This window comes from Bufo bufo, chromosome 11, assembly GCF_905171765.1.
Source record: "Bufo bufo chromosome 11, aBufBuf1.1, whole genome shotgun sequence".
NCBI classification, from domain to species: Eukaryota; Metazoa; Chordata; class Amphibia; order Anura; family Bufonidae; genus Bufo; species Bufo bufo.
Window position 1 is genome coordinate 59898945 of NC_053399.1, and position 576716 is coordinate 60475660.

Consider the following 576716-nt stretch of genomic DNA (forward strand, 5'->3'; position numbering starts at 1 on the left):
CAGCTGATTCCACATAGATGTCAACAGAACCTGTTCTATTAAACAATACAAGTATATACTTATACAAGTAGAGCCCCCGACAGAGTGGATAGGGTGGTAGCAGTAAGTTTGTGTTGACGTCACTGATTATTTTGCCCTTCCTCTGATCCGTCAGAATAACCCACAAAAAACGGATCCTGTCTGTTGAGCATCCGTCTTTACTCAGTCAGCATTTGATCAGTAATCCATCAGTATTGCTAATGCCCAAAAAAACAGAAGTGGATCCAAAACAGATGACACGTGAATGAAATATTTGCACATCTTCTGTGTTTTGTACCCACTCCTGCTTTTGGTTACAAAATCACAAGCAAATTCTGATGGGACCATACAGGTCTTACAGCTGCTACTCAGACAGGATCTGTTGTGTGTCTCACTTTTCCTTCCTTCTGTCAGATCAGAAGAAGGGTCGGGGGCATGGCCTAGCAGCGCATGGAGCACGACTCGTGAGCGCGGAGCTCCGCCACCAAGCCACAACATTAGGGCCTTGAGTCCTCAGCACAGACCCCCACATGGTCAAGAAGCTGCCCAAGAAGCCCCCACAAGGGGTCATACCTCCTCTGGACCCCCGCACCAAGGCACGCTTCATGACTTTGTCCTACCACGCCGCCATCTTTCCCGCCCGACCTGGCTGCCCCTGCAGAAGCGCTCCCTCTGCGCTGCAGGGAAGGATGGGACCACGAGACACCAGGCACTCTGGCTGCACAGGAGCCCCCAGCACTGGCTAACGTGGTCACAGAGACTTGCCAGCCTCCAGCCTCTCCACCGCCGCCCTGGTCGTAGACCCAGCATGAAGCCCTCTATCACAAGATGGCGCCTGCATGTGGCGAACTACAGACAGCAGGGGAGCCCCCCTCTCAGGTCAGTGCCCAGTGGCGTTCTTCTGACCCCCCTCAGCCATCCTCCCCCCCGGCTCTCTCCCTAAAGAAGGGGACCCCCAGATGTGCCCAATGTTGTGGCAGTGTCCTTTGCCCCCATCTCCTCACTGGAACTTGAGGATGACATGGGGGCTACCCCTCCATGTAGCGGTACGCTGCCCCCACCCCTGCACACTCCCCATACGCTGACCACAGCACCTATACTGGCCCCCCTCCCATGGACTGGGCTTCTATGCTCTCCCAGCTGCATACTAAAGGCAACTTTCAGGCTCTGGCCATCCTCCCCCCCGGCTCTCTCCCTAAAGAAGGGGACCCCCAGATGTGCCCAATGTTGTGGCAGTGTCCTTTGCCCCCATCTCCTCACTGGAACTTGAGGATGACATGGGGGCTACCCCTCCATGTAGCGGTACGCTGCCCCCACCCCTGCACACTCCCCATACGCTGACCACAGCACCTATACTGGCCCCCCTCCCATGGACTGGGCTTCTATGCTCTCCCAGCTGCATACTAAAGGCAACTTTCAGGCTCTGGTTACAGAGGTCACCGCAACATGTCGCTCTGAAGTCTCCGTGGTTCGGCGCGACCTACACTCTATTGCCACCCGAGTGTAGACCCTAGAGGAAGATCACAAAGTTACACGGTCTTGTGTCTCTCAACTCCATACTTATATGACCTCTCTGATTAGGAGATATCTACAACATCCCTGCCCACCCCTCTTGCTTGGCAGACGACGGGGGTCACAAGAGACGTCGACTGCCCTCGCCCAAAGTGAGGTTTGCTGATCCTGGGGGAGCATCCCCTTTACCGAGATTGGCATTCCCTAAACCCGGAGGAACACCGCTGAAGAGCTCATCAGCGTGCCTGGACGTTCTCTTATTTTTTTTTTTGTTTCCCTTTAGGGACTTCACAGTTTTTATCCCACTCAAGGCCTAGGAAGCTATGATGGTGGCGTAGTAGCTGCCTGTTGGTCACAATTATTTTTCTTTTTTCTGTTTCTGACCTATTGGTTTTGCTCAGGTTCTCCCCCCCTCTCGGGACATGACTGGTTCAGTCCCCAGAGAGTGGGGCTCAGTGAGTCCCCCTTGCTGGCTATTGGTCCGGCGGGGTTGGTCCCTTCTCAGACTTTTTTTTTCTATTCTGTTTTTTCTACAGATTTAGTTTACGTTTTGTTTTTTCTGAAGTCGTGTGGTGTTCATGTCTTCCCCGCTCCCTATCGTCCCACATCCTCCCCCTCCGTGTCTATCCCTTGCTCACACTCTTCCTACCCCACAGAGTGCAGCCTGGAGGAGGCCCCCCCCCTCCCTGGAGTGGACACCTCATGCGCTTCTGCTACTACCTTCATAGCTGGCAAGACTTTGCTATTCACTCCTCCTCAATGGTTAGGTGTGTCACCTTGAACATTAAGGGTCTGGGCTCCATTACCAAGAGGTGTTTGGTGCACCGGGAGCTCCGCAACCTACAGGCAGATGTGGCCTTCCTTTAAGAGACCCACTTCGACAAGACAGGATAATTTGGCTTCGCCAAGCACTACTACCCACACGCCTTATCAGCCCATCATAGTCGTCAAAAGGCAGGTGTTACCATATTGTTGTCAGCCTCCTGTCCCATTTCAATATCCTCCTCCCATATAGACCCTGCGGGTCGCTATGTCAATCTGCAAGGGATTTTTCAAGGGTCGTCCCATCGTACTCTGTAATGTGTATGCCCCCAACACCTCCCAACTTCCGTTTGTATGTAGGGTTCTACGCAAACTCCAAGGTCTGCCTCCGGCTGTGTGGATCCTGGGTAGGGATATTAATATGCTTTTCTCTGAGAATGGAGACCGGTTGCTCCTTCTCTCCACCCTCCCACCCTCGTCACAGTGCCGCCTGGCTAGGAACTTTCGTAGCGTGATCAGGCATTTTGCCTTCTACCACCTATGGAGGGTGGATAACCCCTCGGGTAGAATGTTTACCTTCTATCCCCCCCATAAATTGCACCCCCGGATAGATTACTTTTTTGCCAATGCTCTGACTCTGAAGATGATGCACGATGTTACCATTGGACTTATCTCATGGTCAGACCACGCCCCCGTTACCCTCACCCTCTCTTCTCAACCTGTACCACAATGCACTTGTCATTGACGCCTAAACGATTCCCTACTGAAATCACCGCTCACCCGAGCGGACGTTGGTGGATATATCCGCACGTTCTTTAGCAAAAACACTGGCTCGGTTTCGTCCCGGGCTGTACTCTGGGAAGCCCATAAGGCAGTATTTTGGGGCCAATGTATTGCACTGGCCTTGCGACTTAAAAAAAAAACAGAACACTCTTAGTTTGGGAGGTTACGGCACAAATTACTTCGCTACAAACCCAACTAAGCCATAGGCCGAGTCTTTCCCTTCTCCGGGAGCTTGTGGGGGCCCGCGCTAAACTAAAAGATGCCTCCATGCATACTGTGGAACGCATGCTGCTTTACTCCAAGCAGCAATATTACGAAAAAGGAAATAAAGCCCACACTATCTTGGCCCGTCAATTACAGGATGCTGCCTCCAAACGTGCTCCCCAGGCAGTGAAAGACACAGCTGGCTGCCCCAATACCACCCTGACGCGATTGCTTGATGCTTTCGTGATTATTACTCAAAATTGTATAATCTTGCCGATAAACACTCGCACCCACCCCCCCTACCCCGCATATGGAATTACTTAGCCTCTTGTAAATTGTCCAAGCTCTCTCCAAAGGCAGTCACCTCTCTGAACAGCCCCATATCAGCTGAGGAACTCAGGGATGTGATTAAAACTCTCCCCCTAGGCAAATCTCTGGGACCTGACGGGTTCACAGACCTGTACTACAAAACGTTTGAATCAGAACTCTCCCCCCATCTTCTGGCCTTACTAAATCATTCCTACTGGGCTCTCCAATCCCACCATCTATGCTGTTATCCTATATTGTAGTCATCCACAAGAAGGGAAAAGACCCTCAGGAATGCGCTAACTATAGACCGATCACCCTTCTTAACGCAGACCTGAAAATTTTCACCCGTATTCTCACCGCTCGCCTGAATGTGTGGCTCCCCAGCCTGGTCCACAAGGACCAGGTGGGGTTTATCCCCTATTGACAAGGCGGAGATAACACTCGCTGGGTTGTTGACCTGATTTGATGTGGCGACCTGTACCTCGACCCCCACAGTTATTTTGAGCCTTGACGCAGAAAAGGCCTTCGACCATCTCAATTGGTCCTTCTTATTCAAAACCATCCGAACCTTAGGTATCGCAGGACTCTTTCTGCAAGCCATCATCAGCCTCTACTCTGCCCCTTCGGCGCTTGTCAAGTTGCCCTTCAGCTCCATTATTCCGTTCAATATTTCTAATGGTACACGTCAGGGCTGCCCGCTGTCACCGCTTATTTTTGCATTGTGTATAGTACTGTCATGGGTAAAGGGGAAGGGGAAAACACCAGATACACACAAAAGAAATAGACAACAGTCTAGGCCTCAAAAGCTAAGGAAGAGGGATGGTGACCTCCTAGTAATCCATAGGCCTTTCCCTAACTCCTGCCACTATGAGCAGATCCTGATGGTGGAAATGCTCATACACCATATACCTATGCCCTGCTAAAACTGACGAGCCCTAAGATAGGTAGCAGGAGACGAGACAGCTGGTTCCTTCACAGATGAAGAAACCCGTGTCTCCCTGAGTCCTAGAACCAAAACACACCAGAGAACAGCAAACTGAACAGGCAACTTAAACTTAGCTTTTAGATGAATGGAGATGCAGGAGATCCAAGACAAGCAAGCTCTAGCAACTCCAAGAGGAAATATTAACCGCATGGTCAGCAGTGTGAGGCGGACCTAAATAGAGCCTCATCACTGATAACAAGCAGAATCTGAGGAGAGGTGAGATCCTGCCAAACAACAACATACAAAGAGGAAATCAGAGAGACCTGTCAGATAGCTTCACGTGCATCAAGTCTATCCGATCTTCTCACCTCTTTCACAGGAGGGACCGTGACAGTACTTCCCCCTTCTACGGGTGACCTCCGGACACCCAAGACTGACCTTATCAGGATGCGCCCTGTGAAAGGCCTTCTCAAGGCGACTGGCATTCTCGCCGGAACCCACATTCTTTCTTCTGGACCGTAAGCCTTCCAGTGCACGAGATACTGAAGAGATCCACGAAGAATACGCGAGTTCACTATTCTGGCAATCTGAAAACTCTATTTTACCATCCACCATGACGGGAGGGGGTAGCAGGGAGGAGGGCTCAGCAGGTTTGACATATCTTTTGAGCAATGACTTGAGAAACACATTATGAATTTTTAAAGCCTGCGGAAGTTCAAGACGAAAAGCCACCGGATTAATAATGCAGAGATCTTGTATGGCCCGAGAAAACCTTGGTCCAAACTTCGGAGGGTAACTTCAACTTAATGATTCTTGTGGACAGCCACACAGAATCACCCACTCTCAGGTCCGGACAACTCATACGTCTCTTGTCAGCCATACATTTATCCTGTTTGCCCAATTTATTTAGATTGTTTTGAATCTTCCGCCAAATAGATGACAACAAAGAGGAGAATCTTTCCTCTTCAGGTATACCAGAAGTCTCAGTACCAGAAAATGTGCCAAACTGCGGATGGAACCCATATGCACCAAAAATCAGTGGACTCCTGTCTACGGTTATTTATGGCAAACTCGGCCAACGACAAAAATAAAGACCACTCTTCTTGATTCTCAGAGACAAAACATTTCAAATAAGTCTCCAGATTCTGGTTAGTGCGCTCAGTCTGTCCGTTCGACTGAGGATAAAAGGCAGAAGAGAAGGACAATTGGAACCCTTAACGAGTACGGAATGCCTTCAAGAATATGGAAACAAATTGAGTTCCTCTATCAGACACCACATCAGAGGGAATGCCGTGGTGTTTCACGATGTTATCGACAAACACTTGAGCGAAAGTTTTGGCATTAGGTAAACCTGATAATGGTAAAAAATGAATCATTTTGCTGAAGCGATCAACAACCACCAGAATCACAGTTTTTCGCTGTGATAAATCACAGATAAATCTGTGATAAAGTCCATGGAGAAAGTCCAGGGTTGGGATGGGATAGACAAGTGAAGTAGAGATCCTGGAGGCTGAGTATGAGTCACATTAGCATGCGCACAAGTATCACAAGCTGCCACATAGCCCTCAACACATTTACATAACCCTGGCCACCAGAATCCCCGGAAAATGAGATCCACAGTGGATCTCGTCCCAGGGTGCCCCGTAAGAACAGTAACACCTTGTGTCGTAGTTCCGAAGGGACAAATAACTTCCCTGGAGGACAGGAATCAGGTGGTCTCCCTGGGCCTCTAATACCTCTGCCTCAAGTTCAGGATAAAGGGCGGATACAACCACTCCAATATCGGAGCAGGATCCTCCGAATCACCCCCTTCCCGGGAAAGCCACGCAACAAGGCATCTACTTTGACGTTTTTAATCCCAGGGCAATAAGTGACAATGAAATTAAATCTAGTAAAGAACAACGACCATCTGGCCTGCCTTGGGTTCAGACGTTTAGCCAACTCCAGGTAAGGCAGAATTTTGTGATCAGTAATTACCAACCAATCACTCCTTCCAACCAATGACGCCATTCCTCAAAAGTCAATTTAATGGCCAGCAACTCTCTATTACCTACATCATAATTTCTTTCGGAAGAGAGTTTTTTAGAGAAAAAAGCACAAGGGCGCCATTTGCTAGGAGATGACTCCTGCGACAAGACTGCCCCAACCCCTACCTCTGATATGTCAACTTCCACAATGAATGTTTGTGACACATCAGGTTGCACCAGAATAGGAGCAGAAGCAAAACATTACTTTATCGCTGAAAAAGTATGTAATGCTTCTTCAGACCAGGCTGAGAAATCTGTGCCTTTCTTAGACACATCAGTTGAAGGTTTAATAACAGTTGAGTAATTCAAGATAAATTTACGGTAGTAGTTGGTGAACCCCAAAAATCGCATATGTGCCTTCAGATCTTCGGGTTGATTCCAGTCCAACACAGCACAGACTTTTTCCAGTTCCATACGAAAACCCGAAGATGAGAGTAGGTACCCCAGGAATTGCAGTTCTGGGACCGCAAATACACACTTCTCCATTTTAGCATACAATTTATTCTCTCTTAAGATCTGTAAGACCTGTCTCATGTGATCCTCATGCGTTTCCATATCAGGGGAATAAATTAAAATATCATCCAGATAAACCGCCACAAACCTGCCCACCAGATGATAAAAGATGTCATTGATGAAGTGTTGAAAAACAGCAGGAGCATTGGTCAAACCAAAAGGCATGACCAGATTCTCAAAATGACCCTCAGGAGTATTAAAGACTGTTTTCCATTCGTCCCCTTCCTTGACTCTTATCAGATTATATGCCCCCCTCAAATTCAAGTTAGAGAACACCTTGGCGCTGACAATCTGATTGAATAAATCTGGGACCAAAAGAAGGAGATAGGGATCACGGATAGTGATGCGATTAAGCTTGTGGAAGTCCAAACATGGTCTATGAGTTCCATCCTTTTTTTTTAACAAACAAGAACCCTGCAGCCACTGGTGATTTGGATGTTCTAATATGACCTTTAGCCAAACTCTCTGTGATATGCTCTCGCATGACTACTCTTTCGGGTTCAGAACGATTATACAACCGAGACTTTGGCAATCTAGCTCCGGGAATAAGGTTGACGGGGCAATCCTACTCCCGATGAGGTGGCAACTCCTGGTCTCCACACTCAGAGAAAACATCAATCAGAACAACCTGAAAGGAATCAAGGTAACATTTTAGTAGTTACAACAGAGAGCGACGTGCTGAGACAGTTGTCAAGGCAGTAATCACTCCAATCGAGAATCTGCTAGGGTTATGTTTGGTTAACCATGGAAAACCTAGCACCAGAGGAGCAGGAAAACCGTCCAGCACAAAACATGAAATGGATTCTATATGAGAATCTCCCACCTTTAGGCGAATGTCCTGCACCATTTGAGACAGACACTTTTGAGAGAGAGGGTCAGAATCAATCGCAAACACATAAATATTTTTGTCTAGTGTGCTTGTTGTCAAACCATGCATACGGACAAACTGGCCATCCACTAGATTAACCCCTGCCCCACTGTCAAATACTTCCATTTCCACAGTTTTGGAGTCTAGCGCCACCTTGGGAGGCAGAAGAAATCGGGTACTACCGGTAAATTACAAAAGTACTGTACATTCTCAGATTCCCCGCCCCACACTACCAAGAGTAAGAAGAGGACTAAACACATTAGTTTTTTTTTTTCTTTTCACCTTGATGTTTAACATAAGGAAATATGTTAACAAAATGTCCACTTTTACCACAGAAAAAGCAGTCTTTTCTTAACCCTCAAGTTTTTATAACCTGGTCCAGGAGTGACCTGCCACAATTGCATTGGCTCATCACCAGACATGACCTCGAGTGTCTCTTTACCCAGAGTGTCAGAAGAGGTCGCTTCCCCATATGATAGTACGTCCCAGGCAAGAGGAACTTTAGATCTCTCCCTCAGGCATCTATCAATACGTACCGCTAGAGACATGGTCGCCTCCAACGATTCTGGATTTTCGTGAAATGCCAAGGCATCCTTCAGGTTCTCAGACAGCCCTTGACAGAATTGACTACGGAGAGCGGGGTCCTTCCACTCCGTATCAATTGCCCACTTCCTAAATTCAGAGCAATAGGACTCTGCAGAACCCTCTCCCTGCCGCAAACCACGCAACTTAGATTTGGCCAGGGAAACCCGATCTGGGTCATCGTAAATAAGTCCCAGAGCTCTGAAAAATGTGTCTACCGACAGTAGGGATTGTGATCCGGTTGGCAAGGAGAAAGCCAAAGACTGAGCATCACTTTTAAGTAAGGAAATAATAATCCCCACTCTTTGACTCTTGTCTCCAGAAGAGTTAGGACGCAGTCTAAAATATAATTTGCATGACTTCCTGAACCGAACAAAGTTGTCACTTCCACCGGAAAACCTATCCGGGAGAGCGAACTTAGATTCCGGGCAGGCTTGGTTCCCGCTGCCGGAACCCATTGCCTAATGTCTCTGAAATTGTGCAACAGCCGTATGGAGGTCAGCTACCTCAAAAGACAGCCCGTGCAAATGATCGACCAGTGCAGAAACAGTATCCATAGCTGCACTGAAAAACACAAAGGATAACTTCTTTTTGGGCGGTTGATAATGTCACGGGTAGAGTTGAGCGGACACATGGATGTTCGGGTTCGGCAGGTTCGGCCGAACTTGAAAAAAAAATTCGCGTTCGGGACCCGAACTTGACCCCGAACCCCATTGAAGTCAATGGGGACCCGAACTTTTGAGCACTAAAATGGCTGTAAAAATGTCATGGAAAGAGCTAGAGGGCTGCAAAAGGCAGTCAAATGTGCTTAAGAGCATGGCAAATGCGCTGCAAACAAATGTGGATAGGGAAATGAATAAAAAAAACATAAAAGACCTTAAAAAATAAAAATTAGGAATGATGTAGGAGGAAGAGTTTGAGGAGGCGGTGAATGGGTGGATGTGGCCGTGTAGGCTCACGTGGCGGTCTAGGTGGAAGCGGCGGCGAAGGAATAGGTAGCCAACACAGATGTGTGTTATTTAGCATTTTTACATAGGGGTATCCCCCAAAATATTGGGACATATAAAAAAAAAAAGGAATAAGTGCACTTGAGTACAAGGATGAATGGTTGAGGCTGTTAGAACTGTCTATTCTGCACAAGGTACAGACAGGTCCTGAGGGATCCAAGCCTGGTTCATTTTAATGAACGTGAGCTTGTCCACGTTGGCTGTGGACAGGCGGCTGCGTCTGTCTGTAATGATGCCTCCTGCCGTGCTAAATACACGTTCAGAGAGTACACTGGCTGCAGGGCAGGCCAGCACCTCCAAGGCATACAGGCCAAGCTCTGGACAATTTGGAGACCCAGAAGTTAAATGGGGCAGAACCATCAGTCAGTACGTGTAGTCGCGTGCACAGGTACTGTTCCACCATGTTGTTCAAATGCTGCCTCCTGCTAACACGCTCCATATCAGCAGTTGGGGCCGGTTGTTGCGGCGAGGTGACAAAGCTTTTCCACATGTCGACCATGCTAACCCTGCCTTCTGAGGTGCTGGCGCTGACACAGCTGCGTTGGCGACCTTTTCCTCCTCCTCTGCCTTCGCCTTGTGCTTCCACTTGTCCCCCGCCGTCAGTCGGGAATGCTCTCAGGAGCGCATCTACCAGCGTGCGCCTGTAGTCGCGCATCTTCCGATCACGCTCCAGTGAGGGAATTAAGGACGGCACATTGTCTTTGTAATGGGGATCCACGTTAAAATGTGGGCAACTCTGCAGTCAATGCGCAGGCACTGCAGCATGTAGTCGCTCATGTGTGCCAGGCTGCCCAGAGGTAAGGACAAGCTATCCTCTGTGGGAGGCGTATCGTCTGCATCCTCCGTATCCCCCCACCCACGCAACAGTGATGGGCTCGAGCTGCGTTGGATGCCACCCCGCTGTGAACATGCTTCATCCCCATCTTCCTCCTCCTCATCCTCCTCCTCCTCATCCTCCAGTAATGGGCCCTGGCTGGCCAAATTTGTACCTGGCCTCTGCTGTTGCAAAAATCCTCTTTCTGAGCCACTTCTAAAAGACTGGCCTGAAAGTGTTAGAGATGACCCCTCTTCCTCCTCCTCGTCCTGGACCACATCCTCTTCCATCATCGCCCTAAGTGTTTTCACAAGGAGACATAGAAGTGGTATTGTAACGCTGATAATGGCCATCGCCACTGACCATGTTGGTGGAGTACTCGAAACAGCGCAACAGGGCACACAGGTCTCGCATGGAGGTCCAGTCATTGGTGGTGAAGTGGTGCTGTTCCACAGTGCGACTCACCCGTGCGTGCTGCAGCTGAAACTCCACTATGGCCTGCTGCTGCTCGCACAGACTCTCCAGCATGTGCAAGGTGGAGTTCCACCTGGTGGGCACGCCGCATATGTGGCGGTGAGCGGGAAGGCCGAAGTTACGCTGTAGAGCAGACAGCCGAGCGGCGGCAGGATGAGAACGCCGGAAGCGCGCACAGACGGCCCGCACTTTATGCAGCAGCTCAGACATGTCGGGGTAGTTGTGAATGAATTTCTGCCCCACCAAATTCAGCACATACGCCAGGCAAGGGATGTGCATCAAACTGGCTAGTCCTAGAGCTGCAATGAGATTTCACCCATTATCACACACCACAAGGCCGGGTTTGAGGCTCACTGGCAGCAACCACTCGTCGGTCTGTTGTTCTTTACCTCGCCACAACTCCTGCACGGTGTGGGGCCTGTCCACCAAACACATTAGTTTCAGAACGACCTGCTGATGTTTACCCCTGGCTGTGCTGAAGTTGGTGGTGAAGGTCTGTCGCTGACCGGATGAGGAGGTGGTAGAAGAGGAGGAGGAAGCCGAGTAGGAAGAGGAGGCAAAGAATGATGCCCTGCGATCCTTGGCGGCGGAAGGACGTGCGCCAAACAGCTCTCCGCCTGGGTCCCAGCCGCCACTACATTTACTTGGTGTGCAGTTAGGGAGATATAGCATCCTTGGCTGTGCTTACTGGTCCACGTATCTGTGGTTAGGTGGACCTTGCCACAGATGGCGTTGCGCAGTGCACACTTGATTTTATCCGATACTTGGTTGTGCATGGAGGGCACGGCTCTCCTGGAGAAGTAGTGGCGGCTGGGAACAACGTACTGTGGGACAGCAAGCAACATGAGCTGTTTGAAGCTGTCCGTCTCCACCAGCCTGAATGACAGCATTTCAAAGGCCAGCAGTTTAGAAATGCTGGCATTCAGGGCCAGGGATCGAGGGTGGCTAGGTGGGAATTTACTCTTTCTCTCAAAGGTTTGTGAGATGGCGAGCTGAACGCTTCCGTGTGACATGGTAGAGATGCTTGGTGACGGAGGTGGTGTTGTTAGTGGCACATCCTGTGTTTGCTGGGCGGCAGGTGCCAACGTTCCTCCAGAGGCAGAAGAAGAGGCCGAGGCAGCAGCAGAAGAGGGAGCAGGAGGGGCCTGAGACCTTTCTTGGTTTTGAAGGTGCTTACTCCACTGCAGCCCGTGTCTCGCATGTAGATGCCTGGTCATACAGGTTGTGCTAAGGTTCAGAACGTTAATGCCTCGCTCCAGGCTCTGATGGCACAGCGTGCAAACCACTCGAGTCTTGTCGTTAGCACATTGTGTGAAGAAGTGCCATGCCAGGGAACTCCTTGAAGCTGCCATTTGTGTACTCGGTCCCTGGTGACGCCGGCCAGTAGCAGGCGAACTGTTTTGGCGACGGCTGCTCTGCTTTTGCACCCTGCTCCCTCTTTTGCTACGCTGTTGGCTCGGTCTCACCACTGCCTCTTCCTCCAAACTCTGAAAGTCAGTAACACGACTTTCATTCCATGTGGGGTCTAGGACCTAATCGTCCCCTGCATCGTCTTCCACCCAGTCTTCCTCCCTGACCTCCTTTTCGGTCTGCACACTGCAGAAAGATGCAGCAGTTGGCACCTGTGTTTCGTCATCATCAGAGACGTGCTGAGGTGAAATTCCCATGTCTTCATCAGGAAACATAAGTGGTTGTGCGTCAGTGCATTCTATGTCTTCCACCCCTGGGGAAGGGCTAGGTGGATGCCCTTGGGAAACCCTGCCAGCAGAGTCTTCAAACAGAATAAGAGACTGCTGCATGACTTGAGGCTCAGACAGGTTCCCCGATATGCACGGGGGTGATGTGACAGACTGATGGGCATGGGTTTCAGGCGCCACCTGTGCGCTTTCTGCAGAAGACAGGGTGGGAGATAATGTGAACGTGCTGGATCCACTGTCGGACACCCAATTGACTAGCGCCTGTACTTGCTCAGGCCTTACTATCCTTAGAACAGCATTAGGCTCGACCAAATATCGCTGTAGATTCTGGCGGCTACTGGGACCTGAGTTAGTAGGTTCAGTAGGACGTGTAGCTGTGGCAGAACGGCCACGTTCTCTCCCTGCACCAGAGGCTCCACCAACACCACCACCACGACCATGACCGCGTCCCTTATTAGATGTTTGCCTCATAGTTAGCATTTACAAAGCAAAGTAAAAAGTGGTTAAGTCTGTTAAAAATAATTAACGACCAATATAAACCTGATGTAGGGTATTGCACTCAAATTTATTTTTTTAAACTATATATGACAGCGGTATTTGTGGCCTAAATGTGACACTCACTTATGCACGTCTTATCCCAGATGTGCAGTATATTAGAGGTTTTTTTCACCCCAGTAACCAAAAAGCCGTATTTCTGGCCTAAATGTGACACTCACTTATGCACGTCTTATCCCAGATGTGCAGTATATTAGAGGTTTTTTTCACCCCAGTAACCAAAAAGCCGTATTTCTGGCCTAAATGTGACACTCACTTATGCACGTCTTATCCCAGATTTGCAGTATATTAGAGTTTTTTTTCACCCCAGTAACCAAAAAGCCGTATTTCTGGCCAAAATGTGACAGTCACTTATGCTTGTCTAATCCCAGATGTGCAGTATATTTGAGGGTTTTTTCACCCCAGTAACCAAAAAGCCGTATTTCTGGCCTAAATGTGACACTCACTTATGCACGTCTTATCCCAGATGTGCAGTATATTAGAGTTTTTTTTCACCCCAGTAACCAAAAAGCCGTATTTCTGGCCAAAATGTGACAGTCACTTATGCTTGTCTAATCCCAGATGTGCAGTATATTTGAGGGTTTTTTCACCCCAGTAACCAAAAAGCCGTATTTCTGGCCTAAATGTGACACTCACTTATGCACGTCTTATCCCAGATGTGCAGTATATTAGAGGGTTTTTTCGCCCCAGTAAACAAAAAGGCGTATTTCTGGCCTTTATGTGACAGTCACGTATGCACTTGTAATCCCAGATGTGCAGTATATCAGAGGCTTTTTTCACCACAGTATGTCAAAGCCGTATTTCTGGCCTAAATGTGACAGTCACTTATGCTTGTCTAATCCTAGATGTTCAGTATATTAGAGGGTTTTTTCACCCCAGTAACCAAAAAGCCGTATTTCTGGCCTAAATGTGACAGTCACTTATTGTCACGGCCATGCCCATGACCGTGACTCCTTTACCGCATGCAGTTGCCTGCGGTTTTGTATGGGTGTTCAACCACGGGTGAGGGCCGCTTGTCTGTGGCCTCACTTGTGGTTGCCGCGGGCAACCAGTGTTGTATTTTGCAGCAGAGCAGCCTGAGCGTCGCTAGGCAGCTTGCTGCCCTGGCATGCGGTCACATCTAGCAACCTTTATGTTAGGTGTGTGTATGTTATGCACGTTGTATGTATTGTGTGCACTTCCCATTTATGTGTCTTTCCCTTCTGTGGTACTGGAAGGGTTAACTTCCTTCCCAGTGTGTGTGTGATGTCACTGGGTGTGTCCAACCCTTGGGTGTGGCCACTTGGGCCTATATAGACCCTCTCTCTAGCAGGGCTCAGTAGGTTGCTTCAGTCTTGCTAGCTGAAGCAGCCTCCTGTGTTTTCCATCCGCCTGTGAGAGCCACCACTGTGGTCATAGTTTATGTTTATGTTTATGTTTTCCTGTACTATTTAGTGCTGCCATGTATCTGGGTTCCGGTGTGTGGATGAATTTGTGCTGACGTCTGTCTGCTATTTGTGGACTTCAGCTTTCCTGCACACGGATCCAGTCATCAGGGCTGTGGCAGGTGGATGGAACTAGTGCAGCACCTGCCATATACATAGGCTGTTTATGTTTCCTCTTTTCCAGCAGCTTGGCCGTTGAGACTCCTGCTCCTCCGTGCTTAGGAGGAGTGGGTTGTCTTACTCAGCTCCTAGCTTAGGGCCATCTTGAGGGCTAGCAGGGACTTCTAGGTTCCGGAGCATGAGCCCTCCTACCATCAAGGTCGGCCCATGCAGCTAGGAGTCAGGGTCAGGTTAGGGATGCGTTTAGGAGGTGACCTGCTCCCTAATCCTGTCTTCTTGGTCAAGCAGCCATAACATCACCTGGCTCCACACGGCTGAGGATTTCCCCCATCCTCAGCCGTGACACTTATGCTTGTCTAATCCCAGATGTGCAGTATATTAGAGGGTTTTTTCACCCCAGTAACCAAAAAGCCGTATTTCTGGCCTAAATGTGACAGTTACTTATGCACGTGTAATCCCAGATGTGCAATATATGGGTTTTTTCACCACAGTAAGCAAAAATATGTATTTCTGGCCTAAATGTGACAGTCACTTATGCACGTCTTATCCCAGATGTGCAGTATATTTGTAACGGGGTTCTGAAGGTACACTCGGTCCCCCATTAGCCGCAGACCTGCTGCCTAGCTTCGGGAACGAGGATCTGTGTTTTACCTCGTTCCCAGGGCGGCTTTACTAGCTGGGTGGCTCCTTGCTCCTAAGTCTGCATTGAGCGCCAAGCTGATCACTCGGTGCTCGGCTGGTTGGTCTGTCGGTCATGTGATGCTGACCACGTCACATGACCCTCACTCCCCACTATAAATACAGGCAGCCTGCTGGCCACAGGTTGTCTGTTAATTTAGGTTCCACCTGTGATCTGGTCTTTCCTGGTGTACTTACCTCCTGCTGAATTCCTGACGATCCTCTGCCTGCTCCTTGTGTACTTTGCTGCTCTCCTGGTATTCTGACCCCGGCCTCCTCATGACGATCCTCTGCTGACTCCTTTGGTACTTCACGTCTCTCCTGGTATTTATGACCCCGGCTTCTCCTGACAATTCTCTGCTTGCTCCATTTGTACTTTGTAGCTTTCCTGGTATTGACTCGGTCCGTTCACGTCCTGTTGTTTGTCTGTCTGTCATCCCTGCACTTATCCCAAGTTAGGGATTGCCGTCCAGTTGTCCCCTGTCATTAGGACTCGCGAGGCAAGTAGGCAGGGCCAGGGGTAAGGGTGGAGCGCAGTGGTCACTTCCCTCTCCCCTGTGTGTGTGTGTACGTGACCGTTACAATATTAGAGTTTTTTTCACCCCAGTAACTAAAAAGCCGTATTTCTGGCCAAAATGTGACAGTCACTTATGCTTGTCTAATCCCAGATGTGCAGTATATTAGATGTTATTTTTTACCCCAGTATCCAAAAAGCCGTATTTCTGGCCAAAATGTGACAGTCACTTATGCTTGTCTATTCCCAGATGTGCAGTATATTAGACGGTTTTTTCACCCCAGTAACCAAAAAGACGTATTTCTGGCCTAAATGTAACAGTTACTTATGCATGTGTAATCCCAGATGTGCAATATATTAGAGGGTTTTTTCACCACAGTAAGCAAAATTATGTATTTCTGGCCTAAATGTGACAGTCACTTATGCACGTCTTATCCCAGATGTGCAGTATATTAGAGGTTTTTTTCACCCCAGTATCCAAAAAGCCGTATTTCTGGCCAAAATGTGAAAGTCACTTATGCACGTGTAATCCTAGATGTGCTATATATTAGAGGGTTTTTTCACCACAGTATGCCAAATCCGTATTTCTGGCCAAAATGTGACAGTCACTTATGCTTGTCTAATCCTAGATGTGCAGTATATTAGAGTTTTCTTTTACCCCAGTATCCAAAAAGCGGTATTTATGGCCTAAATGTGAGTCACTTATGCACGTCTTATCCCAGATGTGCAGTATATTAGAGTTTTTTTTTCACCCCAGTAAGCAAAAAGATGTATTTCTGGCCTAAATGTGACAGTCACTTATGCACGTCTTATCCCAGATGTGCAGTAAATTAGAGGGTTTTTTCACCCCAGTAACCAAAAAGCCGTATTTCTGGCCTAAATGTGACAGTCACTTATGCTTGTCTAATCCCAGATGTGCAGTATATTAGAGGCTTTTTTCACCCCAGTAACCATAAAGCCGTATTTCTGGCCTAAATGTGACAGTCACTTATGCACATGTAATCCCAGATGTGCAATATATTAGAGGCTTTTTTCACCACAGTATGTCAAAGCCTGGCCTAAATGTGACAATCACTTATGCACGTGTAATCCCAGATGTGCAGTATATAAGAGGCTTTTTTCACCCCAGTATGCCAAAGCCGTATTTCTGGCCTAAATGTGACAATCACTTATGCATGTGTAATCCCAGATGTGCACTATATTTAACAGATGTATTTTTTTAACCCCAGTAAGCAAAAAGCTGTATTTCTGGACTTGCAGACATGCAGATAGTCTGTGCTGGTGCACTATCGTTGCATAAAATGGCTGCCTATTATGTATTGATATTGACTAACTGAAGAAAAAAATGTTCGTTTTCAGTAGTAGTTGGCTCAGGGCAGGCTTAAAAAAATTGGGCACTGCACCCACAAAACACATTTGCTGTAGATTGCTGAGTACAAAAAACTGTTCTTGATAAGATTTCTCCCTGATCTCTCCCTCACAGCAGCTGCAGCCTCTCCCTACACTAATCCAAGCAGAGTGAGGCTGGGTCACATGCTGCAGTTGGCCAATCACAGCCATGCCAATAGTAGGCATGGCTGTGATGGCCTTTTGGGGCAAGTAGTATGACGCTTGTTGATTGGCTGCTTTGCAGCCTTTCAAAAAGCGCCAAAAAAATCGTTGAACACCGAAACTGAACCCGAACTTTTACATAAATGTTCGGGTTTGGGTCCGGGTGCCGAAAACCCTAAAGTTCGGTACGAACCCGAACTTTACAGTTCGGGTTCGCTCAACTCTAGTCACGGGTAAAGGGGAAAACACCAGATACACACAAAAGAAATAGACAACAGTCTAGGCCCCAAAAGCTAAGGAAGAAGGATGGTGACCTCCTAGTAATCCAATTGTAAGTCAGAAGCCCTACCTATCCTTATACCCACCCGTGATTTAACATTGCTCCAGAGCAATTTCTCTTATCGATGGTCGGACACCACGCTGACGTACCTAGGGGTTCATATTACTCCTAAGTATGCCTCATTGTACTCCAGTAACTTCCCTCCCCTCTTTCATGAACTTAAGTCCCTCCTCACAAAATGGAAACCCCTTTACATATCATTGCTAGGCCGCATAGCAACGTTGAAGATGTCCCTCCTCTCAAAATTGCTTTATTACTTTGAGACGCTCCCAGTACGAATCCCTATGTCAGAACTACGCTTCCTCCAACAGGCCATTCTCGACTTTATATGGCAAGGTAAACGTCACCGCATCCCCCGTAAAGTTATGTGCACGGCCACAGATAGAGGCGGCCTATCGGTCCCTAATATTATGCACTATTACTGGGCTTCTCATTTCCATGTGGTTCCTTTTTGAGCGTCCCAACAGGCATACACCAAATGGGTAGAATTCGAAAAACTCTGGATTGCCCCAGTTCATCCGAACACCCTGCTATAGCAGCGGCCCCCCCGTAGCTCCCCACACTCCCCTCCTGCGGCCTATGGCCTTTACCAAACACATATGGGACACCTGCCACCGACGGTTTGCCTTAGCTTCTCAGCACTCCTCTATGATCTCCTTACTCTACAACCCAGCTATTCCCTCTAGCTTTAACGCCCCCATGGTCCGGGTCTGGTCATTGTTGGGTCTCTTCCATCTGGCGGCCATTGTAGACGCTCTACTCTGACATTGAGGTTCTTTGCGCAACTTCAGGACCAATCAAAATTATTGGTGACAGAGGGACTCCACTACCTCACTATGTGAGCACCACTTTTTGTTTGCTTAAGGTGTCACTCCCTACCCTATTTGAACGCTTTTGCTGACTAGGCACAGGGACGAGAGGTCTGATATCTCTTATCTACCGCTTTCTGGACACAATTACATAGGGCGAGATCCCACATCATGCATACATGGAAAAATGGGCTACCACCCTCGGGTCACCTCTTTCTCTTAGTGCCTGGAAGACTGTATGGAACAGGGCAGCCCAGTCATCTATTTGCACCATGTATAAGGAGATGCAGTACAAGCTGCTAATGCACTGGTACCATACCCTTGCACTACTACTGTCACGAACGGTCCCGTGGCAGGTACCAGGAGATCGGAGAGACTGGCAACTCGTGGGTTAAATTGACAAGTTCACTGTGGATCTTATTGTGTCTGTGTTTTGGTGAATGCCACACCCCTTGCTTCAGGTGTTGCTTGTTGGTAATTTAATTTTCCCATAAGTAGTTGCTTCTCACTCTTGGAGGTGCGGTTTATAGATGTTCTTCCTGCCATCTAACTAGCTGGTTGGTTGTACTCTGTGGTGCTTCTGGAGTTGCCAGTTTTCTACTTTCAGATAAGTCTTGTCTTTTCTTATTGTTTTGTGTTTGTTATATTCCCTGTTGTTTGTATCTGGGCCTGAGACAGAGACTTCCATTCGTCCATCTGGGGAGGAATAGGTTGTCTCTGGTCCTAACCTCATTCCAGGGCCTTATAGGAATATAAGGGCCTAGGTATACAGCAAATGAATATTCCTACCTTCAAGGTCTATTTCTATTGTTAGGTAGTTAGGGCCCGGATTAGGGTTGTTTAGGAGGTAACCTGTTCCTTCCCTAGTTTCCAGTTACTGTTCCCCATCCCGCCTGTGTTTAGTGTGGAGTTTTTCCCCCACACTAATCGTGACACCTACATTCCATAAACCCCATTGTTCCATCTGTCTGCTGGCGTTGCTTGAACAACGTGGGTTCTTTGTATCATATTTTCTGGACGTGCCCCAGTATCATCCCATTTTGGTGGGAGGTGAGTAACATGGCTCATTTGCTTTTTGAATCCCCTGTACCGCTAGACCCAAAGGTCTACTTACTTAACCAGCCACCTCTGGGGTTGAACAAGCACTCCTCCAGGCTGTTTCTCTCACTATGTACTGCAGCCAAATCCTTGATCGCTAAATCCTGGAAGCAGGCTACCCCTCCCACTAAGTCCATGCTTATAGCCTGGGTCCGTGACTTCAGGTCCATGAAATGTCTTACGGCGTCCAATAACAACACCGTGTACAGGGGCGGACTGACAACTCATGGGGCCCCTGGGCAATAGGATATTATAGGGCCCCTGTGTCCCCGCCCACCTTAAAACCACACCCACACACAGCCCCACCCACATATCGCGCCACGCCCGCTCCAGGCTCATGTGGGCCCTTGGGCGATAAAGTCTCAGTGGGCCCCCCTATACAGTTATAACTCTCTGAGTACAGATAATATAGTAGATGTCCCCTGCAGTCCTATGTAGCAACACAGATAACACAGTAATGGCTATCTGAGTACAGAAAATGTAGTAGTGTTACCTGCAGTCCTATGTAAAACCATAAATAACATTAGTGCTGATAATATGGTAGTGTTACCTGCAGTCCTATGTAAAAACACAGATAACACTAATCCTGATAATGTGGTAGTGTTACCTACAGTACAGACCAAAAGTTTGGACACACCTTCTCATTCAAAGAGTTTTCTTTATTTTCATGACTATGAAGGCATCAAAACTATGAATTAACACATGTGGAATTATATACATAACAAACAAGTGTGAAACAACTGAAAATATGTCATATTTTAGGTTCTTCAAAGTAGCCACCTTTTGCTTTGAATACTGCTTTGCACACTCTTGGCATTCTCTTGATGAGCTTCAAGAGGTAGTCCTCTGAAATGGTCTTCCAACAGTCTTGAAGGAGTTCCCAGAGATGCTTAGCACTTGTTGGCCCTTTTGCCTTCACTCTGCGGTCCAGCTCACCCCAAACCATCTCGATTGGGTTCAGGTCCGGTGACTGTGGAGGCCAGGTCATCTGGCGCAGCACCCCATCACTCTCCTTCATGGTCAAATAGCCCTTACTTTCAAAGTTTTCCCAATTTTTCGGCTGACTGACTGACCTTCATTTCTTAAAGTAATGATGGCCACTCGTTTTTCTTTACTTAGCTGCTTTTTTCTTGCCATAATACAAATTCTAACAGTCTATTCAGTAGGACTATCAGCTGTGTATCCACCTGACTTCTCCTCAACGCAACTGATGGTCCCAACACCATTTATAAGGCAAGAAATCCCACTTATTAAACCTGACAGGGCACACCTGTGAAGTGAAAACCATTTCAGGGGACTACCTCTTGAAGCTCATTAAGAGAATGCCAAGAGTGTGCAAAGCAGTAATCAAAGCAAAAGGTGGCTACTTTGAAGAACCTAGAATATGACATATTTTCAGTTGTTTCACACTTGTTTGTTATGTATATAATTCCACATGAGTTAATTCATAGTTTTGATGCCTTCAGTGTGAATCTACAATTTTCATAGTCATGAAAATAAAGAAAACTCTTTGAATGAGAAGGTGTGTCCAAACTTTTGGTCTGTACTGTACATCCTTAGTGTGCCTCCCTGTGTCTCTCCCACGGACTCCATGCTGGCGGCGCTGCCTCCTCTTCCATCTTCTTCTTCTTGCCTTGCACAGAATGTCCTGCGTCAAGACATAGGAACACTGTGGGCATGGTGATGGTGACACACACAGACACATACAAACACAGGGCCAGACACACACACACACTCACACACACACACACACACACAGGAAGACAGACACACACACATACACACACATATGGAGATGCACACACACACAGGGACAAACACACACACGGACAGACACACACACAGGGACAGACAGACGCACAGGGACAGACACACAGCTAGGTCTTACCACACTCCAGCCAGGCTCCTCTCCGTACAGGAACACACAGGGTCACTAGTGGAGGGAAGCAGGGTTACTAGTGGGGTGACAGGAGGAGGGGGAGCAGGGTCACTAGTGATGTGACAGGAGGAGGGGGAGCAGGGTCACTAGGGGGGACAGAAGGAGGGGGGAGCAGGGTCACTAGTGGGGTGACAGGAGGAGGTGGAATCAGGGTTACTAGCGGGGTGAGAGGAGGAGGGGGGAGCAGAGAACTGAGACTGGATGGAACCATGATAGGGGGAGGGGGAATCACTTACTTGAAGACTGACAGACTGGGCTTTTCACTGCCGCAACAACACGGCCGAGGGGGTCACAGGCCCAGGGTCAGCTTTTCTCTCAGATCTCCTGTGTTTAGTGTGGAGATTTTCCCCCATACTGATCGTGACACCTACATTCCATAAACCCACTGTTCCATCTGTCTGCTGGCAGTGCTTGAACAACGTGGGTTCTTTGTATCATATTTTCTGGACGTGCCCCAGTATCATCCCATTTTGGTGGGAGGTGAGTGACATGGCTCATTTGCTTTTTGGAACCCCTGTACCGCTAGACCTAAAGGTCTACTTACTCAACCTGCCACCTCTGGGGTTGAACAAGCACTCCTCCAGGCTGTTTCTCTCACTATGTACTGCAGCCAAATCCTTGATCGCTAAATCCTGGAAGCAGGCTACCCCTCCCACTAAGTCCATGCTTATAGCCTAGGTCCGTGACTTCAGGACTATGGAATGTATCACGGCGTCCATTTACAACACCATGGACAGGGACGGACTGATAACTCATGAAACGCCCGGGCAATCGGAGATTATGTGGCCCCTGTGGCCCCACCCACCCTCAAGCCACACCCACACATAGCCCCACCTACATATTGCGCCATGCCCGCTCCAGGCTTATGTGGGCCCTTGGGCGATAAAGTCTCAGTGGGCCCCCCTATGCAGTTATAACTCTCTGAGTACAGATATATAGTAGATGTCCCCTGCAGTCCTATGTAACAACACAGATATCACAGTAATTGCTATCTGAGTACAGAAAATGTAGTAGTGTTACCTGCAGTCCTATGTAAAACCATAGATTACTCTAGTGCTGATAATGTGGTAGTGTTACTTGCAGTCCCATCTAAAAACACAGATAACACTAGTCCTGATAATATGGTAGTGTTACCTACATCCTTAGTGTGCCTTCCTGTGTCTCTCCCAGGGATTCCATGCTGGCGGCGCTGCCTCCTCTTTCTTCTTCTTCTTATTCCCCCGCACAGAACGTCCTGATGCAGCTGCGTCAAGACATAGGAACACTGTGGGCATGGTGATGGTGACACACACACACACACACACACACACACACACACACAGGGAGAGAGACATAGGGACATACACACACACACACAGAGAGAGAGACACACACACACAGGGACAGACACACACACAGGGAAAAAAAACACACACATACAGGGACAGACACACACACAGGGACAGACAGACATAGACACATAGACACACACACAGACACGCAGACAGACACACGCAGACAGACACACACAGGGACAGACACACACACAGGGACAGACACACACACAGGGACAGACACACACGCAGACACGGACAGACACACACACACACACACAGGGACAGACACACACACAGGGACAGACAGACACATAGACACACACACAGACAGACACATAGACACACACACAGACACGCAGGCAGGCAGGCAGGCAGACAGACAGAGGGACAGACACACACACAGGGACAGACACACACACACACACACACACACACACACACACAGGGACAGACACTCAGCTAGGCCTCACCACATTCCAGCCAGGCTCCTCTCCATACAGGAACACACAGGGTCACTAGTGGAGGGGAGCAGGGTTACTAGTGGGGTGACAGGAGGTGGGGGAGCAGGGTCACTAGTGATGTGACAGGAGGAGGGGGAGCAGGGTCACTAGGGGGGACAGAAGGAGGGGGGAGCAGGGTCACTAGTGGGGTGACAGGAGGTGGGGGAGCAGGGTCACTAGTGTGGTGACAGGAGGAGGGGAAGCAGGGTCACTAGTGTGGTGACAGGAGGAGGGGGAGCAGGGTCACTAGTGGGGTGACAGGAGGTGTGGGGAGCAGGGTCACTAGTGTGGTGACAGGAGGAGGGGAAGCAGGGTCACTAGTGTGGTGAAAGGAGGAGGGAGAGCAGGGTCACAAGTGTGGTGACAGGAGGAGGGGGAGCAGGGTCACTAGTGGAGGGGAGCAGGGTCACTAGTGTGGTGACAGGAGGAGGGGGAGCAGGGTCACTAGTGGAGGGGAGCAGGGTCACTAGTGGGGTGACAGGAGGTGGGGGAGCAGGGTCACTAGTGTGGTGACAGGAGGAGGGGGAGCAGGGTCACTAGTGGGGGGAGTAGGGTCACTAGGGGGTTCAGGAGGAGGGGAGCAGGGTCACTAGTGAGGTGACAGGAGGAGGGGGGAGCAGGATCACTAGTGGGGTGACAGGAGGAGGGGGAGCAGATAACTGTGAGACTGGACGGAACCATGATTTCGGGTGGGGGGAATCACTTACTTGAAGACGGACAGGCCGGGCTTTTCACTGCACGGCTGGGAAGGAAAGGGGGGAAGATTACAGGCCCAGGGTCAGCTTTTCTCTCAGACCAGTCCAGTCACATGAGTCCGCGGCTCCCCAGGGTCCTTGGGCAGCGCTCTCCCTAATAGAGCCACTTCCGGGAGCCGGCCCCTCCTCCTTCCAGCTCTCGGCTGCTTCCCCTGCCTGACCCAACCTGTATCGCCAATACCCAACCAATAACAAAGCTCCTTGCTGTAAGGAGCTTTGTTATTGGTTATTTAAGGCACAGGCAGCATCGCTGCGCTGCCCGTGCCATTCACAGCGCTTACTGCGCTGATGAATGTGGGGGACTTTTTCCAGGGAGTAAAATGTATTATTTAGTAAAAGTAAAAGTTTGGCATGCCTAGGCTGTTTGGCACCCGGGGAGGGTCCTTTATCTGGCACGCCGCCTAATACTTTCTAAAAATTTGTTCCCCCTCACAGTAGTATTGCCCTCATTGTACAACCTTCACAGTAGTTTTGTACAGATGTGTGCCCCCTAACAGTAGTTATGCCCACATTGTGCCCCCTAACAGTCATTATGCCCACATTGTGCCCCCCAAAGTACTTTTTGCCCACATTATGCCCACATTGTGCCCCCTTAAAGTACTCCCTTCATTGTGCCCTCTTCATAGTAGTTATTGCCTCTCTATGGTCCTTTCACAGTAGTAATGCCCTATCTGTGCCCCTTCACAGTTTTAATGCCCTCTTTGTGCCCCCTCACAGTAATAATCCCCATTGTGCCTCCTTCACAGTAATAATGCCCCTTAATAGTAGTAATGCCCATTGTCCCCCTTCACAGTAATAATGCCCAATGTGCCCCCTTAATAGTAATAATGCCCATTGTGCCCACTTAATAGTAATAATGCCCATTGTGTCCCCTTCACATTAGCAATGCCCATTGTTCCCCCTCCAGAGTAGAAATGCCCATTGTGCCCCTTTCACATTAGCAATGACAATTGTGCCCCCTCTGTGTTTAAAAAACAAAAAAACAAAAAACACAGTAACTACTCACCTTGTCCGGTTCCGGAAGCTCACAGTCCTCTCTCCCCGGCAGGCATAGATCACTCTGCAGCACTGTGTGGGCGGAGCTTATGCAGACTCCTGAGCTGTAGGCTCTGCCCACACAGGCCAGCAGCGCGATCCATGCCTGCAGGCTGAATGGTGGAGTGGGGAGAAGTCTTCCTGCTTCACCATTCAGAGCGCTGCTGGCCTGAACAAGGGGAGGAGCGTGGGGTGCTGAGCGGTGAGTGACAGAATCCAGCTCCCTGCGCTCTGTATTGATGGAATCGCTCATTGCTTCTGGCACTTCCGTGAGAGCTAGCACCTGGGGTGGACCGCCCCCCAAGCCCCCCTTAATATGCCACTAAGTAAAAGTTATTGCAACCTCTGGCTGCAGGAGTAAGCGGCCCCCCTAGTGGAGGTGACAGCAGCATCAGAAGACCACAGAGTGGCAAGGTGACATAAAGTTAGGTGGGAGCAGCATGAGGAGATCACAAAGTGGCAAGTTGACATAGTGTGGAGGTGGCAGCAGCATGAGGAGACCACAGTGTGGCAAGGTGACAGTGTGCAGGTGGATGGCAATACCAGTACTCGTTGAAGATGGTGGGTAAAAAAAGGAGCACTTGGCTTCAGATGTGTGGCATCGGGCGGGTGGCAGTATCAGAATAGTAGCTAAGGCAGGTAGCCAGAAGAAACCGGTCTTTTTTGTCAAAGTGTTGGTTTGGCACCGTGGATGATCTAGTCTGATGCATCAGGCATAGGTGGGTGGAAATCCTGGCTGATCCATGCCTGATTCATCTTGACAAAGGTCAGTCTCTCCACATTTTGGGTGGACAGGCGAATTCTTCTTGTAAAAAAGGCTGCCATTTTGGACCGGTAGCAAGGGTCCAACAAGGTGGAAAGCCAGAAGTCTTCCCTCTGCCGAATGGTTGTCACTACGCAAGCAAGAGAGCATACATTGGGCCATTTGCGCAAGTGACTAGGAGGGACTCTCTGCCTTCATCTCCACTGCATACTGCCAAGGTGTGTCTGGATCCTCTGCATCATCTTCCTCATCGCCCTCTAGCTCCTCTAGATGCTCTTGCTCTCCTGTCACCTATGTAGAAAAATCACCCATTTTTCTACATATTGCTTGTGCTCCAATGTCCTACTCCTCCTCCAGTTCAGCCCCCACAGGGCTCATGTGTCCGTGAGATCTAGGCGCCACGTCTCAAGTCCCCTGACCAGCCAGATTTATCAGCATCTGTTCCAGGACATGAAACAGTGGAATGACATTGTTCATCCCGTAGTCCTGGTGACTGACAAATAACGTGGCCTCCTCAAAGGACCTGAGCAAACGGCAGGTGTCATGCATTTGCTGCCTCTCGCTGACAGCAAAGTTACACAGGGGAGTACTCCTGTCCACTTGGATCACCAAGAAATCATTTATGGCCTTTCTCTGTTCGTACAGTCGGTCCAACATATGGATGGTGGAATTCCAACAGGTGAAAACGTTGCATATCAGCCTATATTGGGGGATGATGTTCTGCCACTGCAGCTCAAGGAGGGTGTGCTTTGCTGTGTTTGAGTGGCCGAAGTGCATACAAAGTTTCCTGGCCATTTTTAGGATGTCTTGCAGATGGGTGGAAGACTTCAGGAAACGCTTGACAACCAGACTGAACATGTGTGCTATGTAGGGCGCATGGCTCAGCCCTCCTTGATGCAGCACCGACACCATGTTCTTTGCAATGTCAGTCACCATAGTTCCGATTTTGAGTTTTCGTGGAGAAAGCCAGGATTCGATTTCTTGATGAGGGACATGGAGCAGTTCCTCCCCTGTGTGACTCAGTTTGCCCAGGCAAACTAGGTGCAGAACAGCGTGACACTGCTGTGCCCTGCACATGTGGTATGCTGGTGGAGCACTGTGAATTGTCCCACTTTATGGTGACGCTGTATATGTTGATGCAGGGCTGTGGTGCCAACATTGCCACTCCGGCCACGCTTCACCTTCTGCCCACGGATTCTACATATGGCCATGTTCCCCTCCTCCGGCGGATTAACAAAAAATTACCAATCCGCTGAGTAGGTGATTTTACGCCCAACACTACGTACTGACTGACTGCTACTGCCGCTGCCGCCGCTACTTCCCGGGCAGATAGGCTCCATGTGAAGCGGTGGTCTACCCTGGGCACGTTTGGTTCCCGACCTCCCACTGCTGCCACCCTACTGACACCCGGCCAAGCTAGCGACTTCTGGGTCCGCTGCTGCCTTACGGGCAAGCCGCCACCATTTTCTCCCAATGATGATGAAGCCCCTTCATCACCAAGATCCCAAGTGCGATCAGCTACATCATCATCATCTAGTACTGCACATCACTGATGTCCTTCTCAACCGTCTCTTGGTCAGGAGCCTGACCGCTCGCAACACCAGGTCCAATGCCACTCTACTCCATCACTACTTGCCCGCTTAGTGGAGGAAGCGGCGGAAGTCTCCTACACATCTTGGCTTGCCAGGAGCTGCTGACTTTCTTCTAGTAGCTCGTCCTTACTGTATAGTGGAGCTGAGCCCAAAGCTGTAACGGTCACGTCCACACACACACAGGGGAAAGGATAGTGACCACTGCACTCCACCCTCACCCCTGGCCCTGCCTACTTGCCTCACGAGTCCTGATGACAGGTGACAACTGGACGACAGTCCCTAACTTAGGATATGTGCAGGGAAGACAGACAAGACAAAATACGGAACATGAACGGACCGGGTCAGAACCAAGAGAGCTACGCAGTACAATGGATTAAGCAAAGAATGGTCAGGAGAAGCCGGGGTCAAATACCAGGAGAGCAGAGAAGTACAAGAGGAGTCCTAAGAGAGTAGTCAGGTGGGAGCCGAGGTCACAATACCAGGATGGATGCGCAGTACAGGAGGAGCAGGCAAAAGGATGGTCAGGGAACAGGATCAGGTAAGTATTCAGCAGTCCAACAAATAGCCAGGAACCTAGAAATTAACAGGCTGGCTGCCTGTATTTATAGTGGGGAGTGAGGGTCATGTGACGTGGCCAGCGTCACATAACCGACAGACCAACCAGTCGAGCACCGAGTGATCAGCTCGGCGCTCAAGGCAGACTAGGAGCAGGGAGCCACCCAGCTAGTAAAGCCGCACTGGGAATGAGGTCAAACACAGAACCTCATTCCAAAAGCTAAGCGTCTGGTCTGCGGGAAATGGGGGACCGAGTGCACCTTCGGAACCCCGTGACAAAAGCATACAATACTTCTCTGGCCGAGGGAAGACAAAAGGACAGAGGCAGGTTGAGGACAGGTGAGGGCACAGGGCCTGCTCCCGGGCCATGCCAACTAAGGGTTTTGTTTGACGAACCCACTGACTCTTTGCTAGGGGTGTCTGTTGTCACTTGGGACGAAGTGTATGACCGAGTCAACCTTTAACAAACCGCTGGGTTGCTGGTCAAGGCACGACTGCTAGATGACACCGGGAGCTCAGGCCTCTCGCTGTGACCCCTGCTGCCACGCCCCCTTCTCTGCTGCGACCTCTGCCTGCGCCAGAAACATTTAGACCTCTGCCTCTCCTCTGTGCAGGGCCTGGCACTTCTCTGTCTGACATACTGTCAGATCAAATAAATAAATAGGAAATTAAAACACCCCAAAAAAGGCTGTAATTTTCTCACTTCACCACACGACGATTAATAAGCCCTCCCCCCCCCCCCCACTAATACACACAAAAAAGGGCTTTACAACATATAACTGAACCGCTGAGCGGCAAATATATTTTTTCTTTTTCCTCTAATACACGCCACAAAAGGCTTTAGAACATATAACTGCACCACTGAACGGCAAATATATTTTTTCTTTTTCCTCTTATACACACCACAAAAGGCTTTATAACATATAACTGCACCGCAAAACGGCAAATATATATATTTTTTCCTTTAATACATGCCACAAAAGTCTTTAGAACATATCACTTCACGGCTGAATGGCAAATATATTTTTTATTTTTCCTCTAATGCACACCACAAAAGGCTTTAGAACATATAAATGCACTGCTGAATGGCAAACATATTTTTCTTTTTCCTTTAATACATGCCACAAAAGGCTTAAGAGCATATAACTGCACTGCTAAACGGCAAATATATTTTTCTTTTGCCACTAATATACGGCAAAAAGGGCTTTAAAACTTAGAAGTGCACCACTGAAAGGCAACTATATATTATTTTGGTGCCACTAATACACGTCAAAAAGGGCTTTACAACAAATAACTACACCGCTTAACGGTAAATATATATTTTTGGTGCCACTAATACACGGCAACAAAGGACTTACAGCTTATAACTGCACCGCTGAATGGAAAATATATTTTTCTTTTGCCACTAATATACGACAAAAAGGGCTGTAATTTGCACAAGGGCAAATAAGACGTAGAAATATTTATTTGTAATAAACCCTGTTAATGGCTGTATCAAACAGCACTTGCACGCTAATAAGAAGAAATTGCTGGAATTACAGAGCTATATAATGGCAATTTGAGTGCCCAGTCAGTGCAGCAAGGTGAAATAGGATTGTTCCTATTACCCAGTAGTGTTGATTGAGAATATTCTAATCGCGAATTTTTATCGCAAATATTGGCACATACTGCTATATCTTCGTAATCGCGAATATTCTAGATTTTTTTCATCAGTACCCATGATCCCTCACTGCTTCTTGATTGTGGGCCAATGAAAAGGCTGCAATATCTTTGACTTTAGGAGTAGTGTTGATCACTAATTTTCGTATCGCGAATTTTTATTGCAAATATTTTGACTGCCTATTTCCACAATCAAGAAAATAATGACTGGAGATCATGAATTCGCGAATATGTGACGAATATTCGCCCAAATATTTGTGAAATTTCACAAATTTGAATATTGCCCCTGCCTCTCATCATTGTTACCCAGGCTGTAACCTCCTATACTGAACCCTGTTCAACATAAATGCTGTGGAATGATTCCTCCCTATCATTTCCCTACACTTTGAATAATCTTTCCGTGCACTTTTAAATAGTTTTTTTTAGCACAATGAAGTTTTTTCTAACACTGTCCCTAACGCCTGCTGACGTCTCTCCTTGCACTAAGTACACTGGTAATTGGCAGCATCCAAGAAGGCTGAGGCTATTTATAGGGCTGTGACATCACAGGGCTGGCTGGCTGCTGATTGGCTGCATGCATGGCATTATGGGTGATCCCGCCTTTCCAGAGTTCCTTGCTCCATGTCCTCACATGTGCAGCATCCATTTTAAGAAAAAATGTGATTCATTTCCACGAAGCGTGAGGAATTGTATATAATGTGATGTATAGAGCAGGGATGTTTATATGTACATAATGTGATGTATAAAGTAGAGATAAATGTATATAATGTGACTTACAGAGCAGAGATATAACATAGTAACATAGTATATAAGGCCGAAAAAAGACATTTGTCCATCCAGTTCGGCCTGTTATTCTGCAGAGGATGGCAAAAAAAAAAAACCTGAGGTACCAGCCAATTTTCTCCACTTAAGGGGAAAAAAAGGTTTCAGTTTCCCAGTCTATATCTGGGTAGTTGAAGTCCCCCATAATAACCACCTCATTATGATCTGCCGCCTTGTCTATCTCGTTTAGTAGTAGATTTTCTGTGGACTCTGGTAAATTAGGTGGTTTATAATAAACTGCTATTAGTAATTTATTATTGTTTTTGCCTCCATGTTTTTGTATATAGCAGGGATGTACTGTTTATATAATGTGATGTATGGAGCAGGGATCAGGGGTGTACATAGAAATCATGGGGCCCCATAGCAAAACTCAGTATTGGGCCCCTCCCAACCCGCACAAATATAAAGTACAATTTAAGTAATACATATATATATATATATATATATTTATATATTATATATATATATATATATATATATATTGTAGCGGGATTAGCTCACGGGACCGCCGTCTCCTGGGATAGACGGGCGCTATAGGCACATAAAACACAGTCCAGTCCAAGCAAGTATGGTGCAACTGGCCTCAGCCAGTTTTATTGACTTTTGCAGAAAAAGAATTAAACAAAACAGTTCAAAACAAATGAAATACCTGGCCGTCTGGCCACTACTTCTAGACAGGTAGTAGTCCCTAACTACATGAAACTGAGCCTTGTGCCCAGCTCCATCAACAAAACACACTGTTGTTTTTACTCACACATAAGGGTTCTTCCCAGGAGCAGAGAGATCAGCTAGTGAGCTGTTTGCCCTTTTATAGCACACTCAGGTTCCAAGGTGATTAGCCACAGTTACACTGAATACCTGGAGTGGCTAATTGGAGCAGGGACCCACCCAACTCTCCCTGCTCCAAGCAGCCAGGCCCTTCTAACCAGGTTTTTAACAAAACCCTTGCAAAGAGAAAACCTAGTTTTCCTTGCGGTCAATTCCCTGGCTGCTTTTTAGAACGTATAGGACAGGAACCTAGGTGAAATGTAGACTCCTTCCACCACTTTCCCCCTGGTCCTGTCACATATCCTCCCCCCCTGTTTCGACCTTGGGGTAGGAACACTCTGTGCCCTTAAACAGTACATCCTGGACAGGGCATCTGCGTTTCCAAGCTGACGCCCGGGCCTATGTTCAACTGTAAAACTATAATCTTGAAGAGACATGAACCATCGGGTCACTCGCCTGTTTTTCTCACGGTTTTGGCACATCCATTTAAGGGGGGCATGGTCAGTTACCAGTTTGAATGTTCTCCCTACCAAATAATACCTGAGAGCTTCTATGGCCCACTTAACTGCCAAACACTCCTTTTCTACAATGGAGTATTTCTTTTCATGTTCATTTAACTTTTTACTCAGGTATACTACAGGATGCTCTTCCCCAGCCCTTACTTGCGACAACACAGCCCCTATACCAACATCCGAGGCATCTGTTTGCACAATGAACTCCTTTTTAAAATCTGGTGTGACTAACACTGGGTGGGCACATAGAGCCTGCTTCAGGTTCTGAAAGGCCTGTTCCGCTTCCGTGGTCCATTTGACCATGGTTGAATCCTTCCCTTTTGTAAGGTCTGTTAAAGGGCTCGCAATGCTGGCAAAATTTTCAATAAAACGCCTATAATAACCAGTTAAACCTAGGAATGCTCTGACTTGTTTTTTGTTCAAAGGCCTTGGCCAGCTCTGGATGGCTTCCACTTTGTTTATTTGAGGTTTTATAACTCCTCGCCCAATCATGTACCCCAAGTACTTTGCCTCTTCTTGCCCAATGGCACATTTTTTTGGATTCGCTGTTAACCCTGCTTCCCTAATAGAATTCAGGACGGCTTCTACCCTGGGTAGATGACTTTCCCAATCCGTGCTATGGATTATCACATCATCTAAATAGGCAGCTGCGTATCTACGATGTGGTCTTAAAATTTTGTCCATCATCCTCTGAAATGTGGCCGGGGCCCCATGCAAACCAAAGGGAAGGACTACATACTGAAAATGGCCATCAGGGACACTAAAAGCAGTTTTTTCTTTGGCCCCCTCAGTCAACGGTACTTGCCAGTAACCTTTTGTAAGATCTAATGTGGTAAAGAACCTAGCATTACCAAGCCTATCAATCAGCTCATCCACTCGAGGCATTGGGTAAGCATCAAACTTTGAGACAGTGTTCAGTTTCCTGAAGTCATTACAGAAACGTATGGTGCCATCAGGTTTGGGAACCAAGACTATAGGACTAGACCAGTCACTATGGGACTCCTCTATAACCCCTAACTGAAGCATTGTTTGGACTTCTTGGGAGACAGCTTTACGTCTAGCCTCAGGTATTCTATAAGGCTTTTGGTTGACTCTGACCCCTGGTTCGGTTACTATATCATGTTCAATTATATCTGTTCGACCAGGTAGCTCAGAAAATACATCTTTATTTTTTATTACAAACTCCTTTGCCTCTTGGGTTTGAGATCCTGACAAAGTGTCTGCAATTTTTACCTCTGGTATCTCAAAGCTACATTCCTTTTTCCCACTGCTGTAAGCTGCTAACACCTCTCGGTCCTTCCAGGGTTTGATTAGGTTCACATGATAAATTTGGTAGGGCTTACGTCTACCTGGTTGGTGAACCCGGTAATTCACCTCTCCGACCTTCTCAACTATTTCATAAGGTCCTTGCCATTTGGCCAAAAATTTACTTTCTACTGTGGGGACAAGGATTAATACCCTATCCCCAGGGTTGAAGTTTCTTACTTTAGCCGACCTGTTGTAAACCCGGGACTGACTCTCCTGGGCCTGCAGCAAGTGTTCTTTTACAATGGGCATTACTTTTCCAATCCTTTCCTGCATTTGGGACAAGTGTTCAATCACACTTTTGTAGGGTGTAGCCTCACTCTCCCAGGTCTCTTTGGCAATATCCAAAAGACCCCGAGGGTGCCGACCATACACTAGCTCGAACGGAGAAAATCCGGTAGATGCTTGAGGCACCTCCCGTACAGAAAACATAAGATATGGTAAAAGACAATCCCAGTCTTTCCCATCCTGTGCCACCACTTTTCTGAGCATCCCTTTTAAGGTTTTGTTGAACCTTTCAACTAATCCATCCGTTTGGGGATGATAAACTGAGGTACGCAAGTGAGTTATTTTCAACAGTTTACACAACTCTTTTGTAACCTTTGACATAAAGGGCGTCCCCTGGTCAGTGAGTACTTCTTTAGGTATGCCCACTCTAGTAAACATCTGGAACAACTCCTTGGCTATCACTTTTGCAGAGGTTTTCCTTAGAGGTATTGCTTCAGGATAGCGGGTAGCATAATCAAGGACAACCAAAATGTATTGGTGACCTCTGGCAGACTTAACAAGAGGTCCCACCAAATCCATTGCAATCCTCTCAAAGGGAGTTTCAATAATCGGGAGTGGTACTAACGGACTCCTAAAGGTCGCTACCGGGTTGTGTAATTGACACTCTGGGCATGAATCACAGTATTCTTTTATCTCTTTATGTACCCCGGGCCAATAAAACCTCTGCAAAATCCGGTCTTTGGTTTTTTCATAGGCCAAGTGCCCTCCTAGCACATGTGAATGGGCTAGATCAGGGGTCTCCAAACCCCGGCCCGCGGGCCAGAACCGGCCCGCTTGTGCGTTCGATCCGGCCCGCCCGCAGCTGGCAGGTTGCAGGAACCAAATCCGCACAACCGCCCATGCTGTCACGCTGTGCTTTTTGATTGGCTGCTGGGACCGCCGATGTCCCGGCAACCAGTGACGTCACAGGTGCGGCACCTCCCCTCTTCCCGCCCGCTGTTTGAAATAACAAATCCACGTGTGTAGCAGCGGGCGGGAGTCGGGACTCAGGAGTCCAAGAAGAAAAAAAAAAGAAGAGGAGCAGAAGCCGGCTACAGCGGAGGCAAGTGTTGCACAACGCTGATGGGGACACAATGGGGAACGCTGACATTGCTGTGCTGCGCTGATGGGGACACAAGCTGCTGAGGACACATACTGATGGGGATATTGCTGTGCTGCTGGGGACACTGCTGATGGGGACTTTGCTGTGCTGATGGGGACATTGCTGTTCTGATGGGGACACCGTTGATGAGGACACGGGTGTCCCCATCAATGGTGTCCCCATCAGCACAGCAATGTCCCCATCAGAGGTGTCCCCATCAGCGATGATGGGCACACTGCTGATGGGGACAATTCTGTTCTGATGGGGACATTGCTGGGGACACCGCTGTTTGGCACACTGCTGATGGGGACATGGGTGTCCACATCAATGGTGTCCCCATCAGGATAGCAATGTCCCCATCAGCGGTAACCCCATAATCGATGTCCCCATCAGCACAGCAATGTCCCCATCAGAGGTGTCCCCATCAGCGGTGATGGGGACACATGCTGCTGGGGACACCGCTGACAGGGACATTGCTGTGCTGATGGGGATGTTGCGGTGGACACTGCTGATGGGGACATTGCTGTTCTGATGGGACATTGCTGGGGACACCGCTGATGGGGACATGGGTATCCCCATCAGCGGTGACCCATCATCGGTTTCCACATCAGCACAGCGGCGTCCCCATCAGCAATGATGGGGACGCTGCTAATGTGGAAACTGCTGATGTGAACATTGCTGTGCTGATGGGGACATTGCTGAGGACACCGCTGATTGGCACACTGCTGATGGGGACAAAGGTGTCCCCATCAATGGTGTCCCCATCAGTACAGCAATGTCCCCATCAGCGTCCCCATTCTGATGGGGACATTGCTGTTCTGATGGGGACACCACTGATAGGGACACGGGTGTCCCCATCAACCGCGTCCCCAAAGGCAGTGTCCCCATCAGTGGTGTCCCCATCAGCTGCTAATGGGGACTCCGCTGATGGGGACATTGCTGTTCTGATGGGGACATCATTAATGGGGACATTGCTGTGCTGATGCTGACATTGCTGTTCTGATGGGGACATTGCTGTGCTGATGGGGACACCGCTGATGGGGACATTGCTGTGCTGATGGGGACACCGCTGATGGGGACATTGCTGTGCTGATGGGGACAACGCTGATAGGGACACGGGTGTCCCCATCAATGGTGTCCCCATCAGTGGTGTCCCCATCAGCACAGAAATGTCCCCAACAGCAGCGTCCCCATCAGTGGTGTCCCCATCAGCACAGCAATGTCCCCAACAGCAGCGTCCCCATCAGTGGGTGTCCCCATGATGGGAATATTGTTTTTCTGATGGGAATATTGTTTTTTTGATGGGAATATTTTTTTTTTTATGGGAATATTGCTTTTCTGATGGGGACATTGCTGTTCTGATTTGGCCATTGCTGTTCTGATGGGGACACCGCTGATAGGGACACGGGTGTCCCCATCAATGGTGTCCCCATCAGCCGCGTCCCCAACAGCAGTGTCCCCATCAGTGGTGGCCCCTATCAGCTGCTAATGGGGACTCCGCTGATGGGGACATTGCTGTTCTGATGGGGACATTGCTGTGCTTAAGGGTGACACGGCTGATGGGGACATTGCTGTGCTGATGCTGACATTGCTGTGCTGATGCTGACATTGCTGTGCTGATGGGGACATTGCTGTGCTGATGGGGACATTGCTGTGCTGATGGGGACATTGCTGTGCTGATGGGGACATTGCTGTGCTGATGGGGACATTGCTGTGCTGATGGGGACATTGCTGTGCTGATGCTGACATTGCTGTGCTGATGCTGACATTGCTGTGCTGATGCTGACATTGCTGTGCTGATGCTGACATTGCTGTGCTGATGCTGACATTGCTGTGCTGATGGGGACATTGCTGTGCTGATGGGGACATTGCTGTGCTGATGGGGACATTGCTGTGCTGATGGGGACATTTTTGTGCTGATGGGGACACCGCTGATAGGGACACGGGTGTCTTTGCGTTGTTTTGCTAAAGTTTTTTCTCTTTTGTTCTCAGTCATATCATGCTGATTACAAAAACGATCCATGTAAAATATATACATTTAATTTAATACATAACTGATTTTTTTTTCCGGCCCCCGAATACTTGTAAAATCTTCAATGTGGCCCTCCTGTTGAAAAGTTTGGAGACCCCTGGGCTAGATCCATCACCTTTTGGCGATGCGATTTTGGGACCACAAGTTGCTCCACAACCTGCCCATTTTGCTCATCAACTCTATATAAGAGTTCATTCTCTATAGAAAAATGGGGAAATATTTTCTCTACCCCAGTATCTTGAGGTACCCCATTGACCACTTTCACACTTTGCCATGCGTGGGTTAATGTTGGGTCCCTGAGTTGAGCTGTCCCAAAGTTATCATTGGAGACTGGCAAGTCAGGGAGACCAATTTCCGGGACATCATCAGTATCACCTGCAAGCACTGCTAAGGGAAAATTCTCGGTTTCACTCTGGGTCACCCCTACTGTTTGCAAATTTTCAGTCTCAGCCAGGGGAATGGGATCTAGAGCAGACCCACTTAAACACTTATCAAGCATATTCCACATTTTCCAAAACAGAGGAAAATCACACCCCACAATGACAGTATGCAACAGACTGTTTACAACCCCCACTTCATGGGTTACTTTCCCGCACGGGGTTTCAAAAGAGACTATAGCAGTGGGGTACTCTTTTGTATCCCCATGTATGCAGATGACCCCCATCTGTCTCTTTTGCAGCTTCCTAGTGTCCACCAGGCTGCCATGCACAAGAGTCACTAGACTACCAGAGTCCAACAGAGCTTGAACTGAGTGTCCTTCAATCACCAAGCTGCAAGTTTGTCGCTCCATATCTGAGTAGGCAGGTCCCGCAAACAATGACCTCATCCGCCCACTGTCACACTCCATAGGCTCAGCCAAAGGACAGTTGGCAGCCACGTGGCCCAGTCCTTGACATCGCCAGCAAACAATGTTTTTGAACGCCCAAGGCTGTCTAGGGCTAACTGGCTTAAGAGGTCTGGCTAATAGGTCGGTCTCAGTTCCTACTTTACGGCCCTCCCTCGCCCCCTTTAGATTAGGAACAGTCTTACCGCGATCAGTAGACTTCTGGCTCCCTGGGGCCGGCCAAGTAGGAGAGAGGTCTTGGAGATACTCCTCGGTGTTCAGATACCGCTCCACTAGGGCGACGAGCTGATCCACATCCCTGGGGTCCGCTTGTCCCACACAGCACTGTATCCGAACTGGTAGAGCACAAACAAACCGGTCCAGGACCACTCTTTCCACCACCTGAGTGGCTGTAGATACCTCTGGCTGTAGCCATTTTTTAGCCAGGTGAAAAAGATCATACATTTGCGACCTCGCTGGTTTATCCAATTGGAAAGTCCAGTTGTGCACTCGCTGGGCTCTGACCGCAGATGTTACACCCAAGCGAGCGAGAATTTCTGCTTTCAGTTTTGGGTACTGTCTGGCATCCTGCTCACTCAAATCATAGTAGGCTTTCTGTGGCTCCCCACTCAGGAAAGGAGCAAGGGTGTCTACCCACTGTTCGGCTGGGAGTTTCTCTCTTTCAGCGGCTCTTTCAAAAATGGTGAGGTAGGTCTCCACATCATCCCCTGCTACCATTTTTTGAAGGGAAGCTTGCACTCTCCTCCCCACAGAGATGGATTCCTCCTGGACATGGGGCCTTTCAGCCAGCACCGCTATCTGCTCCACCAGACTTTTATTAAGCGATTGCTGTTCTCTGAAACCAGCTTGCGTAGTCTCCATGAACAACCGATTGGTTTCCTGCTGGTTAGCATTCGCCTTTTGGAGCTGTATGTTAGCCTGGATCAGCTGTTTCAGCACTTCCTCCATATCTGCACTGTTTGTTTTTTTTCAGAACAGCAGACTTAACCCAGGACATAAAACTTGCTGGATTTTTGTGCCAGCGCAGCCTCCACCATATGTAGCGGGATTAGCTCACGGGACCGCCGTCTCCTGGGATAGACGGGCGCTATAGGCACATAAAACACAGTCCAGTCCAAGCAAGTATGGTGCAACTGGCCTCAGCCAGTTTTATTGACTTTTGCAGAAAAAGAATTAAACAAAACAGTTCAAAACAAATGAAATACCTGGCCGTCTGGCCACTACTTCTAGACAGGTAGTAGTCCCTAACTACATGAAACTGAGCCTTGTGCCCAGCTCCATCAACAAAACACACTGTTGTTTTTACTCACCCAGCAGGGTTCTTCCCAGGAGCAGAGAGATCAGCTAGTGAGCTGTTTGCCCTTTTATAGCACACTCAGGTTGCAAGGTGATTAGCCACAGTTACACTGAATACCTGGAGTGGCTAATTGGAGCAGGGACCCACCCAACTCTCCCTGCTCCAAGCAGCCAGGCCCTTCTAACCAGGTTTTTAACAAAACCCTTGCAAAGAGAAAACCTAGTTTTCCTTGCGGTCAATTCCCTGGCTGCTTTTTAGAACGTATAGGACAGGAACCTAGGTGAAATGTAGACTCCTTCCACCACTTTCCCCCTGGTCCTGTCACAATATATATATATATAAATGATGAAAAGAGGGCAGCACTCAGGTCTTGTGATGAAAATAAGGTGATGTTTATTACACCCAAAAGCAATGCGGCATTTCAGCTCTCTCAATGGAGCCTTTGTCAAGCTAGTGAATATAGTGATCTCAACGTATTAAATAGGTACATTTCATCAATGTGACATAATTGATCATCAGAGAAAAAATACAAATATACAGTGGAAAACACAATTAAAAACATCATTACAGTATAGTACATGTGCACAAAACGCAGTATTATTACATAGTGTTCATGAATACAATAGTTATCCCATGTCTATGATTCAGTGTTACATTCATAATTTCCACTAATTCATACATAAAGTGCATCTGTGCTAAATCATAAATCAATTAAAAAAGAGGACAAACCCACGTCATGAATTCTCACGTGTGACCAAACTTCAGCGTCCCTTGTTGGATACTGCGCCGGCGTACATCCTAGGCACGCGAGATTTCCTCACGTCCCGCGCATGCGCACCGCACGCCCGCACTGGATATGTCAGTCTGTGTGGCATTCAGCCACTGCGCATGACCAGAGGATCGGGATCTGATGTTGTTGTCATCCTGTGACCATAGTAACCATTATCGTGTGCGGCAAAGAGAAACAAAAGTCATATGAGACCGGAGGATGTCCATAACGGGACACACACTAAGCGTTAGCCTAAGTGCATGGACCCCGCCGTGATAAGGGATCAGGGGCAAGCCATTGTCCCCGTTCCCAACCACTACATCCCCGATGTCATATAAAAATGCGGGCATAGTGTCAACATTTAATCCATTGGGTTTTAAAGTCTGCAGTTGGTAAATCCAGTAAAGTTCACGCTGTTTCAGCATGATTGACCTATCGCCACCCCGGAGTGGCAAGGCGACCTGGTCAATGACCCTGAAACGTAAATCCCTCTCAGTGTGTTTCGCTTCCGTGAAATGTTTAGACACTGGTAAGTCTAATTTCTTTTTCCTAATAGTGTATCTATGTTGGTTCAATCTTGTCTTAAGGGTACTTTCACACTTGCGTTTTTCTTTTCCGGCATAGAGTTCCGTCACAGGGGCTCTATACCGAAAAATAACTGATCAGTTTTATCCCCATGCATTCGGAATGGAGAGAAATCCGTTCAGTTTGCATCAGGATGTCTTCAGTTCAGTCGTTTTGACTGATCAGGCAAAAGAGAAAACCGCAGCATGCTACGGTTTTATCTCCGGCGAAAAAAACGGAAGAATTGCTTGAATGCCGGATCCAGCATTTTTTCCCATAGGAATGTATTAGTGCCGGATCCGGCATTCAGAATACCGGAATGCAGGATCCGTCCTTCCGGTATGCGCATGCGCAGACTGAAAAAAAAGGTGAAGAAAATAAATGCTGGATCCGTTTTGCCGGATGACACCGGAAAGACGGATCCGGCATTTCAATGCATTTTTTCGACTGATCAGGCATTTTTAAGACTGATCAGGATCCTGATCAGTCTTACTAATGCCATCAGTTAGCATACATTTTGCCTGATCCGGCAGGCAGTTCCGGCGACGGAACTGCTTGCCGGATCTCTCTGCCGCAAGTGTGAAAGTACCCTAACATCCCATGTGGTTTCGCCTACATAGAAGAGATCTCACGGGCATTCAAGTAGATACACAACTTAGGAGGAATCACAAGTCAGGTAATGTTTGATCATATATTCATCCCCTGTCTGTGGATGTGTGAAAGTGGCACCCCTTAACATCAATGGGCAATTCACACATCCATGGCAGGTAAAGCAACCTTTTCTTGACACACCGCAGTATGCACTAAAGAGACCTTACTTGTGGTGCGTCAAGAAAAGGTTGCTTTCCCTGCCATGGATGTGTGAATTGCCCATTGATTTTAAGGGGTGCCACTTTCACTCATCCACGGACAGGGGATGAATATATGATCAAACGTTGTGTATCTACTTGAATGCCCGTGTCATCTCTTCTATGTAGGCAAAACCACATGGGATGTTAAGACAAGATTGAACCAACATAGATACACTATTAGGAAAAAGAAATTAGACTTACCAGTGTCTAAACATTTCACGGAAGCGAAACACACTGAGAGGTATTTACGTTTCAGGGTCATTGACCAGGTCGCCATGCCACGCCGGGGTGGCGATAGGTCAATCATGCTGAAACAGCGTGACCTTTACTGGATTTACCAACTGCAGACTTTAAAACCCAATGGATTAAATGTTGATTTTAGGGTGGTATGATCATGTGCTTGTGGGGTCCTAGCCACATATCTGGGTGTATGTGTTGAGATTGGTGCTCTCCACTCATTGTTGTTCTCTTTATTTCAGGATATCTTGATGGAAAATATTGTCTTGAACAAGAGGACATCACCTGACATGAAACCTCCATGTGATAATGTACCCATGCAAGGGGGCTTTTTATTTCTCCCTATACGTATTGTCTTTATACATTAAAAATATGCAATTGACCAGAGAACAAGGGGATTTGACATTGATATATTCATTTAATTTTCCATTGTGTGGTATGGCAATGTTATGTGAACTGGGCTGAGGGGGCATGTATTGGTTGATGGATGAGGGAGCGGAGGAGAGGTGACACTCGGTTCTGCACGGGCGCTTGCACCCAGAAATGGGTTGCACGCGCCGGTGTGGAGCATTCACGACCGTACACTATCCCCGCATTTTTATATGACATCAGGGATGTAGTGTTTGGGAACGGGGACAATGGCTTGCCCCTGATCCCTTATCACGGCGGGGTCCATGCACTTAGGCTAACGCTTAGTGTGTGTCCCGTTATGGACATCCTCCGGTCTCATATGACTTTTGTTTCTCTTTGCCACACACGATAATGGTTACTATGGTCACAGGATGACAACAACATCAGATCCCGATCCTCTGGTCATGCGCAGTGGCTGAATGCCACACAGACTGACATATCCAGTGCGGGCGTGCGGTGCGCATACTCGGGACTTGAGGAAATCTCGCGTGCCTAGGATGTACGCCGGCACCTGTACAGTATCCGACAAGGGACGCTGAAGTTTGGTCACACGTGAGAATTCATGACGTGGGTTTGTCCTCTTTTTTAATTGATTTATTATTTAGCACAGATGCACTTTATGTATGAATTAGTGGTAATTATGAATGTAACACTGAATCATAAACATGGGATAACTATTGTAATCATGAACACTATGTAATAATACTGCGTTTTGTGCACATGTACTATACTGTAATGATGTTTTTAATTGTGTTTTCCACTGTATATTTGTATTTTTTCTCTGATGATCAATTATGTCAAATTGATGAAATGTACCTATTTAATACGTTGAGAGCACTATATTCACTAGCTTGACAAAGGCTCCATTGAGAGAGCTGAAATGCCGCATTGCTTTTGGGTGTAATAAACATCACTTTATTTTCATCACAAGACCTGAGTGCTGCCCTCTTTTCATCATTTCTAGTTTACTGTTCCTGGTCCGGGAACTATTGCGGAATTTGCACCTGGCATACCTATAGAGTGCTGCTGTTTGTTTTCCCTTCTTTTATATATATATATATATATATATACACACGGAAAATATATATAAAGTGCCTCGCAAAATTATTCACCCCCCCTTGACTTTTTTCGTGTTTTGTTACATTACAGCTATAAGTTCAATGTTTTGTTAATCTGAATTTTATGTGATGGATCAGAACACAATAGTCTAAGTTGGTGAAGTGAAAATAGAAAAAAATATAAATAAAACTACTGTTTAAAAAGAGAAAAAAGAAAATTGGCAAGTGCGTATTGTAAGGGATCGCCTCTCATTTGGGGGTCATTCTCACAAGGATCTTCATAACCACTGGGTTTCAGGTCCAAACAGTGCAATTTATTTTACACTCTTCATACACAACATGGCATAAAACAAAAGCCTGCCCGTCTGGGCTCTACCTAAACATAATAAACATCGTATCCCTAACTCGGCTATACGATAGCGTTCACACATGGAACCAGGTGCGGCTTACCCCAGACATACAGTCCACCAGCCCTCAGGCTGTAACAAATGCAGTACCTTTGGAGGGGGTTGTGGTCTAGCAGTCCTCCTGACTCTGACCTTTCAATGCTTGTTCCTGGGTGTCGCTGAGTCCCCCAAAGTCCAGGCTATTGCATAGCCTCATGGCCCCTCAGCCTTGCCTAGCTGAGACCACACTGACAGAGCCTCACCAGGCCTCTGTCTGCACACTCTCCAGAGTGAGACACACCCAGGATCCATTAGCAGGATTAAATAGGATCCCTGGACATGAGCATGCCCCAAGTCCCGGACTGGAACCTGGGGAAACAACACCTCAATGTTCACATTGCCACATATCCCCCCCCTCTGTTCAAACCTGTGGGGGTGAACACATGTACCAACTGGATGCTCGTGACAGGGCATCCGCATTTTCTTGCCATCGCCTGGCTCAACCTTCCCCCTGGAAGATGTGGTCAGGGTCAGAGGCTTCCCTTTATTTTGCCAGACCCATGCCATCAGTGCTTGGTTTGTTACCCACACTGACATCTTGCCCAAGAGACATTGTCTACAATGTTCCCATGTCCATGTGACAGGCAGACCCTCTCTTTTTATTTTTTTATCTTTCTCGCTCTTTGACTTACACAGCTGCTTCAGCCGAGCACGCTTCTTATGACTCGCCTCTTTTTGTCTCTTTATTTTAACAGCAGATCGTACATTTCTTTTTCCTTTACTCTTAGAATTTCGATCTCGGCTTCTGGAACTCCCTTCAGAATATATTTTTATGCAAACGACAGACTCTCTGTTTGACTTCGCTGGCTCTTGCAGACGCTTAGGCCTTTTCTTCTTGTCTTTGCGAAGCTCCGTCAGCAGAGCTGGCTTGCCCCCGCTCGCTTCTTTTCCAGCAGTGGTTTCCTCAGATGGTGCCTCAGTTTCAGGGTCTTCTGCCTCTTCACTGCCTCTCCCCACTTCGGCTTTACCCTTGATCTCTGGAACATCCAAGGATTTCTCCCACTTCAAGAGCTCGGCCTTAGCTTCCTTGGCCTTTGTCTCTTTGGTGTCCTCCTTTACTTTATTAGCCTTCTCACCATTCAGGGACATGGCATCATATCCTTGCTTTCTTAATTCCTCCTTCCCTTTCGCATCAAGGTTGGAGGCACTGGGGTCTTCAGCATACTCCTTGTCTTCTGGCGTTTTCTCCAGAGGCTCACCCAAGACACTGGACTCCTTTTGGGGAGGAGTCAGGAGAGACAGCCCATCGTAATAGCCCGGATCTGCAAACTGGTCGTCCATCTCCTCATATCTCTTGCCCAGCAGGCTGCTGGCTACTTGGAAGACCTTGTAGGCAGAGGGGACGTCTTTTGCGACCTGGTCCTGGTTACACACTGTCATGAGACTCTTGGCCTCTGCATGCACATCAGCCCCATCAACTGGTTCAGCCAATACCTTTTCCACCTTCTCTGCCTTGGCCAGCACCCCGGCACCACCATCTCCAGACCCACTTTTACCAGGCTCTGACTTTTTGGCACCTTCCAGAGGATCTTCCTCTTCCAGTTTCTCATTTTCTTCCACCTGCTGTGCAGCAGCACGCTTAGGCTTCTCCAACTCATAGATGGCATCTTTTGAGCTCATGAGAGCTTCCATCTCTGCTCTGAGTTGCTTGTTCAGCCTCTCTAATTCATTTCGCTCCTCAAGCACTTCTTCAAGGGCTCTAGCCAAGGAGAGGGCCTTGGTCGTCTTCTCTCGAGCATCAGTCTCCGCTTGGTCACGTTCTTCGGCATATCTGGCCAAGGTGGTTTTCTCTTCAGCCAGGAGCTTGTCCAACATCTTATGTTTCTTCTCCAATTTAGACACAATTTGTTTCTGGTGGTCCAGGTCTACCATCCGAACATGCAACTCTTGATCAAGTTGAGCCATCCTGGCTTCCAAATGACTTTTCTCCTCCAAGAGAGCAGATTTTTCTGAGGCGCTGTTTAGAACCTCATCAGCCAGCTCATCTCTTTCCTGCTCTGCATGAAGTCTTGATCGCTCAGAAGCTGCAAGTTCCTCTTGAAGTTGGAGAATTTCCGCTTCTATTAGTGACTCTAGTTCCTTCAGTTCATTCATCTCTTTCTGTGACTCCTCTGGAGACTCCTGCAGTTGCTCTGCGAGAACCGCTAGCCCTATTTCTAGTGTATCTAGTGACTGTGCGGAGCGAGAGAAAACATCTTCAAGTTTGTAGCTGTACTGTCCTGTCAGGTCATCTACAAGTGTCAGGATATGAGCTTCAGACACTAGGCTGTCACCCGACTGAACTCTCGTCTCGTCAGATATAACTGTCATCTGGTCGCTAGACTCGCTACTAGTAACCACTTTAGTTTTGCTGGGTCTTGACATGGTAGCCTCACTCTCAAAGTTGCTAACTGTCACGGCACATACGCCACTTATACTATTTGTGTCATTATTAACCCTGACCTCTAGGGGCACCCATGAGTCAATCCCCACCTGGGACATTTTATTAATCATAGAAACCTGTGGAGACTGCACATCCACCTCTGGTACGTGTGGTACACCCTCTAGCCCCACCACATTGTCTACAATGGGGTCTCCTAGGGGTGTTTCTTCAACATTTATCAACACTTTTATATCAGACACATGTTTACCAACAGGGTTAGCTTTTTCCCCAATCACAGCCTGCAAAGGAAAAGGCATGTCATTATTATCACATATTTTACATGACATCACATTTACATTATGCATTTCGTCAAACATGGTACCATCACTTTGCACCTTATCTGCACCCTTGTTCTCAATGTGCAGCTCCTTCACATTATCATTTAAAGGGACAGGTACAGGTTCTGCAGGAGTTTTGTCACTCTCTGCAGAAATGTCTCCATTACTTAAAACCTCCAAGCATAAGGGGAAATTACAGCCCACCATTTCCTCATGTATGAGCGTATTTGTAACATCAGGTTCACTCTCAGTGAGAACCACCTGAGAGTCCGTATTATTCACATAATTGTCCCGAACATGTAACACTCTACCAGTCTCTGGGGCGGCCATCATGCTACCTCTTACCTGGGCTAGCATGGGATCTCTGACTTTCACCACCCCAAATCTAGCTTTGACCACCGGCTCTTTGGGCGACCCAGAAACCTTCTCCCCTGCAGGTTTCTGCGAGGGAGCAATCACAGCAGGCTTATCCGCCTGTTCAGACACAGTTTTTTCTCTGTGTGACTTATTACCTACCGGACCAGCAGGTATCCCCTGCCGCCGGCTCACTGTCATTGGGTCTGCCACATAGTTAATAACAGGAACAGTCTTACCCTTTGTAATAAACCATTCTGGTAAAGCAGTGACATTCTCTCCCGCGGACTCATCAAGGTTGTGGTTGCTCCTAGCAACAGCTTTACTGCACCTCCGCACTTCCTCTCCAGGACTCCGGACACAGTCGCAGGGAAGATATGCACTCCTGAGAACCGCACCGCTCTCCACCTCTTTGTCTTCCCGACGGTTGCCCTTGGCAACGGCACATATCTGCTGTTCATCGGATTCTCCAGGTACACAATTTGTAGCATTTTCTCCTCTCCACAGCTGCCAAAATAACGGGAAGTCTTTGCCAAGCACAAACTCCACTTCCAGGGTCTCACATTTTAAGAGCTCCCATTGCACAGGGCCATAGTCTGTTATAAAGGTCAGAGACACGGTGACATCTGTCTCTGGCCCTCTCTCCAGAAAATCCAGAATTACGGGCAGGACCTGAGACACTTGTTGGCGGGAGTCTAGTACAACCAGCAGCGGGATCCCCCCGATCACCATCTCACAGGACTTTTCCCACGCGCTCCACCATTTGGCAGCCATTTTCACAGGTCAGTTGCTTTTACTGTGCCCTTTAAATCCCTGCACACCTTACACCTCAGAAAAATAAAGTCCAGATTAACCAGCAGTTTTCCAGCAGCACCTGCTCCAGCTCCAGCGAACAAGCAGGCTTCCGGCCCTTTAAGTCACTGCACAGAAACACAGCAATTCCTTGGCAACATTCAGCAGCACCTTCTCTTTTCCGTCAGGTCGTTGCCCCTAGCAACCTGCTGTTATTGCCCGCATCCTCCACCATATGTAAGGGATCGCCTCTCATTTGGGGGTCATTCTCACAAGGATCTTCATAACCACTGGGTTTCAGGTCCAAACAGTGCAATTTATTTTACACTCTTCATACACAACATGGCATAAAACAAAAGCCTGCCCGTCTGGGCTCTACCTAAACATAATAAACATCGTATCCCTAACTCGGCTATACGATAGCGTTCACACATGGAACCAGGTGCGGCTTACCCCAGACATACAGTCCACCAGCCCTCAGGCTGTAACAAATGCAGTACCTTTGGAGGGGGTTGTGGTCTAGCAGTCCTCCTGATTCTGACCTTTCAATGCTTGTTCCTGGGTGTCGCTGAGTCCCCCAAAGTCCAGGCTATTGCATAGCCTCATGGCCCCTCAGCCTTGCCTAGCTGAGACCACACTGACAGAGCCTCACCAGGCCTCTGTCTGCACACTCTCCAGAGTGAGACACACCCAGGATCCATTAGCAGGATTAAATAGGATCCCTGGACATGAGCATGCCCCAAGTCCCGGACTGGAACCTGGGGAAACAACACCTCAATGTTCACATTGCCACAGTATGTATTCACCCCCTTTGTTAGGAAGCCCATAAAAAGCTCTGGTGCAACCAATTACCATCAGAAGTCACAGAATTAGTGGAATGATGTCCATCTATGAACAATCTAAGTGTCACATGATCTGTCATTACATATACACACCTTTTTTGAAAGGCCCCAGAGGCTGCAACACCTAAGCAAGAGACACCACTAACCAAACACTGCCATGAAGACAAAGGAACTCTCCAAACAAGTAAGGGACAATGTTGTTGAGAAATACAAGTCAGGGTTAGGTTATAAGAAAATATCCAAATCTTTAATGATCCCCAGGAGCACCATCAAATCTACCATAACCAAATGGAAAAGAACATGGTACAACAGCAAACCTGCCAAGAGACGGCCACCCAAAGACCTAAGGTAACCCGGGAGGAGCTGAAGAGTTCCACAGTAGAGACTGGAGTATCTGTACATAGGACGACAATAAGCCGTATGCTCAATAGAGTTGGGCTTTATGACAGAGTGGCCAGAAGAAAGCCATTACTTTCAGCAAAAAACAAAAAGGCATAATGTGAGTTTGCGAAAAGGCATGTGGGAGACTCCCAAAATGTATGGAGGAAGGTGTTCTTGTCTGATGAGTAGTGATGGACGAACATCTGTCGTTCGCGATCAAATGTTCGCAAACCGTGCGTTCGCAGCGGGCCCTATATACTTTAATGGCAGGCGAACCTGAAAAACCTTCAGGTCATATTTGCAGCCAGCAAACACTTACTAGAAGAACACAAATAGTCCCACAACATGGACAGTGATATACCAGAGGGGGATTCATTAGCAAAAATTCCCACAAAAAATATGTATTTTAATCAGGGGCCATTTTTATGCATCTTAAAGGGAAACTCTGGAGAATGTTCCATGCTAAAGCCTAAAACGTACGGGAGTACGGGCCCGAAAAATTAGGCATTCACCTGACAGAAAGAACTTTGGCTGATGTGGCTGGAGGTACATTAGGCGGTCACTGGTTAAAAGCTTTACTGTCGGCCAGTACAGGTCCCAAAAATTAGGCATTCACCTTACAGAAAAGAACTTTGGCTGATGTGGCTGGAGGTACATTAGGTGTTCACTGGATAAAATTTTTACTGTAGGCATGTACAGACCCCAAAAATTTGGCATTCACTGGACAGAAAAGAACTTTGGCTGATGTGGCTGGAGGTACATTAGGCGTTCACTGGATAAAATTTTTACTGTAGGCCATTGGAGTAGAGGCCCCAAAAATTAGGCATTCACCTGACACAAAAGAACAAGTGATTCTGTGGCTGGAGGAACATTAGGCGGTCACTGGATACAAATTTTACTGTAGGCGACTGGTGTAGAGGCCCCAAAAGTTAGGCATTTACCTGACACAAAAGAACTTGTGATCCTGTGGCTTGAGGTACATTAGGCGGTCACTGGATAAAAATAGAACTGTAGGCCACTGGAGTACAGGCCCCAAAAATTAGGCATTCACCTGACACAAAAGAACTTGTGATTTTGTGGCTGGAGGTACATTAGGCGGTCACTGGATAAAATTTTTACTGTAGGCTACTGTAGTAGAGTCCCGAAAAATTAGGCATTCACCTGACACAAAAGAACTTGTGATTTTGTGTCTGGAGGTACATTAGGCAGTCACTTGATAAAAATTGCACTGTAGGCCACTGTAGTAGAGGCCCCAAAAATTAGTCAGTCATCTGATAGAAAAGACCTTTTATGCCGCTGTATATACATAAAACAAGGACCATTCTTTGTTCTGGGTTGTGGCGGATATGTGTGAGCTGGCATGAGGAAATTCAATTGTACGTGGTCGTCACAGGTATTGAATTCCTCCAAGATCCATGTCTCATTCATTTTTAGAAATGTGAGGTAGTCCACACTGTCGTGAGCTAGGCAAGTGTGCTTATCGGTCACGATCCCCCCTGCTGCGCTGAACGTCCTTTCAGACAGGACACTCGACAAGGGGCAAGCCAAGAGTTCCATGGCAAATTGTGCCAGCTCTGGCACAGGTCAAGCCTGCACACCCAGTAGTCCAGGGGTTCCTTGCTTCTCAGAGCGTCCACATCAGCCGTTAACCCGATGTAGTCGGACACCTGTCGGTTTAGGCGTTGCCTGAGGCTGGATCCAGAGGGCGGCTGTCGATGGGTTGGCTGCAAGAATGATCTCATATCTGAAGTGACCAACACATCTTCAAACCGCCCTCTTCTTGCAGGCGCGGTAGGATTGGTACCGGGATCTGTTTCGCCTTGGGTGGAAATTCCTCTGCCAGCGCCCGCAACAGCAGAATGCAGCATCTCTCGTAGCAAGGCCTGGAAATGCTGCATTCTTCCAGCCCTCTATGATGCTTAAAACATGTCCTCCATTTTGTGTTTGTACCCAGGATCTAAGTACGTTGCCACCCAGTACTGGTCCTTGCCCTTTATGCTTTTATACGGGGTCCATTTGCAGACACTGGAGCATGAAGGCCCCAATTTGCACTAAATTGGAAGTGGTGGAGCGCCCTGGCTCCAGCTCATTGCCCAGGACAATGTCGTCCTTAGTCTCCTCCCCCTAGCCACGGACAACACATTGGATCCCCGAAAAGTTTGAAGTCCCCCTCAAAGCCTGCTCTTCTTGCTCCTCCTCCCAGCCATCATCCTCCTCTGACTCCTGCTGACTTGTCTCAGATGAAGTAGCCCCCCCTGGGAATTTATTCAGCATTGCGACTTCCTCATCTTTCTGCTCCTTGACGGCTTGATCAATAACACCACGCATTGCACGCTCCAGAAAGAAGGTGTAAGGTATTATGTCACTGATGGCAACCTGGCTGCAACTGACCAGTTTTGTGATCTCATCACTGCATGCGTCGCACATGAGCAGCCACTGGCACGGTGAAAAGAAACCAAGCTCCCCAGAACCTGTCCTGCTGCAGAGTTCGTACAGGTAGTCGTTAATGGCATGTTGTTGCTGGAGCAGCCTATCAAGCATATAAAAGGTGGAGTTCCAGCGCATCGGGCTGTCACAAACCAGACGTCTGACGGGCAAGTGGTGTCGCCGCTGAACGTCAGCAAGGGGAGCTATGGCCGTGTAAGATCTTCTAAAATGGCCAGAGATTTTCCTGGCCTGCCGCAAGACATCCTGAACCCCGGGGTATTTGGCAACGAATCGCTGCACGACTAAGTTCAGGATGTGTGTCATGCACGACACGTGTGTCATTTTGCCCTGTTTCAGCACGCTCAGCAGATTGACAATGTTGTCGCAAACCACTTTACCAACTGTCAAATTGAGCGGGGTTAGCCACTGATCGGCCTGTGACCGCAAAGCTGAAAGCAGTGCAGGACCAGTGTGACTCTTGGCTTCCAGGCACAACATCCGTAGCACAGCATGGCAACGTCCTAGCTGGGATGTCAAATAGGTTCTGGGGAGCTTGGGGGGTGCAGCTGAAGAGGCGGTAGCAGTGGAAAAGGACTAGTCAGCCGAGGAGGAGACAGAGGATGAAGTAGGAGGAGAAGAAGAGGCAGGCCTGCATGCAATCCGTGACGGTAACACCAAATCCACACGGGAGCCACAGGTTACATGCTTTACGGCCGTCAGAAGGTTTGCCCAGTGGGCAGTAAAAGTTCTGTACCTTTCCTGCCCGTGTTTGCTAGACCACGTGTCTGTGGTCAGATGTATATTAGCACCGACACTGTGTGCCAGAGATATATTCACTTGCTGCTGAACGTGGCCATATAGCTCAGGGATGCCCTTCTGGGAGAAATATTTCCTTCCGGGGACCTTCCATTGCGGCGTGCCAGGTGCCTTCTTTGGGCGCTCATCCCTAGGTGAGTGTTGGGCTTACCACGACTTATGCGTTGACAGCACAGGCTGCAGATGACAACACTATTGTCAGCAGCTGACATGTTAAAAAAAGCCCACACTGCGGAGCCATGTTCCAGCGTCCTGGAAGAGCCAGAAGTGTCCATGCTTGGTGGATGGCTAGCTCCAGATACATTTGCAGTCAGCTTTTTGCCTCCTGTGCCCTGTGAGCTGTGCCTGCTTCTCCTCCTTCTCCTCCCTCTCTGCTGCTCCGTCTCTCCCACTGAACTCCCCTCCTCTTCATCTCTTGTGGGCACCCACATGACGTCCATTGACACGTCATGATCCTCACCTTCACCACCACTGAAATTTGAGATCTCGGAGTAGGCAGCAACAGCATGGACCTTCCTCCTTGGGCTGATCTGGGTACTGTCGTCAGACTGCTGGTTGACGGCCGTTGCTACCTCCTCTTCCTCATCCGATGTCAAGAATCACTGCGCATTGGTAAGGTATGGGAATGGATTGGAAAATAATTCCTCTGACTCGTGTGGAGGGGCTATGGTGGTGGTGGTGGTATTGGGGGTGTACACAGCTAAGAGTGAGGAGGGTGCAGATACAGAGGATGAGGAGGTGCAGAAGCGGAAGGGTGAGTGAGCCACTCAACCAACTCTGGTGCGTTGTCCAACTTCCCACTTAGGCTCCGGCCTGGTGCACCTGCCCGACCCCTACCACCCCTGTGGAACGGCCTGCCTCTTTCTCTGCCTGTCATTTTCAAAATGACCCTGTGCCTAAGTCCCTAGAGAAGAGCAGTATTTGTGGAAGCAGGTATATTGCAGGCCTCAATTAATATTTGGTGGAAGCAGGTATATCTAAACCCTTAATCAGTCTTTTGTGGAAGCAAGTAGTGATGGACGAAGATCGGCTGGGACAGTTCGCGAACGCGATCAATTGTTCGCGAACTGCAAGTTCGCGACGGGCCCCATTCACTTTAATGGCAGGCGAACCTGAAAAACCTTCAGGTCATACTTGCAGCCACCAAATACTTACAAGAAGTGCACAAATCATCCCACAACATAGACAGTGACATACCAGAGGGGGATCAATGGCAAAAATTACCACAAAAAAAAATGTATTTTAATCAGGGGCAATTTTTATGCATCTGAAATTGAAACTCTCAAAAATGTGCCATGCTGTAGCCTAGAAAATTTCTATTTTAGGCCACGGGAGTACAGGCCCCAAACATTAGGCATTCACCGTACAGAAAACATCAAGCTATTATGTGGCTGGAGGTATATTAGACTGTCATTAGATATCAATTTTACTGCAAACCAATGGAGTACAGGCCCCATAAATTATTCATTCAATGTACAGAAAAGAACAAGCTTTGTCTTCTTCTCAGTGTCTGTCACTAGTAGAGGCCTAAGCATGGCAGGCAGGTTCCCCGAGAAGTATCTTGCTGGATAAGCAGCCAATACCGCACTTGCATCAATCTTGACAGGATTCGGCTCCAGGTGTAGAGGAATTGTTTTTTTGGAATGCTTTCTCCATCGCAACACCCTCCACATCGTTGAATAAACTGAAGACTGGCCGATTCTCTCCTAAGAAAAAAATTAAATGTTATTATTAAATTTATTAAACATTTTATTAAGAAATTTATTCCATATATATTATAAAATTTGGTGTCTCCATGATCAATCTGCAGCGTGGGAGTCCCGCACGGGTTCTACACACTTCCAAAATAAAGTGGGGCGAATAGATGACGAAGGATTGGGATGCACCATGATCTTCCCAGGAGCCGCTTTTGGGAGCGGCGGTTCAGTTCTGAGACGTCTGTGTGGGAATCCGAAGACCATCTCCGTGCACCACAGGATGTCCTCCTCCTCCTGTTAGGATTTTTTTTTTTATTATAAAATATATTGCATTCTATTATTACATTTATTAACTATAATGAGGATGCCCTCCTTTCCATTCCATGATGACTGGGAACCCCTGACGAAGAGATTGGGCCCTGGTTGGTTTCAATCGTGATTAAATTTGCAACTCTTCCGGACTCCAAGCAATCTTGAAGCTTTGTCCTCTTCTCATTGTCTGTCTCTAGTAGATGCCTAAGTATGCCAGGCAGGTTCCCCCAGAAGTATCTTGCTGGATGAGGAGTCAATACCGCACTTGCATCAATTTCTGGCAGGCTTCAGCTCCAGGTGGAGAGTAATTATTTTTTTTAGATGCTTTCTCCATCGCAACACCACGTCATTGAATAAACAGAAGACTGTCAGATTCTCTCCTGTCTTACACAACATTTAATTTTTATTATTACATTTATTAAATATTTTAACATTCCTTTTATTAAACCAAATCTGATTAAAATGATTAAATGATTAGATAAGAAAGTATACTTAAATTTGCCAAAACTGGCCTAATAACTCAAGTATGAACCTTATAGGTCGATGTTAGAAGAAGTGCACTCATTTTACACCCTTGTCAGCTGATTCCACATAGATGTCTACAATACCTGTTCTATAACACGCTTGTACAAGTAGAGCCCCCCTGACAGAGTGGAGAGAATGTCAGCAGTAAGTTTGTGTTGACGTCACTGATTAATTTACCCTTCCTTTGATCTGTCAGAATGATAACCCACAAAAAACGGATCCTGTCTTTGGAGCATACGCCTTCACTCGGGCAGCATTTGCTCAGTATTGCTAATGCCAATAAAAACATGAGTGGATCTAAAACAGAGATGACACGTGAATGGAATATTTGCATGTCTTCTGTGTTTTGTACCCACTCCTGCTTTTGTGTACCAAATCACAAGCCAATTCTGATGGGACCATACAGGCCTTACAGCTACTACACAGACAGGATCCGTTGTGCATCTCATTTTTCCTTCCTTCTGACAGATCAGAAGAAAGGTCAAAGAAATGATGATGTCAGCCAGGCCGAAAGCCAAAATAGTGGCCCAGTCATGAAATGGGGAGGGTGTGAACAGCATGAGAAGTCCACAGAGTGTCCCTATGACAGAGTTTTGAGATGGAAGCTGCGTGAGGAGACCACACAGTGGCCCAATGACAAAGTCTGGAGGTGGTGGCAGCATCAGGAGGCCACAGAGTTGCACAATGACAGTGTGGAGGTGGTAGCAGTATGAGGAGGCCACCGAGTGGCACAATCACAGAATATTTAGTTAGGAGCAGCATGTGGAGGCCATAGTGTGGAGATGGAAGCATCAGGAGACCAGAGTGGCAAGGTGACATAGTGTGCACATGGCAGCAGCATGATACAACAGAGTGGCACGGCGACATAGTGTGGACATGGCAGCAGCAGCAGCATGATACAACAGAGTGGCACGGTCACATAGTGTGGACATGGCAGCACCAGGAGGCCACAGAGTGGCAAGGTGACATAGTGTGGACATGGCAGCATCAGTAGGCCACAGAGTGGCAAGGTGACATAGTGTGGACATGGCAGCATCAGTAGGCCACAGAGTGGCAAGGTGACAGTGTGGAGGTGGGTGGCAATACTAGTACTCGCTGAAGATGGTGGGTGAAAGAAGGAGAACTTGGCATCAGATGTTTGGCATCAGGCGAGTAACAGTATCAGAATAGTAGCTGAGGCAGGTAGCCAGAAGAAAACGGTCTCTTTTGTCAAAATATTGTGGCACCATGGATGATCTAGTCTGATGCATCAGGCATTGGTGTGTTGAAATCCTGGCTGATCCTCGTCTGAATCATCTTGATGCAGTGTCCCACTATGTGCTATATGTGGGCACTTTAAACTCTTGCTAAATGTCATATCAAATGTATTGTGGTATCATGCTGTAGTTCCCTTTAACAGGCTGACATTATCATTTACCTTTATTCGCTCCTAGGTGGTGCAGGAACCACTTAGATATATAGCTGTGGGGGGGGGGGCGTAAAGTTAGTTTGTTTGATGTTAATGAAGAGATGAGGAAGTTAATGGAGGAGGTGGAAATTTTTCTTTCCACCAAAATAATTCACCAAAGATTTTACCGCATATACAGCCAGGTCCATAAATATTGGGACATCGACACAATTCTAACATTTTTGGCTCTATACACCACCACAATGGATTTGAAATGAAATGAACAAGATGTTCTTTAACTGCAGACTGCCAGCTTTAGTTGGAGGGTATTTACATCCAAATCAGGTGAGCGGTGCGTAATTTACAACAGTTTGCATATGTGCCTCCCACTTGTTAAGGGATCAAAAGTAATGGGACAGAATAATAATCATAAATCAAACTTTCAATTTTTAATACTTGGTTGCAAATCCTTTGCAGTCAATTACAGCCTGAAGTCTGGAACGCATAGACATCACCAGATGCTGGGTTTCATCTGTGGTGATGCTCTGCCAAGCCTCTACTGCAACTGTCTTCAGTTTCTGCTTGTTCTTGGGGAATTTTCCCTTCAGTTTTGTCTTCAGCAAGTGAAATGAATGCTCAATCGGATTCAGGTCAGGTGATTGACTTGGCCATTGCATAACATTCCACTTCTTTCCCTTAAAAAACTCTTTGGTTACTTTTGCAGTATGCTTTGGGTCATTGTCCATCTGCACTGTGAAGCGCCGTCCAATGAGTTCTGAAGCATTTGGCTGAATATGAGCAGATAATATTGGCCGAAACACTTCAGAATTCATCCTGCTGCTTTTGTCAGCAGTCACATCATCAATAATTACAAGAGAACCAGTTCCATTGGCAGCCATACATGCCCACGCCATGACACCACCACCACCATGCTTCACTGATGAGGTGGTATACTTAGGATCATGAGCAGTTCCTTTCCTGCTCCATACTCTTCTCTTCCCATCACTCTGGTACAAGTTGATCTCGGTCTCACCTGTCCATAGGATGTTGTTCCAGAACTGTAAAGGCTTTTTTAGATGTCATTTGGCAAACTCTAATCTGGCCTTCCTGTTTTTGAGGCTCACCAATGGTTTACATCTTGTGGTGAACCCTCTGTACTCACTCTGGTGAAGTCTTCTCTTGATTGTTGACTTTGACACACATACACCTACCTCCTGGAAGATTCTTGATCTGGCCAACTGCTGTGAATGGTGTTTTCTTCACCAGGGAAAGAATTCTTCGGTCATCCACCACAGTTGTTTTCTGTGGTCTTCCGGGCCTTTTGGTGTTGCTGAGCTAACCGGTGCGTTCCTTCTTTTTAAGAATGCTCCAAACAGTTGTTTTGGCCACGCCTAATGTTTTTGCTATCTCTCTGATGGGTTTGTTATGTTTTTTCAGCCTAATGATGGCTTGCTTCACTGATAGTGACAGCTCTTTGGATCTCATCTTGAGAGTTGACAGCAACAGATTCCAAATGCAAATAGCAGACTTAAAATGAACTCTGGACCTTTTATCTGCTCATTGTAATTGGGATAATGAGGGAATAACACACACCTGGCCATGGAACAGCTGGGAAGCCAATTGTCCCATTACTTTTGGTCCCTTAACAAGTGGGAGGCACATATGCAAACTGTCGTAATTCCTACACCGTTCACCTGATTTGGATGTAAATAGCCTCAAATTAAAGCTGACAGTCTGCAGTTAAAGTACATCTTGTTCATTTAATTTCAAATCCATTGTGGTGGTGTACAGAGCCAAAAATGTTAGAATTGTGTCGATGTCCCAATATTTATGGACCTGACTAAGTGCAACGCTTAACGCTGAATACAAGTTTTTTTTTCCACCCAAATATTTCAAAAGATATTTTAGCACATATCAGTGCAGCGCTTAAGGCAGAATATAAGTTTTTTTCCAACCAAATATTTCAAAAGAGATTTTAGCGCATATCAGTGCAGCGCTTAATGCAGAATACAAGATTTTTTCTGAAGTGAACGGGAGGTAGCGGAGGAAGTGAACGGGAGGTAGCGGAGGAAGTAGGTCCGCACTGGAAGAGACCACATGTGTTTTCTGTGCTGCAGAAAAGTCCCCGTAGTGTCCAGTAAGCCATACCGTAGATATATGCGGGCTGGTGTGAATAATTTTGCATTTTTGTGCAGGGTTAGTGCATAGTGTATTCACCTGTATTGGTGCGCCGCTCTTATTGACATCGTCACATAAGTTCGCAGTGTGTGAAACTTAAATACAAAATTTCAACACAACGTAATTCAGTCCATACCGCAAAAAGGACTTTCCCACATATAACTGCAGCACTGAACGCTGAATATATCTTGATTTTTGGACATAATTACGCCACTAAATGCTTTACCTCATATAACTGCAACAGTGAACGCTGAATATATATATATATTTTTTTTACTGATATACGTCAATAAATGTTTTTCAAGATATAAGTGCAGCAGCGAATGGCGAATGTATATTTCTTTTTATACTGCAATATGCCAGTAAGGGCTTTACCGGATATAACTGCAACAGTGAACTGAGAATATATTTTTCTTGTAGTACTGAAATACGCACCTATACGCTTTCACCAGAAATAACTGCAGAAGTGACCTGAGAATGTATTTTTCTTGTTGGACTGAAATAGGCCACTATACGCTTTTAACAGATATAACTGCAACAGTGCAGTCTGTATATATTTTTCTTTGTTCACTGAAATACGTCCCTATACGCTTTCAAAAGAAATTACTGCAGAAGTGAACTGAGAATATATTTTTCTTTGTTTACTGAAATACGTCCCTATACGCTTTCAACAGAAATAACTGCAAAAGTGAACGGAAAATATATATCTTCTTGGACTGAAATAGGCCACTGTACTTTTTCACCAGAAAGGAATACAACCGTGCAGTGCATTTAATTTTTTTGTGTATTACTGAAATACCGCGCTATGCTCTTTCACAAGAAATTACTGCAAATTATTTAAGCTTAAATAACAACAAAAGTGACTTGCGTATATATTTTTGGTATTGTATTGAAATAGGCCACTAAATGATATCAGCGCAGTTAACAGTAAAAGTGACCTGCATATATATTTATCTTTTTCCACAGATAAAAGCCACTAAAGGCTTTTAACAGAGCACTTGCACCCCAATAACTAACTGCTGGAATGACAGAGAGGTATTATGAGACTATCTGGATCCCCATGTAATCAGGGCTGGGACAAGGTCCACCACCAACAGAGGCTGAGCTGCCCAAGTGCGCCCCCCCCCCCCCCCCCCGGGGCGTTCCTTGTAATTTTACCCCATCCAGAACCCCATCAGACCTCAGATCAGACGGAAAAGAATATTATCTTTATGACACAGTGCTGTGCTGCTGCCTGCTTCTGCCGGCGCTGCTCCTGGTCTCCAGAGGGCGCACATGTGACCTGACTGTGTACAGCGCGTCAGGTCAAAGTGCGCGCTGTACTCAGCCAGTCAGGCAAGCGTCGTCGACGACCACAGATTTACCCTGCAAATCACCTTTTTTTGTAAATGATTGTCTTATCACAGTCATGGACGACATATCCTAGCCATATGCCAATGTCAAAGGAAGCAGCACTGAGAATAAACTGGGCAGTGCACTGAGAAGTAATACACAGTCACAGAGCATACAGTTACTGTAATGATGGCATCCATTCCCAGCATTATATTTAGAGCCATCAGTTTCTCAGATTACAGAGTGGGCAATGCTGCCATGCTGATGGTGCCAGGTTATAACATGCCAATGCCAGCCTGATGACAGTCATCACTTTCTCAGATTACAGAGTGGGCAATGCTGCCCAGCTGATGGTGCCAGGTTATAACATGCCAATGCCAGCCTGATGACAGTGTACTACACTGTCATCAGGCTGGCATTGGCATGTTATAACCTGGCACCATCAGCTGGGCAGCATTGCCCACTCTGTAATCTGAGAAAGTGATGGCTCTAAATTATTTAGAGCCATCACTTTCTCAGATTACAGAGTGGACAATGCTGACCAGCTGATGGTGCCAGGTTATAACATGCCAGCCTGATGACAGTGTAGCATGAGTGGCCGGCGCCGACATATCCTAGCCATATGCCAATGTCAAAGGAAGCAGCACTGAGAATAAACTGGGCAGTGCACTGAGAAGTAATACACAGTCAGAGCATACAGTTACTGTAATAATGGCATCCATTCCCAGCATTATATTTAGAGCCATCACTTTCTCAGATTACAGAGTGGGCAATGCTGGCAATCCTGGCATTGGCATGTTATAACCTGGCACCATCAGCTGGGCAGCATTGCCCACTCTGTAATCTGAGAAAGTGATGACTGTCATCAGGCTGGCATTGGCATGTTATAACCTGGCATTGGCATGTTATAACCTGGCAGTGGCACACTGGCACCACTCTGTAATCTGAGAAAGTGATGGCTCTTATAATGCTAGGAATGGATGCCATGATCATTACAGTAACTGAGTCTAGTATTGAGTGGCCGCACTGTACATAACGGTAATATAATATACACTAGTCTACAGGCCAGCTCCGCAGCTCCGCTCACCTCTACACCCTGGCCTGGACTCCTGGAGATGCCAGTTGCCAGAGCAGGTGCCCGGTGTGCTGTTGCCTGCTGCTGCTGCCCGGCCCGCGCTGCTCCTGGTCTCCAGAGGGCGCTGTGCACATGTGACCTGACTGCGTACAGCGCGTCAGGTCAAAGTGCGCGCGCTGTACGCAGCCAGTAAGCGTCGACTGAGCAGACAGCAGAGACCAGCGGAGCGGCCGAGCCAGGAGGCGGAGCATGGAGGGAGCACGTAAGTCAGTGCCAAGTGCTCACTACTCCCTCCGTCCTCCAGGCAGCCCGGCATTAATCGTGGCAGCAGTAGCGACGGCCGCCCAGAGACTGGGGAGCTGGCCTGCGCCCTGAGGCTGGAGCCTCCCCAGCCTCTGTGTCGGCCCGGCCCTGCATGTAATGTTTCCCTGCACTTGTAAATCGATTGTTTTCACAATGAGGATTTTACTATGACTCTCCCTAGCATCTGCACATGTCTCTCCCTGACTGTGAAATGATTCCTATCACTGTCCTTTCCCTGCACATGTAAATCGCTGGTTTTCACAATGAGGAAATTCCGATGACTCTCCCTACTAGCATCTACACACGTCTCTCCCTGACTGTGGAAAGATTAATCTCACTTATCCTTTCCCTGCACTAGTAAAATCGTGTCTTTCCTTTTTTTTTTTTAAACAGTTTCTCTTTCACTCTCCCTAGCACCTGCATACACGTCTATCCCTGACCAATGCACGATGGTGAATGGCAGCATCTAATATGGCCACCGTATTTATAGTGCTGTGAAATCAACGGGCTGGCTGCTGATTGGCTGCATGCATTGCATTATGGGTCATCTCACCTTCCCAGAGTTCCTTGCCCCATGTCCTCACACGTGTAACCACAATTTTAGACGCCATTTTAGGAAATAATGCAATTCGTTACCACAAAGCGTGAGTAAATTTGCATTCGTTCAAAATCAACATTTTTCGGAAATTCTGAATAAATTCGACTTCGTCAGCTTCGATTGGCTCATCTCTAATCATAACAATTGCAATTAGTTGTTCCAATAGCGTTTGTCCCTCTGTATAGCTGCGGTATCTCAGCAGAACTGCACACAAATGCTGCACAATACAAATGCACTATATAGAAATGATATTATAGGTATATCACACCCCTGCCTCAATCAGTTTTTTTGGGGGGCAAGTGGTATATCACACAAGTAGAAATTATTTGCTCCAATGGCGTTTGTCACTCTGTGTAGTTGAGGTAATGCAGCTAAACCGCAAACAAATACTGCACTACCCAAATGCACTATATAGAAAGTATATAATTGGTATATAACACCCCTGCCTCAATCAGTTTTTTGGGAGGCAACTGGTATATCACACCAGTAGAAATTATTTGTTCCAATGGTGTTTGTCACTATCTGTAGCTGCGGTAACGCAGCAAAACCGCAAACAAATGCTGCACTACATAGAAAGTATATTATTGGTATATAACACCCCTGCTTCAATCATTTTTTTGGGGGGGCAACTGGTATATCACACCAGTAGAAATAATTTGTTCCAATAGCATTTGGCACTCTGTGTGTGTAGCTGCAGTATCGCAGCAGAATCGCACACAACTGCTGCACAATACAAATGCACTATAATATACTTTCTATGTTAGAAAGTATATTATAAGTATATTACACCCCTCAGTATGTCACTCCTATCGATAGCACACCTATACCAGTCCTTAAAAGGACTTTTGTGACCCAATTAGCTAGCGTTTGGTGTCCCTAACAATCTGTCCCTGCTCCACACAGCAACCTCTCCCTACACTGGCAAAAGACTGAATGTAAAATGACAGCCAGATCGGGTTAATTTATAAGGTAGGGGGTGTGTCCATGTGCTGAAACTTCTTAATTGGCTGTCCTGTACCACCTGATGGATGTGTCATGGGTCAAAGTTCTTCATAATGTAAAAGAATATGGCGCTGGCGGACATCGCCATATGTTCGACCTGTTCGGCGAACCGCGAACGAGCAAAGTTCGTCGCAAAACGAGGGGGGCAACTGGTATATCACATATTAGTTGTTCCAATAGTGTTTGTTTCTCTATATAGCTGCGGTATCACAGCAGAACCGCACACAAATGCTGCACAATACAAATACACTATATAGAAAGTATATTATAGCTATATCACACCACTGCCTCAATCAGTTTTTTTGGGGGGCATCTGGTATATCACACATGTTGCAATTAATTAATCCAATAGCGTTTGTCCCTCTATATAGCTGCGGTATCGCTGAAGAACCGCACACAACTGCTGCACAGTTCAAATGCACTATATACAAAAAATATAATAGGTATATCATACCCCTGCCTCAATCAGTTTTTTTTGGGGGGCAACTAGTATATCACACCCGTTGCAATTAGTTGTTCCAATAGCGTTTGTCCCTCCATATAACTGCGGTATCGCAGCAGAACCGCACACAACTGCTACACAATACAAATGCACTATATAGAAAGTATATTATAGGTATATCACACCCCTGCCTCAATCAGTTTCTTTGTGGGGCAACTATTATATCACACCCATTGCAATTCGTTGTTTCAATAGAGTTTGTCCCTCTATATAGCTGCGGTATCTCAGCAGAACCGCACACAACTGCTGTACAGTTCAAATGCACTATATATAAAGTACATTATAGGTATATCACACCTCTGTCTCAATCTGCTTTTTTGGGGGCAACTAGTATATCACACCCATTGCAATTAAATATTCCAATAAAGCTTGTGCTTCTATATAGCTGCGGTATCGTAGCAGGACCATACACAACTCTGCTGCACAATTCAAATGCACTATAAAGAAAGTATATTATAGGTATTTCACACCCCTGCCTCAATCAGTTTTTTTTGGGGGGGGGGGCAGTTGGTATATCACACCCGTTGCAATTAGTTGTTCCAATAGCGTTTGTCCCTTTATATAGCTGCGGTATCACATCAGAACCGCACACAACTGCTGAACAATACAAGTGCACTATAATATACTTTCTATGCTAGAAAGTATATTATAAGTATATAACACCCCTCTGTATATCACACCTATCGATAGCACACCTATACCAGTCCTTAAAAGGACTTTTGTGGCCCTATTAGCTAGCGTTTGGTGTCCCTAACAGCCTGTCTGTGTTCCCCAAAGCAACCTATCCCTACACAGACAAAATACAGAATTTAAAATGGCAGCCAGATCGGGTTCTGTTATGGCATGGGGGTGTGTCCATGTACTGAAACATCTCAATTGTCTGTCCTGTCCCACCTGATGGATGTGTCATGTGTCAAAGTTTGGCGCAATGCAAAAGAATATGGCGCGCATGAACATCGCCGTATGTTAGCATGTTTGGCGGATGGCGAACGCTCAAAGTTTTCTGTGAACCGACCGCTGTGCGAACCGCAAGGCCATCACTACTGTTGAGACTAAAATTTTACTTTTTGGCCATCACCCAAAGAACACAATCCCCACAGTGAAACATGATGGTGGCAACATCATGCTGTAGGGATGTTTTTCAGCAGCTGGGACTGGGAAACTGGCCAGAGTTGAGAGAAAGATGGATGGTGCTAAATGCAGGGATATTCTTGAGCAAAACCTGTCTCACTCTGTGCGTGATTTGAGGCTAGGACGGAGGTTCATCTTCCAGCAGGACAATGACCCCAAACACACTGCTATCCCTCTCTACCGATTTCTCCAACATCTGTTTTAGCGTCTTATTAAATCTTTCGACTAAGCCATCAGTCTGTGGGTGATACACCGAAGTGCGTGAAAATTTTGAATAGCTTGCACATATCCTTCATAACCCCAGACATAAAGGATGTTCCCTGATCGGTAAGGATCTCCTTGGGGACTCCAGTCCTAGAGAACATAAAAAATAACTCTCAGGCAATGGTTTTTGAGGCAGTGTGTCTTAGGGGGACAGCTTCCGGATAACGAGCCACGACTAAAATATATTGATGTCCCCTAGCGGATTTTATTACCGGCCCTACGAGATCCATAGCGACTCTCTCGAATGGAATTTCGATAATCGGTAGCGGTACCAGGGGACTCCTGAAAAGAGACACGGGTGCACTCAATTGACACATGGGACAGGAGTCACAATAATATTTTACTTCTCGATAGAGCCCAGGCCAAAAAAACACCAGAAGATTCTCTCCTGGGATTTTTCTGTCCCCAAATGCCCCGACATAGCATGACTGTGAGCTAGGTCTAAGACTATGCGTCGGTAGGATCGAGGCATCAAGAGCTGTTCAACAACCTCTCCGTTACTCTGGGTAACTCGGTAAAAAAGATTATTATTCACAGCAAAATGGGGAAATTGTCGATCAGCCCCTGGTTCCTGAGGTACACCATTGATGACCTTAACACCTTCTCGGGCATGTACAAGGGTGGGATCAATTAATTGCGCCGTGCCAACATTTTTACTAGATACTCTTAAGTCAGACAATACTGGCTCAGTGGAGGAGGCTTCCTCATCTCCTGCCAACTCCTAACCGTGCCAGAATTTCCGCTCGTAGCTTAGTATAGTCCCGGACTTCCTGTTGGCCAAGGTCATGATACGCCTTCTGGGGCTCTCCTGATAGGAAAGGTGCCAAGATATCGACCCAATCGGCCACCGGTAGGTGTTCCCGCTCTGCTGTGCGCTCAAAAATGGTTAGATATGTCTCAATATAGTCCTCCGGGATCAACTTCTGTAGCGACTGTTGCACAATTTTCCTGGGATTCCGGGTAGATGTTGGAGCGGTCTGGGAAACAACCGGCAGGGCTTTTGTAAGGGCGGCCATTTGTTCTGACAAAAGTCGGTTAGTCTCCTGTTGGCGTAGGTTCGCCTCAGCCTGCGCTTTAATAAACTGGGTTATGGCCGCTTCCATATTAGCGTGTGACTCCTGCAGGCCGATAGCAGGCTTTACCCACTGGAGCAAAAAGTTCGTTCAGAGAACAAACGAAGAGAGGGAAAAAAAAAAAAAGTCATGTTTTTTTGTTTTGTTTGTGCCGTTGTCGTTAGCAACCGTTATACACGCATCCTCCACCAATTGTAAGCCTGCAAGGGGGGCAGCGTACGGTTCTGGACATTCACAGAGGCACAGATGATTAAAGAGGACCTTTCACCTGTATAAACTATGTGAACCGAGTATGCTGCCATATAGAGCGGCGCCCGGGGATCTCACTGCACTTACTATTATCCCTGGGCGCCGCTCCTTTCTCCCGTTATGCCCTCCGGTACCTTTGCTTTTTAAGTTATAGTAGGCGGGTCTTCCCTTGTCCTATGGGCGTCTCCTTCTCCTAGGCTGCAGCGCTGGCCAATCGCAGCGCACAGCTCACAGCCTGGGAGGTTTTATTCTTCCAGGCTGTGAGCTGTGCGCTGCGATTGGCCAGCGCTGCAGCCTAGGAGAAGGAGACGCCCACAGGACAAGGGAAGACACCGCCTACTATAACTTAAGGAGCAAAGGTACCGGAGCCTATAACGGGAGAACGGAGCGGCGCCCGGGGATAATAGTAAGTGCAGTGAGATCCCCAGGCGCCGCTCTATATGGCAGCATACTCAGTCCACATAGTTTATACAGGTGAAAGGTCCTCTTTAAAGTTCACCTCACTTTTATTTAGGGTCCGATTTCAGGAGGGTTACATCAGCACATGCTTTTTAGTGGAACACAGGATTTCCAGTATTACAGTAACAAACCACAAAACAAAAGCCTTCCCGTCTGGGACTAACTAATAACACAAAGAGTTTGTCTCACTTAGCCGTCAGTTGTTAGGCTGATGTTCACACAGAAGGTAGTTTGCTCACTGGTCCTCAGTATTCACAGCACCGTGTGCTGTCCTTGCAGGCCTCTACCTAAGTGAGCCACAGCACTCTGTATATAGTAACCTAACGAGGTTAACTGCCTTAAGGTGTTTCAGAGCATACCAACAAACTGGCCTGGAAGGAAGGGAACCGTTGCTCCCTCTACCAACCTTAGCAACCGCTCCACATAATCCAGGCCCCACGTATTTCCAAAAAGAATCCTGCCTAAACATCTAAGTTTGTTCGGGCCACAGCACTCCCTGGATTACACTTACTTCACCCAGATACCCAAAACTAAACTCAGAACAGCATGTAATATAGAATCACAAATTTTTATTAAACATACACTTGTTTAAAACATAGAAATCCGTATATATTAGCAGCATTACTCACACAGGAATAATATCCACATATCTGTCACTTATAATACATATCTAGCAATACATCTCCCAAGCTATGAATAAAAATAAATCACAGCCCTCAGTCAATATGTAAGGTGCATAGTGTCACAGAATACAAATCACATATAGGAGAGAAATGCAGTAAAAATATATACAGACCAAGACAGTCCTGGATCCCATTACTTCACCCAGGTGAGAAATCTGGGTGAAATATACCTTCCTTCCACCAGTATTCCACCTGCATGACCACAATATATATATATATAAATGAGTTTCTGTCTGTCTGTCTAGACGTCTGTCTGTACTTTTTTATGCGCGACCAAACGACTGGACTGATCTTCACCAAATTTGGCACACAGGTACATCAGGTGTCCGGGAAGGTTTTTGACCGGGTCTCAGCTCTCTAGGACTTACTGTTACTGAGAAATCTCCCAAAAAATGACCTGCATTAGCCAATAGACGCCAGAAAGCCTTTCACTTAAATCCGAACTGCCATTTCCACGGTCACATGTCCCTTATTAGCCAATAGAAGCTCGCAGGTCCTACTCCAGGTTACCATAACAACTGACCACAGGTTTTAGCAGTTCACAGGTCCTTAAATATTCAGTCATATGACGTATGACTGCACAATTACACTGCTACATGCATGGGGGGCAGGGGCCACTATTAAACGGAAGGAAGCTGTGGAGTTCACTGTTAACGGGGCGGGCACTGGGGAGGTCACAGTTAAAGGGGAAGGCACTGCAGAGGTCACTGTTAAATGGGCGGCCACTATGAAGGTCACTGCTAAAGGGGTGCTCAATGTTAAAGGGGCAAGCACTGTCCAGGTCACTGTTAAAGAGGCAGGCACTGTGGAAGTCACTGTTAAAGGGGCGGGCACTGTGAGGATCACTGTTAAAGGGCGGCCACTATTAAAGGGACAGGCAATGTGGAGGTCACCAGTAAAGGGGCGGGCACTGTGGAGGTCACTGTTTAAGGGGCGGGTACTACTCTGGAGGTCTCTGTTAAAGGGGCGGGCACTATGGAAGTCACTGTTAAAGGGGCGGGCACTGTGAAGGTCACTGTTAAAGGGGAGGCCACTATGAAGGTCACTGTTAAAGGGGTGGTCAATGTTAAAGGGGCAGGCACTGTGGATTTCACTGTTAAAGGAGTGGGCACTGTGAAGGCCACTGTTAAAGGGGCAGGCAGTCCGGAGGTCACTGTTAAAGGGCGGGCACTGTGGAAGTCACTGGTAAAGGGGTGGGTACTGTGGAGGACAGGATCTGCGAGAAGTCATTGCCCTGGAGCGCAGGTCCTATTCTGAGCTTCTAGTCAGCAGGGGGCATTCACAGCGGCACGAGCAAATGGAGGAGGTGAGTTATTTTTTTTTCAGAAACAGAGAAGGGGGCATTATTCTAACTGGGGGGCAGTAATAGGGGGCATTTTTCTAACTGGGGGCACTAATGGGGGGCATTATTCTAACTGGGGAGCACTAATGGGGATCATTATTCTAACTAGGGGCACTAATGGGGGCATTATTTTAATTGGGGGCACTAATGGGGGCATTATTCTTACTGTGGGGCACTAATGGGGCATTTTTTTTAACTGGCGGCAGTAAGGGGGCATTATTCTAACTGGGGGCACTATTTTTGTGGGGGGCACTAATGGGGGCATTATTCTAACTGGGGGGGTACTAATTGGGCATTATTCTTCCTGGGGGGCACAAATAGGCCATTATTCTTTCTGGGGGCAGAAATGGGGGGCATTATTCTTCCTGGGGGGCACTAATAGGGGGCATTACTATTACTGAGTGCACTAATGGGGACATTATTAATTGTGGGTGGCACTAATGGGGGCATTAATATTATTAGAAGCCACAGTATGATAGTGACTAAACACCCCTTTGGGTGTGGCTTAACGTGGCTGGTATTTTTTATTGGGAAAGGTGGCAACCCTACTTGTGGGGCAGTTCGAACCTGGGGAAACATATGTATACAATGTGATGTATAGAGCAGGGATATATATATGTATATAATGTGATGTACAGAGCAGGGGAATGTATGTATATAATGGGATGTATAGAACATGGATGTATATTTATATAATGTGATGTATAGAGCAGGGATGTATAATGTGATATACTGTATAGAGCAGGGATGTATATGCATATAATGTGATGTATAGAGCAGGGATGTATAATGTGATATATAGAACAGGGATGTATATATGTATATAATGTGATGTACAGAGCAGGGGAATATATATATATATATATATATAATGTGAGGTATAGAGCATGTATATATGTATATAATGTGACGTACAGAGCAGGAGAATGTATGTATATAATGTAGTGTATAGAGCAGGGATATAAATGTATATAATATGATGTATAGAGAAGGGATGTATAATGTGATGTATAGAGCAGGGATATAAATGTATATAATATGATGTATAGAGAAGGGATACATATGTATATAATGTGATGTATAAAGCAAGGATGTGTGTGCCCATGTTGTGCAATGTGTATGTCCAGATGAATGTACAGTCTGTGTGTATATAATGTGATGTATACAGCAGGGATGTGTGTGTATATAGAGCAGGGATGTGTGTAGGTCCAGATGAATGCACAGTCTGTGTGCCGGTGTGCAGGCAGCAGGGTGGGGAGGTCGCTGTATCTGCACTGTAATGAATGGGAGGTTTTCTAATAATTACACCCAGTGTCGGACTGGGGTGCCTAGGGCCCACCAGTGGAATTGATTTTGGGGGCCCACCCTAGAGCTGGAGATATAACTTGTTCATTTTTCAGTCTCGCACACATGAATGTATGCATTTTAGCACACAATACAGTAACAGTATGCTAAACAGAACAGTATTGTGCACTGCACTATATCAAATAGTTTCTCTTTAAAGGGAGTCTGTCACCACAGTTTCACCTTTTTAACCCTTCCCATAGCTTTCGAGCAGCATTACAGTTGATAAAAACTTTACCTTTATAAGCAATCGTGGACTTATAAAACTGGCAAAAATCATCTTAGTAGGATGTGCAAATGGGGGCTCGCAAGTGCCCAGTGGCGGCGTCAACCTCGTAGGTGCCCAGGCAGCTCTGCCTTATCGTCGCTTCCCCCCGCTCATCCTTTCCCTCTGCCCGCCCATCTTCTTACTTCTTCTTTTGCCAAGATCCCGCGCCTGCGCACTGAGTCCGTTAGCCGGCACATGCGCATTAATTACTGTGATGCCGTACCAGGAATGGACATCGCAGTGCACATGCGCCGGCCGATGGACTCAGTGCGCAGGCGCGGGATCTCGGCACCTACGAGGTTGACGCCGCGCCTGGGCACTTGCGAGCCCTCATTTGCATATCCTACTAAGATGATTTGCCAGTTTTATAAGTCCACGATTGCTTATAAAGGTAAAGTTTTTATCAACTGTAATGCTGCTCGAAAGCTATGGGATGGGTTAAAAAGGTGAAACTGATGACAGACTCCCTTTAAGCAACTCATTTAGTTGATAACTGTATCTGTTATTTACAGTCAGTAGTTTGGACAGCAGTCACACAGTCAGCCTAAACAATATCCAAAGTGAAGGAAATGTTTCCTGCATATTCAGAAGGATAAGTTTATTGAAGTGCTGGCAGTAGTGCCCGGCCTCCGCACAGCTCACCAGGCTCAGCGCCGTACATCCTATAGCCGCTGTGCTTGGTATCATGTTCAGCCCCTTTCACCTCTATGGGGCTGAGCTGCTTCTAGGCCACTTGATCATTGAACGTGACATCACATGGCCCAGAAAAATCACAGAGAAGGGCACAGAGCTCACAGGAGCCCCGGTGCCTTCTCAAACAGCTGATCGGCAGTGGTCCCAGGTAGGGATCGACCGATTATCGGATTTACCGATATTATCGGCCGATATTCAGGATTTTCAAAGTTATCGGTATCAGCATCTAACCTTGCCGATATGCCGATAACGAATCGCAAACATGGATCGCGCTGCTATCAACGCGATCAATGTTCCCTCAGCAGCACAGGGGAGAAGGAAGCGGTCCCTCCCCCCTGTGCCGCTGCTGCCACCAGTGAGAGGCAAGAGGGGAGGAGGAGGGGAGGGGCTGTGGCCATTGCGCCACCAATGATCTTAACTCAGTTATTAATTCAAATATAAGAGGCGGGTGAATCATATAGCTGCACCTGAGGGGTTAACTGTCGCGGATCGCAGCTACCTCTCATAGAGGTCAGGTGTCGCTATATTTTAATTAATGGGCAAGTTATCTTCATTGGTGGCAGTGGCAGCTTCTGATCAGAGCCCAAGCAGTGTAATTGCGGGGCTCTGATCGTTACCATGGCAGCCAGGACGCTACTGAAGCCCTGGCTGCCATAGTCAGCTCCCTGCTGCCATGTGTACTATGCACAGGGCAGCAGGGAGAGTGTGAAGTCCTATTCACCCTGATAGAGCTCTATTAGGGTGCATAGGACAAGGGATCCAGGTTCTAGCCCCTACGGGGGAGATAGTTATTAAATAAAAAAAAAACACCAAAATATTAAGTATAAATATTTAATCTTAGATATATAATGGCATCTCTTCATTTAACAACAGATTTGTGTAGGAATTTGTGAAAATGCACAAAATATTGGTATAAATTATCGGCTATCGGCCTGAAAGTTCACAGGTTATCGGCTCGGATATCAGTTGATCCCTAGTCCCGGGTGTCATACCCCCACCAATCAGATACTGATGACCTATCCACAGTCATATGTGACTGATATCAGCCGCTCCTCTTATAACGCTCCAGCACTGATATAACCTCCAGAGACATTACATCACATGTGACTGATATCAGCCGCTCCTCTTATAACGCTCTAGTACTGCTATAGCGTATTTTTTGCCCTATAAGACCCACCGGCCCATAAGACGCACCTAGGTTTTTGGGGAGGAAAATAAGAAAAAAAATATTTTTAACCAAAAGGTGTGCTTTTGGTGGGTTTGGAACTAATGGTGGTCTGAGGATGGCACTGTTACTAGGGATCTGTGAAGGACACTTATGGGGGGATCTGGGGATGACGCACTGTTAGGCCTCATGCACACGACCGTTGTTTTATTCCGTGTCCGTTGTTCCGTTTTTCGTGATTTTCTGCGGACCCATTGACTTTCAATAGGTTTGTTGAAAACTCGGCTAATGCACCATTTGTCATCCGCGTCCGTGATCCGTGGTTCCAGTCCCTCAAAAAAATATAACCTGTCCTATTTTTTCCACGGAAAACGGTTTGCGGACCCATTCAAGTCAATGGGACCGTGAAAAAACGCGAAGGCACACAAGATTGTAATCCACGTCCATGTGTCCGCATCCGTTTTTTTCCTATCATTTGCATGGCAAACTTGACTTAGATTTTTTTTACTTTCCTTCATGTCTGGTGATCCTCCAAAAATAAAGGAAGACACACGGAAACAAAAACGGAAACGGAACAACGGAACCCCATTTTGCGGAACGGAACACAACAACGGTCGTGTGCATGAGGCCTTATGGGGGGATCTGTGGATGACGCACTGTTATGGGGGATCTGTGGATGGCACCGTTATGGGGGATCTGTGGATGGCACCGTTATGGGGGATCTGTGGATGGCACCGTTATGGGGGATCTGTGGATGGCACCGTTATGGGGGATCTGTGGATGGCACTGTTATGGGGGATCTGTGGATGGCACCGTTATGGGGGATCTGTGGATGGCACTGTTATAGATGTGCCATCACAGACCACCCCACCCCATAAAAGTGCCATCCACAGACCCCCCCACCCCTTAACAGTGCCATCCACAGATGTCCCCCATAAAACTGTCATCCACAGAACCCCCCCCCCACCGCTCCAGTGCTGCAGTATACAAATATAAAATGTCTCATTCAATTAAAAGTGATTAAACATGCCCCCTCACTCCTAATATTACCGTACACCCTAACAGCTTCTGTACTACGCAGGCAGGCAGGCCGGGCGGCCAGCGCGTCACTCACTGACGTCACTCAGCGCCTGCTTGATTAATCAAGTAGGTGGCGCAGGCAAGTGACATCAGGGAGTTATGCTGCCGCCCGCCCGGCCTGCATTCTACAGAAGCTGTTAGGGTGTACGGTAATATTAAAAGTGGGGGGGGGGGCATGTTTAATCACTTTTAATTGAATGAGACATTTTATATTTGACTATTGCAGCACTGGAGCGGCGGGGCCGGAGTACAGTGACTGCACCAGCCCTGCCGCAATTGCCGGCCCCCAGCTCCTCCTCCCAGTCCCTCCCCGCTCGCTCATACATCGCAGCCTGCGATGTAAAAATGGCAGCATTCGCCCCATAAGACACAGGGGAATTTCCCCCCCCATTTTGGGGGGGAGGGGGAAAGTGTGTCTTATGGGGCGAAAAATACGGTAACCTCCAGAGACTTTACATCATATGTGACTGATATCAGCCGCTCCTCTTATAACGCTCCACTGCTGATATAACCTTCAGGGACATTACATCCTATGTGACTGATATCAGCCGCTCCTCTTATATCGCTCCAGTACTGATATAACCTCCAGAGCAGGGGCGTACATGCAGGGGTCGCAGTTGCGACCGGGCCCGGCACTCCAGGGGGCCCAGCTGCCTGTGGACCCCTGGCCCCGCCCTGCAGTAGTGCTGTGCCTGCCTGTATAAGGGCTGTTTCACACGAGCGAGTGAGTGTTTCACACGTGTGAGTGTGAACCTCCGCTCTGGACATAGCGACATAAAGCTGTCAGTATGATTCTGTAGAAATAAGGTCAAGCAGAGACACATAGCATTATAAATCATGATGATGCCGTGCGCTCCTGCAAGTCCAGAGCGGAGGATCACACTCACACACGGAGCGTGATTCCCGAAATGGACTCGCTCGTGTGAAACAGCCTTAACCCGGGCGGCCGACCTGGGGCCCGCCACCCAGTGTTGCGTTTCTGCGCTGCAGTGCCAGGCCAGGCCAGCCCTACCCTCCTTGAGTGAGAGTCTCCTTCCCCTGATTCTCCTCCCCGTGCGGGTGCGGCGTGGCTAGACGTTTCCCTAGGCTGCGCAGGCGCACAACAACGCCGAGACGCAGCAGGGAGAAGGCGCCGGAAAAGCTTTCGGGAGAGCGTGAAGAAGCCGGTGCCGGTCCGGAAGTGAAGATAAGATTTGTTAAAAAAAAAAAAAAAAGGTCCTTATAATTGCTCACCACATTTATGGTCAGTGAGTTCAGAGTGGGGTCTGATGGGGGCTGGCTTTATAACTAGCTCTGCTATATTTCTGTAGCCTGCAACCTCTGACTGCCCAGTTGGGCTGAAACTACTACACCCAGCATGTTCTGGCAGGAATAGTAAATGGATATTGGTGCAATTCTGAGCTACTAGTCTATATAATATTATATAGACTAGTAGCTCAGAATTGCACCAATATCCATTTACTATTCCTGCCAGAACATGCTGGGTGTAGTAGTTTCAGCCCAACTGGGCAGTCAGAGGTTGCAGGCTACAGAAATATAGCAGAGTTAGGCTACTTTCACACTGGCGTTTCTGGGTCCGCCTGTGAGATCTGTTTCAGGACTCTCACAAGCGGCCCAAAACGGATCAGTTTAGCCCCAATGCATTCTGAATGGATAAGGATCCATTCACAATGCATCAGTTTGGCTCCGTTCAGCCTCCATTCCGCTCCGGAGGCGGACACCAAAACGCTGCTTGCAGCCAAACGGATCTGTTCTGAACGGATACAAGCATTTGCATTATAGGTGCCGATCCGTCTGTGCAGATTCGTTTTGGTGTCCGCCTGGCGATGCGGAGCCAAACGGATCCGTCCTGTCTTACAATGTAAGTCAATGAGGACGGATCCGTTTTCACTGACACAATATGGTGCAATTGAAAACGGATCCGTCCCCCATTGACGTTTAGTGTAAGTCAAAACGGATCCGTTTGCATTATCTTGTTTTTTTTGTTCGTGGTAATGCAAACGGATCCGTTCTGAACAGATACAAGCGTTTGCATTATAGGTGCGGATCCGTCTGTGCAGATACCAGACGGATCCGCACCTAACGCAGGTGTGAAAGTAGCCTAACTCTGCTGCTGGTGGAGGGAGGTTGGGGGGGGGGAGGGGGGCCCCATGGTTCAGTTTTGCACCGGGGCCCCATGGATTGTGTGCACGCCACTGCTCCAGAGACATTACATATTATGTGGGGGTGAGGGGCTGGGAAAGTGTGAAATGCCACTGATGAGAGGGAAGAGGGGGACACTGGGAGACATAACTTCTTGCCCTGTATAAAGTATAGGTGAGATATTTGGTGGGAAAGGTCTGTGAGGGGCTGGAACAGGGACACAAGATGTGCAGGGGCAGCAGCTTCAGGACTCTCCTAACTTCCCACTTCCCTCCGACAGTAACTTACCCCAGTGCTGCTGTGTGGAGCAGTGGGACCAGAGAAGAGGACTGCACTTTATACTGGAGGGAGGCACAGTGACTCAGAGAGAGCAGCGTCTCCATATCTCCTGCTGCTGCCTCGGCTGTCGGCTCCTCTGGCTCCGCCCCCTCCTCACACATGATGGAATATCACACTGCAGAGAGGAGGGGGGGGGGAGCTGTCTGCTCATGTCGGGTCGGTGAAGTTTACTTTGGAGAAAGGAACAAGCGCTGCAAAGTATTGTGCTGTCCCTTTCACCAAAGTAAAATGATATGTGTGCGGCGTGCCAGTGCTGCAGTCCAGCACCTGATAACAGCCAGGCGCCTGAAAGTATAGTAACTGCCCTGCCCCTGCTGGTGGCTCTGGCTGTAGTATAAGCAGACAGGCAAGGGGCCCACCGGGCATTTCACCGGCTTCCCGGTGAGCCAGTCCGAGCCTGATTACACCCCACCGCGGCGGCGGCTCATTTGCTAAGTATATTTATTTTATAAACATCCAACACACTGACCACATCCTAGTCTTCCCTGTCCCCAGAGGACACTTTAAGCATCTCATCTACAGCTCCCACAGTGTGCGGCATATAGAATTACATGTATAAAAGAAAAAGCCTTGGTAAGCTATAGAATTATTGCGCTATGTAATAACTTTTTGTCTATCTCATTTATACATCTGTCTATCTAATTATCTATCTATCTATCTATCTACCCCGAGGTTCTGTGCTGGGTCCGCTATTATTTAACTTATTCATTATTGACATAGAGAATGGGATCAATAGTGCTGCTTTCATTTTTGCAGATGACACCAAGCTTTGTAATACGGTATAGTCTATGGAAGATGTTAATAAGTTACAGGCTGACTTGGACAAACTTACTGTTTGGGCCTCCACTTGGCAAATGAGGTTCAATATAGATAAATGTAAAGTTATGAACTTGGGGGCAAATTATTTGCATGTTGCATATGTCCTAGGGGCAGTAAGACTGGGAGAGTTACTTGTTGAGAAGGATCTGGTTGTATTAGTAGATTGTAGACTAAATAATAGCATGTAATGTCAGTCAGCTGCTTCCAAGGCCAACAGAATTTTGTCCTGTATTAAAAGAGGTATGGACTCTCGGCACAGGGATGTAACATTGCCACTATAAAAAACATTGGTACGGCCTCACCTGGAATATGTAGTTCAATTCTGGGCACCCGTTCATAAAAAGATGCCCTGGAGTTAGAAAAAGTGCAAAGGAGAGCAACTAAACTGGAGGATCTTAGTTATGAGCAAAGATTAAATGAACTGATTTTTTTAGCCTTGAAAAAAGACATCTAAGGGGGGGACATGATTAACCTGTCCAAATATATAAACGGACCATACAAAAAATATCGAGGGAAGCTATTCTGTGTTAAACCCCTTCTCATAAACAAGGGGCCACTCCGTAAGCCTGGAGAAAAACAGATTCAGTCATAAGAGGGAACAAGCATTCTTTACAGTAAAGGCTGTGAATCTCTGGAGTAGCCTGCCATAGGAGCTGGCCACAGCAAATACAGGAGATGGCTTCAGAAAAGGCTTAGATGACTTTTTAATTCAAAATAACATTGAGGCTTTCCCTTTGGTTCACCTCCTCTTTAAAAAGAAGATGGACATTGATCCAGGGATTTGTTCTGATTGCCACATCTAGAATGGGAAGGATTTTTTCCTTCATAAGGTTTTTTTTTTTTTTTGCCTTCCCTTGGATCAATATAGCAGGATTACTGGTTGGACTTGATGGACTATTTATCTATCTATCCCTTCTCCTACTGTGTCCTTCTCCCATACTATGTAGATTGTAAGCCCTCACGGGCAGGGCCCTCTCTCCTTCTGTACCAGTCTGTAACCCGTCTTGTTCATGCTTAGTGCATGTGTCTGTATTATGTATGTATACCCCTTTTCATATGTACAGCACCTTGAAATGAATGGTGCTTTAATAATAAATAATATCTATCTCATATCTATCTATGTATCTAATTATCTATCATCTATCTAACTGTTATCTATCTATCTAATCTATCTAATATAGTGTCGGAATTTCAAATGTGTTAAAATGACTGTATGAAGCCAACATAGTGGCTACTTTTGTCGCATAGGGCTTGGGAACAATGATCATAGACTGCGCATCTGTCACACCTTGTATTAACCTACCATGGGAGCTGATTGAGTCTTTCCAGTGCCATCTTTTCCCTATCCTTTTGCTGTCATTCTGCACAATGTGTTCCAGAAATTCCCTGTTAGCTCTTTTGTCACTTTCTACACCCTACCCGCTGCACTACAGAAAACCTCAACCCTCCACATTAATTTCTACAGTATAATAACAGATGATATGAAGTAACCAACCACATGTACCTGTCCTATGGAGCAGAGTGTGTGTCTGTGTGATCATCCCCCCTGTTACTGACAGCTAAGATGATGGAGAAAAGCACGACAAATAGATATTGGGTAGATGTGGCAAATGCTAATATGACATCTCTTTCTTTTATTTAACCGCGTCTTGTATCTAGTATGATTTTTGCTCCATTCCAGAGTACATGAGGCAAAACGAATAACCAGAACTCCTGACTATCAGACCAGGGCAGGAGATAGAGACTATGCGGCCAGTGGATGCCCATTCAGCAGGGATTTTTCCCATAAGCACAGCATGGGAGAACTTCTCTGGATGAATAGGTTTAGGAATGAGGCATAAACTTGGAGAATACCTTTTAGGGAATAGTAAATACCACATCACAGGGTCTTGCCTGCAAGGGCTTAGTCCCTTCACCTGATCTATTCTCTATTGAAGCCACTTAGGTCTGTTCAGTAGATTTTGAGGCTAAATATAAGGTATATTGTCGGGATAATATTGACATATACCAAATGTTTTTTTGCAAAACCATTTACTGGACATGGAACAGATTTCAGTCTCTTTAATAGAAACAAGACAGCTGCCCTGAGGAAGACCCGCAATGACTTGTAGGTGCCACCTCACCACTGGCTTACAGCTACGCAACTGCTCAGAAAACCAAAAGAATGACCATTACACTGAAGGAGTCTGAAAAGATCTGGGATCTGTATCTCCACGGGTGTGCTACTAGAGGTAGATGTGCGAAGAGTCGCTTCCATTAACTGCTCAAGAGGTTTTTATTCTGCAGAACAAGAAGCAAAGAGCCTATAAAATGTCATTTTTCATCTCAGACCAGTGTTTGTTTAAAGAGAGGGTGGCCCCCATTGCTGATAGCAGGAAATTTACATCAAAATGTGACTGCTTTATGTGGATTTATTTATTTAACCAATGGACCTTTAGCTTAAAAGGTTTGTATTCCTTTTTCAGATCTTTCCCACAAGTGATGTGTTACTAAATATAATGGCATTTTCCTGCAATTAAGTAGATTATCTACAGACTTCTCAAGATGCATGCAAAATCGTTACTTAGGCTAATTTTACACAGTTTGAGGCTCAGAATATTTAATATAAAACTTAGATGGATTAGATACTGTTTTATGGTGAAAATCTTATATTCATGTAAATATTTTTTTTTTTAAGGTGGAAAGTAGTAAAAGATAAATAATTACTACATCTAATAATAATCATTAACTTGGAAACATCTAAAATAGTAAAAGAAAATAACTAAATAATAAATATGTGTAATTCAGCTTAAGAACAAAAGATACCAAAACATAAGCAGAAAAAACAACTATTTAGAAAATATGGAACCTGATAGGTTGGATTATAAAATATTAAGTATTGGATGCTTATTTAAAGGCATTTCCCAAGTTCTTTTTTTTAAATGGCAGGGATATAGAATAATAGAAAAGATGTCTACTCAGCCTCCCAAACCCCTCTGTTCCAGCGCTGGTTTCTTCCCCGCTGGAGAAGCCATGGTGTAATGTAATGTTATAGGATTACATGTTAGGGTATGACCACCAGGTGTGGTCATGATGCGGTCATAATGCAGTTATGGAATGCATGTGGATGACTGCAGATGGTTGCCGCATGCATACCACGCATTTAAGGTGCATTTTTTTTGTCAGAGATCAGTTATGGACTGTTTTTATGAACTGTTGTGAATTTTCATGGTTCTTAATCTTTAGCATTCTCATTAACTTCAAATAGTGACATATGTGGTAAAATATGGTAAACATATATCACAAGTATGTAGGTACTCAACTGTATACCCCGTGCACATATGTGCAACCACACGTACATCGGGTGCACTCATCACAACTTTGAAAGTGCCAGGTCTTTCAGAAACTGATTTTCCCATTGACTTCTATCGGGAAGTTTCTAACGCCATCATAACCGCATCACGACTGCACCGTGTGGTCATACTCCTACATTTTAATACATTGCCAAGTAGTTTGAATTAAATGCTCAAGTCTTTAAAGGTGGAATCACACGAGCATTTTTAGAATGGATGTTTTTATGTGCAAAGGGGAGTGCACAATGGTATAAAAAAGAAAATGTCATCAATTATCCCAAAAATTGTCTTAGGGCTCGTTGCCATGTAGCCAGCCATCCACAGTTTTTTCCCTTTCCAGTGTGGTAGTGAAATGCCAGAGGTAAACTGGTGCTAGAACTGATTGCATGTTTTCTTGTTGGTTCATTTCTACCATCCGGCCCTTCAGTTGTAATGTTGGACGTCTTCCTGCGCTGGACAGAAAAACTGAGCATGCAGCGTTTTTCTGTTTGGCTATTTCTGGCAATAAATGCTGGACTGACGCACAAATTATACTAAAATGTCATGAGTTGTGTCCAGCTCAGGCATAAAACAACTGGTATATGTGAACCTAGAAGACAGTGGTAAAAAGGTCAGAACTACGTTTTTACATCCCCAAAAAGGGCTGTTCACCGGTAAGTTGGGTGAACATAAAAGTCACTAGGAACACAGGGGGCTTATAAAATGTGACTATATTGAAATTGGTAATAAGCTGAAAGGGGTATTGCAGTGTTATTATTTGTAGGATTCGGTCTATACAGCTTTCCTACTTACTTTCTTGCTTCATATTTTTTAAGATCTCTTTTTGCAGTTATTCAGTAGAAATCCTTATTTTATAGTTCCGGAAGATAAAAATATGTCCTCTCATGATTATCACACATGCACAACTTTCTAAAGTAATCAGATCTGTGTCTTTGATTGACAGGGCCAAGTGTGATGATGTTTTCACTGCTTGGTCCTGTCAAACAAAGTTGCAGAGAGAGCAGAGCCTCTAGGTGTAACAGCAATGCCCACTAGAGGCTCATTTGCACATATTAGAACATCATTTTCTCAGTTGTGCATACATTTATTAGACAATAAAAAAGGTTTCTTTGTTCAAAGGGCTCATCTAATTTGTACCTATGTAAATGGCTGACCTGTAGCCTGTGTGCTTGGCAGTTGAAGGCCCATGTTCATATGTGCCTGCATTGCTGAGAAAAACTATGTGTTAATATATGCAAATGATCCTATTGGAGCAACGGGGGGCATTGCCGTTACACCTAGAAGATCAACTTTCTGTACTACTGCTACACTTTCATTGACAGGGCCAAGTGTGATGATGTTTTCACTGCCTGGTCCTGTCAAACAAAGTGGAGGGGGCATGGGAGTTGCAGAGAGAGCAGAGCCTCTAGGTGTAACGACAATGTCCACTTTGTTCCTGGAGGCGGATTTGTACATATTAAAACATAATTTTCTCAGCAATTCGGGCGCATATGAACATGGGACCAACACAGATGCCTTCAGCTGCCAAGCGCACATGTAACAGGTCAGCCAGTGTCATAGGTACAAATCTGCTGACAGATGTCCTTTAAAGAGGACTTTTCATCAGTTTTAACATAGGCTAATTATGGTATTACCTTGTAGGGCGCCCCCACTGATGCCATAGATGTTTTTTTGTTTTTCAAAAGCCTCCCCACCGATCGTCCGCTGTTGCCCCCCGTTGATTTGGCACCTTGAATTCTAATGAGCAGCACCGTCGCAATGGGGCGGAGACGCAGTCTTCTGCTGTGGGCGTCTCCTTCTCCCTGGCTGTGAGCGCAATCCAATCAGAGTGGACCGCTCACAGCCATGGATAAGGAGCTCAAGTTCTCGCGAGATTACTTCTCCCTGGCTGTGAGCAGCTCGCTCTGATTGGATCACGCTCACAGCCAGGGAGAAGGAGACGCCCACAGCAGAAGACTGCGTCTCCGCCCCATTGCGACGATACTGCTCAATAGAATACAAGGCGCCAAATCAACGGGGGGCAACAGTGGACGAACAGGGGGGGGGGGTTTGAAAAAACAAAAACAAACATCCATGGCATCAGTGGGGGCCGCCCTACAAGGTAATACCATAATTAGCCTATGTTAAAAGTGATGAAAGGTCCTCTTTAAATTATATTACAACTAAATTTTAACTTGCTGTGAAATCATGTAGAATTATCGGTATTGAGCAATTAACTACCAATCTGTCTCTAATCTCCAATTTATCTATAAACTGGTAGAAAACCTGGTCTTATCCAATATCTCTCTGTTAAAGAAGACCTGTCACCACAAAATGCAATGCAATCTAAAAGCACCATGAGGAGGAGAAGCTGAATATATATATATATATATATATATATATAAATTTATATATGTTTGTTGGAAAAGATTCAGTAAATCCTGTATTTTATACATTTATATCTTTGCTTTTTGAACCTTCAGTGAAAAGCTATCAGTACAGGAAGGATCAGTCATTGATAGCACTTGATAACAAGATTATTATTATTATTATTATTATTATTATTGGGCCTGTATGTAGCCTATATGTGACTTGGCTCTATGTTAAGTATGGCACAGAATAAGAGAAATCTGTGAACAAAGCCTTTCTTCGTAGATAATTTACACTCTTTAGGGGTCATTTATCAAACTGGTGTAAAGTAGAACTAGCTTAGTTGCCCATAGCAACCAATCAGATTCCACCTTTCATTTTGGACAGCTCCCTTGTAAAATGAAAGAAGGAATATCTGAATGGTTGCTATGGACAACTAAGCTAGTTCTACTTTACACCAGATTGATAAATGACCCCCTTTGTATAAACCGTCTATGAAGTTGGCCATAACTGTAACAGTATTTGTTAAAAATATTCCTATTTTTATTATTTTTTTTGCACAAGTGCAGGATTGTGTCATATTAACAGAGCACCTTGTCAAGGAAACAATTTTAGCAATACAAGCTATTTTACAAACACATGATTGCCTACTGAAAATCCGATGTGTGAATTTGCTTCACAGCAGACTCTAAAACAGGATTCATCAGAACGTCAAATACACGTTATAGTCACACAATGAACGATGAGCTCTGAAAGATGTCTGGTACATTTTCCTAATAATTTAAAAGAATTACATGCTGTCATTGTGTGACCAAAGATGATTGTTAGCTATTGTGTTTTTTGGGTGGAATGTGTCATAAATAATTACCTCTATGGGCAGTCTCTTATTTATGGTCCTACTTGAGATGTGCATATCAAAGAATACATTATTTGAGTACACTCGTGTTCATTGCTTGATTTTTATAGTCTGTAGACATTAGTATTTGTACTGCAATTTGGAGGTATATTTATCAGCATAATCATAATGTCTTAGTAAATTCTAAATGAATTTGTTTCAGGGTAGGGCAGATCTTGGTTTGAACACACAATGTGATCTTGGAATAGATGTCTTAAACATACTATCAAACAGAAATAATGATGTTTCCTGGGTTCTTTAATTAGAAGCTATTTCAGTGTATTGTTTATCATTGCACCCAGGTTCCAGGACACTCTCAAGAGGCCTGCATATCTGCAGCTGATGACAGCTCAAGGTGTGACTTCCCAGGGGGATATCTGAATGGGACACCAGCAGAATACACGCATTCTTCAAGACTCCTTTTGCCCTTGTATGGAAGGAGAATGGAAGCCAAACAAACCCAACTTGGTTGCCTGGGGTCTAAACATGAGTTTCTCTCCTCTGGAACAGAAAAACCTTCTTTGTCAAACTTGTTAGTGCTTTTGTTCTAGGAATAAAAGCTAAAGACAACTTGCACAGCCTGAGCTGGGAACTCTGCCTTAAATCCGGACCTGACACTATTCACAAGCTCTTGACAAGGACAAAAAAGGGGAAATTAGGCCTAAAATCTAGCAGGCAGATGTCCAGGGTTAAAACAGGTTATTTGTTAATTGCTTTTGTGTTTTGAAGGGGAGGGAATGGAGGACTGATGAAGAGACCTGTTAGGAAAATAATAAAATACAAAAAGTTAGCACTCCAAATGCCATGTGATTCATTTCAGACTGATTCATATTTCTACCCATTAATATGGATGAGTTAAACGAGGTACAAGCTTACCAATTAGAAAGAGCTAAAGGTTCAAGAGCATTGCTATGTGTTTTCTTTTTACAGACTATATTCCCTAAAATATAAATCAATAAACTGATTACTTTACATGTTTTTGAAAAACTTTTCTAGATTCAAATTATATATATAATTTATTAATCATTTTTGTTTATTGATGCATTTATTTATTTACAAAACATGTATGCAACAGTTTTCTCAATTCATTTTTAAATCCATTGTAACAAAAAAATGTGCATTTTATATTTTTCCAGTGTGTTTTATATTAGTTTTCCAATTCATTATTTTTAGGAAGATGCAAAAAAATTAATACAAAAGACAAAATAAAATGTACCATTATTAATAAATTTGTTGTCATTTATCAGACAAAATAAACAATAAAAAATATGCATTTCAATGGTCGTTTACTTCTAAGAAAACATCACGAGGAAGATGTATGAAAGTATGATAAAAAAAGCATGCCACATTTATGACCGGGAAGAAAGGGATGCAAATTAGCTAATTTATGACCCTATTCCTCCATATTCTCTCATATACTGACAGCTAGACTTTTCATTAGAGAAGAGTAAAAATAGTCTAAAAGAATTTAATTCACTATGAATTTCTCAAAGACTTTGGTTTTCAACAAATTCATTTTTGCCTACAATTTTACAGGTCAGGAGACAGAGAAGAAGGCATTTTCCACCAAAAAGGAATCATATTTGGGCTGTTTTTTTATTTTTTAAAATTTACAGTGCAGTGTTTTTTAAACAGCCTGTTTTCTACCACCAGCTACCATATATTTACCCATGGCCATATATCCCGCTGTCACTTTGTGTCTTGGCTTTAAAGAGTGTGAAAGGAGTTGGATACAGTCCCAGGAGACCTCAGATTTTTCTGGGCTATTTGGGCACTTTTGATTTGGACCTTATTTATTAGGACCAAACTGTATTTGATGGCCTTTTCGACTGAATCAGACCCAAAACAAAGTTTGTGTATTTTGCTCATCTCTACTTGTCATAATTTCCTCCCTGCTGTAATGGTATGAAAATATTATTATAATTTTTTTTTACAAATTTAGCACTTTTTGTGGCATTGTCTACGTTTTATATGAATCTTCTATGTTTTTATGACAATTAACAATACTTTTACATAGTGAAACATGTTTGGCTGTCTGCAGCCATCTCTAGGAGGAGTAACTTGAAGACTATATAAGTCCCATTGAACTCTCTGATATATTTGTATGCATTAAGCTCTCACACTGTCCATGGTGGTGGCTGTAAGAAGCCATTAATTTGTCGTTTAACTTTGTTTATGGCTGAGTATAAAAACAGAACTTCAAACCCTGGGATCATATATCATGAAATTAATCAGTACAGTATTTTGAACCTAAAAACTAGGTCAGTTATTTCCCTCAGTTATTGTGAGCCAAAACCAATAGTGAAGCCTACTCAGAGATGAGGTATAATGGAAAGATCTATAACTCTTCTGTGCTTTTGACTCGCATCTTGTTTTGGCTCACAATAACTGATGGAAATAACTGACCAAATAACTGAAGTGTGAACTTGGCCTTCACAGTATCAAAAGGTGGAGATTGATTTTAAGTGATTTCTTCATGTACAGATCATGCTATAGGAAAGTGGTAGACAACTGTACAGAGATGAAGATCTACTGTTGAAGCTTGGAAGAAACGTAAGATCTACTTGGTGCTGAGTTATGTAGGAGAACGGTGTGTAGAATGGTGTATAAGTTATCAAGGTTGTTACAGGGTCTTAAAAATACAGTCTCTGTATTGATATTACTTTGAATATTAAATTCAGTGCATACAGGAAAGTACACCACTGATTAGACACAGTCACAGGCAAAATAGATACATCCAGTGACTCACAAAGTATGTCTTATCTGATTGGAGTCATTCTCTTGCCTCATCTGCTCCATTCATCCCAATATTTTTCCAGCCATGATATATATCTGTAGACTCTCAGGCCTCATGCACACAGCCGTTGCCCGGCCGTGGCTGTATTGCGGTCAGCAGACAGCGGGTCCGCAATATGCGGGCACCGGCCGCGTGCTTCCCGCATCACGGATGCGGACCCATTCCCTTGAATGTTCTATTTTTTTGCGGTGCAGACGGATCGAAGACCCATTCAAGTTGAATCCGTCCCGGCCGCCACACAGACGTTGTCCGTGCATCAGGGACCACAAATTGCGGTCCCCAATGAACGGAACGGCCGAACAACGGCCATGTGCATGAGGCCTTAGAGTGTAAGATTCCTCACTTTTCCATTCCTCACTTTCTCCAAGTGAACTCCCTATTCTGGTGCCCTAACACTGTCTCCCCGGTGTTAGCCCTAATGCTGTGCTTCTTGCTGCCCCAGAATGCATTACTACATACAAAATAGTGACAGAACTATAGTCACCAACAATAATATTGTCATACAAATAGTGCCCTAGAAATAATTGTACCACCAAAATTATTGTGAAAAGACAGAGCTCCCAACAGAATGTGCAGCCACAAATAGCACCCTAGAAAACAATTGGGCACAGATAACACCCATGACAGCAATTAGTGTCACACACAGTGCCTCCAACATTAATTATGCAGGTAGTGCCTCCACAGTATTAGTGTCACCAACAGTCACCCTACCAAGAAGATAGTGTCCTAAGTGACAACCAAAAATAATTGTTATTCCTGAATGGTACACAGAGATGAAGGCTACAGGTAGTGAACAGAATGCTTTATATCATCACGCCTGAGTTGGCTGAAGGACTAAAGTGGTCTGTAGTCTATGAAGGTTAATGGGACTCTCAAGCTATGTCCCAATTGTTAGCTTAATCCGTGTCCTGAGGATGCAGATAAAAGGGAACGTGAAGCGTGGCTTGCTATCAACATAGGACACCTCACTGATTACTATTGATGGGTTGGGAACCACTGCTATAGGCAAACATTTTGGTTTTCTTTAGGGTTTGTCACACCTCCCTTCTTATAAAGGAGCTAAGTTCCTTCCCCGTGTATAATATCTAATTCACAGTTCAGCATTTCATGAAGCATCTGTGGTTTGTGCTAGCTATAATGTCTGTCTCGTGAACAATTGTGTGGTTTTCACATCTAAAGATAGATCAGCGGTTACTATAGTGTAGGGTATGTGAATCTCATGAATGCTTCATGAAAAAGTTAAAAAGGGCCACACTAGTAAAATATAATAAAATAATAGGGCAATTAGGCATATAACCTCTAATGTATGCTGTCATGGTGTTACATACTATCAAATACATTTACATGGAGCTCACACGATTGCCCCAATGCATATTCAACAGTTAGGTGGCTCAATTTAATACAAGCGCAGTGCCCAATAACATGGTAACATGACACATGACAAGTTATATATTAACATCAGTTTTAACATTAAGTGTGAAAGCTGTGACACAATTAATTAGCGTTGCCTGCAAAATGAACTCAAAGAACTTAGGCTACTTTCACACTAGCGATAATATTTTCTGGTATTAAGATCCGTCATAGGGTCTCAATACCGGAAAAAAAAAAACGCATCCGTTTTGTCCCTATTTACTGTACAGATAAATGGTATGAATACTTATGTCAATGCAATATTTGAAAGATTTTGAACGTTCTCTTTTTACTTTTGCATTATCCTGTCGGGTATATGGCGTAAAAAATGCAGAATAACTATTTATAAGTCATATTGCCTTCTCGTAGAAACATAATATCAAGTGAGCAAAATGTCATATGGAGCTCGAAAATGGTACTAATGAAAGTGTCAACTAATCAGGCAAAAAATGAGCCTTTTTTATAAATCACAGAAAAAATGCACCAAACGGATATGCCACTGACTATACTGGCTAGTCATAAATGCAGATATTAAAAGCTGAGACTTTCGCCAATATATTCCTGTCAGGAACATATCGGAGCCCAACATTGCACCACGTCACGGTCACTCAGCATGGCAAAGGGTCCTACCACTACGCTACCTATAGTGTGAACACGGTCTGAAGGTGATGTAATCCAGCTCACAGCCAAGCTTCCACACAAACGCCTAGCAGGACAACTAGTGCAATGTGAATAAAGCCAGACTGTAAGCCACACCCATATCAGAGCCTGTGATGGAGGTCACCAGGTGCAAAAGAGTGTTTGAATGCCAGGTAACGGCACATACACTACATATAAAACAAGACAAAAACACAGAAATATAGTGGCAATACTGGAGGAGCGGCTCAACCCCTAACACTGTAGCGTGTTTTACATTGGGGGAGCAGCCCCACCGCATGTGGACCGCAGCAAACGACTATCCCCAGCAAAAAATGGGCGTGGCTTGCAGTTTTGGCTTTGTTCACATTGCACTAGTTGTCCTGCTATGCGGTTGTGTGGAAGCCTGGCTGCGAGCTGGATTACATCACCTTCAGACCGTGTTCACACCATAGGTAGCGTAGTGGTAGGACCCTTTGCCATGCTGAGTGACCGTGACGTGGTGCAATGATGGGCTCCGATATTTTCCTGACAGGAATATATTGGCGAAAGTCTCAGCTTTTAATATCTGCATTTATGACTAGCCAGTATAGTCAGTGGCATATCCGTTTGGTGCATTTTTTCTGTGATTTATATGATTGTATTTACATCCGCACAATGCTCCGTTTTGTGTAGGATGCCCTTGTGGTGCATGTGGACCGCGCCGACATCCTCCACCGTATGCATTTTTGGCTGGGGATAGTCGTTTGCTGCGGTCCACATGCGGTGGGGCTGCTCCCCCAATGTAAAACACGCTACAGTGTTAGGGGTTGAGCCGCTCCTCCAGTATTGCCACTATATTTCTGTGTTTTTTTTTTTTTTTTTTAAATGAGCCTTCACACAAGACTGTTGAAATGGTGACTCAAAACCATTTTTTTTTTTTCAAAAATGTTTTTATTGTCTAGTAGTAGTAAAACAAAAAAATATATAAAGTTGGTATCTCTGTAATCGTACTGCAATCGTACTGACCAGCAGAATAAAGTTAAAGGGAATCTGTCAGCTCCGCAACACCTCCTAAACCAGAGTATACTGTATATAATGTACACTGACCAAAAATATAAACGCAACACTTTCGGTTTTGCTCCAATTTTGCATGAGCTGAACTCAAAGATGTGAAACATTTTCTACATACACAAAAGACCCATTACTCTAAAATATTGTTCACAAATCTGTCTAAATCTGTGTTAGTGAGCACTTCTCCTTTGCCGAGATAATCCATCCCACCTCACAGGTGTGGCATATCAAGGTGCTGATTGGACAGCATGAATATTGCACAGGTGTGCCTTAGACTGCCCACAATAAATGATCACTCTGAAATGTGCAGTTTGATCACACAGCACAATGCCACAGATGTCGCAACGTTAGAGGGAGCGTGCAACTGGCATGCTGACTGCAGGAATGTCTACCAGAGCTGTTGCCCGTGCAATGAATGTTCATTTCTCTACCATATGTCGTCTCCAAAGGTGTTTCAGAGAATTTGGCAGTACATCCAACCGGCCTCACAACCGCAGACCACGTGTAACCACACCAGCCCAGGACCTCTACATCCACAGCCCCCCTCCCCTTAACATTGACCCCACCACAGTGTCCCGCCTCCTAAAAATGGGACCTCCACAGCAGCCCATCCGCTTAACTTTGACCTTCACAGCAGCCGCCCCTTTAACTGTGAGTTTTACTTCATCCCACTCTCTTGACAGTGACCTCCTCAGGGGCCCGCCCCCTTAACAATGACCTCTACAGCATCCTGTCCCTTAACACTGACCTCTCCTTATCTGTGACCTCCACTGTTCCCTGCCCTCTTAACAGAGACCGTCCCTTTAACAGTGACTGCAACAGTGCCCCGTTCCCTTGACAGTGACCTCCACAATACCCTGCTCCCTTAACAGTGACCTCACAGCACCCTGCTGCCTTAACAGTGACCTCAACAGCAGCTGCCCCTTTAATAGTGGCCCCCTGACCCCCTAACAGTGACCTCCACAATGCCCGCCCCTTTAACAGTGACCTCTACAGCATCCTGTCCCCTTAGCAGTAACATCCACAGTGAACGCCTTTTTAACAGTGACCTCCATTGTCAGCTCTCTAGGACTTACCTTTACTGAAAAATTCCCCAAAAATGACCTGCATTAGCCAATAGATGCCAGCAAGCCTTTCACTTAAATCCGAACTGCCATTTACACGGTCACATGTCCCTTATTAGCCAATAGAAGCTCGCAGGTCCATAACAACTGACCACAGGTATTAGCAGTTCTCAGGTCCTTAAATATTCAGTCATATGACGTATGACGGCACAACTACACTGCTACATGCATGGGGGGCAGGGGCCACTATTAAACGGACGGAAGCTGTGGAATTCACTGTTAATGGGGCGGGCACTGCGGAGGTCACTGTTAAAGGGGCAGGCACTGCGGAGGTCACTGTTAAAGTGGTGAGTACTGTGGAGGTCACTGTTCAATGGGCAGCCAGTATGAAGGTCACTGTTAAAGGGGTGGTCAATGTTAAAGGGGCAAGCACTATTAAAGGGACAGGCAATGTGGAAGTCACTATTAAAGGGGTAGTCACTGTTAAAGGGGCGGGCATTGTGGAGGTCACTGTGAAAGGGACGGACACTGTGGAGGTCACTGTTTAAGGGGCGGGTACTATGGAGGTCTCTGTTAAAGGGGCGGGCACTGTGGAAGTCACTATTAAAGGGGCAGGCACTGTGAAGGTCACTGTTAAAGGGGAGGCCACTATAAAGGTCACTGTTAAAGGGGTGGTCAATGTTAAAGGGGCGGGCACTGTGGAGGCCACTGTTAAATTGGCGGGCACTGTGGAGGTCACTCTTAAAGTGGCCGGTACTGTGGAAGTCACTGTTAAAGGGGCGGGCACTATTAAAGGGACAGGCAATGTGGAGGTCACTGTTAAAGGGGTGGGCACTGTGGAGGTCACTGTTAAAGGGGCAGGCATTGTGGAGGTCACTGTGAAAGGAACGGACACTGTGGAGGTCACTGTTTAAGGGGCGGGTACTGTGGAGGTCTCTGTTAAAGGGGCGGGCACTGTGGAAGTCATTGTTAAAGGGGCAGGCACTGTGAAGGTCACTGTTAAAGGGGAGGCCACCATAAAGGTCACTGTTAAAGGGGTGGTCAATGTTAAAGGGGTGGGCACTGTGGAGGCCACTGTTAAAGGGGCAGGCACTGTGGAGGTCACTGTTAAAGGGGCAGACACTGTGGAGGTCACTATTAAAGGGCCGGTTACTATTAAAGTGACGGACAATGTGGAGGTCACTGTTAAAGGGGTGGGCACTGTGGAGGTCACTGTTAAAAGGGCGGGTACTGTGAAGGTCACTTAAAGGGTGTCCAGGAAGCTTTTAGATCGGGTCTCAGCTCTCTAGGACTTACCATTTCTGAGATATTCCTAAAAAATGACCTGCATTAGCCAATAGAAGCCAGCAAGCCTTTCACTTAAATCGGAACTGTGATTTCCACGGTCACATGTCCCTTATTAGCCAATAGAAGCTCGCAGGTCCTACTCCAGGTTGCCATAACAACTGATCACAGGTTTTAGCAGTTTGCAGGTCCTTAAATATTCAGTCATATGACGTATGATGGCACAATTACACTGCTAAATTCATGGGGGGCAGGGGCCAGTATTAAACGGATGGGTACTGAGGAGTTCACTGTTAAAGGGTTTCTACCACCAGAAATACTGTTATGTAGCTGACTGACATTAGCGATGCGCCAATGTCAGCACTACATAACAGTATGTTTCTAACATTTGTCCCTGCAGCCATTTTTGTTAAAAAAAACACTTTTATTATATGCTAATGAGCCTCTAGGTGCTATGTGGGCGTAAAATCAGCACCTAGAGGCTCCGTCCACTCACCCATTATCCCGCCCAGGTCCCCTGTTCTGCCCGCCCAGGTCCTCTTGATTGATGGCACGGTCTGCCGCATCGCTGCCGAAATCCCGTGCCTGCGCCGTTCACTTCTGTCTTCGGCGCACGCGCAGTGAGTGAATGATGCGATCCTGGTGCCGGATTCCTCACTGCGCCTGCGCCGACTACGTCACAGTGAGGAAGCGTCAGGAGAGCGTCCTTCACTCACTGCGCCTGCGCCGAAGACAGAAGTGAACGGCGCAGGCGCGGGATTTCGGCAGCAATGCGGCGGACCGTGCCATCAATCAAGAGGACCTGGGCGGGCAGAACACTGGACCTGGGCGGGATAATGGGTGAGTGGACGGAGCCTCTAGGTGCTGATTTTACGCCCACATAGCACCTAGAGGCTCATTAGCATATAATAAAAGTGTTTTTTTTTTAACAAAAATGTCTGCAGGAACTAATGTTAGAAACATACTGTTATGTAGTGTTGACATTAGCGCATCGCTATATCAGTCAGCTACATAACAGTATTTCTGGTGGTAGAAACCCTTTAAAGGAGTGGGCACTGTGGAAGTCACTGTTAAAGGGGCGGGCACTGTGAAGGTCACTGTTAAAGGATCGGCCACTATGAAGGTCACCTTTAAAGGAGTGGTCAATGTTAAAGGGGAGGTCACTGTGGAGGTCTCTGTTAAAGGATCGGCCACTATGAGATCACTGTTAAAGGGGTGGTCAATGTTAAAGGGGAGGGCACAGTGGAGGTCACTGTTAAAGGAGCAGGCAGTGCGGAGGTCACTGTTAAAGGGGCGGGCACTGTGGATGTAACTGTTAAAGGGGCGGGTACTGTGGAGGTCACTGTTAAAGGGGAGGGCACTGTGGAAGTCACTGTTAAAGGGGCAGGCACTGTGAAGGTCACTGTTAAAGGGGCAGCCAATATGAAGGTCACTGTTGAAGGGGTGGTCAATGTTAAAGGGGCGGGCACTGTGGAGGTCACAGTTAAAGGGGCGGTCACTGTGGAGGTCACAGTTAAAGGGGCGAGCACTGTTAAAGGGCGGGCACTGTGGAGGTTACTGTTAAAGGGGCGGCCACTATGAAGATCCCTATTAAAGAGGTGGTCAATTTTAAAGAGGCGGGCACTGTGGAGGTCACTGTTTTGTCACCTTACATCACAAAAAGTGTAATAGCAAGCGATCAAAAAGTCACACGCACCCCAAAATAGTGCCAATAAAACCGCCATCTCATCCCGCAAAAATCATACCCTACCCAAGGTAATCGGCCAAAAACTGAAAAAATTATGGCTCCCAGACTATGGAAACACTAAAACATGATTTTTTTGCTTCAAAAATGACATTATTGTGTAAAACTTACATAAACAAAAAAAAAGTATATATATTAGGTATCGCCGCGTCCGTGACAACCTGGTCTATAAAAATATCACATGATCTAACCTGTCAGATGAATGTTGTAAATAACAAAAAATAAAAACGGTGCCAAAACAGCTATTTCTTGTTATCTTGCCTCACAAAAAGTGTAATATAGAGCAACCAAAAATCATATGTACCCTAAACCTTACATCACAAAAAGTGTAATAGCAAGCGATCAAAAAGTCATATGCACCCCAAAGTAGTGCCAATCAAACAGTCATCTCATCCCGCAAAAAATGAGACCCTACCTAAGATAATCGAACAAAAACTGAAAAAACTATGGCTCTCAGACTATGGAGACACTAAAACATAATTTTTTTTTTGTTTAAAAAATGATATTATTGTGTAAAACTTACATAAATAAAAAAAAGTATACATATTAGGTATTGCCGCGTCCGTATCGACCGGCTCTATAAAAATATCACATAACCTAACCCCTCAGCCCTCAGATGAACACTGTAAAAAATTTAAAATAAAAACTGTGCTAAATAAACATTTTTTTTGTCACCTTACATCACAAAATGTGTAATAGCAAGCGATCAAAAAGTCACACGCACTCCAAAATAGTGCCAATAAAACCGTCATCTCATCCCGCAAAAATCATACCCTACCCAAGGTAATCGCCCAAAAACTGAAAAAATTCTGGCTCTCAGACTATGGAAACACTAAAACATGATTTTTTTTGCTTCAAAAATGAAATCATTGTGTAAAACTTACATAAATAAAAAAAAGTATACATATTAGGTATCGTCGCATACGTATCGACCGGCTCTATAAAAATATCACATGACCTAACCCATCAAATGAACACCGTAAAAAATGTTAAATAAAAAATGCTAAATAAACCATTTTTTGTCACCTTACATCACAAAAAGTGTAATAGCAAGCGATCAAAAAGTCACACGCACCCCAAAATAGTGCCAAAAAACCCGTCATCTCATCCCAAAAAATCATACCCTACCCAAGGTAATCGCCCAAAAACTGAAAAAATTATGGCTCTCAGACTATGGAAACACTAAAACATGATTTTTTTAGCTTCAAAAATGAAATCATTGTGTAAAACTTACATAAATAAAAAAAAAAGTATACATATTAGGTATCGCCGCGTCCGTGACAACCTGGTCTATAAAAATACCACATGATCTAACCTGTCAGATGAATGTTGTAAATAACAAAAAATAAAAACGGTGCCAAAACAGCTATTTCTTGTTATCTTGCCTCACAAAAAGTGTAATATAGAGCAACCAAAAATCATATGTACCCTAATCCTTACATCACAAAAAGTGTAATAGCAAGCTATCAAAAAGTCATATGCACCCCAAAGTAGTGCCAATCAAACCGTCATCTCATCCCGCAAAAAATGAGACCCTACCTAAGATAATCGCCCAAAAACTGAAAAAACTATGGCTCTCAGACTATGGATACACTAAAACATAATATTTTTTTGTTTAAAAAATGATATTATTGTGTAAAACTTACATAAATAAAAAAAAGTATACATATTAGGTATCGCTGCGTCCGTATCGACCGTCTCTATAAAAATATCACATGAACTAACCCCTCAGATGAACACTGTAAAAAATGTAAAATAAAAACTGTGCTAAATAAACAATTTTTTTGTCACCTTACATCACAAAAAGTGTAATAGCAAGCGATCAAAAAGTCACACGCACCCCAAAATAGTGCCAATAAAGCTGTCATCTCATCCCGCAAAAATCATACCCTACCCAAGGTAATCGCCCAAAAACCAAAAACTGAAAAAATTATGGCTCTCAGACTATGGAAACACTAAAACATCATTTTTTTTGCTTCAAAAATGAAATCATTGTGTAAAACTTACATAAATAAAAAAAAAGTATACATATTAGGTATCGCCACGTCCGTATCGACCGGCTCTATAAAAATATCACTTGACCTAACCCATCAAATGAACACCGCAAAAAATGTAAAAAAAACCTGCTAAATAAACAATTTTTTGTCACCTTACATCACAAAAAGTGTAATAGCAAGCAATCAAAAAGTCACACGCACCCCAAAATAGTGCCAATAAAACTGTCATCTCATCCCGCAAAAATCATACTCTACCCAAGGTACTCGCCCAAAAACTGAAAAAATTATGGCTCTCAGACTATGGAAACACTAAAACATGATTTATTTTGCTTCAAAAATGAAATCATTGTGTAAAACTTACATAAATAAAAAAAAAGTATACATATTAGGTATCACTGCATCGTATCGACCGGCTCTATAAAAATATCACATGACCTAACCCCTCAGATGAACACGGTGAAAAATGTAAAATAAAAACTGTGCTAAATAAACAATTTTTTGTCACCTTACATCACAAAAAGTGTAATAGCAAGTGATCAAAAAGTCACACGCACCCTAATATAGTGCCAATAAAACCGTCATCTCATCCCGCAGAAATAATACCCTACCCAAGGTAATCGCCCAAAAACTGAAAAAATTATGGCTCTCAGACTATGGAAACACTAAAACATGATTTTTTTTGCTTCAAAAATGAAATCATTGTGTAAAACTTACATAAATAAAAAAATTATACATATTAGGTATCGCCGCGTCCGTGACAACCTGGTCTATAAAAATACCACATGATCTAACCTGTCAGATGAATGTTGTAAATAACAAAAAATAAAAACGGTGCCAAAACAGCTATTTCTTGTTATCTTGCCTCGCAAAAAGTGTAATATATAACAAACAAAAAATCATATGTACCCTAAACTAGTACCAACAAAACTTCCACCCTATCCCGTAGTTTCTAAAATAGGTTCACTTTTTTGGAGTTTCTACTCTAGGGGTGCATTAGCAGGGCTTCAAATGGGACATGGTGTCAAAAAAAACAGTCCAGCAAAATCTGCCTTCCAAAAACCGTATGGCATTCCTTTCCTTCTGCGCCCTGCCGTGTGCCCGTACAGCAGTTCGCGACAACATATGGAGTGTTTCTGTAAACTACAGAATCAGGGCCATAAATATTGAGTTTCCTTTGGCTGTTAATCCTTGCTGGAAAAAATGGATTAAAATGGAAAATTTGCCCAAAAAATTTAAATTCTGAAATTTCATCTCCATTTGCCAATAACTCTTGTGGAACACCTAAAGGGTTAACGACGTTAGTAAAATCAGTTTTGAATACCTTGAGGGGTGTAGTTTCTTAGATGGGGGTCACTTTTATGGAGTTTCTACTCTAGGGGTACATCACGGGGGCTTAAAATGGGACATGGTGTAAAATAAAACAGTCCAGCAAAATCTGCCTTCCAAAAACCATATGGCATTCCTTTCCTTCTGCGCCCTACCGTGTGCCCGTACAGTAGTTTACGACCACATATGAGGTGTTTCTGTAAACTAAAGAATCCGGGCAATAAATATTGAGTTTTGTTTAGCTGTTAACCCTTGCTTTGTTACTGAAAAAAATGGATTCAATTGGAAAATTTGACAAAAAATTTTAATTCTGAAATTTCATCTCCATTTGCCAATAACTCTTGTGGAACACCTAAAGGGTTAACGACATTTGTAAAATCAGTTTTGAATAGCTTGAGGGGTGTAGATTCTTAGATGGGGTACATTTATGGAGTTTCTACTCTAGGGTTGCATCAGGGGGGCTTCAAATGGGACATGGTGTCAAAAAAAACAGTCCAGCAAAATCTGCCTTCCAAAAACCGTATGGCATTCCTTTCCTTCTGCGCCCTGCCGTGTGCCCGTACAGTAGTTTACGACCACATATGGGGTGTTTCTGTAAACTACAGAATCAGGGCCATAAATATTGAGTTTACTTTGGCTGTTAACCCTTGCTTTATAAAATTAAAAAAAATATTAAATTGGAAAATCTGCCAAAAAAGTGAAGTTTTGAAATGTTTTCTCTATTTTCCATGAATTATTGTGGAACACCTAAAGGGTTAACGACGTTTGTAAAATCAGTTTTGAATACCTTGAGGGGTGTAGTTTCTTAGATGGGGTCACTTTTATGGAGTTTCTACTCTAGGGGTACATCACGGGGGTATCAAATGGGACATGGTGTAAAAAAAAACAGTCCAGCAAAATCTGCCTTCCACAAACCATATGGCATTCCTTTCCTTCTGCGCCCTACCGTGTGCCCGTACAGTAGTTTACGACCACATATGAGGTGTTTCTGTAAACTAAACAATCTGGGCAATAAATATTGAGTTTTGTTTAGCTGTTAACCCTTGCTTTGTTACTGGAAAAAATGGATTCAATTGGAAAATTTGACAAAAAAATTTAATTCTGAAATTTCATCTCCATTTGCCAATAATTCTTGTGGAACACCTAAAGGGTTAACGACGTTTGTAAAATCAGTTGTGGGACATGGTGTAAAAAAAAACAGTCCAGCAAAATCTGCCTTCCAAAAACCCTATGGCATTCCTTTCCTTCTGCGCCCTGCCGTGTGCCCGTACAGTAGTTTACGACCACATATGGGGTGTTTCTGTAAACTACAGAATCAGGGCCATAAATATTGAGTTTCCTTTGGCTGTTAACCCTTGCTTTGTAAAAGTAAAAAAAATATTAAATTGGAAAATCTGCCAAAAAAGTGAAGTTTTGAATTTTTTTCTCTATTTTCAATGAATTATTGTGGAACACCTAAAGGGTTAACGACGTTTGTAAAATCAGTTTTGAATACCTTGAGGGGTGTAGTTTCTTAGATGAGGTCACTTTTATGGAGCTTCTACTCTAGGGTTGCATCAGGGGGGCTTCAAATGGGATATGGTGTCAAAAAAACCAGTCCAGCAAAATCTGCCTTCCAAAAAACGTATGGCATTCCTTTCCTTCTGCGCCCTACCGTGTGCCCATACAGTAGTTTGCGACCACATATGGGGTGTTTCTGTAAACTACAGAATCAGGGCCAAAAATATTGAGTTTTCTTTGGCTGTTAACTCTTGCTTTGTAAAAGTAAAAAAAATATTAAAATGGGAAATCTGCCAAAAAAGTGAAATTTTTAAATTGTATCTCTATTTTCCATGAATTCTTGTGGAACACTTAAAAGGTTAATAAAGTTTGTAAAATCAGTTTTGAATACCTTGAGGGGTGTAGTTTCTTAGATGGGGTCACTTTTATGGAGTTTCTACTCTAGGGGTGCATCAGGGGGGCTTCAAATGGGACATGGTGTCAAAAAAAAACAGTCCAGCAAAACCTGCCTTCCAAAAACCGTATGGCATTCCTTTCCTTCTGCGCCCTACTGTGTGCCCATACAGCGGTTTACGACCACATATGGGGTGTTTCTGTAAACTACAGAATCAGAGCCATAAATATTCAGTTTGGTTTGGCTGTTAACCCTTGCTTTGTAACTGAAAAAAAAAATCTTAAAATTGAAAATCTGCCAAAAAAGTGAAATTTTTAAATTGTATCTCTATTTTTCATTATTTCTTGTGGAACACCTAAAGGGTTAACAAAGTTTGTAAAATCAGTTTTGAATGCCTTGAGGGGTGTAGTTTCTAGAATGGGGTCATTATTGTGTGGTTTCTATTATGTAAACCTCGCAAAGTGACTTCAGACCTGAACTGGTCCCTAAAAATTGGGTTTTTGAAAATTTCAGAAAAATTTCAAGATTTGCTTCTAAACTTCTAAGCCTTGTAACATCCCCAAAAAATAAAATATCATTCCCAAAATGAACCAAACATGAAGTAGACATATGGGGAATGTAAAGTAATAACTATTTTTGGAGGTATTACTATGTATTATAGAAGTAGAGAAATTGAAACTTGGAAATTTGCAATTTTTTACAAATTTTTGCTAAATTTTGTATTTTTTATAAATAAAAAAGATTTTTTTTTACTTCATTTTACCAGCGGCCACTGTGAAAGTCACTGTTAAATGGGCGGTCACTGTTAAAGGGGCGGTCACTGTGAAAGTCGCTGTTAAAGGGGAAGTCACTGTGAAAGTCACTGTTAAAGGGAAGGTCACTGTTAAAGGGGCGGCCACGTTTCCACCAGTTTAAAACCCCCTTCGACTTTTTACCCGACTCACCATAAGGGGAATTTTATAGACACGTTCTAGTCTAGTGATGGATGATTTTCGGTCTATCCATCAGAAACCAATTTTAAACCGTAATCTCAATCCCAAAGAAATTCAGGCAGTTTAAAGCTTACAGGAAAACACTTCAATCGTCATCCGCAATGCGGATAAAGGTGGAGGTGTAGTCATCCAAAATAGAGACAAATATGTCAAAGAAGCCCTACATATTCTATCTGATACCAATTATTATCTCCCTTTGAAAGAGGATCCCTTAAAGTGGCGGTCACTGTGAAAGTCACTTTTAAAGGGGCAGACATTGTGGAGGTCTCTGTTAAAAGGGCGGGCACTGTGAAGGTCACTCTTAAAGGGGTGGTCAATGCTAAAGGAGAAGGCACTGTTAAAGGAGCTGGCACTCTGAAGGTCATTGTTAAAGGGGTGGGCACTGTGGAGGTCAATGTTAAAGGGACGGGTACTGTAGAGGTCACTGTTATGGGGGAAACTGTCGATATCTTTTTACGACACATGGCAACACTAAATGAAATAAATGAAATATACCCGTGCGAAGCCGGGTCCTTCTGCTAGTCTCTTATATATATAAAAATACGTTTCTGTCTGTCTGTCTGGACGTTCTTTATGCGCGACCAAACGACTGGACTGATCTTCATCAAATTTGGCACACAGGTACATCAGGTGTCCGGGAAGGTTTTAGACCGGGTCTCAGGTCTCTAGGACTTACTGTTACTGAGATATTCCCCAAAAATGAACTGCATTAGCCAATAGAAGCCAGCAAGGCTTTTTACTTAAATCCGAACTGCCATTTATACGGTCAGATGTCCCTTATTAGCCAATAGAAGCTTGCAGGTCCTACTCCAGGTCTCCGTAACAACTAATCATAGGTTTTAGCAGTTCGCAGGTCCTTAAATAATTAGTCATATGATGTATGACGGCACAACTACACTGCTACATCCATGGGGGGCAGGGGCCACTATTAAACGGACGGGCGCTGTGGAATTCACTGTTAAAGAGGCGGGCACTGGGGAGGTCACTGTTAAAGGGTCAGGTACTGTGGAGGTCACTGTAAAAGAGGCAGCCACTATGAAGGTCACTGTTAAAAGTGTGATCAATGTTAAAGGGGCGGGCACTGTGGAGGTCATTGTTAAAGAGGCGAGCCCTATGGAAGTCACTGTCAAAGGGGCGGGCACTGTGGAGGTCACTGTTAAAGAGGCAGCCACTATGAAGGTCACTGTTAAAGGGGTGGTCAATGTTAAAGGGGTGTGGAGGTCACTGTTAAAATGGCAGGTACTGTGGAGGTCACTGTTAAAGGGGACGGGCATTGTGGAAGTCAATGTTAAAGGGGCGGTCACTGGTAAAAGGGCGGGCATTGTGGAGGTCACTATTAAAGGGGTGGACACTGTTGAAGTCAATGTTAAAGGGGCGGTCACTTTTAAAGAGGCAGGCACTGTGGATGTCACCATTAAAGGGGTGACACTATAAAGGTCATTGTTAAAGGGGCAACCACTATGAAGGTTACTGTTAAAGGGGTGGTCAATGTGAAAGGGGCAGGCACTGTGAAGGTTTTTGTTAAAGGAACGTGCACTGTGGAGGTCACTGTTAAAGGTGTGGGCACTGTGGAGGTCACTGTAAAGGGGCAGTCACTATTAAAGGGTGGACAATATGGAGGTCACTGTTAAAGGGGCAGTCACTGTTGAGGTCACTGTTAAAGGGGTGGGCACTGTGGAAGTCACTGTTAAAGTTGTGGACATTGTGAAGGTCACTGTTAAAGGGGCGGGCACTGTTAAAGGGGTGGGCACTGTGGAGGTCACTGTTAAATGGGCAGGCACTGTGCAGGTCATTGTTAAAGATGCCGTCACTGTTAAAGGGGCGGGCACTTTTGAAGTCTCTGTTAAAGGGGCAGGCACTGTGGAGATCAATGTTAAAGGGGCGGGCACTGTAGAGGTCACTGTTAAAGGGGCAGGCACTGTGGAGGTCACTGTTAAAGGGGCGGTCACTGTTAAAGGGGTGGGCACTGTGGAGGTTAATGTTAAAGGGGCGGGCACTGTGGAGGTCAATGTTAAAGGGGCAGCCTCTGTGGAGGTCAATGTTAAAGGGGCGGGCACTGTGGAGGTCATTGTTAAAGGGGCAGACACTGTTGAGGTCACTGTTAAAGGAGCGGGAACTGTGGAGGTCACTGTTAAAGGGGCCATCACTATTAAAGGGATGGGCAATGTGGAGGTCACTGTTAAAGGGGCGGGCACTGTGGATGTCACAGTTAAAGGGTCGGGCACTGTGAAGGTCACTGTTAAAGGGTTGGTCAATGTTAAAGGAGCGGGCACTCTAGAGGTCACTGTTAATGGGATGGGCACTGTACAAGTCACTGTTAAAGGGGCAGGCACTGTGGAAGTAATTGCTAAAGGACTGGCACTGTGAAGGTCACTGTTAAAGGGGCGGGCACTGTGGAGGACACTGTTAAAGGGGTGGGCACTGTGGAGGTCACTGTTAAATTGGTTGGAACTGTGGAGGTCACAGTAATTGGGGCGGGCACTGTGGAGGTGACTGTTAAAGATGCAGTCACTGTTAAAGGGGCTGGCACTGTGGCGGTCAATGTTAAAAGGGCGGCCACTATGGAGCACTGTGGAGGTCACTGTTAAAGATGCGGTCACTGTTAAAGGGGCGGGCACTGTGGAGTTCAATATTAAAGGGGCGGCCACTATGGAGGCACTGTTAAAGAAGCGGTCACAGTTAAAGGGGCGGGCACTGTGGAGATCACTGTTAACGGGTCAAGCACTGTGGAGGTCATTTTTAAAGGGGCGGGTACTGTAGAGGTCACTGTTATGGGGGAAACTGTTGATATCTTTTTACGACACACGGAAACATAAAATGAAATTGATGAAATATACCCGTGCAAAGCCGGGTCCTTCTGCTAGTATAAGATATATATATTGCAAGGGATTGCTCTCTCTCAGGGGGTCGCAATCACAGACGTCTCATTAGAGAGCAGATTTAAAGTCCCAAATGATCATTTATTTTGGCACCAGCACACACAAAACAGCAAAACATGCATTTCACTTGCTGAAGACAAAACTGAAGGGAAAATGCCCCAAGAACAAGCAGGAACTGAAGACAGTTGCAGTAGACGCCTGGCAGAGCATCACCAGGGATGAAACCCAGCGTCTGGTGATATCTATGCGTTCCAGACTTCAGACTGTAATTGACTGCAAAGGATTTGCAACCAAGTATTAAAAAGTGAAAGTTTGATTTATGATTATTATTCTTTCCCATTACTTTTGGTTCCTTAACAAGTGGGAGGCACATATGCAAACTGTTGAAATTCCTACACCGTTCACCTGCTTTGGATGTAAATACCCTCAAATTAAAGCTGACGGTCTGCAGTTAAAGCACATCTTGTTCGTTTCATTTCAAATCCATCCTGGTGGTGTAAAGAGCCAAAAATGTTTGAATTGCGTCGATGTCCCAAAATTTATGGACCTGACTGTATATCCCTGAAAATAATTTCAGAACTGAATTGGTATTTAAAAAGTTATATTCTCTATATGAAGAGCTCACTAGAATTTAGCACGGACCGCTATAACCACCTAACTATATCAAAATACCATTTAACCAATGGCCGGCTCTAAGTAATTTATATAACATTAATTAAAATTACAATTCATATAAAAATACAGTTCATATAAAAACTAAAAATGTAAAATATATTAACAAATATCCGTGGTGGTATGTTTAAAAATTATATATTTTTAAACATACCACCACGGATATTTGTTAACCCTTTCATGACCAAGGGTCATTGATGCCCCAGTGTCCAGGTCAAAATTAACAAATCTGACATGTGTCAATTTATGTGGTAATAACTTTGGAACACTTTTACTTATCCACGCCATTCTGAGATTGTTTTCTCGTGACACATTGTACTTCATGATAGTCATATATTTGAGTCAATATATTTCACCTTTATTTATGAAAAAATCCCAAATTTACCAAAAATTTTGAAAAATTCACAATTTTCCAAATTTCAATTTCTCTGCTTCTAAAACAGAAAGTGATACCTAATAAAATATTTATTAGTTAACATTCCCCATATGTCTACTTTATGTTGGCATCATTTTGGAAATGTCATTTTATTTTTTTAGGACGTTAGAAGGCTTAGAAGTTTAGAAGCAATTCTTACAATTTTTAAGAAAATTTCCAAAACCCACTTTTTAAGGACCAGTTCAGGTCTGAAGTCCCTTTGTGGGGCTTACATAGTGGAAACCCCCATAAATGACCCCATTATAGAAACTACACCCCTCAAGTTACTCAAAACTGATTTTACAAACTTTGTTAACCCTTTAGGCGTTCCACAAGAATTAAAGGAAGATGGAGATGAAATTTAAAAGTTTCACTTTTTGGGCAGATTTTCCATTTTATATATTTTTTTTCTTTAACACATTGAGGGTTAATAGCCAAACAAAACTCAATATTTATTACACTGATTCCGCGGTTTACAGAAACACCCCACATGTGGTCGTAAACTGCTGTACGGGCACACGGCAGGGCGCAGAAGGAAAGGAATGCCGTACGGTTTTTGGAAGGTAGATTGTGCTGGATTGGTTTTCTGAACGCCATATGTTTTTTATTTTTCTGCCGATCGTCTTGTGCAGGGCCTCGTTTTTTGCAGAAAGTGTTGAGGTTTTTATTGGTACCATTTTTGGGTACATAGGATTTTTTGATCATTCATTATTACACTTTATGGGGCAAGGTAACCCAAAAATCGGCTGTTTTGGAACAGTTTTCATTTATTTATTTTTACAGCGTTCATCTGAGTAGTTAGGTTATGTGATAGTTTTATAGAGAATATCGTTACGGACGTGGCAATACCTAATATGTATACTTTTTCTTATTTATTTAAGTTTTACACAATAATAGCATTTCTGAAACCCCAAAAATGATGTTTTAGTGTCTCTATAGTCTGAGAGCCATAGCTTTTTTATTTTTTGGGCGATTGTCTTAAATAGGGTATAATTTTTTGCGGGACGAGGTGACGGTTTGATTGGTACTATTTTGGGGGTCATAAGCCTTTTTGATCGCTTGCTGTTGCATTTTTTGTGATGTAAGGTGACAAAAATAGCTTTTTTGGCACTGTTTTTTTAATTTTATTTTTATGGTGTTTATCGGACAGGGTCCATAAAGTGATATATTTATAGAGACGGTCGTTACGGACGCGGTGACACCTAATATGTGTATTTTATTTTATTTTTTTATTTTTTTATAGGAAAAGGCAATGTCTTTTTTAATTTACATTTTTATTTATTTATTGATTTATTTTTACTTTAATTATTTTCACTTTTTTATCCGTTCCCTCTTGGATCTTGAAGATCCAGTGGGGCTGATAGTTGTACTATACTTTGCAATGCTCTTGCATTGCAAAGTATAATACTTCCAGATTGCCTGTAGGTGGCAGCACTGGACGCCTTTGCCATGGCAACCAGACGCTTTTGCAAAGCGTCCGGTTGCCATGGCAACCATCGGGTGCTGCAGTCACAGCGCTGCAGCCCCGATGGTGGAGAGAGGGAGCTCCCTCCCTCTGTTAACCCCATGGATGCCGCAACCGCAGCATCTATGGGGTTACAGGAGAGTGTCAGCATAGAGCTGACACTCTCTGCTGATGGCGGCGGCTCAGGATTGGAGCCGCCGCCATCACACACAGAATGGGGAATCGGGGGCAGCGCTGGAAGGGATGGGGGGTACAGACTACAATGGGGCAGCCGTAGGAGGGGCGGCTAGAAAATTAATGCAGGGGGCGGATCGCATGCCAGGAAGGAGATAGATGAGCAGGAAGGAGATCGGCACAGATCGGCGGGGCACAGATAGGGGGGGGGGGGGCGCACGCAGAGGGGCACCATGTACTTAGAGCGGCACAGATCGGGGGGGGGGGAGTGTGGGCATGAGGAACACTATCGGCTTTCAGGCTCTGATCTGCAGAGCGCAGATCAGCGCCTGAAACTAGCATTTTAACACTGCCGCGATCCGATTGGTTATTCTGCACAGACTAACCAATCGGATCGATTGCCGGCAATGGGCCACTCTGATTGGCCCCTTGCTGGCATTACTAGACTGTATGCTGTCTGTGACAGCAGCAGTGCAGGGGCAGAAGCTTTAAAGAGCTGGCTTGACGTCTATACACGTGGTAGCTGCACGGGGTATGTGCAGCTATCACGTATATATACAGATTGCGGTCGTGAAGAGGTTAATATATTTTTTATTTTTTGTTTTTATATGAATTATATTTTTATATTAATTGTATTTTTAATAAATGTTATATGAATTACTTAGAGCCGGCCATTGGTTGAATGGTATTTAAAAAGATGTTTTCTTTAAAATTTGGAAAATTGCTTTTAAAGTTATAAGCCTTCTAAAAAATAAAATAACATTTACAAAATAATGCACATATAAATTAGATGTATGGTGAATGTTAACTATGTTGTGAAGTATCACTATTTGTCTTAACGGCTCAGAAATTCAAACTTAGAAAATTGCTAATTTCTCCACATTTTCTGTACATTTAATTTTTTTTTATAAATAATGGTAAAACATATTGACTCAAATTTTCCACTATCATGAAGTACAATGTGTCAGTAAAATCAATCTACTTGCATGAGCAAAAACATTCCAAGGTTCTCACCACATAAAGTAGTATATGTCAGATTTGGAAAATAAGGCTATGTCAGAAATGTTAAAATTGGCTTTGCCTGGAAGGAGTTAAAGGGTATGTCCACCTTTCCCTGGCAACACGTGGTTTGATCTGACAGGTTTTCCTTGTGGATCAATAGGCGTCTGTGTTGTTTCTGGTAATGGCCACACCCCTTGCCTCAGGGGCTGCTTATGTGGTCATTTAACCTTCATTATTTATTGTTGCTTCTCCCACAATGCTGTGCAGTTTATAGCTTCAGTTTCAGTTGTGGATAGCTGGTGTGTGGATCTCGACGGAGTTCCTGGTGCTTCCATAGCCCCTTTGAAGTTAAGTCTTTTCTTTTCCTTTTTGTATTTTTTTTGGGTTCTGTGTTTTGCATTTCCCTATTGTTTGTATTAGGCCTGAAGGAGACTCCTGTTCATCCTTCCTTTTGGAGGAACAGGTAGTCTCATCCCGGCCATTAGTACCAGGGTCCTATAGGGCTAGATAGGACTCTAGGTATTCCTGTGTATGAACACACCTACCTCTGTTCATACTGGTAGTCAGTCAGGATTTTGGTTAGGGTTTTACTAGGAGGTGTCCATCTTCCTTCCCTAGTTCTCAGGCCTAATTCCCTGTTCCCCCTTCCCTCTTATGCTCGGTGTGGTATTTCCCTCCGACACCGAAGCGTGACACAAATATATTGAAGAGAATAGGGCCTAATACTGATCCCTGTGGTACCCCACTAGTGACAGTGACCCAATCTGAGTATATACCATTAATAACCACCCTCTGTTTTCTATCACTGAGCCAGTTACTTACTAGTAATGATCGGCAGGGGCAATTTGAAATATTTAACGAATATTTGGTAGAATATTCGTCATATATTTGCGAATTCGAGATTATTTTCTTGATCGCAAAAAATTACCAATGTAATATTCGCGTAATGCGCGCTAAATATAAGCGTGGGTCACTATAGCTACATTTTTCAAGCTGCTAGAAGTTTCCTGAGACTGGAGAAAATGGTTGGCACAGTAGAACATTACAATAGCTTTATATGCAGATAGAGTGCATGCAAATCTTTTGGCACAATACATGCAACTTCACAGTCAAATTGTAATAGGTCTGACTGCTTATTAGTGATTGGTGCACTAAGTAATGTTGTGAACTTGTGACATCACAGCACTATGTATGAAGCATGTATGTATGGACAGCAGAACCTATCAGCTACACTATATCACTATCTAACCTACACTGACTATCTCCCACTATCTGTCTGTATTATATATATAAGATAACTAACTATCTAATGTAATGACACAGGAAAGCAGAGTACACAGCAATGACACTGCTGTCTCTCTCAGATCTGCAAAATACTGCATACAAGGGCTGCTGGGGAGGTTCTTATATAGTAAGGGGCAGGCAACTTTCTCAGACAAAGACATTGCAGCCTTTTCATTGGCCCACAAGCAAGAAGGGAGGTTACTGATGAAAGAAAAATCTACAATATTCTAAATTACAAATACATATCACTATATTCTAAATATTTGCGAACTTTCGAAGTGCCGATATTCGCGATTAATATTCACGATTCGAATATTCGCGCCCAACACTACTTACCCACATGGAAAAATGTTCTCCCTGTCCAATCATTCTCATTTTATGTACTAACCTTTTATGTGGTACAGTGTCAAATGATTTGGAGGAGTCAAGATATACGACATCCATTGATTCACCACAAGTCTAGAACTTACCACCTCATAGAAACTGATTAAATTAGTTTGACATGACCGATCCCTCATGAAGCCATGCTGATATGGCGTTATTTGCTTATTTTCATTGAGGTACTCCAAGGTAGCATCTCTTAGAAAACCTTTAGTTTACCCACGACAGATGTTAAAATTACCAGCCTATAGTTTAGATTCTCTGTTCTGAGTCCTTAAATATCAGAAATAAGGTTCTGTATATGACATTAGTGAATTCTCTTAGGATACGGGGTGTATGCCATCTGCTTGCCTACCATCATGTCCCATACAGCTGCTGCCTCCATCATGCCACTGTCGCCATCATGCTACTGCTGTTACCTGCTTGCCAATATATACCTATATGGCTGCTTCTGCCACAGCCGCAGCTGCTACTCCTCACTACTAATCCCCTACATCCACTGATATTAACACTATGCATCCGCCACTACTGCTACCTCTACCACTACTACTACTACTGCTACCCATAGACAGACATTCTGCCTTGTATGTTCCATTGTATGCTGCTTCTGCTGCTGCTACTATTGCGGGCACGTGCATTTACATCTACATACTGTACTGCTGCCAAATAAAATGGAGAGTTTTTCTAGGCTCCTTCACATCACTTGTGGGTGCATTCTACCCCAGTAATGTTTGAATGCATGGTCCCCCAACACGCCACAGTTTTTTCTCTTTTCATATCACTGTGTTTAAACACCATATGCTCCCAATAAGAGACAATTTTTGGAAACTTTAGACTATAAAAAAACAACACATGCGATGGTGTGATCTGTTTTTAACCACTCTGTTCGTTAGTGCGGACAAACATGCGCTTACCCATAGCTATCTATGTTAGTGTCATTCAGACATCAATTATTATTGCTGTCATTGCATTGAAGAGCTTAGGGAAGTGGGAGGAGGAGGGAAAAAGCAAAACTTCTTAAAAAATGTATGAAAATAGATAACATGTTTTCCTATATGCATCAATGATAGTTTGAGTTACATGGGTTTCATAATATCTAGTTGGATGTATACACAGGCGAGTCACATTATTATGACCAATATTCAGATTAACCACTGTGTAGGCTGAGAGTGACTCAATAAGGTCCTGGTAGGGTGAGACGGGTATCTGGAGCCACGCTGATTGCAGTGCATCCCTCAGCTGCTGGAGGGTGCATGAGGGAGGATCCATAGAATGAAGGCGACAATCAAGGTGGTCCCACAGATGCTGAATTGGGTTCAATGTACAACATTTCTAGCCGTGTTACATGTTGCATCGCCTTGCCGGAAGATCCCTTCTGATCCAGGGTGTACAATCAGCAGGTATAGGTATACATGATGTACAAGGATGGATTAATATACAAATCGATTGAGAGTGCCTTCCACATTGGTGAATGCAACAAAAACAATCCCTAGACTATAACACTGCCAACAACAGCTTATGTTCTTCCAGCAATGGTTGCAGGCAGGCTTGGACTTGCCCACAGGGGAATAGACGAATCCCCCCGCTGAGCCCCTGACAAAGTTGTGCCTCCAGTCCCCCAACACAGCATTCTAACCAGCCTATATCCATGTAAAAACTGTGTAGATTATTTAAAAACCTAGTTTATTATTATAGATGGATCAGGTGGCTGAGACGACTTCTGGATACAGAAGTAGGCCAACTCATAACCTCCTTCCCCAGGAACCTGCCTTCTTTAAGTTATTGCAGGGACACTCATAATCATGTTGCCGCTATGTGAGAAGGTAGTATTTGCATGTAGGTGCATAGTGGGCTTCCAGAATGAATTTTACTGGTGGTCTCTAGGCATCCCACTCCAACACTGGTTGCAGGGTATTTGTTCTCTGATGTTTCTCACCTGACATGTCAATGTCCATCCATTCAATGAAGCTGAAAACATTACTCTTTAGAGAAGACAACCCTTTGCCAAATACCAGAGGTTAACGTGTTCATTTTGGAGGTGAGTTGCACCACTTTATTTTGTCAGTCCACCCTCATGCACCTTCATAAACAGATGTTCACCTCTCACATCAATGGCATGTGGTGCACCACAGCTTCCACATTGCTTATTCACAATAGTGTCATTTGTCCACTCATGATACACCACAGCATGTGAACAGTTCACAAACTATGCAGTTTTAGAAGTACTGCTGCCCGAAAGCCAATAATCATCCCATTTTGGAACTCTAATAAGTCGCCATTTCAACCCATGACATTAACAGGGGATATGTGTACAGGCAGCCTATCTCACACCTTATACAGTACCTTGCAAAAGTATTCACCCCCTTGACTTTTTTCGTATTTTGGTGCCTCACAATCTGGAATTAACGTGGATTGTTTGAGGATTTGCATAATTTATTTTACAGAAACTGCCCACAACTTTGAAGATGTTTTTTTTATTTTATTGTGAAGCAAACAACAAATAGGACAAAATAACAGAAAAAGTAAATGTGCATAACTATTCACCCCCCTAAAGTCAATACCACCTTTTGCGGCAATCACAGCTCTAAGTCGCTTTGGATAAGTCTCTATGAGCTTGCCACATCTTACCACTGTGATTTTTGCCCATTCCTCCTTGCAAAATTGCTCCAGCTCCTTCAAGTTGGATGGTTTGCGCTTGTAAACAGCAATCTTTAACCACTTCCCATCTGGGCCCTTTGCCCCCTTCCTGACCAGGCCAAATTTTGCAAAACGGACATATCTCACTTTATGTGGTAATAACTTTGGAACGCCTTTATTTATCCAAGTCATTCAGAGATTGTTTTCTCGTGACACATTGTACTTCATGATAGTCATAAATTTGAGTCAAAATATTTCACCTTTATTTATGAAAAAATCCCAAATTTACCCAAAAATTTTAAAAAAATCGCAATTTTCTAAATTTCAATTTCTCTGCTTTTAAAACAGAAAGTGATACATCATAAAATATTTATTATTTAACATTCCCCATATGTCTACTTTATGTTGGCATCATTTTGGAAATGTCATTTTATTTTTTTAGGACGTTAGAAGGCTTAGAAGTTTAGAAGCAATTCTTCAAATTTTTAAGAAAATTGCCAAAACCCACTTTATAAGGACCAGTTCAGGTCTGAAGTCACTTTGTGGGGCCTACATAGTGGATACCCCCATAAATGACCCCAATGTAGAAACTACACCCCTCAAGGTATTCAAAACCGATTTTACAAACTTTGTTAACCCTTTAGGCGTTCCACAAGAATTAAAGGAAAATGGAGATCAAATTTTTAAATTTCACTTTTTTGGCAGATTTTCCATTTTAATCAATTTTTTTCTCTAACACATCGATGGTTAACAGCCAAACAAAACTCAATATTTATTACCCAGATTCTGCGGTTTACAGAAACACCCCACATGTGGTCGTAAACTGCTGTATGGGCACACGGCAGGGCGCAGAAGGAAAGGAACTCCACATGGTTTTTAGATGCCATGTCCCATTTGAAGCCCCCTGATGCACCCTTACAGTAGAAACTCCCAAGAAGTGACCCCATTTTGGAAACTAGGGGATAAGGTGCCAGTTTTATTAGTACTATTTTTGGGTACATATGATTTTTTGATCATTCAATATAACACTTTATGGGGCAAGGTGACCAAAAAATTGGTTGTTTTAGCACAGTTTCTATTTATTTATTTTTACAGCGTTCACCTTAGGGGTTCAGTCAAGTGACATTTTTATAGAGCAGATTGTTACGGACGTGGCGATACCTAATATGTATACTTTTTCTCATTTATTAAAGTTTTACACAATAATAGCATTTTTGAAACCCAAAAATTATGTTTTAATGTGTCCATGTTCTGAGAGCTATATATTTTTTATTTTTTGAGAGATTTTCTTATGTAGGGGCTCATTTTTTGCGGGATGAGGTGACGGTTTTATTGGTACCATTTTGTGGAACATATGCGTTTTTGATCACTTGGTGTTGCACCTTTTGTGATGCAAGGTGACAAAAATTGCTTGTTTTGACACATTTTTTTTTTTTTTTTTTTACGGTGTTCACCCGAGGGGTTAGGTCATGTGATATTTTTATAGAGCTGGTTTTTACGGACGCGGCAATACCTAATATGTATACTTTTTTTTATTTGTTTCACTTTAACACAATAATAGCATTTTTGAAACCAAAAAAATTATGTTTTAGTGTCTCCATGTTCTAAGAGCTATAGTTTTTTTATTTTTTGAGAGATTTTCTTATGTAGGGGCTCATTTTTTGCGGGATGAGGTGACGGTTTTATTGGTACCATTTTGTGGGACATACGCGTTTTTGATCACTTGGTGTTGCACCTTTTGTGATGCAAGGTGACAAAAATTGCTTGTTTTGACACAGTTTTTTTTATTTATTTTTTACGGTGTTCATCTGAGGGGTTAGGTCATGTGATATTTTTATAGAGCTGGTTTTTACGGACGCGGCAATACTAAATATGTCTATTTTACTTTATTTTTTCTATTTTTTTTTTTTTATTCCTAACTTGGGAACTTTTTTTTTTTTTACATGTGAAACTTTATTTTATTTTATTTTTTCAACCCTTTATTTTTTTTATTTTTTTTTACACTTTTCGTCCCCCATAAGGTCATACAAGACCTCTGGGGGACATTTGCTTCACTTTTTCTTTTTTTTTTCACAGTTGATTTCTCCTGTAACTGGGGCTGAGATAGTAGCCCCAGTTACAGGACAAATGCACCCCTATAGAGGCTGTACAGCAGCAATCCTGTGCTGTACAGCCTCACAGCAGGGCTGATCGAGGTCTCTGAGAGACCTCACACAGCTCCTGCACACTCCGGTCACGGCGGTCACATGACCGCCGGGCCGGAACAGGAAGCGCACAGCGCTTCCTGCTCTGCAGACACAGCGCTCGGTGAGCGCTGTGTCTGCAGCGATCGTGAAGGCAGGGACACCTGGGCACTGTCCCTGCCTTGTCTTAGGGTTGCCCTGCTGTCACTGACAGCGGGCAACCCGATCAGCAGCTGCACGATTAGCGTGCAGCTGCTATTTCTGACAGGACGTTTTAAAACGTGCTGTCAGAAATAGACGTCCACCCATAGGACGTTTATATCCTATGGGCGGACGTGAGGCGGTTAAGTTTGACCACAGATTTTCTATTGGATTGAGATCTGGGCTTTGACTAGGCCATTCCAACACATTTCCATGTTTCCCCTTAAAACACTTGTGTTGCTTTAGCAATGTGTTTGGGGTCATTGTCCTGCTGGAAGGTGAACCTCCATCCTAGCCTCAAATCACACACAGAGTGGTACAGGTTTTGCTCAAGAATATCCCTGTATTTTGCACCATCCATCTTTCCCTCAACTCTGACCAGTTTTCCAGTCCCATTCCCCGGGCATGATGCTGCCACCACCATGTTTTACTGTGGGGATGGTGTTCTTTGGGTGATGTGATGTGTTGGGTTTGCACGTTACATAGTGTTTTCTTTGATGGCCGAAAAGTTTAATTTTAGTCTTATCAGACCAGAGCACCTTCCTCCATACATTTTAGGAGTCTCCCACATGCCTTTTCGCAAACTGACAACATGTATTTTTGCTGAAAGTAATGGCTTTCTTCTGGCCACTCTGCCATAAAGCCCAACTCTATGGAGCGTACGGCTTATTGTCGTCCTATGTACAGATACTCCAGTCTCTGCTGTGGAACTCTGCAGCTCCTCCAGGGTTACCTTAGGTCTCTGTGCTGCCTCTCTGATTAATGCCCTCCTTGCCCGATCCCTGAGTTTTGGTGGGCGGCCGTCTTTTGGCAGGTTTGCTGTTGTGCCATGTTCTTTCCATTTGGTTGTGATAGATTTGATGGTGCTCCTGGGGATCATCAAAGATTTGGATATTTTTTTATAACCTAACCCTGACTTGTACTTCTCAACAACATTGTCCCTTACTTGTTTGGAGAGTTCCTTTGTCTTCATGGCAGTGTTTGGTTAGTGATGCATCTTGCTTAGGTGTTGCAGCCTCTGGGGCCTTTTAAAAAAAAGGTGTGTATATGTAATAACAGATCACGTGACACTTAGATTGCACACAGGTGACATCATTTCACAAATTATGTGACTTCTGAAGGTAATTAGGTGCACCAGAGCTTTTTATGGGCTTACTAACAAAGGGGGTGAATACATATGCACATGCCAATTTTCTGTTTTCTATTTCTAAACAATTGTTTTATTTATATATTTTTCTCATTTCACTTCACCAACTTAGACTATTGTGTTCTGATCCATCACTAAAATTCAGATTAACAAAACATTGAACTTAAGGCTTAAATGTAACAAAATATGAAAAAAGTCAAGGGGGTGAATACTTTTGCAAGGCACTGTATACCCACCAAGCCCACTCATGACATGTGATTTCCTTCATGAGCTATGCTGTTCTGATGACATAATATTGTAACTCGACTCTGTATATGATTTCAGGATTTTGAGCTATAGAAAGCTTTGCACTTTTTGTGGACGTAAGTCAAATGGTTTTTAGTATCCCATATGTACCATCTATTAAATAATTGCTTAGAAGAATTGTTTGTATCTTAACCAACCAATGGCTGTTAGTGGAGTTACAATCCTAACATCCACTGTTATTCTAGAAAAATACATAATATGAATAATTTTCCAGATAAAAAAAAGTTTATATGTGGGAAATATATTTCTGCAAATGTCCTATTGCTAATGTTTGTTCAAAAATTGGACTGCTCTTTGTTTCTTGGTAAAGACTTTGGCCCATATCTGCTAATTAGTTTACATTAGTCTCTGACTAGAGTTGAGCGGACACCTGGATGTTCGGGTTCGGCAGGTTCGGCCGAACTTGAAAAAAAAGTTCGGGTTCGGGACCCGAACTTGACCCCGAACCCCATTGAAGTCAATGGGGACCCGAACTTTTGGGCACTAAAATGGCTCTAAAATAGTCCTGGAAAGGGCTAGAGGGCTGCAAAAGGCATCAAAATGTGCTTAAGAGCATGGCAACTGTTCTGCAAACAAATGTGGATAGGGAAATGACTTAAAATATCATAAAATACTGAAAAATTAAAAATAACAATCTGGATCTAGGAGTAGGAGGTTGAGGAGGCGGTGGATGGGTGGATGTGGCAGTGTAGGTTGACGTGACCGTGTAGGTGGAAACGGCGGTGAAGGAGGAATAGGTAGCCAACACTGATTTGTGTAATTTTATATTTTTAAATTGGGGTATCTCCCAAAATATTGGGACATATATCAAAATAATAAGGGGTTGGGTCAGCACAACCTGCCTGTAGGTGCACATCACTATGGCGAAATACATATACAAACGGAAAATGCAAATGTGATCGCACACTACATCCAGCACTCTGCCCTCCATGCTGGACGAGACATTGGTTTATATTTTGGCCAAAGCATAGTAAGCCACTCACCGCGTCAAGGTTGTCTCATGAGTGGTCCCTAACTCTTGTTCCTACCTGTTCATGGGCCATGACAGCCACATAAAATCCAGGGAATGCAGGTCAGCATGCAAGCCAAGTACACCTTGCTTGTAACCCCGTCCGGTGCCATTACAGCTTTCATCGGATCCAGGGATGCAAGTACCAACATGCATGCTGAACCCACCATATACTTCTCCTGGAGCCAGATGGCTAATGGTAGGTTCTATACAAGCAGACTCAGTTTTATACTGACTTTAAAACCAGCCTCAAGGACAGATTAACTGGTCAGGTGTGCAATGACTCCAAGGAGATCGCCACGCCTCCAATATATACTACAAAGAAAAAAATAAGGGGTTGGGTCAGCACAACCTGCCTGTAGGTGCAGATCACTATGGCGAAATACATATATAAACGGAAAATGCAAATGTGATCGCACACTACATCCAGCACTCTGCCCTCCATGCTGGATGAGACATTGGTTTATATTTTGGCCAAAGGATAGTAAGCCACTCACCGCGTCAAGGTCGTCTCATGAGTGGTCCCTAACTCTTGTTCCTACCTGTTCATGGGCCATGACAGCCACATAAAATCCAGGGAATGCAGGTCAGCATGCAAGCCAAGTACACTTTGCTTGTAACCCCGTCCGGTGCCATTACAGCTTTCATCGGATCCAGGGATGCAAGTACCAACATGCATGCTGAACCCACCAGGAGAAGTATATGGTGGGTTCAGCATGCATGTTGGTACTTGCATCCCTGGATCCGATGAAAGCTGTAATGGCACCGGACGGGGTTACAAGCAAAGTGTACTTGGCTTGCATGCTGACCTGCATTCCCTGGATTTTATGTGGCTGTCATGGCCCATGAACAGGTAGGAACAAGAGTTAGGGACCACTCATGAGACGACCTTGACGCGGTGAGTGGCTTACTATGCTTTGGCCAAAATATAAACTAATGTCTCATCCAGCATGGAGGGCAGAGTGCTGGATGTAGTGTGCGATCACATTTGCATTTTCCGTTTATATATGTATTTCGCCATAGTGATCTGCACCTACAGGCAGGTTGTGCTGACCCAACCCCTTATTTTTTTCTTTGTAGTATATATTGGAGGCGTGGCGATCTCCTTGGAGTCATTGCACACCTGACCAGTTAATCTGTCCTTGAGGCTGGTTTTAAAGTCAGTATAAAACTGAGTCTGCTTGTATAGAACCTACCATTAGCCATCTGGCTCCAGGAGAAGTATATGGTGGGTTCAGCATGCATGTTGGTACTTGCATCCCTGGATCCGATGAAAGCTGTAATGGCACCGGACGGGGTTACAAGCAAAGTGTACTTGGCTTGCATGCTGACCTGCATTCCCTGGATTTTATGTGGCTGTCATGGCCCATGAACAGGTAGGAACAAGAGTTAGGGACCACTCATGAGACGACCTTGACGCGGTGAGTGGCTTACTATGCTTTGGCCAAAATATAAACCAATGTCTCATCCAGCATGGAGGGCAGAGTGCTGGATGTAGTGTGCGATCACATTTGCATTTTCCGTTTATATATGTATTTCGCCATAGTGATCTGCACCTACAGGCAGGTTGTGCTGACCCAACCCCTTATTTTTTTCTTTGTAGTATATATTGGAGGCGTGGCGATCTCCTTGGAGTCATTGCACACCTGACCAGTTAATCTGTCCTTGAGGCTGGTTTTAAAGTCAGTATAAAACTGAGTCTGCTTGTATAGAACCTACCATTAGCCATCTGGCTCCAGGAGAAGTATATGGTGGGTTCAGCATGCATGTTGGTACTTGCATCCCTGGATCCGATGAAAGCTGTAATGGCACCGGACGGGGTTACAAGCAAGGTGTACTTGGCTTGCATGCTGACCTGCATTCCCTGGATTTTATGTGGCTGTCATGGCCCATGAACAGGTAGGAACAAGAGTTAGGGACCACTCATGAGACAACCTTGACGCGGTGAGTGGCTTACTATGCTTTGGCCAAAATATAAACCAATGTCTCGTCCAGCATGGAGGGCAGAGTGCTGGATGTAGTGTGCGATCACATTTGCATTTTCCGTTTGTATATGTATTTCGCCATAGTGATCTGCACCTACAGGCAGGTTGTGCTGACCCAACCCCTTATTTTTTTCTTTGTAGTATATATTGGAGGCGTGGCGATCTCCTTGGAGTCATTGCACACCTGACCAGTTAATCTGTCCTTGAGGCTGGTTTTAAAGTCAGTATAAAACTGAGTCTGCTTGTATAGAACCTACCATTAGCCATCTGGCTCCAGGAGAAGTATATGGTGGGTTCAGCATGCATGTTGGTACTTGCATCCCTGGATCCGATGAAAGCTGTAATGGCACCGGACGGGGTTACAAGCAAGGTGTACTTGGCTTGCATGCTGACCTGCATTCCCTGGATTTTATGTGGCTGTCATGGCCCATGAACAGGTAGGAACAAGAGTTAGGGACCACTCATGAGACAACCTTGACGCGGTGAGTGGCTTACTATGCTTCGGCCAAAATATAAACCAATGTCTCGTCCAGCATGGAGGGCAGAGTGCTGGATGTAGTGTGCGATCACATTTGCATTTTCCGTTCATATATCAAAATAAAACTAAGAATAAGTGCACTTGTGTACAAGAATGGATGGTTGAGGCTGGTATAAATGTCTATTCTGCACAAGGTACGAACAAGTCCTGTGGGATCCATGCCTGGTTCATTTTAATACACGAAAGCTTGTCCACATTGGCTGCGGCCTGTGATAATGCTCTCTGCCGTGCTAAACACATGTTCATACTATACACTGGCTGCAGGGCAGGTCAGCACCTCCAAGGCTGACAAAGCTTTTCCACATTTTGGCCATGCTAACACTGCCTTCTCAGATGCTGGTGGTGCCCCAGCTGCGTTGGCGACCTCTTTCTCCTTCTCTGCCTTCGTCTTGTGCTTCCACTGTGCCCCCGCTGTCAGGTTGGAATGCTATCATCAGCGTGCGCTTGTAGTCGCGCATATTCCGATTAGTAACAGATGTTTTCACTAAATTTAGTTCCCTGTCAGCAATGCAGAGCAGAAGTTCATTCACGGCAAAAGGGGGTTCATGTCACCCAGCAATAGAACAGAGGATTTTGAGAGATTTAGGCCCCTGTCATCAATGCAGAGCAGCGGTTCATTCATGGCAAAAGGGGGTTCATGTCACCCAGCCATAGAACAGAGGATTTTGAGAGATTTAGGCCCCTGTAAGCAATGCAGAGCAGGGGTTCATTCACGGCAAAAGGGGGTTCATGTCACCCAGCAATAGAACAGAGGATTTAGAGACATTTAGGCCCCTGTCAGCAATGCAGAGCAGGGGTTCATTCACGGCAAAAGGGGGTTCATGTCACCCAGCAATACAACAGAGGATTTTGAGAGATTTAGGCCCCTGTCAGCAATGCAGAGCAGGGGTTTATTCACGGCAAAAGTGGGTTCATGTCACCCAGCAATACAACAGAGCATTTTGAGAGATTTTGGCCCCTGTCAGCAATGCAGAGCAGGGGTTCATTCACGGCAAAATGGGGTTTATGTCACCCAGCAATACAACAGAGGATTTTGAGAGATTTAGGCCCCAGTCACCCAGGCACAGCAGGGGTTCATTCACTGCAAAAGGGGGTTCATGTCTCCCAGCAATAGAACAGAGGATTTTGAGAGATTTAGGCCCCTGTCATCAATGCAGAGCAGCGGTTCATTCATGGCAAAAGGGGGTTCATGTCACCCAACCATAGAACAGAGGATTTTGAGAGATTTAGGCCCCTGTAAGCAATGTAGAGCAGGGGTTCATTCACGGCAAAAGGGGGTTCATGTCACCCAGCAATAGAACAGAGGATTTAGAGACATTTAGGCCCCTGTCAGCAATGCAGAGCAGGGGTTCATTCACGGCAAAAGGGGGTTCATGTCACCCAGCAATACAACAGAGGATTTTGAGAGATTTAGGCCGCTGTCAGCAATGCAGAGCAGGGGTTTATTCACGGCAAAAGTGGGTTCATGTCACCCAGCAATACAACAGAGGATTTTGAGAGATTTAGGCCCCTGTCAGCAATGCAGAGCAGGGGTTCATTCACGGCAAAAGGGGGTTCATGTCACCCAGCAATACAATAGAGGATTTTGAGAGAATTAGGCCCCTTTCAGCAATGCAGAGCAGGGGTTCATTCACGGCAAAAGGGGGTTCATGTCACCCAGCAATACAACAGAGGATTTTGAGAGATTTAGGCCCCTGTCATCCAGGCACAGCAGGGGTTTGTATATGCCAAAAATGGTAAAATGTCACCCGACAATTGAAAATAAGATTTTTTTTTAATTTAGGGCACTAAAATTGGCATTTTTTTAAATTAAAATGGTTCTAAAATAATCCTTGAAAAGGCTAGAGGGATGTAAAAGGCAGTAAAATGTGCTTAAGAGCATTGCAACTGCTCTGCAAACAAATATGGATAGGGAAATAACTTAAAATGAAATAAAATAACTAAAAATTACAAATTATTAACCTGCAACTCAGAGAAGGAGGTGGATATGGAGTCGGAGGTTGAGGAGGCGGTGAATGTGGTGTTGTAGGTGGAGGCAGCAATACAGGAGGAGGAGGTAGCCAACAATGTTTATTTTTTATTGGGGTAGGTAGCCCCCAAAATATTGGGACAAATAAAAAAAAGAAAACAAAGAATCATTGCACTTGACTTGAGTACAAAAATGTATGTTTCATGGTGGTATAAATATCTATTCTGCACAAGGTACAGACAAGTCTTGTGGGATCCAAGCCTGGTTCATTTTAATAAACGTGAGCTTGTCCACGTTGGCTGTGGACAGCCGGCTGCGTCTGTCTGTAATGACGCCTCCTGCCGTGCTAAATATACGTTCAGAGAGTACACTGGCTGCAGGACAGGCCAGCAACTCCAAGGCATACAGGGCAAGCTCTGGCCATGTGGACAATTTAGAGACCCAGAAGTTGAATGAGGCAGAACCATCAGTCAGTACGTGTAGTCGTGTGCACAGGTACTGTTCCACCATGTTGTTCAACTGCTGCCTCCTGCTAACAGGCTCCATATCAGCAGTTGGGGCCGGTTGTTGCGGTGAGGTGACAAAGCTTTTCCACATGTCAGCCATGCTAACCCTGCCTTCTGAGGTGCTGGTGCTGACACAGCTGCGTTGGCGACCTCTTCCTCCTCCCCTGCCTTCGCCTTGTGCTTCCACTTGTCCCCCGGCGTCAGTCGGGAATGCTCTCAGGAGCGCGTCTACCAGCGTGCGCCTGTAGTCGCGCATCTTCTGATCACGCTTCAGTGAGGGAATTAAGGACGGCACATTGTCTTTGTAACGGGGATCCAGCAGGGTGGCCACCCAGCAGTCAGCACACGTTAAAATGTGGGCAACTCTGCAGTCATTGCAGCATGTAGTCAGTCGCTCATGTGTGCCAGGCTGCCCAGAGGTAAGGACAAGCTGTCCTCTGTGGGAGGCGTATCGTCTGCGTCCTCCGTATCCCCCCAGCCATGCACCAGTGATGGGCCCGAGCTGCGTTGGATACCACCCCACTGTGAACATGCTTCATCCCCATCCTCCTCCTCCTCATCCTCCTTCTCCTCGTCCTCCAGTAGTGAACCCTGGCTGGCCAAGTTTGTACCTGGCCTCTGCTGTTGCAAAAATCCTCTTTCTGAGCCACTTCTAAAAGACTAGCCTGAAAGTGTTAGAGATGACCCCTCTTCCTCCTCCTCGTCCTGGGCCACATCTGTAGTGTCCCACTAGGTAAATGTGGGCACTACACAAGGGTCAATTGGGCCACGTGGTTCTCCACCTCCTGTGGGACAGTGGCAGTGTATTTCACAGTACATTTTAATGCATTTTAATGTGTATTTAATGTGTATTTTTCCTGTGATATGTGCAGCAGGCCTATTAGGGTGTAGTTTAGCATCCTAGACACTAGAGGGAGATAGGGAGCCCCTAGTATATATATTCAGGCCCAGACAGGAAGGAGTTAGTCTGTAGTCAGGAGTCTGTGGAGAGACAGCAGTAAGATGGCACCAGCCAGAGACAAGCTGAGGGCCTCCTCCTGACATGCAGCTAGACAGCCCAGGCTTCTAGTTGCCACCAGGAGGCTAGTGAAGGAGTATAGCCTGCCTGAAGTATTTGAGCCTCAGTTAGCTCAGAAGATTCACCCCAAGAGAAGAGTTTGCCTCCTGGGAGAAACCTACAGTTCCCTAACTAAAGCAGAAGCAGAGCCAGTGTTACAGCTAGACAAGTAATCTGAAGGGCAGAAGGATTATTAATGTGAAGCAAGGATAAATACCTGAGGAAGATTGTTACCAAGGATAAAAGCCAGTATTAGGGCACCCGGGCCTTACGATAAAGACAGACAGGAGTTCTGAGGAACAGTGTACAGTATCTCTGAGGAGAAGGTACGGCCTGATCTGTGTGTGTTGTTGTTACCCTCTGAGTATCTTGCAAGGAACAGTATACCTGCCATTGATGTGAAAGCCTGCTTGTGATGAGAACCTGCTATATGGAACTGTATTGACCACCAACTGTATAAAGTTGAACTGTTACTAGTAAATGAAAAGTTTGGTTCACCACAACACTGTGTTCCTCACTTATTACAACTATGAATCGGTGTGCCACCGTTACAGGCACTGGCGCCACAAACCTTAAAGGGACCTTGCCCTAGGCAAATTAAATATCTGCAACATCCAGGGCACCTCATCTACTATCAGGCCTGGTCCCTATATACAGAGAGCGCCCCAGAAGACTATTGTGCCAGCCTCTCCATCACTGCTGTACGCTGCCCGGGGTCATCCTTCAAACTGTGAGTAACTCACAAAAGCAGTTGGCACCTGTGTTTCGTCATCATCAGAGACGTGGTGAGGTGGTATTCCAATATCCTCATCAGCAAACATAAGTGGTTGTGCGTCAGTGCATTCTATGTCTTCCACCCCTGGGGAAGGGTTAGGTGGATGCCCTTGGGAAACCCTGCCAGCAGAGTCTTCAAACAGCATAAGAGACTGATGCATGACTCAAGGCTCAGACAGATTCTCCGATATGCACGGGGGTGATGTGACAGACTGATGGGCATGGGTTTCAGGCGCCACCTGTGCACTTTCTGCAGAAGACTGGGTGGGAGATAATGTGAACGTGCTGGATCCACTGTCGGCCACCTAATTGACTAGTACTTGCTCAGGCCTTACCATCCTTAGAACGGCCTTATGCCTGACTAAATATCGCTGTAGATTCTGGCGGCTACTGAGACCTGAGGTAGTGGGTTCAGTAGGATGTGTAGCTGTGGCAGAACGGCCACATCCTCTCCCTGCACCAGAGGCTCCACCAACACCACCACCACCACCACCATGACCGCGTCCCTTATTAGATGTTTGCCTCATAGTTAGCTTTCACAAAGCAAAGTAAAAATTGGTAAAGTATGTTAAAAATAATTACCCGCCAACATAAACCCTGATGTAGGGTATTACACAATTTTTTTTTTAACTCTATATGACAGCGGTATTTGTGGCCTAAATGTGACTGTATTCGATGTACATTAAATCCAAAATAAGCAGTATATGAACACACGGTTTATTTAAACTGCAGTAAACAAATGGCCGTATTTGTGGCCTAAATGTGACTGTATTCTATGTACGTTAAATTCAAAATGAGCAGTATATGAACACACGGTTTATTTCAACTGCAGTAAACAAATGGCCGTATTTGTGGCCTAAATGTGACTGTCACCTATGCACGTGTAATCAAAGATGACCAGTATATGAACACACGTTTTTTTTTCAACCGCAGTAAAAGAATGGCCGTATTTGTGGCCAAAATGTGACTGTATTCTATGTACGCTAAATAAAAAATGAGCAGTATATGAACACTCGGTTTATTTCAACCGCAGTAAACGAATGGCCGTATTTGTGGCCTAAATGTGACTGTATTCTATGTACACTAAATCCAAAATGAGCAGTATATGAACACACGGTTTATTTCAACTGCAGTAAACGAATGGCCGTATTTGTGGCCTAAATGTGACTGTATTCTATGTACGTTAAATTCAAAATGAGCAGTATATGAACACACGGTTTATTTAAACCGCAGTAAATGAATGGCCGTAATTGTGGCCTAAATGTGACTGTATTCTATGCACGTGTAATCAAAGATGACCAGTATATGAACACACGGTTTATTTCAACCGCAGTAAACGAATGGCCGTATTTGTGGCCAAAATGTGACTGTATTCTATGTACGCTAAATAAAAAATGAGCAGCATATGAACACTCGGTTTATTTCAACCGCAGTAAACGAATGGCCGTATTTGTGGCCTAAATGTGACTGTATTCGATGTACATTAAATCCAAAATAAGCAGTATATGAACACACGGTTTATTTAAACCGCAGTAAACGAATGGCCGTATTTGTGGCCTAAATGTGACTGTATTCTATGTACGTTAAATTCAAAATGAGCAGTATATGAACACACGGTTTATTTCAACCGCAGTAAACGAATGGCCGTATTTGTGGCCAAAATGTGACTGTATTCTATGTACGCTAAATAAAAAATGAGCAGTATATGAACACTCGGTTTATTTCAACTGCAGTAAACGAATGGCCGTATTTGTGGCCTAAATGTGACTGTATTCTATGTACGCTAAATCCAAAATGAGCAGTATATGAACACACGGTTTATTTCAACTGCAGTAAACGAATGGCCGTATTTGTGGCCTAAATGTGACTGTATTCTATGTACGTTAAATTCAAAATGAGCAGTATATGAACACACGGTTTATTTAAACCGCAGTAAACGAATGGCCGTATTTGTGGCCTAAATGTGACTGTATTCTATGTACGTTAAATTAAAAATGAGCAGTATATGAACACACAGTTTATTTCAACCGCAGTAAACTAATGGCCGTATTTGTGGCCTAAATGTGACTGTCACCTATGCACGTGTAATCAAAGATGACCAGTATATGAACACACGGTTTATTTCAACCGCAGTAAACGAATGGCCGTATTTGTGGCCTTAATGTGAATGTCATCTATGCACGTGTAATCAAAGATGACCAGTATATGAACACACGGTTTATTTCAACCGCAGTAAATGAATGGACGTATTTGTGGCCTAAATGTGACTGTATTCTATGTACGTTAAATTCAAAATGAGCAGTATATGAACACACGGTTTATTTCAACCGCAGTAAACGAATGGCCGTATTTGTGGCCTAAATGTGACTGTATTCTATGTACGTTAAATTCAAAATGAGCAGTATATGAACACACGGTTTATTTCAACCGCAGTAAATGAATGGCCGTATTTGTGGCCTAAATGTGACTGTATTCTATGTACGTTAAATTCAAAATGAGCAGTATAAGAACACACGCTTTATTTCAACCGCAGAAAAACGAATGGCCGTAATTGTGGCCTAAATGTGACTGTCACCTATGCACGTGTAATCAAAGAGGACCAGAATATGAACACACGGTTTATTTCAACCGCAGTAAACGAATGGCCGTATTTGTGGCCTAAATGTGACTGTCACCTATGCACGTGTAATCAAAGATGACCAGTATATGAAAAAAAACATTTTTCAAGCACAGTCAGCAAAAAAGCTGTATTTCTGGTCTAGCAGACATGCAGATAGATAGTGCTGGTGCACTATATGAATTTTTTTTTTTTTAAACACAGTCAGCAAAAAAGATGTATTTCTGGACTAGCAGACATGCAGATAGATTGTGCTGCACCAGCATGTCTGCATAAAATGGCTGCCGATTAGGTATTCATAGTGACAAACTGAAGTAAAAAAAAAAGAAGCATTTTCAACAGAAGTTGGCTCAGTGCAGGCTTAAAAAAACTGTGCACTGCACCCACAAAACACATTGGATTGAGATCGCTGAGTTATAAGGCAGTTCTTCTAAGTATTTATCCCTGATCTGTCCCTGATCTGTCCCTGACAGCAGCAGCATCCTCTCCCTACACTAAGAATAGCAGAGTGACTCAGCCTTATATAGAGGCTGGGTCACATGCTGCAGTTGGCCATGACAGCCATTCCAATAGTAGGCATGGCTGTGATGGCTTCTAAGGGCACACAGTTAAACGCTTCTTGATTGGCTGCTTTTCAGCCTTTCAAAAAGCGCCATAAAAATCGCCGAACACCGAACATGAACCCGAACTTTTACATAAATGTTCTGGTTCAGGTCCAAAAAAAGCTACAGTTCGGGTTCGCTCAACTCTATCTTTGACATAAACTGAGTCCCCAAAAATTTAAAAAATGTTCAGAAATTTCACGTTTTGCACCATGGTTGACAAAAGTAGAAAAAAGTGCCATAGTTTACAAGGAAGGAATGTGACCTTAAACTTTCAGACAAATTTATTATTACTAAAGCCATAAAATGGTGCAAGCCTTGCTGCACATTTATTAACTGCTCATAAAGGGCACAGATTTCATTTTCTGAAAATGACCCAAATGTAAACTTATCGGCATAGATATGGTTCATTTCCTGATTGGGAGGGACATCACCACTGAGGCAAGTCAGTGGCACATGTCACCCAGTCTGTGCCAGATGATTACCCTCAGGCACTGAAATGCAGTGAAGACAGTGCTGGACCCACAGACCCAGAACAGAGCATCAGGGAGCAATTAAGTATCCTTACCTACAGGGTGGGCCATTTATATGGATACACCTTAATAAAATGGTAATGGTTAGTGATATTAACTTCCTGTTTGTGGCACATTAGTATATGTGAGGGGGAAACTTTTCAAGATGGGTGGTGACCATGGCGGCCATTTTGAAGTCGGACATTTTGAATCCAACTTTTGTTTTTTCAATAGGAAGAGGGTCATTTGACACATCAAACTTATTGGGAATTTCACAAGAAAAACAATGGTGTGCTTGGTTTTAACGTAACTTTATTCTTTTATGAGTTATTTACAAGTTTCTGACCACTTACAAAATGTGTTCAATGTGCTGCCCATTGTGTTGGATTGTCAATGCAACCCTCTTCTACCACTCTTCACACACTGATAGCAACACCACAGGAGAAATGCTAGCACAGGCTTCCAGTATCCGTAGTTTCAGGTGCTGCACATCTCGTATCTTCACAGCATAGACGATTGCCTTCAGATGATACGAGATGTGCAGCACCTGAAACTACGGATACTGGAAGCCTGTGCTAGCATTTCTCCTGCGGTGTTGCTATCAGTGTGTGAAGAGTGGGAGAAGAGGGTTGCATTGAAAATCCAACACAATGGGCAGCACATTGAACACATTTTGTAAGTGGTCAGAAACTTGTAAATAACTCATGAAATAATAAAGTTACGTTAAAACCAAGCACACCATTGTTTTTCTTGTGAAATTCCCAATAAGTTTGATGTGTCAAATGACCCTCTTCCTATTGAAAAAACAAAAGTTGGATTCAAAATTGCCAACTTCAAAATGGCCACCATGTTCACCACCCATCTTGAAAAGTTCCCCCCCTCACATATACTAATGTGCCACAAACAGGAAGTTAATATCACCAACCATTACCATTTTATTAAGGTGTATCCATATAAATGGCCCACCCTGTAGATAGGTCCTGCTGGGTGGGGAGAGGGTTTTTAAAAAAACACTTAAAACTTCTTCATGGGTATGTTCATACACAGGAGATCCGCTGAAAAAAAAAATTATGTGATAGAAAATCTGTTGCATTCATCTGAAGGCAGTTGTTTCTGTATTGTGGGCATAGGCTTCGACAAACCTTATAGGTATAGTAAAAAAAAGTCTTCAACATTCCACATAGATACACAATCCAATTTTAGAAAACATTTTAGATAAATATTACAATTTACTAATTAAAATAACTTAGATTTGCTCTTATGACCAATAAGTAAAGTGCCATATTAAGCCACTACACAACCGCACAATTGCCTTGGGGCCCCAGAGATTAAGGAGCCTCCTGCTGTCCCATGGCAGAGGCACCTATTTTAACGTCATTAGGATGCGGATACAGTTGAACAGAATGGTGAAGCAGGGAGCCATCGAATAGCGATGGCAGGCGCAGTGAAATAACATCCAGTGTCAGACTAGGGTTCCTGGGACCTATCAGAGGAAATTATTTTCAAGGTCCAATCCCTATATCATCAATAAAGTTTAATAGGTTTTCCTTCAAGAGGCAAGTAATTGGCTCCGAAGGCAGCTACATTTTTTTCCTTCTTGCGGGGCACATAATGGTAGCTTATATTGTTTTGGGGGCAAATAAGGGGCACCATATTGTGTTGGAAGCACGTAAGGGGGCATTATACTGTGTTGGGGAACATAAAGGAATCATACCGTGTGAGGGAATCATATTGGGGCATTATACTGTGTGGGGAGAGACATAAGAGGTCACCATATTAGTGGTGTGACAGGAATAGAGCTTAGCACTACTAGTGGTGCAAAAAGGCAGAGCTTAGTTGTGCATCCGCGGTCCCCAGATAGAACTTTGCTTGGTGTCCCAGAAATTCTCCACCTCTGATTGAACATACGGTATACAGTATAGGTACACCTGTAATATTACAAAGTCTCTGCTCCCATTCCATCAGCTATGCTTTTTAGATTAAGTTCCTCTTTAAGACATTTCTGTGCATCAAACAATTTAGTCTTTAACAAGTCCTCTAATAATGAGTCATACAATTCTCCAAACAGATTGGTTTAACGTTAAGGACATTTCCAAGATGCATTTGCAGTGAAGAAAGCTTTATATGGTGTCAGGGTCGCATCAAAATCAAATTGTCATTTCTGTACAAAGCAGCTTTATTGCTACTTAGGTAAAAAATACATCTGTAACAATCCGCAGTAATCCCTTCAGCCACCTATTTATATTCACTGACACACACAGTAATTTGATGAATCCCTCTCGTGAAGATGTTCTAGGTATCACTTACTGTACAAACAGCAGTCAGCACACAGCTGCTCCATGCAGGGCCAGCTCCCATTCAGCATGTAACACTCTTGCTGGGGAATGGGTTAGATTGCAAAATAAATAAGTATTTGAGAAAGTGATCTTTAATGCCAATGGTTGTACTTGCAGATTGCTTTGCATTGTGATATTTGTGAAAACTAAGGAGGAAGTGTCTCTATCCTGATTACACACAGTGAGCTGGAGTAATACATATCGTAGAATTAAATGTGTAAAAGAAAGAACTTTCCGATAAAATGTATCTATTTATCTATATATTGTTCTTTCTAATACTTGCTGACATTGCTAACATGTCCACTGTCGCCACTGTTTTTGCTATTCGTGCAATGCATTTAAAATGAAAACCAAAGTAAGTAGTTTTGTGTCAACAGCTACTCTTCAGGTCAACACCACTCTATGGTAACAGACTGCAAACAAACGGTGTGTAGTCAGATCCTGCGGTCATACTTTTTTTTGTCATCTGTCTTCTACTATATAACAATATACAATTTTTTGGTGTTATACTGTACAATGAGGGGTTTCCATGGCGCAGATTTAATCTCCTATTGAGTGTTTATTTTATTATGTTTTTGACAGGTGGCCTCAGTGAATGCAGGGAGAAGCTGTAGCCCTCTCCCCCTTTACGTTTGATTGTGATGGTCCTGCTGAGTGACATGATTGCCAGAATGGCCATATTGAGCTAATTGCATGTTCACACATATGCAGTGAGAGGAGGTGTCTTCTTTTATTTTTTTGAACTTTCCGATTTTTATCAGGTTTTTCAGTACAAATAAATGCATAGGAGCATTCACTTAAGATGCCATCAGAACAAAGCAGTGATACAAGAAGGAGCATCTGTCATCCTTAAAGTTTGTACATTATTTTTATATGTAGTAAACAATTAGTATCTGCTAACAGAAAGCAGAACATAGTAATCCATAAATAAAGAGCGATATTAACTATATGCCCTATAGCATAAAAGCTAGAAAGCTAAATCAATAGTCGTGTCATGACAAAGCCACTAGTGGGAAGCAGGAAAAAAATTCCAAATGGGGTGAAATTGCAAAACAAAAGCAATTCCACCATAGTTTTATGGGTTTTATATTTACAATGTTTGATGTACGATACAATAAAAAATCTGTTTTATTTTTTTGTCGCCATATTTTGACCCCTATAACTTTTTTGTACAGAGCTGTATGGCAACTCACTTTTTGCAGGGTGATCTGAACTTTTCATTGATACCATTCTGGGGTGTGTATGACATTTTTAATCACTTTTTATTACATTTTTTGTAGAAAATGGAGTGACTAAAAACTGCGAATTGGCCATTTGGATGCTTTTTTCCATTTTGCTGTTTGCCGTATGGGGAATATATTTTTATATTTTTATACTATAGGTGATTTAGCATATTGCGACACCCATGATGTGTATTTAAAACATTTTTTTAGTTCTTTTATTTTTATTTTGGGAAAAGGGGGGTGATTTTCATTTTAATTTTTTTATTTTTAAAACTTTTTTTTTTACACTTTTTTTTATAGTTCCCACAGGGAACTATAAAATGCAATCATTAGATTACTATTCTCATAGACTCCAATGCACTAGCATTGGAGTCTATGAGAAAATTGCTTGTTTCCTATGGAGCCCTATTACAGGCAAGGGCTCCATAGGAAATACTATGCAGCAGCCTCCTGTCATTCACAAAGACAGGGACTGCTGCACACAAGCTCTGGCTACTCCGATCGCCTCACGGGGGAGCCGTAGTACCAGCAGAAGTGCGCACTTTTGGTTTTCAGTGTGCTCAGATGCCGTGGTCAGGATTGACCACAGCATCTGAGGGGTTAAATGTCTGCGGTCAGCTTTACTGCGGGTTGAGGACATGAGCTGCAGGTGTTTGCTATAAGAAGCAGGCTGCCACCCGCGGCTATGGCGCCTGAAGCGCTCAGGAGCGGGCGTCATCTTTAAAGACTCAGTCAGCTCTGTACTATTAAGGCGCTGGTCGGGAAGGGGGTTAAAGGAATTATTTAACTTCTACAACTGTTCTAGGAAAGGCAATCCTGTACAAATAGCTCTCTTCTGTATCACTATTATTTGGAAAATCCTTTCCTATCTCTAACATACATATTTTGAAAACAGGACTCCCAAGTGTGTAAAAATCAGCCCAGAAAATCATGTAATCTTAAAGACTGTCATTGTAAAGCGTGTTAGATGGAGATAGGTGCACAATATACACTCACCTAAAGAATTATTAGGAACACCTGTTCTATTTCTCATTAATGCAATTATCTAGTCAACCAATCACATGGCAGTTGCTTCAATGCATTTAGGGGTGTGGTCCTGGTCAAGACAATCTCCTGAACTCCAAACTGAATGTCAGAATGGGAAAGAAAGGTGATTTAAGCAATTTTGAGCGTGGCATGGTTGTTGGTGCCAGACGGGCCGGTCTGAGTATTTCACAATCTGCTCAGTTACTGGGATTTTCACGCACAACCATTTCTAGGGTTTACAAAGAATGGTGTGAAAAGGGAAAAACATCCAGTATGCGGCAGTCCTGTGGGCGAAAATGCCTTGTGGAGGCTAGAGGTCAGAGGAGAATGGGCCGACTGATTCAAGCTGATAGAAGAGCAACGTTGACTGAAATAACCACTCGTTACAACCGAGGTATGCAGCAAAGCATTTGTGAAGCCACAACACGCACAACCTTGAGGCGGATGGGCTACAACAGCAGAAGACCCCACCGGGTACCACTCATCTCCACTACAAATAGGAAAAAGAGGCTACAATTTGCACGAGCTCACCAAAACTTTACTGTTGAAGACTGGAAAAATGTTGCCTGGTCTGATTAGTCTCGATTTCTGTTGAGACATTCAAATGGTAGAGTCCGAATTTGGCGTAAACAGAATGAGAACATGTATCCATCCTCTGATGGCTACTTCCAGCAGGATAATGCACCATGTCACAAAGCTCAAATCATTTCAAATTGGTTTCTTGAACATGACAATGAGTTCACTGTACTAAAATGGCCCCCACAGTCACCAGATCTCCACCCAATAGAGCATCTTTGGGATGTGGTGGAACAGGAGCTTCGTGCCCTGGATGTGCATCCCTCAAATCTCCATCAACTGCAAGATGCTATCCTATCAATATGGGCCAACATTTCTAAAGAATGCTATCAGCACCTTGTTGAATCAATGCCACGTAGAATTAAGGCAGTTCTGAAGGCAAAAGGGGGTCTAACACCGTATTAGTATGGTGTTCCTAATAATTCTTTAGGTGAGTGTATATTATAGTATTTATGTGTACAGGCACGGACAAATTTATCATAGGACACAATAGGCTTATGTCTCTAAGCAGCAGAGGTGGAGAGACTAAATCCAAAGCCATAGATCTAAAAAAAAGAAAAAAACATTTATATGATGAGAGATTTTCCTTATCACACTGTTCTTCACCATGTTGGTGACATTCAAAAGAAAATTATATATTAGGTTTGTAAAATAATTTTAGACCATGTATACTGCTTTTCTAAAACTTTTTGGAGAGCATATCATATCAATTATTAGCCACAATTACTAACAGAACAAAGTTTAGACATTTTAGTTTTTTTCTTGTTTGATAGCACTAGGAGTTAAGAGTTGGATATTTTTAAAGGGGTTCTCTGTGAATGTATACGGCGATCAGTGGCTGTAATTTACTTTATATGCCCTGACACACATGTATCGTATTTTGCCTGGCATTTTTGGGGGCTGTAAAAACTACAGTATAATCACATGTATTTATTTTTTTACTTGGGCTTTTTGCTACCATTTTTGTGTATTTTATGGGCATTTTTTAGAAGGAGATTTCACTTATTTGACAGATTAAAGCAAAGATCATCATGCCGCAGCTTTGGAGGAAACATAGCACAGCTACAAGAAAACTTGCAAATAATATAGTAAGTTAGTAACTTTTACAGCCTCAATTCCAAAAAAGTTGTGATGCTGTTGAAAATGTAAATAAATGTAAATAAAAACAGAAAGCAATAATTTGCAAATCTCATAGACCCATATGTTATTCACAGTAGATCATAGAACACATATCAGATGTGAGACATTTTACCATTTTACCATTTCACAAAAAAAAATTAACTTGTTTAGAACTTGGTGGCAGTAACAGATATCAGATATCAAAAGTTTGGACAGAGCTACGCCTACCATTATGTAGCAGCACCTCTTCTTTTAACAATAGTCTTCACATTATATGGAATAGTAAATAGTGCCATTAGAAAGTACAACTTGTAGTGCAAAAAACATAAAAAAAGTTATGGCAGGGTGTGAAAAAAGAAATTGCAAAACTAGAAAATCATCTGGGGCTGAAGAGGTTAAAGCATTTAAAAAAAAAAAAATCGTGTTTTTGTTTTGCCATTTTCTGAGAGCCATTTTCCAGGCAGTGGTCTTGTATCATGGCTTCTTTTTTGCAGGAGGAGATGTTTTCTTTGATATAATTTTGGGGTACATAAGATTTTTTGATCGCTTGATATTGTATTTTTTGCAAATATGATATTTTATAGAGCATGGCATTAAGGACACGGCAATACCAAATATATCTTTTCAGTTTTACACAATAAAAGCACTTTTGAAAAATAAAGATCAAAATCATGTTTTTGTGATGGCATTTGCTGAGAGCCATATTTTCTTTTCTGACGATGGTCTTGTGTAAGGGTTTGTTTTTTGCAGAATGAGGTGACATTTTCATTGGTACCATTTAAGAGTACGTACAACTTTTTGATCATTTGATATTATGATTTTTTGTGGGATGAGGTGACAAATATGGCTGTTCTGCTTTATTTCACCTAATTTTATAAAGTTGGATGTAGTGATAACTAATTTATGTATTTTATTGTTTTTTCATTTAATTTTTTTTTTACAATTGTAAGTAGCGTGATTAGGGAAAAGGTGAACTTTGTTTTTTACCCTTGCATCTTTTATTTTTATAAAACATTTTTTTTTACTATTAATTTTTTAAATTTTAGTTCCAATATGGGACTTCAAATTTTTAGTGTCTGATCGCTGTTTCAATACAGTCCAATACATGTTATTTACACTGACAGCTTGGTCTTATAGGCTTCAATACATGGCAGGCTTTGTTGACTTTTGTAAGGCTTCTGGTTGCCATGGCAAACATTGGCCCCCATGATCACTTCGCTGGGATCCGATGGTTTGTAAGAATTTTTTAGGTGCTCTGTTAGGTTTTTGTACACTTCAGTGCACTCTCTTTCTTCATTTTAAAAAATCTGAATTCAACATTGGCCACAGCATATAAGAAATTAATCCGCCGACATAGGCATTTTCACTGATGACAGCTAGTGTTGAGCGAATCAAAGTTGATGAAGTTGAATTCGGTCTGAATTTCAGGAAAAAATTGATTCGTCATGAATCCGAATTTCCTAGCGATTCATGATAACAAATTTGAATTTTTTCTAAAATGGCTGCAGGACATGTTGCAAAATGAAAGTAAGAAGCCCGGGAATGAGGGATCACCCATAATGCCATGCAACTAGTCAATCAGTAGATAGCCAGCCCTTGTGATGTCATATTGCAATATATTGAGGGTAGCACCTCTTTTAGACTGAACACGCCCATCTACCTGGGACTTCTGAGCAGAGTACGTATGTAGTTGGTTCCTACACTGCCCTGAATATTGGAGGCTTAAGTAAGTCCAAAGTGAGGAAGTATATTTAGTGATAGGGACCCTTCTGCGGAAGCCACCTTGACGCCTGGTAGATGGGCCCGACACGTATGTGCACTAAGAGCTTCCATTACTCATTTATAGTCGGTATTGTACCACTTTTATCTAGAATGGCCCCCATTTCTTAGCTCTATTGTTTGTATATATAACGGTGTGCAGCCATTTTTGTTTTTTGTAATCTTGTGATGTCATAGTCATTTAAAAAGCCTAATCCTGTCCGATATCCGCCATTTTCCAGTGAACTGAGCATAGGGACAGATGTGGCAAGTGGTAGGGAAAGTGATAAGGAAAGACTTTGTAAAAAAAAAATATTTGTTTTCAACAGTTCAGGGACAGCACTGAGATTAGGGAGATAATAGGAAGACTTTATTTACACTATAGGGAGAGTGCAGGGCCAATAAAACAGTGTAATGCTTGACTAATAGAAAAGCCACTCTATTACACCTTGCTGGACTAATTGGGGATAAAAAGTAATGAATAAGGGATACCTAAACCCGCGCTGACTGTAATACAGATCAAGTCATTATATGAATCAATATGTGAATGGTTAGTACTTGCCGTTGGTGGTATAGAGTGGATCGTGTCCAGGGTACTTTCACTCTCCTAAAGGAGATAGTTCTATCTTCTGCTCCCTCCTTCTCAAGCGCACGGCTTTGGCCAGTAGCTCGCGTGCGCGAGGGAAAGCCGTGCTGTAATTTTCCAGGAGAACAAGCCTTCAGTGTGACGTCACACGCTCTTGTCTACGGATGCCTCCTGAGTACACACTTCCTCCAACGTTTCGGAATACTCTGATTCCTTTATCAGGGATAGGTGTAGATCTTACTATCTGGGGATTTATAGGAATATGTTTCCATGGTAACCGGTCTAATCAATAAGCACTATTTACTTCTCTCCCTTTAAGTGAATTAAGTGTCCCTCCCTACGTGATAATAAAATATATGATAACATATCTATATGCATATATCTGTACACAGTGGTATCTGTCTTTTACTTATTTCTTAAGAAAAAGAGAATAGCTCTATCTCCTGATTCAGTCCCGCAGGTGCGAGACTGTTTAAGTTGTAAATCCATTTGCTCTCATTTCTGGACATAAGTTTATTATAGTCCCCCCATATTGGGCTCGATTTTATTTGTTCGATACCCCCAAAAATGGAGCCACCAAGTTTTCTCCCATGTTTATCTCTGAAGTGGCATGAAAGTGTGTGAAATTATTTGTTCCAATAGCGCTTGTCACTCTGTGTAGCTGCGGTAATGCAGCAAAACCGCAAACAAATGCTGCACTCCCTAAATGCACTATATGGAAAGTATATTATTGGTATATCACACCCCTGCTTAAATCAGTTTTTTTGGGGGACAACTGGTATATCACACCAGTAGAAATTATTTGCTCCAATAGCGTTTGGCACTCTGTGTAGCTGCGGTAACGCATCAAAATCGCAAACAAATTCTGTACTACCTAAATGCACTATATAGAAAGTATATTATTGGAATAACACACCCCTGTTTCAATCAGTTTTTTGGGTGGGCAACTGGTATATGACACCAGTAGAATTTATTTGATCCAATAGCGTTTGTCACTCTGTGTAGATGCGGTAACACAGCAAAACCGCAGACAAATGCTGCACTACCTAAATGCACCATATAGAAAGTATATTATTGGTATATAACACCCCTGCTTCAATCAGTTTTTTGGGGCGGCAACTGGTAAATCACACCAGTAGAAATTATTTGTTCCAATAGCGTTTGTCCCTCTGTGTAGCTGCGGTATCGCAGCAGAACCGCACACAAATGCTGCACGATACAAATGCACTATAATATACTTTCTATGTTAGAAAGTATATTATAAGTATATTACACCCCTCAGTATGTCTCACCTATCGATAGCACACCTATACCAGTCCTTAAAGGACTTTTGTGGCCCTATTAGCTAGCGTTTGGTGTCCCTAACAGTCTGTCACTGCTCGACACAGCAACCTCTCCCTACACTGGCAAAAGACTGAATGTAAAATGGCGGCCAGATCAGGTTTATTTATTAGGTAGGGGTTATGTCCATCTCAATTGTCCTGTACCAAGTGATGGATGTGTCATGGATCAAAGTTCTTCACAATGTAAAAGAATATGGTGCCGGCGGACATCGCCATATGTTCGCCCGTTCGGCGAACCGCGAACAAGCAAAGTTCACCGCAAAACGACCGCCATGCGAACTGCAAGGCCATCTCTATACAGCATGTGAATATTCCTACCTTTAAGGTCTATTCATATTGATAAGTAGTTAGGGACTGAAGACAATCATTGGAGGAAAAGAGTGTGTGCGCAGACCGGGAGGACGGATCCAGCATTCCGGTATTTTGAATGCCGGATCCGGCACTAATACATTCCTATGGCATTAAGGCAAGTCTTTAGTTTTTTTTGCCTAATCAGTCAAAAAGACTGAACTGAATACATCCTGATGCATCCTGAACAGATTACCCTCCATTTAGAATGCATGGGGCTATACCTGATCAGTTCTTTTCCGGTATAGAGCCCCTGTGACAGAACTGCATGCCGGAAAAAAAACAAAAACGCTAGTGTGAAAGTACCCTTAGTCAGTTCTTATGGCCAAACCATGAGATAAAAGGAGCTGTCTAAAATTTGAGTTCAGCTATAGAGGATTAAAGCAAAGGGAGGTAATTACAAGAGATGGCCAGTGGGAACTCAATTTTATACCAAGGTATAATGCTATTGAGCCATTTAAAGGGAATTAGTGTATGTAGCATATTCCGGAAATATTCATACCTAAGGCCTCCAACTTATCTAGATTTACAGTATGGGGGCGAAACTCCACACTGAACACAGGAGGGAAGGGGAACAGTAACTGGGCCTGGAAACTAGGGAAGAAAGACGTCACCTTCTAGACAACCCTAATCTGGGCCCTAACTATCTATCAATATGAATAGACCCTGAAGGTAGGAATATTCATATGCAGGATAACTAGGCCTTTATATTGCTATAAGGCCCTGGAAAAGGTTAGGACCAGAGACAACCTATTCCTCCCCAGATGGACAAATGGAAGTCTCTGTCTCAGGCCCAGATACAAACAACAGAGAATATAACAAACACAAACAAACGCAACACTTAACCTCTATAGAGACGGACAAGCAGGAACACCAGAGACAAACTCACACCAGCTCAGCCAAACCCAAATTAAGCTATCTACCACATAGTCAGAAGGGTGGGGTCAGACTATAAAGGGTAGAAGTGATGACCACTGAGCAACAGCTGAGAAAAGGGAAGTGGTCATTAACCCTATCAACACTGAATCAAGAGAAATCAAGGAGGCTGTTAGATTCCTCCACGCTCAGCCAATCTCCTTGATTTCCTGACATCAGTCAACTGAGGGACTGTGACAAAACCATACCTGTCAAAGATGCTCAATATCGCTGAGATTTTCTTTATGGGGTCTTGGAGAATAAGAAGAATGTCATCAGCATGTAGTCCACTACTGCTATGGAAAATCCTTTAATGCAAGGTACTGTCTAATGCTCTGAATCAAGGTCTCCATAACTTGTATGATAAAAGACGGTGAAAGTGGGCAGCCCTGCCGAGTTCCATTCAGAAAATATAGAGATACAAAAAAAAGAGGATTACGGTACAATTTGAGGTTCCTGGTCCTGGAGATGGACCAGGTGACACTAAAAAAGTACCTAAAGCAGAGGCTTGCAGAGGCGCCAAGGGGTGGAGGTGAATTTTTTATGGAAAAAAGTGTGTGTACAGGAGTTATACCAGTCCAAAGCTATGGATAGGGAAAGGCAGCGCAAGTGTTTCAGTGGGTCAGAGATCAACCTTGCCCACTGTGGAGAAATAGAGGCGGTGCAGAGAGGAAAAGGATGGGGAAGAGGAAGAAGGAACCCTTCGCACCCGTTAAAAGGAAGAAGAAACACGTAATAGGCGCCAAATCCCTTATTTACTATTAGTGATAAAGATTATATTCAATTCTTTTTATTTAAAAAGACCTTCACCCGGGTCTAATAAAGGATAAAATCTTAGTGCTTAAAAAACAATTACTCCAATGGTGGTGTTAAAGATGGAGATTATAAAATCAAATGCATTCACTTCACAGGGGGGTAGTCACCAGGATAAACTCAAGACACCTGGGACTATTCCCCCCCCCCGACCAGGATCGCATGTAGGAATATAAATGACTGAACGCAGCCTACACAAGTGGCTTCTGGTCAATCACTTTAATAATACGTGGCTCAACGTGTTTCGAGGGTCTGAAGCCCTCTTCTTCAGGAGTGCTTAAAGAGATGATAAGACCAGTCTAGAGTTCCATTCAGTACATTAAAAAGTTTTGATAAAGTACCATTCATAAGTATATGGGCACAAGGACAGGAATACATCTGGAAGAGCGGTGGCATAAAAGGATCAGGAAAATTAAAACAATGTAGAGTTTTTTTCATGCATGTCCAGTCGACCCCTTTGAAGGCCTTCTCTGTGTCAGTACTAAGAAATACTAAAGGAGAATGGGACATATTAGAGTATTTCTTTAAATGAAGAAGGCGAATAGAGTTAAATTTTCTCTCCATTCCCTTCACGAACCCCACCTACTCAGATGAGATGTGGTAAAAGAAGACTAAGATGGGAGACACAAGGCATATAAAGATTGTTTAGCAAGGAAATTGGCCTACATTTGCTACAGATTTCTGGATCTTCCCCCTCCTTTTGGAAAAGGCTTCAACACTTTGATGTGGAATGACTGAGCCTTGTTATACTGCATTACAAAAATGGAGGAGGTAGGGTTGGGGAGTGTCTTGGAAGGATTTATAGGGAGGCCATCTGGACCAGGACTCTTAGGCACTGGGCTCAATTGACAGGATCAACTGAATCTTTTGCATTGTAAATTCAGATTTTTAGGCATAAGCAATAAAAGGAAATTAAATTGCTGCATTGTGTCTCGTCGCTGTGTCACTTGGTCATGAGATTTGTGCAAGTGTAGTTGGACACTTTGTTTTGACACTTTGGGGGTCATTTACTAACAAAAATTTTCCTATTTTGGGCATATTTCTGGCACAGATTGTGCCACAAAGGTTATTTGGACCGCAATCTGCAACTTTTCCCTACTGACTCTAGGTCTAAAAATGGAAGCGTGGCATGGGCGGTTAAAGGGAACAGACCAGCAGACCCATATCATTTATCATTTTCTACCCTGTTTTAGGCAAGGAAGCTGGCATAGATTTTGATCTGAATGAACACTGGGTAGAATGGTAACATTGTGTATATTTGTCAGTGCTGAGAGAAGCAAAAATAAATAGTCTAGACTATTTTGAGCCGGATAAAAAGGGGTGAAATCTAGGTCTGCAGGATGGAAATGTCTCTATGTATCAATGAGATGCATAGAATGGAATGTTTTATGCATGTGTGCAAGGGCTTTTTTAGAGTGGGTAGAGTGCCCTGAGGATAAATGATGAATGAAGGTGTGAATGAATGAAGGCATGCATTAAAATCTCCTATGAGAAGAAATACTCCTTCCACAAATTGGTTCAACTCTCTCACCGCTCGCGACAACCACAAACTTTGATTAGTAATAGGGGCATATAAGTTATAGATTGTTACCAGGGTATTAACCCATTTTCCTTTAATAAAAATGTTATGGCCATTAGAGTCAAGGAAGGTGTCTAAAAGTTTAATGGGGACTTTTTTGGCGAGTACTATAGCAACCCCTCATATTTTCCTCAAAGAGAATTAGGAGTGGTACCATAGATTGCAGAAGGCCCTATTAAAATTGGGAGTTTCTTGAAGTAGTATTATATACATTCTTTCTTGAGATGTGCTAATATTTGAGATCCTTTGATTAAAGAGTTAATGCCCCTAACATTGTAGGAGGCAAAGGTCATAGATGGTGCCATAATAAAAAGTAGAAAAAGGAAAGAAAAGGAGCCATAGTCTCAGGTCAACAAGGACAGGTAGGGATCTAGAAACAACAACAAGTACAAGTAAGGGGATCAAGATACTTTAACAGTGCATAGTCAACGTATGGATTGCATAAAATTGTCTCACTTCAGCAAGTGGCATTTATCATGTAGATAAAGTTAATACAAGGCACTTACTAATGTATTGTTATTATCCATATTGCTTCCTTTGCTGGCTAGACTTTCCATCACATTATACACTTTTCGTTTCCGTAGCTACGACCACCCTTCAATCCAGCATCGGTGGCCGTGCTAGCACACTATAGAAAAAAGTGCCAGCCTCTCTGGTGGCTGGTACCATCGGAGCACACATAGGCCATTGCTTTTTCTTATAGTGTGCAAGCACGGCCATCAATGCTGGATTGTAGGGTGGTCGTAACCATGGAAATGAGAAGTGTATAATGTGAGGGAAAAATTAATCTAGCCAGCAAAGGAAGCAATATGGATAATAACAATACATTAGTAAATGGCTTGTATTAACTTCCTCTACATGATACGTGCCATTTGCCAACCTAATACAACCCCTTTAATTAAGTTTTAAGTAGAAATATAAACAAAAACATTATACAGTAGTTAAGCATGAACCTGGGGGAGCAGAGAAGTCTGACCCACAAACTATGAAAATAGAAAAACATGAGTTATCATTATAGAACGATAAAGAGAATACTCATCACAGGGTCAAAAGCATCCAATTAGTAGAGCAATGTGGTGCTGAGGTGGTAACGGATTTGTCTGCAAATGGAGGAGATGTGTGCATTCTTCGTTTGGCACGTTGAGTCTTGGGCCACCCCACCGGTTCCCAGGGGTTCAGGATGGGAAAAGGTGGCAGATTACAAGCAGCATAAGACATCTCCAAGGCTGGAAGTGGGCTTAGGGCAGTGGTGGCGATCCTATGGCACGGGTGCCAGAAGCGGCACTCAAAACCCTCTCTGTGGGCACCTGCACCATGGAAAAAGTCTATGATGTACCAATTTGCCTTAGACTTTTCCTGCCATTCATCAGCACAGGGCGCACTATGAACAGCACAGAGAGCGCACTGAATGTAGGCAGGCTATTATAGCTAAATGATAAAGTACATGGAAGATATACTATATTGGTATTCAGGTTAACTTGCCGTGTTGGCACTTTGCAATAAATAAGTGGGTTATGGGTTGCAGTTTTGGCACTCAGTCTTTAAAACGTTCACTATAACTGGTCTAGGGTGATGTCAAGGTCTACAGATATTTTGGTGACGTCTTCAGAGGTGCAAGCAGTGTACCACTTACCATTTGCTGGAGATGCCGAATGGCAACAGACAACAAGACTGGAACTGACACTGATGAAGGGCATCTGTGAATCCGTGGTATGTGCCATTTAGCTAGCGTGGGCAGGGCTAAGTCCTGAGAAAATCCTCTCCAAATCATCCAGGCTTGCATACAATTTATTGATATATGCATCATGAATCTGTAGGATGTGAAGAAAAAGGATTTTTTTTACTCTTCAGTGGTGCTCTATGGCTGCACTTACAGATAAGGGAAGTGAAATGGTCAAGGCTCATTCACTGGTGGAAAGCTTAGAGCAGGGTCACCACAGTGTGCTATATAATGTGGGTTCAAAGGTGTCGGTAAGAGTGAGGTCTTGAGGAATATAAAATCATAATATACCGCACTTAAGCTGTTACTCACCAATAATCTGGTATTCTAGGGGTTAATAGTGAATGTCTTTAATGCTGAGGCTATGGATAATGTCCAGTCAGTTAGTGCAAATCCAAGGTTTCCAGAGGCGCTTGTATAACGAGTCCTCAGTCACATGAATCGGTATTGTAGAAGTAGCAGGGAAATCTTCAGGCCTACTGAAGTTCACTAGTTGGCAGCAGCGTCAGTATGTGAGAACATGCCCTTAGACTGTGGCTTCTTCTCCAGAAGAAGGCCACAGCGTGGAGCTCACAGCCATAACCCAGAGCCCCAAAAACAGCAGAATGGTGGGTCGCTGGTATGCTGTCACTAAGGTGGTCAGGATTGGGCACCTGAAAAGCGACGATGCATTAAGGTGAGGGAATACAGCAAAGGCACCCAAAGTCGACCATCACCAATTAACTAATAGGCCAGAATCACCTAAGTGCTAAATTACCACAAACCCATATCCTTGATGGAACCAAGAGAAGAATTACACCAAAAACCTGCTGCTACTGTGTATTTCAAGTTCTATTTTGCACTTACTGTAGTAAAAGAGACTTTGTTACATTTAACTTTGGCCTCATTCTTCAGTACTATAATTCCACTGCACTGACCCCCAGGAAGCAATGGCCTGAGGGAGTACTTCGTGACACAACACTTCTTTAGTGCCATTACCACTCCTATTCTCTACCATGGCTCCTCAGGGGTCACTGCACAATCACCTACTGTGCTCTACCCTAATCCTGACCATGATAACAGTCTTTATGCTTGTTCAGATTGTAAAGACAGGGGATCGCATGTGAAGCCTAATTTACATCTATTTGCAGGTACTGTATTTGAGATGTATTGTACCTTTAAGATTGTCATGGTGGGCACCTGGCTTGGCTGAGATCACAGGTCATACATATGGATAGTGCAGTATTATGCTGCATGGATTGCAGTTCAAGTGGGACCAGGTCATAATTAGGAGAAGCTGGAGCGCCTCATGGTCAGGCAGCATGCGTGTATAGCAGAGTGCTGCTAAGCCAAAGGGCATCTGTTGTAAGTTAGTGCACAGTAAGGACATGGACAGTTCCATGGATGGCATCCATGGACAGTTGAGAAAGGTAGAGACCCTGAGATCTGACAAGGTGAAGAAAGGCTGCCACTTGTGCTGTGGCTTGTTATGGACTGCTGCCACTTGCTAGGCCACTTGAGTATGTGCTTGCACCTGGAAAGGAGACCACCCTGAATAATAAAAGAGATGCCTACTTATTTATCAATTACAAACTAAGAGAAGTATTCTAGGTGAGTGCTGCTCTTTTTTCTAGCCACTGGTAATTTGTGAACTGTATTATAAAGCTGAGCACCACCTTACCTTCTGTAAAGACAGCAGTAGCGGGTCTTGTGATACAGAGCAGTGACAACTATTTGCTTCCTCTATGGTGGATTGGCACATGTGAATTATAGGGAAGGCAATAGGGTCAATACTCAGGGCCTTTCACCACCTTGAGGCCTCCCCTACCTAATCCCAAGAACCCTTCCCAGACAGGACAGCAATAACAGATGAAAAGCTGAAAGAGTTAAAGGCATATACTCCCAGATATATAATACTTTTAATATGTGACTGAAGAGCTTAGTATGCATCTGCTTACACTGGTAGATTCCCAGGGGTTAAGCAAGTATTTTTACTGGAATATTTTGAGGACAAAAATCAGCTGCCAGATATACTGTATTTGATTCTACTTATCTCCCGTTGGAACAAAGAATCAACTATGGTGAAATCAAATATTTTATTTTCCAGAGCAGAAGGCAGTATGGGCAATTAGCAGTCTTTAGATATTTTATGTATATTGCACTGTAGTCTAATACATATACACTGCTGTCAGATCCAGTTGACTTCAGTGGAATCTGCTAACAGCTATTAAATGTTTATATTCAGTGTAAGTTAGGTGCACATTATGGTATATGACACTACTAATGACCAACCGTGATCTAAGCATGTGGATTAGTGTCGTCTAATTGGATATTGGAGTAAACATTTGTAAGGAAGAACTGTAAATACAGATATTGATATGTTAGTTCTTGCCTTATTTGCATCATTCATGGCAGGTCAGAGGTTTTTACTTATGAGCCGGTAGGGAAATCTGTGGTGGTTATTGGGCAGCGAATTAAAGAAGGGAGTTTGGCCATCCTGTAAATTATGGCTCCGTGTATCTTGGAAGCCTATGCTTGTACTGCAGTCACTATGTAACCCATAATCCAGTAATGTCCAAACACTGTTATATGCCCTGCATTGTCATTCCTTTCTATACCATAAATGCAAAACAACTAATCATCTTTATATATGCAGCAGAACAATCAGTTTGGTGTTTCTAAGAAAATGTTTCAGTAAGAATAAGAGTATTAAATATGTTTACTAACAAAATCTTACATATTGATGTTTTAGCCCTAGAAAAGCAGCAGAACGAAAACCCCAGAAAGTAAGTGCAGTGTAATTAGCGGGATCTGGCTCTCCAGTGTTTTGATGGTAACTTTTCATCGAAGTGTCCTGCATTTCAAAACAATAATGCTTCCAGCTCAGCAGGATTAAAGGGAAATAAAGATTGGTGTGTATCTGAAATGTCAAGAAAAAGCAGGTATCAGGCATCTATTTTGAAAATCACTCATCTGTAACTCTCTCTCCTTTTCTCCTCCATATAAACTGTGAACAGTCAATATTCTTACAAAATCTGAAGCTGTCCCTGACTCATTCTTTCTTTTCAGATTTTTGCATTGCACAAGCATATTTAAATATACAAAACAATGGAAAAATATTTTGTTTATGCTATCTACTAGAAATATCTATGGGCAATGCTAGTGCAAAAGGGCCCCCTAGGGCCCTCTATAACGCAACCCAGGTGTAGGAATGTCGAGTGGTATAGTGCGGCCTAAAATGTCTCTCGATGTGTGTCACGGTTCTCCTACCTGGATATGGCTGGACCCCAGGCTTTGGCTCCAAAGCAATGAATAGGGAGAATAATTGAGGGATTTGAAAGAAAGATTGAGTCCAAACCTTGTATGTAGTTGAACAGCAGCTTTACTTTGTATAAACGTTCTCCAAAACGGTTTACAGTCTTTGTCTTGGTACCAGCAGGCTTTAGCATTAAAACTGCCAGGCTAACTCAATCCTGCTACATCTGTTTATCTCTGGCTCTGCTGTACTGACAGGTTGACGGTGTGACTTTGCTTCTTCTTGTATGCTGCACTTCTCTTTGCATGGTTTGTCTCTAGATTAGGTCAGGAAACTTTCCTCCTGGCTCCTGAGGCTCTAAGCTTTGGCCTCCATGACCAGCAGAGCTGAGGGTGCTCTGGCTGGCTTGGGCATGTCCAGCAGAGACGTGCCCCCTGCACACCTGTCCCCTAGCAGGGCGTAAGCTAGACTAGCTAGAACTGGTCCCCACCCTTTCTGCAGGAAGTAGGACTCGCCCACTTCTTTCCAGAGGGGGGTTAGAATGAAATGGAAAGTTCCATTTTATCTAAGTACAACTCTGCAGTGTTTGCTGCCACATGCTGGTGAACCAGGCATATTACACGTGAACATAACAGTTGCAAACAAAATATACAACAAAATAGAAATGCACATTGTGGAGGACCTGGAATAAATACACAAGATTGACATCAGGTTAGACCAATAAAGACAGTAGCAAGGTGCAGAAGTGGTAACACTAGTACTTACTTTCATTTCAACGTGTATAAAAAGATATCATATGATAATAGAAGTGGTTCCACTTGCCTGCATACTTGCATTGTTGGGGAATGGATTTGCTGAGTATCGTAGTGGGAGGTTTATGCAGTTTGTTGATGGAAAAAGGAATTCCATACACAGCAATGACACTATGTGTTAAAATTCCATGTTCAACTCAAAAAGTTTTCACCAAGATAAAAACGAACCCCCTATCCATGGGACATAAGCATCTGATTGGTGGGGGTCCACCCCCTGGAATCCCTAATGATCTTGAAAATGTGGATCGTTATTCCCCAAAATGAATAAAGTAGTAATTGAGCATGTGCTCTGCCACTCCATTCATTTTCTATGGGATTGCTGGAATCAGATGAGTAATTTAGTGATGAGCGGCAGGGGCAATATTCGAATTTGCGATATTTCGCGAATATTTGTGTGAATATTCATCATATATTCACGTATTTGCGATTATTTTCTTGATTGCGAAAATCGGCAATGTAATATGCACGTATTGCTCGCGCAATACAGGCGTGGGTCACTGTTGCTACATTTTTCAAGCTGCTAGAGGTTTCCTGAGACTGGAGAAAATGGTTGGCACAGAAGAACATCACAATAGCTTTATATGAAGATAGAGCGCTCCAATATATTCGCAATTGCGCAAATCGGCAATTAATGATGCACATATTTTTGCGCAATACATGCAACTTCACATTTTATCAGGTCTGAGTAGATATTACTGATTGGTGCACTAAGTATTGTTGTGACATCACAGCACTATGTCTGTAGCATGTATGTATGGACAGCAGCTACACTATATCACTATCTAACCTACACTGACTATCTCCCACTAACTCTCTGTATTATATATATAAACTAACTATCTTATCTAATGACACAGGAAAGCACAGAGCACAGCAATGTCACTGCTCTCTCTCTCAGAACTCCATAAAACTACAGAAAATGGCTGCTGGGGAGGTTCTTATATAGTAAGGGGTAGGCAACTCCTATTGGTTGCTAGGGATGTTGCTAAGCTCAGGCAAAGACATTGGAGCCTTCTCATTGGCCCACAAGAAAGAAGGGAGGTTACTGATGAAAGAAAAATCTAGAATATTCGAAAATATGAATATATAGCACTATATTCTAAATCTTCACGAATTCTCGAAGTGGCGATATTCGCGATTAAAATTTGAGATTTGAATATTCGGCACAACACTCGACGAAAAGTGGCAGGGCGCTGTGGATGACATTGTTAAGAGAGCGGAGTGCTGTGGAGGTCACAGTTCAGGGGCAGACTTAAAAACCCCACCCTACTAAGCCATGCCCCCTACCACTCCGCAGCCGACAGGGATTGAAAAAAATTAAGGTAAAAATCTACTTCTGTCATCTGCAGGGGTGGGAGGGATGGTGACTTTCTCCTTGCAGCTTATGCTCAGACAGCACAGTGCTGCTGTCTGAGAGTGAGCTGTTCATAAAAACATCCCTGTGTCCCTCCAGGCCCTGCGCCAGACGGAGGACAGGGAGTCTGAAAGCCGGACTGTGCGGCCTAAATCCAGATCTCTGGCCACCCTAGGGGCAGGCTGCTATGGAGGTCATAGTTAAGGGGATGGTTCGCTATGGAGGTCAGTGTTAAGGGGCAGATTTCTGTAGAGGCCACTGTTAAGGGGACGTGGTGTTGTGGAAATCACTGTTAAGGAGATGGGGTACTGTGGAGGTCACTAATGAAGGGGTGGCCGCTGTGGAGGTCACTGTTAAGGGGCAGGCTGCGTGGAGGTCACAGTTAAGGGGGTGGGATACTGTCAACATCACTGTTAAAGGGGCGGACTGCTGTGGAGGTCACTGATAAGGGGCGGGCACTGTGGAGGTCTCAGTTAAAGGGACAGGGAACTGTGGAGCTCAATTAAGGGGATGGTCCGCTATGGAGGTCAGATTTAAGGGGCGGGGTGCTGTAGAGGTCACTTTAAGGTGGATACTGTTGATATCTTTTAATGACATACTCAAACATTAAATGAAATATACCCATGCAAAGCCGGGTCCTTCTAGCTGTCTATATAATAAGTACATGACATAAGTATGGCATGGTCATTAATGGGAAAATTATAAAGAGTAAATCAGGCAATAAACATACTGACCAATAATAAGTTCCCAAAGCAAAAAGAGAGACCACCAATCCACTCTCCGATGCGCATTTCACAGTCTGCTTCCTCAAGGGGTAGAAGCACAGTACAGACCAAAAGTTTGGACACACCTTCTCATTCAAAGAGTTTTCTTTATTTTCATGACTATGAAAATTGTAGATTCACACTGAAGGCATCAAAACTATGAATTAACACATGTGGAATTATGTACATAACAAGCAAGTGTGAAACAACTGAAAATATGTCATATTCTAGGTTCTTCAAAGTAGCCACCTTTTGCTTTGCTTACTGCTTTGCACATTGGCATTGGGGGAGGGAGGGAGGGGGGGGGGGGCCGCACTGGCATTCTCTTGATGAACTTCAAGAGGTAGTCCCCTGAAATGGTTTTCACTTCACAGGTGTGCCCTGTCAGGATTAATAAGTGGGATTTCTTGCCTTATAAATGGGGTTGGGACCATCAGTTGCATTGAGGAGAAGTCAGGTGGATACACAGCTGATAGTCCTACTGAATAGACTGTTAGAATTTGTATTATGGCAAGAAAAAAGCAGCTAAGTAAAGAAAAACGAGTGGCCATCATTACTTTAAGAAATGAAGGTCAGTCAGTCAGCCGAAAAATTGGGAAAACTTTGAAAGTAAGGGCTATTTGACCATGAAGGAGAGTGATGAGGTGCTGCGCCAGATGACCTGGCCTCCACAGTCACCGGAACCTGAACCCAATCGAGATGGTTTGGGGTGAGCTGGACCGCAGAGTGAAGGCAAAAGGGCCAACAAGTGCTAAGCATCTCTGGGAACTCCTTCAAGACTGTTGGAAGACCATTTCAGGGGACTACCTCTTGAAGCTCATCAAGAGAATGCCAAGAGTGTGCAAAGCAGTAATCAAAGCAAAAGGTGGCTACTTTGAAGAACCTAGAATATGACATATTTTCAGTTGTTTCACACTTGTTTGTTATGTATATAATTCCACATGTGTTAATTCATAGTTTTGATGCCTTCATAGTCATTAAAATAAAGAAAACTCTTTGAATGAGAAGGTGTGTCCAAACTTTTGGTCTGTACTGTATATACAAAGTCTAGTCACATTATTATGGCCACTTTCTACTTTTGATCCCGGCAGTGCGTAGCTCGTAAAGGAAGTCACGTGTCGTGAGTCGGCTTGGTGTGCAATAGGCTGTCTGCACACATATCCCTCGTTGCTATCATGGGTAAAAGGGATGATTATTGGATTTTGGGCCATGGGTGGCAGTATTTATGAAACTGCACAGTTTGTGATTGTGAACTGTTCGTGTGCTGCTGTTGTGAAAATGTATTGTGAGAGGACAAATGGCACCACTGCAAATAAGTAATGTGGAAACTGCCATTGATATCAGAGGTGAATGTCCGCTATAAAGGTGCGCAATGACGGACCACCTTGCTTCAGGGGAGCTCACCACCAAAATGAACCTGGGGGCTACCAGAGGTGTATCTAAAACAACAGTTCAATGAACCCTACTGCATATGACTCTGAAGCAGAAGGATGGTCACTCCACCTCTGCTAATAAAGTTGCATCAGCAGAAAACGCTTTGGCAGAAACATTTTTGCCGCAGTATTAGAATTGGACCTCTGCTGATTGGCAAATGTTGCCTTTTCCGATTCATTGAACAGATGGACATTGGCGTGTCAGGTGAGAAACATCAAAGAACAAACACCCTGCAGCTAGAGATGCGGTGCAGTTATATGTTCTGAAGCATTTTTTGGCTTGTGTTAGTGGGTAAAAAAGGGCTTATTAGCCGTTGTGTGGTGAAGAGCTAAAATTACAGCACTTTTTGTTGTGTATTAGTTGCAAAAGAAAAATATATTTTCCGTTCAGCGGTGCAGTTATATGTTCTAAAGCCTTTTGTGGCATGTATTAGTGGCAAAAGAAAAATATATTTGCCGTTCAGAGGTGCATTTAGGCTACTTTCACACTTGCGCTTGATCGGATCCGTTCTGAACGGATCCGATCATATTAATGCAGACGGAGGCTCCGTTCAGTACAGATCCGTCTGCATTAATAACTTAGAAAAATTTCTAAGTGCGAAAGTAGCCTGAGCGGATCTGTTCAGACTTTCAATGTAAAGTCAATGGGGGACGGATGCGCTTGAAGATTGAGCCATATGGTGTCATCTTCAAGCGGATCCGTTCCCATTGACTTACATTGTAAGTCTGGACGGATCCGCACGCCTCCGCACGGCCAGGCGGACACCCGAACGCTGCAAGCAGCGTTCAGCTGTCCGCCTGGCCGTGCGGAGGCGAGCGGAGCGGAGGCTGAACGCCGCCAGACTGATGCAGTCTGAGCGGATCCGCATCCATTCAGACTGCATCAGGGCTGGACGGAAGCGTTCTGCTCCGCTCGTGAGCCCCTTCAAACGGAGCTCACGAGCGGACAGCAGAACGCTAGTGTGAAAGTAGCCTTATATGTTCTAAAGCACTTTTTGTGTGCATTAGTGTGAAAAAAAGGGCTTATTAGCCGTTGTGTGTTGAAGTGAGAAAATTACAGACTTTTTCGGGGTGTTTTAATTTCCTTTTTATTTATTTATTTGATCTAACAGTATGTCAGACAGAGATGTTTCAGGCCCTGCACAGGGGAGTGGCAGAGGCCTAAATGTTTCTGGCCCAGGCAGAGGTCACAGCAAAGTAAGGGGCCGTGGCAGCAGGGCACAATTCGAGAGGCCTGAGCTCCCAGTGTCAGTTAGTGGTCATGTCTTGACCAGCAACCCATCGGTTCTTGAATGGTTGACTCGATCTTCGACTTCGTCGCAAGTGACATCAGACACCCCCAGCCAAGATTCAGTGGGTTCATCAGACACAACCCTTAGTTGGCATGGCCCGGGAGCAGGTCCTGTGCCCTTACCTGTTCTCAACCTGCCTCTGTCTTTTTTTGTTCCCTCAGCCAGAGAAGTATTGCATGCTGTAGGCTCAGCTCCACTGTACAGTGTGAGGACGAGCTACTAGAAGACAGTCAGCAGCTACTGTCAAGCCAAGATGTGGAGGAGACATCCGCCGATTCCTCCATTAGGTCGGCCAGTAGTGATGAGGAAAGTGGTGTGGGAGCTGGTGTTGCGAGCGGTCAGGCTCCTGACGTGCAGACAGTACTCGATGATGATGATGTAGCTGATTGCACTTGAGAGCACGGTGACGAAGGGAATTCATCAGCATCGGGAGAAGAGGTTGGCAGCTTGCCCATGAAGAAGGTGGATCCATCAAGTTGCCAGGCTAGCAGTCAGCAGGGTGGCAGCAGTGGGAGGTCGGGAGCCAAACGTGCCCGGGGTAGACTACCCACTTCGCAGAAGCCTACCTGCCTGGGAAGTAGCAGTGCACGGGTTCATGGAGGCAGCAGAGGTAGCAGTCAGTCAGTGCATAGTGTTGGGGGTAAAATGTAGAATCTGTGGGCAGAAGGTGAAGCATTGCCATGGTGTCAATGTTGGCACCACGGCCCTGCGTCAACATATGCAGCATCACAATAAAGTGGCCTGGGAGAAGCATGGCTCCGATGTGGTGGTCCAGCCTGCCGCACTAAGCACTGCATCACCCAGTGACACTCAGCCAATTTCAGGCAGTCAAGGCTCCACCACCTCAGCTGAAGTGAGCTGTTTGTCATTTTCATCATCTGCAGGTCCTGATGCTCCTGCTCCTCGCCCTCCTACTCCTCGTAAGTCACTCTGTCAGCAATCGATCATCAAAGCGATTGCCAAGAGACAACAGTATGAGTGCACTCATCCAGCGGTGCAGAAGCTGAACGTGCTCCTGTCCAAGTTGCTGGTGCTGCAGTCCATCCCTTTCCAAATGGTGGACTCTACACCTTTCAGAGAACTGATGGCTTGTGCGGAGCCAAGGTGGAGAGTCCCAAGCCATCATTTCATCAGTACCAGCCCTGCACACGTATGTAGAACAGAAGGTGACCCAGTCCTTGAGCCTGTCGGTGTCTGCCAAAATGCACGGCAGCGCCGACATGTGTAACTGTAATTACGGGGAGGGCACGGCAGTGTCGCACTGTTCTGCACCTCGTTTGCCTGTGTCCTTCATCAAGAAATCGAATCATGGCTTTCTCCGCTACAACTGAAAATCGGAACCATGGTGACCGACAATGGGAATAACATGGTGTTGGCGCTGCGTTAAGGAGGGCTGAGCCATGCGCCCTGATTGGCACACATGTTCAATATGGTTGTCAAGAGGTTCCTGAAGTCTTCCACCCATCTGCAAGACATCCTAAAAATGGCCAGGAAACTTTGCATGCACTTCAGCCACTCGTACACCACAAAGCACACCCTCCTTGAGCTGCAGCGGCAGAACGGCATTCCCCAACATAGGCTGATATGCGATGTTTCCACCCGTTGGAATTCCACCCTCCATATGTTGGACCGACTATGCAAACAGAGAAAGGCCATAAACAATTTTTTGATGATCCAAGCGGACAGGAGTACTCCTGTGTGTAACTTCTATGTCAGCCAGTGGCAGCTCATGCGTGACACCTCCCGATTGTTCAGGCTCTTTGAGGAGGCCACGTTATTTGTCAGTCGCCAGGACTATGGGATGAAAGATTCCACCGCTTCATGTGCTGGAACAGATGTTGGTAAATCTGGCTTGTCAGGGGACTGGAGACGTGGTGCCTAGATCTCATGGCCATATGAGCCCTGTGGGGGCTGAACTGGAGGAGGAGGAGGACATTGGAGCACAAGCAATGTGTAGCGAAACGGGTGGTTTTTATACACAGGTGACAGGAGAGGAGGAGCAGGAGCATCTAGAGGAGCTACAGGGCGATGAGAAAGAGGAGGGAGAGGACCCAGACACACCGTGGCATTATACAGTGGAGATGGAGGCAGGGATTCCCTCTGAGTCACTTTCCCAAATGGCCCGATGCATGCTCACTTGCTTGCGTAGTGACAGCCGAATTGTCAGCATTCGGCAGAGGGATGGTGAAGAAACTACTCACCAGCAACAGCATTTAGACCTGGAGCAGAACCTGAACCAGCAGGTGGTGGCATATTTGGACAGCACACTGCCACCACACATTGAAGATCTGCTGGAATACTGGGCAGCCAAAATGGATTTGGGCCCGCAACTCGCCAAGTTTGCCCTGGAAAAGCTGTCCTGCCCGGCCAGTAGTGTGGCATCAGAGCGGGTGTTTAGTGCCGCGGGGGCCATAGTTACCCCAAGAAGAACTCGCCACCTATAATGTGGAGAGACTGACCTTTGTCAAGATAAGTCAGGTGTGGATCAGCCAGGATTTCCACCCACCAATGCCTGATGCATCGGACTAGATCATCCATGGTGCCACACAAACACTTTGACAAAAGAGACCGGTTTCTTCTGGCTACCTGCCTCAGCTACTATTCGGATGCTGCCACCCGCCTGATGCCACACATCTGATGCCAAGTGCTCTTTCTTACACCCACCATCGTCAGCAGGTACTGTTATTGCCACCCACCTCCCCACTCTGTCACCGGGTCACTCTGTGGTCTCCTCATGCTGCTGTCACCTTCACACTATGTCACCTTGCCACTCTCTTGTCTCCTGATGCTGCTTCCACCTCCACACCATGTCACCTTGCCACTCTCTGGTCTTCTGATGCTGCTGCCACCTCCACACTATATCACCTTGTCACTCTGTAGTCTCCTCATGCTGCTGCCACCTCGCCACTCTGTGGCTTCCTGAGACTGCCACCACCTCCACACTGTCATTGTGCTACTCTGTGGCCCCCTCCTGATGCTGCCACCACCTCCAGACTCTGACATTGGCCACTCTGTGGTCTCTTCATGCTGCTTCCACCTCACAACTATGTCATAGGTCCACTCTGTGGACTTCTCATGCTGTTCCCACCCTCCCCACTTCAGGACTGGGCCACTATTTTGCCTATCGGTCTGGCTGACATAATCATTTATTTGACCATTCTTCTGATCTTTCAGAAGGAAGGAAATATGAGACGCACAATGGATCCTGTCTGTGTAGCAGCTGTAAGGCCTGTATGGTCCCATCAGAATTGGCTTGTGATTTGGTAGCCAAAAGCACGAGTGGGTACAAAACACAGAAGATATGCAAATATTCCATTTACGTGTCATCTCTGTTTTGGATCCACTCCTCTTGTTTTTGGCATGAGCAATACTGATGGATTATTGACCAAATGCTGACCGAGTGAAGGCGGATGCAAAACAGACAGGATCTGTTTATTAGGGTTTTTTGTTCTGACGGATCAGAGGAAAGGCAAAATAATCAGTGACGTCAACACAAACTTACTGCTGATACCCTCTCCAATCTGTCAGGGGGCCCTACTTGAAAATTGTAGTACACTCTGTTGGTATGTACATACCTATACCCGCACTATAACTAAATAAAGGTATTTTTAAAAGTCACTAATTCCGAATAGCAATTTATGTAAAACCCACGTGATAATATAATCCAATAAAAATCAAATTATTAGGCAATTTATTGTTTGAAATTAAGTATGGCCAGTTTCTTGACGGGTACTATTTTTACTGAGGACCTTATCAATGAAGTCAAGGAAATTTTCTCAGATAGGGAGGTTGCTGGACTGACGTCTTCAGCCAGTTGCAAAATTGTTTTCAAAGATCTCTACCAGGGGTATAAGGATAATATTAAATCGTGGTGGGAAATCAAGTCCCTAGAAAATTATTTGGAGAATAAAATCGTGCCAAGAGGCCTGCGTATCCCCCTCAGACCAGCAGAACGTGTTCAGTCCCCAGAATTTGTGACCAAGTGGGAAGAAGAGATCACAACTAGTTCCCTTAGACTGATGTCACTCCTCCTTGATGAGGAAAAACAAATCTTTGAGAGCACAGCATCCAAACTAAAGGGACTTATTGAGTCAGCGCTAAAACTTAAATCGGATCCCGATTTTGACAAACGGGAATCCTCATTACAATCAGCCGTTGAAAGGTTTCAGAACCTCATCAAGGAGAGGAAACATCGACAGTTTATCAAGGATCTGGGTGAATTTAGAGACAATAGAGCATACACCTCTTTGAGCACAAAAAACTCGGTGACTGAGTCAGAGATATCATCCTCTGATCAGGAATTCTCTGACTCAGAAATTACCGGTGTGTCCTACACACGAAGAACCATTAGAGGAAGTCGTTACTCAAAAGGGAGAGGGTCGGGTCAAAGATGGAGAGGTTCGAGGGGGCAGAGGGGCAACTACTGGGGAGGACGGGGATCCGGAAACAGAGGATCCGGACCACCAGGACCACAATACCGTACACAAATGGACAATCCCTCCCAGTGTATCCCCTATCAAGGCCTGCCTGTAAACAATACCGCTTCTGCCGCCCCGATAGTGGATCTCAATCCTCCTTCATCTTCCTCTTCATCTTCCTCTTCTTTTTTAGCCAAGGGCCAGGCCGCTTACCAACTAAGGGACCGCAGTCGAAACAATTGACTGATCAGCTGCAGGTAAGTAATCTGTCAGAGTACAACCTGACCCCCGCTGAGACTGTTTTACTCCAGAAGGGCCTGTCCTTTGTGCCGACAACCAAACATGACACCTTTACTTGGGTAAAGGATTTGAACTTATTCGCCAGAAAATTGAAATGGCACAAATTTTTTAAAAATCACAATAAAAAAACATGTTTGGACCTGGGAATCAACCCTGATGATTTCGGAGATTTCCAAAATTTAATGGAACTCAGTGAAGAGGGAACCAGGGTCCCAGGAAAAGGCCCCTTTACTGAATTGCGGCCACGAAGTGCTAGGTTGCCACCCCCGGTCAGTACGGAGCATATTGATATTTTCTTACGCCTCGTTATTGCCGACATCGAGAAAATACAGGGTATGCCCCTTCATTCAAACCTTTCGGCATCAGAGTTCCAGGCTCTGAGGAACCTAGAAAATAACAAGGACCTGATTATCAAACAATCAGACAAGGGTGGCAATCTGGTACTTCTGGACCACCACAAATGTGTTTGACCTTACTGAATGACAAAAACAATTATAAAAAAATCCCTGTGGACCCGACGGAGGTATTCCGTACCGACCTTACTGGAATCCTCGGTCAGGGTCTTCAACAGGGTGTCATCAGTAAGACTGAATTTGATTTTCTCCTTCCAAAAACCCCTCAAACGGCCACCTTCTACTGTCTTCCAAAAATCCACAAGGGGATACACCCCTTGAAAGGGCGTCCCATTGTCTCGGGTATTGATTCATTGACGCATCACGGTGGAATCTACCTTGGTAAGGTACTCCGTGATTTTGTCTCTAGCTTTCCATCGTTCACCCATGATACAATGGATTTTCTCCGTAAAATTGAAACCCTCACGATAAATCCGAAAAGCATTTTGGCGAGCATCGATGTGGAATCGCTTTACACCTCGATTCCACACGACAAGGGAATCTTAGCTGTGAATTATTATTTGAATACGAGAGGAACCCAGTTTATTGCACATAATGGTTTCATCTTGCAACTACTGGAATATATTCTTACTCATAATTTTTTCCTGTTTAACGGCTCCTTCTACCACCAGCTCAGGGGGACCGCAATGGGGAATTCCTGTGCCCCCACGTATGCGAATCTCCTCCTGGGCTGGTGGGAGGATACCGTCGTTTTCCCAGATCAGCACCCGTGGTGGAGTGAGAACATCTCTTTTTGGACGATGTCTTCTTGATCTGGGAAGGAAGCATTCCAGCTTTCCACAGTTTTATTGATACCCTCAATCATAATGACATCGGCCTGAGCTTCACCTATGAAACCCAATTAGAGCAGATCACCTTTTTGGACGTGGTGGTGAGTAAAGTAGAGGGTACCTTAAATACATCTGTCTTTCGGAAACCCACGGCAACCAATAGTATCCTCCATTGGGAGAGCCACCACCCCACCGCGGTCAAAAAAAAGGGATCCCAAGGGGACAATACCTGCGAGTTCGCAGAAATTGCTCGTCGGGAGGTAACTTTTATCAAGAGTCAGGAAAACTCAGGAAGAGACTGAGAGAAAGGGGTTATCCTTCTAGGATCCTTAGGGACTCCTTTCAGTTCGCAGAGTCTAAGAAAAGAGATGAGCTCCTGATACCAAGATTGAGAGACACGGACGACCACCTGATACGTCTCATTTCTACCTTTGACTCTGGAAATGGTGAAGTGGTGTCTATACTTAGAAGGCACTGGGCAATTTTAACTATGGACCCTGACCTAACACAGGTAATTAGGAACTATCCGCAGGTAACTTACTAAAAAGGGAGAAGCCTGCGAGATCGGTTAGTCCATAGCCATTTTGAAGGCCCAAAGAGAGAAGGCACATGGCTAGACCGTAGGCCCCTTGGTGTCTTCAAGTGCGGTTCCTGCAAAGCGTGTAATTTCATAAATCCATCCAAAACAATAATCTGCTCGGTGACCCAACGATCCTTTGCGATTCGTGACTTCGCCAATTGCAAAACCAAAGGCGTAGTATATATTTGCCAATGTAGTTGTCCCCTCGACTACATTGGCAAAACTAAGAGGGAATTACGGAGAAGAATCTGTGAACATCTGAACGATATTAAAAAATCGAAGGATACCCCGGTGGCTCATCATTTTAATAATTGCCACAAAGGAGATGTGAGCTCGGCTCATTTCTCGGTGTTGGAGGTGGTCCCCTTTCCTGAGAGGAGGGGCGACTGGGACAGAAGGATTCTTCAAAAAGAGTCCTCCTGGATTTATCGTTTTCAATCCCAGTCCCCCCTCGGTCTCAATGAAAGACTCAATTTTGCATGTTTTATTTAATATCCTCCTTGTCTTGTGTTTAATTTATGACGCTCTTCAGTAATTTATTTCCCCAGTATCACTGGTATGTGACCCATGGTCTCTGTGCCGATCAGTGCGAAAAGCACCACGTAAAAAAAAGGGGTATTCAAGACTGATTCCCCATATCTTTAAATACTACCTGTTACCTCCCAAATTCTATCAATATTAATGAAGAGGCAGATCTTCGTGTATCATGGTTGATATCCTTTATTATTATATATCGTTTGCTCTGTGATTCATTTCTGTCTCATCGGGGGTTGTTGCTGAAGGTTTTCCTTAAATAACTGCGCCCCCAGGTTATATTCTTCCTTATCTGTTAGCACAGTTATACCTTGGACATGCTCACTCACAGCCGCTACTTTCAGTGATAACATACTGGCCGTTTATTCCATCTAACCCCCTATGATCAAATCTGCATTGACAGCACGGCTTCTGCTGTCTTCCGGCGCCGGCATCGGTCCCTATGCGGCTCACGATGCGTTCCACGGCACCGGAAGTGACGCAGACCGGAAGCCCTTTGCGTTCCATTATGCGTTCCAGGAGACCGGAAGTGCTCTTCCGGCGTCCGGACGCATTGACCAGACCCTATAAATGGGTTCTATATTGACTGGCACCTAACCTGGGCCCAAAGCAGGCTACTGGGGGAGCTATTGGCCAGCACCAGCATTATGTAAGTTTTGATATATTTCTTAAACCTGTGAGAGTTATCTACAAAGTTGTGATTAGTTATCTTATACTGAAGTGTCGCCTTTATATATAAATTTTTCTAGGTATCACGTGTTGATGTAGTTATCTTGCCTTCTGGTAATGCTATATCTACGCTCCCTCCATTGAACATCTATAGCTAAGTATCAGTTTAATTACATTATCGCTTTTGCATCATTGGTCACATCTATATCTTTGCTGGACTTTGTCCAAATTTCTACCTACCTCCTGATGAGCCTGATTCTATACAGGTGAAACGCGTTGAGGTCTGTGTTATAAGATGTGCATATTTTAAAACGTGCGTACTGTATACTGGAGAGGAATGGTGATCCCCCGAGTATCTGGACCCCCTTCCACTCACTGTTTGTATTCATTATATGTATTTTTTTGAATTTCGGAGAGGACAGGTGGCGACCCTGGTCATCTGAACCACCGTTTCCCTCCGGTATATTTTTCGATACTGTTACTGTATATCTATTACCTTTCCCTGGTCAGGGTCAATCTAGGGATTTGACAGTTTTAGGTTCGGGGACAGGGAACCTCCACCATCAGGGGGTTACCCTGGGCTGAGCAGTTTTTAGGGCTTTTAGGGTAAGCATCCTGTCTGCCCTGCCCTTTCTCCTCAGACCGTGTGCTATTTTTTGATTTGATCCTCGAACCGCCTTAGTCTACTGACAGTTTTTGTATCACTAGCATATGTTTTAGCCAGGGGTCACTACTCCCCTGTCAAAAGAAATTTATATATAATCCTTTTGAAATTGTAGTACACTCTGTTGGTATGTACATACCTATACCCGCACTATAACTAAATAAAGGTATTTTTAAAAGTCACTAATTCCGAATACCAATTTATGTAAAACCCACGTGATAATATAATCCAATAAAAATCAAATTATTAGGCAATTTATTCCTACTTGTACACTCACCTAAAGAATTATTAGGAACACCTGTTCTATTTCTCATTAATGCAATTATCTAGTCAACCAATCACATGGCAGTTGCTTCAATGCATTTAGGGGGGTGCTCCTGGTCAAGACAATCTCCTGAACTCCAAACTGAATGTCAGAATGGGAAAGAAAGGTGATTTAAGCAATTTTAAGCGTGGCATGGTTGTTGGTGCCAGACGGGCCAGTCTGAGTATTTCACAATCTGCTCAGTTACTGGGATTTTCACGCACAACCATTTCTAGGGTTTACAAAGAATGGTATGAAAAGGGAAAAACATCCAGTATGCGGCAGTCCTGTGGGCGAAAATGCCTTGTGGATGCTAGAGGTCAGAGGAGAATGGGCCGACTGATTCAAGCTGATAGAAGAGCAACGTTGGCTGAAATAACCACTCGTTACAACCGAGGTATGCAGCAAAGCATTTGTGAAGCCGCAACACGAACAACCTTGAGGCGAATGGGCTACAACAGCAGAAGACCCCACCGGGTACCACTCATCTCCACTACAAATAGGAAAAAGAGGCTACAAATTGCACAAGCTCACCAAAATTGGACTGTTGAAGACTGGAAAAATGTTGCCTGGTCTGATGAGTCTCGATTTCTGTTAAGACATTCAAATGGTAGAGTCCGAATTTGGCGTAAACAGAATGAGAACATGTATCCATCATGCCTTGTTACCACTGTGCAGGCTGGTGGTGGTGGTGTAATGGTGTGGGGGATGTTTTCTGGGCACACTTTAGGCCCCTTAGTGCCAATTGGGCATCGTTTAAATGCCACGGGCTACCTGAGCATTGTTTCTGACCATGTCCATCCCTTCATGACCACCATGTACCCATCCTCTGATGGCTACTTCCAGCAGGATAATGCCCCATGTCCCAAAGCTCGAATCATTTCAAATTGGTTTCTTGAACATGACAATGAGTTCACTGTACTAAAATGGCCCCCACAGTCACCAGATCTCAACCCAATAGAGCATCTTTGGGATGTGGTGTAACGGGAGCTTCGTGCCCTGGATGTGCATCCCTCAAATCTCCATCAACTGCAAGATGCTATCCTATCAATATGGGCCAACATTTCTAAAGAATGCTATCAGCACCTTGTGGAATCAATGCCACATAGAATTAAGGCAGTTCTGAAGGCAAAAGGGGGTCCAACACCGTATTAGTATGGTGGTCCTAATAATTCATTAGGTGAGTGTATAAGCGTTTAATAGAACAGGTTCTGTAGACATCTATGTGGAATCAGCTGACAACCGTGTAAAAGGAGTGCGCTTCTTCTTGGCGCTAACATCGAGCTGTAAGGCTGAGTTCATACTTGAGTCATTTGGTCAGTTTTAGCACCGTCACTGCCCAAATAAGTGAAGTGTGCAGTTATTTTAATAGCGACGCCTGTCATCTGCAAGTCATACTGACTCATGGTATTATTTCACTACCACAGCAGACTCCCTATGCGTGTTAATGCAAGGCACAGTGTTCTACACCACTATAAAGGCTCTCTTCAGCCAGGAAATTGTCATTTTTTTTACGCGATTAGCCGCAAATAAATTCGTATTGAAGCAAATTTTTGGAAAATTGCAACCTATCAATGCTGGAAGAACACAAGCTGGTGGTGGCAGCATTATAGTCTAGGGAATGTTTTTGTTGCATTCTCTTCATCCACTCATTCATGTGGAAGGGAATCTCAACCACTTTGGGTTTGAATGAGTCGTTGCAGATCACATACACCAATAAATGCAACCATGGGATATAATACAAAAAAGGAGATGTTCCAGCACACAATAAATCCACATAATTGTTCGTCTTTATTGGTCTTCAAAATAGAATCAAGTACAGCATGTATCTACACCCACCAACGTGGACAGTTAACATGTTTCGAACCTTACATGGTCCTTAGTCATAACTAGAGTTGAGCGAACACCTGGATGTTCGGGTTCGAGAAGTTCGGCCGAACTTCCAGGAAATGTTCGGGTTCGGGATCCGAACCCAATCCGAACTTCGACCCGAACCCGAACCCCATTGAAGTCAATGGGGACCCGAACTTTTGGGCACTAAAAAGGCTGTAAAACAGCCCAGGAAAGAGCTAGAGGGCTGCAAAAGGCAGCAACATGTAGGTAAATCCCCTGCAAACAAATGTGGATAGGGAAATGAATTAAAATAAAAATAAAAATAATAAAAATGAACCAATATCAATTGTACAGAGGTCCCATAGCAGAGAATCTGGCTTCACGTCAGCAGAGAATCAGTCTCTTCATGCCATAGCAAAGAATCTGGCTTCATGTCAGCAGAGAATCAGTCTCTTCATGCCATAGCAGAGAATCTGGCTTCATGTCAGCGCAGAATCAGTCTTCATGTCATAGCAGAGAATCAGGCTTCACGTCACCCACCACTGGAACAGGCCACTGTCACACATTTAGGCCCCAGAACCCAGGCACAGGAGAGAGGTCCCGTAACAGAGAATCTGGCCTGATGTCAGCACAGAATCTGTCTTCATGTCATAGCAGAGAATCAGGCTTCACGTCACCCACCACTGGAACAGGCCACTGTCACACATTTAGGCCCAGGCACCCAGGCAGAGGAGAGAGGTCCCGTAACAGAAAATCTGGCCTTATGTCAGCGCAGAATCTGTATTCATGTCATAGCAGAGAATCAGGCTTCACGTCACCCACCACTGGAACAGGCCACTGTCAAACATTTAGGCCCAGGCACCCAGGCAGAGGAGAGAGGTCCCGTAACAGAGAATCTGGCCTTATGTCAGCGCAGAATCTGTCTTCATGTCATAGCAGAGAATCAGGCTTCACGTCACCCACCACTGGAACAGGCCACTGTCACACATTTAGGCCCCGGCACCCAGACAGAGGAGAGCAGTCCCGTAACAGAGAATCTGGCCTTATGTCAGCGCAGAATCTGTCTTCATGTCATAGCAGAGAATCAGGCTTCACGTCACCCACCACTGGAACAGGCCACTGTCAAACATTTAGGCCCAGGCACCCAGGCAGAGGAGAGAGGTCCGTAACAGAGAATCTGGCCTTATGTCAGCGCAGAATCTGTATTCATGTCATAGCAGAGAATCAGGCTTCATGTCACCCACCACTGGAACAGGCCACTGTCAAACATTTAGGCCCAGGCACCCAGGCAGAGGAGAGAGGTCCCGTAACAGAGAATCTGGCCTTATGTCAGCGCAGAATCTGTCTTCATGTCATAGCATAGAATCAGGCTTCACGTCACACACCACTGGAACAGGCCACTGTCACACATTTAGGCCCAGGCACCCAGGCAGAGGAGAGAGGTCCCGTAACAGAGAATCTGGCCTTATGTCAGTGCAGAATCTGTCTTCATGTCATAGCAGAGAATCAGGCTTCACGTCACCCACCACTGGAACAGGCCACTGTCACACATTTAGGCCCCGGCACCCAGACAGAGGAGAGCGGTCCCGTAACAGAGAATCTGGCCTTATGTCAGCGCAGAATCTGTATTCATGTCATACCAGAGAATCAGGCTTCACGTCACCCACCACTGGAACAGGCCACTGTCAAACATTTAGGCCCAGGCACCCAGGCAGAGGAGAGAGGTCCCGTAACAGAGAATCTGGCCTTATGTCAGCGCAGAATCTGTATTCATGTCATAGCAGAGAATCAGGCTTCACGTCACCCACCACTGGAACAGGCCACTGTCAAACATTTAGGCAGAGGAACCCAGGCAGAGGAGAGAGGTCACGTAACAGAGAATCTGGCCTTATGTCAGCGCAGAATCTGTCTTCATGTCATAGCAGAGAATCAGGCTTCACGTCACCCACCACTGGAACAGGCCACTGTCACACATTTAGGCCGAGGCACCCAGGCAGAGGAGAGAGGTCCCGTAACAGAGAATCTGGCCTTATGTCAGCGCAGAATCTGTCTTCATGTCATAGCAGAGAATCAGGCTTCACGTCACCCACCACTGGAACAGGCCACTGTCACACATTTAGGCCCCGGCACCCAGACAGAGGAGAGCGGTCCTGTAACAGAGAATCTGGCCTTATGTCAGCGCAGAATCTGTATTCATGTCATAGAAGAGAATCAGGCTTCACGTCACCCACCACTGGAACAGGCCACTGTCAAACATTTAGGCCCCAACACCCAGGCAGAGGAGAGAGGTCCCGTAACAGAGAATCTGGCCTTATGTCAGCGCAGAATCTGTCTTCATGTCATAGCAGAGAATCAGGCTTCACGTCACCCACCACTGGAACAGGCCACTGTCAAACATTTAGGCCCAGGCACCCAGGCAGAGGAGAGAGGTCCCGTAACAGAGAATCTGGCCTTATGTCAGCGCAGAATCTGTCTTCATGTCATAGCAGAGAATCAGGCTTCACGTCACCCACCACTGGAACAGGCCACTGTCAAACATTTAGGCCCAGGCACCCAGGCAGAGGAGAGAGGTCCCGTAACAGAGAATCTGGCCTTATGTCAGCGCAGAATCTGTCTTCATGTCATAGCAGAGAATCAGGCTTCACGTCACCCACCACTGGAACAGGCCACTGTCACACATTTAGGCCCCGGCACCCAGACAGAGGAGAGCGGTCCCGTAACAGAGAATCTGGCCTTATGTCAGCGCAGAATCTGTATTCATGTCATAGCAGAGAATCAGGCTTCACGTCACCCACCACTGGAACAGGCCACTGTCAAACATTTAGGCCCAGGCACCCAGGCAGAGGAGAGAGGTCCCGTAACAGAGAATCTGGCCTTATGTCAGTGCAGAATCTGTCTTCATGTCATAGCAGAGAATCAGGCTTCACGTCACCCACCACTGGAACAGGCCACTGTCACACATTTAGGCCCAGGCACCCAGGCAGAGGAGAGAGGTCCCGTAACAGAGAATCTGGCCTTATGTCATCGCAGAATCTGTCTTCATGTCATAGCAGAGAATCAGGCTTCACGTCACTCACCACTGGAACAGGCCACTGTCACACATTTAGGCCCCGGCACCCAGACAGAGGAGAGGTTCATTCAACTTTGGGTTGCCCCGCAATATAATGGTAAAATTAAATTTAAAATAGTATTGAATGAGAAAGTGCCCTGGAGTAGAATAATATATTGTTAAGGGGAGGTAGTTAATATCTAATCTGCACAAGGGATGGACAGGTCCTGTGGGATCCATGCCTGGTTCATTTTTATGAACGTCAGCTTGTCCACATTGGCTGTAGACAGGCGGCTGCGTTTGTCTGTAATGACGCCCCCTGCCGTGCTGAATACACGTTCAGAAAAAACGCTGGCCGCCGGGGAGGCCAGCACCTCCAAGGCATAAAAGGCTAGCTCTGGCCACGTGGACAATTTGGAGACCCAGAAGTTGAATGGGGCCGAACCATCAGTCAGTACGTGGAGGGGTGTGCATAGGTACTGTTCCACCATGTTAGTGAAATGTTGCCTCCTGCTAACACGTTCCGTATCAGGTGGTGGTGCAGTTAGCTGTGGCGTGGTGACAAAACTTTTCCACATCTCTGCCATGCTAACCCTGCCCTCAGAGGAGCTGGCCGTGACACAGCTGCGTTGGCGACCTCTTGCTCCTCCTCTGCCTTCGCCTTGGGCTTCCACTGGTTCCCCTGTGACATTTGGGAATGCTCTCAGTAGCGCGTCTACCAACGTGCGCTTGTACTCGCGCATCTTCCTATCACGCTCCAGTGTAGGAAGTAAGGTGGGCACATTGTCTTTGTACCGGGGATCCAGCAGGGTGGCAACCCAGTAGTCCGCACACGTTAAAATGTGGGCAACTCTGCTGTCGTTGCGCAGGCACTGCAGCATGTAGTCGCTCATGTGTGCCAGGCTGCCCAGACGTAAGGACAAGCTGTCCTCTGTGGGAGGCGTATCGTCATCGTCCTGTGTTTCCCCCCAGCCACGCACCAGTGATGGGCCCGAGCTGCTTTGGGTGCCACCCCGCTGTGAACATGCTTCATCCTCATCCTCCTCCACCTCCTCCTCATCCTCGTCCTCCTCGTCCTCCAGTAGTGGGCCCTGTCTGGCCACATTTGTACCTGGCCTCTGCTGTTGCAAAAAACCTCCCTCTGAGTCACTTCGAAGAGACTGGCCTGAAAGTGCTAAAAATGACCCCTCTTCCTCCTCTTCCTCCTGGGCCACCTCCTCTTCCATCATCGCCCTAAGTGTTTTCTAAAGGAGACATAGAAGTGGTATTGTAACGCTGATAATGGCGTCATCGCCACTGGCCATGTTGGTGGAGTACTCGAAACAGCGCAACAGGGCACACAGGTCTCTTATGGAGGCCCAGTCATTGGTGGTGAAGTGTGTCTGATCCGCAGTGCTACTGACCCGTGAGTGCTGCAGCTGAAACTCCACTATGGCCTGCTGCTGCTCGCACAGTCTGTCCAGCATATGCAAGGTGGAGTTCCACCTGGTGGGTACGTCGCATATGAGGCGGTGAGCGGGAAGGCCGAAGTTACGCTGTAGCGCAGACAGGCGAGCGGCGGCAGGGTGTGAACGCCGGAAGCGCGAACAGACGGCCCGCACTTTATGCAGCAGCTCTGACATGTCGGGGTAGTTGCGAATGAACTTCTGCACCACCAAATTCAGCACATGCGCCAGGCAAGGTATGTGCGTCAAACCGGCTAGTCCCAGAGCTGCAACGAGATTTCGCCCATTATCACACACCACCAGGCCAGGCTTGAGGCTCACCGGCAGCAACCACTCGTCGGTCTGTTGTTCTATACCCCGCCACAACTCCTGTGCGGTGTGGGGCCTGTCCCCCAAACATATGAGTTTCAGAATGGCCTGCTGACGTTTACCCCGTGCAGTGCTGAAGTTGGTGGTGAAGGTGTGTGGCTGACTGGATGAGCAGGTGGAAGAAGAGGAGGAGGAAGCTGAGTAGGAGGAGGAGGAGACAGGAGGCAAAGAATGTTGCCCTGCGATCCTTGGCGGCGGAAGGACGTGCGCCAAACAGCTCTCCGCCTGGGGCCCAGCCGCCACTACATTTACCCAGTGTGCAGTTAGGGAGATATAGCGTCCCTGGCCGTGCTTACTGGTCCACGTATCTGTGGTTAGGTGGACCTTGCCACAGATGGCGTTGCGCAGTGCACACTTGATTTTATCAGACACTTGTTTGTGCAGGGAAGGCACGGCTCTCTTGGAGAAGTAGTGGCGGCTGGGAACAACATACTGTGGGACAGCAAGTGACATGAGCTGTTTGAAGCTGTGTGTGTCCACAAGCCTAAATGACAGCATTTCATAGGCCAGTAGTTTAGAAATGCTGGCATTCAGGGCCAGGGATCGAGGGTGGCTAGGTGGGAATTTACGCTTTCTCTCAAATGTTTGTGAGATGGAGAGCTGAACGCTGCCGTGTGACATGGTTGAGATGCTTGGTGACGCAGGTGGTGGTGTTGGTGGTACATCCCATGTTTGCTGGGCGGCAGGTGCCAACGTTCCTCCAGAGGCAGAGGCCGAGGCGGCGGCAGCAGCAGCAGAAGAGGCCGAGGCGGCGGCAGCAGCAGAAGAGGCCGAGGCGGCAGCAGCAGAAGAGGCAGCAGGGGGAGCCTGAGTGACTTCCTTGTTTTTAAGGTGTTTACTCCACTGCAGTTCATGCTTTGCATGCAGGTGCCTGGTCATGCAGGTTGTGCTAAGGTTCAGAACGTTAATGCCTCGCTTCAGGCTCTGATGGCACAGCGTGCAAACCACTCGGGTCTTGTCGTCAGCACATTGTTTGAAGAAGTGCCATGCCAGGGAACTCCTTGAAGCTGCCTTTGGGGTGCTCGGTCCCAGATGGCGGTGGTCAGTAGCAGGCGGAGTCTCTTAGCAGCGGGTGTTCTGATTTTGCCCACTGCTCCCTCTTTTGCTACGCTGTTGGCTCGGTCTCACCACTGCCTCTTCCTCCGAACTGTGAAAGTCAGTGGCACGACCTTCATTCCATGTGGGGTCTAGGACCTCATCGTCCCCTGCATCGTCTTCCACCCAGTCTTGATCCCTGACCTCCTGTTCAGTCTGCACACTGCAGAAAGACGCAGCAGTTGGCACCTGTGTTTCGTCATCATCAGAGACGTGCTGAGGTGGTATTCCCATGTCCTCATCATCAGGAAAAGTAAGTGGTTGTGCGTTAGTGCATTCTATCTCTTCCACCCCTGGGGAAGGGCTAGGTGGATGCCCTTGGGAAACCCTGGCAGCAGAGTCTTCAAACAGCATAAGAGACTGCTGCATAACTTGAGGCTCAGACAGTTTCCCTGATATGCATGGGGGTGATGTGACAGACCGATGGGCTTGGTTTTCATGCGCCATCTGTGCGCTTTCTGCAGAAGACTGGGTGGGAGATAATGTGAACGTGCTGGATCCACTGTCGGCCACCCAATTGACTAATGCCTGTACCTGCTCAGGCCTTACCATCCTTAGAATGGCATTGGGCCCCACCAAATATCGCTGTAAATTCTGCTGGCTACTGGGACCTGAGGTAGTTGGTTCACTAGGACGTGTGGTTGTGGCAGAACGGCCACGTCCTCTCCCAGCACCAGAGGGTCCACTAACACCACCACGACCATGTCCACGTCCGCGTCCGCGTACCTTATTAGATGTTTTCCTCATTGTTCCCGTTCACCACAATTTTGAGAATGGCAAATTTGGGAATAGTTTTTCAACCCAGAAAAAAAAGTGTGCTTTTACGGTCCCTACAAATAACTTGACCAGCTAAAACAGTACAGATTTGGTTGAATAGAGATGTGAGGCCTGTTTTTTTTTGCGCTGTGTGACAGGTATAGGTTTAATCACAGAATCAGACTTCTATCTGCACGGTAGCGTGTGTCTTAGGTTTTTCTGAATGACACTATCAGTACCTTCAATGTAAGATATCCTTTTTGGGATAGATTTCAAGTAGGCCTCAAATACCAGAAACTAGTTATTTTGAGAATGGCAAATTCGGGAATGGTTTTTCAACCCAGAACAAAAACTGTGCTTTTACAGTCACTACAAATAACTTGACCAGCTAAAACAGTGCAGATTTGGTTGAATAGAGATGTGAGACCTGCTTTTTTTTGCGCTGTGTGACAGGTATAGGTTTAATCACAGAATCAGACTTCTATCAGCACGCTAGCGTGTGTCTTAGGTTTTTCTGAATGACACTATCAGTACCTTCAATGTAAGATATTCTTTTTGGGATAGATTTTAAGTAGGCCTCAAATACCAGAAACTAGTTATTTTGAGAATGGCAAATTTGGGAATGGTTTTTCAACCCAGAAAAAAAAGTGTGCTTTTACGGTCACTACAAATAACTTGACCAGCTAAAACAGTACAGATTTGGTTAAATAGAGATGTGAGGCCTGTTTTTTTTTGCGCTGTGTGACAGGTATAGGTTTAATCACAGAATCAGACTTCTATCAGCATGCTAGCGTGTGTCTTAGGTTTTTCTGAATGACACTATCAGTACCTTCAATGTAAGATATTCTTTTTGGGATAGATTTCAAGTAGGCCTCAAATACCAGAAACTAGTTATTTTGAGAATGGCAAATTTGGGAAAGGTTTTTCAACCCAGAACAAAAAGTGTGCTTTTACGGTCACTACAAATAACTTGACCAGCTAAAACAGTGCAGATTTGGTTGAATAGAGATGTGAGACCTGTTTTTTTTTGCGCTGTGTGACAGGTATAGGTTTAATCACAGAATCAGACTTCTATCTGCACGGTAGCGTGTGTCTTAGGTTTTTCTGAATGACACTATCAGTACCTTCAATGTAAGATATCCTTTTTGGGATAGATTTCAAGTAGGCCTCAAATACCAGAAACTAGTTATTTTGAGAATGGCAAATTTGGGAATGGTTTTTCAACCCAGAACAAAAAGTGTGCTTTTACGGTCACTACAAATAACTTGACCAGCTAAAACAGTGCAGATTTGGTTGAATAGAGATGTGAGACCTGTTTTTTTTTGCGCTGTGTGACAGGTATAGGTTTAATCACAGAATCAGACTTCTATCAGCACGCTAGCGTGTGTCTTAGGTTTTTCTGAATGACACTATCAGTACCTTCAATGTAAGATATTCTTTTTGGGATAGATTTCAAGTAGCCCTCAAATACCAGAAACTAGTTATTTTGAGAATGGCAAATTTGGGAAAGGTTTTTCAACCCAGAACAAAAAGTGTGCTTTTACGGTCACTACAAATAACTTGACCAGCTAAAACAGTGCAGATTTGGTTGAATAGAGATGTGAGACCTGTTTTTTTTTGCGCTGTGTGACAGGTATAGGTTTAATCACAGAATCAGACTTCTATCAGCACGCTAGCGTGTGTCTTAGGTTTTTCTGAATGACACTATCAGTACCTTCAATGTAAGATATTCTTTTTGGGATAGATTTCAAGTAGGCCTCAAATACCAGAAACTAGTTATTTTGAGAATGGCAAATTTGGGAATGCTTTTTCAACCCAGAAACAAAAGTGTGCTTTTACGGTCACTACAAATAACTTGACCAGCTAAAACAGTACAGATTTGGTTAAATAGAGATGTGAGGCCTGTTTTTTTTTTGCGCTGTGTGACAGGTATAGGTTTAATCACAGAATCAGACTTCTATCAGCACGCTAGCGTGTGTCTTAGGTTTTTCTGAATGACACTATCAGTACCTTCAATGTAAGATATTCTTTTTGGGATAGATTTCAAGTAGGCCTCAAATACCAGAAACTAGTTATTTTGAGAATGGCAAATTTGGGAATGGTTTTTCAACCCAGAAAAAAAAGTGTGCTTTTACGGTCACTACAAATAACTTGACCAGCTAAAACAGTACAGATTTGGTTAAATAGAGATGTGAGGCCTGTTTTTTTTGCGCTGTGTGACAGGTATAGGTTTAATCACAGAATCAGACTTCTATCTGCACGCTAGCGTGTGTCTTAGGTTTTTCTGAATGACACTATCAGCACCTTCAATGTAAGATATCCTTTTTGGGATAGATTTCAAGTAGGCCTCAAATACCAGAAACTAGTTATTTTGAGAATGGCAAATTTGGGAATAGTTTTTCAGCCCAGAAAAAAAAGTGTGCTTTTACGGTCACTACAAATAACTTGACCAGCTAAAACAGTACAGATTTGGTTGAATAGAAATGTCAGGGGTGACAGGCTCAACTTGCCCCTGATGTAATATATGGCCAAAAAATAACCACACTGTTGATGGTTAAATGCACTTGGGTGACACAGGCTCAGCCTGCACCAGATGTAGTATATGGCCAAAAAATAGTCAGACTGTTAATGGTTAAATGCACTTGGGTGACACAGGCTCAGCCTGCAGCTGATGTAGTATATGGCCAAAAAATAACCAGACTGTTGATGGTTAAATGCACTTCGGTGACACAGGCTCAGCCTGCAGCTGATGTGGGATATAGCACAAAATAACCACACTATCGATGGTTAAATACACTTGGTGTCACAAAATGACCGCCGATCACCCCAGAAAAAAAGTGATCTAAAAACGCTCTGGGCAGCCTCAAAAAAGTGAGCAAGTCAATAATAGCACTTCAATGATCCACAGCTGCAGATCGATCACAGAATGAAGTCTTTTGGAGGAGTTAATCTGCCTAATCTCGCCCTAACGTCGCAGCTGCAACCTCTCCCTACACTGATCATAGCAGAGTGACGTGCGGCGCTACGTGACTCCAGCTTAAATAGAGGCTGGGTCACATGCTGCACTGGCCAATCACAGCCATGCCAATAGTAGGCATGGCTGTGATGGCCTCTTGGGCCAAGTAGTATGACGCTTGTTGATTGGCTGCTTTGCAGCCTTTCAAAAAGCACCAAGAAAGCGCCGAACACCGAACCCGAACACGGACTTTTACGAAAATGTTCGGGTTCGGGTCCGTGTCACGGACACCCCAAAATTCGGTACGAACCCGAACTATACAGTTCGGGTTCGCTCATCCCTAGTCATAACCTATTCAGGGTGAGTATCCACAGGAGTATATATCCACCCCCCCTTTCCCACCAAGGCGGACAGGGCATAAAGGTTACACCTAGAGTTGAGCGAACCCGAACTGTAAAGTTCGGGTTCGTACCGAACTTTAGGTTTTTCGGCACCCGGACCCGAACATTTACGTAAAAGTTTGGGTTCGGGTTCTGTGTTCGGCGATTTTTATGGCGCTTTTTGAAAGGCTACAAAGCAGTCAATCTACAAGCGTCATACTACTTGCCCCAAAAGGCCATCACAGCCATGCCTACTATTGGCATGGCTGTGATTGGCCAACTGCAGCATGTGACCCAGCCTCTATTTAAGCTGGAGTCACGTAGCGCCGCCCGTCACTCTGCTCGGATTAGTGTAGGGATAGGCTGCAGCTGCTGTGAGGGAGTGATCAGGGAGAAATCCTATGAAGAACTGCTTCTTTACTCAGCGATCTACAGCAAATGTGTTTTGTGGGTGCAGAGCACAATTGTTTTAAGCCTGCCCTGAGCCAACTACTACTGAAAACGAACTTTTTTTCCTTCAGTTAGTCAATATCAATACATAATCGGCAGCCATTTTATGCAACGATAGTGCACCAGCACAGGATATCTGCATATCTGCAAGTCCATAAATACAGCTTTTTGCTTACTGGGGTTAAAAAAAAAATTCTGTTTCATATTTTTCATATAGTGCACATCTAGGATTATCGCTGCATAAGTGACTGTGAAATTTAGGCCAGAAATACGGCTTTCTCATACCGGGGCATACTGGGGCGAAAAAAAAACATCTGTTTCATATAGTGCACATCTGGGATTATAGGTGCATAAGTGAGTGTCACATTTAGGCCACAAATACGGCATTTTGCTAACTGGGGTGAAAAAAATCCTCTGATATACTGCACATCTGGGATTAGACGTGCATAAGTTACTGTGAAATTTAGGCCACAAATACGGCTTTTGCTTACTGGGGTTAAAAAACCCTCTGATATACTGCACATCTGGGATTTGACGAGCATAAGTGACTGTGAAATTTAGGCCACAAATACGGCTTTTTGCTTACTGGGGCATACTGGGTTGAAAAAAACATAGTGCACATATAGGATTATAGGTGCATAAGTGAGTGTCACATTTAGGCCAGAAATACAGCTTTTTGCTTACTGGGGTTAAAAAACCCTCTGATATACCGCACATTGGGGATTAGATGTGCATAAGTGACTGTGATATTTAGGTTGCAAATACGGCTTTTTGCTTACTGGGGCATACTAGGGTGAAAAAACCCCATCTGTTTCATATAGTGCACATCTAGGATTATAGGTGCATAAGTGAGTGTCACATTTAGGCCAGAAATACAGCTTTGGCATACTGGGGCATACTGGGTGAAACAAACCCCTCTGTTTCATATACTGCACATCTGGGATTAGACGTGCATAAGTGACTGTGAAATTTAGGCCACAAATAAGGCTTTTTGCTTACTGGGGTGAAAAAAACCCATCTGTTTCATATAGTGCACATCTAGGATTATAGGTGCATAAGTGAGTGTCACATTTAGGCCAGAAATACAGCTTTTTGCTTACTGGGGTTAAAAAACCCTCTGATATACTGCACATCTGGGATTAGACGTGCATAAGTTACTGTGAAATTTAGGCCACAAATACGGATTTTTGCTTACTGGGGTTAAAAAACCCTCTGATATACTGCACATCTGGGATTAGACGTGCATTAGTGACTGTGAAATTTAGGCCACAAATACGGCTTTTTGCTTACTGGGGCATACTGGGGCGAAAAAAACATCTGTTTCATATAGTGCACATCTAGGATTATAGGTGCATAAGTGAGTGTCACATTTAGGCAAGAAATACAGCTTTTTGCTTACTTGGGTTAAAAAACCCTCTGTTATACCGCACATCGGGGATTAGATGTGCATAAGTGACTGTGATATTTAGGTAGCAAATACGGCTTTTTGCTTACTGGGGCATACTAGGGTGAAAAAAAAACATCTGTTTCATATAGTGCTTATCTAGGATTTTAGGTGCATAAGTGAGTGTCACATTTAGGCCAGAAATACAGCTTTGGCATACTGGGGCATACTGGGTGAAACAAACCCCTCTGTTTCATATACTGCACATCTGGGATTAGACGTGCATAAGTGACTGTGAAATTTAGGCCACAAATAAGGCGTTTTGCTTACTGGGGTGGAAAAAAAAAAACATCTGTTTCATATAGTGCACATCTAGGATTATAGGTGCATAAGTGAGTGTCACATTTAGGCCAGAAATACAGCTTTTTGCTTACTGGGTTAAAAAACCCTCTGATATACTGCACATCTGGGATTAGACGTGCATAAGTGACTGTGAAATTTATGCCACAAATATGGCTTTTTGCTTACTGGGGTGAAAAAAAACCCATCTGTTTCATATAGTGCACATCTAGGATTATAGGTGCATAAGTGAGTGTCACATTTAGGCCAGAAATACAGCTTTGGCATACTGGGGCATACTGGGTGAAACAAACCCCTCTGTTTCATATACTGCACATCTGGGATTAGACGTGCATAAGTGACTGTGAAATTTAGGCCACAAATACGTCTTTTTGCTTACTGGGGTGAAAAAAAACATCTGTTTCATATAGTGCACATCTAGGATTATAGGTGCATAAGTGAATGTCACATTTAGGCCAGAAATACAGCTTTTTGCTTACTGGGGTTAAAAAACCCTCTGATATACTGCACATCTGGGATTAGACGTGCATAAGTGACTGTGAAATTTATGCCACAAATATGGCTTTTTGCTTACTGGGGTGAAAAAAAACCCATCTGTTTCATATAGTGCACATCTAGGATTATAGGTGCATAAGTGAGTGTCACATTTAGGCCAGAAATACAGCTTTGGCATACTGGGGCATACTGGGTGAAACAAACCCTTCTGTTTCATATACTGCACATCTGGGATTAGACGTGCATAAGTGACTGTGAAATTTAGGCCACAAATACGTCTTTTTGCTTACTGGGGTGAAAAAAAACATCTGTTTCATATAGTGCACATCTAGGATTATAGGTGCATAAGTGAGTGTCACGTTTAGGCCAGAAATACAGCTTTGGCATACTGGGGCATACTGGGTGAAACAAACCCCTCTGTTTCATATACTGCACATCTGGGATTAGACATGCCTAAGTGACTGTGAAATTTAGGCCACAAATATGGCTTTTTGCTTACTGGGGTTAAAAAACCCTCTGATATACTGCACATCTGGGATTAGACGTGCATAAATTACTGTGAAATTTAGGCCACAAATACAGCTTTTGCTTACTGGGGTTAAAAAACAACAACTCTGAAATACTGCACATCTGGGATTAGAGGTGCATAAATTACTGTGAAATTTATGCCACAAATACAGCTTTTGCTTACTGGGGTTAAAAAAAACAAAACTCTGATATACCGCACATCTGGGATTAGAGATGCAAAAGTTACTGTGAAATTTAGGCTACAAATACGGCTTTTGCTTACTGGAGTTAAAAAAAACCTCTGATATACTGCACATCTGGGATTAGAGGTGCATAAATTACTGTGAAATTTAGGCCACAAATACCGCTGTCATATAGAGTAAAATAAAATAAAATTTGTGCAATACTCTACATCAGGGTTTTTATTGGCGGTTAATTATTTTTAACAGACTTAACCACTTTTTACTTTGCTTGGTGAACGCTAACTATGAGGCAAACATCTAATAAGGGACGCGGTCGTGGTGGTGGTGTTGGTGGAGCCTCTGGTGCAGGGAGAGGACGTGGCCGTTCTGCCACAGCTACACTTCCTACTGAACCTACTACCTCAGGTGCCAGTAGCCGCCAGAATCTTCAGCGATATTTGGTCGGGCCTAATGCCGTTCTAAGGATGGTAAGGCCTGAGCAAGTACAGGTGCTAGTCAATTGGGTGGCCAACAGTGGATCCAGAACGTTCACATTATCTCCCATCCAGTCTTCTGAAGAAAGCGCACAGGTGGCGCCTGAAACCCATACCTATCAGTCTGTCACATCACCCCCATGCATATCGGGGAACCTGTCTGAGCCTCAAGTCATGCAGCAGTCTCTTATGCTGTTTGAAGACTCTGCTGGCAGGGTTTCCCAAGGGCATCCACCTAGTCCTTCCCCAGGGGTGGAAGACATAGAATGCACTGACGCACAACCACTTATGTTTCCTAATGAGGACATGGCAATACCACCTCAGAACGTCTCTGATGATGACGAAACACAGGTGCCAACTGCTGCGTCTTTCTGCAGTGTGCAGACCGAAAAGGAGGTCAGGGAGGAAGACTGGGTGGAAGACGATGCAGGGGACTGGAATGGAATGAAGGTTGTGCCACTGACTTTCAGAGTTCGGAGGAAGAGGCAGTGGTGAGACTGAACAAACAGCGTAGCAAAAGAGGGAGCAGGGTGCAAAAGCAGAGCAGCCATCGCCAAAACAGTTCACCTGCTACTGGCCACCGTCACCAAGGACTGAGCACACCAAAGGCAGCTTCAAGGAGTTCCTTGGCACTTCTTCATACAATGTGCTGACGACAAGACGCGAGTGGTTTGCACGCTGTGCCATCAGAGCCTGAAGCGAGGCATTAACGTTCTGAACCTTAGCACAACCTGCATGACCAGGCATCTACATGCGAGACACGGGCTGCATTGGAGTAAGCACCTTCAAAACCAAGAAAGGGCTCAGGCCCCTCCTGGTCCCTCTTCTGCTGCTGCCTTGGCCTCTTCCTCCGCCTCTGGAGGAACGTTGGCACCTGCCGCCCAGCAAACACAGGATGTGCCACCAACACCACCACATCCGTCACCAAGCATCTTTACCATGTCACATGGAAACGTTCAGCTCTCCATCTCACAAACCTTTGAGAGAAAGTGTAAATTCCCACCTAGCCACCCTCGATCCCTGGCCCCGAATTCCAGCATTTCTAAACTACTGTCCTTTGAAATGCTGTCATTCAGGCTGGTGGAGATGGACAGCTTCAAACATCTCATGTCGCTTGCTGTCCCACAGTACATTGTTCCCAGCCGCCACTACTTCTCCAGGAGAGCCGTGTCCTCCCTGCACAACCAAGTATCGAATAAAATCAAGTGTGCACTGTGCAACGCCATCTGTGGCAAGGTCCACCTAACCACAGAATGGTGGACCAGTAAGCACGGCCATCTCCCTAACTGCACACTGGGTAAATGTAGTGGCGGCTGGGCCCCAGGCGGAGAGCTGTTTGGCATGCGTCCTTCCGCCGCCAAGGATCGCAGGGCATCATTCTTTGCCTCCTGTTGCCTCCTCCTCCTACTCGGCTTCCTCCTCCTCTTCTACCACCTCCTCATCCCGTCAGCGACAGACCTTCACCACCAACTTCAGCACAGCCAGGGGTAAACGTCAGCAGGCCGTTCTGAAACTGATGTGTTTGGGGGACAGGCCACACACCGCGCAGGAGTTGTGGCGGGGTATAGAACAACAGACCGACGAGTGGTTGCTGCCAGTGAGCCTCAAGCCCGGCCTGGTGGTGTGCGATAATGGGCGAAATCTCGTTGCAGCTCTGGGACTAGCCGGTTTGACACACATCCCTTGCCTGGCGCATGTGCTGAATTTGGTGGTGCAGAAATTCATTCACAACAACCCCGACATGTCAGAGCTGCTGCATAAAGTGCGCGCTTCCGGCGTTCTCATCCTGCCGCCGATCGGCTGTCTGCTCTACAGCGTAACTTCGGCCTTCCCGCTCATCGCCTCATATGCGACGTGCCCACCAGGTGGAACTCCACCTTGCACATGCTGGAGAGTCTGTGCGAGCAGCAGGCCATAGTGGAGTTTCAGCTGCAGCATACACGGGTGAGTCGCACTGCGGAACAGCACCACTTCACCACCAATGACTGGGCTTCCATGCAAGACCTGTGTGCCCTGTTGCGCTGTTTCGAGTACTCCACCAACATGGCCAGTGGCGATGATGCCGTTATCAGCGTTACAATACCACTTCTATGTCTCATTAAGAATACACTTAGGGCGATGATAGAAGAGGATGTGGCCCAGGACGAGGAGGAGGAGGAGGAAGAGGGGTCATCTCTAACACTTTCAGGCCAGTCTTTTTGAAGTGGCTCAGAGGGAGGTTTTTTGCAACAGCAGAGGCAAGGTACAAATTTGGCCAGCCACTACTGGAGGACGAGGAGGAGGAGGATGATGAGGAGGAGGAGGATGGGGATGAAGCTTGTTCACAGCGGGGTGGCACCCAACGCAGCTCAGGCCCATCACTGGTGCATGGCTGGGGGGATACGGAGGACGCAGACGATACACCTCTCACAGAGGACAGCTTGTCCTTACCTCTGGGCAGCCTGGCACACATGAGAAATTACATGCTGCAGTGCCTGCGCAACGACTGCAGAGTTGCCCACATTTTAACGTGTGCTGACTACTGGGTGGCCACCCTGCTGGATCCCCGTTACAAAGAAAATGTGCCGTCCTTAATTCCCTCACTGGAGCATGATCGGAAGATGCGTGACTACAGGCGCATGCTTGTAGACGCGCTCCTGAGAGCATTCCCGACTGACTCGGGACACAAGTGGAAGCACAAGGCGAAGGCAGGGAAGGAGGAAGAGGTCGCCAACGCAGCTGTGTCAGCGCCAGCACCTCAGAAGGCAGGGTTAGCATGGCCGACATGTGGAAAAGCTTTGTCACCTCGCCGCAACAACCGGCCCCAACTGCTGATATGGAACGTCTTAGCAGGAGGCAGCATTTGAACAACATGGTGGAACAGTACCTGTGCACACGCCTACACGTAATGACTGATGGTTCTGCCCCATTCATCTTCTGGGTCTCCAAATTGTCCACATGGCCAGAGCTTGCCCTGTATGCCTTGGAGGTGCTGGCCTGCCCTGCAGCCAGTGTACTCTCTGAACGTGTATTTAGCATGGCAGGAGGCATCATTACAGACAGAGGCAGCTGCCTGTCCACAGCCAACGTGGACAAGCTCACGTTCATTAAAATGAACCAGGCCTGGATCCCACAAGACTTGTCTGTACCTTGTGCAGAATAGACAGTTCTAACAGCCTCAACCATCCATCCTTGTACTCAAGTGTACTTATTCCTTCTTTTTTTTTGTATGTCCCAATATTTTGGGGGATACCCCTATGTATAAATGCAAAATAACACACATCTGTGTTGGCTACCTATTCCTCCTTCGCCGCCGCTTCCACCTAGACCGCCAGGTGAGCCTACACGGCCACATCCACCCATTCACCGCCTCCTCAACCTCTTCCTCCTACATCATTCCTAATTTTTATTTCAATGGGGTTCGGGGTCAAGTTCGGGTCCCGAACCCGAACTTTTTTTTCAAGTTCGGCCGAACCTGCTGAACCTGAACATCCAGGTGTCCGCTCAACTCTAGTTACACCCCTTCCAGAGGCACACCCTTGAAACACCTTCACCTGTCATAGAATAATACAGTTACATCACTACTTATGACTACTAATTATTTTGTTTAAAAAAAAAAACTTTTTTACAGGTGAAGGGAGTTTCTATGGGGACTAGGTATTCACCATCTCTTGCTAATTTGGCTGTAGCGTATTGGGAAGAGTGGTTTGTGTTTTCAGAGAACAACCCTTTCTCTGGTGCTGTGGTCTTTTATGGCAGATACATTGATGATCTGCTCCTTATTTGGGGGGCCGATGTCTCTGCCATACCAGATTTCATTGCATATGTTAACGATAACCCCCTATAATTTACAATTCACCCACCAGTTTCATGCTCTGTCCATTCCTCTTTTTGGTTTAAAATTAACAGGTGTACCCGGCCAAGTTATAATGACGGAGACCTTCCGCAAGGAGGTCTTGGGCAATCCGTTACTAGGGCAAACAGCCATCATACGCGCCATACCGGTGGGCAAATTCATGAGGGCCCATAGGAACTGTAGCTCAGATGTGTCTTTCCAGAAAGAATGTGAGGTGATTTTCAATTGTTTAAAACAAAGAGGCTATGCTAACTGCATCCTTACCAGAGCCTTAAATATAGTAAAAAAAAAAGGACTAGAACAGAATTAATATTTAAAAAGCATGATGGGGACACAGTCATAAAAATAAGTCAATTGCTCCAGATAAACCGACACTGGTTCTTACCTTTAGCAGACAATTCCCTTTGATTGAACAGGCTGTCAAAAGATGCCTTATATGAAGATCAGCTTTGTTACTACCTGTTAAAAAATGGGTGTAGGATTGTCTCCAGGCGCCCTAGTAATCTATCAAATGTATTGTCTCCGTCCTTGTTTACCATGTCCAGTGTTCAGACTAGGACAACGTGGATGAAGTATCGGGGCTTCAGTAAGTGTGGAGGGCATCCTTGCGAAACTTGTAACTATGCACATCCTACTACTACTTTTGATAACTCCACGCTGAACACTGAACAGTTTTTTTTAAGAGCTATATAAACTGTAACAGTACGGGAGTTATCTATATAATCAAATGTACCAACTGCAATCTTATGTATGTCGGCAGCACTGGAAGGCAACTCAAGGTTAGATTACGAGAACATCTTAATTATATTTCTAACCCTCAGGCTACCGGGATCTCCAGTGCTGCAAGTCACTTTATTAAGGTACACAACAGAAGAGTAGACAATGTTATTGCTTATGCTATTGAAAAAGTAACACCTTCTCCTAAAGCAGGTGTTACAAAAAATAAGATCTTACTACGTGAGGCATTCTGGATGTTTAAGTTAGTGGAAAACATGTCATCGGATGGGATTGAACCTAAGGAGAGAATTAATGTATTATTACCAGTAGGGGTTTTCTTTTATATCCTGTGTATTTTTGAAGATATTTTTTCAAGAATTTTATTCAATTTAATGTATAGTGGTCATGTAAATTATATGGATATTACAGCTGCGGTGCAGGCCATTTGTACATGTCATATGCTCATAGAAAGTATATGTACATTCCCATAGACCTGATACGGAGATTCTTACAGACTACCACTCTGAAGCTTATTCATATGGTGCGTTTTTTTTTATCCCACATGATTTGATGTAGTGATTTATTGTGGCTGATCCAGGCTGGGTATTTTAAAGCAGTTTTTTCTTATATGAGTGTTTTTAATTATATGTTCTTCCACAAACACTCCATTTGTGTTGTGTTGTATAGATACACACGGATGGTGTGTGAGGTGTGTTTTTTTTATTATTCTATGACAGGTGAAGGTGTTTCAAGGGTGTGCCTCCAGAAGGGGTGTAACCTCTATACCCTGTCAGCCTTGGTGGGGAAAGGGGGGGATATATACTCCTGTGGATACTCACCCTGAATAGGTTATGACTAAGGACCATGTAAGGTCCGAAACACGTTAACCGTCCACGGTGGTGGGTGTAGATACATTCTGTACTTGATTCTATTTTGAAGACCAATAAAGACAAACAACCGTGTGAATTCATTGTGTGCTGGAACGTCTCCTTTTTTGTATTGCATCTATCAAGACTGGTCCGGTCGTGTTCCATGCACCTGAACTGGTATGGTGAGCTGGAAAAGAAACTATTTCTCTACATACAAACCATGGGATATGTCACATGGCTAGAAATGTCCAACATTGGTTGGAAGAGCATGACTGAGACTTACAAGTACTAACTTGGCCCCCTAGTTTTCCATGCTTGGACCCAACTGATTATCTGTATGACCACCTCAATTGCCGTGCTCGCTCTATAGATCCTTCCCCACATACCCTCCAGCAGCTGTGAGATTCAGATACCTGTGTCAACCTACCAAGACCTTATTTGGTCACTTCCAGCCTATCTAGCTGCCGTTCATGCTGCACACGGCAGTTACTCGGAATATTAGCTGGTGGTCATAATAATGTGACTTGGCTGTGTGTATCTTTGAATAGTTTTTACATCTACTGACACTTAGGCCTCTTTCACACGGGCGTTGCTGAAAAATGCGCGGGTGCGTTGCGGGAACACCCGCGATTTTTCCGCGCGAGTGCAATACATTGTAATGCGTTTTGCACTCGCGTGAGAAAAATCGTGCGTGTTTGGTACCCAAACCCGAACTTCTTCACAGAAGTTCGGGCTTGGGATCGGTGTTCTGTAAATAGTATTATTTTCCCTTATAACATGGTTATAAGGGAAAATAATAGCATTCTGAATACAGAATGCTAAGTAAAACAGGGCTGGAGGGGGTTAAAAAAAATAAAAAATCATTTAACTCACCTTAATCCACTTGCTCGCGATGCCGGGCATCTCCGTCTGACTCTTTTACTGTCTAGGACCTGTGGAGAGCATTAACTATAGTTTAAGGACCTGGGATGACGTCACTCTGGTCATCACATGGTACGTCACATGATCTTTTACCATGGTGAATCACCATGGTAAAAGATCATGTGACGTACCATGTGATGACCGGAGTGACGACATCCCAGGTCCTTAAACTATAGTTAATGCTCTCCACAGGTCCTAGACAGTAAAAGAGTCAGACGGAGATGCCGGCTACGCGAGCAAGTGGATAAAGGTGAGTTAAATGACTTTTTATTTTTTTTTAACTCCTCCAGCCCTGTTTTACTATGCATTCTGTATTCAGAATGCTATTATTTTCCCTTATAACCATGTTATAAGGGAAAATAATAAGGTTCGGGTCTCCATCCCGATCGTCTCCTAGCAACCGTGCGTGAAAATCGCACCGCATCCGCACTTGCTTGCGGATGCTTGCGATTTTCACGCAACCCCATTCATTTCTATGGGGCCTGCGTTACGTGAAAAACGCACAAAGAGGAGCATGCTGCGATTTTCACGCAACGCAAAAGTGATGCGTGAAAATCACCGCTCGTGTGCACAGCCCCATAGAAATGAATGGGTCAGTATTCAGTGCGGGTGCAATGCGTTCACCTCCCGCATCGCATCCGCGCGGAATACTCGCTCATGTGAAAGGGGCCTTAAGAGTTTTTTCCAAAGTGTTGATGTACAAATTATATGCACAGTAAGAAAAATGTGGGGGATTGGGTCAGCACAACCTGTATATAGGTGCATATATATATGCACAGTAAGGCCTCTTTCACACGGGCGAGATTTCCGCGCGGGTGCAATGCGTGAGGTAACGAATTGCAACCGCACTGAATCTGGACCCATTCATTTCTATGGGACTGTGCACATGAGCAGTGAGTTTCACGCATCACTTGTGCGTTGCGTGAAAATCGCAGCATGCTCTATTTTGTGCGTTTTTCACGCAACGCAGGCCCCATAGAAGTGAATGGGGCTGCGTGAAAATCGCAAGCATCCGCAAGCAAGTGCTGATGCGGTGCGATTTTCACGCATGGTTGCTAGGAGATGATCGGGATGGGGACCCGATCATTATTATTTTCCCTTATAACATGGTTATAAGGGAAAATAATAGCATTCTTAATACAGAATGCTTAGTAAAATCGGGCTGGAGGGTTTAAAAAAAATTAAAAATAATTTAACTTACCTTAATTTACTTGTTCACGCAGCCCGGCTTCTCTTCTTTCTTCTTCTTTGCTGTGCAGGGGGAAAAGGACCTGTGGTGACGTCAATGAGCTCATCACATGGACCGTCACATGACCCACCACCATGGTGATGGATCATGTGATGGACCATGTGATGAGCGCAGTGATGTCATCAAAGGTCCTTTACCCAGGTCCTGAAGAAAGAAGAGAAGCCGGGCTGCGCCAACAAGTGGATTAAGGTGAGTTAAATTATTTTTTATTTTTTTTAAACCCTCCAGCCCTATTTTACTAAGCATTATGTATTAAGAATGCTATTATTTTCCCTTATAACCATGTTATAAGGGAAAATAATACAATCTACAGAACACCTAACCCAAACCCGAACTTCCGTGAAGAAGTTCGGGTTTGGGTACCAAACATGCCGATTTTTCTCATGCGCGTGCAAAACGCATTAAAATGTTTTGCACTCGCGCAGAAAAGTCGCGCATTTTCCCGCGACGCACCCGCATCTTATCTGGCCCAAATTCATGACGCCAGTGTGAAAGAGGCCTAAGCATGTGTTACATCTCTATTAGTGGGTTAATTTTAGATAATATCAGAGGTGGGTGATTTTCCCTCCAGGAGGGACAAATGTTTTTTTTAGGAAAGAGTTAGGCCCCTTTCACACGGGCGAGTATTCCGCGCGGGTGCAATGCGTGAGTTGAACGCATTGCACCCGCAATGAATCCTGACCCATTCATTTCTATGGGGCTGTGCACACGAGCGGTGATTTTCACGCATCACTTGTGCGTTGCATGAAAATCGCAGCATGCTCCTCTTTGTGCGTTTTTCACGTAACGCAGGCCCCATAGAAATGAATGGGGTTGCATGAAAATCGCAAGCATCCGCAAGCAAGTGCGGATTCGGTGCGATTTTCACGCACGGTTGCTAGGTGACAATCGGGATGGGGACCCGATCATTATTATTTTCCCTTATAACATGGTTATAAGGGAAAATAATAGCATTCTGAATACAGAATGCATAGTACAATAGGGCTGGAGGGGTTAATTTTTTTTTATTTAACTCACCTTAATCCATTTGTTCGCGCAGCCGGCATCTCTTCTGTCTTCATCTGTGAGCAATAGGACCTTTGATTACGTCACTATGCTCATCACATGATCCATCACCATGGTGATGGATCATGTGATGGACCATGTGATGAACGCAGTGACGTCATCAAAGGTCCTATTGCTCACAGATGAAGACAGAAGAAATGGGGACTGCGCGAACAAGTGGATTAAGGTGAGTTAAATTTATTTTATTTTTTTAACCCCTCCAGCCCTATTGTACTATGCATTCTGTATTCAGAATGCTATTATTTTCACTTATAACCATGTTATAAGGGGAAATAATACAATCTACGCTACAACTAACCCAAACCTGAACTTCTGTGAAGAAGTTCGGGTCTGGATACCACAGTCGGTTTTTTATCACGCGCGTGCAAAACACATTGCACCCGCGCAATAAAAACTGAAAATCGGAACGCAAACAAAACTGATTGCAATTGCGTACCTACTCGTGCGGGTTTGCCGCAATGCACCGGAACGCATCCGGACCTAATCTGGACACGCTAGTCTGCAAGGGGCCTAAGGGTGGGTTCACATCACATTTAATATATATGTTGGTAAAAAAGGCTACAAAAGCATAGCACACCATGGTTTTCTATCCTGCAAAGTGCAGTAAAAAAAAGTATACGTTAATTCCCCCAAGTGGCCAGACCAAGATGGAAATTCAATGTGCATACAACCTGATCCGCATAAGAGTGGGTGGTGTGTGGAAAATTGCATTTCTGGTAAAGGTGAATATAAGTACCTCATCATGCTTTTTAGTTTAAGAAATGCTCCTGCAGTTTTCCAACAATCACAAAAGTGATGTCTTCCGTGATCTCCTGCATAGTGGTCTATCTGGATGGCATCATAGTCTTCTCACCTGACCTGATGTCTCCATGGAGGTCCGTTTGCATTACAATCCAGAATGTAAGAGAAAACCAACACTATATCAAGTTTGAGGAATGTGTTTTTGAAAGAACCTATCTGTCTTTCCTGGGCTACAATATATCTGATTGCAGCTTAGAGATGGATCGTGAGAAGTTGACTACTCTTTTAAATTGGCCACATCTAACTGATGTAACATAGTAACATAGTACATAAGGCCGAAAAAAGACATTTGTCCATCCAGTTCGGCCTGTCATCCTGCAAGTTGATCCAGAGGAAGGCAAAAAAAAAAACTGTGAGGTAGAACTGTGATCTATCCCATCAGCTATTTATCCCCAGGACTGTGACTGTGACTGTGACGAGGGGACATCCTCTGCGTCTGGAGGAAAGAAGGTTTGTACACAAACATAGAAGAGGGTTCTTTACGGTAAGAGCAGTGAGAATATGGAACTCTCTGCCTGAGGAGGTGGTGATGGTGAGTACAATAAAGGAATTCAAGAGGGGCCTGGATGTATTTCTGGAGCGTAATAATATTACAGGCTATAGCTACTAGAGAGGGGTCGTGGATCCAGGGAGTTATTCTGATTGCCTGATTGGAGTCGGGAAGGAATTTTTTATTCCCCTAAAGTGGAGAAAATTGGCTTCTACCTCACAGGGTTTTTGCCTTCCTCTGGATCAACTTGCAGGATAACAGGCCGAACTAGATGGACAAATGTCTTTTTTTCGGCCTTATGTACTATGTTACTATGTTATTAATTAGATCTCCCCTCAGTCATCTTTTTTCTAAAGTGAATAACCTTAAGGATAGGGGGTTAGAGGATGTCCCCTCGTCACAGTCACAGTCCTGGGAATAAATAGATGATGGGAGAGATCTCTGTACTGACCCCTGATATATTTATACATAGTAATTAGATCTCCACTCAGTCGTCTTTTTTCTAGTGTGAATAACCCTAATTTTGATAATCTTTCAGGGTACTGTAGTTGCCCCATTCCAGTTATTACTTTAGTTGCCCTCCTCTGGACCTTCTCCAGCTCTGCTATGTCTGCCTTGCTTATAGGAGCCCAGAACTGGAGACAGTACTCCATGTGTGGTCTGACTAGCGATTTGTAAAGTAGTAGGAATATGTTCTCATCACGGGAATCTATGCCCCTTCTGATGCAACCCATTATCTTATTGGCCTTGGCAGCAGCTGCCTGACACTGGTTTTTGCAGCTTAGTTTGCTGTTTATTAAAATTCCTAGATCCTTTTCCATGTCAGTGTTACCGAGTGTTTTACCATTTAGTATGTACGGGTGACTTGCATTATTCCTTCCCATGTGCATAACTTTACATTTGTCAGTGTTAAACCTCATCTGCCACTTATCTGCCCAAGCCTCCAATCTATCCAGATCCCTCTGTAGTAGTATACTGTCCTCTTCAGTGTAAATTACTTTACACAGTTTAGTGAAAATTGATACTTTACTATGCAAGCCTTCTACGAGATCATTAATAAATATATTGAAGAGAATAGGGCCCAATACTGTTGGATAGTATGGGAAATGTGCTATCCAATATTTCATAGGCTTCGCAAACTATAACAGATAATTTATTCCTAATTTTCTACCCTGACCCCATCTACAGTGGCATGCAAAAGTTTGGACACCCCTGGTCAAAATTACTGTTATTGTGAACAGTTAAAGAGGACCTTTCACCACTGCTGACATGTTTGTTTTAATAGCTTCATGCATTCCTCATGTGATAACAATTCTGGAGCATCTATTCTTATGGCTCTATGCTGTGCCATTACGTTATTATTTCTACTAGAAGTTATGAATGAATTGCTATTAGCCTTCAGTAAGGGTACAGAGGGGAGGTGACAAGTTTGGGGTCTGTACCTGCACAGACTCAGTCTATCCAATCAGTGCTGCCAGACTGTGCAGGTACACACCCCAACTGGTTACCTCCCCTCTGTACCCTTAGTGAAGTATAGGGGCTATCCCTTGGAGATGTTAAACAAGGCAATGAGAAAAGCAGGAGAGCTTTCCCAATATGACTTACTCGTACGTGAAAAAAACTTGTCAAAAGAAGGTGGCACATGGTTCGGGTGCTGAAGGAAAACACAAGAAGAGGTTCGCGTTCTACTTTAAATATAACCCATTAGCTAACTGCATACGCAGAGCCGCGTATAAAAATTGGGACATTTTGGAAAGAGATACTGCATTAATGGAACACGTAGGAAAGCCTCTGGTCACCTTTAGGAGAAGCCATACTGTTAGGGATAAGTTAGTGAGGAGCCGCTTTATGCAAGACACAGACAACATGAATCACCATGGTAAAAGATCATGTGACGTACCATGTGATGACCGGAGTGACGACATCCCAGGTCCTTAAACTATAGTTAATGCTCTCCACAGGTCCTAGACAGTAAAAGAGTCAGACGGAGATGCCGGCTACGCGAGCAAGTGGATAAAGGTGAGTTAAATGACTTTTTATTTTTTTTTAACTCCTCCAGCCCTGTTTTACTATGCATTCTGTATTCAGAATGCTATTATTTTCCCTTATAACCATGTTATAAGGGAAAATAATAAGGTTCGGGTCTCCATCCCGATCGTCTCCTAGCAACCGTGCGTGAAAATCGCACCGCATCCGCACTTGCTTGCGGATGCTTGCGATTTTCACGCAACCCCATTCATTTCTATGGGGCCTGCGTTACGTGAAAAACGCACAAAGAGGAGCATGCTGCGATTTTCACGCAACGCAAAAGTGATGCGTGAAAATCACCGCTCGTGTGCACAGCCCCATAGAAATGAATGGGTCAGTATTCAGTGCGGGTGCAATGCGTTCACCTCCCGCATCGCATCCGCGCGGAATACTCGCTCATGTGAAAGGGGCCTTAAGAGTTTTTTCCAAAGTGTTGATGTACAAATTATATGCACAGTAAGAAAAATGTGGGGGATTGGGTCAGCACAACCTGTATATAGGTGCATATATATATGCACAGTAAGGCCTCTTTCACACGGGCGAGATTTCCGCGCGGGTGCAATGCGTGAGGTAACGAATTGCAACCGCACTGAATCTGGACCCATTCATTTCTATGGGACTGTGCACATGAGCAGTGAGTTTCACGCATCACTTGTGCGTTGCGTGAAAATCGCAGCATGCTCTATTTTGTGCGTTTTTCACGCAACGCAGGCCCCATAGAAGTGAATGGGGCTGCGTGAAAATCGCAAGCATCCGCAAGCAAGTGCTGATGCGGTGCGATTTTCACGCATGGTTGCTAGGAGATGATCGGGATGGGGACCCGATCATTATTATTTTCCCTTATAACATGGTTATAAGGGAAAATAATAGCATTCTTAATACAGAATGCTTAGTAAAATCGGGCTGGAGGGTTTAAAAAAAATTAAAAATAATTTAACTTACCTTAATTTACTTGTTCACGCAGCCCGGCTTCTCTTCTTTCTTCTTCTTTGCTGTGCAGGGGGAAAAGGACCTGTGGTGACGTCAATGAGCTCATCACATGGACCGTCACATGACCCACCACCATGGTGATGGATCATGTGATGGACCATGTGATGAGCGCAGTGATGTCATCAAAGGTCCTTTACCCAGGTCCTGAAGAAAGAAGAGAAGCCGGGCTGCGCCAACAAGTGGATTAAGGTGAGTTAAATTATTTTTTATTTTTTTTAAACCCTCCAGCCCTATTTTACTAAGCATTATGTATTAAGAATGCTATTATTTTCCCTTATAACCATGTTATAAGGGAAAATAATACAATCTACAGAACACCTAACCCAAACCCGAACTTCCGTGAAGAAGTTCGGGTTTGGGTACCAAACATGCCGATTTTTCTCATGCGCGTGCAAAACGCATTAAAATGTTTTGCACTCGCGCAGAAAAGTCGCGCATTTTCCCGCGACGCACCCGCATCTTATCTGGCCCAAATTCATGACGCCAGTGTGAAAGAGGCCTAAGCATGTGTTACATCTCTATTAGTGGGTTAATTTTAGATAATATCAGAGGTGGGTGATTTTCCCTCCAGGAGGGACAAATGTTTTTTTTAGGAAAGAGTTAGGCCCCTTTCACACGGGCGAGTATTCCGCGCGGGTGCAATGCGTGAGTTGAACGCATTGCACCCGCAATGAATCCTGACCCATTCATTTCTATGGGGCTGTGCACACGAGCGGTGATTTTCACGCATCACTTGTGCGTTGCATGAAAATCGCAGCATGCTCCTCTTTGTGCGTTTTTCACGTAACGCAGGCCCCATAGAAATGAATGGGGTTGCATGAAAATCGCAAGCATCCGCAAGCAAGTGCGGATTCGGTGCGATTTTCACGCACGGTTGCTAGGTGACAATCGGGATGGGGACCCGATCATTATTATTTTCCCTTATAACATGGTTATAAGGGAAAATAATAGCATTCTGAATACAGAATGCATAGTACAATAGGGCTGGAGGGGTTAATTTTTTTTTATTTAACTCACCTTAATCCATTTGTTCGCGCAGCCGGCATCTCTTCTGTCTTCATCTGTGAGCAATAGGACCTTTGATTACGTCACTATGCTCATCACATGATCCATCACCATGGTGATGGATCATGTGATGGACCATGTGATGAACGCAGTGACGTCATCAAAGGTCCTATTGCTCACAGATGAAGACAGAAGAAATGGGGACTGCGCGAACAAGTGGATTAAGGTGAGTTAAATTTATTTTATTTTTTTAACCCCTCCAGCCCTATTGTACTATGCATTCTGTATTCAGAATGCTATTATTTTCACTTATAACCATGTTATAAGGGGAAATAATACAATCTACGCTACAACTAACCCAAACCTGAACTTCTGTGAAGAAGTTCGGGTCTGGATACCACAGTCGGTTTTTTATCACGCGCGTGCAAAACACATTGCACCCGCGCAATAAAAACTGAAAATCGGAACGCAAACAAAACTGATTGCAATTGCGTACCTACTCGTGCGGGTTTGCCGCAATGCACCGGAACGCATCCGGACCTAATCTGGACACGCTAGTCTGCAAGGGGCCTAAGGGTGGGTTCACATCACATTTAATATATATGTTGGTAAAAAAGGCTACAAAAGCATAGCACACCATGGTTTTCTATCCTGCAAAGTGCAGTAAAAAAAAGTATACGTTAATTCCCCCAAGTGGCCAGACCAAGATGGAAATTCAATGTGCATACAACCTGATCCGCATAAGAGTGGGTGGTGTGTGGAAAATTGCATTTCTGGTAAAGGTGAATATAAGTACCTCATCATGCTTTTTAGTTTAAGAAATGCTCCTGCAGTTTTCCAACAATCACAAAAGTGATGTCTTCCGTGATCTCCTGCATAGTGGTCTATCTGGATGGCATCATAGTCTTCTCACCTGACCTGATGTCTCCATGGAGGTCCGTTTGCATTACAATCCAGAATGTAAGAGAAAACCAACACTATATCAAGTTTGAGGAATGTGTTTTTGAAAGAACCTATCTGTCTTTCCTGGGCTACAATATATCTGATTGCAGCTTAGAGATGGATCGTGAGAAGTTGACTACTCTTTTAAATTGGCCACATCTAACTGATGTAACATAGTAACATAGTACATAAGGCCGAAAAAAGACATTTGTCCATCCAGTTCGGCCTGTCATCCTGCAAGTTGATCCAGAGGAAGGCAAAAAAAAAAACTGTGAGGTAGAACTGTGATCTATCCCATCAGCTATTTATCCCCAGGACTGTGACTGTGACTGTGACGAGGGGACATCCTCTGCGTCTGGAGGAAAGAAGGTTTGTACACAAACATAGAAGAGGGTTCTTTACGGTAAGAGCAGTGAGAATATGGAACTCTCTGCCTGAGGAGGTGGTGATGGTGAGTACAATAAAGGAATTCAAGAGGGGCCTGGATGTATTTCTGGAGCGTAATAATATTACAGGCTATAGCTACTAGAGAGGGGTCGTGGATCCAGGGAGTTATTCTGATTGCCTGATTGGAGTCGGGAAGGAATTTTTTATTCCCCTAAAGTGGAGAAAATTGGCTTCTACCTCACAGGGTTTTTGCCTTCCTCTGGATCAACTTGCAGGATAACAGGCCGAACTAGATGGACAAATGTCTTTTTTTCGGCCTTATGTACTATGTTACTATGTTATTAATTAGATCTCCCCTCAGTCATCTTTTTTCTAAAGTGAATAACCTTAAGGATAGGGGGTTAGAGGATGTCCCCTCGTCACAGTCACAGTCCTGGGAATAAATAGATGATGGGAGAGATCTCTGTACTGACCCCTGATATATTTATACATAGTAATTAGATCTCCACTCAGTCGTCTTTTTTCTAGTGTGAATAACCCTAATTTTGATAATCTTTCAGGGTACTGTAGTTGCCCCATTCCAGTTATTACTTTAGTTGCCCTCCTCTGGACCTTCTCCAGCTCTGCTATGTCTGCCTTGCTTATAGGAGCCCAGAACTGGAGACAGTACTCCATGTGTGGTCTGACTAGCGATTTGTAAAGTAGTAGGAATATGTTCTCATCACGGGAATCTATGCCCCTTCTGATGCAACCCATTATCTTATTGGCCTTGGCAGCAGCTGCCTGACACTGGTTTTTGTAGCTTAGTTTGCTGTTTATTAAAATTCCTAGATCCTTTTCCATGTCAGTGTTACCGAGTGTTTTACCATTTAGTATGTACGGGTGACTTGCATTATTCCTTCCCATGTGCATAACTTTACATTTGTCAGTGTTAAACCTCATCTGCCACTTATCTGCCCAAGCCTCCAATCTATCCAGATCCCTCTGTAGTAGTATACTGTCCTCTTCAGTGTAAATTACTTTACACAGTTTAGTGAAAATTGATACTTTACTATGCAAGCCTTCTACGAGATCATTAATAAATATATTGAAGAGAATAGGGCCCAATACTGTTGGATAGTATGGGAAATGTGCTATCCAATATTTCATAGGCTTCGCAAACTATAACAGATAATTTATTCCTAATTTTCTACCCTGACCCCATCTACAGTGGCATGCAAAAGTTTGGACACCCCTGGTCAAAATTACTGTTATTGTGAACAGTTAAAGAGGACCTTTCACCACTGCTGACATGTTTGTTTTAATAGCTTCATGCATTCCTCATGTGATAACAATTCTGGAGCATCTATTCTTATGGCTCTATGCTGTGCCATTACGTTATTATTTCTACTAGAAGTTATGAATGAATTGCTATTAGCCTTCAGTAAGGGTACAGAGGGGAGGTGACAAGTTTGGGGTCTGTACCTGCACAGACTCAGTCTATCCAATCAGTGCTGCCAGACTGTGCAGGTACACACCCCAACTGGTTACCTCCCCTCTGTACCCTTAGTGAAGTATAGGGGCTATCCCTTGGAGATGTTAAACAAGGCAATGAGAAAAGCAGGAGAGCTTTCCCAATATGACTTACTCGTACGTGAAAAAAACTTGTCAAAAGAAGGTGGCACATGGTTCGGGTGCTGAAGGAAAACACAAGAAGAGGTTCGCGTTCTACTTTAAATATAACCCATTAGCTAACTGCATACGCAGAGCCGCGTATAAAAATTGGGACATTTTGGAAAGAGATACTGCATTAATGGAACACGTAGGAAAGCCTCTGGTCACCTTTAGGAGAAGCCATACTGTTAGGGATAAGTTAGTGAGGAGCCGCTTTATGCAAGACACAGACAACAATTGGCTACGCAGTAGCAGACCAAAAGGAAATTTCAAGTGTGAGAGCTGCTCCTTTTGGGGCTTTAATTCTCAAAGAAAAATGCTCGATTTTGGGGGTATATGCCACAGGGTTACTGATTTCATTACTTGTAGAAGCACGTTTGTAGTTTATTTACTCACCTGTGGATGTGGCCGCTTTTACATAGGAAAGACGATTAGGTGCCTCTATGAGAGTATTAGGGAGCATATTAATTCTGTGCAGTCAGGAAAGGGCTGCCCCAGGCTCATAAAACATATGAGAGAGGTACACTGGGGCAGCTGTAAAGCCCTGAGGTTTGCAGGTATCGAGCTGGTCCCTAGTCCATCATCAGGTGGAGATAGACATTATCTATTATTACAGAGAGAAGCCAGGTGGATCCTGCGTGCGGAAGCGGCAGGACGATTAGGGCTTAATGACAAAAATGACCTAAGTGTGTTTCTGTAGATGTTATACCTTGTTGTCGAACTTGTATTTTTATCAACTGTTTATGGTTGTTTTTAATGTACACCAGGTGGGTTGTTTTGCCAGGGGTTCCCCGGGCAACCATATCTCAGGTGTTTAAAAGGTAGCGCGTACCTATGCGCTTACGTTAGTGGCCCAAGGAAGCGCAAAGCCGCACGAAACGTCCGTCGCTGCTATCATGTTTGAGAAACTGACATCTCGCCCCTATGAGCTCTGTTGAATGTTATCCCGGAAAAATAAAAAATTATTCTTTTTTTACTACATTGGTGAGTGCCGCCCTTATCATATTCTACATATTGGACTATATTTATTGCTTTTGGGCTTGAGCACCACTATATTGTACTGGAGGCACAGATGTGCGGTGGATTGCCAGTTGGTTTACAGTGGAGACTGTTCAGAGTGTAGCAACTGTGCCGCCTCTTCTTTTTCTCTTGTTGTTTTTTTTATATGGATGTTAAGGTGTGTTTAGGATCAGAAGGCATCCTCTTTTTAACTTCAACTTTTTTACAGTTGGTGTTGGTTTTTTACGTCCAGAATTTCCTGAAATTTCTTTTAATCTATTCTTCCCTCTACCCATGAAATGTCCCCAGTGCCAATGGCTGCAACACAACCCCAAAGGATGATTGATCCACCCCATGCTTAATGGTTGGAATTAAACATAAGATCATGGCGATAGTTGAACGTTATTAAATCTTGGGTGTAATTGATCAACATCTTTGTAAATTTCTGGTTAATCACACTCCTAGGACTCCGGTCTTGTATATTTTACCAAAGGTCCATAAAACTTTGATTGATCCACCGGGATGCCCTATAGTGTCCTCAGTGGGATCCATCTTATCCCCTCCAGCGGTTGTCCTTGAAAAGGTTTTAACTCTAATTTGTAAAGTCTACAAAATCCTTCTTATGAGATACACCACATTTTCTTAAGATCATTGCTGATTTGGGTCCAGTTCCCCCTGAGAGCCTCCTGGTGACCATTGATGTAGTGAGTTTGTATACCTCCATTGGTCATCAGGAGGGCATACAAGCTGTTTCAACTACATTAAGTGGGACCAGCTATACGACATTAGAACAAGAGTTCTTTCTTGAATTATTACATCTTGTCCTGTATGAAAATTATTTCTTATTCATGGATACATTTTACCTCCAGAGGCGTGGCACCGCGATGGGTTCGAACGTGGCCCCGCCCTATGCAAATATATTCATGTCAACATTCGAAGAAAATAATGTATACAATAATGAATTATTCCGCAAAAATGTTATTATTTGGAAAAGGTTTGTCGACTATATTTTCTGCATATGGGCGGGGCCCTGTGAGACCCTGTCTTGTTTAATGGATCATCTTAATACTGCTGTTGATGGTTTACGAATTACTATCCCTTGTGACACCAATATGGTGAGTTTCCTGGACACTAGGGGTGTTAAGGACCCTAGTGGTCATTTGTCTACAGACATACATCACAAGGACACTGATAGAAATAGCATACACCATTTTAAAAGTGCCCACCCTGTGTCCCTAAAGAAAGCGATCCCTAGATCCCAATATCAAAGAGTTAAACGAATAGTCTCAGATCCAATCATACAAAACATAAGAATAACAGAAATGACAGAAAGATTTCAGGAACGTGGTTATCCACTGACTGTTCTGAAGGAAGCTAGGGAAGGGATACAAGGTGATAGGGTCTTAAAAGATGGGGTTAAGATGTCCAGAATTGCACTGATCCATAAATTTCATCCATTTAATGTGGGTATTGACAATACGGTCAGGAAACACTGGCATTTGCTGAATAAATCATATCCGCAGGTTGATAAATTTAAACATCCTCCCCTCATCTGCAATAAAAGGAATCCCAATTACCGTGACAAAATAGTACATGCGGATTTGGGTAGCACTAAAGCTATATTGAAACAACAACGGATATCCACGCCACGGATGGGTACCTCCCCATGCCTGCATTGTCTACAGTGCTCCCATGTAATTAAAGGCCCCTCATTTCATCATCCACATACTGGGAAAAGCTTTGGAGTAAAAGGATTTTTTACTTGCGACTCAGCAAATGTAATATATCTTATTAAATGTCCTTGTGGTCTGTTGTATGTGGGTGAGACAATGCAGGCAGAGAGGGAACAGATTAGTAAGCATAAATCCGATATTAGGACAAAAAAACTTATGTTACCGGTCCCATATCATTTTGAAAAATTTTAACATACTATTGCACAGTTGCGGTTTCAAGTGTTGGAACAGGTAAAGAGACCTAGAAGAGGAGGTGATGTCAAAAGACTTCTCCTTAGGAGAGAGGCCTTTTGGATACATACCCTTGACACACTGCACCCAAGGGGTCTAAACAGGGACTATGAGGTCACACATTTGTAAGGTTTTTGTAAACAGACAAACATGTTAATATAATTAATAAATATATTGAAGAGAATAGGGCCCAATACTGACCCCTGAGGTACCCCACTAGTGACAGTGACCCAATCTGAGTGTGTACCGTTAATAACCACCCTCTGTTTTCTATCATTGAGCCAGTTACTTACCCCCATACAGACATTTTCTCACAGTCCGAGCATTCTTATTTTATATACTAACCTTTTATGTGGTACAGTGTCAAATGCTTTGGAGAAGTCCAGATATACGACATCCATTGATTCACCACTGTCAAGTCTAGAACTTACCTCCTCATAGAAACTGATTAAATTAGTTTGGCATGACCGATCCCTCACTAAGCCATGCTGATATGGCGTTATTTGCTTATTTCCGTTGAGATGCTCTAAGATAGCATCTCTCAGAAAACCTTCAAACAGTTTACCCACAACAGATGTTAAACTTACCGGCCTATAGATTCCAGGCTCTGTTTTTGGACCCTTTTTGAATATTGCCACCACATTTGCCATGCGCCAATCCTGTGGGACATTCCCTGTCAGTATAGAGTCCGCAAATATCAGAAATAAGGGTCTGGCTATGACATTACTTAATTCCCTTAGGATACGGGGGTGTATGCCATCCGGTCCTGGCGATTTGTCTATTTTAATCTTTTTAAGTCGCTGATGTACTTCTTCCTGGGTCAGACAGGGCACTTTTAATGGGGAATTTATTTTTACATTCTGCATGTCATCTGACAATTTATTTTCCTCAGTGAATACATTGGAGAAAAAAATATTTAACAGCTTTGCTTTCTCCTCGTCGCTCTCTGCGACTCACCCCTCATTACTCTTTAAAGGGCCGACACCTTCAGATTTATACTTTTTAACATTTATATAATTGAAGAACATTTTAGGGTTAGTGTCATGGTCTTACCTGCTTGCTGCTCTCCTTCGTTTGACATGTGCTGGCGGCCATCTTGGTTTCTGGGTTTCTTGTAGCCTTCCACCCTGCGGCTCCTCCTTCCCCTGGGAGGAGCTGGATGCCTAGCTCATATATATAGGAGGTCTGTGGCTTCAGTTCCTTGCTTGGTCCTCTTGTGTTCACATGCTTCTAAGACTGCTGCTGCTTCTGGTTCCTGATCCTGGCTTCGTCTGACTACCCTTCTGGTTCCTGATCCTGGCTTCGTCTGACTACCCTGCTGGTTCCTGATCCTGGCTTCGTCTGACTACCCTGCTGGTTCCTGATCCTGGCTTCGTCTGACTACCCTGCTGGTTCCTGATCCTGGCTTCGTCTGACTACCCTTCTGGTTCCTGACCTCTGGCTTCGCAAAGACTCTGCTCGGTTTCACCATCCGTTTGGACTTTTGCTTTACAGCTTTATTTTCAATAAAGCCTTCTTATTTTCACTTATCTCTTGTTGTACGTCTGGTTCATGGTTCCGTGACATTAGGACCAAGCCATGAATTCTGACGGTACAGGGCCATCCTCGCTACCCACGCTGGTTGCCAGACTTGATCAGCAGGATCACCTGTTGGGTCGGTTCGCTGTGGCGTTGCAAACCCTGCTTGAACGCACGGCTCATTTCGCTCCCGTTGCCGATGGGTCGGTTGTCGCTCCTGGGCTCGCTCCTACTGCCGCTCCGGTTGTTGCGCCAGAGTCTACCCTGACACCTGTTGTTGCGCCTGCGGTGTTTCGGGGTATGACCGGTTCTGCCCCTCTTCCACAGCGCTTTGGGGGAGAGCCAACTCAGTGCCGAGGTTTCCTTAACCAGGTGGGCATTTATTTAGAGTTGCTGCCACATGCCTTTCCTACTGAGAGATCAAAGGTGGGCTTCTTGATCTCGCTGCTCTCGGACAAGGCCTTGGCCTGGGCCAGCCCTTTATGGGAGAACAACAATCCGGTGGTTGCCGAGTTTTCCGGTTTTGTTGCTTCTCTTCGGAAGGTATTCGATGTGCCGGCTCGTGCTGCCTCTGCTGCGAAGCTCCTTATGTCCATCAGACAGGGTTCACGATCCGTAGCTGAATACGCCATTGAGTTTCGTACCCTGGCAGCAGAGGTGGGCTGGAATAATGAGGCTCTGGTCGCTGCTTTCTCTCATGGTCTCTCGGATGCCTTGAAGGATGAGGTTGCAGCTAAGGACCTACCAGTTGAGCTCGAGTCTCTTATTTCTTTCCTGATTTTGATTGACACCAGACTCAGGGAGAGACCTTCCTTTAAGGAGAACCTGTGGAGGTCTTCTAACAGATTGGTGCCTACGTTTGCTGTCCCACCCGTGCCTCCCTCTCCTCCCACGCCTCCTGGGGATGACTTGTCTGGGGGTGAACCCATGCAGCTGGGGTTTGCTCGCCTGTCCGAGGGGGAGAGGGCACTCCGGAGACGTGAGGGCCGATGCATGTACTGTGGTCTCGGTGGGCATTTTCGGTTGGCATGTCCGAACCGTCCAGGAAACGCTCGTACCCTGAGATCCTGTAGGGGGCAGATCTTGGGTGGAGTCTCCTCGTCCCCGGTTTCCCGTGTTGACAAACCACTGATCACTGTTGTCCTCTCCTGGGTCGGGGGCTCGGTGACGACCCAGGCGTTGGTGGACTCTGGTGCTGGTGGTTTGTTCATTGATAGTGTGTTCGCTGCCGCCAATTCCATTCCTCTGCAGGCTCGAGGTTCCCCACTGGCTCTTGAGGCGATAGACGGCAGACCCCTTCTGCCGCCACACGTGACTCATGAGACCCTTCCAGTGGGGATAGCCATTGGTGCCGTTCACAGAGAGTCGGTCTGCCTCCAGGTTATTTCGTCTCCACACTACTCGGTGGTCTTGGGGTACCCCTGGCTCCAGAAGCATAATCCGACTTTCGATTGGAGATCGGTCGAGATCCTCTCGTGGTCACCGCAGTGTGGGGCTAGTTGCATCCATGGGTCTGTCAAGTTGCTGTGTACTTCCTCGGACTCTCTGTTGCCTCCTGAATATGAGGAGTACCGGGATGTATTCGATAAGGTGTGCGCGGTTGCCCTACCTCCGCACCGCCCATATGATTGTGTCATAAAGTTACAATCTGGTGCCGTTCCTCCTCGTGGCAAAGTCTATCCACTGTCGGTAGCGGAGAATGAGGCCATGGAGGAGTACGTGAGGGAGGCGCTTTCACGCGGACACATTCGCAAATCTTCGTCCCCGGCAGGGGCTGGATTTTTCTTTGTGAAAAAGAAGGGCGGTGAGTTGAGGCCTTGCATCGATTACAGGGGTCTCAATCGCATCACGATCAAGAACGCTTACCCGATACCCTTTATTTCCGAGCTGTTCGATCGCCTTAAAGGGGCCACGGTCTTTACCAAACTCGACCTGAGGGCGGCATATAACCTGGTAAGGATCAAGGCGGGCGATGAGTGGAAGACCGCGTTTAACACCAGGACCGGTCATTACGAATCCTTGGTTATGCCCTTTGGGTTGTGCAATGCGCCCGCAGTCTTTCAGGAATTCATCAACGATGTTTTCCGTGACCTGTTGCAGCAGTGTGTGGTAGTCTATTTGGATGACATCTTGGTATATTCTGAATCCATGGAGGCCCACATTCTGGATGTCAGACGAGTGTTGCAACGGTTACGAGAGAACAAGCTGTTCGGTAAGCTTGAGAAATGCGAATTTCACCGATCCCAGGTAACCTTCTTAGGTTACATCATTTCCGCTGAGGGGTTCTCCATGGATCCTGAGGAGGTTTCGGCTGTCTTACAGTGGCCCCAGCCCAGTGGTCTTCGTTCCCTGCAGCGCTTTTTGGGCTTCGCCAATTATTATCGGAAGTTCATCAGGGACTTTTCCATGCTGGCCAAGCCTCTCACGGATCTGACCAGGAAGGGCAGTAATTCCCAGGTCTGGCCGCTCGAGGCCATCCGAGCTTTTGAGGCCCTAAAGTCCGCCTTTGTGTCGGCTCCGATTCTGTCGCATCCCAACCCTGGGTTGCCCTTTGTCCTCGAGGTGGACGCGTCTGAGACGGGAGTAGGCGCCCTTCTGTCTCAGCGTAGAACACCAGAGGGTCCTCTGCTTCCTTGTGGGTTTTACTCCCGGAAACTGTCTTCCGCGCAGTGCAACTATCAGATTGGTGACAGGGAGTTATTGGCCATCGTGCAGGCCCTTAAAGAATGGAGGCACTTGCTCGAGGGTTCGGTGGTTCCGGTTCTCATCCTGACGGACCACAAGAATCTGACCTACCTTTCTGAGGCCAAGAGATTGACACCACGTCAGGCCAGATGGGCTCTGTTCTTGTCACGTTTTAATTACGTGGTCTCCTACCTACCCGGTTCCAAGAACATCAGGGCGGATGCCTTATCACGGCAGTACTCCGAGCTGTCCAGGGAGGAGTCGATTCCGACTTCGGTCATACCTCCGAATCAGATCCTGGCCGCCATTCGCACCAGCCTGACCTCTCCCCTGGGTGAGCAGATTTTGGCGGCTCAATCTGGTGCTCCCTCTGGGAGACCCAACGGCAGATGTTTTGTGCCTGAGGAGTTGCGCACTCGGTTGTTGCGAACCTACCATAACTCCAAGACCGCGGGGCATCCTGGAAAGAATCAGCTGTCCTGGGCTGTTTCACGTCTGTTCTGGTGGCCTTCCCTACGTTCCGACATCGCCGCATATGTAGCGGCATGCTCCGTTTGTGCCCAGAGTAAGTCCCCTCGGCACCTTCCGTTGGGCCTTCTGCAACCCATAGCCACCGGGGAGCGTCCATGGTCACACCTGGGGATGGATTTCATTGTGGACCTCCCTGCATCCCGAGGCCATACGGTCATTCTCATGATTGTGGATCGGTTTTCCAAAATGTGCCACTGTGTTCCTCTCAAGAAGTTACCCTCTGCACAAGAGTTGGCCACGATTTTTGCCAGGGAGGTCTTCCGGTTGCACGGTTTGCCTAAGGAGATTGTGTCGGATCGGGGGAGTCAGTTTGTGTCCAGGTTCTGGCGCGCCTTTTGCTCCCAGTTGGGGATTCATCTCTCCTTCTCCTCGGCCTACCACCCTCAGTCCAATGGGGCCGCAGAACGATCCAATCAGGCCTTGGAGCAATTCCTTCGTTGCTATGTCTCCGATCACCAAGACAATTGGGTTGACCTCCTGCCTTGGGCTGAGTTTGCCAGGAACACGGCGGTGAACTCTTCCTCTGGGACGTCTCCCTTCATGGCCAATTATGGGTTCCAACCTGCCGTGTTACCGGAGGTATTCTCTCCCCAGGATATTCCGGCTGTGGAGGATCACCTTTCCGTCCTACGTGCTTCTTGGGTACAGATCCAGAAGTCCCTTGAGGTCTCTGCGCAGCGCCAGAGACTCCAGGCTGATCGCAGACGAGCGCCTGCTCCTTCCTACCAGGTCGGAGACCGTGTATGGTTGTCCACCCGCAACCTCAACCTTCGAGTGCCCACTCCCAAGCTGGCGCCTCGCTTTGTTGGTCCCTTCCGAGTGCTTCGCAGGGTAAACCCGGTAGCCTATGCCCTTGCGCTTCCTCCTGGCATGCGGATCTCCAACGTGTTTCATGTCTCCCTGTTGAAGCCACTGGTGTGTAATCGTTTCACTTCCTCGGTTCCTCGGCCTCGTCCGGTCCAAGTGGGCAATCGTGAGGAATATGAGGTGAGCAATATCCTGGACTCACGCCTGGTCCGCGGTCGGTTGCAGTTTTTGGTCCATTGGCGTGGTTATGGTCCAGAGGAGCGTTCCTGGGTTCCCTCTGCAGATGTCCATGCTCCTGCCTTGCTCCGAGCCTTCCACGCACGCTTCCCTCAGAAACCGTTTTGTGCTCCGCGGAGGAGGGGCCCTTGAGGGGGAGGTACTGTCATGGTCTTACCTGCTTGCTGCTCTCCTTCGTTTGACATGTGCTGGCGGCCATCTTGGTTTCTGGGTTTCTTGTAGCCTTCCACCCTGCGGCTCCTCCTTCCCCTGGGAGGAGCTGGATGCCTAGCTCATATATATAGGAGGTCTGTGGCTTCAGTTCCTTGCTTGGTCCTCTTGTGTTCACATGCTTCTAAGACTGCTGCTGCTTCTGGTTCCTGATCCTGGCTTCGTCTGACTACCCTTCTGGTTCCTGATCCTGGCTTCGTCTGACTACCCTGCTGGTTCCTGATCCTGGCTTCGTCTGACTACCCTGCTGGTTCCTGATCCTGGCTTCGTCTGACTACCCTGCTGGTTCCTGATCCTGGCTTCGTCTGACTACCCTTCTGGTTCCTGACCTCTGGCTTCGCAAAGACTCTGCTCGGTTTCACCATCCGTTTGGACTTTTGCTTTACAGCTTTATTTTCAATAAAGCCTTCTTATTTTCACTTATCTCTTGTTGTACGTCTGGTTCATGGTTCCGTGACAGTTAGTTTTACTCTCTTTGGCAATTAATCTCTCGGTCTCTAGTTTGGCCACTTTTATTTGTTTTTTACATGTTCTATTTTTTTCCTTATAGTTTTTCAGTGCTTCCGTGCTACCCTCCTGTTTTAGTGATTTATATGCTTTCTTTTTGTCATTTATTGCTTTCTTTACAGTTCTATTTATACACATTGGTTTCTTTTTGTTCCTTAACCTTTTATTCCCATATGGTATGTACCTCTCACAATGAGATTTTAGGATGTTTTTAAAGATATCCCATTTTGTGACTGTATTTTTACATGATCCCCTGCGAGCCGCATACACTCCCCTGCGAGCCGCATCTGTAGACAGAGCGCGGCAGAGAGGAGGAGCCGCAAATGACGTCGGAAGGAGCCGCATGCGGCTCGCGAGCCGCGGGTTGGCCACCCCTGCCATACAGTATGTACCTCTCACACTGAGATTTTAGAATGCTTTTAAAGATATCCCATTTTGTGGCTGTATTTTTATTTTTGAGGACTTTGTCCCAGTTAGTTAGGCCTAAGGCCTCTCTTAGTTGGCTAAATTTAGCTTTTTTGAAGTTTGGTATTTTTGTTCCTCCCTGTAGAAACGCCCTTTTGAATGATAATCGGAAGGTTATCACTTTATGGTCACTATTTCCCAGGTGTCCACCAACCTGCACGTCTGTTGTTCTGTCAGGCCTATTGGTTAATACTAAGTCCAGTATGGCCGTCCCTCTAGTCGGGTCCTGAACCAGTTGGGAGAGGTAATTGTCTTTGGTTATTGCCAAGAACCTGTTTCCTTTATGAGATATACAAGTTTCAGTTTCCCAGTCTATATCTGGGTAGTTGAAGTCCCCCATAATAACCACCTCATTATGATTTGCTTTCTTCAAAAAACTTCATGCTTAGGTTGCCATTGTACAAACTGGCACCTCGTTTCCTCAGTCCATTCAAGGTGTAGCAATTGAACCTGGTCTGTTAGAAATTTTGTCTCCCTTCTTTATGGATACCTAATTATTTTCATGTCTCTCGTCTTACGCCATTGATCTTCAATTGCTTTTCCAGAGGGTCTACTCCTGCTGCTTCTCCGGTCAGCTCTGAAGATGTGTACAAGTTGCTACAGATCAGTAAGTGTGAACCCACTGTGCCAACTAACTGGTTTGGCTTTAGAATTAACCCCAAGGGCATTATTTTGGTATTCCTCCATTATACACCCTTAAGCCCCTGTACAGGGATCTGACCTTAACAGCAGGGGAGCAACTAGACCGCTAGCTTTTGGAATAGTCCTAGTATAGTTGGCACTGAGGTCACGGACAGTGGTGCAAGCACCAGAGGGTCTAGTCGCAGAAAATACACCAAAAATGCACCAAAACAGCAGGTATAGTCTGAACAGTCATACAGATTATGTTTTTTTTAGCAGAACTTCACCATAGGCAACTTGGCTAGATGTCTGGAATGCTATACAACTGCACCGCAATTGCAGAAGCAGTCTGGACAGTCAATAATAGTGGAACTGCAGATATTTGGCAACACTGAGCAGGAGATGCTAGGAGACCTTGCGGGTGGAGAAGTGGTGGATGCAGGAACAAAACAGGCAGGAACCAGGACTGTACCCCAGAGAAGCAGACAGACTAGGATAGCGTAAACATGGACTAGAACTGAACCAAAACAGTTAGATCAGGAGTACATAGGCAGAATGGGTACACTGCAGGAAAACAGACTGCATAACGCAGGTAAATTGCAAGTAAATCACTGAAGCACTAAGTATTGCAAACACCTTTGCTGGTCACAGGGGACCTTTAAGTTCAGGCACCTACTGCCTGGAAAACGGTGCTTTAAATACCCAGGGATACTCAGCCATTGGCTGGGGAAGGATGTGCTAATGCACACTGTCCGCTTAAGAGGCCACAGGTGAGCGTGTGCATGTTCTAAGGGAATTTGCATGGCAACTGCCTGATTGCAAATAGACTTTTTCCCTGTATCCATAATTGCACGCTTCCTCTGGCTCTTAAAAGGTCTGGGCGTGTGCATCCAAGTATTCACCAGCCAATTGCTGGCCACCTCTGGGTACTTTAGGAACCTTCCCCCTAGGGGAGGGTTCCTGAGCAATAGGTGACGTGCTAGTCCCTGCAAAGGCATCTGTTCTGTTGCCCGTGTACCAACCTTTTCTTTATTCCTGACTCTGACCCTCTGATAGTGGATCTCACCTGTGCCTGATTACCGTATTGATCCTCCACTGCCTGCCGTTATTTCAAACCTGTTTCAAGTAGTTGCACAAACTCTGCCTAGTACAGATCGTTGTGTAGGGAATAAAGGGAGAAAACAAGGGGACTGACAGGAAAGCATCCTTAGGTTTAACCCAAAGTCAAACCTTTTGGTTGGTTCCATACCCACTTATTGTTACCGGAAGAAAAAAAAATTCCATATTCAACATCAGCGAAGAATAGAGTAGCTGAAACAGCTGCTCTGAAAGGACCATTCATATAATTTTTTTGGGGGGGCACATATACACTTTAAAGTTTTTTCTTGTAGCTATATTTTATGTTATGTATGGCCTCTATCACTTTATAATTCATGTGGTGGATCTATGGGACCTCCACCAATCTAAGGTATATAGGGGCTATGGCTCTACATTTCTTGTAAAATCATGCTGAGAGGTAAATAGGCCCTTTAGTAAGCTAATATACCCTAAAGTTTATTAGATTTATTTACTATGATACCTTCTATAAACTGTTCCCCTGATGGAGTGTGGGTGCGTGTGATGGTGTAATTAATCTTACACTTGTAATTCCTCCTATTTTATATAAACATAAAGTCTGTATGTTGCAAGTCTAATTGTATTTCTTCATGTGAAGCAAGATTCAGCTGAAACAAAAACACTATTTATTACTTCCTATTAAACAGTGAAAATAATACACAGATTGAAGTGAGACGAAATGTTTGTCTTGAGGCATCAAATCAGAGCACAGAAGATTAGGGCTAAATTAAAAAATAAAATAAAAACATGCTGGAAAAGCTCTATTTACTGTCACACCAGAGGCAAAACATTTAGACTCCCACGCACTTATTTTTCTCATAAGCTGATCAGGAGTGAATCATTTTAATTACCTTATTTTAGGAAAATAAGATGAGAACTGGTGAGTAAACAATGCAGTGTTGCTATGAAATCGTGTATATATTCAGTGCCTATATGGGGATATTTACATTTATATAAACACATAATTACAATGACATCCACAGAGACAAATGGAAATGCGCTTAATCACACACATTTGCCATTATTTATTATATCCCTTTCACGAACTGTGTACAGAAGGAGATTGGATTGAAGTCATCTAGCTCGAGCTTACATAGACTATGTTACAAGCTGCAGTTTTGCCTGTCTCCATTTACTTCATTCAACTGTTTTTAAAGCAATGAGACCATCCATCACCAGACTGATGGTGTGTTGGAGCTATGTTTTATTACATGTTGGTGATTTGCTCCGCCAGTCTGACAGGTGCGAGAGATTCCTCTAGGACCTGACAGCTCACACATTGCAATGTCTATGTTTAATGTGATAAACCTGAGAAATACATTCTGTTAGCATTGAATAACTAAAGGTGGTCTTTAAAACCACAGTAAATGAAGGTGATTACACAATACCCCAGAAGGGATATCTGCAATCGTCTATTATATATTGTAATGTCATATTTTTTAATGTATCTGCTGTGAGCTTCAGAATAATAAGGTATTGTTGGCATTATGAATGGGATGTACCGTTCCATTCCTCTCATCTTGGTGGAAGTGGGCTGGTCTTGCTTCCTGTCAGGAAGGGGAGTTCTAGAGATTTCCAGGGAGAGTTAGTTTAGCAAGCCTGGAGTGAGGGAGGATGTTCATCTGGTCCCGCTCCACAGCCTTTAGAACCAGTGATACAACTTGTCTGTGAGGACCACTACTTCAGGGAGACTGCAGGGTCTCAGGCCACTAGAAGATCTATAAGCTACAGCATTTACAGTCAGTAGAGTGATCAGCAGTACAGCTCTACAAACTTCACTGCAAGCGAGGGGATACAAAATTAAGTCACCCATCACCAGAGTTCAGGACAGGCACTTGCAAAAGCCTGCATATCACAAGTGGACACCTATAGCCACAAGTGCCAACTCAGGAGAGAGAAGGATTACTGTAGAGTGTTACTGTCTGCCATCTTCCCTGCCACCATACCTCATCAACTGTGGATAGACATTGCACCAAATACAGATGACAGTTGGATGTACTGTAATTCATCTTTTGCACACCAAACCCCAGGGAGGCAGTACACCATGACACCACATCTCTTCAGGGCAACTACCACTCCCATCCTCTGCACTGGCCACTCAGGTGCTCTCTGCAATCGGAATTATTTTTTAACTAGCCATGAACAACATAACAGACAGGTGTAATTTGCCACCAAAATATCAAGTATACAAGTTTGAGTTCCATATACTTAAAGGAGCATATATGGCAAAGAAGGGAAAGGCGCTCATAGGGTAGTATGTACTTAACCCCTTAAGGACTCAGCCCTATTTCACCTTAAGGACTTGGCCATTTTTTGCAAATCTGACCAGTGTCACTTTAAGTGCTTATAACTTTAAAACGCTTTGACTTACCCAGGCTGTCCTGAGATTGTTTTTTTCGTCACATATTGTACTTCATGACACTGCTAAAATTGGGTCAAAAAAGTTAATTTTTTTGCATAAAAAAATAAAAATTTTACCAAAAATTTAGAAAAATTAGCAAATTTCAAAGTTTCAGTTTCTCTACCTCTGTAATACATAGTAATACCCCCAAAAATTGTGATGACTTTACATTCCCCATATGTCTACTTCATGTTTGTAGCATTTTGGGAATGATATTTTATTTTTTGGGGATGTTACAAGGCTTAGAAGTTTAGAAGCAAATTTTGAAATTTTTCAGAAATCTTCAAAATCCCACTTTTTATGGACCAGTTCAGGTTTGAAGTCATATTGTGAGGCTTAGATAATAGAAACCTCCCAAAAATGACCCCATTCTAGAAACTACACCCCTCAAGGTATTCAAAACTGTTTTTTCAAACTGTATTAACCCTTTAGGTCTTCCACAAGAGTTAATGGCAGATTGAGAAACAATTTAGAAATTTCTATTTTTTGGAAAATTTTCCAATATAATCAATTTTTTCCAGAAGTAAAACAAGGGTTAACTGCCAAACAAAACTCAAAATGGGTTGCCCTGATTCTGTAGTTTGCAGAAAAACCCCATATGTGGTCGTAAACTACTGTTTGGCCAAACGGGAGCACATAGAAGGAGGGGAACACCATATGGGTTTTGGAAGGCAGATTTTGCAGGACTGGTTTTGTTTATACCATGTCCCATTTGAAGCCCCCTGTTGCACCCCTAGAATAGAAATGTCAAAAAAGTGACTCCATCTAAGAAAGTACACCCCTCAAGGTATTCAAAACTGGGTTTACAAACTTTGTTAACCCTTTAGGTGCTCCACAAGAGTTATTGGCAGATGGAGAAACAATTTAGAAATTTCAATTTTTTGGAAAATTTTCCAATATAATCAATTTTTTCCAGGAGTAAAACAGGGGTTAACTGCCAAACAAAACTCAAAATGGGTTGCCCTGATTCTGTAGTTTGCAGAAACACCCCATATGTGGTCGTAAACTACTGTTTGGCCAAACGGGAGCACATAGAAGGAGGGGAACACCATATGGGTTTTGGAAGGCAGATTTTGCAGGACTGGTTTTGTTTATACCATGTCCCATTTGAAGCCCCCTGTTGCACCCCTAGAATAGAAATTTCAAAAAAGTGACTCCATCTAAGAAAGTACACCCCTCAAGGTATTCAAAACTGGGTTTACAAACTTTGTTAACCCTTTAGGTGCCCCACAAAAGTTATTGGCAGATGGAGAAACAATTTAGAAATTTCAATTTTTTGGAAAATTTTCCAATATAATCAATTTTTTCCAGGAGTAAAACAGGGGTTAACTGCTAAACAAAACTCAAAATGGGTTGCCCTGATTCTGTAGTTTTACAAAAACACCCCATATGTGGTCGTAAACTACTGTTTGGCCAAACGGGAGCACATAGAAGGAGGGGAACACCATATGGGTTTTGGAAGGCAGATTTTGCAGGACTGGTTTTGTTTATACCATGTCCCATTTGAAGCCCCCTGTTGCACCCCTAGAATAGAAATTTCAAAAAAGTGACTCCATCTAAGAAAGTACACCCCTCAAGGTATTCAAAACTGGGTTTACAAACTTTGTTAACCCTTTAGGTGCTCCACAAGAGTTATTGGCAGATGGAGAAACAATTTAGAAATTTCAATTTTTTGGAAAATTTTCCAATATAATCAATTTTTTCCAGGAGTAAAACAGGGGTTAACTGCCAAACAAAACTCAAAATGGGTTGCCCTGATTCTGTAGTTTGCAAAAACACCCCATATGTGGTCGTAAACTACTGTTTGGCCAAACGGGAGCACATAGAAGGAGGGGAACACCATATGGGTTTTGGAAGGCAGATTTTGCAGGACTGGTTTTGTTTATACCATGTCCCATTTGAAGCCCCCTGTTGCACCCCATGAATAGAAATTTCAAAAAAGTGACTCCATCTAAGAAAGTACACCCCTCAAGGTATTCAAAACTGGGTTTACAAACTTTGTTAACCCTTTAGGTGTTCCACAAGAGTTATTGACAGATGGAGAAACAATTTAGAAATTTCTATTTTTTGGAAAATTTTCCAATATAATCAATTTTTTCCAGGAGTAAAACAAGGGTTAACTGCCAAACAAAACTCAAAATGGGTTGCCCTGATTCTGTAGTTTGCAGAAACACCCCATATGTGGTCGTAAACTACTATTTGGCTAAACGGCAGGACATAGAAGAAGGGGAACGTCATAAGGTTTTTGGAAGGCAGATTTTGCTGGACTGGTTTATTTACACCATGTACCCTTTCAAGCCCCCTGATGCACCCCTAGAGTAGAAACTCCATAAAAGTGACCCCATCTAGGAAACTACGGGATAAGGTGGTTGTTGTTTTGGGACTATTTTAGGGGTAAATATGATTTTTGGTTGCTCTATATTACTCTTTTTTGAGGCAATGTAACAAAAAAAAAATTCTAAAATTGTTTCTACATTCGCTATTTAGTTTTGTGGAACACCTAAAGGGTTAACATAGTTTGTAAAGTAACTTTTGAATACCTTGAGGGGTGTAGTTTCTTAGATGGGGTCACTTTTTTGGAGTTTCTAGTCTAGGCTACATCAGGGGGGCTTCTAATGGGACATGGTGTCAAAAAAAAAACTATCCATCAAAATCTGCCTTCCAGAAACCGTATGGAGTTCCCTTCGTTCTATGCCCTGCCGTGCGGCTATATAGCCATTTACGACCACATATGGGGTGTTTCTGCAAACTACAGAATCAGGGCCATAAATATTGAGTTTTGTTTGGCTGTTAACCCTTGCTTTATTACCGGCAAAAAGGATTCAAATGGAAATTTTGCCCAAAAATGGGTGTTTTGGCACCGTTTTTATTTTATATTTTTAACACCGTTCATCCGAGGCATTTGGTCAAAAGTTATTTTCATAGCGACGACTTTTACGCACGCGACGATGCCCAATATGTATGGCTCTCAGACTTTGGAGACACTAAGCAGGCATCCTAAAAACTGCGGCCCTCCAGATGTTGTAAAACTACAATTCCCACCATGCCCTGCTGATGGCTGTAGGTTGTCTGGGCATGCTGGGAGTTATAGTTTTTCAACATCTGGAGGGCCGCAGTTTGAGGATGCCTGCTCTAAAACTAATATTTTTTTGGGGAAAAAAATTTGTTTCCGTGTCTCCAAAGTCTGAGAGCCATAGTTTTTTATGTTCTCTAGTGGACTGTTGGGGATTATAAAAATTTAGTACTCCATGGAAGTGTGATACTCCCTGAAGCAATTGATAATGCAGAGGCCCGGATGATCGGGGCACGTGTCACATTGAGTAGTGGTGTCCTTCCGTATCCCCCTCTTGTGACACACTCTGCATCTTTTTTGGGTTCGTCCCTTCTTTCCAGTATGGGGGACCACACCTGGAAAGTGTTGGCCAGGGACGATCCGGGCGCCTCCAATTCCCGAGGTACTCCGGCCTGCTCTTTCCCGGTCTGAAAAGATCAGGTCTTTGAGGACTGCCTCATAGATATGGAGGAATGTCCCTGTGCTGCCAGCGCTTCGGGGTAGTACAAAAGAGTTGTACATGGCAACCTGTACCAAGTAGACCGCAACTTTTTTGTACCATGCCCGGGTTTTGCACATGGCATTATATGGCTTGAGGACTTGATCAGAGAGATCAACTCCTCCCATATACCGATTGTAATTGACGATACAATCGGGCTTGAGGACCGTTGCCGCGGTACCTCGCACAGGGACTGGGGTGGTGCTGTTACCGTGGATTGTGGACAGCATAAGGACATCCCTCTTGTCCTTATATCTGACCAGCAACAGGTTTCCACTGGTAAGTGCACGGGTCTCACCCCTGGGGATAGGTACCTGGAGGGGGTGGGCAGGGAGGCCGCGTTGATCTTTCCGCACGGTCCCAAGCGAACGTGGATCTGGCGGCAAGGGACCTGAACAAGGGAATGCTGGTATAAAAGTTGTCCACGTACAAGTGGTAACCGTTATCCAGCAGTGGGTACATAAGGTCCCACACGAGTTTCCCGGTAACACCCAGAGTGGGGGGACATTCTGGGGGTTGAATCCGGGAATCTCGCCCCTCATACACACGAAATTTGTAAGTGTACCCTGAGGTACTCTCACAAATTTTGTATAGCTTCACGCCATACCTCGCCCGCTTTGTGGGAATATATTGGCGGAAACTGAGTCTCCCCTTGAACGCAACGAGAGACTCATCAACCGCGACCTCCCTTCCAGGTACGTAGGCCTGCTGAAATGTGGCCCCAAAGTGATCGATGACCGGCCGTATCTTATACAGCCGGTCATAGGCAGGATCACCTCGGGGTGGACATGCTGCATTATCGGAAGAATGCAGACATTTCCGGATGGCCTCAAACCGGGGACGTGTCATGACCATACTGTACAGTGGGGTCTGGTATAGGACGTCCCCACTCCAGTATTGCCTGACACTGGGTTTTTAGACTAGACCCATATGCAGCACGAGGCCCCAAAATGTCCTCATCTCGGCTGCACTGACCGGCGTCCAGCCACCGGGTCTAGCCAAAAATGAGCCTGGGTTTTGAGCGACGAACTGTTGGGCGTACAGATTCGTCTGCTCCACCATCAGATTCACCAGTGGGTTACTGAAAAAAAAACTAAAATAGTCAATTTCAGTAAACCCCACTGTGGGAATCTGGATTCCAGGATTGCCAGCAAAATCCGGAATCTCAGGCTCAAAGTCCACTGGGGGACACCAGCTAAGTTCATCGGCAGGGGGCTCCGGTGGACTTATTTGGTGGGCCGGGAAACCAGTACGAACCCCAGGGCGGCTCGTACTAGGGTGGGCCACAGGATCCCTAGCATGTGGGGCCCCAAGTGGCAGGGGGGGGGGGTCTGGGGTCTGATAGATGGATCAGAAAGAAAGAAAAGAAAGTTTAGTGTAAAAGTTTTTTTTTTTTCCCTAACTTTTCCCTTCTTTCCCTTCCTAACGGTGCCTCTCCCTCACTGACCCTAACCTACCTGGGTGGCGATGGGTGCAGGAGGGTGATGGATTACGATTAGGTGGACACAGGAGCTGGACGCTGGACGGTGCTGCACGGTCAGGGTGCTGGACAGGAAGAGGAGGGGAGAGAGGAGCGCAGGAAGTTTGAACCTCTCTCCCCTGCACCAATCAGCACCCTGGACAGCGGCGTTCAGCACCAGGGCCAGCACCGCCTCTCCAAATCCTCGGACTGCGATAGGTGGTGTATAATTACGCCACCGATCGCAGTCTTTTTCCGGTTCATCGGGTCACAGGACACCCGAATGGACCGGAAACGCAGAAAACCGCAGGTCTGAATTGACCTGCGGTTTTCTGCGATCGTCGATACGGGGGGGTCAAATGACCCCCCCCCCCTGCATTGTTACGGGATGCCGGCTGAAATCCCGTTCCGATTAACCCCCGCGGCGCCGGAATAGCAAATTAAAGCCATGACGTACCGGTACGTCATGGGTCCTTAAGGATTCGGGACCCATGCCGTACTGGTACGTCCTAAGTCCTTAAGGGGTTAAGAAAAATGGTTGGAAAAATACAAATAGTTATGCTCACCTTTCGGTGTAGTGCGTACGCAGCCACAACACTCATGAGGGCAAGTGGTCCGTGCTGCTGGTATCTTTCAGTCCTCGTTAGTAGAGTTACCAATTCTCCAGAGGAGTGATATGAAAGACAATAGAGAGATGTGCACTGTAACAGTATACAAAATTTGATACCTCCTGGCGCAAAATGACCTCAATGGATAGAAGACAAGACGATTATTTTAATTAAATTGTAGGTAACAACGCGTTTCAGAGTAGATACACTCCTTTCTCAAGTCTAAAACATAGTAATCAAAAATCCATATGATCAATAAAATTATTTTATTTTGCAATTTTATTGATCATGTGGAATTTTGATTACTAAGTTTTAGACTTGAGAAAGGATTACTAAGTTTTAGACTTGAGAAAGGAGTGTATCTACTCCGAAATGCGTTGTCACCTACAATTTAATAAAAAGAATCGTCTTCTATCCACCGAGTGTCATGCCCTGCTCGGACGGTGTGTGGAGGTCTGTCAGATTGGCAGCACGTGTCTAACCTTTTGTTTGTTTTGGAATCATGCTGGATCCGCCTTCCTTCAGGTGCTCTGGGTGGGGTCATTGGCTTAAATTGCCTTCACTACCAGAGGGCCGTGCGGGTTATAGAATTCAGTCTGGCCTTGGATTCAAGGAAGGAAGGATTGTCTGTTCCAGCTCAGATAAGTTTGGTTTCTGTTTGTGTTGTTTGCGGTCTAGGCTATTTGTGTGTCTTCTGCCCCTTCTCCCCTTTCACCATCTCAGGGATTCTAGGGTGTTTACAGTCCAGGCACGAGGACACATCATTCCTACCATCAAGGTCTGAATGTGGGCTTAGCAGCATAGGGAGAGAAGTCAGGGATGTGCTAGGAGGTGACCTTTCCCCAGCATCTAGCCTAAACACTTGTGTATTTGGCTGTCTGTGTATCTGAGATCCTGTCCGCCGTGACACTGAGGTTGTGTTTTTGCACCAGGAGGTATCAAATTTTGTGTACTTTTATAGTGCACGTCTCTCTATATACTTAACCCCTTAAGGACACAGCCTTATTTCACCTTAAGGACCAGGCCATTTATTTCAAATCTGACCAGTGTCACTTTAAGTGGTGATAACTTTAAAACACTTTGACTTATCCAGGCCATTCTGAGATTGTTTTTTCGTCACATATTGTACTTCATGACACTGGTAAAATGAAGTAAAAAAAAATCTTTTTTATTTATAAAAAAATACAAAATTTACCAAAAATTTGTAAAAAATTGCAAATTTCAAAGTTTCAATTTCTCTACTTCTATAATACATAGTAATACCTACAAAAATAGTTATTACTTTACATTCCCCATATGTCTACTTCATGTTTGGATCAATTTGGGAATGATATTTTATTTTTGGGGGATGTTACAAGGCTTAGAAGTTTAGAAGCAAATCTAAAGGGACCAGTTCAGGTCTGAAGTCACTTTGTGAGAGTTACATAATAGAAACCACCCAAAAATTACCCCATTCTAGAAACTACACCCCTCAAGGTATTCAAAACTGATTTTACAAATTTCGTTAACCCTTTAGGTGTTCCACAACAGTTAATGGCAAATGGTGATAAAATTTCAGAATTTAGATTTTTGGGCAAATTTTCCATTTTAATCAATTTTTTGCAGTAACAAAGCAAGGGTTAACAGCCAAACAAAATGCTATATTTATTGCCCCGATTCTGTAGTTTGCAGAAACACCCCATATGTGGCCGTAAACTACTGTGCAGGCACACAGTAGGTCGTAGAGTGAAAGGTGCGCCGTATGGTTTTTGGAAGGGAGATTTTGCTGGACAGGTTTATTTACACCATGTCCCATTTGAAGCCACTCTGATGCACCTCTAGAGCAGGAACTCCATAAAAGTGACCCCATCTAAGACACTGCACCCCTCAAGGTATTCAAAACTGATTTTACAAACTTTGTTAACCCTTTAGGTGTTGCACAAAATTTAATGGAAAATAGAGATACAATTTCAAAATTTCACTTTTTTGGCAGATTTTCCATTTTAATAATTTTTTTCCAGTTACAAAGCAAGGGTTAACAGCCAAAAAAAACTCAATATTTATGGCTCTGATTCTGTAGTTTACAGAAACACCCCATATGTGGCCGTAAACAACTGTACGGGCACACAGTAGGGCGTAGAGGGAAAAGTGCGGCGTATGGTTTTTGGAAGGCAGATTTTGCTGGACTGGTTTTTGATACCATGTCCCATTTGAAGCCCCCCTGATGCACCCCTAGAGTAGAAACTCCATAAAAGTGACCCCATCTAAGACACTGCACCCCTCAAGGTATTCAAAACTGATTTTACAAACTTTGTTAACCCTTTAGGTGTTGCACAAAATTTAATGGAAAATAGAGATACAATTTCAAAATTTCACTTTTTTGGCAGATTTTCCATTTTAATAATTTTTTTCCAGTTACAAAGCAAGGGTTAACAGCCAAAAAAACCTCAATATTTATGGCTCTGATTCTGTAGTTTACAGAAACACCCCATATGTGGTCGTAAACCGCTGTACGGGCACACGGCAGGGTGCAGAAGGAAAGGAATGCCATACAATTTTGTAAGGCAGATTTTGTTGGACCGGTTTTGTGACACCATGTCCCATTTGAAGCCCCCTTGATGCATCTCTAGAGTAGAAACTCCAAAAAAGTGACCCCATTTTAGAAACTACGGGATATGGTGGCAGTATTGTTGGTATTAGTTTAGGGTACATATGATTTTTGGTTGCTCTATATTACACTTTTTGTGAGGCAAGGTAACAAGAAATAGCTGTTTTGGCACCGTTTTTATTTGTTTTTATTTTCAACATTCATCTGACAGGTTAGATCATGTAATATTTTTATAGAGCAGGTTGTCACAGATGCGGCGATACCTAATATGTATACTATTTTTTTATTTATGTAAGTTTTACACAATGATTTCATTTTTGAAACAAAAAAAATAATGTTTTAGTGTTTCCATAGTCTGAGAGCCATAGTTTTTTCAGTTTTTGGGCAAATATCTTGGGTAGGGTATGATTTTTGCGGGATGAGATGACGGTTTGATTGGCACTATCTTGGGGTGCGTATGACTTTTTGATCACTTGCTATTACACTTTTTGTGATGTAAGGTGACAAAAAATTGCTTTTTTTACACCGTTTTTTTTTTTTTTACGGTATTCACCTGAGGGGTTAAGTCATGTGATATTTTTATAGAGCATTTTATTATGGACAGGGTGATACCTAATATGTATCCTTTTTTTTATTTATGTAAGTTTTACACAATTATTTCATTTTTGAAACAAAAAAAATAATCATGTTTTAGTGTCTCCATATTCTGAGAGCCAGTTTTTTTAGTTTTTGGGCGATTATCTTAGATAGGTTCTCATTTTTTGCGGGATAAGGTGACGGTTGGATTGGTACTATTTTGGCGTACATACAACTTTTTTTTATCACTTTTATTACTTTTTTTGAGAAGTAAGGCGGACAAAATTTAAATTTTATCATAGTTTTTTTTTTTTATGGCGTTCACCGTGCGGGTAAAGTAACATGACAGTTTTATAGATCGGGTCGTTACGGACGCGGTGATATCAAACATGTGTAGGGAATTTTTTTTTTTCATTTTTAATCAGTGATAAATGTGTTTTTTGATTTTTACTTTTTTTTCACTTTTTTTTTACATTTTTTTGACCCAGACCCACTTGGTTCTTGAAGATCCATTGGGTCTGATGTCTGTATAATACAGTACATTACACTATATGGTGTACTGTACTGTATTTTCACTTTACAAAGTCTGATTAGACTTCTGCCTTTAGCAGAAGTCTAATCAGCACGATGGACAGCCTCTGATCAGTACCATGGACAGCCGGACGCCTGTGAAGGCGTCCGGTTGCCATGGTACCCATCACTCGCTGCCACAGCAGAGCAGTGGGTGATGGGGAGGGAAGGGGGCCCCCTCCTCCTCCCATCGGGGGCAGAAAAGGCACAGCAGCCCCCGATGGGAGAGGGAGGGAGCTCCCTCCCTCTTAACCTTAACCTTTTCCATACAGCGGTCCGTATGGAAGGGGTTAAACGCATGGCATCTGTGCCAACACAGATGTCAGGCGTATCAAGCAGAGTGTCAGCAATGTGCTGACACTCTGCAAACTGTTTGGCTATCCTGAGAGAGGGGGCGGGCGAATGATCGCATGCCTGCCCGCCCCCCCAAGCACCGCACTCCCCGCACCGCCCGCCCTGGCACACTCCCCTCACCCCCCCCCCGGCTGCGCCCGCCGGCAGATAACAAAGAGGGCAGAGGGGGGGGTTAAACATTAAAATAAAGGTTATTTGAAGTTTCTGATCCCCGCGGTCTGATCAGAAACTTCCAAAACCGCAGCAAACCGCAGGTCTGAATTGACCTGCGGTTTGCTGTGATCGCCGACATGGGAGGGTCACAGGACCCACCGGTGCATTTAGCCAAGGTGCCTGCTCAATGATTTGAGCAGGCACCGGGTTCCGATCACCGCCCGCCGAGCGGCGGTGATCGGAACTATACATGACGTACCGGTACGTCATGTGTCCTTAAGTACCAGGACAACATGCCGTACCGTTACGTCATGTCTCCTGAAGAGGTAAAGGGTTTGTCTCACTTCAGCAAGTGGCATTTATCATGTAAAGAAACTTCATAGAAGGCTCTTACTAATGTATTGTGATTGCCCATATTGCCTCCTTTGCTGGCTAGTTTAATTTTTCCATCACATTAGACACTGCTTGTTTCCATGGTTATGACCACCCTGCAATCCATCAGTGGTGCCTAGCTCGTGCTTGCACACTATAGGAAAAAATGCCAGCCTCTCTGTTGACCGGGGCCGTAGTAGCATATATAGGCTGGTGATTTTTCTATGCTATGCAAGCACGGCCACCGCTGATTGATTGCAGGGTGGTTGTAACCATGGAAACAAGCAGTGTAGAATGAAATGGAAAAATGAATCCAGCCAACAAAGGAAGCAATATTGACAATCACAATTCACTGCAAAAAATGCAACAAAATGATACGCAACTGACAATACTAGCTAATTCCTCAGGCCGATGTTAAAAGCTGAGAACTTTGCCAATATCTTCCAGTCATTGACAATCACAATACATTAGTTAGTGCCTTGTATTAACTTTATCTACATAATAAATGCTATTTGCTAACATGAGAAAACTCCTTTAAGGCACTTTAAACACGGACTGAGAATTGGGTCAATTATTGGGAGCTTCCAATAACTGTAAATGTGTCACTAATCACCTGATAAACATGCAAAAGGATTATATGTTGAGTGATCACATCTTTCATACAGCACCTAAAATTGTTGTTTGTTGTAAAATTGTGGGCAGCACAGTAAACAGTATAAGCTGGCAACAATACGTAAAGTAAATATTAAAAACCGTAGGACATCCTCCTTTCATTTTGTATCAGGCTGTGTTAAAAGCCCTTTAACGGAATGCCAACTGAATTGTTGATCACGACTGCTTATTCCCCAGCTTTGGCCTGTTACACAACCAGTACAATAGATAATTGATGCTACAGTGCCTGTCAGTATGCTAATTGTGGTAAATGTTTTCATTTTCAGTGGAATGGAGGTTTCTAGATGTTTTATGTATTCCAAAGGTGGTTTATTAAGAGATGATATTAATTCTCTGTTGGGCAAGGAATTGATGGAGTTGAGGGAGTGAGTGAACAAGAAATTGCACCAGATTCCCTAGGCGCTTCCATATTTGGTGGGACTGTTGTGGTGCCTTTTGTTGCATCTTCTGATGCAGTTTCCACATGTTCACTTAAGGGATGGATTATATGATCTATACATTTACCAGCCAGCAAGAGTGATTGGCTAAGAAATATTACCATGCAATATGACCAATCATTACCTGCAGGGGACCAAACATCTATAACCGATCGCAAAGTACCAAGAGAACTGAAAAAAAAATTATAACTCTAACTCTAACTGAGCAAGCTTCCTGTAGGGGCAGTGCCAGAGATGATTAACTAGATCACTTTCAGACATTACCATACTAACTATACAGAGCATAAAACAACATGAAATAACATGACAGGCATCAAACAATTTGATGATACCCCCTGCTCTGGGGTACTGCAATTCTAACTTGAAGAACCACTAAACTAGTCTCAGTAAATCTTTTGTATATTTCTGTGTGTAGGTCAATAATAGTGTATCGATTCGGCCGGTTCGCCAAATTTTCTGAACAAATTTGGTTCGATCTGAATTTATTTGTGGCGAAGCGCATTAAAAAATGGCTAAGGAGTCTACTGTGGTAGTAAAACAATAGTGTGAGTCAGTATGACATGCAGATGACAGAGGTCACTCTGAGAATCACTGCACACTTCACTTATTTGGGCAGTTACGAGGCCAAAACTTACCAAATAACTCAAGTGTGAACTCAGTCTTACAGGTCAATGTTAGCGCCAGGTATAAAGAACCGTGCAGAGGCCCAGGATCCTACTATAGCGTGAAAGAGCGCACTCCTTTTACACCAATTCACTGATTCCACATCGATTTCTACAGAACCTGTTCTATTAAACGCTTATACAGGTAAAGCCCCCCCGACAGAGTGTAGTGGGCAGGGCCGGCCTTAGGTGTTCAGGCGCCCTGTGCGAGCTAACCTTGTGGCCCCCCCCCCCCCCCCCCCCCCGGCGCCCCTGTTGCTATGGTAGTGGGTGTCAGCAATAAGTTTGTGTTGACGTCACTGATAGTGATCAGCGGGAGGTATCATATTCAATTTTGCAATATTTTGCGAATATTCGATTGAATATGCGTCTTATATTCGTCGAAATCGAATATTTGTCATTATTCTATTTATCACGAATAATATGCGATATAATTATTCGCGTATTGCGAGTTTAACTGTATGAGGAAACTTTCCTATTGGTTGGCTATCTAGAATTAATGAAGATAGCGAATATAGCGCTATATTCTCTATATTTGTTAATTCTAGCAAGCCAATAGGAAAGTTGCCTATGGACAGCTCTAGGTTGGATTCGCAATGCGAGAATATTACTTTGCCTATTTTTTGCAAGAAATAGAATACTGAGTCAGTATTCTATTTATTGCAAAAAATAGGCAAAGTAATATTCTCGCATTGAAAATTCAACTTAGAGCTGTCCATAGGCAACTTTTCTATTGGCTTGCTAGAATTAATGAATATAGAGAATATAGCGCTATATTTGTTATTTTCGTTAATTCTAGCAAGCCAACCATTAGGAAAGTTGGCTATACCCCGCTCTAAGCTGGATGCGCAATGCGAGAAGATTAAGTAATATTATTTGCATTGCGCATCCAACTTAGAGTGGGGTATATGCAACTTACTTCTCTATTGTTGGCTATCTACAGTCGTGGCCAAAAGTTTTGAGAATGACACAAATATTAGTTTTCACAAAGTTTGCTGCTAAACTGCTTTTAGATCTTTGTTTCAGTTGTTTCTGTGATGTAGTAAAATATAATTACACGCACTTCATACGTTTCAAAGGCTTTTATCGACAATTACATGACATTACATGACATTTATGCAAAGAGTCAGTATTTGCAGTGTTGGCCCTTCTTTTTCAGGACCTCTGCAATCCGACTTGGCATGCTCTCAATCAACTTCTGGGCCAATTCCTGACTGATAGCAACCCATTCTTTCATAATCACTTCTTGGAGTTTGTCAGAATTAGTGGGTTTTTGTTTGTCCACCCGCCTCTTGAGGATTGACCACAAGTTCTCAATGGGATTAAGATCTGGGGAGTTTCCAGGCCATGGACCCAAAATGTCAACGTTTTGGTCCCCGAGCCACTTAGTTATCACTTTTGCCTTATGGCACGGTGCTCCATCGTACTGGAAAATGCATTGTTCTTCACCAAACTGTTGTTGGATTGTTGGAAGAAGTTGTTGTTGGAGGGTGTTTTGGTACCATTCTTTATTCATGGCTGTGTTTTTGGGCAAAATTGTGAGTGAGCCCACTCCCTTGGATGAGAAGCAACCCCACACATGAATGGTCTCAGGATGCTTTACTGTTGGCATGACACAGGACTGATGGTAGCACTCACCTTTTCTTCTCCGGACAAGCCTTTTTCCAGATGCCCCAAACAATCGGAAAGAGGCTTCATCGGAGAATATGACTTTGGCCCAGTCCTCAGCAGTCCATTCACCATACTTTCTGCAGAAGATCAATCTGTCCCTGATGTTTTTTTTGGAGAGAAGTGGCTTCTTTGCTGCACTTCTTGACACCAGGCCATCTTCCAAGAGTCTTCGCCTCACTGTGCGTGCAGATGCGCTCACACCTGCCTGCTGCCATTCCTGAGCAAGCTCTGCACTGGTGGCACTCCGATCCCGCAGCTGAATCCTCTTTAGAAGACGATCCTGGCACTTGCTGGACTTTCTTGGACCCCCTGAAGCCTTCTTAACAAGAATTGAACCTCTTTCCTTGAAGTTCTTGATGATCCTATAAATTGTTGATTGAGGTGCAATCTTAGTAGCCACAATATCCTTGCCTGTGAAGCCATTTTTATGCAACGCAATGATGGCTGCACGCGTTTCTTTGCAGGTCACCATGGTTAACAATGGAAGAACAATGATTTCAAGCATCACCCTCCTTTTAACATGTCAAGTCTGCCATTTTAACCCAATCAGCCTGACATAATGATCTCCAGCCTTGTGCTCGTCAACATTATCACCTGAGTTAACAAGACGATTACTGAAATGATCTCAGCAGGTCCTTTAATGACAGCAATGAAATGCAGTGGAAAGTTTTTTTGGGGATTAAGTTAATTTTTATGGCAAAGAAGGACTATGCAATTCATCTGATCACTCTTCATAACATTCTGGAGTATATGCAAATTGCTATTATAAAAACTTAAGCAGCAACTTTTCCAATTTCCAATATTTATGTAATTCTCAAAACTTTTGGGCCACGACTGTAGAATTAACGAATATGACAAATACGAATATAGCGCTATATTCTCTATTTTCGTTAAATCAAGCAAGAGGCCAAGGAAAGTTGCCTGTAGTCAGATCTAAGTTGGATTCGCAATGCTAGACTATTACTTTGCCTATTTTTTGCAATAAATAGAATGACTCAGTATTCTATTTATTGCAAAAAATAGGCAAAGTAATATTCTCGCACTGCAAATCCAACTTAGAGCTGGGTATAAGCCAACTTTCCTATTGGTTGGCTTGCTCGAATTATAGAATATGTCAAATATAGCACTATATTCTAAAATAACGAATATAGCAGTATATTCTACATATTCAAAAATTCTACCAATCCGCCAGGCCCGCCAACATAAGGTAGTTGCTTACTTAAAGGCCTTATCCGAATCGATTCACGCGCATATTTTATTAAGCATTTTTCGCATAACTTACATAATGAAGAATATTAAAGAATCATTATAATTTCTCTTCCATATATAATATATTTTATGTATGTCATTTTACAAATGTTTCCATTAAGTATGTGCTTTAATATAATTGCATAAGGGCTATCCCATAGGGTTATCTTGGTATAGGTAGAATATAGTGCTATATTCGTAAATTACGAATATAACGCTATATTTTAAATATTCAACAATTCTACCAAGTCAACCATTGCTCTGCTAAATGCTTAAAGCTTTTATGCGATTCGATCAACGCGCATATTTGAAAGAAGAATGTTCCCATAAGCTAAACTATAGCCTCATTTGAGACCTACAAAGGCCATTAACCGGGCCACTTTTTGTCTTGTGGCCAATGTGAGAATTCACATCTATGACGCCTAAAAAACCATTCAGTACTTATTTAGACTATTTCAATATAGTTTATCTTATAAGTGATTCTCACATCCGACAGTACATTCTAGCATGGAGGCGTTCCCATGGTGATGGGGAGGCTCTATGCGCACAGGAAGTCAGCACTTGGCAGATGCGCCAATGGGCACTGACTGGAGCGGGCAAGGAGCACGGAGTCCCCCGGAGATGTAAGAAGAACTGCTTTTGGGAAGTGGGAACATGTTTAAAAAAAAAAAAAAAAAAAAACAACGAATATTCGAATTAGCGAATATATAGCACTATATTTTAAATGTTCGCAAATTAGCGAAGTGCTGATATTCGAGATAAAAAATTTGCTAATCGAATATTGGCGCTCAACACTAGCCACTGATTATTTTGCCCTTCCTCAGATCTGTCAGAACAATAACCCCCAAAAAACGGATCCTGTCTGTGGAGCATCTGCCTTCACTTGGTCAGCATTTGGTCAGTAATCCATCAGTATTGTTAAAGCCCAAAAAAACAGGAGTGGATCCAAAACAGAGATGACATGTCAATGGAATATTTGCATGTCTTCTGTGTTTTGTACCCACTCCTGTTTTTGGCTACTAAATCATAAGCCAATTCTGATGCAAAATAGGGACCATGTCATACAGGCCTTACAGCTGTTACATAGACAGGTTCCATAGACAGGTTGCATCTAATTTTTGCTTCCTTCTGACAGATGAGTTGAAGGGTCAAATAAATGATGATGTCATACAGGCCAAAAGGGAAAATAGTGGCCCAGTAATGAAGTGGAGAGGGTGGGAACAGCATAAGATGTCCACAGAGTGGTCCTATGACATAGTGGTGAGGTGTAAGCATCAGGAGGAGGCCACAGTGTGGCACAATAACAGTGTGGAGGTGGCAGCAGCACCAGGAGGCCACAGAGTGGCACAATGACAGAGTGTGGAGGTGGTGGCAGCAACAGCATCAGGAGGAGGCCACAGAGTGGCACAATGACAGTGTGGAGGTGGCAGCAGCATCATCAGGAGGCCACAGAGTGGCACAATGACAAAGTGTGGAGGTTGCGACAGCAGCATCAGGAGGAGGCCACAGGGTGGCACAATAACAGTGTGGAGGTGACAGCAGAAGCATCAGGAGGAGGCCACCGGGTGGCACAATGACATTGTGGAGGTGGCAGCAGCAGCATCAGGAGGCCACAGAGTGGCACAATGACAGAGTGTGAAGGTGGCGGCATCAGGAGCATCAGAAGGAGGCCACAGGGTGGCACAATGACAGTGTGGAGGTGACAGCAGTAGCATCAGGAGGAGGCCACCGGGTGGCACAATGACAAAGTGTGGAGGTTGCGACAGCAGCATCAGGAGGAGGCCACAGGGTGGCACAATAACAGTGTGGAGGTGGCAGCAGCATCAGGAGGCCACAGTGTGGCACCATGAGGGATTGTGGAGGTCGCAGCAGCAGCAACATCAGGATGAGGCCACAGGATGGCACAATGACAGTGTGGTGGTGGAAGCAGAATGAGGATGCCACGCAGAATGACAGAGTGTGGAGGTGGCAGCAGCAGCATCAGGAGGAGGCCACGGGGTGGCACAATGACAGTGTGGCGGTGACAGCAGTAGCATCAGTAGGAGGCCACCGGGTTGTACAATGACATTATGGAGGTGGCAGCAGCAGCATCAGGAGGCTTACAGAGTGGCACAATGACAGAGCGTGGAGGTGGCGACATCAGCAGCATCAGGAGGAGGCCACAGGGTGGCACAATGACATTGTGGAGGTGACAGCAGCATCAGAAGGCCACAGAGTGGCACAATGACAGAGTGTGGGGGTGGCGGCAGCAGCAGCATCAGGAGGAGGCCACATGATGGCACAATGGCAGTGTGAAGGTGGTATCAGCAGCATCAGGAGGCCACAGAGTGGCAAGGTGACATAGTGTGGAGGTGGCAGCAGCATCAGGGGACAACAGAGTGGCAAGGTGACATATTGTGTTGGTGGCAGCAGCATCAGGAGACCAAAGAGTGGCAAGGTGACATAGTGTGGAGGTGGCAGCAGCATCAGAAGACCACAGAGTGACCCGGTGACAGAGTAGGGAGGTTGGTGGCAATAACAGTACCAGCTGAAGATGGTGGGTGAAAGAAGTAGCACTCGGCATCAGATGTGTGGCATCAGGCGAGTGGGAGCATCAGAATAGTAGCTGAGGCAGGTAGCCAGAAGAAACCGGTCTCTTTTGTCAAAATGTTGGTGTGGCGTCATGGATGACCTAGTCTGATGCATCAGGCATTGTTGGGTGGAAATCCTAGCTGATCCACGCCTGATTCATCTTGACAAAGGTCAGTCTCTCCACATTTTGTATGAACAGGCGAGTTCTCCTTGGGGTAACTATGGCCCCTGCAGCACTAAACACCCGCTATGATGCCACACTACTGGCCGGGCAGGACAGCTTTTTGAGGGCAAACTCTGCCATTTGCAGCCAGAAATCCAGTTTGCCTGCACAGTAGTACAGCAGATCTTCAATGTGGAGTAGCAGGGTGCAGTCCAAAATTGCCGCCACCTGCTGGTTCAGGTCCTACTCCAGGTCTAGCTGCTGCTGGTGAGTAGTTTCTTCACTAGGCGGGTGAAGAAAGGTGCTCATCAGCGACTCTAGACTCAAGTTGCTGCTGATGGAGCAGGAACCGCTTCTACCCCCCACCCTGCCACAGCTGGCATGTCATGGCAGAGCAACGTGAGCGCAGAGGGCCCCCTCTGCGAGAGGATGGACAATGGTGCAGATAGGCAGCGGCCAACTGACTACAAAGGATGTCTCTATAGTAGTTCAGTTTGTCCTCCTCAGCGAGTGTAAAAAATGCCCCCATTTTGGACCAGTAGCGAGGGTCCAAGAAGGTGGAGAGCCAGAAGTCATCCCTCTGCCTACTGCTGACAATTTGGCTGTCACTACGCAAGCAAGTGAGCATTAGGGACGAACGGCAGGGGCAATATTTGAATTAGCGATATTTCGCAAATATTTTGTAGAATATTCATTATATATTTGCGAATTTGAGAATTCGAGATTATATTCTTGATTGCGAACATCGGCAATGTAATATTCGCATAATGCACACGAAATACTGGCGTGGGTCACTGTTGCAACATTTTTCAAGCTGGTATAAGTTTCCTGAGACTGAACAAAATGGTTGGCACGGCAGAACATTAGAATAGCTTTATATGCAGATAGAGTGCTCCAATATATTTGCGCTTGTGAATTTTCGGCAATTAATGATGCACATATTTTTTCTCAATATGTGCAACTTGTGACATCACAGCACTATGGGCCAGATTTATCATTAGCTCAAGTCAGAATAATAACTGCGCAATAACTGCGAAAAAATTTGCGACTTTTTTCTGCTCTGAACTATGCTCTCCAGTTTTCTGAAAGTGGGCGTGTTTTCTTATGTAAATTAATCTCTAGACAGATTTACTATTGCGACTATTTAAAAAGTCGCAAAAAAGTCAAAAAAATGCGCAATTTCACTCCAGTGAGGACCATGCTTATCTTATGAGACTTTTTAATAGAACATGCGACTTTTTCGTAAAGATATGCGAGTTTTGTAAAGCTGCTTACTGACGGACAAACTGCTACCGTCAAACCACATTTATTACTGTCTTAAAGGGCCGATCATAAATCTGACTTGGCTAAAACTGACTTTAGCCATATGTGAAAGTGGAGTGAGCTGTCAGATTAATGATAAATCTGGCCCTATGTCTGTAGCATGTATGTATGAACAGCAGAACCTATTTAACTGCCTAACACCCTGCACTGGAATCTATCAGCAGGGCCGTTTCTAGGGAATTTTACCAACAGGGCAACATTAAAAAAGCGCCCCCGCCCTCCCCCCTTAAATGTGTTGTCTCACTTCAGTAAGTTGCATTTATCATGTATCAGTATTACACATGATAAGCTAAGATACAGTGGTTCAGCCGGCAGTATCATACATAGCCTTTGGCTGCTATCAGTAATATTTTCCTTTTAATCTACCGCTGCATTTCCAGTAACACGATGACATCACACAGATATGCTATTTTGACCTTCTCATCATGGCCGATCTTTGCAGACAGGTTTAGCTTGACAGGAAGTAGCCGCTAAGCCTGCTGGTCTATCAACCACCTAGAACATGACATCACTTTCTGCTGCTGCTGTTGAGATGCCAGTCATGGCATCCGTGGGCGGTACGTAGTTGAATGGGTGGAGGTCAGGGGTGTTGCTAGGGTCGAAAAAGATCCGGGAGCCAAGCCCCAATGAATATTGCCCAATTCTCCCCCCTCCCCCACACCACATTTTGCTGTACTTGCTATACAGCCCCACATACCTCTTACATCCAGTGACGTCTCCTTTGATGTAGATGTTCTCTTTCCTCATCTTCTCCTTTCAGACCTTCAGACCAGACCATCATTTTTCAGCCACTTTTCATCTCTGCAGTTTCACAAAAAAAATCTTAGTTTACTACTTTTCCATCATCCTCTCACCTTCTGGGAAAATCATCCTACTACCCCCAATACTGTGCCACTGTGCTCCCCAATATTATACTGTAGAAACCGATAAACCCCCTGTCAATACTAGTACCACACAGAGCCCTCCATATAAAATACCCCTTCTTTGTGGCCTCAGTAGAAGCCCCCATAGTGTTCCTCTCTCCCCTTCCTTCATATAAAATGCCCCTTCTTTGTGGCCTCAGTAGATGCCCCCATAGTGCCCCCTAATAATGTGCCAGTAAGAAGTGCCCCCATAGATGCCCCCAATCATGTGTCAGTAAGAAGTGCCCCATAGATTCGCCCCAATAATGTGCCAGTAAGAGGTGCCCCCATAGATGTCCCCCAATAATGTGCCAATAACAAGCGCCCCATAGATTCCCCCCAATAATGTGCCAGTAAGAAGTGTCCCCATAGTGCCCCCAATAATGGGCCAGTAAGAGGTGCCCCCATAGATTCCCCCCCAATCATGTGCCAGTAACAAGTGCCTCTCCATGCCCCCCAATCTTGTGCCAGTAACAAGTACCTCTCCATGCCCCCACAATCATGTGCCTGTAACAAGTGCCTCTTCATGCCCCCCCAATCATGTGCCAGTAACAAGTGCCTCTCCATGCCCCCCTCATCATGTGCCAGTAACAAGTGCCTCTCCATGCCCCCCCAAATCATGTGCCAAAAGTATTGTTCCGAATAAAAATAAAAACACTTATACTTACCTCCATGACAGTGATGTGATGCAGGCCTCTTCAGGCCTGTGTACAGCGCTGTATGGCTCAGGTGGCGCGATGAAATCATATATATATATACAGTACAGACCAAAAGTTTGGACACACCTTCTCATTCAAAGAGTTTTCTTTTTTTTCATGACTATGAAGGCATCAAAACTATGAATTAACACATCTGGAATTATATACATAACAAACAAGTGTGAAACAACTGAAAATATGTCATATTCTAGGTTCTTCAAAGTAGCCATCTTTTGCTTTGATTACTGCTTTGCACACTCTTGGCATTCTCTTGATGAGCTTAAAGAGGTAGTCCCCTGAAATGATCTTCCAACAGTCTTGAAGGAGTTCCCAGAGATGCTTAGCACTTGTTGGCCCTTTTGCCTTCACTCTGCGGTCCAGCTCACCCCAAACCATCTCGATTGGGTTCAGGTCCGGTGACTGTGGAGGCCAGGTCATCTGGCGCAGCACCCCATCACTCTCCTTAATGGTCAAATAGCCCTTACTTTCAAGGTTTTCCCAATTTTTCGGCTGACTCACTGACCTTCATTTCTTAAAGTAATGATGGCCACTCGTTTTTCTTTACTTAGCTGCTTTTTTCTTGCCATAATACAAATTCTAACAGTCTATTCAGTAGGACTATCAGCTGTTTATCCACCTGACTTCTCCTCAACGCAACTGATGGTCCCAACCTCATTTATAAGGCAAGAAATCCCACTTATTAAACCTGACAGGGCACACTTCTGAAGTAAAAACCATTTCAGGGGACTACCTCTTGAAGCTCATCAAGAGAATGCCAAGAGTGTGCAAAGCAGTAATCAAAGCAAAAGGTGGCTACTTTGAAGAACCTAGAATATGACATATTTTCAGTTGTTTCACACTTGTTTGTTATGTATATAATTCCACATGTGTTAATTCATAGTTTTGATGCCTTCAGTGTGAATCTACAATTTGCATAGTCATGAAAATAAAGAAAACTCTTTGAATGAGAAGGTGTGTCCAAACTTTTGGTCTGTACTGTATATATAAGTTAACTGTCTAATGTAATACAACAAAGCACAGAGCACAGCAATGACACTGCTGTTTCTTTCATAACTGCTAAGATGTGACAAAGCCTTCTCATTGGCCCACAAGCTAGATGAAGGGAGGGATGATCACCTGATGTGTACTGTTAAAAATAAAAATAAAATATTCGTCATTACGAATATATAGCACTATATTCTAAATATTTGCAAATTCTCGAAGTGCTGATATTCGCAACAAAAATTCGTAATACGAATATTCGCGTTCAACACTAGTGAGCATGCATCGGGCGATTTGTGCAAGTGACTCGGAGGGACTCCCTGCCTCCATCTCCCCTGCATACTGCCACGGTGTGTCTGGATCCTCTGCCTCGTCTTCCTCATCGCCCTGTAGCTCTTCTGGGTGCTCCTGCTCCTCCTCTCATGTCACCTGTGTATAAAAACCACCCCTTTCGCTACACATTGCTTGTGCTCCAATGTCCTTCTCCTTCAGTTCAGCCCCCACAGGGCTCATGTGGCTGTGAGATGTAGGCGCTCCTGTCACCGGCGTTCCCGTGACACGTGGCAGGAGATCGTTGAGACTGGCAACACGTGGTTTGATCTGACATGTATTCTGTTTGGATCAAATGACGTCTGTGTTGTTTCTGGTGCTTGCCACACCTTCTTTCCGCAGGTGTGGCTATTAGGGTCATTTAACCTTCTTAATTTATTGTGGTTTCTAACACTATGCTATGCGGTTTATAGCTTCTGTTGGAGTTGTGGATTGCTGGTGTGTGGATCTCGGCTGAATTCCTGGAGCTGCCATGGCCACTTGAAGTTAAATGATTTCTTTCCCTTTTGTATTTTGTTTGAGTTATTTAGTGTGTTGCATTTCCCTGTCATTTGTATTAAGGCCTGATGGAGTGTTAGGGCAAAACCCCCATCTCTATAATTGTCAGGATCCAAATTGAGATATTCTCATGAGAATTCAGAGAGCTGACACAGGCACATCGCTTAAGCAGATACACTCTCTTATTTATTCCACACAAGCATGTTTCTTTAAATAGATAATCATAGACAAATCTGACACACCACCAAGGGGGTGGAAATCTAAAGTAATGATTCGGTTGGTTATTCATAAAAGGTAATACTTCCGCATCATACTGAAATAATTCATAATTAATTAAGAAGTTTCTGTGAAACTGAGAAACCAAAACATAACGTTCTTGGACATCAAACTCTGATAAGGGGTAAACCAGGGAGCTGCCTTACCCTGGCCTTGAAGCTAGGATACACAGAGACTCCCTCCCCACTCATACTTTGCAGCTGTCTCAGTAATTTTCCACATATATACAAGATGAAGGACATGTTTATACAAAATGGATTCTCATCCCTAACAGGGAGACTCCTGTTTGTCCTTCCTTTTGGAGGAACAGGTTTTCTCAGTCCTGACATTAGTACCAGGGTCCTTTAGGGTTAGTTAGGACACTAGGTATTCCGGTGTTTGAACTCACCTACTTCTGGGGTCTGTTCACACTGGTAGTTAGTCAGGACTTTGATTAGGGTTTTCACTAGGAGGTGTCCATCTTCTTTCCCTAGTTTCCAGGCCTTATTCCCTCACCCCTTTACGTCCTATGTTTGTGACAGCCACATCTCCAGTCCCCTGACCAGCCAGATTTACCAACATCTGTTCCAGGGCATGAAGCAGTGGAGTAACATTGTTCATCCTGTAGTCTTGGCGACTGACAAAACACGTGGCCTGCCCAAAGGGCCTGAGCAACCGGCATGTGTCACGCATACACAGGGAAGTACTCCTGTCCAGGGCTGGTGCAAGGATTTTTGCCACCCTAGGCAAAAGCTAATTTTGCCGCCCCCTTGACTCCGCCCTTTGACCATACCCCTTTTCCGCCCTTTTTTCAGCCACCTATTGCATGCAACATTTAACTATGGTCGTGTACCCTGTGCCAGTGTATGGTCATGTACCCTGTGCCAGTCTGACTATGGTCGCGTTCCCTGTGCCAGTCTGACTATGGTCATGTATATATAATATCCAGCCATTGTCTGCCACCTAGTACCATCCCAGTGATGCCAATCACTCTGCGCTGTTCAGCAGGTTGGCACACCAAACACGAGCAGTGCCACCTATTCACTGCCAGGCGCCATTCAGCCACTGTCTGAAATCCTGTCCCACCAGGGCAACATAAAACAGTATGCTGCCTTGTGCCCTCTGCCAGTCTGGAACTGTCCTGCACCCTGTACCATTCATAGCCCTTTAGACAGTCTGTGCCACCTATTAGGCTCCATGTGCCACTGCTGGGCACCCTGTGCCAGTCAGAATCTATGGCCCCTAGTCAAGCAGCAGGTGTGCCCTGACCCCTGTACACAAGTGTGTGCCACCCTGCTGCCAGTCACTGTCCTGCAGCCTCTGACACCCTAGTGCAGGTTGTCAGAGTGCGGTTGCTAGGGGTGCTCACCAGGTTCTGCTCCTCGCTGTGCTCCAGGTCCACATTGCCTTGGCTCTTGCCAAGATCATGTGTCTTTGGTGCGTGATCCCGCGAGACCCACCTCTGGAGGTCACTGGTCTTGCGGGATTGCGCACCCGAAGTCAGGGCCGGTGCAAGGATTTTTGTCAACAGAAGCAAATGTACATTTTGCCCCCCCCCCCATCATTTCACATTTCTGCCCCTCATGATTCATGTCCATTTCTTGCCCCCTCCCCATCATTTCACATTTCTGCCCCTCATGATTCATGTCCATTTCTTGCCCCCCCATGTGCTAATATCATAGTGCCATCCTCTCCCCCTGCCCCCTAATGTGCCAGTATCAAGTGCCTCTCTCCTTCCCCCTCCATGTGCCAGTATCATGGCGCCAATAGCCCCCCCCCCCCTCCCCTGTGGCAGCAAAGTAACAGTCCGGTATTTAAAAAAAAAAAAAAAACACTTTCAGAAAAAAGTTTCTCCTGGGATTCAAACTCACAACCTTTACACATCAGAGGCAAGGCATTTACCCTCACAGCCATGAAAGCTGTATTACTAATTGCTTAAAAAATATATATATATATAAGACTTCTACTGTAGGTAACTTTGATACTTAGTGTACATCCATACACATGACAGCTGCCCCAGTACACTGTGTATGGATGTAGCAGAGATGGGTGTGTTGGGGCAGCTGACATGTGTATGGATGTACACTAGGTATCAAAGTTACCTACAGTAGAAGTCTTATATTTTTTTTTTTTTTTAAAACAACTAGTAATACAGCGTTCATGGCTGTGAGGGTAAATGCCTTGCCTCTGATGTGTAAAGGTCGTGAGTTCGAATCCCAGGAGAAACTTTTCTGAAAGAAAGCCTAAATGAGATTTAAATACACCATGGTCTCTTAGCTGTGTCTCAGCTGCGTGCCGCTCTCTCTGCCCGAAGTGAGCGCATTGGCCAGCAAGTACAGGAACAGAAGGAGATGAGATGATGACAAGTAGGGGGCGGGGCGCAGGCAGAGGCCGGCGCCCCCAGGCAGAGTGCGCTCTACGCGGTTGCCTACTCTGCTTATGGGTGGCGCCGGCCCTGCTCCGCTTGGGTCATCAAGAAATAGTTTATGACTTTTCCCTGTTCGTATAGTCGGTCCAACATATGGAGGGTGGAATTCCAACAGGTGGAAACATTGCATAGAAGCCTATGCAGGATGTGCTTTGTGGTGTTCCTGGCAATTTTTAAGATTGCAGATGGGTGGAAGACTTCAGGAACCGCTTGACAGCCAGATTGAACACGTGTACCATGCAAAGCGCATGGCTCAGCCCTCCTTGACGCAGTGCCGACATCATGTTCTTCCCATTGTTGGTCACCATGGTTCCGATTTTGAGTTGTCGCAGAGTAAGCCAGGATTCGATTTCTTGATGAAGGACACGGAGCAGTTTCTCCCCTGTGTGACTCCCTTCGCTCAGGCAAACGAGGTGCAGAACAGCATGACACCGCCATGCCCTGCACATGTGGTATACTGGAGGGGCACTGTGAATTGTCCCTGCAGTGGAGGCTGAGGACGTAGTGGAGGATTAGGAGGCAGAGGCGGACATTGTCGCAGGACCAACGGCGTGAGAAAGTGGAGGTGGAAGCAGCCTCACCTGGCCAATTTGCAGGTGTGGCTGTGCAGGAACCACATTCAGCCAGTGGGCCATAAAGGACATGTATAGTTCCTGACCGTAGTTACAGCTCCACACGTCGGCGCTGCCATGCACTTTGGCAGAAACCGAAAGGCTCAAGGACTGTCCCACCTTCTGTTCTACATACGTGTGCAGGGCTGGTACTGCCTTTTTGGCAAAGATATGACGGCTTGGGAATCTCCACCTCGCCTCAGCACAAGCCATCAGTTCTCTGAAAGGTGCAGAGTCCACCACTTGAAAAGAGAGGGACTGCAGCACCAGCAATTTGGCCAGGAGCACATTCAGCTTCTGCACCGTTGGGTGAGTGCACGCATACTGTTGTCTCTTGGCAACCACTTCGGCGGTGATCGATTGCTGACAGAATGAGTGACGAGGAGTAGAAGGAGGAGCAGGAGCATCAGGACCAGCAGATGATGGGAAGGACAGACAGCTTCCTTCGGCTGAGATGGTGAAGCCTTGACTTCCTTAAATTGGGTGCGTGCTACTGGGTGATGCAGCAGTTTCTGCGGCAGACTGGACCACCACATCAGAGCCACGGTTCTCCCAGGCTACTTTATGGTGAAGCTGCATATGTTGATGCAGGGCCATGGTGCCAACATTGGCACTCTGTCCACTTTTCACTTTCTGCCCACAGATTCTACAAATGGCCATGTTCGCCTTCTCCAGCGGCTTAACAAAAAACTGCCACACCGCCCGAGTAAGTGATTTTACGCCCAACACTCCGCACTAACTGACTGCTATCACCGCTGCTTCTGTAAACCCCTGCACCACTACTTTCCGGGCAGGTAGGCTCCTGTAAAGTGGGTGGTGTACCCCGGGCATGTTTGGCTCCCGACCTCCCACTGCTGCCACCCTGCTGACTCCTGGCCACACTAGTGACTTGCTGGCTCCCCCACTGCCTCACGGGCAAGCTGCCAACCTCTTCTCCCGATGATGAATCCCCTAATTCACCTGGCTCCCAAGTGCGATCAGCTACACCATCATCATCGACTACTGTCTGCTTGTCACTAATGTCCTCCTCAACAGTCTCTGGGTCAGGAGCCTGACCGCTCGCAACTCCATCTCCCATACTACTCTCCTCATCACTACTTGCCCACCTACCAGAGGAAGCGGCGGATGTCTCTTCCAGATCTTGGCTGGCCAGAAGCTGCTGACTGTCCTCTAGTAGCTTGTCCTCGCTGTATAGTGGAGCTGAGCCAACAACATATTATACCTATCTGGTTGAGGGAACAGAAAAAGACAGAGGCAGTTTGAGGACAGGTGAGGGCAGAGGTGTCTGCTCCCGGGCCATGCCAACTAAGGGTTGTGTTTGACAAACCCACCGACTCTTGGCTGGGGGTGTCGGATGTCACTTGGGACGAAGTGGATGACCGAGTCAACCATTCAAGAACCGGTCAAGGTTGCTGGTCAAGACATGACCGCTAGATGACACCGGGAACTCAGGCCTCTCGTTGTGACTCCTGCTGCCATGCCCCCTTACTTTTCTGCGACCTGTGCCTGCGCCAGAAACATTTAGGCCTCTGCCATCCCCCTGTGCAGGGCCTGGCACTTCTCTGTTCGACAAACTGTTAGATCAAATAAATAAATAAAAAGGAAATTAAAACACCCCAAAAAAGTCTGTAATTTTCTCACTTCACCACACAACGGCTAATAAGCCCTTTTTTTCCACTAATACGCGTCAAAGAAGGCTTTAGGACATATAACTGCACCGCTGAATGGCAAATAGGCCCTTACTTTTTTCCATTTATACATGCCACAAAAGGCTTTAGAACATATAACTGCACCGCAGAATGGCAAATAATATATATTTTTTTGCCACTAATACACACCAAAAAAGGGCTGAAATTTTCTCACTTCACCACACAATGGCAAATACTTTGTTTGTGCCACTAATACATGCCAAAAAAGGCTTTAGAACATATAACTGCACAGCTGAACGGCAAATAATATTTTTTTTTTTGCCACTAATACATGCCAAAAAGGGCTTTAGAACATATAACTGTACCACTGAACAGAAAATAATATATATTTTTTTGTCACTAATACAATCCAAAAAGGGCTTTAGAACATATACCTGCACCGCTAAACGGCAAATATATATATTTTTTGCCATTAATGCAAACCAAAAAGGGCTGTAATTTTCTCACTTTACCACACAAGGGCGAATACTATTTTTTGTGCCACTAATACATACCAAAAAGTGCTTTAGAACATATAACTGCACCGCTGAAGGCAAATAATATATATTTTTTGCCACTAATACACACCAAAAACGGCTGTAATTTTCGCACTTTACCACACAGCGGCTAATAAGCCCGTTTTCCCCACTAATACAAGCCAAAAATGCTTTAACTGCACCGCACAAGGGCAAATAAGATGTAGAAATATTTCCTTGTAATAAACCCTGTTAATTGCTGTATCAAAACGGGCACTTGCACCCCAATAACAAGAACGGTTTGCTGGAATTACAGAGCTGTATAATGGCAATTTGGATCCCCAGTCAGTGCAGCAAAGTGTAATAGGATTGTTCCTATTACCCAGGCTGTAACCTCCCCTACTGAACCCTGTTTTGCTTCAATGCTGTGGAATAATTCCTCCCTATCCTTTCCCTGAACTTCTATACAGCAAAATAAAAGTTTTAATGTCTTTTCTACCACTGTCCCTAGCGCCTGCTGACGTCTCTCCTTCCACTAAATACACAGAAAAATGGTTCAATCCAAGATGGCTGAGGCTATTTATAGGGCTGTGACATCATAGGGCTGTCTGGCTGCTTATTGGCTGCATGCATGGCATTGTGATTGATCCCTCGTTCCCAGAGTTCCTTGCTCCTTGGCCTAACACGTGCAGTAGCCATTTTAGGAAAAAATGCGATTCATTACCACAAAGCGTGAGGAAATTCGGATTCGGTGCGAATCAAATTTTTCCTGAAGTTCGGATCGAATTCCACTTTTTCAACTTCGATTTGCTCATCTCTAGTTAATAATAGTGTTGGGCGCGATATTCGAATCGCGAATTTTAATCTCGAATATCGCCACTTAGAGAATTCGCAAATATTTGGAATATAGTGCTATATATTCGTATTTGCGAATATTCTAGATTTATTTTTCATCAGTAACCTCCCTTCTTGCTTGTGGGCCAATGAGAAAGCTGCAATGTCTTTGTCTGAGCTTAGAAACATCCCTAGCAACCAATAGGAAAGTTGCCTACCCCTTACTATATAAGAACCTCCCCAGCAGCCATTTTCTGTAGTGTTATGAGAGAGACAGCAGTGTCATTGCTGTGCTCTGTGCTTTAGGACTCTTTCGCACGGGCGTCGCGGGTGAGGGCCGGATGCATTTCAGGTGCTTTCAGGGAAAATCGTGCGAATCAGTTTTGACTGCAATTGCTTTCCGTTGTTCAGTTGAACGAATTTGGTACCCAGGCCCGAACCCGGACTACTTTACTGAATTTCGGGTTTGGGTTCGGTGTTCTGTAGATTTCATTATTTTCCCTTATAACATGGTTATAATGGAAAATAATAGCATTCTTTTATACAGAATGCTAAGTGTAATGTCAATTGAGGGTTAAAAAATTATAAAAACCTAACTCACCTCATCCACTTGATCGCGCAGCCGGCATCGTCTTCTTTCTTCTTCTTCTTTCAGGACCTGCAAAAGGACCTTTGATGACGTAATCGCGCTCACCACGTGGTGAGCGTGGTGACGTCAGTGCAGGTCCTGCTGAATGAAGATAGAAGGAACTGTGCGATCAAGTAGATGAGGGGAGGTAATTTTTTTTATTTTTTAACCCCTCAAGGCACATTTTACTAAGCATTCTGTATTAAGGATGCTATTATTTTCCCTTATAACCATGTCATAAGGGAAAATAATACAGTGAATAGACTTTAATGGGGTCCGGGTTTGCTCATCCCTATAATCTCCTAGCAACCATGCATGAAAATCGCACCGCATCTGCACTTGCTTTCGGATGCTTGCGATTTTCACACAGCCCCATTTATTTCTATGGGGCCTGCGTTGCATGAAAAACACAGAATATAGAACATGCTGCGATTTTTACACAACGCACAAGTGATGCGTTAAAATCACCGCTTATCTGCACAGCCCCTTTGAAGTGAATGGGTCCGGATTCAGTGCGGGTGCAATGCGTTCACCTCACGCATTGCACCTGAGCAGAATTCTCGCCCGTGTGAAAGGGGCCTGACTGTTTAATTACATTAGATAGATAGTTAGCTCATATATACTGTATAATACAGGTAGTTAGTGGTAGATAGTCAGTGTAGGTTATATTCTGATATAGTGTAGCTGATTCCAGTTCCAGCAGGTTTCAGTGCAGGGTGTTAGGCAGTGTGATAGGTTCTGCTGTCCATACATACATGCTACAGACATAGGGCTGTGATGTCACAAGTTCACAACAATACTTAGTGCACCAATTAGTAATATGTAGTCAGACCTGCTAAAATGTGAAGTTGCACGTATTGCGCAAATATATGCGCATCATTAATTGCTGATTTGCGCAATCGCAAATACATTGGAGCGCTCTATCTGCATATAAAGCTATTGTGATGTTCTGCCGTGCCAACCATTTTCTCCAGTCTCAGGAAACTTCTAGCAGCTTGAAAAATGTAGCTATAGTGACCCACGCCTGTATTGCACGCGCAATACGAGCATATTAAATTGCCGATTTTCGCAATTAAGAAAATAAATATATGATGAATATTCGCCCAAATATTCGTGAAATATTGCAAATTCGAATATTGCCCCTGCTGCTCATCACTAGTTAATAATATGTAAAGTAGTGACAATGAGCAACCAAAGTATGAGATATATTTATATACACAGACATGGTCTCCGCACAAGGACACAGGCAATGAGATTGCTTATAAGCCCAGGTTAAAGTGAGTAATAACTGGTCAGTACATGCACAAGATCACATGACACCTCAGACGAAGAACAAAGAACTCCCTCCAAAAATGTTATTCTCTGACCTGACAGGAAGGTACATGATGTAATCTGTAGTGAATGTAATTTTCTTACCAGTGTCTGTATTTGTGAGTTATATCTCCCTGATGCTTCTCATCTGTGTCATGTGACCAGCAATCAGACTCTCCAACTGACACAGCATCTTATGTGTGGACAGGAAGTCAGTTTCTCTATGTATTCCTATGGGAGCCTCAGTCTCAGTCTCATAGGAATGAATAGAGAAGTAACTGACTTCCTGTCCTGTGTCAGTTGGGGATCAGAGAGTTGGTCACATGACATCACTTTCTAGCAGGTCAGAGTAGTGTTGATCGAGCACCAAAGTGCTCGGGTGCTCGGGAGCTCTGGCCGAACACATCGGGATGCTCGGGTGCTCTATCGAGAACAAGAGTATAAAGAAAGTCAATGTGAGAACCCGAGCATTACACCAGTCACCCCCTGCTCTGAAGTGGGGAGGGTGTCTGGTTCATAGGAAAAGGTCAGAAATTGATGGAAACACCACCGAAATGGTTCGGGAACAGCATGGGGAGGATGTCTGGATGCATCTTGGACTCCCAGGTCGCTGCTGGGAACGATGTTGTCCGAGTAGTGCGCCACTTTTACAGACTGACAACAATACGCACAAAATCGAAGATAAAATTGATTTTAGAGGAAAAATTGTTAGGAAACATTCTTTCCTGTATATTTACTTGTATATAAAGTGCAAGTGCTGCCAAAAATTACAAGGAAGAGGCACTCCGATACAACCTGTATATCACATAACGGAGGGCCTCATTCACATTGTGGTACAATTGTTCAGGTAGTGGGACTCCTACACTCATGAAGCCTATGCACTAAGTGAAAGGAACCAGCACTACAATACACCCTTTATTACACATAAAGGAGGGCATCATACACAGCATTGAAAAATTATAATTGATGGCCTGCTGGTGACCCTCAAAAACATTTGGAGCAAGGACCTGCTGATCTGACCATCTAAAACATTATGGACGAGGGCCTGCTGCCTCTTTGGTGACTCTAGATAATCTGGGGCCTTGACAGCGACGATCCGTTTAGATGACTGCCCTATCAACTTTGATGTTATTTTCAGCTCAAACCACGGTGACCATAACGGGTAACGGGTAAGAATTGCTCTGGTAGACAGGCTATCGGACGAGTATAGAGGCAATCACAAAGTCTTTAACTAAAACAGTTCGATGTTTATTCGCACATAAGGAAAAACAAAAGGACCTTTCACAGTCTTGGTGTTTGTTCACACAACGCAATGTCCATAAAACAAAATCTTCACCTGGTTAGCAGTTTTCCACCCACAGTCCACAGCAGGCTTTAGGGGCCTGTTTCCCAGCATGCGTCTCTCAGACCTTTAACACGGCACAAAACAACAGGTCCCAAAACACAGAGACTCCCCAGCTTCTCTGTTAGATGGAGGATAAACCACAAACAGCTGAGACTGCTGGCTGGGTTTAATATAGGCCAAAAAGACCCAGCCTGGAGCGTGGGGAGAAGCCACCCACCCAGCACTTTGGCTACTCTTAGTAAGGCTGAGTTCACACGGGCGAGTATTCCACGCGGGTGCAATGCGGGAGGTGAACGCATTGCGCCTGCACTGAATCTGGACCCATTCATTTCTATGGGGCTGTGCACATGAGCTGTGATTTTCACGCATCACTTATGCGTTGCGTGAAAATCGCAGCATGCTCTATATTGTGCTTTTTTCACGCAACGCAGGCCCCATAAAAGTGAATGGGGCTGCGTGAAAATCGCAAGCATCCGCAAGCAAGTGCGGATGCGGTGCGATTTTCACGCACGGTTGCTAGGAGACGATCGGGATCGATCATTATTATTATCCCTTATATCATGGTTATAAGGGAAAATAATAGCATTCTGAATACAGAATGCATAGTACAATAGCGCTGGAGGGGTTAAAAAAAAATTAAAAAATTTAACTCACCTTAATCCACTTGCTCGCGCAGCCCGGCATCTCTTCTGTCTTCATCTTAGCTGTGTGCAGGAAAAGGACCTGTGGTGACGTCACTCCAGTCATCACATGATCCATCACCATGGTAAAAGATCATGTGACGGACCATGTGATGACCGGAGTGACATCACCACAGGTCCTTTTCCTGCACACAGCTAAGATGAAGACAGAAGAGATGCCGGGCTGCGCAAGCAAGTGGATTAAGGTGAGTTAAATTATTATTTAATTTTTTTTACCCCCCCCAGCGCTATTTTACTATGCATTCTGTATTCAGAATGCTATTATTTTCCCTTATAACCATGTTATAAGGGAAAAAAATAGAATCTACAGAACACCGATCCCAAGCCCGAACTTCTGTGAAGAAGTTCGGGTTTTTGATACCAAACATGCCAATTTTTCTCACGCGCGTGCAAAACGCATTACAATGTTTTGCACTCGCGCGGAAAAATCGTGCATGTTCCCGCAACGCACCCGCACCTTTTCCTGCAACGCCCGTGTGAACTCAGCCTAAGAGACGGCCCTGATCGGCTTTACAGCCATACTAACAAAAAACACTGTCAGTCAGCACTAGCTCCAGCTGACACTGTAAACTACCGGCTCTTACCTCACCGAGGCCAGGAATCTCGGTGACACATGCCTTCCATCAATGACGGCCCCTTACACCTTCCTGCAATATATATATATATATATATATATACACTCACCTAAATAATTATTAGGAACACCATACTAATACAGTGTTGGACCCCCTTTTGCCTTCAGAACTGCCTTAACTCTACATGGCATTGATTCAACAAGGTGCTGATAGCACTCTTTAGAAATGTTGGCCCATATTGATAGGATAGCATCTTGCAGTTGATGGAGATTTGAGGGATGCACATCCAGGGCACGAAGCTCCCGTTCCACCACATCCCAAAGATGCTCTATTGGGTTGAGATCTGGTGACTGTGGGGGCCATTTTAGTACAGTGAACTCATTGTCATGTTCAAGAAGCCAATTTGAAATGATTCGAGCTTTGTGACATGGTGCATTATCCTGCTGGAAGTAGCCATCAGAGGATGGATACATGTTCTCATTCTGTTTACGCTAAATTCGGACTCTACCATTTGAATGTCTCAACAGAAATCGAGACTCATCAGACCAGGCAACATTTTTCCATTCTTCAACAGTCTAATTTTGGTGAGCTCGTGCAAATTGTAGCCTCTTTTTCCTATTTGTAGTGGAGATGAGTGGTACCCGGTGGGGTCTTCTGCTGTTGTAGCCCATCCGCCTCAAGGTTGTGCGTGTTGTGGCTTCACAAATGCTTTGCTGCATACCTCGGTTGTAACGAGTGGTTATTTCAGTCAACGTTGCTCTTCTATCAGCTTGAATCAGTCGGCCCATTCTCCTCTGACCTCTAGCATCCACAAGGCATTTTTGCCCACAGGACTGCCGCATACTGGAAGTTTTTCCCTTTTTACACCATTCTTTGTAAACCCTAGAAATGGTTGTGCGTGAAAATCCCAGTAACTGAGCAGATTGTGAAATACTCAGACCGGCCCGTCTGGCACCAACAACCATGCCACGCTCAAAATTGCTTAAATCACCTTTCTTTCCCATTCTGACATTCAGTTTGGAGTTCAGGAGATTGTCTTGACCAGGACCACCCCCCTAAATGCATTGAAGCAACTGCCATGTGATTGGTTGACTAGATAATTGCATTGAATGAGAAATAGAACAGGTGTTCCTAATAATTCTTTAGGTGAGTGTATATATATATGTATAAATATACAGTGGATATAAAAAGTCTACATACCCCTGTTAAAATGTCAGGTTTCTGTGATGTAAAAAAAAGATAAATTATTTCAGAACTTTTTCCACCTATAAACTGTACCACTCTATTGAAAAACAAACTGAAATCTTTTAGGTGGAGGAAAAATAAAATAAAAATAATAATGTGTGTGCGCACCCTATTATAACTGGGGATGTAACTGTGTTCAGAATTAAGCAATTACATTAAAAATTATGTTAAATAGGATTCAGCATACACCTGCCATCATTTAAAGTGCCTCTGATTAACCCCAAATAAAGTTCAGCTGCTCTAGTTGGTCTTTCCTGAAAATTTATTTGTCGCATCCCACAGCAAAAGCCATGGTCCACAGAGAGCTTCCAAAGCATCAGAGTGATCTCTTTGTTAAAAGGTATCAGTCAGGAGAAGGGGACAAAAGAATGTCCAAGGCATTAGATATACCATGGATCACAGTGAAGACAGTCATCATCAAGTGGAGAAAATATGGCACAACAGTGACATTACCAAGAACTGGACGTCCCTCCAAAATTGATGAAAAGACGAGAAGAAAACTGGTCTGGGAGGCTACCAAGAGGCCTACAGCAACATTAAAGGAGCTGCAGGAATATCTGGCAAGTACTGGCTGTGTGGTACATGTGACAACAATCTCCCGTATTCTTCATATGTCTGGGCTATGGGGTACAGTGGCAAGACGAAAGCCTTTTCTTACGAAGAAAAACACCCAAGCCAGGCTACATTTTGCAAAAACACATCTGAACTCTCCCAAAAGCATGTGGGGAAAGGTGTTATGGTCTGATGAAACCAAGGTTGAATATTTTGGCCATAATTCCAAATGATATGTTTGGCGCAAAAACAACACTGCACATCCTCAAAAGAACTCCATAGCTACAGTGAAGCATGGTGGTGGCAGCATCATACTTTGGGGCTGTTTTTCTTCAGCTGGAACTGGGACCTTAGTTAATCTAGAGGGAATTATGAACAGTTCCAAATACCAGTCAATATTGGTACAAAACCTTCAGGCTTCCGCTAGAAAGCTGAACATGAAGAGGAATTTCATCTTTCAGCATGACAACGACCCAAAGCATACATCCAAATCAACAAAGGAATGGCTTCACCAGAAGAAGATTGAATCCAGATTGAAAATCTGTGGAGTGATCTAAAAAGGGCTGTGCACAGGAGATGCCCTTGCAATCTGACAGATTTGAAGTGTTTTTGCAAAGAAGAGTGGGCAAATCTTGCCAAGTCAAAATGTGCTATGCTGATAGACTCATAGCCAAAAAGACTGAGTGCTGTAATAAAATCAAAAGGTGCTTCAACAAAATCTTAAATTAACCTGACATTTTAACAGGGGAGTGTAGACTTTTTATATCCACTGTGTATATATATAATATATATTTATAGAAAAAAATATAAAAAAAGGCAGCACCGTCTAATAAAAAAGAAAGCGGGTGCACCTAGCCCAGATGGGGATAAGCAAACCCAATGTATAAAAATAGGAAAAACGGGCAGCACTCCATGAAGTAAAATGAAAAAAAAAATTAATTCACCCATGAGGCAATGCAACGTTTCCGCTCAGTGCTAGCAGTTCCTCTGCTTGAGGAAGGCTCTAGCACTGAGCCGAAACCTCGCATTTACTTCATGGAGTGCTGCCCGTTTTTCTTATATATATATATATATATATATATAATTTATTTTTTTATCCCAAAGTGTCAGTCATAACACATCACCTAGCTCAATAACTTTGAAATGCCGCCATCCATGCAGTTCTAGGAACACCAGCATATTTCCATGTTTTAGATATGGTCTTCAATGTAATGATCAGCGGTGCACAGGTGTACAGATTCTACTGTACTGTAGTCATAGGGGTCGTAGTGAGCTCAGTACTGGCAGGAGATCATACACCAATGTGCTATGCCAGACTTCAGCTCAGAGGAGCTGGCACGGGCAGGAGCAACGATGTGTACTCCTTACGGGTACAGTGCTCATTGCGGCCCCCTATACTTGCAGTACAGTGAAATCTGTATATCAGTACAAAGATGTCAAAAGTGTACTGGTGTAAAGATTCCAAAGTGTTATAGACTCCCTGAACTTTGGATGCCTATTTTGTCAGTAAAATGAAAAAAAAAAAAAAAATTATAATTATATTACAAAAATGAATTATAGTCCTTTCAGAATAGTTTTGTTACACTTTAAACTAATCTGACCTCTCTTTTACTGGTCAGACAACCCCTTTAATTTATATTCTATATACAATTTTATTATTTTATACATTTATGAGAAACTATTCTACATAACAACTATAAAGCCAAATTAAAGCAATCATCAGAGTACAAAAGGCGTTAATTTGTTCACGATTATTCCATAACTATATAAATAGCGGTCCAGTTTTTAAAGAATACATTTCACAGAACTTGCCAGATATTTTGTTAAACAGAAGATACATAAAATACATTAATGATGCCAATTTTTTGTCATCAGACCAACACAAATTAGTCAGCAAGATCAGTTAAATATAATTTCCTTGGCAGAGATGGGAAATAAAAAAAAAAACACTGTTGCATTAACAAACTTTCTCTCTTAGATTTTAAAAGGATTGGGCGAAAACATTTCTCTCCAAGATTTTAATCTCATCCATTCGGTGCGTTCTGATATTTAAAACAAAAGAAACATCGTGGAGGATTTTCTGTTAAATCATTTAATCCCTGTGAATATCAGAGTAATCTGAAGCAGAAGGAAAAGTAAATTGGCTTGGGCAGGAAAGACTCAATGCTGTTTTGTGGTTCATTGACATGATAGAAAGTAGTCACTTTTAGAGATGGCCTTGCGGTTCGCCCGGCGGTCGTTTCGCAGCGAACTTTGCTCATTCGCGGTTTGCCGAACATGCAAACATATGGCAATGTCGGCTGGCACCATATTATTTTGCATTGTGAAGAACTTTGACCCATGACACATCCATCAGGTGGTACAGGACAGCCAATTGAGACATTTCAGTACATGGACATACCCCCTACCTTATAAATAGACCTGATCTGGCCGCCATTTTACATTCAGTTTTTTGCCAGTGTGGAGAGAGGTTGCTGTGTGGAGCAGGGACAGGCTGTTAGGGACACCAAACGCTAGCTAATAGGGCCACAAAGGTCCTTTTAAGGACTGGTATAGGTGTGCTATCGATAGGTGTAATATACTTATAATATACTTTCTAACATAGAAATTATAGTGCATTTGTATTGTGCAACAGTTGTGTGCGGTTCTGCTGCGATACTGCAGGTAGATAGAGGAACAAATGCTATTGGAATAAATAATTTCTACTGGTGTGCTATATATATATATATATATATATATATATATATTTGGTATGCAAATGAGCCAGTAAGGTGCCAAGAGGCGCATCACTCTTGCAGAAAGGAGCCCAGACACGCCCCCTGCCACAATGTGCCCACCCTCAAAAGACTTAAAACCCCACCCCCAGTTACCGCTAAGCCACGACCTCGATCTGGTTAGGCCACGCCCCCTCCCACTCCTGAGCCGACGGGGATTGGAAAAATTAGGGTAAAAATCAATTTTCGGCTGCATGGGTGGAAGGGAGGGTGACTTTCTCCCTGCAGCTTACACTCAGACAGCACACTGCTGATGTCTTAGAGTGAACTGTTCAAAAGGACTTACCCTCTATCCGGTTAGGCCACGCACCCTCCCACTCCTCAGCCAACTGAGATTGAGAAAATGAAGTTAAAAATCAACTTCTAGGTTCTGCTAAGCCACGCCCCTATCTGGTAAGGCCACGCCCTCCACCCTGCAGATGACAGGGAGTGAAAAAATGAAAGTAAAAATCAACTTCTGTCAGCTACAGAGGTGGGAGGGAGGGTGACTTTCTCCCTGCAGCTCACACTCAGACAGTACAGTGCTGCTGTCTTAGAGTGAGCTGTTCAAAATGACACAAAGGACACGCCCCCGATCCAGTAAAGGCCACTGTTAAGGGGGCAGGACCCTATGGAGGTCACTGTCAAGGGGGTGTGTGGTATGCTGTGAAAGTCACTGTTAAATGGGAAGGCTGCTGTAAAGGTCAAAGTTAATAGGGTGGGCTGCTGTGGAGGTCCAATTTAAAATTCCCGCAAATTGATGTACTAGTACGTTATTGTCACGGCTGAGGATGGGGGAAACCCTCAGCCGTGCGATGCCAGAAGATGTTAGGTTGCTGCTCGGCCAGGACCACAGGATCAGGGAGCAGGTCACCTCCTATTGCGTCCCTAATACTGACCCTGACTCCTAGCCGTATGAGCCAACCCTGATGGTGGGAGGGCTCATACACCGGAACCTAATAATCCCTTTTAGCCCTCAGGATTGCCCTGGAACAAGGAGCAGGGTAAGACGACCTGTTCCTCCTAGGCACGGAGGAACAGGAGTCTCACTGGCCAAGCTGCAAGGAAAAAGGGGTACCAAAAACAGACCTATGGATATGGCAGGTGAACTGCACTAATTCCACCTACCTGCCACAGCCTTGCTGACTGGATCCCTGTGCTGACACGCTGACGTCCACACCATACTTAAAAGGACACAGCCAACACACATACAGACAGGAACCCAGATCCAAAGCTGCATTAAATAACAGAAGGAAAACAACATCAACTAAACATCACATAACATTTGCTATCACGTAAAAACTTATGACCACAAGGGTGGCCCACCACACTGGCAGATGGTAAATAACCAGGAGGATGACTCCAGCAACTATGGCTGAAGTACCCCTCAGTATCAGGTCTCCAGAAAGGCTTTATAGCCCAAAGTAGCCACACCCACACTCAGATACACCCAGTGTTCACAGACAGAGAAGGGAATTAACCCTTCCAAAACCAGACAAGGGAAGACAGCAACTTAAAGGGGAAGTGAACACACAAACAACCCCGTGCACACCAAACATGGAAAGTGCGCACATATAACACAAGTTGCCTGAGACAACCGCCTGCTATGACAGCGAGCAGCCTAGCAACCAGCTCCAGCTGCTCTACTGCCACATACCTTATGTTGCCAGCGGCAACCACAAGTGAGGCAACATACTAGCGGCCCTCACCTGTGATTGAACAACCAAACCAGACCGCAGGCAACAGCATGCGGTTCAGGAGTCACGACCATGACCATGGTCGTGACAGTTATACCCTTACATGCCGTGATCAACAATGTCTGTGGTATATAAGAGTATCGCAGAGGGAGTGGGCTCCCTCTGGCACTCCATCGGCCCCCCACGCTGCTGTGATAGGAGCCCGATGTCTGCCATGAAAACCCTAGGCCTCACAAAGGCCTCGAGGTCGAAGCCTGTGAGACCCAGCACCAAGGCTGGGTCTCACAGGCACACTGTCAATGTGAAACTGACAGTTTCAATGTAGTACATTACAGAATGTATTGTACTACATTGAAATGTTGAAGTCCCTGTAGTGGGACAAAAATAAAAAGTTTAAAAAAGTTTAAAAAAAATTGTTTTATGAAAAAAAAAAGCTAAATACAGCAAAAAAAAAGTGCCTCTTTCCCTTCATCAGCGATTTTTAATTAAATATTTTTTTTTTTAAATTAAAATAGACATATTAGACATATCACTTCCGTAACTATCAACTCACATGACCTACACCCTCAGGTGAAGTCCATAAATTTTTTTAATGAAAACTGTGCCAGAACAGTGATTTTTGGTCACTTGCCCCCCAAAAAGTGTAATATTGAATGACCAAAAAACCTTATGTATCCAAAAAGCGTACCAATAAAAACATCAACTCTTCCCGCAAAAAATAATCCCCTACACAAGACAATTGGCATAAACAAAAAATGGCTTTCAGAAAATGGAGACACAAACATATATTTTTTTTCCCAAAAAATGCTTTATTATGTAAAACTGAAACAAAAACAAAAAAATACATTATTTGGTATTATTTCTCTATAAAAAAATAATGCATGATCTATCCTGTTAGGTAAATTCCATAAAAAAATTAAAAAAAATAAAAACAATGCCAGAACAGCAATGTTTTTTGAAACCTTGCCTCACGAAAAGCATAATATTGAGCGATCAAAAATCATATGTACCCAAAAATAGTACCAACAAAATTGTCACCTTATCCTGTAGTTTCCAAGTTTATACTGTAGGGGTGCATCAGGGGGTCTTCAAATGTGACATGGCAACCTAAAATTATCCAAGTAAAATATACCCTCTAAAATCCTTATGACGCATCTTCACTTCTGAACCCTGCCATGTGCCCAAGAACTTTATGACCGTATATGGGGTGTTTTGAATCAGGGTAATAAATATTGAATTTAGTTCTGCTGTCAACTCTTCTCCTCTATATTTATTTAATTCTTGTGGACCTAAAGGGTTAACAAAGCTTGTAAAATCAACTTGAGGGGTGTAGTTTCTAAAATAGGGTCATTTATGGGTGGTTTGTACTATGGAAGCCCCACAAAGTGATTTCATAACTGATCTGGTGTTTAAAAAGTGGGTTTTCTAAAATTTCTTAAAACTTTTAAAATTGTATTACCATAAAAAAAAGAAATTACATTTAGAAAATGTTGCCAACATAAAGTAGACATATGAAATGTAAAGTAATTACTATTTTATGTCTTGAAAGCAGAGAAATTGAAGTTTTGGAAACTGCTAATTTTTCAAAATTTGCGTTACATTAAAAAAATTTTTTTAACTAAATTAAGGTGAAATATATCGACTCAAATTTACCAGTGTCATGAAGTACATGAAGTACAATGTGTCAGGAGAAAACATTCTCAGAATGGCTTGGATAAGTAAAAGCGTTCCAAAGTTATTACCACATAAAGTGACACATGTCAGATTTGTAAAAAATGGCCCAGTCCTTAAGGTGAAAACTGGCTCAGTGGTAGAAGGGTTAAAGAGGACCTGTTACCAGAAAATGCAATGCAAATTGCAGGCAGTAGGCGCTGAGCAGATGGATATATAGATTGGTGGGAAAATATTCAGTAAAATGTTTAATTATACATTTTTATCTGTGTTGAATGCATTCTCTTTATAAGTATGTATACAGAGGTAGCTGTCAGTCACTGATAACTGTTCACAGGGATGGACTTAACCCCTTCAGGACACAGCCTTATTTCACCTTAAGGACCAAGCAATTTTTTGCAAATCTGACCAGTGTCACTTTAAGTGCTGATAACTTTAAAACACTTTGACTTATCCAGGCCATTCTGAGATAGTTTTTTCGTCACATATTGTACTTCATAAAACTGGTAAAATGAAGTAAAAAAAATTCATTTTTATTTATAAAAATTTACCAAATTTACCAAAAATTTGTAAAAAATTGCAAATTTACAAGTTTAAATTTCTCTACTTCTATAATACATAATAATACCTCCAAAAATAGGTACTACTTTACATTCCCCATATGTCTACTTCATGTTTGGATAATTTTGGGAATGATTTTTTATTTTTTGGGGGATGTTACAAAGCTTAGAAGTTTAGAAGCAAAAACCCAATTTTTAGGGACCAGTTCAGGTCTGAAGTCACTTTGCGAGGCTTACAAATTAGAAACCACCCAGAAATGACCCCATTCTAGAAACTACACCCCTCAAGGTATTCAAAACTGATTTTACAAACTTTGTTAACCCTTTAGGTGTTCCGCAAGAATTAATATAAGTACAATTAAAATAGAGATACAATTTCAAAATTTCACTTTTTTGGCAGATTTTCCATTTTAATAATTTTTTTTCCAATTACAAAACAAGGGTTAACAGCCAAACCAAACTCAATATTTATGGCCCTGATTCTGTAGTTTACAGAAACACCCCATATGTGGTCATAAACCACTGTACGGGCACACGACAGGGCGCAGAAGGAAAGGAATGCTATATGTTTGAAGCAAAAAAAATATCATGTTTTAGTGTTTCCATAGTCTGAGAGCCATAATTTTTTCAGTTTTTGGGTGATTACCTTGGGTAGGGTATGATTTTTGCGGGATGAGATGACGGTTTTATTGGCACTATTTTTGGGGTGCGTGTGACTTTTTGATTGCTTGCTATTACACTTTTTGCTATGTAAGGTGACTGTCACGGCGGGCGTGCACTCAGTATAACAGATAACGCACCAACCAGGCTCTGGGCGAGAAACAGGGGAAGGGTCACTTCCTAGCTAATCCCTGACCTCTTTCCCTGCACTGCTCAGCCCACCTACAGACCTTTAAGGTAGTTATGATGTGTCCCCGTGCCTGGGCTGACAAAACCCTGAATTCCCTGAGATGGTGAAGTGGGGAAATAGGAGCAGCCTGCTCGCACAGAGCCTGGATGGGATAGATGACACAAAACAACCAAACTTGAAATAACACTTATCTTCCTGAGCTGGAACAGACAGCCAACCTTCCTGCCTAGCTTCCAAGGCCACAATGATTAGTATAATCCGCTCAGAGCACTGGGCTGGCGTACTATTTAAACTAATGACCCCACCCAGTGCACTTGATGAGAGGCGGATCCAGCACGGCTCCAAAACAAACACTAAACTCGTGCTGCTATCCTGGCCGACCTCCGCACATCGTCAGAGTGGGGCATGACAGTGACAAAACATTGTTTATTTATCACAGTTTTTATTTTTTATGATGTTCATCTGAGGGGTTAGGTCATGTGATATTTTTATAGAGCCGGTCGATACGGACACGGCGATACCTAATAAGTATACTTTTTTTATTTATGTAAGTTTTACACAATAATATCATTTTTAAAACCAAAAAAATCATGTTTTAGTGTCTCTGTATTCTGAGAGCCATAGTTTTTTCAGTTTTTGGGCGATTATCTTAGGTAGGGTCTAATTTTTTGCGGGATGAGATGACGGTTTGATTGGCACTATTTTGGGGTGCATATGATATTTTGATCGCTTGCTATTACACTTTTTGTGATGTAAGGTGACAAAAAATGGTTTATTTAGCACAGTTTTTAAAAAAATTTTTTACGGTGTTTATCTGAGGAGTTAGGTCATGTGATATATTTATAGAGCCGGTTGATACGGACGTGGCGATACCTTATATGTATACTTTTTTTCCCCCCTATTTTTTACCAATTTTTTTTTACTTTATTTAGGGAAAATGACGTTTTTGTTTATTTTTACTTTAAACTTTTCATTTTTGGGGGGGAAAACTTTATTTTTTGTCCCACTTTGGGACTTGAACTTTTGGGGGTCTAATCCTTTACAATGCATTCCAATACTTCTGTATTGGAATGCATTTGCTTTATGAGGAATACTGTGTGTATTACTCATACAGCTTCCGGCCTGTGAGATCCAGGGGGCTGGATCTCACAGGCTCATCACCGGAAGGCAGCGCGATGCCTTCCTTAGGCATCGCGCTGCCTTCCATGCCATCGGGTCCCCCCTACAGCCGCATAGGGACTTGATGGCACGCCCGATCTCCGCCGCAAACCGCAGGTAAAGCCGCAAACCGCAGGTCTGACCCCCTGCGGTTTGACCCCCCGCGCATTTAGCTCAATGATTTGAGCAGGCACCGGGTTCCGATCACCGCCCACCGGGCGGCGGTGATCGTAAATACACAGGACGTACCCTTACACCCTGTGTCCTTAAGTACCAGGACATCAGGGCATACCGGTACACCCTGTGTCCTGAAGAGGTTAAAGGGGTTATCCCGTGACTAATGTAAAATAATTTAATCTGGGATCATATAGAACATGACAACCTCTTTCTAGCAAAGCTAGAACCAGCCCTGTACCTCACATGGATCCAGAGATCTCTCCATTTATTGCTCTGCTAGATTTATATCAAGCTGGCAGCTCAAGGGGAGTGTCTTTTCTGATGCAGCTAAATGGGCGTGTCCATGCTCTCCCTATAACGGCTCAGGAAGCAGTTGAAGGATTAAACTGAGCATGTGCGGCCATCTAAGTGTGGAAGACACAGAAATAAGAAAAAAACAAACAGCAGGTGGCGCTATACAGATACATTTTATTGAATAACTCAGTAGCTATGCTACATTTTTAATTACATGTAATTATAAAAGTATTCAGATCCAGGTGCTGGTTTGAAAACTGTAGAATATTTTTTGTGAGACAACCCCTTTAAGTATCAAACGAGCAGAGATATAAATGTATAAATGACAAGTTTTACTGAATAATTTCCCACAAAACTGAATATCAAGCTGCTCAGCTCCTCTTGCACCATAATAAGTTGTCAAAATGCATTCTGAAAAACATCAATGCAAATAGAGCCATATCCGTTGTGTATCCAATAAACATGAAAGCCGTGATGTCAGTGAACATAATAGCTATCCTGACAGATGTAGTGTGATGGGATGCTACCAGTACTGATAGACGAACATTGGCAGAGACGGTTCACGAACGCGATTGCGCAAACGCGATCAAATGTTTGCGAACTGCAAGTTTGCGGCGATCCCCATTCACTTTAATGGCAGGTGAACCTGAAAAACCTTCAGGTCAGATTTGCAGTCACCAAATACTTAGTAGAAGTGCATAAATAGTCCCACAACATGGACAGTGACATACCAGAGGGGGATCATTGGCAAAAATTCCCACAAAAAATATGTATTTTAATCTGGGGCCATTTTTATGCTTCTGAAAGGGAAATTCTCAAAAATGTGCCCTGCTGTAGCCTAGATAAATGTTATTTCCTATCGGCTTGACGTATACAAATGTGCAGCACCCCACGTTTTTGTATCCTGCAGAGGCTATTTAAAAAAATGCATACGTTAACGTAAATTTTATTTCTACCATTGAACTGTATGGTAAACGGACACAACTGTATGGCATCAGTCTGATGCATCTGTTAGCGCATACATTTTTGCTATACATTAACTGGATGGCAAAAATAGGATGTGAACCCAGCCCTAGTGTCAGAATAAGCACCAGTACACAGCGGAGCAGCGTGGCGGAGAGGGGAGGCCGCCATGTACTGACAGAGCGCTACCTGGTCCTGGTGGTCAGGGATGAGGACTGTGTTTCTCAAGGATAATTTCTACTGGGAAATACAGGGTACAGTATAATACACTAGAATCTATATAATATAAAGATACTAGCAGAAGGACCCGGCTTCGCACAGGTATATTTAATCTATTTCATTTTATGTTTCCTTGTGTCGTAAAAAGATATCAACAGTTTCCCCCATAACAGTGACCTCTACAGTATCCGCCCCTTTAACAATGACCTCCACAGTGCCTGCCCCTTTAACATTGACCTCCACAGTCGCCGCCCCTTTACCAATGACCTTCACAGTGCTCACCCTTTTAAAATGTGATTTACACAGTGCCCACCCCTTTAAAAGAGACCTTTACAGTGCCCGCCCCTTTAAAAGTGACTTTCACAGTGACTGCCCCTTTAACAGTGATTTTCACAGGGACCGCCCCTTTAACAGTGACTTTCACAGTGACCACCTCTTTAACAGTGACTTTGACAGTGACCGCCCCTTTAACAGTGACTTTCACAGTGACCGCCTCTTTAACTCCTTAAGGACACAGCCTTATTTCACCTTAAGGACCAGTCCATTTTTTGAAAATCTGACCAGAGTCATTTTAATTGGTGATAACTTTAAAACGCTTTGACTTATCCGGGCCATTCTGAGAGTGTTTTTTCATCACATATTGTAGTTCATGACACTGGTAAAATGAAGTCAAAGAAATTCTTTTTTATTTATTAAAAAAATTAGCAAATTTACCCAAATATTTTTTTACATTTCAAATTTCCAAGTTTCAATTTCTCTATTTCTATAATACATAGTAATACCTCCAAAAATAGTTATTACTTTACATTTCCCATATGTCTACTTCATGTTTGGATCATTTTGGGAATGACATTTTAGTTTTTGGGGACGTTACAAGGGTTAGAAGTTTAGAAGCAAATCTTGAAATTTTTGAAACCATTTAGGTGTTGCACAAGAGTTATTGAGAAATGGGGATGAAATTTGACAATTTAAATTTTTGGGCAAATTTTCAATTTTAATCCATTTTTTCCAGTAACAAAGCAAGGGTTAACAGCCAAATAAAATGCTATATTTATTGTCCCGATTCTGTAGTTTGCAGAAACACCCCATATGTTGCCTTAATCTACTGTACGGGCACACAGTAGGGCGTAGAGGGAAGGTGCGCCTTATGGTTTTGTAAGGCAGATTTTGCTGGACTAGATTATTTACACCATGTCCCATTGGAAGCCCCCTGATGCACCCGTAGAGTAGAAACTCCATAAAAGTGACCCAATCTAAGAAACTACACCCCACAAGGTATTCAAAACAGATTTTACAAACTTTGTTAACCCTTCAGGTGTTGCTCAAGAGTTATTGGCAAATGGAGATGGAAAATTTGCCCAAAAATTTAAATTCTCAAATTTCATTTTAATCCATTTTTTCCAGTAACAAAGCAAGGGTTAACAGCCAAACAAAATGCTATATTTATTGCCCCGATTCTGTAGTTTGCAGAAACACCCCATATGTGGCCATAAACTACTGTACGGGCACACAGTAGGGTGTAGATGGAAAGGTGCACCGTGTGGTTTTTGGAAGGCAGATTTTGCTGGACTGGTTTATTTACACCATGTCCCATTTGAAGCCCCCCAAATGCACCCCTAGAGTACCCCAGTGACGCACAAAAAAAAAAAACTGCTTGCACCCAAAAAAAAATGGGGGGGGGGGGGGCAGGGGGGCAACCTGCAGCACCCCTGGAAGGGGGTCTAGGGTCATACAGAGAGATCCGATTTAGGGTGATGCAACAAAAATTCATTTTTTTTTTCTCACTAACTTTCCCTGAATATCCCTGACTAACCTAACCTTTCCCTTACCTTTCCCTAAATACCTGGGTGGTGCTGGGGGTGCTGAGGCACAGATGGGGGTGCTGGGGTACTGGCTGGAGATCCGTGCAGCTGGTGATCCACGTGCAGTGCTCCTCTCTCCTCGACTCCTGGACACAAAAGGAGGAGGAGAGGAGCGCTGCGGTGATTTGAATGACCCGCCCGCCCAGCCGACCAGTGAGAGCGATGCTGAGAGGTGATGTCACAGGACCCCCCTGCGCATTGAGCCAAGGTGCCTGCTCAATGATTTGAGTAGGCACCGGGTTCCGATCACCGCCCGCCGGTCTAAAACCTTCCCGGACACCTGATGTACCTGTGTGCCAAATTTTGTGAAGATCGGGCCAGTCGTTTGGTCGTGCATAAAGAACGTCCAGACAGACAGAAATTCATTTTTATATATATATAAGAGATTATCCCTACCCCCGAATGATAATACAATTAGGTGATCATTTATTATATAGAAATACGTCTATGTTAGGCGTATTTCTGACACAGATTGTGGCGCACACGTCCTTAGCACCACAATCTGCATATTTTTCCCGCTCATGTCAGGTTTAAAAAATTATGGCGTAGGCAGGGAAAGAAATACAGTTATGGCCATCCAGATATTGGATACCACCGCCATACATTGACCGGAAAACACCTCTGCACAGTGACCGGATAACACCACTATACCGTGACAGGATAAAAGAGTATAAGAGGGCACAGTACAGGGAATGACTAGGGGCACTGCACAGGATGGGGTGCACGGTAACATGACCCTGTGATATAAAAAGGTCCTTATGGTGAATGTGGTTCATACGCCACCATAATGAGAATCAGAGGAGTGAGAAAAGGATGTGATTATGTGGCTAGAGATAAAAAATGTAACTGTCAGCCAGTACAGGCCCCAAAAATTAGCCAATAGGCATTCACCTGACAGCAAAGAACTTTGGATTCTGTGGCTGGAGGTACATTAGGCGGTCACAGGATACAAATGTAACTGTCGGCCAATACAGGCCACAAAAATTAAGCATTCAAAGGACATAAAAGTCCTTTTATGCAGCTGTATTTACCTAAGACATGGACCATGATTTGTTCTGTGTGGTGGTGGATATTTGTGGGCTGTCATGAGGAAATTCAATCAAACGTGGTCGACTCAACATATATGTTAAATTTTTCCGAGATCCATGCCTCATTCGTTTTTAGAAATGTTAGGTAGTCCATACTGTCGTGAGCTATGCGAGTGCGCTTATCATAATCCCCCTGCTGCACTCAACGTCCTTTCGGACAGGAGACTGGACGAGGGGCAAGCCAACAGTTCCATGGTAAATTGTGCCAGCTCTGGCCACAGGTCAAGCCTGTACACCCAGTAGTCCAGGGGTTTATCGCTTCTAAGAGCGTCCACATCGGCCGTTAACCCAATGTACACGTACACCTGTCGGTCTAGGCGTTCCCTGAGGCTGGATCCGGAGGACAGCTGTCGATGGGTTGGCTGCAAGAATGATCTCATATCCGAAGTCATCAACACATCTTCAAAGCGCCATTTTCTTGCATGCGCTGTTGGGTTGGTACCCGCAACTGTTTGTCTGTGAGTGGAAATTCCTCTGCCAGTGCCCTCAAAAGCAGAATGCAGCATTTCTCGAAGCAAGGCCTGGAAGTGCTGCATTCTGTCAGCCCTCTGTGATGGTGGTAACATTTCCGCCATTTTGTGTTTGTACCGAGGGTCTAAGTACGTTGCCACCCAGTACTGGTCCTTGCCCTGTATACTTTTTATACGGGGGTCCCTCTTAAAACAGGCCCCTATTTGCACTAAACTGGAAGCAGTGGAGTGGCCTGGCTCCTGCTCATCATCCAGGATAATGTTGTCCTCGTTCTCCTCCCCCCAGCCACGGACAACACCAGGGATCCCAGAAACGTTTAAAGCATGCTCTTCTTGCTCCTCCTCCGCCCCGGCACCATCCTCCTCTGACTCCTCTTCAGACTACTGTTGACTTGTCTCAGATGGTGTAGCCCCCCCTGGGAATTCATCCAGCATTGCGACTTCCTCATCTTCCTGCTCCTCGACGGCTTGATCAATGATACGACACAATGCACGCTCCAGAAAGAAGGAGTAATGTACGATGTCACTGATGAAGCCCTGGCTGTGACTGACCAGTTTGGTGATCTCATCAAATGGCTGCAGAATTCTGCATGCGTCGCGCATGAGCAGCCACTGGCGCTGTGAAAAACTATCTCCACAGAACCTGTCCTGCCCCAGAGTTTGTTCAGGTAGTCATTAACTGCACGTTTCTGCTGGAGCAGCCTATCAAGCATATACAAGGTGGAGTTCCATCGTGTCAGGCAGTCACAAATCAGACGTCTGACGGGCAGGTGAAGTCGCCGCTGAATGTCAGCAAGGCGAGCCATGGCCGTGTAAGTTCTTCTAAAATGGCCAGAGATTTTCTTGGCCTGCCTCAAAACGTCTTGGACCCCGGGGTATTTGGCAACGAATCTCTGCACGACTAAGTTCAGGATGTGTGCCATGCACGGCACATATGTCATTTTGCCCTGTTTCAGCACGCTCAGCAGATTGACACCGTTGTCGCACAGCACTTTACCAACTGTCAAATTGAGCGGGGTTAGCCACTGTTCAGCCTGTAACCGCAGAGCTGAAAGCAGTTCAGGACCGGTGTGGCTCTTGGCTTCCAGGCACAACAGCTGCAGCACAGCATGGCAACGTCTCACCTGGCAAGTTGAATAGGTTCTGGGGAGCTTGTGGGGCGCAGCAGAAGAGACGGTAGCAGCGGAAAAGTAGGAATCAGCCGAGGAGGAGACGGAGGATGGAGTAGGAGGAGGAGAAGAAGAGGCAGGCCTGCATGCAATGGCGGTAACACCAAATCCACATGGGTGCCACGGGTTACATGCTTGACGGCAGTCAGAAGGTTCACCCAAAGGGCAGTAAAAGTTATGCACCTTCCCTGCCCGTGTTTGCTAGACCACGTATCTGTGGTCAGATGCATCTTGGCACCGACACTGTGTACCAGAGATACATTCACTTGCTGCTGAACGTGGCCATATAGCTCTGGGATGCCCTTCTGGGAGAAATATTTCCTTCCGGGGACCTTCCATTGCAGTGTTCCTATGGCCAGAAAGTAATAATAATTAAAATAAAGGCCCCAGCGTCCACCAGTTTATATGGCAGTAGTCGGCGGGCTAGCAGTTCTGACATGCCAGCGGTCAGCCGTTGGGCAAGAGGGTTATCCGGCATCATCATCTTTTTTCACTCGAACATTTGGGGCAAGGAGGCCTGCCTTTTGCCACATGAATGCGGCGATGGCAGGGTGGAAGGTGGAGTGGAGGACAACTGGGAGGAGAAGGAGAAGCAAAAGAGGCAGGACCGGGAGCAAAGGGAGCGTGGCTTTGTGGGTTCTGACGGTGTTGCTTCCACTGGGCTCGGTGATGGGAGGCCAGGTGCCTTCTTAAGGCGGTTGTCCCTAGGTGAGTGTTGGGCTTACAGCGACTTATGCGTTTACACCACAGACTGCAGATGACAACACTATTGTCAGCAGCTGACACGTTAAAATAAGCCCACACTGCGGAGCCATGTTTCAGCGTCCTGGGAGCGCCAGATGTGACCGTGCATGGTGGATGGCTCGTTCCAGATATATTAGCAGTCTGCTTTTTGCCTCCTGTGCACTGTAAGTTTTGCCTGCTTCTCCTCCTTCTCCTCCCTATCTGCTACTCAGTCTCTCACTCTGAATTCCCTTCCTCTTCCTCTCTTGTGGGCACCCACGTGATGTCCATCGACACGTCATCATCGGATTCGTCACCTTCACCACCACTGACATTCGAGATCTCGGAGTAGGCAGCAACAGCAGGGACCACCCTCCTTGGGCTGATCTGGGTACTTTCGTCAGACTACTGGGTGGCGACCATTGATAACTCCTCTTCCTGATCTGATGCCAAGAATGGCTGTGCATCGGTAAGGTCTTGTAATGGATGGGAAAATAATTCCTCTGACTCGAGCGGAGGGGATATGGTGGTGGTGTCTTTGGGGGTGCACACAGCAGAGAGTGAATAGGGTGCAGATAGAGATGATGAGGAGGGTGCAGAAGCGGAAGGCTGAGTGAACCACTCAACCAAGTCTGGTGCGTCCTTTGACATAATCGCACGCACCTTCTGCATCTTCCCACTTAGGCTGCGGCCTGGTGCACCTGCCCGACCCCTACCACCCCTGTAGAATGGCCTGCCTCTTCCCTGTCAATTTCAAAATGACCCTGTGACAAAAGTCCCTATAGAAGAGCAGTATTTGTGGAAGAAGGTATATCACACCCCTGCCTCAATCAGTTTTTTGGGGGCAACTGGTAAATCACACAATTATTTCTTCAAATAGTGTTTTTCACTCTGTGTAGATGCGGTAACACAGCAAAACGGCAGACAAATGCTGCACTACCTAAATGCACTACATAGAAAGTATATTATTGGTATATAGCACACCTGCTTCAATCAGTTTTTTGGGGGGAACAACTGGTAAATCACACCAGTAGAAATTTTTTGTACCAATAGCGTTTGTCCCTTTGAGTAGCTGTAGTATCGCAGCAGAATCGCACACAACTGCTGCACAATACAATTGCACTATAATATACTTTCTATGTTAGAAAGTATATTATAAGTATATTACACCCCTCAGTATGTCACACCTATCGATAGCACACGTATACCACTCCTTAAAAGGACTTTTGTGGCCCTATTAGCTAGCGTTTGGTGTCCCTAACAGCCTGTCCCTGCTCCACACAGCAACCTCTCCCTACACTAGCAACCTCTCCCCCAGGTAGGGGGTATATGAAATGTCTCAATTGGCTGTCCTGTATCACCTGATGTATGTGCCATGGGTCAAAGTTCTTCACAATGTAAAAGAATATGGTGGGAGCGAATATCGACGAACAGTGAACGAGCAAAGTTCACCGCAAAACGACCGCTGGGCGATCCGCAAGGCCATCTCTAGTTACCAGCATAAGTATACCAGAGCCTTAATCTATATATATAGTCAGGTCCATAAATATTGGGACGTCAACACAATTCTAACATTTTTGGCTCTATACACCACCACAATGGATTTGAAATGAAACGAACAAGATGTGCTTTAACTGCAGACTGTCAGCTTTAATTTGAGGGTATTTACATCCAAATCAGGTGAACCGTGTAGGAATTACAACAGTTTGCATATGTGCCTACCACTTGTTAAGGGACCAAAAGTAATGGGACAATTGGCTTCTCAGCTGTTCCATGGCCAGGTGTGTGGTATTCCCTCATTATCCCAATTACAATGAGCAGAAAAAAGGTCCAGAGTTCATTTCAAGTGTGCTATTTGCATTTGGAATCTGTTGCTGTCAACTCTCAAGATGAGATCCAAAGAGCTGTCACTATCAGTGAAGCAAGCCATCATTAGGCTGAAAAAACAAAACAAACCCATCAGAGAGATAGCAAAACCATTAGGTGTGGCCAAAACAACTGTTTGGAACATTCTTAAAAAAAAGGAACGCACCGGTGAGCTCAGCAACACCAAAAGAACTGGAAGTCGACGGAAAACAACTGTGGTGGATGACTGAAGAATTCTTTCCCTGGTGAAGAAAACGCCCTTCACAACAGTTGGCCAGATCAAGAACACTCTCCAGGAGGTAGGTGTATGTGTGTCAAAGTCAACAATCAAGAGAAGACTTCACCAGAGTGAATACAGGGGGTTCACCACAAGATGTAAACGATTGGTGAGCCTCAAAAACAGGAAGGCTAGATTAGAGTTTGCCAAACGACATCTAAAAAAACCTTCACAGTTCTGGAACAACATCCTATGGACAGATGAGACCAAGATCAACTTGTACCAGAGTGATGGGAAGAGAAGAGTATGGAGAAGGAAAGGAACTGCTCATGATCCTAAGCATACAACCTCATCAGTGAAGCATGGTAGTGGTAGTGTCATGGCGTGGGCATGTATGGCTGCCAATGGAACTGGTTCTCTTGTATTTATTGATGATGTGACTGCTGACAAAAGCAGCAGGATGAATTCTGAAGTGTTTTGGGCAATATTATCTGCTCATATTCAGCCAAATGCTTCAGAACTCATTGGACGGCGCTTCACAGTGCAGATGGACAATGACCCAAAGCATACTGCAAAAGCAACCAAAGAGTTTTTTAAGAGAAAGAAGTGGAATATTATGCAATGGCCAAGTCAATCATCTGACCTGAATCTGATTGAGCATGCATTTCACTTGCTGAAGACAAAACTGAAGGGAAAATGCCCCAAGAACAAGCATGAACTGAAGACAGTTGAAGTAGAGGCCTGGCAGAGCATCACCAGGGATGAAACCCAGTGTCTGGTGATGTCTATGCGTTCCAGACTTCAGGCTGTAATTGACTGCAAAGGATTTGCAACCAAGTATTAAAAAGTGAAAGTTTGATTTGTGATTATTATTCTGTCCCATTACTTTTGGTCCCTTAACAAGTGGGAGGCACATATGCAAACTGTTGTAATTCATGCACCGTTCACCTGATTTGAATGTAAATACCCTCAAATTAAAGCTGACAGTCTGCAGTTAAAGTACATCTTGTTTGTTTCATTTCAAATCCATTGTGGTGGTGTATAGAGCCAAACATGTTAGAATTGTGTCAACGTTCCAATATTTATGGACCTGACTGTATATATATTGTGGCAATGTGAACATTGAGGTGTTGGTTCCCCAGGTTCCAGTCCGGGACTTAGGGCACGCTCATGTCCAGGGATCCTATTTAATCCTGCTACTGGATCTTGGGTGTGTCTCACTCTGGAGTGTCTTGTGAATTAGAGGCCTGGGAAGGCTCTGTACAAGTGGGCTCAGCCGAGCTGGCTGAGGGGCCACGGGGCTAGGTGTTAGCCTGAACTTTGGGGGACTCCGCAAGGTCTTGGAATCGCTAGGCCAGAGTCAGGAGGACTTCTGGGCCACAATCCCCCAAAAGGTACTGGACTTTGTTACAGCCTGGAAGTGCTGTATTGTTAGGCTGGGAAAAGCTGCATGTTCTTCCCGTGTGTGAACGGGGCTTTCAGTGAGGTAGGGAGTCCTCATGTTTAGCTAGAGCCCAGCCGGGCAGGTGTTTTATTTGTATTGTTTGTTTTGCTGATGTGTCAAATAAAAGCAATGTTTGGCTCCTAACCCTGTGGTCGATGAAGATCATTGTGAGAATGACCCCCGAATAAGAGGCGATCCCTTACAAGATATATATATATATAAATGACGTATATATGTATGTGTGTGTATATATGCATGTTCTGCGATCACTCCAAATCGCAACCATAGATTTAAACAAAACTTGGTATACACATCCCTTGTTACCTGGAAAGAAATCTTGTGGGGGTCACAGCTCTTTAGGATGTACCGTTCCTGAGATATTCCCCAAAAATTATTTGCATTAGCCAATACAAGCCTGCAAGTCTTTCTCTTCATAACCTAAATGCCATATACAAGGTCACATGTTCCTTATCCGCCAATAGAAGCTCACAGGCCCTTATCGCAAAGAGACATGCGCAGGGAATTACAGCGCAGCTAACAACAGTGTCGGCACTTACGCAAAGGAGACTAGCTGAATCCATCTAGCGGGACACTGCCAACGAGACCCAACCGGTCAGACGTGACATGAAGTTCCATCTTACACGTATGGGTCAGTAAGTGCAGTTATCTGCATTTTGGATTTAAACCGCTATCATTACAACTTGATATCTAAGCATAATCAATAACTGGCTACATACGGAGCACTCCAGAGTGGAATAGATTGGTGATTCATAATACTCTACATTTATAAGCTCGCAGCCCTTAGTCTCCACATACACACAGTTTTACACCAGGTTTCCATAACAACCCAGCCATTTTTCTTCACAGCTGTAGGTCAGCTTTAAAGGGGCAGGTAGGGTGGCAGGTAGGGTGGCCATTCAGGCCACCCTCAAAATACAGACTTAACCCCGCCCCCAGGTACCACTAAGCCACGCCCTCGTTCCCGTTAGGCCACGCCATCTCCCACTCCGCAGCCGACAGGGATTGAAAAAATGAAGGTAAAAATCATCTGTCAGCTGCAGGGGAGGGACTGTGACTTTCTCCCTGCAGCTCACGCTCAGACAGCACAGTGCTGCAGGCTGAGATTGAGCTGTTCAAATGGACATCCCTGCGTGAAATATTTCTCGAAAAATGCATTAGCCAATAGAAGCCTGGTCACATGACCCTTTTCAGCCAATAGAAGCTCGCAAGCCCTTAGTCTCCACATGCACACAGTTTTACACCAGGTTTCCATAACAACCTAGCCATTTTTCTTCACTGCTGTAGTTTAGCTTTAAAGGGGCAGGGCGCTGTGGATGACACTGTTAAGGGAGTGGAGTGGTGTGGAGGTTGCAGTTAAGGGGCAGGTAGGGTGGCCATTCAGGCCACCCTCAAAAGACGGACTTGAAAACCCCACCTCTAGGTCCCACTAAGACACGGCCCCTCCCACTCCGCAGCCGACGGGGATTAAAAAAATGAAGGTAAAATCAACTTCTGTCAGCTGCAGGGATGGGAGGGAGGGGGACTTTCTCCCTGCAGCTTATGTTCAGACAGCACAGTGCTGCTATCTGAGAGTGAGCTGTTCAAAAGAACATCCCTGTGTCCGTCCAGGCCCTGAGCCGGACGGAGGACAGGGAGTCTGAAAGCTTGACCTCTGGCGACCTTAGGGGCAGGCTGCTGTGGAGGTCACAGTTAAGGGAATGGTCCATTATGGAGGTCAGTGTTAAGAGGCAGATTGCTGTTGAGGCCACTGTTAAGGGGACGGGGTATTGTGGAAATCACTGTTAAGGAGATGGGGTACTGTGGAGGTCACTAATAAAGTGGCGGCCGATGTGGAGGTCACTGTTAAGAGGGAGGGATGCTGTAGAGGTCACTGTTAAAGGGGCGGGATGCTGTGGAGGTCACTGTTAAAGGGGCGGGCTCTGTGGAGGTCTTTGTTAAGGGGACAGGGAACTGGGGAGGTCACAGTTAAGGGGATGGTTTGCTATGGAGGTCAGTGTTTAAGGGGAAGGGTGCTGTATAGGTCACTGTTAAGGGGGTGGGTGTTGTGGAGGTCACATTTTAAGGAAACAGAGCTCTGTAGAGGTCCCTGAGGAAGTCATTGTTAAGGGAGTGGGGCGCTGTGAAACTCACCGTTAAAGGGGAGGGCTGCTGTGTGGGTCAAAGTTAAGGGGGTGGGCTGCTGTGGAGGTCCCATTTTAAAGTGGCAGGGCGCTGTGGGGGGGGGGGGGTCAGTGTAAGGGGTGGGGGACTGTGGAGTTCACTATTAAAGGGCAGGGTGCTGTAGATATTACTGTTATGGGGGATACTGTCGATATCTTTTAACGGCACACACAAGCATTAAATGAAATAGAGGAAATGTACCCGTGCGAAGCTGGGTCCTTCTGCTAGTCTGAGATAGATGTTGTCAAACCATAGCAATTAAAAATGACATATAAGAAAAGTCAACAGGTGCTGAGTGCATGAATCCACCATCAGTGTGCACTGTCCAAGACTAACAGTTGGAGGGGGATCTCAATCTGTCATCTACCACTTCACAGGTCAATGCTTACTGCAGGTGTCCAATAAGATACCTGAGTAATAATTGTACAACATTTTAGTGTATAGAGGTGGGTCTCCGCAAAGTAATTGCATAAAATAAGTGTTGCTAGGTTACTTACATTTTAAGGCCTCTTGCACACAAACATATTTTCATTCCATGTCCGTTCCGTTTTTTTTGCAGACCGTATACAAAACAATTTATTTTAATGGCTCTGCAAAAACAGAGGCACTTCGTGTGCTTTCCGTTTACGTATTTCCATTTTTCCGTTCTGCAAAGAAATAGAACATGTCCTATAATTGCCTGCATTACGGACAAGGATAGTACTGTTGTATGAAGAGCCAGTTGTTCCGTTCCGCAAAATAAGTACTGCACATGGATGTCATCCGTATTTTTTGCAGATCTGTTTTTATGCGGGCCACAAAATACATACGGTCGTGTGCAAGAGGCCTAATCGAGGTCGACATAGAATATATTTGTTTACAATCCTAGTTTTCATATTAAAGAATATCAACCTACGTGGAAGAAAAGGGAGATGTCAGGAAGTAATTGCTGCACCTTTTGCAGTCATGTATTAAAATACATTTGTTTCATTGTCTGTTATAAGACATGTCACATCTCATCTGTCCTCGAGAAGTATGTGAGCTATTCTTAAGGAGGAATCATGTTTGCTTTCACGTACCTGCTATGTAATGCAGATCCTGTACTAAAAAGGACACTTCCATCAGAAAAGGTTATATTTTTAAACTCAATATTCAGAGAAAAGACTTGCTTTTAGAATTTTTGGCTGTTTTTCTTTTTCATTTTTGCAGCACTATTCCATTGTAAATTAAATGTGAGGCACTGTCCTTCTGTAACAGTTACCTATAGATAGCTAATCCATTGTCAATTTACTGCTGCTGTGAGGGGAAGATATCTAAAGTCAAGTCTCATGATAATAATAGATGTAGTCTTGGGATAACTGTAATGACAGCTCTGTTGTCCTACAGGCTTAGTTGAAGATGTCCACAGATGTCATGTTTCTTGGTGTAATTGAGTCACTACATGTGGGGACTTTCTCTCTTCCCGGTGAATGGTCTGACTGGAAAGTTAAACGAGGCTGTTAAACAGGAAGTTAAAGAGCCAGGACAGGAAGTATAGTACATGAAATGACTTAAAAAAAAGTTCTATCCAGAAAGCCATTTACCAGGTGCCACAAATATTAAGATGGGAAAACCCCTTTAAACTCCACCAGCTGAACATTGTTGTGGTTGAAATAGCGTTTTTCATAAACTTTACTGTAATGTGTTTAGGCCATCTTTAGAATTAAAGGCATTCTACTACATTCCACTTCTTTGGCATTCCATATTACAGATTAGCCAATGGTCGGAATAGGTTCTGTTAACCATTGCTCACTTGACTATCATGATGGTAGAAATGATCATATATTAAAAATAGCCCTACCTTACATGTGGACAGGTCACGTATTACCCACACTGGCATCCGAGTTTCCATGGCAGCAGGGGCGTTGCTAGGGTATGAAAACATCCGGGCACAAGCCCACTGTGTTGAAATTGCACATTAAAGGCATGATTAAAGGGGTGTTCTGGTTTACACAAATGAAGTGCAGTACCGCAGACCGCGGTCATTATATAATACAACATTCGGTAACTTTCCAATATCTGCTATGTTTCATTTCCTCACCACTGCAGAAATATTTGCTTGGGCCCTTTAACCCCTTAAGGACTCAGCCCTATTTCACCTTAAGGACCAGGCCATTTTTTGCAAATCTGACCAGTGTCACTTTAAGTGCTGATAACTTTAAAACGCTTTGACTTATCCAGGCCATTCTGTTTTTTCGTCACATATTGTACTTCATGACACCGGTAAAATGAAGTAAAAAAAAAATCATTTTTATTTATAAAAAAATACCAAATTTACCATTTTTTTTTTTAAAAATGCAAATTTCCAAGTTTCAATTTCTCTACTTCCATAATACATACTAATACCTTCAAAAATAGTTATTACTTTACATTCCCCATATGTCTACTTCATGTTTGGATAATTTTGGGAATGATATTTTATTTTTTGGGGATGTTACAAGGCTTAGAAGTTTAGAAGCAAATCTTGAGATTTTTCCGAAATTTTCAAAAACCCAATTTTTAGGGACCAGTTCAAGTCTGAAGTCACTTTGCGAGGCTTACATAATAGAAACCACCCAAAAATGACCGCGTTCTAGAAACTACACCCCTCAAGGTATTTAAAACTGATTTTACAAACTTTGTTAACCCTTTAGGTGTTCCACAAGAATTAATGGAAAATAGAGATACAATTTAAAAATTTCACTTTTTTGGCAGATTTTCCATTTTAATAATTTTTTTCCAGTTACAAAGCAAGGGTTAACAGCCAAACGAAACTCAATATTTATGGCCCTGATTCTGTAGTTTACAGAAACACCCCATATGTGGTCGTAAACTGCTGCACGGGCACACGACAGGGCGCAGAAGGAAAGGAAGGGCATACGGTTTTTGGAAGGCAGGTTTTGCTGGACTGTTTTTTTTGACACCATGTCCCATTTGAAGCCCCCCTGATGCACCCCTAGAGTAGAAACTCCATAAAAGTGACCCCATCTAAGAAACTACACCCCTCAAGGTATTTAAAACAGATATTACAAACGTCGTTAACCCTTTAGGTGTTCCACAAGAGTTATTGGCAAATGGAGATGAAATTTCAGAATTAAAATTTTTTGGCAAATTTTCCATTTTAATAAATTTTTCCCAGTAACAAAGCAAGGGTTAACAGCCAAACCAAACTCAACATTTATGGCCCTGATTCTGTAGTTTACAGAAACACCCCATATGTGGTCGTAAACCGCTGTACGGGCACACGGCAGGGCGCAGAAGGAAAGGAATGCCATACGGTTTTTGGAAGGCAGGTTTTGCTGGACTGTTTTTTTTTACACCATGTCCCATTTGAAGCCCCCCTGATGCACCCCTAGAGTAGAAACTCCATAAAAGTGACCCCATCTAAGAAGCTACACCCCTCAAGGTATTTAAAACAGATTTTACAAACGTCGTTAACCCTTTAGGTGTTCCACAAGAGTTATTGGCAAATGGAGATTAAATTTCAGAATTTCAATTTTTTCGCAAATTATCCATTTTAATCCATTTTTCCCAGTAACAAAGCAAGGGTTAACAGCCAAACCAAACTCAATATTTATGGCCCTGATTCTGTAGTTTACAGAAACACCCCATATCTGGTCGTAAACTGCTGCACGGGCACACGGCAGGGCGCAGAAGGAAAGGAATGCCATACGGTTTTTGGAAGGCAGGTTTTGCTGGACTGTTTTTTTTTACACCATGTCCCATTTGAAGCCCCCCTGATGCACCCCTAGAGTAGAAACTCCATAAAAGTGACCCCATATAAGAAACTACACCCCTCAAGGTATTTAAAACAGATTTTACAAACGTCGTTAACCCTTTAGGTGTTCCACAAGAGTTATTGGCAAATGGAGATGAAATTTCAGAATTTCAATTTTTTGGCAAATTTTCCATTTTAATCCATTTTTCCCAGTAACAAAGCAAGGGTTAACAGCCAAACCAAACTCAATATTTATGGCCCTGATTCTGTAGTTTACAGAAACACCCCATATGTGGTCGTAAACCGCTGTACGGGCACACGGCAGGGCGCAGAAGGAAAGGAATGCCATACGGTTTTTGGAAGGCAGGTTTTGCTGGACTGTTTTTTTTTACACCATGTCCCATTTGAAGCCCCCCTGATGCACCCCTAGAGTGGAACTCCAAAAAAGTGGCCCCATTTTAGAAACTACAGGATAGTGTGACAGTATTGTTGGTACTAGTTTAGGGTACATATGATTTTTGGTTGCCCTATATTACACTTTTTGTGAGGCAAGATAACAAGAAATAGCTGTTTTGGCATCGTTTTTATTTTTTGTTATTTACAACATTCATCTGACAGGTTAGATCATGTGATATTTTTATAGATCAGGTTGTCACGGATGCGGCGATACCTAATATGTATACTTTATGTATTTATTTATGTAAGTTTTACAAATCATGCTTTAGTGTTTCCATAGTCTGAGAGCCATAATTTTTTCAGTTTTTGGGCGATTATCTTATGTAGGGTCTAATTTTATAGAGCCGGTCGATACGGATGCGGCGATACCTAATATGTATACTTTTTTTTTTTTTTATGTACGTTTTACACAATAATATATTTTTTGAAACAAAAAAAATATCATGTTTTAGTGTCTCCATATTCTGAGAGCCATAGTTTTTTCAGTTTTTTGACAATTATCTTATGTAGGGTCTAATTTTTTGCGGGATGAGATGATGGTTTGATTGGCACTATTTTGGGGTACGTGTGACTTTTGGATCGCTTGCTATTACACTTTTTGTGATGTAAGGTGACAAAAAATGGTTTATTTAGCAGAGTTTTAATTTTTTTTTTTTTACGGTGTTCATCTGAGAGGTTAGGTCATGTGATATTTTTATAGAGCCGGTCGATACGAACGCGGCGATAACAAATATGTATATTTAAAAAAAAAAAAAATAATTATGTTTTAGTGTCTCCATATTCTGAGCCAATTTTTTATTTTTTTTGGGAGATTGTCTCAGGTAGGGGCTCATTTTTTACGGGATCAGGTGACGGTTAGATTGGTACTATTTTGGTGGGCAAACGCCTTTTTGATCGCTTGCTGTTGTACTTTCTGTGATGTAAGGTGACCAAAAAATTGTTTATTTAGCACAGTTTTTATTTTTTATTTTTTTACGGTGTTCATCTGAGGGGTTAGGTCATGTGATATGTTTATAGAGCCGGTCGATATGGACGCTGCGATACCTAATATGTATACTTATTTTTTTCCCCCTATCTTTTACCAATTTTTTTTTACTTTATTTGGGGAAAATTAAGTTTTTGTTTATTTTTACTTGAAACTTTTAATTTTTTTGGGGGACAACTTTATTTTTTCAACTTTTTTTTCACTTTATTTTTTGTTCCACTTTGGGACTTGAACTTTTGGGGGTATATTCCTTTACAATGCATTCGAATACTTCTGTATTGGAATGCATTGGCTGTATGAGTAATACTGTGTGTATTACTCATACAGCTTCCGGGGCCTGTGAGATCCAGGGGGCTGGATCTCAAAGGCTCTTCACCGGAAGGCAGCGCAGATGCCTCAGGAAGGCATCGCGCTGCCTTATATGCCATCGAGTCCCCCCCACAGCCCCATGGGGACCCGCCGCACCAGGTAAAAGCCGCAAACCGCAGGTCTGAATTGACCTGCGGTTTGCGGCGCTCGCCGACACGGGGGGGTCATGGGACCCCCCGTGCATTTAGCCGAGGTGCCTGCTCAATGATTTGAGCAGGAACCTTGTTCCGATCACCGCTGGGCGGCAGTGATCGGAACAACACATGACGTACCGGTACATCATGTGTCCTTAAGGACTCGGGAACCATGCCGTACCGGTACGTCATGTGTCCGTAAGGCTTAATATTGATAGGAGTGGACCCTGGGCAACCCCATAGATCATTCCCCTTACCCCCCTTGTACTTGTTCCGCTGATCCGCTACTTGCGGGCTGCGCGGGCATGAGTTCAGTCACTTCGGTGCGCAATTCCGTTCTGCGGCGCGTGATCCCGTGAGACCCGTGACCTCCAGCGGCGGGTCTTGCGGAATCACGCACCGCAGGACGGGATTGCGCACCGAAGTGACTGAACTCATGTAGCAGAACAAGTACAAGAGGGGTGGGGGGATGATCTGTGGTGGGTTGCCCAGGTCCAATCAATATTAAAGGGCCCTGGAATAGCCAAATAAAAAAAAAATGATACCAGGCCAGCATAACATTCGGGGCACTGGACGAAATATCCGGGGCTCAAGCCCCGAATGTTTTGACCTCACCTAACGACGTCCTTGCCTGGCAGATATAACAAATCCACTATGATTCATTTGCCGGATCTGTTAGAATCTTTTTTTTTTTTTTTACTCCATTGACCTATATTTAGTCTGTCAGGCTTTTATATTTTACTGGATAGACCAGACCAGCATGCTTTACCATTCTGGCCATAAAAAGCAGCAGAAATCTGACAAAGAAAAGCAAACAAGTCTGAACACAGGCTAAAAACTAGAATATTAGACATAGAGTAGACAGGATTGTATAGTCAGAGTATGTGTGGGTATAATAACATTTGTACTTTATTAACATGCCATTCTCAAACTACAGATGGCACATCTCCTACTGACACACCTACAAGAACAAATTTGAAGAAAACATTTCTGTTGGAAGGCAAATTTCTAGAGATGAAAGAGTATATGCTTTTCTTACAATAATGGAAAAATAGAAAAGTTTGGGGAAAATTGGTAAAGTCTGGATTGTTTGAAAGTACAACTTAGGGATCATATATTCTGCTGTACAAGCTTTGAGTTATATCAAGCTGTAGTCCAGCACTCATAGAAGTCTTTAGGGACCAACTGTACCCCAGAAAAAAAACAGGTGCCATATTCTATCAGATACTGTATTATAAAAATGTCCTGTGTAATTTGGTGCCATAGAGAGGTATCGTGGAATGACTCTAGACAGGCTCCGTTCTGAGTAAAAACAGGACTATAGTGCTGTATACACACAGTTAGTATTGTTAAATAGCATCAGAAATTGGACCAAGTATTTCATAAATTTATAATTCTGCATAATTAGTTCTGTAACAGCGTCCTCTGTACGACCCTGTCCCCCTGCTTACCGCCATGGTTCCGGGCACCGTGCTAATCTGTGATCGTGCTCTGTGCTTCCCTGTCTCTGCTGCAGCTTTGGGTTCTGCCTGTGTGGTTAGTACTACCTGGAAGATTCCACTCCACAACTTCCATTCAACCTGAACACTACTTGAACTCGGCTTCGGTTGTGGCAGTACTCCCTGGGCGGGGCTGAGTTGTGTCAGGTGATCTCATTAACCTATCCTGGCTCTCCTGCAGTTACTTTAGTAACTCAGCCCTCTAGCCAGATGCCTCAGTGTCAAGGTCCTAATCTTGTGCTAAAGAGCTTACCACTCGTGTTCCTGACCTCGTGCTTCTTTCCTGGACTTCGTTTCTCTCCTATCCCAGCCTGCTTGAATCACCTCTCCTGTTGCCGACCCGGATTGTCTGACCTTGCTCCTGGGCCACCTGCCTTGACCCTTTGCTTGTCTTGACTACATCTCTGCATCATCCTCCGGTTCCTGTCTTGCTGCTCCTGGTCACGACCCTGCCTGGTTTACTACGTCTGTACTGTCGGTACCTTTGCAGGTACCTCCTGGTCTGCCTGGACCAGCTGTCACTGACTGGTTTATGCTCCAGAGTACCCCCTGGCCTATCCTCACCATCTGAGGCTCTAGTGAAATCCGGGTAGTTGCTTAGTCACTCCCCTCTGGAGTATTGCTAGTCAGTGGCACAATGGTTTCACACCTGCTGTTCTGTGATAAGTTCTTAAATCGAGACAACAAATGTCTAAATTGAAACACATGTATTGTGAAACTCGGGAGGAGGCTTAGACGCATTGGGTGTCACTGGGTAGTTTGAATTGGTTTGTCATCAGCTCCTTGGCTTGACTTGGTAGAGAGCAATTCTGCCTAATCAATTCTGCTTGGCTCCATGCCTCTGGTTGTACAAGCAATCATATCATGAGTAGAGAGAAAATAATATAGCATATTGAAAAAAAATAAAACAGCTTGCTTGAAATGGCAATCTGGTAATTCTGGCATTTTTCACAACGGATGATAGGTCAGAGAATACTAATAGATGCTGTCATATTAACATATAAGCCGTATGGAGCCATAATTCGGTTGCGTGCATCAGGCCCTCGGCTATAGTCACACACCCACACTTTCCCCAGTGATATTTAAAATGAGGCACGGACGCAAATTGAGCAAAAACTGTGCATTCTTCATTCAATTATTCAAGTTCATGTAAAGCCTTCTGTTCAGAAATGTTATGTTAGGGTCTCAGCCTTAATTACTATTAGAATTAAAAACATTAACTTTTAAATATTACAGTATAGTATGACACATTCAATTGTTGGCTAATAAATTGTTCCCGATACTTGCCTGATTGTCATAAGAGGTGAGAGCTGCAATTACATGCCGTAATCAACTCGGCTATTTGAGGTCAAACGATCACTAATGTGTTTACTTGTCCCCATAAAGCAGGAATGCATAACCCGCAGGCCGCATGCAGCCGCAGAGTGATGGTTTGACGTCTCCACCCTGGTGGACATAAACACATGCCATCAGCTGTAACAGCACTCTGCAAACACAAATGACGTACAATAATGCCGTAGTTATAGAGAATATTCTGCTGCTAATGCTATGCTTATTTTGTAAATTTGAGATTTGTGGCAAATACATTTTGTACGAAATTATTTGGGCCCGTCTGCCAAACGTCAAGGCAATCTACCTACCACTAAATACTACCTAGTATGTGCCATAACGGCCACCATAAAATTTAGGAAGTGCAGGTTCCACATGCATGCTGGGTCCACTCTGCTTTTTAGCATTTTTGGTGCCATAATGGCCTCCATTAAATCCAGGGAATGCAGGTACCAACATGCATGCTGAGCCCACTCTATACCTCTCTTGGTGTCAGACGGCTTCCAATGAATGTAGAGAGAGCAGGCTACCACTTTATACTTACTCTAATTAAAATCAGCCTATAGGGCAGACAGGCTGGTCAGGGGTGCATGCATGTGTACCCAGCAAGGAACCAGCATGCATGTGGAACCTGCACTCCCTGAATTTAATGTGGCCGGTATGGCACATAACAGGTTGTATTTAGTGTTAGGTCTCGTCTTACAGAGATCGCCTTGAAGTTTGGCAGACGGGCCCAAATAATTTCGTACAAAATGTATTTCCAAGAATCTCATATTTACAAAATAAGTGTGGCATTAGCACCAGAATATTTTCTATGACTATGGCATTATTGTACGTTGTTTGGTTTGCAGAGTGTTGTTGCATTGTGTTTTTTTTCTTTGTGTTTCTAGCCATGGCGGTGTGCACCTGTGCATTGGGATGTGCTGACTTACCCGCTTTATTTGCAGTTGTACTGAGCTGGAGGTGTGGCTGACACCTGTTAGTCTTGCACCCCTGATTAGCCTGTCTGCCCCATAGGCTGATTTTAATTAGTGTAAGTATAAAGCGGCAGCCTGCTCTCTCTACATTCATTGGAAGCTGTCTGGCACCAGGAAAGGTAAAGAGTGGGCTCAACATGCATGTTGGTACCTGCATTCCCTGGATTTAATGGAGGCCGTTATGGCACAAAAAAATGTTAATAGGCAGAGTGGATCCAGCATGCACGCGGAACCTGCATTCCCTGAACTTCGTGGGACTTTGGTGAACAACTTTGGGATTAGATTTTATTACCTTGAAAACCATTTTAAAACTTGGTTCCGAAGTTGGCTTTGGTACCGAGGTTTTAAAATGGTTTTCAAGTTCAATAATCAAATGCTGAAGACCTTAGATAACTTACTTCTCCTCGCCAAAGCCCTTACATTTTAATGCTATACAGAGACATATCTCCTACGTACAGCATTAAAACCTCCTACAGATCTAGGATGTGAAGCTCGTTTCCATCATCTCTAGTTGCGACTTAAAGGGTTTTTCTAGTAAAAATTATTTTTCAAAATTCCTTCAGCATGGCCCCTGAAACAGAAGATTCAAACTTTTCTGCTCGCTGCAGCTCCACTCCTCCGTGCTGCCCCCTCTGCCTCCATCTTCCAGTCCTTGCGCTGTTTATACCTGGCAGTGCGTGGGCATGGTCGCATACAGAGGCGTATCTAGTGAAAATGGCGCCTATGGCAAGCACTGAAACTGCGCCCCTGTCAAAATATTTTAAACCCATCTTTCAGATAACCTTAACAAAAAAAAAAACACGATAGCTCTTTTGTAGAACCCCCATAAAAACTTACAGTTACTTGACTTGGCCCTTGGGGATCTCGGACGCCACTTCAACACTTTGGCCGGGGGCTCGGCGGAGCTGATGTTGTGCTTTAACCTAATGAGAAAGATTTCATAATAAGGATTTGGAGAAAGGGCAGAGGGATAGCAGAGCAGGGAGAGGCTGGTGCTGCTACTAGGGGGTCATACCATGGGGGAGTAATAAAGCCCACCATAATGCCCCCCCAGTAGTAATAATTCTCCTTATAATATGCAAAACATTTGTAATGCCCCCAGTTGAGCTAATGTTCCCATAATGTGCCAATATAAAATACCCCTTCTCAGTGCCCCCGTAGATGACCCCCATAGTGCCCCCCCCCTTCCCCATAGTACCCACCATAATGTGTCCCAGTATAAAATGCCCCTATACAGAGCCCCCATATAAAATATCTTCTTTTTTAGCCTCAGTAGATGCCCCTATAGTGCCCCCCAATAATCTGCAGTAAGATGTGCCCCCATAGATGCCCCCAATCATGTGCCAGTAATAAGAGCCCCCCCACCATCATGTGCCAGTAGCCAGAGCCCCCCATATCATATGCCAGTAGCCAGAGCCCCCCCATATCATGTGCCAGTAGCCCCCCTTACAGTATGTGCCAGTAGCCCCCCTATGTGCCAGTAGCCCTCCTTATCATGTGCCAGTAGCCCCCCTTATCATGTGCCAGTAGCCCCCTTATCATGTGCCAGTAGCCCCCCTTATCATGTGCCAGTAGCCCCCCTTATCATGTGCCAGTAGCCCCCCATATCATGTGCCAGTAGCCAGAGCCCCCCCCATATCATGTGCCAGTAGCCAGAGCCCCCCCCCCCCCACCATCATGTGCCAGTAGCCAGAGCCCCCCCATATCATGTGTCAGTAGCCAGAGCCCCCCCATATCATGTGTCAGTAGCCAGAGTGCCCCCATATCATGTGCCAGTAGCCAGAGTGCCCCCATATCATGTGCCAGTAGCCCCCCATATCATGTGCCAGTAGCCCCCCTTATCATGTGCCAGCCCAGTAGTCCCCCCTTATCATGTGCCAGCCCAGTAGTCCCCCCTTATCATGTGCCAGCCCAGTAGCCCCCCTTATCATGTGCCAGCCCAGCCCAGTAGTCCCCCCTTATGTGCCAGCCCAGTAGCCCCCCTTATGTGCCAGCCCAGTAGCCCCCCTTATCATGTGCCAGCCCAGTATTGTACCTATATAAAAAAATAAAAAAAAATAATACACTTATACTTACCTCCAGCAATGCGATGCGATGCAGGCCACCTCTTCCGTCTGTGTGTCCCTCGCTATACGGCTCAGGCGACGCGATGACGTCATCGCGCCATCACCGGCCTCTGATAGGCTGCCAGCACTAAGCCGGCAGCCTATCAGAGGAACAGGAGGGGACACACCTCTCCCTCCTCTGCCGCAGCACAGACAGGCATCTGTATTGCCGTCCTGAGGACGGCAATACAGATGACTATGGAGATGAGCGCTTCCGCAATGGAGGCGCTCATCTCCTGCTCTGCCCTGCCGCCGGCCGCGGCCGCCCCCACTTGTCACCAGGGCCGCAGCGCTGGGGTGCGGGGCCCGGGCACCCACTGCACCCCGTGTAGGATCGGCCCTGGTCGCCCCCCCCGCTTGGCGCCTATGGCACTAGCCATGGCTGCCATAGCTTGGATACGCCACTGGTCGCATATACCCCAGGGGTGGGATTCAAATTTTTAACAACATGTTCCCTTCTCAACGGCGGACACGCAGTGTCACGACACATGTTTACATATACATACACCATATATATGAAACACACATAAATACACCATATACATGGTACACATACATAAATACACCGTATATATACACTACACACACATACCACCCAACTTTTAAAAAGCCTAAGGAGCTAAACTATAAAATGGAAGCTGCCGCTGTAACTTTAACAACCGGATCTGGAGAATCTGAGGGAACTGGCTGAATTCTATGCCTGCATACACCTCTCAAAGCAAATGACTAACTTTAGCGGTGACATGCTGCTTGTGGCCATATCACTGCTGACGCCAGTCATTGGCTGCAGAGGTGCATGTGACTATGCCCAGAGCCAGCCGAATGTAAACAGTGTGGGGACTGGAAGATGGAGGCAGTGGGGGCCATGTGGAGACAGTGGGGGCCATGTGGGGGCTATGCTGCAGGAACTTGTTAAATAATCATTTTTACTGGGAAACCTCTTTAAGCCCCTGTTACACTGTATAACATTTGGACCAATTGCTGGGAACAAGTCTTCATAGTAGCACTTATTCCTGATATCTGGATGTACAATTGTGCCGCTGATCAACAAGGAATCTGATTTGCATATTTCCTCAGGATGAGAGATTTACGATAATCGTCACACGCTCACGTCTCCCGGTGTAATCACGGATGTGTTACCAATAATGAGGGACCTGTGGGAGGAATGACTGGTAGAGATTGTTCCTTCCCATTCACTTTGCATCGGCCTGTGTATTAGGCCAATGCAAATGAGCACTAATCAACTTTTTGTTTGTTTTGTGGCCCCTTGAAATCGAGCAATGTGACAATGCGGCCCCCAGACCAAAAAAGGTTGTGCAACCCTGGGCTAAATGAACCTATAAGAATGGCAAGTGATTTCCTCCTCAGTCAATCCAAGTGGGGTGGTGTTCATCTGGAACTTTGGGACATGTTAATGCCTCAGAGCCTGAGCCCACCAGAGGATCATCTAGTGGACTAGTGGGTCACTTAGACCTTGGGTCCTTATATTGGACGCTCAATTGTATTTTGATAATGACATGCATAATGAGGTGCAAAAAAGGGCTTATAAGGGTTCTTTCACATATTCTAGGTCCTAGCAAGAGACGATAAAGCTTTCCCATGTGAACACTTTATCCATCACACTGCAGGGATCTCATTGTGAAACTTGAAAATGCAAGTGAACAAGCTTTATCTTCATGGCTATGGGCACTTGAGCAAGCTAACAGATTGTGTAAGGGTAGACACTACATTGACAATAGGATTAGCCAGCCTTACTTAGTCACTTTGGTGCTTCTTCTTGTTATTCTTGAACTTTCTACCTCCTTTTCTAATAAATTATCAAATCTGAAAATGTGACCAGCATCTTAGCTGAATCTGCATTAACAATTTGAGTTATAGAGGGATTAAGTAGATCTGTAGTCAAAGTGCTTTCTGTAAACCGAACATATCAAGTACTTTTTATCAGCCACTAATTATACTCCTTGTGGAAAGAATTTCCCCCTAACACCCTTCGATGCTTGTTCTCCCTTTAATCAGATCTTATTACATCCACATAATCCTATGCTTTTTCAACTTGCCAGACCTCATTAACAGTTTTTTTTTCTTTTTAAATCTGTGCTATGCCATATCAGTAATGAAAATATTGGCAATATTCTTGTATTTTATAGAAAAAAGTCACACAACAGAAAATTGTTGCCCTCCTTCGCTGTTCTTAACCTCTTGAGTCCAGATCCCTTGAGTCCAGATTTTGGATGACTTAATCCTATTTGAAAATAGGCTAAATGTTACATAAAACCAAATGGCTTGGACAAAAAAAGGAATGGGTTATGAGATGAATTATTAGCCTATTTACAAAGAGAGGAACAACTTGCATTCTACCACCATTTTCAGTTCATCTAATATATAAAGCTGAGTGTGTGTATGTCCGCTAAAGGAATCCGTACCGTCACATTTACAATCGCGAAATTTGGCACACAGGTACATCAGGTGTCCGGGAAGGTTTTAGACCGAGTCTCAGCTCTCAGCTAGTACGTACCGTTCCTGAGATTCCAAAAAATGCAAATATGGCACCATCACATGACCTACATTAGCCAATAGAAGCCTGCAAGTCTTTCTTCTCATATCCCAACTGCTATACACACAGTCACATGACTCTTATCAGCCAATAGAAGCTCGCAGGCCCTTAGTCTCCTCATACACACAGTTTTACACCAGGTTTCCATAACAACCCAGCCATTTGTCTTCACTGCTGTAGGGAGCACTGTTAAGGGAGCGGAGTGCTGTGGAGGTCACAGTTAAGGGGACAGGCTGCTATGGAGGTCAGTATAAAGGGGGCAGATTGCTGTTGAATCCACTGTTAAGGGGGTGGGGTGTTGTGGAAATCACTGTTAAAGAGTTGCGTACTGTGGAGGTCACTTATAAAGGGGAGGCTGCTGTGGAGGTCACTGTTAAAGGGGCAGGCCACTGTGGAGGTCACTGTTAAGGGGGAGGGATGCTGTGGAGGTCACTGTTAAAGGGACCGGCTCAGTGGAGGTCTTTGTTAAGGGGGCACGGAACAGTGGAGGTCACAGTTAAGGGAAATGGTCAGCTATGGAGGTCAGTGTTAAGGGGCGGGGTGCTGTAGAGGTCACTGTTAAGGGGGCAGGGTTTTGTGGAGGTCACATTTTTAGGGAATGGAGCTCGGTGGAGGTCACTGTTAAGGGGGTGGGATATTGTGGAAATCACTGTAGCGAAACAGGGTACTGTGGAGTTCAAAAATAAAGGGTCGGCCGCTGTGGAGGTCACTGTTAAAGGGGCGGGCACTGTGGAGGTTACTGAAGGTTACTGTTAGGGGACGGGTGAATGTGGAGGTCAGTATTAAAGGGAGAATTCACTTGCTTGCAAAAAATGTATTTATATGGAAGTGTAGAAAGAAACATATTTCCTCCCAAGCCTGCCTGTAGTCTATAATGTAGAACTAGTTACCAGAAGCTGAGTTGACAGTAGCCTGCCATCAAATACACCTGATAGTGACAAGTTCTCATTCCCTCTCCCTTATAACACCCCTTAGGCCCTTTCACACGGGCGAGAATTCTGTGCGGGTGCAATGCATGAGGTGAACGCATTGCACCTGCACTGAATCCGGACCCATTCACTTCAATGGGGCTGTGTAAACGAGTGGTGATTTTCACGCATGGTGCGTTGTGTGAAAATCGCAGCATGCTCTATATTGTGCGTTTTTCACGCAACGCAGGCCCCATAGAAGTGAATGGGGCTGCGCGAAAATTGCAAGCATCCACAAGCAAGTGCGGATGCGGTGCAATTTTCATGCATGGTTGTTAGGAGACGATCGGGATGGGGACCCGATCTTTATTATTTTCCCTTATAACATGGTTATAAGGGAAAATAATAGCATTCTTAATACAGAATGCCTAGTAAAATAGTGAAGGAGGAGTTAAAAAAGAAAAAACAATTAATAAGCTCACCTTAATCCACTTGAACGCTCAGCCTGGCATGTCTTCTTTCTTTTTTGATGAAAAGGACCTGTGGTGATATCACTTGGCTCATCACATGGTCCATCCCATGGTCCATCACCATGGTGATGGACCATGTGATAGACCATTTGATGAGCGCAGTGACGTTATCAAAGGTCCTTTAGTCAGGTCCTGAAGAAAGTAGAAAGAAGAGGAGATCCGCTACGCGAACAAGTGGATGGGGTGAGTTAAATTTGTTTATTATTTTTAACCCCTCAATGGACATTTTAGTAAGCATTCTGTATTAAGAATGCTATTATTTTCCCTTATAACCATGTTATAAAGGAAAATAATAAAATCTACATAACACAGATCCCAAACCCGAAATTATGTGAAGAAGTCCGGATTCGGGTCTGGGTACCAAACATGCCGATTTTTCTCACGCACGTGCAAAATGCATTAAAACGATTTGCACTCGCGCGGAAAAATTGCGCATTTTCCCGCAACGCACCCGCATCTTGTCCGGCCCTCTCCCATATTCCAAAATATATCTCCTATTCTCTCCATATAATCTTCTTATACTGTCCCTATCACCTATTCTCTCCCTATAATCTTCTTATACAGTATATGGCCTCATGCACACGACCGTTGTGTGCACCCGTGGCCGTTGTGCCGTTTTCAGTTTTTTTTCGCGGACCCATTGACTTTCAATGAGTCCGTGGAAAAATCGGAAAATGCACCGTTTTGCAGCCGCATCCGTGATCCGTGTTTCCTGGCCGTGAAAAAAATATGACCTGTCCTATTTTTTTCACGGCCAACGGTTCATTGACCCATTCAAGTCAATGGGTCCGTGAAAGAACACGGATGCACACAAGATTGGCATCCGTGTCCGTGATCCGTGGCCGTAGGTTAGTTTTTATACAGACGGATCCGAAGATCCGTCTGCATAAAAGCTTTTTCATAGCTGAGTTTTCACTTCGTGAAAACTCAGAACCGACAGTATATTCTAACACAGAGGCGTTCCCATGGTGATGGGGACGCTTCAGGTTAGAATATACTAAAAGAACTGTGTACATGACTGCCCCCTGCTGCCTGGAAGGTGCTGCCAGGCAGCAGGGGGCAGCCCCCCCTTGTAGTTAACACATTGGTGGCCAGTGTGGCTGCCCCCCCCCCTACCTCCCCTGTAGTTAACTCATTGGTGGCCAGTGCGGCCGGCCCCCCCTCCCCTGTAGTTAACTCATTGGTGGCCAGTGGCCCCCCCTCCCCTGTAGTTAACTCATTGGTGGCCAGTGGGCCCCCCCTCCCCTGTAGTTAACTCATTGGTGGCCAGTGGGCCCCCCCCTCCCCTGTAGTTAACTCATTGGTGGCCAGTGCGGCCGGCCCCCCTCCCTCCCCTGTAGTTAACTCGTTGGTGGCCAGTGGCCCCCCCTCCCTCCCCTGTAGTTAACTCGTTGGTGGCCAGTGGGCCTTCTCCCCTCCCTCCCCCTCCTAATTAAAATCTCCCCCCTATCATTGGTGGCAGCGGAGTGTACCGATCTGAGTCCCAGTTTAATCGCTGGGGCTCCGATCGGTAACCATGGCAACCAGGACGCTACTGCAGTCCCGGTTGCCATGGTTACTCAGCAATTTGTAGAACCATTATACTTACCTGCGAGCTGCGATCTCTGCGTCCGGTCGGGAGCTCCTCCTACTGGTAAGTGACAGGTCCGGCCGGGAGCTCCTCCTACTGGTAAGTGACAGGTCATGTCACTTACCAGTAGGAGGAGCTCCCGGCCGGACCTGTCACTTACCAGTAGGAGGAGCTCCCGGCCGGACGCAGAGATCGCAGCTCGGAGGTAAGTATAATGGTTCTACAAATTGCTAAGTAACCATGGCAACCGGGACTGCAGTAGCATCCTGGTTGCCATGGTTACCGATCGGAGCCCCAGCGATTAAACTGGGACTCAGATCGGTACACTCCGCTGCCACCAATGATAGGGGGGAGATTTTAATTAGGAGGGGGAGGGAGGGGAGAAGGCCCACTGGCCACCAAAGAGTTAACTACAGGGGAGGGAGGGGGGGCCACTGGCCACCAACGAGTTAACTACAGGGGAGGGAGGGGGGCCGGCCGCACTGGCCACCAATGAGTTAACTACAGTGGAAGGAGGGGGGGGGGGCGGCCACACTGGCCACCAATGTGTTAACTACAGGGGGGGGGCTGCCCCCTGCTGCCTGGCAGCACCTGCCAGGCAGCAGGGGGCAGTCATGTACACAGTTCTTTTAGTATATTCTAACCTGAAGCGTCCCCATCACCATGGGAACGCCTCTGTGTTAGAATATACTGTCGGATTTGAGTTTAACGATGTAACTCAAATCCGACAGTATATTCTAACATAGAGGCGTTCCCATGGTGATGGGGACGCTTCAAGTTAAAATATACCATCGGATTGGAGAAAACTCCGATCCGATGGTATATTAACTCCTGACTTTACATTGAAAGTCAATGGGGGAGGAATCCGTTTGAAATTGCACCATATTGTGTCAACGTCAAACGGATCCGTCCCCATTGACTTGCATTGTAATTCAGGACGGATCCGTTTGGCTCCGCACGGCCAGGCAGACACCAAAACAACTTTTTTTTCATGTCCGTGGATCCTCCAAAAATCAAGGAAGACCCACGGACAAAAAAACGGTCACGGATCACGGAAAAACGGAACCCCGTTTTGCGGACCGCAAAAAAATACGGTCGTGTGCATGAGGCCTATCAGTGGGGTTTATTGGAAGGAGACTCTTAGAGCTTGTTTCCCGGTTGCAAATACAATGTAAAATGAAGCTGCTACATACCAACTCTGGCAGAGCGCCAGCCAATTAGGGCCAGTGCTCACGCGCTAAACGTACTGACATCACTAGTCACATGATGCCAGGTGCGTCATGTGACCAGGAAGCGCAACCTATTTAACTTGGAAACCTGCTGGCCGTAGGTTGCCTGTGAATGGTGCCTCACTAGCCCTTGGATTGTACTACTGATTTCTGGATTTCTGACCCCTGGATTTGGACCCTGACTTTGACCTTGTTTGACCCTCTTCTGGACATGACGTGCTATCTTGTATTGACCCCTGACTATCCCTGGTTTCTTCCTTCTGGTTTTGATTTGGCACTGATTGAATTTTCCTGGTATTGACCTTGGCTTGATATTTTTAAAAATAATATTTTTTTTTTAAATATAAAAATTCTAACAACCTCGCCTTTACCAAAATAAAAATACATAAACAATACTATTAAAAAAACATTATCCCATATGGAAAACATTAAAATGGAAAAAAAATCTCTTCCCCTCCCAAAACAATTTGAATAAAAAGTGATCAAAAATTCTTACACACCCCAAAATTATATAGATGAAAATCACAGATCACCTCACAAAAAATTAGCCCTCACACAGCTCCATACACATAACCACAAAAAAGTTATAGGGGTCAAAATATGGCAATAAAAAAATAAATAAACATTTTCACTTTTTTTTTTTCCAGTATTAAAATGCAAATAAATCTATACATATGTTTTATTGCCATAATTGTGCTGACCCGGAGAATGAAAGTAACAGGTAAGTTTTACTGCATAGGACACGCTGTAAAAACAAAATCCATAAAACAGTTTATTTTTTTCAATTTCACCCCATTTGGAATTTTTATTACAGCTCCCCATTACATCATATGCAATATTAAATTTTGGCATTAGAAAGTCTAAATTGTCCTTTAAAAAACAAGACCTATGTGAACAGAAAAATAAAAAATGATGTCGATAGAAAGGCAAAAAATGAAAAATTTAAAACACAAAAATGAAAAAACCTCTGGGTCTAAAAGGATAAATTTGGTCTTTGTTACGAATAACATTTAGATTTTCTTATTTATATACAAATGCCTAACCAGGCAATGGAACCTATCTTGACCCAGGTGTAAATTAATACTTCACTTTTATTGGATAATTGTAAAACCTAAATACTAAGTGTGAGCAACTTGCACTCTTTATTTAAGAGAATTAAGAGCACAGTCACCACTTCACTGATGAAAGTGTTGCTTGAACATTTACAAGGGGCAAAGAGATGTGCACTATCTCTCACCCCTGTTACTGTAAAGGCAGAACTTTACCGTGCCGCCGTCTGCAGTGTCAATACCAGCTGAGAGGAATTGTCAACTCACCATGTGATGTAGGGGGAGAATTGAGATATCAACCCACTATGAAAATGGCGCCTTACGCGTCTCATATATTCTCAGACTGGAATTAATGGCAAATAATACCGCAAATCGGACTCAGTGCGCAGTAGCCAATACCAGATCTAACTAATTGCTAAACCTAACCTAGCAAAGTCGGCCAGGCTGACCGCTAATTACTGGTCAACAGTGGAGTGGTGCAGAGCGATTAAAAACTAACACTGCCCCCCGACATGTTTCGCCAGTATTCTGGCTTCTTCAGGGGTGAATGGGCAGCCATGAGTGACCCCGGCCACCTGGAGGTTTAAATACTATGTATGCTGATTGACATGATAACCATCCTGTCAGTTACAAGGTACATCGCACTACCAGCCAATGATATCCAAAGACACCCCCCCGCAAGCTGATTGGAGTGCCGGACACCGTCGCCTGCTATACGCGTCATCACTAACGCGCTGTACTAGACGTGCCTGCGCAAACACTTAGAAACCATCAGTTGAAACTATGGTATGACTGCGCACAGACTCAGACCTGAAAGGGGAGAGAGACTTGCGTGGAGAGATGATGTGCCGGTACTTAGAAGTGAAAGCTGATGTTGTTGGAAGTGAACACATAGACACTACATGATATAGGTGCTGTGCAGTGCGCCACTGCGCATGGGCCTACTGATAGACAGACATTGGAAGGTACATAGTTTATCGTCTGCTCCGCTAGTTACTATAGCATGCAGACTATTATGTAAAAAGGCCATAAAGTACAGACTTAATTATATCCATAGTACAAATGCAAATGCGTTCACCTCACTGTCTAAGATTCAGACAGTAGGGGTAACATTGTTACGTAATGGCACATCATCTGCAGCCCCAAACCTATAAAATTAAGGGGGTGACATTGGTGTTAGGATGGCAGTGCGTGTACTATTTTGCCCAAAGAGAATGTCAGTCTTTTTGTTACTAATAAACTGACACTAGGTGTTCCAGCAGAACACTTAATTATCACTCAATCCAGTGGATGGGGTACACAAACTTTTTGGCTCAGTATCTGAATTAGCGTGTACGTGTCAGTTGACACTTGAAAAATAAAAGAAGAAATAGAAAAACAAAGAACACAACATAAAACTGGAGCCCCTCCTTGTCACAGAAAAGCAGTGAAGGCGAATCCTTCGTTGAGCCCTTTGGGATTGAGACTGTCTAGACGATAGATCCACCTGGTTTCTTCTTGCAATAAAATAGCATCCAGGTCGCCCTTTCTCACACCCAGGGTTTTCTTACAGATTCCCCGAAAATTTAATTACCTTGTAATCACCACCATGATGGACTCTAACATGCCTGGAGATCGAGATGTCTGCCATAGTGTTAATGCTACTGATATGCTGGCAGATCCTTCTCCTGAACTCTTGGGACGTCTTTCCAACATAGATCTTAAGACAGGGACATTGGATGGCATACACAATGCCTTTGGTCTTGCAGTTGATGTACTGCCCTATATGATATTCTCTTTTATCCACAGGATTGATGAAGGATCGGCATCTCTTAACAAGAGGGCAGAAGACACAGTCCCCACACGGGTAAGTGCCCACTACATTAGATTTAAGCCAGGTGGTTTTAGGCGGTACTGGACGGAAGAAACTATGGACTAATACGTCCTTTAAGTTTCTACCTCGACGGTAGGTTACACTAGGGTTCTGTGTGATGGCTGTCCTTAGGCCGTTGTCCGCCCACAAAACATGCCAGTGTTTCTTCAAAATACGAAACACCTGGTTGTTTTGGGCATCGAAAGTACCAATGCATCTGACAATATGTGTCTTAGGGTCCTTAGATGCCGCTTTTAACAGTTCCATCCTATTAGTACTTTTTGCCCTAGCATAGGCCTGGTGCAAAACCTTTTTGGGATATCCCCTAGCACGAAAACGATCGTATAGGGTCTTACATTCTTTGGCGAAACCTGCTTTGTCTGAGCAGTTCTTGTGGGCCCTGATATATTGACCCACAGGAATTCCCTTCTTGAGGGGTCTTGGATGGTAACTGCTCCACTGCAGCAGGTTATTCGTTGCTGTGGCCTTACGGTGGATTTCCGACTGGATGTGGCCATCAGGGTCCAGGGTGAGTTTAAGATCCAGAAAAGTGATTGTGCTATCGTGTATCTCAGAAGTGAATACCATACCTATAGTGTTTTGATTAAGTGTTGAAACAAAATGGTGAAACTTATCAGTGGGGCCTTCCCAAAGTATTAGTACATCATCGATGTATCTGCCCCAAAAAAGTATGTGCTGCGTGAATTCAAAAAAATCAGGTGTAAAAACAATAGTGTCTTCCCACTACCCTAAAAATAAATTTGCATAATTTGGTGCACACTTACTTCCCATCGCGGTCCCAACAGATTGTAAATAAAATTGCCCATCGAAAAGAAAGTAATTGTGTGTGAGTAAAAAACTGAGGAGAGTCAAGAGAAACTCATTATGTGCACGGAACTGGATACTCTTGGTGGAAAGGAAGGAAGAAACTGCCTTAATCCCTAACTCGTGTCTTATATTTGTGTAAAGTGCCTCAACATCGAGGCTAGCTAAATTAGTTTCTGAGGTAACCTGAATATCCTGGAGCCTGATGACCACATCCTTAGTGTCCTTTATATATGATAGTAAGCTAGGTACAAATGGTGCTATGAACTCATCGACATATTGGCTGATGTTTTCGGTCAAACTATTATTGCCAGATACTATGGGTCTACCTGGCACTGGTCGTCTCTGTTTGTGCACCTTAGGGATGGCATAAATAGTAGCAATGGTGGGATGCATCTTAAAGAGGTATTTGAATTCCTCTTTTGAGATAAGCTTATCCTCTTTCGCTGCGGAGAGTATTACTTTCAGTTCTCCCAAGAAATTTTCTGTCGGGTTATGATCCAGCTTCTGATAGGTCTCTGTTTGTTTAACCAGGTCATCAACCATCTTTTTGTAATCCTGTTTGTCCATCAGGACAACATTTCCACCCTTATCCGAGGGTTCTATTACCAAGTCATCATTGTGACTAAGTTCATTCAATTGGAAAATGCAAATGTGATCGCACACTACATCCAGCACTCTGCCCTCCATGCTGGATGAGACATTGGTTTATATTTTGGCCAAAGCATAGTAAGCCACTCACCGCGTCAAGGCTGTCTCATGAGTGGTCCCTAACTCTTGTTCCTACCTGTTCATGGGCCATGACAGCCACATAAAATCCAGGGAATGCAGGTCAGCATGCAAGCCAAGTACACTTTGCTTGTAACCCCGTCCGGTGCCATTACAGCTTTCATCGGATCACATTTGTGCGATCACATTTGCATTTTCCGTTTGTATATGTATTTCGCCATAGCGATCTGCACCTACAGGCAGGTTGTGCTGACCCAACCCCTTATTTTTTTCTTTGTAGTATATATTGGAGGCGTGGCGATCTCCTTGGAGTCATTGCACACCTGACCAGTTAATCTGTCCTTGAGGCTGGTTTTAAAGTCAGTATAAAACTGAGTCTGCTTGTATAGAACCTACCATTAGCCATTTGGCTCCAGGAGAAGTATATGGTGGGTTCAGCATGCATGTTGGTACTTGCATCCCTGGATCCGATGAAAGCTGTAATGGCACCGGACGGGGTTACAAGCAAAGTGTACTTGGCTTGCATGCTGACCTGCATTCCCTGGATTTTATGTGGCTGTCATGGCCCATGAACAGGTAGGAACAAGAGTTAGGGACCACTCATGAGACAGCCTTGACGCGGTGAGTGGCTTACTATGCTTTGGCCAAAATATAAACCAATGTCTCATCCAGCATGGAGGGCAGAGTGCTGGATGTAGTGTGCGATCACATTTGCATTTTCCGTTTGTATATGTATTTCGCCATAGTGATCTGCACCTACAGGCAGGTTGTGCTGACCCAACCCCTTATTTTTTTCTTTGTAGTATATATTGGAGGCGTGGCGATCTCCTTGGAGTCATTGCACACCTGACCAGTTAATCTGTCCTTGAGGCTGGTTTTAAAGTCAGTATAAAACTGAGTCTGCTTGTATAGAACCTACCATTAGCCATTTGGCTCCAGGAGAAGTATATGGTGGGTTCAGCATGCATGTTGGTACTTGCATCCCTGGATCCGATGAAAGCTGTAATGGCACCGGACGGGGTTACAAGCAAAGTGTACTTGGCTTGCATGCTGACCTGCATTCCCTGGATTTTATGTGGCTGTCATGGCCCATGAACAGGTAGGAACAAGAGTTAGGGACCACTCATGAGACAGCCTTGACGCGGTGAGTGGCTTACTATGCTTTGGCCAAAATATAAACCAATGTCTCATCCAGCATGGAGGGCAGAGTGCTGGATGTAGTGTGCGATCACATTTGCATTTTCCGTTTGTATATGTATTTCGCCATAGCGATCTGCACCTACAGGCAGGTTGTGCTGACCCAACCCCTTATTTTTTTCTTTGTAGTATATATTGGAGGCGTGGCGATCTCCTTGGAGTCATTGCACACCTGACCAGTTAATCTGTCCTTGAGGCTGGTTTTAAAGTCAGTATAAAACTGAGTCTGCTTGTATAGAACCTACCATTAGCCATTTGGCTCCAGGAGAAGTATATGGTGGGTTCAGCATGCATGTTGGTACTTGCATCCCTGGATCCGATGAAAGCTGTAATGGCACCGGACGGGGTTACAAGCAAAGTGTACTTGGCTTGCATGCTGACCTGCATTCCCTGGATTTTATGTGGCTGTCATGGCCCATGAACAGGTAGGAACAAGAGTTAGGGACCACTCATGAGACAGCCTTGACGCGGTGAGTGGCTTACTATGCTTTGGCCAAAATATAAACCAATGTCTCATCCAGCATGGAGGGCAGAGTGCTGGATGTAGTGTGCGATCACATTTGCATTTTCCGTTTGTATATGTATTTCGCCATAGCGATCTGCACCTACAGGCAGGTTGTGCTGACCCAACCCCTTATTTTTTTCTTTGTAGTATATATTGGAGGCGTGGCGATCTCCTTGGAGTCATTGCACACCTGACCAGTTAATCTGTCCTTGAGGCTGGTTTTAAAGTCAGTATAAAACTGAGTCTGCTTGTATAGAACCTACCATTAGCCATTTGGCTCCAGGAGAAGTATATGGTGGGTTCAGCATGCATGTTGGTACTTGCATCCCTGGATCCGATGAAAGCTGTAATGGCACCGGACGGGGTTACAAGCAAAGTGTACTTGGCTTGCATGCTGACCTGCATTCCCTGGATTTTATGTGGCTGTCATGGCCCATGAACAGGTAGGAACAAGAGTTAGGGACCACTCATGAGACAGCCTTGACGCGGTGAGTGGCTTACTATGCTTTGGCCAAAATATAAACCAATGTCTCATCCAGCATGGAGGGCAGAGTGCTGGATGTAGTGTGCGATCACATTTGCATTTTCCGTTTGTATATGTATTTCGCCATAGCGATCTGCACCTACAGGCAGGTTGTGCTGACCCAACCCCTTATTTTTTTCTAAGTTCATTCAATGCCTGTTGCTCCTCCACCTCAAGATTACACTGTGTGGTGGGTATTTTGGTACTCAGGGTTTTTAGATCTCCTGTCACTAATTGGACAAAAGTATCTATATTCCCATACTGGGCAAATGAAGGTGTATATTTGGATTGTGGTTTCAATGATGACAGCGGTGCCTCAACTAGATCCTGGGCACTCTCATCGAGAGTGTCCAGTGATTCTAGGATGGCCAAAACCTCTTTTTCTTTGGCCTGCAACCGCTGAAAATCCCTGGATTGCTGGTTGAAAGATTTATGGAGGGCAAGCTTCCTTGCAAAAAGGTTGATATCCTTGACCCAGTTAAAACATTGGAAGACTGGTGTTGGTGTAAAGGATAGGCCTTTACTGAGTATTTGGAGATGCCCAGGTCCCAACTGAAAACTAGAGAGGTTAATCACCCTAAGTGGGTCATCTATGCCCTGACATTGTATGCCCACTTCTCCCTGTCTCTCAGGGCTGGGCCTTGGCCTAAAAAAGAGGGGAGACTCGTGGGTGCTGTTATAGAGGACATTATCATAGGTGGAGCACAAAAGGAACCAGATGATCCAGGAGGTAAAAATTGTCCATGCTGTTGTGAATTGACTACTGGGACTGGAGTAGCCACTGTCGCAATGGTATTTCATACAGGAGTAGATCCCTAAGTACCTTGCCATGTTTGACCCGTTGGTATCACAGCACCTGTCTGAGGGGCAGGTGCCTTCCTTTGGCTAGACTATCCTCGAGCTCGGTACTTCAGTTTGGTCCCCACAGGATTCCTTGCAGGGCGATTCTCTAACCCTGACCAATCTGACTCCGAAAAATCTAGTACAGCGTGTCAGTGATGACGCGTATAGCAGGCGACGGTGTCCGGCACTCCAATCAGCTTGCGGGGGTGTGTCTTTGGATATCATTGGCTGGTAGTGTGATGTACCTTGTAACTGACAGGATGGTTATCCTGTCAATCAGCATACATAGTATTTAAACCTCCAGGTGGCCAGGTCACTCATAGCTCCCCATTCACCCCTGAAGAAGCCAGAATACTGGCAAAACATGTCGGGGCAGTGTTAGTTTTTAATCGCTGTGCACCACTCCACTGTTAACCAGTAATTAGCGGTCAGCCTGGCCGACTTTGCTAGGTTAGGTTTAGCAATTAGTTAGATCTGGTATTGGCTACTGTGCACTGAGTCCGATTTGCGGTATTATTTGCCATTAATTCCAGTCTGAGAATATATGAGACACGTAAGGCGCCATTTTCATAGTGGGTTGATATCTCAATTCTCCCGCTACATCACATGGTGAGTTGACAATTCCTCTCAGCTGGTATTGACACTGCAGACGGCGGCACGGTAGAGTTCTGCCTTTACAGTAACAGTGGTGAGAGATAGTGCACATCTCTTTGCCCCTTGTAAATGTTCAAGCAACACTTTCATCAGCGAAGTGGTGACTGTGCTTTTAATTCTCTTCTTTTTGGTTCTGAATATGATTAAATAAAGAGTGCAAGTTGCTCACACTTAGTATTTAGGTTTTACAATTATCCAATAAAAGTGAAGTATTAATTTACACCTGGGTCAAGATAGGTTCCATTGCCTGGTTAGGCATTTGTAAATAAACTAGAGAAATAACCTCACCCAGGTTAGGTCCTAATTATATATATTGATTTTCATATTTACTATATTCTCTCGTTATTTTTACTATAATTTTATTATATTTTGTGTATAAGCTGTAATAACGGCTGCTGTGCGCCACTGTTCTCCTGCTTACCGTCGTGGTCCTGGGCGCCATGTTCAGCAGTGATCTGCTGCTTGTGCTTCCCCATTGACCTCTGCAGTCCTGGGCTATGTGCTTGCAAGTACTATTTGTTCTGGGATCCACTCAACAGTTTCTTTTCAGCCCTGGCCACGGCATGCTTGCTGCTTCTTCCCTTAAGGGCCAATGCTCGTCACTTCCTGAGCTTTATGGGTTAGATCATGTGACCTCGCTGACCAATCCTAGCCCTCCTGCATGTATACATGTGGGTCAGCCCTCTTCCCAAATGCCTGAGTGTCAAGGTCCTTGTGTCCTGCAAAGATTGTGATTTATCTGCTTGTGTTCCTGACCCATGCTTGTGTTTCTGGACGCCGCTACCTGTTTGATCCCTGCCTGCTTGCCTTGACTCTCCTGTTGCCAACCCGGACTGCCTGACCTATACCTGTGCCGCCTGCCCTGAACTATTGCTTGTTTGAGTTTTCCTCTGCCTCATCCTTTGGTCCTGCACTGTTGCTCCTGGTTACGACTCGGCCTGCTGACTACGTCTGTACCTCTAGTACCTTACTCGTGTACCTCCTGGTCCGCCTGGACCAGCTGCCTCGTGTGCCAATCCTTCTCAAGAGGTAGCGACCTGGTGTTCCCCTTGGGAAAGCCTATCCCCACCATCAGGTGTACTGAATAAAAGCATCCAAAGTGGAATTTGTGGTACGTAGCAATCCAGATTTTTTCTTTTAAAGTAAGAAGCCTGGAAAAGCTATATAACCTATAAGACCGTGCAGCTAGCCAAGCATCATATAGCCACCCCCTGTGATGTCACAGCTCAATAAAAAGACTTATCCTGTGAGGTCTCTGCAATTTTACTGTGAGCTGAGCTTAGGGAAAGACGTGACAAGCACTTATAATAGGATAGGGACAGTGTTGCAGAAAACTTTTAATTGTAGAATTTTGCATAGGGAGAGTGCAGGGAGATTGTAGGGAGAGTTTTTAAATACTGTAAGGAGAGCATAGGGAGACTGCAGGTTCAATGTAATTGCCATGTGCATCTCATTTAATCTGTTGGTTTATATAGAATAACTGTGCCTCAGCATTAAAGGGCAGTCTTGCGTGCATCTTGTTCAACTGCTACCACAATCCCCGTTAATCTATTATTTTATATATAGAATTACTGTGCCTGAGTATTAAAAGGTAGTCTAATATACTGCCGTCTGCATCTTGTTGAACTGCTGACACAATCCCCATTAATCTGTTTGTTTATATATAGAATTACTGTGCCTCAGTATTAAAGGGCAGTCCTATATATTATTGTGTGCATCTTGTTGAACTTCTGACACAATCCCCATTAATCTGTTAGTTTATATAGAGACAGGGGCATAGCTATAGGGGGTGCAGAGGTAGCAGTTGCTACCCGGCCCAGGAGCCTGAGGGGGCCCAAAGACCCTTGTGCCGCATAAGAAGACACTGGTATTATAGAAAGTGCATGCTGGTCAAGTTACACCTCTGGCTGGAGGGAAGGGGTTAGGTCAAGAATTTTCCGGGGGAAGGGGGGGCGGATGCTGTTTCAATTTTTGCTTTAGGCAGCACGAATGCTAAGTGCTTCCCTGGCCACAAAGCACTGAGGGAAAGGGGGCCCCAAGCTAAACTCTTGCATCAGGGCACATGAGCTATTAGCTATGCCCCTGTATATAGAATTACTGTGCCTCAGTAATAAAGGGCGGTCTAATATATCAACGCTTTCATATTGTTTAACTGCTGTGATATTCATAGTTAATTTGTTACATTATTGATACAGTTACTGTACACTATGTTCAACAGACAGTTGCCTAGGCCCTCCAAAGCCCTCCAAAGTAACCACTGCATCTCCCACCGGCCCACACCCCCTCTCTAGCAGTCAGGGCTCATCAACAGAAGGAAGCTGTTGTTCCTTCCCATCGACTTCAATGTTGTCTATTGCTCCTGATGCTCCCCTTCCTCCTTCTTCTCATTACTTGTTTCAACAGAAATCAATCACCAAGGTGATTGCAAAAAGACAATAGTATGTGTTCACTCATCCAACGACACAGAACCTAAACACACACCTGGCCAAGTTATTGGTACTACAGTCCCTCTGTTTTCATGTAATTAACTATTGAAGTAGCATGTAGTAGAATAGGGAAATCATTCTTTTTTTTTATGCGTCCCTTAGGGGGCCAGGTCTTAAGGATGACTATTCTAATTTTTTGCTGGCTTTAATTCTTCCAAATCATCCTTCAAAGTCTCCATGTCCTAGAAAAATTTAAAATGCAAAGAGAGGAAAGAGTTGGATGTTCCTGATGACATATTGTTATTAAATGATGTGGAAAATAAGGAAAAGCAGATGGCTGAAGATGAGTTATTTTGCCTGTAGGACAGGAGAGAGCTTGGGTTTGGAACAATGGTTTGCAACTTAGGGGGTGGGGGGGGGGGGGGGGTTCTACTTGAATGCCCCATGACTGTTTTTCTCTCCTCTTTTATCAGTTTGTTCGATCAAACTGCCAGTCGCCTGCTGCACCACGTGATACTCTTTATATGTCGTTTCAGGATGCAAGGGTTAAAGGTAAGTATAACTTTAATTATAAGGTAAAATGCATATAGTGGTCAACTATTGGCCCCATGTGGCCCCTTTATCTAATAATCATACAAAAGAGGGATTTTCAGGAGATTGCAGGCCACAACAGCAATAATTTGCATATTGTGCCACACACTTAACTAGTCAAACCCCATACCAGCAACAGCCCCTGTTTGGGAACATATTATATGGCAGCTATTAGTTTTTAGGCTCCTGTCCCTTATTGCAATAATCCTGCAGCCATGTTTGATCATCCACTGTGTTCAGCCCATCTGGTTTTAACCCTAATACATTTTTAAAGTGAAATACCATCCTGTTCATAGTATATATTTGTATAGTTTTAAATTTTGCACTTGGAATATGGAAATCATTCTTTATTTGAAAGGATTCATGTCTACAGTGTTAAAAAATAATTTCTGTTCTTGCAGAAGTTGTATGTCACGCTTAGGTGTGGGAGGGAAACACCACACCGAGCATAAGAACAGGGAATCAGGCCTGAGAACTAAGGAAGGAATATAGACACTTCCTAGTAAGACCCTAACCAAAACCCTGACTAATTATCAGTATGAACAGACCCCAGAGGTAGGTGTGTTCATACATAGGAATACCTAGAGTCTTATCTAGCCCTATAGGACCCTGAGACTAATGGCAGGGACGATACTACCTGTTCCTCCAAAAGGAAGGACGACCAGGAGTCTCCCTCAGGCCTAATACAAACAATAGGGAAATGCAACACACAGAACCCAAACAAAATACAAAAGGGAAAGGAAATACTTAACTTCAAAGGAGCAATGGAAGCACCAGGAACTCCGCCGAGATCCACACACTGGCAATCTAAAACTGAAACTGAAGCTATAAACCGCACAGCATTGTGGGAGAAGCAACTATAAAAAAGGTTAATTGACCATATTAAGAACACCTGAGGCAAGGGGTGTGGCCATACCATTAACAACACAGACGCCAATTGATCCACAGGAAAAGCCTGTCAGATCAAACCATGTGTTGCCAGTCTCACCGATCTCCTGTCACCTGTCGTGGGAATGTTCGTGACAGTTGTAGATTTGACAGAACAGAACCATTTACAATTTTAACGTGCACATTTTTATATTTATTCTCAGTCCATTTTTGAAAGTTCTTCATTGTTCGTATTGTTTTTAGAGCATATAGTATGGGGCCATTTTTGGTTTAGCATTTTTGTTTTTTCCTCCCAAAGTTCCAATAGCCATAACTTTTAAAATTTTTTCCATTTATATAGCAATATGAGAGCTTATTTTTTGGGGGGATAAGTTGTACTATTTAAGAGCACCATTCAATTTACCATATCTGCTATTGGAAAATGGGGAAAAAAATTCTTAATGGGGTTAAATATAAAAAAAATAATGACAATTCCGCCAAGGGGTTTTGACATCACGGCATTCAATGTGTGCTAAAAATGCCATAACTTCCTTATTCTGCGGCTCAATTCAAATACGACAATACCAAACTTGAATTTTTTTTAACAACTACTTTTAACAACTACTAGAACGGTCCAATCACAGCCAGGGAGAAAAAAAAAATCACCTTCTTCTGTGACGCTCTCCTTTGTGATTGGACCACGCTACAGCCAGGGAGAAGGAGACGCCTATTGAGAAACCCTGGCGTCTCCTCTTCCTTATTCTGAAGCTATTATATAGCATACCAGGAGGGAGAATTTAACAGGGGCACAGCAGGCAATTGGAGCGGCGCCCAGGAAAAATAGTAAGCGCTATTAGATCCCTGCCTTATGCCCTACATAACGTGCTACTTATTTTATAATGTCTGGACCCATGAAAGGTCCTCTTTAAAATTTAACCCCTTCTCCCCCGGGCTAGTTTTTGCCCTTTTGCCCAGGTCATTTTTTGCAAATCTTACATATGTCACTTTATGTGGAAATTGCTTTGGAACACTTTTATTTATCCAAGCCATTCTGAGAGTGTTTTCTCATGACACATTGTACTTCATGATAGTCATAAATTTGAGTCAATATATTTCACCTTTATTTATGATAAAATCCCAAATTTACCAAACATTTTGAAAAAATTCCCAATTTTAATTTTTTTTATTTCTGTGCTTTTAAAACAGAAAGTGATACCTCATAAAATATTTATCGCGTAACATTCCCCATATGTCTACATTATGTTGGCATCATTTTGAAAATGTCATGTTATTTTTTTAGGACGTTAGAAGGCTTAGAAGTTTAGAAGGAATTCTTTCCAAAATTTCCAAAACCCACTTTTTAAGGACCGTTTCAGGTCTGAAGTTACTTTGTGATGCTTATATAGTAGAAACTCCCCATAAATGACCCAATTGTAGAAATTACACCCCTCAAGTTTAATCAAAACTGATTTTACAAACTTCGTTTAACCCTTTAGGTGTTCCACAAGAATTAAAGGAAAATGGAGATGAAATTTCTAAATTTCACTTTTTTTGCAGATTTTCCATTTTAATAAATTTTTTTCTTTAACACATCAAGGGTTAACAGCCAAACAAAACTCAATATTTATTACCCTGATTCTGCGGTTTACAGAAACACCCCACATGTGGTCGTAAACTGATGTAAGGGCACACGGCAGGGTGTAGAAGAAATGGAACGCCATATGGTTTTTGGAAGGCGGATTTTGCTGGACTGGTTTTTTGATGCCATGTCCCATTTGAAGCCCCCCTGAAGCACCCTTACAATAGAAACTCCCAAAAAGTGACCCCATTTTGGAAACTAGGGGATAAGATTCAAGTTTTATAGGTACCATTTTTGGGTACATATGATTTTTTGATCATTCATTATTATACTTTATGGGGAGAGGTGACTAAAAAATTATTAATGTTGGCAGTTTTTATTTATTTATTTATTTTTACAGAGTTTATCTGAGGGGTTAGGTCATGTAGTATTTTTATAAAGCAGATCGTTCCGGATGTGGCAATACCTAATATGTACACTTTTTCCTATTTATTTAAATTTTACACAATAATAGCATTTTTTAAACCAAAAAATGATGTTTTAGTGTCTCCATAGTCTGAGAGCCATAGCTTTCTTTTATTTTTGACCGATTGCTTTAGGTAGGGTCTTATTTTTTGTGGGGCAAGCTGACGGTTTTATTGGTACCATTTTGGGCGACATATGCCTTTTTGATCGCTTGATGTTGCACTTTTTGTGCAACGGTGTTCACCTGAGGGGTTAGGACATGTGATATTTTTATAGAGCTGGTTGTTACAGATGCATAGATACCTAATATGTATACTTTTTATTTATTTATTTCACTTTAACACAGTAATAGCAGATTTGAAAGAAAAAAATTATGTTTTAGTGTCTCCATGTTCTGAGAGTTATAGTTTTTTTTTATTTTTTGAGCGATTTTCTGATGTAGGGTCTCATTTTGTTGGATGAGGTGACAGTTTTATTGGTACCATTTTGTTAGACATATGCCTTTTTGATCGCTTGATGTTGCACTTTTTGTGATGTAAGGTGACAAAAATTGCTTTTTTTGACACAGTTTTTATTTTTTATGGTGTTTATCGGACGGGGTGGTTCATGTGATATATTTATAGAGCCGGTCGTTACGGACGCGATGATACCTAATATGTGTGTTTTTCCTTCTTTCTTCAATTTTTTATTATGAAATCTGGGGAAAGCCCTGGCACCCGTAGAAAGCAGGTCCCGATGCCGTGCAAGGCATTGGGCAGCTTCTGCATGGCATCAGGTTGCCTTGTCACCCATTGGGTCCCCGCCACAGCAGCGCGGCGACTCATTGGGCTCCCTCACCCGCAGCAAAAATTTTTGAGCATTCAATTTAATGAAAACAACGAATAAACTGAAACAGGCTGTTTTTCAGCTGATCAAAAGTTTAGGACCACACCTCCAAAAAAAACTAAACCCCCCCAAAACAGAAATCCAATTTCCAAACATGAACTCAGTAATGAGTAGCTCCGCCGTTATTGTTTATCACTTCAAAAATTTGTTTCGACATGCTTGCTGCAAGCGTTTCCATGAGGTGAGTGGGAACATTTCTCCAAGTGGTGAAGACGGCCGCACAAAGGCCATCTACAACTGGAACTGTTGTCCATTTTTGTAAACTTCCCTTGCCATCCATCCCCAAAGGTTCTCATTTGGATTTAGATCAGGGGAACACGCAGGATGGGCCAAAAGAGTGATGTTATTCTCCTGGAAGAAGTCCCTTGTCCTGCGGGCATTGTGTACTGTAGCATTGTCCTGTTGAAAAACCCAGTCGTTACCTCACAGACGAGGGCCCTCAGTCATGAGGAATGCTTTCTGCAACATCTGGACATAGCCAGCGGCCGTTTGACGCCCCTGCACTTCCTGAAGCTCCATTGTTCCACTGAAGGAAAAAGCACCCCAGACCCTTATGGCGCCCCCTTCACTGTGGCGCGTAGAAAACATCTCAGATGGGATCTGCTTGTCATGCCAGTAACGTTGGAAACCATCAGGACCATCAAGGTTAAATTTTTTCTCATAAGAGAATTGTCACGGGGTTCCGAAGGTGCACTCGGTCCCCCATCGCCCGCAGACCTGTTGCTTAGCTTTGGGAATGAGGATCTGTGTTTGACCTCATTCCCAGGGCGGCTTTACTAGCTGGGTGGCTCCCTGCTCCTAAGTCTGCCTTGAGCGCCGAGCTGATCACTCGGTGCTCGACTGGTTGGTCTGTCGGTCATGTGACGCTGGCCACGTCACATGACCCTCACTTCCCACTATAAATACAGGCAGCCTGCTGGCTACAGGTTGCCTGTTAATTTCTAGGTTCCTGGCTATTTGTTGGACTGCTGAATACTTACCTGATCCTGTTCCTTGACCATCCTTTTGCCTGATCCTCCTGTACTACGCATCCGTCCTGGTATTGTGACCTCGGCTCCCACCTGACTACTCTCTTAGGACTCCTCTTGTACTTCTCTGCTCTCCTGGTATTTGACCCCGGCTTCTCCTGACCATTCTTTGCTTAATCCTTTGTACTTTGTAGCTTTCCTGGTATTGACTCGGTCCGTTCACGTCCTGTTGTTTGTCTGTCTGTCATCCCTACACTTATTCCAAGTTAGGGATTGCAGTCCAGTTGTCCCCTGTCATTAGGACTCGCGAGGCAAGTAGGCAGGGCCAGGGGTAAGGGTGGAGCGCAGTGGTCACTTCCCTCCCCCCCTGTGTGTGTGTGTACGCGACCGTTACAAGAATAAAACTTTCTTCCACCTTTGAATGTCCCATGTTTGGTGCTCTCTTGCAAACGAGCAGTTCTGTGGCGTTCAAGGAGACGAGGTCTTTGAAGACGTTTTTTGTTTTTGAAGCCCTTCAGTCTCAGATGCCGTCTGATGGTTATGGGGCTGCAGTCAGCACCAGTAAGGGCCTTAATTTGGGTCGAGGATTGTCCAGTGTCTTTACGAACAGCCAATTGGATCCTCCGGCTCAGTGCTGATGAAATTTTTTTGGGTCTTCCACTTGACTTTTTTGTTCCATAACCCTCAGGATCATTTAAGAAATTCCAAATAACTGTCTTACTGCGCCCCACCTCAGCAGCGATGGCGCGCTGTGAGAGACCCTGCTTATGCAGTTCAACAACCCGACCACGTTCAAAAAAGGGAGAGTTTTTTTGCCTTTGCAATCACAACATGTGACTACCTGACAGAAAATGACAATGAATCCACATCTTTGCACGGATTTGTCCTATTAAAGGCATGTGGTCCTAAAATTTTGATCAGCTGAAAAACAGCCTGTTTCAGTTTAATCTTTATTTTTAATTAATTGAATGCTCAAAAAAGGTTTTGTCTCACTCTCATTTCTTCTTGTTGCATGTTGAAGCTCTACTTGGAACCTTGTTAAGATCCAGCAATGTAAAATATGATTTTTTGCCATTTTTCAAGAGGTCTTAAACTTTTGATCAGGACTGTATGAATGTCATGCTGGTTACTAATAAGATTGCTTACCAATAAGTTTACCTGCGTCTATTGTGTTCCATTCTAAGATTCTTCCTAGCTTATTAACTTACTACCTTTTGTTATTTATTAACACAATGTATTAATTACTTTTGAGTAGGGGCTACTTTAAAGTAAGCAGTACGTTACATAATGAATTCTGCAATTGCTACTCTACTCTAAAAGTGCATATGACGAGCAAAAGACTCACTTTCAGAATTCCTTATATATAAAATAACTATTACTTTTCCAATTAATTCATAAAAGGCAATTAAAATATTGCATTCATTTTTAACACATATTATTACGTCTTCTATGGCTCTTTTTTTTTTGTTTGTTTAAAGACACTTTAAAGAGCAACTGCTAAACCACCGGAAATATGATCTAGCAAGGCCTCATTCACACATATCTGGATTTTCACGGGCCGCAGTCCGTGAAAACCCATCCTGCCGTCCTGCTGAGTGCACGAGAGCACAGCGTCATTGGTTGCTATGATGCTGTGCACTTTGTGCCACCGCCACTGCACAGTAATACACTCGTATACTGTGAATGAGGCCTAAGGGACACGCAGTTGTCTCATCACAGACAATGGGGGGCATATCACTAGGATATGCCCCCATTGTCTTATAGGTGCACCAATATCGGGAACGGAGCCCCGCAAAGTGGTGGCTAGAGGACTCTGGTCCGGCCACCACCAATCGTGTTCCACATAGGATTGAATGGGAGCGCACCGTGCATGACTGGCCACCGCTCCTATTCATTTTCTATGGGCCCAACGGAAATAGCTGAGCCATTGCTCGGTTATTTTCGGTGGCCCCATAGAGAATGAATGGAGGGTAGCTGCACATGCGCAGTGCACCCCCCACCACTTTTGGGGATCCGTTCTCTACATATGTGTGGGTCCCAGCGATATGCCCCCATTGTTTGTGATGAGACAACTCCTTTAAGGGGAAGGTCTTTCCAGGTCTTTGAAATTACAGTAATGATGTTACCAGTTTACTGCATGCTACAGGAGCATATACTGTAGGTATAGATGGCTTTCAGATGAAATATAACTGGTCAATTCTTGTCTGATCACACACATTAGAGATCTGTCGGACGAACACTAAGGCGGTTATTCCTCATTAATATACATCTAATTAAATTATTATGGCATTATGTCAGTGTTGGATAATGGATTGGAAGAAGTTATTTTAGTGAAAGAATTGTGCTATTTGGACAAGACTTGCCCATATGCCCTATGATGGCATTTGAACACCATAGAGGAGGTCCCGCTCTGGAGGACTAAACACTAGCAAGTATTATTAGGTTTTGTTGACTTGTTTGGTGTCATGTAATAAAATATTGTTCGCACAGTGGCCAGGTGTGCAACAACACAACTTATCAATGGGGCGTGTAGCTGTCTGCTACATGCTGTGCCTTCTGCTCCTTGATTGACAGGGCCAGGCACGATGATGTTTACAGTCAATCAAAGCACAAAGGGCGAGGCAGTTGCAGAGAGAGCAGAGACTCTAGGAGTAACAGCAACGCCCCCGTTGCTCTGAGTCTCCTTTGCATATATTAAACTAATTTTTCTCAGCAATGTAGACACATATGAACATGGGACCAACAGAGATGCCTTCAGCTGCCAAGCGCACATGCAACAGGTCCGCCAGTTTTATAGGTACAAATCTGCTGAGAGATGCCCTTTAATCAGACTCTGGGACAAATTGCATTATAAACTTTGTAACATCCCAAGGGTAACAAAGATTCATGTGATTCATTGATTCAATGGTGTTTTACACAATGGAAATGTCACTTTTTCTTAGTTTGTTCTTATGGGAGGGCTGAGCCTTTAATACCCACAAGTAATTCTGTCTTTCAAGGGCTCATGTTGAGTCCCAATAGACATGGAAAATGTAAGATCTTTGGTGAACAAAGATGTAATGATCAAAATATGTAATTGTGTCCCTAAGTTGTGATATCTATATTCGGACACGATAACAGTATCTGGCGTGAAGTCTGTTTTCTGATGATATCACTGACTAAAAAAAAGGTGCAGTCTCCTCGGTATCCATATAGAAGCAGTAACTGGAGAGATTTGTACGTATTGCAGTCTAATCCCACAGGTGCTTCTCTCACTGAAGTCCCAATCCATTCCTCTGCAGGCAGTTAGCAACAACACTAAGGATGAAATCGATTCACTGCCTTCTTATCGCGCTCTAAACCTCTACATTTTCCAATTCACCAATTCTTTTTCTAAGAAATTATACTCTTTTAGGATGAGGATAATTGTAGATCTATGTGTAAAGAGTGCATTAAAATAAAGGCTGGCAATAAATTTACTGTGTTATGGAAATGTAAATCCATTGGAACGTCATAATAACCCAGTGTGAAATGTATTATAGATTTATGTGTATATGGCATTAACACGTATCTAAAATTTTAGCTCAACATATATTAGAAGAATTTTGTTACATAGATTTTCTAATTGTCATGCTGGGTATTAGCTGCAAAACGGAGACAAATGGAGAAATGTCATATAGCGTCATGAATTTCCTGCAAGTGCTCCCTATAATTACTTATATTTATACATCTAATCACTGCTCTGGCATTATATGATCCCCTTTTGCCCCCTCTAGAAGTTCACTTGTTGCAGACAGGTCTGCCCTCCTACAACTGCTGCTTCTCAGCTAATACTCACTTATCATCGTCTCCCCCGGATAATATTTTCTTCGATTTTTTTCATTATAATTGAAAAAGTATTAAAGCACATAACAGAGGAGGCTATTAACAATGTGTCTGATTTCCTCATTTTGTACATAATAACAAGCGTAATAAATTAGTTGAATTTGCTTGGGCAGTATAAGTAATTTTTATTGATGTTTAGCCCATGGCTACTTTGTGAGTTTTACTCCTTCTGGCCATGTGTACATCTTGAACAGCTTGTAAAGGGGACACATCAACACCACACAGCAAAGCGTGGGGCTGATGGGTCTGTCTGAAAGGTCAAATTGTTGTCTACCTTTATATAGCCAATAGAGAAAAAAAAATACCGCAAGCATAAAAATACATACAGATAACATATACAGTATATGAAAAATACATCTATATCAGGCACATCATATGGATATTGTGTGAAGATTGCATTAATAATTCTGGCATGCTCCTGAGGTCTAGAAAACGTGAGTATAAATGTTTCAGTTGCAAATGGGTCTTAAAAGGGTTTTCCCATCACAGACAATGGGTGCATATCTCTAGGATATGCCCCCATTGTCTGATAGGAGCGGGTCCCATCTCTGGAACCTGCACCTACACCGAGAATGGAGCAGAGAAAGGTGGTTGAGGGCGCACTGCACATGCACAACCGCCCTCCATTCATTTCTATGCGGCCACCTAAAATAGCCGAGCCCTGGATCAGCTATTTCCGTCGGCCCCCTAGAAATGAATGGGAACAGTGGCCGCGCAAGTGCGGTGCGCTCCCATTCACTTGTATGGGCAGAGCGATTGGTGGTGTACAGGCTGTCACGAACCAGTGGGTGTTAACTCACTGTGCCCCGTGTCCTACCTCCTCTAACGGTGTTGTGTAAGTGAACCCCTCGATCTTCACAGTACCCCTGATGGTGGGGATAGACTTTCCCGAGGGGAACACCAGATCGCTACCTCTTCAGGAGGATTGGCACACAAGGTAGCTGGTCCAGGCGGACCAGGAGGTACTTGAGGAAGAGAAAGTTGTGCCCATGCAACTCAAAGTGGATCAGATACTGTTTCAGGAATCCACTACAGATTTTTGGATTTCCACGATAGCATGATGGCAGAGGGAGTTGCACACCAGCGGCACACAAATCCGGATTCACCAGGAGGTACCTGAGCAAGGTATCAGAGGTACAGGTGTTGTCAGCAGGCTTAGTCGTAACCAGGAGCAACAGTGCAGGACCGAAGGATGAGGCAGAGGCAAAGTCAAACAGGCAATAGGTCAGGGCAGGCGGCACAGGTACAGGACAGGCAATCCGGTTCGGCAACAGGAGAGTCAAGGCAAGCAGGCAGGGATCAGACAGGTAGCAGAGTCCAGGATTACAAGTACGAATCAGGAACACAAGCAGATATCAGGAACCTTAGCAGGACACAAGGACCTTGACATTGAGGCATCTGGGAAGGGGGCTGAGCCACTTATATATGTGCAGGAGGGTTAGGATTGGTCAGCGAGGTCACATGACCTAACCCATAAAGCACAGGAAGTGATGCACGCCGGCCCTTAAGGAAGCGCTGCAGGGAACAAACAGCAAGCATGCTGTGGCCAGGGCTGGGAGGAAACTGTGGAGCGGATCCCAGAACAACAGTACCTACACAGACAGAGCCCAGGACTGCTGTGGTAAACTGGAAGCACTGGAAGCAGATCACCTCTGAACATGGCGCCCGGTACCGTGGCGGTATGCAGGGGAACAGCGACGCACAGCAGCCGCTGTTACACAGGCCCGGGGAAACCTGGGGTCCTCCAGCCACCACTCTCCCCTCTCCGTTCTTAGCGTAGTAGATACCAACAATATACCCCTATTGTCTGTGATGGAAATACCCCTTTAAGGATTATTCACATGGCCTTTTTTGAAAAACAGACTATTCACTCATCCGTTTTTCATGGATCTGTGTACCAAATCTGGGAAACTTAATGAATATCCCTTATGGTTCATTCTTGCTGATCAGACTTACCCATTCAAGTCTAGTCTGGAAGCAAAACTACAGTAAAACAAAATGCACATGAAAGCCATCCGTGTTCTATCAATTATTATTTTTTTGCAGATGTAAAATCGTACATGGTTGGGTGACTAAGGCCTTAGGCTAGGTTCACATCAGCAGCAAAATTCCATTTTTTTTTGTTCTGGTATATGGACATTTGAACAAAAGCACCAGATCTGGCAGATGCTGGACACATGGCACCCAACACATCACACTGACTATAATGGGGTCTGTCAGGTTTCAGTTATGGCAGGTAAAATATTGCTGCATGCAGTGGTATTTTGTCCTTTTTCCAGCAATATGGGATAGAGGCATCTTTCGGAACCTCCTCCACTGATGTAAGCCTAGTCTAAAGCTGTTCTGCGACATAAGCACTACTATATACACTCACCTAAAGAATTATTAGGAACACCTGTTCTATTTCTCATTAATGCAATTATCTAGTCAACCAATCACATGGCAGTTGCTTCAATGCATTTAGGGGTGTGCTCCTGGTCAAGACAATCTCCTGAACTCCAAACTGAATGTCAGTATGGGAAACAAAGGTGATTTAAGCAATTTTGAGCGTGGCATGGTTGTTGGAGTATTTCACAATCTGCTCAGTTACTGGGATTTTCACGCACAACCATTTCTAGGGTTTACAAAGAATGGTGTGAAAAGGGAAAAACATCCAGTATGCGGCAGTCCTGTGGGCAAAAATGCCTTGTGGATGCTAGAGGTCAGAGGAGAATGGGCCGACTGATTCAAGCTGATAGAAGAGCAACGTTGACTGAAATAACCACTCGTTACAACCGAGGTATGCAGCAAAGCATTTGTGAAGCCACAACACGCACAACCTTGAGGCGGATGGGCTACAACAGCAGAAGACCCCACCGGGTACCACTCATCTCCACTACAAATAGGAAAAAGAGGCTACAATTTGCACGAGCTCACCAAAATTGGACTGTTGAAGACTGGATAAATGTTGCCTGGTCTGATGAGTCTCGATTTCTGTTGAGACATTCAAATGGTAGAGTCCGAATTTGGCGTAAACAGAATGATAACATGTATCCATCCTCTGATGGCTACTTCCAGCAGGATAATACACCATGTCACAAAGCTCGAATCATTTCAAATTGGTTTCTTGAACATGACAATGAGTTCACTGTACTAAAATGGCCCCCACAGTCACCAGATCTCAACCCAATAGAGCATCTTTGGGATGTGGTAGAACGGGAGCTTCGTGCCCTGGATGTGCATCCCTCAAATCTCCATCAACTGCAAGATGCTATCCTATCAATATGGGCCAACCTTTCTAAAGAATGCTATCAGCCCCTTGTTGAATCAATGCCACGTAGAATTAAGGCAGTTCTGAAGGCAAAAGGGGGTCCAACACCGTATTAGTATGGTGTTCCTAATAATTCTTTAGGTGAGTGTAGTACTATAGGTGGGGAAACACAGCACATATCATAGCAACATATGTCATTTTTATGATACAGCATATATCACATAAGGACGCATAAGAGATCATTAAAGGGACACTGTCACCTGGATTTTACTTACTGAGCTATTAACATCACCACATTAGTCTCCATGATTTACATTAAAATATACTATTATTACTGCCCTGTGTCTTTTATTTTGTCTATAAAATCGGTTTTATTAATATGCAAAGTACCTCTATAAGGAGCCCAAGGGGACGTCTCTCCGGCAGTTGGAGCCCAGCCGCGCCAGCTTTGCCGCTTCTGCTCCTCTCTCCTTCGCCTGCCCGGCAAGTCGCGCTGCTACGCTCTTCCTTTGCGCAATGACTTCTGTGAGGCAGATGCCAGGACACCGCGCGGGCGCTGACATGTGTATCCAGGGCGCATGCGCAGGATTACGGGCGCTGCACAAACATTATGTTGGCGCAGAGGAGTGCTGGGCGGTGCTGGGCTCCAACTGCCAGAGGGACGTCCCCTTGGGCTTCCTATTGAGGTACTTTGCATATTAATAAAACCAATTTTATAGACAAAATAAAAGACACAGGGCAGTAATACTAGTATATTTTAATGTAAATCGTGGATACTGATGTGGTGATGTTATTAGCTCAGTAAGTAAAATCCAGGTAACAGTGTCCCTTTAAAGTGGTGGGCCCAGGTACAGCGTCTGTATTGGGGCCCAAAGGGCCCAAGCAATGACTTTGTTTCTAGGGGCTGTCTAGTTTTTGGACCTTTTTAATTGTTAACCCCAGTACCTGTTGAAAAAAATCATGCCCATCTGTTCCCTGTCACTTAGTTCCAGCTTCTCAGGCCCTTGGCACCCTTCAGCCGTCTTCCGGTCCAAGCCGTCTCAACTTCTGGGTGCACGGGGTCACGGGCGCCATTGCAGCCAGTGACATGTTCCAACAGAGAAGTGCTGATTGGGGATATGTCACTACTGCAGAAAGGATGAGGCAGAGGCATGTGACCCTGTACAGGGACCCAGTGAGCAGGAACATAGTGGCGAGGAGCAGGTGAGTGTGATTTTTTTTTAACAGGTAAAGCAGGCTGGGATTGACAGTTAAAACAAAATCTAAAAAGCTTTTTCAGTAGCTGTAATGAATACCAATGTTTTTCAACATGTGGAATTAATAGAGAATAAAATAATTCTCAAATTTGAGGCTCAGTTTTTACCATTTACAGTATGTTAGGTTAGTGAAGACAAGATAGGATAAGGTTGACCATACACTGCATTGACTGGCCGTCTGTTCCACATGCGTATTACTGCTAGTTGCCGGGCCACACCTATAAGTGCAAGCGCAGGCCTAAAGGGAGAGATGATGGCTCAGGTGCTGGGATTGTTGCCACAAAGCTTAACTAGAAATTACTATGGTTTCCCAGTCAGCACAGGTGAAATTCATTAAAATCACCCAAAACTGTGTCAATTCAAGGAAAAACCAAAGCACTGCAACACTGTATAATTTCCACTAATGTGACTAAAATGGCCTCTAAATAAATAGAAGGGTTCTTATGATGTTTATTTGAATTTGTAGAGATCGTAAGACAACTTAAAATGTTCAGGTACCCTCAAGAAACTTTTGTACTTTCCCTACCAATGTCTTAAAGTGGTTTTGCTGAAGGGGTGTACAGCCTTGTGTATGTGTGCATGAGGCCTTATACAAAAGGTTAAGTACGTTTTTTAAACTAGAAAACTTGCATTCAGAACCATTTTTTATCGGTATCTTAACTTAATGAGCTGCACATATTGAACATCTCTATTCCCTTGTGACGGTAAAAGAAGTTATCTGGAGTCTTCAGATTATAGTTCCCAGAAAGAGGAAAAGGCCACTTGCATCGCTTCAAATGGGAGAAAATTACCCTTGGTAGAAAACAACATACTGATTGTAATCAGACAATATTATGGACAGCTCTACTGTGAGCAGAGCAGGATTAGTCTTCTTAATCTAAAATTAATACGCTTATTCTTTGCACACACCCTAGAGACCCAGAAAATAAAATGAATTCTATAAACAGGATGCTTCTTCCTTTCTCGCTTATTGTCATGACAAATGAACAGGAAAATCAAAGCACCATTTCCTTTTCACAGTGACAGTTCTACTAAAAATATTAGCATACAGCTATGTATGACACCACACAATGTCTTCACCATCAGTTCAACCAAAATCCAAGAATAGCAAGAGGAATAAATGTCATATTATCAGAGTTGGAAACATATTAAATTGTATTTTATACCAAACATAGCGGCTTTCGTTCTAAAAAGGGATTTGTTACTGGCATGCAGTCAGTTTAGTGAGATAGTGAGCAAACCCATTATTGGACATTAGTGCATTATAGCGCTAAATATAATCCTCAGATAATTAATGTTTTCAAAACCATTGCTAAGAACTGAAATATCCGCTTCTCCTCTGAGGGTGGTTGGTGACACTTAAAAAAAACAGAAACAGCAAATTGTATACTAAATTGCATATCCACTCAAATAATAAAATATATATGTACATTTACAGAGCTGGAACCAGGCAGTTAGCAACCAGAGCTGTAAGTTCTTTAAGAAAGGCTACAGGGTCATGTGCACCAAGGTTTATTAATGTGCTGGGGAGTGAAGGCTAGCATTCAGGTATAACATATAGAGTGTTTCATTTTTCCAAAGATGTGATTTTCATATGACTTTGCTTGAGTCTCAGTGATGTAAAAGACATATATGCCAAATTTCAAGAAGATTGTATAATATTTAGGGGTTGCACACATTGATCACTTTTATTACTACTCTCACTCCTGTACCTAGGAGGTTGGTCTAGAAACTACTTCAGTTTCAGGATCCCAGGGGCTCTGCATCAAGCAAGATGGATGGCAAAGGCAATATATGCACTTAAAATTGTCCTCTTCACTAAACAGTTGAATATTCCTCAACCAGAATTGAAAGGAATGAAACGGGTTGCACATTTTGTCAGCCTCATATATGTTCGCTTTTTGCACGAGGCAATCGATGGGCTCCAAAGAATGATTTGGATATGCTACAGCTTCCGAGCACTTACCCAGATGCAGATGTCAAAAAAAGTGCTCTCACAGTTGCTAAGAGACACCTTTGGTATCTGTCAGAAACAAACATAGGATTGGCTTTTTTGGACGAACGTATTACTCAGGCTGTTAGGGAAAATATGACTAAAAATTTAGAAACGAAACCAGAGAAAAAGGAAATGAAACAATTAGAGGGTAAAACGTACATTTTGAAGACAAAGACCTGAGCCATTTTGTTACTAATCAAACAAAGACTTTCTTTGAATTGTTTGGGATCCATGACTTGACAGAATACTGCAGCGATTCTCTAAGAAGCCATGTGAACGCTCTTAAGGTGGTCAATGATACAGCAGAAAGAGGAATTGATAAAAAAGTTTAACGAATCGGTCAGGGAGGAACAACAAAAAACAATTCTTGTTGAGAGTAGTTGAGCATCACAGAAAAGTTGTCACCAAACTAACAAAAGAAGGGATTGCATTGTTTAAAGTTGATTAATATAACACGTTTTGCCTATCATACTACCTATTAATCTTAGTGTCTAGTTTTAATATTATTTTAAGTTTGTGATCTCTAGTTTTCCCAATAAAAGTAATTAACATTGAAAAATCTTATTTTTTGCCTACTTTTACAAAACTGATCAAAGTGTGCAACCTCCAAATATTATCCAATCTTCTTGAAATTTGGCATATATATCTTTTACATCACTGAGACTGGGGCGTAAGCAAAGTCTGCAAAAATGTTACATCTAATTTTTTCCATTACAAAATGAAACACCCTAATAACCTATACCAGTTTCCTGGCATAGATTATAATAAAAGTACCGGGCTGGATATAGCTGCTCCATGCAGCGCCCATCCCCATCCCATTCCACACACTTTCTGGAAAAGTCGTGAACAGGGTCCCCAGGGTCCCCATAAAAATCACAAAATTTTGCACAACCATGGCACATGCCACGTGCAACTCTTTTTTTTTTTTTTTACAGAGGATGATAGATGTCCCCCATAGTGCATCAAAGGTTTCTGCATGTGATGCTTTGTAGTTGGAGACCAGTCAAAGTGCCCATGGCTGACTGCTGTCCTCCACCAAATGTGCCAACAATGGACATAATATCAGGACTGTATCGTGGACCAATAATTAGGTGGTTTGCTCTGATGAATCCCATCTTGGACATCATGTAGACAGCAAGGTGCATGTTCACTGCTTACCTAAGGAAGAGACGGCACCAGGACGCACCATGAGAAGAACGTAAGTTGGAGGAGGCCGAGCGATGCTATGGACAATATTCTGCTGGGAAAGCTCGGGTCCCGGCATTCACATGGCAACAGTATTCCCTAATGGCAGTGGCCTCTTGAAGCAGGATATTGCACCATGGATAACTTCAAAAATTATTCAGGGATGGTTTGAGACCGAGTCAGGCTACTTTCACTCTAGCTTTGTGACATGGTGCATTATCCTGCTGGAAGTAGCCATCAGAGGATGGGTACATGGTGGTCATGAAGGGATGGACATGGTCAGAAACAATGCTCAGGTAGCCCTTGGCATTTAAACGATGGCCAATTGGCACTAAGGGCCTAAAGTGTGCCCAGAAAACATCCCCCACACCATTACACCACCACCACCAGCCTGCACAGTGGTAACAAGGCATGATGGATACATGTTCTCATTCTGTTTATGCCAAATTCGGACTCTACCATTTGAATGTCTCAACAGAAATCGAGACTCATCAGACCAGGCAACATTTTTCCAGTCTTCAACAGTCCAATTTTGGTGAGCTTGTGCAAATTGTAGCCTCTTTTTCCTATTTGTAGTGGAGATGAGTGGTACCCGGTGGGGTCTTCTGCTGTTGTAGCCCATCCGCCTCAAGGTTGTGCGTGTTGTGGCTTCACAAATTCTTTGCTGCATACCTCGGTTGTAACGAGTGGTTATTTCAGTCAACGTTGCTCTTCTATCAGCTTGAATCAGTCGGCCCATTCTCCTCTGACCTCTAGCATCCACAAGGCATTTTTGCCCACAGGACTGCCGCATACTGGATGTTTTTCCCTTTTCACACCATTCTTTGTAAACCCCAGAATCGGTTGTGCGTGAAAATCCCAGTAACTGAGCAGATTGTGAAAAACTCAGACCGGCCCGTCTGGCACCAACAACCATGCCACGCTCAAAATTGCTTAAATCACCTTTCTTTCCCATTCTGACATTCAGTTTGGAGTTCAGGAGATTGTCTTGACTAGGACCACCCCCCTAAATGCATTGAAGCAACTGCCATGTGATTGGTTGACTAGATAATTGCATTAATGAGAAATAGAACAGGTGTTCCTAATAATTCTTTAGGTGAGTGTATACTGCTTGTTTCCATTGTGACAACCACTCTGCAAAAAAAGCTCCGCCACTTTTTCCTATAGTTTGCAAGCACAGCCACCAATCCTGGATTGAAGGGTGGTCGTAACCATGGAAATGAGAAGTGTATAATCTGATGGAAAAATGAGTCTGTGTTTCAAATGGCAAGTGCAACTGTAGTCCAGAAACTAGCGTCAATCTGCATATAGATCCCGTGGCCAGGCTGCCCTTATGCTTGTTAGTTGTCAAAGTAAAAAAAAAAAAAAAGTATCGATCTCTCAGAAATATAGATTTATTCAGTTCAAGATTGTACATCGCCTATACTACTCCCCCACCTTCCTCGCCAAAATATATAAGGAAAGGAGGGACTTGTGTTGAAAATGTTCATCAGAAAATGCGGATTTGGGTCACTTACTATGGAACTGTCCAGAAGTGAGTGGGTTCTGGACTAGTATTTATGAGGAATTATACAAAAGATACAAGATCAAACTGAACCGAAGCTTTACGCAGGCCATACTGGGTCTTTTTCCCCGTTCTGAGTTTACCCCCCACCAACTACGAGTCAGTATGGAAGGCTTCATGGTCGCAAAGGCTTTGATAGTCCAATATTGGGGTACAAAGAATAGCCCTAGCTTTTGCGAATGGAGGGCCCGGCTAGACACTATTGAGGCTTATAGAAGAGTAGCAAGGAGACTGGAGTGACGATACTTTGAGAGGGCAGGTTCTTTTCTTCGCTCCAGGTTCCCAAGACCCCTTATAGTGGGAATTTTTTTGAAACAGAAATTAAGGTAGATATCAAAATACGGGCGGATCCCGCAGCAGTGAATTAAAAAGGGGAGGGGTGGGTTAAAAAGGATCAAATGTACTAATCTGTGTAAAGTATTTCTGTAGACTTGAACTGTTTGATATGGAAATCTGCATATTTGGTTCAGAAAATAATAAAGGCTTAATCAAAAGAAAAAAAAAAAAGTAAAATGAAAACTAATTAGTTAACTGTTGGCATTGATTAAAAAAATAAGTATCAAGATTACATTGTGAATTAAAATGGCCACTCCAGTATCTCAAATTGAAAATATAAAAATGATGTAGAAAGTGAAGCACAACTATTCCCAACAGATGAATCTTTTGATGCTTGTTTAACAAACACTGGCCCTGCAATTTCTCTTTTCTGATACAAGTCAGTGAAAGGTCTCATCCACGGAGCACTAAGAACTGTCGAGGAGATACATAGGGCCTTTGTATGAAAAACCTTGGTATACCATCTTTTGAAGGCAGTTTTTATTCTGTCAGATGTCATACAAATGCCCAATGCACTACTATAACAGCCCTACTATTGATTCGTACAACGTGAAGCCATAATAGTTCCTATGGGAGACTATCTCCATACACGTACATACTCAGGGGTGAACCTAGCCTTTCTGCTCCCTGAGGCGAAATCTGAACCGGCACCCCTCCCTCTCCAATGACAATTTATTAATCTAACCCCTTCCATTCAGCCCATGGCCCTTTGGCTACCCCTCTCTTGCCCCTACCTGGTGCTGCCTGAGGCAACCGCCTCACCTGGCCTCATTGGCAGTGCATCCCTGTAAATTCTGCTTCTACGCACTGCCGTACAGGCTCAGGACCAATGTGAGTGAACCTTTAGGCAGATCACAGACTCCCTGATCCATATTCTACTAAGTATTTTGTGTAATTACCGGGTATACATACATAGTGGTGCTGGATGTTTCATCTAACACTTTTGGGCTTATTTGTGCAATGTGGAATCTCTGAGTAAAGGCTCTATTACTTGGAACAGGTTTTCAAACTAGTGATGAATGATCAGTGGTTTGAAAACTCATGTGAAGAGGATCTGATGGTCTATCTTCGATACTGCTTCGTCATTGTTCCTAGCGGCATCTTACAAATGTCATGCACTGTTAAGCAATGTCTATTGTAATATACATGTCACTATGAACAAGATTTACATGTACACATAATGCCAAATATATTGTGTGTGGTAAACTACTAGAGGAGGTGTATGTCTCACCCAGGGGGGTAGCTAAAGGTTCATGGGCCCTGGTGCAAGAGTCCAGCTTTGGCCCCCCCTTCCCTCAGTGCTTTGTGACCAGAGGCCAGTTAGCATATACAGTAGTCTTCATGTTGCCCGAGTCAAATATTGAAACAACACCCCCCCCCCCCCCCCAATGCCAAATTCTTTACCTAACCCTTTCCCTCCAGTAAGAGGTGTAACTTGACCAGCATGCCTTATACTTCTTATTCGGCACAAGTGTCATTGGACCCCCTCAGGCTCCTAGGCCCGGTAGCGACTTCTACCTCTTCACCTCCTATAGCTACGCCCCTGGTCTCACCCAGATTGCTCAGCTGGGTGAGATAAAAGAATCCAGAAAGTTGTATTTGTTTCAGCAAAGTGTAGTTTGAAGGAGCTGTTTTATTCAGACTTAGTTTACGGGCTGGATTTTTTGGGAATTTTAGGCAGGGATCTACCATTCCACAACCTCACTCCCATTTTCCACTGGCCTGAGATGAACTCAGGTGTAGCTGCTGGGCTTATTTCTCTGGTGATAAAACACAAGGCAAAGCCTCAGTCAGGGTCAGAGTATGGTGGCAGTTAAACCCTAGAGGGAATGTATCCTGGTGTACATCACTGTGCAGTGCAGCAACATGCATAACTAGTAGTGATGCTCGAGCATCTCGATGCTCGGCACATGGTGGTAGAATACCGCATGTGCTTGAGCGCAATGCTCAAGTCTCCGCCCTGCACGTTTCTTCACTGCTACGCAGCCAACAAACGTGCAGGTAAGTACTGCCCTCACTGTAATGCCGTAGCCATGTTAGTTACTGGCATTACAGTTATTAGCTGGCCGGAACGCGTCATCGGGTGCTATATAGCACCTGATGACGCATGTTCGGCTCATTCTTAGTCAGGGAGAGCTGCACTGAGGAAGGGACAGACAGTGTAGGGAGTGAAATAGGAATAATTTTATTATAAAAACTTTTCAGAGAACTAAAAGTCCTTTTAAGTTCTATTGTTGTGTGTGTGGCAGCAGCAATATATATTTTTAGCGCAACCTGCGCTAAATAGCTAAAACTTTACAGACCCAAAAGTGTGCGCATCCCAAAAAAATCTGTGACATCCAGTGTAATTTTTCCGTAGACGGTGTCCGCTGCGGACAGTGACATTAGCTGCGCCACATCTGCAGTGTAACGTGTGCGCTAAAAAAAATGTATCTGTGACATACAGTGTATTTTTTCCGTAGATGGTGTCCGCTTCTGACAGTGACATGTCACATCTTCAGTGTAACGTGTGCGCTTAAAAATGTATCTGTGACATACAGTGTACTTTTTTGCGTAGACGCTGCGGACAGTGACGTTACCGGTGGTACCTCTCCTGTATAACATTTCCTCATCCTAAATACCTGTGACATTCCCTGTAATTTTTCATTAGCCGCTGGTGAAAGCATTGACATTATCTGCGGGATATCTCCTGTGTGACGTTTCCACATCCCAAATACCTTTTTAAATTTGTTTGTGCATACACTTCCAAATCCTAGACTACAGTACGTGTGACAGACTTTCAATCATATAACATTTAATATGAAGAAGGCGAGCAGTAAGGGACGGGGCAGTGGCCGTGATGCTGATGGTGCACGCAGAGGCGGTGGCCCTGGGCGGGTTGAAACTGTGCCTGCTGCCAGAGCTCAAGAAAAACAATTGTTTTTGCTGGGCGGCGCAGGACACCACTCTTGAAGTCAGACCAGTGCGATCAGTTGGCCGGTTGGATTGCAGCAGATAATGCTTCCAGTCAGTTAAGCACCAACATGTCTTCCACTAAGTCCAGTCTCAGTAGCCAACAGTATGGGCAACAGAATCCTCACCCTGATCCTCCTTCCTCCCACCATGGAGAGTCTTGGCAAACAAGTGATCCCACACTCAGATAGTCCGAGGAGCTCTTTTCATCACCCTTCCTTGATTTGGCCCTCTCGCCAAGCCCGCTTGAAGAGGGACATGAGGAGATCTTGTGCCTTGATTCTCAAACTCTGGAGCATCCACAGTCAAAAAAAAATGACGTGGGGAACGGCAATTAGTGTTTCACAAGGTGGATGATGATGATGAGACACAGTTGCCAATAAGTCAACCACAATTAGTGTCTCAAGAGGTTCATGATGAGGATGAGACAAAGTGTCAATAAGTGAGGTTTTTGTTAGGTCAACAAGTCAGGAGGATGACCAGAGTGAGGAAGTGGAAGAGGAGGTGGTGGACGATTAAATCACTGACCCAACCTTGGAAGGTGGAAAGCCAAGCAAGGACAGCAGTACAGAGGGGAAGGGATCTTCTGCACCGCAACAGGCTGGAAGAGGCAGTGGGGTGGCAAAAGGGAGAGGGCAGGCCACACCAAACAGGCCTGCAACTTTTCCCCGGAGCACCCCCTTGCGGCAATCACCCTTGTCAAGGGATAGGTGTTCCACAGTTTGCCACTTTTTTGAGGAAAGTGCAGACGACAAAAGAATTGTAATTTGCAACATGTGCCATACAAAAATGAGCAGGGGTGTGAACATTAGCAACCTCACCACCACCAGCATGATCTACCACATGGTATCAAAGCACCGGTGGGTCGAACGCCTGGGTCCACAATCTGTGTCTGCGGGTCACACCACTTCCCCTGTGTTACGTGCTGGCCAATCCCCTGTCAAAGGCGCAGGCCCGGATGCCTCCCTCCCTGAACCTGGACCTTCGCAAACACCATCAGTTACCACATAACTTCCGTGTCCCAGCGCAGCATCCAAATGTCATTATCCCAGGCATTTGAACGCAAGCACAAATACCCAGCCACCCACCCACAGGCCATAGCACTAAATGTGCAGCTTTCCGAATTACTGGCCCTGGAAATGTTGCCATTTAGGCTTGTGGACACTGAGGCCTTAGGCAGCCTGATGTCGGTGGCCATCCCGCGTTACGCAGTCACCAGCCGCTACTATTTTTCAAGGTGGGCCGTGCCCGCCTTACACCAACATGTGTCCCGTAACATCACATGTGCCCTGACCAACGCAATTACTGGGAAGGTTTACTTAACCACGAACACATGGACAAGTGCATTTGGCCAGGGACACTACATTTCCCTGATGGCACACAGGGTGAATGTTGTGGAGGCTGGAAGCGAGTCGTACAGTGGGGATGGCACAGGTGCTATCGACGCCAAGGATTCCGGGCCCTAATTCCATCAGGGTTTCTGCCACCACCTACATTACTGGCTCCAACCCCCACTTCTCCTCCTCCGCCTCCTCCTCCACTTCCACCTACGAATTATCCGCGTGCAGCACCAATCAGTCATTAGTCGGTAGCTGGAAGCAGTGTAGCACTGCAGTGGAGAAGCAGCAACAGGCCCGGCTGAGGAGTGGGCATGGATGTCTGACCTCTGTGAGATTTTAAGAAACTTTGAGAAATCAACACAGATGGTGAGCGGTGATAAAACTATTATCAGCATAATCATCCCACTTCTGTGTCTACTCAAATGCTCGCTGCTCACAATTAAGGACAACGCTTTGCATGTGGAAGAGGTGGAAATGGGGGAAGACGTTACACAGTGTAATAGCCACCCTCAGTTCGTCTTCTCAGCAGGAAACGGTTGCCTCTGCTACAGATTGTAGTACCAATGGAAGTTTAATTCCATCTGTTCAGCATGGGTGGGCAGAAGAGGAGGAAGAGGATGAGGAGATTGAGAGTGATCCTCCTAATGACGACAGTGAAGTCTTTCCTGATGGTACTCTGGCACACATGGCTGACTTCATGTTAGGCTGCCTTTCCCGCGACCCGCGCGTTATACGCATTACTGGTTGTTCACCCTTCTTCACCCCCGCTACAAAGAGAACTTCTAATCTCTTATTCCACAGGTGGAGGGTATGAGCAAAACGGTGCAATACCAGAATTTCCTTGTTGAAAAAGTCCATAGTTCCTTGGCCAACTGAGGAGCGGAGACAAGGGGAACGCACAGCAGTTCCAACAGAGGCAGGGCAACACTCTCCAAAGCCCGGGAACAGTTTTTTGACACCCCGCCAGCACCCTCACCCTGATGCGCGGCCTAATGTCACAAGGAGGGAACATTTTTGGAACATGGCAAAAGGAGTACATAGCAGACCGTGTCAGCGTACTCAATGATCTCTCAGTGCAATACAACTACTGGAAGTCCAAGCTGGACACATGGCACGAACTGGTGCTCAGCTCTACGCCTTGGAGGTGCTGGCCTGCCTTGCCGCCAGCGTTTTGTCTAAGCGGGTATTTAGTGCTGCTGGTGGCATTATAACAAATAAGCGTATCCGCCTGTGAACTGAAAATGCTGACAGGTTGACTCTTATAAAAATGAACAATGCCTGGATTGACCATGACTTCTCGACTCCACCAGAGGAGAGCCGATGAACATAAAGGCACTTTAAATGTGTTGTTTATAATGTACTAAATATGCTGTATTCCCATGCACCCCTTCCACCACAAACAAGGGTATATGGTTGAATCTTCTTTTTCTCATCCTCCTTCTCCTCTTCCATCACATCAACATGCTTATTGGTCGCATATAATGCCCTCGCATATAATGTTTTAGAGGGTCAGCTCAGCTTCAGGCCCTCACATAGTAACATAGTACATAAGGCCGAAAAAAGACATTTGTCCATCCAGTTCGGCCTGTTTACCTTCAAGTTAATCCAGAGGAAGGCAAAAAAAAACTGTGAGGTAGAAGCCAATTTTCCCCACTTTAGGGGAATAAAAAATTCCTTCCCGACTACAATCAGGCAATCAGAATAACTCCCTGGATCAACGACCCCTCTCTAGTAGCTATAGCCTGTAATATTATTACACTCCAGAAATACGTCCAGGCCCCTCTTGAATTCCTTTATTGTACTCACCATCACCACCTCCTCAGGCAGAGAGTTCCATAGTCTCACTGCTCTTACCGTAAAGAATCCTTTTCTATGTTTGTGTACAAACCTTCTTTCCTCCAGACGCAGAGGATGTCCCCTCATCACAGTCACAGTCCTGGGGATAAATAGATCGGATAGATCTCTGTACTGACCCCTGATATATTTATGCATAGTAATTAGATCTCCCCTCAGTTGTCTTTTTTCTGAAGTGAATAACCCTAATTTTGATAATCTTTCAGGGTACTGTAGTTGCCCCATTCCAGTTATTACTTTAGTTGCCCTCCTCTGGACCCTCTCCAGATCTGCTATGTCTGCCTTGTGCACAGGACCCCAGAACTGTACACAATACTCCATGTGTGGTCTGACTAGCGATTTGTAAAGTGGTAGGACTATGTTCTTATCACGGGCATCTATGCCCCTTTTGATGCAACCCATTATCTTATTGGCAGGTGATGCCATCGGGTCCCCATGCGGCTGTAGAGGGGACCCTATGGCATGGAAGGCAGCGCGATGCCTTCCTTAGGCATCAGCTCTGCCTTCTGGTGACGAGCCTGTGAGATCCAGCCCCCTGGATCTCATAGGCTGGAAGCTGTATGAGTAATACACACAGTATTACTCATACAGCCAATGCATTCCAATACAGAAGTATTGGAATGCATTGGCAAGGGGATTAGACCCCCCAAAAGTTCCCAAAGTGGACAAAAAATAAAGTGAAAAAAAAGTTTAAAAAATAAAGTTTTCCCTCCAAAAAATTTAAAGTTTCAAGTAAAAATAAACAAAAACGTAATTTTCCCCAAATAAAGTAAAAAAAAATTGGTAAAAAACTGGAAAAAAAAAGTATACATATTAGGTATCTCCATGTCCATATCGACCGGCTCTATAAACATATCACATAACCTAACCCCTCAGATGAACACCGTAAAAAATAAAAAATAAAAACTGTGCTAAATAAACCAGTTTTTTGTCACCTTACATCACAAAAAGTACAACAGCAAGCTATCAAAAAGGCGTTTGCCCACCAAAATAGTACCAATCTAACCATCACCTCATCCCGCAGAAAATGAGCCCCTACCTGAGACAATCGCCCAAAAAATAAAAAAACTATGGCTCAGAATATGGAGACACTAAAACATCATTTTTTTTTTGTTTTAAAAAAGCTGTTATTGTGTAAAAGTTACATAAATAAAAAAAAAGTATACATATTATTTATCGCCGCGTCCGTATCGACCGGCTCTATAAAAATATCACATGACCTAACCCCTGAGATGAACACCACAAAAAATAAAAAATAAAAACTGTGCTAAATAAACCATTTTTTTGTCACCTTACATCACAAAAAGTGTAATAGCAAGCGATCAAAAAGTCATATTCACCCCAAAATAGTGCCAATCAAACCGTCATCTCATCCCGGAAAAAAAGTGAGACCCTACCTAAGATAATCGCCCAAAAATTGAAAAAACTATGGCCCTCAGAATATGAAGACACTAAAACATGATTTTTTTTTGTTTCAAAAATGATATTATTGTGTAAAACTTACATAAATAAAAAAAAAAGTATACATATTAGGTATCGCCGTGTCCGTATCGACCGGCTCTATAAAAATATCACATGATCTAACCCCTCAGATGAATACCGTAAAAAATAAAAAATAAAAACTGTGCTAAATAAACCATTTCACCTATAACCTTTTAGAGGGTCAGTTCACCAGCAGGCCCTCGCATATAATTTTTTACAGGTTCAGCTGACCAGCAGGTCCTCACCTACAATCTTTTACAGGGTCAGCTCACCAGAAGGCCTTCGCATATCATTTTTTAGATGGTCAGCTCACCAGCAGGCCCACACCTAAAATCTTTTGCAGGGTAAGCTCACCAGCAGGCCCTCGCATATAATGTTTTAGAGGGTCAGCTCACCTGAAGGCCCTCACCTATAACCTTTTAGAGGGTCAGCTCACCAGCAGGCCCTCGCATATAATTTTTTACAGGGTCAGCTGACCAGCAGGTCCTCATCTACAATCTTTTAGAATGTCAACTCACCAGCAGGCCCGCACATAAAATCTTTTAAAGGGTCAGTTTACCTGCAGTCCCACACCTAAAATCTTTTACAGGGTCAGCTCACCAGCAGGCGCTCGCATATAATTTTTGAGAGGGTCAGCTCACCAGCAGGCCTGCACCTAAAATCTTTTACAGGTTCAGCTCACCTATACGCCCGCACCTAAAATCTTTTAGAGGGTCAGCTCACCAGCAGGCCCTCGCATATAATTTTTTAAAGGGTCAGCTCACCAGCAGGCCTTCACCTTAAATATTTTACAGGGTCAGCTCACCAGCAGGCCCTTGCATATCTTTTACATGGTCAGCTCACCAGCAGGCCCTTGCATATCTATTTCATGGTCAGCTCACCAGCAGGCCCTTGCATATCATTTTTTAGAGGGTTAGCTCACCAGAAGGCCCTCGCATATAATTTTTTAAAGGGTCAGCTCACCTTCAGGCATTCACCTACAATCTTTTACAGGGTCAGCTCACCAGCAGGCCCGCACCTTAAATATTTTACAGGGTCAGCTCACCAGCAGGCCCTTGCATATCTTTTGCATGGTCAGCTCACCAGCAGGCCCTTGCATATAATTTTTTAGAGGGTTAGCTCACCAGAAGGCCCTCACCTACAATGTTTTACAGGGTCAGCTCACCAGCAGGCCCTCGCATATTATTTTTTAGAGGTCAGCTCACCAGCAGGCCTTAACCTACAATCTTTTACAGGGTCAGCTCACCTGAAGGCCCTCGCATATAATGTTTTAGAGGGTCAGCTCATCTGAAAGCCATCCCCTATAGCCATTTAGAGGGTCAGCTCACCAGCAGGCCCTCGCATATAACTTTTTACAGGTTCAGCTGACCAGCAGGTCCTCACCTACAATCTTTTACAGGGTCAGCTCACCATCAGGCCCTCGCATATAATTTTTTACAGGGTTAGCTCACCAGCAGGCCTTCACCTACAATCTTTTACAGGGTCAGCTCACCTGAAGGCCCTCGCATATAATTTTTTACAGGGTTAGCTCACCAGCAGGCCTGCACCTAAAATCTTTTACAGGTTCAGCTCACCTGAAGGCCCGCACCTAAAATCTTTTAGAGGGTCAGCTCACCAGCAAGCCCTCGCATATAATTTTTTAGAGGGTCAGCTCACCAGCAGACCTTCTGTCTCCTGGCCAGTCACATTTATTAGCATCACTTCTTCTGCTGCAGGGGCATAACAATCGCGGTTGCAGAGGGTGTGACTGCGACCAGGCCCAGCATGGGGAGGGGGCCTGCTGCGCTCACATACAATTAGAGCGCTCAACTCACCTGCATTATATGCAGTACAGCACTGCCCTACTAGAATTTGTCACTAATTAATTGGGTAGGTGGAGCCTGACTAACATCGGTTAGGCTCTGCCCATCCACTTAATTTGTGACTTATTCTAGTAGGGCAGTGCTGGGACCTGATAGATGCTGTATTGCATTTGATACAAGTGAGTTGAGAGCTCTGACCTGCTGGGCCCCCTTACATGTGAGTAAAGACTGGGGGCAGTGGGGGAGTGGAAGGGCACTATATATATATATATATATATATATATATTTATATATATATATATAGTGACACAGTGAGACGTTTGGTCTGAGCAAACAGGTATTTTCATCCCAGCATATGCTGCTGGGCTGATTTACAGCCAGGTGAGGTCAAATACCGAACTGGATTTTAAATGCCGGTCCGGGTTTTGGCAGCACCTGGCTGTCCTTAAATAGGCAACTGGGCTCAGAAGCCATGTCTCTGTGTTGGGATCTGGGAGCCTTGTGTCTGGATGAAGGCTTGCTACCTGTTTAGCGTAAAAACAGGTTGGTGCTGCTATCAGCAAGGACTCTTTGAGGCAGAATTGCCGCATGGTGTGAATTACCACCAACACCGCAAGGTGACTTTTTGTTTGAATATGACTGCTTGATTTGTCACTTGCCTAAAATGTGAATAAAACACTGAACTGTTTGATCCAAAGAACTTGTTGTTGCCTCTGTACTGCTTCCGCTAATCCTGTCTACCAGAGCGAGTCCCCACAATGTATATATATATTATATATATATATATAGAGTGAACAATATTGTCACAATAACAGGGACACTTCCATCAGGCATATATGTTTTTAAGTCAATATAAATTGAAAACTCTTTTTTAGAATATTTGCCTTCTCAAAAACATTCTGTCAGCACCATGCTATTGTAAATATAAATTAGATCTACATAGTTTGATGGGATTACTGTAGCCTTCTTTATGCGGAGAGATAACACATTACAGTGTATCAACTAGTTGACAAACACAGCTATGTGTAACATGCTGTGTATCCACAAGATTCTACTTAACAAATCAAACCAAAGCTAAATGGCTAGAATTTGGAAATAGAATTACCAGTAACACTAATGCAGATTATTCTTATGTGCAACCTGGTCCAGTACTACCCTGGTCATCTTTTAATGACCTGTGTTGGGAGCCATGTTTTTCTAGTATGCCCTCCCCTCATCTTCAAAAAGAGAACTCACTATGGTATTATAAAGGAGTTAACAACATTAGATATTTCACTAATGAGGGACTGATCCCTTAAACGTGTCAGTGTGTGGCTAAGTACATGTATCATTAGGGTCAGCATTTGAGACATATAAGAATCCAGCTGCAGCATCTAAATTTCTTAAGGAACTCGTCCTTCATTTAAAAAGCGATCGTGTTCTCTACAGGATTAGACATTGACATTTTAGGTCTGTAAAGACTCCAGGGACAGCTTAATATGATCCACAACAAAATCTCCAGCTGCTGTGAATAGGAATTAAATGAGATAGATTGCTCTGTAATATATTCAATTACCCCATTAGATGTTTTCATGGATGACCCCAACCATAGACCTCCCCTCCCTACTCTTCATTAAACTAAGCCTTGAACACTATAGTTGTGGAGAAACATGCTGCTAGTTGAATTTCTCTGCATTTATTTATAAAGTCCAGTAATGATCATAGTAAGAGAAAAGCAATGGATGAAGTAAACAGGAGAGCTATACGGCATGACCAGAACTGTCTTAGTGCTACATCTCCACCAAGATGTTGATAATAATTAATATTCATCTTCACAGCATTTCAAAATTTCTGTAGGTTGGTTTCCAGGGATCGTCTTTAGTAACAGTTGTTAGCGGGTTTTGTTCCCCACTTCATGGTAAGATTTGTGCTTTTGAGTTTGACATGTTTTCTCAACGAGCGACATCTCATGAAAACACGAGGTATTTTGGGGGAAGCAATGTGATAAAAGCAGAAAAAGGACTTGAAAAGCAGAGTTGAGTTCTGCCAGATAAGTAAGTGACAGAAATGAAATGTCACATCTGGATGAAAAAAAGAGAAGGGAAAAAAACATTTCATCTCCATAGCTCTATAAACAAATCTAAACACAGATAATTAGGTACGTAACAGAAAGCTCGTTCAGATCACAGCTTACTGCATCGTTTTAATGGGTTCATCTGTGCTGCTTCTTCTGGTATTTACTTATGTGCACAGTGTTTTATTGAAAGATGTGCTGCTCAGGGTGACGCCGAGAGATATGTGCCATGCTCAGGAGACGGCTCAGTAGCTGGCAGTACATTTATAAATACATATAGAAGGAGACAGAGATGTGTCATTGTCAGAATGCATTATATTTGTAGCCATTGGTGACTTTGGAGTTACAGAAAAACAACTCAAAGTATTAACTTTGTTTTATATAGTGACATGTCTTTTACAGGTTGTCCTCTTAACCAGTGACTTGTCAGCATTTTAATCTGCTAATTTCAGTTTGCTTTTGCTCCTGTGTATTGTAAAGCTATAGGTAACCTGGAGAGATTCCCAATATTTTACGAAATAATTCGCTTCTTGGCAAATTACTTCTTCACACAGCTCATTTCTTTGTAAGTAGTGGGTGTAATGACAGGGAGCAGCGATTGCACCACCCCCCATCAATGTACCCTTACATACTGCATTCATACATCTGATGTACATAACACGTGTAAAATTAAACTAAAAAATCATACCTGCTTCATTTGCTCGCGACAAGCCTGGTTGCCGACTTCAACTTGCTTGAAAATCTGGTGCAAAATCTTGCTCGGTCCGAGATGACGTCATCACGCTGGCAAGCGTGGTGATGTCATATGTTACCGAGCACGGGATTTCGGCCGAGATCTTCAAGCAAGATGGTGGCGGCTGGCTCGTGGTGAGCAAATAGAGCAGGTAAGTATGATTTTTTTTAGTTTTTTGCACTATTTCAGGTCAAATTGTTTCTTTACCACAAAGCACAAAAAAATTTGGCTTTGCAGCGAATCAAATTTATTCTGGAATTCGTATCGGTCAACAGTAATTAATATCATAGACTGTTATAATACACAAGTTATATACACAAATACTTAAAAATACATCCATTTTGACACATCAACTGTTTGGCACTTTCAAAATGAAACTGATTGATGATTTACAGGGGCATTATGTTTGCACAAAACACTGTAAAACTTTTTGTATATTTTTGAAAGTTGTACAGTTTCCCAATTTACTTTCTTTATACATGCTTCTTGATTCTCAAGAGCTCTGCTTGTTGTCACTTGGCAAGTAATCTTTATTGTTTACTCCAGACATTAGAAATCTGTATGTCATGTGATAGACACAGGCGTATGGTTCGTTACAAGACCCAGATCTGATTACTTAAATGAAAGGATATGTCCACACGGGACATATACACTTCAGATTTGCCAACTTGGTTTTACAGTATCAGCAAAGCGGATAAGATCTAAAGAAATTTCATTCACAGACACTGCAAATAGTGTGGCCTTTAAAAAGCATCTGCAGATTTGTACCTATGAAACTGGCTGACCTGTTGCAAGTGTTCTTGGCAGCTGAAGGCATCTGTGTTGGTCCCACGTTTATATATGCCTGCATTGTAGAGCAAAATTAAGTATTAATATATGAAATTGAGCCTCTAGGAGCAAAAGGGGGGCATTACTGTTACACTTAGTCTCTGCTCTCTCTGCAACTGCTGCGTCCTCTGCACTTTGATTGACAGGGCCAGGCAGAGTAAATGGGATCACACCTGTCTGGCTTTGTCAATCAAAGTGCAGAGGCTGTGGTAGTTGCAAAGAGAGCTGAGTTTCTAGGAGCTTCTACAGGCTAAAATGCATATATTAAAACATAATTTTCCTAGAAATGAGGGCACATATGAACATGGGACCAGCACAGTTCGCCCCCGGCGGCCGCGATTCGCCAAACATGCAAACATATAATGATATCCGCAGGCGCCTTATTCTTTTGCATTGCGCCGAACTTTGACCCATGACACATCCATCAGGTGGGACAGAACAGCCAATTAAGACGTTTCAGCACATGGACACCCCCCTACCCTATCAAAGAACCCGATCTGGCAGCCATTTTACATTCTGTGTTTTGCCAGTGTAGGGAGAGGTTGCTTTGTGGAGCAGGGACAGGCTGTTAGGGACAACAAACGCTAGCTAATAGGGCCACAAAAGTCATTTTAAGGACTGGTATAGGTGTGCTATCGATAGGTGTGATATACTGAGGGCTGCGATACTTATAATATACTTTTTAACATAGAAAGTATATTACAATGCATTTGTATTGTGCACTAGTTGTTGCGATACCGCAGCTATATAGAGGGACAAACGCTATTAGAACAACTAATTGCAATGGGTGTAATATACCTGTTGCCCCCCAAAAAACTGATTTAAGGGTTTTATATACCTGTAATATACTTTCTAACATAGAAAGTATATAGTGCATTTGCATTGTGCAGCAGTTGTGTGCGGTTCAGTTGTGATACCGCAGCTATATAGAGGGACAAGCGCTATTGGAACAACTATGTGCAACGGGTGTGATATACCCGTTTCCCCCCAAAAAAATTATTGAGGGGTGTGATATACCTGCTTCCACAAAATACTGATTAATGGGTTCGATATACCTGCTTTCACCAAATATAAATTGAGGGGTGCGATATACCTGCTTCCACAAAATACTGAAAAAGGGGTTTGCTATACCTGCTTCCACCAAATATTGATTGAGGGCTGCAAAATACCAGCTTCCACAAAATACTGATTAGGGGGTTCGATATACCTGTTTCCACCAAATATTGATTGAGACCTGCGATATAACTGCTTCCACAAAATACTGATTGAGGTTTGATATATCTGCTTCCACAAAATACTGATTGAGGGCTGCGATATACCTGCTTCCACAAAATACTGATAAAAGGGTTTGATATACCTGCTTCCACAAAATACTGATTAAGGGGTTTGATATGTCTGTTTCCACCAAATATTGATTGAGGCCTGCAATATACCTGCTTCCACAAAATACTGATTAAGGGGTTTGATATACCTGCTTCCACAAAATACTGATTGAGGGCTGCGATATACCTGCTTCCACAAAATACTGATTAAGGGCTATGATAAATCTGCTTCCACAAAATACTGATAAAGGGCTGCGATATACCTGTTTCCACCAAATATTGATTGAGGCCTGCGATATACCTGCTTCCACAAAATACTGATTAAAGGGTTTGATATACCTGCTTCCACAAAATACTGATTAAGGGCTGCAATATAACCGGTTCCACAAAATACTGATGAAGGGGTTTGATATACCTGCTTCCACAAAATACTGATTGAGGGCTGTGATATACCTGCTTCCACAAAATACTGATTAAGGGGTTTGATATGTCTGTTTCCACCAAATATTGATTGAGGCCTGCAATATACCTGCTTCCACAAAATACTGATTAAAGGGTTTGATATATCTGCTTCCACAAAATACTGATTGAGGGCTGCAATATACCTGCTTCCACAAAATACTGATTAAGACGTTTGATATACCCGCTTCCACAAAATACTGATTGAGGGCTGCGATATACCTGCTTCCACAAAATACTGATAAAAGGGTTTGATATACCTGCTTTCACAAAATACTGATTGAGGGCTGCGATATACCTGCTTCCACAAAATACTGATTAAAGGGTTTGATATACCTGCTTCCACGAAATACTGATTGAGGCCTGCGATATACCTGAATAACAAAATAGCAAAGACAGGTGCACTCTGCAGTCTTACTAAACCCTCAAACTGATGTTAAAATTGAGAGATTAGCCAACATATCCTACGGTGTAGGACATGTCTGAGCCCGAGCACCGCGCCAAGGTTTCTCAAGTAGCTCGGGAACCTAACACTCACCTACCTGCGCCGTATGGGCACTACCAGGAGCCAGTGGGCAAATTACAGGAGCATGAGGCCGACTCACAAACAACTCACAAGTTACCTCCAGCATGTAGCCATGCTTGCAATGGGAGGAGGGAGGAGTCTGCGAGTCCCACTCAAGACTGGCTGGAATGGCCCAGGCCTCACAGGTGCACCTAAATGTAGCCTGTAGATGGAAAACAGGCACATTTAAATTGGAGTTTATACACCTCCAGGTATCTCTATAAATATAAACTGAAAAGAATGGCGTGGCATTAAGCAAGCAGGAAATGCTCAAACCCACATGCAGTTGTGCATATATATATAGGGGAGCAAATTCTGCACTTGTGGCCCGTTGCTAATGACGATCCCCAGCAAAAATGCATACAGTGGAGGATGCCCGCAGCGAACCACAAGTACCACAATAGACATCCTACACAAGATAGCAATTATGTGGATGTAGTAATCAATATAGCAATATAACAAAATAGCAAAGACAGGTGCACTCTGCGGTCTTACTAAACCCTCAAACTGATGCTAAAATTGAGAGATTAGCCAACATATCCTACGGTGTAGGACATGTCTGAGCCCGAGCACATTTAGGTGCACCTGTGAGGCCTGGGCCATACCAGCCAGTCTTGAGTGGGACTCGCAGACTCCTCCCTCCTCCCATTGCAAGCATGGCTACATGCTGGAGGTAACTGGTGAGTTGTTTGTGAGTCGGCCTCATGCTCCTGTAATTTGCCCACTGGATCCTGGTAGTGCCCATACGGTGCAGGTAGGTGAGTGTTAGGTTCTCGAGCTACTTGAGAAACCTTGGCGCGTTGCTCGGGCTCAGACATGTCCTACACCGTAGGATATGTTGGCTAATCTCTCAATTTTAACATCAGTTTGAGGGTTTAGTAAGACAGCAGAGTGCACCTGTCTTTGCTATTTTGTTATATTGCTATATTGATTACTACATCCACATAATTGCTATCTTGTGTAGGATGTCTATTGTGGTACTTGTGGTTCGCTGCGGGCATCCTCCACTGTATGCATTTTTGCTGGGGATCGTCATTAGCAACGGGCCACAAGTGCAGGATTTGCTCCCCTATATACAGTACAGACCAAAAGTTTGGACACACCTCATTCAAAGAGTTTTCTTTATTTCCATGACTATGAAGGCATCAAAACTATGAATTAACACATGTGGAATTATATACATAACAAACAAGTGTGAAACAACTGAAAATATGTCATATTCTAGGTTCTTCGAAGTAGCCACCTTTTTGTTTGATTACTGCTTTGCACACTCTTGGCATTCTCTTGATGAGCTTCAAGAGGTAGTCCCCTGAAATGGTCTTCCAACAGTCTTGAAGGAGTTCCCAGAGATGCTTAGCACTTGTTGGTCCTTTTGCCTTCACTCTGCGGTCCAGCTCACCCCAAACCATCTCGATTGGGTTCAGGTCCGGTGACTGTGGAGGCCAGGTCATCTGGCGCAGCACCCCATCACTCTCCTTCATGGTCAAATAGCCCTTACTTTCAAAGTTTTCCCAATTTTTCGGCTGACTGACTGACCTTCATTTCTTAAAGTAATGATGGCCACTCGTTTTTCTTTACTTAGCTGCTTTTTTCTTGCCGTAATACAAATTCTAACAGTCTATTCAGTAGGACTATCAGCTGTGTATCCACCTGACTTCTCCTCAACGCAACTGATGGTCCCAACCCCATTTATAAGGCAAGAAATCCCACTTATTAAACCTAACAGGGCACACCTGTGAAGTGAAAACCATTTCAGGGAACTACCTCTTGAAGCTCATCAAGACTATGCCAAGAGTGTGCAAAGCAGTAATCAAAGCAAAAGGTGGCTACTTTGAAGAACCTAGAATATGACATATTTTCAGTTGTTTCAAGCTTGTTTGTTATGTATATAAATCCACATGTGTTAATTCATAGTTTTGATGCCTTCAGTGTGAATCTACAATTTTCATAGTCATGAAAATAAAGAAAACTCTTTGAATGAGAAGGTGTGTCCAAACTTTTGGTCTGTACTGTATATGCACAACTGCATGTGGGTTTGAGCATTTCCTGCTTGGTTAATGCTACGCCTGCGATATACCTGCTTCCACAAAATACTGATTAAGGGCTGCGATAAATCTGCTTCCACAAAATATTGATTAAGGGGTTCAATATACCTGTTTCCACCAAATAATGATTGAGGCCTGCATCACACCTGCTTCCACAAAATACTGGTTCAGGGGTTTGATATACCTGCTTCCACAAAATACTGATTAAGGGCTGCGATATACCTGCTTCCACAAATATTGCTCTTCTCTTGGGATTTAGGCATAGGGTCATTTTGAAAATGACAGGCAGAGGAAGAGGCAGGCCGTTCTGCAGGGGTGGTAGGGGTCGGGCAGGTGCACCAGGCCGGAGCCTAAGTGGGAAGTTGGAGAAGGCGCGTGCAATTATTTCAAAGGGCGCACCAGAGTTGGTTGAGTGGTTCACTCTCCCTTCTGCACCCTCCTCATCCTCTGTATCTGCACCTCCTCACTCTCTGCTGTGTGCACCCCCAAATACACCACCACCGTATCCCCTCCACTCTAGTCAGAGGAATTATTTTCCCATCCATTCCCAGACCTTACCGATGCGCAGACATTCTTGACATCGGATGAGGAAGAGGAAGTAGCAACGGCCGCCACCCAGCGGTCTGACGACAGTACCCAGATCAGCCCAAGGAGGGAGGTCCCCGCTGTTGCAGCCTACTCCGAGATCTAAAATGTCAGTGGTGGTGAAGATGACGATGATGACGTGTCGATGGACGTCACGTGGGTGCCCACAAGAAAGGAAGAGGAAGGGAGTTCAGAGGGAGAGACAGAGCAGCAGAGAGGGAGAAGAAGGAGGAGAAGCAGGCAGAGCTCGCAGGGCACAGGAGGAAAAAAAGCAGACTGCAAATGTATCTGGAGCGAGCCATCTAACATGCACGGTCACATCTGGCTCTCCCAAGACGCCGGAACATGGCTCCGCAGTGTGGGCTTTTTTTAACGTGTCAGCTGCTGACAATAGTGTTGCCATCTGCAGCCTGTGCTATCAACGCATAAGTCGCGGTAAGCCCAACACTCACCTAGGGATGACCGCCTTAAGAAGGCACCTGGCCTCCCATCACCGAGCCCAGTTGAAGCAATGCCGTAAGAACCCACAAAGCCAAACTCCTGGCACTCCACGTCCTGCCTCTTCTCCTTCTCATCTCTCCTCCCATTTGTCCTCCACTTCACCTTCCACCGTGCCATCGTCGTGTTTATCTGGAAAAAGGCAGGCTTCCGTGGCCCAAATGTTCGAGCGAAAACAGATGAAGACAACGGGTAACCCTCTTGTCCAACGGCTGACCGCCGACTTGTCGGTATTGCTAGCTCGCCAACTACTGCCATATAAATTGGTGGACTCGGAGGCCTTTAGAAAATTTGTGGTCATTGGCACACCGCAATCGAAGGTACCCGGAAGGAAATATTTCTCCCAGAAGGGCATCCCAGAGCTATATGACCATTTTCAGTGGCAATTAAATGTATCTCTGGCACACAGTGTCGGTGCCAAGATACATCTGACCACAGACACATGGCCTAGCAAACATGGGCAGGGAAGTTACTTAACTTTTACTGCCCACTGGTCGAACCTTCTGACGGCCGTCAAGCATGCAACCCGTGGCACCCGTGTGGATTTGGTGTTACCGCCACGGATTGCATGCAGGCCTGCCTCTTCTTCTCCTCCTCCTAATCCATCCTCTGCCTCTTCCTCTGCGCCCCCAAGCTCCCCAGAACCTATTCGACATCCCACGTGAGACGTTGACATGCTATGCTGCGGCTGTTGTGCCTGGAAGCCAAGAGCCAAACCAGTCCTGCACTGCTTTCAGCTCTGCGGTCACAGACCGATTAGTGGCTAACCCCGTTCAATTTGACTGTTGGTAAAGTGGTGTGCGACAATGGTGCCAATCTGCTGAGCGCGCTGAAACAGGGCAAAATGACACACGTGCCGTGCATGGCACACGTCCTGAACTTAGTCGTGCAGCGATTTGTTGCAAAATACCCTAGGGTCCAGGATGTCTTGTGGCAGGCCATGATAATCTCTGGCCATTTTAGAAGATCTTACACTGCCATGACTCGCCTTGCTGACGATCAGCGGCGACACCACTTGCCTGTCAGACGTCTGATTTGTGACAGCCGGATGCGCTGGAACTCCACCTTGTATATGCTTGATAGGCTGCTCCAGCGGCAACGTGCAGTTAACGACTACCTGAAAGAACTCTGCAGCATGACAGGTTCTGGGGAGCTTGGTTTCTTTTCACCTTACCAGTGGCTGCTCATGCGTGACGCATGCAGACTTCTGCGCTTATTTGATGAGATCACCAAACTGATCAGTCGCAGCCAGGGTGCCATCAGTGACATTGTACATTACACCATCTTTCTGGAACGTGCAATGCGTTGTGTCATTGATCAAGCCATCAAGGAGCAGGAAGATAGGAAGTCGCAATGCTGAATGAATTCCCAGAGGGGGCTACTCCATCTGAGACAAGTCAGCAGGAGTCTGAAGAGGACTCAGAGGAGGATAGTGGCTGGGGGGAGGAGGAGGAGGAGCAAGAAGAGCAGGCTTTGAGGGGGACTTTAAACTTTTCGGGGATCCCTGGTGTTGTTCGTGGCTGGGGGGAGGAGACCGAGGACGACATTCTCCTGGGCGATAAGCAGGAGCTGCAAATGGGGACCTTCATGCTCCAGTGTTTGAAGAGGGAGCCCTGTACAAAAAGCATAAAGGGCAAGGACCAGTACTGGGTGGCAACATACTTAGACCCCTAGTACAAACACAAAATGGTGGACATGTTACCAGCATCACAGAGGGCTGTCAGAATGCAGCATTTCCAGGCCTTGCTGCGAGAGATGCTGCATTCTGCTGTTGCAGGCGCTGGCAGAGGAATTTCCACCCACAGCGAAACAGATGCCAATCCTACAGAGCCTGCAAGAAGAGGGCGGTTTGAAGATGCGTTGGTCATTTCGGACATGAGATCATTCTTGCAGCCAACCCATCGATAGCCGCCCTCCAGATCCAGCCTCAGGGAACGCCTAGACTGACAGGTGTCCGACTACATCCGATTTGGACGCTCTGAGAAGCGAGGAACCCCTGAAATACTGGGTGTGCAGGCTTGACCTGTGGCCAGAGCTTGCACAATTTGCCATAGATCTCTTGGCTTGCCCTTCGTCGATTGTACTGTCCGAAAGGACGTTCAGCTCAGCAGGGGGGAGTGTGACCGATAAGTGCACTCGCCTAGCTCATGACAATGCATGAGGCATGGAGCTCAGAGGAATTCAACACCTGTGACGACCACGTGTAATTTAATTTTCTCATGTCAGCCCACACATATCCGCCACCACCCAGAACAAAGAATGGTCCTTGTCTTATGTATAAAAAGCGGCATAAAAGGCTTTTTCTGTCAGAATTCCTAATTTTTGGGGCCTGTACTGTCCGACAGTAAAATTTTTATCCAGCGACTGCCTAATGTACCTCCAGCCACATAATCACAAGTTCTTGTCTGTCAGGTGAATGCCTAATTTTTGGGGCCTGTACTCCAGTGGCCTACAATAACATTTTTATCCAGTGACCGCCTAATGTAACTCCAGCCACATCATCACTAGTTCTTCTTTGTCAGGTTAATGTCTAATTTTTGGGGCCTGTACTGGCTTACAGTAAAATTTGTATCCAGTGACCGCCTAATGTACCTTCAGCCACATAATCACAAGTTCTTTTTTGTAAGCTGAATGCCTAATTTTTGGGGCCTGTACTGGCTGACAATAAAATTTTTAGCCAGTGACCACCTAATGTACCTCCAACCACATAATCACAAGTTCTTTTCTGTCAGATGAATGCCTAATTTTTGGGGCCTGTACTCCAGTGGCCTACAGTAAAATTTTAATCCAGTGACCACCTAATATACCTCCAGCCACATCATCAAAAGTTATTTTATGTCAGGTGAATGCCTAATTTTTGGGGCCTGTACTGGCCAACAATAGATTTTTTTGCCAGTGACCACCTAATGTACCTCCAATCCAATAATCACAAGCTCTTTTCTATCAGATGAATGCCTAATTTTTGGGGCCTGTACTCCAGTGGCCTACTGTAAAATTTGTATCCATTGACCGCCAAATGTACCTCCAGCCACATAATCACAAGTTCTTTTCTGTCAGGTGAATGCCTAATTTTTGGGGCCTGTACTCCTGTGGCCTAAAATAATAATTTTCTAGGCTCCAGCAGGGCACATTTTTGAGAGTTTCCCTTTAAGAAGCATAAAAATGGCCCCTGATTAAAATACATATTTATTGTGGGAATTTTTGCCAATGATCCCCCTCTGGTATGTCACTGTCCATGCTGTGGGACTATTTGTGCACTTCTAGTAAAGGTTTTTTAGGTTCGCCTGCCATTAAAGAGGACCTTTCACCGATTATGACAATGTAAACTAAGTATAAAGACATAGAGAGCGGCGCCCGGGGATCTCCCTGCACTTACTAATATCCCTGGGCGCCGCTCCGTTCTCCCGTTATGCCCTCCGGTATCTTCGCTCAGTAAGTTATAGTAGGCAGAGATTTCAGTCACTAAGATATGGTAGGCGGAGTCTGCCCTTGTTCTGCTGTAGCGCTGGCCAATCGCAGCGCAGAGCTCACAGCCTGGAAGGTTATTTTCTCCCAGGCTGTGAGCTCTGCAATGCGATTAGCCAGCGCTACAACAGACAAGGGCAGACTCCGCCTACCATTACTTTGTGACCGAAGATACCGGAGGGCATAGCGGGAGAACGGAGCGGCGCCCAGGGATAACAGTAAGTGCAGTGAGATCCCAGGGCGCCGCTCTCCATGTCTGTATACTTAGTTCACATTGTCATAATCGGTGAAAGGTCCTCTTTAAAGTCAATGGGGCCTACCGCGAACACGCGGTTCGCGAACATTTGATCGCCAACACGCGGTTCGTGAACATTTGCATTCGCATTCACGAACCGTCCCGGCCGATGTTTGTCCATCACTATTGGACACCATAGCTCTACAGGCTTTTCGCTGTAGTCTTTGTACTGTTTATAGGCTCTGATGGGTTTGAAAACTGTTTACTTCTAATGTAGCTATATATGTTAGTATTGTGGCATTCACATTTCACAAAACTACATTTCAAGCCATTAAGAATTGTTTTTTTCTAATGGAAAGAAATTGTAACTGTTTTAGAAATTTGGAATTGGCCTACAGCAGACAAAAATACATCTCATTTTGGCGTCTCAACAAATGAACTGTTCAAAGCTTTTTTACATGGAAAAAAAACCAATAAATATTTAACTTTAAGTTATTCTATTCCCTCACTTGTTGATCCATTTCCTAGCTATCTGTGTCCCTTTTTTTTTTACTGATGACAGCCAGACAGTTCCTCTACTAGATGCCATCTATTCATTCAGACTCCTGGATGGATAAAGCTGCCTGGATATACATCAATACCTTACTTCAAAACCCAGAGGCAGCAAAGCTGCCCCAAACTAGGATACTCCCTGAAAAAAGCTTCACAGTTGGGATATGGTTTTGTTGTTGGGGTGCAGTGTTCTTTTTCTTAAAAACAAAGTGTCATGGAAAGGCCAAAACCTCATCCCAGCTGTGAGGCATGGTAGAGGACATTATGGCTTGGGGCGGCTATTGTGCAATTTTTGAGGAAACAATGAACTATAAGATTTATCAAGACATTTTACAGGAACATGTAAAGACAGAAGTCCATGACCTTAAGCTCAAGAGGCATTAGGTAATGTAACATGTCAATGACCCAAACTACACAAGTAAATTTACTAAAAATTGGCTGAAAAAGATTTGTGTTTTGGAATGGCCAATTTAGTGCCACATCTCCAGCATTGTAAATCCAGCGAGTCGTGCACTCCTGATTAGCCTGTCTGCCCCATAGGCTGATTTTAATCATTTTCAGTATAAAGCTGTAGCCTGCTCTCACTACATTCATTTGAAGCTGTCTAGCACCAGGAAGGGTATAGAATGGGCTCAGCATGCATGTTGGTACCTGCATCCCTTGTAATGGAGGCCATTTTGGCACAAAAAAATGGAAAAAGGCAGAGTGGATCCAACATGCATGTGGGTCCAACACTTTCTGAATTTTATGGCGGTCATTATGGCACATAACAGGTAGTATTTAGTGTTAGGACCCATCTAACAGAGATCGCCTAGGCGTTCGGAAGACGGCTTAGATGGTTTTGTACAAAATGCATTGTCCAAGCATCTCGCTTTTATAAATAAGCGTAGTATTAGCACCATAATTTTTGTAAGCATTGTTGTACTTTGTCTGATTAGGAAAATACAACTGGCCAGCATTACCAATCAGAACAAGCCTTCTCCTAGTTCTCTTTGTGGCAGCCAACCCCCCTTCCTAAGCAATATGGTATCTTTGTAATTGTTATCATCATTTACCTTCTTCTTCTCCTGCTAAGAATCCTCCTTGCCCTCCGCTCTGTCGTCAGACATCTATAACGGAATGTTTTGTCAATAAAATAACTTTTCTTTACCAGCAATGAGCTAGATCCCAACCCGGCCAAGTTGCTGGCAGTGCAGTCACTGTTGTGACATTGTAATAGTGCCTTGTACTCTCACGTGGTGAAACCGAGGACCACTTCTTGTGATTCTCACTGTGTGGCAAGCTACACTCCATGGTGGACACCTGGAGCAGCTGTTACAGGCAGGAACAGTACATGTCTTTCAAGGACCACTCGGTCATTGTTTTATTGCGGTAGTGGAGAGACAGCACCTCAGCAACATGGCCAGGTCTCTTTGACTCCCCCAAGATTGTATTGGCCTGCCTCTAACAGCAGGCAATTATCCACCTCTTCCACCTTCTCCTCCATGGTCACCTGTGTCAAGTCACGTGTTGCCATGCGGTGTTGGAGCTGATTGGCCTGGGCAAGTGTAGCCACACAGACAACCAGTTGCTAAAGTACAGTACATAAAGCAGAAAACGTCCTGCTGGCTGTCACCCCACCCCACATTTGTTAGCGACAATGGTCGCAACATCCTGGCCACCCTAACCCTGGGGGAAATAACACATGCTCCATGCATGGCCTTTTAAAAAACTGCACTGGCTTGTGCAAGGTGCTGGCAATGTCCAGGAGACTGTTACTGTTTTCAGCCATTCTCACGGGGTGAGGAACACTCTACCTGGACTTGCAGCATTAGAATGGTCTATAGTTACAACGCTTAATCCGCGATGTTCCAACTCTCTGGAATGAAACATTGCACATGCTTGAGCATCTGTGTGAGCAGAGGAAAGCTGTGAATGATTTTGTCATGCACCAGACCGCCTCAGCAGGGAGCATGTGTTGTTTCCAGGTCGGGCCGCTCATATTGTTCATGCTGCAGTTGTCCCTCATCCCCCTCATATGTATTTCTGAAGAGACACTGAAGCTCATGCAACAGGTGGTGACGGAGGAGGTAGAAGAACAGCTAACGCACCTTTCTGTCCACCCTGTAGCTGTTCAGGACCCACAATGAGAAACTCCCTTGGGGGAGGAGAATGAGGATTAGATGTTGCCACTGGAGGAGGAAGAGGAGTCAGAGTTGTAGGAGCAACAGGATGATGATGATAATAATGATGGAGACATCAAACCCAAAACACAATTGTCTCAGTGGGGGGCAGAGTTGTAAAAAACTGGCACCTCGGATATGTTGGTAAGACTGGTGTGCTGTATAGTCACTTATATACTACCATGACAGGCGTAGCATTCACATCAAGCAGTCTGATGATTACTGGATAGCCACGGTTTAGACCTCCACTATCAAATTAAAATGGGTGAATGTTTTCTTCCTTCTGAAAGTAACATAGTAACATGTTGACATAGTAAAATATTGACTTATAGGATAGCTGCCTTACATCTGGTGGCATTAGAGGCAAAGCTTGTTAAGAGCTCATTTGCATTTCTTCCCTTATTTCCCTTATTTTAAGAGCTGAATATTGACTAGGATAGCTGCCTTACAGGCAAAGCTTGTTAAGAGCTAATTTGCATTTCTTCCCTCCCAGAATTCCAGAGGAGCATGTATGGCCTATAAGTCTCCTCACACTGATTAAGGTGCTCTCTCCCTAAGGAGAGTTAGTCCCCCCCTTGCTCAGACACAGGCCTCTCACCTAGTTAAGCACCCAGTACTCTGGGTGAGGGGCAATCACCCCAAAACAGCTGTCTGCAGATGAGGTGCTGGCTTATTTTATATCCAAGTCATGTCTCAAGGCTTATTTTAAGAGCTGAATATTGACTTATAGGATAGCTGCCTTACATCTGGTGGCATTAAAGGCAAAGCTTGTTAAGAGCTCATTTGCATTTCTTCCCTCCCAGTCACAGTCCTTGGGGTTAAATTGATGATGGGAGAGATCTCTGTACTGACCCCTGATATATTTATACATAGTTATTAGATCTCCCCTCAGTCGTCTTTTTTCTAAAGAGATTAACCCTAATTTTGACAATCTTTCTATGTACTATAGTCCCCCCATTCCAGTTATTACTTTACTTGCCCTTTTCTGAACCCTCTACAGCTCCGCTGTGTCTGCCTTGTTCACAGGAGCCCAGAACTGTACACAGTACTCCAAGTGTGGTCTGACTAGTGATTTGTAAAGAGGCAGGACTACGTTCTCATCATGGGCATCTATGCCCCTTTTGATGCAACTCATTATCTTATTGACCCTGGCAGCAGCTGCCTGACACTGGTTTCTGCAGCTTAGTTTGCTGTTCACTAAAATTCTTAAGTCCTTTTCCATGTCAGTGTTACCCAGTGTTTTACCATTTAGCATATACTGGTAACTTGTATTTTTCCTTCCCATGTGCATAACTTTACATTTATCAGTGTTAAACCTCATCTGCCACTTATCTGCCCAAGCCTCCAATCTATCCAGATCTCTCTGTAGCAGTATACTGTCCTCTTCCGTGTTAATTACTTCACATAGTTTAGTGTCATCTGAAAAAAATGATATTTTACTGTGCAAGCCTTCTACAAGATCATGAATAAATATATTGAAGAGAATAGGGCCCAATACTGACCCCTGTGGTACCGCACTAGTGACAGTGACCCAATTTGAATGTACCGTTAATAACCACCCTCTGTTACCTACCCACATACAGACATTTTCCCCCAGTCCAAGCATTCTCATTTTATATACTAACCGTTTATGTGCTAGTAGGAAATGCTTTGGAGAAGTCAATATATACGACATCCATTGATTCACCAAGGCCAAGTCTAGAACTTACCTCCTCATAGAAACGGATTAAATTAGTTTGACATGACCGATCCCTCATTAAGCCATGCTGATATGGCGTTATTTGCTTATTTTCATTGAGGTACTCCAAGATAGCATCTCTTAGAAAACCCACGACAGATGTTAAATTTACTGGCCTATAGTTTTATGGGCTCTGTTTTTGGACCCCTTTTGAATATTGGCATCACATTTGCTATATGCCAATCCTGTGGAACACTCCCTGTCAGTACAGAGTCCTTAAATATCAGAAATAAGCGTCTAGCTATGACATTACTTAATACTCTTAAGATACTGGGGTGTATGTCATCTGGTGCCAGCGATTTGTCTATTTTAATCTTTTTAAGATTAAGATGCCACTGTGCTTCTTCCTGGATCAAACAGGACACTTTTATTGGAGAATTAACTTTTACATTCTGCATTTCATCTGACAGTTTCATTAGTGAATACAGTGGAGAAAAAAATATTTAATAGCTTTGCTTTCTCCTCGTCGCTGTCTGAAACTCCACCCTCACCACTCTGTAAAGGGCCGACACCTTCAGATTTATACATTTTACCATTTATATAATTTGAAAAAAACATTTTAGGGTAAGTTTTACGCTCTTTGGCAATTAATTTCTCTGTCTCTAGTTTGGTTGCTTTCATTTTTTTCCGTATAGTTTTTCAATGCTTCCTTGCTACCCTCCTGTTTTAGTGATTTAAATGCTTTCCTTTTGTCCTTTATTGCTTTCTTTTCAATTGTATTTATCAACATTGTTTTTTTTCTTGTTCCTTACCTTTTATTCCCATAAGGTATGTACCTCTCACAATTAGAGTTTAGGATGCTTTTAAAAATATCCCATTTTGTGGCTGCATTTTTATTTTTGAGGACTTTGCACCAGTTAGTTAGGCCTATGGCCTCTCTTAGTTGACTACATTTTGCTTTTTTGAAGTTTGGTATTTTTGTTCCTCCGTGAAGAAACACTCTTTTGAAAGACAGTTGGAAGGTTATTATTTTAAGGTCACTATTTCCCAGGTGTCCCCTGACCTGCACATCTGTTGTTCTGTCAGGTCTATTGGTTAACACTAAGTCCAGTATGGCAACCCCTCTAGTCGGGTCATGAACCAGTTGGGAAAGGTAATTGTCTTTGGTTATTGCCAAGAACCTGTTTCCTTTATGAGATTTACAAGTTTCAGTTTCCCAGTCTATATCTGGGTAGTTGAGGTCCCCCATAATAACAACCTCATGATTTGCTTCCTCATCTATCTTGTTTAGAAGGAAGTAGATTTTCTGTGGACTCTGGTATATTAGGTGGCTTATAATAAATTACTATTAGTATTTTATTATTGTTTTTGCCTCCATGTATTTCTACCCACAGCGACTCCACATGTTCATGTCCCTCCCTTATATCTTCCTGGAGTGTGGGCTTTAGACAGGACTTTACATAAAGAGAAACCCCTCCCCCTCTCCGGTTTTGACGATCCTTTCTAAACAGACTGTAACCCTGTATGTTAACAGCCTAGTCATAGCTATCATTCAGCCATGTCTCAGTTATTCCAACTATGTCATAGTCCTCCTCACACATCACTCATTCCAGTTCCCCAGTTTTATTAGTCAGGCTTCTGGCATTAGTGTACATGCAATTAAGAGGTTTATGTATATTTTTTACCCTACACCTTTCCTTCTGACATGTTCTAGTCCCTCCTTCCATTCATCCTCCAGTTCCATTACCTTACCCCCGGTCTCTATCTGCACTATCTTTCCCTACTATAACGTAACTACCCTTCCCCCAGTCCCTAGCTTAAACACTCCTCCAACCTTGTACCCATCTTCTCCCCAAAAACAGATGCTCTTTCCTCATTGAGGTTCAGCCTATCTCTACGACAGAGTCTGTAGCCGACAGAGAAGTCAGCCCAATTCTTTAGGAACCAAAACCCCTCCTTCCTACACCAGTTCTTGAGCCACTATTTAACCTCCCTAATCTCCTGCTGCCTTTCTTGTGTAGCTCGTGGTACAGGTAGGATTTCAGAAAACGCTGCCTTTAAGATCCTTGCCCTAACTTTGTGACCTAAATCCCTAAAATCATTTTTATGGATGCTCCACCTACCTCTAACTTTGTCATTGGTTCCAATATGGACCATGTATGCTGGATCTTCGCCAGCCCCTCCCGGTAATCGATGAACCTAAATCCTGATATGTCGAACTGGAGTGGCAAGAAGACAACACACCATTCGATGATCACGGTCTTTGTGACAGATCGCAATAGATCTGTACCCCTAATAATTGAGTCTCACACTACCAGCACCTGCCTGGCCTGCCCTGCCCTCCTTGGCCCCTGCTTACTGGAGCTGACATTCCCCTGACTGGCAGAGGAAGGGTCTGGCTGCAGCAGTGCTCTCACTAAACTAGCATCTCTCTCATCTGCCAACCTTGCAAACTAGTTGGGGTATGTTAGATCAGGGCTAGCCTCCCTGACACTCTTCCTTCTACCCTGCTTTCTAACTGTTATCTAATTACCTACCTCACTTTCCTGAGCCTCCATGCTACCACCCTCCCTCACATCTACCCAATAGAGTGCTTGCTCAGTGAGCAGCAAACTCTTTTCCAAATTGTCAACGCTTCTCAGTGTTGAAACTCACCCGGTTAGATACACGATGTGCGATTCCAAACAAGTAATTTGCTCACATTTTGAACAAAGATATGCACCCTCAAATGGCTGTTCCAGGACTGCCTACATTAGACAATATGTGCACTGGACTGCGTTGTCAGTAACGGAACACATAATTGGGTTTATGCAAGAAAGAGAAAGAAAAATGCAACAGTGCAATGATAAGCAACTGGCTTACTGTAGTCCCTGAATCTCGAGTCACTTATTCTAAAGTCACACACAATTAGTGTTCAGCGTGAATATTCGAATTGCAAATTTTTATCGCGAATATTGCCACTTCTTCATAATCGCAAATATTCTAGATTTTTTTTCATCAGTACCCATGATCCCTCACTGCTTCTTGCTTGTGGGCCAATGAGAAGGCTGCAATATCTTTGACTTTTGGAGTAGTGTTGATCGCAAATTTTTGTTTTGCAAATTTTTATCGCAAATATTCCAATTGACGATTTTCGCAATCAAGAAAATAATGACTGGAGATCACGAATTCTAAAATTTGCAACTATATGATGAATATTTGCCCAAATATTCACGAAATATCGCAAATTCGAATATTGCCCTTGCTGCTCATCACTGCACACAATACAAACACACACTTGAAATCAAACACGCAAACGAACGCTCACAAGCTCACATTGCTTGTCTGCTTGTATAAGAGCTGCTCGCAAACAACTTAAAACCAGACTGATGTTTTTTCCTCTGGATTCAAAGGGAGAACAAATGACAGTATTACAAGGAAACGCTGTGTACGCAGCTTGCCGCAGCTTTCACAAGCAGACACCTGCCGCCAGCATGTCTAAAAGGGAGGCCCCTCTCCACACTACCACAAGAAGCAGAAGCCGCAGCAGCAGTAGCATCAGCCAATTCAGTATCCTCACCAAGAGCAGTTCTTCCATGTGCCAAGGTCAGTCAGCAAGCCAACAGGTGCCACCTCAACGTCCTGGCCTAGGCCTAACTACTGTGTTGCCAGTCTCTGGCACATACCCTGTTCCATGAGACCATTTCTGGGTAGGTAGACTGGAACAGTGGCCTGAACTGGCACAGCACGCTCTCTTTCTTTTTTGTTGCCCAGTCTTCAGCGTTATCTCGGAGACAGTTTTCAGTGCCGCAAGGGGCGTGGTGGCACCGAAATAAACCAAGTTGTCCCCCGCCAGTGTTCAAAACATCACTTTTGTCGAAATGAACAAAGCCTAGACTTGAGAGGATTTTCACACTCCTTAGGCTAAGGCCAATGAATAGATCTGTTCCTGTCTGCCTTCTTCCCTTCCTGCCTCCATCATGCCTCTGCCACCATCATGCCACTGCTGTTGCCTGCCTACCATCATGTTCTGTATGGCTGCTGCTGCCTCCATCATGCCACTAGTGCTGCTTATCTACTATCATCTTCTTAAGTCTGCTGCTGCCTGCTTGCCAGCATGTATCATATGGCTAATGCTACATCACTGCCTGAGCTGCTGCTACTCGCTGCTATTCCCTTACTGCAAAGCATTTGGCCCTACTACCACTACTAATATTACTTCTACTACCTATAGACAGCCGACCTACTGCATTGTATGTTCCATGCTATGCAGCTTCTGCTGCCTCTAATATTGTGACCACGTGCCTCTTATTACCCTACCCTTTCCACGTCCACACTGCACCAATTAACAGGGAGAATTTTTATAGGCTTGTTCACAACAAACTAATATTTTTTCTGACAACACTTTTTGACCCTGTGAAAGCATAATTTTTTAACGCCACTTTTTTTTTTTTTATCCTATAACGCTGTGTGTGTTTAAACACCATCTACCCCGACAAAGGGACACATTTTTGAAGCTTTAGAGTATGAAAAAGCATAACCCATGTGACGGTGTGGTGTGTTTTTAACAACGCTGTTTGTTAACGCCTTCAAATGTTTGTTTACCATAGCTATGTATGTCAGTGTCACTCAAACATGATTTACTATTGGCTTAAGGAGGGGTTGGGAAAAAAAATCATAAAAAATAAACAAAAAGAGATAACACATTTTCCAAAAAATTCTAAGACCTAGGAGACTGGAAGGTTTTATATTACAATCTCCAGCCCAAATCAATCCAGGACAAAACAGAACTTTTTGAAAAATTTGGAGAATCCAAACTGAATCTCAACAGGTTCGCTCAAGGTCTTTTCAAGTGTAGCTTTTTCAAACTTAAGCCCCTTTCACACGGGCGTTGCGGGAAAATGTGCGGGTGCGTTGCGGGAACACCCGCGATTTTTCCGCGCGAGTGCAAAACATTGTAATGCGTTTTGCACTCGCGTGAGAAAAAATCGTGCATGTTTGGTACCCAAACCCGAACTTCTTCACAGAAGTTCGGGCTTGGGATCGGTGTTCTGTAGATTGTATTATTTTCCCTTATAACATGGTTATAAGGGAAAATAATAGCATTCTGAATACAGAATGCTTAGTAAAACAGCGCTGGAGGGGTTAAAAAATAAATTAAAAAAAATTAACTCACCTTAGTCCACTTGATCGCGATGCCGGCATCTCCTTCTGTCTCCTTTGCTGAACAGGACCTGTGGTGAGCGTCCATTACAGGTCAAGGACCTTTGATGACGTCACTCCGGTCATCACATGATCCATCACCATGGTAAAAGATCATGTGATGGATCATGTGATGACCGGAGTGACGTCATCAATGGTGCTTGACCTGTAAAGAATGCTCACCACAGGTCCTGTTCAACAAAGGAGACAGAAGGAGATGCCGGCATCGCAATCAAGTGGACTAAGGTGAGTTAAAATTTTTATTTTTTTTTTTTAACCCCTCCAGCGCTGTTTTACTATGCATTCTGTATTCAGAATGCTATTATTTTCCCTTATAACCATGTTATAAGGGAAAATAATAATGATTGGGTCTCCATCCCGATCATCTCCTAGCAACCGTGCGTGAAAATCGCACCGCATCCGCACTTGCTTGCGGATGCTTGCGATTTTCACGCAACCCCATTCACTTCTATGGGGCCTGCGTTGCGTGAAAAACGCAGAATATAGAGCATGCTGTGATTTCCACGCAACGCACAAGTGATGTGTGAAAATCACCGCTCATCTGAACAGCCTCATAGAAATGAATGGGTCGGTATTCAGTGCGGGTGCAATGCGTTCACCTCACGCATCGCATCCGCGCGGAATACTCGCCCGTGTGAAAGGGGCCTTAGGTTACTTTCACACATGCCTTAAGCTTTTCTAGCAGGCTGTTCTGGCAGGGGAACACCCTGCCAGATCTCTGCTATCGTTTGCACACGTGTGCTGCCGGAAGTCCGCCCAGCCCCATTCACTATAATAGGGAGCTGCAGTGTGCAGCGATTATTGTCCAGCCACCTCTGGGCATGTTTGTTGTGCTGCCGCCGGATCTCCGGCCAGTCTCCATTATAGTGAATGAGGCTGGGCTGACTTCCGGCAGCACACGTGTGCAAACGGTAGTAGGGATCCGGGAGGCTGTTCCCCTGCCAGAACAGCATGCTGGAAAAGCTTAACGCGAGTGTAAAAGTAGCTATAGCATAAAGTTTGTTCTCTCTCAGGCCCTGGGGCACTGCGAGTAGATGTCTCTGATGTGAAATCAGGTCGAAGAGAAAATCAGGATATCATCCAAATGAATCACTACACAAGAATAGTGGAGGTCGAGAAAAACAATTATAATATGGTTTATCGGTTGTCTCACTTCAGCAAATGGCAATTATCATGTAGAGAAAGTTAATACAAGGCACTTACTAATGTACTGTGATTGCCCATATTGCCTCCTTCACTGACTTGGTTCCTTTTTGATTGCATTATACACTGCTCCTTTTCAGGGTTTATGGCTACCACTGCAGCGTAGATACAAGGTGGCTGAGATGGGAATGGCACAGCATCGGTGTCTATGTGCACTCCCACAGTCCTGGCCCCAGATATGCCAGTTCTTTTTCCTATAGTATGCAAGAATGGCCACTAGGGATGAGTGAATCGACTTTGGATGAAACATCCAAAGTCGATTCACATAAAACTTAGTTACAATACTGTACGGAGTCTTGCGAGACTTCGGGTAATAACTTCAAAAATGAATTTCTACTGTAAAAACCTTTTACTGAACTCGGTTTTGTTTCCAAGTGGTACCTTGGAACCAAACCCGAGTTCGGTAAAAGGTTTTCTACAGTAGAAGTAAATTTTGGAAGTTATTACACGAATACTCCCGCGAGACTTCGCAAAGTCATAAATTCGGCTCATCGGAGCCAATACATCCCGCTCTGTACAGTATTCTAACAAAGTTTTATGCGAATTGATTTTGGATGTTTCATCCGAAGTCAATTCACTCATCCCTAATAGCCACCACTGCTGGATTGCAGAGTGGTCTTAACGATAGAAATGTGCAGTGAATAATGCGATGGAAAAATGAATCCAGCCAGCAGAGGAAGCAATATGGACAATCATAATATATTAGTAAGTGCCTTGTATTAACTTTCCCTACATGATAAATGCTACTGATCTGAGACAACCCCTTTTTAACTTTTCTTTATACACCAATTATTTGGGTTGTGATGGATCACAATAAAATTACTGCAAATCTGCCACAAATCTGAATCTGCAGCATTGCTTACATTTGACTTAATTTTGTACAAAGCATCAATGTGGAGTTTTTAAAATGTCAGACGCTTGTACTGTACAGTACATTGGTGTGGATTTTTGGCCCTAAAAGCCATCATCCTGATAGCGTACAATAGTATAAAAACCTGCCACAAGTAAAGAGCCCACTGAGGATATAATGATGGGGAGATTCATTTCACCACCTGATACATCCCATCAAATGATGGGGGCAGGGGTGTATTTTAGAACATGATGGGGGGTGATATAGTTAGTCATATTATGTTGTTCCTTCTGTAGTTGTATAAACATAGGATATTATTTGAAGCCCTGACTATTTTATATTCTACACATGATTTCCTGAATCAGAAATTGATCTTTCCTGTTTTAATGCCTTGATAATGGAACTAATGCACTCTGTCTGACAGGGTCTCATCACAAAATAGAAGAACAAAGCAGGATTTTTTTTTTAACTTTAGGCTATTTCAGTTCAATCTTTTCTCAGTTCTTTAAAGGAACCAGCGAGACGTCTTACAGGACAGGGCAGGTGCTGCTCCTAATCTACGACGAGGTCACATGCATGATCCGATGTATATCGTAGCTCTAACGAATGAGAACAAGCGCTGATTTCCGCCAGACAAATGCACGGTTTAGTCCTCTTCTGTAACCAGGTTTTTTCTGTCTCTCTCACTGCTACAAGAATGTAATTAAGCTGTCAGATTGAAACTTTTGATATCAATCTTGATCTGCTCTCTCAGACAAGTATTCCTGAAACATTATATCATAAACAAGCAGCATGTTTAATTAAACAACTGCTGAAGTGCAACAGAGAATGTGCGCCTTAATGGAATAATAGATACGAGCCTTGGAAATGACAAAGTGCATTTTAAAAACAGTTTTTAAAGTAATAATTCTGACTTATAAAGGATAAAGAGACGGATACATTTAGGAGTGCTTTGGTGAAAACAGGAGATTGCCCTGGGAGTATATAGGTGAATGATTGTGCACATCACTCCATAGAAGAGAACAAATCTTAGCTGCTACAGATAATCATATAGTGTCTCCTTAATGACCACAAGGCCTGTTTTACAGCTGCCAGAAAGGGGCTATATTCTGCATTTGCACAAAACAGAGGTGCAGCATATTGGCTGCATGGAGTATTTCTGCTGTCTCCATCTCGGTATACAGTAATGACCGCAGCGGTACAACCAGATGTGGACTGGGAAGATAAAGTGGCCCTGCCAGGGGGAGCTGGAGCACACCCAGATGACCACAGCATCTGAAGACATTAGTGCCGGGTGTCTGCTCTTTAGAACCATGGTGCCCACTGCATTTATTGTTGGTGGTTGGGAAAGTGTTAACTTCCAAGCCTTCACACTGACATTACGCCCCTGAGTGTAAAGAATATGATTAGGCAGAGTAGCCTGGGTATACCTGGTTTATAGCGATTTGTGATGAATTAATTCGGAACTAATCACAATTCTTGGTGAGCTTCTTCAAATCAGCTGAATTGAATTTTTAAAAACTAGTTATAATGGCTGTTTTGACCTGTAAGACTCTGTCAAAATTGTCACCTTTTCTGTTTCATCATAGGAACAGAACAATGAAAATAACAGTGTCAGATCCCCCATAAGGTCTGATGCATGTGCAGACAACAGCTCCTGGTGTTATTGGAGTAGACCTTGGAGTCAATTACTAGAGCTTTTCTTATGGGAGAAATAAACTATTAGACCTCATTGATGAAACGTCTTGATGATATGTCCTACACATATATTCTTGTGTTTGATTAGAAACAATGAGCTTTAAAAAAGCAATGGAAACAAAATACAAAAAAATCACTCATATTTGAAAGACCACTAGATAGAATTCACACCCACTGATCTATCCCAACTACTGCAGGACCATTGACCCCAAACAGGTCTTAGAGGACAATCTTCAGCAAAAAACAAGAAGAAGTTGCAGAATAGATGGTATGGCCTCCGCAGAGCCTTTATCTTAGCTTCCAGATGAGACGGCAAAATGTACTTTATACAAAATGTTTTACTGATAGTAAACCCCGGCAAAGACATATGTAGTACTACTAACTCCTTACTAACATGGGGTACAGTACTAGAAGATTTGGAGGACAGATCAAGCAGCTCGGGCATGAATTCTGGAAATGAATGCTTAGGAATTCTCATATTATTATAGTTCAGACTATTCCTTTTGGAAGAATTAAAAACTCACCGGCATAATCTTGTTGAACTCTTTAACTATGATTATAAAAAAGACTCTGAGGTTCCTGTCCTTAACTACATTTCCCTGCATATTCTGAAATGCTTACAGTATACAATAAGGAGACATACAATAGACTATGCCATTTCTTTCAGGTAGGAAATTTGAGAATTTTTTGGGAGAATGGCTCAGTTTAACCTTGTGCAATGGTGCATTGAGGGTAATGAGTAACATTCCTAAATGAGCTTCTAGAACTTGGGCACTCTCTGAAACCTAGGAACTCAAATGTGATAGTCTTGTTTTTACAAGAAGCTACAGGAGAAAAGCATGTAGAACTAATAAATTAGGAATGTAAAAAAATAGATATCACTACTTTACTGTCAGGCTTGTTATTTGAGTAACTATGTGTAACTGTGAGAGAAGGTACTAATAATATAGAATATTCTTTTTTAACAGTTTTTTATTTAAGATTTAAAGCTACAGTTCACAATATTCCTAACAGATAAAAAAACATATGGTATATGGACGTATGGAACTACCAGGGTAGCAGGCATAGCAGCTGCTATGGGGCCCAGGCATAAGGTACATTTAGTGGTAAAATGTATCTAAAGTTCCATGGAAAATGGATTACTTTCTAAGTTTACTATGGAACCTCATAATTACTCCTGCTGTTTGTATTATCCCTTCTGACTGACATTACATTTTGCATTCTTTTTGCTCTGACACCATTACATTATTCCTGCACTATGACATCATATATATGTGCATTATACTTGCATGTGACATCACTGTATAATTCCAGTGAGTCCATTATCCCTGTATTGTGACATCACTGTGTGTGTGATGCCAATACTGTGACACTAATGTGTGAGCTATCTCTATACCGTGACTTCACTATACACATTATTCCACTATTATTACATCACTGTGTACATTATACCTGGACCGTCACATCACTATCCCTGTGCCTTAACCCTGTGAATTAAAGAGACCAGTCATAAACTTTTCTGCTGAATTCACAGTGGATTAGGGCTCCATTCTAGGTTTTGCTATGGGGCCCCATGGTTGTTTGTTACACCTCTGATATGCTACGTATGGTACATCAGGTCGAACAGTAATTAAAAAATATATTTTTGTAGATTAGACAATGTAATTGGTTTTATGAGTTAGTACAAGCCATCTAACTATTATCTTTACATTAATATTTTTTTAATGGTCTTTGAATCATCATCTGAATCATAAATGTACAAAAGCTTCGTTTGGGTCCATGGGTAAGGGAAGTTCAGGGTAACCGCTCCTTCCTTCACCATGAGAAACCTGTGCATGCCTCCACTTCTCCATGAGCACTATGAGCACCAAAATATACAAACACCAGTAGAACCAACCTAAGGATCAACCTGCAGCAAGGTGCACAGTAGTGTGTTAGGGTCAATAGCATACTCCTAACAGCATGACCATAGACCTTAAAATTCCCAACTAAGCATTATGTTTTGTAGGGGTGGTTCCCTGTAACACAATTATACATTTTTTTGTAAAGCGCATATTTATAATGATGAGGAATTTTTTGTATCTTTATGCAAATAAGGGTTTAGGTGTTCTGTGGGTGCCATGCTGTTCAGTGCACCATCATTTGGCCACTTTTGCCATACATTTTGCTTAACAGGGCTAGGCTTCCCCTATGTCACTACTTTTGGCTATCAAATATTGCACCTGCACTGTTTGAAGTTCGGTGCACATACAGAAGAGCACTCACCCCCGACCTGATCTCTATTTCTCTACTGTGCATACACCGAACCTCGAACAACAACTGTGAACTGTCAAACCAGAGGGGGAGGCGCTGTGGGGAATAGTGGCAGGACGAAGGTTCACCTAACAATACAGGCCTGTCCATGGTGTAGGGTGCACTTTCTTTGACTTTCTTTCATTTGTAAGTCCTTTATATTCCCCAAAAATAGAAAGAGATAAGATTTTTAGCATTTTCATGTCAGCTACACTCCCCTCTGCATGTATACAGTATGGTGGTTAGGCATATACAATACTTTACCTCTAACATATGTTATACCTGTTGCATGTGCACTTGGCAGCTGAGGGCATCTGCGTTGGCCCCATGTTTATATTATATGTGCCCACATAGCGGAAAAAAATGATGTTTAAATACACGGCTCAAAAAAATAAAGGGAACACTTAAACAACACAATGTAACTCCAAGTCAATCACACTTCTGTGAAATCAAACTATGCACTTAGGAAGCAACACTGAGTGACAATCAATTTCACATGCTGTTGTGCAAATGGGATAGACAACAGGTGGAAATTATAGGCAATTAGCAAGACACCCCCAATAAAGGAGTGGTTCTGCAGGTGGTGACCACAGACCACTTCTCAGTTCCTATGCTTCCTGGCTGATGTTTTGGTCACTTTTGAATGCTGGCGGTGCTTTCACTCTAGTGGTAGCATGAGACGGAGTCTACAACCCACACAAGTGGCTCAGGTAGCGCAGCTTATCCAGGATGGCACATCAATGCGAGCTGTGGCAAGAAGGTTTGCTGTGTCTGTCAGCGTAGTGTCCAGAGCATGGAGGCGCTACCAGGAGACAGGCCAGTACATCAGGAGACGTGGAGGAGGCCGTAGGAGGGCAACAACCCAGCAGCAGGACTGCTACCTCCGCATTTGTGCAAGGAGGAACAGGAGGAGCACTGCCAGAGCCCTGCAAAATGACCTCCAGCAGGCCACAAATGTGCATGTGTCTGCTCAAACGGTCAGAAACAGACTCCATGAGGGTGATATGAGGGCCCGAAGTCCACAGGTGGGGGTTGGGCTTACAGCCCAACACCGTGCAGGACGTTTGGAATTTGCCAGAGAACACCAAGATTGGCAAATTCGCCACTGGCGCCCTGTGCTCTTCACAGATGAAAGCAGGTTCACACTGAGCACATGTGACAGACGTGACAGAGTCTGGAGACGCCATGGAGAACGTTCTGCTGCCTGCAACATCCTCCAGCATGACCGGTTTGGCATTGGGTCAGTAATGGTGTGGGGTGGCATTTCTTTGGAGGGCCGCACAGCAAATTATTATGGGAGGGAATACTATGTGGGGGCAAATTACTAGTTGGGGCAGTGTGGGGGCAAATTATTATGGGAGGGACTACTATGTGGGGGCAAATTACTAGTTGGGGCAGTGTGGGGGCAAATTGCTATGTGAGGGCAAATTATTATGGGAGGGACTACTATGTGGGGGCTCTCTCTGCAACTGCTGCACTTTGATTGACAAGACCAGGCAATAAAAATATTATTGCACCTACCTGGTAACCTGGCCCTGTCATTTAAAGTGGAGAGGGCTTGGGAGTTGCAGAGAGAGTTGAGCCTCTTGGAGTAACTGCAATGCTTTCATTGCTCCTGGAGGCTCATTTGTATATAATAAAACATCATTTTTCTCAGCAATGAGGATACATATGAACATGGGACCAACACAGATGTCTTCAGCTGCCAAAAGCACATGCAACAGGTCAGCCAGTTTATATGTACAAATCTGTTGACAGATGCCCTGTAATACAGAGAGTAATCTTACAAACAAAGGCTTATTCCTCCTATAAATGCCACATTCCTTGAGTTGATAAATTTATTATAACATGCCAAGAGAAAGAAGACATTGATTGGTAGGACAAGTCCAGAAACTGCTGTACCAGACAAATGCATGAAAAATACAACTTATAGCAATTGTCTTCATTGATCTTTTTCTGTTGACCTGGCATGGTTTCTTATTATCTCCATTTAGTATTGTGTGTAAATTGTTGTAATTTGTATTTGTAAAGAAGCATTGATACATATAAAGCTGCACTGTAATTGTTGCATCATTGATCTTGTCGGTCTCTTGTTTTCCATCACAGTGAAGCCTCTGTTTTGTGTGCACCATTAAAAACTGTTCAATCCATTATATGCATTTTAGGAGGTATAAAATGACGCTATGAATGTAACAAGCAAGTTCCCCATTGGTCTTGTAAGTTCGGCGCCATGATTAGATGTGCAGTGTATATTCACTACAGCGTGGTATCTAACCCAAACTGCTAATTCAGTATATGTTCAACATTTTAAGACAGAAGTTGAATATGGTATATAAAAATGTAGCACCAAGAGGCAGCAAATCACACAGTGATTGTATGGGATCTCATTGGCAATAGCATTGACCCCTCTGCGCAGGTGTGCGAGGTGTATATGAGGCAGGCTCATGAGCTGTGTCCACTCCATTCATGGTGGCTGTCAGCTTTATAATACAGCAAGGTAGGCTAGAATTCCAAACCCAGCCATTAGAAAAAGGGAGAAAGCACCCGCTGTCCTCCAACTGGAGCCCACACAGCAAAATGGCGAGGTTCTGATAATTTACTATTGAAGCCTGGGGCCTTGAGATGACAAGGATAGGTCATTATTATGTGATCGATGAGTGGTCACATAATCCACACACCCCTGATCTGCTATTCCCTGCAGCCTCTGTTGCTGGAACCAGCTTTGTGAATGGAACAGGAAGCATAGCTCTGGTCCAAGTGTAGTGGCCATGCCAGGTAACTGCAGCTCAGCTCCATTCATTTCTTTGGGAACTGGGCTGCAGTAACTCGGCCATGACACGTTGAATAGAGCTGTACTTCCTGTTCCATTTACAATGCTAGTTCCAGCACCAGATAGATCAGGTGTGTGTGGAGTGTTGGACCCTCACTGGTCAGATATTAATGAGTATAGGTCATCAATATCAGGAGCCTGAAAACCCCTTTAAACCCTACTTGTGACAGAGCTTAATAGGCAGGCAATAAAAATATCACAGTCTGCAATAGTATAAAATTGCAGTCTATGGTATAAGAGAGCAGAGAATTGCATGGGACTAAGGGGACTAAAAAATACAGAAAAAACAGAAAAATATAAAACACACAATCTCCCCTTTTTTTCCAATTTTACATGTACAAATAAATAAATACAAAACACATCAATGGTATCATCACATAAAAAAAATGTCTTATTCATAATGTGTGATGAACGCTTTAAAGGAAGAAAGATAGCCAATTTGCTGTTTTTTGTCACCTCTCCACACAAAAAAAAGAATAAAAAGTTAGAAAATAATATAAACCCCAAAAATCATATCAATAAAAATTACAGCTCCCCCAAAAAATCAAGGCCTCAAACAGCTCTGTATATGAAGATCATGTAGTGAGTGCCGTGGATATAACTATATGATAGTGTTAACATTCACCTGCCACAGAGTGCATGTGTCAAGACTATATTTTACTTCTGTAGATGAAAATATAAAAAATGTATGGGTGTTGGAATATGACGATGCAAAAAAATAAAAAAAAATTCAAAGTTGTTTAAAGTAGTAAAACATAAGAAAAACTATATAATGTTGGTATCACTGTAATTGTACTGACCCTCAGAGCGAAGTTGTCTTGTCTTTTTTAGTTGGATGGGCGCATATCTAACATTGGTGGCATAGCCTAGCGATTTGCCACCAATGTGTGAGATGGGCCAACCCCTTTGAGAACGACCTGTCACCACAAAATGTAATGCAATCTAAAAGCACCTTGTTACAAAGCAGAAGTTGGGCAGATTGACATTTATTTTGTGAGAAACGATTAAGTAAAACCTATAATTTATACATTTATATCTTTGCTTTTTCCACTTCCTGTGAAGAGCCATCAGTATAGGGAAGAGGTATTATTAGTAGCAGTTTGTGTAACTGTGCATACAGAGCTAGCTTGCTAGTCACTGGGAACTCCTCCCTCCTGTACCAATAGGTATTCACAGGAGGCAGAGAAAGCAATGATAAAAATGTATAAATTACAGGTTTTACTGAATCTTTTCCCACAAAACTATCTATCAATCTGCTCGGCTTTTCCTGCTTTATAACAAGGTGCTTTCTGATTGCAATGCATTTTGTGGTGACAGGTCTTCTTTAAGGCCTCTTTCACACGGGTGTCGCGTGTGAGGGCCGGATAGGATGCCGGTGCGTCGTGTGAAAATCATGCGATTTTGCCTGCGAGTGGGGTGAGTTTTGTATGTGATTGCGTTGCGTTCTTCAGTTTTTTCCGCGCAAGTGCAATGCATTTTGCACGTGCGTGAGAAAAAACTGAATGTGGTACCCAGACCCGAACCCAAACTTCTTCGCTGAAGTTCGGCTTTGGGTTAGGTTTTCTGCAGATTTTAATATTTTCCCTTATACCTGGTTATAAGGGAAAATAATAGCATTCTTAATACAGAATGATTAGTAAAATGTAGATTGAGGTGTTAAAAAATAAAAAATAATTACTTACCTGTTCCAATTGATCGCGCAGCCGGCATTATCTTCTTGCTTCTTTTTTCAGGACCTGCAAAAGGACCTTTAGTGACGTAATCGCTCTCACCACGTGACGTCAGAACAGGTCCTGCTGAATGAAGATAGAAATCTTCTATCTTCATTCAGCAGGACCCGCGCTGACGTCAGTGCGCTCACTACGTGGTGAGCGCGATTACGTCACCAAAGGTTTGCGGCTTTTCAATGTTGCGGCGGCGGCGATCGGCGGTGCCATCGGGTCCACGTGGGGCTGTAGGGGGGATCCGATGGCATTCAAGGCAGCGCGATGCCTAAGGAAGGCATTGCGCTGCCTTTCGGTAAAGAGGCTGTGAGATCCAGCCCCCTGTATGAGTAATACACACAGTATTACTCATACAGCCAATGCATTCCTATACAGAAGTATTGGAATGCATTGTAAAGGGGATTAGACCCCCAAAAGTTGAAGTCCCAAAGTGGGACAAAAAAAAGTGAAAAAAAAAAGTTGAAAAAATAAAGTTTTCCCCCCAAAAATTAAAAGTTTCAAGTAAAAATAAACAAAAATGTCATCTTCCCCAAATAAAGTAAAAAAAAATTGGTAAAAAATAGGGAAAATAAAAAAACTAGACATATTTGGTATCTCCGCGTCCGTATTAACTGGCTCTATAAACATATCACATCACCTAACCCCTCAGATGAACACCGTAAAAAATAAAAAATAAAAACTGTGCTAAATAAACAATTTATCACCACTTAACGTGACACTGGTCAGATTTGCAAAAAATGGCCTAGTCCAGGGCTGGCCAACCTACGGCTCTCCAGCTGTTGTAAAACTACAATTCCCACCATGCCCTGCTGTAGGCTGATAGCTGTAGACAGTCTGGGCATGCTTGGAGTTGTAGTTTTGCAACAGCTGGAGAGCCACAGGTTGGCCATCCCTGGCCTAGTCCTTAAGGTGAAATAAGACTGTGTCCTTAAGAAGTTAAGTTTCAACAAACGTTGCATAAGTCAACAGTAAAAGCAAATGAATTAAACTTTGTATTCTAGTGATGAGCGGCAGGGGCAATATTCAAATTTGTGATATTTGGGCGAATATTCGAGAATTCGTTACCTCCAGTCATTTTTTTCTTGATTGTGGAAATCGGTAATTAAAAAATTTGCGATAAAAATTCACATTACAAAAATTCGCAGTTAACACTACTCCTAAAGTCAAAGATATTGCAGCCTTCTCATTGGCCCACAAGCAAGAAGCCATGAAGGATCATGTGTACTGATTAAAAAAAAAATCTTGAATATTCGAAATTACGAATATATATATCACAATATTCTAAATAGTCACGAATTCTCGAAGTGCCAATATACGCGATAAAAATTTGCAATTCGAATATTTGTGATTAACACTATTATATTCTATCTTACTAGAGTAAATCCCTCTTTCTCCACTTATCAGTCACTTATTCTCTTCCCTCTGCCTCCTGTACTGATCACTCATTCTCAATTCACTGCTCTGATTATTCATTCTCTTGAGAGACAAGACAGATTTGCATCTCACTGAGGGATAAGGTTACAAGCTGCCCATAGAAGACTATAGAGAGGGAAGGAGAAAGAGAGGCAGAGAGATACTCAGAAATGCTTCTGAAGGCCACACCAAGTATTCTACTCACCCCAGAGCTTGATTCACAGATACAATGCTTATTTCTGCTGCTGCAGCTGCTTCTGAGAGCATATGATGGACCACGGTAGATGGTGGGGCTGACATGTTACACAAGAACATTGCAAACAACTTCTTTTTTTGTAGTCAATGAAGACATTTATTCTTCCTACAAGGAAAGCTCTCAAGCTTGGTGGTTAAACGTAACAGCAGTCCTTGTTAAAGGGGTTGTCTCATCTCAGACAATGGGGGCATATCGCTAGGACCCGCACCTATATCGGGGACGGAGCCCCGCAAAGTGGTGGCTGGAGTATTCCGGTCCTGCCACCACCCAGCTCTCTCCACATAAAATTGAATGGGAGCACGCCACGCATAACCATAAGCCACTTCTCCCATTTACTTCTATTGGCACAATGGAAATAGTTTTGGCAGCCTCATAGAAATGAATGGAGGTCAGCTGCGCATGCGCAGTGTGCCCTCCTCCACTTTCAGGGCTCTGTTCTCGATATAGGTGCGGGTCCCACACCTATAAGACAATGGGGGCATATCCTAGCGATATGCCCCCATTGTCTGAGATGAGACAATCACTTTAATTATTGCAGGCATTGGTCATTCTCGCACTGACTTACTTGGTGCTTGTACTCTGGTAGTTCCACACCTTTAGTATGAATAATGCAACCTCTATCTCTGGAAAAATGATCATAGTGTTCAGATGCACTGGCTCTGCTTAAATCCAGCACAACATACAACAGGATCAATAGGCAGCCACCATATGAATCCAAGATTCAACTTTATTATGAAATATTAACCACTTCCTGACACAGTGATTTTCCATTTTTTCATGTTCGCTTTTTACTCCTTGACTTCCAGGAGCCATTACTTTTTTATATTTTTCTGCTCACATAGCCAGTGGGAAGATGGAAAAAAATTCTAAATAGGTTGGAAGTGGTAAATTTTTGTTAATCCTACCATTGTACTTTCTAATAGTACCATTAAATATTGCATACAATGTTTATGGAAGCTGGAAAAAAATGCAATTCTGCCATTGTTCTGGGTTTTGTTTTTACAGTGTTCTCTATAACATGTTAATGTTATTCTGCAGGTCAGTGTTAGAGATGATCGAAGTTTTAAAAAATCTGTTTCAGCAACTTCGCTGAAGTTCACCATTAGAATCTTTCCGAATTAATTTGTCACGAATCGCTATAAATCAGGTATACCAAGGCCACTCTGCCTTAGGGTACAGCGACACCGAGCTGCTGTGCTGTGGGCGGGTTGCGGCCATGATGTGCTGAAGAATCGCCTGGCCAATTCTCCCGCAGCCGCCTCTCATGATGAAGACCGCACTGTATAGCCCTTCTTCATTGTTAATGGCTGTGCGGCACCTTTAAACAGGGGCTGTTGCTGTTATGGGGTTTGGCTTGTTAGGTGGGGGGACATTATACATATTATTGCTGTTGTTGCCTGCAATCTTCTGCAGGTTATTTGACAGTAAACACATAATATTAATCAGCTAGTTATTTTACTAGTTTTGGCATTTTCGGATGCCACAATGTCAATGATGTTTATTTTCTGATAATCTATGGTGCCAGGATCAAATTTGTAATAGGCTCGAAAAGATAGATAAGATAACCGTAAAACCAGGCCAAACCGCCTGATATGCCAAATTATACTAAGCTCCAGTGGATAGATGAATAAACCAAGAGGGGCTATATGAAACACCCGTAGCCCAACTTATTATAGCACCATCCACTGAGAGTTTTATATATAGGTATATATGGTGATAGTCCTCCAATGGACACAACTGGAGGTCAGAAATTATAGAGACATGTAAGGAAAGTGATCCTTTACTATCACCTTAGGAGGCAGGATACTAACAAACTGCGTTATGCCCCAACACCCAACCAGAGAGCATATGACTCAAAACACACATGTGAAGGGGGCTAAGCACAGGCAGTATAGATGAATAACTTGGCATTATCTAGCGATATTTATCCTGTCAGATGGCGGGCATGCCGGTCCTATGGTTGCCAGGTAGGAGCTCAACTTAGGCAAGAGGAGCTCTTCAGGATGGTCCTGGGTACAATTAGAAATGGAGCCTACCAATACATGTCATAGAAAGGCCAAATATAGTGTTATAGTGTCACCTTTAACTACAGTTATGTTTTAACCACAAATTTATAAAAAAAGATGGTAGACTGTAGCTTGTAGACACAGTCCACTGTTGAACAGCTGCCAAACTGTCAGTTACATATGCAGTACCCCCAAATAGGGTCATTTCAAAATAGTTTTTTATTTAATTTTCTGATGTATTGTATTACTCGTATAGTTGTGTATGCATTAGTCTGGATTAACTATCCTGACTCTGCTCTTTTATAAAGCTAGGAGATGGATTTTGGTCTGCGCCTAGTCTAGGGTGAGTGTAGTATTAGCTGAGGAAGAGAGATGAGCTACATGTGCTCACTCCTCAGAAGACTAGGCCTAAGTCTCAGAGAACCTCTATCTCTGACATATTTTCATCAAGAAAGCCATCTCCACTTTGCAGTACCCAGAGAGAAAAAAAAGAACTAGAAGGTTCAGAATCTGTAAGGTCGAGCACTGGAGTCAGTAAGGTAGTCCCTGTTTTAGACTTGGCTACAGTGAAAGAAACATTGCTAATACACCCTTTCACACTTTGACACGGTCCTGGCCAACCGCATCTTAATTCTATAACCTTCACCCTGGGAATTACAGAAAAGTTTTGAAAGACCTTTATTGAGAGAAAAAGAAAGAGGGAAGGAGTACTACAACACCCATCATTGTTTTGAACTAGAGATGAACAAAGTTTTGGTAAATGTCCGAATTCTACAAAAGAATTTGCTTTGTGACAAATTACTTTGCACCGCTCCCCATCAATATACCCTTCAGATGCTGCATTCATAGATGATTGCGGCATCTGAGATTTTAAAAGTATGAAAAGAAAAAAAAAAGAAACACATACCTCCTTCATTTGCTCGCAAGGGGCCGGCCCCCACCATCTTGTGGACCGAGATTACGTTGTCACGCTGGCCAGCGTGGTGACGTCATACATCACCACTCACAGGATTTTGACCGAGATCTTCAATCAAGATGGCGGCAGGCGGCCCTTCGCAAGCAAATGTAGGAGGTAAGTATGATTTATTTTTATTTTTTTCACTATATCCAGTTAAATCGATTTAATACCACGAAGCAAGATGAAATTCGGCTTTGTGGTGAATCAAACTTATTCTGAAATTTGGATCGAATTCCACTTCATGGGATTCGATTCGCTCATCTCTATTTATAACCATACATTGCTCTCAGAGTAAATTTTCACTGTCAATTGTTTGGAATTGTGTTTGATACCATTCGATGTACTACAACTCCCATTCTGCATCTTAGTAAAGAGAGACATCTATTTTCTACAACTGGCCTGGTTACTGACTTCAACACAATTCACTGCCCACAGCACCTACATCTTATGCCTTGCACGCATACCAAACTCATACCACGAAAGGGCAACCCAACTACCACCAGGCAGGAGCCCCAATATCAGGGTGTGCCCTGAGGGAAGAAAGGATTTGCCCTCTTGCCACAAGGGAGTATCGGTGTGAGAACTGTGATTTATGAGGATAACTGTTGCAGCCAGAGCCACTACCACTCCCATCCTCTGCTCCACTCCACTCGGGCTGCGGAAAAACATACATCTAACCTAAGAAAATTTAAATCTGACTGATAAATGCATGTACACACTCAACACTGAAATTGCAACACTAAGAATGACAAGCCATAAGGTTATGCAAATTGAGAAAGTAGCAGGTGTCTCTAAGATCTGCAGATCAAATTGTCAAGCGCAAAGCTCCAATCTGTGGATTGAAAGGAATGTTTTTTAGTCACTTCAAAACTTAAAAATTGGATCAAGTTGTGTGGGATGATATGTAAATTAGTCTTGTAAGGTGCCCAAGGGTCTGTACGAACCTTCCTGGTGCCCAGCAACGCCCGCCTGTGAAGGAGTCCAGCACCACCTATGTCCTCCGAATCTCCTCCTTTCGTCACCAATAGATTGCCGTAATCTCGCGATGCATAGTGTTCCTTCCCTGTGCTGGCATCAGCCTCAGGGAAGGAACTGCGCATGCGCGAGCTCGCGCATCGCGAGATTACGGCAATCTATCGGTGACAAAAGGAGGAGATTCGGAGGACATAGGCGGTGCTGGGCTCCTTCACAGGCGGGCGTGGCTGGGCACCAGGAAGGTTCGTACAGACCCTTGGGCACCTTACAAGACTAATTTACATATCTCTAAAATCCTTTTTTAAAGAAAATAAAAGCACACAGCCCTATAGGACAGGTATATTGCGGGCATGCTAGCGGCGATCTAGCCGTGCATGTCCGTATCTCTATAGCCTAAAACTTGGTGACAGAATCCCTTTAATACCCCTGAGGGCCATTATGAATATTTGGTGATCCCATTTGGTCTAAGTAATGCCCCGGCAGTTTTCCAAAATTTTGTCAATGATATTTTTAGACAATTTATTGGAAAATTCATGATTGTGTATTTGGATGATATTTTGATTGATTCACCTGACTGGGATTCTTACATTAATCATATTAGACAGGTACTGGAGGTTCTTTGTGAAAACCAACTATTTGCTACAGGTGAAAAGTGTATCTTTAGGGTACAGGAAATTTTGTTTTTGGGATATATTGTCACACTGCAATCCTTTAAGATGGATCCAGGGAAGGTGTGAGCTATTCTGGAATGGGTAAGACCCTCCTCCCTTAAAGAATTACAACGCTTTTTGTTTTTTTCTAATTAATATTGAAAATTTATTAAAAATGTTTCTGTGATAGCCAAACCTCTCACAGACCTAGCAAGAAAGGGGGCAGATCTAGTGAATTGGTCACCGGAGGCCATAACAGCTTTCAAAACACTCAAGAGGTGTTTTTCTAACGCCCCAATATTGGTACAACCAGACCAAGAGAGGCCTTTTGTAGTTGAGGTCGATGCCTCCGAGTATGAGGTGGAAGCAGTACTCTCTCAGGGGTCATCAACTCTCACCAATCTGAGACCCTGTGTGTTCTTTTCTCATAAGTTCTCTTCCACTGAGAGAAATTATGATATTGGAGAATGAGAGTTACTTGCTATTAAATGGGCCTTTGAAGAATAGCGTCATATTTTGGAGGGGGCTCAACATCGTATTACAGTTCTTACGGATCATAAGAATCTATTGTTTTTGGAATCTGCTAAATGTTTGAATTACAGACAGGCTAGGTGGGCTTATTCTTTACACATTTTAACTTTTGTATTACTTTCAGGCCAGGAAGTAAACATATCAAGGCAGATGCCCTATCCCATAGTTTTTGTGCTTTTTAACCTCATTATGCTCCACCAGAACCGATATTACCAGCAGGTGTCATTGTAGCTTTGGTCTCCTCTGACCTGACGACTGAAATTACTGCGGGACAACACATGGCTCCGGTAAAATCCCCTGCTGATAAACTATTTGTCCCCGGTCATTTACGTCTCCGACTGTTGGGTGAGTGCCATAATTCTGTGTTTAGTGGACATCCGGGTATTAATGCCACCAAGGAACTCGTCTCCAGGTTTTACTAGTTGCCCACTTTGTCAAGAGATGTCCACTCATATGTGTCCTCATGTGAGGTATGTGCCAGGTCCAAGACTCCTAGGACTCGTCCGGTGGGTGAGTTGCGACCGTTGCCCATCCCGAGTAGACCTTGGTCCCATATCTCCATGGATTTTATCACCGACCTACCGGTTTCTGTGGGTAAGTCGGTGGTATGTCTGGTTGTTGACAGATTTAGTAAGATGGTGCATTTTATTCTCTATCAAAACTTCGCAATGCTAAGACCTTGGCCTCTCTGTTTGTAGATCATGTGGTACGCTTGCACAGGATTCCAGAAAAGGTGGTTTCAGATAGAGGCGTTCAATTTGTCTCAAGGTTTTGGAGGGCTTTTTGTCATAAGTTTAACATCTCTTTGTCTTTTTCTTCGGCCTTTTATCCTGAAACCAACGGTCAAACTGAACATTTGAATCAATCTCTAGAACAATATTTGAGGTCTTATGTCTCCGACAACCAACATCGGTGGGTGGAATACTTGCCTGTGGAGGAATTTGTCTACTGGTATGTCTCCTTTCTTTTGTAATCTTGGATTCCATCTGCGATTTAGTTCAGTTTCGCCATCCTCCTCGCAGGTTAATGAAGCTGATGTAGTAGTTAAAGAACTGTGCACAGTCTGGGCCCAGGTTCAGTCGAACCTGAAAAAACATCAGGAGATTCAAAAAGTTAAGGCTGACAGGAGGCGCTCTGGTTGTCTACCAAGAATTTGTTTCTGAAGGTACCTTCAAGTAAATTTACACCACGCTTTATTGGTCCGTATGAAATCATTGAAATCATTAACCCTGTGTTTTTTAAGTTACAGTTACCTGACTTCTTTCGTATCCATAATGTATTCCATTAAGCAATATTCAAAAAGTATTTACCGCCTGCATCACCTACTCAGGAATCTCCACCGCCAGTGGAGGTTGCCAGCCAACTAGAATTCAGAATTTATAGTATCCTTGATGTGAGAAAGGTATGGAATTTGTTGCAATATTGGGTTCACTGGAAGGGTTATGGTCCTGAGGAGATATCTTGGATACCAGCTAGCAAGATGCATGCTAAGAGGTTGGTAAAAAATTTTCATTTAGCTCACCGGGAGAAACCCACTCCAGTGATTATGGGTTCGGTGGCCCCTCATAGAAGGGGGTGTACTGTCACGGGGAGACGGCGGTGCGTTCTTCATTCACAGGGCCGCTGGAATCCCGCGCATGCAGCGGAGCGAAGACGTGGTCGGCGTCCTCATCTCAATGGGGACCAGGGGGCGAGGAAGACCTGGCTGCGCATGCCTTCTGAGCGTGGCCGGCGTCCTCCGTACCCTAGACAACGAGCAGAAGGGGATCTGAGCGCCGATGATAATGAATCGGCGCTCAGCTGTGTTATGAGTAATCAGAGTCACGTGACGCTGGCCACGTCACGTGACTCACCTGTAGGGGTTATTTAAACAGGCAGCCTGCTGGCCATAGGTTGCCTGTGATTGGTCTTGCTACCCTCACTAGCATTATGTGTTGTGCCTATTTTGTGTTTGGACCTCGGCTCTGTTTTTGACCTCAACCGTGTGACCTCCCTGGAATGGACGTGACCTCTTGGCTTCTGACTCCAGATTGTGTTTTGACCTCATTAGTGTATTGCTCCCTGTGTACCTGCGTGACCTCCTGGCTTTGACTTTGGCTTGCTTGATTCTGGCAGGGACAGAGGTGGGGTGGAGTTTAAGGCTGCACTTATCCCTACCCTCTGTCGTGACAGTTACATTGATTTGGTCATGGAACCACTGGTATGGCCATTTTTTCAAAGTGTTGCAGGAGCCGTTTTTTCAACAGAGCAACACAGGCCACATAATGCAGCTTGCATGGACTAAACATGCTACTTTGGTCTGTATTATCTCCAGAGCTCACTGCAGACGTAAAACTCTAAAGAGAGCTGCCAGGATCAGATCTTGCCGGTTTGCATGTCCAAGTGCATTCAGTATTAGTGTTGGGCGCAAATATTTGAATCGCAAATATTAATCGTGAATATTGGCACTTCGAGACTTTGCAAATATTTAGAATATAGTGACATATATTCGTATTTTCGAACATTCTAGATTTTATTTTCATCTGAACCCATGATCCCTTTCTGCTTTTTGCTTGTGGGCCAATGAGAAGGCTGCAATGTCTTTGTCTGAGCTTAGCAACATCCCTAGTAACCAATAGGAAAGTTGCCTACCCCTTACTATATAAGCCATTTTCTGTAGTTTTATGGAGTTCTGAGAGAGACATCAGTGTCATTGCTGTGCTCTGTGCTTTCCACTCATTACATTACATAGATAGTTAGATAGCTTTTATATATAATACAGATAGTTAGTGGGAGATAATACAAAATATTCGCATCATAAGTGCCGATTAGCACAATCGCAAATATATCGGAGCACTCTATCTGCATATAAAGCCATTTTTAATGTTCTGCCATGCCAACCATTTTCTCCAGTCTCAGGATACCTCTAGCAGCTTGGAAAATGTAGAAAAAGTTACTCACGCCTGAACTGCGCACGCATTACACGAATATAACATTGCCGATTTTTGCAATCAAGGAAATAATCACGAATTCACAAATTAGTGAATTCACGAATATATGACAAATATTCTACAAAATATTTGTGAAATATTTGTGAAATTTGTGAAATCCCAAAAATATCTGTGACATCCAGTGTACTTTTTCCGTAGACTGTGTCCACTGTGGACAGTGACATCAGCTGCGCTACATCTCCTGTGTAACGTGTGCGCATCCCAAAAAGAATAGTGACATCCAGTGTACTTTTTCCGTAGACGGTGTCCACTGCGGACAGTGACATTACCTGGGGTTCATCTCCTGTGTAATGTTTCCACCTCCCAAATACCTGTGACATTCCCAGTAATTTTATATTTGCCGCTGCAGACATCAGAGACATTATCTGCGGTATTTTTCCTGTGTAACATTTCGACATCCAAAATACATGTGACATTCCCTGTAATTTTTATTAGCCGCTGGTGACAGCATTGACATTATCTGCGATATATCTCCTGTGTGACGTTTCCACATCCCAAATACCTGTGACATTCCCTGTAATTTTTTTATTAGCTACTGCTGACATCAGTGACATTATCAGCGGTATTTCTCCTGTGTAACGTTTCCACATCCCAAATACCTGTGACATTCCCTGTAATTTTTTATTAGCCGCTGCTGACATCATTGACATTATCTGAGGTATATCTCCTGTGTGACGTTTCCACATCCCAAATACCTTTTTACATTTTTTTTGCGCATACACTTCCAAATCCTATGCTACTGTACGTGTGACATACTTTCCACAGAACAACACTCTCGAAGTCAGACCAGTGCGACCAGGTGGTCGGTTGGATTGCAGCAGATAATGCTTCCAGTCGGTTAAGCACCACCCTGTCTTCCACCAAGTCCAGTATCAGTAGCCAAGAGTCTGGTCAGCACAATCCTCACCCTTATCCTCCTTCCTTCCACCAAGTCCAGTCTCAGTAGCCAAGAGTCTGGTCAGCACAATCCTCACCCTTATACTCCTTCCTCCCACCATGGAGAGTCTTGCCAAACAAATGATCCCACACTCGGATATTCTGAGGAGCTCTTTTCAGCGCCATTCCTCCATTTGGGCCTCTCAACAAGCCCGCTTGAAGAGGAACATGAGATCTTGTGCCCTGATTCCCAAACTCTTGAGCATCCACAGTCAGAAGAAGATGACGGTGGGGAATGGCAATTAGTGCTTCGCGAGGTGAATGCTGATGATGAGACACAGTTGCCAATAAGTCGACGGCAATTAGTGTCTCAAGAGGTTGATGATGAGGAAGAGAGACAGTTGTCAATAACTGAGATTGTTGTTAGGTCAACAAGTCAGGAGGATGAGCAGAGCGAGAAAGTGGAAGAGGAAGTGGTGGACCATGAAGTCACTGACCCAACCTTGGAAGGTGGCAGTACAGAGGGGGAGAGATACGCAGCACCGCAACAGGCTGGAAGAGGCAGTGGGGTGGCAAAAGGAAGAAGACAGGCTACACCAAACAGGCCCACAACTGTTCCCCGGAGCACTCCCTTGCGGAAATATCCCTTGTCAAGGGGTAGGTGTTCAGCCGTCTGGCGCTTTTTTGAGGAACGTGCGGACGACAAAAGAATTGTAATTTGCAACCTGTGTCATACAAAAATTAGCAGGGGCTTGAACACTAGCAACCTCACCACCACCAGCATAATCCGCCACATGGCATCAAAGCACCATAATAGGTGGGCCGAACACCTGGGTCAACAATCTGTGTCTGCGGGTCACACCACTGCCTTCTCTTCCCCTGTGTTACGTGCTGGCCAATCGCCTTTCGAAGGTGCAGGCCCGGATGCCCCCCGCCCTGCACCTGGACCTTTGCAAGCACCATCAGCGACCACATCCACTTCCGTGTCCCAGCGAGGCATACAAATGTCCTTACCCCAGGCATTTGAACGCAAGCGCAAATACCCAGCCACCCACCCACAGGCCATAGCCCTAAATGTGCAACTTTCCAAATTATGGCCCTGGATTTGTTGCCATTTAGGCTTGTGGACACTGAGGCCTTCCGCAGCCTGATGTCGGCGGCTGTCCCCCATTACGCAGTCCCCAGCCGCCACTATTTTTTAAGGTGTGCAGTGCCGGCCTTACACCAGCATGTGTCCCGTAACATTACCCGTGCCCTGACCAATGCAGTTACTGGGAAGGTCCACTTAACCACTGACATATCGATTAGTGCTTTCGGCCAGGGACACTACATTTCCCTGATGGCACACTGGGTGAACGTTGTGGAGGCTGGGAGCGAGTTGTACCCTGGGATGGCACAGGTTCTACCGATGCCAAGGATTGCAGGCCCTAATTCCACCAGGGTTTCCGCCAGCACCTACGGATGTAGCAGGGTTAACTCACATGCTTTATGAGACATGTTATCTAAACTTAATGCAACTAAGTGCGTTAAGCAATTGCTTTTCAATGGCTTTTGTTTCAAGATAACGCGATGAGTTAAGAAATTTGAGTTAAGAGTGTTTGTGTTACATCTGCTAAATCTGTACGTTAGTGGCTCCAACCCCAACTTCTTCTCCTCCGCCTCCCCCTCCACTTCCACCTAAGATTCAGAATTATCCTGTTGCAGCACCAGTCAGCCATCAGTCGGTAGCTGGAAGCAGTGTTGCACTGCAGTGGGGAAGTGTCAACAGGTGACAAACAGCACCCCCCCACAGAGCTGTGGCAGGGAATAAGAGACCAGACTGAGCTGTGGCTCTCGCCACTCAACCTAGAACCAGGCATAGTTGTGTCTGATAATGGCCGTAACTTGGTGGCGGCTTTGGAGCTCGGCAAGCTCACACACATCCCATGCCTAATTCACGTCTTCAACTTAGTGGTTCAGCGGTTTCTCAAAACCTACCCCAATTTGCCTGAGCTACTGGTAAAGGTGTGCCACGTGTGTTCCCATTTCTGCAAGTCATCAACAGCTTCTGCCGGTCTATCCACGCTGCAGCAGCGCTTACAATTGCCAGCTCACAGTCTGTTGTGCGATGTGAGCACGCGCTGGAACTCCATGTTCCACATGTTGGCCAGGCTTTGTGAGCGGTAAAGTGCAGTAGTGGAATGTCAGCTGCAACATGGTCGTTGCCTTTCCCATCAGCTTCCGCTCTTCACAAGCAAGGAGTGGACATGGATTTCTGACATCTGTGAAGTTAAAGGTTTTAAGAAACTTTGAGGAATCAACACAGTTGATGAGCGGCAATAACGCTTTTATCAGCATCACCATCCCACTTCTGTGTCTACTCAAATGCTTGCTGCTCACAATTAAGGACGACGCTTTGTATGTGGAAGAGGTGACAATGGGGGAAGACATTACACAGGGTGATAGCCAGACCACCCTCAGTTCATCTTCTGAGCACAAATTGGATGATAATGAGGAGGAGGAGGATCAGGAGACGGTTGCCTCCGCTACAGAGGGTAATACCCATGGAAGTTTAATTCCATCTGTTCAGCGTAGATGGCATAAGAGGAGGAAGAGGATGAGGAGATTGGAGTGATCCTCCTGATGACGACAGCGAAGGCTTGCCTGTTGGTACTCTGGCACACATGGCTGACTTTATGTTAGGCTGCCTTTCTCGTGACCCGCACGTTATACGCATTTTAGTCAACACGGATTACTGGTTGTTCACCCCTCTCGATTCCCGCTACAAAGAGAACTTCTCATCTCTCATTCCTGTGGTGGAGAGGAGGAGCAAAATGCTGCAATACCAGAAGATCCTTGTGGAAAAATTGCTTCCAAAACTTCCATCTGACAACGCTAGCGGCAGAGTATGTAGTTCCTTGGGCAACCGAGGAGGGGAGACGAGGGGAACACACAGCAGTTCCAACAGAGGCAGGGCAACACTCTCCAAGGCCTGGGACAGTTTCATGACACCCTGCAAGCACCCTTCTCACCCTGCTGCGCGGCCTAGTGTCACAAGGAGGGAAATAATTTGGAAGATGGTGAAGGAGTACATAGCAGACCGTGTCAGCGTCCTCAATGATCCCTCAGTGCCTTACACAAATACTGGGTGTCCAAGCTGGACACGTGGCACGAACTACGCCTTGGAGGTGCTGGCCTGCCCTGCCGCCAGCGTTTTGTCAGAGCGGGTATTTAGTGGTGCTAGGGGCATAATAACTGATAATTGCATCCGCCTGTCAACTGAAAATGCTGACAGGTTGACTCTTATAAAAATGAACAAGGCCTGGATTGCCCCTGACTTCTCTACTCCACCAGAGGAACTGAACATAAAGGCACATTAAATGTGTTTTTTATAATGTACTGAATGCTAGAGAGGGCCTTGCGGTTCGCCCAGCGTTCGTTTCGCGGCAAACTTTGCTCGTTTGCGGTTTGCAGAATAAGCAAACATATGGCGACGTCAGCCGGCGCCATATTCTTTTGCAATGTGCCGAACTTTGACCCTTGACACATCCATCAGGTGGGACAGGACAGCCAATTGAGACATTTCAGCACATGGATACACCACCTACCCTATAAATAAACTTGATCTGGCTGCCATTTTACATTCAGTCTTTTGTCAGTGTAGGGAGAGTTTGCTGTGTGGAGCAGGGACAGACTGTTAGAGACACTAAACGCTAGCTAATAGGGCCAAAAAAGTCCTTTTAAGGACTGGTATAGGTGTACTATCGATAGGTGCAATATACTTATACTTTCTAACATAGAAAGTATATTATAGTGCATTTATATTGTGCAGCAGTTGTGTGCAGTTCTGCTGCAATATCGCAGCTATACAGAGAGAGAAATGCTATTGGAACAACTAATTGCAACTGGTGTGATATACCAGTTGCCCCCCCAAAAAAACTGATTGAGGCAGGGGTGTGATATACCTATAATATAATTTCTATATAGTGCATTTGTATTGTGCAGCATTTGTGTGCGGTTCTGCTGAGATACCACAGCTATACAGAGGAACAAGCGCTACTGGAACAATTAATTTCAACTGGTGTTATATACCAGTTGCCCCCCAAAAAAACTGATTGAGGCAGGGGTGTGATATACCTATAATATAATTTATATATAGCGCTATAGAAATAACTAATTGCAACTGGTGTCATATACTAGTTGCCCCCCAAAAAACTGATTGAGGCAGGGGTGTGATATACCTATGATATAATTTATATGCAGTGAATATGCAGCATTTGTGTGCGGTTCTGCTGAGATACCCCAGCTATATAGAAGGGAAAAACGCTACTGGAACAACTAATTTCCACTGGTGTGATATACCAGTTGCCCCCCAAAAAAACTGATTGAGATAGGGGTGTGATATACCTATGATCTAATTTCTATAGAGTGCATTTGTATTGTGCAGCATTTGTGTGTGGTACTGCTGAGATACCGCAGCTATACAGAGGGACAAACGCTACTGGAAAAAATAATTGCAACGTGTGTGATATACCTGTTGTTGCATAAATCACAGAAAAAATGCACCAAACGGATATGCCACTGACTATACTGGCTAGTCATAAATGCAGATATTAAAAGCTGAGACTTTTGCCAATATATTCCTGTCAGGAAAATATCGGAGCCCATCATGCACCACGTCACAGTCACTCAGCATGGCACGGGGTCCTACCACTACGCTAACTGTGGTGTGAACAAGGTCTGAAGGTGATGTAATCCAGCTCACAGCCAAGCTTCCACACAACCGCCTAGCAGGACCACTAGTGCAATGTGAACAAAGCCAGACTGTAAGCCACACCCATATCAGACCATGTGATGGAGGTTACCAGGTGCAAAAGAGAGTGTTTGAATGCCAGGTAAAGGCACATACACTACATATAAAGCAAGACACAAACACAGAAATATACCTCCATCACATGTTCTGATATGGGTGTGGCTTACAGGCTTGCTTTGTTCACATTGCACTAGTGGTCCTGCTAGGCGGTTGTGTGGAAGCTTGGCTGTGAGCTGGATTACATCACCTTCAGACCTTGTTCACACCATAGTTAGCGTAGTGGTAGGACCCCTTGCCATGCTGAGTGACCGTGACGTGGTGCAATGATGGGCTCCGATATTTTCCTGACAGGAATATATTGGCAAAAGTCTCAGCTTTTAATATCTGCATTTATGACTAGCCAGTATAGTCAGTGGCATATCCGTTTGGTGCATTTTTTCTGTGATTTATATGATTATATTTTCAGCCACACAATGCTCCATTTTGTGTAGGATGCCTTTGTGGTGCATGTGGACCACGCCGACATCCTCCACCGTATGCAATTTTTTTGCTGGGGATAGTCGTTTGCTGCGGTCCACATGCGGTAGGGCTGCTCCCCCAATGAAAAACACGCTACAGTGTTAGGGGTTGAGCAGCTCCCCCAGATTTGCCACTATATTTCTGTGTTTATACCTGTTGTTGCCCCAAAATAAACTGATTAAGGGGTTTGGCCATTCCACTGGCGTGGTATTGGTCAGGCAGGTGCACCAGCCCGGAGCCTAATTGGAAAGTTGGAGAAAGTGCGTGCGATTACGTCAAAGGACGCACCGGAGTTGCTTAAGTTGCTCACTCAGCCTTACGCTTCTGCACCCTCCTCATCCTCTGTATCAGCACCCTCCTCACTCTCTGCTGTGTGCACCCCCAAAGACACCACCACCTTCACCACCACCAACATAGCCCCTCCACTTGAGTCAGAGGAATAATTTTTCCTTCAATTTCCAGACCTTATGGATGCGCAGCCATTCTTGGCATCGGATGCTGAAGAGGAGGTAGCAACGGCCGCCACCCAGATCAGCCCAAGCAGGGTAGTCCCCGCTGTTGCTGCCTACTCCGAGTACTCTAATGTCAGTGTTGGTGAAGGCGATGATGATGGCGTGTCGATGCACGTCACGTGGGTGCCCACAAGAGAGGAAGAAGAGGGGAGTTCAGAGGGAGAGACGGAGCAGCAGATAGGGGGAGAAGAAGGAGAAGCAGGCAGAACTCGCAGTGCATAGGAGGCAAAAAGCAGACTGCAAATGTATCTGGAGCGAGCCATCCACCATGCACGGATGCCGGCACATGGCTCCACAGTGTGGAATTTTTTAACGTGTCAGCTAATGACAATAGTGTTGCTATCTGCAGCCTGTGCTGTCAATGCATAAGTCGCTGTAAGCCCAACACTCACCTAGGGTCGTCTGCCTTAAGAAGGCCCTGGCCTCCCATCACCGAGCCCTGTGGGAGCAACACCATCAGAACCCACAAAGCCACACTCCCGGTGCTCCACGTCCTGCCTCTTCTCCTTCTCTTCCCATTTGTCCTCCTCTTCACCTTCCACCGTGCCATCATCGCGTTCATCTGGCAAAAGGCAGGCTTCTGTGGCCCAAATGTTCAAACATAAAAAGTTGATGACGCCGGATAAACCTATTGCCTAAAGGCTGACCGTCGGCTTGTCGGAACTGATAGCCCGCCAAGTACTGCCATATAAACTGGTGGTGAAAATTTGTGGCCATTGACACACCACAATGGAAGGTCCCCGGAAGGAAATATTTCTCCCAGAAGGGCATCCCAGAGCTATATGGCCATGTTCAGCGGCAAGTGAATGTATCTTTGGCACACACTGTCGGTGCCAAGATACATCTGACCACAGACACGTGGTCTAGCAAACATGGACAGGGAAGGTACATAACTTTTACTGCCCACTGGATGAACCTTCTGATGGCTGTCAAGCATGCAACCCGTGGCACCCGTGTTGATTTGGTGTTACCACCACGGATTGCATGCAGGTCTGCCTCTTCTTCTCCTCCTCCTACTCCATCCTCCGTCTCCTCGGCTGACTCCTCCTTTTCCACTGCTACCGCCTCTTCCGCTGCACTCCTCCTCAGCAACCCAGAACCTATTCAACGTGCCAGGTGAGACGTTGCCATGCTGTGCTGCGGCTATTGTGCCTGGAGGCAAAGAGCCACATCGGTCCTGCACTGCTTTCAGATCTGCGGTCACAGACCGATCAGTGGCTAACCCTGCTCAATTTGACAGTTGGTAAAGTGGTGTGCAACAACGGTGCCAATCTGCTGAGCGTGCTGAAACACGGTAAAATGACACATGTGCCGTGCATGGCACACATCCTGAACTTAGTCGTTGCCAAATACCCCGAGGTCCAGGACGTCTTGCGGCAGGCCAGGAAAATCTCTGGCCATTTTAGAAGATCTTACACGGCCATGGCTCGCCTTGCTGACGTTCAGCGGCAACACCACTTGCCAGTCAGATGTCTTATTTGTGACTGCCCGACATGCTGGAACTTCATCTTGTATATGGTAGATAGGCTGCTCCAGCAGAAATGTGCCTTTAACGACTACCTGTGCGAACTCTGTGTCAGGATAGGTTCTGGGGAGCTTGTTTTTTTTTTCACAGCGTCAGTGGCTGCTCATGTGCTACACATGCAGACTTCTGCGGCCATTTGATGAGATCACCAAACTAGTCAGTCGCAGCCATGGTGCCATCAGTGACATCGTACCTTACGCTTTTTTATGGAGAGTGCATTGCGTCGTGTCATTGATTAAGTCGTCGAGGAGCAGGAACAGAAGGATGAGAAAGTCGTAATGCTGAATGAATTCCCAGGGAGGGCTACTTCATCTGAGACAAGTCAGCAGGAGTCTGAAGAGGAGTCAGAGGAGAATGGTGCCTGGGGGAGGAGGAGCAAGAAGAGCAGGCTTTAAACTTTTCTGGGATCCCTGGCGTTGTCCGTGGATGGGGGTAGGAGACCGAGGACGACATTCTCCTGGGAGATGAACAGGAGCCAGGCCGCTCCACCGCTTCCAATTTAGTGCAAATGGGGGCCTTCATGCTCCAGTTTTGAAGAGGGACCCCCGTATAAAAAGCATAAAGGGCAAGGACCAGTACTTGGTGGCAACATACTTAGACCCCCGGAACAAACACAAAATGGCGGACATGTTACAAGCATCACAGAGGGCTGTCAGAATGCAGCATTTCCAGGCCTTGCTTCGAGAGATGCTGCAATCTGCTGTTGCAGGCGCTGGCAGATGAATTTCCACCCACAGAGAAACTGTTGTGAGTACCAATCCTACAGCGCATGCAAGAAGAGGGTGGTTTCATGATGTGTTCGTCACTTCGGATATGAGATCATTCTTGCAGCCAACCCATCGACAGCCCTCCGGGTCCAGCCTCAGGGTATGCCTAGACCGACAGGTGTCCAACTACATCGGGTTAACAGCCGATGTGGATGCTCTGAGAAGCGAGGAACCCCTTGACTACTGGGTGTGCAGGCTTGACCTGTGGCCAGAGCTGGCAAAATTTGCCATAGAACTCTTGGTTTGCCCCTCATCGAGTGTCCTGTCCGACAGGACGTTCAGCGCAGCAGGGGGGATAGTGTCCGACAAGAGCACTCGCCTAGCTCACGACAGTGTGGACTACCACACATTCATAAAAATGAATGAGTCATGGATCTCGGAGGAATTCAACACCTGTGAAGTCAGTTTAAATGAATTTCCTCATGCCAGCCCAGACATATCCGCCACCACCCAGAACAAATAATGGTCCCTGTCTTATGTAAATACAGAGGCATAAAAGACCTTTTCTGTCCAGTGAATGCCTAATGTTTGGGACCTCGGAGGAATTCAACACCTTTTACGACCACATGTTATTGAATTTCAACAATTATCTTATTTTTTTTTTTCAAAAAGGGGGATTTCGTTAGCCATGTTTTTAATCCAACTTTATATTTTTTGTATTTGACATGTATTTGTACTGGCCTACAGTAAAATTGATATCCAATGACCATCTAATATACCTCCAGCCACATAATCACTTGATCTTTTATGTACTTTATGTAATTTTTGGGGCCTGTAATCTAACTGGCCAACAGTAAAATTGTTATACGGTGACCGCCAAATGTACCTCCAGCCACATTATCAATTGTTCTTTTCTGTACTGTGAATGAATAACTTTTGGGGCCTGTAGTCCACTGGCCTGCAGTAAAATTGATATCCATTGACCATCTAATACACTCACCTAAAGAATTATTAGGAACACCATACTAATACGGTGTTGGACCCCCTTTTGCCTTCATAACTGCCTTAATTCTACGTGGCATTGATTCAACAAGGTGCTGATAGTATTCTTTAGAAATGTTGGCCCATATTGATAGGATAGCATCTTGCACCACAACCCAAAGATGCTCTATTGGGTTGAGATCTGGTGATTGTGGGGGCCATTTTAGTACAGTGAACTCATTGTCATGTTCAAGAAACCAATTTGAAATGATTCGAGCTTTGTGACATGGTGCATTATCCTGCTGGAAGTAGCCATCAGAGGATGGATAAATGTTCTCATTCTGTTTACGCCAAATTCGGACTCTACCATTTGAATGTCTCAACAGAAATCGAGACTCATCAGACCAGGCAACATTTTTCCAGTCTTCAACAGTCCAATTTTGGTGAGCTCGTGCAAATTGTAGCCTCTTTTTCCTATTTGTAGTGGAGATGAGTGGTACCCGGTGGGGTCTTCTGCTGTTGTAGCCCATCCGCCTCAAGGTTGTGCGCGTTGTGGCTTCACAAATGCTTTGCTGCATACCTCGGTTGTAACGAGTGGTTATTTCACTCAACGTTGCTCTTCTATCAGCTTGAATCAGTCGGCCCATTCTCCTCTGACCTCTAGCATCCACAAGGCATTTTTGCCCACAGGACTGTCGCATACTGGATGTTTTTCCCTTTTCACACCATTCTTTGTAAACCCTAGAAATGGTTGTGCGTGAAAATCCCAGTAATTGACCAGGACCACACCCCTAAATGCATTGAAGCAACTGCCATGTGATTGGTTGACTAGATAATTGCATTAATGAGAAATAGAACAGGTGTTCCTAATAATTCTTTAGGTGAGTGTATACCTCCGGCCACATAATCACTTGATCTTTTATGTACAGTGAATGCATAATTTTTGAGGCCTGTAATCTAACTGGCCAACAGTAAAATTGGCATACGGTGAACGCCTAATGTACCTCCAGCCACATTATCAATTGTTCTTTTCTGTACGTTGAATGAATAATTTTTGGGGCCTATAGTCCACTGGCCTGCATTAAAATTGATATCCATTGACCGTCTAATATACCTTCAGCCACATAATCACTTGATCTTTTATGTTCGGTGAATGCATAATTTTTGGGGCCTATAATCTAACTAGCCAACAGTAAAAATATTATACGGTGACCACATAATGTACCTCTAGCCACATTATCAATTGTTCTTTTCTGTACAGTGAATGAATAATATTTGGGGCCTGTAGTCCACTGGCCTGCAGTAAATTTGATATCCATTGACCGTCTAATATACCTCCAGTCACATAATCACTTGATCTTTTCTGTTTAGTGAATGCCTAACTATTGGGGCCTCGAAGGAATTCAACATCTGTGACGACCACATGTTATCACATGCAACCTATTCTCATTTGGGGTTTTGTTTGCCATGTTTTTAATCCAATTTTATATTTTTAGTTCTTTTAAACATATGTATTTGACATGTATTTGTACTGGCCTGCAGTAAAATTTATATCCAATGACCGTCTAATATACCTCCAGCCACATAATCACTTGATGTTTTCTGTCCGGTGAAAGCCTAATGTTTGGGGCCTGTTCCCCTGTGGCTCCAGCATGGCACATTTTTGAGAGTTTCCCTTTAAGACACATAAATATGGCCCCTGATTAAAATACTTTTTTTTTTTGTGGGAATTTTTGCCATTGATCCCCCTCTGGTATGTCACTGTCCATGTTGTGGGACGATTTGTGCACTTCTTGCAAGGATTTGGTGGCTGCAAATATGACTTGAAGGTTTTTCAGGTTCTCCTGCTATAAAAGTGAATGGGGCCTGCGGTTTGCAAACATTTGATCGCGTTCGCGCGATCGCGTTCGTGAATCGTCCCGGCCGATGTTTGTCTATCACTACTGAATACACTGTATTCCCATGAACCCCTTCCACCACAAAAAAGGGTATATGGTTCAATCTTCCTTTCCTCGTCCTCCTCCTCTTCCATCATATCAACATGCTTATCGCTCCTAATGCCCTCGCTCCTAATGTTGTAGAGGGTCAGCTCACCTGCAGGCCCTCGCATATAATGTTTTAGAGGGACAGCTCAGCAGGCCCTCATCTACAATCTTTTAGAAGGCCATCCAACCTGCAGGCCCTTGCATGTAATGTTTTAGAGGGTCAGCTCACCTGCAAGCCCTCACATATAATATTTTAGAGGGTCAGCTCACAGTCACAGAAAATAATGCACTATAATAATAGATGCAAGCATAACATATGGACTAATCCCTCACTCTATTGATAAAATCTGAGACACTTGGTCAATACATTTTGATCAAAACACATCTAAGCCCACCTACCAAACGACAAGGTGGTCTCAGTTCAGGCGGGTTCTGCGCTAAACCTGCCTATGCCGTTATGAATTTATGTTCAGGACGGCAGACCCCACACATATAGTGTGTTGCTCCTAGTTACCTCCATGTGCAGCAGCAACCAGTGGGAGGAGGAGCACACACAACTATATGTAACACCATATTTAATTTCGCCTATTAGATAAGTGGGGCAAAAGTGCACAAGAATACTACTCCCAGATAGGAGCGTATTCACAAATGAGCGTATTCACCTACAATCTTTTAGAGGGTCAGATCACCTGCAGGCCCTCGTATATAATGTTTTTGAGGGTCAGCTCACCAGCAGGCCCTCACCTACATTCTTTTAGAGGGCCAGCTCACCTGCAGACCCTCGCATGTAATATTTTAGAGGGTCAGCTCACCAGCAGGCCCTCACCTACAATCTTTTAGAGGGTCAGCTCATCTGCAGGCCCTCGCATATAATGTTTTAGAGGGTCAGCTCACCAGCAGGCCCTCACCTACTATCTTTTAGAGGGTCAACTCACCTGCAGGCCCTCGCATATAATGTTTTACAGGGTCAGCTCACCAGCAGGCCCGCACCTACAATCTTTTAGAGGGTCAGCTCACCAGCATGCTCTCGCATATAATGTTTTTGAGGGTCAGCTCACCAGCAGGCCCTCAACCATAATGTTTTACAGGGTCAGCTCACCAGCAGGCCCTCAGCTACAATCTTTTAGAGGGTCAGCCCTCACCTACAATCTTTTAGAGGGTCATCTCACCAGCATGATCTCACATATAATGTTTTTGAGGGTCAAATCATCAGCAGGCCCTCAACCATAATGTTTTACAGGGTCAGCTCACCTGCAGGCCCTCACCTACAATCTTTCAGAGGGTCAGCTCACCAGGAGGCCCTCACCTACAATCTTTTAGAGGGTCAGCTCACCAGCAGGCCCTCAACCATAATGTTGTACAGGGTCAGCTCACTAGCAGGCCCTTGCCCATAATTTTTTCAATGGTTAGCTAAGCAGCAAGCACGTGCCCATTATTTTTTCAATGGTTAGCTCAGCAGCAGGCACTCACCCTAAATATTTGTGATGCTCAGATTAGCAGCAGGCCCTCACCCGTAATGTTTTAGAGGGTCACCAGCAGGCTTTTGCTCCTAATGTTTTTGAGGGTCACCAGCAGGCCATCAATCATAATTTTTCAAGGGTGTATGATGCCCTCCTTTATGTGTAATAAAGAGTGTATTGGAGTGTCGGTTCCTTGTAGTTTTTGGAAGCCCTGTCACTTAGTGCATAGGCTTTATTAGTGTATGAGTCCAACTACCTGAACAATTGTACCACAATGTGAATGAGGCCCTCTATTATGCGATATACAGGTTGTATTGGAGTGCCTCTTCCTTGTAATTTTTGGCAGAACTTGCACTTTATATACAACAATTTTTCCTCTAAAATCGATTTTATCGTAGTTTTTGTGCGTATTATTGTCAGTCTGTAAAAGTGGAGTACTACTCGGACAATATTGATCCCAGCAGTGACCTGGGATTTCAAGATGCATCCAGACATGCTGTTCCCGAACCATTTTGGTGGTGTTTCCATCAATTTCTGACTTTTTCCTATGAACCAGACACCCTCCCCTCTTCAGAGCAGGGGTGCCTGGTTTAATGCTTGGGTTCTCCCATTGACTTCTATTGTGCTCGGGTGCTCTGTAGATCACCCGAGCATCCCGAGGTGTTCGACCCGAGCACCCAAACGCCCAAGCACTTTGGTGCTCGATCAACACTAGTGTGCATCATCTTGCTATTTACACTTTATAAATATGAATATTTTTTGTGAAAAAAATATATCAACGGGTCATCAATAGTTTAGTGGGTGGGGCAGCAAAATGAAAGGGTTGCAGCACACTTTAGGGTGATTTGTAGGGAACCGAACAGCAGAATGAAGGGGCTGCAGTGCACTTTAGGGTGGTGCAGTATCTTCTTTGTCCATGAAGAGCGGCTCACTCATATGGTATATGTGGCTGTACCTAGTACTACAGTTCTGACCCATTCACCTGAATCACTGGCGTGCTGTTGCCACTTCATGCTGCCTATCGGTGGGAGTCCAAACATTCAAAAGGATAGGCCATCAATATTTTCTTACACAGAAATAACGGCTTCATTATGGTTAAATAATTTTCATGTATTCCTTATATACTAGGGAAGATTTATTTTTTATGAACTACATTATTCCTGCACAGATGCTAAAAAGAAAGAAAAAAACATGATCTGTATCAAAGTCAAATCTATCTATGGTGATTATTAAAAAATGAAAAAATCCACGGTACTTCCAAAAAAACTGTTGATGTGCTTATTACACCAGGTGCGACGTTTCGGTCCTCTCAATGGAACCTTTTTCAAGCAATGATAATACAATGGTGCACTCATGTAGTAGAAATACTGCCAACATACATAATTGAATAATATGATAATTAACATTCAATGTGCAAATGTGTACAAAAATACTATAAACATACATAAAAATCCATATTACAATACATCAGTGATATAAAAAATTATACATGATCATATATAAAATGTGAATCCATAAAAAGTGTATATAATCATAAATAAAACCTAATATTACATAATTTGGAAATAACATCCATATGTGCCAAATTGTTTGTGTTAATTAAAAACGATCCTGGATTGGTGGAAAGAAATCCGAGCCATACCTGCCCAGCATGGAGCTGTACATGTGGCTTGGCGTCCCGGCGGCCTGACTGCGCATGTCAGTAAATCGAACAAGGAAAGAGCGATCACGTGATGCACAACTGGTCGCATGACGCTGACTCCCTAGCAACGCCACAAACACCAATACCTAGTAAGTGAGGTGAGCGGTCATGTGATCCAAAACAGACACATGATCGCCATCACCATATAGATCATACAAACAAAACAAGAGCAGCATCTAGAGATTCAATATAAATCGCCCCGTTGATGACAAACGGGACCCTACCAAGTGTAAAGGAGGAAAAGACTCACGGGACCCTACTAAGTGCAAAGGAGGAAAAGACTCACGGGACCCTATTAAGTGCAAAGGAGGAAAGGACTCACACCACACAAAATCGATGCCCCGCCCCCAGCGCACCATTAAGAGATCCCAATTAGTCCGAAACAGGCAAATCGCAGCAGCAATGTGTAAAGATGCAAATAAACAATGGTGCAGTTGTTCTACATACAAATCACCTTCCACTCTAAAAAATTGTAAATTTACCCCATAAAGAAAACGGGATAGGAAAATGTTGTGGGCCCCAACAAATATCAGACTTCCCAGGAGGTGACAATGCGGCTCTCGCAACACCGCACCACCATGTAAAGGGTCGCCCCCCAAGGTCAACATCCCCATCAAGGGATATATAACCTGAGAGTAAATCCAAAAAGACTGATCAATAAATAAAATAAAGTATTAAAGTAAAAGTAAAGTTAACCGACAATTCCCTGTTACTGTAATGCAGAAAAATGTCAGCAGCAACCTGTAAACCACTAAAAGGGGTTCATGCTGTGTGTGCAGCAAAAGAACCACCATAACAAGTGGAAAAGAAAATAAAAGAAAAAATTATTGATGAGGCCCCAGACAATCTCCATGCCCTCAAAGAAAGAACAACATTTTATTTATAATAAATAGGTAAAGAAACTTTACATGACATCAACTGTCCAATATATTCAACTGCTCCAAAAATGTCTATAGATAATCCTATAGAGAGTCATTCCAGAATGAAATGTATCCATGCTGGTCAGGCAGCTCCCAATTCCGCACACCATCCAGATACCCTAAAAACAAATAACAAAAAACAAGAAAAAGGTAATTAGTACATAAAGCACCATATACAGAAAGAGGCAAACCATAAGACCCATTAGGTCTCAAAGAATTCAGGGTGGCAATCCAATACAATGCACTTTTTTTTTAAAGATAAAATCCTATTGCCACCCCTGCGAGACAGAGGAACATGATCAATCAACATACATTTTAGATCACTCTCTTTGTGATTGAATTCCGGAAAAAAAAATGATACTGGAAGATCCATCCGTTTTTTGCGGACAGTGTACCGGTGCTAATTGAAACGGGTTTTGAAGTCAAGAGAAGTCTCCCCTATATAAAGCAAATGACATGGGCACCAAAGCACATAGACCACAAAGGTCGTATCACAGGTCAACTACTGCTTAATAAAATATTGTTTGGAAGTTACAGGATGTATGAACTATTGCCTTTTTGCATATAACGACAATTAATGCAATGCAGACAAGGGAAGAAACCCTGCTTCTGGATACGTAAAAAACTTTGGCCTGTTTTTTTCTGTGGACCAATATCAGTATGAACCAATTGATCCTTCAAATTCTTCGGTCTCCTGTATGATAATAATGGGGGCAACTTAAAAGCAGAATTCTCTGTCGTGATCTATCCTCCCGCTTATGCTCAAGTAAATAGAGTGATCTAAAATGTATGTTGATTGATCATGTTCCTCTGTCTCGCAGGGGTGGCAATAGGATTTTATCTTTAAAAAAACGTGAATTGCATTGGATTGCCACTCTGAATTCTTTGAGACCTAATGGGTTAAATGTGGATTTCAGACCTGGTATTTTCACATAAGTCCTTCCTTGAGGTTTATTGTGTCTTATGGTTTGCCTTTTTCTGTATATTTTGCTTTATATACTAATTACCTTTTTCTTGTTTTTTGTTATTTGTTTTTAGGGTATCTGGATGGTGTGCGGAATTGGGAGCTGCCTGACCAGCATGGATACATTTCATTCTGGAATGACTCTCTATATGATTAGCTATAGACATTTTTGGAGCAGTTGAATATATTGGACAGTTGATGTCATGTAAAGTTTCTTTACCTATTTATTATAAATAAAATGTTGTTCTTTCTTTGAGGGCATGGAGATTGTCTGGGGCCTCATCAATAATTTTTTCTTTTATTTCCTTTATTACTTTTCCACTTGTTATGGTGGTTCTTTTGCTGCACACACAGCATGAACCCCTATTAGTGGTTTACAGGTTGCTGCTGACATTTTTCTGCATTACAGTAACGGCAAATTGTCGGTCAATTTCACTTTTACTTTATTTCATTTATTTTGGGAGGTGATTTGTATGTAGATCAACAGCACCATTGTTAATTTGCATCTTTACATATTGCTGCTGCGATTTGCCTGTTTTGGACTAATAGGGATCTCTTAATGGTGCGCTGGGGTTGGGGCATCTATTTTGTGTGGTGTGAGTCCTTTTCTCCTTTGCACTTATTAGGGTCCCTTGAGTCCTTTTCTCCTTTGCACTTAGTAGGGTCCCTTGAGTCCTTTCCTCCTTTGCACTTGGTAGGGTCCCGTTTGTCATCAACGGGGCGATTGGAGCGCTGCAAGCGGCGATTTATATTGAATCTCTACATGCTGCTCTTGTTTTGTTTGCATGATCTCTATGGTGATGGCGATCATGTATCTGTTTTGGATCACATGACCGCTCACCTCACTTACTAGGTATTGGTGTTTGTGGCGTTGCAAGGGAGTCAGCGTCATGCGACCAGTCGTGCATCACGTGATCGCTCTCTCCTGGTTCGATTTCCTGACATGCGCAGTCAGGCCGCCGGGCCGCCAAGCCACATGTACAGCTCCATGCTGGGCAGGTATGACTCTGATTTCTTTCCATCAATCCAGGATCATTTTTAATTAACACAAACAATTTGGCACATATGGATGTTATTTCCTAATTATGTAATATTAGGTTTTATTAATGATTATATACACTTTTTATGGATTCACATTTTATATATGATCATGTATAATTTTTTATATCACTGATGTATTGTAATATGGATTTTTATGTATGTTTATAGTATTTTTTTGTACACATTTGCACATTGAATGTTAATTATCATATTATTCAATTCTATATGTTGGCAGTATTTATACTACATGAGTGCACCATTGTATTATTATTGCTTGAAAAAGGTTCCATTGAGAGGACCGAAACGTCGCACCTGGTGTAATAAGCACATCAACAGTTTTTTGGTGTGTTTATTAGTTTTATATATATATATTCGGGTTACTTTAATAGAACAGTGCTGACTATTTATTACAGTTCTCAAAGACTGTGAAAATATGTATTCCAATGATCATGAAAGAAAAATGCATTATTACAGTCATATCTGTCAGCAATGGGAGATTTCATGTCCAGCATAATGTTTTTTGCAGAATTATTGTTTTTTTAAACACTCTGCATTAAAAAAAAGCATATTCCCCAATGACAAAAGGCAAAATCAGCAAGGGGCAGGGAACTTGTTTCTCCTCAATATGCTACCTCAAAGCTAAAGTGACAATAATAGCTAACTATCAATATCTAAAAACAGGAATGGAGCGGCAGAAAAAGCCATTCTGCTCTGAAGATTACACAGCAATCTGTGAGATAAGAAGGAAGTGTGAATACAAAGCAGAATATACAGGAGCTCTTGGCTTGCAGGATTCCATCAGGACCACAGTCTTGGAGGGATACGTTGCCGAATGTGCTCATACCTTTTTTTTGCCATGAAGGATTTAAAAGAAAAAAAAAGCGGCAAAGCTCAGACATTCCTTCAAAATCCAGCATTGAACCACAAAGAATGAAGATGGGCCATGCTTATTTATTTTTTTATTTTTTTACTCCTCCTTCTCTCTTTCTGGGTGAAACAGGTTCCCTATCAGTTAGTTGGAGGCGACAGTCTGTCTGCTGGTGGTAAGACGATACGTTCAGTGTTAGAGTGAAGCCGACAGGATTCCTGGCTTGAAAAGCACAGATATTGATCTGACTCAAGCACCTAAACAATACCTCACCTGTTTGCCTTGTCCATACCTTATTTTGCACAGTTAAATGCTTGTTTTGTTTAACTTTTCTTTTATTCCTGTGGATCTGAGCTTTGATACACTTTGGGGAGTAGGTAAACAGAGAGAGTCATGTATGGACATCCTCGTTGCACAGAGATTTTTTCGACCACCCCTCCCTGCCGCCGGAGAACAGCGCTCTTATTGAAAATTATAAGCAACACAGAGAATAAGAAACCATACACAAAGATGTTTGATGTTCTACCCTAGTGTCCAATAACACCGAAAGTGAGAGGCAAGCTAATTACACCCCTGTATGCCTTAACATTTCTTAAACTGGAACATGTCAAAGACTTTTTTTTTTATGTTATTAAATCTGTTTTTATCCCTTCTTCTTTCCATCCTAGGTAAGGCGTAAAGGAAGAAAAAAATCACTGTTTAAAATTCTACTCACTTGACAGAGGACAATGTTACTGCGGCAGCAAAAGAGACTGTGTGCTTTCATTTTACCCAGCAAATTATTGTATAAATACATTTCTACTCTTTATTATTAGCTAGAGATCCCCGCTGACAATGCATGCAAATCTCGCCAGCAGGCCCTGAGATTTATAATTGCGTTATGTTTGAAACTAATAACCATAAACAGAAATTCTAACAAAACAAATGAACATTTTGCCACCCCAACGCTACTGGATATGAGGCAGGCTTGTGTATAGAGTCTGACACTTGCTGTTGCATAATTTGCATACACGGTAGTGTGTTTCCACGTAGGTGACAAGCAAAGAAAGTGAGATATTAGGTCCTTTGCTGATAGGGAGAGATGCAACCGGTTGCTAGGCAACGTATTACGGGCCCCTCCGGTTGCAAAATAGAAATGGAACCGCTGCTTAAAACAACTGCAAATCAAAGTGTTCAGAGCAACGTAGAAGGAGGGAGCTATTAATTACTGCTTGTTATTGGTAATATTATGACTTCTCGCTCTGCATTGCTTGATTATTAGTCATCAGATAAACAAGACTGTAAATAAATTAGATTCATACATATACACAGGATTTGTATACACCGTATACACCAATCCTATCAGCCCTCATATCAAGGCGCGTGGACGGATTTACAGAATAGTTCAAACTGATGCAATGATCATAATAGTCAAAATGACAAAATTAGTGGTAGAAATGTATCTAAAAAGAACAGTTAGAAAATTGAGATGTGCTTTGCCTTTAATTGATGCTGTCATGTAAAGCACACAGCTAGTGTATCCTCTGGAAAAGGCACCAAATGGTAGTGAAGCATGCCTCCATTTCCCTGCTGCATCTGGCACTCGTTTTGTGTAATTGTATAGAAATAATGCTGCTATTCCTGTCTTTGCTTTCATGTTCCAGTTTTACGAACACTCTTATGAGAGAAAGCTGTCCAGCAATGAATGGTGTAACGTTCGCTTCTAAAGCAAGGAGATCTTCTCCGTCTCGTCTTTGTACAGTGCTATTATGCCGCACAACATACAATAGTCAACTGCTAACATCTGGGAAAATGGCTGCATTTATCAACGTTCAGATGCACGTACGGAACATTAAAATGTGGTCACCTAATGTATTTAAATCTAAATGCAATTAAATGATGAAGCGCGAACACACGGAAACAGATTAAAATCCCTGTATGAAAGGGGTGACAACAACAAAATAGATTAGACATAAATTACAGACATTGCAATTTTCATCTACTTGCAATTATATTAATATTAATTACATGTTTAATATCACTGGAAGAAGAAAGGAGTAATTAAAATAGTAAAGCAGTACGTGCATAGTAAAAATCTGAATTAATTATGTATGAGCTAAAAGTGTCCAGAGACCAGGGGCCATCCTGCTAGCCAATAGTACCCTCTAAAAGGTCTACTTTATGGCTCCTGTGCTGAGGACTGGGCTCACGCCTTGACGCTGACTTAATGCTTGCTGATGATATCAGGCTTGCTGGCAGCTGCACACATAACACATTAGTAATGTTGATTTGCTGCAACAATTACAGTATTCTTTATTACATGTAAATGATTTCACTCTAGGATACTCCGTGACAACTTGTCAATTCATTAGTCAACTTTCTTCATGTTCTAGCAAATATAGCTAAATAACTAGGGCTGGACTACTGGACTGGCTTTGTCTACCTGTCTTCTGGTCAGGATATCCTACAGTCACATGGAATAGGACTAGTACCCGTCTAATCAACAAAGGAAGTTCTCTAGATTTCATAGAGGTGTTATACACAAAGGATAACACATTGTAGGGTCATCATTGATGCTTTGCTTCTGGTTCCACATCTAATCTGCTGGTTGCTAAATTTGGTTGAGACCATTTTCTATGTCACATAAAATGAATGTTTTATTCGGCCGTATATTAAAAATGCTGGGATTCATGAAAAGTCAGAAATGAGCAGTATTATCTATCTGTTAAAATCATACCTGTCTTGTGAAAATCAGTTGTGGCATTTCTAAGTAAAAATACATATTCATAATGAAATGTAGCCAGTACCGGAAAGCTGAGGAGCTGAGGTACACCGAACCCTAATGCACTGAAGTCCTCATTTGCAGTAAGAATATGTCTTTTTTTTCTCAGAAATGCCATAACCAGTTTTCACAAGACAGGCACTGTTTCACTCAGAACGATCAACCCTACCAAGTGCTCTTTAATTTATTCCATCTCTTACAAGGTACTTGTAAGTCTTTCTAAGAGCAAATACAGTGGTCCCTCAAGTTACAATATTAATTGGTTCTGAGATGACCATTGTATGTTGAACCCATTGTAACTTGAGTCCGTAACTCTACTGAAAACTGGTAATTGGTTCCAAAGACCCAAAATATCAAATATAATAATATAAAATAAGAACAATGAACATTTAAGAAAAATGAGCAGATAACTAAGACAGACTAAGCAAGTACATAAATATGACAGGAATAGACCCTGGAAGCTGTAAATCCCTTTCTATGATGAAGAGAGGAGCTTCTTCAGGGTCCTCGTATAGCACACAGCGTACCAATAAAATAAAATGGAGCCTTCCTGGCACACAGAGGGCAGAATATGTAGTACCATACTCTACTGTATAGAGGGCTAATAAGCCGACAATGCAGCTATTTTACCAGAGAAATTGGCCATGTTAATTGATTCGATATGAGTCTGAGGAACTGTGGTGGAGTGTACAGTCGTGGCCAAAAGTTTTGAGAATGGCACAAATATTAGTTTTCACATAGTTTGCTGCTAAACTGCTTTTAGATCTTTGTTTCAGTTGTTTCTGTGATGTAGTGAAATATAATTACACGCACTTCATACGTTTCAAAGGCTTTTATCGACAATTACATGACATTTATGCAAAGAGTCGGTATTTGCAGTGTTGGCCCTTCTTTTTCAGGACCTCTGCAATTCGACTGGGCATGCTCTCAATCAACTTCTGGGACAATTCCTGACTGATAGCAACCCATTCTTTCATAATCACTTCTTGGAGTTTGTCAGAATTAGTGGGTTTTTGTTTGTCCACCCGCCTCTTGAGGATTGACCACAAGTTCTCAATGGGATTAAAAACTGGGGAGTTTCCAGGCCATGGACCCAAAATGTCAACGTTTTGGTCCCCGAGCCACTTAGTTATCACTTTTGCCTTATGGCATGCTCCATCATGCTGGAAAATGCATTGTTCTTCACCAAACTGTTGTTGGATTGTTGGAAGAAGTTGCTGTTGGAGGGTGTTTTGGTACCATTCTTTATTCATGGCTGTGTTTTTGGGCAAAATTGTGAGTGAGCCCACTCCCTTGGATGAGAAGCAACCCCACACATGAATGGTCTCAGGATGCTTTACTGGTAGCATGACACAGGACTGATGGTAGCACTCACCTTTTCTTCTCCGGACAAGCCTTTTTCCAGATGCCCCAAACAATCGGAAAGAGGCTTCATCGGAGAATATGACTTTGCCCCAGTCCTCAGCAGTCCATTCACCATACTTTCTGCAGAAGATCAATCTGTCCCTGATGTTTTTTTTGGAGAGAAGTGGCTTCTTTGCTGCCCTTCTTGACACCAGGCCATCTTCCAAAAGTCTTCGCCTCACTGTGCGTGCAGATGTGCTCACACCTGCCTGCTGCCATTCCTAAGCAAGCTCTGCACTGGTGGCACTCCGATCCCGCAGCTAAATCCTCTTTAGGAGACGATCCTGGCCCTTGCTGGACTTTCAGGGACTCCCTGAAGCCTTCTTAACAAGAATTGAACCTCTTTCCTTGAAGTTCTTGATGATCCTATAAATTGTTGATTGAGGTGCAATCTTAGTAGCCACAATATCCTTGCCTGTTAAAGCCATTTTTATGCACCGCAATGATGGCTGCACACGTTTCTTTGCAGGTCACCATGGTTAACAATGGAAAAACAATGATTTCAAGCATCACCCTCCTTTTAACATGTCAAGTCTGCCATTTTAACCCAATCAGCCTGACATAATGATCTTCAGCCTTGTGCTCGTCAACATTCTCACCTGAGTTAACAAGACGATTACTGAAATGATCTCAGCAGGTCCTTTAATGACAGCAATGAAATGCAGTGGAAAGTTTTTTTTGGGATTAAGTAAATTTTCATGGCAAAGAAGGACTATGCAATTCATCTGATCACTCTTCATAACATTCTGGAGTATATGCAAATTGCTATTATAAAAACTTAAGCAGCAACTTTTCCAATTTCCAATATTTATGTAATTCTCAAAACTTTTGGCCACGGCTGTAGTTTCAACATACGATGACTCAGGAAAGTCCATATTGTATTCTGAGGCCATTGTATCTTGAGGTACCACTGTACACTTATAGGCACTGTTGTAAGCTAGATATAATTTGACCACTTGGTTAAAGAGCTAGAACAGGAAACCTGTTCCAATTTGACCACAGGATCAAGTTGCCTATTACTATAAAGGTGTAGTAGAGGAGCATCATGTAGCCATGTATGTCTAAGTAACGTTGGCTGAGTCATGGTTGGTACTAACAATGGTGGCCATGCAAATAGAGGTCCCTATACAAATTAGTGTATTGTCAGCCAAAGCTCCAGAGTCTACCCCAAATTATGTTGGAGGTAAGAACGATCAGGTGAAATACATTTTTTCATCAGATTTTTTTTTTCTCCCAGGAGGTAAGCCACCACCAGAGGTATCTGAAAATGGCTTTTTCCTCTCTCCCCATTAAATACAAGTAAACCGAAAATATATGTGTATAGGGGAGTCAGGACATACTATATATCTGTAAGCTGAACTTTCATTTGACTGACAGTTACTGAATTGTTATGTCCAGTATGAGAAAACTCCAGTTCCCCCAATATAAATTTGTTTGAACAATGTAGACTTGCGTGGTAACTCTATGAAGTGGGAGGAGATTAATGGATAACAGACACATCTAGCATCTTCCATATGTGTTAGAAAAATGGGCCAGACAAAATTAAACCTTGTCCAATCTGTTTCTCTGCAGTCTCCTTTAGATACACAATACACAGATAAATATTGTCTGAACTCCCTCATTTTAGTAATACCAGCTAATCATCTAATGTGTATGGGGCAAAATCTAATCAAATGTCTGATCCTTTTGCTTACAGGGAGTTAAAGGGGTTGTCACATGAAAAAATCTTCAAACCATTATCAGGATCTGATTACTTATGTAATTGCATGTAATTAGAAATTTAGTTTATCCACTGAGTTATCTGTATAGCGCCACCTGCTGTTTGCTCTTTTTCTAATTTCTCTGTCCTGCTCAATGAGATGGAAGGACATGCTCAGTTCCATCCTTCAATTACCACCAGCTGCAGTAGAAAGGACACTCCCCCTGAGAAAGGACACTCCCCCTGAGAAAGGACACTCCCCCTGAGCTGTCAGCTTGAAATAAATCTAGCAGAGCAATTGGAGCAATTAATGGGGAGATCTCTGGATCCATGTGAGGTACAGGACTGGTTCTAAGTTTGTTAGAAATACACTGCCATGTACTATATGCTATTGGATTTAAATTTTTTACATTAAAGGGGTTATCCAATATCATGCCCCCCCCCCTCACAAGGAATATACCCGCGATGCAAGGGAGGCTCGTCCCCATCCCTGCCTGCGATTGGCTGTTCCCTCGACTGTTCATCCGCGCATGGGGAGAAGCTGCAGCGGCAGTGCGGGGACAAGGAGTGGCGCAGGGAGCCGGGTAAGTATATTCCCTGTGAGGTAACTGCTAGAGGTGTCTACTGTCTAGCAGCAGTTTTTTCCCTGCTCCATGTTCAGGATGCCAGCATGTCTGACTGAGCTGAGTTGGCATATGTATTTGGGGTGGGGATAGGGCTCATTCAGATGACTGCATCAGTTTTTTCAGTCTGTAAATTGCGGATACTGGCCATGCGCGTTCCATATGTTGTGGAACAGAATGGCCAGCCAGCCTCATGATAAGAAATGGCTAATCTTGTCCGCAAATGCGGACAAGAATAGGACATGTTCTATCTTTTTTTAAATAAATGGGTCTCCACCTGTTCCACACTGTTCCACACTATTGAGGAACAGATGCGGACACAAATATACGGTCGTGTGAATGTACCCCAACAAACATTCAACCAACAGCTATGTAATGTGTGCAGTCAACTTTACATTGTCTTTGCATCTCAGCAAATTTTCATTGTTAATATTGAGCTTTAACATAACATAGATAACATAGTTTATAAGGCTGAAAAAAGACATATGTCCATCTAGTTCAGCTTGTTATCCTGCAAGTCGATCCAGAGGAAGGCAAAAAAAATAAAAACTGTGACGTACCAGCCAATTTTCCTTCTTTCCTCCAGACGCAGAGGATGTCCCCTCGTCACAGTCACAGTCCTGGGGATAAATAGATGATGGGATAGATCTCTGTACTGACCCCTGATATATTTATACATAGTAATTAGATCTCCCCTCAGTCGTCTTTTTTCTAAAGTGAATAACCCTAATTTTGATAATCTTTCAGTTTACTGTATTTCCCCCATTCCAGTTATTACTTTAGTTGCCCTCCTCTGGACCCTCTCCAGCTCTGCTATTTCTGCCATCTTCACAGGAGCCCAGAACTGTACACAGTACTCCATGTGTGGTCTGACTAATGATTTGTAAAGTGGTAGGACTATGTTCTCATCACGGGCATCTATGCCCCGTTTGAAGCAACCCATTATTTTATTGGCCTTGGCAGCAGCTGCCTGACACTGGTTTGTACAGCTTAGTTTGCTGTTCACTAAAATTCCTAGATCCTTTTCCATGTTGGTGTTAGGGCTTATTCACACGACCGTGGTTTGGTTCCGCTTCCACTTCAATGGGATCGCAAAAGATGCAGACAGCACTCCGTGTGCGGTCCGCATCCGTTGCTCCATTCCGTGGCCCCGAAAAAATTATAAGTCATGTCCTATTCTTGTCTGTTTTGTGGACAAGAATAGGCATTTCTATAAAAGGGTCGTCCATTCCGCAAATTGCGGAAGGCTCACGAGCGGCATCTGTGTTTTTTGGACTGCAAAACACTGCACGGTCGTGTGAACAAGCCCTTTCCCAGTGTTTTAGCATTTAGTATGTACTGGTGACGTATTTTTCCTTCCCATGTGCATAACCTTACATTTGTCAGTGTTAAACCTCATCTGCCACTTCTCTGCCCAAGCCTCCAATCTATCCAGATCCCTCTGTAGTAGTATACTGTCCTCTTCAGTGTAAATTACTTTACACAGTTTAGTGTCATCTGCAAAAATTGATATTTTACTATGCAAGCCTTCTACAAGATCATTAATGAATATATTGAAGAGAATAGGGCCCAATACTGACCCCTGAGGTACCCCACTAGTGACAGTTACCCAATCTGAGTATGTACCGTTAATAACCACCCTCTGTTTTCTATCATTGAGTCAGTTACTTACCCACTTACAGATGTTTTCTCCCAGTCCAAGCATTCTCATTTTATATACTAACCTTTTCTGCGATACAGTATGAAATGCTTTGGAGAAGTCCAGATATACGACATCCATTGATTCGCCGCTGTCACGTCTAGAACTTACCTCCTCATAGAAACTGATTAAATTAGTTTGGCATGACCGATCCCTCATGAAGCCATGCTGATATGGCGTTATTTGCTTATTTCCGTTGAGGTGTTCCAAGATAGCATCTCTTAGAAAACCGCGCAACACCCTGGAACAGCTGTCTGTGGATGGGTAACTGGCTTAGGTCTTCCGTGTCACATCCTTAAAGCTTGTAAAAGAGTGAGATCTTGACATAGGGGCCACTTATTTTGGTGGATTTGGTAATCTCTGTAATGGGGACACCCTTTTGCTCGGTTTTCCTTCCTTTGAGGGATATCTGGCTTTCACTGTGTTGAAGACCCATAACTGGGGCTCCACAGTTATTTTGCATATTACACCAACATGTGTCCCGTAACATCACATGTGCCCTGACCAATGCAGTTACTGGGAAGGTCCACTTAACCACGGACACATGGGCAAGTGCATTTGGCCAGGGACGCTACATTTCCCTGATGGCACACTGGGTGAATGTTGTGGAGGCCGGGAGCAAGTCGTAACCTGCAATGGCACAAGTGCTACCAACCCCAAGGATTGCGGACCCTACATCGATCAAGGTTTCTGCCAGCACCTACGTTAGTGGCTCCAACAGGCCGTGCTGAAGCTGATATGCTTAGTGGACAAACAGCATACTGCCGCAATGCTGTGGCAGGGGATAAGAGACCAGACTGAGCTGTGGCTCTCGCCACTCAACCTAGAACCAGGCATGGTTGTGTCTGATAATGGCCGTGACTTGGAGGCGGCTTTGGAGCTCGGCAAGCTCACACACATCCCATGCCTAGCCCACGTCTTAAACTTAGTGGTTCAGCGGTTTCTCAAACCCTACCCCAATTTGCCTGAGCTACTGGTGAAGGTGCGTCACGTGTGTGTGCACATTTCCGCAAGTCATCGACAGCTTAGGCCGGTCTGTAAACGCTGCAGCAGTGCTTGAAATTTCCAGCTCACACTGGAACTCGATGTTCCACATGTTAGCCAGGCTTTGTAAGCAGCAGAGGGCAGTAGTGGAATTCCAGCTGCAACATGGGTGTCGCCTTTCCAGTCAGCTTCCGCTATTTACAACCGAGGAGTGGGCATAGATGTCTGACCTGTGAGATTTTAAGAAACTTTGAGAAATCAACACAGATGGTGAGCGGTGATAATGCTATTATCAGCGTAACTATCCTACTTCTGTGTCTACTCAAACGCTCGCTGCTCACAATTAGGGACAGCGCTTTGCATGTGGAAGAGGTGGAAATAGGGGAAGACATTACACAGGGTGATAGCCATACCACCCTCAATTTGTCTTCTCAGCACGAATCGGACGATGAAGAGGAGGAGTAGGAGGAGCAGGAGACTGTTGCCTCCGCTACAGAGGGTAGTACCCATGGAAGTTTAAATCCTGTTCAGCGTGGGTAGGCAGAAGAGGAGGAAGAGGATGAGGAGGTTGAGAGTGATCCTCCTGATGACAACAGCGAAGTGTTGCCGGTTGGTACTCTGGCACACATGGCTGACTTCATGTTAGGCTAAATCTTCCTTTTCTCATCCTCCTTCTCCTCTTCCATCACATCAACATGCTTATTCGTTGCATATAATGCTCTTGCATACAGTGAGGAACAGAAGTATTTGAACACCCTGTGATTTTGCAAGTTCTCCCACTTAGAAATCATGGAGATGTCACGGCTGAGGATGGGGAAAACCCTCAGCCGTGCAATGATCGAAGATGGAGGTCGCTGCTCGACCAGGAGGACAGATTTAGGGAGCAGGTCACCTCCTAATCGCATCCCTAATCTGACCCTGACTCCTAGCTGCATGAGCCGACCTTGATGGTAGGAGGGCTCATGCTCCGGAACCTTGTAGTCCCTGCTAGCCCTCAGGATGGCCCTAAACTAGGAGCAGGGTAAGACGACCTGTTCCTTCTGGACACGGAGGAACAGGAGTCTCACTGGCCAAGCTGCAGGGAAAAGGGGAACACAAACAGTCCTATGGATATGGCAGGTGAACTGAACTAGTTCCACCTACCTGCCACAGCCTTGCTGACTGGATCCCTTTGCTGGCAAGCTGACGTCCACACAACATTCAATGAACCCAGCAAACACACATCCACACACAGGAACCCAGATCCATAGCTGCACCAAATAACCAAAAGGAAAATATCAACAGAACATCACATAGACATAAACTTATGACCACAAGGGTGGCCCTCACTGGCAGATGTTAACTGCGACCAGGAGAGTGCCTCCAGCTTACTACAAGGCTGGAGTACCCCTCAGACATCAGGTCTAAACTGAGGCTATATAGGCCCAAGTAGTCACACCCACACAGACACACCCAGTGTTCAGACACACAGGGAAGGAAGTTAACCCTTCCAACACCAGGGAGTGTAGTGGAACCACATAAAGGGGAATACACACAAACGCTCACTGCAGCTGTTACCGTTGACAATGACATGCGTGGCAAACGTGTCCTGGGAGCCGGCCAAAAGGCCGAGACACTGCCACCACATGTACAAACACCAAACGTTGCCACGGGCAGCCACAGACGAAGGGAAAATGTCAGAGTGCATACAAAACATAAAACACAGTGCACACCAGACATTCAGAAGACACACCTAACAGACAGGTTGCCAGGTGCAACCGCATGCACATTGCAGCAAGCTGCCTAGCACCAGCTCAGGCTGCTATACTGCGACGATACAAAACAACTTGTTGCCCGCGGCAACCACAAGTGAGACAACACACTAGCGGCCCTCACCTGTGGTTGAACACCCAAACCAAACCGCAGGCAACAGCATGCGGTTCAACAGTCACGACCATGACCATGGCCGTGACAGGAGAGGTATGAAATTCACATTGTAGGTGCATTCCCACTCTGAGAGACAGAATAATTTTTTTTTTTTAAATAAGCAAATTACATTGTATGATTTTTAAAGAATTTAATTGTCTTGCACTGCTGAACATAAGTGATTGAACACCTGAGAAAATCAGTGTTAATATTTGGTACAGAAGCCTTTGTTTGCAATTACAGAGGTCAAATGTTTCCTGCAGTTCTTGACCAGGTTTGCACACACTGCAACAGGGATTTTGGCCCACTCCTCCACACAGATCTCCTCTAGATCTGTCAGGTTTCGGGGCTGTCGCTGAGCAGCACGGAATTTCAGCTTCTTCCAAAGATGTTCTATTGGATTTAGGTCTGGAGACTGGCTAGATCACTCCAGAACCTTGATATGCTTCTTACGGAGCCACTCCTTGGTTATCCTGGCTGTGTGCTTCGGGTCATTGTCATTTTGGAAGACCCAGCCACGACCCATCTTCAATGCTCTGACTGAGGGAAGGAGGTTGTTGCTCAAAATCTCACAATAAATAGCCCCATTCATCCTCTCCTTAATACAATGTAGTCATCCTGTCCCCTTTGCAGAAAAGCACCCTCAAAGCATGATGTTACCACCCCTCTGCTTCACAGTAGGGATGGTGTTCTTGGGATGCAACTTATCCTTCTTTTTCCTCCAAACACGACAATTTAAGTTTAGACCAAAAAGTTCTACTTTGGTCTCATCTGACCATATGACTTTTTCCCATGCCTCCTCTGGATCATCCAGATGGTCATTGGCAAACTTCAGATGGGCTTGCACATGTGTTGACTTGAGCAGCGGAACCTTCTGTGCAATGCATGATTTGAAACCATGATGGCGTATTGTTTTACCGACAGTGACCTTTAATACTGTGGTCCCAGCTCTCTTCATGTCATTGACCAGCTCCTCAGTTCTGGGCTGATTTCTTACCTTTCTTATCATCCGTGATACCCCACGAGGTGAGATCTTGCATGGAGCCCCAGTCCGAAGGAGACTGACAGTCATCTTTAGCCTCTTCCATTTTCTAACAATTGCTCCAATATTTGATCTATTTTCACCAAGCTGCTTGATAATTGCCCTGTAGCCCTTTCCAGCCTTGTGGACGTCCACAATTTTGTCTCTGGTGTCTTTTGACAGCTCTTTGGTCTTGCCCATGGTAGTAGTTGGCGCCTGACTGACTGTGGGATGGACAGGTGTCTTTAAAGAGCTCAGACAGGTGCTACTAAGCTAGATTAATGAGTGGAGTAGAGGTGGACTTTTTAAAGGCATGGTAATAGGTCTTTGAGAGCCAGAATTCTTGCTGTTTCTCATGTGTTCAAATACTTATGTTCAGCAGTGAAAGACAAATAAATTCTTTAAAAATCATACAGTACAATGTGATTTCCTTTTTTTTTTTTTTTTTAAACGCTGTCTCTCAGAGTGGGAATGCACCTACAATGTAAATTTCAGACCCCTCCATGATTTCTAAGTGGGAGAACTTGCAAAATGGCAGGGTGTTCAAATACTTCTGTTCCTCACTGTATATGCACTTTGCATATAATGTTTTACTGGGTCAGCTCAGCTGGAGGCCCTTGTATATAATGTTTTAGAGGGTAAGCTCACCAGCAGGCCCTCAACTACAATGTTTTACAGGGTAAGCTCACCAGCAGGCCCTCACATATAATTTTTTAGAGGGTCAGCTCACCAGCATGCCCTCGCATATAATGTTTTACAGGGTCAGCTCACCAGCAGGCCCTCACCTACAATGTTTTACAGGGTCAGCTCACCAGCAGGCCCTCGCATATAATTTTTTAGAGGGTCAGCTCACCAGCAGGCCATTGCATATAATGTTTTACAGGCTCAGCTCACCAGCAGGCCCTCGCATATAATGTTTTACAGGGTCAGCTCACCAGCAGGCCCTCACCTACAATGTTTTACAGGGTCAGCTCACCAGCAGGCCCTCGCATATAATTTTTTAAATGGTCAGCTCACCAGCAGGACATTGCATATAATGTTTTACAGGCTCAGCTCACCAGCAGGCCCTCGCATATAATTTTTTACAGGGTCAGCTCACCAGCAGGCTATCACCTACAATCTTTTACAGGGTTAGCTCACCTGAAGGCCCTCGCATATACATTTTCAGAGGGGTAAGCTCACCAGCAGGCCCTTGCATATAATGTTTTACAGGCTCAGCTCACCAGCAGGCTATCACCTACAATCTTTTACACGGTCAGCTCACCTGCAGGCTAGTGTTGATCACGAATATTCGAATTTTGAATTTTTATCGCGAATATAGGTAATTCGAAAATTAGCGAATATTTAGAATATAGTGATAATATATTCGCAATTTCGAATATTCTAGATTTTTTTTATTGCAAATTTTTATAATGCAAATTTTTGTAATGCGATATTTTTTTTTTTACCGAATTTTTCAATTGCCGAGTAGAAACATGATTCCTCCCTGCTTCTTGCTTGTGGGCCAATGACTCATTGGCCCACAAGCAAGAAGCAGGGAGGAATCATGACTTTAAATGGGAAAAATGATGAATATTCTAAAAAACTAATATATAGCACTATATCGAATATATTTGTTTTTTTCGAATATTCGTAATATTCTAAAACAAGAATATATAGCAATATAGTGAATATTCAAAAAAAAAACTAATATAGAGCAATTTAGCTAATATAGTGCTATAATCTTCTTTGTCTAATAGTTGTAATTTTTTTCTCATCTGAAGTTCAGATTGGAAAAAAATTCCAACTATTAAAAAAAAAGATTAGAGCACTATATTAGCTAAATTGCTCTACATTTGTTTTTTTTCGAATATTGGCTGTATTGCTATATATTCTTGTTTTAGAATATTACGAATATTCGAAAAAACCAATATATTAGATATAGTGCTATGACTCATTGGCCCACAAGCAAGAAGCAAAGAGGAATCATGGTTTTGCTCGGCAATTGAAAAATGCGAAAATTCAAAATTCAAAAATTCGCATATTACGCGATCATTACCTTGTTGATTTTTCGAGTAAAAAAATGGCAGAATATAACGAATATTCGAATTTGCGAATATTCGCCGAATATTCTACGATATATTCGCGAAATATTGTGAATTCGAATATGACTGCTGCCACTCATCACTACTGAAGGCCCTCGCATATAATTTTTTACAGGGTCAGCTCACCTGAAGGCCCTCGCATATAATTTTTTAGAGGGTCAGTTCACCATCAGGCCCTTGCATATAATGTTTACAGGGTTAGCTCACCAGCAGGCTATCACCTAGAATCTTTTACAGGGTCAGCTCACCAGCAGGCCCTCGCATTTAATGTTTTACAGGGTCAGCTCACCAGCAGGCCCTCACATATAATTTTTTACAGGGTCAGCTCACCAGCAGGCCTTCACCTACAATCTTTTACAGGGTCAGCTCACCTGAAGGCCTTCGCATATAATTTTTTACAGGGTCAGCTCACCAGCAGGCTATCACCTACAATCTTTTACAGATTCAGCTCACCTGAAGGCCCTCACATATAATTTTTTAGAGGGTCAGCTCACCAGCATGCCCTCGCATATAATGTTTTACAGGGTCAGCTCACCAGCAGGCCCTCACCTACAATGTTTTACAGGGTCAGCTCACCAGCAGACCCTCGCATATAATTTTTTAGAGGGTCAGCTCACCAGCAGGCCATTGCATATAATGTTTTACAGGCTCAGCTCACCAGCAGGCCCTCGCATATAATGTTTTACAGGGTCAGCTCACCAGCAGGCCCTCACCTACAATGTTTTACAGGGTCAGCTCACCAGCAGGCCCTCGCATATAATTTTTTAAATGGTCAGCTCACCAGCAGGACATTGCATATAATGTTTTACAGGCTCAGCTCACCAGCAGGCCCTCGCATATAATTTTTTACAGGGTCAGCTCACCAGCAGGCTATCACCTACAATCTTTTACAGGGTTAGCTCACCTGAAGGCCCTCGCATATACATTTTCAGAGGGGTAAGCTCACCAGCAGGCCCTTGCATATAATGTTTTACAGGCTCAGCTCACCAGCAGGCTATCACCTACAATCTTTTACACGGTCAGCTCACCTGCAGGCTAGTGTTGATCACGAATATTCGAATTTTGAATTTTTATCGCGAATATAGGTAATTCGAAAATTAGCGAATATTTAGAATATAGTGATAACATATTCGCAATTTCGAATATTCTAGATTTTTTTTATTGCAAATTTTTATAATGCAAATTTTTGTAATGCGATATTTTTTTTTTTACCGAATTTTTCAATTGCCGAGTAGAAACATGATTCCTCCCTGCTTCTTGCTTGTGGGCCAATGACTCATTGGCCCACAAGCAAGAAGCAGGGAGGAATCATGACTTTAAATGGGAAAAATGATGAATATTCTAAAAAACTAATATATAGCACTATATCGAATATATTTGTTTTTTTCGAATATTCGTAATATTCTAAAACAAGAATATATAGCAATATAGTGAATATTCAAAAAAAAAAAACTAATATAGAGCAATTTAGCTAATATAGTGCTATAATCTTCTTTGTCTAATAGTTGTAATTTTTTCTCATCTGAAGTTCAGATTGGAAAAAAATTCCAACTATTAAAAAAAAAAGATTAGAGCACTATATTAGCTAAATTGCTCTACATTTGTTTTTTTCGAATATTGGCTGTATTGCTATATATTCTTGTTTTAGAATATTACGAATATTCGAAAAAACCAATATATTAGATATAGTGCTATGACTCATTGGCCCACAAGCAAGAAGCAGAGAGGAATCATGGTTTTGCTCGGCAATTGAAAAATGCGAAAATTCAAAATTCAAAAATTCGCATATTACGCGATCATTACCTTGTTGATTTTTCGAGTAAAAAAATGGCAGAATATAACGAATATTCGAATTTGCGAATATTCGCCGAATATTCTACGATATATTCGCGAAATATTGCGAATTCGAATATGACTGCTGCCACTCATCACTACTGAAGGCCCTCGCATATAATTTTTTACAGGGTCAGCTCACCTGAAGGCCCTCGCATATAATTTTTTAGAGGGTCAGTTCACCATCAGGCCCTTGCATATAATGTTTACAGGGTTAGCTCACCAGCAGGCTATCACCTAGAATCTTTTACAGGGTCAGCTCACCAGCAGGCCCTCGCATTTAATGTTTTACAGGGTCAGCTCACCAGCAGGCCCTCACATATAATTTTTTACAGGGTCAGCTCACCAGCAGGCCTTCACCTACAATCTTTTACAGGGTCAGCTCACCTGAAGGCCTTCGCATATAATTTTTTACAGGGTCAGCTCACCAGCAGGCTATCACCTACAATCTTTTACAGATTCAGCTCACCTGAAGGCCCTCACATATAATTTTTTAGAGGGTCAGTTCACCATCAGGCCCTTGCATATAATGTTTTACAGGGTCAGCTCCCCAGCAGGCCCTAGCATATAATTTTCTACAGGGTCAGCTCACCAGTAGGCCTTCACCTACAATCTTTTACAGGGTCAGCTCACCTGAAGGCCCTCGCATATAATTTTTTAGAGGGACAGCTTACCAGCAGGCCCTCACCTACAATGTTTTATAGTGGGTCAGCTCACCAGCAGGCCCTCGCATATAATTTTTTATAGGGTCAGCTCACCAACAGGCCCGCACCTAAAATCTTTTACAGGGTCAGCTCACCTGCAGGCCCTCACCTAATTATACCTAATAAGTAATTTGCGCGCATGATGCTTTGCTTGGATGTGTTAGCCGTAGCAGTTTCTCAGGCTCCCTCTCCGGAATCGAACCCTGATTCCCCGTTACCTGTATTCACCATGGTTTGCGCTCACAATAACATCAAAAGTTGATAGGCCAGACATCCGGGGACGTGTGATCGGCCCCAGGTTATCCAGAGGTACCAAAGCGGCAGCAGGCCCTCACCCATAATGTTTAGATGATTAGATCAGCAGGCCTTTGCTCCAAATATTTTAGAGGGTCACCAGCAGGCCATCAATCATAATTTTTCAAGGGTGTGTATGATGCCCTCCTTTATGTGTAATAAAGGGTGTATTGGAGTGCCGGTTCCTTGTAATTTTTGGCAGCCCTTTCAATTAGTGCATAGGCTTTATGAGTGTAGGAGTCCTACTACAGGTTGTATCGAAGTGCCTCTTCTGTGTAATTTTTGGAGAACTTGCACTTTATATACAAGTAAATATACAGGAAAGATGTAAAATCAAAAAAAATATCCGGTTTTATGCTTATTATTGTCAGTGTGTAAAAGTGGCGTACTACTCAGACAACATCATTCCCAGCAGCAACCTGGATGTCCAAGATGCATCCAGACATCCTCCCCATGCTGTTTCCGAACCATTTTGGTAGTGTTTCCATCAATTTGACCTTTTCCTTTTCTTCAGAACAGCGGGTGCCTGGTTTAATACTTGGGTTCTCCCATTGACTTCCATTATACTCGGGTGCTCGGTAGAGCACCCGAGCATCTCGATGTGTTTGGCCAGAGCACCCGAGCAGTTTGGTGCTCGATCAACACTAATCCCCCAATGAGGATACTTTTTTTCTCTTAAAGGTACATTAGGACCATGGGAAGCTAGTAAACCTATCTGTATGTTTTTGTTGTGTAGGAAGAAACTAGTGAACCTGAAAGCATTCAAACTTCAGGGATTTAGACAAAGCATCCCAGTTCTACATGGCAACAGTACTAACCACTGAGTCACCAAGCTGCCTCAGTGGTCACATGTGCATGAACGCTTGTAACTGCTGAGGCCAGTGACTGGCTGAGCAGTAAGGTGAAGAATGGACATGAAATCATTGTTTCTGGTCCCCAAGGAACTGACACACAGTGCTGGAATGGAGGAACCTTTAGCAGGTGAGATGTTTTTTTTTTTTCTTTTTTTATCAACCTTTCTGATTCCCTTAGGATTTTAAAAAGTGTTGGACAAACCCTTTAAGGAGTAGAAATATGTCCATATGACAACGCCTTCATTGTCCTATTATTTTCTTTCAACATAACTATCCATTTGTTTTAATTTTCAAATGTGTTTATTTTGGTTTAAATAAGTGCAGCATTTGTGAATGTGACCAACAATTATATTTGCAGATGTTTGGTCAGTAGAAAAAAGGAATGTATAATTTATCACACCTACACTGTAGAAATAAGCCCTATCGGTAGCAGTACTGGTTGCTTTGCACATGTCACCGCCAGGACAATGCAAGATCAATTTGTTCACAAAGATATGACCAAACCTGGGACAATAGGGAACACGAGTATCAGCTTATGAGGCAATAGAAATGCAATTTCTGGAGGCTACGCATGACCAAAAAAAAAAGAAGGTCTGATGGTGGTGAGAGTTTGAAACTCGAGAGAAGGAAAGCAATTTACTGAACTTTGGAAGGAGTGTTGACTGATCCTCATGTTGGAAAGGAACTGATGAAAGACAGTAGGAGTCCTGAATCAGTGTGGTATATTTTATACAGAGCAAGGTGCCTAGGAAAAAGAGATATAATCGCATCAATGTTTACAAGTGTGTGCTGCTAGGTACAGACTGAGCTATAGGTAAGGGTATAGCAATTAGGACTGATAGATCAAACAAAAACATTTACTAGCTGAAAATCTGAACATTAAAGGTTGTTCATATGATAAAAGAGGGTTTAATGCCATTTATATTCAATGACCTATGTTTACTAATGAATTTGTGTAACTGTTATGGTGTAATTTCACCAATATGTTGGCACATATGACACTTTTATGTATCACACTGCCTGAAGAATGTATTTAAAAGAAAATAATAAAGTATTTATTAATGACTGATTAAAATGGGAAAATATGCTTGACAAATTTCAGTGTCTAGACAATGGGGTGTAGTTAAGAGGAAAGGAGGAGTAGTGTAAAAAATGACAGTGTGCACCAAAAATGTGCCAGCATTTTGGTGGAAATATTTGGTGTAAACTAAACGAACAAATACAGTAGGTGATTTAAAGTTAGACACAATTGTCTAAATAAGCGACTAAGGGCTCATGCACACCATCATGTGCCGCCTGGGCCCATATTGCGGCCCGCAAACAGCGGGTCCACAATTTACAGGCACCAGCCAATTGTGCACTTTATCACGGATGCGGACTAGAGATGGCCTTGCGGTTCGCCCGGCGGTCGTTTCGCGGCGAACTTTGCTCGTTAGCAGTTCGCCAAACAGGCAAACATATGGCGATGTCCGCCGGCGCCATATTCTTTTACATTGTAAAGAATTTTTTTTTTTTTGTAAATTCTTTATTTTTCAAGAATTTTCATAGTAAAAGTAACAATAGTACTTAATGCAACAAGGATACATATACTTTTGGTCAGATTTACACAGGATAACACATTAAAGCAATTTCGGCATCTCATGTTAAGGCACAAGTTTCAGTTACAGGTAATGCGTACTTAAAGTCTATTCCTGTGAATGTGAGAAACCATCTTAATACACATAAACCTGATATATGTATGGTGATAATGTATATAACCTGAGGAGGCTCGGAAATAGAATCACATACAACAATGGATGCCATTGTAAAGAATTTTGACAGATGACACATCCATCAGATGGGACAGGACATCCAATTGAGACGTTTTAGCACATGGACATACCCCCTACATTATAAATAAACCTGATCTGGCCGCCATTTTACATTCAGTCTTTTGCCAGTGTAGGGAGAGGTTGCTGTGTGGAGCAGGGACAGACTGTTAGCGACACCAAAAGCGAGCTAATAGGGCCAGAAAAGTCAATTTAAGGACTGGTATAGGTGTGCTATCGATAGGTGTGATATACTTATAATATACTTTCTAACATAGAAAGTATATTATAGTGCATTTGTATTGTGCAGCATTTGTGTGCGATTCTGCTGCGATACCGCAGCTATACAGAGGGACAAATGCTATTGGAACAAATAATTTAAACTACAGAATCAGGGCAATAAATATAGCATTTTGTTTGGCTGTTAACCCTTTCAATGTTACTGGAAAAAATGGATTAAAATGAAATTTGAGAATTTAAATTGTTTGGCAAATTTTCCATCTCCATTTGCCAATAACTCTTGTACAACACCTAAAGGGTTAACAAAGTTTTTAAAATCAGTTTTGAATACCTTAAGGGGTGTACTTTCTTAGATGGGGTCACTTTTATGGAGTTTCTACTCTAGGGGTGCATCGGGGGCTTCAAATGGGACATAGTGTAAATAAACCAGTCCAGCAAAATCTGCCTTCCAAAAACCATACGGCGCACCTTTCCCTCTACGTGTTTTTGCAAACTAAAGAATCGGGGCAATAAATATAGCATTTTGTTTGGCTGTTAACCCTTGCTTTGTTACTGGAAAAAATTTATTAAAATTGAAAATTTGCCAAAAAATCTAAATTCTGAAATTTTATCTCCATTTGCCAATAACTTTTGTGGAACACCTAAAGGGTTAACAACGTTTGTAAAATCAGTTTTGAATACCTTGAGGGGTGACGTTTCTAGAATAGGGTCATTTTTCGGGGGTTTCTATTATGTAAGCCTCACAAAGTGACTTCAGACCTGAACTGGTCCTTAAAAATAGAGTTTTTGAGAAATTTCAAGATTTGCTTCTAAACTTCTAAATATCATTCCCAAAATGATCCAAACATGAAGTATACATATAGGGAATGTAAAGTAATAACTATTTTTGGAGGTATTACTATGTATCATAGAAGTAGAGAAATTGAAACTTGGAAATTTGCAATTTTTTTTCAAAATTTTTGGTAAATTTGGCTTTTTTTTTATAAATAAAAATGAATTTTTTTTACTTCATTTTACCAGTGTCATGAAGTACAATATGTGACAAAAAAATAATCTCAGAATGGCCTGGATAAGTCAAAATGTTTTAAAGTTATCACCACTTAAAGTGACACTGGTCAGATTTACAAAAAATGGCCTGGTCCTTAAGGTGAAATAAGGCTGTGTCCTTAACCCCTTAAGGACTCAGCGCTATTTCACCTTAAGGACTTGGCCATTTTTTGCAAATCTGACCAGTGTCAATTTAAGTGCTGATAACTTTAAAACGCTTTGACTTATCCAGGCCATTGTGAGATTGTTTTTTCGTTACATATTATACTTCATGAAACTGGTAAAATGAAGTAAAAAAAAAAATCTTTTTTATTTATAAAAAAATACAAAATTTACCAAATATTTTTTAAAAATTGCAAATTTCCAAGTTTCAATTTCTCTACTTCTACAGGGAGTGCAGAATTATTAGGCAAGTTGTATTTTTGAGGATTAATTTTATTATTGAACAACAACAATGTTCTCAATGAACCCAAAAAACTCATTAATATCAAAGCTGAATATTTTTGGAAGTAGTTTTTAGTTTGTTTTTAGTTTTAGCTATTTTAGGGGGATATCTGTGTGTGCAGGTGACTATTACTGTGCATAATTATTAGGCAACTTAACAAAAAACAAATAAATACCCATTTCAATTATTTATTTTTACCAGTGAAACCAATATAACATCTCAACATTCACAAATATACATTTCTGACATTCAAAAACAAAACAAAAACAAATCAGTGACCAATATAGCCACCTTTCTTTGCAAGGACACTCAAAAGCCTGCCATCCATGGATTCTGTCAGTGTTTTGATCTGTTCACCATCAACATTGCGTGCAGCAGCAACCACAGCCTCCCAGACACTGTTCAGAGAGGTGTACTGTTTTCCCTCCTTGTAAATCTCACATTTGATGATGGACCACAGGTTCTCAATGGGGTTCAGATCAGGTGAACAAGGAGGCCATGTCATTAGATTTTCTTCTTTTATACCCTTTCTTGCCAGCCACGCTGTGGAGTACTTGGACGCGTGTGATGGAGCATTGTCCTGCATGAAAATCATGTTTTTCTTGAAGGATGCAGACTTCTTCCTGTACCACTGCTTGGTAGGTGTCTTCCAGAAACTGGCAGTAGGACTGGGAGTTGAGCTTGACTCCATCCTCAACCCGAAAAGGCCCCACAAGCTCATCTTTGATGATACCAGCCCAAACCAGTACTCCACCTCCACCTTGCTGGCGTCTGAGTCGGACTGGAGCTCTCTGCCCTTTACCAATCCAGCCACGGGCCCATCCATCTGGCCCATCAAGACTCACTCTCATTTCATCAGTCCATAAAACCTTAGAAAAATCAGTCTTGAGATATTTCTTGGCCCAGTCTTGACGTTTTTAGCTTGTGTGTCAGCCTTTCTTACCTTGGCCATGTCTCTGAGTATTGCACACCTTGTGCTTTTGGGCACTCCAGTGATGTTGCAGCTCTGAAATATGGCCAAACTGGTGGCAAGTGGCATCTTGGCAGCTGCACGCTTGACTTTTCTCAGTTCATGGGCAGTTATTTTGCGCCTTGGTTTTTCCACACGCTTCTTGCGACCCTGTTGACTATTTTGAATGAAACGCTTGATTGTTCGATAATCACGCTTCAGAAGCTTTGCAATTTTAAGAGTGCTGCATCCCTCTGCAAGATATCTCACTATTTTTGACTTTTCTGAGCCTGTCAAGTCCTTCTTTTGACCCATTTTGCCAAAGGAAAGGAAGTTGCCTAATAATTATGCACACCTGATATAGGGTGTTGATGTCATTAGACCACACCCCTTCTCATTACAGAGATGCACATCACCTAATATGCTTAATTGGTAGTAGGCTTTCGAGCCTATACAGCTTGGAGTAAGACAACATGCATAAAGAGGATGATGTGGTCAAAATACTCATTTGCCTAATAATTCTGCACGCAGTGTATAATACATAGTAATACCTCCAAAAATAGTTATTACTTTACATTCCCCATATGTCTACTTCATGTTTGGATCATTTTGGGAATGATATTTTATTTTTTGGGGATGTTACAAGGCTTAGAAGTTTAGAAGCAAATATTGAAATATTTCAGAAATTTTCAAAAACCCAATTTTTAGGGACCAGTTCAGGTCTGAAGTCACTTTGCGAGGCTTACATAATACTTGCGTTCCAACGTGCGTTCCAAAGGCCGGAACTTGTTCCTGAGCGTCCAGGAAACTAACGCTGGATAGCGCGAGTCTTTAAATAGCTGGCTCCTCTGCAGCAGGGGTCACCTTTGGACCCACAAAACCCGATTTTCTGCCTGGATAAACCCCAATCTCTCCCGCCTGTAAGTCCTAATAGCGTCTTGCTTTTCTTGAATTGCTTTATATTTACAAATCTATGGGCCTGGACTAGAAATAACATACACTCACCTAAAGAATTATTAGTGCCCCCCTACTAATACGGTGTTGGACCCCCTTTTGCCTTCAGAACTGCCTTAATTCTACGTGGCATTGATTCCACAAGGTGCTGATAGCATTCTTTAGAAATGTTGGCCCATATTGATAGGATAGCATCTTGCAGTTGATGGAGATTTGAGGGATGCACATCCAGGGCACGAAGCTCCCGTTCCACCACATCCCAAAGATGCTCTATTGGGTTGAGTTCTGGTGACTGTGGGGCCATTTTAGTACAGTGAACTCATTGTCATGTTCAAGAAACCAATGTGAAATGATTGGAGCTTTGTGACATGGTGCATTATCCTGCTGGAAGTAGCCATCAGAGGATGGATACATGTTCTCATTCTGTTTACGCCAAATTCGGACTCTACCATTCGAATGTCTCAACAGAAATCGAGACTCATCAGACCAGACAACATTTTTCCAGTCTTCAACAGTCCAATTTTGGTGAGCTCGTGCAGATTGTAGCCTCTTTTTCCTATTTGTAGTGGAGATAAGTGGTCCCCGGTGGGGTCTTCTGCTGTTGTAGCCCATCCGCCTCAAGGTTGTGCGTGTTGTGGCTTCACAAATGCTTTGCTGCAGACCTCGGTTGTAACGAGTGGTTATTTCAGCCAACGTTGCTCTTCTATCAGCTTGAATCAGTCGGCCCATTCTCCTCTGACTTCTAGCATCCACAAGGCATTTTCGCCCACAGGACGGCCGCATACTGGATGTTTTTCCCTTTTCACACCATTCTTTGTAAACCCTAGAAATGGTTGTGCGTGAAAATCCCAGTAACTGAGCAGATTGTGAAATACTCAGACCGGCCGTCTGGCACCAACAACCATGCCACGCTCAAAATGGCTTAAATCACCTTTCTTTCCCATTCTGACATTCAGTTTGGAGTTCAGGAGATTGTCTTGACCAGGAGCACCCCCCTAAATGCATCGAAGCAACTGCCATGTGATTGGTTGACTAGAGAATTGCATCAATGAGAAATAGAACAGGTGTTCCTAATAATTCTTTAGGTGAGTGTATATGGGAATGTCACACCTTTTTATTTATTAACTAATTTAATGAACTAGTTTGTGTAACTATGCTGTATATTCCATGCTAAGGGGCCATTCTGGAGTTTTGTGTGGGTATCTTCTCTGCGCTGTTTGTTCTGCATTTTTGGCCTGCCACTGACAGGCCCTTTTTAGTTACACTTCTATTTACTCATTTCTAGGCACCACTGAGCGGGACAAAAGAGGTCCATTTCTTCCTCTTGGGGACCAGCAAAAAAAGTATTGTGGTCGTGATATCTGGTCGCAAAGCTAAGTACTAAAAATCATGTTACCCCCTGATGAACCTAATAAGTATTAGGCGAAACGCGTCAGTGTTTACTAGTGACCATTAAAACTTTGGGAACTACTAGTGACTATCAGATGTTGATCTTTAGAGAGTAACGGTGACATATATCCATATAGAGCACCATTTATTCTTTACTTTTTTTCATCCTGGAGCATTTTTTATGTAGGGATTTCCATGGACCGGTTAGCACTAGGTTCGGGGACAGGGAACCTCCACCATTAGGGGGCCGCCCTGGGCACAGCAGACCTCTAGGGACTCTAGGGGTAGCTGGTTTCTGTCTCTAGCCCTGTATACATCGGGCTAGAATTATTTTCCCGTACCCATCTAATTAAGTGTATACCGTGTCATTATGTGTGTTTTTTCGTCAAAGGGGCTACTACTCCCCTACTGAGTAATCTCAGCTAATGTAGTTCTTTCACTGTTGGTATATATATACCTATATCCACTTGAATATTTATTAAAGGTATTTTTAAAAAGTCACTTTCTTTTTTTCATACATGCTCTTTACTTAAAAAACTATTGTGACAATTTATCTTATTTATAAAATCTCTAATACTGATAGTAAGTTTGTTACATAATAGAAACCACCCAAAAATGACCCCATTCTATAAACTACACCCCTCAAGATATTCAAAAATAATTTTACAAACTTTGTTAACCCTTTAGGTGTTCCACAAGAATTAATGGAAAATAGAGATACAATTTAAAAATTTCACTTTTTTGGCAGATTTTCCATTTTAATAATTTTTTTCCAGTTACAAAGCAAGGGTTAACAGCCAAACCAAACTCAATATTTATGGCCCTGATTCTGTAGTTTACAGAAACACCCCATATGTGGTCGTAAACCGCTGTACGGGCACAAGGCAGGGCGCAGAAGGAAAGGAATGCCACAGTTTTTTGTTTTTTTTTGTTATTTACAACTTTCATCTGAGGGGTTAGGTCATGTGATATTTTTATAGAGCCGGTCGATACGGACGCGGCGATACCTAATATGTATACTTTTTTTTTATTTATGTAATTTTTACACAATGATTTCATTTTTGAAGCAAAAAAATTAATATTTTAGTGTTTCCATAGTCTGAGAGCCATAATTTTTTCAGTTTTTGGGCGATTACCTTGGGTAGGGTAGGATTTTTGTGGGATGAGATGACGGTTTTATTGGCACTATTTTGGGGTGCGTGTGACTTTTTGATCGCTTGCTATTACACTTTTTGTGATGTAAGGTGACAAAAAATTGTTTATTTAGCAGAGTTTTTATTTTAAAATTTTTACGGTGTTCATCTGAGGGGTTAGGTCATGTGATAATTTTATAGAGCCGGTCGATACGGACGCGGTGATACCTAATATGTATACATTTTTTTTATTTATGTAAGTTTTACACAATGATTTCATTTTTGAAGCAAAAAAAATCATGTTTTAGTGTTTCCATAGTCTGAGAGCCATAATTTTTTCAGTTTTTGGGCGATTACCTTGGGTAGGGTATGATTTTTGAGGGATGAGATGACGGTTTGATTGTCACTATTTTGGGTTGCATATGACTTTTTGATCGTTTGCTATTACACTTTTTGTGATGTAAGGTGACAAAAAATGGTTTATTTAGCACAGTTTTTATTTTTTATTTTTTACGGTGTTCATCTGAGGGGTTAGGTCATGTGATATTTTTATAGAGCCGGTCGATACGAACGCGGCGATACCAAATATGTATACATTTTTTTATTTATGTAAGTTTTTTTTTTTTTTTTAATGATGTTTTAGTGTCTCCATATTCTGAGCCATATTTTTTTTTTTTTTTTGGGCGATTGTCTCAGGTAGGGGCTAATTTTTTGAGGGATGAGGTGACGGTTAGATTGGTACTATTTTGGTGGGCAAACGCCTTATTGATCGCTTGCTGTTGTACTTTTTGTGACGTAAGGGGACAAAAAAATTGTTTATTTAGCACAGTTTTTTTTTTTCGTTTTTTTACGGTGTTCATCTGAGGGGTTAGGTCATGTAATATGTTTATAGAGCCGGTCAATACGGACGCGGCGTTACCTATTATGTATACGTTTTTTTTCCCCCTATTTTTTAACAATTTATTTTTACTTTATTTGGGCAAAATGACGTTTTTGTTTATTTTTACTTGAAACTTTAAATGTTTGTGGGGGAAAACTTTATTTTTTCAACTTTTTTTTTCACTTTATTTTTTGTCCCACTTTGGGACTTGAACTTTTGGGGATATATTCCTTTACAATGCTTTCCAATACTTCTGTATTGGAATGCATTGGCTGTATGAGTAATACTGTGTGTATTACTCATACAGCTTCCTGCCTGTGAGATCCAGGGGGCTGGATCTCACAGGCTCATCACCGGAAGGCAGCGCGATTCCTTCCTTAGACATCGCGCTGCCTTCCATGCCATCTGGTCCCCCCTACAGCCGCATGGGGACCCGATGGCACCGCCGACACCCGCCGCAACCGCAGGTAAAAGCCGCAAACCGCAGGTAAAAGCCGCAAACCGCAGGTCTGAATTGAGCCACAAACCGCAGGTCTGAATTGACCTGCAGTTTGCGGCGATCGCCGACATGGGGGGGTCACATGACCCCCCCTGGAGTTGTGACAGGATGCCGGCTGAATGATTTCAGCTGGCATCCTGTTCGGATTAACCCCCGCGGCGCCGCAATCGCGATTTAAACTTTGGACGTACCGGTACGCCCTAACTACTTAAGGATTCGGGAAATAGGGCGTACCGGTACGCCCTAAGTCCTTAAGGGATTAAGAAGTTAATTCAGGAGCACTTAATAGCGGGAAGAAAATAGAGGTGGCTGAACTCCGCTGCTCTGTATCGTTTGTGCAGTCAATTTCTCCAAATATGCCCCTCTCGCATTTTACAGAAAATACATTATTTTCATGTAGAGATCTAAGAGTTATGTTGGAGGCATGTAGTGTATCAAAGTCATGTGCGACCCCTCTCATCACTCTCACGCTGTTCTGCACCTGGTTTTCCTGGGCAAATGGAGTCACAGAGGGGAGGAACTGCCCCAAGGAGAATTCACCTGTCCACCCTAAATGTTGAGAGACTGATCTTTGTCAAGATGAATCAGGTGTGGATCAGTGAGGATTTCCACCCATCAATGCCTGATTCATCAGACTAGATCATCCATGGTGCCATACCAACACTTTGACAAAAGAGACCGGCTTCTTCTGGCTACCTGCTTTAGCAACTATTCTGATGCTGCCACCCGCTTGATGCCACACATCTGATGCCAAGTGCCACACCATCATCAGCGGGTACTGTTATTGCCACCCACCTCCCCACTCTGTCACCGGGTCACTCTGTGGTCTCCTCATGCTGCTGCCACCTCCACACTTTTTCACCTTGCCACTCTGTGGTCGCCTCATGCAGTTGCCACTAGAGATGAGTGAATTTTTCAAAAATTTGATTCGCCGGCTCGCCGATTAAAAATAATAATAATTGGTTCGATCTGAATATATTTGCGGTGAATTACATTTAAAAAAAATGCTATTTCCTGGCTGCTGAGAGCCTTTATAGTCGTGTAGAACACTAGGCCTTGCAGTAAAACACATAGGGAGTCTGCTTTGGTAGTGAAATAATACTGTGAGTCCGTATGACATGCAGATGACAGGCGTCGCTATTAGAATCAATGCACACTTCACTTATTTGGGCAGTCACGGGGCCAAAACTGACCAAATAACTCAAGTATGAACTCAGCCTTACAGGTTGATGTTAGCGCCAACAAGAAGCGCACTCCTTTTACACCGTCGGCAGCTGATTCCACATAGAGGTCTACAGAACCTGTTCTATTAAACGCCTATAAAAGTAGAGCCTCCCAGACAGAGTAGAGAGGGTGTCAGCAGTAAGTTTGAGTTGACGTCACTAATTAATTAGCTCTTTCTTTGATCCTTCAGAACAATAACCCACAAAAAACTGATCCTGTCTGTGGAGCATACACCTTCACTCGGTCAGCATTTGCTCAATAAGTCAGTATTGCTAATGATAAAAAAAACAGGAGTGGACCTAAAAACAGAGATGACACGTGAATGGAATATTTGCATGTCTTCTCTGTTTTGTACCCACTCCTGCTTTTGGTCACCAAATAATAAGTCAATTCTGATGGGACCATACAGGTCTTACAGCTGCTACACAGACAGGATTCGTTGTGTGTCTCATTTTACCTTCCTTCTGACAAATCAAAAGAAAGGTCAAATAAATGATGATACCCAGGCCGAAAGGCAAAATAATGGCCCAGTCATAAAGTGGTGAGGGTGGGAACAGCATGAAAGGGTCCACAAAGTGGACCTATGACATAGTGGTGAGGTGAAAGCAGCATGAGGAGACCACAGAGTGGCCCAATGACAGAGTCTGGAGGTGGCGGCAGCATCAGGAAGCTACAGACTGGCATGATGATGAAAGATTGTGGAGGTGGCAGCAGGATGAGGAGGCCACAGAGTAGCATGATGACAAGAGATTGTGGAGGTAGCAGCAGCATGAGGAGGCCACAGAGTTGCACAAAGACAAAGTGTGGAGGTGTCAGCAGCATGAGGAGGCTAGAGTAGCATGACGACCAGAGATTGTGAAGGTGGCAGCAGCATGAGGAGGCCACAGAGTTGCACGAAGACAAAGTGTGCAAGGTGTGAGTAGCATGAGGAGGCCAGAGTAGCATAATGACGAGAGATTGTGTAAATGGCAGCAGCATGAGGAGGCCACATAGGGTAACAACGACAAAGTGTGGTGTCCGTAGCATGAGGAGGCCACTGTGGAGGTGTCAGCAGCCTGAGGAGGCCACAGAGTAGCACAACAATGAGAGATTGTGGAGGAGGCAGCAGCATGAGGAGGCCACAGAGTGGCACGACGACGAGAGATTATGGAGGTGGCAGCAGCATGAGGAGGACACAGAGTGGCTTAATGACAGAGTATGGAGGTGGCGGCAGCAGCGGCATCAGGAGGAGGCGAGAGAGTAGCACAACGACAGAGTCTGGAGGTGGCGGCAGCATGAGGATACCACAGAGTGGCAAGGTGAAATAGTGTGGAGATTGCAGTAGCAGCATCAGGATACCACACAGTGGCAAGGTGACATAGTGTGGAGATGGCAGCAGCAGAATCAGGATACTACAGAGAGGCAAGGTGAAATAGCGTGGAGATGGAAGCAGCAGCAGCAAGATACCATAGAGTGGCAAGGTGACCAGAGATGGCCTTGCAGTTCGCCTGGAGGTCGTTTCGCGGTGAACTTTGCTCGTTCGCGGTTTGCGATATTATTTTGCATTGTGCCGAACTTTGACCCATGACACATCCATCAGGTGGGACAGGAGAGCCAATTGAGACAATTCAGCACATGGACACCCCCCTACCCTATAAATAAACCTGTTCTGGCTGCCATTTTACATTCAGTCTTTTGCCAGTGTAGGGAGAAGTTGCTGTGTGGAGCAGGGACAGACTGTTAGAGACACCAAACGCTAGCTAATAGGGCCACAAAAGTCCTTTTAAGGACTAGTATAGGTGTGCTATCGATAGGTGTGATATACTAAGGGGTGTGAAATACTTATAATATACTTTCTAACATAGAAAGTATATTATAGTGCATTTGTATTGTGCAGCAGTTGTGTGCGGTTCTTCTGCGATACTGCAGCTATATAGAGGGACAAACGCTATTGGAACAACTAATTGCAGCTCGTGTGATATGCCAGTTGCCCACCAAAAAAACTGATTGAGGCAGGGGTGTGATATACCCATAATATAATTTCTATATAGTGTATTTGTATTGTGCAGCAGTTGTGTGCGGTTCTGCTGAGATAGCGCAGCTATACAGAGGGACAAACGCTATTGGAACAACTAATTGCAACTGGTGTGATATACTAGTTGCACCCCAAAAAATCTGATTGAGGCAGGGGTGTGATATACCTATAATATACTTCCCATATAGTGCATTTGTAATGTGCAGCATTTGTGTGCGGTTCTGCTTAGATACCGCAGATATACAGTGGGACAAACGCTATTGCAACAACTAATTGCAACTAGTGTGATATACCAGTTCCACCCAAAAAAAACTGATTTAGGCAGGGATGTGATATACCTATAATATAATTTGTATTTAATATAATAATCACAGGTCGGCACTGCTGTATATGGTCACGGTGCACGAGTCTATGGGATGGCGTCCCAATGTAGAATCAATAAAGAAGACCGGCACTCGCTGTTGATAATTCTTCTTTGTATTTATTCAGTCACATGTACAGGCAATAAGTGACGCGTTTCGGTGCTACCGCACCTTCCTCAGACTTGTCATCATACAAAGAACATTTCATGTTTAAATAGAGCGCCCAAACACAGGGAAATGACATCACACAGAAAACCACACCCACCAATCAGTGTTAAAACAAAAACATATGAGTTCCTTTAAATTCACTTTAGTTTGTTCCTTACTTCTTTCTTCCTTCATTATGTTCGCTGTAAATAATATATAGAAAAAAATCCATTTATTTTCTTACAAAGGATATTTTTATCAAAAAATTATTATTTTCATTATTTTATTTTTTATTTTTTATTTTTATTTTTTGTTTTAAAGTTTTTTATTTGTTTTTAATTGCACTATTGCAATACTCAAAAATATAACATTATAGAAAAATTATTATCCTGGGAAAAATATTATTATACCAAGGTGATCTATCAGAGGAAGCTTTGTACATTATACTCCCGGTTGAGTCCGTGGGGCTCAATCGTTCGTAATCGATGTATCCAATAAGCCTCCCTCTGCAGCAATAACTTGTTCCTATCTCCACCCCGACGTGGAAGGGGTACACTGTCTATAATCTGGTAACGCAACTGTGCCACTGTGTGTCTATGTGCATGGAAGTGAAATGGTACAGGAAATAATACATTTTGCTTGCGGATGGTGGACTTGTGGTTACTAAGTCTGTCTTTCATCCTAGTGGAAGTCTCTCCCACGTACAATAGACCACAGGGGCACTTTAAAATATATATTACAAAACGACTGTCACAGGTAAAAAAATTTTTTATAGGTATGCGTTCGCCAGATTGTGGATGTGTAAAGTGTGTACCCTTGATTACACTAGAACAGTGTACACAATTTAAGCAGGGAAAAGTTCCCATTTTAGGAGTAGCCAGTACTCTCTGTATAGATCCAGTTTTGCTACTTCCAATGCCCGCCCGTACTATCTTATCACGTATATTTCTGGCTCTTTTGAAGCACATCATAGGTGGTAGTTTAAACTCACTACTTGTGGGTATGACTTTGACACTACATTCCAATGTTTATTTATTATCCCTCTCAATCTCTGAGACCATGGATGATACTGAATTACAAGTGGAATCCGTGGTTCTTTTAAGGGCTTATCCTGTTGTTTTATCTCAACTCGGTTCCTTTGTTCTTTTAATAAGTGGTCGGGATAACCTCTCTCCTTAAATTTCTGGCTCATTTCGTCTAATCTTTCCTTACATAATTCAGCTGTGCCCACTATGCGCTTAACCCTTTGAAATTGGGAAAAGGGGAGGGATTTTTTTGTGGCTGCTGGGTGGTTGCTAGTATACATGAGTAAGCTATTTCGATCTGTATTTTTTGTGAATAAATCCGTGTATAACCCACCTGTGTCTCCCTTAATTACCCACGTGTCTAGGAAAGAAATTTTTTGTACATCAAAATGCAGAGTGAATTTCAACTCAGGCCAGACAGAATTGAGGTGAAGAGTGAATTGTTGAAGGGATCGAAAGTCGCCACGCCATACGCAAATAATGTCATCGATAAAACGACGCCAGAATTTGCAGTGTTTTTTATAGAAATCATTAGTATAGACGAAATCCATCTCAAATTGTGCCATATAACAATTTGCGTACGGCGGTGCGACGTTCGATCCCATCGCGGTCCCACGTCGCTGCTGATAAAAAGAATCCTGAAATAAAAAATAATTTTGTTCTAAAACAATCCTCAATAATGTCAAGAAAAATTCACATTCTGCATTGTTGTAATGACTTGATTGTAACAATGTATCAATTGCTTTCAGACCTTTCTCATGTGATATTGATGTGTATAAATTACACACATCAAAGGTAACAAGTAAATCATCTTTTTCTGAATGCAGAGTTTTAATTTCCTGCAAAAAATGCTCAGTATCACGCAAGTATGATGGAGACAATTTAGTAAATGGCGTAAAGATTTTTTCTAGAAAAATTGCCAAAGGTGAGAGGATTGAGTCAGTAGATGCCACAATGGGACGGCCAGGCGGTTTAACAATGGACTTATGTACTTTTGGTAACGTATAAAAAACGGGAGTAATTGGATGTTGGTTAACCAAAAATCCACCCAATGTGGCATCAATGACCCCCTCCTCTATGGCAGCATTCACAGCAATTTGTATCATTTCTTTGATGCGAAATACAGGATCATTCTGTAAAATCTGATATGTGTCTGTGTCATTTAGTTGCGACAAAATTTCTGAAACATAATATGCTTTATCAAGGACCACCAGAGCACCCCCTTTATCCGCTGTTTTGAATACCAGAGACTTATCCTCCAACAATTGATCAAGTGCACGTTTTTCCTCCAAAGGTAAATTGGATTGTAAATGCATATTGCCAGTCTTGCATTGTTGCAACAATGTCTCAACATCACGTTGCACGAGGTTTATAAAAGTTTCAATAGGATGGTGTAGACGCGGAGGTGAAAATGTGCTCCTGATCTTCAGATTGAACATTTTAGCTGTTAGGGAACCAGTGCCAGTCTCAGAATGAACGGATTGAGGGACCATGTGTTCCAAAGAGAAATGGGCCTTTAAACAAATATTACGGTAAAACCGTTGTAAGTCAGTATCAAGGTTGAAAGTATCAAGGCTTCCAGTGGGGCTAAATGATAGACCCTTTTGTAATAAGTTCATGTCAGCCACACTCAGATTTTTAGAGGACAAATTGAATACTAAGTTTTTGTCCTTACCTGGGACCTCGTGATCCGTGGAGCGTCTGCCTCGCCTATGATGGCGCCCGGCTCGCCTTGTCTTGGCTTGCGTGGTCGTCGGCCTAAAAAAGGCGCCCGATATCCAGTAGAGACATCGCTTCCAGAGCCGGAAGAAGCCGAACCAGCTCGCCGGTCTCTCATACGAGAGAATGGAACCGCGACACCTTTTGCGTCCTGCCACCTGTATACTCGATGGTGCAGATAATCCTCTGTGTCCCGAAGAAACTTGGATCGCTTTGTGGCTTCGATCCTGGAGCAGAGCTCGCTGCATTGTTTATCAAGTTTGTCCTGTAGTGCGGTGAATACTTCCGGCTTCAAGCAGTTATTCAGCTGTTGCTTAATGTTGTCAATGCTCTTTTGGCGTTCGTCAATGGCAACGGTCATTTGTATATAGTGCATTTGTATTGTGCAGCATTTGTGTGCGGTTCTGCTGAGATACCGCAGCTATACATAAAGACAAAAGCTATTGGAACAACTAATTGCAACTGGTGTGATATAGCAGTTGCCCCCAAAAAAAATCTGATTGAGGCACGGGTGTCATGTACCTATAATATACTTTCTATATAATGCATTTGTATTGTGCTGCATATGTGAACGGTTCTGCTGAGATATTGCAGCTATACAGAGAGACAAATGCTATTGGAACAACTAATTGCAACTGGTGTAATATACCAGTTGCCCTCCCAAAAAACTGATTGAGGCACGGGTGTCATGTACCTATAATATACTTTCTATATAGTGCATTTGTATTGTGCAGCATTTGTGTGCAGTTCTGCTTAGATACCGCAGCTATACAGAAAGACAAACGCTATTGCAACTGGTGTGATATACCAGTTGCCCCCCAAAAAAACTGATTGAGGCAGGGGTGTGATATACCTATAATATACTTTCTATATAGTGCATTTATATTGTGCAGCATTTGTGTGTGGTTCTGCTGAGATACCGCAGCTATACAGAGGGACAATCGCTATTGGAACAACTAATTGCAACTGGTGTGATATACGAGTTGCACACCAAAAAAACTGATTGAGGGAGAGGTGTGATATACCTAGAATATAATTTCTATATAGTGCGTTTGTATTGTGCATCATTTGTGTGAGGTTCTGCTGAGATACCGCAGCTATACATAAGGACAAAAGCTATTGGAACAAATAATAACAATAACATAAAAGCAAGTGCACACATACACACATATCACACGAAACCGCATGCACAACATAGCAAGCTGCCACGACACAACACAGACTGCTATGCTGCCACATACATACTGTTGCCAGCGGCAACCACAGGTGAGGCAAATACCACAGCCTCACCTGTGATTGACAACCAAACTAAACCGCTGACAACCGCATGCGGTTCAGGAGTCACGGTCATAGCCATGGCCGTGACACTATGCAAGCACGTGAGCATGCATCGGTCCATTTGTGCAAGTGACTCGGAGGGACTCCCTGACTCCATCTCCACTGCATACTGCCACAGTGTGTCTGGATCACCTGTCTCGTCTTCCTCATTGCCCTGTAGCTCCTCTGGCTGCTCCTGCTCCTCCTCTCCTGTTACCTGAGTAGAAAAAGCACCAATTTCACTGCACATTGCCTGTGCTCAAATGTCCTCCTCCCCCTCCTCCTCCTTTTCCAGTTCAGCCCCCACAGGGCTCATGTAGCAGTGAGATCTAGGCGCCACGTCTCCAGTCCCCTGACCAGCCATTGTTGCCACCATCTGTTCCAGGACATGAAGCAGTGGAATGACATCATCCCGTAGTCCTGGCGTCCTCTAACGTGGCGTCCTCAAAAGGCCGGAGAAAATAGCAGGTGTCATGCATGAGCTGCCACTGGCTAACATCAAAGTTACACAGGGGAGTACTCCTATCCACTTGCATCATCAAGAAATCATTGATGGCCTTTCTCTGTTCGTATAGTCGGTCCAACATATGGAGTGTGGAATTCCAACGGGTAAAAACATCACATATCAGCCTATGTTGGGGGATGCCGTTCTGCCGCTGCAGCTCAAGGAGGGTGTGCTTTGCGGTGTACGAGTGGCTGAAGTGCATGCAAAGTTTCCTGTTGTTCACGTTGTCGGTCAACATGGTTCTGATTTTGAGTTGTCGTGGAGAAAGCCAGGATTCGATTTCTTGACGAAGGACACGGAGCAGTTCCTCTCCTGTGTGACTCTGTTCACCCAGGTAAACGAGTTGCAGAACACCGTGACACCTAGGGTGGCCAGACGTCTGGTTTTAGGCCAGACAGTCCGGTCTTCAGGCTCACTGTACTCCGTCTGGCGCAGTGCCTGGACGGACACAGGGATGTCCTCCTTTTCAGTAGAATTGTGCTGTCTGAGCGTGAGCTGCAGCAACTGACCGAGGCTTCTTTCACCCCCAGTCAGTCACTAGAGCCGCAGATATTGCTCCCTTTGGCTGACTGAGGGGGAGAGAAGCACCCCGGCTTCCCCTGTTCACCTCCCATTCACAAAGTTCTTCCCTCTCCTCCCCTCGTGTTTTTCTGGCCGGCGGTGGGGGCGTGTTTTCACTGATGCAGGAGTGTGGCTTCATGTGGTTTGAAGGCGTGGTTTGTAGGTGTGGTGTAGGCATTGTGGGTGTGGTTTAGGGCAAGGCTGGTGCTGTCTGGCTTTGGCAACCCTAGTCACACCGCCGTGCCCTGCACATGTGGTATGCTGGAGGGGCACTGTGACTTGTCCCTGCAGTGGAGGCTGAGGACATGGTGGAGGATGAGGAGGCAGAGGCGGACATTGTTGCAGGACCAATGGCATGACAACGTGGAGGCGGAAGCAGCGTTACCTGTCCAAGTTGCTGGTGTGGCTGTGCAGGAACCACATTCACCCAGTGGGCCGTAAAGGACATGTACTGTCCCTGACCGTAGTTACAGATTCACGTGTCTGTGCTGCCGTGCACTTTGGCAGACACCGACAGGCTCAAGGACTGGCCCACCTTCTGTTGTACATATTTCTGCAGGGCTGGTACTGCCTTTGGGACTCTCCACCTCGGCTTGGCACAAGCCATCAGTTCTCTAAAAGGTGCAGAGTCCACCACTTGGAAAGGTAGGGACTGCATCACCAGCAACTTAGACAGGAGCACATTCAGCTTCTGTACCGTTGGAAGCATGCACGCATACTGCAGTCTCTTGCCAATCGCTTCAGTGATTGATTGCTGATGGAATGACTGATGAGGAGTAGGAGGAGGAGGAGCAGGAGCATCTGACCAGCAGAAGATGGGAATGACAGACCGCTCCCTTCAGCTGAGCTGGTAGAGCCTTGACTGGCTGAAACCGGGTGCGTGCCACTGGGTGATGCAGCAGTTGCTACGGCAGGCTGGACCACCACATCAGAGCCACGGTTCTCCCAGACAACTTTATGGCGACGCTGCATATGTTAACGCAGGGCCATAGTGCCAACATTGGCATCCTGGCCATGCTTCACCTTCTGCCCACATATTCTACATATGGCCACGTTCTCCTGCAGACTGATACCGTCGCTGCCTCCTTGAATCCCTGCACCACTACTTCCCGGGCAGGTAGGATGCTGCGGAGCAGGTGGTCTACTCTGGGCATGTTTGGCTCCCGACCTCCCACTGCTGCCATCCTGCTGAATCCTGGCCACCCTATTGATTTGCTGGCTCCACCACTGGCTCACGGGCAAGCTACCACCCTCTTCTCCTGATGATGATGAAGCCCCTTCTGCACCCAGCTTCCAAGTGCGATCGGCTTCATAATTATCGAGTAGTGTCTGCACGTCACTGATGTCCTCCTCAACGGTCTCTGGGTCAGGAGCCTGACCGCTCACAACACCACCTCCCACGCCACTCTTCTCATCACTACTTCCCCACCTAGCGGAGGAAGCGGCAGATGTCTCTTCCAGATCTTGGCTGGGCAGTAGCTGCTGACTGTCCTCTAGTAACTCGTCCTCGCTGTATAGTGGAGCTGAGCCCACAGCATACAATACTTCTCTGGCTAAGGGAACAGCAAAGGACAGAGGTAGGTTGAGGACAGGTGAGAGCACAGGGCCTGCTCCCAGGCCATACCAACTAAGGGTTATGGCTGACGAACCCACTGACTGTTGGCTGGTGGTGTCTGATGTTACTTGGGATGAAGTGGATGACCGAGTTAATCAATCAAGAACCTCTGAGTTGCTGGTCAAGACACAACTGCTAGATGACACTGGGAGCTCAGGCCTCTCGCTGCGACTCCCGCTACCACGCCCCCTTACACTGCTGCGACCTCTGCCTGCGCCAGAAAAATGTATGCCTCTGCCACTCCTCTGTGCATGGCCTGGCACCTCTCTGTCTGACACACTGTTATTTGAACTAAATAAATTAACAGCAAACTAAAGTGCATAAATATTTTTCTTTCTGTACTGAAATCCGCCACTAAACGCTTTCACCGCAAATAACTTTAACAGTGAACAGCATATATATTTTTATTTTTGTACTGAAATACACCACTAGACGCTTTCACCACTGCAGAAGTGAACTGCATATATATTTTTCTTTTTCCACAGATATAAGCCACTAAAGGCTTTTCAACGTAGCACTTGCACCCCAAGAACAAATTGCTGGAATGACAAAGCTGTATAATGGCTATTTGGATCCCCAAATAATCTTTTCCTGCACTTGTAAATCGCTTTTCTAGCATTGTCCCTAGCGCCTTCTGACATCACTCCCTGCACCAAGATGCTGTGAAATAATTCCTCCCTATCCTTTCCCTGCACTTAGCAATCGTTTTTTCAGTTTCTTTGTTCGCAATGAGGTTTTTCCTTTTGCTAGTGCCTTCTCACGTCTGTCCCTGCACTCAGAATGCTGGAAAAGGGCAGAATCTAAAATGGCTGCCGTATTTATAGGGCTGTGACATCACAGGGCTGGCTGCTGATTGGCTGCATGGATGCATGTAAATCTGGGTGATCCCGCCTTCCCAGAGTTCCTTGCCCCATGTCCTCAGTCCTCACATGTGTAGCCACCATTTTTGGAAAAATTGCGATTTGTTACTACGAAGTAGGAGGAAATTCGCATTTGTTGCGAATCAAATTTTTCCTGAAATTCAGATCGAATTCCACTTTGTCTGATTTGATTCGCTTATCTCTAGCTGCCACCTCACCACTATGTCACTGTGACGCTCTGTAGTCTCCTCATACTGCTGCTAGCTCACCATTTGTCACTGGGCCACTCTGTGGTCTCCTCATGCTGCTGCCACCTCAACACTCTGTCACTGGGCCACTCTGTGGTCTCCTCATGCTGCTGCCACCTCAACACTCTGTCACTGGGCCACTCTGTGGTCTCATCATGCTGCTGCCACCTCACCACTCTGTCATTGGGCCCCTCTGTGGACTTCTCATGCTGTTCCCACCCTCCCCACTCCATGACTGGGCCAGTATTCTGCCATTTTGGCCTGGTTGACATCATCATTTATTTGACCATTCTTCTGATCTGTCAGAAGGAAGGAAAAATGAGACGCACAACGGATCCTCTCTGTGTAGCAGCTGTGTAGCAGCTGTAAGGCCTGAATGGTCCAATCAGAATTGGCTTATGATTTGGTAGCCAAAAGCAGGAGTGGGTACAAAACACAGAAGACATGCAAATATTCTGTTCACGTGTCATCTCTGTGGATTCAAGAACCTGCAGGAAAACTGTGAACTGTGTGCAGGTTATATCTTTATATTACAGTAGATACCTGTAATGCAAATATATTTAGCATTTCAGATTTTGAGCAATAATTCAAGTTTGAGATATTACGATAATTTGGGGATTTAGGATTCTAAGATAAAATATGGATAAAGAAAAATGTAAGAACACTCTAAATGCAACATCTTCAAAATCAGTAGTCAAGCACAAGCTTTTAAAGGACCTGTGTAGGGTCGATAACACTTGTAAATCTGAGAAATTGAGGGTGATCACTATTATTTTTATAATCATGCTTACATTGTATATAATATGCCATTGGAGAATTATATAAAGAAATTTAAGCAGGAAAGTCCTGTTGAATGTTGTAAGGAAAATTTGATGTACTGTTCTTGAGTTATGGATAACACAATATAAGATAGGCTGTCAGTTTTGACAGACTATCCAATGGCTCAGTGGTCTCAACAATTTTTAAATAATATACTGAGTGTACCTTTGTGAGAGCTAATAATACATAACTTTTATTAATCTCATTAAAATAAGTGAGACAGTGTTATTAAAAATTCTTTTAGACGCATTTCTTTGCGTATAGCATCTTCAAATGGAGATGAGGATTTTGGTGGTCATTCGCCCTATTGAGAACTTGACGGTTTGGGGTGGGGGTAGCTTTATAGGTAAGTTTTGCGTAACATGCTCACTACTAGCTCTTTACAGCTCAATTCACCATCATCTAGGCCTGGGAGCTGTAAAGAGCTACCTATCCACCAGGGACACCAGACTGGCATCACATAATGCGTTCATACTGGATCTTCTACAATTTTGTCTAACTAGGAACTATTTTACTTTCAATGACCACTACTACCACCAGCTCAGGGGTACCATGATGGGAAATCCCTGTGCGCCATCTTACGCAAATTTACTCCTGGGCTGGTGGGAGGCCAATTACATCTGGTCTGAGCATTTAAATCAATGGCATGAAAGTATAGTTCTATGGTATAGATTTATATATGACGTGTTCTTGCTGTGGAAGGGTATAGAACAGTCTTTTACGGAGTTTGTAAAAATCATCAATATCAATGACTTAGGACTGAGATTTACCTCAGTTTGTGACTGAAGATCCCTTCCATTTTTGGACGTATTAATTGAGAGGGGCCCAGAGAATAATATCAAGACATCAGTCTTTCGCAAAACAACTGTGACGATTAGCCTACTTCGCTGGCAAAGTGCACATCCTTACTCCCTGCGCAAGGGCATACCTAAAGGCCAATATTTAAGGCTACGTCGCAATTGTTCTAGCATGAAAAAATTTAAAACACCACCGAATGACCTAAGAACCAGGTTCAGAGACAAAGGATATCCTGACAGTATCCTCAGATCTGCGTTCGAAGCTGCCTGTAAAGCGAAAAGAGAGACGCTCCTGGTCCCCAAAAAAAGCAGATACAGAACCGTCATCGAATAATCAGATCCTAATAATTGGCACATGTGACAATGCACATGTGCAAATAAGACAAACACTTACAAAACATTGGAACATTCTCTGTGCGGATCCTGACTTGGAAGAGGTAATAGGGACTTACCCATTAATTACCTATAGAAAAGGGTGAAGCCTAAGGGATAGGCTGGTAAACAGCCATTTCCAACCCCCACAACCAACGGGGAATTGGTTATCCAGAAGACCCCTAGGAATGTTTAGATGCGGAAAATGTGATGCTGAAGGCAGAAGTGAAATGGATCTTTAAACGAAAAACGGTTACGCCAAACGGCATGAATGAATATCTTTCATTTAAGCCATTCTTACAATAAAATTATAGATGTAGATGGACTCCCTGATATCCCTGATTTAGTGAGGATTAAAAATGTGACCTCTGATATCAGAGTGTTCCTAAAGAGATGAGTTTTCGTGAACCGAATAATGCCCTAAAGTTTGTCCCTCCGAAGCAAGTCCATCCAGGGACACCATCTGTCAGGCAGTGTCGCCTGGAAGTGACTATAATGACCCATGAGAGGGGCGATAAATTTAGGACATACTATGTAAGCGCATCTCTATGACATTTGTTTACCTGCTCAGACCAATGCCACAAAGTTTACCCCTCGAAGGAAATCCATCTAGGGACATTATCTGCCATGTAGTACCCTCTGGAAGTGATCGTAATTAACTATGAGAGGGGCGGCATATCTACGGTATCCGTAACAGACATGCTATGTGAGCGTAACTATCCAGACTGATGAACATCGAGGGTTAATTATTGAGCCTTAACCCCCTGAAGAGAAATAGGTCCGACCAGTCAGGGGTTAATAAAACCTGTCCAAATGTATATATAAGCAAAAAATATTAGCGTAAATTAATCTACAGGGTGGGCCATTTATATGGATACACCTTAATAAAATGGGAATGGTTGGTGATATTAACTTCCTGTTTGTGGCACATTAGTATATGTGAGGGGGGAAACTTTTCAAGATGGGTGGTGACCATAGCTGCCATTTTGAAGTCGGCCATTTTGAATCCAAGTTTAGTTTTTTTAATAGGAAGAGGGTCATGTGACACATCAAACTTATTGGGAATTTCACAAGATAAACAATAGTGTGCTTGGTTTTAACGTAACTTTGTATGTATTTTATGTATTATGTTTCCAAAGAGATTCTAGAAAGAGAGTATGAGTAAAAAAAAGAGGTTAAAGGTTGATTGTGCAAAGGGTATCCATGTAAAATTCTCTGGGGCTCACAGGAAGGGATTATTTACGTATAAATAGTTTGTAAAGTTTATATTTTGTTATATGACCGATATTATAGTTAATATGACCGTAGATTTTTTTTTTTGACATATCAAAAAAATAAAGCCCCTCCTGAAAAACTCAACTCCATTGATGAATTGGTCACTGCTGCATAAGTGTTACATCCTCCTCCACCTTACACATAGAGGCCTCATAGACGTATGTCATGTATCACACAACTGCACCAGGGAAAGCTTAGCAAAATAAAACACAATTCACCTAAGACTTCTGATGCCAAGAAATGGCTGCAGTGATCACGTGGGGTATACAGACACATTATTGTTGCAGCCAAATAAATAAAGGCCAGGGAAAAGGACCGGAATGGCAGTGGAGGGGAATTAAGCTGGAGGACAAACCTTCTTTTTGGCACAGTTCCTAGCTTTGGGATAGTATTTTAATAACTTGGACAACCCATTAAAAAGCTTTTGTCTATAGCATGAACAACTTCAAGCTGGGCCAATAATATCACCTATAGAAGTCTAATGCACTATACTGTACCCTAGATTAATCTGACAAAATACTTATATTGTTCCTAGGTAAAAAACCTCTGGTGCTGTTATGGCAGAGGGTGTGGAATCACTGTGCTAACCAACAGATTTGACTTAGGGTTAATCCTAAAGGCATTATCCTGGCGGTTCCCTGGTTTTTACCTTTTATCCCCTTTAGGCCTCATGCGTTGTTGTGTTCCGTTCCGCAAAATGGGGTTCCGTTGTTCCGTGATCCGTTTCCGTTTTTGTTTCCGTTGCTAACCGCGATCCACATTTTTTAAAGGAAGGAAAAAAAATGTCTTTTTAATATCCCCACCCATGATACAGGTATATAATGCTATTCACCTGAGTGCTTTGCGGCCATTTTCTGTAGTCTTCACAGGGTACAGAGTGTTGTTGGCTTTGCTGATCTTTGCTTCTCAGTTTGCGTCTTGGGTTCACCATGGTGGATGACTCTGAGGAAGAGGTCGTACTGCACTGGCTTATTTCTCATCGATGGGGACAGCGTTCCCTATGGTTGGACGAGGAACCGATTAGAAGGCAGCGATTTTGGGTGCATCCCATTGTTTCCCAACGCTACCGGAAAGGACACTTTCATACCCTCTACCAAGATCTTCGCCAGCATCCAGAGAAGTTCTTTGCGTTCTGTCGGATGTCAGTTTCTACATTTGATAGCTTGCTGTCGTCTCTACGTACTGTCCTTACCATTATGGACACCAATATGAGGCGCAGCATTTCTCCGGAGGAAAGGCTCATCGTCACGTTGAGGTAAGCAGTATAGTACTTTTATAGTTCAAATAGTAATGTGCACTGCTTCTGGCATGAGGACCATGTTAGCAAAATAGCCTGGTCTTACACATGTGCTAATGTTTTTTGGCGTTACTTTTCTTAGTCCCTAATATGTATGTATCAGTGATGTTTTAATTTTTAATGTGATAAATCCCAGATACCTAAGATGCCAAGATCAAAGGTAGTCGTGTATTTTTAACCGAATTTTCTTTTGGATTTACTTAACTTTATTATCCTGCAGACTGTTAAATTCTTCCTTCATTTGGCCATACATTCTGCTTGGGAATGGCGTTAGCACAGTTGGGGTAACATAGCTTGTGGAAGTAGTGCCCAAACCCCAATTGCTACTAGTGTTTTTTTCTAACCCAACAAATGCTATTGTGAATGTTATTTACGAATGGACATTAAATGAGACATCTATTGTATGTTCCCTTTTTTAAGCTCTTTACTGATTTTTTTTATTTATTTCTTCTACAGATTCCTTGCAACTGGGAACTCTTTTGCATCCCTGCATTTTGAGTTTCTTTTGGGAACCTCAACAATTTCTCGGATTGTGCGTCACACTTGCCATGTCATCTGGCATCAACTCCGAGAGACGGTGATGCCACAGCCGAAGGTGGATGATTGGGTTCGGATTGCTGAGGGGTTCAATATTTCGGCCCAGTTTCCAAACTGCATTGGGGCAATGAATGGCAAGCACATCCATGTGAAGAAGCCGCCACACTCAGGGACCCGTTTCTTCAATTATGAACAATATTTTTCGGTAGTGCTTATGGCTGCTTACGGTAGTTGACAGTAACCACCGGTTTATAATGGTTGATATCGGGTCTTATGGAAGCATTGCTGATGCTCGCATCTTTAGTGCTTCTAGAATGGGTGAGCGGCTTCGTGCCAACCAGCTTGCCCTGCCCAAGTCCAGAAGGCTGCCCGGATATGCTGGTCCGCCGGCTCCATTTGTCATCGTGGCGGATGAAGGGTTTGTATTGACTAACCATGTTATGCGGCCCTTCCCAAAGCATGGTTTGGATGTCAGGAGGCGTATTTTCAACTACCGGTTGAATCGTGCCCGTCGGTATGTTGAGTGCGCTTTCGGAATACTCTCTAGCAAATGGAGGGTGTTTTTGTCATCGATACAGATGGACCAGGAGAATGCTACCCTAGTGATTCAAGCTTGTGTTGTTCTACACAACTTCACCAGGATTCACGAGGCTTCCTCTTCTGTTGACATGGATGAATTTCCATCGATAACAGTTTTGGGATTGGATAGGACCCTGCATAGATGGCCAGGGACTGCAGGCATTGCAGTTCGTGAACTCTATGCAGACTACTTTTCAGCCCAGAGGGGTCCTTGCCATGGCAGATGGATGCTATTCATGGTGTTTAATTTCTTCTGTGCTCGATAGTTGTTTTTTATTTTGTCAGATAGCTAATTGAATTTATGTTGTAGTTGAGTGTAGAGACTCGCAAGAGAATGAGGACCCTTGACGAGGATTTTGGAACCAATTTTTTTTTAAAGGCAAATATAATGGATAAATATGTTTATGAAAGTACACTTTGATAAACATATTTAAAATTTTTGGTATATGGTTTCAAAATCCTTCTAATACCTCAAGTACAGAATATTTTTACGACGATGATATGTTTATAAATAAATTCTTAATACTTTAATTATGGTGTGTGTGTCTTTATGATGTCAAACTAATTTTTTAATTTATAATGTGTCTCAGAAGCAAGAACATCCCAAATTGAAAATGTTGGCTTACACATGGATCCTTACAACATCATATTGTTTGTTTCAAACATATTATTCCATTTAAAGTTGAAGGTGGACAATGTAAAGACCAGTCGGTTATTTATAGTATAGATTACCTTTTTTTTTTATTACATTTTTTTAAATAAATGAAAAATATGATGTTATATTGATCCAGGTCCAAACACATCTTTGTATTGGCCCCATTAGTGTTTACTATATAACCTTTATTTATAGTGATGAGCGGCAGGGGTCATATTCGAATTTGCGATATTTTGCGAATATTTTGTATAATATTCGTCAAAAATGCGCAAATTCGAAAATTTGCGATTTTTTTTTTTTACTCAAAAAATCGGAAAGGTAATGATTGTGTAATTGCAAATTTTTCAAATTACAACTATTAGACAAAGAAGATTATAGCACTATATTAGCTAAATTGCTCTATATTCGATTTTTTTCGAATATTCTCTATATTGCTATAACTTAGTTTTTTCGAATATTCGTTACTATTCTAAAACAAGAATATTTAGCAATATAGCGAATATTCAAAAAAAAACGAATATAGAGCAAAATTTGCAAACACTACTACTCCTAAAGTCAAGTATATTGCAGCCTTCTTATTGGCCCACAAGCTAGAATCAGTGAGGGATCATGTGTACTGATAAAAAAAAAAAAACTATATTCGAAATATTCGCGAATTTTCGAAGTACCTATATACACAATAAAAATTCTAAATTCGAATATTCGTGATCAACACTATTTATTTATTCTTCTCAACCAAAAAGGTTGATTGGTGTGTCGAGGGCTGTTTATTGTTATGCATTTTTTGGTAGACCCAATATACATATAGTTGACAAGTAAGCTCAGATGAATTGTTTTTTGGTAACGTCAATTTTAGTGCAAACAAAGCCCATCCCCCAAAAAAACACACAATAATCTTGTATTACACAATTGAACTTAATAAAGAACATAATTAGTTATTGCAGTTCACTACACTTATTTACAAATCAAACAAATCCCGACTGAACCGGCCGGGGTTTGCAAAGGACACGGCCTGTTGTGCCTGAAGTCGTTGGGCCTCTGATGGCAAAGGGCCAACAGAAGATGGATGGCCTGCTGGTGGATTTGGAACTGTGGGCCAGCGACAAGGATTCGGCCCATAAGTAGGTTGGGCATGGGGTGGTTGTGGGGGTAGCTGGTGGCATGGTGAGATTGTTGGGGCATGTTTTGCACCCTTAAATTATTCCATTGCGATAGAACATCGCCTGGATTTTCCTGTGCAAAAAGTTCAAAAACTATAGCCACCCCGGCTACACATAAATTGTGTCTTGCTCTGGGGACACCACGCAATAAGTGTGCGAGACCCCTCAGCAATGCTTCCTCCTGGCCCTCACTCCTCCTCTGGGCTAGGAACTCAATAACCCGGGCATCAATCATTTCCCGAGTTACTAGCCCAGAGGAAGACTGGCGGACACTCCTCCTTGTCCTGGGCCGATGCTGTGGGGATGTCTGAGGTCTCCCTTCTGTCAAGACTGTTGTTGGCATGGCCGGTTGAGTGGGCTCTTCAGCTGGTGTGGGTGCGGGACTTGGCTCCGGCGAAAAAACAAGTGGAGTTTCGTCTCCACCAACATCCGAGTCCTCGGGTTCTTCCAGGCTGTCCACAGTACTGTATATAGATGAAATAAAAAATAATATTATTAATGTATTGGTCAAATTTCCTAAACAGACACACAAAATCCTTTCGTCAAACATAGTGCTGTAGGTCTATTATATAAGATGAGGCATCAATAATATCAAACGGGAGCCTAATGGTAAAGTTCCACCTTTATTAAACAGTAAGTACACCAAGCATCAACCAACCATTTTAGGACTGTTGTTTTGGACACTGTGCAAATATCCAATCGAAAAAAACAAAGCCTGCTGGGCCTTGACACATCGTGGAGCTAACCAAGTGCTGATTTCAAGTCCAATGTAGATCAAGCCAGCTCAACCTGCTCTCATCAAGCTGTTTCTAAAGTCCTACTCACATCATTCCCAGACAAGCTACATCTATCAGCCTACACAAGTGCATGTTGGGAGCTGCATGTTTGCAACAGCTGGAAGAACGCACGTTGAGCACCCCTGTGGTATCTCTCAAAAGGCAAAAGTGAATTTTCATTATTTGCTTTTTTTGAATCTGTCATTTGAAGATTGCCAGGATTAACACTGGTTGGATGAATTGGGGCCAGAAGATTGCCGTGCGCAGTGGTGGTAAGTCGTGTGAGTGGCCACGCAATTTTGGCAAGTTTTGGACTGCGATTGTGTTGCGTTTTTAAGAAACAATAGGTTTGCACCAGACACAAAAATAACGACTTCTTCACTGATGGAGTTGGTGTTTGGTTTCTATCTTGGTTGTATTTAATTTTTTACACATTATAACATGGCTATAGGGTTCAATAATTGCATTCTTTCAAAAGACTGCAAACAACAATGTGAAGTGAGGGGATACATTTAAAAAAAAAACACTTGATGAGCCAGACAACATCGTCATCTTACTTTTTTTTAATGAAAAACTGACAAAAAACCTTTGTTGACATAGTTCCAGTTACCAGGTGGAGAACACAATTATGTCAATAAATGTCCATTGCAAAGTTCTCCAAGAAAAAGCTAGAAAAATAGGCCGGCTACGCAATCAACTGAAAGTGTTGGTTTTTAAACATATAGTTACATAAAACTACTCATTACATTAAAAAAGTTTAATATTTCAAAAGCTCACAGTTTCTACGCTAACCATTTTAAGAGGGATTTAAAAAAAAAATTGATTAGCTCCCTTGCAAAGGAGCGTTCCTGATGCAGAAAATCCACAACTCTACTTCCGCCATGACCTACCAGCACTGCCGTGGTGACATATTATTCTATAGATTTATGATGGAAGGTAACCCTTAACAGTTCTTGAATTTTTGGGATTAGACTGGCAGCATTATTATGCCAGGGTTCTACTAGAAATTACAAAAGTGTAAAGGGTTAAAGGGAGTCTGTCATCAAAGTTTCACCTTTTTAACCCTTCCCATAGCTTTCTAGCAGCCTTACAGTTAATAAAAACGTTACCTTTATGAGCAATCCTGGACTTATAAAACCGGCAAAAAACAACTTAGTAGCATATGCAAATGACGCAAGTGCCTAGGGGCGGCGTTACCCTCGTAGGTGCCCAGCTAGCTCAGCCTTATTGTTGCTTCCCCCGCCCATTCTTTCCCTCTGACCGCCCATCTACTTACTTCTTGTTTCGCCGAGATCCTGCACACTCAGTCTGTCGGCCGGCGCATGCGTGCTGCGATGCCCATTCCACAGTAATTAATGTGCATGCACCGGCTTTGCGCCGTTAGCCGGCGCATGCGCATTAATTACTGTAATGCCGTACAAGGAATGGGCATCGCAGTGCGCATGCGCTGGCCGACGGACTGAGTGCGCAGGCGCGGGATCTCGGCGAAACAAGAAGTAAGTAGATGGGCGGTCAGAGGGAAAGAATGGGTGGGCAGAGGGAAAGAATGGGCGGGGGGAAGCGACAATAAGGCTGAGCTAGCTGGGCACCTACGAGGGTAACGCCGCCCCTGGGCACTTGCGAGCCCTCATTTGCATTTGCTACTAAGTTGTTTTTTGCCGGTTTTATAAGTCCAGGATTGCTCATAAAGTTAACCTTTTTATTAACTGTAAGGCTCCATTCACACATCCGTGGTGTGTTGCGGACCCGCAAATTGCAGATCCGCAACACACCCACCCGACACCCCTATAGAAATGCCTATACTTGTCCGCAAGCTGCGGACAAGAATAGGACATGTTCTATCTTTTGCGGAGCTGCGGACCTGAAGATTGGGGCCGCTCTCCGCAAATGCGGATACTGACAGCACACTGTGTGTTGTCCGCATCCATTCCGTCCCCATAGAAAATGAATGGGTCCGCACCCGTTCCGCAAAATTGCGGAACGGATGCGGACTCATTTGTGGACGTGTGAATGGAGCCTTAGGCTGCTAGAAAGCTATGGGAAGGGTTAAAAAGGTGAAACTTTGATGACAGACTCCCTTTAACAGAGCATCATAAATGTATAAAAATGAATGTAACCCCGGCAGTGCTGGAAGGAACACGCAGAAGCTCAATAGTAGACTCGCAGCGGGATAAACACTCATCTGCAACGGGCCGTTGCCTATTTTAATGAGGTCCAACGTTGCTCATCACTATCATCTCCTAGCAAACATGCAGGACATTTACACCAAATGTATATGCACTTTCCTGGCTACGCGTTCTGATTTAACACAGAAGCAATCATTTCTATTGGGCCTGTGTAGCAATAAAATTGTACTATCTTACAGCAGGCTGGCATTTTCACACACCAAACAAGTGGTGCGTCAAAATCTCGGCATATCTGCACAGCATAATTTTTTGAAATGGGTACATATACAATGCGGGTGCAATGCTTTCCCTACACGCATTGTACCCGATTTGAATTTCAACCCCTGTGAAAAGATGCAATAGTAGTTTCAAAGTGTAATTAGTGTGAGGCAAACATTTCACAAAGCTAACCTATATTAAAAATGAAAAAAAATATTCCACACACATATTGGACACACCTTCTCATTCAAAGAGTTTTCTTTATTTTCATGAGTATGAAGGCATCAAAACTATGAATTAACACATGTGGAATTATATACATAACAAACAAGTGTGAAACAACAGAAAATATGTCATATTCTAGGTTCTTCAAAGTAGCCACCTTTTGCTTTGATTACTGCTTTGCACACTCTTGGCATTCTCTTGATGAGCTTCAAGAGGTAGTCCCCTGAAATGGTCTTCCAACAATCTTGAAGGAGTTCCCAGAGATGCTTAGCACTTGTTGGCCCTTTTGCCTTCACTCTGCGGTCCAGCTCACCCCAAACCATCTCGATTGGGTTCAGGTCCGGTGACTTTGGAGGCCAGGTCATCTGGCGCAGCACCCCATCACTCTCCTTCATGGTCAAATAGCCCTTACTTTCAAAGTTTTCCCAATTTTTCGGCTGACTGACTGACCTTCATTTCTTAAAGTAATGATGGCCACTCGTTTTTCTTTACTTAGCTGCTTTTTTCTTGCCATAATACAAATTCTAACAGTCTATTCAGTAGGACTATCAGCTGTGTATCCACCTGACTTCTCCTCAACGCAACTGATGGTCCCAACCCCATTTATAAGGCAAGAAATCCCACTTATTAAACCTAACAGGGCACACCTGTGAAGTGGAAACCATTTCAGGGGACTACCTCTTGAAGCTCATCAAGAGAATGCCAAGAGTGTGCAAAGCAGTAATCAAAGCAAAAGGTGGCTACTTTGAAGAACCTAGAATATGACATATTTTCTGTTGTTTCACACTTGTTTGTTATGTATATAATTCCACATGTGTTAATTCATAGTTTTGATGCCTTCAGTGTGAATCTACAATTTTCATAGTCATGAAAATAAAGAAAACTCTTTGAATGAGAAGGTGTGTCCAAACTTTTGGTCTGTACTGTATATTCTGACAGTGGGCAATCACATATATATAAGTTTAAATTAACTTTTAATTTTTAAACAAAAAACTTACGGCCTCAAGTCCATCACCAGCCTCAGAAATTGAAGCTGTGAGGAATATTTGTATGGCCTTTTTCGGGATGAGCCCTCACCACCCCGTCTCCTTTCGTTGCACTTCCGCCGGAATTGGTCGCGGCAACTATTCCAGCGGGTCTTTGTTTTTTTTACTGTGAAAGCAGCAAACAAGAAAAACCGTCATTGCACAAAATACCCTAAAACATGTTTGAAATAAGAAAAAAAAAAAGCCAAATAAACTATAAAACAAGGGCCAAAAACACAGCACATGGTACACTAGGGCAGCTGTGGCTATCCTATGTTTCTATCTATCCAGTAAGGACAAGATGATTTATGCTAGGCCTTTGTTTTCCCAAAACTCTAGGATATGTGAAGTATACACATATCTTTGGCCATTTTTTAAAATAGAGTCACGTGCGTCACCAAAATACTGCACATACATGCTGGGTATACAGTACTACTGTGGGCAGTAGGTAAGGTTGGGACAGCCATTAAAACATGTGGTTGTGAGGTAAAAAGGCCCTTACGTGTGTCACCAAAATACTGCACATACATGCAGGGTATACAGTACTACTGTGGGCAGTAGGTAAGGTTGGGACAGCCATTAAAACATGTAGTTGTGAGGTAAAAAGTGCCTTAACAAACCATAAAACATGTCCATACCACAACAGAATTAAGCCTGCCCACAAAAGGGACATGAATCTGAAGAGATGTAAGTACTAGCAACATCATAAAGAACAACACGGGGCCAAGACAGTTACCTAATTCCGCACGACCTCTGGCATCGGCTTTTTCCCATTCTGCTCGCCTCATACGTTGTGCCACTTTCTCCCAGGCAACCTCCTTCTTCACCCGATCTAGGTACACATTTGTGTGTGTGTCCCACAGCTCGGGCCTTTCCTGCACCAAGGTTATCAGCCTTTCAACATCCCACCTTGGCATTTTGAATGGCAAAATAAAGCTTTCTCAGGCAAAATGCACCAACTCTCTGGCATGTGTCCAGAAATCACCACAGTTGGAAATCTGGCAGGTGGAACTTCCTGTACAATTTTTCTTTTGAATTGCCAAAAGGTCAGAGCCACAGGTTGCCAGGCAACTGATCCGCGAAAAACGCAGATGCGGATGACAGACGGATGGCTTCTGTTGTGCTTCCGCGCTTTTCGCGGTCCCATTGACTTGAATGGGTCCGCAAACCGTTTTCTGCAGAAATAATAGGACAGGTTATATTTTTTTGACGGACTGGAACCACGGATCACGGACGCGGATGGCAAACGGTGCACTATCCGCATTTTCAACGGCTCCATAGAAATGAATGGTTCCGCACCTGAAACGCTAAAATCGTCGGAACGGACGCGGAAGCAAACAACGGTCGTGTGCATAAGGCCTTACAGGAATCTGCACTTCACTGCAGTGAATGCACCATGCCGCTAACTCTTGTAGTAGTTTTTGCGTGGTTGGCTGCTGACCCAAAGGGGTCAAGAGACATCAGTGCGTAGCAATGAATGGATGGGCCTAACAGGCCAAGGTCAGGGCATGCAGAGTACATACATATCTGCAAAGCAGGACAAAGGTCAGCATAGGCAGTAGAGGGTCAATATAGTAAACAGTTATAGAATTATAAACTAGAAGCAGGATAAGAGAAGCTGCATCCGTGTCCACCTAGGGAAGGACAGCGGCTGGCACAGGCCGCCAATATGACAGCCATACAGACACCATTAAGCCTCTGAAATATTTTACCATCAGAAATGTTACAGCTTTTCAAGTAGGCAATAAATGATATGATTACCTGTTTTTAATTGTATTAGTATTAACGCAAAAAGATGTGATTCCACAATAACATCAAGTCAATATTATATTTAATTTTTTAAGGCTATATTTTAAGATAAAGTACAATTTGACATCCACCTATTTGTTGTAAAAAAAACAAAAAACAAAGAACTGCTAATGCGTGTGTCTCCTCTACCTCCCCCTAATGATGCTTGTAACAATCTCTCTGTGATTGTTTTGTTCTAAATGAGTTGTTAAGAAACAGAGTGACTCCCTCTGAGAGAACTTTGCAGTCAGTGAAATTCAGTGTGAAAACACATTCCCTTTTTAATATTTCATTAAGTGATACAATGAGCCAGATATTTTAATTAATAGTTTTATTGTACATGTCTCTCTGCTGGAGATTGCACTCGGTCAGCAATTTATGTGTGGACGGGAGACACACTTTGACCTTTGATTCAATCAAACTTCACAACTACTTGTATGTGATTTTTTTATACTGTAAAATATTATCAGGAATAAAAGAAAATTAATCTCTTTCCTCTGATAAATTATGTCTTAAAGGGGCATTAGGAATTTTGTGTTCATTGGAAGCATACTAAAATAAAGTTAAGAATCTCACAGTATTATGAGGAAAAAAGGAATTTATATAATAAATTGTTGTTGTTTTTTTCTGTTTAAAAGGTTTGTTCAAGATTCTTAATAGAGATGCTTGTAATCCTTTCCACAAGAGTATAGGTTATAGTTTTGTCCATTTTTACCATTCTTAACACTCTGGTAATCTGACACAGAGTTGAGTGAACATCTTGAAATTTGTTTTGTGGGATTTTTTTATTTATTTGATTTGTGTCTGAGCGGATTCCACACATAACAAATATGCTCCAATTGGCCTGAAAATTGGTATATGACACTTTGAGGTCTTCTAGGTTTCAGATTTTTATAAGTTTTTAACAAGAGAATTTTTGGAGACATCTGCCTGGGCAAAAAGATCAACTGATGACAGAGAAGGATTACATTTTACAGAAGAATTACATTTTGAGAAAGGTGTTGAATTATGGACACAAAGCCAAAAGTCTGAATCAAAGAATATGGCAAAAACTATGGCTGATGGCATAAGGATTGACGAGAAGGAGTAAATTCTGGGGAAAGTTCAGAACTGTGCCAGCACAGACACCTGGCAAAAAGTCTGACTGGTGGGATATGGCAAAATATGCCTTTACAGCAGCAGACAGTGGGAGTGGACCCCCTGTGCCAGCTAACCAGTTTGACTTTGGGCAAAACCTTAGGGCATTGTCCTGGTGGTTCCTTGGAATTAAACCTTTAACTCCTGTACAGGGATCTGGACTTTGCCAAAGGGAACTAACCAGGCTGCTACCTCCTGGAGTAGTACTCGTGTAGTTGGCTGCCAACCCATAGAGATTAGAGATACTGGTGCGAGGCACCAAGAAATCAGGCAGAATTCGTAGTCTGAGTACAGTCTAAAGTCTGTATATGCGTATTCCAGATAACAATTTCAAGTTTGGGGCAGGCGGCAAGGTGCAGAAATGATAGTCAGACGATAGATCACACCTTAGCTGGTTACTAGAGTCTAGACAACCTCAAAACTCAGGCAAGGAGGTGGCTAAATAGGAAGGTTGATCAGCTCTTTAATCAGCAGCTGGGCTTGGAGTACAAGATAAAGATTAACTCTTGCAGTGCTGATAGATAATTTACTTAAAGGGTTTCTACCACCAGAAATACTGTTATGTAGCTGACTGAGATCAGCGATGCGGTAATGTCAACACTACATAACAGTATGTTTCTAACATTAGTTCCTGCAGCCGTTTTTGTTAAAAATGCACTTTTATTATATGCTAACGAGCCTCTAGGTGCTATGTGGGCGTAAAATCAGCACCTAGAGGCTCTGTCCACTCACGCTTTATCCCGCCCAGGTCCAGTGTTCTGCCCGCCCAGCTCCTCTTGATTGATGCCACTGTTCCCTGCATCATTGGCGAAATCCCGCACCTGCGCCGTTCACTTCTGTCTTCGGCGCAGGCGCAGTGAGTGAAGGCCGCTCTCCTGATGCCGGCTTCCCCACTGTGACGTACTCGGCGCAGGCGCAGTGAGGAATCCGGCACCAGGATCGCATCATTCACTCACTGCGCCTGCGCCGAAGACAGAAGTGAATGGCGCAGGCGCGGGATTTTGTCAACGATGCGGTGGACCGTGCCATTAATCAAGAGGAGCTGGGCGGGCAGAACAAGGGAACTGGGCGGCATAAAGCGTGAGTGGACGGACCCTCTAGGTTCTGATTTTACGCTCACATAGCACCTAGAGTCTCATTAGCATATAATAAAAGTGCTTTTTTAACAAAAACGGCTGCAGGGACTAATGTTAGAAACATACTGTTATGTAGTGTTGACATTAGCGCATCGCTATAATCAGTCAGCTACATAACAGTATTTCTGGTGGTAGAAACCCTTTAAAGAGGACCTTTCATCTGAATCAAGTAAGTAAACTGAATATACATACATGGAGAGCGGCGCCCAGGGATCCCCCTGCACTTACTATTATCCCCTGGCGCCGCTCCGTTCTCCGGTTATAGGCTCCGGTAAAGTCATAGTTAGGCTCCACCCATTTGAGCCTGCCGGCGTCTCTTTCTCCTATGTTGTAGCGCTGGCCAATCGCAGCGCTCAGCTCATAGCATGGCTAAGAGCTGAGCGCTGCGATTGGCCAGCGCTACAGCATAGGAGAAAGAGACGCCGGCAGGCTCAAATGGGTGGAGCCTAACTGTGACTTTACCGGAGCCTATAACCGGAGAACGGAGCGGCGCCCGGGGATAATAGTAAGTGCAGGGGGATCCCTGGGCGCCGCTCTCCATGTATGTATATTCAGTTTACTTACTTGATTCAGATGAAAGGTCCTCTTTAACACTAGTCTCAATTCACACAGGGAGAGTTGAGCGATATCCCTGCCTGCCCGGGACAGCAAGACAACAGTGGGCATGAACCGCTGGCTGAACAGTGCAGCTGATGGTATCAAGAAGAGTTCAGTTTTAGAAAATAATTAAATTTTGGGGAAGACACAGAACTGTACCACTATGGAAAATGGCCAAAAGTCTGACTGATGGCTTATGGCAAAAACGATGGCTAAGGGAATACAGAAGAATTAAATTTTCGAGAAGCATTTTTGGAAAGGCATGGGACTGCACCACTACAGATACCTAGCCAAAAGTCTGACTATGGTATATAGCAAAAACTACACTTTTGGTGCATTTTGCGTCTGCACCCACAGTGTCAGTGGCATTATCGGTTCACAAGCTGACCACCTCTGCTGTTCAATGCCACTATGGGTACTATACCCTTCTTCCCTGATGTCTCTTCCTCCTTCTCTGCACTGATCTGGCTCCCAGGTCCTGTCCAACACACAATCATCACCATAGTCCTCACCCTCATTACCACTTTTATTAGAATGTGATATGTCATCATAGGCTCCTTGACTCCCCTCCTGATTCTCTTCTTTGTATTTTCCTGAGTGCCACTGTCACTACCACTGCCCCTACCACCAATACCATGGCTACAAGTGCCACTAGTACTAATAATACCACTACCAACACAGTTATGCATTGCGTCCCCCACCTTTGCCAAAACCTCCTCCTCATGGTAGTCCAAATGATGACTGTTCTCACACAAGTGATCGATAAGAAGACTCTCTTGAGAATCTTCTGTAGCGTGTGGTGATTTTTTTTTAACTCTTCTTAGGAAAAAAGAAGGTGCACCATTATTTGGGGGCAGTGAAAACAGAGAAGATGCAACTAAAAGGTTTCTTTTTAGGATCACAATGTGGAGAAGCATGAGGAATGCTGTGACATTTGTCATCAAAGCACGGTGTCATACTCAGAGGTGAAATCCAAATCATCCTGCTATGACTGAGAGGACTGAACCATCCAGTCCACAATCTCACTCTCTTTGTCCAGAATAATAATGTGACACAGATCAGAAGTCAGGGAGAACTGTGGTCTACTAGTACTGGCTGGAAGACTGCTACTGCTGTATGCACTACCAACCACATTGTACAGGGAGTGCAGAATTATTAGGCAAGTTGTATTTTTGAGGATTAATTTTATTATTGAACAACAACCATGTTCTCAATTAACCCAAAAAACTCATAAATATCAAAGCTGAATATTTTTGGAAGTAGTTTTTAGTTTGTTTTTAGTTTTAGCTATTTTAGGGGGATGTCTGTGTGTGCAGGTGACTATTACTGTGCATAATTATTAGGCAACTTAACAAAAAACAAATATATACCCATTTCAATTATTTATTTTTACCAGTGAAACCAATATAACATCTCAACATTCACAAATATACATTTCTGACATTCAAAAACAAAACAAAAACAAATCAGTGACCAATATAGCCACCTTTCTTTGCAAGGACACTCAAAAGCCTGCCATCCATGGATTCTGTCAGTGTTTTGATCTGTTCACCATCAACATTGCGTGCAGCAGCAACCACAGCCTTCCAGACACTGTTCAGAGAGGTGTACTGTTTTCCCTCCTTGTAAATCTCACATTTGATGATGGACCACAGGTTCTCAATGGGGTTCAGATCAGGTGAACAAGGAGGCCATGTCATTAGATTTTCTTCTTTTATACCCTTTCTTGCCAGCCACGCTGTGGAGTACTTGGACGCGTGTAATGGAGCATTGTCCTGCATGAAAATCATGTTTTTCTTGAAGGATGCAGACTTCTTCCTGTACCACTGCTTGAAGAAGGTGTCTTCCAGAAACTGGCAGTAGGACTGGGAGTTGAGCTTGACTCCATCCTCAACCCGAAAAGGCCCCACAAGCTCATCTTTGATGATACCAGCCCACACCAGTACTCCACCTCCACCTTGCTGGCGTCTGAGTCGGACTGGAGCTCTCTGCCCTTTACCAATCCAGCCACGGGCCCATCCATCTGGCCCATCAAGACTCACTCTCATTTCATCAGTCTATAAAACCTTAGAAAAATCAGTCTTGAGATATTTCTTGGCCCAGTCTTGACGTTTTAGCTTGTGTGTCTTGTTCAGTGGTGGTCGTCTTTCAGCCTTTCTTACCTTGGCCATGTCTGTGAGTATTGCACACCTTGTGCTTTTGGGCACTCCAGTGATGTTGCAGCTCTGAAATATGGCCAAACTGGTGGCAAGTGGCATCTTGGCAGCTGCACGCTTGACTTTTCTCAGTTCATGGGCAGTTATTTTGCGCCTTGGTTTTTCCACACGCTTCTTGCAACCCTGTTGACTATTTTGAATGAAACGCTTGATTGTTCGATGATCACGCTTCAGAAGCTTTGCAATTTTAAGAGTGCTGCATCCCTCTGCAAGATATCTCACTATTTTTGACTTTTCTGAGCCTGTCAAGTCCTTCTTTTGACCCATTTTGCCAAAGGAAAGGAAGTTGCCTAATAATTATGCACACCTAATATAGGGTGTTGATGTCATTAGACCACACCCCTTCTCATTACAGAGATGCACATCACCTAATATGCTTAATTGGTAGTAGGCTTTCGAGCCTATACAGCTTGGAGTAAGACAACATGCATAAAGAGGATGATGTGGTCAAAATACTCATTTGCCTAATAATTCTGCACTCCCTGTATATCTCAGATAATGAGGCATAGGTCTTTCATTTGCCACTCTTCCACTTACCAAACATTTTATCTTGAGGCCTATAATTGAAAAGTCATGGTCTTTGTACACACATTATTAAACGGTGCTAGCAAAATGACAAATATTTTTCTGCAATTTAAATTGCAATAAAATGTAACTCCCCTTCTATGAACACACTGCACACTGGCATTGGCAATTTAGAATGGTCATAATACCGTTTTTGCAGTAAAATACATTTGCTGTAACAATGCATTCAATAACAAGGATATAATAATTAGTTATAAGCGGCATAGGCAATATTCGAATTCGCGATATTTCACAAATATTCGCCATAAATTAGCAAATTCGAGAATTTGTGATCTCCAGTCATTATTTACTTGATTGCGAAAATCGGCAATGTAATATATTCGCGATAAAAATTTGCAATTAGAATATTTGCGATCAACACTAAGGGGTAGGCAACTTTTCTATTAATTGCTAGGAATGTTGCTAAGTGCCGATATTCGCAATAAATTCGCGATTCGAATTTTCGCAATCAACACTATTCGCGAATATGAATATATAGCACTATATTCAAAATATTCTCAAATTCACGAAGAGGTGATATTCGCGATTCGAATATTCGCGCTCAACACGCTCAGAGGACTCCGGCAGGCTGTTCCGTGCGCCTCCATGCTGCTGCCGGAACTTCGCCTCCGCCCGCATAATAGTCAATGGGGAGCAGCAGTCCGGGGGCACACGTGAACTAGCAGCAGGACGGATCCGACAGGCTGTTCACCCGCCGGAACAGCCTGCCGGACTCCCCTGCCGCTAATGTGAAAGTACCCTTATTGCAGTAAAATGCTTTTGTTATAACACTGAACTATATCAGTAGTTTAATGGCACACTCTCCTAGTCCTGAAAATGCTGGAGATGGGTGCCAGACCAGTGAGACCAGTAAAGTAGAGATTCTGCACTCCAAGGGATGATATGCAATCACACATGAATTATTCGACAATATTCCAGTAGTATATTCCAGTAGTATAATAAGGTTTTAGCAGCCAGCCAGCCTCTTGCACACAAACGTTTTTTTATCTGTTTACGTTCAGTTTTTTGTGTTCCGTATACGGACCGTATATGGAACCATTCATTTCAATGGATCCGCTGAAAAAAGGAAGGTACTCCTCATGCCTTCCGTTTCTGTATTTCCGTTCCGTTAAAAGATAGAACATATCCTATTATTGTCCGCATAACGGACAAGGATAGTACTGTTCTATCAGGGGCCAGCTGTTCCATTCCGCAAAAAACGAAATGAACACGGACATCATCCATATTTTTTGCGGATCCGTTTTTTGCGGACCACCAAATACTGAAAAAGCCATACGGTCGTGTGCAAGAGGCCTAAGTCTTCCTCAGATATGTGGATGCCACACTGGATGGGGGAATAATAAAGTATGGATCAAGGAAACTCAGATTGGTAGTGCTGCCTTCAATAAACTAATTTGACGCTCTGTATTGGGGTCTGGGCCCTATGGAATGGCCTCCATTCAGTATGGCAATCAAGTATCTGAAGAAGGCATACTGCCGAAAATGTTAATATACTACTGGAACATTGTCAAATAAATGACATGTAATTACATATCATCTCTTGGAGTGCAGAGTCTCTATTTTACTTAATGGTATCTTGCCATAATATACAAAGTGTTCAATAACATGGGTATAATAATTGTCTTATTGCAGTAAAATATGTTTGCTGTAACTAGAGATGAGGGAATCGAAGCTGAGAAAGTGGAATTAGTTTAGAATTTCAGTAAAAATTTGATTTGCAACGAATGCGAATTTCCTCACGCTTGTGGTAACGAATCTCATTTTTCCTAAAATGGCGGCTACACGTGTGAGGACTGAGGACATGGGGCAAGGAACTCTGATAAGGCGGGATCACCCAGATTGACATGCCTGCATGCAGCCAATCAGCAGCCAGACATCTGTGATGTCACAGCCCTATAAATACACCAGCCATCTTACAGTCAGACATTTTCCAGCGTTCAGAGTGCAGGGACAGACGTGTGAAGGCGCTAGGGACAGCTATTGTAAAAACTATTGTGGAAAAAAAAGACATAAAAAACGGTTTATAAGTGCTGGGAAAGGATAGGGAGGAATCATTTCACAGCATCTTAGTGCAGGGAGAGACGTTAGAAGGCGCTAGGGACATTGATAGTAAAGTGATTTACAAGTGCAGGGAAAAATTATTTGGGGATCCAAATAGTCATTAGACAGCTCTGTCATTCTAGCTTTTTGTTATTGGGCTGCAAGTCTTATGTTGAAAAGCCTTTATGTCTTAGTATCTTATTCAGTACTACAAGAAAAATATATATGCATTTCACTTCTATAGTTATTTCTGGTGAAAGCACATAGGGGCGTATTTCATAAAAAAAATAAAAATATATACGCACTGCACTGTTGCAGTTATTTCTGTTGAAAGCTTATAGGGGCGTATTTCAGTAAAATAAGAAAAATATATACGCACTGCACTGGTGAAAGCGTATAGGGGCGTATTACAGTAAAAAAAGAAAAATATATTCTCAGTACATTTCTGCAGTTAATTCTGGTGAAAGCGTATAGTGGCCTATTTCAGTCCAACAAGAAAAATATATGCTCAGTTCACTTCTTCAGTTATTTCTGTTGAAAGCGTATAGAGGCGTATTACAGTAAAAAATGAAAAATATATACGCATTTCACTTCTGCACTTATTTGTGGCATAAGCGTTCAGTGGCCTATTTCAGTAGAGAAATAAAAATATATACGCACTTCACTGGTGCATTTATTTCTTCTAAAAGCGTTTACTGCCTATTTCAGTCAAAAAGAAAAATATATTCTCAGTTCACGACGGCGGTTATATGTGTTGAAAGCATGGCTGGGAGTCAGCAGGGTGGCAGCACTGGGAGGTCAAGAGATAAACGTGCCCAGGTAGAGCATCTGCTTCGCAGCAACCTACCTACCTGGGAAGAAGTGGTGCAGGGGTTCATGAAAGTAGCGGCGGTAGCAGTCAGTCAGTGCGGCGGTTATATGTGTTATTTTGTATTTCAGTACAAACAGAAAAATACATTCTCAGTTCACGTTAGCGGCAGTTATATGTGTTGAAAGCGTTTAGTGGCCTATTTCAGTTCAAACATAAAAATACATTGTCAGTTCATATTAGCGGCAGTTATATGTGTTGAAAGCGTTTAGTGGCCTATTTCAGTTCAAACATAAAATACATTGTCAGTTCATATTGGTGGCAGTTATATGTGTTGAAAGCTTTTAGTGGCCTATTTCAGTGCAAAAAGAAAAATACATTCTCAGTTCACGTAGGCGGCAGTTATATGTGTTGAAAGCATTTAGTGGCCTATTTCAGTACAAAAAGAAAAATACATTCTCAGTTCACGTCAGCGGCGGCAGATATATTTGTTGAAAGCGTTTAGTGGCCTATTTCAGTATAAACAGAATAATGCATTCTAAGTTCACGTCGGCAGTAGTGTTAAATGAGCAAAGTGCTCAGGTGCTCTGGCCGTACATATCGTGATGCTCTACCGAGCAATTAAGTATAATGGAAGTCAATGTGAGAACCTGAGCAATAAACCAGGCACCCCCTGCTCTGAAGAGAAGAGGGTGTCTGGTTTACAGAAAAAGGTTAAAAAAAAGATGGTAACACCACCAAAATGGTGTAGAAAGAGCATGGGAAGGACATCTGAATGCATCTTGGACTCCTACTACCTTTGACATACAATAGACAATCACACAAAGACTATATGCCAAAAGCTGGGTATGTGCAAGCCAACAATCTATCCATGAGAAAGATACAGCCAGCACACCTTACAATGGCAGCCTTGAGACATTCAAAACCAGCTCTCATCTGACTGAGAGCCAGTAAGCCCCAAAGTTACTTCATATCTGTTGAATGGCTTGGGTGGACCTGCGCACCTAGATCATTATCATAAGGGTGACAAAAAGTTCTGATTGTCCTAACATAATATTCAATAACCTTTCTATACAGTTTTCTCATGTAAACTCATTTGCATAAACATGGGCATATGGGAAAGACATGCAAATGAGCAGAATCTGCTGTGTTTTTCAGCTAAAAAACTATTTGCATGGAAAATTTGCGATAAAAATTCCCGATTACAATATTCATGATCTACACTACTCATGAATAGTGACATCTATTGGATTCATAGTCTTGTCATAAGACTATGAAACCAATAGATGGCGTTGTTCATGAATCAATAACAAGCGCCATCTATTGGATTCATAGTCTTATGAAAAGACTATAAATCCAATAAATAGCGCTGTTCAAGAGTCATGAACAGCGCCATCTATTGGATTCATAGTCTTGTCATAAGACTATGAAACCAATAACCTATAAAGCATCATCAATCCTTACATAAAGACACACTGCTAGGGTTGAACAAACCCGAACTGTAAAGTTCGGGTTTGTACCATACTTTAGGATTTTTGGACCCCGTCCGAACCCGAACATTTCAGTAAAAGTTCAGGTTCGGGTTTGGTGTTCGGCTATTTTATAGCGCTTTTTGAAAGGCTGCAGAGCAGCCAATCAACAAGCGTTTAACTCTGTGCCCTTAGAAGCCATCACAACCATGCCTACTAATGGCATGGCTGTGATTGGCCAGTGCAACATGTGACCCAGCCTCTATATAAGCTGGAGTCACATAGCACTGCACGTCACTCTGCTCTGATTAGTGTAGGGATAGGATGCTGCTGCTGTGAGGGAGAGAATAGGACAGAATCTTTAATCAGAAGTGCTTGTTAACTCAGCTATCTACCTAGATTTAGTTTTGTGGGTGCAGTGCACAATCTTTTTACCCTGTCCTGAGCCCAGTGACACAGAAAAATAACTTTTATCCGTCTGTTAGTTAGGTGGGCGGCGGCGGCCATTTTGTGCAAGCTCAGTGCACCAGCACAGCATGTATGCTTTTGTGACATTCAAATCCAAGCTTAAAATACTTCAATAATCTTCTGGGTTTTAAAAAACACCCATTTATAGCAGTTCCCTCCATCTGGGGCCTCTGCCGCATTAGTCAGTGTGCAATTGAAGCTAGATATACAGCTATAATTTTCTGGGTTTTAAAAATTCCCTATTTGGGCAAAATACTACATTTTACAGCCCTTGCTGCATCTGTACGTGTGAAATTCAAGCGTTATATACTGCTGCCATATTCTTTTATTAAAAAAACACTGTTTTTTGGCAAAGTACTTAATATTGCAGCCTTTGCTGCATTTGTGATTGTCAATGATGTCACCGGGGTTCCTGTCAGCCCCATGGAGAGCCCCGGTACGTCACCGGAACTCCTAAAAATGCCTTTGCCCTGCGCAATTTAGCGCAGGGCAAAGAAGAGCATCGGAGCATGAACTGCTCCGATGCTTAAGTGAGGGGGGCTGCCGGGGTGAAAATGGAGGGATGTCTGGGTTCAGCTCTGAACCCGGACAACCCCTTTAAAGGGGTTTTTCCATGACACAAATGTAATTTTCATCTTTCAATAAGATAGCCCCAGTGATCACTACGACAGGGGCCTTGAGAGTTTGAGTGGAGCAGCAGTTAAGTGTGCACAGCACCGCTTCATTCTAAGTCTATGGGACTGATGGATGCAGCCCAGTGCACAAAGACGTTAGTAGTGGTAATGAGGAGGTGACATGACTGTGACATGACTGTATGCCAATGGACACAAAATTGGCAATTTCTGGGGAAAAGGTAATAAACTTTTATGTGTGTGTATGTATATATGTTGGACCATGTTCTCAGAGTTAAGGTGGGGGTTGTCTCTTGGTTAATGCACAGGGAAAAAATTGATACCTAAGCCTGACTTCCACAAGTTTCAAAGAATTAGCAAATGGGCCTCTGTTTATGAAAGCTTAACATCTCCCCATCCCATCCAATGAAGTCAATGAGGTACAATTTACTTTGCACAGTCCTTTCCCCTTATGAATTCACGTTGAGGAATAATTTCTATTGAAATGTAAAAATTAGCTTACAAATTGATACCCGTATAAATCGTTATTACATTGCTTCAGGTGAACCTGCAATGTAATGTTCCCTGTAAGTCTTTGTAAATATAAACTTGGGGCATGACAACAGATAGCTATAAAGGTGGAAGGTCATCACTGTATGGATGATCAGCAGACTAGCTTTACAAACGCATTACTTCATCAACTTAAAGGATAACTATTATTAGTACGGTTACATACTTAATAAAATTTAAAAAGATTCAAGTCCGACTGATAATTCTAATGTGTTGATCCAGAGGAAGGCCTTTTTGAGGTAGATGCCAATTGGCCCCTATTTGGAGGGAGAACATATTCTGACAATCAGAGTAAATCTCCATGGTCCAATGTCCCATCTCCAGAAATATAATACCTGTGATAATATATCTTTCAAGAAAGGTATCCAGATGCCCCCTGAACTTGTTTAATAAACTACTATAGCGTTCTGAGGCAATGAGTACCATGGACCATGGTCTTAATGTTCTTATAGTAAAGAATCCCTGTCTATAATGACTGCGATGAAACCATTATGTAAAGGATGGCTCTTTGCTCTGTTTAAAGGCCAAGGAATAAAGATCATAAGAATGATCTCTGTATTGTATATTCATATATTCTTCCAATGCAGTTTGAGCAACTGTAAATCATCTTTCTTCAAATGGAATAACCCGAAGTTTGATAATCTCATGAAATATAAAATAGAAGACTGGAAAGCGAAGGTAGGTAGGAGCCACCCTCAATGTCTGTCTAAGATTGTAGGTGAAGCATCTAATATGCCATAGCACACATCACAGCTTTTACATCACACCAGCAAGAACCCACTTATGTTGACAACCCAAGACATGTAGGTTAGACACAACAATTATGGCTATACTTAATAGGATGCTAATGATGATTAAAGTTATGAAAAATTTGATTTGGCTGCTTTGCCGAATTTCACTAAGAAATTCAATTTGTTACCATGTCATTTATTGTCATGATTCACATTCCTTTGTAAGTAGCGTGTGCAATGATGGGGAACGGCGATTGCGCCTCCTCCTATCATTAAACCCCTAAGATGCCGCATTCATCACTGATCATGGCATCTGATGTTAAAATGGAAGCTTTTGAAGGATTAATCAGGGTTACAAAAATACATGCTCACCCTATCCATTTGCTAGAGGAGAGACCGTCGTGACCACCTTGATTGAAGAAACCATGTAAAATCTTGCACGGCAACGTGATGACATCATCTCACGGTTTCTTTAATCAAGATGGCCGTGACAGCTTTTTTGTGAGCAAATGAATGAGGTGAGTACTATATGTTTTTTTTTTTTTAACGCCATTTCAGGAAAAATAGATTTGTTACCACGAAGCACAAGTAAATTTGGCTTCGTGGCAAATCAAATTGTTCATGAAATTTGGATGGAAGTCAAGTAGTTTGGCTTGGATTCGCACTACACTATTGAATACACAGCTACATCACTGCGGAGAGTTTTTTTTTACATTTTGCTTGCTTTAAAATTGAATATAAATGTATTTTTCAACATACAAAGTCTACTTAATAAAATTGTTACATAGTCCTCTGTATTATGATATCTTTTAGACTAAGATGATTCAAATTAACATTTGCCCTTGTGTGATAGATCACAAAATATGACTCTGTTCCTTCCCAACCTTTACATTTGGTTTGACAGTCGTAGCAGAAATGATTGCTGTCATGGTATGATAAATTGTAGATGTTAAAGAGCAAGTAGAGCCAGCATTTGACATTAACATATATCAAAGACTGTGTAATACTGAGCTAAGTATTATACCCAAGACATAAGATTTAAACTTAACTAAATATGTCATTCATGTCATATTTCTCTCCTCTTCAGTAGGTTGCCATGCAACAGAAGAACGTCTCTAAGTCAATTGACGAATAAATCTACAGAGTTACGTATGTATAAAAAATGCATTGTGTGGACTGGTAGATATCCACATCTTTATCTGTACCATGTTATCAGATGATGGCATACAGTATGTAAAAGGAGTAGGAATTTCATCTTCCTGTAGTGGGTTGGGCTGTCAATAGTCCCCAATTAACTATAATATAGCGTATATAAGTTTAAAAAGGTAAAAAATAGAATCACCTTCTCTTGTAATACATAGTGTATTCCAAATTATAACACAAACATTTACAAAATAACCAAAAATATTTAAAATAATAGTGATGTCAAGCACTAACACAACCAACCATAGAGTCATCAGGATTAAAAGCATATGCACCAAAGATGTTTGCCCATGTGGCTGCAGTGAGAATCCTGGAAAAAAAGGGGCCCAATCTGGGATGATGTAATTTCCATTTTAATGAGTGATGAAATCCTAGATAGGATTGGACTCTGTCATTGGACTCCTTAGGTGATGCAATGTTAGAAAACATGGAAATGGAAAATGTGCATTGTTAGATCTGCAGTCTGTGCCTGTCTTCCTCCTGCTGTTCTATGTGGGCACTGCCAGCGCAGGCTTCCACACAAGTGTGCCTATACACTAGGCCTGATAAAGGGCTACATATAGCCAGAAACGTTGCCTGAATTTACTATATACCATTATGTCCTGCTGAATAAAAATCACTGATTATTTCACCTTCAATTTTGGAGTGCTGTCTAATTGTATACCTATATGTGGGCACTGATGTCATGCCACTTATTACATCCAGCATCCTGGTTGCCAACGTCCTCTCCATGTGGCTGCGTCCATGCTCCTGCCTGATGCTCCCTTAGATTGTTTGTGAACGCTCACCTCTGACCTCTTAATAAAGGGCCAGTGTGCATGCTTTCAAATCCTTCCCCACCTAGGGTGTCTGAGCTTTAGGTTTCCTGGTGACCAGCAAAGGTGTTATGATAGTTTAATGCTATTACGATTTACCTGCATCCTGAATGTGTCCTTGCACTTTCAAGTCCAAGTTAATTTCTGTTCAGTTTGTCAACCTGTCTATGTTCCAGTCAAGTCCCAGCCTGCCTTGTGTTTGTCTTATCACTACTTGGCCTGCAAGTCTTTCCTGTGTATGCAGTAACTGTGCTCTGCCTGAATCCCTAAAAAACACCATTCTAGTCTTGGTGACTGCTCAGAATATACCTGTGGTTTTGGTAATTTTTTTATCCTGAGCTCCTGGTGTTTTTGTACCATAGTCCTTAATCCTAGTGGGTCAGATGCCAAATACACTCTGACTATCCCACGAGGTAGCGGTCTGGTTGGTAATCTGCAGTGAAGTCCAGATTCCTGTATAGGGGTTAAAGGGTGATTATCAGGGAAGCATCAGAAAATGCCCTTAGGGTTTTTCCTACACCAAACCGATTAGTTGCAATAGCTGGTCTATCTTCACTGATGTGTAATATGCTTGTTAGTTATAGTAGGGTGGAGGGCGCTATAGAGGCCTCCAGTAAAGGGAGGTTAGGAGTATAGTGTTTCAAGAAGCATCTGAAAAGGGCTTCATTTTATCTTTGATATGGGTCCACACTAGTTGTGATTTATTTATTTTTTTACAATCGATTGCCCTGTTCAATACCAGTTTGCTTAGAATGTGAAAATAGCTTATAGTGATGCAGTCAAATTAGATGTCATTTTTTAACCTTCACCAGCATCGACACAATCGAACATTCCTCAGTTTCAAATTTATATGTGTCCATGACAATGCAAAAGTGTTGCTATATATATATATATATATATATATATATATATATATATATATATATATAAAACCAACTTTTGTCATAGCTCATTCAGGCTAAAATATTTCACTTACTTGGTATTTAAGACAAAGCATCATTTATATTTACACCCCCAATGTGTTTTATGACTTTGTCTGGCACAAACCTTATCTTAAGTTGTATAACAAACTGCCTGAGCTTCTAGACAAGGGGGTTAAGTGATTACATGTCATAGTGTGTAGCTTTTACATTGACACTTTCTAGATTCTGACATCTCACGGAAAAGAAATCACTTGTCTGTTAAAATTACTTTTAAAAAGCTGTCAAAATTGGAGGACCTGCTGTCAGGAATAGCAGGAGAAAAACAGTAAAAAATATTATCTCCTGGTGTTGCCCTCCCAGGAATACAAGCAAAGGTGCAGAATGAGACTGGAATTGGCACATATCTGTGGATGTCTTGTCACTGCTCAGTTTCAGAGGGATGGGAGATTGAAGGCTCTAGGCTATTGTACTTAAAACAAGGGAATAACTGGTTATACAATTAGATAATACTGGAGGGCCCAGCATTAATGGAATCTAATGTTAAGAATGCCCAGATGTAAAAAAACAAGGGACAACATATGGCATTATTTATAGTACAAAATCTGTAGAAAAATCAGAATTAGGCCTCATGCACACGACCGTTCCATTTTTTGCGGTCCGCCCATTGTAGAAATGCCTATTTTTGTCCGCAAAATGGACAAGAATAGAACATGTTATATTTTTTTTGCGGGGCTACGTAACGGAGCAATGGATGCGGACAGCACACGGAGTGATGTCCGCATCTTTTCCCGCCCCATTGAAGTGAATGGGTCCGTACCCGAGCCGCAAAAACTGTGACTCAGATGCGGACCAGAACAACGGTTGTGTGCAGGAGGCCTTAGGGATGAGCGAACCCATGGAAGTTCGGGTTCACAGGGTTCACAGGGTTCACAGGGTTCACAGGGTTCACAGGGTTCACAGGGTTCAGCTGAACTTCAGCTGAACTTCAGGTCAAAGTTCTGGTTTGGGACCCGAACTTGACCCCGAATGCGAACCCCATTGAAGTCAAAGGGGACCCGAACTTCACTTTACTATTTTCTGTTATAACATGGTTATATCAGAAAATAATAGTATTCTTAATACAGAACAATGTGGCCATTTAGGGGTTATAAAAAAAACTCATATCATCCACTTGATCGCGTTGCAGCAGCTTCTTCTATCTGTACTGATTAGGACCTGCCAAAGGACTTGTGATATGCGTGATGACGTCATCACGTGGGAAAAAAGTCCGTCAGTGAAAAAGTCTGGGTCTGGGTACCTGAACTCACAAGGTTCGGTAGGCACACGAACTTTGCAGTTCGGGTTCGCTCATCAATAATTAGAATATCTTTGGTAACTAGGATTGCCTTTACAGTCCTTATGTGATAAACGTACTTGTCCGAGCTCTGCCGGGAGAGATGCGCTGCTGAGCCACAGACTCCAGTGACACGGCTGCATTCCTAGTTACAGAGCACAATGCTCTGCTTTCTCCCTACAGCATCCATGCACTGGGGGAGATGATCAGTGGGCTCAATGACAGCCCATCTGCTCAATTACCTTTCTGCTTCCTGGTCTGACCTAAGTGAGAGTCGGGTCAGTGGACAAATCAGGTTCTTTCTGAGGACCTAGCTCTCTATTTAAACCCCCTAGTGCATTCCACCATTGCCAGTGATAGTCTTTTATGGGCTCACAAGCTAGGTTCCTTGTTCCCTGTTCCTGCATTTGCTGATTGATTACTCTGTGTTTCTGACCCCAGCTTGTCCTCTGACCACTCTATGTCTGATGTTTTGGTACTGTGTAGCCTGTCTGGCTCTGACCCATTTCGTACAACTCTGTGTAATGGGGCGCAGAAGGCGCACTCGGTCTCCCATCATCCGCAGACCTGCTGCTTAGCTTCAGGAGCGAGGATCTGTGTTTGGCCTCGTTCCCAGGGCAGCTTTGCTAGCTGGGAGGCTCCCTGCTCCTAGGTCTGCCTTGAGCGCCGAGCTGATCACTCGGTGCTCAACTTGTCTGTCTGTCGGTCATGTGACGCTGGCCACGTCACATGACCTTCACTCCCCACTATAAATACAGACGGCCTGCTGGCTACAGGTTTGCCTGTGATTTTCGTCTCTAGGGCTGTGTGTACTATTATTTTTGCTTCCTACTTGACCTCTGGTATTGACCATTTTTTATTTCCTGACCACGCTTTGTACCTACGCTATCTCTCGGATTTGACCTCGGCTCGTTCTCGGATTTCGTCTCCTGCCTCATCCCTTGTATTGACGTGACCTCCCGGACCGACCTCGGCTAGTTGACCCGCCATTGCCTTTCCCATCACTGGGTACTGTTGTCTTATCTACCTCCCTGTCTATCCGTTTGCCTTAGTCTTGTGTACCGCCTTCTGCCTTGGCTGTCTGTTCCTTTCGTTCTCTGTTCTCTCTGCTCTACACTTACGTAGGTCAGGGACCGTCGCCCAGTTGCGCCCCATCACCTAGGGCGGGTGGTGCAAGTAGACAGGGACAGGGTTGAGGGTGACAGCCCAGCCACCCACTCATTCTCGCTCCCGCTGCCATTCAGGTAGAACCGCATACTAAAATTACCTGATCGGTTCTCGGCTGACCGCTGGAATTTTTTAGCTTTCAGGGAGAGCTGCAGACTTTATTTCCGACTACGACCTCACTCCTCGGGCCCTGACCCACAAAGGGTTGGGATAATCATCTCTTTGGGCCTTTTCTTTGCCGCCTGACTCCCCTTGTCTCAATTCTGTTGACCTCTTTTTGCAGGCACTAGGGGTCCTTTATGATGAGCCTGACCGGGCATCTGTGGCTGAATCTAATCTAAAGGCCCTTACCCAGGGAGAGCGGCCCGTGAAAGATTTTTGCACCCAGATCCGCAAGTGGTGCATTCCCTCGGGCTGGAACGAACCTGCTCTCAAATGCCAATTTAGAGCAGGGTTGACAGAGAGGTTGAAGGATATGCTGGTTTGCTACCCCAGTCCTGACTCTTTAGAGGAGACCATGACCTTAGCCATCAGATTAGACAGACGGATTAGAGAGAGAGAGAGAGAGAGAGCAGGAGCATTTGTTTTCTCCTCATCCCCTTCTCGAACATGAGACTTCTCCTACTGAACCCAAGATGGAGACTCAGTTGTACGAGCCCATGCAGCTCGGGATGACGCGAAGAGATCTACGCCGTCGTCGCGGCTCTTGTTTTTATTGTGGCGATTCCGACCACTGGGTTCGTCAATGTCCCAAAGCTCCTCCTTCCGGAAGATCGTCCAAGTCAGAGGGATCCAAGGACAAGGTATTCCCAGAGGTGGTAAGAAGCAAACTATTGTTGCCTGTCTCAATTTCCTTGGGGGTCCTAAAGGGGTCAGGAAGTGCTTTTGTGGATTCTGGGTCAGCATTTAGTTTTGTTGATCTCAAATTTGTTGTACGGGTAGAATTGTCCACCCCGGTCCAGGTGGTTGCTATCGACTTTACCCGCCTCCTGGGGGTCACGATAAAACTCCGTACTCCCGAGATTACCCTGTCTGTGGGGGTCTGCCACTCTGAGAAATGTTCTTTTTTCATTTTAGAGAATCTTCCGGTACAAGTAGTTCTTGGCATGCACTGGCTTCAGCAAGATAATCCGGTCATAAACTGGAGTTTGAGCGAGTTAGAGAGATGGGGTTCCAACTGTAGTTCTTGCTTAACTGTAGTTCAAGCTGGAGTTTCTTTTGATGCCATTCCCCACTTTATTGCTGATTTTCATGATGTTTTTTCCACTGCTGAGACCGACACTCTCCCTCCCATAGGCCTTATGACTGTGTTATTGAGTTAGTTCCCGAGTCCAAGTTTCCTAAGGGACGCATTTACAATCTCTCTGGTCCTGAACACACTGCCATGAGAGACTACATCCAGGAGAGTCTTAAGAAGAGACATATTTGGCCCTCCACCTCGCCCTTGGGAGCTGGGTTCTTTTTTGTTAAGAAGAAGGACGGTGGTCTCAGACCCTGTATTGATTATAGAAACTTGAATAAAATTGCTATTAGGAATCAATATTCCAACCCGTTGATTCCGGATTTATTTAACCAGATCTCGGGTGCTTCTTGGTTTTTTAAACTCGATTTGAGGGGGGCTTATAACTTGATTCGTATTAAGGAAGGTGATGAATGGAAAATGGCCATTAATACCCCAGAGGGACACTTTGAGTATCTTGTTATGCCATTCGGTCTATGTAATGCCCCAGTTGTGTTTCAGAACTTTATGAACGACCTTTTTTGAGAACTTATCAGCAAAGTTATGATTGTTTATCTTGATGATATTCTTGTCTTTTCACCTGACTGGAATACCCATGTATCTCACATCAGATCTGTTCTTAGAATCCTCAGGGAGAATCATCTGTCCGTTAAATTGGAGAAATATGTGTTTGGAGTTCAAGAGATTCCCTATCTTGGGTACATTCTTACTCCACATTCATTTAAAATGGATCCCAGTAAGGTTCAGGCTATCCAAGACTGGGTAAGACCATCCTCCTTAAAGGCATTTCAACGCTTTTTAGGATTCGTCAACTTTTATCGTAAATTCATAAAGAATTTTTCTGTTATCGCTAAGCCCCTTACTGATTTAACTAAGAAAGGGTCTGATCTTGTCAACTGGTCATTGGAGGCCTGTCAGGCCTTTGAGACTTTAAAAAAATAGTTTTCAAGTGGCCCCAGTCTTGGTTCAACCTAACCTTGAGGAACCTTTTGTGGTGGAGGTGGATGCCGCGGAGGATGGTGTGGGGGCCATTCTTTCCCAGGGGTCTTCCAACTTCACAAATTTAAGACCGTGTGCCTTCTTCTCTCGCAAGTTCTCTCCTTCGGAGAGAAATTACGACATTGGAAACTGCGAGTTACTGGCCATAAAATGGGCATTTGAAGAATGGAGGCATTTTTTAGAAGGGGCTAAACACTGTATTACGGTCCTCACTGGCAGGCTACGTGGGCCCTATTTTTTACTCGTTTTTACTTCTCTGTTACTTTCAGGTCAGGAAGTAAAAATATTAAAGCAGATACCTTGTCCCAGAGTTTTAATGCCATCCAACCTCCTGACACTTCTCCTGAACCCATCTTACCGGCAAGCATCTTTGTGGCAGCGATATCCTCGGATCTTTTCTCTGAAATTCAACGAGCTCAGCAACTTGCTCCTCCACAAAGTCCTTCAGATAAGTTGTTCGTTCCCGAGCATTTTCGTTTTCGTCTTATGGGTGAGTGTCATGACTCTGTTCTGTGTGGTCATCCAGGCATCGCTGCCACTAAAGAATTGCTGCTGAGGTCCTTCTGGTGGCTTTGTCTAAGGATGTACGTTTTTATGTTTTGGCTTGTGAGGTATGTGCCAGATCTAAGACCCCGAGAACACATCCCGCTGGTGAACTACAACCACTACCCATTCCCTGCAAACCATGGTCACACATTTCCATGGATTTTATTTCTGACCTGCCCCCCTCCGAGGGGAAGTCAGTGGTTTGGGTAGTGGTTGATCATTTTAGCAAGATGGTTCATTTTGTTCCTTTAAGTAAGCTCCCTGATGCGAAAACCTTAGCATCCTTGTTTATTGAACTTGTGAAACGCCTGCATAGTGTCCTTGAAAATATCGTCTCTGATAGGGGCGTTCAGTTTGTTTCCGGATTCTGGAGAGCTTTTTGTCAAAGATGCGACATCTCTTTATCCTTTTCATCTGCTTTCCATCCAGAGACTAATGGGCAGATGGAACGGTTAAATCAGGCAGTGGAACTTTTCCTGAGGTGTTATGTATCGCACAATCACAATCAGCTTTTATGGGTAAGATATCTCCCGTTGGCAGAGTCTGCCATCAACAATCGGGTTAATTAGTCCACGGGAGTATCTCCTTTTTTTTGTAATAGTGGTTTTCATCCTTGTTTTAGCTCTAATTCCTCCGCGTTCTCACTCAACCCACAGGCAGATGCTTTCACCTCTAGACTGTGCACAGTCTGGGCGCAGGTTCAAGCGAACCTGAAAAAGGCCCAGGAGTTTCAGCGTAGACATGCCAATAAGAAACGTTCCAAGGGAGTAAATTTTGTACTCGGCGATAAAGTATGGTTGTCGACTAAGAATCTTTCTTTGAAACATTGTTCTCGAAAATTCTCTCCGCGTTTCATAGGACCATATAATATTATTGAGGTTATTAACCCGGTGTCTTTTAGAGTAAAACTACACGACTCCCTTCGTATACATGATGTGTTTCATAAGTCTTTACTCAAGAAATATGTGTTGCCAGTGGTTCCTTCTAAAAAACCTCCCCCACCTGTGGTTGAAGGTCAGGAAGAATTTGTCATCTCTAGAATCATGGATATTAGAAAGGTTAGAAACTCCTTTCAATACCTGGTCCACTGGAAAGGTTTTGGACCCGAGGAGAGGTCCTGGGTACCTGTGTCCAGGATGCATGATCCAGGTTAATTGCTAAGTTTCACCGGAAAAACCCTGAGAACCCTCGTCCACAATGCTTGGTGGCCCCTCGTAAAAGGGGGGGGGGGGGGGGGTACTGTAACGGGGCGCCGAAGGCGCACTCGGTCTCCCATCAGCTGCAGACCTGCGCTTAGCTTCGGGAGCGAGGATCTGTTCCCAGGGCGGCTTTGCTAGCTAGGAGGCTCCCTGGTCCTAGGTCTGCCTTGAGCACCGAGCTGATCACTCGGTGCTCGACTTGTCTGTCTGTCGGTCATGTGACGCTGGCCACGTCACATGACCCTCACTCCCCACTATAAATACAGATGGCCTGTGATTTTCATCTCTAGGGCTGTGTGTACTATTATTTTTGCTTCCTACTTGACCTCTGGTATTGACCTTGTTTGTTTCCTGACCTCGCTTTGCCCGCTCCCTTGGTACCTACGCTATCTCTCAGATTTGACCTCGGCTTGCTCTCGGATTTCGTCTCCTGCCTCATCCCTTGTATTGACGTGACCTCCCGGACCGACCTCGGCTAGTTGACCCGCCATTGCCTTTTCCATCACTGGGTACTGTTGTCTTATCTACCTCCCTGTCTATCTGTTTGCCTTAGTCTTGTGTACCGCCTTCTGCCTTGGCTGTCTGTTCCTTTCTTTCTCTGTTCGCTCTGCTCTACACTTACATAGGTCAGGGACTGTCGCCCAGGGCGGGTGGTGCAAGTAGGCAGGGACAGGGTTGAGGGTGGCAGTTTAGGGGGTTCACTTCCTCTCTACTTTCCTTACCCGTGACACTCTGCTTTTGTGTTGTCTGTTTGTGTGTCTTGTTTGTCCTGCACTTATACTAGTGTAGGGACCGTCACCCAGTTGTGGTTCTGCCATTTAGGGCTTACACTGCAAATAGGAAGGGGAAGTGGGCTGGGTTCTGGTTCAGGGACTCACTGTCCTCATTTATTCCTATCTACATAGGTTACACCCCATTACTGATTATTGTTTTTGGAGGGAGCAGTGTTTTTTTCTATTGCATTGTTGGATGTTCTACAATAACTCTCTCTCTCTCGTCTATTTACAGTCATTTCTAAATAGGATATATGTGGATTATAATAAAAGTAGAAGACCTTATCTACAGGTCTTTAAAATATGTATATGCTAATGAGAAGTAAATGACAAAATACCTGCACCCAACAAAATATCGTAACACTGAAAGTTCAGCTTTTGGCCAGAGTTATGGATGTCTTCTTGCTGTATAAATGGTAAAAAACAGCAGCTACAAAAAAGAGAAAAGAATGGATTGCACATCCACTTGCCCTACATTGATCTAATATTGCTCTCAGCAAAATTCACATCGCCTCTCAGAGTAATTAATAGTACACAGCGCCTTAATATACATAGTGTGCACAATGCATTAGTATACTTTTTAATCAAAATGCATAATCCCACTCACCAGGCCAATGTTGCCTCTACAAGTGGGTACCTACTCTAAATTGGTGCATCAACATGGCGGCCACTGCCGCCTAAACATCATGCCGGTGGACAGCACGGCCCAGCTGTCTAATAGCACCCTTGCTGTCAGACTAATCCCCCTTGGCACTGGACACCGACCCACAGGCACACCATCAAAGCAACAACTGTCTCTATGCAGCACCACACCATGTGAACAGATGTCAAACGCTCACCTTTTCATGTGATCTCAGGAACTACAAACTGAGACCAAGTATTAGTTTATTAACCCTTATACAGTATCCTGCTAATTAAAAACACATGGGCAGAGTGGGAGGAGTGCTGATACCATGAAAAAGAGACAGACGTTACTAAAATTCCAAAAAACAGTATGTATTTTAAGGCACTGTATACTACTAATTACGGTGAGAAGCAATCAATGCAGAGCTACTTTTCTGCAGAAGACAGTTTATGACAAACTTTATTTTAGAAATATTACCTATATACAAGTAAGTATAAACCATCATGACTTTAACAACATGACTGGTTACATAACGGTTAAAACTAACCTATATCACTTATCACATACATTATGACACTGATGTTGCTAAATTGGTTCTTTTCACCACTCACCCTCAATTATTACCCCATTCAGCAGGGCCGGCTTCAGGTTCATGTGTGCCCTTGGGCGATAAATCTCAGTGGGCCCACTTGTGGCATTTGTCAAATGTCACCACGGCATCTGAGAGTGTGCTTTCCCCATCGGAGGTGCCTTCCCCATCGGAGATCAGGGAAAGCACCCTGTTCTAAAAATGAGCCTCATCCTGTATTAGGCTTCCAGGCTCATTGTTAGCATATCCTAGGTGGCAGCACTAAACTGTGATATAGTGATTTCTATAGAGAATAATAGAGCAATTTCCATTATTCCGTATAAGTTGCAATCTGATGAAAAGTAATTTTAAAAAAGTAAAAAATAGTTTTGAAAATATTTTAAAAACTTAAACGTAAAATCACCCCACTTTCCCCAAAAATGAACAAAAAAAAAGAATAAAATTATGGGGATCGTCGCAGGCGAAAACACCATACTATTAAAATATAAAAAAAAGTTAGCCCATATGGTGAAAGATGTAACAGAAAAAAAAAGGCTGATTTGCCATTTTTTCATCACTTTATCTCCCAAGAAAATTGAATAAAGAGTGATCAAGTCATACACACCCCAAAATGGTAATGTAAAAAAAAAAGGCAGATTTCCCTCAAATGAGCCTCCACACATCTCTGTAGACATAACTATAAAAAAAATTATGTGGGTCAGCGGGGAGCAGGGGTTCTGTTAGGGTTGCCACCGTTCCTAGCAAAAAATAATAGCTACACAAATAAAAAAGCTTGGTGTGTCTATTTAAGTTTTATTTAGCCTCTATTTTTGAAATGATTATGCTAGGATTCGAACTCACAGCCTTCTACATTAAAGTCAAGAACCTTAACCACTGGGCTTTAGAGCTTCATGTTAACCTGCTGTACATATATTATGGCTAAAACAAACCTCAGTAGTTCCCACATATTAGGCATTCATATACACTCACCTAAAGAATTATTAGGAACACCATACTGATACGGTGTTGGACCCCCTTTTGCCTTCAGAACTGCCTTAATTCTACGTGGCATTGATTCAACAAGGTGCTGATAGCATTCTTTAGAAATGTCGGCCCATATTGATAGGATAGCATCTTGCAGTTGATGGAGATTTGAGGGATGCACATCCAGGGACGAAGCTCCCGTTCCACCACATCCCAAAGATGCTCTATTGGGTTGAGATCTGGTGACTGTGGGGGCCATTTTAGTACAGTGAACTCATTGTCATGTTCAAGAAACCAATTTGAAAGGATTTGAGCTTTGAAATGACTCGACATGGTGCATTATCCTGCTGGAAGTTGCCATCAGAGGATGGATACATGTTCTCATTCTGTTTACGCTAAATTCGGACTCTACCATTTGAATGTCTCAACATAAATCGAGACTCATCAGACCAGGCAACATTTTTCCAGTCTTCAACAGTCCAATTTTGGTGAGCTCGTGCAAATTGTAGCCTCTTTTTCCTATTTGTAGTGGAGATGAGTGGTACCCGGTGGGGTCTTCTGCTGTTGTAGCCCATCCGCCTCAAGGTTGTGCGTGTTGTGGCTTCACAAATGCTTTGCTGCATACCTCGGTTGTAACGAGTGGTTATTTCAGTCAACGTTGCTCTTCTATCAGCTTGAATCAGTCGGCCCATTCTCCTCTGACCTCTAGCATCCACAAGGACTGTCGCATACTGGATGTTTTTCCCTTTTCACACCATTCTTTGTAAACCCTAGAAATGGTTGTGCGTGAAAATCCCAGTAACTGAGCAGATTGTGAAATACTCAGACCGGCCCGTCTGGCACCAACAACCATGCCACGCTCAAAATTGCTTAAATCACCTTTCTTTCCCATTCTGACATTCAGTTTGGAGTTCAGGAGATTGTCTTGATCAGGACACACCTGAATGCACCTAAATGCATTGAAGCAACTGCCATGTGATTGGTTGACTAGATAATTGCATTAATGAGAAATAGGTGTTCCTAATAATTCTTTAGGTGAGTGTATATCAGAAGTATGATTTTATATAATTTTTTTGTAATTACACATTTATTTTGTGCTATACATTTCTTTACAATTACAAAAAAAAAAATAATAATTATACTTCTGCTGTATAGGAATACCTATTACATGAGAAACTACTATGAGGTTTAGGGCAGTTTCTGGGGGATTTTGCCAACAGGGCCAACAATACAAAAGCGCACCCCCCCTCCCATTTAAAGAGGACGTTTCATGGGTCCCAACATTGCAAGATAACCATCAGGCTGTGTAGAGCGGCGCCCTGGATCTCACTGCACTTACTATTATCCCTGGGCGCCGCTCCATTCGCCCGCTCTGGCCCCCGGTATATTCCACGCACTTTATGGTAATTGCTGCTAACTTCGCAACAGGGAGGAGACATCAGCTTCTCTCCTGGGCATTCCTTCTCCCAGGCTGTGAGCTCTGCACTGCGATTGTACAGCGCTACAGCCTGGCAGAAGGAACTGCCAGGGAGAAACAGGGCAGACTCCTCCCTTGTGAACCGATAGTAGCAATTACCATAGAGCGCGGGAGAAGGTAACGGGGCCACAGCGGGCAAACAGAGCGGCGTCCAGGAAGAATAGTAAGAGCAGTGAGATCCCTAGGCGCCGCTCTACATGGCCAGATAGTTATCTTGCAATGTTGGCACCCATGAAAGGTCCTCTTTAAAGTCTCCACAGATCTCAGTTTGGTCACTTTCCTTTTCTTTTCAGTTTGTTTACACATACCTCTTACATCCAGTGACGTATCCTTTGATGTAGATGTTTCTTCCCTCTTCCTCATCTTCTCCTTTCAGACCTTCAGACCAAACCATCATTTTTCTGCCATTTTTCGTCTCTGCAGTTTGACAAAAAAAATCTTAGTTTACTACTTTTCCATCATCCTCCAATCTTCTGGACAAATCATCCTACTAGCCGCAATACTGTGCCGCTGTGCTCCCCAATACTATACTGCAGGAACAGATAAACCCCCTGATAATAGTAGTACCATGCAGAGCCCCCCCATATAAAATACCTCTTCCATGTGGCCTCAGTAGAAGCCCCCATAGTGCCCCCCAATAATGTGCCAGTAAGAAGTGCCCCATAGATGCCCCCAAAAATTTGTGCCAGTAAGTGCCCCATAGATGCCGCCCAATAATGTGCCAGTAAGTGCCCCCATAGATTCCCCAATAATGTTCCAGTAAGTGCCCCCATAGATGCCCCCCAATAATGTGCCAGTAAGTGCCCTCATAGATGCCCCCCAATAATGTGCCAGTAGAAAGTGCCCCCATAGATGCCCCCCCAATAATGTGCCAGTAAGTGCCCCATAGATGCCACCCAATAATGTGCCAGTAGAAAGTGCCCCCATAGATGCCCCCCAATAATGTGCCAGTAAGTGCCCCCATAGATGCCTTCCAATAATGTGTCAGTAATTGCCCCCATAGATGCCCCCCAATAATGTGCCAGTAAGTGCCCCCATAGATGCCCCCCAATAATGTGCCAGTAAGTGCCCCCATAGATGCACCTCAATAATGTGCCAGTTAGAAGTGCCTCTCCATGCCCCCCCAATCATGTGCCACAAGTATTGTTCCGTAGAAAAAAAAATAAACAATTATACTTACCTCCGTGTCAGCGATGCGATGCGCCTGCACCAGCCTCTAATAGGCTGCCGGCCTAGTGCCGGCAGCCTATCAGAAGAACAGGTAAGGGACATGCCTCTCCCTCCCCTGCCGCAGCACAGCCATCTGTATCGCTGTCCTGAGGACGGCGATACAGGTGACTATGGAGATGAGCACTTCCACAATGGAAGCGCTCATCCCCCGATCCGCTCTCTGCCCTGACTCTAATTATATTCTCAGGGGAAGAATTGCCTCCCCCTGCATCGCCAGTGTGACCAGCACCCCCCTTTGACTTGCGCCCCGTGCGGTGGAACCCCTAGAAACGGCCCTGATGAGGTTTTTCTAGCACAGTTTAGCATTGAGCTTCATAGCTCAGTGGTTAAGATTCTTGCCTAGGTTGTGAGTTCAAATCCCGGCAGAAACATTTGAGAAATAGAAGCTAAATTAGACTCAAATGCACTGGGTGTCCCCAAGCATACTGATAATGCTTGGGATACCCCCTTCATGTTCATAGCACTGACTCCATATATGGACTTAGTCATATATGGAGTCAGAGCAGGGACTCCTAAGCCGGGAACTAGAGTCCAGTAACACTGGGGGATTCCCCGTACAGCGATCTTCAGTAGTACTGGGGGATACCCCATACAGCGATCTTCCGCATTGACTTGAGTGGGCCCCCTAGGAGCAGTGGGCCCGGGTTTGCCGGGGGCTGACGCCGGCCCTGCCATTCAGCAACTCCAATGGATACATGCAAAGGCAGGCTAACAATCTACAATTACATCTACAGAATATTTTAAACAGGTTATAAAAGGTGTTTTAATAGTCAGCAGTAGACTATTTAAAACATCAGTTAGGAAAATTTGACCTCTTTCTGCATTGTCCTTTTGCCATTAGGCTAAAGGAATGCCAAGTGTGGATATTGAATATTGACGGTAGAAATCCTCAGCTCCAGCCATCAGAATAGACTTTTTTGAGATAGGATTATAATCATTCTTAGTGTTGACCTGTCGAGTACCTTTTGCTGCTCTCTAATTGTGTGGGAGAAGGTGATAATAAGAACACAGTAAAGAGGATCACCTTGTTCTCTTCTCACTGTCACTAAGCTGATAAAAGTCATAGGACAGGGACATGTTGAGGCTAGTCAAGACTTAAGGTTTACTGTCAGGAGAACTCAGATAAGATCTGAAAGGTATGGACAATGTAAGCTCTTCTACTAACTTTCTTCTAACTTTAATCATGACATCTCCAATAATGTCACATAAAATCACTGGTTCACAAACTAGTTTTTTACATTTCCACAAAGATTTTGTAATCTTATTATCAATATTTTTTAATTCTCCTTCTTATCAATATTTCTTTATTCTTCTCTTTCAGTGTGTATGTGGTAAGGAGCTGGTTTGCTAGAAACATCAAGAATGTCCTCAAATACATGGAAAAAATTACACCAAGAAAATTACGTCATTAAAATACATTGAAAATTCCTGACAATGTAGTTTATTGAGCCTTTTTTTCACCGGTTTCAACTCTCCTTTGAATTTATCACTATTCTCTCCATGACCTCCAATTTCCCAGTCTTTGCCAGAAATTCAGATCTGGCAGCATTATGGTCAAAAAGTGTATCTAGTTTTGTGAGGAATCACTGTATAATGTCTAGAAATTTCTCTAGATCAAAATGTTTTCCATATGGATGACAGAGTATCAGATAGCTTTTTAATTGGCATTTTAGTTACTAGTACCACTCATTCTCTTTATCGTCTCTAAGGTTGAAAGATTAATGTTAATACAGAAAAGAAGATATCAAAATATTAATGGATTAGATGAAATCCAATAATGTCTTGACTCCCTCCATACTATGGAGTATAGGCATATATTTCTATACAGGGTAAAATGCCAGCTGAAAATATACTCAGGTTGAGCCAGGAGTTTATTAGGTCAGCACTCTATGACCTGTCACCACTCCTGACATGCTTGTTTTAATAGCTTTATGCATTCCCCATGTAATAACAATTCTGGAGCATCTATTCTTTTGGCTCTATGTTGTGCCATTCCTTTATTATTTCAACTAGAAGTTATGAATGAATTGCTAGCAGTCTGCAGTAAGGGTACAGAGGGGTGGTAACCAGTTGGGGCAGTTAGTGTACAATGTGAAAGTTGGGAGTTGAAACATCATAAAAGCAGATTATAAATATTTAGGACCCCAATAAATAGTATTATAGAAAATAATGAAATTCCGACTTTTAATTACATTTTGTGCAACCCAACAATCTGCTTTATGTCACTGAATACAAATACAAATAACCACAAAATAGATTTGAGCATAGATATGCACTACAAATTAATATTTAGTAATAATGAATTCTATTAAGCATTCACATTGTTTATTACATTTTTCAGCTTTTTCATACAATACACTTGTAACCATAGTGCTTTCAATATTTCAATTTTAAGTGATCTTTTTACAATTTTTTTTCTATAAACATGAGTTTTTTAACGACAAGCCAAGTCAACATTATGAAATCAATTACATTTAATAATACCTTTACATTGATCAGGTATTACCAATTACATCATGTGCAATATTTGGATTTGGCCTTTCATGTATTTTTTATTTTGTTAAATATATACTTGTGAAGCTAAAAACTAACGGTACATTTTTCTTGATTTTTTTTACTACATTATTATACGCTACATATTGCAAGTTCATCATATAGTAATATGGCATTAGACTTCCAAAATTATTCCGAAATAACCTGATTCTTCTTAAAAAATATTTTAAAAACTCCCATTAACGATTAAATGAATACAAGCAGAGGTGCACAAATCGATTCTACTACTAATCAAACTCATTACAAATTTTTGCCCTACTAGCAGTAAGTAATCTGGGAAAAATGGCCTCTCCTCAAGGACACATGAATGCCTGCCTGATGTCTGCAAAAAAGCAAAATAACTCACAGACTGTGAGAAACAACATTCTCTGGTCTGAAGAAACCAAGATTGAACTTCGCCTCAATTCTAAGCAACATGTCTAGAGAAGACCAGGAACTGCTCATCACCTGCCCATTAACATCCCTACAGTGAAGAATGATGGTGGCAACGTCATGCTTTTGTAGTGTTTTTAGCTGCTGTGACAGAGAGACTGGTCAGGGTTGATGGAAAGCTGAATGGAGAAAAGTAAAAAATACACTCTTAATAAAAACCTGATCTTTGACTGGGACAAAGGCTTCACTTTCCAACAAGACAATGACCATAAGCACACAGCCAAGACAACATAGGAGTGGCTTAAAGGGGTTCTCCAGGAATTAAAAAAAAAAAATACTTAAATGAACTAAATTCCCTAGAGATTCAGCTAAAGTTCTTATCATCTGTATTCAGGAACATAATCCCTGACAAGTAGAGAGGAGGAAGAGGATGAGGCAGCTCTTTACCTCAGTGTTGTAAAGTAACTTGCCCTCATGTGTGATCAAGACAGGTTTTGTGTGAACTAATGGGGCAGTGACCATTTTGTTTCCCCTGATGATTGCTTCCCTGACAAAATGAGCCATTATAAATAATGAAAGGTGTTTGAGAATATATTTATAACTAGAAAAGCTACAATTTCTGGGGAAATTGTGTGAAGTGTTCTTGCCTACGCCAGTAGTATACAACTGGAGTGGGCGGAGTAACTGGGTGGAGTGGCTTAAATAACTGTTGTGTGGTTGGAGTGGCTGGTGTAACTGTGGAAAGGTTGGACTGGGCAGAGTAACTTTATGGAGTGTTTGGAGTGAGTAAAGATAGTAAAAATTACACTAACCAATTGATTGATCAAATTTAAAAAGTGCACATGGCAAGCTTCATAGAGTGAGAAAATCATTTCAACTTTTATTTATTTATATAGCACATTTAATTGCAATGTTGTTGCCCAAAGTGCTTCACAGTTACATTAAAACATTCATTTATAAAAACATTAGCAGCCAATTTGTGTAGGTGGGCTTTAAAATGAGGGAGTGGTGGCAGTTTAAAAATCATGTCCTGATTTTTCAGCTCACACTCTAGCTTTTGTCACTCTGCTGGCTGCTCACACACCTGGGTTCCTATGGCAACTCACTCTACAGCAAGGGCAGAGAAGAGCGGTTAAAAACAAACTGCTCCAACTTGCTCACTTAACTGGTGGTTGCCATCTTCAAACGGTTGTAGTTTAAAAATTATAAATCCTACATATTGTGGGAATCACAAGACCCAGACCTAGAGGGGAGTTTGAATGAATTTTAATGGGCAGCGTGAATTGCAAACAAATGGTCATATTGTGAAAACTATCAGGACTATGGCTTAGCCGTGGACATTTTTTGTGGCAGCAGGGATAGCTGAACGTTTTGATATAAGATTTGTGTAGGTGGGCTTGAAAATGAGGGAGTGGTGGCAGTTTAGAAATCAAGTCCTGATTTTTTAGCTCACACTCTAGCTTTTGTCAGCTCCAACTCTAGTTTTGAACATTCCACCATTCATTCCTATGGGACCAGTTTCGCCACAAAAGCGCTGATATTTCTATGGAAGGAGTTAAGGTGGTAAATTTGGCTATAATAATAAGAATATATATGTGAGATAACAGTAGGTGGTCTTGCCATGCAAGAACACTTAATAAAGTAATATTTAAGTATTTTCATTTTCTTAATTCCCGGAGAACCCTTTTAAGGACAACTTTGTGAATGTCCTTGAGTGGCCCAGCCAAAGCCCTGTTTTGAACCCAATTGAACATCTCTGAAATTGGCTGTCCATGGATGGTCCACATCCAACCTGATAGAGCTTGAGAGGATCTGCAGAGAAAAAAAGCTGAAAATCCTCAAATACTGTATAGGTATGCAAACCTTGTGACATCATACCAAAGAAGACTGGATGCTGTAATTACTGCCAAAAGTGCTGAGTAAAGGGTCTGAATACTGATGTCAATGCAAAATTTTTCTTTTTCTTTTTCAATAAATTAGCAAAAGTGAAAGGGTCTAAAGACTTTACAAATGCATAATATATCTAATAGTATCACTCAAATTACATACTGTTCTGCATCAACAATACAGTGAGTAAACTTTTTGTGAATAGACTGTGTGAGTTCTATTTTTCTTCATAACTCTAGACCATGGGTCCTAACTAAACCAGTGCAGGCTCAGTGGTGCCTCATTTAATAAAAATAAAATATGTTGTAAAAGACAAAGTGGAAATGTATGGTATAAAGTAAGAGGAAACACTCAGTCTATGTAATCCACCAGTAAGAACATGGGTGGCTATAGTCCAAAGGCAGTAGCAGCAGCCGTACTGTAGTACCAGTCATCCAGACAGTAGCAGCAGGCCACAGTTGTCTTTCACCTCCAGTAGTCAATGTCATATTATTGAGGAGGATGACACTGTGGACTGAATGGACTCATCATCTTAGTCAAAGCAGGATGATGAAAAACACAATATCTGTGTTTGATACTGTGCCTTTGAGCCAGTGTTTAGCGCATGCCTACTGCTTATCCTTCTCCTTTATAATTTATTTGTGGGTCATCACTGACCCCATGTAGTGGGGGGCCTTGTTTTCTCCTAAGAGATAGTACCCTGAGTATTTAGGAAAATATTCAAGATAGTGTTCCTGTTGCTGGTGGTGCAGTCGCTGCCTTTCCAATTATTGGATTCCACTATCTTTAGGCAACAGATGGTGTGCACTCAGCCTTGATGAAGGATACAAAGCCACCATTATTTTTCAAAGAAATAGTCACTTTATAAGAAAGCTCTCAAAATGTGGAGAATGTGGGTTGCTCCTTTGAATTGTCACCGAACGATAAGGTGCATGCCACCATCGATACATAGAACAGCCATTACAACAGTCAGGGGCAATACATGTCCTTCATGTCCCACTGGGTCAATGAATTGTATGTAAGTGACCACAGTGCACCACCGCATGAGGTGAGGTGGTGCTAACACCACCATGGTTTTGCATTTATGGTTCCTACAGCAAGAACTTATCCATCTCCTCCACATCCTCCTCAATAGACATCTTCCTGTCTCAAACAGAAACAGGGCAGAGCATTGCTACTGTTCTCCTGCCCTCCTTTCATATGCATAAGCTGAAGTGCTGCCTTGCTGTTTTACATTTGATGAGCCTGGAAAAGACAAGCCACACAGTAGATCAGTTGCTGTTTGGCATCAAGCAGCATATTTTCTGGAGGTTTCCCTGCCATCTACAACTGGGCAATGTAGTTAGGGTCAATAGCAGGGATATAATGACAGTGCTAGATTGGAGGAATAGAACACATGTTCCCTGTATGAAGTGTAATGACCCAGAGTGACATTACCACTTCTTTTGGCACCTTGCTACCATTTTCTATGTGCTAATATATAACATTTAATGCATTTTATGTCATGGCCTGATAATGTGCATACTTTTTCCTGAAATTGTTATGTTCAAGTGTAATAACCTGATCTACCAGCAGATGGAGGTAACATTGGCAGTATTAGTTTCTCTGGAGAGGAACCTTCTGCTTCCTTCCAGCCCTCTGTAGCTAGAGGGAGGAGTTCTGTATTAGGGAGAATTTAGTGGCAGTTCAGCATTCCTCTCCTTGGGGACAGGTCATGTCTAGTCTACCCTCCTTAGGGAGAGGTTGTGTTCTGGCTAGCAGAGCGCTGCCTGCTCTGCTAGGCCTGCAGGCCCTGCCTGTGATATGGACATGGTTGCTTGAGCCCTCCTGGGCTTGCATTGCCTTCACCCATGCTGAGACGAAGCTTGAGGCAATCTAAATCCAGGACAAGAAGTTCCTAGGACTATAAGTAAGAGACAGACTACAGCTAACTTACATTCCAGCAGAAGAGGAAGAGTTTCTTAATTATCCAGCCAAGCATAGCAGTGTTGAGATTGTTGCAGAGAAGTATTTGCCTGCTAAAGTTAAGCCAATACCTGCTGATAACCAAGATATCGTTTGGAAGCTGTTTGGATTACCAATTTATGCCAAGTAAAAGCAACTGTTCAATGTTACTACAAAGTCTGGACTCATTTTATTCTACTCGTCCACCATTCAAGTTCACCTACCCCTTTTGAGCTGCTTCGGACCACATCACGTCTGGGAGCCAAAGATATCCAGGTAGGAACACCGTGACATGTGTACATAACATCTACAGAGACTGTTGGTCACCCTGCGTCACTCTGGCAATCCTACCTCTGGGTACCAACATTACCATCTACAAAGGGAGCCTCGTGCTTCCGCTACTTAACCACAGCTGGCATCACGTTTACTTGCTCTATAAGAGGGACATATTTCGTAAAAACCTCCTAAGGGGAGAGGGATACCCCAGATGCTGAAACGTGGGCTCACAGCATCACAGAAGTGCATCATAAATTTGGTAATGCAACATCTAAATCACTGGAATTCCATCATGCATATGCTGGACCATCTGTATAAGCCATGCAAAACAGTCAATGATAATACCATGCAACAGACAACCATATAAATGAGCATGTTTTAAGCTCAGGTAAGTGGCAGCATCTGTTAAAGGGCATGGCACTGATCATGTAGACAAAGTTAATACAAGGCACTTACTACAGTATTGTGATTGTCCATATTGCCTCTTTTGCTAGCTTGATTAATTTTTCCATTGCATTACACTGCTAGACACCAGGGGTTATGTCCACTGCTGCAATCCAGGGACTGCAGCCACCAGATAGGCCAGCGCTTTTACCTCTAGTGTGCAAGGATGGTCACTGGTGCTAGATTTCAGCTGTGGCTTTAACTACATTCAGTCATACCTGGACTGTGCCCTTTCTCTGGCGTATACCCTAAACCCTGTTTTCATGGAGGACGAACTGGCCCAGTTTTCCATCAGCATACAGTCTTGTTCACCATCCAGTGCACTGGTAGAAAGGGTGTTCAGCACAGCAGGTAGTATCATCTCATTAAAGTTGACAAAATTGTTCACCATAAGAGTTGAAAACATATTTTTGAAAATGAATCAGCATTGATTGCCTGATGTGAATGCGTACATCTGCCAGACAGTAGGGACTTTGATTTGTCACCGGCCACTGCCGCTGTCAGCCTATCCATCATATTCCATACTGTAGTTTTGTTGCTGAGAACCCAACACTGCATACCCAGCAACAAACTTGAAACTGCTTCTAAAAAGAGAATTCATTTTGGCTTTTGTAAAAAGTCATTGCTTCTTCACTCTCCAGGATGGTTGAGCACACTATTACTGGCACATGTAGTCATGGCGGTGGAAGTGGTGTACAGTATACATGCACTATATGGACAAAAGCATTTGGTCACACCTATTAATAACTGAATTCTGAAATTAAATTCAGTCCCATTGGCGCAGCCGCAGATGAATAAAATAAAGTAAGTGGCCATGCTGTCCTTCTGAATTAGAGCATGGCACTATAACAGGATGCCACACTTGTAACAAGTACATTTATTAAATTTCTTCCCTCCTAAATATGCCACAATCAATTGTCAGTGATATTATTGCAAAGTGGAACCATTTAAGAACCACAACAACTCAACTACAAAGTGGAAGAAAGTAATAGAGCAAGGTTGTTGGGTGCTGAGTGGTTCTTTTATTAAGTTTTTTTTAGAAGCTGGTCTTAATATCCCATATATTTGGCAGTTGATCCACCGAGGTTATCAAGAGGTGCAGGCCTCTACATAACTTCGGCGCATCCAGCACCAGTCTAAATGTAAGCTAGCTTCCTAGCTCTCTTATATTTAGACCATTTTCTGTGCCTAAAACAGGCTTAGAAAATGATGAATGAGACAGGCCTGCCGGCCCGTCCAGTCTCTTTCCCCACCCATGTCACGTCCATTTTTACCTGGCATGAGCAGGAAAAGTCACAGATTGAGGTGGAAATTTCCTTTGCACCACAATCTGCGCCATAAATATGCCTAATATAGGCATATTTCTGCATAATAAATAACCCTCATAGTGCTCTTACCTTCTCTTGCTTTAACATCACCACCAAAACATGGTTTCATGGCATGGGATTATATGGTTGAGTAGCTGCATGCAAGCTTTGCAGTAACAAGAATAATGTCAAGCCTTCGGATGGAGTGGTATAAAGCACACCACCACTGGATCCATACTTCTCTATCTTGCAGTCGGATGGACTGGGTTTGTGAATGTCAGGAGAACATTGCCTGTCTGACATTGTGCCAACTGTAAAGTTTGGAAGAGGAGAAATAATGCTATGGGGTTGTTTTTCAGTGATTGGCCTCAACCCCTTAGCACCAAGGGAAATTTTAGACATTTGTATACTTCCAAGTTTGTGGGCACAGTTTGTGGAATGCCCTTTCTTGTACCAACATGACTGAGCCCCAAAGTAAGGTCCATAAAGGCATAGTTGAACTGGAATGGTTGCACTTGAATGACCTGCAAGAGGCCCTTTGGAATGACCAAGAATGTAGATTGTGAACCAGGCCCTCCCATCCAACATCAATGTCTGACCTCACTGACCTCTGGATTAACTGACACAAATTTCCACCATAGACACCCCAAAATCGTGTTGAAAGCCTTCTCAGAAGAGTAAAATCTGTTTAAGCAACAAGGGGGGAGGGGGGCAACTAGTATATAATGTATCTATAAATATATACAGTATATATATATATATATATATTTCTCAAAAATAACACCAAACCTGTTTGGTTGTTCACTCCCTGCTTTTTATTTTTCTGCTCACATAGCCGTAAGCAGGCTTGTTTTTTGCAGAACAAGTTGTACTTTCTAATGGCACCATTTAATATTGCTTACAATGTAGTGGGGAGCTGAACAAAAACTCTAAATGGGTAAAATTGGAAAGAAAACACAATTCAGCCACAGTTTTACGAGTTTTGTTTTTACGATATTCCCTATGCAGTAAAGCTGACCTGTTACTTTATTCTCTGGGTTAGTACAATTATTGGTTTTAATACTGAAAAATTAAAAACTTAAAAAAAAATATTTTCTTCTTTCATCGCCATACTCTGACTCTATAACTTTTTTTGTAGTTATGTGCACTGTGTGAGGACACATTTTTTGCAGGGCAATCTGTACTTTTTATTATACCATTTTGGGGTGTGTAGAACTTTTTGATCCCTTCAAGCAATTTCTTGTGGGAGCTGAAGCAACTAAAAACGGCGAATAAATATTTTTTTATTTTAATAGTATGGGCGTTTTTTGCATGCGATTATGTCTTGACTTTTTTTAATTGTTCATTTCATTTTTATTTTGTTGAAAAGGGGATTTGAATTTTCCATTTTTTTTTTATATTTTTAAAAATATTTGTTTTACACTTTTTTTTTATAGTTCCCCTAGAGAACTTGATCAAGCAATAATCAGATTTCTTCTCTCATAGACCCCAATGCATTAGGACTGGATTCTATAAGACTTACACTATGTTCCTATGGAGTTCTTCCCTATGTGCGGCAGCCTCGGATCATTGAGGAGGACCGAGGCTGCTGCACAAACCACACTCCCGTTTGACAAGGGCATCTAAGGGATTAAATAAGGGGTTAAATGTATGCAATTGATGTTATCGTCGATTGCACACATTAGCCCAGGTGTCTGCCATCTTTAAAGACCCACTTGGAAAGGGTTAAATAGGCTGTTTGTTACCACTTGTTTACTATCCATTTACCCATAGCTATATATTTTTCTGTCACTTTGACAGTACTAATGTTGTCTTGGTGTTAATGTTCAAAAGGGTTGGATACAATCCTAAGAGGCCTCATACATGACTTTTCAGGACAATCGAGGCACATTTGATATGGATCAAATTTATTTGGCCCAAATTGAATCTGATGGCCGATCAGACAGAACTGGAACCTGATTGAATTTCAGAAAATATGCTCATCACAAAATACAAGTGCTGAAAAATGTATAAAAATGTATATTTCATCACATATTTGATCCCGTGGCTTTGGACTATTTTAAAGCCTAATGGTAAATGTTTTCAACCCTAAGTTGTGTTAAGTCTCTACGTATAAGTGTCTAAAAAGATCTAGTATTCACTGATGAAATCTATGTTTTACTAAAACGCTATTTTTGATTTTTTTTCAGGGAATGCTATGATGTGCCACCAATTATTTTATAATAGCTTGTGTAACCCTTAACACCCTGCTAAAGATCTCACTTCAATTGCAAGCAGGTGAGAGCCAAGTTGATGTGCCAATAACTCAATCTATGTCATTTGTAACATTTGGAGCGTTTTGTCAGCCTTCTGAAAATCTCCTGTGAGCACCTCTGCCTTTCACAACCTCATTTAACAATACAGGCTTCTATTCCCATCCCTGATGGGTGGCAATTTGCTTGTTGCTTTTAATTGCATGGAGATGCTCCTTAAGGCACCCAATTTGAGCATTTGCAAGGCTTGCCTCTGGGGGCTGATTATTAACAAAATATATATATTAATTTGAGAGCTAACAAGCTGGATGAGATTCAGGCCATACTATCAATCCGATCCTACCACAAGAGACAGTGGAATTAGATAGGGGAATCATGTAGGCTTTCACAATAGAGGCTTATTTGAACAATATGGTGAAGAGAACAGAAAGCACACAATCATATTATGTGCGGAAAACATGCGTATGGCCGGAACAATAAACATGGAACGCTTAGATGTTCATGGCTTCTCTTTAGGTGTGGTAATGATTGAAAGCATTTCTTGTACCGGGGCCATTGTGTGCCATAGGGTAATTTTCTAGGTGTATACCAGTTGTGGATTTATTGTGTTTGATATAAATATTCCAGAATTCTTCTGCCTCTGTCACTGGCAAACCCGACTCATGAATCCTCTGTATGGTGAATATTTTCATCCATCCACTTCTAAAATATGTGTTTCACGTACTATTTATTGTTGCAAATCTTTTGAATATTTTGACTTAATGCTAGGGGAAAATGAAAAACGACTCAACAGGATGGCAAAATAATTATGCTGCATTTTTCATGTGCCGTGAACCTAACACAGAGAAGCTCTATCCATTCTTCAGACATCTGTGCATCAGAGAGAGCATGAGAATTGAATCTTTTCTAATTGTGCACTGGCTACACAATTAAAATCTCACCTTGTGCTAATAACACAGTGAAACCTATACTTAAAACCACCTGTCAAAGTAGAGAGACATCTGATAACACAGGCTGCCTGATGTACCCACTACATGCTTGTGTTTTTATCAGTTTTTTTTTCCCTGACCTGCCACAGGAGAGTGCCTGTTATCTGTGGATTAAGTACTGCTCAGTGAGAGAACAGAACAGGTAGCACGCATCAAAATTCGCCTCCTAATTAACGCCACAGCACATAAATATAACAGCATGGCTGCTGGTCAGGAGAAAAACACTTCTTTGTGCAGTAGAACAGCAGCAAAAGGTTCTGGCCTTAAAGTTGGTGAGATCCAACAGAAAGTATCTCAAGCGTGGACTCGCTCCACATCATTTCAGTATGTGTCAGAGGAAATGCAATATATAGCATAAGTTTACATTGGTTTGCAGAACTTTTATACCAAAAATTCATTATGAGTTAATAGGTGCAACCTCTATATACCTTACAAGACTACAGGCAAGGAAAGGTGGGCATTTTAGCATGGGGCTTTCCTGTGATAAATCAGGACTGCTATGTTGAACATCGGATCCTCATATGGACAAATGGTAACCAGGTTTACCTATAATTTCCTCTGTAATAGGGCTTTTTAATTTTATAAGTGAAACTTACTGCATGTCGGCAGGTCTCCCTTACAACCTCCCATTGACTAGTCAAATGTGGCTGCCTTTGAGCTTTGTTCTCAGTTAAAAGCACCAGGTACCAGGGGGGGACAATTGCAACAACCCACAAAACTGTTAAAAGCTTACTAAAATTAAAGACACAAAGGTCTGGGACCTCAAACCATTGACCATCAGTAAATAGGGCACAAACTAAGAGAAACTGGAAGACTGACTAGATTTTTGCGAGGAAAACTTGAGTGAGATACTCTATGAGAAACATTTTCCTTTTGCAAATTTGCTCCTGAGGAGCACTAGGCCCAAATATTGTTCTTGTCCCCTTGCAATCACATTACCTATCATAACACCACTCCTCATTAAACCTTAACCCCTTCCTCACACAGTCATTTTTCATCTGATGAAAAAATCTGCAAAGTTATCAAAAATTTTATTCCATTGCTTTACCGAATTTCACAAAGGAATTTGATTTGTTACAAATTACTTCATCACATTCCATTGTATGTAGTGGGTGCAATGCATTTGCACTGCCCCCCATCATTGATGTAAACCTGCTATTTGGGTACACTGCAGGGTTCAAAAGGGTAAGACCAATTATGCCTTTTGCAGCAAAGATTTTGATGGATTGGTTTTACGGGCGACCTGTTGCTTTTAAACAGCCTCTGGAGACATAGTACAGGCATTTTATGACAACCATCTATTTATTTATTTTTTCTCTCGACTGAGGTGTGTAAAGGGCTTTTTTTTTTTTTTTTGCAGGATACATAGCCATTATCACATGTACTATTTTATGGTACATATGACTTTTTGGTCACTTTTTATTTCACTTTTTGAGAAGCAGGATAAAGAAAAAGGCAGCAACTCTGCCACTGCTTTTTGGGTTTGTTATTGTGGCTTACACCATGCTGGTCAGTACAAATAAAGTGATACCTATTTTATATAGTAACATAGTATATAAGGCTGAAGAAAGACATCTGTCCATCCAGTTCAACCTGTTATCCTGCATGTTGATCCAGAGGAAGGCAAAAAAATCCCTATTTTCCCCACTTTAGGGGAAAAAATTCCGGATTCCAATCAGGCAATCAGAATAACTCCTTGGATCAATGACCCCTCTCTAGTAATTATAGCCTATAATATTATTACACTCTAGAAATACATCCAGGCCTCTCTTACGCCCCTTTCACATGGGCGAGTATTCCGCGCGGATGCGATGCGTGAGGTGAGCGCATTGAACCCGCACTGAATACCGACCCATTCATTTCTATGGGGCTGTGCACACGAGCGGTGATTTGCGTTGCATGAAAATTGCAGCATGCTCTATATTCTGCGTTTTTCACGCAACGCAGGCCCCATAGAAGTGAATAGGGTTGCGTGAAATCGCAAGCATCCGCAAGCAAGTGCGGATGCGGTGCGATTTTCACGCATGGTTGCTAGGTGACAGTCTATTCACTGTATTATTTTCCCTTATAACATGGTTATAGGGAAAATAATAGCATTCTGAATACAGAATGCTTAGTAGGTGATCAATTGAGGGTTAAAAAAAATAAAAAAATTAACTCACCTTCTCCTCTTGTTCGCGTAGTTCCCGGTCTCTTCTTTACTTCTTTAATGATGAACTACGACTAGGACCTGTGGTGACGTCAGATCACATGCTCCAATCACATGGTCCATCACCACGGTGATGGACCATGTGATTGGAGCATGTGATCTGACGGCACCAAAGGTCCTTTAGCCCACAGCTCATCATTAAAGAAGTAAAGAAGAGACCGGGAACTACGCGAACAAGAGGAGAAGGTGAGTTAATTATTTTTATTTTTTTTAACCCTCAATTGATCACCTACTAAGCATTCTGTATTCAGAATGCTATTATTTTCACCTTAAAATCATGTTATAAGGGAAAATAATACAATCTACAGAACACCGATCCCAAGCCCGAACTTCTGTGAAGAAGTTCGGGTTTGGGTACCAAACATGCACGATTTTTCTCACGCGAGTGCAAAACGCATTACAATGTTTTGCACTCGCGCGAAAAATTGCGGGTGTTCCCCGCAACACACCCAGACCTTTTTCCCCGCAACGCCCGTGTGAAAGAGGGCCTTATAGTGAATGAGGCCAGGTGGACTTCTGGCAGCACACGTGTGTACACTGTAGTACGGATCCGGCAGGCTGTTCCCCTGCGGGAAAAAATAAACGCCAGTGTGGAAACTGACCTTGGACATATATGACATATCTTGTAAATATATCATAAATATCTAAAATAAGAAAATTCTAAAATAAAAATAAAAATCTAATCTCTCTGATTTGTTGTAAATATCATACTTCTACATTTTCTACCTGTAATGCTCAGTTAACGCTGCCAATTATCATTTATGGACATAGTAGATATACAGTATATACATGGGAAGCAGAAAAGGATAGTACTTAAGGCTAAGGAATAAATACACATTGCTCTTGGGATTTAACACCTCCAAAAGGCCTCTTGCACACGAACGTTTTTGTTTCCGTTCCGTTTTTGCGGGTTCTGTTTGTGGTCTGTCTGCGGAACCATTCATTTGAATGGTTCTGAAAAAAAAACAGAATGTACTCCGTATGCATTCTGTTTCCATATTTCCATATATACGTTCTGTTAAAAGATAGAGCTTGCTATTATTGTCCACAAATAACGTTCCGTGGCTCCATTCAAGTCAATGGGTCCGCAAAAAATATGAAATGCATACGGAACACATCCATATGTCATCCGTTTTTTGCGGATTCATGCCCACTTTGCCCATGTGTTTATTGTTTACAAACATTACTGTACATTACAGTAATGATTAAAAATTTTATGTTTCCGTTTGCGATCCACAAAAAAAATATTGCATACGGAAACCAAACTGAGATTTTTGGTGAAAAACCGAACGGAAACAGAAAAACTACAGAAACCAAAAGCGGAACAACGGATCCGTGAAAAATGGACCGCAAAAGACATACGGTCGTGTACAAGAGGCTTAAGAAGAATCTTCCGTACATGGAAAGCAATTCCATACATGCCATTGTTTACTCTGCCTATTATGTTGCTGTATATAAAAGTTTAGTTTATGTAACATAAATTAGCAACATTTTAGATTTGGTATGAAATATAGAGATGGCTTTGCGGTTCGCCCGGTGGTCGTTTCGCGGCGAGCTTTGCTTGTTCGCTGAACAGGCGAAACATATGGGGATGTCCGCCGGCGCCATATTCTTTGCATTGTTCAGAATTTTGAACAATGACACATCGATCAGGTGGGAAAGGACAGCAAATTGAGATATTTAAGGACATGGACACACCCCTACCTTATAAATAACCGATCTGGCCACCATTTTACATTCGTTTTTTTGCAAGTGTAGGGAGAGTTTACTGTGTTGAGCAGAAACAGACTGTTAAAGATTATAGAGACACCAAACGCTAGTTAATAGGGCTTCAAAATTCCTTTAAAGGACCTGGTATAGGTGTGCTATCGAAAGGAGTGACATTACTGAGGGGTGTAATATACTTATAATATACTTTCTAAACATAGAAAGTAATATTATAGTGCATTTGTATTGTATAGCAGTGTTTGCGGTTCTGCTGCGATACTGCAGCTACACAGATGACAAACGCTATTGGAACAACTAATTGCAACTATTGATGCTATTATAGTTGCCAAACAAAAAATCTGATTGAGGCAGGGGTGTTATATACCTATATATAAATTTCTATATAGTGCATTTGTATAGTGCAGCATTTGAGTGCGGTTCTGCTGAGATACCGCAGCTATACAAAGGGACAAACGCCATTGGAACAACTATTGCAACTGGTGTATTATACTAGTTGCCCCCCAAAAAAATCAGATTGAGGCAGGGGTGTCTTATACCTATAATATAATTTCTTTATATTGCATTTGTGTTGTGCAGCATTTGCGTGCAGTTCTGCTGAGATACTGCAGCTATAAAGAGGGAGAAACGCCACTGGAACAACTAATTGCAACTGGTGTGAAATTAAGTTGCACCCCAAAAAATCTGGTTGAGGCAGGGGTGTGATATACCTATAATATATTTTTTATTTAATGCATTTCTATAGTGCACGCATTTGTGTGCGATCTGATGAGATAACGCAGCTATACAGAGGGGACAAATGCCATTGGAACAACTAATTGCAAACTGATGTGATATAACAGTTGCCTCCAAAAAAATCTGATTGAGGCAGGGGTGCGATATACCTATAATATACTTTCTATATAATGTATTTGTATTGTCCAGCATTTGTGTGCGGTTCTGCTAAGATACCACAGTTATACAGAGGGACAAACGTCATTGGAACAACAAATTTTCAACTGGTGTGATATGCCAGTTGCCCCAAAAAACAATCTGAATGAGGCATAGGTGGGATATACCTATAATATAATTTCTATATAGTGCATTTGTATTGTGTAGCATTTGTGTGCGGTTTTGCTGAGATACCGCAGCTATAAGGAGGGAAAAACGCCATTGGAACAACTAATTGCAATTGCTGTGATATAACAGTTACCCCCCAAAAAATCTGATTGAGACAGGGATGTGATATACCATACCTATAATATAATTTCTATATAGTGCATTTGATTTGTGCAGCATTTGTGTGCGGTTCTGCTGAGATACACAGTTTTATAGAGGGACAAACGTCATTGGAACAACTAATTGCAACTGGTGTGATATAACAGTTGCCCCCAAAAAATCTGATTGAGGCAGGGTTGTGATATACCTATAATTTCTATATAGTGCATTTGTATAGTGCAGCATTTGTGTGTGGTTCTGCTGAGATACTGCAGCTATACAGAGGGACAAACGCCATTGAAAAAACTAATTGCAACTAGTGTGATATACCAGTTGCCCCCCAAAAAATCTGATTGAGGCAGGGGTGTGATATACCTATAATATAATTTCTATATAGTGAATTTGTATTGTGCAGCATTTGTGCGCGGTTCTGCTGAGATACCGCAGCTATACAGACAGACAAACGCCATTGAAACAACTAATTGCAACTGGTGTTATATACCAGTTGCCCCCAAAACAATATGATTGAGGCAGGGGTTCGATGTACCTATAATATAATTTCTATATAGTGCATTTGTATAATGCAGCATTTGTGTGCGGTTCTGCTGATATACCGCAGCTATACAGAGGGACAAACGCCATTGGAACAACTAATTGCAACTAGTGTGATATACCAGTTGCATAGAAAAAAATATGATTGAGGCAGGGGTGTCATGTACCTATAATATAATTTCTACATAGTGCATTTGTATTGTGCAGCATTTGTGTGCGGTTCTGCTGAGATACCGCAGCTATACAGACAGACAAACGCCATTGGGACAACTAATTGCAACTGATGTGATATTAACCCCTTAAGGACACGGCCATATTTCAGCTTAAGGACCAGACTATTTTTTGCAAATCTGACCAGTGTCACTTTATGTGGTGATAACTTTAAAACGCTTTGACGTATCCAGGCCATTCTGAAATTGTTTTTTCGTCACATATTGTACTTCATGAAACCGGTAAAATGGAGTAAAAAAAATCATTTTTATTTATAAAGAAAATACAAAATTTACCAAAAATTTAGAAAAATTAGCATATTTCCAAGTTTCAATTTCTCTACTTCTATAATACATAGTAATACCTACAAAAATAGTTATTACTTTACATTCTTCATATGTCTACTTCATGTTTGGATCATTTTGGGAATGACATTTTATTTTTTGGGAATGTTACCAGGCTTAGAAGTTTAGTAGCAAATCATGAAATTTTTCTGAAATTTTCAAAAACCCACTTTTTAAGGACTGGTTCAAGTCTGAAGTCACTTTGTGAGGCTTACATAATAGAAACAAAAAAAAATAACCCCATTTTAGAAACTATACCCCTCAAGGTATTCAAAACAGATTTTACTAACCTTGGTAACCCTTTAGGTGTTCCACAAGAATTAATGTAAAATAGAGATAAAATTGCAAAATTACACTTTTTTAGCAGATTTTCCATTTTAATAATTTTTTTCCAGTTACAAAGCAAGGGTTAACAGCCAAACAAAACTCAATATTTATGGCCCTGAATCTGTAGTCTACAGAAACACCCCATATGTGTTTGTAAACTGCTGTACGGGCACACGGCAGGGCACAGAATGAAAGAAATGCCATATGGTTTTTGGAAGGCAGATTTTCCTGGACTGATTTTTTGACTCCATGTCCCATTTGAAGCCCCATTGATGCACCCCTAGATTAGAAACTCCAAAAAGTGACCCCATTTTAGAAACTACACCCCTCAAGGTATTCAAAACTGATTTTACAAACTTTGTTAACCCTTTAGGTGTTCCACAAGAATTCATGGAAAATAGAGATAAAATTTCAAAATTTCACTTTTTTGGGAGATTTTCTATTTTAATATTTTTTTTCCAGTTACAAAGCAAGGGTTAACAGCCAAACAAGGCTAAAAATTTATGGCTCTGATTCTGTAGTTTACAGAAACACCCCATATGTGGTTGTAAACTGCTGTACAGGCACACGGCAGGACACAGAAGGACAGGAATGCCATACGGTTTTTGGAAAGCTGATTTTGCTGGACTGTTTTTTAACACCATGTCCCATTTGAAGCCCCCCTTATGCATTCCTAGAGTAGAAACTCCAAAAAAGTGACCCCATTTTAGAAACTACGGGATAGGGTGGCAGTTTTATTGGTACTATTTTAGGGTACATATGATTTTTGGTTGCTCTATATTACACTTTTTGTGAGGCAAGGTAACAAGAAATAGCTGTTTTGGAATCGATTAAATTTTTTGTTATTTACAACATTCATCTGACAGGTTAGATCATGTGGTATTTTTATAGAGCAGGTTGTCATGGACGCGACAATACCAAATATGACCAATATTTTTGGTTGTTTGTTTCAGTATTACATAACAAAGCATTTTTTTTATTTTTTTTATGATTCTTTAGTGTCTCCACATTCTGAAAGCCATAGTTTTATTTATTTTTTGAGCGACTGTCTTGTTTAAGGGCTCATTTTTTTTCAGATGAGATGACGGTTTGATTGGCACTATTTTGGGGTGCGTATGACTTTTTGATCCCTTGCTATTACACTTTTTGTCATGCAAGGTGACAAAAAAATATTTTTTTTTACACAGTTTTTATTATTATTCTTTTTCGGTATTCACCTGAGGGGTTAGGTCATGTGATATTTTTATAGAGCAGGTTATTACAGATGCTGCGATACTACAGGTGGGACGAATCCAATTTTTTTCGAATCCGAATCTGAAAAGGTTCTCGAATATATTGAATCTTTCGAATCTCGAATCCTACGAATCCTGTACATAATTGTGTGAACGCATGGTGTAAGAAACAAAGTCAGACCGCGTCAGTTTGTCTGAACCTCCACCTCCCAGTCACGGTCGCACCCTATAGGACCGCGATGACCCCTGCTACGACCCCTGCTCCTATCCCTACAGAACATACAGGGTAATACAGCCCCATACCTCTTACATCCAGTGATGTCTCTTGTAGATGTTCTCTTTCCTCATCTTCTCCTTTCAGACCTTCAGACCAGACCACCATTTTTCAGCCATTTTTCGTCTGTGCAGCTTGACAAAAAAAAAATCTTAGTATACTACTTTTCCTTCATCCTCCCATCTTCTGGACAAATCATCCTAACACCCCCAATACTGTGCCGCTGTGCTTCCCAATACTATACTGCAGAAACAGATAATACCCCTGATAATACTAGTACCACACAGAGCCCCCCATATAAAATACCCCTTCTTTGTGGCCTCAGTAGATGCCCCCGTAGTGCCCCCCAATAATGTGCCAATAAGAAGTGGCCCCACAGTGCCACCCAATAATGTGCCAGTAAGTGTCCCCATAGATGCCCCCCTAATCATGTGCCAGTATCAAGTGCGGAGTGCCTCTCTCCTCCCCCCATGTGCCGGTATCATAGTGCCATCTCCCCCCTAATGTGCCCGTATCATAGTGCCACCTCCCCCCATAATGTGCCCGTATCATAGTGCCACCTCCACCCATAATGTGCCCGTATCATAGTGCCATCTCCCCCCATAATGTGCCCGTATCATAGTGCCTCCCCCCAATGTGCCAGTAGTATCATAGTGCCTCTCACCTCTCCCCCTGGCATTCACAGATCCCCCCATCCTATAACAGTGCCATCCACAGACCCCCCCCAACCCATAACAGTGCCATCCACAGACCCCCCCCATCCTGAAACAGTGCCATCCACAGACCCCCCCATCCTATAACAGTGCCATCCACAGACCCCCCCACCCCATAACTGTGCCATCCACAGACCCCCCCATCCTATAACAGTGCCATCCACAGACCCCCCATCCTATAACAGTGCCATCCACAGACCCCCCATCCTATAACAGTGCCATCCACAGAGCCCCCATCCTATAACAGTGCCATCCACAGAGCCCCATCCTATAACAGTGCCATCCACAGACCCAGCCCACCCCATAACAGTGCCATCCACAGACCCAGCCCACCCCATAACAGTGCCATCCACAGACCCAGCCCACCCCATAACAGTGCCATCCACAGACCCAGCCCACCCCATAACAGTGCCATCCACAGACCCCCCCCATTGCCGCTCCAGTAGTTATAAAATGTGTAATTCTGATTAATAATCATGCTGCCCCCTCTGTCTGTAGTATAACATTCAATGAATCTTACTTACAGGGCTACTGCTATCGTAATTCAGGACGGCCGGGCAGACGAGCGGCAGCGTCACTGACTGACGTCACCTGCTTGCGCCGCCTGCTTTATGAATGAAGCAGGTGGCGCAAGCAGGTGACGTCAGTCAGTGACGCTGCCGCTCATCTGCCCGGCCGTCCTGAATTACGATAGCAGTAGCAGCAGGCGGCGCAAGCAGGTGACGTCAGTCAGTGACGCTGCCGCTCGTCTGCCCGGCCGTCCTGAATTACGATAGCAGTAACCCTGTAAGTAAGATTCATTGAATGTTATACTACAGACAGAGGGGGCAGCATGATTATTAATCAGAATTACACATTGTATAACTGTACTGGAGCGAAGGGGCCGGAGCACAGTGAACGCACCGGCCCCCAGCTCCGCCTCCCAGTCCCTCCCACCGGATTCGTCGGATTCGTTTCAGGCAAATTACGTCGGGATTCGAGTCCACGAATCCCACGAATCCAGCAAGATTCGAGGGATTCGTGGATTCGACGAATCCCCCGTCCCATCTCTATGCGATACCTAATATGTATACTTTTTTTTATTTATGTAAGTTTTACACAATTATTTCATTTTTTTAACTAAAAAAATCATGTTTTAGTGTCTCAATAGTCTGAGAGCCATTGTTTTTACAATTTTTGGGCGATTATCTTGGGTATGGTAAGATTTTTGCGGGATGAGATGACGGTTTGATTGGCACTATTTTGGGGTGCATATGACTTTTTGATCGCTTGCTATTACACTTTTTGTGATGTAAGGTGACAAAAAATTGCCTTTTTTACACTTTTTTTTTAAGTTGTTCATCTGAGGGGTTGGGTCATGTGATATTTTTATAGAGCATTTTATTACGGATGTGGCGATACAGAATATGTACTTTTTTAAATTTACTTAAGTTTTACACAATAACAGCTTTTTAAGGGTTAGGTAGGGGCTCATTTTTTGCAGGATGATGTGGCGGTTAGATTGGTACTATTTTGGTGGGCATACGCCTTTTTGATCGGTTGCTGTTATACTTTAAGTGATGTAAGGTGACAAAAAAATTGTTTATTTAGAACAGTTTTTTTTTTTTTTTTTACAGTGTTCATCTGAGGGGTTAGGTCATGTGATATCTGTATAGAGCAGGTCGATACGGACGCGGCGATACCTAATATGTCTACTTTTTTCACCCCCTATTTCTTAACAATTTATTTTTTACTTTATTCGGGGGAAATAACTTTATTTTTTTTACTTGAAACTTTAAATTTTTTGGGGGGAAAAATATTTTTTCTACTTTTTTTTCACTTTATTTTTTGTCCCACTTTGGGACTTCAACTTTTGGGGGTCTGATCCCCTTTACAATGCATTTTAATACTTTTGTATTGGATTGCACCAGCTTCCTGCCTGTGAGATCCAGGGGGCTGGATCTCACAGGCTCGTCACCGAAAGGCAGCCACGGGGACCCAATGGCACCTCCGATCCCCGCCGCAATGAGCCATAAACTCTTCAAACCGCAGGTCTGAATTGACCTGCGGTTTGCGGCAATTGCCGATAAGGGGGGGTCGCAGGACCCCACAGCGAATTGTCCCAGGGTGCCTGCTGATTGATTTCAGCAGGCACCCATTTCCGATCATCGCCCGCCTCACAGCGGTGATCGGAACTACACATGACATACCGGTACGTTGTGTGTCCTTAAGTACCAGGACATCATGCCATACCGGTACGTCATATGTCCCCAAGAGGTTAAGTTGCCCCAAAAAAAATCTGATTAAGGCGATAGGTGATATACCTATGATATATTTTTTATTTAGTGCAGCATTTGTGTGCGGTTCTGCTGAGATACCGCAGCTATACAGAGGGACAAACGCCATTGCAACAACTAATTGCAACTAGTGTGATATACCAGTAAAACAAAACATGCAATGCAACAGCTCTCTGCAAACCAAATAAAGTACAAAAATGCATAATAATTGCTGAATCTGTAGTCTACAGAAACACCCCATATGTGTTTGTAAACTGCTGTACGGGCACACGGCAGGGCACAGAATGAAAGAAATGCCATATGGTTTTTGGAAGGCAGATTTTCCTGGACTGATTTTTTGACTCCATGTCCCATTTGAAGCCCCATTGATGCACCCCTAGATTAGAAACTCCAAAAAGTGACCCCATTTTTGATACTACACCCCTTAAGGTATTCAAAACAGATTTTACAAACTTTGTTAACCCTTTAGGTGTTCCACAAGAATTCATGGAAAATAGAGATAAAATTTCAAAATTTCACTTTTTTGGGAGATTTTCTATTTTAATATTTTTTTTCCAGTTACAAAGCAAGGGTTAACAGTAGGGATGAGCGAACCCGAACTGTATAGTTCGGGTTCGTACCGAATTTTGGGGTGTCCGTGACACGGACCCGAACATTTTCGTAAAAGTCCGGGTTCGGGTTCGGTGTTCGGCGCTTTCTTGGCGCATTTTGAAAGGCTGCAAAGCAAACAATCAACAAGCGTCATACTACTTGGCCCAAGAGGCCATCACAGCCATGCCTACTATTGGCATGGCTGTGATTGGCCAGTGCACCATGTGACCCAGCCTCTATTTAAGCTGGAGTCACGTAGCGCCGCACGTCACCCTGCTATGATCAGTATAGGGAGAGGTTGCAGCTGCGACGTTAGGGCGAGATTAGGCAGATTAACTCCTCCAAAAGACTTCATTCTGTGATCGATCTGCAGCTGTTAATCATTGAAGTGCTATTATTGACTTGCTCACTTTTTTGAGGCTGCCCAGAGCGTTTTTAGATCACTTTTTTTCTGGGGTGATCGGCGGCCATTTTGTGACTTGTGGTGCGCCAGCACGAGCTATCACCAAGTTTATTTAACCATCGATAGTGTGGTTATTTTGTGCTATATCCTACATCAGCTGCAGGCTGAGCCTGTGTCACCGAAGTGCATTTAACCATCAACAGTCTGGTTATTTTTTGGCCATATACTACATCAGCTGCAGGCTGAGCCTGTGTCACCCAAGTGCATTTAACCATCAACAGTCTGATTATTTTTTGGCCATATACTACATCAGCTGCAGGCTGAGCCTGTGTCACCCAAGTGCATTTAACCATCAACAGTGTGGTTATTTTTTGGCCATATATTACATCAGGGGCAGGTTGAGCCTGTCACCCAGCGCCTAAAAAATAGACCTGACATTTCTATTCAACCAAATCTGCACAGTTTTAGCTGGTCAAGTTATTTGTAGTGACCGTAAAAGCAGACTTTTTGTTCTGGGTTGAAAAAGCATTCCCAAATTTGCCATTCTCAAAATAACTAGTTTGTGGTATTTGAGGCCTACTTGAAATCTATCCCAAAAAGAAAATCTTACATTGAAGGTATTGATAGTGTCATTCAGAAAAACCTAAGACACACGCTAGCGTGCTGATAGAAGTGTCATTCTGTGATTAAACCTATAACTGTCACACAGCGCAAAAAAATACAGGTCTCACATCTCTATTCAACCAAATCTGCACAGTTTTAGCTGGTCAAGTTATTTGTAGTGACCGTAAAAGCAGACTTTTTGTTCTGGGTTGAAAAAGCATTCCCAAATTTGCCATTCTCAAAATAACTAGTTTGTGGTATTTGAGGCCTACTTCAAATCTATCCCAAAAAGAAAATCTTACATTGAAGGTATTGATAGTGTCATTCAGAAAAACCTAAGACACATGCTAGCGTGCTGATAGAAGTGTCATTCTGTGATTAAACCTATAACTGTCACACAGCGCAAAAAAAAACAGGTCTCACATCTCTATTCAACCAAATCTGCACAGTTTTAGCTGGTCAAGTTATTTGTAGTGACCGTAAAAGCAGACTTTTTGTTCTGGGTTGAAAAAGCATTCCCAAATTTGCCATTCTGAAAATAACTAGTTTGTGGTATTTGAGGCCTACTTGAAATCTATCCCAAAAAGAAAATCTTACATTGAAGGTATTGATAGTGTCATTCATAAAAACCTAAGACACACGCTACCGTGCAGATAGAAGTCTAATTCTGTGATTAAACCTATACCTGTCACACAGCGCAAAAAAAAAACAGGCCTGACATTTCTATTAAACCAAATCTGTACTGTTTTAACTGGTCAAGTTATTTGTAGTCACCGTAAAAGCAGACTTTTTGTTCTGAGTTGAAAAAGCATTCCCAAATTTGCCATTCTCAAAATTGTGGTGAACGGAAACAATGAGGAAAACATCTAATAAGGGACGCGGACGTGGACATGGTCGTGGTGGTGTCAGTGGACCCTCTGGTGCTGGGAGAGGACGTGGCCGTTCTGCCACAGCCACACGTCCTAGTGAACCAACTACCTCAGGTCAAAGTAGTCAGCAGAATTTACAGCGATATTTGGTGGGGCCCAATGCCGTTCTAAGGATGGTAAGGCCTGAGCAGGTACAGGCATTAGTCAATTGGGTGGCCGACAGTGGATCCAGCACGTTCACATTATCTCCCACCCAGTCTTCTGCAGAAAGCGCACAGATGGCGCATGAAAACCAAGCCCATCGGTCTGTCACATCACCCCCATGCATATCAGGGAAACTGTCTGAGCCTCAAGTTATGCAGCAGTCTCTTATGCTGTTTGAAGAGTCTGCTGCCAGGGTTTCCCAAGGGCATCCACCTAGCCCTTCCCCAGGGGTGGAAGAGATAGAATGCACTAACGCACAACCACTTATTTTTCCTGATGATGAGGACATGGGAATACCACCTCAGCACGTCTCTGATGATGACGAAACACAGGTGCCAACTGCTGCGTCTTTCTGCAGTGTGCAGACTGAACAGGAGGTCAGGGATCAAGACTGGGTGGAAGACGATGCAGGGGACGATGAGGTCCTAGACCCCACATGGAATGAAGGTCGTGCCACTGACTTTCACAGTTCGGAGGAAGAGGCAGTGGTGAGACCCAGCCAACAGCGTAGCAAAAGAGGGAGCAGTGGGAAAAATCAGAACACCCGCCGCCAAGAGACTCCGCCTGCTACTGACCGCCGCCATCTGGGACCGAGCACCCCAAAGGCAGCTTCAAGGAGTTCCCTGGCATGGCACTTCTTCAAACAATGTGCTGACGACAAGACCCGAGTGGTTTGCACGCTGTGCCATCAGAGCCTGAAGCGAGGCATTAACGTTCTGAACCTTAGCACAACCTGCATGACCAGGCACCTGCATGCAAAGCATGAACTGCAGTGGAGTAAACACCTTAAAAACAAAGAAGTCACTCAGGCTCCCCCTGCTACCTCTTCTGCTGCTGCCGCCTCGGCCTCTTCTGCTGCTGCTGCCGCCGCCTCGGCCTCTTCCTCCGCCTCTGGAGGAACGTTGGCACCTGCCGCCCAGCAAACATGGGATGTACCTGCGGTACGCCAGACCTGCAGGGTAATGCGAATGTGAGGTCACGGTCGATGGCAAGCGAGGGTCACTCACAGTTATTATATGGAGCCCCTGGGCAGGCATACAGCAGTGAAGGAGAGGCTGGCACAAAAGTCCTCTGGGGCACACTCTGTATTTAGGGACCAGGCCTGATGATGGTTGAGGTGCCCTGGGTGTTGCAGGTGTTTTATGTGCCTGGGGCAAGGTCCCTTTGAGGTACGTGACGCCAGTGCCGGTAACGGTGGCACACCGGTGGAAGGTCTTAATAAGCAAGGAACACAGATGGCAGGGTGAACCAAACTTTGCTTTACTGTAGTAAATTCTACTTTGTACAGTTAGATGGCAACTCAGTTCCACATGTCAAGTACACTTCACAAGCAGGTTACACAATGATGGCAGGTATATGGTGGTTAGGCAAGATACACAGAGGGTAAACATCCACATGCGCAGAATCAGGCTGTACAGACTCCTCGGAGATTAGTGTACACTGTCCCTTTCGGACTCCTGTCTGGCTTTAATCTCAAGGCCCAGATACCTTATTGTAGGCTTTTATCCTTGGTAAATAGTCCTCCTTAGGTGCTCATTCTTGCTCCATACCTCTATTCTCTCTGCCCTTCAGCTTGCTTGTATCAGCTGGACCTGTGGGCTCTGCTTGACTTGGTGGGAACTACAGGGTTTCTCCCAGGAGGCAACCTCTTCTACTGGGTTAGATCTTCTGAGCTAACCATGGCTCTCTGGATCAGGAGGTAGACTAGGATCCCTCTACTAGTCTCCTGGTGGCAACTAGAAGCCTGGACTGTCTAGTTGCATGTCAGGAGAAGGCCCTGACAGGTGCCTTCCAGCTTGTCTTTGCAGACTCATGACTTTCAACTCCCTTCCCTGTCTAGGGCCTGACTACTTATACTAGGGGTACTCTAGCTCCCTCTAGCGTCTGGGATGACTAACTACAGGGACTAGGCCTGATAATGCCTATAACAGGGAAACATTACACAATACAAAAACAATACTTTAAAATTTACATAAAATATACACAATTGGAAATAACACTTCTGTCCCTAGTGAAGAGAAGTCACGCACACCCCAATTGACCCTCGTGTAGTGCCCACGCTTAGTCCGTGAGGCCACTACATACCACCAACACCACCACCTGCGTCACCAAGCATCTCAACCATGTCACACGGCAGCGTTCAGCTCTCCATCTCACAAACATTTGAGAGAAAGCGTAAATTCTCACCTAGCCACCCTCGATCCCTGGCCCTGAATGCCAGCATTTCTAAACTACTGGCCTATGAAATGCTGTCATTTAGGCTGGTGGACACACACAGCTTCAAACAGCTCATGTCACTTGCTGTCCCACAGTATGTTGTTCCCAGCCCCCACTACTTCTCCAAGAGAGCCGTGCCTTCCCTGCACAAACAAGTGTCCGATAAAATCAAGTGTGCACTGCGCAACGCCATCTGTGGCAAGGTCCACCTAACCACAGATACGTGGACCAGTAAGCACGGCCAGGGACGCTATATCTCCCTAACTGCACACTGTGTAAATGTAGTGGCGGCTGGGCCCCAGGCGGAGTGCTATTTGGCGAACGTCCTTCCGCCGCCAAGGATCGCAGGGCAACATTCTTTGCCTCCTGTCTCCTCCTCCTCCTACTCAGCTTCCTCCTCCTCTTCTTCCACCTGCTCATCCAGTCAGCCACACACCTTCACCACCAACTTCAGCACAGCACGGGGTAAACGTCAGCAGGCCATTCTGAAACTCATATGTTTGGGGGACAGGCCCCACACCGCACAGGAGTTGTGGCGGGGTATAGAACAACAGACCGACGAGTGGTTGCTGCCGGTGAGCCTCAAGCCCGGCCTGGTGGTGTGCGATAATGGGCGAAATCTCGTTGCAGCTCTGGGACTAGCTGGTTTGACGCACATCCCTTGCCTGGCGCATGTGCTGAATTTGGTGGTGCAGAAGTTCATTCGCAACTACCCCGACATGTCAGAGCTGCTGCATAAAGTGCGGGCCGTCTGTTCGCGCTTCCGGCGTTCACACCCTGCCGCTGCTCGCCTGTCTGCGCTACAGCGTAACTTCGGCCTTCCCGCTCACCGCCTCATATGCGACGTGCCCACCAGGTGGAACTCCACCTTGCATATGCTGGACAGACTGTGCGAGCAGCAGCAGGCCATAGTGGAGTTTCAGCTGCAGCACGCACGGGTCAGTCGCACTGCGGATCAGACACACTTCACCACCAATGACTGGGCCTCCATGCGAGACCTGTGTGCCCTGTTGCGCTGTTTCGAGTACTCCACCAACATGGCCAGTGGCGATGACGCCGTTATCAGCGTTACAATACCACTTCTATGTCTCCTTGAGAAAACACTTAGGGCGATGATGGAAGAGGAGGTGGCCCAGGAGGAAGAGGAGGAAGAGGGGTCATTTTTAGCACTTTCAGGCCAGTCTCTTCGAAGTGACTCGAAGGTTTTTTGCAACACCAGAGGCCAGGTACAAATGTGGCCAGACAGGGCCCACTACTGGAGGACGAGGAGGACGAGGATGAGGAGGAGGTGGAGGAGGATGAGGATGAAGCATGTTCACAGCGGGGTGGCACCCAAAGCAGCTCGGGCCCATCACTGGTGCGTGGCTGGGGGGAAACACAGGACGATGACGATACGCCTCCCACAGAGGACAGCTTGTCCTTACCTCTGGGCAGCCTGGCACACATGAGCGACTACATGCTGCAGTGCCTGCGCAACGACAGCAGAGTTGCCCACATTTTAACGTGTGCGGACTACTGGGTTGCCACCCTGCTGGATCCCAGGTACAAAGACAATGTGCCCACCTTACTTCCTACACTGGAGCGTGATAGGAAGATGCGCGAGTACAAGCGCACGTTGGTAGACGCGCTACTGAGAGCATTCCCAAATGTCACAGGGGAACCAGTGGAAGCCCAAGGCGAAGGCAGAGGAGGAGCAAGAGGTCGCCAACGCAGCTGTGTCACGGCCAGCTCCTCTGAGGGCAGGGTTAGCATGGCAGAGATGTGGAAAAGTTTTGTCAACACGCCACAGCTAAGTGCACCACCACCTGATACGGAACGTGTTAGCAGGAGGCAACATTTCACTAACATGGTGGAACAGTACCTGTGCACACCCCTCCACGAACTGACTGATGGTTCGGCCCCATTCAACTTCTGGGTCTCCAAATTGTCCACGTGGCCAGAGCTAGCCTTTTATGCCTTGGAGGTGCTGGCCTGCCCGGCGGCCAGCGTTTTGTCTGAACGTGTATTCAGCACGGCAGGGGGTGTCATTACAGACAAACGCAGCCGCCTGTCTACAGCCAATGTGGACAAGCTGACGTTCATAAAAATGAACCAGGCATGGATCCCACAGGACCTGTCCATCCCTTGTGCAGATTAGATATTAACTACCTCCCCTTAACAATATATTATTCTACTCCAGGGCACTTCCTCATTCAATACTATTTTTAATTTCATTTTACCATTATATTGTGGGGCAACCCAAACCTCTCCTCTGTCTGGGTGCCGGGGCCTAAATGTGTGACAGTGGCCTGTTCCAGTGGTGGGTGACGTGAAGCCTGATTCTCTGCTATGACATGAAGACAGATTCTGCGCTGACATAAAGGCCAGATTCTCTGTTACGGGACCTCTCTCCTCTGCCTGGGTGCCTGGGCCTAAATGTGTGACAGTGGCCTGTTCCAGTGGTGGGTGACGTGAAGCCTGATTCTCTGCTATGACATGAAGACTGATTCTGCGCTGACATGAAGCCAGATTCTCTGCTATGGCATAAAGAGACTGATTCTCTGCTGACATGAAGCCAGATTCTTTGCTATGGCATGAAGAGACTGTTTCTCTGCTGACGTGAAGCCAGATTCTCTGCTATGGGACCTCTGTCCAATTGATATTGGTTCATTTTTATTTTTTTTATTTTAATTTTAATTCATTTCCCTATCCACATTTGTTTGCAGGGGATTTACCTACATGTTACTGCCTTTTGCAGCCCTTTAGCTCTTTCCTGGGCTGTTTTACAGCCTTTTTAGTGCCCAAAAGTTCGGGTCCCCATTGACTTCAATGGGGTTCGGGTTCGGGACGAAGTTCGGTTCGGATCCCGAACCCGAACATTTACGGGAAGTTCGGCCGAACTTCTCGAACCCGAACATCCAGGTGTTCGCTCAACTCTAGTTAACAGCCAAACAAGGCTAAAAATGTATGGCTCTGATTCTGTAGTTTACAGAAACACCCCATATGTGGTTGTAAACTGCTGTACAGGCACACGGCAGGACACAGAAGGACAGGAATGCCATACGGTTTTTGAAAAGCAGATTTTGCTGGACTGTTTTTTTTAACACCATGTCCCATTTGAAGCCCCCCTTATGCATTCCTAGAGTAGAAACTCCAAAAAAGTGACCCCATTTTAGAAACTACGGGATAGGGTGGCAGTTTTGTTGGTACTATTTTAGGGTACATATGATTTTTGGTTGCTCTCTATTACACTTTTTGTGAGGCAAGGTAACAAGAAATAGCTGTTTTGGAACCGATTTAATTTTTTGTTATTTACAACATTCATCTGACAGGTTAGATAATGTGGTATTTTTATAGAGCAGGTTGTCATGGACGCGACAATACCAAATATGACCAATATTTTTGGATGTTTGTTTCAGTATTACATAACAAAGCATTTTTTATTTTATTTTTTATTATTCTTTAGTGTCTCCACATTCTGAAAGCCATAGTTTTATTTATTTTTTGAGCGACTGTCTTGTTTAGGGGCTCATTTTTTTCAGGATGAGATGACGGTTTGATTGGCACTATTTTGGGGTGCGTATGACTTTTTGATCCCTTGCTATTACACTTTTTGTCATGCAAGGTGACAAAAAATAGCTTTTTTTACACCGTTTTTATTATTATTCTTTTTCGGTATTCACCTGAGGGGTTAGGTCATGTGATATTTTTATAGAGCAGGTTATTACAGATGCTGCGATACTAGAGGTGGGACGAATCCAATTTTTTCCGAATCCGGATCCGAATCCGAAAAGGTTCTCGAATATATCGAATCTTTCGAATCTCGAATCCTACGAATCCTGTACATAATTGTGTGAACGCACGGTTTAAGAAACAAAGTCAGACCGCGTCAGTTTGTCTGAACCTCCACCTCCCAGTCACGGTCGCACCCTATATGACTGCGATGACCCCTGCTACGACCCCTGCTCCTATCCCTACAGAACATACAGGGTAATACAGCCCCATACCTCTTACATCCAGTGACGTCTCTTGTAGATGTTCTCTTTCCTAATCTTCTCCTTTCAGACCTTTAGACCAGACCACCATTTTTCAGCCATTTTTCGTCTCTGCAGCTTGACAAAAAAAAAATCTTAGTTTACTACTTTTCCATCATCCTCCCATCTTCTGGACAAATCATCCTAACACCCCCAATACTGTGCCGCTGTGCTTCCCAATACTATACTGCAGAAACAGATAATACCCCTGATAATACTAGTACCACACAGAGCCCCCCATATAAAATACCCCTTCTTTGTGGCCTCAGTAGATGCCCCCGTAGTGCCCCCCAATAATGTGCCAATAAGAAGTGGCCCCACAGTGCCACCCAATAATGTGCCAGTAAGTGTCCCCATAGATGCCCCCCTAATCATGTGCCAGTATCAAGTGCGGACTGCCTCTCTCCTCCCCCCATGTGCCGGTATCATAGTGCCATCTCCCCCCCAATGTGCCCGTATCATAGTGCCACCTCCCCCCATAATGTGCCTGTATCATAGTGCCACCTCCACCCATAATGTGCCCGTATCATAGTGCCATCTCCCCCCATAATGTGCCCATATCATAGTGCCTCCCCCCAATGTGCCAGTAGTATCATAGTGCCTCTCACCTCTCCCCCTGGCATTCACAGATCCCCCCATCCTATAACAGTGCCATCCACAGACCCCCCCACCCCATAACAGTGCCATCCACAGACCCCCCCATCCTATAACAGTGCCATCCACAGACCCCCCATCCTATAACAGTGCCATCCACAGACCCCCCCACCCCATAACAGTGCCATCCACAGACCCCCTCATCCTATAACAGTGCCATCCACAGACCCCCCATCCTATAACAGTGCCATCCACAGACCCCCCATCCTATAACAGTGCCATCCACAGAGCCCCCATCCTATAACAGTGCCATCCACAGCGCCCCATCCTATAACAGTGCCATCCACAGACCCAGCCCACCCCATAACAGTGCCATCCACAGACCCAGCCCACCCCATAACAGTGCCATCCACAGACCCAGCCCACCCCATAACAGTGCCATCCACAGACCCAGCCCACCCCATAACAGTGCCATCCACAGACCCCCCCCATTGCCGCTCCAGTAGTTATAAAATGTGTAATTCTGATTAATAATCATGCTGCCCCCTCTGTCTGTAGTATAACATTCAATGAATCTTACTTACAGGGCTACTGCTATCGTAATTCAGGACGGCCGGGCAGACGAGCGGCAGCGTCACTGACTGACGTCACCTGCTTGCGCCGCCTGCTTTATGAATGAAGCAGGTGGCGCAAGCAGGTGACGTCAGTCAGTGACGCTGCCGCTCGTCTGCCCGGCCGTCCTGAATTACGATAGCAGTAGCCCTGTAAGTAAGATTCATTGAATGTTATACTGCAGACAGAGGGGGCAGCATGATTATTAATCAGAATTACACATTGTATAACTGTACTGGAGCGGAGGGGCCGGAGCACAGTGAACGCACCGGCCCCCAGCTCCGCCTCCCAGTCTCTCCCACCGGATTCGTCGGATTCGTTTCAGGCAAATTACGTCGGGATTCGAGTCATTGGAACAACTAATTGCAACTGGTGTGATATAACAGTTGCTCCCAAAAAATTCTGATTGACGCAGGGGTGTGATATACCTAGAATAGAATTTCTATATAGTGCATTTGTATTGTGCAGCATTTGTGTGCAGTTCTGCTGAGATACCGCAGCTATACAGAGGGACAAACGCCATTGGAACAACTAATTGCATCTGGTGTGATATACAAGTTGCCCCCAAAAAATTCTGATTAAGGCAGAGGTGCGATATAACTAGAATATTTTTTCTATATAGTGCACTTGTATTGTGCAGCATTTGTGTGCGGGTCTGCTGAGATACCGCAGCTATACAGAGGGACAAACGCCATTGGAACAACTATTTGCAACTGGTGTGATATAACAGTTGCCCCCAATAAAATCTGATTGAAGCAGGGGTGTGATATACCTATAATATAATTTCTATATAGCAAATTTGTATTGTCCAGCATTTGTGTGTGGTTCTGCTGAGATACCACAGCTATACAGAGGGACAATCACCATTGGAACAACTAATTGCAACTGGTGTGATATAACAGTTGCTCCCAAAAAAATCTAATTGAGGCAAGGGTGGGATATACCTATAATATAATTTCTATATAGTGAATTTGTATTGTCCAGCATTTGTGTGTGGTTCTGCTGAGATACCACAGCTATACAGAGGGACAAACGCCATTGGAACAACTACAGTAATTGCAAATGGTGTGATATACCAGTTCCCCCCAAAAAAAAACTATTTAAGAGGTTCTATATACATGATTCCACAAATACAGCTCTTCTCTAGGAACTTTGGCACAGGGTCATTTTGAAAATGACCGGCAGATGAGGCAGGCCGTTCCGCAGGGGTGGTAGGGGTCGGGCAGGTGTACCAGGCCGGAGCCTAAGTGGGAAGTTGGAGAAGGTGCGTGCGATTATGTCAAAGGATGCACCAGAGTTGGTTGAGTGGCTCACTCAGACTTCCTCTTCTACACCCTCCTCATCCTCTGTATCAGCACCCTCCTCACTCTCTGCTGTGTGCACCCCCAAAGACACCACCACAGCCCCTCCACTCAAGTCAGAGGAATTATTTTCCCATCAATTTCTTAGACCTTACCGATGCGCAGTCATTTTTGGCTTCGGATTAAGAAGAGGAGGTAGCATCGACCACCACTCAGCGGTCTGATGACAGTACCCAGATCAGCCCTTCTCCGAGATCTCCGAGATCCGAGATCTCTAATGTCAGTGTTCGTGAAGGTGACAATGATGACGTGTTCATGGACTTAACGTGGGTTCCCACAAGAGAAGAAGAGGAGGGGAGTTCAGAGGTAGAGACGGAGCAGCAGATCAGGAAGAGACGGAGAAGAAGCAGGCAGAACTCGCAGTGCACAGGAGGCAAAAAGCAGACTGCAAATGTATCTGGAGCGAGCCATCTAACATTCATGGTCACATCTTGCGCTCCCAAGACGCTGGCACATTGCTCCGCAGTGTGGGCAATTTTTAACTTGTCAGCTGCTGATAATAGTGTTGACATCTGCAGCCTGTGCTGTTAACGCATAAGTTGCAGTAAGCCCAACACTAACCTAGGGACGACTGCCTTAAGAAGGCACCTGGCCTCCCATCACCGAGCCCAGTGGGAGCAACGCCGTCAGAACCCACAAAGCTACACTACTGGTGCTCCACGTCCTGCCTCTTCTCCTTCTCCTCTCTCTTCCCATTTGTCCTCCACTCCAATTTCCACCGTGCTGTTGTCGCATTCATCTGGCAGAAGGCAGGCTTCCTTGGCCCAAATGTTCGAGCGTAAAAAAATGATGACGCCGGATAATCTTCTTGCCTAACGGCTGACCGCTGGCTTGTCGGAACTGCTAGCCCGCCAACTACTGCCATATAAATTGGTGGACTCGGATCTGTGGCCGTTAGAAAATTTGTGGCCATTGGCACACCGCAATGGAAGGTCATCCCTGAACTATATTTCTCCCGGAAGGGCATCCCTGAACTATATGGCCACGTTCAGCGGCAAGTAATATATCTCTGGCACACAGTGTCTGTGCCAAGATACATCTGACCACAGACAAGTAGTCGAGCAAACACGGACAGGGAAGGTACATAACTTTTACTGCCCACTGGGTGAACCTTCTGACGGCAGTCAAGCATGTAACCCGTGGCACCCATGTGGATTTGGTGTTACCACCACGGATTGCATGCAGGCCTGCCTTTTCTTCTCCTCCTCCTCCTACTCCATCCTCTGTCTCCTCCTCGGCTGACTCTTCCTTTTCCTCTGCTACCTCCTCTTCTGCTGCACCCCCAAGCTCCCCAGAACCTATTCGACATGCCTGGTGAGACTTGCCATGCTGTGCTGCGGCTGTTGGGCCTGGAAGCCAAGAGCCACACCTGTCCTGCAGTCCTTTCACGTCTGCAATCACAGGCCGATCAGTTTGACAGTTGGTAAAGTGGTGTGCGACAATGGTGCCAATCTGCTGAGCGTCCTGAAACAGAGCAAAATGACACACGTGTCGTGCATGGCACACGTCCTGAACTTAGTCGTGCAGCGATTCATTGTCAAATACCCCAGGGTCCATGTGTATTGCTTTGTGTCTTTGATTAAGCTGTCGAGGAGCTGGAGCAGGAAGATGAGGAAGTCGCAATGCTGAATGAATTCCCAGGGGGGTTACTCCATCTGAGACAAATCAGCAGGAGTCTGAAGAGGAGTCAGAGGTGGATGGTGCCTGGGAAGAGGAGGAGGAGCAAGAAGAGCATGTTTTAAACTTCTCGAGGATCCCTGGTGTTCTCCATGGATGGGGGGTGGAGACCGAGGACGACATTCTCCTGGGTGATGAGCAGTAGCCAGGCCGCTCCACCGCTTCCAATTTAGTCCAAATTGAAGAGGAACTCCTATATAAAAAGCATAAAGGGCAAGGACCAATACTTGGTGTCAATGTACTTAGACCCCCGGTGCAAACACAAAATGGCGGACATGTTACCAGCATCACAGCTACCAGCTATCAGAATGCAGCATTTCCAGGCCTTTCTGCGAGAGATGCTGCAGAGGAATTTCCCCTCACAGAGAAACAGTTGCGAGTACCAATCTTACAGCGCATGCAAGAAGAGGGCGGTTTGAAGATGTGTTGGTCACCAACCCATCGACAGCCACCCTCCAGATCCAGCCTCAGGGAATGCCTAGACCGACAGGTGTCCGACTAAATCGGGTTAACTGCTGATGTGGACGCTCTGAGAAGCGAGGAACCCCTTCACTTCTGGGTGTGCAGGCTTGACCTGTGGCCAGAGCTGGCACAATTTGCCATGAAACTCTTGGCTTGCCCCTCGTCGAGTGTCCTGTCCGCAAGGACGTTCAGTGCAGCAGGGAGGATCGTGACCGATAAGCGCAGTCGCCTAGCTCACGACAGTGTGGACTACCTCACATTTCTAAAAATGAATAAGGCATGGATCTCGGAGGAATTCAACACCTGTGACGACCATGTTTAATTAATTTTTCCTCATGACAGCCCACAAATATCCGCCACCACCCAGAACAAATAATGGTCCCTGTCTTAGGTAAATACAGCGGCATAACAGGACTTTTCTGTCCGGTAAATGCCTAATGTTTGGGACCTCGGAGGAATTCAACACCTGTGACGACCACGTGTTATCGAATTTCAACTATTATCATTTGGGTTTTTTTCAAGAGGGGGGATTTCGTTAGCCATGTTTTTAATCCAATTTTATATTTTTTGTTCTTTTAAACATATGTATTTGACATCTATTTGTACTGGCCTGCAGTAAAGTTGATATCCAATGACCGTCTAATATGCCTCCAGCCACATATTTATTTGTTCTTTTCTGTCCGGTGAATGCCTAATGTTTGGGGCCTGTAGTAAACTGGCCTGCAGTAAAATTGATATCCATTGACCGTCTAATATACCTCTAGCCACATAATCACTTGATCATTTATGTACGTTGAATGCATAATTTTTGGGGCCTGTAATCTAACTGGCCAACAGCAAAATTATTATACAGTGACCGCCTAATGTACCTCCATCCACATTATCAATTGTGTATTTCTGTACGGTGAATGAATAATTTTTGGGGTCTGTAGTCCACTAGCCTGCGATAAACAGCGAGAAGGCCGCGGCACTACCGCCAGCACTGCTGCCTTCTCAAACAGCTGATCGGCAAGGGTCCCGGTTGTCTGACCCTCGTCGATCAGATGCTGATGATCTATCCAGAGGATAAATCATCAGTTTTAAAAAACTGCAGAACCCGTTTAAGCTTAACAATTAAAAAGATTTTGAAAACAGCAAAGGGAACAGTAAATATTTTGGAGATTAATTAGCAAAGAGGCCATGGAAGAACAGGCCAGACATTTCTGTTATTGTTTATTCATTACCATCTTATGTATTAGCTTATTCCACCAACACCAGTGAATGTAGGATCAGCCGCGCTCAAAAGACAGCAGGGGTTCTGCACCATTCCAAAAGCACAGAATTGCTATTTAACCAAGTGAGATTTTGCATGAAAATGAGAAGAGAAAAAGTATTTGTTTTATTTAAAGGATATCTGATTGGTTGATGCTATGAGAACCCCCAATTTACCTATATTGCAAGTTATCTCAGATCCCAAACATCACTTCTTCTCTACTCCCTCAGTAAGCAAATATTGCTTTAAAATAATTTGGATGATTATGGCTTTTAGCTTATGAAAACCCCAAATTCACAATCTCAGAAAATTAGAATATACACATGAAATCAATAAAAAAAGGATGTTAAATAGAAAAATGTAGGACCTCTGAAAAGTATAATCATGCAAATGTACTCAGTACTTGGTTTGGGCCCCTACTGCATCAATTACTATCTCAATGCGGCATGGCATGGATGCTATCAGCCTATGGCACTTCTAAGGTGTTATGGAAGACCAGGATGCTTCAATAGCAGCCTTCAGCTCTTCTGCATTGTTCGGTCTCATGTCTCTCATCTTTCTCTTGGCAATTCCCCATAGATTCTCTATGGGGTTCAGGTCAGGTGAGTTTACTGGCCAATCAAGCACAGTAATCCTATGGTCATTGACCAGGTTTTGGTACTTTTGGCAGTGTGCCAGGTGTCAAGTCCTGCTGGAAAATGAAGTCACCATCTCCATAAAGCTCGTCTGCGGAAGGAAGCATGAAATGCTCCAAAATCTCCTGGTAGATGGCTGCGTTGACACTGGACTTAATGAAGCACAGTGGACCAACATCAGCAGATGACACGGCTCCCTAAATCAACACAGACTGTGGAAACTTCACACTGGACTTCAAGTATCTTTCATTGTGTGCTTCTCCATTCTTCCTCCAGACTTGGCTTCCAAATGAGATGCAAAAGCTGCTCTCATCAGAAAAGAGGACTTTAGACCACTGAGCAACAGATCAGTTCTTTTTTTATTTTGCCAAGGTAAGATGCTTCTGACATTTGTTGTTCAAGAGATGCTTGACAAGAGGAATACGACATTTGAAATCCATGTCCAGGATCCGTCTGTGTGTGGTGGCTCTTGATGCACTAAATCCAGCCTCAGTCCACTCTTTGTGAAAGTCCCCAACACTTTTGAATGACCTTCTCTTGACAATCCTCTCCAGGCTGCTTTCATCCCTGCTGATTGTGCACCTTTTTCTTCCACACTTGCCCCTTCCACATAACTTTTTATTAATGTGCTTTAATACAGCACTTTGGGAACATCCAACTTCTTTTGCATTTACCTTTTGAGGCTTCCCCTCCTCATGGAGGGTATCAATGATGGTTTTCTGCACAACTGTCAGGTCAGCAGTATTTTCCATGATTGTGATTCAGACTGAACCAGACTGAGAGACAATTTAAAGGCTCAGGAACTCTTTGCAGGTGTTATTGATTAACTAGCTGACTAGAGGGTGACACTTTGAGCCTCGAATATTGAACCTTTTCACAAGATTCAAATTTTCAGAGATTGTGAATTTGGGGTTTTCATAAGCTGTAAGCCATAATCATCCAAATTATAACAAATAAAGGCTTGAAATATCTCGCTTTGCATGTAATGAGTCTATCTCATATATTAGTTTCACCTCTTAAGCTGCATTACCGAAACAAATAAACTTTTGCACAATATTCAAATTTTTCAAGTTTCACCTACAGTATATTTGAGTAAAGGTGACAGTTAGTGTTGATCGGGCACCAAAGTGCTCAGGTTCTCGAGTAGAACCCCTCGGGATGCTCTACCGAGCACCCGAGCACAATGGAAGTCAATGGGAGAACCCGAGCATTAAACCAGGCACACCCTGCTCTGAAGAGGGGAGGGTGTCTGGTTCACATGAAAAGATCAGAAATTGAATGGAAACACCACTGAAATGGTTCGGGAACAGCATGGGGAGTAGTGATGGACGAACATCGGCAAGGACAATCAAAAGTTTGCGAACCGCGCGTTCAGTGCGGGCCCCATTTACTTTAATGGCAGGCGAACCTGAAAAACCTTCAGGTCATATTTGCAGCCAGCAAACACTTACTAGAAGTATACAAATAGTCCCACAACATGGACAGTGATATACCAGAGGGGGATCATTGGCAAAAATTCCCACAAAAAATATGTATTTTAATCAGGGGCCATTTTTATGCGTCTTAAAGGGAAACTCTCAAAAATGAGCCTAGAAAATTTAAATTTCCTATCGGTTTGATTATACAAATGTGCAGCACTCCGTTTTTTTGTATCCTGGAGTGTCCATTTAAAAGAAAAATGCATATGTTAACGTAAATATTTTTTCTACCATGGAACTGTATGGTGAACGGACGCCACTGTACGGCATCAGTCTGAGGCATCTGTTAAAGTATATATTTTTGGTATGCATTACATGTATGGCAAAAATAGGATGTGAACCCAGCCCTAATGTCAGAATATGCACCAGTACACAGAGGAGCAGCGTGGCAGAGAGGGGAGGCTGCCATGTACTGACAGAGCTCTACCTGGTCCTGGTGGTCTGGGATGAGGACTGTGTTTATCAAGGATCATTTTCTACTGGGAAATACAGGGCACAGTATAATACACTAAAATCTATATAATATAAAGATATTAGCCTTACCCACGAAAAATTATACAATTAGGTGGTCATTTATTATATAGAAATACATCTATGTTAGGCGTATTTCTGACACAGATTGTGGCGCAAAAGTCCTTAGCACAGCAATCTGCATATTTTTCACGCTCATGCCAGGTCTAAAAAAGGATGGAGTGGGCAGGGAAAGCGATACAGTTATAGCCATCCAGTTATTGGATACCACCGCCATACATTGACCGGATAACACCTCTGTACAGTGACCGGATAACACTGCCATACCGTGACCGGATGAAAGAGTATAAGAAGGCACAGTACAGGGAATGACTAGGGGCACTGCACAGGGTGTTGTAAGAGGGCACAATGCAGGTTGTAAGGGTATGGTATGAGGGGCACAGTACGGGGTGGGGGGCACAGTCACATGACCCTGTGACATTAGAAGGTTCTTATGGTGAATGCGGTTCATATGCCACCATAATGAGAGGCAGAGGAGTGAGACAGGGGTGTGATTATGTGGCTAGAGATAAAAAATTTAACTGTCGGACAGTACAGGCCCCAAAAATTTGGCAATAGGCATTCACCTGACAGCAAAGAACTTTGGATTCTGAGGCTGGAGGTACATTAGGCAGTTACAGAATAAAAATGTAACTGTCGGCCAGTACAGGCCCCAAAAATTAGGAAATAGGCATTCACCGGACAGCAAAGAACTTTGGATTCTGTAGCTAGAGGTACATTAGGCGGTCACAGGATAAAAATGTAACTGTAGGCACAGGCCGCAAAAATTTGCCAATAGGCATTCACCTGACAGCAAAGAACTTTGGATTCTGTGGCTGGAGGTACATTAGGTGGTCAAAGGATAAATATGTAACTGTTAGCCAGTACAGGCCCAAAAATGAGGCATTTACCTGACATTAAAGGCGTTTTATGCCGCTGTGTATACATAAGGCAGGGACCATTCTTCATTCTGGGTAATGGCGGATATGTGTGGGCTGGCATGAGGAAATTCAATTACATGTGGTCATAACAGATGTTGAATTCCTCAGAGATCCATGCCTCATTCATTTTTAAATATGTGAGGTAGTCCACACTGTCGTGAGCTAGGCGAGTACTCTTATCGGTCACGATATCCCTGCTGCGCTGAACATCCTTTTGGACAGGACACTCAACGAGGGGCAAGTCAAGAGTTCCATGGCAAATTGTGCCAGCTCTGGCCAAAGGTCAATCCTCCACACCCAGTAGTCAAGGGGTTCTTTGCTCAGAGCGTCCACCTCGTCCATTAACCCTTTGTAATCGGACACCTGTCGGTTTAGGTGTTCCCTGAGGCTGGATCTGGAGGGCGGCTGTCGATGGGTTGGCTGCAAGAATGATCTCATATCCGAAGTGACCAGCACATCTTTAAACAGCCCTCTTTTTGCAGGCGCAGTAGGATTGGTACTCGCACCTGTTTCGCTGTGGGTGGAAATTCCGCTGCCAGTGACTGCAATTAGTGATGGACGAACATCGTCTGGAATAATTCGCAAACGCGATCGCGTGAACCCGATCAAATGTTCGCAAACAGTAAGTTCGCGGCAGGCCCTATTCACTTTAAAATAGGCATTGCCTACTACAGCAACTGGTTTCCATCGACCTGAAGTTAGATGCGATCAGAAAAGATGGTTGGCAGCAATTTTCGTGATGTTGAGGAAGAACTCCTGATCACTGTAAGTAATTTGACATTGAAGCAGTGTATTTGATTACATTTCAAATGCATGTCAGAACAATCTCTTTATATGGAGATAGAGTGTTTAAAAAAGTGCGCCATTGTGAAAATCCATAATGATGTGATTTTTTTTTTTTGCAGTACACACAACTTCACATTTTATAAGATTTAAAGGGAATTTGTCACCTGGTTTGACCATATTAAGCTCTCACCATTGCCATGTTTAATAAAATACCTTATCTCCTGCAGTGGTTTTCTTTCTTATATTCATGCTTTCATTTTGCTAAAAAAGCGATCTTTGTGCTATGCAAATGAACCCTGAAGGTGCCAAGAGGGGTGTTATTCTTCACCCTCTGAGCCCAGTAATACCCCCCTGGAGTGCCTAGCCTGCCTTAGTTTATAGCCCAAGCACGCCTCCTCGCTATGTAGTATCGCCCCACAGTCTAGTTTAACGGCACCGCCCCTTCTTCTACGTCAGGTAATTCATTCAAGCCACGAACCTGGAATCTTCAGTTAGTCTGGCTGAAATCTCGCGCAGGCGAAGTACTGCCTACTGCCTGCGCCTGTGCGATCCGACCGCTCCTGAGGGCAACGGCAATAAGAAGACGTCACTGGGCTCGGTAGTCCGGAAGTCCAAAATTCATTATTACAATTGCTGCTCAAAAGAGCATGTATATGGTGGAAAAAGGCCTTCCTGGAAAAATATCTCCAGAGAGGCCTCATACCTCGTGGCCTTAGAATACAGGTGTTCCCTTCCTTTCCCATTTAGGGTGAGAATTTTGTTTCTAAGTGGGAGGAGACCTGTAATCAGAGTTCTTTTAAATTCATGGAGCTTTTAATTGGCCACAATAAAAAAAAACTGGAACAGATCGATATATAAATTGACCAATTACAGACACGCCTGTCGAGTGTCTGCAGCATAGAACTTCTGAAAATTTTCCAAGAACAACTGGATATGAAATACCCAATTTGGGAAAAAGGAATTCAAGAGGTCAAAATTCAGAAGTTCTCTAGGGACAGCAACGATGCGCAACAAAATCGCATCTATAAATGGAAAAATAGAGATCTCAATAAAAATAGATCCAGTAGCACAGGGCTGGCCAACCTGCGGCTCTCTAGCTGTTGTAAAACTACAATTCCCATCATGCCCTGCTGTAAGCTGATAGATATAGGCTGTCTGGGCATGCTGGGATTTGTAGTTTTGCAACATCTGGAGAGCCGCAGGTTGGCCATCCCTGCCGTAGCAGATCATCCTCAGTATCCTCTGTGTCATCAGTAGGTGACTCTCAGTCACAGGGTACCAATCCTGCCTGTCTGACTCATAATAAGAGAAAGATGGAGCAGGGTAGTGGGCCTGGAAGAAAAAGGCAACCAGGAATCCATCCCGAATTCAAAACATCTGGATGGTGAGCTTAAGGTAATTAACCTATCTGGTCATACTCTCTCCAATATAGATACTTCCTTATTGGAGAAGGGTCTATCATATGTACCTATCTGTAGGTTTGACTGTTTTACTGCCATCAAGGATTTGCATTTGTTTGGGCGCTCCTTGATGATTAGTGATTAGCGGCAGGTGCCATATTCGATTTCGACGAAATTCGCGAATATTCGATGGAATATTCGTTTTATATTCGTCGAAATCGAATATTCGTCATTATTCTTGTTATCGCGATTAATATGCGATTTAAATAATCGCGTATTGCGATTTTTAACTTAAAGGCTACTCTCCTATTGAAATAGCAATGCGATTAATTCAAGTTATAATAATCGAATTTTGATTTTAACTTAGCACTGCTATATTCCATATTCGTTAATTCTAGCTTAATATGGAATATAGCAGTGCTAAGTTAAAATCGAAATTCGATTATTATAACTATAATTTTTTTTTTTTATTGTTATATTTTTTTCTTTCCCTCTTCCCTAAAGTTGTTCTTACCTGTCCTTTGGATTCCTGGCTTCCTGGCTGCTCCAGTCAGTGCCCGTTGCCGCTTCTGCCGACTTCCGTGCTCATGGAGCATCCCCATCACCATGGGAACGTCTCCATATACTAGAATGTACTGTCGGATTTGAGAATTACGTGAAAAATCGCAATTCGATTATTTCAAGTTGTAATAATCGAATTTCGATTTTAACTTAGCACTGTTATGTTTAATTCTGGCCTAATATGGAATATAGCAGTGCTAAGTTAAAATCGAAATTCGATTATTATAACTTGAATTAATCGAATTGCGATTTCAACTTGGACCTGGTTTACTATGGTTGGCTTGGTAGAATTAGCGAATATGACGAATGTATTCGTCATATTCCACAAAACGAATATAACAAATGTATTCGTCATATTCCACAAAACGAAGATAACAAAGTATTCTGCATCTTCGTTTTAGCTACCTATTCATCAACTTCGCTAATTCTAGCAATCATATAGGAAAGTTTACTATAGAGACAGCTAAGTTATATTCGCTATGCGATTATATTACTTTGCTTTTTTTTTATAAATAGAATAATTATAATAATTATCAGGTATTATAATTATTCTATTTATTTTTAAGAAAAAAGCAGTCATATAATCGCATAGCGAATATAACTTAGCTGTCTCTATAGTAAACTTTCCTATATGATTGCTAGAATTAGCGAAGTTGATGAATAGGTAGCTAAAACGAAGATGCAGAATACTTTATCTTCGTTTTGTGGAATATGACGAATACATTCGTTATATTCGTTTTGTGGAATATGACGAATACATTCCTCATATTCGCTAATTCTACCAAGCCAACCATAATAAACCAGGTCCAAGTTGAAATCGCAATTCGATTAATTCAAGTTATAATAATCGAATTTCGATTTTAACTTAGCACTGCTATATTCCATATTAGGCTAGAATTAAATATAGCAGTGCTAAGTTAAAATCGAAATTCGATTATTATAACTTGAAATAATCGAATTGCAATTTTTCACGTAATTCTCAAATCCGACAGTACATTCTAGTATATGGAGACGTTCCCATGGTGATGGGGACGCTCCATGAGCACGGAAGTCGGCAGAAGCGGCAACGGGCACTGACTGGAGCATCCAGGAAGCCAGGAATCCAAAGGACAGGTAAGAACAACTTTAGGGAAGTGGGAAAGAAAAAAATATAACAATAAAAAAAAAAAAAAATCAAGTTATAATAATCAAATTTCGATTTTAACTTAGCACTGCTATATTCCATATTAGGCTAGAATTAAATATAGCAGTGCTAAGTTAAAATCGAAATTCGATTATTATAACTTGAAATAATCGAATTGCGATTTTTCACGTAATTCTCAAATCCGACAGTACATTCTAGTATATGGAGACGTTCCCATGGTGATGGGGACGCTCCATGAGCACGGAAGTCGGCAGAAGCGGCAACGGGCACTGACTGGAGCAGCCAGGAATACAAAGGACAGGTAAGAACAACTTTAGGGAAGTGGGAAAGAAAAAAATATAACAATAAAAAAAAACAAAAAGAAAAACTAATATTCGAAATATCGAATTTATATCACTATATTCGAAATATTCGCGAATTAGCGAAGTGCTGATATTCGCTCAAAAAATTCGATATTCGAATATTCGCGCTCAACACTATTGATGATGAAGAGATGGCACGCCAGGAGTGACGTGACCGGGTCTCTTAATTCAGAGGATGAACAGCGGGCTCTCCATATCTTGGAGGACCTACTGTTAGAACAGGAGGCACCTGCAACCCATATCGTAGATGAAATACCATTGGCGATACGAAAGAAATCAACAAAATTCCCCCCCCCTGTTGGTATGTCCTGCGATTGACCTCTTCGTTAAGACGGTCGGTAGGGATTTTGAACAGATTTCTACAACCGTCCGACATGATAATCTGGACAGGGACCAACGGCGGAGTTTGGATAAACTTAAAAATATTCCAGATATTATCTATAAACCGGCCGACAAGGGGGGAAATTTGGTGATGTGGCCCCGTAGTATGTACTTAGCGGAAGCATATCGGCAATTGAAAGACCCTATCTGTTACCGGAAGCTAACTTTTAATCCCTTAATTTCTTTTAGAGGTGAATTAATGAAAATCCTGGACACTGGATTGGAGAGAAACCTCAACTCCAAACAGATGTATGAAGCTCTCATCATCCAGGAACCATCCATTCCAACCCTATATTTATTACCCAAGGTTCATAAGAACGCCTCTACACCTCCAGGTAGTCCCATCATATGTGGGTGTAACAGCATGGTAGAAAACATTTGTAAACTATTAGATTTCCACCTTAAACCTATTGTGGAAACCCTACCATTGTATGTCAGAGACACCTCAGATTTTTTGCAAAGGATACAGGGGATCATTCTCGATGAGGATAACATCATGGTAACTTGCGATGTAGAATCCCTCTACACCAGCATCCAACATGTGGACGGTTTGCGGGCAGTAGAGTTTTTTCTTTCTGCCAGCAATCTGCCTAGGGATTTCTCTCTATTTTTGTTACAACTTCTTGAATTTGTACTAATGAAGAATTTTTTCTCTTTTAACGGGTCCTTTTTCCTGCAACTCCAGGGGACAGCGATGGGGGCGGCGTGCGTGCCCGCATACGCCAATCTGTTCCTGGGGCTGTGGGAGAGGGACCTTTTCCTGTCAGACAGACACGTCATCATGGACTGCGCCATCCTATGGGCGCGGTACATAGATGACGTCTTTTTGATCTGGCAGGGAACGGAGGAACAGCTTCATGAGTTCTTTAAGTTATTGAACACCAATTCCAGAAACATCAAATTGACTTATACGTACAACAAGCAGAGAGTTAATTTTTTGGATGTATCCGTGTTCAGGGATGTTGACGGTCGTCTCAGGACGGATGTCTTCCGGAAAGAAACGTCCGTCAATGCTTATCTACATGCAACCTCCTTGCACCCCAAAAGCACTATCTCTGCCATTCCCGTCGGCCAATTTTTACGCATTCGCCGGATCTGTTCCGACAATGCAACATTTGAAAGGCAGGCCAGTGAATTGAAGGACCGGTTTCTTAGGAGGGGCTATAGTCATCGGTCTATTAAAAAGGCTTACTGGCGAGCTAAGACTCAGGATCAGCTTCAATTGCTACAAATCAAAAGAGATAGGATACCTGACAAAAAAATCTGATTTGTAAGCACATACCACTCACATTGGGATGAAATGAGGAAGTGTCTGGCTTCACATTGGTCTATTTTACTAACGGACCCTGTCTTGGAAAAACTTCTACCTACACACCCCTTGTCACGGCACGGAGGGCTAGTACTTTACGGGATAGTTTAGTTAGAGGTTATTTACAACCGATACCTCTCCAACTTTGTGTCGGACAAGGAAACCCAAAGACCGGGTTCAGACCCTGCGGCAGATGTGCCGCTTGCCCCAATATGGAGCGATCTTTTGATTTTGTAGACTCATCTGAATCCAGATCTTTCAAAATCAATCAGTCCCTTACATGCTCCAGCACGCGGGTAGTGTATTATGCCTCGTGCCCTAAGATATACAGTACAGACCAAAAGTTTGGACACACCTTCTCATTCAAAGAGTTTTCTTTGTTTTCATGACTATGAAGGCATCAAAACTATGAATTAACACATGTGGAATTATATACATAACAAACAAGTGTGAAACAACTGAAAATATGTCATATTCTAGGTTCTTCAAAGTAGCCACCTTTTGCTTTGATTACTGCTTTGCACACTCTTGGCATTCTCTTGATGAGCTTCAAGTAGTAGTTCCCTGAAATGGTCTTCCAACAGTCTTGAATGAGTTCCCAGAGATGCTTAGTACTTGTTGGCCCTTTTGCCTTCACTCTGCGGTCCAGCTCACCCCAAACCATCTCGATTGGGTTCAGGTCCGGTGACTGTGGAGGCCAGGTCATCTGGCACAGCACCCCATCACTCTCCTTCATGGTCAAATAGCCCTTACTTTCAAAGTTTTCCCAATTTTTCGGCTGACTGACTGACCTTCATTTCTTAAAGTAATGATGGCAACTTGTTTTTCTTTACTTAGCTGCTTTTTTCTTGCCATAATACAAATTCTAACATACTATTCAGTAGGACTATCAGCTGTGTATCCACCTGACTTCTCCTCAACGCAACTGATGGTTCCAACCCCATTTATAAGGCAAGAAATCTTACTTATTAAACCTGACAGGGCACACCTGTGAAGTGAAAACCATTTCAGGGGTCTACCTCTTGAAGCTCATCAAGAGAATGCCAAGAGTGTGCAAAGCAGTAATCAAAGCAAAAGGTGGCTACATTAACCACCTCAGCCCCCTTAGCTTAAACACCCTTAATGACCAGGCCACTTTTTACACTTCTGCACTACACTACTTTCACCGTTTATTGCTCGGTCATGCAACTTACCACCCAAATGAATTGTACCTCCTTTTCTTCTCACTAACAGAGCTTTCATTTGGTGGTATTTCATTGCTGCTGACATTTTTACTTTTTTTGTTATTAATCAAAATTTAACGATTTTTCACTTTCAGTTGTAAAATTTTGCAAAAAAAATGACATCCATATATAATTTTTTCTCAAAATTTATTGTTCTACATGTCTTTGATAAAAAAAAATGTTTGGGTAAAAAAAAAATGGTTTGGGTAAAAGTTATAGCGTTTACAAACTATGGTACAAAAATGTGAATTTCCGCTTTTTGAAGCAGCTCTGACTTTCTGAGCACCTGTCATGTTTCCTGAGGTTCTACAATGGCCAGACAGTACAAACACCCCACAAATGACCCCATTTCGGAAAGTAGACACCCTAAGGTATTCGCTGATGGGGATATTTATCTCACTTAGCATGGGTATATGTAAAATGACACCCCAAAACACATTGCCCAACTTCTCCTGAGTACAGCGATACCACATGTGTGACACTTTTTTGCAGCCTAGGTGGGCAAAGGGGCCCACATTCCAAAGAGCACCTTTCGGATTTCACCGGCCCTTTTTTACAGATTTTGATTTCAAACTACTTACCACACATTTGGGCCCCTAGAATGCCAGGGCAGTATAACTACCCCACAAGTGACCCCATTTTGGAAAGAAGACACCCCAAGGTATTCGCTGATGGGCATAGTGAGTTCATCGAATTTTTTATTTTTTGTCAACTGGATTCTCCTCTGCCTGTTATGGTCTAGCCAGTGGAGTTTTTTAGCATTTTTTATGTATACTATTACTATGTTCCTCCCCTCTCCCCTCTTTTTCCCCCCTCCCCTACTTTTCCCTCCCCTCCCTCCCTCCCCCCCTCCTTTCCCCCCCTTTTTCCTTCCTTTTTCTTGCACTTTATTTACCCATTATAATTATTTTTCACTATTGCTTATTTTTCTATACGCCTTTGTGTATAGTATATTACTGTAATCACATTCACATTAGGTATGTTACCAATATCCTGCATTCATATATATATGCTCCATCTTACATACTTGTTTTTGCACATCACACTTTATAATATTATGTACCGTATCTATATTGGCATAATAATGATTACTATATTTGCACTAGTTACACATTTCTTGCTTGCAATCATGGATTGAAATAATAATGCTTAGGTTCTTCTATTTTTGATTCACCATCATGTATTTTTATCATATATAGTTTTCTTTTCTGTTTATGATTCATTATAATACCCACGGTGGTTTGTTCCCACTAATTTCTTTGTCATTTTTATATTCTGTATGTATCCACTATGTGTACATTTTACACTTATATGTATTACCTTGTATCATTATGTATTTTCAAATTCATAGTTTATAATTAATATCACATCGTCTGCTTATGTTCACATATTTTCTCACTATGATGTACATTTATATATTATGTGGTTAAATATTATGGATCACATGTGGGTGTACATTATGGCTAAATGCATAATAGGCTGCATTATTGTGTATATATATATGTTGATTTTTTACTGAGACAATTGGTTTCTCTTTGTGGGAGGTTTTATTAGATTTTTCGATATTTCTATGTTGGTGCCCTGACCCTCCTCCTCTTGTGTGATGCGAGCGCGCATCATCCAGCGCCGCCTCCCGCGCCTCGCGTCCGTGCGTCCTCACGCCGCTACCGTCCGATCATGTGACTACTCACATGGTGTGGGCGTGTCGGCGGGACGCCGGCCGTGGGGCGGCCGGACGCGGCTCAGCTGGTTTTTCCCGCGCCATTGGACATACACACCTGGGGAGAGTAAGTACCGTTTTCCCCATTGGCTGAGAGAGAGCTTAAGTACCTGATCCACAGTGATGGTGTTACCCCCTGACGAAGGCACGCCGAAACGCGTGTTGGGGTAGCGCCATCCTGGGTTTTTCAGCACACGGTTCTCTCTAGGTGAGCTCTGGTCCTCCTGTTACTCGTTTCCTGGCATTTATGACCTCGGTGTCTACCACACCCGGTCTTCATGGTTGGTTTGTTGTTCATTTCCATTTTTTATTATTTTTTTCAATATACCATTTTACCGCCATGTGGGGTTACTTATGGTGACCACTGCCTCACCTATATACATCTGTTATTGCTTTGTTTTCATAGGTCAGGCATTGTTCCTAGCATTTTTCCTATGACTTACTGATATATTATATTGCATCATCCATCCGTGTGCTATTCCCAGGGTGGCGCTCTTTCTTTTCTGTCCTCCGCTCTCATTTTTGTCCTGTTTATGGCATTATATTCATTGTCCTTTTGTATTTATGTAATTTTTATTATGTCTGAATAAAATATATATATATTGGTAACTGAAGATTCTAGGTTTGTGGCTTGAATGAATTAACTGGCCTAAACGGGTGGAAATGCTCCAAACCCAGACACTGTAGCGCGTCTATAACCGGGTGAGCAATTCCTCTGCTTGCGGTCCGCAGACAACAGCAATCCCCAGCAAAAAATGCGTACAATGGAGGATGCCGGGGCGGACCGCATGCACCACAAGGACATCTTACACAAAATGATACATTGTGCAGATGAAAAAATATATATACACACACAAATCACTGCAGAAAATGCACCAAAAAGATACGCAACTGACAATACTAGCTAATTCCTCAAGCCGATGTTAAAAGCTGAGAACTTTGCCAATATCTTCCAGTCAGGAACATATCGGAGCCCCTCATGCAACACGTCACGGTGTCTCAGCACGCATGGGGTCCTACCACTAAAACACCTGTGGTGTGTGAACAAGGTCTGAACAATGCTAGAAATTAACTCACAGCCAGGCCCACACATGCCTCCATAGTGGTATCACCAATGCATTGTGAGGTAAAATAAAGCTGTGAGCCGCACCCACAACAGACCATGTGACACAGAAGCTACCAGGTGCAAAAGAATGTTACCAACAAAATGAAGTGGCACATTCCATATACATAAAGACAAAAACTCACTGAAAAAAGTGGCCTAAACGGGTGGAAATGCTCCAAACCCAGACACTGTTGCGCGTCTATAACCGGGTGAGCAATTACTCCACATGCGGTCCACAGACAACAGCAATCCACAGCAAAAAATGCGTACAATGGAGGATGCCGGTGCGGACCGCATGCACCACAAGAACATCTTACACAAAATGATACATTGTGCAGATGAAAAAATATATATACACACAAATCACTGCAGAAAATGCACCAAAATGATACGCAACTGACAATACTAGCTAATTCCTCAAGCCGATGTTAAAAGCTGAGAACTTTGCCAATATATTCCAGTCAGGAACATATCAGAGCCCCTCATGCACCACGTCACGGTGTCTCAGCACGCATGGGGTCCTACCACTAAAACACCTGTGGTGTGTGAACAGGGTCTGAACAATGCTAGAAATTAACTCACAGCCAGACTCTCACATGCCTGGACCGCATGCGTAGACCGCCAGTTCGTGCCATGTGTCCAGCTTGGACACCCAATAGTTGTAAGGCACAAAGGGTTCATTGAGGACGCTGATACGGTCTGCTACGTACTACTTCACCATCTTCCAAAACTTTTCTCTCCTTGTGACACTAGGCCACGCATCAGGGTGAGGTTGCTGGCTGGGTGTCAGGAAACTGTCCCAGGCCTTGGAGAGTGTTGCCCTGCCTCTGTTGGAACTGCTGTGTGTTCCCCTCGTCTCCTCTCCTCGGATGCCCAAGGAACTACGTACTCTGCTGCCAGCGTTGTCAGCTGGAAATTTTTGGAGCACTTTTTCCACAAGGACCTTCTGGTATTGCACCATTTTGCTAGTCCTCTCAACCACAGGAATGAGAGATGAGAAGTTCTCTTTGTAGCGCGGGTCGAGAAGGGTGAACAACCAGTAATCGGTGTTGGCCAAAATGCGTATAACGCAAGGGTCACAGGAAAGGCAGCATAACATAAAGTCAGCCATGTGTGCCAGAGTCCCAACAGACAAGACTTTGCTGTCCTCATCAGGTGGATTTAAAGAGTAATCCCAGCAGACGTGTTGATTTTTCAATCCATAATATTCTTTAATTCCATATAATAAGGTAGATATACAGGACGCGTTTCGGCCCATCCAGCCTTCCTCAACTGCTGAACAGATGGACTAAACCTGCTGTGTGTACTACCCTCTGTAGCGGAGGCAACCGTCTCCTGCTCCTTCTCATCATCATCATCATCATCCAATTTGAGCTGAGAAGACGAAAGGAGGGTGGTCTGGCTATCACACTATGTACTGTCTTCCTCCATTTCCACCTCTTCCACATGCAAAGCGTACGCCTTCATTGTGAGCAGCGAGCGTTTCAGTAGACACAGAAGTGGGATGGTTACGCTGATAATATCAGCATCACTGCTCACCATCATTCCTCAAAGTTTCTTAAAACCTCACAGAGGTCAGACATCCATGTCCACTCAGAGCTTGTGAAGAGCGGAAGCTGACTAGAAAGGCGATGCAGCTGTAATTCCACTACTACCCTCTGCTGCTCACAAAGCCTGGCCAACATGTGGAACGTGGAGTTCCAGCGCATGCTCACGTCGCACAACAGTCGGTGTTACAACGTTGCCAGACCGGTGTCAGCTGTAGATGACTTTCGGAAATGGGCACACACGGGGCGCACCTTCACCAGTAGCTCAGGCAAATTGGGGAAGGTTTTGAGAAACCGCTGAACCACTAAGTTGAACACGTGGGCTAGGCATGGTATGTGTGTGAGCTTGCCGAGCTCCAAAGCCACCACCAAGTACCAAGTTGCGGCCATTATCAGACATAACCAAGCCTGTTTGTAAGTTGAGTGGCGAGAGCCACAGCTCAGTCTGGTCCCTTATAGCCTGCCACAGCTCTGTGGCAGTGTGCTCTTTGTCACCTAAGCAAATTAGTTTCAGCACGGCGTGTTGCCGCTTCCCCACTGCAGTGCTACACTGCTTCCAGCTACTGACTGATGGCTGACTGGTGCTGCAAGATGAGAATTCAGAGGTGGAAGTGGAGGAGGAGGTGGAGGAGGTGGAGAAGGGGAGTTTCAGCTACTAATGTAGGTGGTGGCAGAAATCCTGATGGAAGTAGGGCCCGCAATCCTTGCCATCAGTAGCACCTGTGCCATCCCAGGGTATGACTCGCTCCCGGCCTCCACAACGTTTACCCAGTGTGCCATCATGGAAATGTAGCATCCCTGGCCAAAAGCACTTGTCCATGTGTAAGTCGTTAAGTGGACCTTCCCAATAACTGCGTTGGTCAGGGCACGGGTGATGTTACGGGACACATGCTGGTGTAAGGCGGGGACGGCACACCGGGAAAATAGTGGCGACTGGGAACTGAGTAATGAGGGACGGCCGCCGCCATCAGTCTGCGGAAATCTTCAGTGTCCGCAAACCTAAATGGCAACATTTCCAGGGCCAGCAATTTGGAAAGGTGCGCATTTAGTGCTATGGCCTGTGGGTGGGTGGCTGGGTATTTGCGCTTTCGTTCAAAGACCTAGGGTATAGACATCTGTATGCTGCGTTGGGACACAGAAGTGGATGTGCTAGCTGATGGTGCCTACGAAGGTCCAGGTGCAGGGCGGGAGGCATCCAGGCCTGCGTCTTGGACAGGGGATTGGCCAGCACGTAACACAGGGGAAGAGGAGGCAGTGGTGTGACCCTAAGATGCTGATTGTGGACCCAGGCATTCAGTCCACCTATTAGGGTGCTTTGATGCCATGTGGCAGATCATGCTGGTGGTAGTGAGGTTGCTAGTGTTCACGTCCCTGCTCATTTTGGTACGGCACAGGTTGCAATTGACAATTCTTTTATCATCCGCACTTTCCTCAAAAAAGCGCCAGTCTGTGGAACACCTACCCCTTGGCAAGGGAGATTGCCGCAAGAGGGTGCTCTGGAGAACAGTTGCGGGCCTGTTTGGTGTGGCCTGCCTTCTCCTTTTTGCCACCCCACTGCCTCTTCCAGCCTGTTTCGGTGCTACGGATCCCTTCCCCTCTGTACTGCTGTCCTTGCTCGGCTTGCCACCTTCCGAGGTTGGATCAGTGATTTCATCGTCCACCACCTCCTTTTCCACTTCCTCACTCTTGTCATCCTCCTGAATTGTTGACCTAACAACAACCTCACTTACTGACAACTCTGTCTCAGCCTCTTGATACACTAATTGCCGTTGACTTATTGGCAACTGTGTCTCATCATCATCATCCACCTCGTGAAACACTAATTGCCGTTCCCCACTGTCATCTTCTTGTAACTGTGGATACTCAAGAGTTTGGGCATCGGTGCACACGATCTCCTCATGTCCCTCTTCAAGTGGGCTTGGCGAGATGCCCACATCAAGGAATGGCGATGAAAATAGCTTTTCGGAATATCCGAGTATGGGATCACTTGTTTGGAAAGACTCTCCATGGTAGGAGGAAGGAGGATCAGTGTGAGGATTCTGTTGACCTGACTCTTGGCTACTGAGACTGGACTTGGTGGAAGACAGGGTGGTGCTTAACTGACTGGAAGCGACCGACTGCCTGGTCGAACTGGTCTGACTTCAGGAGTGGTGTCCTGCGCCGCCCTGCAAACTGGGACATGAAGCTAGGTATCGTGGATGAGTGTGTTTCTTGGGCTCTGGAATAGAGATGACCTTGCGGTTCGCCCGGCGGTCATTTCGCAGTTAACTTTGCGTGTTCGCCGAACATATGGAGAAATTCACGCCCGCCATATTCTTTTACATTGTGAAAAACTTTGACCCATGACACATCGATCAGGTGGTACAGGACAGCCAATTGAGACATTTCAGCACATGGACGTACCCCCTACCTTATAAATAAACCTGATCTGGCCGCCATTTTACATTCAGTGTTTTGCCAGTGTAGGGAAAGGTTGATGTGTGGAGCACGGACAGACTGTTAGGGACACCAAACGCTAGCTAATAGGGTCACGAAAGTCATTTTAGGACTGGTATAGGTGTGCTATCGATAGGTGTGATACACAGAGGGGTGCGATATACTTATAATATACTTTTATAATTAATGAGTCAAAAACACATAGATCTATATAGTGATCACCTGGAAGTCAGGGGTCTAGGGGCTAGGGGCTTACTAAGGGCTTTTTTATATAGGGTAAGGTTCCAGACGAGGTCGCTCTTATCAGGGCGGGTGGTCTGTGGTTAGGCTATCAGGGACAGAATAGCACCCCCCTGTAGGGCAATATCAGGGACAGTTCTTTGCCCAACCTGTCCTTCAATACCACATCATCATCTAGCCCAGGGATGGATGTTTTTTTGCTTTCCCTCCTGGATTCATCGATGTGCACTGGAACTTCCCAAAATTGTGGTAGGACATAAGGTTTCTGATTTGGTGCCGCCGAGCACCTAATTTAGTGCCGCCGAGCACTTGTTATTGCCTACCACATCTATGCTTTTTGGTTAACTTTAATAATTTAATATATTTTCATTTTGAGGGATATCTTTTCCATTCACACGTCCGCAAAATGGGTCCGCATCTGTTCCGCAATTTTGCGGAACGGGTGCAGACCCATTCATTTTCAATGGGGCCGGATTGTGCTGTCCGCATTTGCGGATCCACATCTGCATTTGCGAATCCACATCCACATTTGCGGATCAACACTTCCGCATCTGTGCTTCCGTTTCCGCAAAAAAATAGAACATGTCCTATTCTTGTCCGCAATTGCAGACAAGATTAGGCATTTTCCATTATAGTGCCGGTGATGTACGGTCCACAAATTGCGGAATGCACATTGCCGGTGTCCGTGTTTTGCGGATCCGCAAAACACTTACGGACGTGTGAATGGACCCTCATTGTAAAATTATTAAAGGTTACGTTTTATCTTCATGTATATTCTAATGGATTGCCTTCCTTGTACAATGTTATAATATACTTTCTATATTAGAAAGTTTATTATAGTGCATTTATATTGTGCGGCAGTTGTGTGCGGTTCTGCTGCGATACTGCAGGTATATAGAGGGACAAGCGTTATTGGAACAAATAATTTCTACTGGTGTGATATACCAGTCCCCCCCAAAAAAACTGATTGAAGCGGGGTGTTATATGCCAATATACTTTCTTTATAGTGCATTTCGGTACTGTATAGTGCATTTGCGCATGCACGTACGCGAAAATAGAATTGCCGATATTTCGCATTGGAAAAAAAAATGAATGGAGATAGCAAATTCGAATAATATATCTGGTATGTCACTGTCCATGTTGTGGGACTATTTGTGCACTTCTAGTAATTATTTCTTGGCTGCAAATATGAGCTGAAGGTTTTTCAGGTATGCCTGCCATTAAAATGAATGGGACCAGCCGCGAACTTGCGGTTCGCGAACATTTGATAGTGTTCACGCGACCGCGTTCGCGAACCGTCCCGGCAGATGTTCGTCCATCACTACTCTGGAAGCAGGCACAGTTTCACCGCGCCCAGGGCCACTGTCTCTGCGTGCACTATCAGCAGCACGGCCACTTCCCCGTCCCTTACTGATCGCCTTCTGCATATTAAATGGTACATATGCTTGCAAGTATGTCACACGTACAGTAGCGCATGTTTTGTAAGTGTATGCGCAAATAAATTTAACTGAATGTCCCTGATATTTAGGATGTGCAAACGTTATACAGGAGATGTAGCTCAGGTAATGTTGTTGTCACCAGCGGCTTATAAAAAATTGCAGGGAATGTCACAGCTATTTGGGATGCGCAAACATTATACAGAAGATGTAGCGCAGATAATGTCGCTGCTGTCACTAGTGGCTAACAAAAAATTACAGGAAATGTAACAGCTATTTGTGATGCGCAAACGTTATACAGGAGATGTAGCGTCGGTAATGTCACTGCTGTCTCCAGCGGCTAATTTTATACAGAAGATGCAGCACAGGTAATGTTGCTGCTGTCACCAGCGGGTAACGTTATACAGGAGATGTAGCGCAGGTAAAGGGACTGCTGCCACTAGCGGCTAACGTTATACAGGAGATGTAGCGCAGGTAATGTCACTGCTTCCACTAGCGGCTAACGTTATACAGAAGATGTAGCACAGGTAATGTCACTGCTGTCACCAGCGGCTAACGTTATACAGAAGATGTAGCGCAGGTAATGTAACTGCTGCCACTAGCGGCTAACGTTATACAGGAGATGTAGCGCAGGTAATGTCGCTGCTGTCACCAGCGGCTAACGTTATACAGGAGATGTAGCGCAGGTAATGTCGCTGCAGTCACCAGCGGCTAACGTTATACAGGAGATGTAGCGCAGGTAATGTCACTGCTGCCACTAGCGGCTAACGTTATACAGGAGATGTAGCGCAGGTAATGTCGCTGCTGTCACCAGCGGCTAACGTTATACAGAAGATGTAGCGCAGGTAATGTAACTGCTGCCACTAGCGGCTAACGTTATACAGGAGATGTAGCGCAGGTAATGTCGCTGCAGTCACCAGCGGCTAACGTTATACAGGAGATGTAGCGCAGGTAATGTCGCTGCAGTCACCAGTGGCTAACGTTATACAGGAGATGTAGCGCAGGTAATGTCGCTGCTGTCACCAGCGGCTAACGTTATACAGGAGATGTAGCGCAGGTAATGTTGTTGCTGTCACCAGCGGATAACGTTATACAGGAGACATAGCGCAGATAATGCAGCTGTCCGCAGCATCTACGGAAAAAGTACACTGGATGTCACAGCTATTTTTAGTATGCACACCCGTTACACCGGAGATGTAGCGCAGATAATGTCGCTGTCTGCAGCGTCTACAGAAAAAGGTACACTGGATTTCACAGATATTTTTAGGATGCACAAACGTTATACATATGTAGCGCAGGTAATGTAACTGTCCGCAGCGAACACCGTCTACGGAAAAAGTACACTGGATGTCACAGATACTTTTTTGGCTGCGCACACGTTACACAGGAGAAGTAGCTCAGATAATGTCGCTGTCTGCAGCGGCCAAAAAATTGCAAGCTATATATATTGCTGCCATATACAACAATAGTCCTTAAAAGGAGTTTTGGGTCTATAATTGCACGCAATTTAGCGCAGGTTGAGCTAAAAATATATATCGCTGCCAGACAAAACAATAGTCCGTAAAAGGACTTTTGGGTCTCTAACACCAACCCTGCCTAACAAAAAAATTAAATTCAATTCCCTACACTATCTGTCACTTCTTCAGCACAGCTCTCCCTGACTAAGACTGGCCGAAGCACGTGTCATCGGGTGCTTTATAGCACCCGATGAAGCGTTCCGGCCAGGCAATCGCTGTAATGCCATTAACCAACATGGCTACGGCATTACAGTGAGTGGCAGTACTTACCTGCACGTTTATTGGCTGCGTAGAAGCCAACAAACGTGCGGGGCGGAGACTCGAGCACTGCGCTTGAGCACACGCGGTATTCGGCCAAACACTGCGATGTGCCGAGCATTGCGATCCTCGAGCCGAACTGGTGTTTGGCCTAGCATGCTCGATCAACACTAGTGACAGTCTGTTAGTCAAAATGTATGATCATGGCGTACAGCATTTGTTAAGTTTAGCAGTAGCAAAGGTAAACTCTCACATTCTGACTTATTCTCGCTACAGCAGGTCAGGAGTGGTGAGCAGTGGAGACAATTATTTTTGTGACTTTCCATATGATAAATAAGGGCAAAAATAACATGCTCCACAGGAATGCCCACAAAACAGCTGGATTTTTGAAACAGACTTAGCAGTCACAAAAAATAACTTTGTAATGTCGCAGAGTGTTGACAAATGTGTCTTAGGCTGCATGCATGCGGTCGTTGTGTGTTTTGCGCTCTGCAAATCCCAGATCCGCAAAACACGGATGGCGTCCGTGTGCGTTCCGCAATTTGCGGAACGGCACGGACAGCCTTTAATATAACTGCATATTCTTGTCCGCAAAGCGCGGACAAGAATAAGACAGGTTAAATTGTTTTTGCAGACCATGCAACGGAGCAACTCTGTGTGCTGTCCGCATCTTTTGCGGCCCCATTGAAGTAAATGGGTCCGCATCCGAGCCGCCAAAACTGCGGCTCGGATGCGGACCAAAGCAACGGCCATGTGCATGAGGCCTTACACGTAAAACAATTGAAAAGTTTCAATTTACTCCAAAATAAAGACAAAATCGGTTTTATAAATCAGGGCCTTAGTCTTTGTATATATCAGGTACACTTACAAAGAATATTTAGACATGCTTACAGACCTTCATTAGCCAGACATACAGTACAGACAAAAAGTTTGGACACACCTCATTCAAAGAGTTTTCTTTATTTTCATGACTATGAAAATTGTAGATTCACACTGAAGGCATCAAAACTATGAATTAACACATGTGGAATTATATACATAACAAACAAGTGTGAAACAACTGAAAATATGTCATATTCTAGGTTCTTCAAAGTAGCCACCTTTTGCTTTGATTACTGCTTTGCACACTCTTGGCATTCTCTTGATGAGCTTCAAGAGGTAGTCCCCTGAAATGGTTTTCACTTCACAGGTGTGCCCTGTCAGGTTTAATAAGTGGGATTTCTTGCCTTATAAATGGGGTTGGGACCATCAGTTGCGTTGAGGAGAAGTCAGGTGGATACACAGCTGATAGTCCTACTGAATAGACTGTTAGAATTTGTATTATGGCAAGAAAAAAGCAGCTAAGTAAAGAAAAACGAGTGGCCATCATTACTTTAAGAAATGAAGGTCAGTCAGTCAGCCGAAAAATTGGGAAACCTTTGAAAGTAAGGGCTATTTGACCATGAAGGAGAGTGATGGGGTGCTGCGCCAGATGACCTGGCCTCCACAGTCACCGGACCTGAACCCAATCGAGATGGTTTGGGGTGAGCTGGACCGCAGAGTGAAGGCAAAAGGGCCAACAAGTGCTAAGCATCTCTGGGAACTCCTTCAAGACTGTTAGAAGACCATTTCAGGGGACTACCTCTTGAAGATCATCAAGAGAATGTCAAGAGTGTGCAAAGCAGTAATCAAAGCAAAAGGTGGATACTTTGAAGAACCTAGAATATGACATATTTTCAGTTGTTTCACACTTGTTTGTTATGTATATAATTCCACATGTGTTAATTCATAGTTTTGATGCCTTCATAGTCATGAAAATAAAGAAAACTCTTTGAATGTGAAGGTGTGTCCAAACTTTTGGTCTGTACTGTAGGTAAAGAAAAGTCCTGTTCATCAGTAAATGTTGGTACAAGGGACACTTTGGGGGAGATTTTTCAAACTGGTGTAAAGTAGAACTGGCTTAGTTGCCCATAGCAACCAATCAGATTCCACCTTTCATTTTCCAAAGGAGCTGTGAAAATTGAAAGATGTAATCTGTTTGGTTTCTGTGGGCAACTAAGCCGGGGCAACTTTACACCAGTTTGTGAATCTCCCCCTTTAACCTTATTGAAACCTTTAGAATTGTATTAGGATGCCAGGCAAACACCAATACCTCACAGTATACAAAATTTTTCTATCCCATTATACTCTGCTTGTTTCCCGGGGTTACGACCACCTCTGCAGTGCAGATATGAGGTGGCCAGGACAGGATCTGCTGCACATGTGTGCCTTTATGCACTCCCATGGTCTCGGCTACCAGAGAGCACTTTTTCCTATATTGTGCAAGCGTGGCCACTACTGCTGGATCGCAGGGCAGTCGTAACCCCTGTAAATGAGCAGTGTATAATCCAATTGTCCTTAATGCTTCCTTTGCTGGCATGATTCATTTTTCTATTATAATAGATTAATATGTGCCTTGTATTGTAACTTTCTCTACATAATAAATGCCATTTGCTGAAGTGAAACAACCCCTTTAATAATCGTGTTTAATTAAATTATTTCTTTATAATATTGATAGTGTTATATGGTGGTGGTTTTCAGAATTTTCTGTCACCTTCTACTTAGCCCAATTTAACTTCCAATGAAAGTGTCCAACCAAGTGTTCCAACTAGAGATGAGCGAAGTTTCGAAAACTTTGATTTGGCTACGTCGCCGAATTTCACAAAGAAATTTGCTTTGTGATGAATTACTTCATTACGAAGAGCATTTCTTTGTGAGTAGCAGGCACAATGATGGGAAATGGTGATTGTACTGCCCCCCCCCCCCCATCATTGAACCCCTCATATGCATGGCCTCTTCGCGCTCATATGGATGAGGTGAGTAGGATTTTATTTGGCTTAATGGAAAAATCACATTTTCCCTGAAATTCGCATCAAAGTCCACTTTGGATGCTTCAACTTGTTCAGCACTAGTTCCAACATATAAAAGTGTCCTTTAACATGACTCAAGTAGATAATGATGGAAAAAAGTGTAGAATGCAAGCAGTTAGTAGCACACAGCTAATGCATTTTGTAAGCATTACCCAATATATTTCAGTACTTAAAGGGCTTGGACCACAAGATATGTGATAATGTATCCAACTGCTGGGATCCTCTGCAATAACTAGAACAGGGGTCCCCAAGTCCCATGTATGAATGGAGCAGTAGTGTGCAGGTGTGACCATCACTTGATTCACTATGGGACGGCCAAATACAACATTCGGCTTTCTCTGCCAGTCCAGTAGTAATGGTAAGACCAGTGATCAGACCCCCAATGATCATGCATTCATCACTTCTCTTCTGGATAGGTGATAAATATGGGCCAACTCATTTAATGCTGATTTTATGATCAAAAGGATCCATATGAAACATTCATTTACCATCCATATGTGAAATTAAACATAATATTAAGCAATGAAACATTGTATAACATTAACATCATCACTGGAAACTGTGAGGGCTGTGCACAGGAGATGCCCTCGCAATCTGACAGATTGGGAGTGTTTTTGCAAAGAAGAGTGGGCAAATCTTGCCAAGTCAAAATGTGCCATGCTGATAGACTCATACCTAAAAAGACTGAGTGCTGTAATAAAATCAAAAGGTGCTTCAACAAAGTATTAGTTTAAGGGTGTGCACACTTATACAATCATATTATTTTACTTTTATATTTTTTCTTCCCTCTACCTAAAAGATTTAAGTTTGTTTTTCAATTGATTGGTACAGTTTATAGGTCACATTAAAGGTGGAAAAAGTTATGAAATGTCTCAATGTCTTTGTCTCCTTTTTTTACATCACAGAAACCTGACCATTTAACAGGGGTTTATAGACTTTTTATATCCACTGTATGTCCATTCTACAAAGTTGATCCAGATAAAGGCAAAAAAGGTGATGAGGTAGAAGCCAATTTTCCACATTTTAGGAGAAAAAAATCCTTCCCGACTCTAATCAAGTAATCAGAAGGAATCCTTGGATCAACGACCCATCTCTAATAACTATAACCTGTAATATTATTACCCTCCAGAAATACATCCAGGCCCCTCTTGAAATCTTTTAGTGAACTCACCATCACCACCTCCTCAGTCAGAGAGTTCCATAGTCTCACTGCTCTTACTGTAAAGAATCCTCTATGGTTTAAAAACCTTCTTCCAGCTAGATGTAGAATATGTCCTCTCTTCACAATCCTGGGGATAAATAGATCATTTAGATGTCTCTGTATTGACCTCTGATACATTTATATATGGTTATTAGATCTGTCTTTAGTCTTTTTTTTTCTAAATAACTAATTTTGATAATCTTTATGGGTACTGTAGTCTACTCATTCCATTTACTACTTTAATTGTCCATCTTTGAACCTACTCAAATTCTGCTATGTCTTTCTTGTGCACAGGTGCCCAGAGTTTCACTCAGTACTTAACATGCTGTCCGTCTAATTGTAAAGTGGCAGAACTATAATATACACTGAACAAAAATATAAACGCAACACTTTCGGTTTTGCTCCCATTTTTCATGAGCTAGACTCAAAGATCTGAAACAATTTCTACATACACAAAAGACCCATTACTCTCAAATATTGTTCACAAATCTGTCTAAATCTGTGTTAGTGAGCACTTCTCCTTTGTCGAGATAATCCATCCCACCTCACATATCAAGGTGCTGATTAGACAGAATGAATATTGCACAGGTTACCTTAAACTGCCCACAATAAGAGGAAACTCTGAAATGTGCACAGTTTTGTCTTGGGGTGGGGGTCAGAAAACCAGTCAGTATCTGGTGTGGCCACCATTTGCCTCACACAGTGCAACACATCTCCGTCGCATAGAGTTAATCAGGTTGTTGATTGTGGCCTGTGGAATGTTAGTCCACTCCTCTTCAATAGCTGTGCGAAGTTGCGGAATATTGCAGGAACTAGAACACGCTGTCGTATATGCTGATCCAGAGCATCCCAAACATGCTCAATGGGTGACATGTCGGGTGATTATGGCCATGCATGAACTGGGATGTTTTCAGCTTCCAGGAATTGTGTACAGATCCTTGCAATATGGGGCCATGCATTATCATGCTGCAACATGAGGTGATGGTCGTGGATGAATGGCACAACAATGGGCCTCAGGATCTCATCACGGTATCTCTGTGCATTCAAAATGCCATCAATAAAATGCACCTGTTTGTTCGTTGTCCATAACATACGCCTGCCCATAACATAACCCAACCGCCACCATAGGCCACTCAATCCACAACGTTGACGTCAGCAAACCGCTTACCCACACGATGCCATCTGCCCTGAACAGTGAAAACCGGGACTCATCCGTGAACAAAACGCCTCTCGGACGTGCCAGACGCCATCGAATGTGAGCATTTGCCCACTCAAGTCGGTTATGACGACGAACTGCAGTCAGGTCCAGACTCCGATGAGGATGACGAGCATGAAGATGAGATTCCCTGAGATGGTTTCTGACAGTTTGTGCAGAAATTCTTTGGTTATGCAAACCAATTGTTGCTGCAGCTGTCCGGGTGGCTGGTCTCAGACGATCATGGAGGTGAACATGTTGGATGTGGAGGTCCTGGGCTGGTGTGGTTACTCGTGGTCTGCGGTTGTGAGGCCGGTTGGATGTACTGCCAAATTCTCTAAAACGCCTTTGGAGACGGCTTATGGTAGAGAAATGAACATTCATTGCACAGGCAAACAGCTCTGGTAGACATTCCTGCAGTCAGCATGCCAATTGCACACTCCCTCAAATGTTGCAACATCTGTGGCATTGTGCTGTGTGATCAAACTGCACATTTCAGAGTGTACTTTTATTGTGGGCAGTCTAAGGCACACCTGTGCAATATTCATGCTGTCTAATCAGCAATTTGATATGCTGTGAGGTCGGATGGATTATCTCGGCAAAGGAGAAGTGGTCACCAACACAGATTTAGACATATTTGTGAACAATATTTGAGAGTAATGGGTCTTTTGTGTATGTAGAAAACGTTTCAGATCTTTGAGTTCAGCTCATGCAAAATGGGAGCAAAACCGAAATTGTTGCGTTTATATTTTTTTCAGTGTATATACTATATAAAGTAGTAGAAAGAAGTAGAAAGCTCCTCACCTGTTTGTGTTGCTCCACAAGCAGAACACCCAAGGACAACATCTGCCCTGTGTTTGCATGGGTTTCCTGTGGGTACTTTGGATTCTTCCCACTCTCCAAAGACATAGGGAATAGGGAACTTAGATTGTGAGCCCCATTGTGGACACTGTGGAATATAGCAGTGCTCTATTAAATGCACAAAATAAAACCTTGTTTGCCACTTATCTATCCAGATCCATCTGTAGCAGTATACTGTCCTCTTCTGTGTTAATTACTTTACACAGTTTAGTGTCATCTGCAGAAATTTATATTTTACAGTGTAAGTCTTCTACAAGATCATTAATAAATATACTGAAGAGAATAGGGCCCAATACTGACCCCTGAGGTACCCCACTAGTGACAGTGACCCAATCTGAGTGTGTACCGTTAATAACCACTAGTGATGAGCGGCAGGGGAAATATTTGAATTAGCGATATTTTGCGAATATTTTGTCAAATATTTTCGCAAATTTGACATTATATTCTTCATTGCGAACATTGGCAGTGTAATATTCGTGTAATGCACGCGAAATATAGGTGTTGGTCACTTATGCTACATTTTTCAAGCTGGTATAAGTTTTCTGAGACTGGAGAAAATGTTTGGCACGGCAATATCTGCTACACTATAGATCAATCTAACCCACACTGACTATCTGAATTATATATATAAGTTAACTGTCTAATGTAATAACACAAAGGACAGAGCACAGCAATGACACGGCTGTCTCTTTCATAATTGCAATAAACTTTAGAAAATAGCTGCTGGGGAGGTTCTTATATAGAAAGGGGTAGGCAAATTTTCTATTGGTTGATAGGGATGTTGCTAAGCTGTGACAAAGCCTTCTCATTGGCCACAAGCTAGAAGAAGGGAGGGATGATCACCTTATGTGTACTGTGTTAAAAAAAAAAATATATATATATATATTCGTCATTACGAATATATAGCACTATATTCTAAATATTCCCGAATTCTTTAAGTGCCAATATTCGCGATAAAAATTAGCTTTTTGAATATTCGCGCTCAGCACTAATAACCACCCTCTGTTTTCTATCACTCAGCCAGTTACTTACCCACATACAGACATTTTCTCCCTGTCCAATCATTCTCATTTTATATACTAACCTTTTATGTGGTACAGTGTGAAATGCTTTGGAGAAGTCAAGATTAGTGTTGAGCGCGGATATTCGAATTGCAAATTTTTTTCTCGAATATTGCAATTTCGAGATTTCGCGAATATTTAGAATATCGTTTTATATATTCGCGAAATCGAATATTCGTTTTTTTTCTTTTTTTTTTTATTATTATATTTTTTTCTTTCCCACTTCCCTAAAGTTGTTCTTACCTGTCCTTTGGATTCCTGGCTTCCTGGCTGCTCCAGTCAGTGACGTTTTCAACTTACTGCTATATTCCATATTAGCTAAATTACAATCTAATCTATATGTGTATTTTACGAAATTTCGCAATAGTCGCAATTGCGATGCGAGTAATATAACACGAAATATTCGCATGAAGATTTCAACTTAGCACTGCTATACTCCATATTCTAGCCTAATATGGAATATAGCTGTGCTAAGTTAGCACTGCTATATTCTATATTAGGCTAGAATAAGGAGTATAGCAGTGCTAAGTTGAAATCTTCATGCGAATATTTCGTGTTATATTAGTCGCATCGCAATTTCGACTTTTTCAAATGTTCTTAATATTGCTCTAACTTCGTCTTTTAGAAATTTCGTAATATTGCTCTAACTTCGTCTCTTAGAATATTACGAATATTCTAAATAACGAAGTTAGAGCAATATTACGAAATTTCGTAAAATACACATATAGATTGTAATTTAGCTAATATAATCCCTTTTTTTTCCTGTAATTTTTTTTTGCCTCTTCTGAACTTAAGTTTTGTAAAATATGTACACTAATAAAAATTATTACTATAGCAGTATATTAGCTTAAATACAATCTATGTGTATTTTACGAAATTTGCTCTAACTTCGTCTCTTAGAATATTAGGAATATTCTAAAAGACAAAGTTAGAGCAATATTAAGAACATTTGCAAAAGTCGAAATTGCGATGCGAGTAATATAACACGAAATAGTCGCATGAAGATTTCAACTTAGCACAGCTATATTCCATATTCTAGCCTAATATGGAATATAGCAGTGCTAACTTAGCACAGCTATATTCCATATTAGGCTAGAATATGGAATATAGCTGTGCTAAGTTTAAATCTTCATGCGACTATTTCGTGTTATATTACTCGCATCGCAATTTCGACTTTTGCAAATGTTCTTAATATTGCTCTAACTTCGTCTTTTAGAATATTCGTAATATTCTAAGAGACGAAGTTAGAGCAATATTACGAAATTTCGTAAAATACACATATTAGCCTAGCCATAGTCATTAGCATATGAACGTTGCCTTATACTATCAAGATAAATATTCGCAATATGCGAAAAAATAATTTCGCGATAATTTGAATAATTGCGAATATTCGATTTCGACGAATATAACACGAATATTCATGCGAATATTCGCGAAATATCGCGAAATCGAATATGGCACCTCCCGCTCATCACTAGTCAAGATATATTACATTCATTGACTCATCGCAGTCCAGTCTACAACATACCTCCTCATAGAACCTGATTAGATTGGTTTGACAGATTTGAATCAAGCATTATACATTAAGGGCTCTTTCACATGACTGAGATTTCTATCCAGATGGCACGAGCGTAGCGAACGCTTGGCATCCGGACTGAATCCTGACCTATTAATTTCAATGCGTATGTGTACATGATTTTCACGCCTCATCTTTGCGTTCAGGAAAAATCGCACCATGTTCTATATTGTGTGTTTGTCACACAGCGCTGGCTCCATAAAAGTGAAGGGGCTTGTGTGAAAACCTGAAGGCATCCGGATGCAATGTGTTTTTCACTGATAGTTGCTAGGAGATGTAGATTATTATTCTTTAGTTCTTCCCTATGAAAAATGCATGAAATATGGATACAATCCGGATGGAAACAATGCAAACACTAAACATACTTGCTTTGAACAAAATGATCGAACTTGTGGGAAAAACCATCTGTTTTTCCATAAACAGATCCTGACACTATTTGTATCGGTCATGTGAAATAGACCTTATTTTCAGGGAGATACTTCAGGATAGCATCTCTTAAAACAGCCTTCAGTTTACTCACAACAGATGTTAGACTTACCGGGCTATATTATCCAGGATCAATTTTTGACCCCTCTTTGAATATTTCCATCACTTTTGCACGGCGCAGCCCTGTAGAACAGACCCTGTCATTGTAGAGACCTTAAAGCAGTTTTGCAGCTCCTGATATTGATGATCTACCCTCAGGATGGGTCATTAATATCTTGCCAGTGAGGGTTCAACACCCTGCAACACCAAAAATTAGCTGTTCCCTGCAGTCTTTAGTGCTGGAACTAGCACATTTAATGGAACTGGAAGCACAGCTCCATTTGAAGTGTAGTAGTCATGCTGGGTTACTGCAGCTAAGCTCACATTGAAGTAGCTGAGCTGCAGTAGACCAGCATGACCACTACACTCTACATTCTCTTCCAGCTCTTCCTTATCCATTTACAGTGCAAGTTCCAGCAGGTAACAGCTGATCATTGGTGTTGTTGGATGTCAGACCCTCATAGATAGGATATTAATGATCTATTTTGAGGTGTAGGATATCAATATCAGCGGCCTGGAAAACTCCTTTAAGTACTAATTACATTACTTAATTCTCTTGGGATATGGAGGTGTATGCCATTTGTACCCGGTGATTTTTTCAATTTTTAAGATGCTGCTGCACTTCATTCTGAGAGAGATACAGTAGGCATTATATCTAACAGTACATCTAATTAGCTTTCTTCTCATTGCCCTGTTCAGCTCCTCCATCATCACTCTATAAAAGGGACCAGCAATTTAAGCTTTACCATTTTTAACATTTATATAATTGAAGAAAATGTTAGGGCGTGGCGGCCATTGTTGCTTTGGTGCTTGTGGGTTGGTGGGGCCCAGTGCCAGGGTGGCTTTGCCAGACAGCGGGGGCGCTGTTTGAATGCTGGGTCCTGCTGCCTGCTGGTGCAGTGCTGTGGCGCCGATAGTCGCCGCGCAGCGCTGCGCCAAATTTAAAGTAGGTTTCCATTCAAAGAGGCAACCTTGTCGTGGTGAGTGGGCCTATGCTTTTTGATCAAATTGTATACTAATGCCTCATGTACAGCATGCAACATAGGGGTAGATATACAATAAATTGCACTGAGAAGCGATGTTAATTTTGCTGAGAAGCAGTTATTAGATAAAAGCATAGTATTGAGGATGTGTGATGCAGTTTCACTCTTATATTTTAAACATTTTAGGGTTAGTTTTACTCTCTTTGGCAATGAGCAGCTCTGTCTCCAGCTTAGCTGCCTTTATCTATCTTTTATATATTCCATTTTTCCCTTACTGTTTTACGAGCTTCTTTACTTCCTTAGTAATGTAAAACCTTCCTTTTAGTTATTTATTGCTCCCTTTACATTTCTGTTGATCCACATCTTTTTTTCCCCTGTTTCTGGACTTTTTATTCCAATAAGGTATGTATCTCTCACAATGAAAATGTAGGATGCTTTTAAAAATATCCAATTTTTTGTCTGTCCTCTTTTTTTAGGACATTGTCCCAGTTAGGTTAATGGCCTCTCTAAGCTAATTAAAGTTTGCCTTCCTGAAGTTAATAAATCGGAAATTTATTATATTATGGTCACTGTTTCCCAGGTGTCCTCCAACCTGCACATCTGTTGTTCTGTCAGGTCTAATAGATAATACTAAGTCCAGTATGGCCATCCCTCTAGTTAAATCCTGAACCAGTTAGGAAAGGTAATTGTCTTTAGTTATTGACAGGAACCTGTTTCCTGTATGTTATCCACAAGTTTCATTTTCCAGTCTATGTCTGGGTAGTTGAATAGCAACCTCATCACAATTTGCTGCCTCATTTGTTTCCCTTAATAGGAGATTTTCTGTGGACTTTGGTATATTAGTTGGCTTATAACAACCTCCTATCAGTATTTTATTATTGGTTTTCCCACCATGTACTTCAACACATAGTGACTCCACATGTTAAAACTCTTCCCCCACTCCATTTTTTTACCATCCTTTCTAAACAGACTGCAACATTGTACGTTAACGGCCCAGTCATAGCTATATCATAGTCCTGTCATTACTAATTCCAGTTCAAAATTTTAATGGGTCAGCATTGAGCCCTATTCTTCTCAATATATTTATTAATGACCTTATAGAAGGCTTGCAAAATAAAAATTTTTGCAGATGACACTAAACTGTGTAAAGTAATTAACACGGTAGAGGACAGTATACTGCTACAGAGGGATCTGGCTATGTTGGAGGCTTGGGCAGATAAGTGTCAGATTTTATTTAAGCACTTATATTCCACAGCTATTTACAGACGCTAGCATCAAGCTGTCCCCAATGGGGCTCACAATCTAAGTTCCCAATCAGTATGTCTTTGGAGTATGGGAGGAAACCGGTGTACCCAGAGAAAACCCACACAAACACGGGGAGAACATACAAGCTCCATGCAGATGTTGCCCTTGGTCAGATTTGAACCTAGGTCCCCAGTGCTGCAAAGCACCAGTGCTTGCTAACCACTGAGCCACCATGCAAATTAGGTTTAACACTGACAAATGTAAGGTTATGCACATGGAAAGGAAAAATACATGTTTATCAATACATACTAAATGGTAAAACACTGGGTAACACTGACATGGAAAAGGACTTAGGATTTTAGTGAACAGCAAACTAAGCTGTTGAAACCAGTGTCAAGCAGCAGCTGCCAAGGCCAATAAGATAATGGATTGCATCAAAAGGGGCATAGATGCCCGTGATGAGAACATAGTCCTAACACTTTACAAATCACTAGTCAGACCACACATGGAGTACTGTGTACAGTTCTGGGCTCCTGTGAACAGGGCAGATATAGCAGAGCTGGAGAGTTCAGAGGAGGGCTACTAAGGCTACTTTCACACTAGCGTTCGGGTGTCCGCTCGTGCGCACCGTTTGAAGGGGCTCACGAGCGGCCCCGAACGCATCCGTCTGGCCCCAATGCATTCTCAGTGGAGGCGGATCCACTGAGAATGCATCCGCCTGCCAGCGTTCAGCCTCCGCTCCGCTCAGTGAGCGGACACCTGAACGCTGCTTGCAGCGTTCGGGTGTCCGCCTGGCCGTGCGGAGGCGAGCGGATCCGTCCACACTTACAATGTAAGTCAATGGGGGCGGATCCGCTTGAAGATGACACAATATGGCTCAATCTTCAAGCGGATCCGTCCTCCATTGACTTTCAATGTAAAGTCTGAACGGATCCGCTCAGGCTACTTTCACACTTAGAAAATTTTCTAAGTTTTAATGCAGACGCATCCGTTCTGAACGGATGCGAACGTCTGCATTATCGGAGCGGATCCGTCTGATGAAACATCAGACGGATCCGCTCCGAACGCTAGTGTGAAAGTAGCCTAAAAGATTATTAAAATTAGGGTTATTCAGTTTAGAAAACCACAACTGAGGGGAAATCTAATTACAATGTATAAATATATCAGGGGTCAGTACAGAGATCTCTCCCATCATCTATTTATCCCCAGGACTGTGACTGTGATGAGAGGACATCCTCTGCGTCTGGAGGAAAGAAGGTTTGTACAGAAACATAGAAGAGGATTCTTTACGGTAAGAGCAGTGAGACTATGGAACTCTCTGCCTGAGGAGGGGGTGATGGTGAGTACAAGAAAGGAATTCAAGAGGGGCCTGGATGTATTTCTGAAGTGTAATAATATTACAGGCTATAGCTACTAGAGATGGATTGTTGATCCACGAAGTTATTTTGATTGGAGTCGCAAAATAATTTTTTCCCATAAAATAGGGAAAATTGGCTTCTACCTCACAGGTTGTTTTTTTTGTTTGTTTTTTTGCCTTACTCTGGATCAACTTGCAGGATAACAAGCTGAACTAGATTGATCAGATCATGCTAATCTGCTTACAGCACTGGGTAGGGGCTTAGAAGAGCAGTACAAACATAAGTTTTGTGGAGTTTTTGTCATCAGGAATAGTGTGAATGACAATCAAGAAACCAGAACATCTGCCACTCAGAGCAGAAGGGAGGAGTTTTGAAGCAGTTTAATGCAGACAGCAAAGTGCACTTCACAGTGAAACTCCGCCTCCTAGGCACTTGCTGCTGCAGAATCTGACTGAATAAAATTCCATATTCACACTACTCCCAGAAAAGGTTTGTACTGTTCTCCCCAGCTGCTTTCTAATGGTGTCAGCATTTTAGCAAGGTCAAAACTACTGACAGACTCCCTTTAGATAAACATGCATGATCAACTGATAGAGCTGTATGTATATGTGCTCTAAGTGAAGATTTTATCAGCTCCATATATACTCGAAATAGCATACAAATGACCTATAGTATACAAAATAAATGTGTTGTAAGAACCAACTGTTCAAAAAGCAAAACATTCCTTAATGTAACCTACAATATAAGCAAGAATGCCCCATGCTGATTGCACTTAGAGCGGCACGAGGTCCAGATGCCAGCATGATTAGCTGTGGAAACGGTATAACAAAGTCTGATATGTATTAGCAATAATCTTGGAAAACAAATACAGCATACATTGATTTTTTTTTGCAATATGTTTAATTCATAAGAACCAGCCAAGCTGAATTATAAATAAAATAGATTCATAGAAACATAGAACAATCCACATGTAGACACAGGACTGGTTTTAAGCAAAGCGTGACCATTTGCAAAATTAAAAGTGAGATCACAAATGCTAAAACTTTGCACCAACAACATACGCATAGTCAGTTGATTCGGAGCTTTGTACAGATCTATAGAACATCTGGGTGTGTTGCTAGGACCTTTAAAGATCAGGGCCCAAGGCATATTCTCCCTCCAGACACACAAACAAATGATTTGTATAAATACTTATCAAATGATATTACCATACTAGGACAAAATAGCACCCCCACAACCTGATCACCACTGCATAGTAACTAAATAATATTACCATAATGTTACTGAATAAAAAACATTACACAAAAACCAACCATTATACCAGAACCACCCTGTACACCATATAAGTGACTGCAGTAAAGTTAAATCCAGTGACTCACAGGTAAATGTCTTTTCTGCTTCGAGTCTTCACTATTCCGGCCTATTCATCCAGCACTGACCTCAATGAAGATGTCATCCACCCATGACTTGTTGCAGAGTTTGCTTTTTCAGAACCCTTCCTACCGAATGCCAACCTGCACTACTGCTACCATAAATTTTGCATTATTGTCCCATTTGCTTCTAGTACTTTACTTGCTATGTGGCACAATAGGCTCTTTTCTCCCACAGAACGTCCAAAGGTCCCCTACATACAGATTGTTCCTCATGTTTCCCATGCTTTCATGTATCCCCTGCACTGCTCCTCATTTCCCCCCCACACAGATGTTTAGTAACAAAAGTAGGCTGAAAAAAGACAGTCTATCCAGTTCACTGCAAAGGCAAAACACCCTCATGAGATGGAAGCAAATTTTCCTCATTTTAGAGGGATACAATTCCTTCCTAACCTCAATCAAGCAATCACAATAACTCCCTGGATCAATGACCCTTCTCCAGAAATCTAAACTATAACCTGTAATATTATTACACTCCAGAAATACATCCAGGCCCCTCTTGAATTCCTTTATTGTACTTACCATCACCACCCCCTCAGGCAGAAAGTTCCATAGTCTCACTGCTCTTACCGTAAAGAATCCTCTTCTATGTTTGAGTAGAAATCTTCTTTCATTGTCCAAATTATCATCATCACCATCAACAATATCAGTTATTGCTTCTCCTATACCTGCTCTGCTCCATCGTTAGCCACACATAATGAAATGTGTGGGCAGGTGATGTGATGAACACAGCAGAACAAGGAAAAAATAAAAAGAGGGACGCCTATATGGTGACAATCTTTACATAAGCAACAAATCATGCAGATGTGTATATGTTCACCTACTTTGGTTGTGCTAAACTGAGGCACAACACTAGTATGGCGCAAGGGGTGGATTTCTACACAATGGTGGATACGACTGATGTCCACTGTCCAGGTCCCTTTGGTAAATGTTGTCAGCCAAACAGGAGGAAAGAAAATCCACTGGAAAGACCTCAAGAACCCAATGTTGGTTCAGTGCATTGTGAAGGAGATCTTTACCAGATTCCAGAAGAAATACAGTCTCTAAAAATGGAAGAACTTGCAGACACAATGCATATTGGAGCTCTTAGGTTCCTTTTTTCAAGTCCAGCTAGATAGAGCTTGTAGGCTTTAGGCCAGATCCCATTGACACCTCCAAGCTTGTGTTGGTTTGTTTCCCAGAAAAGGTGCATTGCTTTCTTTCTACAAACCGGATTCCCAAAAAGTTGGGACACTATACAAATCGTGAATAAAAACTGAATGCAATGATGTGGAGGTGCCAACTTCTAATATTTTATTCAGAATAGAACATAAATCACGGAACAAAAGTTTAAACTGAGAAAAATGTACCATTTTAAGGGAAAAATATGTTGAATCCGAATTTCATTGTGTCAACAAATCCCCAAAAAGTTGGGACAAGGCCATTTTCACCACTGTGTGGCATCTCCCCTTCTTCTTACAACACTCAACAGACGTCTGGGGACCGAGGAGACCAATTTCTCAAGTTTAGAAATAGGAATGCTCTCCCATTCTTGTCTAATACAGGTCTCTAACTGTTCAATCGTTTTGGGCCTTCTTTGTTGCACCTTCCTCTTTATGATGCGCCAAATGTTCTCTATAGGTGAAAGATCTGGACTGCAGACTGGCCATTTCAGTACCCGGATCCTTCTCCTACACAGCCATGATGTTGTGATTGATGCAGAATGTGGTCTGGCATTATCTTGTTGAAAAATGCAGGGTCTTTCCTGAAAGAGATGACGTCTGGATGGGAGCATATGTTGTTCTAGAACCTAAATATATTTTTCTGCATTGATGGTGCCTTTACAGACATGCAAGCTGCCCATGCCACACGCACTCATGCAACCCCATACCATCAGAGATGCAGGCTTCTGAACTGAGCGTTGATAACAACTTGGGTTGTCCTTGTCCTCTTTGGTCCGGATGACATGGCGTCCCAGATTTCCAAAAAGAACTTCGAATCGTGACTCGTCTGACCACAGAACAGTCTTCCATTTTGCCACACTCCATTTTAAATGATCCCTGGCCCAGTGAAAATGCATGAGCTTGTGGATCTAGCTTAGAAATGGCTTCTTCTTTGCACTGTAGAGTTTCAGCTGGCAACGGTGGATGGCACGGTGGATTGTGTTAACTGACAATGGTTTCTGGAAGTATTCCTGAGCCCATTCTGTGATTTCCTTTACAGTAGCATTACTGTTTGTGGTGCAGTGTCGTTTAAGGGCCTGGAGATCACGGGCATCCAGTATGGTTTTACGGCCTTGACCCTTAAGCACAGAGATTGTTCCAGATTCTCGGAATCTTCGGATGATGTTATGCACAGTTGATGATGATAGATGCAAAGTCTTTGCAATTTTTCGCTGGGTAACACCTTTCTGATATTGCTCCACTATCTTTCTGCGCAACATTGTGGGAATTGGTGATCCTCTACCCATCTTGGCTTCTGAGAGACACTGCCACTCTGAGAAGCTCTTTTTATACCCAATCATGTTGCCAATTGACCTAATTAGTGTTAATTGGTCTTCCAGCTCTTCGTTATGCTCAAATTTACTTTTTCCAGCCTCTTATTGCTACTTGTCCCAACTTTTTGGGGATTTGTTGACACCGTGAAAATTGGAATCAACGTATTTTTCCTTTAAAATGATACATTTACTCGGATTAAACGTTTGATCTGTCATCTACGTTCTATTACAAATAAAATATTGACATTTGCCATCTCAACATCATTGCATTCAGTTTATATTCACAATTTGTTTAGTGTCCCAACTTTTTTGGAATCCGGTTTGTACATCCCTCTTATCATATGTGAAACCTGAAGAGTTGCCATGCTGTCTTAGAACTGATGAGCCTAGGAGAAAAAAGCCAGACATTATATCAGTTGCTAATCTACATTTGGTAGCAAATTTTCCACTGTATGTCTCCTGACCAACTACAACTGGGCAAGGAAGTTAACAACAATAACAGGAACATTTAGCTGTGTACATTTTGGGGAAATAACACATGCTGCTTGCATTGCACAAGTGGTAAGTTTAGTGGTGTGACACTTTTTTAAAAAGTATTGTCACTTATAGAGGGTGCTTCACATGTCCAGGAGAGTGTCTGTGCATTTCAACCATTTATATGTGGCTATGAATGTCCTATTGGACAGAACAGTCTGTCTTTCCACCGCTTGATCCACGACATTCCATCTCGCTGGAATTCCACCTTGCATATGCTGGAGTATCTGTACGGGCAGCACAATGTGGTTAGCAATTACATGATGCACATAACCAGCACAGCAGGGAGCATGTGTTATTTTGAGATCAAGCAGTCCCAGCTTACCAAGAAAATGTGTTGCGTATCTAGGCTCTTCGTAAAGGCCACCAGATTTGTGAGCCGGGACAACAGCTGCGTCAATGTCATCCTCCTGTCATATGTACTGTATATTAGAGAAAATGCTCACACTGGTATAACAAAGGATGGAGGAAGAACATCATGCTCACCGCCCTGTGCTTGTTAGGGACTCACACAGATAATGTCCCGTAGAAGAGGAAGTGAAAGAGGATGTGAAGCTACTACTGCAGGAGAAGGAAATGTTCATGGTGCAAGGGGTTATGGAGTTTTCCCAGGCACAGACTAGGCTGATGATAATGATAGCAACATTGGCCATAATGAACCATTCCAGTGCAGGGTAGAGAAAATAACTGGGTACTAGGTATATGGTGAGCATGGGAAGTTATATGCTTGGTTGCTTATATGTTGACATGCGTATCGTTAGCATCAAGCAAAGTGATGACTACTGAAAAGCCATGTTTTTAGACCCTCGCTATCAAAGAAAAATGGGAGAATGCTTTCCTAATGCTGAAAAGTAGGCAATATTATATCAGGATGTGGTCTTTACACAGCTTGCTTTTTGCCAAGCCAGCCATATGTCTGACCAGGAGTTTCCCACCCATTGTCTCTTCTAATGACAAGTAGCAGAAGTTACAGCAGCACCAATAGCAGCCAATTCAGTTTGTTGGACATGGTGGAACAAGCCGCCAAGCTGACACATATCAGCAAATGGATATGCCTGAACAACCAGATGCAGTTTTACCTGGACTGTGCCCCTTTTCAGACACATACCCTGTTCCCTGACCCCATGGATTTCTGAGTAGGCAGACTAGAATAGTGATGAGCGGCAGGGGTCATATTCGAATTCGCGATTATTTCGCGAATATTTTGTAGAATATTCGTTGAAAATTCGCAAATTCGAAAATTCACGATTTTTTTCTTCTCAAAAAATCGGAAAGGTAATGATTGTGCAATATGCGAATTTTCGGATTCTAATTTTTTATTGCGAATTTTTCAACTTACAACTATTAGACAAAGAAGATTATATCACTATATTAGCTAAATTGCTCTATTCGATTTTTTTTGAATATTCTCTATGTTGCTATAACTTCGTTTTTTCGAATATTCGTAATATTCTAAAACAAGAATATATAGCAATATAGCGAATATAAAAAAAAACAAATATAGAGCAAAATTCGCAAACACTACTACTCCCAAAGTCAAGTATATTGCAGCCTTCTTATTGGCCCACAAGCTAGAAGCAGTGAGGGATCATGTGTACTGATAAAAAAAAAAAAAAAATCGAAAAAAAATAATCTGAAAAAATTCGAATATTCGAAATTTCGAAATTTCGAATATATATAACTATATTCGAAACTTTCGCGAATTTTCGAAGTACCTATATTCGCGATAAAAATTCGAAATTCGAATATTCGTGATCAACACTAGACTAGAACAGTGACTGGAACTGGCCCAGTTTGCTATTGTTGTACAGAAGGTGGGGATGTCAAAGGAACAGACAAAATTGTCCTCCATAAATTCAGAAAACATCACTTTTGAGAAGATGAATAAGGCAACTATCCATGAGGATTTTCACGCACCTCCAGTTGAGGTCAATGCATATATTTGCCATTGCTGATGGTGGCTAGTTGTTGCCAGCCCGATCATGCCATTGCCACTTTCTGTGTCTCCATCATGTTTCATTTTGTAATCCTGCTGCTGCTGCCACCACCACAGCTACTGCTCCCCCTGCTGCCACTAATACTCCCCCTGCATATCTTCTGCCGTGTCTGTGAAATTCCACATCAATGCTGTCCTGCTGCTGCTCCAAGAAAGAAAAAAAGAAGAGATTTTTATGATATTTATTCCAAACATGCCACTGCTTCTTGAAACACTACTGTGAGGCAGGAATCTAACCCCCCCATACAGAACAAGCGACCGTTTTTCGTATACCACTGGGTGTTTTTAAACTCCAGCAGGCATCAGCTTAAAATTAGGGAAAAGTTTTTGAACAGTTTTAATTTTAAAGAGCATAACAAGTGTGTTTTTGAACAGTGTGTTTTCTAATACCAATACCATATCAACAGTGTCGCTCTGATATTGTTTACTATTGCTATCTTTTCATTAAAGAGCTTAAATGGGAAGAGTGAGAAAAAAAAAAAAAATTAAAATTAAAAAAAGGGAAAGACAAAAGAGAACAAAAATATGTGTCCTAGAAAATTCCAGAGTGTCCTATTCTAATTTTCAGGCATTGAATTTATGCCTACCCTAATTGAATTTTCGGACTGATTCGACTAAAATTGGACCCAAAACAAATGTAAAGGTATTAGCTCATCTCTACTGCCAACCAATATGTTGTAGACTTCTTTCATGATGTGACATATGGACATTCTGCTTACCGTAGTTTCTTCATGCACTTATTCTGACTCTACTGCGCCACCTAGGTTACTCTGTCTCTGGTTTTCCTCAGCAGTATTCTTGTGCCTACTATAGATATATTTACTCAATACTGTTACTTGTTTATTAGCACTACATCTCTATTTTAATTACACCCTCTGATATATTAACTCGTTTAATTTAGTGGCTTTGTACCTAATTTGTGCATAATTTTTTTCTATGTAACTATAATGTACATATACTGTATGTTGTATATGCTCAGCCCCACAGTCAAGCTACTTCAGCCTCCATCCCCTCTTTAATTACTAGCCACAACACTGATGAAACTTTCTGTCCAATCATATTGGAATCTTTGTGACTGTTCAATTACAGTTCTATTCTCCCTTTTTTCATTTTTCTCTATGCATCTTCATGATAAGTGCTGAGTGAGAACAGGAAGCAGAGTAATCAGGGTTCAGCTTCCTGCTATGGACCATTGAAGCTAGATGAAAAGTAGCATACGAGAGGACGGTTTGTGTGTAGGGGGAGTATTTTGTGAGTAGGGGGACCACTTAAGAGAGAAATATCATAGGGAACAGTTCGTTTAAAGAGGGTAGCGGTCTGTAAGAGAGGGGACATAAGAAGACAAGGGGACAATTACTACGATTATTGCAGGCGAGAACGAGCCTCCCTAGCATCACGGGTGATGCTACGGAGGCTCCCCCCTACCCTCGCCTGCCATTGTCTGCTCCCCCGACACCAGATGTTTTCATCCGTGTACAGGGAGAAGCAGCAGCGGCGGTACGGGGACCACTAGCGGTGCTGGGGCGGGGAGCGGTGTAAGTATATTACCTGTGAGGGGCCTGGTACATGGAGGAGATGTTTGAGAACTTGGATAACTCTTTTAAGGTTAAGACAAATTTATCAAACAACAAGTAACATCTGATAAATATGGCATAAAGTACTCCAACACTGACTCAAGCAATACTCACTTCAAATATTACCCTCTTCATAATTTCCCCCCAAGAATTGTAAAAGCTGTGTAACAGAGTTTTGGGAAAAAACGCATGATTAGACAACCTCTTTGATAAAAAAAATATGCTGCTGATCGTGCACTAAAATATGCTTATTTCTACACTTATAAATTGTAGAAGCTTAGCAACAAGTTTTTTAAAAAAAAAATGCTTCATCTGCGGAAAAATAAATAGGTACAAGAGAAAAAAAAATTCCGGGGTGCCGCATCTTCTTTAAGAAAACTGATTTTAAAAAAAGGGAGATAAAACAATCTTGTTCATTTTAATTGAATCCGGATTAGGAACTAGGCAGAGGGAGCAGCAGCTGCCTTTAAACCATCGGGTGGTGGTAAATGTGAGGATATCTATGGTACGGCATACATATTAGGACATCATCAGACATCATCCACAACTCCATCCTCCGTCAGGCAAAACTCCATCAGACCTCAGACAAAACTCCGTCCTCCCTCATCCAAAACTCCGTCCTCCCTCATCCAAAACTCTGTCCTCCCTCAGACATCAGCCAAAACTCCATCAGACCTCAGACATCAGCCAAAACTCCGTCGTCCCTCATTCAAAACTCTGTCGTCCCTCATCCAAAACTCCGTCGTCCCTCAGCCAAAACTCCGTCGTCCCTCAGCCAAAACTCTGTCGTCCCTCAGCCAAAACTCTGTCGTCCCTCAGCCAAAACTCTGTCGTCCCTCAGCCAAAACTCCGTCGTCCCTCAGCCCAAACTCTGTCGTCCCTCAGCCAAAACTCCGTCGTCCCTCAGCCAAAACTCTGTCGTCCCTCAGCCAAAACTCCGTCAGACATCAGCCAAAACTTTGTCAGACATCAGCCAAAACTCTGTCCTCCCTAACTCAAAATATGCCCTACTACACACACTCTTCACCTGACAGAGCTGCTAGCTGCTGGAGAGGCAAAGGACCTATGATGATTTCATGACCATTTGACGAGTCACGTGTGTGGGAGGGGTCAGATGTGCACAGCAGCTGGTAGAGTGTACAGAACTGTAGGCATCAAATAGAGCTCTGTACTAGAGATGTGTGTGTAACCTGCATGTAGCAGTGTTGTGTATTGTGTAGCAGAGCTGTATGTGTAACCTGCATGTAGCAGAGCGGTGTACTGTGTAGCAGAGCTGTATGTGTAACCTGCATGTAGCAGAGCTGTGTACTGTGTAGCAGAGCTGTATGTGTACCCTGCATGTAGCAGAGCTGTGTACTGTGTAGCAGAGCTGTATTTGTAACCTGCATGTAGCAGAGCAGTATGTGTAACCTGCATGTAGCAGAGCTGTGTACTGTGTAGCAGAGCTGTATTTGTAACCTGCATGTAGCAGAGCTGTATGTGTAACCTGCATGTAGCAGAGCTGTATGTGTAACCTGCATGTAGCAGTGCTGTGTACTGTGTAGCAGAGCTGTATGTGTATCCTGCATGTAGCAGAGCTGTATGTGTACCCTGGCTGTAGCAGTGCTGTGTACTGTGTAGCAGAGCTGTATGTGTAACCTGCATGTAGCAAAGCTGTGTACTGTGTAGCATAGCTGTATGTGTAACCTGCATGTAGCATAGCTGTATGTGTAACCTGCATGTAGCAGAGCTGTATGTGTAACCTGCATGTAGCAGAGCTGTGTACTGTGTAGCAGAGCTGTATGTGTAACCTGCATGTAGCAGAGCTGTATGTGTAACCTGCATGTAGCAGTGCTGTGTACTGTGTAGCAGATCTGTATGTGTACCCTGCATGTAGCAGAGCTGTGTACTGTGTAGCAGAGCTGTATGTGTAACCTGCATGTAGCAGAGCTGTGTACTGTGTATATAGAGCAGTGTGTCTAACCGCATGTAGCAGGGCTGTGTACTGTGTTACAGAGATGTGTGTGTAACCTGGGAACTATAAAAAAGTGTAAAAAAAAATATAAACATAAAAATTCAGATTACCCCCCTTTTCCCAAAATGAAAATAAAAGAACTAAAAAAATACACATCATGGGTTTCGCAAAGTGTAAAAACACCCATTGTATAAAAATATATTCCCCATAAGGCAAACAGCAAAACAGAGAAAAAAAGAGTCCAAATGTCCGATTCGCTGTTTTTGGTCGCTTCATTTGCTACAAAAATTTAAATAAAAAGTGATCAAAAAGTCTAAAACACTGCTTGTTGAGGGGGGAATTGAGGGGTTAAACGGAGAGGAGGGGGAGAAAATGGAAAGAAAAAGGAGAAAGGAAAAAAAAGGAGAAATGGGGAGAGGACAGGAGGAGGGTTAAAAGGTGAAAGAATATTAAAGGAGAAAATAAATAAAGGGAGATATAAAGGAGAGTATAAATCAAAAGGAAAGATAAGGGTGAGGATAAAGAGGGGTGAGGGAGGGAGAGCAGGGGGTAGGGAGGTGGGGGAAATAAAAAAAAAATAAAAAAAATAAAAAAAAATTATGGTGGAAAAAAATAAATAAATAAATATAAAACTAACAGGAGAAAAGAAAATTTAAGGAAAGAAAAAAGGAAAGAAAAGGGGAAAAAAATATATATATTGGGGAGGATGGTCCCAATTGACTCCTCTGGCTCAGTTGACTCCTCTGTAATTAAGCTGGGGGCTAAGACCCCAGAAAATAAAATTGACAAGTTTCTGAAATCACCCTTTTTAAATGAAAAGAATCCAGCTAAAACTAAACCTCCTGCCAAGTTGAAAAAATTTGCTAAAATTTCCCAAAATGATGAACTTTCTGAGGATGGATTAGAGGACGCGGACCAGGAGGTAGGCGAGGAATGTCTCTCTGCACAAATGCGAACTGAATAAGATCCATCTGTCTTTGTTAAAATCCTTTGCGCTGTGGAAAATAACGGCACTTTAGTGCAAGGAATGTCCACTCAATTGGGGTCAGTGCAGAGCGATATTTCACTAATAAGAGAAGACCTAGTAAAGATCCGGGATCGAGTCCTCAGTGTGGAAAAAACTGTCGACTCTTTACAAATGGATATGGGCATGTTAAAATCTAAAACTCTGCTTCTTGCCTCAGAAAATCAAGCACTTCAAAATAAGTTAGAGGACTTAGAAAATAGGTCAAGGCGTAACAACGTCCGCATAATTGGTTTTCCAGAGGGAGTTGAAGGCCGACACCTAGAGGAACAACTTAAAGATGTGGTTATGCATAGTCTTGGCAGCGATAATTTTTCTTCTATGTTCCAAATAGAAAGAGCCCACCGAATCCCAGGAGGGAAACCTACTCCAGGGAGACCGCCGCGCGCAATTTTAATCAAATTATTACTGTCCGCTGATAGAGACATGATCTTGAAAAGAGCAAGAGAATGCACACCCATTGAATATCAGGGCACTAAATTGCTCTTCTTTCCTGATTTTGCGCGGCAGACCCAGGATAAAAGAAGAAACTTCATAGAGATAAAGAAACGCTTGGCGGCTAAGGAGATTAAATACTCCCTACAGTATCCAGCGAAATTAAGAGTAATCCACAACGGGACTTCCCTTTTCTTTGAGACACCACTACAAGCGTCAGATTGGATGGTTCAAACAGGCATTTGAAACTGCGCACTATTATGATTGAAGGGATGGATGGGAGGGGGGGCTAGGCTGGGGGAGAACGGCCGGAGGTTAGAGGTTCGCTGATTAGTTCGGGCGGATCAAGGGAGAGGGGGGCGGGAGGGAAGGGGGGGGGAGGGAACCCACCTTGCAGGAATGGGGTTTGTTTTTGTTTTTTCTTTTTTGGTTTTGTTTTTCTCTTTTTTCCTTTGTTGTGATTGATGTCCACTAGAATTGTAGCTTGGAACGTCAGAGGGCTCGGGGAAAGAGTTAAAAGGCAAGCGATCATGGATGCATTAAAAAGATATCTTCCAGCAATTATCTGTATAGTAGAAAATCATCTAACTAAAGAAACCTTGTCCCGTCTGACAACGGGATGGCAGTCTCAATCGTATCATTCCACCTTTAGCGGCTCTTCTAGGGGTATCTCGGTTCTTATTCATAACTCCATAGATTTCACTCTTATAAAATCCCAGATAGATGATCAGGGTAGATTCATCTTCTTGCATGGTAAGCTGCATGGCTACAGTTATATCCTCGCTTTTTTCTACATACCTCCGCCATTCTCAATGTACCCACTGCTTCAGTTAATGCTTTTTTTTGAAAAGAGACCAGAATGCCGCTTAATCTTGATGGGGGATTTCAACGCAGTTATGGACCCGAACAAAGATAGATTTACATTAGATGTGGAAAGGGGGAGGACTTTTTGCAATTCCCCGCTGCCTCAGTTCTGTTCAGAGGTGGGAGTGGTGGATATATGGGAACATTTTGGCAGAGGAAAGAGTATATTCCTGTGTTAGCAGGGGCGGCAGAGCAATGTCTAGAATCGATTTAGCATTCACCAATGAGAGCAACTTGAACAATATCCGTAAGATGCGATACGGAGTAAGAACAGTTTCGGATCACTCACCCGTACTGGTTGAGGTTCGCAGCGGGGAGAACAAGGATACTAGGGGGTTAGGATTTAAGTTGAATCCATATTGGCTCACTATTATGGACAATCTGCAGTCGATTAAACTACTGATGTCCTCCTTTTGGGAGGTGAATCTCCCCTCTGCCAACATCAATATAGTATGGGATGCTTTGAAAGCATATTTGAGGGGGGTTTTTAAAAGTGAGATTGCCGCAGCAAAGAGAACATTTAGGAAGAAAGAGGAGGAATTGGTTAAAATCTGTGCACTCACAACTGAGCGATATGCTAGCCACCCCAATGAGTATAACAGGGAAGAGATGCAGAAGGCTAGCTGTGCTCTGGGGAAATATGTAACAGAGAAAGCGAACCATAGGGTATTTTTTAAGGGGCTCAATTATTTCATCGAGTCTGGACGTCCGGGTAAGCTTTTAGCTAGAATAATTACACAACAAGACAAGAAAAAACTATCTATTATTTCGATCCGTAATGCAGAGGGGGAAATTATTACAGATTCAGAGGGAATTGGGAACACCTTTCTACAATATTTTGCTCAGATATATAGATCCTCCCTAGGTTTGTCATCTGAACTGGCGATGCGGTTCCTGGAGAAAATTCCACTTTCTACCTTAAATGAAGCCCAAATAGAATATCTGGAGGAGGATCTGTCTCTTACGGAGCTGCAGGAGGCCCTTGGGTCTATCTCGGGGAACTCATCGCCAGGATTGGATGGCCTTCCATACGAGGTCTATCGCAAATATAGTGATGTGATTCTCCCCCAGCTGTTAGAGGTTTTCTCCCAAGCAATACAGGGAGGGAGACTACCATACTCTATGATGGAGGCTCTCATAGTTTTAATTCTAAAAAAGGATAAAGACCCGGCAGAATTGAGCTCCTATAGACCAATATCCTTATTAAACACCGACGCTAAGTTACTATCAAAAGTTTTGGCTAGGAGGCTTTCGCGGGTTATGCCCACCATTATCCACCCAGATCAAAATGGCTTCATGCCAAAAAGGGGTACCCATCACAATTTGCATAGGCTATTCATGAATATTCAGTCCCCGGGGCATGGTGCCTGCTCCATCCTGTCGCTGGATGCTACAAAAGCCTTCTACAGGGTGGAGTGGACTTTTCTTTGGGAGGTAATGAAAAAAATGGGCTTTGGCACAAGATTTATGGCGATGGTCCAGCTACTTTACAATTCTCCAGCTGCCAGGATTAGGATCAATGACTCGATGACAGAGAGTTTTACTTTAGAAAGAGGCACCTGTCAAGGCTGTCCCCTTTCCCCTCTTCTATTTAATATTTATATCGAACCTTTAGCGAACTATGATAAGACAGGACCCAAAGGTGGCCGGTTTTGGCATAATGGGGAAGCACGACCGTGTATCCCTTTACGCAGATGACATCCTGGTTTTTATTCATCAAACAGACACCACTCTCCCTCGCATAATGGACCTGGTTGGTCATTTTTCCGATTTGTCCGGACTTGAGATCAACTGGGAGAAGACCGTTCTCCTCCCTATAGACGAGTTGCGAGGTGAATGGAATAATCAGTTAACGATCTCTGACTCAATAAAGTACCTGGGGATAACAGTTTCTGCCAAACCACCGGAATATTTACAACTTAACCTGATTCCCTTGCTGATGAAGTTGAGAGCCAAAATTAAGATATGACAAAAAATTCTGCCAGCAAGAGCGGACAGAATCTCATTAAGAAAAATGGTAGTGCTGCCCCAGGTTCTTTATGTCCTGCGCAACTCGCCTGTATGGATCATAGATAAGTACTTTAGATTGATAGAGCGGATGCTCAATGATTTATTATGGGGGAGGAAGCGCGTGAGACTGAAGGCACTTTATTTTTCCATGCCCTACAACCGGGGAGGTCTTAACCTCCCCTATTTTAGGGGCTATTTTGTGGCCTCCCAACTCTGTCTTTTTAATGATTGGGAAAATAGCCCTTTCTGCAGTAAAGTGGTGAAGGATGCAGGTTTCTCAGATTTTTTCACCGTATTGGAATCTGATTATCTATTAAATACACTGAGCGGATACAAATTTTTTTGCAGAATGGCTATAAAGACTTGGTCGGCCATAAGGAGCTGGTGCGGAGTCCAGGCATCTCTTATTTGCACCCCATTATGGCATAACCCAAAACTCTTTAATTTAAATGACTTAAGCTGCCGCCAGTATTGGAGGACCAAAAATGTTCAGTACCTACATCAAGTAGTCAGTGGTAGAGTTGAGCGAACACCTGGATGTTCGGGTTCGAGAAGTTCGGCCGAACTTCCCGGAAATGTTCGGGTTCGGGATCCGAACCCGATCCGAACTTCGTCCCGAACCCGAACCCCATTGAAGTCAATAGGGACACGAACTTTTGGGCACTAAAAAGGCTGTAAAACAGCCCAGGAAAGAGCTAGAGGGCTGCAAAAGGCAGCAACATGTAGGTAGATCCCCTGCAAACAAATGTGGATAGGGAAATGAATTAAAATAAAAATAAAAAAAATAAAAATGAACCAATATCAATTGGACAGAGGTCCCATAGCAGAGAATCTGGCTTCAAGTCAGCAGAGAATCAGTCTCTTCATGCTATAGCAAAGAATCTGGCTTCATGTCAGCAGAGAATCAGTCTCTTCATGCCATAGCAGAGAATCTGGCTTCATGTCAGCGCACAATCAGTCTTCATGTCATAGCAGAGAATCAGGCTTCACGTCACCCACCACTGGAACAGGCCACTGTCACACATTTAGGCCCCTGCACCCAGGCAAAGGAGAGAGGTCCCGTAACAGAGAATCTGGCCTGATGTCAGCACAGAATCTGTCTTCATGTCATAGCAGAGAATCAGGCTTCACGTCACCCACCACTGGAACAGGCCACTGTCACACATTTAGGCCCCTGCACCCAGACAGAGGAGAGCGGTCCCGTAACATAGAATCTGGCCTTATGTCAGCGCAGAATCTGTCTTCATGTCATAGCAGAGAATCAGGCTTCACGTCACCCACCACTGGAACAGGCCACTGTCACACATTTAGGCCCAGGCACCCAGGCAGAGGAGAGAGGTCCCGTAACAGAGAATCTGGCCTTATGTCAGCGCAGAATCTGTCTTCATGTCATAGCAGAGAATCAGGCTTCACGTCACCCACCACTGGAACAGGCCACTGTCACACATTTAGGCCCAGGCACCCAGGCAGAGGAGAGAGGTCCCGTAACAGAGAATCTGGCCTTATGTCAGCGCAGAATCTGTCTTCATGTCATAGCAGAGAATCAGGCTTCACGTCACCCACCACTGGAACAGGCCACTGTCACACATTTAGGCCCAGGCACCCAGGCAGAGGAGAGAGGTCCCGTAACAGAGAATCTGGCCTTATGTCAGCGCAGAATCTGTCTTCATGTCATAGCAGAGAATCAGGCTTCACGTCACCCACCACTGGAACAGGCCACTGTCACACATTTAGGCCCCGGCACCCAGACAGAGGAGAGGTTCATTCAACTTTGGGTTGCCCCGCAATATAATGGTAAAATGAAATTAAAAATAGTATTGAATAAGGAAGTGCCCTGGAGTAGAATAATATATTGTTAAGGGGAGGTAGTTAATATCTAATCTGCACAAGGAATGGACAGGTCCTGTGGGATCCATGCCTGGTTCATTTTTATGAACGTCAGCTTGTCCACATTGGCTGTAGACAGGCGGCTGCGTTTGTCTGTAATGACGCCCCCTGCCGTGCTAAATACACGTTCAGACAAAACGCTGGCCGCCGGGCAGGCCAGCACCTCCAAGGCATAAAAGGCTAGCTCTGGCCACGTGGACAATTTGGAGACCCAGAAGTTGAATGGGGCCGAACCATCAGTCAGTATGTGGAGGGGTGTGCACAGGTACTGTTCCACCATGTTAGTGAAATGTTGCCTCCTGCTAACACGTTCCGTATCAGGTGGTGGTGCAGTTAGCTGTGGCGTGGTGACAAAACTTTTCCACATCTCTGCCATGCTAACCCTGCCCTCAGAGGAGCTGGCCGTGACACAGCTGCGTTGGCGACCTCTTGCTCCTCCTCTGCCTTCGCCTTGGGCTTCCACTGGTTCCCCTGTGACATTTGGGAATGCTCTCAGTAGCGCGTCTACCAACGTGCGCTTGTACTCGCGCATCTTCCTATCACGCTCCAGTGTAGGAAGTAAGGTGGGCACATTGTCTTTGTACCGGGGATCCAGCAGGGTGGGAACCCAGTATTCCGCACACGTTAAAATGTGGGCAACTCTGCTGTCGTTGTGCAGGCACTGCAGCATGTAGTCGCTCATGTGTGCCAGGCTGCCCAGAGGTAAGGACAAGCTGTCCTCTGTGGGAGGCGTATCGTCATCGTCCTGTGTTTCCCCCCAGCTACGCACCAGTGATGGGCCCGAGCTGCTTTGGGTGCCACCCCGCTGTGAACATGCTTCATCCTCATCCTCCTCCACCTCCTCCTCATCCTCGTCCTCCTCGTCCTCCAGTAGTGGGCCCTGTCTGGCCACATTTGTACCTGGCCTCTGGTGTTGCAAAAAACCTCCCTCTGAGTCACTTTGAAGAGACTGGCCTGAAAGTGCTAAAAATGACCCCTCTTCCTCCTCTTCCTCCTGGGCCACCTCCTCTTCCATCATCGCCCTAAGTGTTTTCTCAAGGAGACATAGAAGTGGTATTGTAACGCTGATAACGGCGTCATCGCCACTGGCCATGTTGGTGGAGTACTCGAAACAGCGCAACAGGGCACACAGGTCTCGCATGGAGGCCCAGTCATTGGTGGTGAAGTGTGTCTGATCCGCAGTGCGACTGACCCGTGCGTGCTGCAGCTGAAACTCCACTATGGCCTGCTGCTGCTCGCACAGTCTGTCCAGCATATGCAAGGTGGAGTTCCACCTGGTGGGTACGTCGCATATGAGGCGGTGAGCAGGAAGGCCAAAGTTACGCTGTAGCGCAGACAGGCGAGCAGCGGCAGGGTGTGAACGCCGGAAGCGCGAACAGACGGCCCGCACTTTATGCAGCAGCTCTGACATGTCGGGGTAGTTGCGAATGAACTTCTGCACCACCAAATTCAGCACATGCGCCAGGCAAGGGATGTGCGTCAAACCAGCTAGTCCCAGAGCTGCAACGAGATTTCGCCCATTATCGCACACCACCAGGCCGGGCTTGAGGCTCACCGGCAGCAACCACTCGTAGGTCTGTTGTTCTATACCCCGCCACAACTCCTGTGCGGTGTGGGGCCTGTCCCCCAAACATATGAGTTTCAGAATGGCCTGCTGACGTTTACCCCGTGCTGTGCTGAAGTTGGTGGTGAAGGTGTGTGGCTGACTGGATGAGCAGGTGGAAGAAGAGGAGGAGGAAGCTGAGTAGGAGGAGGAGAAGACAGGAGGAAAAGAATGTTGCCCTGCGATCCTTGGCGGCGGAAGGACGTGCGCCAAACAGCTCTCCGCCTGGCGCCCAGCCACCACTACATTTACCCAGTGTGCAGTTAGGGAGATATTGCGTCCCTGGCCGTGCTTACTGGTCCACGTATCTGTGGTTAGGTGGACCTTGCCACAGATGGCGTTGCGCAGTGCACACTTGATTTTATCGGACACTTGTTTGTGCAGGGAAGGCACGGCTCTCTTGGAGAAGTAGTGGCGGCTGGGAACAACATACTGTGGGACAGCAAGCGACATGAGCTGTTTGAAGCTGTGTGTGTCCACCAGCCTAAATGACAGCATTTCATAGGCCAGTAGTTTAGAAATGCTGGCATTCAGGGCCAGGGATCGAGGGTGGCTAGGTGGGAATTTACGCTTTCTCTCAAATGTTTGTGAGATGGAGAGCTGAACGCTGCCGTGTGACATGGTTGAGATGCTTGGTGACGCAGGTGGTGGTGTTGGTGGTACATCCCATGTTTGCTGGGCGGCAGGTGCCAACGTTCCTCCAGAGGCGGAGGAAGAGGCCGAGGCGGCGGCAGCAGCTGAAGAGGCCGAGGCAGCAGCAGCAGAAGAGGTAGCAGGGGGAGCCTGAGTGACTTCTTTGTTTTTAAGGTGTTTACTCAACTGCAGTTCATGCTTTGCATGCAGGTGCCTGGTCATGCAGGTTGTGCTAAGGTTCAGAACGTTAATGCCTCGCTTCAGGCTCTGATGGCACAGCGTGCAAACCACTCGGGTCTTGTCGTCAGCACATTGTTTGAAGAAGTGCCATGCCAGGGAACTCCTTGAAGCTGCCTTTGGGGTGCTCTTTTCCAGATGGCGGCGGTCAGTAGCAGGCGGAGTCTCTTGGCGGCGGGTGTTCTGATTTTGCCCACTGCTCTCTCTTTTGCTACGCTGTTGGCTCGGTCTCACCACTGCCTCTTCCTCCGAACTGTGAAAGTCAGTGGCACGACCTTCATTCCATGTGGGGTCTAGGACCTCATCGTCCCCTGCATCGTCTTCCACCCAGTCTTGATCCCTGACCTCCTGTTCAGTCTGCACACTGCAGAAAGACGCAGCAGTTGGCACCTGTGTTTCGTCATCATCAGAGACGTGCTGAGGTGGTATTCCCATGTCCTCATCATCAGGAAAAATAAGTGGTTGTGCGTTAGTGCATTCTATCTCTTCCACCCCTGGGGAAGGGCTAGGTTGATGACCTTGGGAAACCCTGGCAGCAGAGTCTTCAAACAGCATAAGAGACTGCTGCACAACTTGAGGCTCAGACAGTTTCCCTGATATGCATGGGGGTGATGTGACAGACCGATGGGCTTGGTTTTCATGCGCCATCTGTGCGCTTTCTGCAGAAGACTGGGTGGGAGATAATGTGAACGTGCTGGATCCACTGTCGGCCACCCAATTGACTAATGCCTGCACCTGCTCAGGCTTACCATCCTTAGAACGGCATTGGGCCCCACCAAATATCGATGTAAATTCTGCTGGCTACTGGGACCTGAGGTAGTTGGTTCACTAGGACGTGTGGCTGTGGCAGAACAGCCACGTCCTCTCCCAGCACCAGAGGGTCCACTAACACCACCACGACCATGTCCACGTCCGCGTCCCTTATTAGATGTTTTCCTCATTGTTCCCGTTCACCACAATTTTGAGAATGTCAAATTTGGGAATGGTTTTTCAACCCAGAAAAAAAATTGTGCTTTTACGGTCACTACAAATAACTTGACCAGCTAAAACAGTAGAGATTTGGTTAAATAGAGATGTGAGGCCTGTTTTTTTTTGCGCTGTGTGACAGGTATAGGTTTAATCACAGAATCACACTTCTATCTGCACGGTAGCGTGTGTCTTAGGTTTTTCTGAATGACACTATCACTAGCTTCAATGTAAGATATTCTTTTTGGGATAGATTTCAAGTAGGCCTCAAATACCAGAAACTAATTATTTTGAGAATGGCAAATTTGGGAATGGTTTTTCAACCCAGAAAAAAAAGTGTGCTTTTACGGTCACTACAAATAACTTGACCAGCTAAAACAGTAGAGATTTGGTTAAATAGAGATGTGAGGCCTGTTTTTTTTTGCGCTGTGTGACAGGTATAGGTTTAATCACAGAATCAGATTTCTATCAACACGCTAGCGTGTGTCTTAGGTTTTTCTGAATGACACTATCACTAGCTTCAATGTAAGATATTCTTTTTGGGATAGATTTCAAGTAGGCCTCAAATACCAGAAACTAGTTATTTTGCGAATGGCAAATTTGGGAATAGTTTTTCAACCCAGAAAAAAAAGTGTGCTTTTACGGTCACTACAAATTTCTTGACCAGCTAAAACAGTAGAGATTTGGTTAAATAGAGATGTGAGGCCTGTTTTTTTTTGCGCTGTGTGACAGGTATAGGTTTAATCACAGAATCAGATTTCTATCAGCACGCTAGCGTGTGTCTTAGGTTTTTCTGAATGACACTATCACTAGCTTCAATGTAAGATATTCTTTTTGGGACAGATTTTAAGTAGGCCTCAAATACCAGAAACTAGTTATTTTGAGAATGGCAAATTTGGGAATGGTTTTTCAACCCAAAAAAAAAAGTGTGCTTTTACGGTCACTACAAATAACTTGACCAGCTAAAACAGTAGAGATTTGGTTAAATAGAGATGTGAGGCCTGTTTTTTTTTGCGCTGTGTGACAGGTATAGGTTTAATCACAGAATCAGATTTCTATCAGCACGCTAGCGTGTGTCTTAGGTTTTTCTGAATGACACTATCACTAGCTTCAATGTAAGATATTCTTTTTGGGATAGATTTCAAGTAGGCCTCAAATACCAGAAACTAGTTATTTTGAGAATGGCAAATTTGGGAATGGTTTTTCAACCCAGAAAAAAAAGTGTGCTTTTACGGTCACTACAAATAACTTGACCAGCTAAAACAGTAGAGATTTGGTTAAATAGAGATGTGAGGCCTGGTTTTTTTTGCGCTGTGTGACAGGTATAGGTTTTATCACAGAATCAGATTTCTATCAGCACGCTAGCGTGTGTCTTAGGTTTTTCTGAATGACACTATCACTAGCTTCAATGTAAGATATTCTTTTTGGGATAGATTTCAAGTAGGCCTCAAATACCAGAAACTAGTTATTTTGAGAATGGCAAATTTGGGAATGGTTTTTCAACCCAGAAAAAAAAGTGTGCTTTTACGGTCACTACAAATAACTTGACCAGCTAAAACAGTAGAGATTCGGTTAAATAGAGATGTGAGGCCTGTTTTTTTTTTGCGCTGTGTGACAGGTATAGGTTTAATCACAGAATCAGACTTCTATCAGCACGCTAGCGTGTGTCTTAGGTTTTTCTGAATGACACTATCAGTACCTTCAATGTAAGATATTCTTTTTGGGATAGATTTCAAGTAGGCCTCAAATACCAGAAACTAGTTATTTTGAGAATAGCAAATTTGGGAATGGTTTTTCAACCCAGAAAAAAAAGTGTGCTTTTACGGTCACTACAAATAACTTGACCAGCTAAAACAGTAGAGATTTGGTTAAATAGAGATGTGAGGCCTGTTTTTTTTTTGCGCTGTGTGACAGGTATAGGTTTAATCACAGAATCAGATTTCTATCAGCACGCTAGCGTGTGTCTTAGGTTTTTCTGAATGACACTATCACTAGCTTCAATGTAAGATATTCTTTTTGGGATAGATTTCAAGTAGGCCTCAAATACCAGAAACTAGTTATTTTGAGAATGGCAAATTTGGGAATGGTTTTTCAACCAGATTTAGTTGAATAGAAATGTCAGGTCTATTTTTTAGGCGCTGGGTGACAGGCTCAACTTGCCCCTGATGTAATATATGGCCAAAAAATAACCACACTGTTGATGGTTAAATGCACTTGGGTGACACAGGCTCAGCCTGCACCAGATGTAGTATATGGCCAAAAAATAATCAGACTGTCGATGGTTAAATGCACTTCAGTGACACAGGCTCAGCCTGCAGCTGATGTAGGATATAGCACAAAATAACCACACTATCGATGGTTAAATACACTTGGTGATAGCTTGTGCTGGCGCACCACAATTCACAAAATGGCCGCCGATCACCCCAGAAAAAAGTGATCTAAAAACGCTCTGGGCAGCCTCAAAAAAGTGAGCAAGTCAATAATAGCACTTCAATGATCCACAGCTGCAGATCGATCACAGAATGAAGTCTTTTGGAGGAGTTAATCTGCCTAATCTCGCCCTAACGTCGCAGCTGCAACCTCTCCCTATACTGATCATAGCAGAGTGACGTGCGGCGCTACGTGACTCCAGCTTAAATAGAGGCTGGGTCACATGCTGCACTGGCCAATCACAGCCATGCCAATAGTAGGCATGGCTGTGATGGCCTCTTGGGGCAAGTAGTATGACGCTTGTTGATTGGCTGCTTTGCAGCCTTTCAAAAAGAGCCAAGAAAGAGCCGAACACCGAACCCGGACTTTTACGAAAATGTTCGGGTTCGGGTCCGTGTCACGGACACCCCAAAATTCGGTACGAACCCGAACTATACAGTTCGGGTTCGCTCATCCCTAGTCAGTGGTGGACAAATTTTGCCTCTTATGGAATAAAGGGCAAATTTAGATGAGGTGGCTTGGTATGCGTATTTTCAATTGAGGTCAGCACTTTCTAGCACTTTGAATAGTCACTTATTTATTATAGATACTCCTGTATTTCTACACGATTTAATTTGTAAGAAAACCGCCACGAGAATTAAACTATCACACTGTTATAGACACTTAATGGATAATTTCTTTCTGGATGTTCTCTCTCCAGGACAGAGAGCCTGGTCTTCTCTTCTTTCAGAGGTGGGCCCTCCAAACTGGGGGAATATAGGGGAAAGCCTAAAGCTGGTTTCACATAATTTTAACCACACTGTTGTACAATTTAATATTTTGCACAAAATCTATGTGACACCCATATGGTTATATAAAAGAGGACTTAGGGCCTCCTCTGACTGCCCACGTTGTGGTGATTCTGAGGCAGATCACTTACATCTGTTCTGGAATTGCCCAATGGTGAGTAGGTATTGGAGCTTGGTCCAAAAGAATCTGGCGCGTAAACTTAAAATTGTTGTCCCTTTGTCCCCCAGGATATGGGTCCTGGGAGATTTATCTGAGGTTAATTATCAGCCTATAAAATGCCATTTGCTGATTAAGGTGATGTTCTTAGCTAGGCTCCTTATTTCTAGATTTTGGTTTTGCTCTTCCACCCCAGACTATAATAACTGGCTGGGCTTGGTTGAGAAAGTGAAAAGTTATGAGAAGATCCTGTATAAACAAAGAGGATCCTACTTAAAGTGGTATAATTTATGGAAAGATTGGGACATGGTTAATTAATTAGGACCCTTCTTTTCTTTGTTATTTTATTTTTTCTCTTCCTTTTCCTGCAAGGTGGGGGGGGGGGGGTGGGAGGGTGGGGTGAGCTGGGGAAAATTCTATTTGTCCGGTCTCTTCTATATGTACTGTATCGGTGAAGAATGTGAAGGTATACTCGAGCACGGGAGGATCTCTAGGACTGTTGGAGGACGGGGGGACCTTCCGGCATTAAATAATGGTTGGAATTCTTGTTTATTCATAATATCGAGCGGTATTTGGGCGGGGGATCGGGGTCCGGGACCTGGGGGCGTCCGGGTATTGGGCACGACTCTTCCCGTCAGACATGGGTTTCGACTGCGGGAAGGGATATGACACACGTGGTGGGCGCGCTACTATCTGTTCTTTTAATGGGACAGAGCGGGTCTCTGGCTCTGCTTTTCGTCTATATCCTCTTCAACTGCCGGTGACTGCCGAGTAATACTTGACTCAAGTCTCTGCCACATAAGATATTAATGTGAATTTAAGCGAGGTACGGAGAATCACGGCACTGATATTCAATTCAATCACATGGGGATGAGGCAGTAAAATAAGTGAGTGTTTTTTTTTTACTACTGTGACAAAAGACTGCTGGACCCCCTTCTTTGTTTTCTGTTTTATCAAATGCTTGCGATTAAAGATTCCTGTAAGCTCGTCTTTCTGACAGCATGTGAGTATCAAGCGATCGGCCATATGAGTATCAACCCTGCCGATCGTGTCTGCCCGTGTCTGGGGGGGGGGGGGGGCGTGCGCAAGGCGCACTCGCTGCTTGGCGGCTGTCTGGATTTCGGGCCTCTTACCCCTGCCGCTTATAGAGAACTTGCGCTAAATGAGACTCTTTGTCCATCTCCTTTACTAAGCTGTGGATGTCGGGTGAACCCTGCCTTCCTCCTCAGTAGGAGACCTCCATTTGATTTTTAAATGTTCATATAATTACGGACACTTCTACGTAATCATTGTTAATTATGACCATAAATTAGAATTGACGGATTTATGGACTTTATATGTAACATGGATATAAATTTTGTATTATAATAATAAAAATATAATAAAAAAATATATAAAAAAAGTCTTAAACACCCCAGAATGGTATCAGGGAAAAGTTCAGATTGCCCCGCAAATAATGAGCCCCCACCCAGCTCCGTACACATAATTGCAAAAAAGTTATAGGGCTCAAAATATGGTGACAAAAAAATAAATCTGATTTTTATTTTATTTTTTTATCACTATTAAAACGCAAGAAAAACTATACATATAAGGTATCGCCGGATTCGATCTGACCTGTAGAATAAAAGTAACCAGTCAGTTTTATCGCACATCGAATGTCGTAAATAAAAATCCTGTAAAACTGTGGTGGAATTGCTTTTTTATTTTCAACAGGAAGAATGGGCAGTTTTACCATCTGAGAAAATAAAGAGCCTCATCCACAACTACCACAAAAGACTTCAAGCTGTCATTGATGTTAAAGGGGGCAATACATGGTATTAAGAGCTGGGGTGTGTAAACTTCTGATCAGGGTCATTTGGGGAGTTTGTGTTGTGATTATGATTTATAAAGAGTAAACACAGTTGTTTGACATAAATGGCTTCAGCCGACCACTAACCATGAGCGAGAGAAAAGTGTCCGTGTTATCATTCATATTCTCTGAACAATGGTTAAACGGGTATTCTCATCTTAATGATCACTGTTAAATCTGTTAATGATTTGACAGTGATCATTTTTCTAAATACATTTTATTACCCAATTCCCACCCTTTTTTAGAAAATAAGTCAGCTCTTACCTGATGTTGTCTTTGGTCTCCCCTGGTTACGGCCACCTCTCCTGTCGAATCCCACCGGGCCGCGCAATGTCCTGAACACGCATGCCACCGCGCATGCGCCATGATGACTTCGTCCTGGCCAGTATAGTACAGAGCCGCGAACGCGCGTTCAGGACATTGAGCGCCCCGGCCGGGAGAAAATCTTCAGTCTTCTGCGCAAGCACGGCCCGGCCGGGAGAAGAATCCAGGAAGTGAACGTTGCGCTCAAGAAAGGCAAGTATGAAAAGGGAAGATGAGAATACCCCTTTAAGAAATCATAAATTCTGCAAGGGTATGTAAACTTATCAGCACAACTGTAAGTAGCTGTGTGATATAAATCTGTGGAATATGGGAAGCATAAGAGGATGTGCACTATAAATCCCATCTTTGTAAGGCCTCTTGCACATGGCTGCTGTGTGCCTGTGGTTGTATTGTGGACCACATACGGCAGTCCCGCAATACAAAGGGCACCAGCCGTGTGCATCCCGCATCCGTGATGTCGACCCATTCACTTGAACGGAACGGAAACACGGATCGGATCCCCATAGAAGCACTACAGAGTGCTTCCGTGGTGTTTCTGGCCGTGCCTCCGCACAGCAAAAAAGTAGAACATGCTCACGGACCCATTCAAGTTGAATAGGTCTGGATCTGTCCCGGCTGCTGCACGCACGTTGCCCGTACATTGGGGACTGCAAATTGCTGTCCCTAATGCACGGAATGGACCAACAACGTTTATGTGCAAGAGGCCTAACACTTGTGATCTAGTTTTGTGTGAAGCGGCATATATGCATTCATGTTGCATGTATTTATTCATTAGGGCTACCAATTCTGAGTAACTCGGAGTGACAGGAGATTTCCAGAATCAGATTTATTTTTTTGGTCGCCATATTTTAACCCCTATAACTTTTTTGTAATTATGTGTACGGAGCTGGATGGGGCTCATTTTTTGCAGGGCAATCTGAACTTTTCACTGATACCATTCTGGGGTGTTTAAGACTTTTTGATCGCTTTTTATAAAAAAAATTGTAGCAAATGAAGCGACCAAAAACAACGAATCGGACATTTGGACTCTTTTTTTTTTTCTGTTTTGCTGTTTGCCATATGGGGAATATATTTTTAAACAATGGGTGTTTTTACACATTGCGACACCCATGATGTGTATTTTTTCAGTTCTTTTATTTTCATTTTGGGAAAAGGGGGGTGATCTAATTATTATTATTTTTTTTACACTTTTTTTTACACTTTTTACACACACATCTCTGTAACACAGTACACAGCTCTGCTACATGCAGTTTACACACACACATCTCTGTAACACAGTACACATCTCTGCTACACAGTACACAGCACTGCTACCTGCAGGTTACACATACAGCTCTGCTACACAGTACACAGCTCTGCTACATGCAAGTTACACATACAGCTCTGCTACACAGTAAACAGCAATGCTACATGCAGGTTACACATACAGCTCTACTACACAGTAAACAGCTCTGCTACATGCAGGTTACAAATACAGCTCTGCTACACAGTACACAGCTCTGCTACATGCAGGTTACACATGCAGCTCTGCTACATGCAGGTTACACATACAGCTCTGCTACACAGTACACAGCACTGCTACATGCAGGTTACACATACAGCCCTGCTACACAGTACACAGCTCTGCTACATGCAGGTTACACATACAGCTCTGCTACACAGTACACAGCACTGCTACATGCAGGTTACACATACAGCTCTGCTACACAGTACACAGCTCTGCTACATGCAGGTTACACATCCAGCTCTCCTACATGCAGGTTACACATACAGCTCTGCTACATGCAGGTTACACATACAGCTCTGCTACACAGTACACAACTCTGCTACATGCAGGGTACACATACAGATCTGCTACACAGTATACAGCACTGCTACATCCAGGTTACACATACAGCTCTACTACACAGTAAACAGCTCTGATACATGCAGGTTACACATACAGCTCTGCTACACAGTACACAGCTCTGCTACATGCAGGTTACACATACAGCTCTGCTACACAGTACACAGCTCTGCTACACTCAGGTTACACATACAGCTCTGTTACACGGTGCACAGCACTGCTACATGCAGGTTACACATACAGCTCTGCTACACAGTACACAGCTCTGCTACATGCAGGTTACACATACAGCTCTGCTATATGCAGGTTACACATACAGCTCTGCTACACAGTACACAGCACTGCTACATGCAGGTTACACATACAGCTCTGCTACCCAGTACACAGCTATGCTACATGCAGGTTACACATACAGCTCTGCTACATGCAGGTTACAAATACAGCTCTGCTACACAGTACACAGCTCTGCTACATGCAGGTTACACATACAGCTCTGCTACATGCAGGTTACACATACAGCTCTGCTACACAGTACACAGCACTGCTACATGCAGGTTACACATACAGCCCTGCTACACAGTACACAGCTCTGCTACATGCAGGTTACACATACAGCTCTGCTACACAGTACACAGCACTGCTACATGCAGGTTACACATACAGCTCTGCTACACAGTACACAGCTCTGCTACATGCAGGTTACACATACAGCTCTCCTACATGCAGGTTACACATACAGCTCTGCTACATGCAGGTTACACATACAGCTCTGCTACACAGTACACAACTCTGCTACATGCAGGGTACACATACAGATCTGCTACACAGTATACAGCACTGCTACATCCAGGTTACACATACAGCTCTACTACACAGTAAACAGCTCTGATACATGCAGGTTACACATACAGCTCTGCTACACAGTACACAGCTCTGCTACATGCAGGTTACACATACAGCTCTGCTACACAGTACACAGCTCTGCTACACTCAGGTTACACATACAGCTCTGCTACACGGTACACAGCACTGCTACATGCAGGTTACACATACAGCTCTGCTACACAGTACACAGCTCTGCTACATGCAGGTTACACATACAGCTCTGCTATATGCAGGTTACACATACAGCTCTGCTACACAGTACACAGCACTGCTACATGCAGGTTACACATACAGCTCTGCTACCCATTACACAGCTATGCTACATGCAGGTTACACATACAGCTCTGCTACATGCAGGTTACACATACAGCTCTGCTACACATTACACAGCACTGCTACATGCAGGTTACACATACAGCTCTGCTACACAGTACACAGCTCTGCTACATTCAGGTTACACATACAGCTCTGCTACACGGTACACAGCACTGCTACATGCAGGTTACACATACAGCTCTGCTACACAGTACACAGCTATGCTACATGCAGGTTACACATACAGCTCTGCTACATGCAGGTTACCCATACAGCTCTACTACACATTACACAGCTCTGCTACATGCAGGTTACACATACAGCACTGCTACACTGTACACAGCTCTGCTACATGCAGGTTACACATACAGCTCTGCTACACAGTACACAGCTCTGCTACGTGCAAGTTACACATACAGCTTTGCTACACAGTACACAGCACTGCTACATGCAGGTTACACATACAGCTCTGCTACACAGTACACAGCTCTGCTACATGCAGGTTACACATACAGCTCTGCTACACAGTACACCACTCTGCTACATGCAGATTACACATACAGCTCTGCTACACAGTACACAACACTGCTACATGCAGGTTACACACACATCTCTAGTACAGAGCTCTATTTGATGCCTACAGTTCTGTACACTCTACCAGCTGCTGTGCACATCTGACCCCTCCCACAAGTGACTCGTCACTTGGTCATGACATCATCATAGGTCCTTTGCCTCTCCAGCAGCTAGCAGCTCTGTTAGGTGAAGAGTGTGTGTAGTAGGGCATATTTTGAGTTAGGGAGGACGTAGTTTTGGCTGAGGGACGACGGAGTTTTGGCTGAGGGACGACTGAGTTTTGGCTGAGGGACGACGGAGTTTTGGCTGAGGAACGACGGAGTTTTGGCTGAGGGACGACGGAGTTTTGGCTGAGGGACGACGGAGTTTTGGCTGAGGGACGACTGAGTTTTGGCTGAGGGACGACGGAGTTTTGGCTGAGGGACGACGGAGTTTTGGATGAGGGACGACAGAGTTTTGGATGAGGGACGACGGAGTTTTGGCTGAGGGACGACTGAGTTTTGGATGAGGGACGACTGAGTTTTGGATGAGGGACGACTGAGTTTTGGCTGATGTCTGAGGTCTGATGGAGATTTGGCTGATGTCTGAGGGAGGACGGAGTTTTGAATGAGGGAGGACGGAGTTTTGTCTGAGGTCTGATGGAGTTTTGGATGAGGGAGGATGGAGTTTTGTCTAAAGTCTGAGGAAGGAGGGAGTTTTGCCTGACGAAGGATGGAGTTGTGGATGATGTCTGACGATGTCCTAATATGTATGCCATACTATGGAGATGTATTATGAAATAAAGCTTTCAAGATTTTATCCTCTGTGTACTGGACAATTTCTACATTTGACTAAATATATCTTCAATGTTCCTAACACTTTCCCTTTAAGACACTTTCCCTTTAAGACCCTTTTTCTCTTTATTTGCAGATAGGATGTACACATCCTATCACATCATGGCTGAACTCAGAATGACGTCTCTGCTTAGAAGCTACACAGTGTCTGATAGACCAGCCAATATCCTCCCTTCTGATTGGCTGTCTTGTGACCTTCCTTCTGCATTTTAAATAGGGCAGCTGGAATGCTTTAATCATGTGATGCATCACTATGCTGTAGGGTAGCAGTGGATGCTATTTGATGGCATCATCCTGAGATAGGTCTATGTTTACATATTCAATTATGTACATATAACCGGGAAGATGGGATCATGTAATAAAACAAGGAGGTCACTGAAATTACATTTTTAATTTGCAAACAGTAAAATGTTTTAATATGGATTTGAGATGTCGCGATCAGTGATGAACGCAGCATCTAAGAAGATCAATAACAGGGTATGGCGCAATCGCTGTTCCCTGTCATTGCAGACAGTATTTATAAAGAAATGCGCTTTGTAATTTGTCACAAAGCTATTTTTTTTATGCTGTTTGGCGAAGCAGCCAAATCGAATTGTAGAGAACTTCACTCATCTCTAGATACCAGAATAAGCTAATTAAGTAATCTTGAAAAATTTGTGTCCTCTGTTGGGATCTGCTCTGGTAGACAGGCTTGCGGACGCAGTATAGAGGCAACGACAATGTCTTTAACTTAAACAGTTCAGTGTTTTATTCACACGTAAGGAAAGTGACAACAAAAAGTCTTTTTCAAGGAAAAAACTGTCACCTTGAGTTTGGTGTTTGTTCACACCAGGCAGCAACCCAAGTCCTTGGGTGAAACAGAAGTCTACGTGCTTTCATCCAAATAAGATAGCAAGCCTCAGGCCCCAACACAAAGACTGGCAAAGCTCCACTGTCAGATGGAGGATAATCCACACCCAGCTGAGACTGCTGGCTAGGTTTTATATCCCTAACCAAAACCCGGCCTGGAATGTGGGGAACAGCCACCCACCCTGCACTTTGGCTGCTCCCAGTAAGAGCCGGCCCAGATCGGCTTTACAGCCACACTAAATAACCAATAGTGTCAGTCAGCACTAGCTACCGCTGACACTTAAAATTACCGGCTCTTACCTCACCGAGGCCAGGAACCTCGATGACACATATCTTCCGTCAATGACGGCCCCTTGCGCTTTCCTACACCTTTCATTGTATGCGGGAGCTAGTGACCCTAATCAGTGAGTAGGACAATGTCCTATATCACTACAGCTATTAAAGATAAAAACAACGACATACTTCTGACTGAGGTAGATAACTGATCAGTTCTTCACCGGCATTGAGCCCTATTGACGGAACTCAGTGCCGGAAAAGAAAAACGCAAGTGTGAAAGTACCCTTAAAGATAAAAAACTACATATTTCTGAGTGAGGTATATACTAGTTTTGAAACAGTATATTAACCACTTACTTTACCAGGGAGGGGAGTATGAGATAAATTCAATACAATTGTACCCTCACCTCTCTCGCCGAGATCGCTTGACAGATGTAAAGGATTCCTTATTCCAGAGTGGTAAAACAATTGCCTATTTATATGTGAGTTTTTATGTGTATGTATGCTTGTATATCTTGCTCCTGAGGAAGGGGATTTATTTACTTCCACAAAACGTGTCAAGCTCATTTAAATTAGAATAAAGCAACCTTCTGATGCTAAATCCTGTGGGGTCCCTGTTTTTTTTTTACTGATTGAGGGGTGCCATATACCTTCTATTACCATTCTGGGATAAGGAATCCATTACATCTGTCAAGCAATAGAGATGGCCTTGTGGTTCGCCCGGCGGTCGTTTCGCGGCGAACTTTGCAAACATTCGAACATATGACGATATTCGCACACGCCATATTTTTTTGCATAGCGCCGAACTTTGACCCATGAAAATACTGATTGATGGGTGCCATATACCTGTTTCCGCCAAATACTGATTGAGGTGTGCCATATACCAGTTTCTGCCAAATACTGATTGAGGGGTGCTATATACCTTCTTCCACAAAAAACTGATTGAGGGGTGCTACATAACTGTTTCTGCCAAATACTGATTGAGGGGTGCCATATACCTTCTTCCACAAAATACTGATTGAGGGGTGCTATTGCTATATACCTTCTTCCACCAAATACTGATTGAGCGCTGCAATACACCTGCTTCCACAAAATAATGATTTAGGGGTGCCATATACCTGTTTCCTCCAAATACTGATTGAGGGGTGCTATATACCTGTTTCCGCCAAATACAGATTGAGGGGTGCCATATACCTTCTTCCACTAAATACTGATTGAGGGGTGCTATTGCTATATAACTTTTTCCACCATATACTGATTAAGGGCTGCAATATACCTTCTTCCACAAATACTGATCTTCTCTACGGACTTAGGCCTCATGCACACGGCCGTTTTGCGGACAAGAATAGGCATGTCTACAATGGGCCAGCCGTTCCGTTCATTGCGAAAGGCACACGGGCGACTTTTGTTTTTTGCGGATCTGCGGTTTGCGGATCCGCAAGGTCGTGTGCATGTAGCCTTAGGCAAAGGGTCAATTATAAAAATAAAAGGCAGAGGAAGAGGCAGACCATTCTGCAGGGATGGTAGGGGTCGGGCAGGCGCACCAGGCCGGAGCCTAAGTGGGAAGTTGCAGAAGGCGCGTGCGATAACTTCAAAGGGGGCACCAGAGTTGGCTGAGTGGCTCACTTAGCCTTCCGCTTCTGCACCCTCCTAATCCTCTGTATCTGCATCCTCCTCATTCTCTGCTGTGTGCACCCCCAAAGACACCACCACCACCACCATAGCCCCTCCACTCAAGTCAGAGGAATAATTTCCCCATCCATTCCCAGACCTTACCGATGCTCAGTCATTCTTCGCATCGGATGAGGAAGAGGAGGTAGCAATGGCCACCAACAAGCGGTCTGACGACAGTAACCAGATCAGCCCATGAAGGTTGGTCCCCGCTGTTGCTGCCAACTCCGAGATCTCTAATGTCAGTGGTGGTGAAGGTGACGATGATGACGTGTCGATGAACGTCACGTGGGTGCCCACAAGAGAGGAAGAGGAGGGGAGTTTGGTGGGAGAGACGGAGCAGCAGATAGGGAGGAGAAGAAGGAAAAGCAGGCAGAACTCGCAGTGCACAGCAGGCAAAAATCTGACTGCAAATGTATCTGGAGCAAACCATCCACCATGCACAGTCACATCTTGCGCTCCCAGGACGCCGGCATATGGCTCCGCAGTGTGGGCTTTTTTAACGTGTCAGCTGCTAATAATAGTGTTGCCATCTGCAGCCTGTGCGGTCAATGCATAAGTCGCGGTAAGCCCAACACTCACCTAGGGACGACCGCCTTAAGAAGGCACCTGGCCTCCCATCACTGAGCCCAGTAGGAGCAATGCTGTCAGAACCCACAAAGCCACACTCCCGGCACTCCACGTCCTGCCTCTTCTCCTTCTCCTCTCTCCTATTTGTCCTACACTCCACCTTCCACCGTGCAGTCGTCACGTTCATCTGGCACAAGGCAGGCTTCTGTGGCCCAAATGTTCGGGCGTAGAAAAATGATAAAGCCGGAAAATCCTCTTGCCAAATGGCTGACCGCCGGCTTGTCGGAACTGCTAGCCCGTCAACTACTGCCATATAAACTGGTGGACTTGGAAGCCTTTAGAAAATTTGTGGCCATTGGTACACCGCAATGGAAGGTCCCTGGAAGGAAATATTTCTCCCATAAGGGCATCCCTGAACTATATGGCCATGTTCAGCGGCAAGTTAATATATATCTGGCACACAGTGTCGGTGCCAAGATACATCTGACCACAGAAACGTGGTCTAGCAAACCCGGGCAGGGAAGGTACATAACTTTTACTGCCCACTGGGTGAACCTTCTGAAGACCGTCAAGCATGTAACCCATGGTAACCATGTGGATTTGGTGTTACCACCACAGATTGCATGCAGGCCTGCCTCTTCTTCTCATCCTCCTACTCCATCTTCCGTATCCTCCTCGGCTGACTCCTCCTTTTCCACTGCTACCGCCTCTTCCGCTGCACCCCCCTAGCTCACCAGAACCTATTTGACGTGCCAGGTGAAACGTTGCCATGCTGTGCTGCGGCTGTTGTGCTTGGAAGCCAAGAGCCACACCGGTCCTTTCCTCCTTTCAGCTCTGCGGTCACAGGCCGAAGAGCAGGCGTTACATTTTTCAGGGATCTCTGGTGTTGTCGGTGGATGGGGGGAGGAGACCGAGGACGACATTCTCCTGGGCGATGAGCAGGTGCCAGGGCGCTTCCAATTTAGTGCAAATGGAGGCCTTCATGCTCCAATGTTTGAAGAGGGACCCCCGTATAAAAAGAATAAAGGTCAAGGAGCTGTACTGAGTGGCAACGTACTTAGACATAGGTACAAACACAAAATGGCAGACATGTTACCAGCATCACAGAGGGCTGTCAGAATGCAGCTTTTCCAGGCCTTGTTGCGAGAGATGCTGCAATCTGCTGTTGCGGGCACTGGCAGAGGAATTTCCACCCACAGCGAAACAGGTGCGGGTACCAATCCTACTGCGCCTGCAAAAAGAGGGCGGTTTGAAGATATGTTGGTTACTTCGAATATGAGATCATTCTTGCAGCCAACCCATTGACAGCCACAATCCAGAATTAGCCTCGACCGACAGATGTCCGACTAGATCGGGTTAACTGCTGATGTGGACGCTCTGAGAAGCAAGGAACCCCTTGACTACTGGGTGTGCAGGCTTTACCTGTGGCCAGAGCTGGCAAAATTTGCCATGGAACTCTTGGCTTGCCCCTCATCGAGTGTCCTGTCCGAAAGGACATTCAGCGCAGCAGGGGGGATTGTGACCGATAAGCGCACTCACCTAGCTCACAACAGTGTGGACTACCTCACATTTTTTTTAATGAATAAGGCATGGATCTCGGAGGAATTAAACACCTGTGATAACCACGTGTAATTGAATTTCCTTATGCTAGCCCCCATATATCTGCCTCCACCCAGAAATGGTCCTTGCCTTATGTATATACAGCGGCATAAAAGGACTTTTATATCAGGTGAATGCCTAATTTTTGGGGACTGTACTGGCCGACAGTTACATATTTATCCTCTGACTGCCTATTGCACCTCCAGCCTCAGAATCCAAAGTTCTGTGCTGTCAGGTGAATGCCTATTGGCTTTATTTCGGGGCCTGTACTGGGCGACAGTTAAATTTTTATCCTGTGACCACCTAATGTACCTCCAACCGCAGAATCCAAAGTTCTTTTCTATCAGGTGAATACCTATTGCCTAATTTTTGGGGCCTGTACTGGCCGACAGTTACATATTTATTCTGTGACCGCCTTATGTAACTCCAGCCACAGAATACAAAGTTCTTTGCTGTCAGGTGAATGCCTATTGGCTAATTTTTGGGGCCTGTAATGGCTGACAGTTACACATTTAGGGTCTATTCACACATCCGCAATTCCATTCCGAATATTGCGGAACGGAATTGAAGACCCATACATTTCTATAGGGCCGCACGACGTGCGGACCGATCGGAATTGCGGGCCCGCACTTCCGGGTCCGCAATTCCGATCCTGAAAAAAATAGAACATGTCCTATTCTTGTCCGCAATAGCGGACAAGAATAGGCATATTCTCTTAGTGCCGGCAATATGCGGAACGCACATTGCTGCTGTCCGTGTTTTGCGGATCCGCAAAAACATATAAGGATGTGTGAATGGACCCTTATCCTGTAAGCCACAGAATCCTCCAGCCACAGAATCCAAAGTTCTTTGCTGTCAGGTGAATTCCTATTGGCTAATTTTGGGTCCTGTACTGGCCGACAGTTAAATTTTTTATCTCTAGCCACATAATCACATCCTTTTCTCACTCCTCTGCCTCTCATTATGATGGCGTATAAACCGCATTCCCCATAAGAACCTTCTAATGTCACAGGGTCATGTGACTGTGCCCCCCACCCCGTACTGTGCCTCTCACCCCGTACTGTGCCCCCTTATAGCCTGCATTGTGCCCTCTTACCACACCCTGTGCAGTGCCCCTAGTCATTTCCTGTACTGTGCCTTCTTATACTCTTTCATCCGGTCACGGTATGGCGGTGTTATCCGGTCACTGTACAGAGGTGATATCCGGTCAATGTATGGAGGTGGTATCCAATAACTGGATGCCCAAAACTATATCCCTTTCCCTGCCCACGCCATTCTTTTTTAGACCTGGCATGAGCGGGAAAAATATGCAGATTGCGGTGCTAAGGACCTTTGCGCCACAATCAGTGTCAGAAATACGCCTAACATAGATGTATTTCTGTATAATAAATGACCACCTAATTGCGTTATTATTTAAGGGTAGGGCTAATATCTTTATATTATATAGAATCTAGTGTATTATACTGTGCCCTGTATTTCCCAGTAGAAAAGGATCCTTGGGAAACACAGTCCTCATCCCTGACCACCAGGACCAGGTAGCGCTCTGTCAGTACATGGCGGCCTCCCCTCTCTGCCACGCTGCTCCGCTGTGTACTGGTGCTTATTCTGACACTAGGCTGGGTTCACATCCCATTTTGCCATCCATTAATGCATACCAAAAATGTATGCGTTAACAGATGCCTCAGACTGATGTCGTACAGTGTCGTCCGTTCACCATACAGTTCCATGGTAGAAAAAAAATGTACGTTAACGTATGCATTTTTTTATGGACTCTGCAGGATACAAAAACGTGGAGTGCTGCACATTTGCATACCTCAAACCGATAGGAAATAAAAAATTCCTATCGGTTTGAGGTATACTTCTAGTAAGTGTTTGCTGGCTGCAAATATGACATGAAGGTTTTCAGGTTCGCCTGCTATCATAGTCAATGGGCGCGATGTGAACGCGCGGTTCGCGAACATTTGATTGCAAAACGCGCGTTCAGGTTCGCAAATCATCCCGGCCGATGTTCGTCCATCCCTATCAAGCAATCGAGGGAGGTGAGGGCACGAGTGTATTGAGTTTATCTCATACTCCCTTCCCTGGTAAAGTAAGTGGTTAATATACCTTTTCAAAACCAGTATCTACCTCACTCAGAAGCATGTCAATTTTTATCTTTTACTTTGTAATTCTTCACTAACTAACACTCCTAGGATTGGCATTTCTTGGCACCCCCCACACTTCATATGTACTCTGTGTTATTCCTTTTTAAGTTTTATCTTGCTCTAGAACAGCAAAATGTAAGGAAGTGCATCACTCCACATCCAGAAAAGGTCAAAGTTTACACACATGAATATGTACAGCAAAATTTCCACCCACTTGTTTTTTCTTGAGCTTGAGAAAGACATAAGTATGAAACGCTGCTTATGCGTGATCATGTCGAGGTTCATGCACAGTTCTGTGATTTTTTTTTTTGCAGTCTGGTGATCCAGGACTCACATTGCTCCTGCATCCCCCATATTTGACATAATCTGGTTTTAAGGGGCAGCAGCATGTGTGTCCCTTTTCTCCCCTGCGTCGAGCTGTGGTTCTGCAGGGCTTCCTGAATACAGTGGTGATGTTGTGTGCAGCCATTCACTAGCCTCAGCAGTCTACAGAATGGGCAGGACCAGTACACAATGCTAGGAATAACAGTGGAAAATGGCGGGGAGTATGACAATTTTTTGTTAGCTCTCTTACATTTTCTGCTGCTGTCCCACTATTTATTAATTTTGGACAACCCTTTCAAGTGCTTCTGATTCTATTATTTAGTTTAGGGCAAAGGAATAAATATTTTAATTGACTAATATTGATTAGTGTTGAGTGAATCGAAGTTGATGTAGTGGAATTCGATCTGAATTTCAGGAAAAATTTGATTAGTCACAAATCCGTATTTTCCTCGCGCTTCGTGGTACAAAATCAGATTTTTCCCAAAATGGCTGTTGCATATGGTACAACGAAAATGTAAGGAGCCCAGGAACGAGGATTAACCATGATGCCAAGCAGCCAGCCAATCAAAGATAGCCACCCCCTATGACGTCACAGCCTATGAAAAGCCTCATCCTGCCTGGTCTCTGCCATTTTACTGTGAACTTAGTGCAGGGAGAGACGTGACAGGTGCTAGGGACAGTGATTGGGAAAGACTTTATTTGCAAAATATACTTTGGAACAGGTCAGGGAACAGAACAGAGATATTGTAATGATATAAAAGGGACACTTTATCCACACTATAGGGAGAGCATAGGGAGAGTGCAGGGCCCAATAGAACAGTGCCTCACTTGCTAATAGATAAGCCACTCTATTGCACCTTGCCTGCACTAATTGGGCTGCATTAATTGCATTAACACTACTGCTATTGTTTTTAATACCACTGCTATTGTTGTGTCCACATTGTTTTACACATACGTAATACTATAAACACCTTGAATCTCTAATTGAGGTTAAAAAGCGGTTTAACACTACTGCTATTGTGGTGTCCACATTGGTTTTATACACAAGTAATTCTACAAGGGCTTCATTCAGTAACTGGGGTGAACTCGCAATCTACCGTAAATATTTTTTCACATATTTGGTTTACTCCTTGTGTTATAGATAAGTCATTCCATTAAAGGGTTTCTATCACTTCGTATGCCATAATTAGCTCTCAGACACTAGCGATCCGCTAGTGTCTGCTCTGGCCAACCCTCCTAATATAAGAGCTTTTTTGGGCTAGCCGTTTTGCTAAAAAAATAACTTTTTATAAATATGCTAATGAGCCTCTAGGTGCTATGTGGGCGTTATTAGCACCTAGAGGCTCCGTCTACCTTCATACACAGCCACCGCCCAGCGCGTCCCTCCAGCCCGCCCATCTCCTGCTGAATGCGATCCTCCGTGTGACGCAACGGACGAATTCTCGCGCATTGCGCCGTGCGCGGCTGTATTCGGCGCATGCGCAGAGAATGTCTGACCGCGTTCCCTGCTCAGACATCTCCACTGCGCCTGCGCCGATGACGTCATAGTGCTCCAAGGAACAGGCGCAGTGGAGATGTCTGAGCAGGGAAGCGGTCAGACATTCTCTGCGCATGCGCCGAATACAGCCGCGCACGGCGCATGCGCGAGAATTCGTCCGTTTGCGTCACACGGAGGATCGCATTCAGCAGAGATGGGCGGGCTGGAGGGACGCGCTGGGCGGTGGCTGTGTATGAAGGTAGACGGAGCCTCTAGGTGCCTAATGACGCCCACTAGCACCTAGAGGCTCATTAGGCATATTTATAAAGTTATTTTTTTCAGCAAAACGGCTGCCAAAAAGCTCTTATATTAGGATGGTTGGCCAGAGAAGACACAAGCGGATCGCTAGTGTCTGAGAGCTAATATGCATACGAAGTGATAGAAACCCTTTAAGTCTTGATTCATGTCATTGGGATGAAATAGCGGTCTAATGCTAGTGATTTTGAGACGTTCACAATTGTTTTTACAATACTGATCAATTACTGATTCAATTACTGACCAAGTGTGAAGGCTCAAAAGACAGGATCCATTTTTTTTTTTTTGGGGGGGGGGGGGGGTTGTTCTCATGACAGATCAGAAGAAGGACAAAATAAACAGGGACATCAACACAAGCTTACTGCTGACACCCTCTCACTCTTTCATGGGCCCTCTACTTGTATCAGTGTTGTAAGAGAGCAGGTTCTCTAGTAATCTATGTGGAATCAGCAGACGGTGTAAAAGGAGTGCTCTCTTTCACTCTATAGTAGACTCTTGGGCCACTGCACGGTGCTTTATACGTGATGCTAACATTGACCTGTAAGGCTGAGTTCACACTTGAGTTATTTTATTCAGTTTTTTCACCCATAACTGACCAAATAAGTGAAACATGAACTGATTCTAAGAGTGACGCCTGTAATCTGTCACTACCACAACGGGAAGCGCTATCCATGTTTTCAGCAATGCACAGTGATGTACACCGATCAATCAAATTTTGGGAGAAAATTCGATGAACATCTGAATACATTTTTTTAAAACCTTTTGTCTCTAATGTTGGTATTTAATGACTGTTGGTTATTGATGGGAATACATGTGGGAGACCACCAAATTCAAGGTTAGCCTCGTGCAAACCATTAACTGTTCCTAGACAAATTGTACTTTATATAGTTATTTATATAGTTAAGATTGCTCCAGTATTCTAGTCTTCAATTGCGTGTGGTACTCCCACATAGAAAAGTACCACACGCCAGTGTGTCACACCTGGTTAAGATGCAAAGGTTTTTGCACGCTGTGGAGGACAAACATGCAGGGACACCAACCCACAAAAACCTTCAGTGATTCAGACAGCTGTTCAGACTTTGCAATAATAATCCTACATCAATTGCAATAGTTCAAACGTTATTTATGTCATTAGATGTACCCAGTGTGATCTTTTATATGTGGGGAGTACCACACACAAATTGAAGACTAGAATACTGGAGCATCTTAACTACATAAATAACGCATCCTATGTGAACATTTCAGGGGCTGCCAAACATTTGTAGACAGAACATAATAGAAGTGCACACACCTTTAGTGCCTTTGGGATAGAAAAAGTGTTTGTTCCTCCTTTAAGAGGTGGCAATGTCAAACGAATGCTGCTACAGAGAGAGGCATTTTGGATATTCAGATTAAAAACCAGATATCCCAAAGGCCTGAATTACAAGAAGGAATTAATGCACTTCTATTAGGATTTATCCTTTTTCCCCTCCCTCCCCCGCTCCCACCCCCCTTAAATTTTTATATATTTTTTTCTTTCTGGTATTACATGATCAAGTCTATGATATCATGCTTAGTGGTTTTTCCCTGTTTCCTGTTTTAGGTCATGTAATTTTCGATTGCCTAACATCAAATTTAACGTACATGACACCGATTATCGGACTACTGGACAAGCATATGGCTTAGATCCAGTTTTTCGATTATTTTATTTGTGAATATATATATGTAATTTCTTGCATTTTACTCTGTGTTATCTGTGTTTTGTATTTTCACTGTTGGGAATCACAGTTTTAATTAATCACATGTGAAAATGTTTTCAGCTACCATATGGACTTTTGGATCCAACAAGATAATTAAAACACCTGAGTGGTTTCCTCCCCCATAGAGGAGGAACCCTTTTTCATCAGGAGTCTATATATATTTTACATGGATTAAAGTTCCACATGGAGTCATGAATAAGAACTGGTTAGTTTGAAACGCTTAGACTGCGAATGACACATATGGAGGTTGTACCACTGTACAAATTTTTATCACCGCAATAAAAGAACCGACGGCTCAAAAATTACAGGAGTGCTGGATCGTTTTTCTCTTTTTTCCTTGTCTCAAGAGGTCTTACCATGGTTTCCTGTGCACCCAAGGACTGCAATACATGTGGCAGGTGAGCTGGTTTACCTTACAAGTGTTGACCAGACTCTTGGCTACTAAGACTGGACCTGGTGGAAGACAGGGTGGTGCTTAACCGACTGGAAGCATTATCTGCTGCAATCCAAACGACCACCTGCTCGCACTGGTCTAACTTCAAGAGTTTTGTCCTGCAACACCCTGCAAACTGGGACATGAAGCTAGGTATCGTGGATGATTGTTTTTCTTGTGCTCTGGCAGCTGGCACAGTTTCACCGCGCCCAGGGCTGCGGCCTCTGCGTGCACCATCAGCATCACAGCCACTTACCTGTCCCTTAATGCTCACCTTCTTCATATTAAATGTTATATGCACCCTTGACACACAAGATGTGTCAACTATGTCACAGTTCACAGCAAGCACAGTATATGGAAAAAGTAAAATAGATTTCACTTATATTTTTCCTATCTCTGGCCCTGACACACAGAAGGTATTGTACAGATGTCACAAGTCACTGCAGACTCCCTCTATATAAAAAGTATAAAAAAATAATGGAAAAAAAAATGTATGGCTATATTATATTGCTGTTACCACACACAATAGTCGTTAAAAGGAATTTTGGGCCTTTGAAATGTTTTTCAAGTAAATAGATTGCGAATCTTGTGATCACACTTCCTACACTATCTGTCCCTTCCTATGAGCCAAACATGCGTCATCGGTGCTATATAGCACCGGATGACGTGTTCCGGACAGCCATTCACTGTAATGCCAGCAGCCAACATGGCTACTGGCATTACAGTGATGGCAGTACTTACCTACACGTTTATTGTCTTCATAGCAGCCGCAAAATGTGCGGGGAGGAGACTCGAGCACGGCGCCCGAGCACATGCGGTACTCGGCCGGGTATCGCCATGTGCCGAGCATAGCGATGCTCGAGCCGAACAGCATTCCTTCATTTTTGAAAGAAGCAAATATTCTCCTAATAGTAATGAGGACTGCTGTTACACCTCTTGCCCTTGAAAAAAGTCAAGAACGCTAAAGTTTAACTGTCATTTCAGTTTATTTTTATTATAGTGTAAGGACAGGGATATTAAACATTTTTGTAATATACTTTAATAGGGAAATATGTTTCCTTTTATTAGAAAACAGGGCGTAAAGAGTCTTCTTACCAAAGTTCTAACAGCATTGCTAAGGATAATCTGTCTTCAGTCTGCAGAAGAGGCCTGTGTGTAACATGCAGAGGCTTCCAGGCTTCTTGTCACTACCTCAGTTCCTGACTATGGACATGTGGCCTATCACTGTCCATTAGCCTGCTTTATCTGACTTGTTACATACAGGCATCTTTAAAGATCAGTAAAACACTGAAGACTCAAGACAGACTCTCTTTAGTCATGCTCAGTTACAGCTTTGATAAAAGATTCTTTAAACTGAAACAACAGTTAAACTTTAAGAGAATGAGTTGGAGCAAGGTTCATACATTGCTGTTGTAATGGTAGCTAGAAAACAGTAAATATGCATTATCTCTTTGGGTTGGACCAGGCACACTTATCCTTTTTTGGAAATGCACACTGCTCAATGTTCAGAGAGCTAAGTGAAATACATGGACTAGGAATTAAAATAAAATATAAAAATTCCACGGCACTCCCAAAAACGTGGTTCATTACTGTTCTTTAATCACCAAAGCGACGTTTCATTCCTCTTACTGGGACTTTTCCTAGTGGACTAGGAATTAGTTATAGACTAGGAATTAGTTATAGAAGTGTAAAGATTCCCCAGCCCAAGACATTTACCTTACTATTTCCTGGTGACTAGCATGTATTAGGTAATGGGATGGAGCTTAACTTTGACTGTATGAAAGAGGTTAAAGGTTTAGGTCATACAACATAACAAACATAAATAAGCTTTACTGTCAATCAATAGCTATGCTTCACTGCATACAAATTCACGGGAAATGCAAGTTCATGAGAAGAGTTTGTACTTCCCAACCTGTATACATACTGACTAAACAAGTGCTTATGAACCGGTAAAGTTATAGGTTCTTGGTTCTTTTGACATCCAAGACTGAGCTTACAGCTTATTTTATTATGAAATATGAATACCTAAAATCAGCAGTGTTAAATTTGTTTGCTAGTACTGTACAGTCAGGTCCATAAATATTGGGACATCGACACAATTCTAACATGTTTGGCTCTATACACCACCACAATGGATTTTAAATGAAACGAACAAGACATGCTTTAACTGCAGACTGTCAGCTTTAATTTGAGGGTATTTACATCCAAATCAGGTGAAAATTGTAGGAATTACAACAGTTTGCATATGTGCCTCCCACTTGTTAAGAAACCAAAAGTAATGGGACAGAATAATAATCATAAATCAAACTTTCACTTTTTAATACTTGGTTGCAAATCCTTTGCAGTTAATTACAGCCTGAAGTCTGGAACGCATAGACATCACCAGACACTGGGTTTCATCCCTGGTGATGCTCTGCCAGGCCTCTACTGCAACTGTCTTCAGTTCCTGCTTGTTCTTGGCGCATTTTCCCTTCAGTTTTGTCTTCAGCAAGTGAAATGCATGCTCAATCGGATTCAGGTCAGGTGATTGAGTTGGCCATTGCATAACATTCCACTTTTTTCCCTTAAAGAAAACTCTTTGGTTGCTTTTGCAGTATGCTTTGGGTCATTGTCCATCTGCACTGTGAAGCGCCGTCCAATGAGTTCTGAAGCATTTGGCTGAATATGAGCAGATAATATTGCCCGAAACACTTCAGAATTCATCCTGCTGCTTTTGTCAGCAGTCACATCATCAATAAATACAAGAGAACCAGTTCCATTGGCAGCCATACATGCCCATGCCATGACACTACCACCACCATGCTTCACTGATGAGGTGGTATGCTTAGGATTATGAGCAGTTCCTTTCCTTCTCCATACTCTTCTCTTCCCATTACTCTGGTACAAGTTGATCTTGGTCTCATCTGTCCATAGGATTTTGTTCCAGAACTGTGAAGGCTTTTTTAGATGTCGTTTGGCAAACTCTAATCTGGCCTTCCTGTTTTTGAGGCTCACCAATGGTTTACATCTTCTGGTGAACCCTCTGTATTCACTCTGGGGAAGTCTTCTCTTGGTTGTTGACTTTGACACACATACACCTACCTCCTGGAGAGTGTTCTTGATCTGGTCAACTGTTGTGAAGGGTGTTTTCCTCACCAGGGAAAGAATTCTTTGGACATCCACCACAGCTGTTTTCCGTGGTCTTCCTTGTCTTTTGGTGTTGCTGAGCTCAACGGTGCGTTCCTTCTTTTTAAGAATATTCCAAACAGTTGTTTTGGCCACGCCTAATGTTTTTGCTATCTCTCTGATGTTTTTTTTTTTTTTTTTCAGCCTAATGATGGCTTGCTTCACTGATAGTGATAGCTCTTTGGATCTCATCTTGAGAGTTGTCAGCAACAGATTCCAAATGCAAATAGCACACTTGAAATGAACTCTGGACCTTTTATCTGCTCATTGTAATTGGTATAATGAGGGAATAACACACACCTGACCATGGAACAGATGAGAAGCCAATTGTCCCATTACTTTTGGTTCCATAATAAGTGGGAGGCACATATGCAAACTGTTGTAATTCCTACACCGTTCACCTGATTTGGATGTAAATACCCTCAAATTAAAGCCGACAGTCTGCAGTTAAAGCACATCTTGTTTGTTTCATTTGATTTCATTTATGGACCTGACTGTATATCTATCTTAAAAATAGAACATTAATAATAGGCAATAGACACAAGATAGTGGTTGGAAAAGGCAGACTTTGATTAATGAAAGGCACACCAACAAAAAAAAGGGCATGCACTGAGAAGGGTTATGTTTAGAGATGAGCGAATTGAATCCCACAAAGTGGAGTTCGATCCGAATTTCAGGATAAATTCAATTCACCTCAAAGCCGAATGTCTTCGTGCTTCGTGTCAGCGAATCGATTCAACCTGAAATAGTGTAAAAAAAAAAAAAAAAAAAAAAAAAAAAGATCATACTTACTGCCTCCATTTGCTTGCGACGGGCCGTCAGCCTCTATCTTGATTGAAGATCTCGGCCAAAATCCCGTGCGTGATGACATAATCTCGTGTCGCACAAGATTTCGCTCCAGATCTCCAAGCAAGGTGGCGGCGTCAGGCTGTCACGAGCAAATGGAAATGGTAAGTTTGATTTCATTTTTTTTGTTAATTTCACACTGTTTTTACCCTCATCTGAGGGGTACAATGATGGGGGAGGGGCGGCGCTATCGCTACTCCCTGTCATTGTACCTGCTACTAACAAAAAATTGCGCTTCGTGACGAAGTTATTCGCCACAAAGCAAATTTTTTTGTAAATTTCGGCGAATCGGCCAAATCAAACTTTTCATAAATTCGCTTATCTCTAGTTATGTTCTACGAAGAACATAACAAGTCTTCCACCTTTTTGAGCATTCCTTTTGATAACTGATCTTTTAACTAAAGAGTCCTTCAACCCTACCCCAAAGATCAGTAAGCACTGCTATTCCTGTGTAGTGCTACAGGTCTGATGAGAAAGAAGAAGACGATCATGGACTAAAATGCGCTTTCCACAACTGTTATTTATAGAATCAGCAATTACTTATTCAGGAGCCCTGCAGCATTAGTGGGTGCTGCCTTGATTTATGCCACTGTAACGGATTTGTTCGGAACTTTACATAAATTTGTCCGCCAAACAAATCCAAAAGGTTTCTGATTAGCTTTGGCTGAATCATGTACAAATGACAGCGAACACC